This window comes from Mesoplodon bidens (genome assembly GCF_964165515.1).
Source record: "Mesoplodon bidens genome assembly, chromosome: 6".
NCBI lineage: Eukaryota > Metazoa > Chordata > Mammalia > Artiodactyla > Ziphiidae > Mesoplodon > Mesoplodon bidens.
In genome coordinates, this window is record NC_138162.1 from 61,651,987 (window position 1) to 62,129,529 (window position 477,543).

At 36.1% G+C, this 477,543-nt stretch overlaps 2 protein-coding genes across 9 annotated transcripts; one reads left to right on the plus strand and one right to left on the minus strand.

Moving 5' to 3' along the window:
- Window positions 1-49,858: 49,858 nt before the first annotated feature.
- On the minus strand, window positions 49,859-406,306 carry CNTLN (centlein). 8 transcript variants are annotated; one of them, XM_081237458.1, is made up of 26 exons: window positions 405,904-406,306; window positions 396,811-396,899; window positions 316,721-316,805; window positions 298,182-298,316; window positions 297,394-297,573; window positions 272,614-272,747; window positions 255,433-255,541; window positions 244,307-244,501; window positions 205,675-205,851; window positions 203,734-203,859; window positions 196,370-196,491; window positions 194,887-195,006; window positions 181,183-181,283; window positions 169,286-169,377; window positions 162,335-162,876; window positions 158,510-158,684; window positions 146,164-146,254; window positions 145,860-146,083; window positions 109,575-109,766; window positions 103,445-103,542; window positions 101,530-101,656; window positions 100,002-100,139; window positions 98,987-99,172; window positions 65,383-65,568; window positions 62,823-62,900; window positions 49,859-50,521 (listed from the first exon to the last, which is right to left on the minus strand). In XM_081237458.1, the coding sequence occupies exons 1-26, from the start codon at window positions 406,261-406,263 to the stop codon at window positions 50,420-50,422; spliced, it is 4,164 nt and encodes a 1,387-aa protein (XP_081093584.1). In that variant the 5' UTR covers window positions 406,264-406,306; the 3' UTR covers window positions 49,859-50,419. The 8 variants fall into 8 exon arrangements, with proteins under 8 accessions (XP_081093584.1, XP_081093585.1, XP_081093583.1 ...); XM_081237459.1 differs by having other exon boundaries at window positions 205,675-205,776; window positions 255,379-255,541; XM_081237457.1 differs by having other exon boundaries at window positions 255,379-255,541.
- On the plus strand, window positions 268,455-269,136 carry LOC308619040 (intraflagellar transport protein 22 homolog). Its single transcript, XM_081237531.1, has one exon. The coding sequence runs from the start codon at window positions 268,599-268,601 to the stop codon at window positions 269,106-269,108; it is 510 nt and encodes a 169-aa protein (XP_081093657.1). The 5' UTR covers window positions 268,455-268,598; the 3' UTR covers window positions 269,109-269,136.
- Window positions 406,307-477,543: the final 71,237 nt, after the last annotated feature.

The window sequence follows — 477,543 nt, forward strand, 5'->3', positions numbered from 1 at the left end:
CACGCACGCAGCAAGGAAGACCCAATGCAGCCAAAAATAAATAAATAAAATTAAATTAATTAATTTAAAAAAACAGCTGTATTGTGTTGACACTTCATCACAACCTCAGCTGTATTGTGTTGACACTTAGCAGGTGAAGTGTCCTGAATACCCAAGGTCTGCAATATATAAATTGCAAAATGCTTACCAAGACAGTGTCAATCCCAGGGCCTTCCTATTAACACATTCTTGATTAGACTAACTTTCTAAGTCTTGTGTGAAAGAAAAGTCCCCAGGTGTATCTGTGCTGCTGTAAAAGTGTGCACATCCATGTCGCAAACAAACTGAGGAAACCACCTTCTCACAATATCTCAACTGTGCTGCCGTGTGTGCCTGAACTTAGAGCCCATTGGTCTGCACTTCTCTGCTTAACATGAATAGCTTGACATCATCTGTATCTATACTGTTTATTTTTCTCTATCAGAATTTTAACTCCTTAAGAGTAGGGAACACATTTCATTTAATAAGTCAATATCAACCAATTGGGAAAAAAAGGAAGATGTGATTAAGGCCTGTTAAAAAGGGAAGATAATGTGAGATACTGGGGACCTGAAAGGCCAGATTACAACCTGACAAAGGCAGACACAGGGGAGGAGACTGTAAATCTGAGCCTGAGAATAATAATCTGAGCCTGAGAAAAGACAGAGCCCACATACAAAGGTAATCTGCATAGCCGTCCAGTATTGGCAGACTTCAATCTTAAATTTTTTTTCCTACCCTTACCATGGCTCACTGTGTTCTCCTCACCATCTGTGTTATCTTTTCTCTGGACTCATCTATTAGCCCTTTTTGGTAAATGGGTATCTCTATTCTTAGCTTTACTTCTGCACTCCTGTTTTCCACCTCCCCTGGATAATTAGGAGGAACTTGCAGGTAATATCTCCTAGCTCAACTTGCTCCCAATGGCCATCATTCCTGTACCCTGTCAAGTCATGAGCAGGGCCCAGATGGATGGGTAGGAAGTATTTAAAGGAAACTGGGAAGGGAACAGGGAGAAGAGAAGGATATATCATAGTTTAAGGTCCACTCTAACCACATTTATATCTCAGTCAAGAAATAATAAGAATACCGTATTACATTTGGGTATCATTTCCCATATGGTAAAAAATGACTGGTTTTGATATCCTGTGTTTTGATTAGCATTTTGAATAAGTGATGCTCCATGGTCATAGTTTTCAAACTGGCCAAGAAGCTACTGAAATGGTGCCAGCTCTCTGGTTCTCATTACAGAAGTAAAGAAAATACACAGTCAATTCAGACTTTTTAAATAGACCATCCTTGGCTAACTATTATCTTTTCCAAAAAAATTTATTAAAAAAAAAAACCTATTGGGATTGACTTATATACACTAATATGTATAAAATAGATAACTAATAAGAACCTGCTGTATAGTACAGGGAACTCCACTTCACTGTACAGTAGAAACTAACACAACATTGTAAGAACAACTATACCCCCCCCAAAAAAAAACCCAAATATTTATTTTTACTTGCCATCTTTTCTCCAGCTCTTTGCCACTGCCTAGACTGATGTCAAGTGACTATTGTCACAGTTTCCTGACTGGTGTTCTCTGTCCAGTATAGTCTGCCTTCAATCCACCCGCTCCAATAACACCAGAGTGAACTTCTAAAACTCTGACCTGATCAAGTTGTTATATTCCATGTTTCCCCCTTGCCTAGTGGTTTGAAAAGTATTGTACTATATCTCTTAAACAAATTGATTAAAACCTTCTCTCTGAGAAAACTTTAGGTTCTTATGGCATTATAAGTGAATTAGTCCAAAGTTACATAAATTCTCCAGAAAATTCATTTAAAGGGGGGAACATTTCCCAACCAGTATTATGATGCTGGAATGACCTAGATATCAAAACCTGACAAGATCTTTTCAACAAAGGAAAATCACAGGTCCATCTTTCTCATGAACATAGATGAAAAAAATTCTTTACAAATTAGCAAACCAAATCTAGCTACAAATAAAAAGATAATACAACTAAGTTGAGTTTACTCCAGGAATGTAAGGTTGGTTTAACACTTTAAAAAAATCAATCAATTAACTGTTTTAATAGACCAAAAAAAGAAAAATCATATGATCACTTAAATGAATACAGAAAAAGTTTAACATTCCTTTATGGTAACAAATTGTTAGTAATAAGAAATTATTAGCAAACTATGAATAGGAGACAACTTTCTAATCTGATAAACTATATCTACAAATATGGAGCAAATATCGTACTTAATGGGGATATATTGAAAGTGCTTCCCTGGAGATCAAGAATGAGACAATAATTTCAGCTGTCACTACACTTATTCAACATTTTATTCGAGGTACTACTGGCCAGTACAAAAAACAACATTAAAAAATAAAAGGTAATAAAGATTGGAAAGTAAGAAATAAAATTTTATTTACATATGACATTATCATATGTCTAGAAAACAAAAAAGAATCTTCAGATAAATTAACATTTATTGGAATTAATAAGTGAATTTAGAAATATGGGTGGTGTAAGGCTAATCAACTGTAGTTTTATATGCCAGCAACAGTGAAATTCTAAAAGGAAAACAGATACCATGTTCGCTAATACCAAAGACCATCAGATGTATAAGAATAAGAATAAATCTAATGAAAGTTGTAGACAAACCTCCAAATAAAGCTATAAACATTGTTGAGAGAAATTAAAGAAGACTTAAATAAATGGAGAGATATAGCATATTTACCAAAAGAAGCCATTAAGAGAGAGAAAAGCCAATCCACAAAAGTGGAAGAAGTTTTGAAGTTCAGATATTCAAGAAAGGACATATTCAGAAAATGTAAAGTTATTTTGTGAATAAATACGAAAAGGTTGTGAAACACAACTTCAAAATATGAGCAAAAGACTTGAATGAACACATCACCTATGAAAATGTCCAAATGGCACATAAGCCTTTGAAAAGGTGCTCACCTTGGTATTTGTTAAATAAATGAAAATATAATTAGATAGCACTAAAATTCACAGAATGGCAAACCTTTAAAAGAGTAAAAATAAACATGTTGGTGAGATTCCATAGCAATTTGAACTCATACAGACTGCTGGTAAACTGGTACTACCACTTTTGAAAACTGGCAATCTCCATATGCATACCCTATGACCCATCAATTCTACTCCTCAGTATATAACAGACAGAAATGCACATGTATGTACATGAAAAACCTGTAAAAGGATCTTCTTAGCAATATCATTTACAATATCCCAAACTGGAAAACAGCTCAATTTATCAAGAGTAGCATAAATTAATAAGTTGAGATCTATTCATAACTCGGTCTCAAATACCTGAATCTCACAAACATAATTTTGAGACTAGGAGGCCAAACGTTAAAAAAAAAAAAAAAAAAAAAAGCACATACTATATATTCTCATTTACATAAAGTTTCAGAGGCAAAACTAATATGTTGATAGATCAGAACAGTGGTGACCTGGGGGAGGGCCATACAGAGGATTTTGTGTTGAAAGTATTCTGTTTCTTGGCCTGAATGATGGCTAAATGGATGTGATCACTTTCAGAAACTGCATCAAGCTGTATGCTTATGCTTTTTTACATGTTAATTTGTCTTAGTTTGGACTCCATAGACTGGGTGACTTAAACAACACACATTTACTTCTCACAATTCTAGAGGCTGGGAAGTCCAAGATCAAGGCTTTGGAGATTGGTGTCTGATGAGAGCTCACTTCCTAGTTCATTGAGGGCCTCTTCTCACTATATCCTCACGTGGTAGAAGAATCCAGAATGCTCTCTGGGGTCTCTTTTATAAAGGCACTAATCCCATTCATGCGGGCTCCATCCTCATGACCTAATCAACTCTGAAGGCCCCCACCTCCTAACACAATCACATTGAGAATTAGGTCTCAATAAATGAATGACGGTGGGGAGAGCGGGAGGGACACAACTGTTCAGTCCATAACATCATTAAACTTTATTAAAAAGAAAAGTATCACTTCTTTCAAAGTGACCTCATTTGACTCCCTAGAGGTAATTGATGGCTTTAACAAATGCAGTGGGTGGAGACAAGGGGATAGAAGCCAGACTGAAGTAGGTTACAGAGTGACTGAAGAGTGCAAAACTGGAGAGAGGGTATGTAGATAACTCTCAAGAATTTTTATAATGGGTGAAAATAAAAAAATAAGGCAGAAATACCAAATGGTCGGGACTTTTCTGGTGGTCCAGTGGCTAAGACTCCGTGCTCCCAATGCAGGGGGCCTGGGTTCGATCCCTGATCAGGGAACTAGATCCCACATGCCGCAACTAAAAGAGCCCACATGCTGTCTCTAAAAGAGCCCACATGCCGCAACTAAGATCCCGCACGTGGCAACGAAGATCCCTTTGTGCGGCAACTAAGACCCGATGCAGTCATATAGATTAAAAAAAATAATAAATATTTTTTAAAAGAAGAAATGCAGGTGGTCAAGGAGGGCTTGTTGCCATGATTATTTGGTTTTGTTTTTTAAGGTGGGAGATTAAATTAGAATCTGTTTGCTGACTCTTCCAGCTGCGTCACATATTCCATATTGGAGAAAGGGCAGCCTTGGGTAGCAGGGGGGCAATAGGGCAGAGGATGCAGAGGAAGCACAGAGAATTGTGGGAATGAAAGGGATGCAGAAAACAGAGGGCTGGTGGAGATGCCTTTTCAGCAGCCTCAGAGCTTTACAGGAAAGGAAAGTCTGGTTGGAACAGCTTCTTATGAGGGTTTTAGTTTCAATAACCTATTACGTTTCCTTATCTTTTATTCCACAATAGAAGTTTTGCTCCAAGGTTATTTACAGACAAACCAAAGACAGAGCCAGAGGCCTGGGGCATAATTTTTTTTTAAATGGCATTTCCCTCGTGATTGGGAAATCACATAAAACGTGATTGGAGCCTCTACCCACCCCCATACCTACCAAATAAACTGAATCACTCTCTGGGGGTGAGGCCTAGGTATCTGTATTTTTTTGATCCTCCAGATTATTCTAATGTTCAGCCAGGTCTGAGAAACATGAGGTTAGGGGATAAATTTCATATTGTTCTTTATCTTTTGTTGAGATATCTACTCACAAGTTCTCTGACACTGAGAACCAGGGGCATTTCACTGGTTACAAAGGCCCATTTACTAGGCTATAAGGACTCCAAGAACATAACATTCTAGGCATTTTAAAATGGTAAAAGCCAAGTGTGTGTGCATATGTGTATGTGTACGCATATATTTACAATAATTATCCTGTGGTGATCCTTTCTGGTTTATGAAGCACATTCATCAAGAGGGTCTCACCCAGTCATCAGGGATCCTTAGTTGAGAAGTCTTATTATTGATGTCCCCATTTTACAGATGAGGACAGTGAGCCTCTTTGAGGACTAATGAGATCACCCTGCACAGTTGCATTGGTTGGGCCCTGCACAAGTGTTCCCAGGCAAAGGCACAGTGGGGCTGAGATGGAGCCTTTGCACTGCTATCAAGCACCTGCACAGAGCTCTACCTGCCCGGAGCAATGTTGGGTTTTTCTAATTCACACAAAGGCTTTGTCTGTGCCAGTAGCAGCCCCCAAAAGTTGAAGGACAACACACAAGAGCCTGAAATTCTTTCCCCATCACCCTCTACTCAGATGTCTGCCATCAAGCCCCACCCCTTGGATGCCTCATGGTGCTCAGCACTGAAGGACAGGAGCTTGTGTGCACCCTGGCTAGCAGGCTCTTCTTTGCCCCCGCCACCCCGCCCCAGTCACAGTCAAGGTCAAGGAGCAGCCTGAGGCAGTGTGGTCCTGGTTGGGAGCACTGGTCCAAGAGTCAAAGGCTCTGGGCATGCTTTCAGGGCCACCACAGACCAGGAGACTGAAAAACATGTTTAATTTCTCTGGGCTTCCATTTCCCCAGCTGCCTCACCTCTATGTCTAACAGTCTGTATTTTTAAAAACTTATTATTAGCTTCCTAAAACTATGTCCATTGAATCCCAAGTCTTTACAAGAAGAAACAGTGAGAAAGTGACTGCCGGTCCTACTTTAAGGAGGCATTCAGATCTGTTAGTGAAACGCTTTGTCTCCACTTTGCTAAAATAAGAAATTCATCTAATTTCAGTATCCCCAGAGGTGAGATATATAGAATCTAAATAAAGGTTAAGCTCAAACTGACAGTAGTATCTTTTTCTTTCTTTCTTTCCATTTTTTTAAAATTGTGGAAGCCAACCTAATTAAACACAGAGTATGGCATTTATAGTTTATGTATTCAGAGTTATGGAACCTACCCTTTAAAATCTTAAAGTCATGAAAATGGATTTTTCTTTTCCTCCTTCCTCTTTACCCACTTTGGGGTGGTGGCATGCATGTTCCCAGCATGGTTTCTCTCTCTCTCTCGTTCTACAGAGAGGTCACAATGTTGTCTCTGACATAATGTTCTTCTACAGCCACCCAATATTGAAAAAGTCCACAAGCACAAGACTGTGCTGAGCCTTGGCCCCAGGGCTGGGATGATTCGGAAGGACTGAGGCTGGCTGTCCTTGGATCCCCTAACAGGAGACACAAGTGGGAGCAGAGAAAGATGCTGGCTCAAGACCACATTCCAGTGAAGGTGACTTTAAATGAAAGGATATTTAACCAGGTATCTCGCCTTTCACCATGGACAAACTGGATAGCACAGTGCAATCCTGTTTCCTGGAAGATTTGCTGATGGTGACTTGACACAAGTTATAAATGCACAGATGCACAGTACTTAAAAAATAAAATTGTGTTTCTTTTGACATGTATAAATCTTAAGCCTCGAAGCACTCTCACTTTAAATGCCCCTCTCTATTATGATGCTAATAATGCCACCAAGTTAAAAATGACTCCAAACTGGCACATCTGCTTTGGAAAGCAGTCTGGGCGCTCATCAAAAGGTTAAACATAGAATTATCCTATGATGCAGCAATTCTACTCTTAGGTGTCTACCCAAGAGAAAGGAGAACAAATGTCCACATAAAACTTGTACACAGATGTTCCAGCAGCATTATTATTTTGGCCACTATTATAATGGCCAAAAATAGAAACAACCCAGACATTCATCAACTGATGACTAGGTAAATAAAATGTGGTGTGTCTATACAACGGAGTATTATTTAGCAATAAAAAGGGATGGATTACTAATACATGCTATAACATGAATGAACCTTGAAAACATTTTGCCAAGTAAAAGAAGCCCATCACGAAAGACCACATACTATATGATTCTATTTATATTAAGTGTCCAGGATAGACAAATCTATAGAAATAGAAAGTATATTAGTGGTTTCCTAGAGCTGGGGGAGGGGGATAAGGGAGAGAGAAGGTGAATGACTGCCAACGGGTAAGGGATTTGGGGGAGCTGATTAAAATGTTCTAAAATTGATTGTGGTTGCATAGCTCTGTGAATATACTAACAGCCACTGAATTGTACATTTTAAATGAGTGAATTGAATGGTATGGGAATTATATCTTAAGATGTTATTTGTAAAGTGACTCTACAGAAGCAAACCGATAGTGGAAGTGAGAAGGAATCTCCGATCCAACCTGAGTGCCTAATTGTTCATTTGAACAAGCACTATCATTGACTAATGCACTAGGTCTTTATAAACTTGCATGTGTGCTGCCAGAAATGCAGGCAGGGGCATCTAAGATGGTATGGAATCAGCTGAAAACATCCAGCCTAATCTCTGCCTCTGCGCAAGATCGACTAAACCCAGGAACAGAAATAAGGTTCCCCAGCCCCATATCAATATGTTATGAAAGAAGATCAAATCTTATAGTCAGGAGCCTCTCTTTGCAAAATTGTGTGGTGGCTGAGATGTGTATTGTGCCTGAATATCACAGAGGTAGCTTACAGAGAATTTTCAAATGATAGGATATTGAGAATGAGGGGAAATAAAGATACAAATATAAATCTGGAATTGCACGCCCAGGGGCTGGAGAGGAGAGTTGCTATTAGCAGGAATACAAAGTGACCACAGTTCTGTGCAGAAGCTGAGAGCTACCATAGTGAGGGGTAAGATTGATCTTGGGGTGCTTCAGGACAGCCAGGAAGTGGCCTCTAGCAGGCAGTTAGACATGCAAGAGTGAAGGCAGAGCTAAAGGCCAGAATTCAGTTGTTGAGGATAAGCCTCCATTCACTTATTTATTTGTCCAGCCATTCACCTACTCAGTCGCTCATCGAATGAATATTTATTGAGTCCTAAGCACAATATTGTGCTAGTTCTGGGGAGACAGAGATAAGGACAACACAGCTCTGCCCTCTGGGATCTTACAGCCTCACAGTCCAAGAGGATCACAGCAGTCCTTGTATTTGAGGCAACAAATAAGCAAGAAAATTATCCCCATTCCTTACAAATGAAAAAATAAAGGCTTAACGGACTTATTCCAGGTCTCTCAGTGGGTGGCAGAGCTGGACTAGAATCCAGATCTTCTGACTCCTTGTCTGATATCATTCTTTTTTTTTTTCAGTAAAAATGAAATTTATTTATATTTATAATCATGAGGTGCCTATAATGTTGTGGCATACACTTTTAAAAAAAGTTATCTTGTTATAATCACTTTTATGAAAAAAATTAAAAAGGCTATGTATAACATGTACACATATGAAAGGGTAGAGAATAAAAAAATTAGTTTTACTCTAAGATTTTTAGCCCACTTAAAAGACATAAACACTAATCTATTTTCTTGTATATCCTTCCACACATATCCCTTACATAGCTTACATATATATTCATATGCATGTATACATGTGTGTGCATGAATGCATGTATCATATTTAAGCAGTAATTTTTTTTTTTTTTTTTTTTTTTTTTTGCTGTACGCGGGCCTCTCACTGCTGTGGCCTCTCCCGTTGCGGAGCACAGGCTCCGGACACACAGGCTCCGCGGCCATGGCTCGCGGGCCCAGCCGCTGCGTGGCATGTGGGATCTTCCGGGATAGGGGCACGAACCCGTGTTCCCTGCATCGGCAGGCGGACTCTCAACCACTGCGCCACCAGGGAAGCCCAAGCAGTAATTTTTAATGAAAGATCATTTGTATTTTTACAAACCAATGTTTTAGAGACACATCATATATATATATGATTATAGCTAAGTACCAACAAGAGAAGAAACTTCTTACTCTGAGAAAAGGTACCTTTAAAAAAAAAAACTAAATCTAACCGTATATGCCAAATACTGAATTATCCTCCCCTGAATATTCACTATCACTATTTCTATTCAACTGGAGGAACTACGTAGTACAACGAGAAAAAGAATTAAAAGTACAAAGATTTGGACCCAAAGAGTAAAGCTGTCATTATTACAAGATGGCATCATTGCATACATAGAAAATCTAAAATGCTCTAGAAAAAAAGCATGAGTATTGATTAATAAGTTTAGCAAAATTCTCGGGTACAAGGTCAATGTATAAAAATGAATTGAATCCTCTATGTGGTTGGCAAACTTTCTTTAAGGACAAGACAGTAAATATCTTAAAGCCTTTGTGCACAACATGATCTGTCACAACTACTCAATTCTGCCACTGTAGCATTCCTTTGGTTTGGGCTCCACACACTGCTCCATACTATAAGATAGTTATAAGTCTCTACTGCCTTAAATTTGTGGTACTGTTGTGGTACTGTGTTCCATTCACATGTCTCAAAAGTTTCCTGTCCCTACCTATTTTTGATATCAACCAGTTTTGTTTGTATCACAATATAAATCAATCTGCAACATATTTTTAGATATCCATTAATATTTCTAGCCAATTGATAGTACCTTTACCCACTTACTGGATTTAATAATTTAGTGGGGTTTTTCCCCTTGGTTTCACATACATTTATTTCAATAGATGTCCGGGATTCTAAGCAGGTGGGATTGAACTGTCATTTTGAAACCATTAGTCTGGCCCATCAGTTAATTACTCATTAAGAAAAACACTTATATTTACTTTCAGCAAAGAGAAATATGGTAAGATAGCCTTATTATCATAGGCTGAACAGCAAAGAGCAAATCCACTTGGTATCCAGCTCCTGCCCAATTTTACAAGCATATTTTGAGAAATTGATCTAATAATTCCTACAGTGAACAAGAATATCAATGCAGTTTTAAATACTAGCATCTCCTTACTCTTACCATTGCTGAAACACTTGTAGGAAACTGAGTGCAGAAGGTACAATCAGCTAAGACTTTGTTTGCAACACTCCATGATACAGAGACACTAGCTCTTTCACGTGTATATTTTAGTGCCACAGTCATCTCAGAGAAGAAAGTAAGTCATACAGAGCAGGTTCTCCCTAATTTCTATCTTTATGTAGTGACTTAATAAAATATCAGCAGAAAGTGTGCGAAGCATGCTAATAAACTCAAAGTTCCATCTTACTTAAAAGAATGACATTGAAACAGTAACAGAAATCCATTCTGTTAATAGGAAACATGGACAATTTTGGTTACCATTGTCTGATATCATTCTATGGCCACTTGAAAACCAACAGTCAGAAAAAGGGAAAATCCCAGTGCCCACAGCCCTGCAGCATTGCACTACAGACAGGTAACTTGTTAGGAAGCACATGAAAGGTGGCAGCAGCATTTACCAGCATGTCGCCTCTGGGACACCTGGACAAGGCTATCTTGGCAGGAGCAAGGGCAACCATTGACAACTCAGTTGCTCTGACCCAGTGTGTACCCCTGGAGGTGGGCTTGGAACAGCTGCTTGATATTTAAGTCCCACGACTCTACAGAGCTAGCTAGACAGGAATCTACTATCAAACAACCCAACACGATGGTATAGACACTGTTCACTGGCTTGTCTAATCTCTCACCATCCTCCTCACTGGCCCTGTTCTGGCCAATGGGATGTAAATGGAAGTCAGCTATGGGGAATCCTAGAAAAGCTTTCGGGTTCGGGGTGCAAGTTCTGCCTACTTTCTTCTTCCCTCTTTCTCCTTTGAATCTTGCAACCATGAAGGAAAGGCCAGGATAATTACAGCACCACTGCCCCACCCTGATATCACTGAACCACTGGACCAATGCCAGCAGACAAGTGCCTCCACACTGCCTTTTATTGAGAAAATAAGCCCCTGCTGTTTTAAACCACCACAGACAAATTCTATTACTGTAGGAGGCATTCTTGATTGATATAGTGTGTAATGTTTGTAAACAGACATATTCAAATCCTGACTAGTTGGAAAGTGATTAACCTGACTTCTTAAGCCACAGTTTTCTCATCTGTGAAACGTGAAAGCTAAAGTAAGGTAATTATAAAGGTTCCTAGTATACTGCTTGACACATAGTATTAGTTCCCTTCCCTTAAGAATCCTGAATTTGTTATTTTGATAATTTCATTCAAGCAAGATAATATTGAATAATACTGAAGCAGCTAATAAGCGTTTCTTTTTTTTTTTTTTTTTTTTGCTGTACGCGGGCCTCTCACTGTTGTGGCCTCTCCCGTTGCGGAGCGCAGGCTCTGGACATGCAGGCTCAGCGGCCATGGCTCACGGGCCCAGCCGCTCCGCGGCATGTGGGATCCTCCTAGACCGGGGCACGAACCCGTGTCCCCTGCATCGGCAGGCGGACTCTCAACCACTGCGCCACCAGGGGAGCCCTAATAAGCGTTTCTTGAATACTTTCTATTGGTTTAGATGCCATGCTAAATATTCCAAATGCTAAAAAATAATGACAAAGATGTGATTCTTCTCTTGAGATGTTTGGCTTCTAGTAGAGGTTATAAAAGTTAAAAAAAAAGATTCTGTAACTAGGGAGTGGCATTAAAACAATTTAAGGGGGGAAAATCCTATTATAAGTTTCAAATAAGAGTTACTTATTTCACTGTAAAAACAATAGCATTTTTCATACCAACAAGTTATATGCATTCAAATTATTTACCTCCAAATCCAGTTACTGAAATTCAAATTAAAGATTTCTTTCATTCACAGAAGGAAACTGCATTTATCATTTTGAGAGTATTATACCATAATAGTTAGAGTGTAGGCTCTGGTATCAGACTGCCTGGGTTGAAATCCCAGCTCTAATACTTAGTAGGTAATGTGTCCTTGACTGAGTCATTTAACCATTTCAGGACCCCAGGTTCCCCACCTGTAGAATGGGGATAATTATGCTACCTTACCCCATAGGATCATTATAAAGATTAAATGAATTTAGACTAGTACCTGATTCCCAGTAAGCACTATATGTAGTCCCATTAAATAATAGCTATATTCCAGGATAAAACTGCAGTTTATATACTTATTTCTAAACATATCTCAGATACTTGAGGGTTTCATTCTCTCCTGAACTCTATAAAAATATGGCAGTAGCTTTCCAAAGGTTTGAGGACTTGGTATTCCCCTATTTCTGGTTGAATTATTTTCCCTGCCCTAGGTCCCTAGAGTCAAAAGGGCTAAGCCAGGAGCTGTTGGCTGAGTGCTGACGGTTGCTCAGGCACTTGAGAAAATATGAAAAACAAAAAACAAACCCAGGACTTCCCAGTGACAGGAAAGCCAGAGGGGGGGATGCCACTGTTCTGCCAGAGCCAGCTCTGCACAGGGGCTGAGGAGGACCTTGTGCCTGATCCAGGCCCCAAGGAAGGCGAGCTCTGGGCTTGGTCGGCTCTCCATCTGTTCCCAAACCACAGGTGGCTCCAGGTCTCTTCATCTCTCCTCTCCATGGTGCCTTTGTGCACCTGTCTCAAGGTGACCTCAACGTTGAAACAGTTGTCAGACAGAAGCCCCATCCCCTTGCCCCTGCTCTTCAGCCCCTCAGAAGCACTCTGCAGTCATGCCCGTCACCACCGTCAGGGGGCAGCCTGAACACATCCCTCAGACCTCTCAAGCTAGGACGGTCTGACTTAGGAAAATGGAGATAAGCAATTAAAGATAGTTTTTGGTGATTCTACCATGAAAATGAGACAAAATGGTAAAAGTCATTTTTTTTAAAAAGTCTGTTCTAGTGTTGAGTCTAAGAAAATAGGCAAACAATTTAATTTGCAAAGTCCCATCAATTGTCAAGATAACAACTGAATTAACAAACTGGATCAAATCTTCTGATTGACTTAAGGTCCAAAAGAACAACATTTAGGACCACATATCCCTGAGCAATATCTCTTGAACAACGGAAGCTATTGGGGAAATTCATTTTCGAAGTGGAGATATAGAAAACCATTGTTTGATTAATAGAAACTTGATGGGAATAAAGGTTGCATATGCTGTGTGTTACTGCCCCCCAGCGTCCATTGCCATTATTGACACGTGTCTTTTATTTGGAAAGAACAGCTCCCTGGTGGTGCCTTCCTGACTTTTCTTTAATTTTGATGAAGATAGTTTGATTTGTTCTATTTTCAATGAATTCTCACTCTCTTCATGGGTTGAAAATTTAGAATTCAGAATTGAGAGCCTACAAATCAAGGGAAGACAAAACAGAACAAAACAAGACTGGGAGTGAGAATTGGGTGACCTAAGGGGTTGCTTTGAATATTAAGCCTCATTACAGTACTCCAAAATTAATGATATTTGAAAAAGAGGAAGTACCCATAATTCCCAGTGGAAACCACTCAGGCAACTTTCTATAACAAATTGTCCTCCTCCCCCAGCCCTGTGGTTCTTGGCTATTTCTTTTTTTTTTAATATTTAATTCATTAATTTATTTAGGCTGCGCCGGGTCTTAGTTGCAGCATGTGGGATCTTTAGTTGTGGCATGCAGACTCTTAGTTGAGGCATACGGGCTTCTTAGTTGCAGCATGTGGACTCAGTTGCGGCGTGCAGGATCTAGTTCCCTGACCAGGGATGAACCCCAGCGCCTTGCACTGGGACCGTGGAGTCTTACCCACTGGACCACTAGGGAAGTCCTCCCTTGGCTATTTCTTAACATTTCTTCCCTGGGAGTTGACAGAGGTAGTTAACCGCCAGCCCATCAATTGGTCACCAGTTAGCACCTCTGGTAGGTCTGAGAGTGAGGATTTCATTCACCAACAGCATCTACTTCAAATAAAAATAACAGATGGAGCTAAATGAGATCTGGGTGTTTCCTTAGATTCCTATGAATCCTACAACAACTTTTTGTCACCACTTGCATTCCTAGGGTCCAGGCTAGGTTTAGAAGTATCTCACTTTTCTGCTCATGCCCCATCAACTATGTTGAGTCACCAAATACACTGAACAAGCCAACATCATTCTTTACTCTTTGAAAGGTCACAAAGCTGCAGAATGAATATAAAAGAAGTCTATATCTATGTGTATGTATGGATTAGTGGGAGTTTGCAATCATCAGGTGTATAAATACTATATTTGTTCTAATTTAAATTTAATCTTTTCTGAGCCCCTATTCTGTTAGGCTGGAGGGGATTTCAATCAGGCTTATTACTGGGGTTTCCTATAACCCCACTCCCATCCTCGGCTCAGAATTTTCTGAGGTAGACTTATGCAGAACAGAACATTCGAGAAATGCCTACTGACCTCTGATCCACATTTGCGGTCACAGATAGGCTGTGAGAATGGATAAAAAAAATGAGTCATAAAGTTATTAGAAAATTTGCTTCACATTTCACAGCAAATCAATTATTAGAGAAATACAAATCAAAACTACAATGAGGTACCACCTCACATGGGTCAGAATGGCCATCATCAAAAAGTCTACAAATGACAAAGGCTGGAGAGGGTGTGGAGAAAAGGGAATTCTCCTACACTGTTGGTGGGAATGTAAATTGGTGCAGCCACTATGGAGAACAGTATGGAGGTTCCTTTAAAAACTAAAAATAGAGCTACCATATGATTTAGCAATCCCACCCCTGGGCATATATCCAGAAAAGATGAAAACTCTAATTCGAAAAGATACAAGAAGCCCGATGTTCACAACAGCACTGTTTACAATAGCCAAGACATGGAAGTAAACTAAATGTCCATCAACAGAGGAATAGATAAAGAAGATGTGGTGTATATATATATATATATATATATATATATATATATATATATATATAATGGAATATTACTCAGCCATAAAAAAGAATGAAACAATGCCATTTGCAGCAAAATGGATGGACCTAGAGATTATTATACTAAGTGAAGTAAGTCAGAAAGAGAAAGACAAATACCATGTGATATCACTTATATGCAGAATCTAAAATATGACACAAATGAACTTATTTACAAAACAGAAACAGACTCGCAAACATAGAAAACAAACTTATGGTTACCAAAGGGGAAAAGGAGGTGGGGGAGAGACAAATTAGGAGTTTGGGATTAGCAGGTACGAACTACTATATATAAAATAGATAAACAACAAGGTTCTACTGTACAGCACAGGGATATTACAATATCATGTAATAAACCATAATGGAAAAGAATATGAAAAAGAGTACGTATATATATGTATAACTGAATCACTTTGCTATTCATCAGAAAGTAACACAACATTGTAAATCAACTATACTTCAATAAAATTTTTTTTAAAAAATTCACAGCAGGACTTCCCTGGTGGCACAGTGGTTAAGAGTCCGCCTGCCGAGGCAGGAGACATGCGTTCATGCCCCGGTCTGGGAAGATCCCACATGCCGCGGAGCGGCTGGGCCTGTGAGCCATGGTCACTAGGCCTGTGCGTCTGGAGCCTGTGCTCTGCAACAGGAGAGGCCACAATAGTGAGAGGCCCATGTACCGCAAAAAAAAAAAAAAAAAAAAAAAAATTCACAGCAAATCTTTAGTAGAATCATTGCTAAAAGTTGGGTCTTCTGACCACTTGTGGTAGCTCACATACTTTTTTAAAAATCAGTATTTTTTTTAAACTTTTAGGAGTTGTAACTCATAATTCATAATACATTAAGGGACACTCCTCACTCACCCTCTCCTCATTCCCTCAAAATAATAATAATAAGGTGTGTCATTTACTAAACTGTAAGTGCTTTTCATTCATGATCTGATTTGACCCTTACATCAACTCTGTGAGTGATATTATCCCCATTTTATAGGTGAAGTTCAGAGAGATTAAGTAATAGGCCCATGGTAACACAGCCAGTAAGAGGCAGAATTAGATCTGAAATTGAGTTTGTCTAGCTCTAAAACCTATGTACTTAATTAACTACAATGCTATGTTGCCTTTTCTAGTAAAATTATGAGGAGGAAAGGAAATAGTACAGCTTTTTAGACTAAATTAAATCATAACATTGTTTCACTTCTTTGGGGAGAATTTTGGACAGTATGATGTTGCAAACCCACTGGTTGGAGCTCCTATGTTAGTCTTTACTTTTTCAAAGACAAACTTGTACAGTGGATAAATTCATCTCCAAATTTCAAGTGTAAAATTATTGTAGATACATGATAGTAACTTAGAACAAATATTCTAAGGTTTATTGCAATTAAAGTATTACCAATAATAATTTAGCACTGTCATAGCACAGTGTGGGGATGCATATCCCTAATCCAATCCTACTACATTTGCCTAAATGTACCTCTTTTTCCATTTATCTTCATTTTAAGAGGTTTCCAGATTCTCACATAAAGTGTCATGACCCTTAAAAAAACAATGAAAAAATTAAGATAGAAGAAACACAGGTAGAATATTGTAAAAGCCTATATGGAATGAGAAAAAAACTAAAAAAAATTATAATTTTGCTTCAAAGAAAACTTTTTGTAGTAATTATTTTAATTACAGAGAAGACTTTTGAGAAGCCCATAATTTCAAAAATGGAACTATCTTTTATTCAAGCCTGCCATCTTGAGGTCAGTTGGAGAAATACTTAGTGTTTGGGGGGAATCTATACCATATAAAGTCTATAACATTAAAAAAGAACATAAGCATTCCCGTTTGGAATGATAATATTTTAACTGCAATAATAGGTTTTAAAAAAACATGAATTACTCTCAGAAAACATGAATCCAAAGCTTGCCACTATCAACGTGTTAACAGTCATCACTGATTGAATCACGGTTTTGCCAATGCCTTCCAGGCAAAGACCAACAGAAACACACGTGGAGTTGAAAAAGCTGGGATATTACAAGTTGCAGTGAGGCGGGGACACTCACGATGGGGTGCTCAGGGCCTCATAAAAGACTTATTATAGGATTTAAGGTTTAAGGAAGCAGGGCTTTGCCCTGGATTGGATGCTTACATTTGTATGGTGAATTTGTTAATAAACCAGTATTGATGTATTTTTATTAACTAAAATCCATAGTTTATTAATATTTCCTTAATGTTAACCTAATGTCCTTTTTCTGTTTCCAGGATCCCATCCAGACAACTCATTACATTTAGTTGCCATGACTCCTGAGGCTACTCTTGGGTGTGACAATTTCTTAGACTTTCCTAGTTTTGATGATCTTGACAGTTTTGAGGAATACTGGTCAAGCATTTTATACGATGCCATTGGAATCTGTCTAATGCTTAACTCATGATTAGACTGGGATGATGAGTTTAGGGGAGAAAAACCACAAAGGTAAATTGCCGTTTCATCACTTCATGTCAAGGGTACGTACTCTCTACGTACTGTTGAGACTTATCACTGTTCATACTGACCTTGATCCCTGAGGTGGTGTTTATCAGACTTTGCCACTGTGAAGTTACTGTTCCCCTGCACTTCCATATTGTCCTTTGGGAAGAACTCCCTACGAGCAACTCACACATAAAAAGCAGGGATTTATGCTCCCCTCCCTGAGTGAAGGGTATCTACATAAATTATTTGGAGTTCTGCACAGCAGATTTGTCTAAATTGAATTTTTAAAAATTTGTCCATTTTTTAAAAATTCAATTTCTTATTTGTGCCAATATGGACTCATGGATATTTAGTTTATACTTTTGGTGATAATCCAATACTACTCTATTTATTTTGTTGATCAAATTGTTCCAGGCCTTGGGAATTCTTCCAGTTGGCTCCTGAGTCCCTCTGAAAAACCCCATCCATGTAGGGTTTTTTGTTTTGTTTTTCCTTGAGCACTTCCTTACTTTCTGACATTAACAAGATGCACCAGGTTCATCTTGTATATTTCCTGCTCCAGTTCTAGAATCAGCCATTTCTCCAAGTAGCCCAAGTTCCTTTTATTGGAAATCAAGATCCCAGTGAGAGGTGTGCTTGTTGTTACTGGGGTGTCTTCCTTCTAGCCTTTCTCAGCTTACAGAGCAAGGAAATATATATGTGTATACTAACCATGCTTATACACACATTCATAAGTATTTCTATATGTAACCATCTGTATCCGTATTAAGCTAAACATGAGTTCCTATTCACGTTTCCAAATCTAATTCATGACCACATGGATCATTTTAAGCTCCTCTTGCTTACCTGTAAATTCCCACTCCAACAGGAAGAAACCTGGCTCCCACCATCTTCCATCCATTTACTAAAATCTTCAGTTCCAGTGTACATGTATAGTGGTATCAGAATTGTTAATGTGTACACCCATGGGAAACAACCTTATTTGCTAGAGTACAATGAGAGCTTATATTTCAAAGATAAACTTAAGCCTTGGATAGCATAGTCTGCTAGGAAATTTTTAGCTTTTCCTTAAAAATATGAACTGCTAACAAACATAATTAAATCAAAGACTAATAAGAGTCTCTAGAAAGTAGTGCAGGGTATAGACGGTTGGTCAACAGAGGCAAGCAACCATGGGATATTTTTCTTCTACAGGCAAGCGAAGGAGGGTGGCTGAATTTGGGGTATCACAGCAATGGACAGTGATGTATGAATGGAAAAGCAACATCATTTCATAAGAGGTTAGGTGACTAGCTGAAAAGTGGTGAGCATTTGTGTCAGTAGAATAGTATGAAAAGGATGGGAATCATTAAAATTAGTGGAGATTACAGAAATAAATTGAGGTTTTTGCACCTTTTGCCATTACTATTATAACTCTTAGAGAAGGTGCGTATGACTTGGCTATTGGAGCTAATGAAAGACCTTTCATTAGGTCTCTAATGACTCCCATGATTCAGTATTCCTAGAGTATGTCCAAACCTTTTATGAACAAAGGGGGGAAATGCTCGTGAATCTAAAATTATGAAAAAGTCTTTTGGCACACAATTATTGTATCAGCCTTTGTGCTTAAGCACAAGTATGTTTCTTTTAACCTGAAGGTATTCAATAATTGAGAGATATTTGTGTTAGCGTATTCAAACTACAGTATGTTTCTCCAAAGAAGATTAAACTGTCTTTATAATTTATCAGTTTTTGCGTACTAAGTCTAGTAGAAAGTCTCTCATAACAATTACTTAATTAAAATTTGGAGAATCTTAGATAAACCTAGTAATTCTTATTGATCTATTGATCAAGTATTGATCTATGAGCACTGATTTCATATAATTTTGACCATTATGAGGAGGCCCATTATGTAATTATCCAAAGACATTTTTATATTTTGTTATTCTATTGCCATTTTAAGAGATATGGGTTAAGTTACGTTTAGTAACTAGTGTTTTGTATCTTTTAAAAATTTTGTTTAGGAACTGTTCGGATCTTCAGTGAACTTAATCATTTCTCTACGATCTTAATGTTAATGAAGGATCTGGAAATTATAATTTAACTAGTATTATATTTTTGATTTGGAGCATTGTAAGCTTTCATGATATTAAACCTTTAAAAAAGATAATAATTATTATCATTCTGTTTAGTTAAATATAATTATATATGTATAATTTTTCATTTTAAACAAGCCTTGGAAACTGTTGGTTTATTTAACTTATAAAACCATTGTAGGAAATTTTGAATTATGTGAACTTTAACCCTGGTCTTGAACAAATCAAAATATTTTGCTAACATTATTTCTATATGATAAGCTAATTTTTAAAAACTCTGATCATGTTCCAAAAATTCCTCTTTTACTTCAAAATTAAAACTTTTTTTTACTACCTCATAGCTATAAAAACAAAGGCTAATATGTAAAGATACTTTCCAGTACCCATTAAAAGAAACACAATTTAATAACTTTTTCTTTCTTTTAGAAAATATTTACTGTTTATCTGTACTATATATCCCCACAGTGCACAAGAAATGACTTTTTTGATCAGTTCTTTGGAAAAATAATTTTGGGGGGATCAGTTGATCTTTAGACTTTAGCAGAAAGGATAAAAGAACAAAAAGAAAGTGGCATACAGCTGTTTTTTTTTTCCAAAACTTGGGCTCTTGACAATATTATCAAGTCATACAGTTTAAGAAAAGCCATCGGTGATTAATCCTAAAAGTACAGAAGCAAAGAAGAGGATAACCCTTAATGCCTATGTTGAATAAAATGATCTCTTTTAGATGAGCAAGGCAATTTCCTCATGAAGTCTCCTTTGTTTTTTGGGTTTTTTTCAAATAAACAATCTTGTTCATGTCAAAATTTCCCCAAAATGACCATTGCAATTCCAGATTCTCCTTGGTGAAATGTTGCCAGTGATGACATCAATGTATAAGGTAGCGTATGGTGAGGAAACATGATGAAGGAGTCAGATATTAGCCTAGAAGAAGTGCCACTGTAGATTGAGAGGGTTCCATGAGAACTGAGTGATCTGGTGTATAAGGATAATGCTGTGTAACTGTGTCTCTGGAACCCGGTCAAAGGCCAAGAATCACTACTCAGGGACTGGGAAAAGCCTCCTGATAATGGGCAGATTAAACTAAACAAAGCCAAGCTCAAGGACACAAAGACCAAGGAAGAAATCCCTATAAGGTTTTTTGTTGTTGTTGTTGTTGTTTTAAATAAATAAATTTATTAAAAGGAAAAAAAAAAAGAAAGAAAGAAATACCCCTTAGCCCTCAAACAAGTAGTTGATCTATCTTGGAAAACTTTCAATGATCATCTTTTTTTTTTTTTTTCTTAACATCTTTATTGGTGACTGGAGGCAAAGTTCATCCAAGAAACATAGGTCCTGGGAGAACTTCTGCACTCTTCAGCCCCCAGGGTTGGCTCAAACAAAGAGTCATCAGACCTAGTCTATCTTGTACTTATAAACTTTTCCTCTTGTTAGTAAACAGCACTAAAGTTGCCCAAGACAACTGGACAGATTCTCAAGACATGCAGACAGGCCATAGAGTCCTGTATTACAAAGTTAGAAATTAATCGTGTCAAGAAACACTTTAACTCCAATCAGACAACCACAAAAAATTCCAAGGAAACTTTATTCCTAGGAAGCCCAGCACTGAAAGTCTTTAATGAAATATCAGAGCTCAATTCAGTGTGAATTTCTTTCTTAGTCCAGGGCTGGCAGAAAATAGGTACAGAAGAGGGGTCTCGAATGTGCACACGATCGCTGATTTGAGTGCAAGGCAGGGAGCACTTCAGCTGAATCTCAGCAAAGATTCATTTTTGTTAATGTCATTCAGTCTGTGACCACTGGGAGCACATCTGTAGTTGAGTAAGTTGGATTGTGACTCATCACAGTGAGGGAGAACGCAAACATGGGGAACCGTGGGGTAACTTAGTAAGAAGTGTCAGAAAGAACTTACAGAGTTTAAGGGAAGTTTAAAGAATTGGAGCTTTACTCTGGATTGAGTGCTATCAGGAAATGGGGGTAATTCTATATATAAGTATCTCCATAAGTTTTACCTAGAGAGAAGGAAGACTAGAGTGAAGCTCAGTCTATAATTGGTAAAAAAAAAAAAAAGAAAGAAAAGAAAAGCAGCATCACTCATATTAGCCAGGATAGGAGAATATTTTGGTCCTTTATATCAGGAGTCCCCAACTTCCAGGCCATGGCTTCCCTTGCTTGCCTGCTGCTCCCCATTGCTCCCCATGGCTTGCATTACTGCCTGAACCACACACCCCCCACTCCCAGCACCCCCACCTCCATCCATAGAAAAATTGTCTTCCATGAAACAGGTCCCTGGTGCCAAAAGGTTGGGGACCACTGCTTTATATGGTTTACACAACTTTCATGTTTTTGTCTATGTTCAAGCATGATTAGAGAGTGATATTGTTTTTGTCATGATCCATGATGATTATAGGGTGGTCTCGTTTGAGTTTGATATTCTGTGAAATTATTTCCGTTTAATAGGAAAATACCAAGTCTAGCTCTTAGCAACAACAAGGCCAGCAGACAGTATCAAGCTAGTTCCCAGCTGTCGAGGGCGGCTTTTCTCTTTCTTTTAAATGTGTAGGACGCAAACCTCAAGATAACTATGCCTAAAGCTCACAGCCAAGTGTGTTTTGACAGGGCTACGGAATCACAACCCACAAAGAAAAGGTTAAATTTATAACAAATAGCTATGTTCTTAAGAGCCTTAATACAAGCTGAGAATGAAAGTTTAATCTGATTAAATGTTATCAGTAATGGAATATTGGGATGGTTAATTTGATTTGCCAACTGGCCTGGGCCACAGGGTGCCCAGACATTTGCTCAAACATTATTCTGGGTGTGTCTGTGAGGGTGTTTCTGGATGAGATTAACATTTGAATCAGTAGACTGAGTAAAGCAGATTTTCCCTCTAGTATGAGTGGGTCTCATCCAATGAATGGAAGACCTGAATAGAATAAAAAGGCTGAGAGAGATGAACTCCTCCTGCCTGATTGCCTTGAGCTGGAACATCAATGTCCTGCTTTCCAATTAGGATGGAAACATCATCCCTCCTTGGATCTCTGGGCTTTCCACTGGCACCACACCATCAGCTCTCCCAGTTCTCAAGCTTTCAGACTTGGACTGAAACTACACCCTCACTTTGCCTAAGTCTCCAGCTTGTTGACTGTAGATCGTGCAACTTCTCAGCCTCCATAGTCTTGTGAGCTAGTTACTTATAATAAATTTCTTTATCTCTTATAATAAATCATATGACTCATTCTGTAAATGATTATATAGCAAACATACACACATATCTTATTGGTTCTGTTTCTCTGGAGAATGCTGACTAATCCAAATATCAAGGTACAATGAACTGGTATGAGTCATACACAGAAAGTCAGTTTACAAATAACCACTTCTTGAAACTCCAATTTTAGGAAACCTTTCACAGACTTTCTATAAGAGTAAAGGAATCTTTTCAAGAGGAAAAGCAAAGAACTTACTAGTGAAAAGTGTTCTTAATGTTCTTTGACCAAAGAAATTTCTACAGATTCACAGGACTCTGTGATGGAGGAATATGTTCAATTAATGAGTGCTCCTGAATACAAGCTTTAATTGATTCTCTGTCATAGGCCCAAGCTTCTTTACGGGGTCCCTCTTAAGAGATAAAAATTTAAAAAGACACCAGATATTCCAGTTCCTGAGATATAAATGTAAAAGGTCTAGAAGTCTCAGAGATATTAAGCAAATGACAAAAAAAAAAAAGATGGTATAAGGCCAAACATTCACACAGCACACTCTACTGCTAAACAATAACAACAAAACACAAAGCAAACAATCCATAAATTTATCTTCAAATTCATTTTTCCATTGTGAAAAGTCAAGGTAGAATTATATGCAAGTTGATTTTCATTTAGTAGCGTTCTTTAAAGAAATACATGTGTATTTCTAGGAAAAATCTTATGACTATAAAGTTATAAAGTTTTTTAGATGAAGCAATCTCTAGATATTGGAGTTTCTGGATTGGTCATAAAGGGGTGATGAAGTTGGGGCCTCCTTAAGAGATTCTAGGCATCTGCATTCTAAAGGTTTCCAACTCACCTACACATCCAGGGGTGCATTAGTACCTTTTACTCAGTGATTTTGGAAACTGAGTCACCAGAAAAGGGGCAGCAATTTAGAAGAAAGCACCTGTTGAAAAAGAGATAAGACCCTGGAAGAGCGGACCAGAATTTAAGAAGACTTGGATGAATGAATGGACAGGAATCAAAAGGATTTTGTCAGCAGGTACCATGCTGATGAAAGGAAAATCAAAGTGGACAAGAACAAGTTGGATCTGAGTTTGTGTATCAAGTCTTAGAATAAGAGTAATTTAAAATATTCCTTTTTGTTTGTTTATTTTCATATATCTCATACAAAAGGCTAGATGGGCTTAAGATCCCTGTGCCTTAGAAGAAAGGCAGGCCCACTGTCAGTCATGTGCCCAAAAAGGCTGCCTTTCTGAATCAGTCTTAAGCTTTAGGGCTTGGCAGAATTGTATTGTAGTTTCAAGAACTGAATGTGGTGGAACCACAAAAATTCTTCTTCCATAGGAGTCCAACTCCCTAAGTGATTCCAAGGCTGCACTAAGTATGATGGGATTTCATATTTGGTCTGAAGAATCAAGGTCAGGATGGCATTTTTTTTTTTTTTTTTTTTTTTTTTTTTGCAGTACGTGGGCCTCTCATTGTTGTGGCCTCTCCTGTTGCGAAGCACAGGCTCCGGACGTGCAGGCTCAGCAGCCATGGCTCACGGGCCCAGCCACTCCGCGGCATGTGGGATCTTCCCGGACAGGGGCACAAACCCGTGTCCCCTGCATCAGCAGGTGGACTCTCAACAACTGTGCCACCAGGGAAGCCCAGGATGGCATATTGGTAAAAGGTTTGACAGTCCAGAGGTTGAATATCCAGCTTACCCACATATTAGCTGTGGGATCTTGGGCAAGTTAGTATCTGAGCCTCATTTTCCTTACAAGGCTGTTTTAGGGATGAAACCAGTTAGCATAATGCGCAGTCCATAGCTCAACAAATGGCAGCCATCCCTATTCCTATCACCTAAACCAAACATATGGAGAGAAGCCAACTGACGTTAAAATGACATCTACTATGCGGCAGGCACCGTACTAGTCGTTTCCAGGTATGACCTCCTTTAATCCTTACAAAGTCCCCAAGAGATAGGATATTCCTCTTCTATGTCACAGGAGTCTGGAACTGAGACTGTATCACAGCAAAGTATAGTAGAAAATACACTGAGGGGGTAGGGGGTGTCTCATTGTAAACAGATGATTGCTAATGCTTCCTTCAGCTACCAGGTCCTAATTCTATGACCCAATATGATAAAGAGAATGTGAATAGAGTTATAGTCAGGTTTCTCAATATTGACAGGAATTTCAAAGGGGAAAATACAACCTTTCAAACACTGTATTATAATGAATCAACGTTTGCAATTTTTCAGAGCAACGCTTAGAAAACAACTGTAACTATTTTTTCAGAACTAGTCTAAGCGATCCAAAATCTGAAATGCAGTTTTTCCTTCAAGTAATGGCTTATAATGTCAAAGACAGTAAAAATTTCAGTGCTATTTGTTGCTTGAAAGGAACAGTTTCTTCTCTCACCTGCAAAGTTGTGAGTTGCCACCTGGTGATAGCAGAGTTCCATCCACGCCATCTGAGAGGAATGGGCGCTCCTAAATATGAAATAAGCCACAAAAATGCCAATTGGTTTTTGCTTAAGGAGTAGGTTTCTCTAGAAAAACAATGGCTAGACACTAGGTTATTAAATTAAACAAGTATTATCCACACAGATATACTAAAGAGTGAATTAGGGGGAAAAAGGAATTATGCAATTGAGCAAGTCTCTTGCTGGTTCTCATTACTAGAACCAGCTAAATCACATTCCTCTTCTGCTTTGTTACAGAACCCGGTCACAAGGTTGTTCTGGCTTACTTACAGCTTAGATTGCTCTAGCAGCGCCTTTGCAGCCTCCTCTTCCATCACAGATCACCACAGTTCTCCCTACGATTCCTTGTGTTCCATTCCTCCCACTTTCCCTCCCTCCCTCTCTTCTCTAAGGCTTTTTCTAAACCACAACGGACCTTTTCCTGGCTTCCAGGAACCTTCAAATCCCCAAATAACTGCAGAATCTTTAACCAAAGCTTGCAGTTTTTCTTTTGTTAAAGCTCCATTTTGACAGTTACCTTGTGCCCTCTCTGGCTGTACTATTTGCAGATAAACAATTTGAAGGCTCATGTATTCATTTTATAAACTTGTATTACAATCCAGTTTTCAATTCTACTGCAAATAACAGTCGATAGAATTTTTCATGCTTCTGACTTGAATTATGTTTTATAACCAGAAGAACAGGGCAGCTTTAATTAATTTCTTTATTACACAACAGATACTCAAAATATTGCCACTGTCTGGCCTCAACCTTGACCATGAAACTTAAGGATTTCCTTTGTTGCAAGCACACATCTAAAATCTAATGGAAATAATTCCAGGAAAAATTTAAAAAGCATCAGTTGATATTTTGTTCTTAACAAAAGCAAAAGGTACTAAACTCAATTTCTGATTTTATCCTACCACTAGCCTGTACTCCAATTATCAGTTAAAATAAATAAACCCTGTTTTCGATAAACAGAGTTCTCCTTGCACTGTGCCATTGACTGTGCTGGGTTCTCTGGTCATCTCAGCAGGACCACCTCTCACTTCCAAGGTTGGGTGCCATGTTTCCCAGAATGCCTTTTCTGTATGGTTCAGGGTTTGATTTTTTGCCATCAGAGGAAATTGCATGGGATTTTGAAAGTTAAACCATCCTTCTCAGGATGTCAGTGTGGCCAGGGGTGATGGCATCTTGGGCTTTTTGATAATTTCAGCTTCCTTCTCCTCTCCAGTTCTTAATGCTGACATCATTGATGGACTCTTTCTCTGATCCTCTCCCTGTAGCAGCCAGAGCCTCTCTCCATCAGCTCTCCCACATATGTGTAAGCCCTGATTCCTTTATTAAATCCCTTTCCTCCTGTAATGCTTGCAGTGACTCTGTTTCCTGGACTGAACCCATTTCCATTACTAAAAATTGTACTAATGGTTGTTATAGAAGATCAGACAAGGAAAAACTTCACAAAGTCCTACCAAAGTTTGTCCAGTGAAAGGAGGCAAACAATAGTAATTAATGGAGCAAATGAAAAAAAAAAAGTTTTCTACTTTTACAAATGGCTGAATTCACACAAGAAAAAGAAATATTTGAATGCAAGTGAGGATTTTGTATTAGGCATCTTTACTGGTAAAACTTCTAGGTTTTTTTTACTTGAAAACTGTTTTATACTGCTTTCTCTCCTATCTTCTCTGAAAAGGCTGGCTGCACTTTCCAATTCCCAGGGGTAATTTAGCATATTCCTGGGCATGCCTCTTGCCTCACCCCAGCTACACTGTAGCTTTATGTCCTGTTTGTTAATATCTGAAATAGGAGCTCTACTGACACCTGATGCATCCCACCAACGCTGGCTAGCAGACTTCTTGTAATTGTCTGACCTTCTCATCCTTACTGCATTTTAAAATTACTTAACCAATGGATGTGCTAAAAGTTCGGGCCCTGAGCTTGTTGGAGGAAAAGGTCACACAACTCCAATAAACACAGAATTTTATTTTTCACTGGTGATGGGGTTCATGATCTAGTACCATATACCTTTCAAAGAAAGTAGAGAAAAAGCATTGAGCTTTCAGAGTGCTGGCATGGTGTGTGGTGGTGGGGTCTCCCTTCGTCCTGCATATTTACCCACTTGTCCATCTATGTTTGCATTAACTTTCTAATTTAGCATTCTAGAGGAGTGAACTTTTTTTTATATATGCTTTAACATTTATTATGTAATAAGACCAGTTCTTACTTAAATATTAAAAAATAAACTCAGGGGGCTTCCCTGGTGGCGCAGTGGTTGAGAGTCTGCTTGCCAATGCAGGGGACACAGGTTCGTGCCCCGGTCCGGGAAGATCCCACATGCTGTGGAGCGGCTGGGCCCGTGAGCCATGGCTGCTGAGCCTGCGCGTCTGGAACCTGTGCTCCACAACGGGAGAAGCCACAACAGTGAGAGGCCCACGTACCGCAAAAAAACAAAACAAACAAACAAACAAAAAAACAAGCTCAGAAAAGTTATAATTATGTTTTAAAACTTTATTAGATTTCCCTTGTGAGGACTACATTAAATTAAAACTAAAATGAGAAGAAGAGTTAATTTCCTGCATCTGACTTTTTCCCATGCAAGACTGTATTTGTCAGGATGGGGTAGGCTTTTCCATAGTAACAAACAGCCCCCTCACCCCAGTGGCAGAGTGGAAGGAACAGAAAATAGAGGAAGGAGATGAAGTCTGAGAGGTAATTGGGGACCAAACCACAAAGCCCTTGAAAGTGTAATAAGATGGAAAGCAACTGGGGGCATGTGAGCAGAGGAGTGGCATGATCTCATGTGATTTAAGTAAATGCTAGGTGGCAAATATTCTGTGTTAGAGCAACAGATGAGGCAAGAAGATAGATTAGAGCTCCTGCAGCAGTTCAGATTGATGATCTGACTAGAATGAAAATGGAGAAGTGGTGATAACTTGTTGGATTCTGGACATGTTCTGAGGTAGTCAATAAAATTTGCTGATGGATTGATGGAGTGTGAGTAAAAAGAAGAGACAAGGATGACTCCAAGATTTTTTGGCCCAAGCAAATAGAAGCTAGAGTTGTCACTCACTGAGATGGAAAAGAGGGGGGAAATGCAGTGTTTGGTTTTGGACATGTGAAACTTGAGATTCCAGATAGATAACCAAGTGAGATGTTGAACAGGCAATAAGATGAGTCTATAGTTTGGGGAAGATGTCAGGGCTAGAAAATAAGTTTGTAAGTCAATAGCTTATCAATGGTATTTAAAGCCATGGGATTCAATGAAATCAACTACAGACTGAATGTTGATAAAGAAGATTCTTAACTGTGAGTCCCCACCCCAACATTTAGAAATAAGGAAAATGAGTGTTATCTAGCAATTGAGACTGAGAAAGAACAGCCAATGAGCAAAGATAAGACTTGCAAAAGAGTAGGGCCCTAGAAACCAAGTGAAGAAAGGATTTCAATAAAAAGAGAATGATCAGCAATGCCAAATGCTGATAAGTGAAGAAAGATGAGGGCTGAAAATCGGCCATAGGATTTGCCAATGTACAGATCATTGATGTATCAGAAAGGATTAGCTTTGACTTCACGTCCTAGAGCACCCAAAATAATGATGGCTTAAACATTAAAAAAAGGTCTAGCTCAAAGAAATATTTCCACTCTTATCTTTACTGCAGCATTATTATTATTTTTTTTTTGCGGTATGCAGGCCTCTCACTGTTGTGGCCTCTCCCATTGCGGAGCACAGGCTCCGGACGCGCAGGCCCAGCGGCCATGGCTCATGGGCCCAGCTGCTCTGTGGCATGTGGGATCTTCCTGGACCGGGGCACAAACCCATGTCCCCTGCATTGGCAGGTGGACTCTCAACCACTGAGCCACCAGGGAAGCCCTGCAGCATTATTCACAATAGACAAGATATGGAAACAACCTAAGTGTCCGTCAATCAATGAATGGATAAAGAGGATGTGGTATATACATACAATGGAATATTACTCAGCCATGAGAAAGAAGGAAGTGCTGCCATTTGCAACAACATGGATGGACCTGGAGGTCCTTATGCTCAGTGAATAAGTCAGACAAAGAAAATACTGTATGATATCACTTACATGGGGAAGGTAAAAAAAACAGTACTCATAAAAACAGAGAGTAGGAGAGTGGTTACCAGAGATGGGAAGAAGGGGTTAGGTGCATACATGTTAAAAATTATGTCTTCTTGGAGAATTTACCCCTTTATCATTATGTAATGTCCCTCTTTCTACTTGTTCTTAAAGATTACCTTTAACACTTCTTCAAAACAGAAAGGAAGTGATAAAAGAAAGGAGCATCAGCAAGAAGAAACAACAGAAAGGGCAAAAATATGGGTTCACACTGCACTTCCCCTTTTCTCATGAGGTTTTTACAACATATTTGATGACTGAAACACTAGAGCAGAACCAGTAACACAGTCTGATGCTCAACACAATGATATTTAAAAATGAGGAAGGAAAAGGGACCTGGATGGATGTGAGGTTTCTACACTTCAAAGTATAAGATGTTGATATAAGCATGCTGCTACAAGTCACTATAAAAAAAACTGTATAGGGACTTCCCTGGTGGTGCAGTGGTTGAGAGTCCGCCTGCCGATGCAGGGGACATGGGCTCGTGCCCCAGTCCAGGAAGATCCCACATGCCGCGGAGCGGCTGGGCCTGTGAGCCATGGCCACTGAGCCTGCGTATCCGGAGCCTGTGCTCTGCAACAGGAGAGGCCACAACAGTAAGAGGCCCACGTACCGCAAAAACAAACAAACAAACAAAAAAAAAACAAAACAAAAAAAACAACTGTATAAAGAGATAATTTCAAAAATTATAAATAAACCAAGATTGGATACTAAAAAGTGTACAAGTAATTCATAGGGAGGCAATAGAAGGGAGACACAAAGGAATGAGAAATAGAGAAAACAAACAGAAAGCAAAGTGTAAAATGGTCCACTTAAGCACTAACATATCAATAACTACCTTAAAAGTAAATAGTCTAAATACACTATAAAAAGACAGAGATTGGCAGAGTGGATAACACTCACATATACACACACACACACACACACACACCCAACTATATGCTGATTACAAGAGACATACTTCAAAGTCAATGACATAGGTTGAAAAAGATGGAAAAATATACAACTAATGTTAATCAAAAAAGATCACAAGTAGCTACATTAACATTTGATAAAGTAGACTTCAGAGCAAAAAAAAAAAGTAACTAGAGGCAAAGAGGGATATTACATAAAGACAAAATGATCACTCCACCAGGAAGACATAATGATCCTAAATGTGTATGGAGCAAACAACAGAGCTGCAAAACACATGAAGTAAAAACTGAGAGAGCTGAAAGGAGAAGTAGACAAATCTACAGTTATAATTTGGAACTTCAACACCCCCTTCTCAGCAGTCAATAAAATTATTAGAGAAAAAAATAAGCAAGGATATGAGAGTCTAAACAAGATAATCAACCCACAGGTTCTAATTGACATTTATGGAACACTCCACCAAACAGTAGTACAATACACATTTTTTTCTCAAGTGCACATGGAACATTCACAAAATAGTCCATATTTTTGGCCATAAAACAAACCTTAACAAATTTAAAAGAATTGAAACCATATAGAGTATGTTCTGTTATTGTAAAGGAATTAAGCTAGCAATCAATAACAGAAAGACAACAGGAAAATCTCTAAATATGTGAAAATTATACAGTGTATTTCTAAATAATCCCTGTGTCAAATAGAAAGTCTTAAAGGAAATTCAAAAATATGTAGAACTGAATGAAAAGAAAATACAGCATATCAAAATACATGGAGTACAGATAAAGAAAGCAGTGCTATGTGAAACATTTATAGCACTTAGTGTCTACCTCAAGAAACTAGAAGGAAGAAGATCAAAATAAATTCAAAACAAATAGAAGAAATGGAATTTTAAAAAGAGCAGAAATCAATTAAATTGAAAATAAGGAAATAATAGAAAAAATAAAAAACTGATTCTTAAAAAAATTCAGTAAAATTGATACCCCTCTAGCAAGACAGGAAAAATCAAAAGACACAAATCACCAATGACAGAAATAAAGTAAAAAAAAAATGAAGTAGGGAATATCACCACAGTTCCTACAGCCCTTGAAAAGATAATAAAAGAATAATCCAAACAACTTTACATTCATTAATCAACAGCTTAGAAGAAATGGATCAATTTCTCGAAAATCACAAACTCCCAAACTTCAACCAGGAGGATATAATCTGAATAGCACTCTAACCATTGAAGAAATTGAATTCATAATTTTAAAAGCTACCAGAAAATAAATCTTCAGGCCTAGGGGGTTTCACTAGAGAATGCTACCAAACATTTAAACAATTAACACCAATTTTACAAATTTTTTTCCAGAAAATAGAAGAGGAGGGAATACTTCCAAACTTGTTTTATGAAGCCAATATTACTCTGACACTAAAACCAGGCAAAGACAGATATAAAATAAGAAAGTTACAGACCAACATCTCTCATGAATTTAGCACAAAAATCTTCAACAAAATATTAGCAAGCCAAATCCCATAATGTATAAAAACTATTATACACCATGACCAAGTGGGATTTATTCCAGTTATGCAAGGCTGTTTGAACATCTGACAATTAATCAGTGTAATTCACCATATTAACAAACTAAAGGAGAAAATTTATAGGATCATATCAGATGATGCCCCTTCTTCCAAAAAAGCATTTAACAAAATCCAATATTTATTCAGTACAAAAATTCTCACCAAGTAAGGACTAGAGGTGAATTAACCCTAACTTGATAAAGAATGTCTACCAAAAAACTTAACAACTATCATCATACTTAAAGGTGAAAGACTTTCCCATTAAGATCAGGAACAAAGCAAGACTGTCCATCTGCTCTAACAACCATTACTCAACACAGTACTGGAAATTCTAACTGCTGAAATAAGTCAAGAAAAGGAAATAAAGGATTAGAAAGGAAGAAATAAAACTGTCTCTATTTGCCTATGACATGCTTATCTATGTAGAGAATCCAGGGAACCTACCAGAAAAAAACAAACAAACAAACAAAAAACCCATCCCAAACCTTCCCAGAATGAATAATTAAATTCATCAAAGTTGCAGGACACATAACCACATACAAAAATTGATCCTGTTCCTATATACTAGCAATGAACACATGGAAAACAAAATTTAAAATGCTGTTCCATTTCAATTGCTCTGAAGAAAATGAAATACCTAGGTGTACATTTAACAAAAAATACACAGGATCTGATTATTACAAAATTCTGATGAAAGAAATCAAAGTATATCTAAGTAATTGGAGAGGCATACCTTGTCATGGGCTGGAAAACTAAAAACAATAAATATATCATTTCTCCCAAAATTGATCTATAGACAATGTAATTCCTATGAAAATCTCATTAAGATTTTCTGTAGATATAGCAAAGTTATTCTAAAATTATATGGAAAGTCTGAGCCATAAAATAGATAAAGCAATCTTGATTAAGAAGAATAAAGTTGAATAAATCACTTTACTTGATATTGAAGCTCAATATATAACTACAGTAATCAATATGGTGTGACATTCGCAGAGGAAAAGACAGATCAATGAAACAGAATAGAGAATTCAGAAGTAGACCCACACAAATATGCTCAAGTAAATTTTGACAGAAAGGCAGAAACAACCCAATAAACAATTGTGTTTTCAACAAATGGATATCCCCAGGCAAAAAAAAAAAAAAAAGAGTCTTGATGTAACTGTCACATCTTATGTAAGAATTAACTCAAAAAAGGCCACCACTTTGAAAAATAAAACACAAAATCATAAAAGTTTTTTTCAGGGCTTCCCCGGTGGCGCAGTGGTTGGGGGTCTGCCTGCCGATGAAGGGGGCACGGATTCGTGCCCCAGTCCAGAAGGATCCCACATGCCGTGGAGCGGCTGGGCCCGTGGGCCATAGCCACTGGGCCTGCGCGTCTGGAGCCTGTGCTCCGCAACGGGAGAGGCCGCGGCAGTGAGAGGCCCCCCGCGTACCGCAAAAAAATAAATAAATAAATAATTTTTTTTTCAAATAAGAGAAAATCCTTGGGACCTAGGGCTATGCAGAGTTCTTAGAATTGCCATCAAAAGAATGATCCATAAACAAAAGTTTGATAAATTGGACTTTTTGAAACAACTTTTGCTCTGAGAACCCCATGTGGAGAGGCTGAAAAGATAATGTACAGACTTGAAGGAAATATTTACAAACATATACCCAACAAAGGACTAGATCTATAATACATAAGGAACTCTAGCAAGCAAACAAACAGAACACCCAAACAATCCAATTAGAAAATGGGCAAAATACATGAAGAGGTATTTCACTGGAGAGAATGTGCAGATTGCAAATAAGGACATAAAAGTTGTTTCACATCATCAGTCATCAGGAAAATGCAGATTATAACCACAATGAGATATCACTACACACCTATCAGAATTGCTAAAATAAAATGGTAACAAAACAAAATGCTGTCAAGAATGTGGAGAAACTAGATCACGCATACATTGCTGGTGAGAATGTAAATTGGTACAGCCACTCTGGAAAATAGTTTGTCAGTTCTGAAAAAGCTAAACACCTAATTACCATACAAGCCAGCAATTGCAGTCTTGGGCGTTTATTCCGAGGAATGGAAATTTATGTTTACACAAATATCTGTACACAAGTGTTCATAGCAGGTTTACTTGTAATATCCCAAAACTGGAATCAGCCCAGATGTCCTTCAACAGATGAATAGTTTAACAAACTGTGGTACATCCATTCCATGAAATGCCACTCAGTAATAAAATGCTTTTTATTGTATGTATTGATACATACAAATTGAATGAATTTACAGGGAATTATACTGAGTGAAAAACGCTACAAATTCCAATTCCAAAGGTTACATTTGCATGATTCCATTGATATAACACTTTTGAAATGACAACATTTTAGAAACAGAGGACAGTTAATAGCGGCCAGGGGTAAGGCATGCAGGTTGGAGGGACGTAGTATGACTATAAAAGGGAAACATTAGGAATTATTTTAATGATGGAACTATCCACTATCTTGAATGTGGTGGTGAGTACATGAACCCACGCATGTGATAAAATTGTATAGCACTAAACACACGTAAACACACAAATGAATACAAGTAAAATAGGGGAAATCTGAGAAGATTGGTGGGTTGTATCAATATCGATATATTGGTTTTGATATACATATTATACTTGTACAAATGCTGCTATTTGGGAGAAACTGGGTAAAATACACATGAGTTCGCTGTATTGTTTCTTACAATTGCATGTCAATCTACAATTATCTCAATAAACACTTCAATTAAATTTTTATCTGGAAGAGAATGCATAATAACAGTCTTCTAAAATTACAACACACACACACACAAATAAAACTAAAGGGGATATATCTTACTAGATATCAAGAGGTAATATAAAGCCACAATAATTAAAGAGTGCTATTAGTACAAGAAATCAATTGCACCTAATAGAGAATTCATAAACAGAACCACGTATATTTGAGAAATAAGTATATTATGAAGGCAATACGTCATATCACTGGGGAAATGAAAGGCTAAGTAATAGAAAAATTTGCCATTAATTTAGAAAAATAGTAGATCCCTATGTCACACTACACATAAAATAAATTCAGGATGGACTAAAATCAACACAAAAGAACAAAACTATACAACCAGTATTAGATTGAATATAGGAGGATTTTGTAAAATATATAATTTTAAGGTAGGGAAGAAAGACAGAATTAACAGAAAATGGACAAACTATTTTTTTTTTTTTTGCGGTAGGTAGGCCTCTCACTGTTGTGGCCTCTCCCATTGCGGAGCACAGGCTCCAGAAGCACAGGCTCAGCGGCCATGGCTCACGGGCCCAGCCACTCCGTGGCATGTGGGATCTTCCCAGACCGGGGCACGAACCTGTGTCCCCTGCATCGGCAGGCAGACTCCCAACCACTGTGCCACCAGGGAAGCCCTAAAGACTCTTTCTAAACTGAAAGACAAAACATGTCCATGGGATCATACTGAAACAGTATAAACAGCTATACTGAAACAAGCAAGTCTATCTCCCAGCACAGACCCCCTACTCCTCTCTGGCCATAACTAATATTATCAGATTCTGGTGTTTCCTTTTAGTAATATGAATATACTGTACAAATGCATGTTTTGAAAACTATTCCTTAACTTCTAGTTTAATTCATTAGGAGGCTTCTCAAGGCGATTTGTGTGATAGATTTGAAGAGTACAAGCCTTGTCTCTAATCCTTTACTGCCACCTACCAACAATATTTCTACAGTTCAAATATGAGAAAGGGCCATAGACTGGACTCACTTGGCCTTCTAAATTTGTGAATTTCTGATAATGGTTTTATTTTCTTTGCTGTGGAAGACGAATTATGCTGTCCCAGCCTCTTGATCTCACGCGTACTGCTGAGAATTAACGATTTCCTTAAATTCATCTGTTAAGCATCTAAGTGATGGCCCCTGCTCTTGGCTCCTCTGGCTTATATCTTGCAGTGGTAATGCCAAGAGGTATGTGCAATGTCGTAGCCCATAAGCTCCATCTGTCTTTTTCCCCAAGCCACCACAAATAAATAATTATTCTAAGTAAAATCTATGCTTACCTTAAAAGAAGTCTCCAAAGGCAAATTCTCCAGCAGCCTCTGCTTTATCCAGATTGTCAAACCTAAACACCTGCTGTGGTAGGCAGGTCCTGAAATGGTTCGTAATGAGCTCCATGGCCTGTTATGTTCTTGTGTAATCCCCTCTGTGTGTGTGTGAGCTGAAGGAGGTTGCCATACTGCAGAGACCCACATGGCAAGGAACTAAGGGCAGCCTCTAGCCAATAGTGAGCAAGAAACTGAAGCCCTCTGTTCAACATCCTGCAAAGAACTGCATCCTGCCAGCTACCCAAGTGAGCTTCTCATCCTGAGTCAAGCCTTCATGTGACTGCAGCCTTCTCAGAGACCCAGTGTCAAGAGAACCCAGTTAAGCTGTGCTCAAACTCCTGACACACAGAAACTGGCACCAATAAATATTGTTGCTTTTAGCCACTAAGTTTTAGGGTAATTTTTTATGAAGCAATAAATAGATCTGTGTTTCAGAAATTCCTTATAAAATGGTGATTACTGGGATTTGCTTTTTCAGATAATTGGTCTGGAAAAGACTTATGTGCCCCATCAAACTTCAATCACCCTGTTCCCATCAGCCCATGCTTTCTGAAAAGACCACAGGTGCAGATTTTGGAGATAGAAAAAAAAAAAAAAGATAATTTAAATGTGATCAGGGAGAGAATAGAACTTAAAAAAATATTATCACTACATGCCTATTAGAATGGCTAAGATAAAAAATACCAACAATACCAAGTCCTGAAGAAGATACAGACCAACTTGATCTCTGACTTTATTGGTGAGATGGTAAAATGGTATTAGCCAATTTAGAAACCATTTTTGCAGGGGTTTTTTTTAACCACATTAAACACACTTACTGTGTTACTGAGTCCAAGCTCGCTCTGCTGGCCATACAACAGGCCAATGAATCGGAGATGAGGTGCTGAAGCAAGGAATACCTTATTCGGAAAGCCGACAGACCAAGAGAGAAGATGGCAGACTAGTGTCTCTGAAGAACCATCTTATGGGGGTCTGGATGCCAGTTTCTTTAAGAATCAGAGAGGGAGAGGTGGTGAGGAAGTAAAGTAAAAAGGGCCATCAGTCTTGCAAAACATCTCCTGGAATGGCCAGCCTCAGGGAGGGGATGTGTTAATTTCTTCTTTTCTGCAGCCATCCACGGGTGGGCAGGGTCAGATTTTCTGCCTGTGAGCTGAACAAAGGCACTTTAGTTTAACATTCAGGCAGAGGGGCAGGGTTCCCAAAAGCAATGAAAAGCAAAGGTTAAAGTCAAAGAAACAGATCGAACATGGAGTCCGATTTAGCTCTTCCCTGTTACAACTGCATTGCCCAGCCATCACATTTATGGGTATTTATTCTATAGAAATGAAAGCTATGTTCGTACAAAAACCTATACATGGATGTTTGTAGTAACTTTATATGAAATAGCCCAAACCTGACCTGGTATATTAGCCAGCATTCTCCAGAGAACAGAACCAATAGGACATAGGAGATATACATACATACATATATATATATGTGTGTGATTTGTTTTGAGGAGTTGACTCATGCAGTTATGGAGAATGGCAAGTTTAAAATCTGCAAGGTGGGCTGGCAGGCTGGAACCAGGAAAAGCCAGTATTGCAATTCAAGTCCAAAGGCTGTCTGCTGGCAAAATTCTCCTTTGCTTGGGGAAAGTCAGTCTTTTTTTATATTTAAGTCTTTAAATTATTAATGAAGCCCACCCACATCATGGAGGGCAAACTGCTTTGAGCAAAGCCCACCTATTTAAATGTTAATTTCATCCAAAACCACCTTCATAGAAAAATCCAGAATATTTGACCACATATCTGGCACTGTGGACCAGGCAACTTGACATATAAAATTAACTATCATAAGTCCACTCCTTGTCAACTTTATATACACACACATATACATTCATAACAAAGTAAGGAGGAAGTACTCATGATAATTATAGTTCTTGCTTCTGTAAATAGTCACGTGGTCATAGCTGGTATTCATGATTACCTTCTTCCACTACCCATTCTGTATTCCTTTTGCCCTCAGCAAATATCTCAGATGGTTATAGTTCCCTACCTGGTAAGATGACCCAAACCTTCATTCCAGAAGGGTCTGGGTCATTAGTAGTGCTGCCTGGGTTGGATTTTCCATTGACTTTCCATCAGTTTTAATCACAGAGCTTAGTAAATAAGGGATGTCCTAAGGGATCTCCTGGGGCATATCCCTGGGAAGGGATACTTACTCTTCCATAAACCCATTGTGAAGTTGTAGTCCGATTTCCCCTTGGTAGTCAGAATCGATTATCCAAATGAGTACAGTAACTGCTTTCCTGGCTTATTGACTCAAAGGCATGCAGAACCCAAAGTGGCTAGGTGGGAGTCTTAATTTCCAGTTCAATAGAATTATTGTTGTGTCTCCTGGTGTAAGCATTACTTCCTTTAATGTTAAGAACACCAGGACAGCAAAGTATAGGGTCACAGGGATAAGAAGCAAAAATTTTGCTAGTGAGTCAGTAGGAGTAATGATGAATGGTACCTCTCCCATTTCCACCCCTTGATTCCTGGTCCTGTGAATCCTGGTTAAGGGAAAAACTGCATCATATAGTGGACCAGTGTCTAAAATAGGGAGCATACAGTGGAGATTAATTTCCAGAAAAAAAACTAGGTCCTAAGCCAAAGAAACATGTCAAGACAACAGGAAGATGTTTTGCACCCTCAGTTTGAATAGTAGTGACCTGAGAAGACATTGTAGGAAAATGCAAACTTCATTTATATTTTTTACATTTATTCTCTTTTATTAAATCTCATCCCCAAATACACAGTGTTTTAAGTAGGTTCAGGTAGGTAAATGGTATATTTTTCCAGCTTCTGGAGAGGGGTGGGGCACAAAACAAGGGAAGTCTCCAATACCCCTCTACTAATGGCTCTGGGTTCCTCATGCCAGGGTTAACATTAACAGAGAGTGACATTCCCTCTCCTGTAAACCATGAGTACAAGGAGGCAGGAGGGCACCACCTTCTTTTCACTTATTCTAAATGATATCCTAGGAGGAAGGAAAACAGAATGGCAGAAAGTGTTGGCAGGGGTTGATGTCAAGACTGTGGTTTTGTGGATGGACCATGTGTGTTTAAGAGAAAAGAAGGAAATTGAGGACTGGACTGTGGAGAGGAAATCTTTGCAGTGGAGAGGAAATCTGTGCAGTGCTCACCATTCCATAGCGAGTAGGAAAAAAATCAAATATGTGTTTGTATTTTTAAAAATTAAAAGGTAAGCCAAGAGGTTTTTTTTAAAAAACAATCATCTATTTGATGAAACCTTGTCAGATAGGCAAGAAAAAACTCATTTTTATTCTGTTATGTTACATTAAGTCACTCATATAAATTTTGTGTTAATACCAAATGCAGTTATCTGCACAGGAATGTGGGAATTAAAAATAGCAACTCCTGTGCCCATTTATTTTTATTTCATGAACCCTTCTAAACATAGATAGAAAAGGGCTCTTTCAAAACGTTTTCTAGTACTCCTCCCTTCTGCTTGGCTTTAAGTTATGAGGATACTCAGAGGCTTTCTCATGTGGCTGTTGATTTCTTAAAGCTGTTTTCACTTTGGACCATCTAAATGAAGTTGGTCTACCTGGTAGAATCCTGCATAACTTTGAGAAGCAATTACTTTAGGCAAAACTTTTAACAGGAAATTAAGGGCCAGTGTTAAAGAACAAAACTTACCCCTTCCTCTGTCCCATATTCTGAAACACACATAATCATGACAACTTTTGCTTATAGCAGCCATGGCTGCTAGGCTTATTTTGTAATTTCCCAGGATATGAATGTCACTCACAGAAGATTGCTTTGCTGTGGTTGTGTTATTGTTGAGGTTTTTTTAAAATCTTTATTGCAGTGTAATTGCTTTACAATGGTGTGTTAGTTTTTGCTTTATAACAAAGTGAATCAGCTATACATATACAAATATCCCCATATATCCTCTCTTGCATCTCCCTCCCACCCTCCCTGTCCCACCCCTCTAGGCAGTCACAAAGCACTGAGCTGATCTCTCTGTGCTATGCTGGTGCTTCCCAGTAGTTATCTATTTTACATTTATATAAGTCCATGCCACTCACTTCATGGCAGCTTACCCTTCCCACTCCCCCTGTCCTCAAGTCCATTCTCTACATCTGCATATTTATTCCTGTCCTGCCCCTAGGTTCTTCAGAACCTTTTTTTTTTTTTATTCCATATATATGTGTTAGCATATGGTATTTGTTTTTCTCTTTCTGACTTACTTCACTCTGTATGACAGACTGTAGGTCCATCCACCTCACTGCAAATAACTCAATTTCATTTCTTCTTATGGCTGAGTAATATTCCATTGTATATATGTGCCACATCTTCTTTATCCATTCATCTGTCGATGGACACTTAGATTGCTTCCATCTCCTGGCTATTGTAAACAGAGCTACAATGAACATTTTGGTACATAACTCTTTGAATTATGGTTTTCTTAGGGTATATGCCCAGTAGTGGGATTGCTGGGTCATATGTAGTTCTATTTTTAGTTTCTTAAGGAACCCCCATACTGTTCTCCATAGAGGCTATATCAATTTACATTCCCACCAACAGTGCAAGAGGGTTCCCTTTTCTCCACACCCTCTCCAGCATTTATTGTTTATAGATTTTTTGATGATGGCCATTGTGACCGGTGTGAGGTGACACCTCATTGTAGCTTTGAATTGCATTTCTCTAATGATTAGTGATGTTGAGCATTCCTTCATGTGTTTGTTGGCAATCTGTATATCTTATCTGGAGAAATGTCTATTTAGGTCTTCTGACCATTTTTGGATTGCATTGTTTGTTTTCTTGATATTGAGCTGCATGAGCTGCTTGTAAATGAATCCGTTGTCAGTTGCTTCATTTGCAAATATTTTTTCCCATTCTGAGGGTTGTCTTTTCATCTTGTTTATGATTTCCTTTGCTGTGCAAAAGCTTTTAAGTTTCATTAGGTCCCATGTTTTTATGTTTGTTTTTATTTCCATTTCTCTAGGAGGTGGGTCAAAAAGGATCTTGCTGTGATTTATGTCATAGAGTGTTCTGCCTATGTTTTCCTCTAAGAGTTTTATACTGCCTGGCCTTACATTTAGGTCTTTAATCCATTTTGAGTTTATGTGTGTGTATGGTGGTTAGGAAGTATTCAAATTTCATTCTCTTACATGTAGCTGTCCAGTTTTCCCAGCACCACTTATTGAAGAGGCTGTCTTTTGTCCATTGTATATTCTTGCCTCCTTTATCAAAAATAAGGTGACCATATGTGTGTGGGTTTATCTCTGGGCTTTCTATCCTGTTCCATTGATCTATATTTCTGTTTTTGTGCCAGTACCATACTGTCTTGATTACTGTAGCTTTGTAGTATAGTGTGAAGTCAGGGAGCTGATTCCTCCAGCTCTGTTTTTCTTTCTCAAGATTGCTTTGGCTATTCGGGGTCTTTTGTGTTCCCACACAAATTGTGAAGTTTTTTGTCTAGTTCTGTGAAAAATGCCATTGGTAGTTTGATAGGGATTGCATTGAATCTGTATATTGCTTTGAGTAGTATAGTCATTTTTAACAATGTTGATTCTTTCAATCCAAAAACATGGTATATCTCTCCATCTGTTTGTATCATCTTTAATTTCTTTCATCGGTGTCTTATAGTTTTCTGCATAGAGGTCTTTTGTCTCCTTAGGTAGGTTTATTCCTAGGTATTTTATTCTTTTTGTTGCAGTGGTAAATGGGATTGTTTCCTTAATTTCTCTTTCAGGTTTTTCATCATTATTGTATAGGAATAAAAGAGATTTCTGTGCATTATTTTTGTATCCTGCTACTTTACCAAATTCATTGATTAGCTCTAGTAGTTTTCTGGTAGCATCTTTAGGATTCTCTATGTATAGTATCATGACTTTGCTAAGTGACAGGTTACTTCTTCTTTTCCAGTTTAGATTCATTACTTTTTCTTCTCTGATTGCTGTGGCTAAAACTTCCAAACTACGTTGAATAATAGTGGTGAGAGTGGGCAACCTTGTCTTGTTCCTGATCTTAGTGGAAATGGTTTCAGTTTTTCATCATTGAAAATGATATCGGCTGTGGGTTTGTCATATATGGCCTTTATTATGTTAGGTAAGTTCCCTCTATGCCTACTTTCTGGAGAGTTTTTATAAATGGTTGTTGAATTTTGTGGAATGCTTTTTCTGCATCTATTGAGATGATCATATGGTTTTTCTCCTTCAATTTGTTAATACGGTGTATCACAATGATTGATTTGCATATATTGAAGAATCCTTGCACTCCTGGGATAAACCCCACTTGATCATAATGTATGATGCTTTTAATGTGCTGTTGGATTCTGTGTCCTAGTATTTTGCTGAGGATTTTTGCACCTATGTTCATCAGTGATATTGGTCTGTAGTTTTGTTTCTTTGTGACATCTTTGTCTGGTTTTGGTATCAGGGTGATGGTGGCCTCGTAGAATGAGTTTGGGAGTGTTCCTCTCTCTGCTATATTTTGGAAGAGTTTGAGAAGGATAGGTGTTAGCTCTTCTCTAAATGTTTGTTAGAATTTGCATGCGAAGCCATATGGTCCTGGACTTCTGTTTGTTGGAAGATTTAATCACAGTCTCAATTTCAGCACTTGTGATTGGTCTCTTTATATTTTCTATTTTTTTCCTGGTTCAGTCTCCGAAGATTGCACTTTTCTAAGAATGTGTCCATTTCTTCTAGGTTGTCCATTTTAATGGCATATAGTTGCTTGTAGTAATCCCTCATGATTCCTTGTATTTCTGCAGGGTCTGTTGTTACTTCTCCTTTTTCATCTCTAATCCTATTGATTTGAGTCTTCTCTCTTTTTTTCTTGATGAGGCTGGCTAATGTTTTATCAATTTTGTTTATCTTTTCAAAGAACCAGATTTTAGTTTTATTGATCTTTGCTATTGTTTCCTTCTTTTTCATTTATTTCTTATGTGATCTATATGATTTCTTTCCTTCTGTGAACTTGGGGTTTTTTTGTTCTATCTTTCTCTAATTGCTTTAGAAGTAAGGTAAGGTTGTTTATTTGAGATGTTTCTTGGTTCCTGATGTAGGATTGTATTGCTATAAGCTTCTCTCTTATAACTGCCTTTGCTGCATCCCATAGGTTTTGGGTCATTGTGTTTTCATTGTCATTTGTTTCTAGGTATTTTTGATTTTCTCTTTGACTTCTTCCATCATCTCTTTGGTATTAAGTAATGTATTGTTTACTCGCCATGTGTTTGTATTTTTTACAGATTCTTTTCCTCTAATTGAAATCTAGTCTCATAGCGTTGTGGTCGGAAAAGATACTTCATACAGTTTCAATTTTCGTAAATTTCCCAAGGCTTGATTTGTGACCCAAGATATGATCTATCCTGGAGAATGTTCCATGAGCACTTGAGAAGAAAGTGTATTATGTTGTTTTTAGATGGAATGTCCTATAAATATCAATGAAGTCCATCTTGTTCAATGTATCATTTAAAGCTTGTGTTTCCTTATTTATTTTCATTTTGGATGATCTGTCCATTGGTGAAAGTGGGGTGTTATCCATTGGTGAAAGTGGGGTGTTAAAGTCCCCTACTATGTTTGTGTTACTGTCGATTTCCTCTTTTATGGCTGTTAGCATTTGCCTTATGTATTGAGGTGCTCCTGTGTTGGGGGCATACATATTTACAGTTGTTATATCGTCTGTTTGGGTTGATCCCTTGATCATTCTGTAGTGTTCTTCTTTGTCTCTTGTAATAGTCTTTATTTTAAAGTCTATGTTGTCTGATATGAGAGATGCTACTCCAGCTTTCTTTTGATTTCCATTTGCATGGAATATCGTTTTCCATCCCCTCACTTTCAGTCTGTATGTGTCCCTAGGTCTGAAGTGGGTCTCTTGTAGACAGCATATATACAGGTCTTGTTTTTGTATCCATTCAGCCAGTCTATGTCTTTTAGTTGGAGCATTTAATCCATTTACATTTAAGGTAATTATCAATATGTATATTCCTATTACCATTTTCTTGATTGTTTTGGGTTATTGTAGGTCTTTTCCTTCTCTTGTGTTTCCTGCCTAGAGAAGTTCCTTTAGCATTTCTTGTAAAGCTGGTTTGGTGGTGCTGAATTCTCTTAGCTTTTGCTCGTCTGTAAAGCTTTTACTTTCTCCGTCAAATCTGAATGAGATCCTTGCTGGGTAGAGTAATCTTGGCTGTAGGTTTTTCCCTTTCATCACTTTAAATATGTCCTGCCACTCCCTTCTGGCTTGCAGAGTTTCTGCTGAAAGATCAGCTGTTAACATTATGGTGATAACCTTGTATGTTATTTGTTGCTTTTCCCTTGCTGCTTTCAATATTTTTTCTTTGTATTTAATTTTTGATAGTTTATTATGTGTCTTGGCATGTTTCTCCTTGGATTTATCCTATATGGGACTCTCTGCACTTCCTGGACTTCATTGACTATTTCCTTTCCCATATGAGGGAAGTTTTCAACTATAATCTCTTCAAATATTTTCTCAGTCCATTTCTTTTTCTCTTCTTTTTCTGGGACCCCTATAATTCGAATGTTGGTGCGTTTAATGTTGTCCCAGAGGTCTCTGAGACTGTCCTCAGTTCTTTTCATTTTTTTTCTTTATTTTGCTCTGCAGTAGTTATTTCTACTATTTTATCTTCCAGGTCACCTATCTGTTCTTCTGCCTCAGTTATTCTGCTATTGATTCCTTCTAGAGAATTTTTAATTTCACTTATTGTGTTGTTCATCATTGTTTGTTTGCTGTTTAGTTCTTCTAGGTCCTGGTTAAACATTTCTTGTATTTCTCCATTCTATTTCCAAGATTTTGGATCATCTTTACTATCATTACTCTGAATAAAATAAAAGTTATTAAAATAAATAGTAAAATATAATTATTAAAAATTAAAAAAATAAAGTAATTAAGAAAATAAAACAAAAAAATGGACAGAGAGAACCCTAGGTCAAATGGTAAAAGCAAAGCTATGCAGACAAAATCACACAGAGTAGCATACAAATACACAGTCACAGAAAGAGAAAAAGAAAAAATATATATATATTGTTGCTCCCAAAGTCCACCACCTCAATTTTGGGATGATTCATTGTCTATTCAGGTATTCCAGAGATGCGGGGTACATTAAGTTGATTGTGGAGATTTAATCCACTGCTCCTGAGGCTGCTGGGAGAGACTTCCCTTTCTGTTCTTTGTTCGCACAGCTCCTGGGGTTCAGCTTTGGATTTGGCTTCACCTCTGCATGTAGGTCACCCGAGGGCATCTGTTCCTTGCTCAGACAGGAAGGGGTTAAAGGTGCAGCTGATTCTGGGGCTCTGGCTCACTCAGGTCGGGGGGATGGGGGGTACAGAATGCAGGGCGAGCCTGCGGTGGCAGGGGTTGGCATGACGTTGCAACAGCCTAGGCGCGCTGTGTGTTCTCCCAAGGAAGTTCTCCCGGGGAAGTTATCCCTGGATAGCGGGACCCTGGCAGTGGTGGGCTGCAAAGGCTCCTGGGAGGGGAGGTGTGGATACTGACCTGTGCTTGCACACAGGTTTCTTGGTGGCTGCAGCAGCAGCCTTAGCATCTCATGCCCGTCTCTTGGTGTCCATGCTGATAGCCACGGCTTGCACCTGTCTCTGACGCTCGTTTAGGCCGTATTCTGAATCCCCTGTCCTCGTGCACTCCGAAACAATGGTCTGCCTCTTAGGCAGTTCTAGACTTTTTCATGGACTCCCTCCTGGCTAGCTGTGGTGCGCTAGCCCCCTTCGGGCTGTGTTCACGCAGCTAACCCCAGTCCTCTCCCTGGGGTCTGAACTCCGAAGCCCAAGCCTCAGCCCCCAGCTCCCGCCCTTCCTGGCAGGTGAGCAGACAAGCCTCTCGGGCTGGTGAGTGCTGGTCGGCACTGATCCTCTGTGCGGGAACCTCTCCACTTTGCCCTCTGCACCCCTATTGCTGTGCTCTCCTCTGTGGCTCCGAAGGTACCCCCCCCACACCAACCCCACCCTATCTCTGCCATTGAAGAGGCTTCCTAGTGTGTGGAAAGTATTCCTCCTTCACAGCTCCCTCCCAGTGGTGCAGATCAGGTCCCTACTCTTTTGTCTCTGGTTTTTCTTTTGCCCTACCCAGGTACGTGGGGAGTTTCTTGCCTTTTGGGATGTCTGAGGTCTTCTGCCAGCATTCAGTAGGTGTCCTGTAGGAGTTGGTGCACATGTAGACATATTTTTGATGTATTTGTGGGGAGGAAGGTGATCTCCACGTTTTACTCTTCTGCCATCTTGAAGGTCTCCCTATGGTTGAGTTTTGAGAATTCTTTACTCTAAATTTAAGCCCTTTGTCAGATATTTGTAGTTTGCAAATATTTTCTCCCAGTCTGTAGCTTGTCTATTCCCAGAGCAAGAATTTTTAATTTTGATGAAGTCATATTCGCCAATTTTTCTTTTGTGCATTATGCTTTTAGTGTCATGTATAGAAACTTTTCACCTTGTCTTGGATCCCGAAGATTTTGTCTCACATTATCTTTTATATTTTACGTTTCAATGTATGATTCATTTTGAGATCATTTGTGCCTGAAGTGTGAAGTTTAGGTCAAGTTTTTTTTTTTTTTTTAACCTAGGGATTTCTAATCATTCCAGCATCATTTGTTGAAAGGCTATTCTGACTCCATTGTTTTTGAAACTTTGTTTAAAACCTGTTGAGCATATTTGCATAGGTATAGTTTCTGGTCCTCTACTCTGTTTCATTGATCTGTGTGTCTATTCCGCTACCAACAACACATACTCTTGATTAGTGTAGCTATATAATACATCTTGAAATTGGATAGAGTGATTTCTCCCATTTAACAACTTTGCCTTTCCGTATAAATTTTGAAAGAGTCTTGTCTCCATCTTCAAAATATCTTGCTGTGATGTTGATAGAAATTGTCTTAAATCTGTATATGGATTTGGAGACAATTTTGTTGTCTTTGCTATGTTGAATTTCCAATTTATATTCTCAGTATGCCTTCCCATTTAATCTTCTTTGATTTCTCTCATCAGTGTTTGTAGTTTTCCATATACAATCTTGTACATATTTTGTTAGATTTACACCTAGGTATACTTTTTCTTTGAGCAATTGTAAATTGCATTGTATTTAAAATTTTGGTTTCCACATATTTATTACTAGCTTACTATTGTATAAACTATTTTTATAGGTTGCTCTTAAATATTTTGAGACCTTGTTGAAGTCACTTGTTAATTCTGAGAGAGCTTATTTTTCTAGATAGCTTTACTTTTTCCTTTCCCATCTGTATGCCTTTTATTTCCTTTTCTTGCCTTACTGTGCCGGCTAGAATTTTCAATATTACGGTGAATTAGGGTGATGAGAGTGGACATCCTTGTCTTTTTTCTGATCTTAAGGGGAAGTGTTCAATCTTCCATCATTAAGCATAATATTAGATGTAGGCTTTTTGTAGATATTCCTATCAAATTAAGGAACGTCCTAGTTTTCAGTTTGGTTTTTTTCATGCATGGGTGTTGAATTTTTTTTTTTTTGATACGCGGGCCTCTCACCACTGCGGTCTCTGCCGTTGCAGAGCACAGGCTCCAGACGCGCAGGCTCAGCGGCCATGGCTCACAGGCCTAGCCACTCCACGGCATGTGGGATCTTCCCGGACCGGGGCATGAACCCGTGTCCCCTGCATCGGCAGGCGGACTCTCAACCACTGCACCACCAGGCAAGCCCGGTGTTGAATTTTTCAAATGTTTTTTCTAAAGTTTTATGATCACATAATATTTCTTCATTAGTCTGTTAAAATGGTGGCATGCACTGACTGATTTTTGAATACTGAACCAGACTAGATCTTGCATCCTCTGACCAATATCCTTCATTAACACAGAAAAATTCTAAATGGGATTGAAGCAAATTTGCATTAGTTTTCTGTTGCTGCAGCCACAAATTACCACAAACTTAGTGGCTTAAAACAGCAAAAATTAATCTCTTACAGTTCTGGGTATGCAAAATTGGTTTCACTAGGCTAAAGTCAAGGTGCCAACAAATCTGTTTCTTTCTGGAGGCTCAAGGATACAATCCATTTCATTGCCTCTTCCAGTCTCCAGGAGCTGCCTACATTCTTTGGTTCATGGTCTTCATCCATCCATACACCTATGGGGGTAGCATCTTCAAATTTCTCCATCCCTCTGCTTATGCAGTAACACTGCTTTCTGTATGTCTCCTCTTGACTCCTTCTTAGAAGGCACTGGGCCCAAAAAAATAATCCAGGATTATTTCTCCACTTGAGATCCTTAATTTAATTACACTGCAAAGTCCCTTTTGCCATATAAGAACAAATTTAGGCTACCACACTCTATTCCTTTGTACTGTCTTTGGTTTTGGTATCTGGATGTTGGGGGTAGGAGTTTATTAATTTATTTTTGCTGTGTTGGGTCTTCGTTTCTGTGCGAGGGCTTTCTCTAGTTGTGGCAAGCGGGGGCCACCCTTCATTGCAGTGCATGGGCCTCTCACTATCGCGGTCTCTCTTACTGTGGAGCACAGGCTCCAGACACGCAGGCTCAGTAGTTGTGGCTCACGGGCCTAGTTGCTCCGCAGCATGTGGGATCCTCCCAGACAAGGGCTCGAACCCGTGTCCCCTGCATTAGCAGGCAGACTCTCAACCACTGTGCCACCAGGGAAGCCTGAAACATTACATTTTAAATTTTGTAATTTTTTCTTACTGTTGCTTTCCCATGAGTTGGGAATATTGTGATGAGTAGCCTGATAATGTATATATTGAATTCTTTTAGCATAGGTAGAGTGCCATTTAATAAACATAATGCTTTGCCACTGAATTCAATAAAAAAATAATCCACACTTCACTGTGCTTAAAAGTGTGACATTTGGGGCTTCCCTGGTGGCGCAGTGGTTGAGAGTCCGCCTGCCGATGCAGGGGACATGGGCTCGTGCCCCGGTCCGGGAAGATCCCACATGCCATGGAGCGGCTAGGCCCATGAGCCATGGCCGCTGAGCCTGCGCGTCCGGAGCCTGTGCTCCGCAACGGGAGAGGCCACAACAGTGAGAGGCCCACGTACCGCAAAAAAAAAAAAAAGTGTGACATTTGACAGCCATTTTTCTCTTTTTATTTTAACATGATGGGTATGCATTGGTATTAAAAAATTGCAGTATGGTAGTGTTTGTGACACAAAATGTTGTCAAGTTGTAACTGTGTCACTGTGACTTGCAGTCCTGCAAAGTGGTGAGCACACTACATATGGTCTCTGTGTGAGTACTCACCTGAACTATTGTAGTGTGAAGGCAGCCATAAACATTACTAAAACAAATGAGCATAGCTGTGTTCCGATAAAGCTTTACTGATAGACACTAAAACTTGAATTTATATAACTTTCACATGCTGCAAAATATAATTCTTTTTGCTCTTTTTAAAGCATTTAACAATGTAAATATCATTCTTAGCTTACTGCAGCCCACACAAAAACAGGTGGCAGGCCAGATTTGGCCTGTGGGTCATGATTTGCCAACCCTTGCCTTAACCTCATGGGATCTATATTTTAAAGCAGGGGAGGGGGGATAACAAGAAAATAAGTGAAGAGTTAAAAGATGCTTTTGTGTTATAAAGGAAATTAATAGCAAGATGGCCAGGGAATGCTTCTTTGAGGAAATATGTAAGGCAAACCTGAATGATACGCAGGAGCCAGTCAAAAGAAAAGAGTACAGAGTATTCTACAAAGAGAGAACAGCAAGGGCAAAGGCCTGAGGCAGGCACAAGTCTGGTGAATTGGACGAACCAAAAAGTCAGGTGTGGCAGCAACACAGAAAGGTGAGAAATGGCTTGGGAATGTTCGGGAATCTAAATAAGGATGGATGCCCATTGTTAAGAATTTAATTTAATTAGCACACTGTGAGGACTAGCCTAACTAATACACTGGGTTTGTGGCCCTTGCTAATTTATATGACCACACAAAATACTGTGAGTTTAAAAAAAAAGAGGGAGCAAAGGAGAAAATGTTTTTATTTTTGCTGAACTGTTCTAGGAAAATACAGTATCTCCTATATAATCAAGTAGACTGAGAACAGATACAATTGGACCACACCATTTATTTCATTAAATGCTCATCCTTAAGTGATAATGCTTTACTTTATATTTGCTTACAATACAAATGTGTTACTTATCAGGTGATTTAAGGCCATTTATAGCAGGTTTATGTAAAAAGTGTAGTTTCTTTATAAAACTCAGAACATTAAATCCTCAGTTCACACTTTTTTCTTTTGATATTCAGACCAATTTGTGTATGCCAAGCTTGTTCTAATTCCTTCTAATGTACTTGAAAGAATATCATTTTCAAGTTTGCATTGATTTGTGGCAATATTTGTATTCAACAATCAAATGCTACACTATTTCCTTCTAAATGGCTGTGCACTTAATTAGTTTCACTTGTGCAGCAATTAATTGGTTTCACAGACTTCTTATTTTGGTATTGATCCTGACTATTGATAGTTGGAGCAGATACTGTTATCAGGACTGCAATGCATGTCTTCCGATCACACCACATAAAGTTTTCACGTTTGAAAAAATGTTCTCAATCATAATATCATCTAATATCTTTCATAATTGCAAAATATTCTTCAACTAGTTTCTTTTTTTCATTTATTTTCTCCAGTACTGCTTCTAGCAAATATGTAGCCAAAGGAAGCTGTAAAAGAAACACAGAAAAAAAGATCAAAACTATATTTTCTTCAGTTCAGAAACATATATTAAATATCATTAAACCATTAGAACTCAGCTATCTGCAACTTTGCACCCATAATGGTACCCTACTGGGTCTCTTTTCAACTGATCTTGCTAGTTAGTGTGGGTAATTTTGTCTTTTATAATAAAAATGATAAAGGAGCAGAAGTAAAATGAAAAAAGATAAACGCCTTATTGAACAATTCATGGTTTACTGACCATGTTAATGTTGTAATCTGCAATACAAGCAGTTAAGCCATTTATCTTCAGTCAGCTGATCAATAGCAGGTTACAGTCCTCTCTAGGGCCCAGAGGCCCACAGTAGTACTGTATGTTCATCACTCATAGAAGAGTGAGTAAGAACTATCAATACACTTGTCTGTGTTAGAGCTGAACATCTCAAGAATTGTAGGGTAAAATTTCAGAGGAAAAAAATGGCAAAAGTATATCCATTGATTAAGTTGTTATAGAAAAGTTTGGCATATCAAAGTGTAATATACATGTTGCAAACTGCTAAGTTTATAAAATATAGACTACATTTTAAAATCTCATAATTTATATAACTTTTCTGGTAAAGTTTTATTGTTCCCTGTGCTTCACTGAGGTGCCCGTAGAACTCACATAATACATTTATGGGTTATAAGTGAAAGAAAATCTTAAATGTTGCCCAGTTACCTCCCAAAGGCCTACCGACTTCCTTTTATCCTCCTTCCTAGCTATCTAGTTTCATATAAAAGGTTTACAACAACCAAGAAGTTCATTAAGCCATTTTTGGAATTGTCCTTTTGATTAACCAGTAAAGACTACTTTTGTCTCCCTGAATATATTAACGAAAATCCTTATCAAGCCCAGTCCCCTTCCCTACAGGGATGTAGAGTCAGGCTCTTCTTTGTGCTAGGACAACCACCGACAGACAGCAACACTGGTCAGCATCTGAACAAAATCAGCCTGACGTCCGCTGTGTGAGTTGTTCAGCTGTGCTCAGATCAGCTATGCTCAGCTGTGATTATAATTAGCTAAACCCAGCATAATGGTTCTTTTCTGAATGCAAACTGGGAAAAAGAGAAAAGACTGGCCAGTGGCAGTGAAACAGATTGGGCAGTGAAACAGGCAAAAAAGGCACAAACAGATTATGCAGGCCATGGAGAAAATATAGAGACTGGTGTTGGTCCATAGAATTGCCTCATAACCTAAGTAGCTTTCTAGTTTAACTTCCTTCTTATATTTATAATAAATTGCCTTCTCCTTAAGATACTCTGAGTCTCTGTCAGGATAGACTCTATCTATAGTCTATGTCAAGAGTTTTAGACATTTGTCTTACTTGAAACTTACCACTAAATAAAGCATAAGATACAAAAATATCACATTTCTTCACTTCTTAAGATACAGGTGAATATAAGATACCCACATTGACTTAAAAACAGCTTTTTCTGGAAAAAAGAAAACTATCACATTAATTATACACAAACTGCATATGCATTTCAATTTCAGAAATGTGAAAATGTGAGGAAATGCATCATAGAATCGAGGAAAAAGAATATATTAGATTCCCTTCTGGAAGATAATGATACTCACTGCAAATCCTTACTTTGAGAAAACTGCCCTCTGGGATGCAGAAAACAGTTATACTTGTTGAAACTGCCAGTTTTACAAATGAGACACTTTAAATTCTCAGGGCATTAACATTAGATGTTAAAGGAATACTCTCACACACACAAAGGCAAAACTACCAGGTAACTTTCTTTTATTTTCACTATGGCACTCAGTACCATATGCATTCCAACAAAAGAGCAAACAAACAAGATGAGAACCACCTCCCATCTCTTCCTGGTAGAAGCAAAAGCAGAAATGAGTGTTTAAAAAAGTTGTTCTAAGAAAAAAGGGTTCTCTGATCAAATAAGTTTGGGAAAGAAACCAAACTTTAAAATGTTATTTTAGTTCAGGATCTCTTAGAGACTTTAAGGTGCTAATGGTACTGTGTTTCTCCAAGAGGGCAATGTAATACCCTGTTTCTAAATTCATTTGTCCACACTTTTCTCATAGTCTACTTATCATGTGGAACTAGTGGTCCATGGAATACACTTTGGGAAACATGCTGGCTCTATGATTTCCTGTATAATAATGTCACAGCACTTTTACCAGGCCACAATGTACTGACATTAATCATCTTATTTGCACAGTTCATTTTCAAGTTAAAAACTAAACCTACTCTTATTATCTTGTGATCAGAACAATTTTCAGCATGTCATGTACTTGGACATTTGGCTTCTTCTTATCTCGAGGAATCTCTCTTCCAGGAAGCCTCCAAAGTGGAACAAGAGGTCCATTTACTAATTTATTAATGACAACCCCTTTTATTCTTTTCCTCAGGCTCCCAATAAAAACGAAAAGACCCACAGTTAAACACAACTGTTTGTCAAACCTGTTTTATTAGATTGTAAGCTTCTTTTAAGCTTCATACAGAGCCTAACACTTTATGCATTTCAAAAAGCAACCCATCCTTTAATCAAGATGCATGATTTGTGCACATCCATCTGCCCTTGTAGGTTCTTCTATTTTTCTCTACAAATAGGTCAGAAAAAGATTAGTATCTGCCTTTATATAATATTAGATAAAAGTTCATATATCTTACAAGGTAGTTGGAGACGGTTCTTTATCTATTTTAATCCAACTTTTCTATTTTCCTTTTAAATACAAAGATTCCTACTTTCCTCCCCCCAAACCCAGTGTTCTACCTTCTGTTTATGAATTGTAGTTCATTGGCAACCAGCTTTCAAATCGGTCTTTAAAAAAATTTTTTTTAATATATAAGGATCAATTGTAATTCTGTAATAATATAAAATTAATGTAATTTATGATGAAACAGTTAATAATTAAAACAAAGTTAGAGGAAGACTAAGGAAAAGTCAGAATTATAAAACATTTCATAAGACGAACAACAAGGTCCTACTGTATAGCACAGGGAACTATACTCAATATCCTGTGATAAATCATAATGGAAAAGAATATGAAAGAGAATGTATATATATATGTGTGTATAACTGAATCACTTTGCTGTATAGCAGAAATTATCACAACACTGTAAGTCAACTATACTTGAAAAAAAAATTAAAAAAATAAACATTTCACAAAACATACTTATTTCATAAAATATACTTATTGTTTTCAAATGAATAAAATAACTTAAAGTAACTGTTAACCAAAATTTTTTAGTAGATCTCCTTTCTATTTTACAAATAGTTCCTTACTTATGGAGCAGACTCAGTACAAATTCAAATAATAAATACACTAACAGCCTTGGTTTTGAAAATAGCCTCTCTTACCAATTTTACACTATTCATTTTTCACAAACTTTTTTCATAGTACAGATAAAAATTTCTGATTAGTGAAGGATGAATTAACAAAAAGTTTTGTTTTTTGAGAAAGGTTAAAAAATGGGATTTTTAGTTAATTGGTTATTTTTAGTTAATTGAGAGTAATCACTTATATCACATAGATTATCAATAACTTAAATATCATAAATTATAGTTAATCTGAAGACTAAGTGGAATATAATTTAATCTACAGTGACTCAAGAAAGCTCTTCGAAATCCTATGGTACCATATGAATATCAATTCTCAGCATACAGATATAGTGGATAGAGTTACCACTGAAACTATATTTAATATATAAAATGCCTCAGGAAGTGCTTTAAAAATTCGCATCGTTTGCTTATTTGTTTGCCATATTTTTTAGAACTGCAAAATGTTTTAAAAACACTAAGAAGACGAGGAAATCTGAACTTTTTAGAGTCTAGATTAAGTGCAGATTTATTTCGTACAGGCAGCATAGAGTCTGTTCCTTTCTCTCTCTCTGCATTCTGGAGGGAACTCCCTCAGATACAGAAGAAAGCACAACCGTTCTTTTACTGACAGGATTTTGGATTTGGATTGAAGTGGCAACCTAACTAGCCAACAGCAGAGATCTTTTCTCACTTGCCCCATCAAATATATGTGAAACAACAAACCCAACAATTATGCTGTCTTGGGTTTCATCTCAGATGGCATGTGCTGGGGCCTATGAAGTCCAGAAAGTCCGCTGGACTTTCTGCATAATTTTATTCTCTTGCCTAAAAAAGAAGTGATACTCTTAGTTATGTCACTGCAGTTACACAAGCTTGAACTCTTCAGCACAAGGGGAAAAATAGACAGGGGAAGAGCTGATACTGCATGAGATTTCTTGGAATGGGAATTTAATTAGGGCATCGGAATAACTGTGAGTTTTGCTTGGTCTATACTGTAATCTTAAAGTGGGTCTTCCTGGTCATTCTGGCTGTCCCTGTTGCCAAAGGTGACTTCTCTTACTGGAAGGACTTCCTCTGACTTCAGATTTTAGGCTTCTCTTATATGTAAATGCCTACAGATGTTTGCCTTTAGGAAGTGGTGTTCCAGTGACACAACCTCAAACTTATCATTCACAATAATTATGACTTCATTTAGAGGTGTTTCTGTATAAAGGTAAGATATGAATGATAGTTGCAGATGCTGGAGAGCTACATTGGAAGAATAACAAAGCCTCAAGTCCATAAGTGTGAAACATACAGATAATTTATAGCATCAGCACTAACTGGAATGTGCTCTTAATAGTATAAAACTGAAAAGTTTTGTATTGAAAGAAAAAAATTGAAATAAGGGTACCTCTTTAAATCTAAAGGACAAGATTACCATTTTAACCATTTTCATTGTTATTTTTGGTTTGAAAACTATTATCAAAAGATACTGCTTTTAAAATAAAAATTGATAATGGCCATTCTGACCGGTGTGAGGTGGTACCTCATTGTAGTTTTGATTTGCATTTCTCTAATGATTAGTGATGATGTTGAGCATCCTTTCAAGTGTTTGTTGGCAATCTGTATATCTTCTTTGGAGAAATGTCTGTTTAGGTCTTCTGCCCATTTTTGAATTGGGTTGTTTGATTTTGTTATTGAGCTGCATGAGCTGCTTGTATATTTTGTATAGCTGATTCACTTTGTTATACAGCAGAAACTAATACACCATTGTAAAGCAATTATACTCCAATAAAGATGTTAAAAAAATAAAATAAATAAAATAAAATATAAAAATAAAAATTGACTTTAGCAGAGCTGTACTCAAAGTAAAGATATTAAATTTTATGTATTATACCTGCTTTAACAAAGGATATGATTCAGTGAGATTGAGAGTTTAGTAAGAAACCAATGTAGTCTGATTATTATAAAATTAAAGGTGGAAAATTTGGAATAAATATTTATACACCCACTCTACTATCTTGTAATTGAAAGATTGAACTTGCTAAAATAACCAAGCAAGGTATCAGGAAGAACAATTTATTTATAATTTAAAACTGGCATTGGGCTTCCCTGGTGGCGCAGTTGTTGAGAGTCCGCCTGCCGATGCATGGGACACGGGTTCGTGCCCCGGTCCGGGAAGATCCCACATGCGTGGAGCGGCTAGGCCCGTGAGCCATGGCTGCTGGGCCTCCGCGTCCGGAGCCTGTGCTCCGCAACAGGAGAGGCCACAACAGTGAGAGGCCCGCGTACCACAAACAAAAAAACAAACAAACAAAAACTGGCATTGAGTTGTGAGCGAAGTTTCCTAAATGTTGTTTATATTTCTGGCGCATTGTCTGTCTGTCTGTCTATCTATCTATCTATCCTTCTACCTATCCTTCTACCTATCTATCTGTCTTGGTGTTCTGCTGAATACTGAAGTCTGTAACTGCTATTCTTAACCTTTGGTGAAGGCTATAATTTGTTTTCCTTTCATTTCCCCGCAATTTTTTTTTTTTTTTTTTTTTTTTTTTTTTTTGCGGTACGCGGGCCTCTCACTGTTGTGGCCTCTCCTGTTGCGGAGCACAGGCTCCGGACGCGCAGGCTCAGCGGCCATGGCTCACGGGACCAGCCGCTCCGTGGCATGTGGGATCTTCCCAGACCGGGGCACAAACCCGTGTCCCCTGCATCGGCAGGCAGACTTTCAACCACTGTGCCACCAGGGAAGCCCCCCGCAATTTTTTATAATGGTAAAATACACATAAAATTTACCTTTTAACTTTAATGACATGTCTTTTTTTCTGGTATCATGAAAGTAGGCTTTAATTTGTTAAATTAAAAAAAGAAATCCCAGTAAGGCTCTGAATGGAGAATTTTTAACTTTTGCTACTTCAGTTGGATGTGAGGAGTAAGTGTATGTGGGTGACTGTGTGGGTGACTGTGTGTGGAGAGAGTGAGTGTAGGAGTTTGCAGTATGTGCGTGTTATCAGTGTGTTGTAAGTGCAACACTGAAAGCAACGGAGTAAGTGTCTTCAGGGTTGTAAAGAGAAGCTTTCTGTTAACCTTCAGTTTGGAAGTTATTCTATTTACAAAAGCCAGGGAGATTTATAAAACCTTCTCACTGCCATATTGCAAAGCATCTATAGAATGTAAGCATATTTTGCAGAAAGAGCACTGGGGAAAGAGCCATTTTAAATTTCACCATTTGCAAGATCTGAAGCAACTAATAGGAACAGGGATATCTAAAGCTAAAGAAAAAACATCGATCAAAGTCTATACTTTCAATTATCAACAACTGAAGGCAGAAAGAATTTTTGATATGGTACCAATACAAGAAAATGATCTATACAAAGTGGATGAAAATGGACTGAATGAAATCTAGAAAAGGATTAACAAACAACACAGAATAAGGCAACAACAAAACAAGATCAAGACACATTTTCTAGCCATTCCTGGCTAAGTGTTTTTTATATAAATCCTAGTAAAGAACCATATTGTGGTTATAACTGTATATTATTTGTTTTATACAAGTATACATATTTTAATATACATACCCATAATTCTGTTCAAGTTAATTGTTTAAAAACTTTCATAGTTTATATATTTTAACTATTTGTTTATTGCCCTCCATCACCAGAAATGTAAGCTCCATGAGGGTAGTGATTTTTGTCTCTTGTTCACTGCTATACCACCAAACCTGAAACATTACCTTACATGCAGTAGACACTCAATACACATTTTAAAAATGGATTTCACAGCTTGGGTTCAATTTTATCTCCACTAATTCTTTCCACTGCCTTTATAAAATCACAAGTACAAAAGACTGTTTCAGGTATTATTAAGGCCTGAAAACAAAACTAAATGATCCTTACTATAATTTTAATTTTGAGGATCAGAATGGGCAGAACAAATAAACAATGTCTCTTAGAGGGCAGAGTATAAATAGCTGACTCCTTTTTGTTTGCATATATGAGAAAGTAATATCAACTAGAGTATGATAGAGGGACAGCTCCTTCTTTGTCAATTGAAAAGAAACATATTAAGTATGAAATAAAATAATTTACCTCATTTATTCATAGTTATGGCCAGTAGACAGAAATTCAAATTCAAATGCGTTTAATGCAGTCCCTGCTAATGGTGGGGAAATAGCACATGAGATATAAGAACTTAACTGGGGACTTCCCTGGTGGTGCAGTGGTTAAGAATCCGCCTGCCAGTGCAGGGGACACGGGTTCAACACCTGGTCTGGGAAGATCCCACATACTGCTGAGCAACTAAGCCCATGCCACCACTACTGAGCCCATGCGCCACAACTACTGAGCCCATGCATTGCAACTACTGAAGCCCGTGCTCTAGGGCCCGTGCTCCGCAACAAGAGAAGCCACTGCAATGAGAAGCCCACGCACCGCAATGCAGAGTAGCCCCCACTTGCCATAACAAGAGAAAGCCCACGTACAGCAACGAAGACCCAACGCAGCCAAAAATAAATTTTGAAAATTAAATTTTTTAATTAAAAAAATTAAAAAATAAATAATCTCTGGCTGCTAAAAAAAGAACTTAATTGGATTTACTTAAAAATAAAAAGGTATTCTTTTTATTCTTTTTCACTGTGCCTCATATTAAGGAATTCATTTTTTTAAATGGAGATATAATTCACATAACATAAAGTTCACCCTTTAAAAATGTATAATTCATTGGTTGTACAAGGTTGTACAACCATCATCTTCATCTAATTCCAGAACATCACCTTCATCTAATTCCAGAACATTTTCATCACCCCAAAAGAAACCCTGTACCCATTAGCAGTCATGGTCCCTCTTCCCCCATCCCCTGGCAACTACTAATCTACTTTCTGTCTTGATAGATTTGCCTATTCTGTATATTTCATAGAATGCAGTCATACAGTAAGTTACCTTTTGTGTATGGCTTGTTTCATGTAGCATAAAGTGTACAAGGTTCTTCCAGGTTGTAGCACTATCAGTACTTCATTCCATTTCATTGCTGAATAATATTTCATGTATACATATACCATGTTTTGTTTATCCACCCATTAGTTGATGAACCTTTGGATTCCTTCCACTTTTGAGCTATTATGAACTATCATTGAGCTGCTATGAACATTTATGTAGCAGTTTTTATATGGACATATGTTTTTACTTATCTTGGGTATATACCTACCTAAGTGTGGAACTGCTGGGTCATATAATCTCTACTTTTAACTTTTTGAGGGACTGCCAGACTGTTTTCCACAAGGGTGGCACCATTTTACCTTCTCACAAGCAATGTATAAGGGTTCTAATTTCTCCACATCCTCACCAACACTTGCTATTTTCTGTCTTTTTGATTATAGCTATCCTACTGGGTATGAAGTACTATCTCATTTTGGTTTTTGGTTTGCATTTCCCTAATGGCTAGTGATATTGAGCATATGTACACGTGCTTATTGGCTATTTGTATATCTTCTTGTAGAAATGACTATTCAGATCAGTTTCTTTTCTTTTGTTGTTGAGTTGTAAGAGTTTGAAATGTGTTCTTAAATGGTTAGATTTCACTGAGAAAAGCCGCACAGCAGGTTGGGATGAACTAATGAAAAACTGTGAGTCCCTGAATATTGTTATTGACATGTATCAACTAAATTTTTTATGGCTTCAATCACTGACATCTCTCTCTACCAAATCTGATCTACCTCTTTTGATCCCTAAAACTTTTAAAGGTATCATCATCTTTCTCATCATATAAGGTATTAAACTCACCTCTCTTTGGTTTCTGCTTTCTGACCCCTTCATCTAATGTCAGTACTGCTATGGATTCAGTTTCTATAAAGTGGGTCACATCTATCTCGTCCTTCCCATTTTTATAGTGAGGGCACATGCAGGCCCCTACTTCCTTTTGCCTTGACTACCTTCTTGCTCCCAGTCTCTTATCCATCCAAACCATCCTACATGCTGATCTCATGTATCTTTCTAAAGCACAGCTCTGATTACATCCCTTTCCTGCTCAAAGGCGTTTATTGTTTAGTCCCAGTCTATTTTTCCTATTTCTGTTTCTTTTTCTCCCATGTCCTAAAACACAGAAAAACTAATTTTGGGTGGTTCTCCCACTCTATTATAATCATTAATTTGCTTGTTTGTCTCTGCCATAAACTGTAAGTTTTAAAAAATGTAAAAATGCAAAAAGAGGAATTAATACAAGTAAAAATCTTCAAAGCAATTAAAAGGCAGCTATGCCATAAAAAATGAAAGTAGGTATTAGAACAACTTTTTTTCAGTGTGATTCTTATTATTAGAAATCTGTGGGGACAAAGGTTAGATGCAGATAAAGATCAAATACTTAAAATTACCAATTGTATCAGGACCACTGAAAGGAGGACAAATATTACATTCTTTGTTAAATATAGATAAGTTAAGATTTTAGGCCTTTTAATTCTCATGAGCTTCTGGCTAACAGTACCAGTAGGTATACTATTGTGCCGGCCCATATTGCCACATGGCAGGACAGCTTTTTATTTTCTGGTAAATATCTTATTTATATAAATTTTAATCCAATGAATGTAGAGAAAATTTTCTTTAAGAGAAAATAGTTCTGTGGCCTAATCCTTAAACAAAAGATAAAACCACAATGCCAGATTCACTCCTATGATGTCAGAATTCCATTACATATACCACCCAACACAGAGGGAGGACATAAAAGGGAAGTTTTCTTATAATTTTATTTTCAAAATATTTTAATAATCAAATATCAATATTAAATTAATTATGGCTCTTTTCAGGGAATGCACTCAGTTATTCCACAGCTTCAAGATCGTGTAACCTCAGGTACACGGAGCTGCATGCCATAAACTAAACAAATGAATGAACATATTTATTCTTTTGCCCTCGCAATCCTGTGAGCATAATTTAGACTCCCAAAAACTGGTGGACAAAGAAAACCTTTTCTAAAATTCAGGACAAATATAATTGCTAGAATAGAGAAAGAAGAAAAGTAGGATAAAAAAAAAGATGTTTTCTATTTTATAGATTTTTCTCTTGGGTCTAATTATAAAGTGACATTCAAGTGCAACCAATGAAGTCTCTATTTTTTTTCTCACAGAATTCAAAGGCATCAGCAAAACCACCTATGTCAGTGATAAAAATAAAAAGTCTTTGACTTTTTAAATGTTATCATACTGTCACAGTGGAATAAAATTAACTTGACAAATGCTCTAAAGGCACATGGTGCAGTTCATTATGTATAACAGCAACAGCAGTGGTTTCCCAGTGTTCACAGAGGCTGCTCCATTAAATTTACCTCCAGTCAATAATTAGGAGTCCACAAATAAATGTGGGCAATTAAATCAATACAGCCAGGCAATTATATTCTAGAGTCCAGGCTCAGTGGCACAAAAAGGCATTATATCAAACTGCAGTATTAAGCAGTCTAATGCCATTTTCAACAGGATTTTTTTACAATAACTGGACAGAATAAGCATACACCCAGATAATGTAGAATGTATATATGTATATCTACATGTGTTAGTCAAAAAATCAGATCTGGTGTCGATAGAGCTTTAGTAAAATTTAATAAAGATTTATACATATCGATTTGTTATTTTTATGTTCATAATTGATGATAAAACTTCCATATTAAAAGGTCATACTTACAAGTTGAATGTTAAAAAATCCACTACAAAGTTTATTTTTATAACTTTCACATTTAAAAAAATAACCTGTAACCATTACTGAACTCCTTTGATGTGCCAGGCACTGGGCTGGGTGCTGGGAATGCAACATGATTGAGAAATGGCCTTTCTTCTCAAAAGCAAGAAGGCTTTGCCCAGCACCTGCACGTCTGCACTTAAACAACCTGAGGCAAAAGAGTGCCCATCACCTTCTATTACTATTGATAGTAATAGTATTAGTGTTTCCAGATAATGTTTCAAAAATATATAAAATGGGTACTAAGAATATGAATAGTTCATATATTATTTACTTATTCTTGACTTTTCCAAAAACATAGATACTGCACTCACAGAACAATATATATTTTTTTGCTATTTTGAGAAATATGTTTTAGCTGTTTTTAATCCAGTTCATTTTAAAAACAGACAACAATTAGGTTGAGCAAAAAGAACTATAATGAAAAAGTTTTAGAATATATTACATGCTGTCAGTGATATCAAAACAAAAGTTGGCTATGACTAGAAAAGCAGGGCTCTCACCTGCCAATAAACTGCCCTGATCACTTACAAGAGGGGCACATCCCAACAGACTATATGTGTATTAAAAAAATACTTGAAAGGGAAGAAAAAGTATCACACAGGTCACAGCAGCAGTCTCAATAGACCCCTCAGGGATTTCAGCTCGTCTTGGCCTTGTCATCCTCTATGCAGCTTTCCACTCGGCCCAGAAAATGTCGATAGGAAAATGTTTGAGGGGCCTCTGGTGGAAATTTTTTCATTCTTTCTGCATTGACAGGATGCCAAATCAATATTTACTTCCCACTAACAAGCTGCTCGAGGTCTCAGTAGAAAATATTGTAGAGAATGCAGGAAGACACAGTAATAAACAGCTGTCTGGCTGTGAGGAAAACATGAATTGACTGGAAACAGGTCCATAGTAAAAGGTCACTGAAACCCATGAACTCCTCAGGTGTCCATATCAACTACTAACTTTAAAGACACATAATAAAGAATCTCCTTTCCTAAGAGGGCTGAGAGAATGGATCCTTTTCAGTCTAGCAAGCATAGAGGTTGACTCAATAATTTAATTAATGCCTTTGCTAAAACCCATGTTGGCTCCTTCCCAAGGCATTTGCTTCATTTGTTAAGTCCAAAAGTACAAATGGAGAGTTAACTTTCCTGTCTACTTACTAGAATACTTATTTACCTAACAGAAGTAAGTAATGTGTCTGTTTACAAAAAATTAGGCATCTAGTAACAAAAAGTAAGGCTTGGAATTTTTATCTGCAAGTTTTAATATATGAAGTAGAAAAACAAAATACCTGTCCTTCAAGAAGTTTCTGAATATACAACAGCCATTCCTTGTCATTTTCAGCATCAATCTTTGTCCTTTCGATTTCCTGAAGGAACAAAATAAAAACACTGTTGTTAATTTCATTTATATGAACTTGATCATACTGTTAGATACTGAATAAATCTAGAGAAATATTGGTGGAATTAGATTCAGCAAAGAGCAGCCTGTCCTTTCAAAGTAGAGAATATTCAAATCGATGCTCTTTAATGTATAATTATCTACCTACATGTGAAAGATAAAGCTATATTTCTATATTTCATAATATAATTCAGGAATGTTTTATTTCTGCCTTCACAGTGGAGCTCACACTGGACTGTGGTGGAGGTGGAAGTGATTAAAATAAAATGAAAAAGAAGATGGAGCTGTATAAAAGAATCATTTATAAGTGACCCTCATAAGATGACATAAAACCTTACACTCAAAACTCTGACTTATCAGTAGATAATTAAGGAGTAATTGTTATAATCACAGACAAAATAGGACATGCATGGTTCTGGTGTACTTAAATGCTTACTCATTTAAAATATCCAATATCTAGCTGATAGGTAAGGGATGCTCCAACTTAAAGTATTGCTAAGTCACTAAATATTTTCAATGCATCAATTATCAAGGTAAAATATTCTGAAAGTATAATGTATTCACATGTGCAACTGATTATTCAGTTAAAATCATGATTCGGTTTGCAAAAAAATGGACTTTTCAAAAAGGGAAGGGTTTGGAAAACTAACATTTGTTGAAATTTACTGTATGCCAAGTATCAGGCTAGGTACTTCGCATAGGTTGTCATAGTGTTTTACATGAATTTACAAGAGTTCAATGTAGCTTAAAGCATAAAATTCAGGTGGTTTGGGCTCTACTTGGGTAAGTCACTCAACTCTTTAGACCTCTGAAAGATGCAGGTGGGGATCAGTCCAAATAAGCTTGATCTATAATTAAATCTAGTAAATATATCCAGGTGTGTGCACTGAGTCTTCATGGAACAGTGTGTTTGTTTCCAGGAGGACTTCCATTTAAGGTTGTGTGGTATGCATATTTTGGTGCTTGGCATCCCTGGCTCCAAACTGCGTCTGCCCAGAGGCCAGAGTGCCATTTCTTCATAGAAATGTGCTAGCTACTCTTTGGGACTAACAAGAGAGATCCTTTTCTAATTAATATACTCAAAGGGGACAACTTTTTCCAATATGTCTACTCAAAGCGGGTTCTTTTTTCTAATCTGTAAGCCCAGAGAGGGCATCTTTTAAGACCACACAAAGGCAGTGATGCTGTCTTCCAGAATATGTATCTGGAACACACACACGTATACACACATACACACATGAGGGATTTTGCTAAGTCTGTTTTAAAACTTTTAGGAAACAGTGGAGGACTCTACCTTAATTTTTTGTTAGGTTTCTTTTTATCAATCAAATTTTAATTAAATGTCCATAATAAGATACAGTTAACACCCTTGCCTCAGATACTATTATTTCTTGTGTGTCTTATATTTGATACTATATTTCATAATGCTTTTGTACTTCTAAGTTCAGAATTCACAGACACTGTGGCATAGGTGATAGGAAACTGATAATTCACTATCCTATTCACCCATAGGATGAAAATAATCTCTGCAGGACTCCTTTGACCTCTTTTCTAAGAATTCTTAGCAGTTTAAAAACTTTTACAAGTTGTAGATTTGCTCTATTCCAGAAATTTTATGAGAAACTGAAGGGGGAGGGGTGCTGAAGGATGTTCTCATACAAACATTTAAGTATCATTTTATTTAGTCATTGAGTAAATATTTATGGGGAAGCTAAGAGTACCATCATCTCTTTAATCTTTCTAAACAATAAAAAATCTAATATTTATGTATTAAAGTTCAGAGACTTCACAATAGAACAGGATTGAGTATCCTCCACAGGTTTCACAGAAGACTGTGTATAAGATGAGATTCTGCTGTTTATGAGGCAATAACTATCAAAAATGCACTGCCCTCCTCAGGAGGTACAGAAATGCTACTGAAGACCTATATGTATATGCACATAAATTCACTCAGATGGGAGTATTTTCCCCACTTTAAAGCAATAAATATCTTTTTCTATAACTTCATCAACAATAAATTTGAATTTAGCTAGAAAAGCCAATATATTCACTACATTAAAAGATCTCATGTAGGACGAAAAATCCTCAAATCAATCGTGACTCAGCTAACTAAATCCATTCAAACTGGCTTAATTAAAAATACTAACTTACAAGATATATGATGAACTAAAGAAAATGGAAGAGACATGAAAGGATAACTGACTTGAATAACAAGCAAGCAGTTCTAAAGGTTATGTGTACTGGCTTACTTCTGTATTACATAGCTAAATTTCTCTAAAGGTTTTTTGAGTTGGTTAATACTTTTGATATATCTTTCACTGGTACACTAATATTCTTGCCTTCATTAATATTATCTTAAAGATGAAATTTTAAGAATTATAAAACAAAAATATGTACTTACATTCAATATGTAACAAGCCCATTATTAATAAATATTTAAGTGATCTTACTTCTTCATCTTCTGTGTCCAATATTTCCTCTAGATCTGACCGTGAAATGTTCAGGATAGATGCTGCCAAGGTCTGGGCTTTATGGGTTGAGGTTTTACAAGCATCCCTGTTTTTCTGCATCTTTTTAAGTTCTCTGATTTGTCGCCTTATTGAATGGACATCATTTTGTAACTCTCTGACCAAAGCCTGCAACATATTGGAAAGAATGTGGGCTCATATGGAAGTCATAAATGAAGAAAAAGCAGTCATAACATAAAAATGTGAAGATACTAGCAAATAATTTTTTATTAGGATTACTCTGATTTTATTTATATTGGAACATAACGGATTGCTCTTTACTTATTGTCAGATGCAATAAAAGCTCTCGCAAATGACCACTTAACCAACTTGCTGGATTAACCAAATCTCTCCAATCCATCTTTCAGATTTCCAACTGTAATCTTGGATGGTGAATACTTGTAGCAGGCAGGCTACTTAGCATCATGCCAGAGCACAACTACTCCCACCAGTGGAGCTGATGCCAATTGTCAGATCTATTTATTCCTAAGTGTGTATATTTGTTGTAACAGGTTAGTTACATAATTAATTATTGCATAAATAATGAAATATAACTGCATAAAGAGGGTTGTTCCTATTTTATTAAAACTGGATTAGAAATCTTTGGAAGGATTTGATAAAGCCAGGTGGGTAAAAGTGCAATTAAATTATGTGTGGGCAAGACAACAATAAAGGACTGACAAAAATCATAAAAGTCTAGGCTTGCTTCCACAAGAGTCTCTAATTTCTCCCTTTGAGAACACATGCTTATGTGTGCATAAGAAAAAGGTAGCTCTTACCCTGGGTGGACAGAGCTCTGGAGCCTGATGCCTGGCTTTGTGGGCTGAGAGCAGGCTAGCTAGATGTTTGGGTTGTTCTCAATCTTTTGTTAGCTTAAGCAATGTTGCAATAAATAATGGTGCTCATATATACATTTTGCATCCCTAGAAGTGAAATTGCTGGACCAAAGGGTGTGTATAACTGTAATTTTGAAAGCTGTTTAATTCTCCCTCTCTCTAAGATCGTACCAATTTACACCTACACAAAGAACATAGGAAAATACTTGTTTCTCCATACCACTGGCAAAACACCAATCTGGTTTTTCAGTGTTGTTTGCTTTTTTCACTATATTATAAAGTTTCATTTCTCTTATTAAAAATGAAGTTGAGCATCAGCCTTAACAGATAAGTATATTTCTTTTGTCTTTTTTTTCCTATTTTTCTTAGTGATTTATAGGAGTTATTTATACTTTAGGGAAATTATAATTGTCTGTTGGGTATTTCTAATCTTTTTCATATTTTGTATTTTTCTTCTGACAGTAATTATATTTTTATTCTGACAGTAATTATAGTATTTTATACCTAGGAAAAAAATGTAAAAACTATTTAATGTACTAAATGAATCTTTTCCTTTCTCACTTTTGAATTTAGTGTGATACTTTAAAAAGCATTCTCCACAATTTTATATACATATATGTATATTATATATATATATACTCATTTTCAAACCATGATTTTTTTCTGCCACTTTTAAGATTTTATTTTTCAGTTTTAAATGTTTTATCCATTTGTAATCATCTAGAAAATTATTACATACAATCATAGTTGTCTCACCACCACCTGTTAAATAGTCCATATTTTCCCCATTGATTTCATGTGTGTTTAGGTCAGGTTCTGAACTTTCTATTCTGTTCCATCTGTCTTCTTATTAGTGAAGCTTTATAGTATATTTTTATTAGTGAGGCTTTATAATAAATGTTATAATCCGGTAGGGGTATCTCCCTTCTATTACCTTTCTTCTCAGATTTTTCTTGGTAATTTTTGTTTGTTTGGTTTTTCACATAAACTTCACATTGAGCTTGTCTAGATCCCCTTCCCCTAAACATTTTACTTGTAATTTTATTTAAATCAAGTTAAATTTTATTTGAATCATGTTAACATTTTAGAATGTTGAGTCTTCCTAATCAAAGACCATGGTATTCCCTTCCAGTTGGTTAAGTCTTTATTTGTGTTTCTGAGGATCATTTAAAAATTTTCTCTTTGTAGATCTTTTTTTTTCCTGGGCCTCTTACTTTTTGGGGGGCACTGATTCTAGTACTGATTGTTGCTTGTATACATAAAGATTGTTAATATATATTAAGCTTACTGAAATTTCTTATTTGTTATGTGTTTTTCAGCTGATTCCTCCTTAGCTTCCAGGAATTGAATGTCTGCAAATATTGATAATTTTACTCCTATTTTCCAATTTTTTTTTTTTTTTTTTTTTGCCATGCTGCAAGGCTTATGGAATGTGGGATCTTAGTTCCCTTACCAGGGATTGAACCCAGGCCCTCAGTAGTGAGAGCGTAGAGTCCTAACCACTGCACCACCAGGGAATTCCTTATTTTCCAACTTTTATACCTCTAATTTCTTTCTTTTCTTATTGAATTGATTATTAAGTTCCTCCTGAACAATATTAAATAGTAATATTGATGGACATACTCAACTTGTTCCTGATTTTAGTGGGAATCTCTCTACTTCATAGGAAATACTATGCCAGATTTTGAGTTGAGAGCTGTATTTTAATATACTAAAAAATACATCTTAATATATTAATATATAATATACAGTTTTATATAGTTAAGTATCCACTCATTTTATTTTTATTTCTTATAAGAATGGAAACCAAATTGTCTTAAATCCATTTTAGCATCCATATAAACTATCATATGATTTTTCATCATAAATCTATTAATACAATTTTAAATAATTTTCTTAGTATTGAAGTATCCTTGCATCACTGGAATAAACTCCACTTGGTGTGATATATTATTTTTTGATGTGCTGCTGAATTCTATTTGCTAATATTTTATCTGGAATTTCTATATTAATAAGAGATTGATTTGTTTCTTCCAAGAACATTTGGAAAGAATCTTCTCTTTCCATGTTTTACAGTAGTTTTAATGAGATTGAATCTATCTGCTCTTTACTGATGTGGTAGCACTCATCTGAATTTGGCCTAGTATTTATTGCAAAGAAAGATACCTTTTTGGCAAATCATTTTAATTTTCTATTTGTTCTGGAGGGAGTTTTGGTACATCATAATTTTCCTAGAATATGACCTATTTCATCCAGGCTTTCAAATATATTTGCAGAGTTGAACTAAGTATTCTGCCACGATTTTTTTTCCCTGTGTCTATGTTTATTGTCACTTACTTGTTATTTTGTATAGTTGTGCTTTCTACTTTCTTAATTAGGTAAGCTAAAGATTCAATCTATTTTATTGCTTCTTACTTTTCTTTTCCAAAAAAATACTCTTGTATTCATTTATTAATTCCACATTATTAATTCATTAATTTCTATTTCAATCTTTAGATTCTATTTAATTCTTGAGTTGAACATTTACTTTCATTTATTCTTGTTTGCTAATGTAAATATATAAGGCCATACATTTTTTGAGCACTGTTTTAACTCTATCCTATGGGTTCTGATAATTCTAGAATGTTATTCTTTTAAAAATATTCTGCAATTTGTTCACATTTCCTTCTTAACCCAATAAATTTTTATTTAAGTGCTAGTGACTGGTTTTCTGGTTTTGTTGATTGCCGTTTTATTGCATTATTCTCAGAGATCGTCATCTATACTATTTCTACTTTTCAGAATTAATTGAGGTTTCTTTGTGGTGTGTCTTGGGTTGGAATGCCTGAAAACACACTCTGAGGGGTGGAGATTTGTGTGGGACAGGGTGCTTAGAAGCAATACCTATAAGAAACTTAGGGAAGCAGGAGCAGGCAGAGGGAAATGTTGATCTGCACTGCGGTTCCAACAGAGGCTTCACGCCATCGTGTAAGGAGCGCTGGAGCCGAGATAGCCTTTCAGAGTTGTCTCATCTTTGTTTTTTCCCCCTTATACATGACATGAACTTTTTTTTACATCACTGTTCTTTATTTGTTTGAGTCCAGAAACTTTACTAAAACATAAACAGGGGATGACATATTAGATCAATTTTCCCTGGTTCCATGTTATGTTCTTAGAAGTTTTTATTTCTGAAAATTGTTTTTGGATTATAGCTTCAGTATTTGTCCTGTTCCATCACTCCTTTTCTAATTTGAAGCCTCTAATTATACGTGTTGAATCTCTGTCATTTGCTTCATAAATCCTTTTTTCCACAGTATGTTTTGTTTAACTGAAGCATAATTAGAATGAAACAGTGCACACATTTTAAGTGATTAGTTTAATGAGCTTTGATAATTGTATGCTTCTGTGTAGCCAACACCCTGTTCAAGATATAGAACATCTCCATACTCAAGAAATTTCCCTGATGCTCCTTTCTAGGTCAATTCCTCCCACATCCAGACAGCACTGCTCTGATTTATATCATTTTAGATTAATATTTCCTATTCTAGAATGTCATCTAAATGGAATAATACACTATGTACTCTTTCATGTCTGACTTCTTTTTCTCAACATGGTGGGGTTTTTTTGTTTTTGTTTTTTTAAACATTTATTTATTTATTTTGGCTGCGTTGGGTCTTCGTTGCTGCAAGCGGGCTTTCTATAGTTGCAGTGAGCAGGTGCACGGGCCTCTCATTGTGGTAGCTTCTCTTGTTGCAGAGCATGGGCTCTAGAGCACAAGCTCAGTAGTTGTGGAGCATGGGCTTTGTTGCTCCGCGGCATGTGGGATCTTTCCGGACCAGGGCTCGAACCCGTGTCCCCTGCATTGGCAGGCAGATTCTTAACCACTGCACCACCAGGGAAGTCCTAACGTGGTGTTTTAAATTAAGGATTCATCCTTATTGTTTTGTGTATCCGTAACTTGTTCTTTTCCTTTTAATTTATATTAATTGCAATAAGTTCAACAATATTTATACACACATTCATATAAAACCCAGAAATATATTTTTTTTCCTGTGATAATTTTATTTATTTTCTTTTACTTCTTTGCTTTGTCAGACAACTTGCTTTCATTTGTTCCCAGGTCTCACCACCTTTTCTCGAAGTTCTTACATTTATTTCCACCTTAAACATGTGCTTTTTGGAGGAAATTATTTCATTAATATTTTTATTCACAGTAAAATATTTTCATCTGCTCTGCAGCAACTATCTGTGGTGAAACTTCTTTTCCTGCCATTTACTTTTCCTGTTTCCTTCCTCCATTCTTATCCTAATCTATTTTTGTTGATACTATGTTGGTTCATTTTTCAGGACTCGTTTTTGAAAGAGAAGAGTTTTTCCGAGATTTCCTATTTGTAGAAAGTTATGTGGCAGAAGGGCCTGTGCTGTGCTGCAGGCTGGTGAAGTTTTATATATGAATTTAATATTTTTTCTGATGAATTCCATTAGCCAGGTTATTTTGGTTGTGGTTTGTTTGGTTTTTTATAATATAAGGAATTTTTTTCTTGGCTGCTATGAGGAAAGCCGCCTCCTGCAGATACACCTTGTCTGCGTTATACTTCATTAAGTCCTGCCTCCTCCTCTTCTCTGGAAGCAAACTAGTTCTAGGAAGCTCCTATACAAACAGGTGCAGACTCATTCCACTGTTGCAGACAGGTGATTAGGATGTGTACCTCATGTGACTGTCATCGAAGACTGTATCTTTGCTTGTTCTTTCCGAAGTCTACAGCACCTAAGTCTTCTCTCCCTGTTATCTTATTTTTGCTTCCTTTTGGATGCCTTCATCAATCTTACCTGGTTTTGGCTACTCTTCCATGTCTTCTGAAATACAGGGTTTTAACTGTGACCTAGGTTTGCTGTAAAAAGGAACCGAATTTTTGTTTCTTATTCTCATTGTCTGTCATGTGATTCCAAGGGAGAGAAGGGGAAATGATGATTTTATCCCTTTATAATCAAGCCAGAATTCTCCAAAGTGCATTTTCCCCTATTTTATTATAAAAAATTTCAAACATGCAGACAAGTTTAAAGAAACGCACAGTGCACAACCATGTGCCCCCTACCTATAGGCTACAATTAATTTTGCTATACTTGCTTTATCACATAGCTATCTTCCATCTTATTTTGTTGATGCATTTCAAAGGAAGTTGCAGACATCGGTACAGTTCCCCCCTAAACACTTCAGCATTCACTTCTTAACTAATGATCGATATTTATTTATAGTTCTCATTACTATTTTTTGAGGTGAAATTTATATACAGTGAAATGCGTTGTCTTAACTGTATGATTTTATGAATTCTGACAATGAAAACACTGGGTAACTCACACCCAGATCAAAGTAAAGGACATTTCCATCACTCCAGAAAGTTGGTTTGTGTCTTTTCCTAGTCAATCCCCATCCCTAGCTCCAAGAGGCAGGCAACAACTGTCTTTTTTTTTTTTTAATATCTATAGATTAGTTTTGCCTGTTCTATAAATTCTTACAAATGGAATCATACAGTATGCATTATTTTGTGTTCGGATTCTTTCACTTACAATGTTTTTGCAATTCATCCACATTGTTACATGTATAAGTAGTTCATTTCTTTGTATTGCTGACTTTTATTCCATTACATAATTATAATGTTGTTATACATTTTCCTATAGATGGACACCTGGGTTGTTTCCAGTCCTTGACTATTATGAATAAAACTGCTATGAATATTCCTGTGCATTTTGTGTGTATGTGTGTACACATGTTTTCATTTCTCTTGAGTAAATACCTAGAAGTAGAACTCCTGAGTCATATGGTAGGTGACTGTTTCATTTACTAGAAACTTCTATAGCTTTCCCTTAGAACTTGTGCCACCAGTGGATGAAAATTCTCCATCCTCCACATTCTTTCCAACATTTAGTGGCTTACCTATTTTTTCTTGAATTTATTTCTAAGAATTGTATTTTTGATGCTATAGTAAGTTGAAAGTTTTTTATTTCATTTTCCAATCGTTTAGTGTTAATATATAAAAACTTTTGATTTTTGTATTTTGACCCTGTATCCTATGAAATGGCTAAACTCTTGTTAATTCTAGTAGCTGTTTTATAAATCTTTAGAATTTTCTATGTAAAGAATCATGTCTCATCAGAGAAACGTACATCAAAATCACAATAAGGTATCACCTCACACCCATTAGGAAGGCTATTATTGAAAAAATAAAAAACGTGTTGGCAAGGATGTGGAAAAACTGAAACCCTTGCACACTGTTGGTGGGATTGTAAAGTGGTGCAACTTTAATGAAAGGAGATATTTCAAAAATTTTAAAAAAAGAGAACTACTATATGATCCAGGAATCCCACTTCTGGATATATGTAAAAGAACTGACAGCAAGGTCTTTGCACACTTAGGTTCACAACAGCACTGTTCACAATATCCAAGAGGTAAAAGCAAGCCAAATGTCCACTGATGGATGAATGGACAAACAAAATGTGGTATATACGTACAATAGTATATTATTCAGCTTTAAAAAGGAAGGATATCCTGTCACATGCTCCCCAAATGGATGAACCTTGAGGACATTATGCTAAGTAAAATAAGCCAGTCACAAAAAGTCAAACACTGTATGATTCCACATATATGAGGTATCTAAAGTGTGATTACCTCCATAGAAACAGAAAGTGAATGGTTACCAGAGGCTAGGAGGAGGGGAAAAAGGGGAATTGTTTAATGGGTATAGAGTATCAGATTTCCAAGATGAAAAAGTTCTGCATGTCTATTTCACAACTATGTGAATATACTTAACACTACTAAACTAATACACTTAAAAAGATGGTTAAGATGGTAAATTATTGTGGTTATGTTTTCTACCACAATAAAAGAAAGAATCAGGTCATCTGCAAATAGAAACATTATTTTTACCAATATTTATATCTTGTTTCACCCCTTTTCTTGTATTGCACTGGAATATTGAATAGAAGTGGTGAATAAACAACTCTGCCTTGCTCCTAGTCTCAAGGAGAAAGTGTTTAATATTTCACCATTAGGTGTGATGTGCCCTGTGGGTTTTTTGTAGATGCCCTTTAACATATCAAGTTCTCTTCTACACTTAAGTTTCCTGGATTTTGTTGTTTTTATTATCATAAATGGGTGTTGAATTTTGTCAAATGATTTTAGGGAGTATTTGTTTGAAATTCCCTTTTATTTTCTGAATGGGGTGGATTACATTGATTTCTTAGAACTGTTGAATCAACCTTTTGTTCCTAGGATAATATCAACTTATTCATGGTATAAATCATTTTCGCATAATCCTGGATTCGATTAACTGATACGCAGTTGAGGATTTTTTACATTGATGTTCATAGTGCAATGTTGGCCTGTGGTTCTTTTTTTTTTTAATAACGTTTCGTCAGGTTTTGCTTTTAGGGTTATGTTGGCCATATTAAATGAGTTGGGACTTATTTTCTATTCTTCCATTTTCTTTTTTTTTTTTTTTTAAGATGTTGGGGGTAGGAGTTTATTAATTAATTAATTTATTTTTGCTGTGTTGGGTCTTCGTTTCTGTGCGAGGGCTATCTCCAGTTGTGGCAAGTGGGGGCCACTCTTCATCGCGGTGTGCGGGCCTCTCACTATCGCAGCCGCTCTTGTTGAGTAGCACAGGCTCCAGATGCGCAGGCTCAGTAGTTGTGGCTCATGGGCCTAGTTGCTCCACGGCATGTGGGATCCTCCCAGACCAGGGCTCGAACCTGTGTCCCCTGCATTAGCAGGCAGATTCTCAACCACTGTGCCACCAGGGAAGCCCTATTCTTCCATTTTCTGAAAAAGTTTCTGTAAGATGGTGCTATATTTTTCCTCAGATGTTTGATAGAATTGCTCAGTGAAACCCTCTGGATCTGGAGAAAGTACATGTGTTTTCTGAATGAAGGTTTCAGATTTTTTTAAAAAAATCCAATTTCTTTAACTAATGAAGAGCTACTCATACTTTCAATTCCATCTCTTGTCAGTTTTTGTGATGAAAAGAGTTAATTCCGAATGGTTCTGGAAGCTCATTTTCCTTCTCCTCTTGGTAGTTCAGTAGGGACTCAGGATAGTTTAATAGCTACACTGAGTCAGTCGGAGGAAAGAGCAAAGGGTTTGGCGGACGTCTGTGCTCTAATAGGCAATGCTCAACCTAGGATTCCCAGTGTGCTCATCGGTGGGGATGGGGCCCTTCCTCTCTCTTGGAGTGCACTCTGTCACACATCCAGCTTGCTGGTCTAAGCAGACCTCTCTCTGCCAGAAACTTGGCCATGGTGCATACCAAACATTTATACTCAGTCTTTGCTGTGGAATAAAGGGAGCTCTGGGGCTGTGTGCACTCTACTACTTGTCTGCCTCCAAACCCAATGTTATCTGAAATGTGTGGTGCTAGTGGTGTATGACTGTGATGCCCCTACATGACAGGTAAGATGTACTTTTCAAGGAAGTTGTCCATTTCACCTAAATTGTCAAATTTATTGCTATAATCTTGTTCATAACATTTTCTTATTACCTGTTTTAGGATCTGTAGTGATATCCCACCTTTAATTCCTGATATTGGCAATTTGTATGTTTTCTTTTGATCACTTTAGCTAGGGTTTTATAGTTGATCTTTGCAAAGAATTATCCTATGTACATTTTAAATTATGAAACTGCCATGTTGTTCTTTAAAGTACTGTTTCTGTTTACATTCCCTTCAAAAGCACGTGAGAGTACTTTTTTTCATAGCTTCTTGCTAACTTTAGATTTTATATATCTTTTTTAGTTTTTTGATCTGATGTCAAACAGACAAAAATTGTTTAATTTTTATTTATCTTGCATTTCCTGGATTCCTAGTGAGACTGAGCATATTTACAATATATTTATGTACTATTTGTGTTTCCTCTTCAGTGATTATTTTTATTATTTGCCCTTATTTCTACTGGGCTATTTGTCTTTTATTCATTTATTTGCAAAACTTCTTTATATATTCTAGATATTGTTTTATCTGGGCAAATATTCTCTCAAATTGTCACTAGTCTTTTTTTTTTAATGTCTTTTTTTTTACATTTATTGGAGTATAATTGCTTTACAATGTCACTAATCTTTTATTTACAGTATCTTTTCCCTACAGTTAAGTGTTTTTTATATAATCATGGTTTTTAGTTGTGGCCTTTATTGCTTTTAGGTTTTCTGTTTTGATAATGAAGTTTTTTCCCATCTCAAGATTATAAAAATTTTTGTAATGCTTTAACCACTTTCTTCTTTATTCTTGGATTTTATAGCAATGGGTAATATATATTTTGGGGTTGTGTGAGATATATAGCTAATCTTATTATTATTTTTAAATTGAAAGCAATTTCTCCAATGCCATTATTGACTACTTTCCCATATACTGGTTTGAAATGCAAAATCCAAACTTAATGCTCTAAATTCCCTTATAATGAGTCGGTTTTGCAACTCTTTCTGTGCCAATGCTCTATGCATCTATTTCTGCACTAATCATGCTATTTTATTTATATAGCTTTATAGCATGTTTTGATGTTTGCTAGGAAAAATTTCCCTCTCTCCTTCCCATTCTTCAGCCATTTTCATTCCCTCTCTTTCAGTTATATTTTTGGAACCAGTTTGTATCTTGGACAGCACTCATATTTAGATGAGATATGGAATGAATTCTCACATTTAACAATATTATTTCTTCCCATTCAGAAAAACAGTATATCTCTCCATTTATTTAGTTCTTTTTTTATGTCATTCAGTGTTTTATAGTCCACTTTATAGGTTTCTTGCATTTCTTAAAACAGTTATTCCTGGGTATTTGATAGTTTTTTATCATTATAAATAGAAATTTAAAAATAGTATTTTAAAATATATTCTTAATTGTAAAGTCTACTTTATTTTGTATGTTGACCTTGTTCTGAACTTGTTGCTGAATTATCTGGTTAGTTCTAATAGTTTATGACTTGATTCTCTTGAATTTCCTAGATCCACAAACATGTCATTAACAATCAAAGTTTAGCTGTATACGTTCAATTCATTTTGGGGAAGGAGAAGAGGAGTTGCTTTATAGTTTATGGATTTTTTTCTTTTATCTTTATTAAAGCTACTTAAAAATTTTCTTTGAGTTTATTGTTTTTTTCTTTCTAGTATCTTGAGTTGAAAATTAAATTTTGGCTGAATTTCAAAGGTTTTGCTATTTCACTGTAGTTCATAAACTGACTTTTAATTTCCTCCTTAACCCAAAATCATATAGAGTTTGGAATTTCTAAGTGGATAGAAACATTTGGCCACTTATTTTGTAAAATCATAACTATATTATACCCTACACAGGGTACATAGCCTAAATGATTTTTGCTTTTTTTGAACCTGTTGAACTTTGTGGCATAAGATGTATGTTGCACAGGGGTGAATGTTCCACAGGGGTTTGAAAAGAAAGTAGCCTTGCTCACATTTTCTCTATTTGAATTGTTGATTTCTGAATATAATATAGATTAAATATACTAGAAGATAGTAAATACACTCGTGGATTCATTGATTTCCTTTTGTAATTTTACCAAATTTTGCTTAATGTTGTCAGGTACATAAAAATTCATGAATTTTATATTTTCTTTGCAAACTATCCATTTTTATCAACATGAAATTACCCTCTTTATCCTTATTAATGGTTTTTTCTTTAATTTTGTCTCAAAGTAATATTGTTATATCTTCTTTTTGTTAGCATTTACCTGGAACATATTCAATTGTGTGCTGGCAAACAAGCTCTTTTTCAGGGGATGGGTATGACTTGTAATGCTTGTCAATTTCTATGGCATTAAGTACTTGTACCATGATTGATTTCAAGCAACAAACACGAAGGAGATGCTGGAAAGAGATATGCAAAATCGATTCTCACAAGCTGGTACAAGCTAGTTGCAGGATATCATAATTTTATTCTTTTATTTTTTTAGCTTTAGGGATCGTTATGTTTTAGGTGCATCTTTTTCAATCTCATAGTCTCTCTTTTTTTCTTTTTTTAAAATACATTTCAACTTAATTACATATATTGTGATTATTGGTATGTTTGGATCATCCTATCTTTTTTATTTACCATGTCTCTTATATACTGTTCCTCTCTTTTGTTCTGTCTTTCCTTCTTCCCTTCCTTCCATTCTTCTTCCTGGCTTGTGTTGAATTGATGGAGCTTTCTTTATTTTTTTTTAATTTCTTCTAATTCTTTGAAAATTAAATACTCGATTCCTATTCTTGTGGTCACCTTTAAAACTTCTGAACATATATTTAATATTATTGAAATATTTAATTTGATTAATTTAATATAATAAATTAATATTATATTTTAAATCAATATCTAGAGTTTCTTATCCTCCACATGTTCCACCAAAGCAAAAAAGAAACTTAACACTTCCAACCAACCCCTCCTCCTAACTTCTGTTACTGTAAACATTAACATCAACAGTTATGTAGGTTTTACTAGAGTCTTTGTTTTCCATTGTTTCATATGTTCTAAAGATTGACAGAGTCCCATTTGGGCAGAAAGACTTGAAGAAGTGAAAAGATAAACTATTTTAATATAAACAGGAAAAGAGCAGACTTTGAGAAAGAATAGGGCTTGCAGTATTCAAGGAACACCAAGAAAGTCAGTATGGTTAAAGTGGAATCAGTGAGGTGACATGTAGTAGAAAGTGAAGTCACAGAAGTAACAACAAGACTAATCATGGAAGCCTTGCAGGGCAGTGAAGACGTTTCATTCTATCGTGTAATGAGGAGTCATGAGACAATTTTGAGCAAGGGAGTGACACGATATGTTTTCAGTTTTAAAAGAACCATTCTGACCAAAAAATGGAGAAAAAGATTGTCTGGAGCAAGAGCTGAAGAGGGAAATGAGCTAGGAGAGTATGCAGAGGTACAGGCAAGAGGTAGTGATAACTTGGACAGTAGCAGTGTTGAAAGGCAGCAGAATTCTGGATCGATTTTCAAATAACAGCCCACAGGATTTGATGAGGGATTAGACATGCAATGTGAGAGAAAGAGAAAAGACAAGGATGATTCGAGGTTTGGGGCCCCACCACCCGGACGAATGGTGAAAAAACAAATCCTGAGACAAAGAACACTATAACGGAAGTAAGACTGGGAGAAGTACAGATTCCAGTGGGTTGTAGGCTTAGTAATGAAAAGAAAAAGAAAAATTTCTTCAGGTTACTTCTGCTTTCTCAGTGAAATAAGAAGCTGAGATTAAGGCACTAAGGAGGGGGTGGATGCTAGAGGTCTAAGAAGATAGGAGAAAGGAATGTTGGGGAAACTTGGGGGCTAAATGCACTGGGAAAGTATAACAGTCTTACACAGAGTGTTGAGGTCCCACCTGAAGTTCTTGGTTATGAACTTAAATTAAGACCAATCAGCATGGTTGTGTTTTTCTTTAGAGACATTCAGCTGCTTGGGTCCAGAAGAAAAGTGGGTAGAGATTCAACTAGGCATGGATTTTTTTTTTTTTTTTTTTGCAGTACGCGGGCCTCTCACTGCTGTGGCCTCTCCTGCTGCGGAGCACAGGCTCCGGAGGCGCAGGCTCAGCGGCCATGGCTCACGGGCCCAGCCGCTCTGAGGCATGTGGGATCCTCCCGGACTGGGGCATGAACCCGTGTCCCCTGCATCGGCAGGCGGACTCTCAACCACTGCGCCACCAGGGAAGCCCTAGGCATGGATTTTTTCCATGTGAATATGTCAGAGGGACAGATGAGCAGACTGAGGATATATGTTAAAAAGTGACCATGACAGAACATGGAGTACTTGCTTCATGAGGAGGGAAGTGAAAGCATAATGGGAAAGAAGGTGGTAATAATTAGGGAAAAGTGGTAAGGTCAATGAATTTCAGTTTGTAATCATGTCAGAGAATTGTTGGAGTGTAAGTACAAAAAGACATGGGGGTCAAAGAATAAGATGCTAGAGATGCTGGAGTTGATGCAGTTATTGGCAATGACAAGGCCAAGAGTAATATTTCTTAATGGGAACACTTTTGGTATTGTGGAGATGACAATATTTTTACTGTGTGGAACTAACCTTCACAATGCAGGATGTTTAGCATCTCTGGCCAATGGGCACTGCATATCAGTAGCACCTCCTAGTCAGTGTGACAACCCAAAGCACCCACACATTTCCAAATGCTCCATAAGGTGGGTGATCCTTCCTTAATTCAGAACCAAGGGTCATGGATATGATCATGAGACTAATCACTGGAACTGAATATGGTGAAGAATTGAGAGGCTAGGGTGCTGGATGATCTACATGGATAGGAGGTCATCCAAAATCATAACAGAATCGTGTTGGAGAGAAAGACTGTGAACCAGGTGAAAAGCTATATGACTAACCTTCTACAATGAGGTACAAACAGATTTGGTGGTGATTATATGTTTCAATGGATTTCTGAGATCTATTTCAATAATTTCTCAATCTTATGCATCCCAAGAGAATATCTAAATAGGGTTGAATAATATCAGAATTCCATGATCCACCCTCACATACCACTAGAGTATCATTATAAAGAGGTACAACAGGGACTTCCCTGGTGGCGTAGTGGTTAAGAATCTGCCTGTGAATGCAGGGGACATGGTTCAACCCCTGGTCCAGGAAGATCCGATAGGTCGCAGAGCAACTAAGCCCGTATGCCACAACTACTGAGCCTGCGCTCGAGAGCCCGTGAGGCACAACTACTGAAGCCTGCATGCTGCAACTACTGAAGACCACGAGCCGCAACTACTGAAGCCCACGCACTTAGAGCCCGTGCTCTGCAACAAGAGAAGCCACTGCAATGAGAAGCCCACACACCACAATGAAGAGCAGCCCCCGCTTGCTACAACTAGAGAAAGCCCACACGCAACAACGAAGACCCAACGCAGACAAAAATGAATAAATAAATAAATACATATATTTACATATATATATATATATATATATATATATATATATATATATATATATATATGTAAAGAGGTATGACAAATGAATGGGTAAAGAAGATGTGGTACTGGGGCTTCCCTGGTGGTGCAATGGTTGATAATCCGCCTGCCAATGCAGCAGACACGGGTTCGAGCCTTGGTCCAGGAAGACCCCACATGCCGTGGAGCCTGCGCTCTAGAGCTCATATGCCACAACTGCTGAGCCCGCATGCCACAACTACTTGCCTCATGTGCCTGGAGCCCGTGCTCTGCCACAGGAGAAGCCCCCTCAATGAGGAGCCCATGCACTGAACGAGGAGTGGCCCCCACTCGCTGCAACTAGGGAAAGCCCATGCGTAGCAACAAAGACCCAACGCAGACAAAAATAAATAAATTAAAAAAATTCAAATAAATAAATAACACCTGAAATCCTCCTTATGAACAACAACAACAAAAAGATGTGGTACATATATACAATAGAATATTACTCAGCCATAAAAAGGAATGAAATAATGCCATTTGTAGCAACATGGATGGACCTAGAGATCATCATACTAAGTGAAGTAAGCCAAAGACAAATATCATACAATATTGCTTACATGTGGAATCTTAAAAAATGATACAAATGAACTTATATACAAAACAGAAACAGACTCACAGACACAGAAAATAAACTTATGGTTACCAAAGGGGAAAGGAGTGAGGGATAAATTAGGAGTTTGGGATTAAAATATACACACTACTATATATAAAATAGATAACCAACAAGCACTTACTGTATAGCACCTACTTGATACTTGATATCAAGTATCAAGATACTTGATATCTTGTAATAATCTATAATGGAAGAGAGTGTAAAAAAAGAATATATATATATTTTTTAATATATACTTATGACTGAGTCACTTTGCTGTACATCTGAAACTAACTCTACATTGTAAATCAACTATATTTCAATAAAAATTTAAAAAACCCATAAGTTAAAAAAAGAGGTACCAAAATGAGGTAGAATCAAACAATGTTACATGGCACACATACGAAGCAGTGCTGTTACTAAATAATGTACCCTATATACTTTCACTTCAAATGCCTTAATAGTTCTTTTCACAAGAAAAAATTTTTGTACCTATGTATGATGATGGATGTTAACTAGTCTTATTAGGGTGATCATTTTGCAATACATATATTGAATCATTATGCTGTATACCTGAAACTAATACAATGTTATATATCAACTATATCTCAATTTTTAAAACTGTTACAATTTTAAATTACAGTATTTGTTAGGAAAAAAGGGGACAATATTAGGATAGATATAGATATTTACTCATTTAAAAGCAGTAATCCTGTATAAATATGCATATCATCAATATTGCTTCCATCTTTTACTTGTCAACTATAGGCAAACTAATTCAAAATGCTTTGAACCGCCATTCTACAAATAGGATACATATCAGTTTTTAGCAATGTTGCCATCAGCTGGCTAAAAGCAACATAGGTGTATTTGGAAAACAAAAGTCTCTAGTATTACAAAATGTTACGTTATTTGGTTGAAATATGCTACATGATGCTTGAATATTCCTCTTCCCTTCCAAATTATACCTTTCAGATACATAGTACAGTCTCATTGCATTAAGTTCATTGAAATGTTTTACCTTCCACCCATATATCCAAGTTAAGTTTTTGTTTTCATATTATCACACTTGCCTTTTGTATATATGCTAGGTCTCTGCTTATTTTCAACTCTGGGTGCCACTTCCATCTGGATTTTATTTTTATTTCCCTTCCATCCACTGCAAAATTGCCTTCTCTTATTAGTTCAAACTATACTCAGTTCTTCTCTAAGCAACTTTTTTTTAAACATCTTTATTGGAGTATAATTGCTTTACAAGGTTGTGATTGTTTCTGCTGTATAACAAAGTGAATCAGCTATATGTATACATATATCCCCATAAACCTTCCCAATTGTGTCTCCCTCCCATCCTCCCTATCCCACCCCTCTAGGTGGTCACAAAGCACCAAGCTTATCTCTCTGTGCTGTGCAACTGCTTCACACTAGCCATCTATTTTACATTTGGTAGTGTATATATGTCAATGCTACTCTCTTACTTCGTCCCAGCTTACCCTTCCCCCTCCCCATATCCACAAGTCCATTCTCCACATCTGCATCTTTATTACTGTCCTGCCCCTAGGTTCATCAGAACCATTTTTTTTGGATTCCATATATATGTGTTTGGATTCCATATATATGTGCATATGGTATTTGTTTTTCTCTTTTTGACTTACTTCACTCTGTATGACAGACTCTGGGTCTATCCACCTCACTACAAATAACTCAATTTCATTTCTTTTTATGGCTGAGTAATATTCCGTTGTATATATGTGCCACATCTTCTTTATCCATTCATCTGTCAATGCACACTTAGCTTGCTTCCATGTCCTGGCTACTGTAAATAGTGCTGCAATGAACACTGTGGCACATGACTCTTTTTGAATTATGGTTTTCTCAGGGTATATGCCCAGTAGTGGGATTTCTGGGTCTTATGGTAGTTCTATTTTTAGTTTCTTAAGGAACCTCCATACTGTTTTCCATAGTGGCTATATCAATTTACATTCCCACCAACAGTGCAAGAGGGTTCCCTTTTCTCCACACCCTCTCCACCGTTTACTGTTTGTAGATTTTTTGATGATGGCCATTCTGACCGGTGTGAGGTGATACCTCATTGTAGTTTTGATTTGCATTCCGCTACTGATCAGTGATGTTGCACATCCTTTCATGTGCTTGTTGGCAATCTGTGTTTCTTACTTGGAGAAATGTCTATTTAGGTCTTCTGTCCATTTTTGGATTGGGTTGTTTGTTTTTTTGATACTGAGCTGCATGAGCTGCTTGTATACTGTGGAGATTAATCCTTTGTCAGTTGCTTCGTTTGCAAATATTTTCTCCCATTCTGAGGGTTGTCTTTTTGCTTTGTTTATGATTTCCTTTGCTGCACAAAAGCTTTGAAGTTTATTTGTTTATTTGTTTATTTTTGTTTCTATTTCCATTTCTCTAGGAGGTGGGTCAAAAAGGATCTTGCTGTGATTTATGACATAGAGTGTTCCGCCTGTTTTCCTCTAAGAGTTTTATACTGCCTGGCCTTACATTTAGGTCTTTAATCCATTTTGAATTTATTTTTGTATATGGTGTTAGGGAGTCTTCTAATTTCATTCTTTTACGTGTAGCTGTACAGTTTTCCCAGCACCACTTATTGAAGACGGTATTTTTTGTCCATTGTATATTCTTGCCTCCTTTATCAAAGATAAGGTGACCATATGTGCGTGGGTTTATCTCTGGGCTTTCTATCCTGTTCCATTGATCTATATTTCTGTTTTTGTGCCAGTACCATACTGTCTTGATTACTGTAGCTTTGTAGTGTAGTCTGAAATCAGGGAGCCTGATTCCTCCAGCTCCAGCTTTCTTTCTCAAGATTGCTTTGGCTATTCGGGGTCTTTTGTGTTTCCATAAAAATTGTGAAATTTTTTGTCCTACTTCTGTGAAAAATGTCATTGCTAGTTTGATGGGGATTGAATTGAATCTGTAGATTGCTTTGGGTAATACAGATATCTTCACAATGTTGATTCTTCCACTCCAAGAACATGGTGTATCTCTCCATTTGTTAGTATCATCATTAATTTCTTTTTCATCAGTGTCTTATAGTTTTCGGCATACAGGTCTTTTGTCTCCTTTGGTAGGTTTATTCTTAGGTATTTTATTCTTTTTGTTGCAATGGTCAGTGGAAGTGTTTCCTTAATTTCTCTTTCAGATTTTCCATCATTAGTGTATAGGAATGCAAGAGATTTCTGTGCGTTAATTTTGTACCCTGCTACTCTACCAAATTCATTAATTAGCTCTAGTAGTTTTCTGGTAGCATTTTTAGGAGTCTCTCTGTATAGTATCATGTCATCTGCAAACAGTGAGTTTTATTTCTTCTTTTTCTTTTATTTCTTTTTCTTCTTTGATTGCTGTGGCTAAAACTTCCAAACTATGTTGAATAATAGTGGTAAGAGTGGGCAACCTTGTCTTGTTCCTGATCTTAGTGGAAATGGTTTCAGTTGTTCACCATTGAAAATGATATTGGCTGTGGGTTTGTCATATATGGCCTTTATTATGTTGAGGTAGGTTCCCCTATGCCTACTTTCTGGAGAGTTTTTATCATAAATGAGTGTTGAAGTTTGTCGGAAGCTTTTTCTGCATCTATTGAGATGGTCATATGGTTTTTATTCTTCAGTTTGTTAATATGGTGTATCACATTGATTGATTCACGTACATTGAAGAATCCTTGCATTCCTGGGATAAACCCCACTTGATCATGGTGTATGATTCTTTTAATGTGCTGTTGGATTCTGTTTGCTAGTATTTTGTTGAAGATTTTTGCATACATGTTAATCGGTGATATTGGCCTGTTGTTTTCTTTTTTTTGTGACATCTTTGTCTGGTTTTGGTATCACAGTGATGGTGGCCTCGTAGAATGAGTCTGGGAGTGTTCCTCCCTCTGCTATATTTTGGAAGTGTTTGAGAAGGATAGGTGTTAGCTCTTCTTTAAATGTATGATAGAATTCACCTGTGAAGCCATCTGGTCCTGGGCTTTTGTTTGTTGGACGATTTTTAATCACATTTTCAATTTCAGTGCTTGTGATTTGTCTGTTTATATTTTCTATTTCTTCCTGGTTCAGTCTTGGAAGGTTGTGCTTTTCTAAGAATTTGTCCATTTCTTCCACATTGTCCATTTTATTGGCATATAGCTGCTTATAGTAATCTCTCATGATCCTTTGTATTTCTGCAGTGTCAGCTGTTATTTCTCCTTTTTCATTTCTAATTCTGTTAATTTGAGTCTTCTCCCTATTTTTCTTGATGAGTCTGGCTAATGGCTTATCAATTTTGTTTACCTTTTCAAAGAGGTAGACGTTAGTTTTACTGATCTTTGTTACTGTTTCCTTCATTTCTTTTCCATTTACTTCTGCTCTGATTTTTATGATTTCTTTCCTTCTGCTAACTTTGGGGGTTTTTTGGTTCTTCTTTCTCTAATTGCTTTAGGTGTAAGGTTAGGTTGTTTATTTGAGATGTTTCTTGTTTCTTGGGGTAGGATTTTATTGCTATAAACTTCCCTCTTAGAATTGCTTTTGTTGTGTGCCATAGGTTTTGGGTCGTCATGTTTTCATTGTCATTTGTTTCTAGGTATTTTTTGATTTCGTCTTTGATTTCTTCAGTGATCTCTTGGTTATTTAGTAGTGTATTGTTTAGCCTCCATGTGTTTGTATTTTTTTCAGATTTTTTCCTGTAATTGATATATAGTCTCAGAGCATTGTGGTCAGAAAAGATACTTGATATGATTTCAATTTTCTTAAATTAACCATGGCTGGATTTGTGACTGAAGATATGGTCTATCCAGGAGAATGTTCCATCAGCACTTGAGAAGAAAGTGTATTCTGCTGTTTTGGGATGGAATGTCCTATAAGTATCAATTAAGTCCATCTTGTTTAATGTGCCATTTAAAGCTTGTGCTTCCTTATTCATTTTCATTTTGGATGATCTGTCCATTGGTGAAAGTGGGATGTTAAAGTACCCTACTATTATTGTGTTACTGTTGATTTCCCCTTTTATGGCTGTTGGCATTTGCCTTATGTATTGAGGTGGTCCTATGTTGGGTGCGTAAATATTTACAATTGTTATATCTTCTTCTTGGATTGGTCCCTTGATCATTATGTAGCGTCCTTCTTTGTCTCTTGTAATAGTGTTTATTTTACAGTCTATTTTTGGAACTTCCCTGGTGGCACAGCGGTTAAGAATCTGCCTGTCAATGCAGGGGAAACAGGTTCGAGCCCTGGTCCAGGAAGATCCCACATGCCGTGGAGCAACTAAGCCTATATACTACAACTACTGAGCCTGCACTCTAGAGCCCGCAAGCCACAACTACTGAGCCCGCATACCTAGAGCCCATGCTTGGCAACAAGTGAAGCCACTGCAATGAGAAGCCTGCTCACTGCAACGAAGAGCAGCCCCTGCTCACCACAACTACAGAAAGCCCTCGCACAGCAATGAAGACCCAACGCAGCCATAAATAAATAAATAAATAAATAAATAAATAAATAAATAAAGTCTATTTTGTCTGATATTCGAATTGCTACTACAGGTTTATTTTGATTTCCATTTGTATGGAATACTTTTTCAATCCCCTCACTTTCAGTCTGTATGTCTCCCTAGGTCTGAAGTGGGTCTCTTGTAGACAACATATACATGGGTCGTGTTTCTGTATCCATTCAGCCAGTCTATGTCTGTTGGTTGGAGCATTTAATCCATTTACATTTAAGGTAATTATCGATGTGTATGTTCCTATTACCATTTTCTTAATTGTTTTGGGTTTGTTTTTGTAGGTCTTTTCCTTCTCTTGTGTTTCCTGCCTACAGAAGTTCTTTTAGCATTTGTTGTAAAGCTGGTTTGGTGGTGCTGAATCCTCTTAACTTTTGCTTGTCTGTATAGGTTTTAATATCTCCGTTGAATCTGAATGAGATCCTTGCTGGGTAGAGTAATCTTGGTTGTAGGTTTTTCCTTTTCATCACTTCAAAGATGTTGTGCCACTCCCTTCTGGCTTGCAGAGTTTCTGCTGAAAGATCAGCTGTTAACATTATGGGGATACCCTTGTATGTTATTTGTTGCTTTTCCCTTACTGCTTTTAATATTTTTTCTTTGTATTTAGTTTTTGATAGTTTGATTAATATGTGTCTTGGCATGTTTCTCCTTGGATTTATCCTGTTTGGAACCTCTGTGCTTCCTGGACTTGACTATTTCCTTTCCCATATTAGGGAAGTTTTCAAATATAATCTCTTCAAATATTTTCTCAGACCCTTTTTTTCCTCTACTTCTTCTGGGACCCCTATAATTCAAATGTTGGTGCATTTAATGTTGTCCCAGAGGTCTCTGAGACTGTCCTCAATTCCTTTCATTCTTTTTTCTTTATTCTGCTCTGCGGTAGTCATTTCCACTATTTTATCTTCCAACTCACTTATCCGTTCTTCTGCCTCAGTTATTCTGCTGTTGATCCCTTCTAGAGAATTTTTAATTTCACTTATTGTGTTGTTCATCATTGTTTGTTTGCTCTTTAGTTCTTTTAGGTCCTTGTTAAACGTTTCTTGTATTTTCTCCATTCTATTTCCAAGATTTTGGATCATCTTTAATATCATTATTCTGAGTTCTTTTTCAGGTAGACTGCCTATTTCCTCTTCATTTGTTTCGTCTGGTGGGTTTTTACCTTGCTCCTTCATCTGCTGCATATTTCTCTGTCTTCTCATTTTGTTTAACTTACTGTGTTTGGGGTCCTCTTTTTGCAGGCTGCTGGTTCGTAGTTCCCATTGTTTTTGGTGTCTGCCCCCAGTGGGTAAGGGTGGTTCAGTGGCTTGTGTAGGCTTCCTTGTGGAGGGGTGTGATGCCTGTGTTCTTCTGGGCGGGGCTGGATCTTGTCTTTCTGATGGGCAGGGCCATGTCTGGTGGTGTGTTTTGGGGTGTCTGTGAACTTAGTATGATTTTAGGCAGCCTCTCTGCTAATGGGTGGGGTTGTGTTCCTGTCTTGCTAGTTGTTTGGAATGGGGCGTCCAGCACTGGAGTTTGCTAGTTGCTGGGTGGAGCTGGGTCTTAGCGTTGAGACGGAGATTTCTGGGAGAGCTCTCGCCGATTGACATTAGCTGGGGCCAGGAGGTCTCTAGTGGTCCAAAGTCCTGATCTCAGCCCTCCCACCTCAGAGGCTCAGGCCTGACACCAGCCCAGAGCACAAAGACCCTGTCAGCCACATGGCTCTGAAGAAAAGGGTGAAAAAAAAGAAAGAAAAATAAATAAAGATTTTAAAATAATAATAAATAAAAACATTATTAAAATGAAAAAAAGTAATAATAATTTAAAAAGAGCAACTAACCCAGTAAACAAATCCACCAATGACCATATGCGCTAAACACTAAACTAAGATTAACATAAAAATTAGAAACAAATCAGCCACAGACAGCAAATCCCAAGTCTATAGTTGCTCCCAAAGTCCACTGTCTCAATTTGGGATGATTCGTTTTCTGTTTAGGTATTCCAGAGATGCAGGGTACATCAATTTGATAGTAGAGATTTAATCTGCTGCTCCTGAAGCTGCATGGAGAGATTTCCCTTTCTCTTCTCTGTTTGCAGAGCTCCTGGGGTTCAGCTTTGGTTTTGGCCCCACCTGTGCGTGTAGGTTGCCCTCATGTATCTGTTCCCCGCCCAGACAGGAGGGGGTTAAACCAGTGGCTTTTTAGGGGGCTCTTGCTCATTCAGGCTGGTGGGAGGGAAGGGTATGCTAGTTATAACTGGAATGAGGTGTGAGCTTGTGGCGGCAGAGGCATGATGCTGCAACAGACTGGGGCACGCCATTTGTTCTCCAAGGGAAGTTGTCCCTGGATCACGGGACCCTGGCAGTACAGGGCTGCACTGGCTCCCGGGAGGGGAGGTGTGGATAGTGACCTGTGCTTGCACACAGGCTTGTTGGTGGCTGCAGCATTAGCATTTCATGCCCATCTCTGGGTTCCAAGCTGATAGCCGCAGCTTGCGCCCATCTCTGAAGCTTGTTTAGGCAGTGCTCTGAATCCTCTCTTCTTGTGCACCCCAAAACAATGGTCTCTTGCCTCTTCGGCAGGTCCAGACTTTTTCCCAGATTCCCTCCTGGCTAGCTGTGGTGGACTAGCCCCCTTCAGGCTGTGTTCATGCAGCCAACACCAGTCCTCTCCCTGAGACCTGACCTCCAAAGCCCAAGGTTCAGCTTCCAGCCCCCACCCACTCTGGCGGGTGAGCAGACAAGCCTCTCGGGCTGGTGAGTGCTGGCCGACACCAGTCCTCTGTGTGGGAATCTCTCTGCTTTGCCCTCTGCACCCCTGTTGCTGCGCTCTCCTCCGTGGCTCCAAAGCTCTCCCCCCACCCCCCCCATCTCCACCAGTGAAGGGGCTTCCTAGTGCGGGGAAACTTTTCCTCCTTCACAGCTCCCTCCCAGAGGTGCAGGTCCCATCCCTACTCTTTTGTCTCTGTTTTTTCTTTTGCCCTACCCAGGTACACGGGGAGTTTCTTACCTTTTGGGAAGGCTGAGGTCTTCTGCCAGCGTTCAGTAGGTGTTCTGTATGAGTTGTTGCACATGTAGATGTATTTTTATGTATTTGTGGGGAGGAAGGTGATCTCCATGTCTTACTCCTCCGCCATCTTGAAGGTCCCCCCCTAAGCAACTTTAAAACCCCCAAATTGTGCAAAACTTTAAAAATACTCCGATGTTAAAAACAATAGAAGCTTAAAAAAGTTTCACTCTGCTTGCATCAGTTGAATAATGGCTATCACTTATTATCAAGGTAAGTAAAAACACTCTATGGCACAAAATAAGCATTCAATTAATGTTAACTGAATTTCTAAAAATTTATGTCAGCCTTCTTAAACTTCTTGGAATATCATGGGCTAGGAATTGTCCCAATATTTGATTATATTTTCAAAGTAAAACTACTTTCTTAGATTTACATCTCAACTTAAAGTCACTATGTTTTTCAATATCATAATTTATTGTAAGCAGTGAGCAATAGTGTTAGAGCAAAAGACAGCAAGCTATTTCATTCCAGTCTTATTAAGATCTAGTTTTCCAGTCTTTATAATGAGTCTTGATCTGTGTTAGCAAACTACAAGAAGTTTTGAATTTCACTGAATCATAATGGACTGATTAGATTTTTCAGTAAGATTTGATTATTATGATGAAGGTTACAACTGGCTGCTCCAATACTGTGGAGTCACTCCTACCATCATAGTTTCTTGGAGAAGTAAAGTCTTTTTTTTTAACAGCTTCCTAAACAGCTTTATCAAGATATAATTTACATATTTTAAAGTTCACACACTTAAAGTAATGTATTTTTATTAAAAAACTTGTTTTTAAAAACAGCTGTCATTTACCTTTCTTATATAATGATAGGACAGAAAGAGTTAACTCAAATAGGATTTTATTATAAAACTGTTTAAAAATCATAATTAAGAAGTGATGTCACCAAAATATAGGGTGGGAGATCCAGCCTCCATCTCCCCACAAATATCAGCAATTAGACAGATATCCACAATCAAAAATAGCTCTGGAAGAGCTCAGGAGTCCACTTAAGAAATTTCAGCAACACAGTGGAGCAAAAAACCTGAGAATAACTCCACACAAAGAAAAAGAAGGACAGTTTCATTTTGCCTGCATCATTGCATACCCCAGGGTGGCACTGCTCAGTGCCAAGGGGGAACTGCCCAGTTCAAAAGAGTTCTCTTGCTGGGAAAGGGAGAATGAGGTGAGGAACCAAGTTCCCCAGTTTTTCATATCACTGCATGAAGTACCCACTTCAGTTTCACACCACCCAGAGACTGGCAGAGCTAAGACAAATAAAGACAGGTTGGAGCAAGGAAGAATGCCTGGGGCTCCCAATATCAGCTATGCAGCAAGAGCAGCTGTGGTTTACAGCTCTGTGCAGGATCCCAACAGCTTTCGCCACTGAAGAAACCAAAGCCCAAGACAGCTGCCATGAACCCCCTGCAGATTTCACCACTGTGATTTCCCCCCACAGGTTTCCCCCTTCACGGATGCCACCTGACTGACTCCCTCCCCTGTCCCCAACTGGACCCTCCAATCTGCACTGGAAGTCAGCTTGGCCTTTGCAGCTGCAGAAGTGCAAGATGCCAGCCTAGACCCCTGCAGCTGATACACTGCCGTGCATGCATTTGGGGCTAACCCCTTCAGCTGTGGACCAGTTTGCCACTGGTCTGACTCCTGTCACTGGCCTCCAATGACATGCAAGTGCCTGTGGTGAGGCCCTGTAGCCATAGGACTACATGCTGACAGCTAAGGCCCCCACAGCTGTTTGTGGGCCCAGATCTGGCTCTGTCTCCTCTTACTGGTCTGCACCCCTGGGTTCACCTGCAGCTAGCCCTTCCACCTGAGCACCTGCACGGCAACACCCAACTCCTGTCACTGGCCTCTTCTGCCATGTGGAACCCTACATTAATCAAAAAAAAAATCTCAAAAAAATAATCTAACTTTACACCTCAAGGAACTACAAAAAGAACAAACTAAACCCAAAGGTAGTAGAAGGGAGGAAATAACAAAGAGAAGAGTGGAAATAAATAAATTGAGACATAAAAGACAATAGAAAAGATTAGGGAAACTAAGAGCTAGTTTTTTAAAGAGATAAACAAAATGGATAAACTTTTATCTAGATTTACCAAGAAAAAGAAGAGAGGACTCAAATTAATAAAATTAGAAATGAAAGAGAAGATATTACATCTGATACTACAGAAATACAAAGGATCATAAGAGGATACTATGAACTATTATATTTCAACAAATTGGACAACCTAGAAGAAATGGATAAATTCCTAAAACATACAACCTACCAAGACTGAATCATGAAGTAACAGAAAATCTCAACAGATTGATAATGAGTAAGAAGACTGAATCAGCAATCAAACACCTTCCAAAAAAGAAAAGTCCATGACTTGATGGCTTCAACTGGTGAATTCTACCAAAGAAAAATTAAAGTCAATCCTTCTCAAACTCTTCCAAAAAATGTAAAAGGAGAAAACACTTTCAAACTCATTTTATGAGGTGAGCATTAACCTGATACCAAAGCCAGATAAGGACACTACAAGAAAAGAAAACTACAGGCCAATGTCCCTGATGAATATAGATGCAAAACCTCTGAACAAAATACTAGCAAACTGAATTCAACGACACATTAAAAGGATCATACACCATGGTGAAGTGGGATTTATTCCTGGAATGCAAGAATGAGTCAACATACACAAATCAATAAATGTGATACACTACATTAAAAGAATGAAGGATAAAAATCATATGATCATCTTAATAAATGCAGAAAGGGCACTGGACAAAATTTAACATCCTTTCATGATAAAACTCTCTACAAACTGGGTATAGAAGGAACATACTGGAACATAACAAAGGCCATATAATACAAGCCCAAACTAACATCACACTCAACAGTGAAAGGCTGAAACCTTTCCCTCTAAGATCAGGAACAAGAGAAAAGTGCCCACTCTCACCACTCCTATTCAGCACAGTACTGGAAGTCCTAGCTAGAGCAATTAGGCAGTAAAAAGAAATAGAAGGCATCCAAATCAGAAAGAAAGAAATAAAATTGTTTTTGTTTGCTCATGACATGATCTTTCATATAGAAAGTCCTAAGGACTCCATCAAAAAGCTGTTAGAATTAACCAACAAATTTAGTAAAGTTGCAGGATACAAAATCAACAGACAAAAATTAATTAGTCGTGTTTCTATACACTTAAGAATTAAACATGTAAAAAAGAAATAAAACGATCCCACTTATAGTGGCACCCAACACAATAAAATTTTAGGAATAAATTTAACCAAGGAAGTGAAAGATCTATACACCAAAAACTATAAGACACTGATGAAAGAAACTAAAGAAGACACAAATAAATGGAATGATATCCTGATTAAAAGAGTGAATATTGTTCAAATGTCCATTTTACCCAAAGCCACCTAGAGATTCACTGCAACCTCTATCAAAATTCCAATGGCATTTTTCACAGAAATAGGAAAAAAATCCCCAAATTTGTATGAAACTACAAAAGACTGAATAGCCAAAGCAATCTTGAGAAAGAACAAAGCTGGAGGTATCACATTTCCTGACTTCAAACTATATACAACTCATATAACTTAATAACAAAAACCCAAATAATCCAATTTAAAAATGGACAGAGGACCTCAACAGACATTTTTCCAAAGAACACATACAAATGGTCAACAAGTTCATGAAAAGGTGCTCAACCTCACTAATCATCAGAGAAACGCAAATCAAAACCACAAGATATCACCTCACACCTGTTGGAATGGCTATTATCAAATAGACGAGACAACAAATGCTAATGAGGATGTGGAGAAAAGGGAACCATTATGTACCGTTGGTGGGAATGTAAATTGGTACAACCACTATGGAAAACAGTATAGAGGTCCCTCAAAAAAATTAAAAATAGAACTACCAGCAATCCCACTTCTGAGTATATATCCAAAGGAAATGAAACAGGATCTCAAAGAGACATATGCATTCCCATGGTCAGTGCAGCATTAGTTAGTTGCACTAGTCAAGACATGGAAGCAACTTAAGTGTCCATCAATGGATTAATGGATAATGAAAATGTGACATGTGTGTGTATCTGTGGATAAACACACACACACACACACACACACACACACAAATGGAATATTACTCAGCCATGAAAAAGAAGGAAATCCTGTCATCTGTGACAACATGGATGGACCCTGAGAGTATTATACTAAGATAAATAAGTCAGACAGAAAAAGATAGGGGCTTAGGGGTGGGGGAAATGGGATGTTGGTCAAGTGGTACAAACTTCCAGTTATAAGAATAAGTTCCAGGGATCTAATGTACAGCACAGTGACTATAGTTAACAATACTGTGTTGTATACTTGGAATTTGCTATGAGAGTAGATTTTAAATGTCCTCACCATAACAATAACAATAAAATGGTAATTATGTGAGGTTAAGGATGTGTTAACTACCCTTACTGTAGTAAACATTTCATAATATATACATGTATCAAGTCACCATATTGTATGGCTTAATCTTATATATTGTTATATGTCGTATCTCAATAAAGTTGGAAAAATAGAAAAAAATCATAATAGAGTAGATCAGTACCAAAGTATTAACAATTGTACCTATTAAAAATAAAATTATAATGCTCTACAAATGTTCTCACTAAAGAAGCAAGCAATTTATATGCCCAAATCATCATACTAAATCTTACCAAGCAAGTACATATTGATAATTAAATGATTTAAGCTTCTGGCTAAACATTGTTCTTTGGCTGGTATTTATTTATCAGCTAACAAAAGCCATCGAGAAGATGGAATTGAGCATATGACTCTCACATACAAGCACATTAACAAGCCTATATCAGGGCTCAATCAAACTGAGCAAATACTTCTAGAAATTTCCCTTGTGTGTTTTATTCAGTTATTAGGAGAATTCAAAGCCCCAGCTCTGCCACATATATCCAGCCCAGATGCTCAAAGCACCTGATTTTACTCCAGGGCAAAATTCCATATTCAAGACTAGATCTAGAACAGATGGCCACTCCTCTTCTATAATCTGGTTGTGCCCTATGCATAAATGAAAAGAGTAAAGGGAACAGATTCCATAACATGGCCAGAACAAACATTATTACTATTAATACTACTAATAATATTTATTAAATACTTTTGTGTACTTGATACCCTAATAAGCTCTGCACAGAATGAGTCCTGGTGATCATAATGTTCCATGTAGGAACTATGCACATTCTTTAACTATGCTTGTTAAGCAATGTGCACAGCTCTTGCCTTCACAGAGGTTTCACTCTGAGCAGTGATTATGTGTCCTGTACCATTCTTAAAGCAGATGTAAAATCAATTCTTCAAGAATTTAGTGAGCCCTATTATGTGCCAGTACTTTGGGTAAATGAATGACAATACCCTAACTTCAAATTGACTGTAATAATCTACTTGAAACAAAAAGAAAAATATGAGAGTTTGCAGTTATGTGTTAATCTATATGGTATATACAATAATTATTCAGGAGATAAATAATAGCCATACTACTAGCTGACACTCAGATAACACTGAGCATATTGGGCAATGTTTGAGCTTTATCTATGTTAACTTATTTAAATCCTCACTTCAGGTATGTCCCATCATTACACTAATTCTATAGATGGGGAAACTGAGACACAGAGGATTAGGTCACTTGCCTGAGATAACAGAATCAGAAACTGGCAGAGTAGGGCCCTTTCCCCTTAACCACAGAGTTAAAGAAATGATTCATGAAAGAGGAAGGCCCTGAGGTAAATCGGAAGGATTTAGAGCAAAGAGCAAAGAGAGAAGGATATGTCAAGGAAGAAGGAGAACTTGAGGAAAGGCAAGACTGAACACAATCTGGGTGAAATTTGGAGAGTAGTGGGAAAAAAATTAGATTCTAAACAGAATAGGGTCAAATTATGGAAGGTCTTAAATTTTTTAAAAGGTGAAAGCTGAGCTGTAATGCAGTAGTGTTTAGACATCACTGATGGTATGTCACTGCAGATGGCAGCTCCTGAGCATTTCTGCCCAGTCCTAGGGTGGGCCATATGTGTGAGGAAGAGAAGGATGACAGTAATCTCCTTCCTCAGACCCAAATATCCAGTCTTTGCCAATGTTTCTGGTTTGGGCATTAGTTTGCTTGTGGCCCTTTATGAGAGAAATGGATTAAGCAGTAGAAGTGGTACCATTATCAAAAACATATTGACCCTAAAACAAAGTTAAGTAAAACAAATGTCGAATTACCATTAGAAGTCATGAGTGGTAAAAGGTGCTATTAAATACCAAACTGATAAATATTTTGTTATATAGATTCAATCCATAAAAGCAATGTTGGGTTTTAAAAAAAAAACACAATGTTTTCAAAACAGTATTAATGCATAATATCACCTAGTTGTTATATGCAGATTATTGGGCCTCATCCCAACCAAGATTTTGATTCAATAATGCCCGGAATTATGAATGTTATTTAAATGTAATAGAATCTGTTGATTTTAATGCAAGCAATCTAAATACAAAACTGAAACAACATGGAAAATTTCTGAAAGAGTACTAAAAATATTTTATCCATATCTGTTATCATTCTCTACTGTAGGACCTTTAATATGTTACTCAAATTAAAAAGTCATGAAACCACGGCAATCCTGAATTTATCTACTAGGACATCTATATATCATTGTTGGTGAAATATATGAAGGAGTAGTATGTTACTCTCGAACAGCTAGCGATTAGACATTCACTATATCATTAAATACTATTCATATCCTTGGACATAAATAAGAAGTTTGTTTTTTAAAAGATAATTTTTGCCAAACTACTCTATGTGAAGAAGTACACCCATTACATTATCATAAAGGTCATGAAACTTCGTCAAGTCTATAATAATCAGATATCTAATCATAAAATTCATTTTTCTATTTTAAAAACTTCTGGTTATCAATTATTTTTTAAACAGGACACGTTCAAGGAATACTTTAGGTAAAATCATAATTAGCATTTGAGTAAATCTTATAAGTGTGCATTTCATATATATATATATATATATATTTTTTTTTTTGCGGTACGCGGGCCTCTCACTGTTGCAGCCTCTCCCATTGCGGAGCACAGGCTCCAGACGTGCAGGCTCAGAGGCCATGGCTCACGGGCCTAGCCGCTGCGCGGCATGTGGGATCCTCCCAGACTGGGGCACGAACCCGTGTCCCCTGCATCGGCAGGCGGACTCTCAACCACTGCGCTACCAGGGAAGCCCTGCATTTCATATTTTATATATTGGCTAACAGTACAAAAAATGCAACTCTTAGCTGAATATAAAACACGGAAAACAAAGGTTTATGAAGCTAAAGTCATAATAAAAATAGCTCTATATCATGAGTAAAATAATGACAATATTCAATGAGAGTGCTTATCATAAGTTAAACAGTGAGACTATTCAACAAGCATTTGGAAGGAATGACATTTTAAATCTGGAAAAGCAAATATTAAATTAATAAATTTAAATTAATACTCTGCAATCATTTAGAGTCCTCTGAGGCAAGGATTATTGGTCTGACTTTATACCATTTGAAACCTTCATTGAAAGAGATAAAATGTTTTATTCCATTCCTTTTGTAGGTATTTTTTAAATGAGAAAACTCCCAAGGTATCTATGATTTCCAAAGAAACAAAGTAAGGGATTTGTTCTAAATGGGGTACTATTAACACTGGCATAAAATGTTGTAAGCTGTTATTTTCAGAGGAATAAAGAAAATGGTACTATATATAAGATCCAGTTATTTGCCATCTTATATTCAAATTATAAGCCCAGGAATGTTAATTCTTAAAATTAAGATCAATACCTAAGGGGGTAACTGATTTGAGAACACTAACATATTTATATATATAATAATTATATATGCAGCAAGTCTAGCTGAGTGGTTCAAATAATAGTAGGGTTATTTGAGAAAGAAGACAGTAAGTGTTGATGTTATTTTATTCCATAGAAGGACATTTAAACTTTAATTTTATAAAGGTTCCATCAATTAAAAATATTTATATATTTAAGTAAGTTTCTACTGTTATGATAGGCAAGTTTTTAATAATATATGCCAGCCAAAGAAGCAAGTAGCGGGAAGAACTCAATCTCATCGAAGATTGGTTAAAGAAAAAAAGAGAACATTGCAACTTCAGGAGATAAAAGGGGGAAAGTAAAGAGTTACCGTCCCACAGTAGTGGTTGTCTTAATTCTTATTTTTAAAGGCCAAAAGGGCTTTAATTAAAATTTCATATTCCTAAGAGAAATTCAATTTGATTAGTTAGTGATCATTATTGCATGCCAACACTTTGCAAGTCACTATGGTACATGTTGTGGAGGTAGAGATTAATAGAACGTTGTTCTTGACTTTAAGGAACTCATCATAATTTATATAATGGAAACATATCCGTTTACTGACTATAATACGAGGCAGAATAAAAGGCACTAAACAGGGGTGCAAACAACTCACAGTGGGATTGAAAGGAGCGGAGCAATCACCAGGTTCCCAGCCCTCAGTGCCTCATATCTCTGAAACTAGAACTGCTCCTCCCGAGTTTTTCCAGAATAGTTAAGGGAGGAATACTGGCTGACCATGTGGGGCAGAAGTACAGGCCAGAGGTCTAAAAATTCCTTATAAAGACTTTCAAACAAAACACCCATTTTAGCCTGGTATTCTCCTCTCCCCCACCACCCTCAGCTTTGGTGGTTCCTTGTGCAGCCAATGCCAGAACTGTTCTGGGAGTCTTCAGTGGTCAGATAATTTCCAGATGGTACACCCTTTGTAGACACTTCAGCTTGTCTTCCTTTTGTCCTGCTAGATTATTTACCATTTCTCTATCCATTCCACGTCTGATAGGTCATGGGCTGGAGTGCAATGTCTCTTAACTTCAATTATCATGGAGCAAGTTGTTCTTGCTTGGATGATTTTTAAAAGGAGAGTGGAATGAAAATGACTCAATTCTTTTGTCTTAAAATCTGTCTTGGGACTTCCCTGGTGGCGCAGTGGTTAAGAATCCACCTGCCAATGAAAGGGACATGGGTTCGAGCCCTGATCCAGGAAGATCCCACATGCTACGGAGCAACTAAGCCCGTGCGCCACAACTACTGAGTCTGCTCTCTAGAGCCTGCAAGCCACAACTACTGAGCCTGAGTGCCACAACTACTGAGCCCGCATGCTGCAATTACTGAAGCCCCAGCGCCTGGAGACCGTGCTCCGCAACAAGAGAAGCCACCACAATGAGAAACCTGCACACGCAACGAAGAGTAGCCCCCGCTCACTGCAACTAGAGAAAGCCCGCGTACAGCAACGAAGACCCAACACAGCCAAAATAAAAATAATCAAAAAAACAAAAAAAACCCCACCTGTCTTGATTATGTGATTACCACAATTTCATAACTAAAATGACATTAAGAAAAGAATATTAATAATAGAGTGGACATTTTTAAACTCAAGCTATAAAAACAAATCTTTTACAGAGAAAATTTGAACAGTGTGGCAAGTAGGGGAAGATGCTTTGTGGTTTAGGAAAGCAGAAAGGAACTTAAACGTACTTCCCAAATCCTCTGAAGTAGACCACTGCCCACTCTGCCTGAAGTAAAGTACAAGTTAGTAAAGCACAAAGAATTCAAACCTTCACAAATATGGTGAACTCTTCCACTTTCTCATTGGCTAGCAGCAGTTTCTTCTGTGCACCTTCTAGGGCCTGCTCACTTTGCATTGCTAATCCTTGAAGATGCTTAGATGCTGCTGTTTCAATTTCTGCCATAGCAGATTCAGTCTCATTTATTTTTGATACGAGGAAAGTAAGCTTGAGATCCTGCAAAAGACCAGTAATCATAGAATTAAAAAATATTTCTTAAACAGATTTGGATGTTAGAGATGTCAAATAAGGAAAGGGTTTCATTACTCTCTCTGTATCTTGTATTCATTTTTATTTGAGTAAAATTGATGGTTGTTTTTGTTTATTTTCAATGAATATCCTGCACACATATTATCATATATTTATCATCAAATAAAGTTTATGCTTTTTAAAAATTATAAATCATTAAAGACATGGAAGCCATTTTAGACCGAAAGATTTCATATGTCAAATGGAAGTATTTAATTAGCTTATAAGTTTGGGTGGACTTAAAAATTTATATCCACCTATATAAATGCCAGTTCTTAACAATAGTTTTCAGTTATTAGAAATTATCAAGACAAGTAAATCTGTCTCTCTAATACAGCACTACCTTTAATAGTAAACAAATTCTTAGTGTTTTATGTAGAGATATAAATGTTCTTTGCAGTTATCTGAAACATTTAAATAGCTCATAGTAGTTTTGGGGAGAAAAAAAGGACAACTTTATTTATTTATTTATTTATTTATTTATTTATTTTCTTTTTTTGCAGTATGCGGGCCTCTCACTGTTGTGGCCTCTCCCGTTGCGGAGCACAGGCTCCGGATGCGCAGGCCCAGCGGCCATGGCTCACGGGCCCAGCCGCTCCGCGGCATATGGGATCCTCCCAGACCGGGGCACGAACCCGTATCCCCTGCATCGGCAGGCGGACTCTCAACCACTGCGCCACCAGGGAGGCCCTAACTTTAAAAATGAAAAAGGCATTGTTATGGTCCACCTCCAGGCTAAAATGTCCTAAAACCATACCTTTTTTTCTAACTCCTCTTTAGTTCTCTGATACATCTGTTCATACTGTGACTTCTCTTTTACAGCGACACTAAGTCTTTGCTTTAGTGAATTGATTGATACCTTCTTGTTGGAACACTCTTCAGTTAATGTCTTCACCTACAATAGAAGCATGAAGGTAATTATTATTGGTAAAGGCATTCTAGTTCCGTACTGTATTTGTTTCAAACGGAAACCAAATGAATACATGAATAAGTCTAGTTTATTTTCTCATAAACGATATCAAATTCAAGTATAAGATTTGTAGAACTCATACTGTGAATGAGACTAACAATCCTTAAATCAATAGCAAAACCCCAAAGTTGCGCAAAAAAGCATGAATATTGGTATGTGTAGCCTTCTATCTAATAATATAAAATTAATTTTAACTATATTTCCTTTAATTACTAACCTAAACTTCCTTAAGTAGGAGATGGTTGGTTTTGATTCTTAAATAAGCCAAGTCATGGATAATTTTCATTTGTATTCTCCAGTAAAAGTATAACATGTACTTTTTAGGATAAAATTAAATAAGTAATACAACATATTTATTACACATTTCAAAGAAGAGCCGAAGAAAATAGTTTTTCTTTTTCACTTTAAAGCTATTAAAGATAAATGATTACTTACACCAACATTGTAAGACTACCTTAAATGATTACTGAAGTTAAAAAAATGAGCAAAATTTTAAGAATAGCGTTGAAGAAACCTCTACGAAGTAATTATAATTCATGTGGGTCTGTGGAAGAGAAAGAGAAAGAAAATCTGTATGCATGTGTCTTGCTCATGTAAAATTTTCTCTCTTAAATCCATCTGAGCATTACTTACATTTTTATCTCCAACAAGGAAAGTAAGGGAAACGCTCTCTCTGGAGTGGATGACATTTAGTGAATGCCAAAGCACAAGCTGTTTTATGATTTGTTTTATGATTTGTGTAAATAGCAGCTTTAAAAATTTTTAAGCAAAAAAATATCTCTTTGTCAGCAAATCACTGATTTCTACTTTGGGATCAGATATTATACAACTATTTTAAATATGACTCTTTTCCTAAGTACACTGAATTAAATGTATATAAGGAAAAAGTACACTTTAAAAAAAACCGCGGTGAGTACACTTTTTAAAGAACTGATAGTCATTGACTATAATATTTTTCATTTAAAATATATGCTTAATTCTATCATTATAAATAATAGCTTTAAATAAAAGAAAATGCTGAATAAAATGGAATTATGTATCCCAGAAACATTAAAGATTTAAAAAATTAAACTTGATTATCTTCTCATGGTATGTTTACAAATATAAAAAGAATGAATGACTATATTATGTGTGACCGTTTGGAGTCTTGAATTTTAAAACAAATAATGTACTTTCAGAGCAAATGATGTAATTATGTAACAATACACATTTTATGAATATTTGCTATACCTTTTATTAAGATTGAATATTTGAGTTAAAGTAAATACAAGGGGAAGTGATTTTTTTCAGTGTCAGTGAACATAAAAATTGATACCTTTTTTTCAAGATTTTCTAGCATTTCATTAATACTCTCATGACTTTCCAAATTTACTTTCTGTCGAAATTTCAAGTCCTCTATCAAATGTCTTTTCATGGTTATATCTCTCTCCATTCGAGACATCCTTGAAAGGGAAAAAAAGACACTTTATCAAGAGTGATAGAAAATACTTCAACAGTGATGATATCTTACATATTATCCAATGTTATACCTACTGTTAATTTTTAAATGCTATCTGATATTAGTGAAGTTGCAAATTAATAAAATAACTGCATGGCATAAAATATTGCTCTATTAATAATTTGAGTAAAATATTAAAATCTATAATCCAGTTGTGACTTGGTAATTACAGTATTTTATACATATATATACATTAAAACATTTAAAAAGAACTGAGAAAAATTAATAAAATTTATGAAAACTTAAAATTATTATATTTATGTTCCATTCTTGCATTCTAAGAAAAATATAAAACAATATTTAGAGATTATCAAAAAGCATAACACCGATAAGAAAGAATTCTATACTCTAGTAAACAAATATAAAATTTGATAATATTATACATTTATTATACATTCCAAAGAATAGCCAAAGAAAATAGTTTTTCTTTTTCACTTTAAAGCTATTTAAATTGTTTTGTTTTGTTTTGTTTTGTTTTGCGATATGTGGGCCTCTCACTGTTGTGGCCTCTCCCGTTGTGGAGCACAGGCTCTGGACGCGCAGGCTCAGCGGCCATGGCTCACGGGCCCAGCCGCTCCGTGGCATGTGGGATCTTCCCGGACCGGGGCACGAACCCATGTCCCCTGCATCGGCAGGTGGACTCTCAACCACTGCGCCACCAGGGAAGCCCTAAAGCTATTTAAATTTAATATCATATGAGATTGAACTGATATATCAGTTTAGCTTAAATTGATAATGCTAAGTATAAAATGATAGATGCAGTAACAACTACTACAATTACTACTATAAAAAGAACAACAGCTAATATTTATTGAGTGTTTACTATGTGCTAGTCACTGTTATAAGTACTTTACATAAGTAAAGCACTTATAAATACTAACTCATTTAATTCTAAGAACTTTATGAGTTAATTCTATTAAATTGTGTCCCAGAGCCAGCAGATAAAGAAGCCATGACTCATAGAATGTTTCTCTAAAGTCCTCACTGGTAAACAGTAAGCAAGACTAACTCAATCCATAAATAAGCTTCAAGATAGTCTGTTTAAAAAAATTAACCAATCTTTTTGTCTAATAGTTTTATTGGTTAAGATTTTAAGTGATCTTCACTTATAACGTGGTATACATGTATGTACATGAGGTATATGTATCTCAAATTATGAATGATTAGAATTCTTTCTAAACATGTTACAACTTCTAAGCTCTAGTATATCTATAAAAGATATAGAAAGGAAATAATTTTGATTCTGTGAGATAGAACATTTTAAACTCCTTTTTAGTATAAATACACAAAGTATTATAATATTTCATAACCCTCCAGTTATTTTAAACACAAACAAAACTTACATTTTTTTCCACCTTTGCTTTATAAGCTTAGACAATAAATCCAATATAAAGATCAACCTATACATATATTTTTAGTCAAATAATTACTACATTCTAAAGTTTTCTGTTCATAGTCTTTCAGCCATTAATTGATATTTATTCAGAATTAAATGTGTTTAAGATGGAAAATCTAACTTTAAACATTCTTACTCTAATTAAAAAATAGTGACTATCTTGCCATAAACCATGATATATGTAATATTCTTTAAACTTTCATCTTGTGTAGGCTTAAAAACGAACTAAGAAAGGCAAACAACAAGTTGGTATTGTTTCTTGGTGTGCAATGTTTAATAGAGTTAGCCGCCACTAGGTGGCACCAAATACAATGGATAAAAATAAAAAGCACATACTTTTCATGCATTTCCTTTATGTGTTCTTCTTTTGCTAGGAGTTCACATTTCAGAGACTTCAAGTTTGATGATTGTTTAGTGAGTTCATTAGTTGCATTCTAGATTAAAAATACACATAAATTCAAGTATGTCTTTCAATCTTGTTCTAAAGCAGCAAAAATATAAATGCCATTTTCATGAATATAATAAAATTGCAAAAATTATGGTTATAATTAAAATGAACATCTAAACATTTTAAAATGCTTCATTTTGTATGTTCTAACAGAAATAACATGGCACGCTAAAATTTTTATATAACATGCCAAAATCATAGAGGAACATACTCACATAATAATTGCAAAGAGTATATACCCAAAATACATTTACGGGAAATATGGATTTTGTAAAATGTAAAAGTGTATGTGATTAATTATTTTTATGGTTTAGTAAGATCACTTAAAACTAATTCTGGATTTACTAATAACCTGTAACAGACTAAATATAGTCACAAAGCTTTGCTGCACCTCCCATCAAGAGGTGTAACCCGTCTCCCAACCCTTTGAATCTGGCCTGGCCTGCGATTTGCTTTGACCAAAAGTTTGTGGCATATGACACTGTGCAAATATCAGACTAGGCCCTAAATCCTTCTAGCCTACCTCTTTGCCCTCTTGGAATGCTGCTCTGGGATCACCTTCCAACAAATATAGAGGAAAGGCCATTTGGGAGGGTACTGAGGTACCCCAGATGACAGCCAGCAGACCAATTGCCAGCCTTTGAGTGAGGCTCTCTCGGAACTTCCAGCCCAGGTAAATCCTTGGTTTAGAAGAATGCAGGCATATGAGGGGACGCAGCAGACAGCAGCAAAAGAACTACCTAGTGAACTCACTGGATCATAAGAAGTAATAAATTGCCACTGTTTTAAGCTGCTACCTTTTAGGATAATGTTAAGATAGTAAAAGATAACTAATAAAGAACCTTATGAATACTGAATACTTCCTTACTTGAACTTATAAACAATATTAATTATTAAAGTACTTATACATAATTATTAGTTTTTCAAAGCAGAACACCTTTGTGCTATTTGTTGTCTGCATGGCCTAGGAGCCAGAAGTAGCAGCTAGAGTGTTAGGGACACCTAACTTTCAATTTTGATTCAAGTTCCAAGAAAACATGTACTCTGAGATATTATTTAGTGATTTGATATTTTGTTTTTTCTACCTGTAAGATAGCATTGACATACATTTATTCATTTGTTAAATTTAAAAAGTATTAAATAATATAAATAGAATAAAATATAACTTTAAAAATATTTGTAGTAGTTATTTCGCTAATTTTTCTAATAACTATAGTCAATTGTTTCTATGAGAACTATTTCCAGGTTTGACTAACTTATTCTAAAAAATATAAATCTGAAAAGATGAAACCGTTAACCACACAATGTAAATGTGAGTCAAATTCATCAGACAGACTTTAATAACTCATTGGTACGGCATATGTAAATTTTAAATTTCCATTAAATATTATATTAATTTTCTTAAAAACCCAAGGCTACCTCAACTTGGCAACTGTATTAAATGCTAAAAGTTTTGATTAAATTTTGTGTTATACAATCTAAATTTCCATCATGTTTTACATGTTTACAGTGACATATGGTGTCTTATTTCTAGCATTGCCAGAGTAAGATGCTCCACACTAGTAAATTTACCAAAAAATTGAAGCTTTTGCTTTAATCATTAAACTTAAATTCTTTCTGGAATGATTGTTCATTCATTTAGAAATGACAATCCACAATTACATTAAGCAATAGTGATTCTTTAATATAATGATATATTATAAATATTATCACTATATTAATTGTTATATTACTGTATCTAATTTATTATCACTGTATCATTATACAATGATGCCTTTAAGAACTATTATGATATAAATGGCTACTCAGCCCTACTCTGAATGGTCCCAGGCTGCTGTTTTTCTAATTTTGTATTTTTACCTTAGCATTTTTATATTTTTTTCTGTCAATCTGTTGATCATAATTTCTTGATTCTCTCAATATTCCTGTCTAAAAACAAGCATCCTGGCCCTTAATATACATACTTCTAATTTGCTGCTTTTGAGGTGTTTTCTGCTAAAAAGTTAAACAAATAAACTCATTACAGCTGTATTTAAAATAAAAGACAAAAGGCAGTAAATGAAGCCTGACAATATCTTCAACAGAATAAATTAAGTGGATTTTAAGATAGCTATTTGATTCTTTTATGTTTTTAGACTTAAGCCTGTTATTTTAGGTGGCTGAAAAATGCTGTAATTCTGACTTCTGGATAATTGAGGGATTACAGAATTATAATAAATAAAACAATGCCAGCTTGATAAATACTTTTGCCAGACTCTCTAAACCTCACAGTTATTTTGTTTAATCCTCAAAAATCCTTTTGAAGAGGGTAGAAAGGTACTCCTGCTCTAGACCTCTGGAGAAGCTAAGTAATTTCCTCAGTCAGGTCCCACAAGAAGTTACTGGACAAAAAATGATCAAAACCCAGGTCCTCTGACCCTTTTCCATTTCCTACAACATAATACTTATCTGCAGCATGACAAAATCTGGAGTAAAACACATATTTCAAAGATGTCATAATGGTAATAATCTATCTTGGTTAGCACTTTCCTGTTTAAGTTTATTAAACACTTAAAAAATTTTTCATAGCAAAATGAGTAAAAGCATGGATGCTGGAGCCCTATGGATTGAGTTCTAATCTCAGCTCTATCTCTTAGTAGCTGTGTGACCTTGGACAATTAACGTACTCAGTTTGCTTAACTGTAAAATAGATATAATAACAGAATTTATCTCATAAGTTTGAAACGAGTATTTAATGAGTTCACATTTTTAAGACTTAGAACTAGACTGGCAATAGATTATATATAAATTAACAGTAGTTTAAAAACTATTATTCTTCATTATTAACTTACTGAAAAACTGGAAGAGAACATGGTATATACCAAAAGGTATCCTTTCAACAATCAGGAGGTCAAAAAAAATCACAAATATAAGTTGGAGTACTACTCAATCCAGATTGTATAAAGAACTACAAATTAAACTAAATATAAATAACTGATGTATATATCATTCACTGGAAGGAATTTATATGTCACTAAATATTTTATTATCTATCTATATAAAGTTGGGTTCCTTGAAGAAACATGTCTAATATGGGTAAAAATGAAGACACAGAAATGCACATGAGCACTCTAATTTCTGAATGAACCATGTACATCTCAGAAGTACACCTAAGAATTTATATAGAAAAGTCTAATATTAATTGGATAAAATAAAAAAGATGGATGTAGACCTTTAAGAGATTCAAATGTAACCATTTTTGTTTTACTAGGCATAGAAAACATCAAGTAGAAAATAAGCTATTTCTTGGAAATTTATTATGTTAGCAATCTGATATCTGTTATAGGCTGAATTTTGTCCTGGCAAAATTCATATGCTTAAGTCCTAACCTCCCCTTCCAGTACTTCAAAATGTATTTGGATAGGGCTTTTAAGGAGGTAATTAAAGTAAAATGAGGTCACATGGGTGGGCCTTAATCTAACATGACTGGTGTCCTTATAAGAGGAGCAATTAGGACACAGACCTCATAGACTGAGCAGTGACCATGTGAAGACACAGCAAGAAGGCGGCCATCCACAGGCCAAGGTAAGAGGCCTTGGAAGAAATCAAACAGGTCAATACTTTGATCTTGGACTTCTAGACCCCAGAACTATGGGAAAATAAATTTCTATTATTCAAGCCAGCCACTCGGTGGTATTTTTTTTTTTTTTTTTTTTGTGGTACGCGGGCCTCTCACTGTTGTGGTCTCTCCCGTTTGCGGAGCGCAGGCTCCAGATGCGCAGGCTCAGCGGCCATGGCTCACGGGTCCAGCTGCTCCGCAGCATGTGGGATCTTCCCGGACCAGGGCACGAACCTGTGTCCCCTGCATCGGCAGGCAGACTCTCAACCACCGCGCCACCAGGGAAGCCCTCGGTGGTATTTTGTTATGGCAGCCCTAGCAACCTAATACAATGTCAAAACAGAAATTTGCAGTATCAAGAGTATTATTTACTTAAAAGTACCTAGTCATCCAGAATATTTCCATATTAAAGCATGAAATAAGACAAAAGTAAAGATTTACCCTTTTTGTCCCTATGCAGCCTGGTCAGTGTTCCAGGACTCCAGGTTAGATATGGACAATGTCACTTCAAACTTACATCAAGCATGATGTAAATTGCTTTAGGCATTCTCATTAGTCTTACCTTTGTAACTCACATATTCCTTCAAAGTGAGAGAGATTTATATATGGGTAAAAACTTATGCCATGGTAAACCATGATGCAAGAAGCTTACAGATATCAGATATGGGCCTATTATTACCAAAAATTGTTAGAGTATTAGTAGTAACTAAAACGAAATAAATAAAATAAAAATCAACTTAAAACTATTAACAATTTAAAAAACTTTAGAAGTCAGATCAGACATTACTGGATTTAACATTCTATTTTATCTTGGTGAAAACAAAAGTTGTATTAGGCACATGAAGACTTAAATATAAGAAGAATCACCGAACTGTGAATAAAAGTATCTGTAGTAGGTAAGATCAAAGAAGACAGCAATGATTTTATCCTCCATATAAAACCTAAACACTGAAATGTTCAATTTATACATTTTACTCCATTTTATCAGACAGAAACATATCTTAAGAGAAGATATAAAGTTCCAAGCTTGCACGACTATTTTTTCTCATTTCTATTATGTAAGGTATTTAAACTTATAAAATGTAGTTGTTGAGGCAAGTTCTGCACATAAAAACTCTCTGAAGAAAATGGTATCTAAGGAGCATCTAAATTAATACCAACTGGTATATCTGATTATTAATAACAAAGCAAAATATTTTCAAGCAATAGTACACAAACTTACTTTAAACTTTATCCTAGTTTACCCTACTAGTTATCCTTCATTTAAAGATGTTATTATTAGAAAGAGCACACATATAATATTTTGGATTGAAAAGAACTGAATCTAGGGCTTCCCTGGTGGCGCAGTGGTTGAGAGTCCGCCTGCCGATGCAGGGGACGCGGGTTCGTGCCCCGGTCTGGGAAGATCCCACATGCCGCGGAGCGGCTGGGCCCGTGAGCCATGGCTGCTGAGCCTGCGCGTCCGGAGCCTGTGCTCCGCAACAGGAGAGGCCACAGCAGTGAGAGGCCCGCGTACAGGAAAAAACAAAAACAAAAACAAACAAACAAACAAAAGAACTGAGTCTATTTGACAATTCTATACCCTAATACCCTCCTTAACAGTCATGTTTATTACATTTCTAGTGTATTCTGTGCATTTTCAACCAGAATTTTCTTTCTAGTAACTCTCATTATAGCTATGGTCCCATATACACTGTCCTTTTAACTTCCAGCTAGCAATCCCCACTGAAGAAAATAATTAATATGTGAGGAATAAATGAGCTTGTTTTAAGAAGCACGAAAGTGAACTTTCCGATTAGAACTCACAAATCCCATTTTTTACAAGATAATTCTCTTTAACCTAAGGCCAGCCTTACTTTTAAGTTGTTGACAGTCTCACCTGGACTTAGACACAATTCTTTATAAGCAAAAGGAACACTGGTCTTTATTCTCACTCTCAGGTTTAACTTGATTAAACCAACTCACCTTTGCTCTGTGCTTCTTCTCCTTTCCCCTAATTCCCTCCTCCTTCCCCATCTCCAACAAAGAACCACCAAGTTAAAACAGCAGCAAAATGTGTAAAGGAAAGCAATTCTATTTATGTTGATACATTATTATGTTCAAAAAGAATTCTGTTCAGTGGCAGGCAGAGAGGAGTTGAATAGTGGAATAGAATGATAATGGCCAGTTTCCATCGTCTCCTAAGTTAGGATTTCATGGTGTCTTGCTATTTTTTCAGAGAATAGTATTATAAGTTACCAGATAAGAATCTACCAGGCTAAAATAGAAAGATGAGATTGAATGTAGTATTAATAATTTAGGGATTATTTATACCATAATTTACCTTTATTAGTAGAATTAAATTAGAATTGATAGAAACATTTCTTTAAGGATTCAGTAACTTAATAAATGTTCTCATCTTTAATAAAATTTATAATCACCTTTAGTTTACACTTCAATTGCTTCATTTCCAAATCCATGCTACTTGAAGGGCCAAGTGATGTAACTTGTATCCGTGGAACTGTTACCTGGGCAACTTCTTCAGCCAAACTTGTGATTTCAGATGAAGACTCCAATTTCTTTAGTAAATCTTCTTTTTCTTTCTGAAGCTCAGCCAAATCCAAATTTAGCTTCTTTTTAAAGAAAATAAATATAAATTTATTATAAAAGCAATTACATTTAACCTAACAATTATCAGCATCAAATTGTACAGGTAGGAAAATGCTAAAGAAAGAAGTGACACTGATTACAAAAATAGTTATTATAAAAACTACAAAAATTCTAACTTTCACTAGTTTTTGCTTAAGGTTGTAGGGCTTGTAAAGGTTAAAACAAAATAGACCAGCTGTACTCAATATCTTTTGGTTGGCTGGTCTTTACTCATGATGTGTTATTTCTTTGCCTTCATATAAACATGGGTGTGCCAGAGATTCACATATTTGATAACCTTGACTTCAGGGCTGCTGTACTTAACTGGTAAAAGCCAAGCTGGAGCAGGACAGGATAACAGATGTTAGTTGTTTATTCCACTGGGTAGGTCTTACTACCCTATATAGCAGCCAAAATGCTTCTCATTTAGCAACAGAAATGTTAAGTCCAATTAGCAGAAGAGGCTTATTAGAGATTTAGTTCAAATAAATAGCATACAAACACATTCACTCAGTTTTATGCACTTGATTGATAGTTGACAAGTCCTCTTTGTAATGTTGAGGTAGATTGCACTAAACTCCTTACATTTAAATTTTTAATAACATGAACATTTTACTAAATGGCATACTGGTAATGCTTTTATGAAACTGTAAAAGAAACCGCCTTAATGTTAGCCCCTTTCATTCACCCATCTGTAGTCAGCAGAATGCCACCAAGCTATAATGGCATAACAACTTAGAGATCCTTAAGAGGATAACTGCACTATTACTTTATTATTCCAAAGAAGCTTATAATAATGGTAGTTTAACATAAGGAACAATTATACAAAATGGTACTGAAGTCTCTCAGAGGGGGGAAAATTCTTTCTTTGTTAAGAATTCTAATTAAAACAGTAAAAGATGTGGCTAACATGTATAGTCATATATATATGGGACATAAGTTACTTAATTATTAACACTATGTTTAAACACAATTTCTAAAAAGTATATCAATAAATCTGTAATTACATATATATTTGTGTATACATGTGTATACTGTTAAATATGAATATTTTAGATCATGAATTCAAAACTAGGGCTTGATATATTTGAGATTAAACGTTTTGGTGAAATAACAAGTATGTTTCGGTGAAAAAAAAACTTCTTTGGCTGTATTTTAACCTATGATCTAAAAGCGTGGTTTTTTATATTTTTCAGGAAATATTCATCCCTGGATTGTCCCAAAGGTAACAAATAACATCGAAAAGCAAAAGCAAACTCATAATTTCCCTAAATCTGAAAATCTTCCTGGTTATCATTCAAGGTTGAATACATCTCCCTCCCTGTTTATTAATTCTGTGTCCAATTGTCAGGTTCTATAAATTATGTAATATTTCTCATATTCATTTCCTTCTGCCACTTTCTTAATGAAGACTCATCATCCCACTAAGACCACTACAATAGCCTTTCCCCTATGGGCAACCTTTCTCTACATTCAAACCATCTTTTATACAACTTCCCAAGACAACACTGACCTGTTATTCTCTTATTCAAAACTCTTCAGGGGTTCCTCAGCCCAATAGAATAAAGCTCAGATGTTTGTGGTTATAATAAAGCTCAGTAAGATTTAACTTCAATTTGTGTTTCAGTCACACATCACCTGCAGTCAAACTTGTCTGCCCTTCCCCAAAACTTTCAGCCATTTCAACACTGATGACTCTACACATGGTGTTTCCTTCTGCTGAAATCTCTCTCATGCATAAAGAGTAGCTTAGTATTTCCTCCTTTATGAAATCTTCTCTGCAGTTGTCTCCTTTTTTCCAACCAAGTAGCTTCTCCATTCTCTTAGCTCCCATAGCATTGTGGCTGTTCCTCAACCACGGCCCTAGCAAAGGCTTGAGAGAGGACTGTGCCTTTGTTAACCTATGTATCCCCCCCACCCCTCCACCATGGTATCTAAAAACAATGCCTTTTGTATACTAAGAAACAGAAAGGTTTCAAAAATTAAAGCCTACATGTTTGTCGCACAGATGGTGCTATAAACACACATATTGATTTCAGCTTTTATATATAATCTATTATTTTATTACTATATAAATTAAAATACACTTTTATTAGCAATGTAGTATTATTAAGCTTTTACTTAAATAGTATGCAGCAGAACATTTATCAATCCTAAAGTTAATGTTCTGCATCTAAATTAGACTTTTTGAGATTTTCATTTGTTAAGACATAACTCATGGCTACAATTCTAGGTGGAGTCTCAGGCAACACAGAAGACTAAATTTAAACAAATTTTTTTAACATCTTTATTGGAGTATAATTGCTTTACAATGGTGTGTTAGTTTCTGCTGTATAACAAAGTGAATCAGCTGTACATATATGTATAATCCCATTTCTCCTCCCTCTTGAGTCTCCCTCCCACCCCTCTAGGTGTACACAAAGCACCGAGCTGATCTCCCTGTGCTATGCGGCTGCTTCCCACTAGCTATCTATTTTACATTTGGTATATATGTATATATGTCCATGCCACTGTCTCACTTCGTCCCAGCTTACCCTTCCCCCTCCCCGTGTCCTCAAGTCCATTCTCTACATCTGCATACAGAAGACTAAATTTTAATGAGGCTCTTTTCTTCCTGGTGGCTTCTCTCATTTGTTAAAATTGTATGCTATTAGATCTATTCTTTCCACAGTGGCAAATCCTGACATTATAAATATATCCTTCATTGAGCAAAGACCAAGACAATAAATATATCTCTTTAAAAGATATGCATATGTAGATTTTAACTTCAATTTAATGGTATAAAAATTTAGTAAACAAAGAAATATTGAAATTATGGAGACAGTAAACCAAATGACTTATAATTTATTAAAATATAAATCATGCTTTGATTAAACTATTTTAACTCTATAATCTTTAAAACATATTTCTGATGTTAATTATATATGTCTAGAAATGCTACAGAGCACCTGTCAAAATAGAAGAAATAGACAAATCATACATTCTATCAGTTTCAAATCCTTTGATTATCCCTTAGCATTTTGGACAAGTAATCATGGCTCTATTACTAACTTCTCTCAGTTTAAGCATTCTATTTCTTAATTGAGAAGTTTTATAGATGAGACAAGAATGATAAATAATAACTTTCTTTTGTTTATACTTGGTTTGGAATGTGAGACTTTTGTAGTGACCTTGTTAGAAAGTGATTGTGCTGTTGGGACTTCCCTAGTGACGCAGTGGTTAAGAAGCCACCTGCCAATGCAGGGGACACGGGTTTGAGCCCTGATCCAGGAAGATCCCACATGCCGTGGAGCAACTAAGCCCATGCACCACAACTACTGAGCCTGCACCCTAGTCTGTGAGCCATAACTACTGAGCCAGTGTGCCACAACTACTGAATCCCGCGTGCCTAGGGCCCCTGCTCCGCAACAAGAGAAACCCACATACTGCAACGAAGAGTAGCCCCCACTCACCACAGCTAGAGAAAGCCCATGTGTAGCAACGAAAATCCAGCACAGCCAAAAATAAATAAATTTATTTAAAAAACAGTGATTGCATTGTAAAATCTATCAATAAATTAAAATTACTCTTAAAATTATTTTTCTTTTTTATCAGAAGCATGATTCCTATTTCTATATTATTACCTTTCCATGTCCAATCAAAGATTTAAAAATATTTAAGTCATATTACATTAAAATCATAAATAATATTAAAACACATAGAAGAGTCATAATTTCTGGATTCTAATCTGGGGTCTACTGCTTACCAGCTGAGTGACACTCAGCAAGCACTTGGCTTTGTTTCTCTTTTTAAAAACAGAGATGATGCTTGCCTACCTAGCAAAGGTAATCTTGAGGGCAGAATTTTTTTTAAAATCTGTGATAGCACTTGGTAAACTTTAAATTTACAGTATTATTGTTAGCATTATTAGCTTGTGTAAAACGCTACCATACAGAGTCTAAGAAGTGTCCTAAAGGCTGAGGACCTGAATTAATAAAAAGCTTTGCTATATACATACACACACATGCACACACATACAAATACCAAATAATTCTGTAATTTCTCTCGTGACAGAAACTTTACTTTGTCTTAAGTGACAGTTATTTGTTTGATCTTAACTTAGGATTCCCTAATAGGATACAAGTGCAGTTCCTCTACAATCTTTTAAAAGTCTATTTCAACTTAAAAGTTGACGTCAGTGAGAATAATACTGAGATTTGTATTGATTTATGTGTAGTCAATTATCCTAACCAAAGGTTATAAAATAGAAGTTAACACTATAAAAGTTTAAAATGAGATACTAGTTATTAATTATTTATTTAAATATAACATTGAAGAAGCATAAGTCTCTAAAGAGGAAAGAACCCTCTAAGCAACTGTAAGAAGAAACATGGAAAAATTAGAGAATTCATTATTCAGTAATGAGCACTGTGGTAGGCAGAATTCTTAGATGACCCCCAATGGCCTATGCCCTTGTATGTGTGTTGGAACTGTGAATATGATGCTATCACTCCCATGATTACACTACTTGCATTATGTTATATGCAAAGGGATTCTGTAGATGTAAATTATGGTCCCTAGTCACATTACTTTGAGTTAATCAAAAGTGAGATTACCCTGGCTGGTGAATAATCAGGTGAGCCCTTTAAAAAAAAGCCAGGGGGGCTTCCCTGGTGGCGCAGTGGTTGAGAGTCCGCCTGCCGATGCAGGGGACACGGGTTCGTGCCCCGGTCTGGGAAGATCCCACATGCCGCAGAGCGGCTAGGCCCGTGAGCCATGGCTGCTGAGCCTGCGCGTCCGGAGCCTGTGCTCTGCAAGGGGAGAGGCCACAACAGTGAGAGGCCCGCCTACCGCAAAAAAAAAAAAAAAAAAAAAGCCAGGGGCTCTCCCTGAGATAAGATTCTCCTGCTGGCCTTAAAGAAGTAAGTTGCCATGTTATGAGAGGACTACAGAGGGGGCTATAACGTAAGGCCCTAAGGAAGACCTCAGGAGCTGAGAATGGTCCTTGAGCAAGAAAACAGGTACTTCAGTCCTACAACCACAAGGAACTATGTTTTCCAAACACAGAAGCTTGGAAGAAAAGCCTGAACTCCAGAAAGAAAGGCAGCTTGGCTGCTTGTGATACTCTGAGCAAAGGATCCCACTAACCTATGCCAGAATCCTGACTATGGAAACTGTGAGGTAATGTGTATATCGCTTCTAAGCTGCTAAATTTGTGGTAATTTGTTATATAACATGGAAAACTAGTATGAATCCCAAATTTTAAAAAGCAGCCCCTTTTTTGAACCTATTCCTTTTTCCCCTTATTGCCTCCCTACCTTCCCTTAAGCAAGTGTCCTGAATCCACAGTACATAGTTTGTATAACATCCTCACTCTGGTTTTTCTTTTCCTCATCCATAATTTTGTGTTTATTTTTTCAATACCTCTAAAAATACTGTTCCAGTTTCTATGCTAGAAATATAAATTGCCTCTTCCAGATCTGCATTTTGTAGTTTAATTGCCAAGCAAAAAGCCTCTGGCCAGAAGTTTCCTTTTGCTGCTCTCAACAGTAATCCCATGAACAGGGTAGATAAGGCTCCCTGGTTGTACTCTCCTTTATTCTCTTACATGGGAGTTCATTCATGCCTTTTGTTTATTCTGGGCCCCAACTTGATATTTTCTGCAAGATTTTGCTAGGTAAGATCTACATTCAGGACCTGACTCAATATCTGTGATTCATTCCTTTTTACATACTATGTGGTAGGCACTGTATTAGCTCTATATTTTCGATGATAAAAAAGTTATAATCCTTGCCTTTAGGTAGTTACCAGTCTATAACCTAGAAATGTATCATGATAAACTACAGTAAGTGCTATGGAGAAACAAATCAGGGAGCTAAGGGAACTGCTGCTGCCTTCAAATCCTGTCTGGTAAATGCGAGTTACAGCCAGTTTCCTTCCGTGTACTCCTCCTGATTTGTTTTGTCAAAAGTTTCCCAGAAGCTAGGTATAACATTAAAGGCCATGGCTAGATATACAATCATCCTGCTTTCCAACTTTTACTCTAGAGAAGGCATCTATCAGAAACTGCTGAGTAAATTCAGGGCAGTCCTGATGAGATGGAGGGTCTCTTCTCCAGCAGGGAGCCTCGGTAAACATTTTAATGTTCAAGAACGAATTATCAGAAAAAATAAAACAGGGCCCATGGAAAATATTCTATAGCCCAAATGAAAAGAAGAAAAGGGTTTAGAAAAAAATCAAACCGGAAAGAATCATTTCCCTAACCGCCCCCCCAAACAATATATTTTTAGATACTCTCTGATCTTGCTGTCTCCAAAGAATAAAATATTCAACATCTGCCTATTCAATGGACATGATACTAGTTGTTTAAAGAAAATGGTTTTGAGTGTTCAACTAGTTTAGGAGCAGTAAAGGAATAGGATGCGGTATAACTCTCCATTTCTAATAAAAGGTTGATTCTGACCTAACATTTTTTTTTTCTGGTAACTACCAGAAAGTAATGACCTTATAGCATTGAAAAACACTATTCAGTTCTCCTCATATGTTTTTCACCACTGGATTAGAAACTTAAAATAATGAACCATTTAAAAAATTTGAAAATGTTCTTAGTTGGGATAGTGGGATCTGAAAAGTAGACACATGGAAATGCTAGAAAACCCAGCTTAACATGAGGGTGGATGTCAGGGTCACAGGAGCAGGATTTCTGGGAAGCCTATGGAGGAAATAGTTGGTGGCAGAAGGATTCTTTCCAGTCCATGCTGGGGCAAAGGTGAGATGTCAAATGTTAGAAAAGGTCAATAAGTAACCAGAGAAAGTGAGGGTTAGTTTCCAACTATAATGATAGTGGAGTCTCTTATTTTTCTTTCTCCTTTTGAAACCCAAAGGCCTTGACAGTCCAAGTAGGGAAAAGCAATCATTTAATGGGAATGGTCTGTTTCCAATTACTTCACCAAAATCTTTAATCTTGAATTCTGCATAGAACTGAGAATAGTGAATGAAATCATTTCATATTGGATACATAAGTTCATTTATATCTCACAACCAGTTTTTTTCTGGTTCACATTTAAGTAGAGGCAGCAATTTAAAAAATACTATATTATGATCTTAAAAAATTATAACATAAGGATTTCGTTACCAGAACTAAAGCAAAAGAGACTGAAGAGAAAATTCTAGTTGAACAATATCCATGTAAATTCTATAGGCAAGACTCTCCTAGAAAGTCACCATGATCTTAATGATATTTCTCCCTCCTGTGGATAGTATTAATATTCTTTCATTGGGAAAATTTTTCTTTTACAAGGAATAAAACTGAAAGAAATAAAATTCTGCATGTCATCCATGTATGACTAAAAGCACAGTCACTTAATTAAAACATATGAGTTACAAAGAAAAGTACATAAGTTTCTAGGTCACTAGCAAAATATTTTCCATAAAAGTATTTATCTAGAAAGATAAATAGTTCAGATTAATAACTTTCAAGTTAGTATCAGTGTTTTAAATTTAAAACATGAATTTTCCTTCATTATGATACCTGAGATATTCAAGAAAAAGAATTAAAAATTAAAAACCACCAACCAAAAAAAAAAAAAAGAAAAAAAAGAACAAAGATCTTAGGCAGAGGTGGAATTATTTATGTAACAAAATTTTCTTATGAAAAATACACTTAGTTACAACAACACTCATTTATAAATTATTTTCTGACAAATTCAGTTATTAAAAGCCTATACTATGTTTCACAAAATGTCAAGCAAATGAAGGTAATATAGAGGACTTTTTACCAATGCTTTTGCTAGTAGTTAGACTTCAGTAGCCTTTAGAGACCATTAAGTACCCTTTGGCTAATTGGCCAATGGTAGATTAATCCTCTCTTTATTCTAGCAGCACTATTTTAACACCCTTTACACTCTGTCAGTGTAGCGTCTAAATGACAAAATAATATTGTGCATGAATAATAAGCAGAAAACTTAAATTAACATTTCATGTCTCACATGCCATACCTATGTGTCAGAAGAACTTTTCTTTTTAAGTCACTGACATTCAACTTTTTTAAACAATCTCATGTTGACATCTTACTGAGGTGAATCTTCCTAATTACTGCTAATTGCCTATCAAGAAAAAAACTCTTTTCATGAAGTGCAGTTGTCTAGTACAGATGAACCCAGCTCTAGTGTGCAGATTAAAGATAAAGCGTGACACTTAAGGTGCTACTTTGTTATAAGGTCATACTAAATATGGTTTGCAATTAACAAAGCATTTTTTATGGTACTGAAAATGCCAATCTGTCCTGATGTGCTCAAATTAGATTCTATCAAAGAAATATGGATATCTGCATATGGATAAGAGATATGCTACTCTCATAACATTTACAAGGAGTAAAATTAATTCAATGCCCTTATCCTTTGTAATGGAAGCTCCAGATAATGCCCAATAATTATTTTGTAAATATGTCTGAATATTATTTCTCAAAATGAAAATCAGCACTATTATTTCAAATGTCAAATTGTTTAAAACAGCTTACTAATACTTTTAATTTTTAAAACAGCCCCCAATACTAAATACATTTAACATGTATCTTTTTATTTGTATTCATAGCCTTGACATAATAGGCATTTATAGTAACAATTAATCTATGTGATACTAGCAATATAGTGTGTTTCAAAATAATCTGAACAACGAAACTGATGAATTTTAACTGGACTGAAGTTAAAACACATTGCTTAAACTTCTGTTTCCACAACTACAGAAAAAGAATCAGCAAAAATGTATTATATGTGAAACTTGGAAAACTAACTAATATAACTGACTTTCAAGCATTCATGGAAAAACAATCAATGTTTGGTTTATTCATAGCAAGAATTGCTCAACTGTAGGTTTGTTATTATTTCAAATCCTCTACTGTAGTTACTAAGATAAAATTCCCCTTAAAACGTACATACCACATACTAAATACAGAGACAGATATATGGAACCAAAAGTATATCCAGAGTAATTCATCATTGTCACTATTATAAGAATTTCTCAATGTTCATATGGTAATATTATAAGTTCAGTTTCAGCCCTCCAGATATTTGATCTACACATGGCATGCTTACCGATGACCATCAAGTTGCAATGCATTCCCATTCTGATTCCCTTCCCCAATAGAAATGCGAGAAGATGGCAGGGCCATCTGATGTCCTGAAGAGAAACTGAGCAATGTCTTTCTAAATCCCTCTTTTTCACTCTCTTTCTCCTGCTTTCTATTGCTTAAAATCAGCTAATTCGAAACAGAAATATCTATTCCTCACAGGTACTGTATACACATATTCTCTTTATTTTTCCTATACCACTTTTATCAATACTTTTTTTTCGGTTATTTAAGGTTTGTGGGGGCTGGAGGAAAAGAATCCGCTCCAACTGAACCACTCAAACAATGAAGAAATAAGAAAAAAAGAAATAAATATGCCAAATCACCAAAAACAACAGTTGGTGTATCAGGGCGATATTAATACTGTATCTGTATCTACATAAAGGACAGCCATAAAATTTCAAGTGAAGTTACAGACAGTGATTGAGTTATCAGGAACAGAGGCTATCAAACTCTAGAATATCCGTAGAAGTCTCATGAAGTCTGTCTCATTCTCCCCAATTAAATTTGGTTTTCCTAAGCAATAGATTTCAATACTTTGTTTTTTTCCATCCTAGTGGGCTGATAATTGCTTCTTTTTTGTTGTTGTTGTTGTTGTTGTTTTATTTTTATGGCTGTGTTGGGTCTTCATTTCTGTGCGAGGGCTTTCTCTAGTTGTGGCAAGTGGGGGCCACTTCTCATCACGGTGCGCAGGCCTCTCACTATCGCGGCCTCTCTTGTTGTGGAGCACAGGGTCCAGACGCGCAGGCTCAGTAATTGTGGCTCACGGGGCCAGCTGCTCCGTGGCATGTGGGATCTTCCCAGACCAGGGCTCGAACCCGCGTGTCCTGCATTGGCAGGCGGACTCTCAACCACTGCGCCACCAGGGAAGCCCGATAATTGCTTCTTAATGCACTGTATTTTATTGCACAAAAAGGCCTTAGTGGACTGGCCTGAGGAAACTAATGCCCACATATATAGTATTGTTACTAAATGGAAGCCAGAGTCCAGACAATTAAAAACTGCTCATAATACTTAATTCTCACATAGACTTCAGAAGAAAGGCATCGATATTCCTTCAAAGAATTTTGACTTCTAAAAATTTATAATAGACCATGATATATTTCTAGAATTCACATTTTTATAAGGTAAAGGATTTTCAGTAAGCCTGTAAAATGCATGTAAATGAACATTAAGTTTATTTAAATTATACTGAAGTCAATTCATATGAATAGTGCATTATCACGCTAATCTAAATGAAATATTACCATCTTTCTGGGTAATAAACCCAAAGGCTAAAGATCATCATCTCTAGCTCTGACTTCATATATTCAAATGAGTAAAATGATATACATTTCTTAAATACATACTAAATATGAATAGTGTCTTAATACTTAGAAATTGAATTTTTTTACTGATAGGGTCCACAGTTAACCACGTCTTTCCTGATTTGTACTACACCTAAGCTCTGCAAACAACTTACTTGGATGAGAGCCAGTTGGGGTATTTTTAAAGAAACCCTACAACTTATTACAAATTTAATAGCAGCAGCACTAAGTATTCATATGATTTTGATTACACTTATAAGTACACCCTACTAAAATTCTCAAGGGAAGCAAGTTAATAATGTTTTTCTCTATTTCCTATGCAAGTTTCACAAGATTCAAGAGAGTAAAAAAAGAGGACATTTCTTTAAAAGAATAGTTTTTGCTATAATTGGATCTGATAAAATATAAGATTACTGATATCACTTAAAATGGGATTTTTCATTAAAAATGAATATATGTGAAAATATATATTAAAAAGGTAAAAAAACAACTTTCATGACATAGAGTAGAAATTTCTTTTAAAGGAGAAAAAAGATTTACAAATCTTTTGACTTAGACTAAATTATACAAGATATTTCTTATTGGTTTCACTTGAAAAACTTTTTTTTAACACAAAAATTTCATACAGGAACTTCTACCATCCTTCATTTAATTTTTCTACTTAAAATTATCTTCTGTTTATCATATTCTTTCCATTAGTAAAGCTTGGCCTAACAGAGTAGTCACTCAGTAAATTATCTCTTACTCAGTTGTGCTAAGTGAAATATTATGATTTATACAGCTCTTTAGGAAGAGGGTAGTCTGGAGTTCTTTCCATTTTTACTAATCAAGCTGGTTTCTCTATTTTTCTCCTATATCAGTGGTTCTCAAAGAGTGCATACTACCTAGACATATATTTTGGAAATTAGTGAGGGCACTTTTGAGTGCCATAATGATTAGCACTGAAATGGGTGAGAGCCAGGAACACTAGATGTACTGCAAAGTCTGTATCAGTCCTGCCCAACAGAAACTGCCTTGTTTCCTGCATGACTTTCAAATTTCCTGACAATTATTCAGGTAGATGAAAAATATGCATATAATGAAATGAATCTAAATCCTAACTAAAAATTACATATAAACAAAGCATTTTTTCCTGTGGTCCCAGAAATTTATAAATTATGTAAATCAAGGGAAGACTGAAAGATGAGAAAGAAAAATCACTTTCTTCTCTGGGGTCTAAGCTCTAAGGATGTTACCACATGGCTGGTACCCAAGGCCAGAGCCATATGGAGAAAGCTGGTCTGAGAGGAAGACACATGAGATAAAGAGAAACCTTTAAAGACATTAGTGTCTGGTTCTAGTTAATGCTATTCTTCACAAGTCTATTCTCTTGAGTTTATCCTTTGATTTTGTGAGCTTTTTTTTTTCTCCTTATTTAGAGTTCAGTTTCAGTCACTTGCTATCAAGAGTCCTGCTAATAAAGCTGTCTAAAAAAATGTCCAAAAACCTCTTCTCAGTTGTACTATTTTCTATTCCTCTATGGCATCTGACACCGTTGACCAACTCTTCTCCTTTTTCTTACTAGAAACATTCCCTCACTTGTTTCTGTTACAACATTCTCCCACCTTCTCCTTCTCTGACTCCTCTTCTGCTCATACTCCCATAAACCTTTTGTCATGCTGCAAAGATTTGTTCCACTCCCAGCATCCTTCTCTGGGATAATGGCATCAATAGGTTTCTTTTTTTACTTTTTATGAAATATTTCAAATATGTAATACATAAATAAAAATACATATATAACAAATGTCCCTTTATCAATCACTCAACAAAGACAATGTATTACTAATAGAATTGAAGGCCATGATCCTATCCCCTCTGATTGACCAGAAATAATCACTATCCTGAACAACTTTGGTGTTTATCATTCCCTGCTATTTCCTTATACTTTTAATACATATATGTCTGTATTTCCAAAAGACATATAGTGCTTTTAAGACATTCCTTCTTCACATTTTAACATCTCTGAATTTGGGTTCCATCTTCCATAACTGGATACCATATAATTCCTGCTATAACTTCAATAATATTTCTTTTTAAAAATAGCACATTTGTTGAAGGCTGGTAAACAGAAATCTCATCTTAGCATATATTGATTTTATATCTAGCAATCTTGCTGAAATCTATTAGTAATTTGTCTTGAGATTCTGTACAGACAAGCATAGTGTTTGGAATTAATGATAGTTTTGTTTCTTCGTTTCTAATATCTTTAACTTTCATTTCTTTTTCTTATCTTAGTGTGTTGCCTGTGCCCTCCAGCACAATGTCTAAGACAAGCAGTCATGGTAGGTATAAATGTCTTCTTCCTGGTTTTAAAAAGAATGCTTCTAACTCCCACCATTAAGAATGATGATTGTTTCAAGGTTTTGGTATATACTTAACACAGTAAGAAAGTTCTCAGTTATTTCTAGCTTACTAAGAGAATTTTATCATGAACAGGTATTTAATTGTATCAAAAGATTATCTGTAATTTTTTTCATTGTGGTAAAAATCATATAACATGAGATCTACCCTAACAAATTTATGAATTTAGTACAGTTGGATCTTGCTCTTTTTTTTCTTTTTTTGGCGGCACGCGAGCCTCTCACTGTTGTGGCCTCTCCCATTGCAGAGCACAGGCTCCGGATGCGCAGGCTCAGTGGCCATGGCTCACGGGCCTAGCCGCTCCACGGCATGTGGGATCTTCCCAGACCGGGGCACGAACCTGTGTCCCCTGCATCAGCAGGCGGACTCTCAACCACTGCACCACCAAGGAAGCCGGGATCTTGCTTTTTAAAATCCATGGAGCCACTCTTTGTCTTTTGATTGGGGAGTAAATGTAAATTCAGTTAAAGTCATAATTGATAAGAAAGGACTTACTATTGCCATTCTGTTGTTTTCTGTCTATCTTATAGCTCTTTTGTTCTTATTTTCCTCTCTTCCTATCTTCTTTCGTATTTTGTTATTTTTTGTAGTGGCATGCTTTGATTCTGTCTCATTTCTTTTTGTGTGTCTTCTATAGGTATAGTCTTTGTGGTTACCATGGGGCTTACATAAAACATCATATAGTTATAACAAACTATTTTAAGCTGATAACAACTTGACTTCAATTAAATACAACATTCTACACTTTTACTTCTCCTCCCCAAACATTTTATGTTATTGATGTTACAAATCACATCTTTTTATATTGTCTGCCCATTGACATAATTTTATAGTTATAGTTTTTTACATACATTTGTCTTTTAACCTCTATGCCAACACTAAAAGTGATTACACACTATCATTATAGTATCACAATATTCTGTATTCATCTATATAGCTTATATATTTTCCTTTACCAAGTGAGCTTCATAATTTCATATATTTTCGTGTTGCTGTTTAGCATCTTTTTGTTTCAACTTGAAGAGCTCCTTTAAGCATTTCTTGTAAGACAGATCTAGTGGTGATAAACTCCCTCAGCCTTTGTTTATCTGGGTAAGTCTTTATTTTTCCTTCATTTTATTTTATTTATTTATTTTATACAGCAAGTTCTTATTAGTTATCTATTTTATACATATTAGTGTATATATGTCAATCCCAATCTCCCAATATTTTTCCTTCATTTTTGAAGGGCTATTTTGCCAGATATAATATTGTTGGTTGGCAGATTTTTCTTTTGGCCATTATTTATTTAGATAAGCTTCCTGCCCCTTTCCCTCTCTCTTCTCCTTCTGGAACTCCCACAGTATTAGTCCACTTGATATATCCCATAAGCCCCTTAGGCTTTCTTTACTCTTTTTCATTCTTTTTTCTTTTTACTCCTCTGCCTGGATAATTTCAAATGACCTGTCTTTTATTCCACTGATTCTATTTTCTGCTTGATCAAGTCTGATGTTGAACCTTCTAGTGAATTTTCAGATCAATTATTATATTCTTCAGTTCCAAAATTTGTTTCTTTTTTACATTTTCTATCTCGTTGAAATTCTCATTTTGTCCATGAATCATTTTTTGAGCTCACTGAACATCTTTATGATGGTTATTTTAAATTCTTTTTCAGATAATTAATATGCCTGTTTCTTTAGGGTAGATTTCTGGAGATTTATTTTGTTCCTCTGATTGGGCCATTTTACTGTCTCCTTGTGTTCCTTGTAACTCTGTGTTGTTATTCATGAACTTGAAGAAATATCTACCTCTTCTGGTCTTTATGGATTGGCTTTGCATAAGGAAAGAGCTTCATCAGTCAGTCCAGCTAGAGATTCCAGGAATACTCAAATCTTTTCTCCCAAACTTGTGTGTGTAGATTTCTAATTAGAGGGATTTCCTTTTTTTTTTTCTTCAGGAGCTGATAAACTCTTGCTCCCTCTGCTGTCTTCTGTACTGGGGTCCTCAGAAATAGTAGCATGCCACATAGCTCTTTTTTGTTCTCAGCAGCACCCAGACATTTACCTAGAGTATGCCCAGTTCCTTCAGTGCCCCAAGCTGGGCTGAATAGATACTCATCCCTCAAGCAGCTCCTGAAAAGCCTGAATTCTGGACACACACTCCATTCTTCTTCTGAGGGAGAGGCCACCAAGCTATATCACCTTCTGTCTGCTGTACCACGGGTCCTCTGGAATAGCAGCATGCCATACAGCATTTTTTGGTTCTCAGTGGCCCCCAGGCATCTAGAGTATGGCAGGTCCCATCAGTGCTCTGAGACAGGTGAGAAAGAAGCCCATCCTCCAGGCAGGCTTAAGGTCCAGTATACTTTTTCCCTCCCTGGGGAGAAGCTGGAAACTGGGAGTTTCCCCCAGATCACAAGGTGGTATACCAGAGGGTAGGACTCTGCCAAGACAGTGCCACAAATTTCCCAAGCAACTGCAGTGCAGCTGGTTGTGTACTTGCCAGGGGTGCAGGTGCCTCTTGGCTGGTTTCTGGATTTCTCACAAAAGGAACTGGTCCGAGTATTGTTGTTGAAATGGTGTCTTTGTGGGAAAAAGAAGGTCTGGTGCTTCCTATTCTGCCATCTTGTTGATGTTACCCCAGATTTTCTGCATGTTTAACATATTTTCTTCCTTTCTTTGTTATGGTGGTAAATTACACGGATAAATTTTCTAATCAAACTTTTTATTTCTGGGATTTCCTGGCTTACTCATGACTTTTTAAAATACATTGTTTGATTAGATTTACCAAGGGTTTGGAAATCAGTGTTACAACTATGTTCACATTAATTTCCATTTCTAACATTTTTTTATCTTGTATTGTCAAAGTTACGTTACCCTCATAAAATTAGAAGGAATTTGTTTCTACTTTTCTACTCTTTGGAAAACTGTGTATGCCTGGTAGAACTTAAATGTGAAACTCAAATTTCAATTTCACCTGTGTTCATAATATAGTATTACTTCTTTTATTAAGAACTTTATTAAGGTATAGTTTACATACCATAAAATTCACCTATTTTTAAGTGTATGGCTGAATGACTTTTAGTATGTTTATGGACTTGTGCAACTGTCACCACAGACTAATTTTAGAATATTTCCATCATCCATACCAGAAAGAAACCTCATGCCCATTAACAGACACTCCTCTCCCATCCCGGGGCCTACACAATCACTAATCTAAATTCTGTCTCTATAGATTTTGCCTTTTCTGGACATTTCATAAATGAAATATTACTATATGTGGTCTTCTGTGACTATTTCTTCCATTTAGCATGTTTTCAAAGTTCATCATTCATGTTGTAGCATGTGTCACTACTTCAATCCTTTGTATTGCAGAGCAATAATCCACTATACGGATATTTTGTTTCTCTATTCATCAGTTGATGTGAATTTGGGTTGTTTCCGCTTTGGGGCTATTATGAACAATGCTGCTATAAACATTCATGTACACATTTTCGTGTGAACTTATGTTTTCACTTCTCTTGGGTATATATCTAGGAATGAAATTGCTGGATAATACGGTAATTCTACATTTTACCTTTTGAGGAACTGCCAAACTGTTTTCCAAAATAGCTGTGCCATTTTACATTCCCATCAGCAATGTATAAAAGTTCCAATTCATTTACATCCTCATCAACACTGGTTATTGTTCGTCAATTTATTAGTTTCAGTGATCCAACTTTGTTTATTTTGATCATGTCTACTGCATCTTTGCTTTCTACAATATTAACTTTTACCCTTATGTTAATATTTCCTTCTTTCTATTTTTCTTGGGTTTATTCAATTCCTCATTCTTAAATTGAATGGCTAGCTGATCAAAGTTTAGCTTTTCTGTAGTTTTAATATAAGTATTTAAAGGTATACATTTCCATATAGGTACCAGTTTGCCTGCATTCTATAAGTTTTGATATGCATTGTTTCATTATCATTTAATATGAAGTATTTTCTCAATTCTCATTTTATTTTCTTTTTTGACCCATTAGTTATTCAGAAATGTCTCTATAAGTTTGCATCAGAATTTTTAAACTTATAAATTGATTTCTAATTTCACTTGTGTTAGGCAATATTTTTAATATGATACCAAATTTTTGAAATTTGTGGAGAGCTGTGTTTTGGCCTAGTAATGTGACCATTTTGGGTAAATATTTACAGCAAGACTTTTTATTGCTTTCTTCAAATAATGTATATCCTTAATGACTTTTTGTCAGCTTTATCTTAAAAGTACTGAAGTTATCAATTTTTATATTAGTTATTTTGAGCCTAAGTTATTAAATGTTTATATTTTAGAAGCTTTCTGATTCCCTTAATAGCAAAACTCATTGAAATAACTAAAATACATGCACATTTAATTACATTCTTCAATTATTCTCCTTCTCTTCTCGTTTCTCAGTTCTTCTCATGGACTCATCCTAATCAGCAGCATTTGACAGATGGTTGTTCACGTCTCAAAATATTTTCATCATTTGGCTTCTTCAATACTCCTTTCTCTTGGTCTTCTTTCTACTTAACTGGCCTCTCCTTTTCTGGACCTTCCTCATCTGCCCAAACTCTAAGGGTTGGAGGCCCCAGGGCTCAGACCTGGTATCTCTTCTTTTTTCTATTTGCCTTCATTCCCTAGGTGATCCCATCCAGTCTCATGTTTTTAAATATAATCTAAATACTCCTAACTCCAAAATTCATACCTCCAGCCCAGCCCTCTCCTCTAAATTTTATACTAAGTTATCCTACTGCTCACTTGATATCTTCATTTCAGTGACAAATAGCACGTGGCTACAATGGTAAGCTGTCAATGATTTTTAGCTCCTAGGGTTTTACATTTATTTTTTGGCAAATTCTGGTGTGCATTTATAAGAATAATTGTTATATTTTAATCCAACTTTGTTGGTATGTTTTCATATAAGGTTCCCACTACCCCACAATAATTAGTATATTATATTGTCAGATATATTCTATCATCAACTTTCTGCTCACTTTAATTAGAATCATCACTGGTACCTTAAAGACTTAACTTTTTTAACCTTTCCTATATGACTGGTCATCAAACTCTGTGTGTTACACCAATGCAAAATCTCCTGCTTTTTTTCTAACTTTTTCTGCTTCTATTAGTATTGTCTAAATACTTATCATCTTTTGCCTTGATATTGAAACAATCTCTTATCTAGTTACTTGCATTGAATTTCTGTTCTCTTGAACTTTAGTATCAGTCCTCACTGTATATCAGAAGCACCTGAGAACTTTCAAAAACTAGCAAGGTGCAGGGACCACCCCAGTTATTTTAATTTAATTGGTCTAGCATAAGACCTGGGCATAGTTATTTTTAAAACTCCCCAGGTGAGGACAGCATGCAGCTAGGGTTGAAAACCACAGATATATTGGATTAATCATTAGTCTCAACAATCTACTTTCTCACTTTGATACTTTTCCAAGCTTTCTTTCTTCTAATGATTTTGTTCTACACACAAACCTTTCAAAATCAAATCAAACTTTAAGCCTAAGCCCAAATGCCATCACCTTCAAAAGCCTTACTAAATAATGACAGCAATGAATAACAGTCTGTCTTTGTCCACTACATGTCCATGGTATATATTACATACATGCTATATATATAAGAGCTTCCCTGTACAGTGGTACACATGTACAACTTCCCTAATGTATCTTATACAGGGGACAAGGATCATGTTTAATTCATTACTGAATATCCCATTATTAGAGAGTCTTACATGTATTCGGTGCATTAAACTAAATTGAATTATAACGAATCTAAACATATATAACTATCCATGTGCAAACCAATATTTTAGACATTTAAAATCAAACTCTGAAATATATGCATATTTAAAAATCATAATAATCCCATAGTGAGAAAAATGTTATAATTTGTCATTTCCAGTTATGTTGATATTTTAATGAGAGATACTTTCCTAAAAGTATATTGATACAAAGTGAAAACACTACTAGGAATATAAGACTGTGCAGTATATTATAACACTGGTTCATTATAAACAGAGACTAAATTTCTAAGTGATGTTTCCAGGTCACATTCTCTTAATATTTTCTGTGGTAAGATCACAAGTGAATCTGAAAACAGTATAGGGAGTATGATTTTACAGTACATTGTGTTCTGCGTGATAATAATAGTTCCTAACAAAGTCTAATAAAAGGCACAGACATTCTGTTACAAATATCACTTGGTTCATCTAGAAGATAGGACGTAGGAATAAGACGGTCACGTCCAATTCCACATGGATTGTCAGCTCAGATCCTGGTTTTTGCACAGTTTACCTTTCGAACATGATCCGAGTGACATTTCACAAATTCCTGGATAAATGTTGCTACACTCTGCTAGGAGAGAGACAGGCTATGTCATGCACAGATCAATAATAGCACTGTGTTTCATCAGCCTCAAAATCAAAAGTGCTTCATCTGGCAAAAGCCATGGCCCTAGAGAATCTGACATATATAAACTGAATACCCTACAAGGAATGTGTACTACACAAGCTATTGGGGTAAGATAAAAGAAAACTCTGGAGATTAACAATGAAGTACAATAAGAGAGTACTAGTTTTCTACTTCATTATTACGAGAGGCATGAACACAGATCACAAAAATGGAAATGAGGCTATTTAAAATTCTACAACTTCTGACAGGAAAAAAAATGGGTCCCGAACAATAAACACCTTCAATCTTTTTAATAAAGGCTGTTCTGTAAATAAATATAAAGCAAAGACAAACATAAGTTTAGGATACAATAGTAACCATATAAATCTCTGTAGATGAAAATGGTTTTTTGGAGATCCACAAAATACAAAATTATACGATTTACTGAAAGACTCTTCAGACTCAGTAGTTATCATGTTCAACGTTTATTTGCTAAATTAACCTAAAGACCCAAAGTATTCGTTGAATAGGTTATGCTCCGTGGTTTTTAATGCCAGATTCTGACACTTGGCAAAAGTCCTTTATTTGGGGATAGATTAAACTCATTTAAGATTAATTGGTTTATGTAGTTGGACAAGAGATGAAGCAAACTTGAAAATTCAAATCCTAAAATGAACCTGCTTTGTTTCAGATGGATGTTACCAAAATAGTTTCTGAGGAGAAAACTGCTGTTGCAGAATTTAGCTGTATCTGATTAAGGGGGCAAGGGAATCAAGAATTCATCAAGACTCTCCTCACCACATTCCAGGCAGCTAGTCGACTAGGCCGTTGGCCCTCAAGTGGTGCCTTGTCCCTTATTTAGTTCTGGGGAGTGCCTGGCAAACATGAGGGCTGTAGAGATGGACTTGGAGGGCAAACGGGTAAAGCCACTTTAGCAGGTGTACTTCTATCTGTATGAATCCTCTTCGCCTGGGACTTGTGGATGGAAGAGTTTTAAAGGGTGAATGGATAGTTTGTGACGAAGGATGGTTGAGAAGTCAGAGGCCTGGAATGTGAGTCACAAGAGAGTCTAGAATGGGCTTTCTGCTTAGATGGAAGTAGGCTCTGTGCAGCAGTCCCAGAAGACTTGCACAAGAAGAGGTTCAGAAAACAGAAAATAATCCTAAGCAATTGTGCAGTGGGTTTCCATTGAAAGTGATTTTTGCTGGATTTGGAGGATGTAAAGTTGTAAGCATTGAATCTCTGAATGAGGTTCATCCATCTGAAGGACTTTCAAAATGGCAGAGGAGTAAGACGTGGAGATCACCTTCCTCCCCATAAATACATCAAAAATACATCTACATGTGGAACAGCTCCTACAGAACACCTACTGAAGATAGGCAGAAGACCTCAGAATTCCCAAAAGGCAAGAAACTCCCCACGTACCTGGCTGTGTCGCTGACAGGGTCTTGGTGCTCCGGCCAGGTGTCAGGCCTGAGCCTCTGAGGTGGGAGAGATGAGTTCAGGACATCTGTCCACCAGAGACTTCCCAGCACCTCATAATATCAATCGCTGAGAACTCTCCCATAGATCTCCATCTCAACGCTAAGACACAGCTCCACTCACAGACCAGCAAGCTCCAGTGCTGGACACCCCATGCCAAACAACTAGCAAGACAGGAACACAACCCCACCCATTAGCAGAGAGGCTGCCTAAAATCATAATAAGTTCACAGACACCCCAAAACACAACACCACACGAAGTCCTGCACACCAGAAAGACAAGATCCAGCGTCATCCATCAGACCACAGGCACCAGTCCCCTCCAAAAGGAAGCCTACACAACCCACTGAACCAAACTTACCCACTGGGAGCAGACACCAAAAACAACAGGAACTACGAACATGCAGCCTATGAAAAGGAGACCCCAAACACAGTAAGTTAAGCAAAATGAAAAGACAGATAAATACATAGCAGATGAAGGAGCAAGGTAAAACCCACCAGACCAAACAAATGAAGAGGAAATAGGGAGTCTGCCTGAAAAAGAATTCACAGTAATGATAGTAAAGATGATCCAAAATCTCAGAACTAGAATAGAGAAAATACAAGAAACATTTAACAAGAAACTAGAAGAATTAAAGAGCAAACAAACAAGGATGAACAACACAGTAAGTGAAATTAAAAATTCTCTAGAAGGAATCAGTAGCAGAATAACAGAGGCAGAAGAAAGGATAAGGAACCTGGAAGATAAAATAGTGGAAATAACTACCACAGAGCAGAATAGAGAAAAGAATGAAAAGAATTGAGAACAGTCTCCAAGACCTCTGGGACAATATCAAGTGCACCAACATTTGAATTATAGGGGTCTCAGAAGAAGAGAAAAAGAAAGGGACTGAGAAAATATTTCAAGAGATTATAGTTGAAAACTTCCCTAATATGGGAAAGGAAATAGTCAATCAAGACCAGGAAGCACAGAGTCCCATACAGGATAAATCCAAGGAGAAACACGCCAAGACACATATTAATCAAACAATCAAAAATTAAATACAAAGAAAAAATATTGAAAGCAGCAAGAGAAAAGCAACAAATAACATACAAAGGAATCCCCATAAGGTTAACAGCTGATCTTTCAGCAGAAACTCTGCAAGCCAGAAGGGAGTGGCAAGACATATTTAAAGTGATGAAAGGGAAAAACCTACAACCAAGATTACTCTACCCAGCAGGAATCTCATTCAGATTCAACGTAGAAATTAAAACCTCTACAGAGAAGCAAAAAGTTAAGAGAATTCAATACCACCAAGCCAGCTTTACAACAAATGCTAAAGGAACTTCTCTAGGCAGGAAACACCAGAGAAGGAAAAGACCTACAACTACAAACGCAAAACAATTAAGAAAATGGTAGAAGGAACATACAAATTGATGATTATCTTAAATGTAAATGGATTAAATGCTCCAACCAAAAGACACAGACTGGGTGATTGGATATAAAAACAAGGCCCGTATATATGCTGCCTACAAGACACCCACTTCAGACCAAGGGACACGTACAGACTGAAAGTGAGGGCATGGAAAAAGATGTTCAATACAAATGGAAATCAAAAGAAAGCTGGAGTAGCAATTCTTATATCAGACAAAATAGACTTTAAAATAAAGACTATTAGAAGAGACAAAGAAGGACACTACATAACGATAAAGGGATCGATCCAAGAAGAAGATATAACAATTGTAAATATTTATGCACCCAACATAGGAGCACCTCAATACATAAGGCAAATACTAACAGCCATAAAAGGGGAAATCGACAGTAACACAATCATAGTAGGGGACTTTAACACCCCACTTTCACCAATGGACAGATCATCCAAAATGAAAATAAATAAGGAAACACAAGCTTTCAATGATACATTAAACAAGATGGACTTAGTTGATATTTATAGGACATTCCATCCAAAAACAACAGAATACACATTTTTCTCAAGCGCTCATGGAACATTCTCCAGGACAGATCATATCTTGGGTCACAAATCAAGCCTTGGTAAATTTAAGAAAATTGAAATTGTATCAAGTATCTTTTCCGACCACAATGCTATGAGACTAGACATCAATTACAGGAAAAGATCTGTAAAAAATACAAACACATGGAGGCTAAACAATACACTACTCAATAATGAAGTGATCACTGAAGAAATCAAAGACGAAATAAAAAAATACCTAGAAACAAATGACAATGGAGACACGATGACCCAAAACCTATGGGACTCAGCAAAAGCAGTTCTAAGGGGGAAGTTTATAGCAATACAATCCCACCTTAAGAAATAGGAAACATTTCGAGTAAACAACGTGACCCTGCACCTAAAGCAATTAGAGAAAGAAGAACAAAAAACCCGCAAAGTTAGCAGAAGGAAAGAAATCATAAAGATCAGATCAGAAATAAATGAAAAAGAAATGAAGGAAACGATAGCAAAGATCAATAAAACTAAAAGCTGGTTCTTTGAGAAGATAAACAAAATTGACAAACCATTAGCCAGACTCATCAAGAAAAGAAGGGAGAAGACTGAAATCAATAGAATTAGAAATGAAAAAGGAGAAGTAACAACTGACACTGCAGAAATACAAAAGATCATGAGAGATTACTATAAGCAACTCTATGCCAATAAAATGGACAACTTGGAAGAAATGGACAAATTCTTAGAAATGCACAACCTGCCAAGACTAACTCAGGAAGAAATAGAAAATATGAATAGACCAATCACAAGCACTGAAATTGAAACTGTGATTAAAAATCTTCCATCAAACAAAAGCCCAGGACCAGATGGCTTCACAGGCGAATTCTATCAAACATTTAGAGAAGAGCTAACACCCATCCTTCTCAAACTCTTCCAAACAATATCAGAGGAAGGAACACTCCCAAACTCATTCTACGAGGCCACCATCACCTTGATACCAAAACCAGGCAAGGATGTCACAAAGAAAGAAAACTACAGGCCAATATCACTGATGAACATAGATGCAAAAATCCTCAACAAAATATTAGCAAACAGAATCCAACAGCACATTAAAAGGATCATACACCATGATCAAGTGGGGTTTATTCCAGGAATGCAAGGATTCTTCAATATACGCAAATCAATCAATGTGATACACCATATTAACAAGTTGAAGGAGAAAAACCATATGATCATCTCAATAGATGCAGAGAAAGCTTTTGACAAAATTCAACACCCATTTATGATAAAAACCCTGCAGAAAGTAGGCATAGAGGGAACTTTCCTCAACATAATAAAGGCCATATATGACAAACCCAAAGCCAACATTGACCTCAATGGTGAAAAACTGAAACCATTTCCACTAAGATCAGGAACAAGACAAGGCTGCCCACTCTCACCACTCTTATTCAACATAGTTTTGGAAGTTTTAGCCACAGCAATCAGAGAAGAAAAGGAAATTAAAGGAATCCAAATTGGAAAAGAAGAAGTAAAGCTGTCACTGTTTGCAGATGACATGATACTATACATAGAGAATCCTAAAGATGTTACCGAAAAACTACTAGAGCTAATCAATGAATTTGGTAAAGTAGCAGGATACAAAATTAATGCACAGAAATCTCTGGCATTCCTGTACACTAATGATGAAAAATCTGAAAATGAAATCAAGAAAACACTCCCATTTACCATTGCAACAAAAAGAATAAAATATCTAGGAATAAACCTACCTAAGGAGACAAAAGACCTGTATGCAGAAAATTATAAGACACTGATGAAAGAAATTAAAGATGATACAAATAGATGGAGAGATATACCATGCTCCTGGATTGGAAGAATCAATATAGTGAAAATGACTGTACTACCCAAAGCAATCTACAGATTCAATGCAATCCCTATCAAACTACCACTGGCATTTTTCACAGAACTAGAACAAAAAATTTCAAAATTTATTTGGAGAAACAAAAGACCCCGAATAGCAAAAGCAATCTTGAGAACGAAAAATGGAGCTGGAGGAATCAGGCTCCCTGACTTCAGACTATACTACAAAGCTACAGTAATCAAGACAGTATGGTACTGGCACAAAAACAGAAAGATAGATCAATGGAACAGGATAGAAAGCCCAGAGATAAACCCACGGACATATGGTCACCTTATCTTTGATAAAGGAGGCAGGAATGTACAGTGGAGAAAGGACAGCCTCTTCAATAAGTGGTGCTGGGAAAACTGGACAGGGACATGTAAAAGTATGAGATTAGATCATTCCCTAACACCATACACAAAAATAAGCTCAAAATGGATTAAAGACCTAAATGTAAGGCCAGAAACTATCAAACTCTTAGAGGAAAACATAGGCAGAACACTCTATGACATAAATCACAGCAAGATCCTTTTGGACCCACCTCCTAGAGAAATGGAAATAAAAACAAAGATAAACAAATGGGACCTAATGAAACTTAAAAGCTTTTGCACAGCAAAGGAAACCATAAAGAAGACCAAAAGACAACCCTCAGAATGGGAGAAAATATTTGCAAATGAAGCAACTGACAAAGGATTCATCTCCAAAATTTATAAACAGCTCATGCAGCTCAATAGCAAAAAAACAAACAACCCAATCCAAAAATGGGCAGAAGACTTAAATAGGCATTTCTCCAAAGAAGATATACAGACTGCCAACAAACACATGAAAGAATGCTCAACATCATTAATCATTAGAGAAATGCAAATCAAAACTACAATGAGATATCATCTCACACCAGTCAGAATGGCCATCATCAAGAAATCTAGAAACAATAAATGCTGGAGAGGGTGTGGAGAAAAGGGAACACTCTTGCACTGCTGGTGGGAATGTGAATTGGTACAGCCACTATGGAGAACAGTATGGAGGTTCCTTAAAAAACTAAAAATAAAACTACCATATGATCCAGCAATCCCACTACTAGGCATATACCCTGAGAAAACCATAATTCAAAAAGAGACATGTACCAAAATGTTCATTGCAGCTCTATTCACAATAGCCCGGAGATGGAAACAACCTAAGTGTCCATCATCGGATGAATGGATAAAGAAGATGTGGCACATATATACAATGGAATATTACTCAGCCATAAAAAGAAATGAAACTGAGCTATTTGTAATGAGGTGGATAGACCTAGAGTCTGTCATACAGAGTGAAGTAAGTCAGAAAGAGAAAGACAAATACCGTATGCTAACACATATATATGGAATTTTAAAAATAATGTCATGAAGAACCTAGGGGTAAAACGGGAATAAAGACACAGACCTACTTGAGAATGGACTTGAGGATATGGGGAGGGGGAAGGGTAAGATGAGACAAAGCGAAAGAGAGGCATGGACATATATACACTACCAAAAGTAAGGTAGATAGATAGTGGGAAACAGCCGCAGAGCACAGGGAGATCAGCTCGGTGCTTTGTGACCGCCTGGAGGGGTGGGATGGGGAGGGTGGGAGGGAGGGAGATGCATGAGGGAAGGGATGTGGGAACAGATGTATATGTATGACTGATTCACTTTGTTATAAAGCAGAAACTAATTTAAAAAAATGCAAAATAAATAAATAAATAAATAAATAAAGACTATTACAAGAGACAAAGAAGGACACTACAGAATGATCAAGGGATCAATCCAAGAAGAAGATAGAACAATTTTAAATATTTATGCACCCAACATTGGAGCACCACAATACACAAGGCAAATGCTAACAGCCATAAAAGGTGAAATTGACAGTAACACAATCAGTGTAGGGGAATTTTAACACCCCACTTTCAACATGGACAGATCATCCAAAATGAAAATATGTAAGGAAACACAAGCTTTAAATGACACAACAGACCAGATAGACTTAATTGATAGTTTTAGGACATTCCACATGAAAGCAGAAGAATACACTTTCTTCTCAAGTGCACATGGAACGTTCTCCAGAATAGACCACATATTGGGTCACAAATCAAGACTTGGAAACTTTAAGAAAACTAAATCGTATCAAGCATCTTTTCTGACCACAACACTATGAGATTAGAAATCAATTACAGGAAAAAAACGGTAAAAAACACAATCCCATGGAGGCTAAACAGTGTGCTGCTAAATAAGCAAGAGATCACTGAAGAAATCAAAGAAATTTAAAAATACCTAGAAACAAATGACAATGAAAACACAGCAATCCAAAACCTATGGGAAGCGGCAAAAGGAGTTCTAAGAGGGAAGTACATAGGATTTCAAGCTCACCTCAAGAAACAAGAAAAATCTCAAATAAACAATGTAACCTTACACCTAAAGCAACTAGAAAAAGAAAAACAAAGAAAAACCAAAGTTAGGAGAAGGAAAGAAATCATAAAGATCAGAGCAGAAAGAAATGAAATAGAAACAAAGAAAATGATAGTAAAGATCAATAAAACTAAAACTTGGTTCTTTGAGAAGACAGACAAAAGTGATAAAGCTTTAGCCAGACTCATCAAGAAAAAAAGGAAGAAGACTCAAATCAATGAAATTAGAAATGAAAAAGGAGATATTACAACTGACACCACAGAAATACAAAAGATCATAAGAGACTACTACAAGCAACTATATGCCAATAAAATGGACAACACGGAAGAGAGGGACAAATTCTTGGAAAAGTACAACTTTCCAAGACTGAACAAGGAAAAATTAGAAAATATAAACAGACCAATCACAGGTAATGAAATTGAAACTGTAATTAAAAATCTTCCAGGGTTTCCCTGGTGGCGCAGTGGTTAAGAAAACGCCTGCCAATGCAGGGGACGTGGGTTCGAGCCGTGGTCTGGGAAGATCCCATGTGCTGCAGAGCAACTAAGCCCATGCACTACAACTATGGAGCCTGTGCTCTAGAGTCCGTGTGCCACAACTACTGAAACCTGCGTGCCTACAGCCCGTGCTGCGCAGCAAAAGAAGCCACCAAAATGAGAAGCCTCTGTACTGCAAAAAGAGTAGCCCCTGCTCGCCGCAACTAGAGAAAGCCCACGTGCAGCAACAAAGATGCAACAAGGCCAAAAATAATAATCAATAAATAAAATAAATACATTTATAGAAAAAAAATCTTCCAGCAGAGAGGGTGTGAAGAAAATGGAACCCTCTTGTACTGTTGGTGGGAATGTAAATTGATACAGCTACTATGGAGAACAGTATGGAGGTTCCTTAAAAAACTAAAAATAGAACTACCATACGACCCAGCAATCCCACTACTGGGCATATATCCTGAGAAAACCATAACGCAAAAAGAGTCATGTACCACATTGTTCACTGTAGCACTATTTATAGTAGGCAGGACATGGAAGCAACCTAAGTGTCCATCAACAGATGAACGGATAAAGAAGATGTGGCACATATATACAAAGTAATATTACTCAGCCATAAAAAGAAATTCAGTTATTTGTAGTGAGGTGGATGGACCTAGAGTCTGTCACACAGAGTGAGGTAAGTCAGATATAGAAAAACAAATACCATATGCTAACACATATATATGGAATCTAAAAAACAAAAAGGTTCTGAAGAACCTAGGGGCAGGACAGGAATAAAGACGCAGACACAGAGATTGGACTTGAGGACACAGGGAGGGGGAAGGGTAAGCTGGACGAAATGAGAGAGTAGCACTGATATATATACACTACCTAATGTAAAACAGATAGCTAGTGGGAAGCAGCTGCATAGCACAGCGAGATCAGCTTGGTGCTTTGTGACCACCTAGAGGGGTGGGATAGGGAGAGTGGGAGGAAGACGCAAGATATGGGGATATATGTATATGTATAGCTGATTTACTTTGTTATAAAGCAGAAATTAACACAACATTGTAAAGCAATTATACTCCAATAAAGATGTTAAGAAAAAAAAAACATAAAAAAAAAATCTTCCAGCAAATAGAAGTCCAGGACCAGATGGCTTCACAGGTGAATTCTATCAAACATTTAGAGAAGAGTTAACACCTATCCTCCTCAAAATCTTCCAAAAAATTGTGGAGGGAGGAACAATCCCAAACTCGTTTTATGATGCCATCATCATCCTGATACCAAAACTAGACAAAGATACTACAAAAAAAAAAAGAAAATTATAGACCAATATCAATGATGAACATAGATGCAAAAATCCTTAACAAAATACTAGCAAATAGAATCAACAACACATGGAAAGGATCATACACCATGATCAAGTGGGATTATCCCAGGGATGCAAGGTTTCTTCAATAAACTTAAAACAATCAATGTGATACACCATATTAACAAATTAAAGAATAAAAACCATATGAACATCTCAATAGATGCAGAAAAAGTTTCTGACAAAATTCAACACCCAATTATGATAAAAACACTCCAGAAAGTGGGCACAGAGGGAACCTCCCTCAACATAATAAAAGGAATATATGACGAACCCACAGCAAATATCATTGTCAATGGTAAAAAACTGAAAGCATTTCCACTAAGATCAGGAACAAGACAAGGATGTCCACTCTTGCCACTATTATTCAACATAGTTTTGGAAGTTTTAGCCACTATAATCAGAGAAGAAAAAGAAATAAAAGGAATCCAAAATCGGAAAAGAAGAAGTAAAACTGTCACTGTTTGCTGATGACATGATACTATACATAGAAAATCCTAAAGATACGACCAGGAAAATACTAGAGCTAATCAATAAATCTGGTAAAGTAGCAGGATACAAAATTAACACAAAGAAAGTTCTTGCATTACACTATACACTAACACTATACACTAACAATGAAAGATCAGAAAGAGAATTTAAGGAAACAATTCCATTTACCATCGCAACAAAAAAATAAAATACCTAGGAATAAACCTACCTAAGGAGGCAAAAGACCTGTACTCAGAACACTATAAAACACTGATGAAAGAAATCAAAGATAACATAAAGAGATGGAAAGATATTCCATGCTCCTGGATTGGAAGAATCAATACTGTGAAAATGACTATACTACCCAAAGCAATCTACAGGTTCAATGCAATCTCTATCAAATTACCAATGGCAATTTTCACAGAACTAGAGCTAGAAATTTTATAATTTGTATGGAAACACAAAAGACCCTGAATAGCCCAAACAATCTTGAGTAAGAAAAACGGAGCTGGAGGAATCCAGCTCCCTGACTTCAGACTATACTACAAAGCTACACTAATCAAGACAGTATGGTACTGGCACAAAAACAGAAATATAGATCAATGGAACAGGATAGAAAGTCCAGAGGTAAACCCATGCACATATTGTCACCTTATCTTTGATAAAGGAGGCAGGAATATACAGTGGAGAAAAGACAGCCTCCTTAATAAGTGGTTCTGGGAAAAATGGATAGACACATCTGAAAGAATGAAATTAAAACACACCCTAACACCATATACAAAAATAAACTCAAAATGGATTAAAGACCTAAAATGTAAGGCCAGACACTATAAAACTCTTAAGAGGAAAACATAGGCAGAACACCCTATGACATAAATCACAGGAAGATCCTTTTTGACCCACCTCCTAGAGAAATGGAAATGAAAACGAAAATAAACAAATGGGACCTAATGAAACTTAAAGCTTTTGCACAGCAAAGGAAACCTTCAACAAGATGAAAAGACAAGCCTCAGAATGGGAAAAATATTTGCAAACGAAGCAACTGACAAAGGATTGATCTCCCCAATATACAAGCAGCTCATGCAGCTCAATATCAAGAAAACAAACAACCCAATCCAAAAATGGGCAGAAGACCTAAATAGACATTTCTACAAAGAAGGTATACAGATTACCGATAAACACATGAAAGAATGCTCAATATCACTAATCATTAGAGAAATGCAAATCAAAACTACAATGAAGTATCACCTCACATTGGTCAGAATGGCCATCATCAAAAAATCTACAAACAATAAATGCTGGAGAGGGTGTGGAGAAAAGGGTACTCTCCTGCACTGTTGGTGGGAATGTAAATTGATACAGCCACTATGGAGAACAGTATGGAGGTTCCTTAAAAAACTATAAATAGAACTACCATATGACCCAGCAATCCCACTACTGGGCATATACCCCAAGAAAACCATAATTCAAAAGGATACATGTGCCACAATATTCACTGCAGCACTATTTACAGTAGCCCGTACGTGGAAGAAACCTAAATGTCTATCAATAGATGAATGGATAAAGAAGATGTGGCACATATATACAATGGAATATTACTCAGCCATAAAAAGAATGAAATTGAGTTTTTTGTAGTGAGGTGGATGGACCTAGAATCTGTCATACAGAGTGAAGTAAGTCAGAAAGAGAGAAACAAATATCGTATGCTAACCCATATATATGGAATTGAAAAAAGCGGTACTGATGAACCTAGTGGCATGGCAGGAATAAAGACACAGACGTAGAGAATGGACTTGAGGGCACAGGGTGGGAAGGGGAAGCTGGGATGAAGTGAGAGAGTAGCACTGACATCTATACACTACCATATGTAAAATGGATGGCTAGTGGGAAGCTGCTGCATAGCACAAGGAGATCAACTTGATGCTTTGTGATGACCTAGAGGGGTGTGATAGGGAGGCTCAAGAGGGAGGGGATATGGGGATATATGTATACATATAGCTGATTCACTTTGTTGTACAGCAGAAACTAACACAACATTGTAAAGCATTTATAGTCCAATAAAGATATGAAAAAATAAATAAAAGAGTCTGCCTGCCAATGCAGGGGACATGGGTTTGAGCCCTGGTCCAGGAAGATCCCACATCTTGTAGAGCTACTGATCCTGCGTGCCACAACTACTGAGCCTGCACTCTAGAGCCCGTGAGCCACAACTACTGAGCCCACGACCCACAACTACTGAAGCCTGCACACCTAGAGCCTGTGCTCCGCAACGAGGAGCCACCGTAGTGAGAAGCCGGTGCACTGCAATGAAGAGTAGCCCCTGCTAGCCACAACTAGAGAAAGCCTGCGTGCAGCAACGAAGACCCAACACAGCCAAAAAAAAGAAAAAATTAAGATTCATTCATGTTATATTGTATGTCAATATTTCACTAATATTGGTGATTTAATAATATTCCTTGTATGAATATATCACAATCTGTTTATCCGCTCACTAACAAACGGACATTTCAGTTGTTTCTACCTTTTGGCTATTACTAATAATGCTGCTATGAATAATACTGCCTTAACATTGACTGTCTTCTTATATGGTGTCTTAAAGTAAGATAGGGCTTCCCTGGTGGCACAGTGGTTGAGAGTCTGCCTGCCGATGCAGGGGATACAGGTTCGTGCTCCGGTCCGGGAGGATCCCACATGCCGCGGAGCGGCTGGGCCCGTGAGCCATGGCCTTTGAGCCTGCGCGTCTGGAGCCTGTGCTCCGCAATGGGAGAGGCCACAACAGTGAGAGGCCCACATACCTCAAAAAAAAAAAAAAAAAAAAAAAAAAGTAAGATAAAGGCAAGAGATTGGGCTTTCTCATTTCTTTTCTGAGCATGCACATAGCTCTATGAATGCATGTGTCCTCTAGATTCCCAAGAATATGTCAGAGCCTTTCAGAACTCTTATGGGCATCTCATTCCCCATTCAAGCTATTTGGTTAATATATTGTTTGACGTAAACTGGAATCCATCACCTCAGGCAACCTGAAGTTAAGACACTTGCCTGTACTGTAGCTGACAACCCCATCCACCAACCCCTCCCGGCCAAGAAGAGAGCTGTCCACACTGAATGAGATCAGAGTCTCTGGGGTCTTCCAGAGAACCAATGGATAGAGCAAATAATGACAATTAATTGGGAATGAGGCTTACAAGGAGCTCCAGTTCCATTCTGCTTCTTCTGGTAGCTGCCAGGATGTATGGGGAACATGCACTATTATTTTTCCAAGGCTACTGCTGAGCTGGGACAAATTAAAATGCCTGTTCCATCAAAGTTTTCTGTTCTTATCTAGACACATTTGCTTTTCTTGAATAAACACTCCTTAGATCCTTGCAAGTATGGTTAATTTCCAGAGTTTCACTGAAGAATTGTAAGTGATCCCTAATGTGCACAGAGAGTCTCTATAAAATGCTTTATAGTTTTCATGTAAAATACTTCTGCTTGATCTTCAATCTTTTTAAAGATAAGGAATTCAGAGCTTAGAAAACCTGTAACTTCCTTGAACAATCTATTAATTCCCTTAGGAGTATTACATTAACCCTTAGAAGATTTGGTTCTGTACCCAGTGCTATGAAAATGTTGATTCTCAACAATTTTTGCCCTTTTTTCCATTGTTTTTATGGAAGAGTAAATTTTCAAAGTCCTTACACTAATAGTGATATATGCTACAACATGGATGAACTTTGAAAACATTATGCTAAGTGAAAGAAGCCAGACACAAAAGGCCATATATTGTCGATTCCATCTGTATTAAATGTCTAGAATATGCAAATCCAAATACACAGAATGTAGATTAGTGACTGCCTAGGGCTCAGAGAGATGGAGAAATGGAAGGATGATAGCAAAGGGTTCAGGGTCTCTTTTTGACGTTATGAAAATGTTCTAAAATTGATTTTGGTGATGGTTGCACAGCTTTGTCCATATTGAAACAACCACTGAATTAAATGATAGAATTGTCTGGTATGTGAATTATGTTTCATTAAAGTTACTGCCAAAAATAATAATAGAGGGTGATTTTACCCACTCTCAAAAATTAATACTTCATTTACCTCACTCTCAATAATTGACAGAACTGAACAGAAAATCAGCAACAAAAGAAGAGTTGAACATCAGTATTAACCAGCTACACCTAAGAGATATATATAGAACACTCAACCCAACAACAGCAAAATACAAATTCTTATCAAGTGCAAATGGAACATTCTCCAAGATCTACTATATGTTAGGTCACAAAACAAGTCTTAATACATTTATAAAAACCAGATCATAGAAAGTAACTTCCAGTGTAAGTGTGGAACATGGGTCAAGACTGGGTATAAGTCCACTCTTGGAATAAAGGCCAAACACAGTTCCTGTTAGTACAACTAGTATACCACTAATCTTTTATAAGTAAAACATTTCTAAGCATTGCTTGAATCAAAGCACTGGATATTGGAAGTAGGGAATTTATAATTTAAACTTATGTGTGATAGTGGTTTAAAAATTATTTTCTAGAATGATGAAAATATTACTTCTGTGTAAACAAAAAATCATTCCTTATACACACAAATACCTTTAAGAATGGACACTTAAGCAGTCTCCCAAGGCAACAGAAATAAAAGCAAAAATAAACAATAGGGCTTCCCTGGTGGCGCAGTGGTTGAGAGTCCGCCTGCCGATGCAGGGGACATGGGTTCGCGCCCTGGTCCGGGAAGATCCCACATGCCGCGGAGCGGCTGGGCCCGTGAGCCATGGCCGCTGAGCCTGCGCATCCGGAGCCTGTGCTCCGCAACGGGAGAGGCCACAGCAGTGGGAGGCCCGCGTACCACAAAAAAAAAAAAAAAAAAAAAACAATAATATTGGGAACTAATCAAACTTACAAGCTTTTGCACAGCAAAGGAAGCCATAAACAAAACGAAAAGACAACCTAACAACTGGGAGAAAATATTTGCAAATGGTACGACCAACAGAAGCTTAATTTCCAAAATATACAAACAGATCATACAATTCAATAACAACAACAACAAAGAAAAATTCAATCAAAAAAGGGCAGAAGGGCTTCCCTGGTGGCACAGTGGTTGAGAGTCTGCCTGCCGATGCAGGGGACGTGGGTTCGTGCCCTGGTCTGGGAGGACCCACATGCCGTGGAGCGGCTGGGCCCGTGAGCCATGGCCGCTGGACCTGTGCGTCCGGAGCCTGTGCTCCACAACAGGAGAGGCCACAACGGTGAGGGGCACGCGTACAGCAAAAAAAAAAAAAAGGCAGAAGACCTAAGTAGACATTTATCCAAAGAAGACATACAGATGGCTCATAGGCACATGAAAAGATGCTCATCATTGTTAATTATTAGAGAAATGTAAATCAAAACTGCAATGAGGTGCCAACTCACACCAGTCAGAATGGCCATCATTAAAAATTGACAAATAACAAATGCTGGAGAGGGTGTGGAGAAAAGGGAATCCTCTTACACTGATGGTGGGAATGAACATTGTTGTAACCACTATGGAAAATAGTACGGAGGTTCCTCTGAAAACTAAAAATAGAGTTGCCATATGATCCAGCAATCCCACTCCTGAGGATATACCCAGACAAAACTATAATTCAAAAAGATACATGCACCCTATGTTCAGAGCAGCACTATTTACAATAGCCAAGACATGGAAACAACCTAAATGTCCATTGACAGATGAATGGATAAAGAAGATGTGGTATACACACACACACACACACACACACAAAAACACACACTGGAATATTACTCAGCCATTAAAAAGAATGAAATAATGCCATTTGCAGCAACACAGTTGGAACTAGGAATTTTCATACTAAGAGAAGTAAGTCAGAAAGAGAAAGTCAAATACCATATGACATCACTTATATATAAAATCTAAAATACAACACAAATGAACATATCTATGAAACAGAAGAGACTCAGAGACATAGAGAACTTGTGGCTGCCAAGGGGGAGGAGGGGTGGGGAAAGGAAGGATTGGGAATTTGGGATTAGTAGATGCAAACTATTATATACAGGATGGATAAACAAGGTCCTGCTGTATAGCACAGGGATTACATTCAATACCTTGTGATAAAACCATAACAGAAAGGCATATGAAAAAGAATATATATGTATAATTGAGTCACTTTGCTGTCAGCAGAAATTAACACTACATTGTAAATCGACTATACTTCAATAAAAAATTTTTAAAAAGAATAGAGACTTAAGGAATAATCTTTTCTTTTTTATTTGCTTTAAGATTAAATTATGATAACCAGCAGTAAGGTATACTGTGTCTAAAAATTGTTACAGAAAACTCAACTCACCTGAGTAAAAATATATATGATACAGGTACACATTAATATAGATATTTATATTAAAATCTTCACATTTTATATTAGTATTTGCAAAGAAGAGCTGGGGCAATTACTAGTTAATAATGTGATTTATAATGATAAATGGAAAGTTTTAGACATGGGCAAATGGGCGAGCTAAATGAATTTATGGAGCTTGCTTTTAAAATCTAAGATATAACAGAATAAATATCACATAAAAATGTTAAGGTAAAGAAAAAAACTAAGTGGAAAAGGAATTCTAGTAAGTACTTGTCAAAAGATTTGGAGTTCTTAATAAGACCTTGTTTAAGAAATCTAGATATTAAACGTTTCATCAGTTAGCAGTGTCTGGGAAATTTTTAAACTCATAGACATGTCTAACACAAATATGAACCAAATAACACAAGTAAAACAAAATATCCATTTTTATAATATAGTCTACTGTAATTTATTTGTAAAGTTCCCTTTACCTTTATTGTCTGTCTGCTTGTTTGAAACCGCTGATCAGACACTTGCTGCTGGTGAAGGAGCTTTTCATTGAGTTCTTTATATTCTTTAATAGACAGTTCTGCTGCTTTTTTGGCATTCAAAAGTACACTGTTCTGTTGTTGCAAGGATACTATACGTTCTCGTAATAAAATAATACTGCTATTTGACTTCTGGGCTGTTATATTTTTCCAGTTTTCTCTGTTAACTATATAAAAATAATGTTAATAATTTAAAAAAAATCTCATTAAATTAAAAAGACATTGTTAATTTCATATGTATTCTTACCTCTGGTAGGACCTGTCGTATGTGAATTCTTTTGAATATTACTATTCTTCTTTTGAAAAGTTGGTTTTTTGGCATTCTTGTGAAAATAATTCTAAATTTGAAAGTTTCATAAAAATTAGATTATTACTCAATAACAATTTCAAGTGAACCAACATACTATATAATATTTCTTTACTTAAAAACATATTTGTGCAGAGTTAAAAAAGAAGTCTGGACAATAAAATTCTATAATTGATGCCAAGAACTCATAAATGAACATAATACGTGCACTAACGTTGACCTAGCAGGTAGAAGATGAAAATACAAAAATGAACCCAAAAGTAGTAGAAATTTAACCTATGAACAGTTTAAAAAGCTAGGAGCAAAAATAGTAAAAGTGACAAAAATAACTATATTTAATAACGTATTCTCTGGGAATCTAGTTCCTTTTCTCAAATAATGATGATAATAAAGTAACTTTCCTTGAATCTGTATCTTTTCCTCATGACATTCCAATGCACTGAGACTAAATAAAATGAAGCCATGTTGACTTTCGTTCCAAACTGTTTCACCAATCTATAAAAGCTTTCCCAAAACAAAAATTTAAATAGGAATATGTTTCAAAATATTATAAACCCTAATAATAAAATATGTTTAAGAATTTATTGCCCGGGAAATAGGAAAAATATCAACCTAGAAAACTATTTCTTTAAAAAAAGGAATTTTTTTCAAACAACCCAATTCAGGAACATATAAATAATTATAATAAAAATGGAAGGAAAAAATAAATTTGACCAAATGTTACTTTGACAATGAGCCATATATTTTATATCAACAGATACATAAACTATACTATATTATACATAAGGCATGGCCCTAAAGTAATAGAACTGATTTATTAACACAAATACCAGAAACTTCTAACTAAGATAGGGTTTTCCTTTAAACGAATTACTTTCCTTTAAATGAACTATGTTTCATTAAATATCTCATTTGAACTTGTCTTCAGAATCAGTATATAAGATACATTTTAAAATGTTTCACTCCCTTATTAAGATTCAGTTAATATTATGTGCTGGTCATGTATCTACCACAATAAAATCATCCAAAATAGAACAATCAAATTACCAATATTAGTTACCAGACTTGATATCAAATTAACTGGACCTAAAATAAAAAAGAGGCTTCTATTTCCAGTATTATTACTGATCAGAAATCCAGAAATATTCTTATACTTTGAAGGAAGCACACTTAAAGCATGTTTCAAACATGACAAAGTGTTAAGGGAAATTCTGAGGCCCAAAATAAAGTAAAGCAAGAATTCGGAGGGATTTCCCTGGCGGTCCAGTGGTTACGATTCCAGTCTTTCACTGCTGGGGGACCAGGTTCAATCTCAGGGAACTAAGATCCCACAAGCTGTGTGGTGCAGCCAAAAAAAAAAAAAAGAGTCCAGAGAGACAAGTGACAAGCAAAGTGGCTAGCAAAATACAGGACAACTCATAATCCCTTGTGACCTTGAAATTCCATTTAAATACCAAAGCAGAATATAGGAGGAAAGGAAAGAAAGCCTAGGCCCTAGCTCCAGATGAGAAATTAGAAGTCACAAAGCTAGGGCACTGTATATAACAATAGCCTGTACCTTTTTTATTGCTGAGTAGTATTCTATGGTATTGATGTATCATAGTTTGATTAACCATTTAGCTATTAAAGAAAATTTTGGTCATTGCAGTTTTTAGCTATTAAAAATAAAGCTGTTATGACCATTCATGTGCAAGTTTTTTAGGTAAACATAAATTTTCATTTCTATATGTGTCCAAGAGCAAGAGAGCTGGGTTGTATGGTAAGCATATGATTATTTTTTTTTTAAAGAAACTGCCTATTGTTTCCCAGAGTGCTATACCACTTTATATTCACACAAGCACTACATAAGAGATCCAGTTTCTCTGCATCCTTGTTAGCACTTGGTATTGTCGCTATTTTTTATTTAAGTGTTCTAACAGATGTGTATCTCATCAGGGTCTTAATTTGCATTTCCCTAATGGTTAATGATGTTGAACATCTTTATGTGTGTGTATTTGCCATATATTTATTCTTTTCAGTGAAATGTCTGTTCATGTCTTTTGCCTGTTTTCTACTTGGATTGTTTGATTTTCTACTGTTGAGCTTTAACAAAATCCTTATATATTCAAGATATCAGTCCTTTGTCAAATATATGATTTATAAATACTTCCTCCCAGTCTGTAGTGTGTCTTTTTAATCCTCTTAATAGGGTCTTTCACAAAGCAAAAGTTCTTAATTTTTGATGAAGTCAAAATTTGATGTTTACTTTTAGGGATCATGCTTTTGATAACATGTCTAAAAACTCTTCAGCAAGTCTTAACTCCCAGAGATTTTCTTGTATGGTTCCTCCTGAAAGTTTTATAATTTGTTTTACTCTTATATCTGTGATCTATTTCAAGTTAATTTTTGCATAAGGTGTGAGGTTTAGGTATAGGTTTATTTTTTTTGCCTAGGGACCTCCAATTGTTCCAGCACTATTTGTTGAAAAGACTATCCTTCCTCTATTGAACTGCTTTTGCACACTTTTCAAAAATCAGTTGTTTTTCATACTTGTGGAGCCACTTCTAGGTTCTACATTCCATTATGTAAGTATTAAACCTTTCTTCCCCTCTTAGTGGGTGTTTGGTGTCACCAGTCTTGACATCAAATTGAGTGGTGGGGAATGATGACATCCTCTGTGGGGCAGACACAAAATAGTTATATTATTTTTGGTTAAATTTCCCATTTGGTTCTTTTTTATATATTCTATTTCATTGATGAGAATTTCTATTTCATTCTTGAGATGTTCTATTTTTTCATTTGTTTCAAACCTGTTTGTAAATGCTTGTTGAAGCATTTTCAATGACAGCTACTTTAAAGTGCTGTCATGTAATCTGATTGTCTATGTCATCTTGCTGTTACCTTCTGTTGTTTCCTTTTTTCATGCAAGTTGAGGTGTTCCTGGTTGCTAGGTATAATGAGTGATTTTCAGTTATATCCTGGACATTTTGGGTATTATGTTTCAAGACTCCATATCTTATTTAAATCTTTTGTTTTAGCAGGCTTCCTCTGATGCCACACTCATGGGGCAAGAAGGACCACCTCATTACCGCCCGTTGGGGATAGAAGTCCAGTCTCTGTGGACACCCTGGTTGGGGAGGGGCACCTCATTACTCTTGGTGGGGGTGAAAGTTCAGGCTCCCCACAGACCTCTGCTAATACCACCCTGGTTGGGAAATGGAGCATGACTTTCTTTCTGCTCCTAACTTGGCCTCTCTTGACACAGTGTGGAGGGTGTGGGAGGCTTTATAGATATGCGAGGTTATGAAAGTCCGAATTTCTGCACTTCACCTCTGAAATCTAGAGGAACCCTGCTAGGAAACGAAAGGGGCATCTCTTTATTGCTGGATAGAGGTAGATGTCCAGCTCCCCATGTGGTCTCTAATGACATAAATGGAGGGAGTCATTACCATTGGCCCCTCACCGGGCCCTGTTAGAAGGAGGAGGGATGCCTTCTTATAGCCAGGTGAAAGTGAAAGTGTAGGTTCCCCACTAGGTCTTTACTGGTGGGGGTAGCGGTAGGGTTGCATTTTTTTCTGTGGTGTTCGGCTAGAGTAGTACAGTTATTGTGTAAAAGTTTTCTGTCTTACTGCGCTGTCCATTTCCTAGTCCTTTGACTAGAGAGAACAGGGTTTTACAGGGGGCTTTTATCATCTAACCAATTGGCATTTCCAAGTTGCAGGTTTCTTCAGTACCCAAGCCAGGATATGTCAGGCAAAATGAAAACCCAGAGAACTCACCAACCATCTTCTTCCAGTGCTGACATCCCTACCTGGTGTGTCTCCTCTCCACCTTTCAGAGTCTTCTCATAGTTTTATTATTAAATTTATATTTATACAGTCCCTAACAAAATCCCAAAGAATTGTTTGTGAGAAGCTGATTCTAAAGAGCCAAGGACCAAGAATACTGAAGAGACTCTTGAAAGAAAACAAGGTGGGAGACTTGCTCTATTATAAATCAAGAATACTATACAATAACCGTAATGGGACACTATGGTATAGATAAATATACTGATGGAACAGAAGAAAAAGTCTAGAGACATACCTGCATGTATATGCACGTGTGATTTACAGCAAGCTGGTGCTGTTGAACACAGTGGAGCAAAGTGTAAAGCTTAATCCCTATCATTCATCACATGCAAAAATCAATGCCAGACAGACATAAAAATCAAAACAGTAAATCAGATGATATAGAAAAAGATAACAAGTAAGGTAGTATAAAAATATCTAAGTTGAAGTAGGTAGAAAATAATTACAGAAAACATAAAAAGTGTTATTCATACAGGAAAAAAATTGCTAAATTTGACCACATTAGAATTATGATGTTCTATTCCCCAAAAGATTCCAATAAAAAGAGTGAAAAGGCATACCATGGAATAGGGCAAGATATCTACATTGTATATAATCAACATAAGGCTCATATGTAGCATATGTAAGAACTCCTACAGATGAATAAGAAAAAGACAGACAACTCATTCGTAAAATGGCAGAGAGCTGAGGAAGCAATTTACTGAAGAATTCCAAATGGTCAATAATTGTAAGAAAGTATTATTCAACACTTCATTAGTAATCACACAATGTAAACTAAACCCACAATGATATACCTCAACATACAAACAAAAGTGGCTGAGATAAGGACTAATATAACAAATGTTGATGAGAAGCAGTAAAAATGTTTACAGCCTATTGGTGGGTACAACACTTTGGAAAATAGAAGTATCACCAAAAATCGTAGAAACACAATCTATGGTGCACCAATTCTACCCCCTAGGGATTTGATTACAGACAAATCCATACCAGTACAGTGGAAGACATTTACAAGAATATTCATTGCAACATTATTTGCAATAATGGCAGGAAATAATTAAAGTGATGAAGGAGAAAAACCTACAACGAAGATTACTCTACACAGCATGGATCTCATTCAGATTTGATGGAGAAATTAAAACCTTTACAGACAAGCAAAAGCTGAGAGAGTTCAGCACCACCAAACCAGCTTTACAACAAATGCTAAAGGAACTTCCCTAGGCAAGAAACACAACAGAAGGAAAAGACCTACAGTAACAAACTCAAAACAATTAAGAAAATGGGCATAGAAACATACATATCGATAATTACCTTAAATGTAAATGGATTAAATGCTTCCACCAAAAGACAGACTGGCTGAATGGATACAAAAACAAGACCCATATATATGCTGTCTACAAGAGACCCACTTCAGACCTAGGGACACATACAGACTGAAAGTGAGGGCATGGAAAAAGATATTCCATGCAAATGGAAACCAAAAGAAAGCTGGAGTACCAATTCTCATATCAGACAAAATACACTTTCAAATAAAGACTATTAAAAGAGATAAAGAAGGACACTACATAATGATCAAGGGATCGATCCAAGAAAAAGATATAACAATTGTAAATACTAATGCACCCAACATAGGAGCACCTCAATACATAAGGCAAATACCAACACCCATAAAAGGGGAAATTGACAGTAACACAATCATAGTAGGGTACTTTAACACCCCACTTTCACCAATGGACAGATCATCCAAAATGAAAATACATAAGGAAACACAAGCTTTAAATGATACATTAAACAAGAAGGACTTAATTGATATTTATAGGACATTCCATCCAACAACAACAGAATACACATTTTTCTCAAGTTCTCATGGAACATTCTCCAGGATAGATCATATCTTGGGTCACAAATCAAGCCTTGGTAAATTTAAGAAAATTGAAATTGTATCAAGTATCTTTTCTGACCACAACGCTATGAAACTACATATCAATTGCAGGAAAAGATCTGTAAAAATTACAAACACATGGAGGCTAAACATTACACTACTTAATAACGAAGTGATCACTGAAGAAATCAAAGAGGAAATAAAAAAATACCTAGAAACAAATGACAATGGAGACACGACGACCCAAAACCTATGGGATGCAGCAAAAGCAGTTTTAAGAGGGGAGTTTATAGCAATACAATTCTACCTTAAGAAACAGGAAACATCTCAAATAAACAACGTAAGCTTGCACCTAAAGCAATTGGAGAAAGAAGAACAAAAAATCCCCAAAGTTAGCAGAAGGAAAGAAAATCATAAAGATCAGATCAGAAATAAATGAAAAAGAAATGAAGGAAACGATAGCAAAGATCAGTAAAACTAAAAGCTGGTTCTTTGAGAAGATAAACAAAATTGATAAACCATTAGCCAGACTAATCAATAAAAAAAGGGAGAAGACTCAAATCAATAGAATTACAAATGAAAAAGGAGAGTAACAACTGACACTGCAGAAATAGAAAGGATTATGAGAGATTACTACAAGCAACTCTATGCCAATAAAATGGACAACTTGGAAGAAATGGACAAATTCTTAGAAATGCACAACCTGCTGAGACTGAACCAGGAAGAAGTAGAAAATATGAACAGACCAATCAAAAGCACTGAAATTGAAACTGTGATTAAAAATCTTCGAACAAACAAAAGCCCAGGACAAGACGGCTTCACAGGCGAATTCTATCAAACATTTAGAGAAGAGCTAGCACCTATCCTTCCCAAACTCTTCCAAAATATAGCAGAGGGAGGAACACTCCCAAACTCAGTCTACGAGGCTACCATCACCCTGAAACCAAAACCAGAGAAAGATGTCACAAAGAAAGAATACTACAGGCCAATATCACTGATAAAAAAAATGCAAAAATCCTCAACAAAATACTAGCAAACAGAATCCAACAGCTCATTAAAAGGATCATACACCATGATCAAGTGGGGTTTATTCCAGGAATGCAAGGATTCTTCAACATACGCAAATCAATCAACGTGATACACCATATTAACAATTTGAAGTAGAAAAACCATATGACCATCTCCATAGACGCAGAGAAAGCTTTCAACAAAATTCAACACCCATTTATGATAAAAACCCTGCAGAAAGTAGGCATAGACGGAACTTTCCTTAACATAATAAAGGCCATATATGACAAACCCACAGCCAATAGCGTCCTCAAGGGTGAAAAACTGAAACCATTTCCATTAAGATCAGAAACAAGACAAGGTTGCCCACTCTCACCACTCTTATTCAACTTAGTTTTGGAAGTTCTAGCCACAGCAATCCGAGAAGAAAAAGAAATAAAAGGAATCCAAATCGGAAAAGAAGTAAAGCTGTCACTGTTTGCAGATGACATGATACTTGCTATACATAGAAAATCCTAAAGATGCCACCAGAAAACTACTAGAGCTAATCAATGAATTTGGTAAAGTAGCAGGATACAAAATTAATGCACAGAAATCTCTGGCATTCCTATACACGAATGATGAAAAATCTGAAAGTGAAATCAAGGAAACACTTCCATTTACCATTGCAACAAAAAGAATAAAATATCTAGGAATAAACCTACCTAAGGAGACAAAAGACCTGTATGCAGAAAATTATAAGACACTGATGAGGGAAATTGAAGATTATACAAATAGATGGAGAGATGTGCCATGTTCCTGGATTGGAGGAATTGATATTGTGAAAATGACTCTACTACCCAAAGCAGTCTACAGATTCAATGCAATCCGTATCAAACTACCACTGGCATTTTTCACAGAACTAGAACAAAAAATTTCACAATTTGTATGGAAACACAAAAGACCCCGAATAGCCAAAGCAATCTTGAGAACAAAAAATGGAGCTGGAGGAAGCAGGCTCCCTGACTTCAGACTATACTGCAAAGCTACAGTAATCAAGGCAGTATGGTACTGGCACAAAAACAGAACTATAGATCAATGGAACAGGATAGAAAGCCCAAAGATGAAGCCACGCACATATGGTCACCTTATCTTTGATAAAGGAGGCAAGAATATACAGTGGAGAAAAGACAGCCTCTTCAATAAGTGATGCTGGGAAAACTGGACAGGTACATCTAAAAGTATGAGATTAGAACACTCCCTAACACCATACACAAAAATAAGCTCAAAGTGGATTAAAGACCTAAATGTAAGGCCAGACACTATCAAACTCTTAGAGGAAAACAAAGGCAGAACACTCTATGACATAAATCACAGCAAGGTCCTTTTGAACCCACCTCCTAGAGAAATGCAAATGAAAACAAAAATAAACAAATGGGACCTAATGAAACTTCAAAGCTTTTGCACAGCAAAGGAAACCATAAACAAGACCAAAAGACAACCCTCAGAATGGGAGAAAATATTTGCAAATGAAGCAACTGACAAAGGATTAATCTCCAAAATTTACAAGCAGCTCATGCAGCCCAATAACAAAAAAACAAACAACCCAATCCAAAAATGGGCCGAAGACCTAAATAGACACTTCTCCAAAGAAGATGTACAGATTGCCAACAAACACATGAAAGAATGCTCAACATCATTAATCATTAGAGAAATGCAAATCAAAGCTACAATGAGACATCATCTCACACCAGTCAGAATGGCCATCATCAAAAAATCTAGAAACAATAAATGTTGGAGAGGATGTGGAGAAAAGGGTACTATCTTGCACTGTTGGTGGGAATGTAAATTGATACAGCCACTATGAAGAACAGTATGGAGGTTCCTTAAAAAACTACAAATGGAACTACCATACGACCCAGCAATCCCACTACTGGGCATATACCCTGAGAAAACCATAATTCAAAAAGAGTCATGTAACAATATGTTTACTGCAGTTCTATTTACAATACCCAGGACATAGAAGCAACCTAAGTATCCAGCAACAGATGAATGGATAAAGAAGATGTGGCATATATACACAATGGAATATTACTCAGCCATAAAAAGAAACGAAATTGAGTTATTTGTAGTGAGGTGGATGGACCTACAGTCTGTCATACAGAGTGAAGTAAGTCAGAAAGAGAAAAACAAATACCGTATGCTATCACATATATATGGAATCTAAGAAAAAAAAAGTCATGAAGAACCTAGGGGAAGACGGGAATAAAGACACAGACCTACTAGAGAATGGACTTGAGGATATGGGGAAGGGGAAGGGTAAGCTGTGACAAAGTGAGAGAGTGGCATGGACATATATACACTACCAAATGTAAAAGAGATAGCTAGTGGGAAGCAGCCGCATAGCACAGGGAGATCAGCTCTGAGGTTTGTGACCACCGAGAGGGGTGGGATAGGGAGGGTGGGAGGGAGGGAGTCGCAAGAGGGAAGAGATATGGTAACATATGTATATGTATAACTGATTCACTTTGTTATAAAGCAGAAACTAAGACACCATAAAGCAATATAAAGTAGTATAAAGCAATTATAAAGCATAAAGGACTATGAAGCAATTATACTCCAAAAAAGATGTTAAAAAATATGATAATCTCATTAGATGTAGAAAAAGCCTTTTACAAAATTCTACAACCACTTATGAAGAAACTCTCCAGAAAGTAGGCATAGAGGGAACTTACCTAAACATAATAAAGGCCATATATGAAAAACCCACAGCAAACATCATTCTCAATGGTGAAATACTGAAACCATTTCCTCTAAGATCAGGAACAAGACAAGGTTGCCCACTCTCACCACTCTTATTCAACATAGTTTTGGAAGTTTCAGCCACAGCAACCAGAGAAGAAAAAGAAATAAAAGGAATCCAAATCGGAAAAGAAGTAAAGCTGTCACTGTTTGCTGATGACACGATACTATACATAGAAAATCCTAATGATGCCACCAGAAAACTACTAGAGCTAATCAATGAATTTGGTAAAGTAGCAGGATACAAAATTAATGCACAGAAATCTTTTGCATTCCTATACACTAATGATAAAAAATCTGAAAGTGAAATTAAGAACACACTCCCATTTACCATTGCAACAAAAAGAATAAAATATCTAGGAATAAACCTACCTAAGGGGACAAAAGACCTGTATGCAGAAAACTATAAGACACTGATCAAAGAAATTAAAGATGATTCAAACAGATGGAGAGATATACCATGTTCTTGGATTGAAAGAATCAACAATGTGAAAATGATTATACGACCCAAAGCAAACTACAGCTTCAATGCAATCCCCATCAAATTACCCATGGCATTTTTCACAGAAAAAGAACAAAAAATTTTACAATTTGTATGGAAACACAGAAGACCCCGAATAGCCAAAGCAATCTTGAGAAAGAAAAACAAACCTGGATGAATCAGGCTCCCTGACTTCGGACTACACTACAAAGCTACAATAATCAAGACAATATGGTACTGGCACAAAAACAGAAATATAGGTCAATGGAACAGGATAGAAAGCCCAGAGATAAACCCATGCATATATGATCACCTTATGTTTAATAAAGGAGGCTAGAATATACGATGGAGAAAAGACAGCCTCTTCAAGAAGTGGTGCTGGGAAAAATGGACAGATACATGTAAAAGAATGAAATTAAAACACACCCTAACACCATACACAAAAATAAACTGAAAATGGATTAAAGACCTAAAGGTAAGGCCAGACACTATAGAACTCTTAGAGGAAAACATAGGCAGAACACTCTATGACATAAATCACAGCAAGATTCTTTTGGACCCACCTCCTAGAGACATGGAAATGAAAACAAAAATAAACAAATGGGACCTAATGAAGCTTAAAAGCTTTTGCACAGCAAAGGAAACCTTGAACAAGACTAAAAGACAACCCTCAGAATGGGAGAAAATATTTGAAAATGATGCAACTAACAAGGGCTAATCTCCAAAATATACAAGAAGCTCATGCAGCTCAATAGAAAGAAAACAAACAACCCCATCCAAAAATGGGCAGAAGACCTAAATAGACATTTCTACAAAGAATATATACAGATTGCCAACAAACACATAAAAGGATGGTCAACATCACTAATCATTAGAGAAATGCAAATTCAAACTACAATGAGGTATCACCTCACACCGGTCAGAATGGCCATCATCAAAAAATCTACAAACAATAAATGCTGGAGAGAGGGTGGAGAAAAGGGAGCCCTTCTGCACTGTTGCTGGGAATGTAAATTGATAAAGCCACTATGGAGAAACAGTATTGGAGGTTCCTTATAAACTAAAAATAGAACTACCATATGACCCAGCAATCCCACTACTGGGCATATACCCTGAGAAAACCATAATTCAAAAAGAGACATGTACCCCAATGTTCAATGCAGCACTATTTACAACAGCCAGGACATGGAAGCAACCTAAGTGTCCATTGACAGATGAATGGATAAAGAAGATGTGGCATATATATAGAGTGGAATGCTACTCAGCCAAAGAAAGAAATGAAATTGAGTTATTTGTAGTGAGTTGGATGGACCCAGCATTTGTCATACAGAGTGAAGTAAATCAGAAAGATATAAACAAATACCGTATGGTAACACATATATATGAAGTGTCGAAAAAAAAAAAAAGGGGCAGGACAGGACTAAAGACGCAGACGTAGAGAATGGACTTGAGCACACGGGGAGGTGGAACTGTAAGATGGGATGAAGTGAGAGTGTTGCATTGACATATATACACTACCATATGTAAAACAGATAGCTAGAGGGAAGCAGCCGCATAGCACAGGGAGATCAGCTCGGTGCTTTGTGACCACCTAGAGGGGTGGGATAAGGAGCGTGGGAGGGAGATGCAAGAGGGATAGGATATGGGAATATATGTATATGTATAGCTGATTAACTTCATTATATGGCAGAAACTAACACAACATTGTAAAGCAATTATACACCAATATGTTAAAAAAAGATATAAGCAGAATAAGCATCTCAATTGTAAACATGTAAATAAAACTTTAGAAAAAATAAAAATAAAGAAAATAAAAAATAAAATAAATATATTGGGGAATAAAATACATTAGGCTGAAATTAGAAAAAAATCTGAAAAGCAAAATTAAAAAAATACACTGGGGAATAAAATACATTACGTAGAAATCAGAAATTTAAAAATTTAGTCAGACTAAATAATTTATTATCATGAAGGCTAATATAAAAACAGAAATTTCTTCTTTTCATATATTTTATATACCTGGAAACAGCAATGAGCTTATTATCACATTTATTTTTTTTTTGGCTGAAATATAAATACCTTAAGATTTATATTCAGGGAAATTATATCTATTTCCATGTTCATCTATGCAAAAGATTATACTAAATTTGTACTTGAAAATTATTAAGTGAGTATTTTCACTGTATATTCCAAGGAAAACAATTTTTTAAGGATTTAAATTAAATCACTGGCAACAAAAATTGATTTAAGTTATGAAGCATGAGATAACATTAAAAACATAGCTTATAATTAAGCAAAATTGTGATATACCTTTGGAGTCTTTCCATCTACATTTGGATATATTTGTACTATTTCTTTTCCTTGCATTTGGCTGTCTTCTGTTTGGCTTTCTTTCTGGTCTCCTCTATCGTCTGTAGGACTTATATTCTGGGATGTTTCTACAATAATTGTTCCCAAATTTTGTAAGGTCTGTGTTTCAGAATCACTGATTTTGGAAAAAAGTGGGGGGGGGGAATAAAGCCCAAGAAGAAGAGCTGTTAAACGTACCTCTTTAAGTTCAAGACCAAATAATATTACATCACAGGTTATATAGATAGCTACAAGTTTAATTTGGGCATTTACTGGTTCTCATTGTTAAGAGAGAAAATTACTCAAAATATATTGAGAGAAAATTAGTTTAAATATATTTTACAAAATTACAAAATCTCATCAAGAAGTTAGACTATCTAACATCACATGCTTGCTAGCATCACTTCTATAGTATTTCTGCAAGTGTTAACTCAGGAAGCACGTTTTAACGCTTGCAGGGTTGGAACACTCACTACTTTCTGACCCAGGGCAGAAAGTTTTAATATTTCTAACAGAAAGTTTTCTCCTAGTCTGGAACAAAATCTGAATCTCTGAGCCTTTCATGCATTGATCTAGTTCCATCTCTTATGGGTATTCATCATTCACTATAATACTTGTTAAGCACCAACTATGTACCAGGCACTTTTCTGGGCACAAGGATAAAGTAGTGAGTGAAAAAAAAAATAGATGAAACTCCTTGCCCTCAGGTAGCTTTCAGCCCAGTGGGGTGGGGAGACAGGTGACAAAGAAGAGGACTAAGTTATATATATATATAAAACACATAGTATGTTAACAGTTTGTGTTAAAGAAAAAATATAAAGGGAAGAAGATTAGAAGTGCTGGTGTTGATGCTGAGCAGAAATTTAAGTTCAATCCCTTTTCCACATGGATGATGTAACTATTTGGATATAGTTATATGATGCTTGCAACATCTCTAAGGAAAACATCCCTAGCTTGTTCAAGTACTCCTAACATGAATGCTCTTGAGATGCTTTCCCATCCTGGTCCCTCTTGAAAAGTACACCAGCTTATTTTGATGGAGCATTATGTCCAGAATTCAATTTCATACTTCAAGTGTACAATGAGAAGTACTTAGTAGAACTCCTGGTAGATGTAGACTAAATTTGTATAAGCTTTTCCAGCATGCATATTGTACTGAGACTCTTACAGGATTTAACAAAATATATTTTTACATTCACTATTACAACGTCCCATATTTTCCCCATTGCATAGTTGAACAACTGACATTTTATAGCCAAGTAAAGGACGCTGTAGTCTTTTGGATAACTATATCTTCCCAGTCTATTGAGATCTTTGGGGATTTTGATTCTATCTTGTAAAGTATTTTCCAGCCCTTTCAGTGTCACATTATCCAGATTTGATAACCATGTTTTGCTGAAATTCTGCTTTTCTTCTTCTGGGTATTAACAACTCCTCCTGATTGTTACCTATCACTGAATGGGCATTGATAAAGATAATTCATATATCGGGACCCACAAAATGCAGGCTGCCCCAGCGGCCTGGCCCATGTCAGAAACCGGAACCTAAGTCAGCTGCACTAATGAGAAATGCATCACTGTCAAGGAAAGCTAACATATACCAATCACAATCCTCCAATTCAGCTTTAGCTAGTTTGTGAACTTTAGCTAGCTACCTTACCCTAGAAAATAGGACCCGCTAGCTTTACAAGAAAATCCCTGACCTCCTAGCAAATCATGCCCTGTTTCTGCTTTGTCTCTTATAATGCTCTATAAAACTCCCTCCTGCCCCAAATCCCTTGAAAGAGTGCTCCACAGCTTGTTAGGCACTGGACTCCCCTTATCCATGCATGTTTTCCCACGAATAGAGGTCTTCATGCTCGTTACTAAATCATATTATTTTTGTTCTTTGACATCATGCTCTTGTAATACTATTCAACTATGGGAAATAAATATTCATAAGGTAATAATTATATAATATTCTATATACAAATTAAAGGGCCAAGTTCTATTTTCCTCAGTATCCAAGTAAATTTCTTATATTTCAGACTATGAAAAGTTAAAAGAAATAGAATGTCCTGAAGTCCTGAAGCTCCATTGTGGGATTTCTAATTGCTTGAGAATTCTTTGCAGCTGAGTGATTCCTGAGACCGTTCTGTCAGGCAGGAAATGTAACAATTAATCCTCACAGTGTAAAACTGAGTTTCACTGCTAATAACTTAAATGACAATCCTATGTTTTAAGAGATATTGTGTGATACATCTCCCAAGATACGTGACCTTCTGCACATGCACTAAGAAGATGAAATTGAACTGAGGGTATTCCTTAACTTTCACATATTTATCCAGACATACATACACCAGTAAATATGTACCACTATATTATGAAGAGTGTGGTAGTACCAACTGGCTGAGATATAATTAGTAGATGAAACCAGAATTTCCTGGAAGACAAAGATAAACGCTTAGTGGGTTTTAAGCTAAGTAGGATTTTATCTCTAACTGCTTTTGAGAACAGGGAAGAAAACCTTAGAAGAGGTAACAAAGAAACAGGAACGCAGATTTGGTCTTTCTTCCTTATTTTCCTAAATTTGTTTTTGAGTTTTTCACCTGCCTAAAGACCAGAGGCATGACCACTGATCGTTTAAAACAGTGGTTCGCAAACTTGTCTGCATATTGGAATCAGCTGGAGAGCCTCAAAACATACTGAAGCTTGTATCTCACTCCAGAAGTTATGATTTAATTGTTCTGGGATGTGGCCTGAGCTTTGGAATTTTTATAAGATCCCCAGGTGATTCTAATAGGCAAACAAGTTTGAGAATTGCATTTTTAAATGTTTCAGATCTATGTCTAAGAAAACTATCCAGAAACATCCCAAATCTAAAACATCATGACTGCAGATTTAAAAAAAAAAAAAAAAAAACTTGGGAAAATAAAAGGAAATATGCGCCATCATAAACCAAGACAGAATTATGGAAAATTGTTCCATGTGTCTGTTAACAATTCTGGCCACATTAAACTTCCCTATTATCTAGGTATAAAAAGAGGTGTTCTATTATCCACTTGCCTTTGTGGTTTTACTGATGTGCTTCAATGTATGAATGTATAGCCAGGGGTAAGGGTAAGAAATATTATAGATTTTTAGTATTCCCCTGTTGTTATTCACTAGGGGTTAGATAACTTAAAATTAGGAATCTGTAGAGCTTTAACTTTAAAGAACTAATTTTTAACCTCCTTCAATTAAAGTTAGCACAATGACTCTGCATAATACATACATGAAATAATTAGTGAAGATGGTTCTTAATTTAAAGGATGTTAAACAGCTTGTAGACATCTGGTAACAAGCTGAAATGGGTCATTCAAAATTTATCTAACTAAATTAAGGGGAAAAAATGTTTCTCCTCCCAGGTTGCCATGTCACAAGATAACTAAACCGACTTAGTAGGCTTGCCTGGGAATCCTTAGCTGTCAGTGGTGAATATGCAAAGGGCCAGCAAATTAAATCAACCTGCCAAACTGTCAATTTCAAGCCTCATGACTGCATGAAAATAGCATCACTGGAAGAAATCAAGCATTGCCTTCTTTTGGGTTTCCTGGCACCTATTCAAACACTCATGCAGTTGTGGCTAATTTTGCATGCAAATTTCAGTCAATAAGCTCAGAACAAGACCTCCCAAGATATTTCAAAGGATCTGACAGTATTTTTTCTGAATACCAAATCGACAGTAGTTGAAATTCAATCTCCATTTGCTGGTTCTTTACATATGCACAGTGTCCCCACCACTGAGCTAAGTTAATGAGAGCCTTACCTGCCTTCACACACATCCTCCCAGTCGTCCTTGCTGAGGTTCTCAAACACATTGCTCATGACCTTGATGGAGTGATTGAGAACAGTGTGGTAACGACCCACGGAGCACTTTTTCTTGGCTGCTTTAAATTTAACCTTGGTAGTGGTTGCCTTACAATCAGATTGTCTAGATCCAGATCTCACTTCTGTGGTGGTCATCTCAGATTTAGCTTTGTCTGCTGAACGCTGTAATTTCTCCACTGAATTCATCAGCTCTTCATTTTCATTTCTCAACTCATTAGCTTCTGCCACTTGTCTCCTTAGGGAAGTGACTTCTATCTCCAGCTCACTGAGTTTTACTTGAAGTTCAGCTTTGTCTTTTTCTACACCTTTACTTCCCTTTTGCAGTTGTTCCAGCTCTTTTTCTCTGGTCTTTGTGTCTTCTTGCTGCTGTTTTACAAGGGATTTCAGGAAATCATTTTCTTTTATTAATTTTTTATTCCCTTCTTTTAATTTTCTTGACCTTTTCTCAAAAGATTTTAGCCGATTTTCCAATTCAATGACCTAAACAGAAAAGTTTAATTTATTCTTTTAAAAGTCCAAATCCAGAATCTACTGTATTTTTACTGTCATTTCTAACTTATGAAAATAAAATTTCATTTAGCACAAGGACAAAATAAATCTGAAGTACTTAATTTCTAAAAAATTCTAAGGTGGTGTACATAAATACATTCTAAAATGCAATAATACATCTGTTGAATAAAGGACAGATGGTAAAAGAAGTTAAAATTCTACACAATGTGACACAGAACCAAGTATGCTAATAAGCTCTTCAGAGTTCTCTGAGACTGTAAGTGCTTTGGCTTTATAGTCTACTGTTGGGAAGGAAAAAAATTTCCTTCTACCATTCTAGGTTCTTTGGCTGGTCTCAGAATGAAATTGATATAAGGCAGATTAACAAGAGAAAAACAAAAATTTAATAACATGTATACCTCCTGTATACTTGGGAGATACCCAGGAAAACTGAGTAACTCCCCGAAATGGCCTAAGCCATCACCTTAAATACCATTTTCATCTAAAGACTATGTAAGATTTTGGTGGGTGGGAGTCAGTTATAGGAGGTTCCCAGGAAAAGCACAGTAAACAAGGGTCTGGCTGTTAGGCAGATTTAAGTCCTTGCCTTCTCCACTGATTACAGTTTTAGAGATTTGGTCATCTTCATCTTCCTGGTACAGCAAGGTATACCCCCTTACAAATGGAGATTTCCCTTATAAATATTAATGTTTCTTACAAAGGGATAACTTCTACTCAGTTTTCAGAGCTTTTCCTATGTCTGTAGTTTCTTAAAAATAATCAGCCTAAAATAATCAATATGCCAGAGACATATTTTGGGGTGATATATTTTGCTCCCCCTCATTTTATTACTCGTGAAAAAGAATACTTTCAGAGAAAAAAAATTTATACAAAAAGTTTGAAAATAGTACATAGGGAAACTTTATTATTAAAATAAAATTAGCCTTCAATATTTAACTATCATATGAAAAACTGATGACCTAAATACAAAATGATCTATTGAGGCTGCTTTTTCCTAAATTATAAAAATGTAATTTTAATAGTCGTGAGGTCCTTAGTTTATACAATACAGGAACTTCTTACCAAAAAAAAAAAAAAAAAGGAAATCTAACAATGTTAAAATAATTATTTCAAGGTTTCATATGAATTAATTTTTTTTACATTTATTTCATTAAACAGTGTTCATGTTGTAGGACACAGAAATAATATATAATTCTTGAACTTAAGAAATTTCAAAAACTATTCAGAAACAAAGACAATTGCACAAATAAAGCTAATAAAGGGTAGAATCTAAGTGCCATTAGTCTGGACATAAAGGAAAGAGCAACTGATTCTAAGCCATGAGTACAAAAATTTCAAGGAGGAGTTGATTTCAACTTAAATCTTGAAAAATATTCAATACTGTTTGTAAAGCACTGTTGCGGAGGAAGACATTTCTCTCTACCCTTCTGTGTTCTTATGGCTGGTCTAAGAATTAAATTGACATGAGACAGATTAACAGGAGAAAATCAAAGGTTTTATAACATGTGTACATGGGAGAGACCCAGGAAAACACAGTAACTCAATGAAATGGCCAAAACCCTCCTCGCCTTAAATACCATTTTCAGCTAAAGAGAAAAGAGGATGTTGGTGCTAGTGGTTTAGGAGGAAGGCAATTAACAAGGAGATGGAAAAGCAAATTCATGGTAAACAAATGTTTGCTGAACCATGCAGAGACAATAGGACACAGAGAGAAATTTTAACAGACAATTTGCTAGATTCTTCCCTGACAACACACACCTAGTTTATACTACAGTTATCTATGGTGATAGTTCCCTTCCTGGAATAGGTCCTCTATCTTCATTCTCTTAGGCAGTCAGGTGGAAGGTCAAAGTTTCTTCCTGAGTCTTTTGGGCCCTGATTGTTTTTGACTCAAAATAATCCATATGCCAAAGAGACCTTTGTAGTGACAAATTTTGTTCCCTTATAGTACATTTTACCATTTATAAAAATTTTTAATAAACACAATCTCTTCTGATAATCTCAAAAACAGGTGAGGTAAGTAGAACTGATAATTATCTTCCCAGAAGAGGAATGGAAGCTCTGAAAACTTAACACACAGACGTAAACATTTCCTGGTTTAAACTGGGATTCAAGTTCAGGATTTTGTGCCCATCCCACTATTCCACAAGCTGTATGGGGAAGAAGACTTTCCCAGATATATGTGGAAAATGAACAAAGAACTAGGGTCAAGAAAGAAAGAGTCAAGCAAGAAACTTATAGGTCTTAACAGGGCTTACTCTTGACCTGGAGTAGACATATATGAGTTTGCACCAGACTACTTGTAGACCTCTGTATATTTCTGGGAAACAAATTCTATTGATCCCTCTCAATACAAATACTTTATTGGAGAGCTGGATAATGTGCCAAAAAAATACAACGATTGAAAAACTATATGGACTCATACTTACCTTAAAACAAATCCTTCAAAGGAGAAAACATTATTGATACATTGATAACCAATGATTTAAAATAATATTTGAGAAACACACAAAAAACTTATGCATACTCTTAACACTTCCCAGTTTACTGGACTTGACTCATGATGGTGAAGATCTAAGTTGTTTCTAATGTGAGTTTCAGTCCTCTCTGATCCTTCTGCACCCTTAGTCTTCTTGTGAGTTCAACCCCCTTCATTTAATTCAACAGTCATTTACCGACTGGTTATGCTGCCCTGGGACATGGATATTTCCCAACACAATATTTAGAATCTCAGCTAATTTTAATCATTTTTTTCCCTAGTATGATATACTCCCTACTGTTGGACTTATGTCTTTGTAGGGCTTACTCTTGACCTGAAATAGAGGTATATGAGTTTTTACCAGAATATTGTAGACCTCTGTATATTTCTGTGAAACAAATTCTGTTGTTCCTTCTCAATGCAAGTACTTTATTGGAGAGCTGGATAATGTGACAAAAAATACAGTGTTCAGGAATACATGAACATTTTTACTTTTTCCAAATCACTCTATCACCAAATTATACTCTCAATTTACTAAAAAATACTACAAGAAGAAAAAGAGTATCACCTTTTTGTTTTTGGTTTCTCTCAGTGGTTTTTAATCACTGCCCCAAACAGCATAGTTTTCATAAATATACTTTAAAATATTTTAGCATGTTAGATTCCAGGGTGGAGTGAATAGAAGAGACTGTATTTTTAAAAATTATTTTATGAAAATAAAAAAGTATACCTTTAAAAAAATGATTTTGACAGTGGTGGTATAAAAATATTAGTAAGAAGCAGTGCAGTCTAGGGGAAATTGAATTTTGAGCCTGGTCTGGATCTCACTTCTAGCTCTGATTGCTTTACCTGGTAAAGTTTTTAACCTACTTTACCTTTAGTTTCCTCATCTGTGAAATGGGAATAGTAACAGCTATCTTGCAGGTTACAAGCATTAAATATGATCATATACCACAATTCTCAATAGACGGTAAGTTCTAAACGGTTCATCATCATCACCATCATCATCATCATCATTATTGTCTCTATTACTGTTAATCATAACAGCTACTTAATAAAATTACTTGAGCTAAAATATAATTACTTGCACTAAATATTGCTGAATTAGCTATTAAATCAACTTTACAGTTTTTTTTTTTTTTTTGCGGTACGCGGGCCTCTCACTGCTGTGGCCTCTCCCGTTGCGGAGCACAGGCTCCAGACACACAGGCTCAGCGGCCATGGCTCACGGGCCCAGCCACTCCACGGCATGTGGGGTCCTCCCGGACCGGGGCACGAACCTGCGTCCCCTGCATCGGCAGGCGGACTCTCAACCACTGCGCCACCAGGGAAGCCCCTCAACTTTATACTTTTGATTAAAATATAACATAATGAAGAAATGTAACAAGCATCTTAAATTTGAGATTTCAGTTTTGGAAATTGGCATTATTTTTTTATTTTAAGATTGGGTACAATTCATGAAAATTTTAGATACCAATGGAAAAGTACCTTTTTAAGGTCTGTTATGTTTAAAATATTTAAAGTCTGTTAACTGCCTAATGTGAATCTATGTTTAATCATAAGAACTGGTCAAAATTATTTGCATTTAAGTTTAAAATGGAGGACAACAGAGATACTACTTCTAAAGAATTTGATAAGGGAAAGTCCATAGCACATATGAAAGTGTTATTCAAGGTATACTCTCAAAAAATTGTTAAACTGATTTCACCTCTCCAAAAACAGAAAGGAAAATTTCAATATATATTTGAAAATGCAAGTCTGAGGAATTGTTAAAGGCATTTGGTTTGTGTGCTATTAGATCATCTCAAGTCCAGTACTGAGCATTTAATTTACCAAAAAGATGGCTCCTTTCAAAAATGAAATAAAACACCCGACTTTCTAAAGTTTGTGCATTACTTTGTTAGAGCTACTATAACAAAGTACACAGACTGGGTGGCTTAAACCCTAATAACCTCATTTTAACTTAATTAAAATTTTAAAGACCTCCATCTTCAAATATAGTCACATTCTGAGATATAGGGGATTAGGACTTTGACGTAAGAATTTGGGTGGGGGACACAACTTATCCCTTAACAGAGTGAAATGTTAAGACATTAGTTTACAAAGGATCTACTTATATGTTTCATTTCTACTATGTATTATAAAAATATTGTTTTCATGTTTTTACTGTCTTTTAAACCCACTTTGAATGAATTTCATATATATCCTTCTAAAATAAGGGAACTCAACTAAAGGGGTTAAATCATGACTCATACAATTGCATTAGGTTAATATTTAAAAAAACAGTGACAAATTAGCACACTAATTTGACACACGGTCCAATGAAAACAATTTCTGTTGGCTTTTAAGGCTTAAAATGGCTTTCTGGATCTACTATGGTAGTAGTCAATGAAGGGGAGCAGAATTTTGCCACCCCAAAATGTCACTTTGACATATGTCTTATCTTGAGCTGGTTTTTAAGAAACAGCAGACACAGGAGAGGCTCTGAAAACTTGAGTAGTAACTGACTGCCCAGCCCCGACATCTTTTCTTGTCTTTAGCTGAGGAAGGTGTATAAGGTGACGGCTTGGACCATTTCAGGGTGTTACTCAGTTTTCCTGGGCATCTCCTATGTATACAGAAGGTATGCCTGTTGTTAAACTTCTGTTTGTTTTTTCCTGTTAATCTGTCTTTTTATTACCAGGGATATCTCATCTGAGAACCTAAAAGAATAGAGGAAAAATTCCTCCTCCACATCATTTATGACAGTTGGAATGAAATAATAAACTTCTTTAGGTTTCTACCCTAACACAGTAAGTAGTCGTGTAGTACAACATACCCACAGAAATTAAAATTATACAAAACCTGGCAAAAAAGAATATTGTTCTGAAACAAAAAAGATAAATTGCTATAAACTGTATCACGTTCTAGCTGGTAGTACATACATTATTTCAATTACTTATTTTATCTTAAGATAAATGAACATGAGCATTTCTTGTTCTTTATGTTATAATATAAAACTGATATGTGTCATTCAGTAATAATGAGATGATGGCCTGTTACCTGAGCATATGGAAAGTGTTAGGAGTATAAGGAATCACATCATCTGCTGTATATCACTAGATTTCCTACGAATCAATTCACAGACATACAAAATGTAAGTAGCTACATTAATATTTTTGTCTATATATCTGTACACTTCCAGTTTTTTCTAAGAATATTTCCTTTATAACAATAGCAAAAAGTATTAAAATAAAACCAAGTCCACTTAACTGAAATTGATGACAATGTTATTTATATACAAAAATGTAAATTAAGTACAAAATTGTAAAGATAAATGTTAAGATTTTTAAACAACATTTTACTATTAAAGATAGCCATGTTGTAAAGCGAGTATAGGGTTTATACAGAGTGGTTCTATTAAAACAGGGAGAGCTACACCAAATCATATGGGCATAAATTTTTATCTAAAATGAGACAAGACATGTATAATTTTCAAGTTTAAAATTAAAATTATAAACATATTACCATTTTACTGCATAAAGCTAAAACTATGCTTTTTTCATTAGTTCAAATATTGTACATCTCTATGTGTTTTGAAATGTAACAGAGAAAGTAAAATAGTTAAGTTATACCTAATAAACACATAGAGTAAATTTTTATACTTTCTATTGTTATCATTCTTTTTATCTTTGAAAATATTTTAAACCTATGTCAACACAAGCATAAGTGTTTCCACATTTACTTCACTAACACTGATTTTTTTAATCCCGTTTTTGTAAGCCAATGATTTTGAATTATGAATTTAAATTAAGGATTCACACAAAGTTTAAGTTCATGAGGCCTCGTTTTAAAATATAATCCTTTATGTTAAAATTCAGATTTAACTTGCTCAGCTCAATATCGTAAAGATTAGACTACCTTCTGCAATGTCTGCCCCGACATTTCTTTCCAATTCTTCTCTGGAGTACTCTTCTTGACCCCATCATCTTCACCGTATCTAAAGAGTTCGTCTGGCAGAGAATAAATAATATATTATGGTACCTCATATACTGCTGAAACACTGTCCTGTCATTTTAAGATAAAGGGGTGTATGGTTTCTCAACTATGAATAACGTAGTCTATTTTACTGTCAAGTATTTGGCCAGTAACTGAATGGTGACCTTTTTCAAGATTTTCAGTCACACAATTATGTATCTTTGTAGTGTCCCTTTTTTTTGCAGCGTAAGATTTTCAAAGGTATAACAGATCTGCAGGTTAACAATGCTGTACTTTTATTCCCATTTTCATTCTTTTGTAGACCATTCCCCTTTGCCTTAAAAGCAGAATTCACTGCCTTTTTATCTACACAGTCACTACTAGTTTTGTTCTCTGGATCTTGTTCCCTGCCAGGAGGATCAGAGTGATTGCTGAACAAAGCAAACAGTAACAGAATTAGGGTAGACTGAAACTGTAACACCCCCTACCACCACCTTTCTTTAAAGTAAAAGATCATGCACTGGGCAGAGTAAAGCATAAAAATCACATTTCCAGAAAAACTGACTTTATAACAAATAGAAACCCAGGTAATGCATAAAGTTGTTCCTACAAATCATTCCTACACTGCCCAGGCATTTGACTAATAAAACCCCTTCGAACAAGCAAAACTGCATAAGCAACATAACAACATTAAAGGAAAAAAAATCATAAAACTTCAGTTAATATTATTAGAACTGAAATACATTAAAACCTATAAATATTTTTTCTTAGAAGATAAATTACAGTGACAAATTAATATTTTCTTATTGAATTATTTTTGAAATACACATTTTTCAAAGAATCAAAAAAGGGGGCAAAAAGAATGCATAAAGCTAAAAGGATACATATCTGTGTTAGTCTGAGATGATTTTGCTTTAAAGTATGCTTGGCTGCTGTAGGTCAGTATGAAACTTTGATTTATCAACAAAGAAAAAAGAAAACAATATTATTCTCTGTAGAGTAGAAATCCTCTTGGTATAAACAGTGACTAACAAGTTTGTTAGAGTGAATTAGGCATTTCTTTTGTCTCTGAAACATGACATATCCAATTAAAACTTCTGTACTCCTGAAATAAATAGAACACTATCCTAAGGATAATAAAAGCTAGAATAGGTAGAATTTGCCACCCGGGGAATATGTACCTTTATCTTGATGATAATCTGTTGGTTCCCGAGTTTCTTTTTCTAGTCCCTTAACACCATGGTGCTGAATTCATTTACAAAGCTCTTTCAGCAATATAGAAATAATATGCAAATACAATTCATCTGTTCTAGTCATTTAAATATCTGCTATAGTTCTAAGTAAAATATTTACACTTAAAAATAAGACAATAGTTCTATATTCAAAGACTGTAGAGTGCTAAAGGTAGCTAGATAACTCCAACAATATAAATGTTGAAGACTGATTTAAAAATGAATTTGATTGCTGCTTTTGTGCTCCTAGGTGTGTGCAAAATTCCCTGGTGGACTGGAAGACCATGTTCACTTGTGGTTTTCTGTTGAAAACTTTGTTTCTCACCTTCACAGGTTTTATAAAGAATACATGGCAGCTAGGCCCAGGCCATGGAGAGGAACAAAGACCCAACTCTCTGCCCCTTGATTCCCTTCCCCTTCAAGGATCTCAGGATTTGGGAAGTGAACCAAGAGGACCTAGTTAGAAATATACAGTTCTGTTTTCGTCCTTTGGTGGATGTGTGAGAATACGCTCCACCTTACTGGAAATTTATTTTAAAAACTGTGGATTTAAATGCTTTACTTTTATCACTATATAAATTCGTTCTGATTTATATTCTTTCTCAGGAGTTTCTTCTCTCCCCACTTTTTCTTTTTAACTTTTAACTTTGCTTACTCATAGTTGTTTTAAACACTGTTCTCTGTCGCCTATGTTTTTTTGGTCCCCTTAATTCTCCTGGATTACATTATAAATTAATGTAAGTTCCTCTGCAATTTTTTCTCCTTCTTTTAGATTCTCTTTTAGCTATTTTAACAAATTATTATTAAAAATCTGTTATCATTATAAGGGACTGCAGAATTTGCCAGCCTAATATATGCCACTTTGGTATATTGATTGTTTTCAGCAGTAGGAACTTCAAAAGCTGCAAATGCAGGGAGAGGCTTTCTCTGAACTCCCCTTATCTGCCAGAAGACCCTCCAGAAGGAACTTGAGTGTTATTATCCACTCCCCTAAAGTTTCATCAACCAGAGAAGATTAACTCTTATCACAGGGGAGGAAACTAGAAGTCCACACTATACCCAGACAAGCTTTATTACAAACTATCATTCCTCTCAGCTAGTCTTCTATGGGCCCATTCATCTCTTCTAAAACCATTTACTCTCCCCTAAGAGGCCTACATCCCTCCTCCTCTCTCCCTATTAAGAAAGTATGTAATCCTGAATTCTAAAGCCACCTCTTTGAGTACTCACTCTTCCCTGGGTTTCTTCCATGTGTATATCATGAGGTATAAACATTAATAAATTTCTGGTTTTCTCTTGCTAATCTGTCTTTTATTATAGGGGTTTCAGCTAAGAACTCAGAAGGGTAGAAGGAAAATTCTTATTCCTCCCCTACAATTATATTTTTACTCTTCTTAATATGATGCTTCCTACACTATCTTAAAGGTCTGTTTGTGATTGTATCAACTTGGGATATAAAGAAAGGAGAATAGGTATCTTGTGTATTGGCAATTTCCTAAAAAATACTGAAACCGAGCAGGACCCTGTGGAGGCTCCTGGGTATGAAAGCCTTTCTGTGTCCCCCGTTCCTTGTTTGTAGAGAACAGACTCCAGCCTCCATGACCTTCCCTGAGTCCCAAAGGGCAGATTCAAACAGTTGCTAATCACAGAAGGGAGGGGATGCAGAGACAAGGGAGGAGCAGCCAAGAAACAATACTGCAGCCTTGTGGCAGGGTCCTGGTTTCACCTCAAGAGATACACATAACAGTATCTTTAAGCTCTTTACAGAACTAAAACCCCCAACAAATGGAAGATGTTAGCATTCTTCCTTCCAGAGAAGACCAGATGAGGCCAGATTAAAGGAACCATAGAAGCTCATCAAGAGATGGCCTGAGACCAGATTAAAGGAGTGCAGGCCCTGCACACACCCCAATCTTATCGGCAAACTCACCCCTGAACTATTGTTATAAAACTCCTCACCAAATCCTTCCAGGCTGGGACACACGGTTTTCAAGGGCAGGAGCCCACTGTGTCCCCCTTTGGCTGGCAAAGCAATAGAGCTATTCTTTTTACTTCACCCAAAACTCTGTCTCTGAGATTCAACTGGGCACCAGGGCACAGAGGCCGAGTTTTTGGCATCAATATTACTATTTTTCCTTCACTTTTAGGAAAAGTGAATATATTACTTTCGAGGGTACTTGCCATAATATACAGTAAGAAATATATATTTGGTCTTTTTCCCTGGCTCCCCACACAAAGCTTCTAAAGTCCTTGGAATTTCATGAGTGATAGAGGTGAGAGGATTATCTTCTGTTATTCATAACAAGCCTCTTTGCACAAGGTTCTCCATAAATCTATTTTCCTTTATATTTCACTTCTACTTAACACAAGCTGTATATAAAAATGTTGTTGGAGACACCAACAAAAGTTGCAGGGTGCAAAATTAATACACAGAAATCTCTTGCATTTCTATACACTAATAATGAAAGATCAGAGAGAAGAATTAAAGAAACAATCCCTTTTACCATCACATCAAAAAGAATAAAATACCTAGGAATAAAATTACCTAAGAAGGCAAAAGACTTGTACTCAGAAAACTATGAAACACTGATGAAAGAAATCAAAGATGACACAAAGAGATGTAAAGATATACCATGTTCTTGGATTGGAAGAATCAATATCATCAAAACGACTATACTACCCAAGGCAATCTACAGATTCAATGCCATCCCTATCAAATTATCAATGGCACTTTTCATAGAACTAGAACAAAAAATTTCACAATTTGTATGGAAACACAAAAGACCCCAGATAGCCAAAGCCATCCTGAGAAAGAAAAACAGAGCTAGAGGAATCAAGCTCCCTGACCTCAGACTATACTACAAAGCTACAGCCATCTAAACAGTATGGTACTGGCACAAAAACAGAAACATAGATCAATGGAACCGAATAGAAAGCCCAGAAATAAACCCATGCACCTATTGTCAAGTAATCTACAACAAAGGAGGCAAGAATATACAATGGAGAAAAAACAGTCTCTTCACTAAGTGGTGCTGGGAAAACTGTACAGCTACATGTAAAGGAATGAAATTAGGACATTCTCTAACATCATAATACACAAAAATAAACTCAAAATGGATTAAAGACTTAAATTTAAGACTGAATACTTAAAACTCTTTGAGGAAAACATAGGCAGAACACACTGTTACATAAATCACAGCAATATCTTTTCGGATCTACCTCCTAGAGTAATGAAAATAAAACCAGAAATAAACAAATGGGACATAATTAAACTTAAAAGCTTTTTCTCAGCAAAGGAAACCATAAACAAAATGAAAAGACAACCCACAGAATGGGAGAAAATATTTGCAGATGAAGCGACCAGCAAGGGATTAATCTCTAAAATATAAAAACAGATCATGCAACTCACAATCAAAAAAACAAACAACCCAATCCAAAAATGGGCAGAAGACCTAAATAGACACTTCTCCAAAGAAAACATACACGTGGCCAAAAAAGCACATGAAAAGATGCTCAACATCACTAATTATTAGAGAAATGCAAATCAAAACTACAATGAGGTATCACCTCACACTGATCAGAATGACCATCATCAAAAGTCTACAAACAATAAATGCTGGAGAGGGTGTGGAGAAAAGGGAACTCTCCTACACTGTTGGTGGAAATGCAAATTGGTACAACCACTATGGAGAACAGTATGGAGGTTCCTTAAAAAATCAAAAGTAGAACTACTATATGATCCAGCAATCCCACTCCTGAGCATATATCCAGAGAAAACCATAATTTGAAAAGATACATGCACCCCAATGTTCACTGCAGCACTATTAACAATAGCCAGGACACAGAAGCAACCTAAATGTCCATCAACAGAGGAGTGGATAAAGAAGATGTGGTACATATATACAACGGAATATTACTCAGCCATAAAAAGAACGAAATAACGCCATTTGCAGCAACATGGGTGGACCTAGAGACCGTCATACTTTGTGAAGTAAGTCAGACAGAGAAAGACAAATAACATATGATATCACTTATATGTGGAATCTAAAAAAAAAGATACAAATGGACTTACTTACAAAACAGAAATCGAGTCACATATGTAGAAAACAATCTTATGGTTCTTGGGGGAAAGGTGGGGGAAGGATAAATTGGGAGATTGGAATTGACATATACACGCTACTATATATTAAATAGATAACTAGTAAGCACCTACTGTATAGCATAGGGAAGTCTACTCAATACGCTGTAATGGCCTATATGGGAAAAGAATCTAAAAAAGAGTGGATATATGTATATGTATAAATGATTCACTTTGCTGTACACCTGAAACACAACATTGTAAATCAACCATACTCCAATAAAAACTTTACAAAAAGAATAACCCAGAATAAATAAAAATACACAAAACAAAATATACTATGAAGGCTCCCACTGACCTAAGATGGAACAATCTGAATATCAAAAAGAATAATGCCTTCAGTGGATAAAAGAAACTTTAAATATATCAACAAAAGTTCTGAGTTTCTAACACTAACAAAAGCCACCAACTCATTGATCACCTTTGGAGGATGCTAGGTCACCAAATGAAAATTGGTAAAGAGGAATAATCAAGATTTTTCTTGTCTTTCCTGTACAAACTGTATTTCAGGATAACCAAATAGTTATCCATATTCTTCTTCATAGAATTCCAGATAAAAACTGCACAAAAAATGTTAAAATCAGAAAATTGCTGTGTTGCAACCCCAAATGAAATAATGAATTTTGGTAACAATAACCAATGGATGCTAAAACCAGTAAAAGAAACATTGATTGGGAATTTAATAATAGAGGGATTAGGCTGAAACCACCTGAAGTTCCTAATTAATCTTAATATTATTTAAAGTGGGATAAACCAGAAAAAAAAAGAACATGCACCCCAATGTTCACTGCAGCCTATGTACAATAGCCAAGACATGGAAGCAAGCTAAATGTCCATCGACAGAGGAATGGACAAAGAAGATGTGGTACATAAATACAGTGGAATGTTACTCGACCATAAAAAAAGAATGAAGTAATGCCATTTGCAGCAACATGGATGGACCTAGAGATTATCATATTAAGTAAAGTAAGTCAGACAGAGAAAGACAAATATCATATTACTTATATGTGGAATGTAAAAAAATCATACTAATGAACTTATTTACAAAACAGAAACAGAGTCACAGACTTCAAAAACAAACTTATGGTTACCAAAGGGAAAAGGTGGGGGGTGATAAATAAGGAGTTTGGGATTAACATTTACACAGTACTATATATAAAACAGATAATCAACAAGGACCTAGTATTATAGCACAAGGAACTCTACTCAATAATATGTAATAACCTATATGGGAAAAGAATCTGGAAAAAAATGGATATATGGATATGCATAACTGAATCACTTTGCTGTACACCTGAAACTAACACAACATTGTAAATCAACTATATTCCAATATAAAATAAAATTTTTTTTAAAAGTTAAGTTTCTGTCAATTTATGTCAGACAGTTATAAGATGTTATATGTAAGTCTCCTAGTAACCACAAAGCAAAAACCTACAATAAACACACAAAAGATAAACAGACAGGGGGCTTCCCTGGTGGCGCAGTGGTTGAGAGTCCTCCTGCCGATGCAGGGGACATGGGTTCGTGCCCTGGTCTGGGAGGATCCCACATGCTGCAGAGCGGCTAGGCCCGTGAGCCATGGCCGCTGAGCCTGCGCGTCCAGAGCCTGTGCTCCGCAACGGGGGAGGCCACAACAGTGAGAGGCCTGCGTAATGCAAAAAAAAAAGATAAACAGACAGGAATATAAGTATATTTATACAACTAAAGAAAGTCATCAAAACAAAAGGGAGGAGAGTAGGAGAAGGATAAAGGAAGCAGGTGGAACTACAAAAACAGCCAGTAAACAATGAACAAAAAAGCAATATATACATACCTGTCAACAATTATTTTACCTGTAAATGCACTAAACTCTCCAAACAAAAGGCACAGAGTAGCTGGATGAATAAAAAAACAAGACCCATCTATATACTGCCTACAAAAGACGCACTTTAGATTTAAAGACACACACAGACTGAACACAAAAGGATTGAAAAAGATATTCCATGCAAATGGAGACCGGAAGAAAGCTGGAGTAGCTACACTTACATCAGACAAAATAGGCTTTAAGACAAGACTGTCAGAAGAGACAAAGATGGGTATTATATAACGATGAAGAAGTCAGTCCAACAAAAGGATGTAACATTTGTAAATATTCATGCACCCAACATAGGAGCACCTAAATACAGAAAGAAAATATTAAGAGACCTAATGGGAGAAACAGACAGACATACAGTAATTGTTCTGTTCAGATTTTCTATTCCATCATGATTCAGTCTTGGTGGGTGGTATGTTTCTAGGAATTTATCCATTTCTTCTAGGTTGTGGAATTTGTTGGAATATATTTGTTAAAAATATTTTCTTATGGTTCTTTGTATTTCTGTGGTATCAGGTACAACATCTCCTGTTTTATTTTTTTTATTTTATTTGAGTTCTCTCTCTTTTTTTCTTGGTAAGTATAGCTAAAGGCTTGTCAATATTATTTATCTTTTTAAAGAACCAGCTCTGAATAGATTTATAAATGATAAGGAGATTGAATCAGTAATCAAAAACCTCCCAGCAAACAAAAATCAGATCCAGACGGCTTCATTAATGAATTCTGCCAAATATTTTAAGAAGAATTAATACCGATTCTTCTCAAACTCTTCCAAAATATATAAGAGGAGGGAGCTCTTCCAAGCTCAATTCACAAGGCCAGTATTATCCTGATACCAATACCAGAAAAGTACACCACAAGAAAAGAAAATTATAGGCCAATATCCTTGATGAATATAGATATAATGTCCTCAAAAAAATCAGTAAACAAAACTCAACAATACACTACAAGGACCATACACTAAGATCAAGTGGGATTTATTCCAGCGATGCAAGGATGGGTTAACATCTGTAAATCAGTCAATGCGATACACCACATTACAAAAAGAAGGATAAAAATCATATGATCATCTCAACAGATGTAGGAATATCTTTTGACTATATTCAACATCCTTTCATGGTTAAAACCCTCAACAAATTGGGTACAGAGGGAATCTATCTCTACATAATGAGGGCCATATATGACAAGCCCACAGCTAATATCATACTCAATGGTGAAAAGCTGGAAGCTTTTCCTCTAAGATCAGGAACAAGATAAAATGCCCATTCTCACCACTTTTATTCAACATAGTATTGGAAGTCCTAGCCAGTCACTTAGGCAAGAAAAATAAATAAAAGGCATCCAACTGGAAAGGAAGAACTAAAACTGTCACTATTTGCAGATGACATGATATAGAAAACCCTAATGACTCCATCAAAAACTGTTAGAACTGCTAATAACTCTAAGAACTAACAAATAAATTCAGTAAATTTGCAGGATACAAAATCAGTATACAAAAAGCTGTTCTATTTCTTTATACTAACAATGAACTATCAGAGAAAAATTAATAAAACAATCCCTAGGAATAAATTTAACCAAGGAGGTGAAAGACCTGTGTATTGAAAACTAAAAGACATTAATGAAAGAAACTGAAGAAGACAAAAATAAATGGAAAGATATTTCATGCTCATTGATTGAAAGAACCAATATTGTTAACATGTCTATACAACCCAAAGCAAACTACAGATTCAATGCAATCTTTATTAAAATTCCAATGGCATTTTTCAAAAGAAAAAACAAATTCAAATAACCCTAAAATCTGATGGAACCACAAAATACCTCAAATAGTCAAAGCAATGTGAGAAAGAAGAAAAGTTGGAGGCATCACGTACGCCCTGATTTCAAACTATATTACAAAGCTAATAATTAAAACAGTATGGTACTGACATAAAATAGGCACATACATCAATGGAACAGAATAGAGCCCAGATATAAAAACAAGCTTATATGGTCAATTAATTTACAACAAAGGAGGCAAGAATATACAGTAGGGAAAGGACAGTCTCTTCATTAAATGGAGTTGGGAAAACTGGACAGCCACAAGCAAAGAATGAAACTGGACTACTATCTTATACCATATACAAAAATTCACTCAAAATGTATTAAAGGCTTGAACATAAGATCTGAAACCCTAAAATTCCTAGAAGAAAACAGGCAGTAAGCTCCTTGACCTAGATCTTGGGGATGATTTTTTGAATCTGACACCAAAAGCAAAGGCAACAATAGTAAAAATGAGTAAGTTGGACTACATCATACTAAACATCTTCTGCACAGCAAAGGAGACCATCAACAAAATAGAAAAGCAACCTACTGAATGGGAGAAACTATTTGCAAATCATATATCTGATAATGGGCCAATATCCAAATGTATTGTAAAAACTCATATAATGCAATAACAAAAAACCAAACAATTCAATTTGAAAGTGGGCAGAAGATCTAAATGGACATTTTTCCAAAGAAGACATACAGGCGTAACTTGTTTTATTGTGCTTTGCTTTACTGTTCTTTGAAGATATTGTGTTTTTCTACTAATTGAATGTTCGTGGCAACCCTCTGTCAACCAAGTCTATTGGTGGCATTTCCAACAGCATTTGGTCATTTTGTGTCTCTGTGTCACATTTTGGTAATTCTCCTAATATTTCAAACCCTCCTCCAGCAAAAAAAGACTATATGACCCACTGAAAACTCAGATGATGGTTAGCATTTTTTAGCAATAAAGTATTTTTTAATTAAGGTAGGTACATTCATTTTTTAGACATAATGCTATTGCACACTTAACAAACTACGATATAGTGTAAATATAATTTTTATGTGCCCTGGGAAACCAAAAAAATCACATGACTCACTTTATAGCAATATTCACTTTATTGTGGTGGTCTGGAAAAAAACTCCGCAGAATCTCCTAGATATGCCTGTACAGATGGCTAACAGATATGTGAAAAGATGCTCAACATCATTAATCATGAGGGAACTGCAAATCAAAACCACACTGAGATATCATCTCATACCTTTTAGAATGGCTGTTGTCAAAAAGACAAGAAGTAACAAATCTTGGTGAGAATGCACAGAAAATAGAACCCTTGTGCACTATCGGTGGGAATGTAAATGGGTGCATCCACTTTGTAAAACAATATGGAGGTTCCTCAAAAAGATAAAAATAGAACTACCATATGATCAGCAATTTCTGGGTATTTATCTAAAGAAAATGAAAACACTAACGTGAAAAGATATATGCACCCTAATGCTCACTGCAGCATTATTTACAGTAGCCAAGATATGGAAATAACCTAGGTGTCCATTGATGGATGATAGGATGAAGAAATTGTGATACATATATACATACACACAATGGATATTATTCAGCCATAAAAAAGAATGCCATCTTGCCATTTGTGACAACACGGATGGGCCTCACAGACATGATAAATAAGTCAGAGAGAGAAAAACAAATACCATATGATGCCTGTCATATGTGGAATCTAAACAAAGAAACAAATAAAAAAGCTCAGAAATACAGAGAATAGATTGGTAGTGGCCAGACGTGATAAAAGAAATGGGTGAAGGGAGCCAAAAGGTAAAAAGAAAAAATAATAAAAAAAAAGGCCCCATCAGCTTTTCACCCAATGGTCTTAGTAGTCATTAATGATCATTGCCTTGATCTATGGAAAAAAAAAAAGAACTCAATGAAGGAGTAAGCATAAAATATGATATAAATCAATGGTGTAAAATAGAAGGATTCAAATACTGGCCTTGACAAGTTCACTAGTAAACTAAATAAGAGCAACTGGAACAACAAAGTAATTGGGACAACTTCCAGATGAGTGATTATCATAAAAATTTAAATAAATATTACATACAAATTATTAAGTATAAATTATTAATTGAATTATTAAGTATAAATTGTCAACACCTAAAAAGCACAGTGGTAACAATTAAGCTGTAGCAAGGTTAAATAAGAAGAAATTCTATCATATCAACCTTATTTATTTTTTTAATGAGGTATCTGAGGATGGACTGAAGTCATATTGTAAATATAGTAATCTTGATTTTAACAAAGGAATAATCTTGCAATTGAAATAGATACATCCCCTTTTACTCAACACTCTCAGGCTAGGGGTCAGGCAGGTTTCAGATTTGCAGATCTCCAAGTTTCCTTCTAGCTCTAAGATTGTGATTCCAGGTGAGAACTAAATGACTTCCAGAAAAATGTAATGTCATATAAAAATATAAATGAATTATTGATAGTAACTACCTCTATATTATCAATAACTCTATATTACCTATAAAACTTTGGACAAACACACCTAGTAAAACTTTGTCAATGAATAGTAAAAATGAATATTTTCTCCTTATCAAATATTTTAAAAAATTTTAATAAATTATAAAGCTGACTTTTAAGTGTTTTCTCTATTTGATTTTCTCATGAAAGGTGAAAATGTTAATGAGATATGAATGAGTAAAGCAGTGGAAAGAGGGGGAACAGGGTGAGATTCTTAGAAGAAAATGAAAGTAAAACATAAAGAACTGGATAATTTTAAACTGCTTGCATTAAACATTTATTCTCACAAAAAATTACCTTCTCTTCTCTCTGCCATAAATGTATTCAATTCTTGTATTGTTGCTTTATCAACAGACATATGTACTTTAAGTTTATCCAATTCTTCTTGAAGGTTCATCCTGTGAAAATTAACACAATAAACAATTATTTTAAATGTGTAAGTTAAGGAATAATATAGCAAACATATAACAGTGGCAAAAATATTTTAAAAATACATGAATTAGACACTAGTAAAATAAAAGCTAGAGTATATTAATATTAACAAATCCTAACAATTAAAATTGAATTTTAATGAGCATCTGGAAGGTAAAATGTTTCAACTGATTTTTAACTTTGTCTAAATAAACATGCTAAATAGGTAAAACATAAACTGTATAATTAAAAAAAACATCTATCGAGTTACCAGATCATTTTCTAACAGATACGCTATGTGAAATAATAATAAAATTGTTAATACATATCACTGAAAGCCAAAAGAGTAACTCTCTAGATGTCAAGTAAAGACAAAAAACCCTTACTAGTAAAATGGAATTGAGGTACCATGACAAGAGTCCTGGATCAAATACTGCCCATGGAGACTTCATACCTTGAGACCTGAGTGGAGATGAAAGTTTATGTGCAAGGCCCTTCAGGGCTGACAGACAAAACTGGACTAACTGCAGAAAGCTGGGAGAAAAAATTTTGCTGAATGAATACCTGAATATCTGGGCTCATCTGGTTGAAGTTCCATTAAAAAGAGGCTTCTTGTCCTAGTCTGAGAGCAAGACAGAGTCAACCATGTGAGATTAGGATCCTAAGTCTATATTACTGGTTTCAAAATTGAGCCATTATACATTCGCAGAGAACCAAAGAAATGACAACAATGTAAAAACTGGTTTATGGCCATGTACACTGGAGAGTTCAGGCAGACACAATCATCCACTGCAGAGGTGTCTAAAACTGAGAGAATGGACAGGAGGAAAACCACCACAGAAAATAATTCTCAAAGAAGTCAGGTTTGCAGAGAAGAATAAATATGAATATGCTCAAAGCCATAAATGACAGTCTAAATATCACCCCATTCAAAATGGGAGAATGTACAGCAAGGAAAAAAGGATAATAGAATCATTCAAAATGAGTTCTTAAAAAATTAGAGTTTTTAAAATGGTGAAAAAAAGGAAAAAGAGGTGATAAACATATATTAAAAAGAACAGGGGTTTATGATACAAGAGAAGACAAATAAGAAAAAGAACCAAATACTAAATCTAGAAATGCTAATAACTAAAACAACTAAAGGTAGTAATAACAACATAATAATTGAAATTTAAAACTCAGTGGATGGGTTAAATAGCACACAGACAAAGCTAATGAAAATTTGTAAAATTAAAGACAACACAAAGAAACAAACAGAAGGAAATAGTAACTATATATAAAGTGTGTTAGAATGAGAAGGCCAGAAAGCATACAGTAGAAATTATTCAAAGAGAGAATTAAGAAAATGGGGAGAAAACAATATTCAACATACAATGACTGAAAGTTGAGAACCGATGAAAAAGATTAATTAACAGATTAAGAGAGTATCAAAAATTGAAAACAGAATTAATAAAACTATATTCACACTAGAAACATACTGAAACTGAAGGACACCAAAGAAAAAGAGACAACTCTAAAATCAAAACATTGAGAAAAAAATCAACTAACAAAGAACTCAGGAATGGCAGTAGACTTCTGATATCACAAGAAAAGTCAGATGGAAAATAAGTAATGTTTTCCACATTCCATGGTTTACTATTCATATATTCTAGATGAAAGAACTAATAAAGAATAGATTTTAGGAAGAAAACAAACTCAAAAGCAATGTATGAAACAAAATAGGGAATGATGATGAAAGACGTGTAAATGTGTACATGGAAGTAAGCAAATATTTATTAAGCAAAGCAATCATAATACCTAAGTGAAGGTAGAACTAAAATTCTGAACAACAAAATGATGTTAGGTGAAGGAAAGGATCAGAGTTAGAGCATTTTAAGATCTTTGTATTGTTAAAGGAGAACAGAGGTATACTGACAAACTTCAGATGGTCAAATAAATGATCCATGTTAAAATTTCAAGAAAAAACATTTAAAGAATGGAAAACACATCAAAAATTTACAAACCAGAAGAGGACAAAAAAAGAAATTAAAAATGTAATCACAATAAAAAATAAAATATACACTAAGAAAAAAACAATATTAAGGATAAATATGGTCATTACATAATAGTCAAAGAAATGATTTACCAGGAAGATATAACAGTTCTAAACTTTTATGTACTCAACAAAATAATAAAAACAATTCTTATAATAATTCAAATAAGAAGGTATATAAAGTAAAAAAACAAAACAAGTAGTTTACTTCTTGAAAAAATTGATGTTTACAGTTTGATACATATAGTTATATTTTTGTTCAAATAAACATAAATACACACATATAAAGAGTTTATAAATTGGGATCTTATACATTTGCAACTTAGGTTACAGATTGATGGGAAGGGCACACATACATGCACACATACATACCCATCTACCAAGTGATTAAGTCTAAATTAGGTTTTTGCTTTGTTTTGCTAAGAACATAGAACATAATGTAGCAAGATGGCCCCACGAAGAAAAAGCAGATGTAGCTCATCTCAACTTAGTTTTCCTTGGCTCTCAGATCACTAATCCAGTGGAACACAGGGCTACAGTTGTTAGAAATGTTACTTCATGTTTCTTTAGAGGTATTCTATGCTTACAGTTTGGCTTTTTTTTAGGAAGAATTCACACAGTCCCTACCTTTACTATGATGCATTTATAAACATTAGGGACCACCTTGTTCTTGAGTCAACCCAGGCACCAACAAACCACATCTTGATGGGTGTTGGGAAAGTGGCTGACTTCCAAAGAGTCAGTGCTCAAGCACCCCCATACAGGGTGGATACTGGCTGTTTACTGACTCTCATTTATTACCCATTTATTATGGTGTTTCTGATACTCTGTTTGGTACGGGAACCACAATTCAAAATTTACTTCTTACTGGACAAATTATATGAGATGACTGTATTCAGAAGCTGGTCAATAGGCTACAAAGAGCCATGATCCCTGAGAGAAAGGAAATCAACAAAGAGAGCCCTAAGGATAGTCCAGATTTCTGCCAGGAGGCACTTGCTAGATCATGGTGTAGGGAGAGGGGGTCTTCACTGAGTTGCAGAAAAAGAGACTGGAGTTTGGGAAAGCTGAAATGTTTGGAATTTGTAAAGCACAGTACTCAGAGAAGGAAGCTACAAAGAGAAGGAACTGCAGAAATCTGCATAAGAAATCATTTGAGTCTCTGGCTGAATATTTTGTTGCACACGCATAGTATGAAACTCACTAAGGCAAGCAGAGGACAACCAGAGCTTTAAACAGAACTATTCGCAGAGCTCTTACGGACTGGGAGACATTTGAACTCTGACCAGCTAGAGAGAAGAATATTGTTGACCACCAGGGGTACTCAACAAAGAACCCAAAAGGATCATTCTAATGAATAGGGATAAACAAGGCTCTGGTAAAGGATATGCCAAAGATGATGGTACTAGGATGTGGGGCTTTGGGGAGGTGCTTAGGTCATGAAAGTGGGGACCTCATGAATGGGATTAGTACTGAAAGCCCAGAGAGTTCCCTCACCCCTTCTATAGTGTGAGGATAAGACAAGAAGTCTGCAACCTGGAGGAAGATCCTCACCAGCCCATACTGGCATCCTGGTCTCAGACTTCCAGCCTCCAGAACTGTGAAAAATTAATTTCTGTTGTTTATAAGCTACTCAGTCTGTGGTATTTTATTATAGTAGACCAATGGACTAAGATATATGACCTCAAAAAATAAATACCATATGTATATGGTCTCATATGTATGAAAAACATTTAAGGTATCAACATCAAAAATTAATCTCTGGGGCTTCCCTGGTGGCGCAGTGGTTGAGAATCTGCCTGCTAATGCAGGGGACACGGGTTCGAGCCCTGGGCTGGGAGGATCCCACATGCCGCGGAGCAACTAGGCCCGTGAGCCACAACGACTGAGCCTGCGCGTCTGGAGCCTGTGCTCCGCAACAAGAGAGGCCGCGACAGTAAGAGGCCCGCGCACTGCGATGAAGAGTGGCCCCCGCTTGCCACAACTAGAGAAAGCCCTAGCACAGAAACGAAGACCCAACACAGCAAAAATAAATAAATAAATAAATTAATTAATTAATTAATTAAAAAAAAAATTAATCTCTGGAGTTAGAAAATAAAACTCAAAAATATACTTGCCATTTACTTCAGTGAAATATCTGTCAATAAATACAAAATTATATATATTTTTAGCTAACAATCTTGCTAACTGTTCGGCAAAATATAATGAAAATACAACAAAAATATTACTATATTCTACCAAAAGGTAGAAACAACCCAAATATCTATCAACAGATGAATTGATAAACAAAACATGGTATATACATACAGAGTAATATTACTCAGCCTTAAAAAGAAAAGAAATTCTGATACAAGCTACAACATGGAAAACCTTAAAAATATTATCACAAATGAAATAAACCAGACACAAAAAGAAAAATGACTCCACTAATATGAGATACCTAGAATAGGCAAATTCATAGAGACAGAAAAAAGAAAGAGGTGCTAAGGGAAGGGGGAATGGGGAGTTATTATTTAATTGGTACAGAGTTACAATTTGAGAAGATAAAAAAAGTTCTGAAGATGGATGGTAGTACAACAATGTGAGTATATTTAATGGCACTGAACTCTATACCTAAAAACGGTTACAATGGTAAATTTTACGTTTTGTATATTTTACTGCATTAAAAATATATTATATCCCCCATGATTTAGGTTGATTATACAGAAAACAAAAGTACAAACCATTTCTATATTTTAGCCAGATGGAAGGGAAGGAAAGAGAAAGAAGAGGAAAAAATGGAAAGAAACCACTGTACAGCATGTTAAATGTACTAAATGCCACTGAATTGTATGCTTTAAAATAAAACTAATATGTAATTTGTACATTGCTAATGGTTATCCAAAAATACATTTGTTTTCAAAATATGTTATGATTAGCAGACATTTTTTGGCTAGGAATTTTATTTCCAAATCATGTTAGAGAAATGCAGTTCCTAAAATCTTCATTTCTACATATGGAAAAAAAATATTCTTGCTTAGGAAGACAGTGACTTGCTTTGCAGAAGAAAAAAATAGCTGAAATTTCCTATTGTGATATTTTGATTTTAACTCCTCAAGAAATTATTATTGAATTTTATAAAATATTCTGTGAAATTACAACCTACATACATTTAATATTAAACCTAAGAGAGACAAAAGCACTCCATCCTGGGTTATGCCATTGATCTACAGCTTGTTTACTTTTCATCATTAAAAAAATGATCAAAAGATCACTGAAATAAAGACTTCAGTTATTATTTAGAGGGTCAAATTCCCCATATCTATAAAACAAGTTTTTAATCGCAAATTCTAAACTCCTTTATAATTGACCCCCAACTCTAACTACCTTCATCGACAAGTTCACTACTCAGCATCAACTAGGAAAAATATCAGTAATTCTTTGCAAATATTTTGCATTCCCATACAGAAGTTAGAAATATTTGTGATGTGGAATCATTAAGATTTGGTATGGACTGTTATAAGGAGGTCAGATAGAGGAGTAAATCAATTATAACCCCCTAGGTTTCTGGTTTGAGCAAACGGAAAAATCATAATGCCATTTTCCCTGTTTTATGCCAATACTATTCCCTTATTAAAAGTTCTTATCATAATTTGCTTGTTTTCCCTGCTAAGCTGTGAGATCCTGATAAAAAGGGTGGCATATTATTTCTCTTTGTGTACCTGTGTCTAGCAGAGTGCCTAGCTGCAGCATTTTATACAGACTACAGATTAGTATTAAAAGACCAAAACTACCCCACCTACAGCAAGCTCCTGATTTATTTAGCCAAGGATACAGAAAACATACAGTGAATGTCTGCACACCTTCCCTTGACTTCTAGGGTTCCGATCAAAGACAAGCTGGATTTGCTGCATAATAAAAGCTTAATACCCTGTGGCACCTGAGCTCCTTTTATAGTTTTATATCACTACTCAGAAAAAATGTACACAAATACTTATATACTAATGTTTTTATTTAGCAGAATGTTAACCTGAGTTTGTTGGTTCATAAATCTAACTTAGTGTCAGTAAGGCAACATCCTCAACTAAGTGAAAAAGCTGTGAGCCTACTGGCATTTCTGAAAGCTTTCCTTGCCTCTTTCTTTCTAGCATACCAAAGAGTGGTTTCACCTCATCAGCACACGACAGCTGCCCCTAGAATAAACCTCGTTACAGTCTGAAATTAGTACTCTTCAGTACAACATTGCATATTCAGTTCCTAGCTTAGTGCCTAGTTCTAAATTACATTGTTTAAATACTGAATGCCTAAATAAATGAAGGTATGAATATCTGTTAGATAAATATCGAAGGAACCAGCCAATTTATTAGCTCATACGTTACTAAGTTCTTAGTCCTTTAAGATACCATTATGATATAATAAGTAGATGTATTTTATAAATCTAAATGAATTATTAATAGGAACTATATTCCATGCAAATTTCTCAAGGCCTCAGATTTCCATACTACAGTCCCAACAAATAACTCTGACCATACTCAGTGGTAAAAACACCTGTAATATAGGTCAGTGGTAGTGTCATTTTTAATTATATTTTAAAACCTGATTTGGAGTTGCCACACTATTTTTTTATTAGGATTTTGAAAAGTTAACTCAACTTTTACGATTGGATTGGATTTACAGTTGCCACAGAATATTTTATCAGGGTCTTGAAAAATTAACTCAATTTTTAAGATTTGTCTTAGAAGTACTATTCAAATTTGTTTTAAAAGTAGTTTTAGTAGACATCTTCTTTTAATGTTTTCTAGTCTTATATTTTAAAGATAGTTATTACTGTATAAATAGGGATAAATCTTACTCCTTAAACAGTTAGGACTGAGTATTATTAAACTAGATCCTGCTGTATGCCACAAAAATAAGAGTGCCTGGTCTATAGAAAAACCAGCTGAAACTTCTTGTTGCTGACAGGGGGAAGACATATTTATCCCTATTCTTCCCATTAATTAAATATAAAAACCCTGAACAGAATACAGGAGGTCCCTGACTTACAATGGTTTGACAATGACTTTTCAACTTCACAATGGTGCAAAAGCAATATGCATTCAGTAAAAACTGTACTTAGAATTTTGAATTTTGATCTTTTCCTGGGCTAGTGATATGCTGTGCAATACTCCTGCACGATGCTCAGCAGCTGCAGAGAGCTGCAGCTCCCAGCTAGCCATGAAATCATGAAAGTAAACAGCCATTTACGACTTACAACCATTCTGCACCCATACAACCATTTTGTTTTCCACTTGCAGTACACTAGTCAGTAAATTATATGAGATATTTAACCCTTTATTATAAAATAGGCTCTGTGTGAGATGATTTTACTCAACTGTAGGCCGATGTAAGTGTTCTGACACATTCAAGGTAAGCTGGGCTAAGATATGATGTCAGGTAGGTTAGGTATATTAAATGTATTTTTAACTTATGATATTTTAAACTTATTATGGGTTTATTGGGACAGAACGTCATCAATAGCTAAGGAAGATCAGTACATAAAACAAATACAAGAAGACTGAAAGGCAAAGAAAAGAAGAAGAATAGGATAGGGACCTTAGGAGTAGAGGAACAGCACTAGAAGAACAACTCACAGTGATAAGTTCCCTGGCTTTCTTCTTTGCTCATAAATATCTGAAACTAAGTACTGGAGAAACTCATGACCCAGAAATGCCAACAGACACAAACAAAATGTCTCAAGGAAAGTCTGCTCTCTCAAGCCAAAGAGCCAGGAAAGGGACAGACTAACAGGACAGAAATTTTATTGACAATAACCACCCCTACTCTAGCCATATACCACTAGAGGAAGAAAAACAGAAAAACAGTCTTGCTCTCTCTAACACTGAAGGTCAAGTGAGAAGCCTGGACTCCCATGCCCATCAAGTGGTAATGAGACACTCCTTCACACTCCCTTCAATGTAATGTCAGCAGGGGTCAAGTTAGGAGCTAAGACTCCCACCCCTTCCAGGCAGTAATAATGTGACCCTCTCCCTCAGGCATGATGTCATCAGAGGTCTGCTAAGTAAAAGATTTAAATAAGATCCAGAGTCTCAAAACATAATACTCCAATGTCCAAGAGACTACTGAAAATCACTTATCGTACCAAGAACAAAGAAAATCTCAACTTGATTGAGAAACCATAACTAAGAAATGATACCACAAGGTAACACACAAGTCAGAATTACTTGATAAGGATTTTAGAGTAGCCATGATTAAAATGCTCCAATGAACGGTTATGAATGATCTTGAAAAAAACAGAAAGTCTCAGCAAAGAAATAAGAGAAATAAAGAAGAATCAAGTGGGAATTTTAGAATTAAGAATCACGATAACCAAGAAACAAAACAAAACAAAACAAAAAAACTTCACTGCATGGGCTAAATAGCAGAGATGATAGACAAAAGAGGAAAGAATCAGTGAACTTGAAGACAGAACAATAAAAATTACCCAATTTGAACAACAGAGATAAAATAGTCTGAAAAATAAAATGAACAAAGCCTCAGGGACCTGTAGGACAATACTAAAAGATCTAACATTTATGTCAATTGAGTCCCAGAGTAGAAGAAATAGAATGTGGGGCTGAAAGAAGTTATTTGAAAAAATAATGACCAAAATTTCCCAAATTTGACAAAAGGCACATACCTAGAGATTCAAGGAACTTAGAGAATTCACAGAAGAGTAAACCCAAAGAAATTCATGCCAAGACATGTCATAATCAAACTTTTAAAAAGTTAAGACAAAGGAAAAATTCTTGAAAGCAGTTAGAGAGAATGATGTATTACTTTTAAGGGAGCAATGATTCAAATAACAGTGTATTTATCATCAGAAACCACGGAGGCCAGAAATAAGTGGTACATCCTTCAAGTGCCAAAGAAAAAAACAGCCAACCTAGAATTCTCTATCCAGTGAAAATATCCTTTGATATTGATGTACAACTAATAGGTTTCTCTATGTATTTAGAGACAAGAGTTAAGACAACATATTATAAAGGGAGGAGGGTAAAAGCACACAGATAGAAGTAAGGTTGCTACATTCCTGAAGTGGTAAAATGTTGACACCAATAAACTATAATAAGTTATATGTGTAAAATACTGAGAGCAAACACTAAAAAAAAAAAAAAAAAAAAAAAAACTTATTCAAAGAGATATACTCCAAAACCTTATAGATAAATAAAAACCAATTCTAAAAAAATGTTCAAGTAACACACAGGAAGGGAGGACAAGAGAAACAGAGGAAACAAACAGAAAATATAAATAATAACATAGTAGACTTAGCTGTAACATATCAATAATGCAAGATATGTCAGCATGTAAAAATGTAAATTATTTCTATACACTAGCAATATACAAGTAGAAACCAAAACTAAAGTTTATAATATCATTTCTAATAGCTCCAAAAATTAAATACTTTTGTACAAATCTAACAACAGTATTAGACATACAGACTCTGCATGCTAAAACTACAAAACACTGATAAAAGAAAATATCAACAAATTAAGTATTCTTAGAATAGAGGACTCAACGTGGTTAATATGTCAATTCTTGCCAAATTAATCTATAGATTTAGCACAATTCCAGTCAAAATTCCCACAAGATTTTGGTAGTTATAGCTATTTTTAAACCTATTTTTATAGGTAAAACTTTTATGGAAAAGCAAAGTGATGAGAAAAGCTAAAACAATTTGAAAAACAATAAAGCTATTTGACTCATACTGAGTTCAAGACTTATTAGAGAGTTACAGAGATCAAGACAGTATGGGGCTCACAAAAGTTTAGGAATTCACATTAATGGAATAAAATAAAGAGTCTTGAAATAGACCTGTAGAAATATAGTCAGCTGATATTTGGCAGTTACAAAGGCAACTTATTGGAAAAGGAATAGTCTTTTCAAAACTGATGTTGATACAATTGGGCATATATCTTTGTAAAAAATGAACTTTAACCTATAACCCACACCTTATACAAAAATTAGCTAAAAAATGGATCATAGAGCTAAATATAAAACTCTTTAGAAGAAAACATAGGCTAAATACTTGTGACATCAGGTCAGAAAAATAGTTATTAGGTATGACATCAAAGCCATAATCCATAAAGGAAAAAAATTGGTAAGTTGGACTTTATCAAAATTAAAATTTTGTCATGCAAAAGACATTGTTCAGGGAATGAAAAGGCAATCTACAGATGGGGAGAAAATATTTTCAAATAATATATTTGATTAAGTTCTTGCATACAGAATATATAAAGAACAAGTATTGTTTAATTAGTTCAATCAATCTTTTAAAAATGAGCTAAAGAGTTGAAAAGACACTCATAAAAGAAGATATAAAGACAGCAAATAAGCACATGAAAAGATCATTATCATTAGCCATTAGGAAAATGCAAATTAATATTACAATGGAATACTAATACACACTTATGGGAATGGTCGTAAAAAAAATGGCAACACCAAGTGCTGACAAGAATGTGGAGCAACTGGCTCATATGAATTCCTGGTAGGAATAAAAATGGTATAGCCACTCTAGAAAACAGTTTGACAGTTTCTTACAGAGTTATACAGACATTGACCATACACACAGCAGTTCTACTCCTGGGTATCTACGTTAAAGAATTAAAAAGTTATGTTCACACAAAAATCTATGTATAGGACTTCCCTGGCGGTCCAGTGGTTAAGACTCCCTACTTCCAACACAGGGGCCGTGGGTTCAATCCCTGGTTGGGGAACTATGATCCCCCGGGATGCGCAGCGCAGCCAAAAAAAAAAAAAAAAATCTATGTATACCAAAAAACTATACATAGTTGCAAAAAACTAGAAAAGACCCAAAAATTCTTCAGGAGACAAACAAACTGTGGTACATCTATACAATGGAATACCATCTAGCAGAAAAAGGAACAAACTGGACGAACCGACATGAATAAATCTCAAAGGCATTATGCCAAGTGAAAGAAGCCAGTCTCAAAAAGTTACAGATTATATGATTCCATGCATATAACATTCTGAAAAAAGGCAAAGCTACAGGGAGGAAGAACAAATCAGTGGTTGCCAGGTGCTAGGGATGGTGGGAGGATGTGACTACAAGCGGGTAGGACAAGGAAATTTTTTGAGATGATGGAACTAGTTTGTATCCTGATTGTGGTAAGAGTTACTTGAATCTATTGTGCATGTTATAGATATATGTAATATATCTATAACACTATATGTGCTACAACTCAAAAAACTGTATGCTAAAATGTACTATATATAAATTTTAAAAAAACAAAAAAATTCTGTCATCAGTAAACAAACTTCAATGAAAAAAAGACGTTTCCTTTCTTATTGTTTCATCATGATATTTCTAATTTAATTTTTAACACTATATTTCATCAGAACGTTCCCAAGAAAACTCCCTGAGAGTAGGAAGTTTGTCTGATGTTCTCATTTCATTCACCAAGCAGAATGCCTGTCACACAGCAGTAACTCAAACACATTTCTTAACTGAATAAATGTTTCACAAAATAACACACCCCCCAAAACATTATTATATGACTTAAAGTTTACATCAATTATTTAGCACTCTTCAAGGTTATCACCTCAAACTTCACTCTTATTTAATAAATTAAAACTGATATGAAAAATAAATATTTTGCAAATGGCTATCACATTAATAAATTTAAATGAACTTCAGGGGGAAAAAATCCACACTTTTAATGACTCTTAGCATCTAATTTACAGAGCTACTTGTAACATACGCATACTGCTGGGTGAACAGACCAGGGTTCTAACAGTTCCCAAAATTCCTTAAAAAGGCTTTATTAGTTTTTCTTTAGTTCTATTTCATTAATGAGCAAAATAAACCTCAAATAAACACCACTTACAACTAACCTCTGCTTGAATTTTTTTTGAATAGATTAGATCTTGCATCTAGTTAATTAGGTTTCGCACCTATTTTGTCCAAAATTAACTTTCGTATTTGGAGACAAAAAGATCACTTAAGATTATCAGAGAAAGTTCAAATACATGGTACACCACAGATAAACCCTATGAAAATATTATGGTAAGTGAAAGAAGCTAGTCACAAAGAACCACATATTATATGACTCCACTTATATGAAATATCCAGAATACGTAAATCTATACCCACAGAAAGCAGATTAGTGGTTAGCTAAGGGGTGGAGAGCAGTGGAAGAATTAATGGAGGTAACAAGTAAACTGTGTGGGGCTTTTTGGGGGGAGTAGGTAATGAAATTGTTCTAAAATTTATTGTGATGATGGGTGCACAACTCTTCAAATATTCTAAAAAACACCGACTTGTTCACTTTATATGGTGAATTACATAGCTTGTGAATTATATCTCAACAAAGCTATCAAAAATTATCAGGGAATATATCTGGGACAAATCTATAAAATCTACAAAAATTTTCAAGATAAGAAACTTTATTATCAGCATCAAACATTTAATACTAATAGAACGTAGTATACTTTGAGGTAATTGGAAGTATACATTTAAATGTATACTGAAATGATCATTTCTTCAAAAGTTTATCATTGCATGGAAAAGGTGGCAATCTAAAGCTACATGTGTTATTATATAGTATGTAAAATAAGATTCTAATTTACACCTATGAAAATTCAATATTTAATTATATTATGCCACATGATACTAAATTCTAGTAATCTAAAAGACATCCAGCCTTCAAAAAAATTACATGGTCTGAGTGTAAAAAATTTAACTCTAAATGAAGAAATAGTTAAGTAGCAAGAGGCTAATTGTGTTGGTCTAACTCCTTTCTGTTTAAAAAAAAAAAAGTGTCCTTTCTTTGCCAAGCTGAATATAATAGCTTGTGAATTATAAGATCAAGGAAGCAAACTGTATGTTTTCTAAAATATGAGTATCCTTCATCAAGTTTCATAGTTAGGGCAGCTAAAAGACCTATGTGGAGGGATCAGCATTAAGCCCAAAGGACAGGCAGTGCACAGCAAGAAAGAAAGCAATTCCCTCGTGTCTTTTGCAGGTCACCGCCAAGGACCATGTTAGCAGATCCATACCAGACCTTTAACAGGCAGTTCTGCTGCTACCAGTAATTAGCTTGGACAGCTCTAGCTCCAAGAGTAGCAGCAAGGCTACACCATAATGAGCTCAGCTGGGATTAGCAGGACAGGGCAGGGAACCAAGAGAGCTCAGGCATTCTGCATTGCGTATGTATCTAGGAGATCAAACAAGGATGCCTGGCTAGGTTATCCCCTCTCCACCTCATTCCAAAAATGAAGCACGGCAGTGTCTAAAATACAGGCTAATGAAGAGCGACACCTCCAACAGATGAGAGCCACATTAATTAACACAATCCCTAGATCATATTATACAGTTTTAACTAGAGCTAGCAAATGTGCAACTTGTTATTGCATTATACATATATATATTTTAAAAGCTAATCTTTTTTCTCACTTTTACAGGCAAACCAGATTATTTCATTTTCCAAGTTTTATAAGGAATTTCTCTCATGGCCTTTCAGACACAAAGAATTTCTCTCAAATGTTTATCTAAGTAGACACTGTTAAAAAAGGAAACTCACTTTTGAATCATTAGCTCCTGGTTCTCCCTTTTGAAATAGGCCAGTTCATTCCATACAGCGTCAGAATCTTCTTGTCGAAGTTTTTGGGGATCTGCTCTCTTTATTTTCCTGATTTCCATCCTATTTTTAAGATGAAATTGCTTTCTTACTTAACATGCTCAAAGTGTAATAAAAATTCATTTATACATTCCCTAAAATTTAAAAATATCTATTGACCAAATTTCTAAATCAAGTTCACTATGCAATGAATTTCCTAAAACCTAAGTATGTAGAAATTAAAATCCTAGATCATGATTTCCTAAAAAGCTAAACTGCTGCTATGGAAAGCAAACTTTTAAGCAGACACGTGATATTCTCAGGTCTATTTCTCTCATTTATTCTACTAGTAATAAAACATACACTGCAGAAATGTCACAGTTTAAAAAAGGACTATAAGCAATCAACACATCTAGAATTTGCTGTCAATCAATCTGAATGTGGTTTATGTGCTCTATCTTAAAACAAGCAGTTATCAGTGAATATCAGAAAATCAGATAGTTAGCAAGCAGCCTTCACACTTCTAGTGACTACTAAAAAGTTAGGTAAGCAGAGGCTAAATCCAGGACAAATAGATTTATCATTGCTTTACTGAAAAGCAATATGAAACACTTTCTGTTCTTCAAAGGAAAAATTAGATGTGACAATAACCTATAAAACATGCCAAATGACATTTACGTTTTCATTCTCTGTACATAAAACAAACTGTTCATTTTTCTTTTGTAAAAGTGCAGTACTGGCTAATTTAGAAACTTTCTCTGTAGAACAGACCAATGTGTATCATCAACATTGCCCTAAAGGATCCATCTCAAAAGATGAGACGGTAGTAGATTTTCTGTACTCATTCAGTCCTTTGCCCTCTGTTGATACTGTTAACAGGGGAGCCATTTACGACTAACCAAGATCTGAACACCTGTTCAGAGAAATTGAACTGAGACTGCCAATTCATTCAGATAAGCTGCAGAACAAACTGATGGATAGTAAAGATTTTCAAATTGCATATTAGGGTGAAGTAGTTTTAAGATAGTTAACTATATATGTGAATTTCCTATTTCTCATGTCTTTCAAATAAAACTTAAATACTTTTTGAGTTATATATATTGTAACACCAGTATTTTATTTATTTAAAGTAGTTTTTCAATCATATGGATGTGAACTATTTTTGCTTTGTTATATACTTTTGTTGTTACTCTATAGATATTAAAAATATATACAATAATTCATAATCACCTATGCTAATATTTCTGCAAATGATAGGAAAATCTATAGTTATTGCTAAGACATTTCTATTTTCATTTATTATATTCTCTATTTTAAAATCCTCAATAAAGATCTGACTACCAAATAATTTCTTTAAAATCAAACAAAAGCCATTAAAGCACCTATATGATGCTACTCTGTTCCATTTAATATTTAGGGAAATGGCTTTATGAGCTATGTAACTCACATGCCACTGCCTTCTTCCCACTGTTTTAATTGCTCTTTTACTGCTCTGTAGTTGGTCTGTAACATCTGTAGCCTTTCCTTGTGTTTTTCATGGGCATCTCTTAGCTCATCATTTTCTTGGCTCTGTAGAACACAAAAAAGCAAGTATACAAGTCTGAACAAAGTATTAGTATACTGTTACAAATAAAAGGCTACCAATCTAAGTATGAAGTTTGAAAGAAAATAGTATATAAATATGAATTAATTTGTAATACTTATTTAAGTAGAAGAAAAAGAAGAATTCCTAAAGTCACAAAACAGGTTTGCTTGATAAATTTGAGGCACTCATGGCATTTATAAAAATCACTTAAGTAATCTCAAAATTTTGGCATCAAATTAGTTTCATGCCTTTCCCTTTTGATAATTAGTATATATACATGTATTTATGAACCAATCTTACATATTCAATTTTTTTTTCTTTTTCAGGATTTGTCCACACATAACACATCACTATTTTGTTAGTTATAAGTGCACATATAATTAGTGTAAGGACACTAATCATAGTAAGACCATAATCTTAAGAACACTATTTAAATTAATTCAATTTCTTTTACCATAGAATATGGAAAAGAACACAGAAATCTATCTATATATTTTTTTATGGTCAGTTGATTTTTTTTTACAACTTTATTGGAGTATAATTGCTTCACAGTGGTGTATTAGTTTCTGCTTTATAACAAAGTGAATCAGTTATACATATACATCTGTTCCCATATCCCTTCCCTCTTGCGTCTCCCTCCCTCCCACCCTCCCTGTCCCACCCCTCCAGGCGGTCAAAAAGCACCAAGCTGATATCCCTGTGCTATGCGGCTGCTTCCCACTAGCTATCTACCTTACATTTGGTAGTGTATATATGTCCATGCCTTTCTCTCGCTTTGTCACACCTTACCCTTACCCTCCCCATTTCCTCAAGTCCATTCCCAAGTAGGTCTGTGTCTTTATTCTTGTTTTACCCCTAGGTTCTTCATGACATTTTTTTTTCTTAAATTCCATATATATGTGTTAGTATACGGTATTTGTCTTTCTCTTTCTGACTTACTTCACTCTGTATGACAGACTCTCGGTCTATCCACCTCATTACAAATAGCTCAATTTCGTTTCTTTTTATGGCTGAGTAATATTCCATTGTATATATGTACCACATCTTCTTTATCCATTCATCTGATGATGGACACTTAGGTTGTTTCCATCTCCGGGCTATTGTAAATAGAGCTGCAATGAACATTTTGGTACATGACTCTTTTTGAATTATGGTTTTCTCAAGGTATATGCCCAGTAGTGGGATTGCTGGGTCATATGGTAGTTCTATTTATAGTTTTTTAAGGAACCTCCACACTGTTCTCCATAGTGGCTGTACCAATTCACATTCCCACCACCAGTGCAAGAGTGTTCCCTTTTCTCCACACCCTCTCCAGCATTTATTGTTTCTAGATTTTTTGACGATGGCCATTCTGACTGGTGTGAGATGATATCTCTCATTGTAGTTTTGATTTGCATTTCTCTAATGATTAATGATGTTGAGCATTCTTTCATGTGTTTGTTAACAGTCTGTATATCTTCTTTGGAGAAATGTCTATTTAGGTCTTCTGCCCATTTTTGGATTGGGCTGTTTGTTTTTTTGCTATTGAGCTGCATGAGCTGCTTGTAAATTTTGGAGATGAATCCTTTGTCAGTTGCTTCATTTGCAAATATTTTCTCCCATTCTGAGGGTTGTCTTTTGGTCTTGTTTATGGTTTCCTTTGCTGTGCAAAAGCTTTGAAGTTTCTTTAGGTCCCACTTGTTTATTTTCTTTTTTATTTCCATTTCTCTAGGAGGTGGCTCAAAAAGGATCTTGCTGTGATTTATGTCATAGAGTGTTCTGCCTATGTTTTCCTCTAAGCGTTTGATAGTTTCTGGCTTTACATTTAGGTCTTTAATCCATTTTGTGCTTATTTTTGTGTATGGTGTTAGGGAGTGATCTAATCTCATACTTTTACATGTCCCTGTCCAGTTTTCCCAGCACCACTTATTGAAGAGGCTGTCCTTTCTCCACTGCACACTCCTGCCTCCCTCATCAAAGACAAGGTGACCATATGTGCGTGGGTCCATCCCTGGCCCCTCCATCCTGCTCCATTGATCTATCTTTCTGTCTTTGTGCCAGCACCACACTGTCTTGATCACTGTAGCCCTGCAGTATAGTCTGAAGTCAGGGAGCCCAATTCCTCCAGCTCCATTCCTCGTCCCCAAGATTGCTTTGGCTATTCGGGGTCTCCTGCTTTTCCATACAAATTTTGAAATTTTTTGCTCCAGTTCTGTGAAAAATGCCAGTGGTAGTTTGATAGGGACTGCACTGAATCTGTAGAGTCTGCATTATTTTACTGCAATTTTACCTGTCTCAACAGTATTTATATCTTGTCATTATACTTTGAATATATATCTAGTAGGATAACTTCAATAATTCTCTTAAGTAGTTATTAGGACGTATTTGAGCCCTGTGTGTACCGAGTGGTATGTATGCCATATGGAAATGGAAGTGCTTGATGAAAAAGCATGAAAACGGCATTACTGATGGGGAAACTAGAATAAATGTTATTCTAAAGAGTTTTAGAAGATATAAATCACAGCCACTGCATAATTACTTGCTAAAAAGTAGCATGGTTTAATACTATGGTTAAAAATTCAGGATACAGAATTCAATTTTGTTTGTTTCAATTGGAGAACCATATATTAAGAACCTATTATATGCAGGGTGTTAAGTGCTGATAAGAGTTCAACTCCTGCTGCTCAAACTTACTAAATTTTACCTTGACGTAGCTGCTTAAATTCAACGTCTCAATCTCTCCATCTTCAAAATGAAGCTATTTACAGACTTTCCTGGTGGCACAGTGGTTAAAAATCTGCCTGCCAATGCAGGAGACATGGGTTTGATCCCTGGTCCGGGAAGATCCCACATGCCGCGGAGCAACTAAGCCCATGCGCCACAACTACTGAGCCTGAGTTCTAGAGTCAGCAAGCCAAAAATATCCCATTGGCATTCACGGAATTAGGTCCATTTATTAGATCATTCAATAAAATATTTACAGAGTAACTTCTATGTATTTTGCAATTAAACTAGCTAAACTAGAGGCTCTAACTTGTACAAACAAGTCTCAATGACTAAAATATTAGAAAATAGTAAAGTTGTATCAACTGACTTTTCTCAATGATGTTTGTAATTATACTTCTGAGTTGATAAGAATAGAAATGATTCTTGATCAAATCATCTAGTTTGCTCAAAGGCTTCTTGACAGGCATAAAGCAAACTAAGAACATGAACACTATTAATAAAACAGTGGCTCAGTCTTCAGAGTATGATAGCAAGGTTTCTTAAGTTAAGAAAAAAAACATTTATAGAATACCAAGGATTCCATGGATGTTTAATTTCAGCAGAATGTATAAACTTCATGAATATTAGAGCATTAAAAAATAAAAGACATATAAACTATATTCAAAGGACATATTAATGTTATTAAATGGCATAGAAAAGTACTAAAAGAATTAAGTTGCCAAATGCATGAAAGTCAGTAAAGCAGAGATTCATGGCACTAGTAATCTCAAGGATAGTAAGAATTTCATAAAGCTCTGATGCACTGGTTTCCAAATTAAATTTTATAATTCACTACACCCATGAATTCAGGATTTGGAATTGGGTGGGATTTTTATAATAAGGACTTTCATCTCTTCTGTTACTATTGACTCTACAATTACAACATTGGTTGCCCATCTTGAAAACATGTACAACTAGCCACAGAAGAGAGCTTAGTAAGACAATATGTTAATGTTTATACAATTATATATTATTATAATATATAGTATTAGAATAATATGCATGAAGAGCATGTCAATGTATCAAAATTTATATACATATGTACCACAGGCTCCTGAAATTTCTTTGTTCCTCCCTCCCTCCCTTCAATCCACCTTGGTGATCAACTTGGGACCCTAAAGCTACCTACCATGCCATGATCATGTCTTTTGTCTTTAGTGTTTCCAACAGTATCTTCCATGGAGCAACAGTCTTTTGGGAAATATTAATAGGTATAATCAAGTAAATCTGATAAATAATGTATCTCTACCTTCCTATAGATTCACAATGCACATTGGTATGTTAAAGGATCACAAAAATAGAAAAACATTAATCCATTGCTCACATATTTAAGCAAGGAACATTTTGTCTGCCATGTTCCCATTAGCTTCTTGCAGAGCAGTATTCAAAAGAATACCAACATGGGAAAGACCATGACAAAAATTCAACGTGTATTAGTGGGGAATGGTCTTCAAAAGGAGCTCCATGATCCCAATGTATTTTAAAAACCATAAGACACTGTTATGTGTTGAAATGAATCTCTCCCTAAAAGATATGTTGGAGTGCTAACCCCATTATCTCAGAATGTGACTTTGTTTGGAGACGGGATCTTTATAGAGATAAACAAGTTAAAATGAGATAGGGTGGGTCCTAATCCAATATGATTGGTCTTCATAAAAAGGAGAAATTTAGACACAGAGAGAGGTTTAAATAGAGGGAAGGTGATGCGAAGACACAAGGAGGCCATCTATAAGCCAGGGAATACCTGAGACTACCAGTAGCTAGGAGAGAGGAATGGAGCAGATTTTCCCACACAGACTTCAGAAGGAACTAACCCTGGTGACACCTTGATTCTGGACTTTTCTAGCATCCAGAACTTTGAGACAATACATTTCTGTTCTTTTAAAGCTAGTCAGTTTATGGTAGTTTGTCACAGCAGCCCTAGGAAACTGACACAAACACACCACTAATTCCTATCTTACGTTATAGTCACGTGCTTGAGTAATAGCAATAGCATTAATACTATAGCTTAATAATCGAGAAGATAGAAACAGGTCTTCTGTCTTCACTAAATATGAGTTACATTTACTAAAGTCAGGTTGTAAATTAAAAAATGCCCTGGGCCCAACTACACTCCTTGGAGTTGCTTTAATATACATGTTTTTTTTACCCATTCCTTTTGTCAAATGCTATTGATTATAGTGCCTTTTTCATTCAGCTATTTTGCTCCTTTAAAATAAGAAATCCTTTCCTACCAAATGATAAAATGCAAAGAAAAAAATTTGCTCCCATTTTTTCCCTTAACTTGCAAATCTGTGAAAGAAAACAATCATTTGAAATTCACAATTATCATCAATTAACTTGAAAGAATACAGAAAAAAATAAATGAAAAAGAAATCGTGTGAAAAATAATTTTACTCTAAAAATAAACTTGAGGCCTCATCCAAGAGAGCTGTTGTTAGAAAAAAGGAATGAGGAAATAAATTAGTATAATGTTTCTGAGACTCTCTGAAACAAGAAATTTAAGAAGTGGAAGAGAATAGATCTAAAAATGTCTGAATTGCTCTACTCCTTCCTGCCAAAAACAAGGAACTAAAAAAGACTCAGACTTTTGGGGGCAAATGAGTGGAGTGGGATATGTGATGGTTAATTTTTTATGTTAACTTGACTGCCCAGGTATTTGGTTAATCGCTGTTGCTGTGTGTATCCGTGAGGGTGTTTCTGTATGAAATTAACATTTGAATCAATACACTAAATAAAGAAGACTGCCCTCCCCAATCTGTCTTTGAGCTGGGACACTAGTCTCCTGCTTTCAGACTCAGACTGGGACTGGAACTTACATCATTAGCTCTCCTGGTTCTCAGGCCTTTGGACTCAGGCTGGAACTATACCATTAGCTCTCCTGGATCTCCAATTTTGACAACTACAAATCTTGGACATCTCAGACTCCATAATCATGTGATCATATAAGCCAATTCTCCTTAGAGTAAATCAATCTCTCTCTCTCTCTCTCTCTCTCTCTCTCTCTCTCTCTCTCTCTCGCTATATATATATACACACACACACACACACACACACATATGTATTTCAGAATAATGATATCTCATTAGGGAAGGCTAAAGGATTGTATCTTATTGTTTCTATTTCTCCAGAGAACCCAGATTAATAGAGGACAGAAGTAGAAGCCTTGGTATGTAAATTTCAAGAATTATGCAAAAGAAGGATGATGGTGTCCTAAACATGCTCATAATATCCTGTTTGTACCTCCACGTTCACACCAATACACTAGATTCTAACTACTCACTCAGCATCATTTTTTTTCTCCTGTTATACAAGTGACTAGCACAACGCTTGGTTAATTGCATTAGCCAATAAGTTACAAATGAGTAAACAAATGAATGAGCAAATAACTACAGGTGTATAAATTTCAAGTAGGCTAAATCTTAGCAAGCTGAGGTCATCTGATCATTTTATTTTGGGGAGAAACAACAGATGATAATTTTCCTTTGTTTAGAACTAATAGTTTAAATCTGAATAAATATAAATTAAAACAATGTTTAGTGAAAAGGCAGAAAAAAACTTCTAATTGTAGCTTACGGTTAACTATATCTCTAAACTATATTTTGCTCTAGAGTACAAAACATTTTCCTCCTAAGAATAATCTATATGACAAAGAATCTAAGTTTTAAATATTTGGATTCTAATCATCTATAAATTGGGCTTGTCACAGAATATTATAAAACTATTTGAGATTCAGTTAAATGGCTAAATCTCAAACAGTGTTGGCCTTCCGGTAGTTGTGAATGAAGAATGACAAGTTTAGCCATATTAAATTCACAGAAAAAATTAAAGCCCTCAATATAGTCACATAAAATTGGTTCAATACACATAACCAACTTCTTCTGAGAAAGATAATTCACAAAGTATGAGTTGGAAAGTATAAACTCTTAAAGAGAGAACAATAAATGCATATGCTTCTTAAAGATTGGAAGAACACAGATTCAAATGTCATGCATTCTGAGACAAATTCAGTTGAAATGGAAAAAATAATACATATTTATTTGCCACTTTGACTATATAATTTTTCTGTAAAGGACAATTTTAAGTGGCCTGAACTAGGTTAGCATAGTTGTTAACTCACGTTTCTTTGTGTATGTTTATCATATATAAATAACCACAGGAAATTCCTCTTTCCATTTGCTGTAGTTGTATTTTTTGGCCTCTGAGGAACTATAAGAAATTTATTCCCAATACAGAGTCAAAATATTCCCTAATAATTTTAAAGTAGTGAATAAACATTTAGTTTTTAAAGTAGCAAAATTTTTTATTACTTTACGATCCTCAGAAATCTTAAGAACTAGACTAACCAATTTACACATTTTAAAAAAAGTAATTAAATTCAGGAAAGGTAAATGATAAGCAGTAATTTGTGAAATGAATGTTTACTTTGGCATATCCTTACCTATGCAAGGTTATTACTAAAGAAAGGATTTAATGTTCACCTTTAGCTGTAGTGCCTTCTCTAAGTTTTCAATCTTTCTTTCAGCATTTCTCAGCTCCTTTAGTTCCTCTGAGTCTAAGAAAGAGCTCTTTGGGGACAAAGACCTTGAGCGTTTCACAGGTGGTTCCTTGAGAATAAAACAAGGACATGGTTGAACTAGTTGGAACACTGGATTATGAAAGACATGCAAAATTAAAGAACAAGTAATTTTGAATACTAATAATGAATTATAAAAAAAAAAATCTTGCATGGAATACCAGAGAAATAACAAGCAGAATTACCACAGTGCTACCGCTAAAGGTTTCTCTGTGACTCATTAATGAGAATATTCATTTACATTTACATTGTTTCTTTCAGAATAATGATGTCCCATTAGGGAAGACTAAAGGGTTATAGACTCAGAAATGCAAGAAATCTCATTACAAAGGAGGGGATAGAGGCTGGTCTAATTGCTCTATAAGGGTCCAAGGTTACACTTGATAGGACAACCAGAAACAAGAGGGAAAGGATTTTTTTCCCTTTGAAATAGTTTAACACACTGTGAAGTTGAAGGAACAATATGCTTGAGGAATATAAATACAACAGACAGTAGATCTTATACCATAATGACCATATGGTCATTAACTATAATGTGGCTAACTAGAGACAAGAATGTGTGTTTATATTATGTACAGCTTCATATACCAATCTGGAGAAGGAATATGTGAAAGCAACTATTAAGCTGGGCAACATATTGTTCATACTTACTGCATGTCCTTATGAAAAAGAAAGAAAATTCTTTCAAAATATCACTCTCATTTTCTTGACTTTTGTTAAAAGCAATGAAACATCAAAGCAGTACATTTTTAAAGCTCAACAATACAGCACACAACCAAATTAGGCCCTATAAGGTCTCTCAATTTTAGGAGTATTTTCTTTCATTTAAATAAAGCTCAATGCTGTGAAACTACTCCAAAATGGCAAGAAACATATAACGCAGTTATGTTTAAATACATACATACATACATAAATAAAGCTAGTTCTTCTGAAAATTACTAATAATATTAGGGGGAGTAAATAAGAATGCCACAGAAACATAGGTCTCATTTTAAATACTTCCTTTATTAAGACATTTGTCCTACTCATAGGAAAAAATGAAAAGAATGAGAAACAATTATCTTGAAAACATGATTTTCTACTTTTAAAAATATTTTCTACTGCTGAAGTAACAAGTGTGAGAAATATACCTCTCAAACTCCTTACTTTTAGGAAAAGCTTAATTAAATTTATATAGAAATAATATATTTACAATGTGATATTCTGAAATGTTTATATTAGTTAATGTTCATAGAATCTTTTGCAATATAATAAAAATATGCAATAAATACTACAAAAAGGAAAAGCTGAGACATTAATAAATAAGAATCATGCCACAAAAAATTTGCTTATTATTCTCCACTGTTACACCTTTAAATCTGAAAATATGTAACTGCACATATTAATGTTAAATTCCATTTTATAGTTTATATTCCACATGGGAAGTATTTTAAATATCACATCTGAATGAAACAGAAACATTAAGATATATTTTTCTTCTAATTAAAATTAGAAAATTGAATTAAGGACTAATACCACATTAAAATTTCTACTTAATTTATCTATAGATTAGATAGATGAGGGATACTTATCAAAACTTTTTAATATAAGAATGTTAATTTACTGCAAAAGAGGTATATCATTATTAATATATTTAATTAATTAATTAAGGAACAGATTATTCAGTTCAAAAAGGGAAAACTTGCTACTCCCAACCATGATTTTATAAAACATTTGACACAGAATATTTTTTAAAAGCTTCCAGAAATATAAGCAGAGAAGTAAATGCTGCTGTTTGTTTTTTAACTTCATCACTTGCCTTGCCAGCCTCATCCTGACAAATTCACAAAATGACAAATGTCCCTACCTTATGTTTCCTTTCAGTACTTGTCAAGATGCTCTTCTCTGAGGAACCCTTGTTGGTAGATCTGTTCTCTGATAGTTTTTCATTTGCTATTTTCAGTTTCTCCTGTAAATACTCAATTTCAGACTTCTGTGAGACCATTAAGGTTTCTAAGCTCGATAAAGATGGCTGTTGAGAAACCTATTTTAAAAAGTATGTTTGTATCTTACATTATTTACACATTCATGCAAATATTTATATATGTTACTACATTATATAAATCATAAGTATTCCAAGAAAGGACATTTCATTTCAAAAATAAACTGTAAACCTGCATTAGCTAAGCTTCTATCATCCTTATAGAACGGCATTTTCAATAAAATAACCAAGAGTCTGTGTAAATATTTTCATAAGTAATACTGTCATACAGATTTTCAGGAGAAAAAATGTCAAGTTGTGCATGATATACACAACTCATCTACAAAATTATTTCAAATTAATGATTATACACATAGGTATTTCCTCAGTAAATGCTCAATGCAATACCACTGAATATAAACCTGAGAAAAGGAAACCAACAGCACTATAGGTCTAATTAGCTTTTAATGTATTATAATTTAGTAATAACTCAAAGAACTCTGATACTTTTTAAAGTCAGCAGAATTCACAGTATTCTCCTTTGAAATTTATTCCCATGCCAGATAAACTGTTAATGGTAAGCACCACATTTTAACAACAGAAATCACAGGAAAATTAAGTTTGTAAGAAACCTATTAATGAAAACTAGCATTCAACAAAATTGGACCACCATCTTAACTGAATATACTTGAGACCATTAAAATCCATGCATATACACTATTTCAAATTAACCACTCCATTTACAAAAAACAAAAACACTAGATCATAGTGAAACCAAGTTTTTGTTGATTTCCAGGAAAGAAAAGTCAGATTTATGATTCTAATATTATCAACATGGATCCAGTAGCCCTGAAAATAGTTTCATTTAAAATGTGGAGAGTCCCATCCTTCCTAAATGATATTCCTAAGGATTATAAGCAAAATATGTATGTTTAACTTTTCTGAAATAACAATGAGAAATATTACCTTTTCCTGGTTTTGACTACTTTTTTCTCTTTTTAGGGGATAGGCAAATTTTTACTAATAGTAACCTGTAATTTTTATAAAGAGAAGGATCATCTCATTATACTATCATCATACTATTACAGTATACTATCATCATTCTATTACACTTTCCTCATATATAAGTCACCTGATTTGTTTCCCAATCTTTATTCTATCACAACACTAAATATTTTCCTCAGAATGTTGTTTATATTGTACTGTTACCACACTTACAATATTAAATACTGACTCTATTAGCTTGCATTGAACATCAAATTAAAATACCTTAAGCACTTTTCTTCCAAATTCTAAAGAAGTTTGACATATTCTTTTCTCCTCCTTTAACCACTGTATGGCTTTTATTTATTCTTTCCTCCTCTTTTGTAAACAGATTTATGATGCTTATAAATTTTTCCTTTGGGCTGCCAATCTGAACAATTTACAAAGGCTACCTATTCTTGTTCTGGTTTTGTTAAATAAAATTACAAAGACTATATTAATATCACATCATTTACCAAAGAAATTTTAAATAAATTGTTCAAAATCAAACAAAAATTTAGAAAAAAACGGAAAAATATAATTTTAGCTTATTGGTAAATCCAATAAGCAATCCTCTGCTCTTTAATAAATGAGTTTTCCAAGTTATCATTGGGTTATAATGCAACAGATAAGAATATAAAAACATGAATATTTGGTCAAGAAGCTGCAATTCTAAATCATTAAAATATTTATGAAGATATTAAAAAGCCTCCAACAGTGGACATTACTACTATATTAATAAAAGATTTCTTATTTAGGCAGAATTCCTTTAAAATTCATCAGTAAACAATAACAGAACTTCAAAATTAAAATACTATTAGTGATTAACTCCAGCTCACATAGGAGCCATAATGTAAATAAATAAGTAAAATGAGTTATGTTTAAATTATAGCTTTAAAATTCTTTCGACAGAGACACTTTGTATACATACTGAACATATACATATATACTTTACTTCCACAAGGAAACTTATGAATGCTCCCAGTTTTTCAAAAATGGAGTCTTCTTTCTCTCTCTCTCGTCTTTTATCACTTTTGCTAGAGATACATGCACATGAAGTATTTCACATTTCTCTTAATATAACCACTTTAAAAAGTATAAGTAAAATGAAACATCAAATCGCAGTCACCCGCATTTTGAGGGAATAAGATGGGTATTTGTGGTAGTAGCTATTCAGCTCCAGCCAGTTGTTTTCACAGAGGAATGTGGCCCACTACTGCCAGATCTACTGATTTTTCAAAAGAATGGAGGAATTCAAATTTCTAAGAGAAATCTAATTTTAAAATATTGGCCAGACACAGTTTATGACTCTTGTATCTTGAGAACATGGTGGTGGGAGTATAAACTGCTACAAATTTCCTAGGGAAATTTTGAAATATGAATCAAAGAACATAATAATGTACCAAGCCTTGGACTTTGTTCTAATCATGCTGAGGGTTGATACAGAAAGATATCCATGATAAACTGTTAAGTGAGGAAGGCACAGGTTACAGAAGAATACAGCATACTGTATAGACATAAATTTCTCCAAACCCTGAATTTACAGCATTATTTCTGAATGGAGGTATTATATGTGAATTTTCTTCATACATATCTGAATTTCCTTAATTTTTTTACAATGAACATGTCACTAAATAGTTTTTAAAATGTAATTTTTTTCTGCAAATAAAAGGGATAAAAAGTTCAGTATAAAAATTTCAGTACAGATAGGAGAAATATAAATGAAAGCCTCTATCATATCATCTCTCAGAATTCACTAATGATAAGTTTGGGATATAGTTCCCATACTTTAAAGAGAAAAGGAAAACCATTTTAATTCTGACCTTTAACTTTTTTTTTATTACTAGCTTTATTTTTTATAACAGCTTTACATTTATAGAAAAACTGAGCAGATACTATAGAGACTTCTCCTACACCTCCCATCCCCAATCACCCAGTTTCCCCTATTATTAACAATTAAAATCAATATGGTACATTTGTTAAAATTAATGAACCAATTTTCATACACTATTTTTAACTGAGGTCCCTAGTTTATTCAACTTTCTATAGTTTTTAACTTAATGTTCTTTTCTGTTCCCAGATCCCACCCATGATACCACACTACATTTAGTTGTCATGTCAGCAACTCTTGGCTGGGACAGTTTCTCAGATTTTTCTTATTTTTGATGACATTGACAGTGTTGCGGAGTACTATTTAGGTATACTGTTTTGATAGGATGGCCCTCTACTGGAATTTGTCTATGTTTTCCTCATGATTAGACTGGGGTTATGAATTTTGGGGAGGAAGATCACAGAAGCCATCATATCATATCAAGGGCACACACTATCAACATGATTTGACTGCTGACACTGAACTTGATCACACTACCAAAGTAGTGTTTGTCAGGTTACTTGACTGTCAAGTTACTCTTTTGTCCCCCATTCAAACTATACTCACTTAACCAGCTTTTTAAACATAATAATTACACATATAATTATTATAGGTATAATATATATCATCATATATCCTTACTTATTCTTACCCTTTTTAAGCACTGCTTTACAGGCCTAGCAAGATCAAGATAATCAATCGCCTGTCTGTGGAAGTTCACTCCATCGATTGCCCTTAAAATCCTAGAATCTTTGAAAATTTAACTTTTCTTGCTAAGAATTATTAGTATTTTATAAATAAACTTTTTCCTCTAATGTCAAAAATCCTTGTGTACTTTTTAGTTTATAATCTTGGAAGATAATGGTATGATGCTAGACCATAGATAATCTGATAAGAAATGCTCAGTGGAGTATGCATCCAAATGCCTCCAATTGGAACTAATCTCTTTAAATTAACTATTATTAATACATAACTTCTTTTTCACATTGATTCACAGAGGCAATTTTGATCAAAAACTCCTGTAAAAGCTATTAGAGTAGAAGGAGGGGGGAAGTGAAGCCTTGTGCCAATTACTTTAAAAACATTATATAAATTAAATATCTAGTCATGTTGCTTTAAATTCAAGCAACATTGTATGGCATTACTACAGTGGAGGCTGAGTGAATACTGCTTAATAAATAGAAATTTTTTCCACAACTATCACAATTACAAAGAATTATAAGCTAAATTGTTTTGTCCTGTTAATAAGTTCTAATTTAAAATACTAATTTATTTACTACTTCATTAAAATAATAATTAGCATTTAGTGAAAAGTGTTGAGTGCTTAGCTTTAGGTAAGCATTTCACATACATTATCTCACTTATTTAAGAAATTTACAAATTCCAAACCTGTCAACACATAATATAGCCTATTGCAAAACAAAAATACTTAAAAAGGACATGATACCTCAGCAAAAGAAATAGTTTCTCTCCAAGTAATATCTCACTGGAAATAAGAATAGGTTAAAACATATATGTGTGTTTAAAATCTGTAATATTTGTGTATATAAAATATCCAACCCCTATGAATATATATATATATATATATATATATATATATATATATATATATATATATATGAGAAACTGACATCTTGAATGACAGTTCTCTGAAAAGCAACTCAAATCCTCTTGGAAGAAGACAGAATATTTAAAAAGTGCATATATATATGTATATATATATATATATATATATATTTACCAATATACACATAATTTTCTTCTCATGAAATCCTGAATCTCTACAAAAGCTTACATTTCATTTAAAATTGATTTTAGAAATGCAGAAATATATCTATTGCCAATTTATACAACAGTTAGCTGACTCATCCATAACCTGAGAACAGATGACTTCAATAATAATCATATAGTCTTAAGATAATAAAGAAAAAAGAAAACTATTAAATCAACATGATATCATAAATCAAAATAGTCTTGTCACAAAAGTTCACAAATGGAATTAAGTGTACCAACTTAAACTTACACCTCCCTTTTAGAAAGACTATGAAATTGAGTAATAAATGTATCAACAAAGTCAGCTAGCACACTTTTAAAAAATATATAAATATTTGCATTTCTTCCATCCATTCACTTTTAACCCAAATATACTCAGATTACATTTAGAGATCACAAAATATAATGAAATTATTTACCACATTTAGGTAAACTTTAAAATGTCACCATTTCCTCTCATAAACACCAACCTAATAACACAATACTGAAAAATTCAGTACTATAACATAGTCAAATTAAACTTTCCTTTAGTATCTAACACTTGTGTGGTAAAGCCAAATCAGGGCACAGCAAAATAAAAGGGGAAATTTTAATGTCATAAATTTATTTCCATACACCATATAAAGCTTTACACTGAATGGATTACAAGTGGATGCTTTACTGGCTTAGAGTCACAACCAGTAGACAACAGTATCTTTGTTATGAAATTGAGAAACCAAAAACTAATTATTTCTTCTATGACATGTAAATATCAGGCTGCACTGACAATAATTAGAAATATTTACATGTCACAGAACAGTGTTTAGAGTATTAACTGTGTAGTATACACACTGACTACAGATTCTAATACCAACAGTAAACTAATCCTGGCCTTACTTAAAAATTAGGATAAAAAGACTAAGTGATTTTTCTATAGATTTGTTTTTTTACCTCAAAAAGCAAAATTAAACACAATCAGGTTTTTCCAAAATATGTTATAAAGCCTCACAGTCTGCCAGATTTCTGAATATTTAAAGTATATCTGTTAATGGTATCCTAAAATGAATTTCTAGATTCAAGGAATGAAATGTGTAATCCATTACCTATTATAATGCATACTCTAAGTTTTATAAACATTTGACACTTATGTCACCAGTAAAAAAATCAAAATTTGTGCACTAATGGTATAAGCAAGGGACTATGCTTGTTATGCATTATCATCTCTATACATTAAAACCTCAATCATACTCAAACAAATTCACTAAAGTGTGGTTTTCAATCTGCTAACTACGCATTCCATAATAGCCTGTAATTATTAAAAACTGACAAGAAAGCTACGCCACCTGTGTTTATGTGAAGCCAGGTAATGAAAAAAACAACAACGCTGTCATCACCTCTCAATTCCTGATTGCATTATCAAAACTGTAGCCGAGTTTGGCATCTGGGTGTGACCTTGTTAACTGCTAGGGTAATTAAATTTATTCTACTGGGAAAAAGGATGATAAATTATTAGCAAGAAGATTTTGTTCACATTTTATTAAATTGGCCTGTCAAAGGGTTGGCCAAATTATCAAGGGCCTCGTTTATTGGAGGCCAGCCATATTGCCACATCTGTTACAATTATTTATAATTTCAGCAGTTGAAAACCAACTGAGTTAGGCATCCGCCATGTAAAGTAATTTACAAATTATCTGATGAGGGAGTGTTTTAGCTTCTCCCTCATTTCTAGCCAGCAGAAAGCCGCGCTGTAATTACAGAACACGATTAGGTTCTTTGGGGAACTTATCTTGCACTCATAGCCATAGTAAGATGCAGCAAGAACATATGGAGGAGCTTGTGCTTCTACTCCCTGAAGCTCGTGACCCGCCTGCCGCTGAGCCCTTGAGTTGAATTTGAATGAGAGTGCCATGGCTAATGTTCTACACATGCACCATTTATGCCACAAAACAAATCGGATCACTGTTAATTATGAAGCAGCTATAATCAGGCCTTCACATCTGTGTAATGTGAAGCGCAGTAGGCTGTATTCCAATAATGTATGACTACCTTTGTGTCGCAAATTGCGAGCCATATTGCCTCAGTAGTAGTTACTGAATTCAAAGTAACTCCTTTGATAAAAGCCCATCACATGGATATTTTTATCCAGCTTTACAAAAAGTAAAAATAAAAAAATAAAGAAAAAGCAAACCCAAAAGCCTTTCTTTATCAGCTATTGACCAGAACAGTTAAAGCATATGGCACAAGTTCATTAATGAACAACACAGAGCACTCTAATTTAATGAAACCACTTGAGCCATAAAAATCAGATTTAGTTAATTCCCTCTTTTCCATTTTTTCACATCTAGCCTAAACCTAGGGTCTACTTAATATTACAAGTTATCAAGACACAAAATATATTTTTTACAAATTTATAAAAAATATTAAAAACTTGTGTTGTACTATGAATAACCTTTAAAAAGAAAGGCAAAAATATGTTTTTTATTTTACAAATTGAATTTCATCACAAATCTCATGTAAGAAAGAATAATTATTTCTTTTTTAGAAAGTGAATCCTAGCAGCTGTATTCTAACAAAAAAAATAGTCTTTCTTCCATGAGAAATCTTTCCATGGAAAGGCAGCTAAACAAGCTGCACCCAGATGGCAAACCAGCTACAGTTTAATTAATCCACTAAAAGCCATTCAAATTTCAGTAAGGGTAATGTAATTTTGAATAATAGTAGGGAAAAAAATCACTAAAACATTCTTAAGTTTTATTATAGCGGCAAGAGAAGTGCCACTATAGAGTAGTTAAAGCTGAGTTGTGGTTTCTATTATACGTGATACATTTCTAGATTTTAATATCTTGGGCTGTTTCATACTGCTTGGAACTTAAGGCAGCCTTAAAATATCAGAATATATCCATTGGAAGCCTTTTTTTTTTGGAAGAAATAGTTTATTTTTCAAGCAGGGAAGTGGAGTTATATGATTATAACGAGTTTAAATGTTGTGGATATAATACACAAATAGCTTTAGGAAAGAAAAAAGTTTATAGTTAACCTATAAAAGACAAAGACTTCAAATTTTTCTTTTAAATAAAATAATTATTCATTTATCAAGGTTAAAAATGATGTCATAATATAATTTTATTACTGTTTTCTCCCGAAGGTTGATTAAATACGAAACTGTCAGGAGATCATTCCCCATATACTTCTGTGGCCATGCCTACCTATACAAATAGATGAAAAATATAAACTAGTTGCGTATAATTAAATCAAGCAATAAATTACAAAGCAGTTTTTACTTAAAATAATGCTGTAGAGTAAATCAACTTTTCAAAATGAGTTTACATATACAAATTAAAAATTAGTTAAGTGTGAAATAAGATGATGATAAGTATAATTTAAAATTACTTATATATGACATTTGTCCTAAATAATTAAAAAATAATTTTGGTGCTGTAGCAGTAAGATACCTAGAGAAAGTATAAGACTGATATTCTTCCATGTTGAAAATGAGAAAAAAGTATAATTGAAACGATAAGAGAATAAAAATCATAAAAAGCAAACAAAAGTGAACCAATTATGAACTCTGGCATAATATTTCCAAACTACAGTATGACAAGGCTTAATAGCATTCTGAGTCTAAGTTAAGTTACTACAATCTGATCTCCTTTCTGTCAACTGAGAAATTAAAATAGTTTAGTTGATGCCTAGTAGCCACTATCAATACTACACTCCCTGATTGGCAAGAAATCAGAGTTAACTAATACTGGTATTTTTTCTCCTTTGCTATGTTGGAAAATTATACATAATCAATTCAGCACTGTTAAAGAAATGACAACTATTCCACATCATAACAAGATAATCCTTTGCAAAACTGATGCTTTAATGCTCCCCCTCCTACTTATTGGAATTGCTGTGTCAAAGAATACTTGGATCACTTTGGGATAGGCTAAATGGGTATGGAACCAGGATATACACTTTTTCATATGTTCATTTAAAAAGCATTTATTGAAATCAAAGTATCAATCACTGGCAAAGAACAGTGAGGATAAAAGCATAAGACACCAACTTTTCTTGCTTTCAAGGAGCACACACTTCAGAGGAGAGACAGACAAGGAAAACAATGAAGTTTAATACCTGCTAATGCACAAAAGAGGTGTACATCTCAATCTTAAGAAAAAAGGTTCAGTTAAAAGTTATCAATAATAATCTTAGAACTGAGTCTAGAAGGTCTAGAAATCATTAATGAACTAGACAAACAATAAAATGTGAAAATATGTGTGATAAATATGTAGAGTTTATTTCCTTTAGTATATATTTGAGGTCATGTACATAAATACATTTTTTAAAAAAATGCAAACTGATAGAACATTTGCAAAAAAAAAAATCAAGTGAAAAGTGAAAGTGAAAAGTGAAAGTGAAAAACCTCATTAGTTTCCAGAGATGAAAAACAAAAGAATGAATTAACAAGGCTATTTTTAGATGATAATAAAGCTTGCAAGGTTATAAAAAGTGGGCACTCTCATACACTGTGAGAAGATAATTTGGTATAATCTTTCTGGAATGTAGTTTAGTCTGCATGGTATATATTCAAAAGCCTGAGGTTCATAATCTTTGACACAGAGATTTTACTTTTAAGAATTCATTCTACAGAAACAAGTGATGAGAATAAAGATAGACAAATGAAAATATTCATCATAGTATAAAATCAGAGGAAATAGAAAAAATATATATTGAAATAAGTTAAATGCCCCACAGTAGGGAAATATTTAGGTTAAAAAAATGGTACATTCCTAATTAGACTATTAGGCAGTCATAAAAATGTTTTCAAACATTTAATCATATTATAATGAAACGGTAATTGTACAAGCAGGATACAAATTCATATACTGTCTGATTCCAATTACATAAAATATATTTTCTTCATTTACTTTGTATACCCTTTATACAAACACAGAGCCACATGCAGGGTCTAAGACCATGCCTCCCTTAGGTTTTCTTCCACCATCATTTGGGGCTGAAGGAAAGGCCACACATTGGGGCTAAGACCTAATTTCCATAGATCTCTTCACCTCAATCTACAGATGTCAATAAGGAACCTTAGGCAAAGCCCTCTCTATCCCCAAATACACTGCCTGCCACCACTATCTGCCTTGAATTCACTAAACTAACCTCATTATGCCTTTTATCCTGATTTATGTGAGTCACCATAGAAGCCCTAACTCTTGTGTCAATGGGAGTTTCTCTTGGAATTGTCATACTCTCATGCTAGTTATGAATTATTTTTAAAAAGAAAAAAGTAAAAACCAAAAAGTGAAGCAGTAAGAAGCTTGCAGACTTAAAGTCAAACTGACCAGGCAGATTTGAGAAAACCCAAAATATAGCTGAAGAGTCTACTACCACTCCTCTATTCTCTATCTCACCTTTTACAATTAGACGCTCACTCTCTCCTCCATGTCCACTCACCTCTTTCATATTCCCCATCATGCTGTATCTTTGTACTATATTCTGAGTAATTTTGTCATCTTAATAGTCCAATTTTCTAATTCTTTCTTTAGCTCAATAACGCATTGTATGAGGGCCCTATTATTACCAAAACCAGATAAAGATAGTACAAAAAGTTATATAACAGGCCAACTTCAGTCATACATAGAGATTTAAAAAACAAATATCAGTAAGATGAATAAAGCAATATATAAAAGGCTAGAAGTGTCCCAGGTATCAAAAGATAAAACATTTGATAAAATTTATCACCATTTATGATATTAGTTTATCAGACTCCTTAATCTGATAAAAGGGTATCCATAAGAAAATTATGGCTAATGTCATAGTCCATAGTGAAATAGTCCCTTTAAAATTAGGAACAAGGCAAGGGCACCCACTCAAACCACTTCTATTGAACTTTTATATGGTAAAATATACAAAGATCAGTATAACAAATTAGGATTTTTAAGGAAGAAACAAAACTGCCATCATCACATACTGTTTGCATAGAAAACCCAGAGGGTCTAAAAAAAACTTAGAATTATTAAGAGATTATTAGGGTAGCTGGAAATAAGATAAACATTTAAAAATCATTTGCACTGCTATATACAAGAAACAGAAAACCTAATAAAAATGCAAGTATCTAAAACAGCAACAAAAATGTAAGCTACTCAGAATCTAATAAAAGACATTACATATTACATATCTAATAAAGAGATATAAGACCTCTATGGAGGTCTTATACAAACTACAAAACTTTATAAAAACTACAAAAACTTGTAAAACTACAAAAATTTATTTAAATACATTAAGGAAGACCTAACTTGAAGAAGACAGCATATGCAGGAATAGAAACATTTAAAATGACAAAAATATCCATTCTCCTCAAATTAATCTTCACGAGATTTTTCAGGGAACTTGATAGCTGGTTATAACACTATACTAAAGAGCAAAGGATCAATAATATCCAAAACACTGTTGAAGAATAATATGGTAAAGAGACCTGTTGTATCAGTTATCAAGACTCATTATAAAGCTAAAATAATAAATACAGTGTTGTTATTTCAGAGATTTTAAAAAAATCACCCAGTGCAAATGGACCCACTTAAATATGAACCCATATATACATGCAATAATAAATGTCAGAGATGGCACTGTAGATCACTGAGAAATGGAGTGATTATTAGCACAGTGCATAGTACTGAAACGGATATCCAGATTTTTAAAAAATTAAACTGAATTATCTTCTTCACCACAACAAATATCAGTACCACATAGATTAAAGACTCATATGTGGAAGTCAAAACTATAAGGCTTTAGATGAAAATCTAGGAAAATATCTTTATGAGTTTAAGATAAAGTAAGATTTATTAAACAAGATACAATAAGCACCAAAGTTGAGAAGAAAATACAGAAATTCAATGACATTAAAATGAATAACTTCATTTTTCAAAAGACACCATAGAATAAGTGAAAAGAAAAGCTATAAGCAAGAAGATATTTGCAACAATCATAACTGATAGCTGAGACTGTTGGTTTATCTCCAAACTCATTTCCCTTTTTGGAAATAGGCACATACCTCCCAATATTTGGGTGCACGTATTTCCCAAGCTTCTTTGCAGTTAGATAACATGTGGCCAAATAATTGAGTTATAGCTAAGGACATGCCAGCAGAGTGATATGTACCACTTCTAAGTCTTATTCATAAAAACTTCCTAAATGTGATTCCCTAGGACATTTTTCCCTTCTTGCTGGCTGGAGTAGAGATGACTTCAGGACAACTTTAGGAGCTACATTTAAAGCTAGTGGATCCAAAAGATAAAGGAGACTAGATCTCTAAATCATTGTTTGGAAGTTGAAAATCCAAGTAATACCCACAGTAAACTCTTATATATAAATAAGAAATAAATCACATTAAACTTCAGAGATTTGGGGTTTATGTAATACAGAAGCTGACATTGTATCAAATACTAATGTAATAACTAATAAAAGATTAGTATGCAAAATAAAGAATTTCAACAAAGAGATAAACATTCTAATAGAAAAACTGGCAAAGGACACAAACAAGTATTTCATATAACATAAACATAAGATGCTCAAGCTCATTAGAAATCAAAGAAATACAAAATAAAACCAGAATGAGGTATCATTTTACTTCTTTTAAGAATGCAAGTAAGAAGTCTATAATTTGAGACAGCCACTTTGGCAAATAATTTGGCATTTTCTTATAAGCCTGAATATCTTCATATTCATGACATGTGATTTCACCCTTAGCAATATATGCTAGAGAAAGTTTTGCATATGTGTGTCAGGAGGCATGTACTAGAAAGTTCACAGCAGCAGTGTGTAAATATTCCTATAGCTAAAAAAATTAAAACAAAAAATGTTCATTGACAAAAGGAGTGGATAAATTAATTGTAGCCTATTCATATAATAGACTGTTGCACAGAAGAGGAAAAGAATTAAAGCCATGCTCAAGAACAATGAGTTACATTACAAAATAAAATTCAAAGAAAAAATGTAGTTGCAAAGCATGATATACACAGAGTATGAAATGGCTAAGGTTTAAATAAAAGCTATAAGAAACAATATATTATTTGTAATCATTTATATTATTTAACAAAACATAGCTTTAATAGGCAGGAATTAATCAACAGAAGTCCAAGAAAAGAAGTAAGATGGGATCAGAGAGTAGCATATAGGTAGCATCAAGAGTGTTGGGGATAGTTAGTGGTGGGTACCCAGACATTACATTTATTCTTTTGTAGATTTCAAATATTTAGTAATAAAATTTTTTTAAAAGAAAGTGAGAACATAAGCTAAAATAACATACAAAAGGACAATTCCCTAACACTTAGGAAAAGAGGGAATAGAGTATCTGTGCAAAGAAATAAAAATTAACAAGCCTGTGGTTAAAATTCACAATCTTATCGCCTGCTGTTAGCCACATGGAGTATATCTCATTCACAGATAAACAGAGTAATTTTAAGGCTTAGGTTTCTCTCCTGTCCTCTACTGCAAGATATTCCTCCAAGGCAAGAAACAGTACTTCTGCATGGAAAAGATAAACAATCACTCTGAGATAAGAAGAGGCAGTCATTCCGAATATAGCTAGTTAAGAGCAGGGTGTTACGAAATCAAAGGTCACAGGTTTCAATCCCATATGAACCAATTAGCTTTGTCCTTTTCTCTGGCAAAGACTGTCAGTTGGCTCACCAATAATTCAGATTACAAGTGAGATCAGGAAAAAGAAAAGATAAATCACCACCAATACAGAAAAAAACCCTCAAATTTGCTAAAATCACATAAGAAGTGCTTTTTTAAGACCTAACATTTATTGCTCCATCATGCATTGCCTCCTGTAATCTTAATAAAACTCCTATGGGGTAAGTACTATTATAATGCCATTTTTCAAGTAACAAAACTGAGACTTAGAAAAGGTAACTATTCAAAGTAACACAGATAAGGGACCCAGATTCCAGAATTTAGGTTGTTATTTACTACTCTGTAAATATATCCCCCCAAAATCACGCACTGAAAAGCACCACTATAAGCATTTGAAAAAAATTATTTAAGGATACAAAAAATGGAAAAAACTAAAATCTTTCTACTATTTCTCCTCAACTGTATAATCCACTTGCCCACTTAGTCTCTTCTTGATCAAAGGGTGATCCCCGGACCAGCTACAACAGAATCATCTTAGAATGTAAAAGAAATGCAGAATCTCAGACCCCAGTCCAGACCTACTATTACATCAGAAACTACTTTACAACAATGCCCCTGACCCCTACAACTCCAAGTGACTGAGATGCATATTCACATCCGAGAAGCACTTACCTAGACTATTCTCAATATCCAAGACACACCACAAACTTTCTCACCTCTAACACAATGCTAATTCACTTCCAAAAAGAAGCTAGGAAAAAAAAAAAAAATTCAAATTGACATATTCCACATTCTCCGTGAAAAGTTTGGCATTCCCCCTCCTCTCCATACACATGTTCCCTGCAAAGTTTCTTTCCACAGAGCTCATACTTTGCTCATGTTTCCATAATAGCACATTTTATAATAATTATTTTCCCCTCTGCATTAATGAGATTCATAAGAGCAGACTGCCTTATTCATCTTTGTATCCCTTCACACTAAATCCAGTACCTAGAATACAGTAGGATTTTAATAAATATTAACTATATAACTGAATAATGAATGAATGAATAGATGGAAGGATGGAGAGATGCATAAAGAGTCCGATTAAAACACTCCAACAGGTTTCATGTTGATCTTCTATTTAAAACACACCAATGGCTTTCCATCTCACTCAGAGTAAAACCTATGTGCTTATGTAGGCCGAACGAGGCCCTAGGACCATGATCCCACATCTGTCCCTCTGAGGTCACTTCTCATTCTCTTCCCCACAGCTCTCTTGGATCTAGCCACACTGGCCTCCTTGCTAGGCAAACTCCTGCTTCATGAGCTTGGCACTTACTGATCCCTCCACTTAGAATGCTCTTCCCTCAAATATCTAAAAAAGTTCACTCCTTCCAGTTTTCTTCTCAAATGCCACCTGATCAGAGTAGCTTTCTCTCACCACCATACATAAAATAGCACTACTACTCTCTATCACCATGTGTCTCAAACTGCATTATTTTTCTTCATAATACTTATTACCATGTAACGTGTGTTTATTTTTTTGACGATGACTCTCTGACCTGAATGTATGCTCCACGAGTGCCAAGACCTTATTTTGTCCCCTAAAGTTTCCTCATCACCAAGAACAGTGCCTAACACATCGTAGGACATCAGTAAATATTTGTAAAGTAAGTTTAGGTATATCAACTAATAGAGAGCTCTGATTAATAGTATGATTATTGCACTTGCCATAAAATTTTAAAGAAAATGTCCTTAATATATGGACAATCAACTTTCATTTCAAAAATCCTATTTTTAAACATCTACATCAGTCTTCCACATAAGAGAAGAGTCATTATGTTATCAGTCCATAAAATGTATATATTTTAAGGTCATCTCATTAGCTACAAAAAAAATGGTCATTCAGAAAAACATGTTGGGGCTTCCCTGGTGGTGCAGTGGTTGAGACTCCACCTGCTGATGCAGGGGACACGGGTTCGTGCCCCAGTCCGGGAAGATTCCACATGCTGTGGAGCGGCTAGGCCCATGAGCCATGGCTGCTGAGCCTGCATGTCCGGAGCCTGTGCTCCACAACGGGAGAAGGCACAAGAGTGAGAGGCCCGTGTACCACAAAAAAAAAAGAAAGAAAGAAAGAAAAGAAAAACATGTTGAACAGTATCTAATTAATATTCATCCACTTCACTTTCAAACTCCAGTTCCACAAGGCAGGGAGAGAAAAATTATTTTGAGTTTTTTCTTTCATTGTCTCAGCCTTAGTTTCCTCACAGGTGAATACAAATACTAACCTGAACAGTCCTGAAAACATTTGACAGCTGTGTCTAGTATACCATATGCCGTTCTAGCACCTAATATTTATGAAAACATATAAATATGTTTTATATATTTATGCATAAATTTATTTTACATATAATTAACAATATCTGTCTTAACTACCCCACTAATGAATCTAATGATCAAACTTAATGGAACAACAAACAGCAGTCTGTAATAAATCAATGCAGATTTAGGAAAGTCTAGGTCAGATTCTGAGAAAAATCAACCAATATGAGAGAATAAAAGAGCATATATACTCCCTATAAACATAAAATACATCACATTACATTTTTAAAATGTAATTTATTTAAATTTATGTGTAAAATATTAATATTTATTGCAAAAAGGATTAAATAAATCTGTTTGAAAAATCACTCTTATGAATAGTTATTATTTTTCACTTTTCTCTGTTAACATTCATAATTTCAAAAGCATAGGGTCCATAATTGCTGAGGGTTTTGTCTTCATTGCTTAGAATGAATCCATTCAAACTATACCACAGAAGAAGGAGAAACATGCTTAGCCAAATTTTGGGAGAAATATGGCTGAGCTATATAGAATATAAATCCTAAGCTGAAATTTATATATATAATACATTTCATGGATGAAGTATTGTCATGTCCCTTGAAATTAATACTCCAGCACAGTAACCTCATTAATAGTATTAGTAACCTGGTACACAAAAACATATGTATTAAAAAGAAGTAATAGGGCTTCCCTGGTGGCACAGTGGTTGAGAGTCCACCTGCCGATGCAGGGGACACAGGTTCGTGCCCTGGTCCGGGAAGATCCCACATGCTGCAGAGCGGCTGGGCCCGTGAGCCATGGCCGCTGAGCCTGCACGTCCAGAGCCTGTGCTCCGCAATGGGAGAGGCCACAACAGTGAGAGGCCCGTGTACCACAAAAAAAAAAAAAAAAAGAAGAAGTAATAGTTCTGGTGGAAGGAAAAAAAAAAAGGTGACATAGGAGAATCTAGCTTCCCTGTCTCCCCACAAAGATCAACAATTGAACAGCTCTCCATGAACGAAAACAGCTCTGGGAGGTCACTAGGGTATATTTAGTAAGTTTTAGCACACAGTGGAATAAAAAAAAACAGTGTAATTGCACAAGAAAAGAAAGAAGACAAGTTCATTTTGTCTGCATCATTCCATAACCTATGTTGGCACTGTTCAGCACCAAGAAGGAACTTCCAAGCTAGAAAATTTTCTTCTCGCCAGGAAAGAAACAGCAAGGTGAGCAAACCAGCTTTTATAGCCTCTAGGGGCACTACACAAAAGTCTGACTTCAGTTTCACCCCACCCAGACCAGCAAAGCTTGAGACATTGAGCCAGCTAGTAACAAGAAAGAAAAGCAGAGGCTACTTTTAGCAGATAGGCAGCAGAGCGATGGTTGGTTCACGGAGATCTGCTCTGCAAACAATCTTAGCAGAGTTCACCACTGATGAAGCCAACGGCCACCAATTCATCAAGGATCCTTGCAGATCTCACAAGGTTTTGTCCCACAGGTTTTTGAGCTAGTTGATGCCAGCAGCCTGAGTTCCTCCCTACTCCATCTACATGACCTCCCCCAACTCCTGCTGAAGCCAGGAACCACACTGGAGCCATCCAAGGTATCTGCAGTTACACAGGTATAAGACATCAGCTGCATAAATCCCACTTTGCCCACACCAGAACCTGGAGCCACACCCACAGGCAGCTTGGGCTTTTCCAGCTGCATGAGTTAAAGTTGCCAGCCTAGGCCAATGGGTGCCATCTTCACACCCCTTCTACCCTACTCCAGGTCACCAGTATCTCCCTGAAAGAAGATTTGTGGACCCATCTGGCACCCTAGCTTTTTCACCTGCTGCCCAGGTAATGCACCTCTTTATCACTTGACTATCGTGGCCAGTGAGGTTTGTATCCATGGGTTCAACAGGACTGTAGCAAACAAAGAAACAGTTTTCTTTTTTTTTTTCATCTTTTATTTTTAGCTTTATTGATGTATAATTGATTTAGTCACTTCCAAAAGTTTCCTTGTATTCTTGTGTGTGTGTGTGTGTGTGTGTGTGTGTGTGTGTGTTTTCTGTGTGGTAAGAACAAGAAACAGTTCTTAACTGGCTATCCTTCTAGGGCTCAGTACAAAGTGAGCAGTCCTTCCCTAAAAGAGGTCTATTTGCATACTGTAAAAGCTGCTGCCTGAGAGTCTGACTTCCAATCAGCCTGCAGCTGGGTGCTGACTGAAATCCTCCCCTATGGGACACTGAAAGATCTTGGCATACCCTCAACTACTGGGAGCCACTAAGAACAAAGAAGAATGTCTGGACAATCACAAAAGTTTGAGAGACAATCAAGAGCTAAGGTAAGGTGGAAGGATAAATTTCATCTCCTACATGATTTCAGTCCTGTCTAGGAGAGGTGGCTGTTTAATCTGATGCATGGAATCTAACATAAATAGTCAAGGAAAATGAAAAAAATGAGGTATATGTTCCAAACAAAAGGACAATATAAAACCCCAGAAACAGACCTTAATGAAATGGAGATAAGTGATCTACCTGATAAGAGTTCAAAATAATAGCCATAAAGATGTTTAACAAGGAGAACAATACATAAACAAAGTGAGAATTTCAACAGAGAAATAAAAAATACAAGAACTTATGAAATAAATCACAGAGCTGAAGAATACAGATGAACTGAAAAATACACTGGGGGGGTTAACAGAAGACTAGGTGAAGCAAAAGAAAGGATCAGCAAACTCAAAGAAAGGGGAGTGGAGTCTGTCCAATCAGAGGAGCAAAAGGAAAAAAAGAATGAAAAAGAGTGAAGATAGCTTAGGAACTTACGGGATACCATCGAGTGGAACAATATTCACATTATAGGAATCCCAGAAAGAGAAAAGAGGGAGAAAAGGGAAGAAAGCTTATTACAAGACATAATGACTGAAAACTTCCCTAACCTGGGGAAGGAAACAGACATCCAAATCCACTTCAAATTTAAAGACACACACAGACTGAATGTGAAGAGATAGAAAAAGATAATTCCAAGCAAATGGAAACAAAAATGTGCAGGGTAGCTATACTTATATTAGACAAAATAGACTTCAAGCCAAAGCCTGGAAAAAGACAAAACAAAGGTCATTATATAATGATAAAGGGGTCAATCCAACACAAAGAAATAACATTTATTAATATTTATATATCCAACATAGGAGCACCTAAATATACAAGGGAAATAATGACAGATTTGAAGGGAGAAATAGACACCAATATAAAACAGTAAGGGACTCATATCCCACTTTCAACAATGGATAGATCATCCAGACAGAAAGTCAAAGAGAAACATTGAACTTAAAATATACATTAGACCAGAGGAACCTAACACATATGTACAGAAGATTCCATCCAAAAAGCATCAGAATACACATTCTTCTCAAGGGAACATGTAATATTCTCCATGATAGATCATGTGTTAGGACACAAAACAAGTCCTAATAAATTTCAAAAGACTGAAATCATACCAAGCATCTTTTTCAACCATAATGGTATGAAACAAGAAACCAGTTACAAAAAGAAAACTAGAAAATTCAAAAACATTAAACAACATGATACTGAGCAACCAAGGATTCAAAGAAGAAATCAAAAGAAAAAATTTAAAATATCTTGAGACGAACAAAAAAGGAACACAACATACCGAAATATATGGGATGTAGCTAAAGCAATATTAAGAAGGAAGTTCATAGCGATAAACACCTATGTTAAGAAAAAGAAAACAGCTCAAAAGAACATTCTAACTTTATACTACAAAGAACAGAAAAAAAAGAACCTAAGCCCAAAGTTAGTAGAAGGAAGGAATAAATATTAGAGCAGAAATAAATGAAATAGAGATTAAAAAGACAACTGAGAAGATCAATGAAACAAAGAGCTGTTTCTTAAGAAAGATAAACAAAACTACAAACTTCACAAAACTTTAGTAGACTTACCAAGAAAAAAAGAGACGACTCAAAGAAAAGTCAAAGTGAAAGACAAGATGTTACAACTGACACCACAGAAATACAAAGAATCGTGAGAGACTACTATGAACAATGTATACACCAATAATAATAATAATAATAATAATTGGATAACCCAGAAGAAACAGAAAAACTCCTAGAAACATACAATTCCCTAAGACTGAATTATGAAGAAATGGAGTATCTGAACAGACCAATAACTAGTAAAAAGATTTAATCAGTAACTAAATATCCTCCAACAAAGAAAAGTTTAGAACTAGATGGCTTAAAGATTTAAACATTTTACAAAAAAATTAATATCAATCTTTAATCTCTTCCAAAAACAGAAGAGAATGGAACACTTCCAAATATATTTTACAAAGCCAACATTACCCTGATATCAAAACAATACATGGATAGTGCAAAAAAGACAATTACAGGCCAATATTATTGATGAACATAGGTGCAAAATCATCAACAAAATATAAGCAAACCAAATTCAACAATGTATTAAAATACATACACCATCATAAAACCAATTTATTCTAGGCATACAAGAATGGTTCAACATCCACAAATCGGTCAACGTGATACACTACATTAACAAAATGAAGGAAAAAAATCATATGATCATCTCAATAGATGCAGAAAAAGCACTAGACAAAATTCAACATTCATTCATGATAAAAACTCTCAACAAACTGAGTATATAAGGAATGTACTCAATTTAATAAAGGCTATATAGAACAAGTCCATAGCTAACATTATACTCAACTATAAAGTACTAAAAGCTTCTTCTCTAAGACCACGGACAAGATAAGAGTGCCCACTCTCACTACTCCTATTCAACATAGTACAGGAAGTCCTTAGAGCAATTATACAAAAGAAAAAACTAAAAGGCATCCAAATCAGAAAGGATGAAGTCAATCTGTCTCTATCTGCAGATGACATGATGTTATGTATAGAAAACTCTACCAAAAAAACTGTTAGAACTAATAAACAAATTCAATAAAGTTGGAGGATACAAAATCAATATAAAAATATCAGCTGTATTTGTATATACTAACAATGAACTACCTGAAAATGAAATTAAGAAAACCATTCCATTTACAATAGCAGCAAAAAGGATAAAATACCTAGGAATAAATTTAAGTAAGGAGAAGAAAGCCCTGTACACTGGAAACTATCAGACATTGGTGAAAGAAACTGAAATAGACACAAATAAATGGAAAGATACTCTGCACTCATGGATTGAACAGTTAATATTGCTCAAATGTACACAAAGTGATCAAATCAATCCCTATCAAAACTTCAATGGGGGCTTCCCTGGTGGCACAGTGGTTGAGAGTCCGCCTGTCAATGCAGGGGACACGGGTTCGTGCCCCAGTCCAGGAAGATCCCACATGCTGTGGAGCAGCTGGGCCCGTGAGCCATGGCCACTGAGCCTGCGCGTCCGGAGCCTGTGCTCCGCAACGGGAGAGGCCACAACAGTGAGAGGCCCGTGTACTGAAAACAAAACAAAACAAAACAAAATAAAAAAAACTTCAATGGCATTTTCACAGAAGTAGAATCCTAAAATTTGTATGGGACCACAAGGACCTCAAATAGCTAAAGCAATCTTGAGAAAGATGAACAAAGCTGGAAATATCACACTCCTTATTTCAAACTGTACTACAAATCTATAGTAATCAAAACAGTAGGTGCTGCAATAAAAACTGAAACATAGATCAACGGAAAATAGAGAGCCCAGAAATAAAAACACACATATATAGTCAATTAATTTATGACAAAGGAGTCAAGAACGTACAAAGGGAAAATTATAGTCTCTTCAATAAATGGCACTGGGAAAACTGGACAGTCACGTGTAAAAGAATGAAACTGGAAGACTATCTTACACTATACATAGTAATCAACTCAAAAAGGATTAAAAATGAATGTAAGACCTGAAAGTATAAAACTCCTAGAAGAAAGCGCAGATGATTCAGCTGCTAGACATCAGTCTAAGATTTATTGAATTTGACATCAAAAGCAAAGGCAACAAAGTAAAAGTGAAAAAGTGGGACTATAACAATCTAAAAACCTTCTGCACTACAAAGGAAATCACCAATAAAATGAAAAGGCAACATATCAAGTGGGAAAAATATATGCAAATCATATATTTGATAAAAGGTTAATATCCAAAATATATTTTTAAAAACTCATATAACTCAATAGACAAAAAATAAACAAAAACAAAAATCCAATTTAAAAATAAACAGAAAATCTGAATAGACATTTTTTCCAAAAAAGACGTATAGACGGCCAGGAAAAAGGTGCTCAACATCGTTAATCATTAGTGAAATGCAAATCAAAACCAGAAGGAGATAAAACCCCATACCTATTGGAATGGCTATTACCATATGACAAAAAATAACAAGTGTTGTAGAAAAGGGAATCCTTGTGCAATGCTGATGGGAATGTAGATTGGTAAAGACACTAAGGGAAACAGTATGGAGGTTCCTCAAAATATAAAACTACCATATGACCTAGCAGTTCCACTTCTGGACATATATCTGAAGGAAATGAAAGAAACTGTCTCAAAAAGACATTTGCACCCCTATGTTCAGTGCAGCATTTCTTACAATAATCAACACACAGGAACAAACTAACTGTCCATTAACAGATAAAGGGATTTGTGTATACACAAACACACAAACAGACACACACAGAATGGAATATTATTAAGCCACACAAAAGAAGGAAATCTTGCCATTAGTGACAAATGGAACTTGAAGTCATTATGTTAAGTGAAATAAGTCAGACAGAGAAAGACAAACACTTGTATAATATCATTTATATGTGGAATCTAAGAAAAACAAACTTACAGGTAACAGAGAACAGGTAAGTGGTTGCCAGAGATGGGTGGTGGGGGCTGGGGGTAATGGGTGAAGGTGGTTAAAAAGTTCAAACTTCATTATAAGATAACTAAGTAATGAGGATGCAATGTGCAGCACAGTAACTGTAGTTAACAATACTCTAGTGTAGGTTTGAAAGTTGCTAAAACAGTAGATCTTAAATGTTCTCATCAAAAGAAATAAATAGTAACTGTGAGGTGATAGACATTAACTAAACTTATTGTGGTAATCATTTTAATATATATACAGATATGAAATCATTTACACCTTAAACTAATACAGTGTTATGTGTTAATTACATCTCAATAAAAGTGGGAGGAAATTAAAATAAATAAACAAAATTAGGCAAAATAGACTTTAGGCAAAAATTGTCATTACAAATAAAGATGACATTTTAAAATGATAAAAAAGTGAATCCTATAAGAAGATATTCCAATTATAAATATATATATGCACCTAACAGCAGAGCCCCAAAATGTGTGAATCAAAAATGGACAGAATTGAAGAATGAAATAGACAAATAATAAAGGGTAGAGCAACGAGACAGAAGACAGGCAAAAAAAATGCAAGACTTGAAGAACACTGCAAGCCAAATAGACCTCACAGACAATTAGGACACTCCACCCAATAAAAGGAGAATATACATTCTATTCAAGAATTTAGTAGATGGATGAAACATCAGACTACCCATAACAGAAGAGAGAATGAATGAACTGAAGAAAGCATCAAGGTTGAAGCAAAGAGAAAAAAACCTTTGAAAATATTAAAGAGTCAAAAGCTACATGGCACATGGTGGAAAGGTCTAATATGTAATCGAAATCTCACAAGGACAAGAGAGAAAGAATATGCAGAAGCCATATTTCAAGAGATATTTAGCAAGAATTTTCCAAGAATGAGGAATAGCATATAAAGAAAAAAAACTTTATAAACTTGAAAGCACAAAAAAAAACAGAAACACCACCACACTTAGAGAAATCATATAAAAACTGCTGAAAACCAAAAATAGAGAAAACATAAAAAGTAGTCAGAGAATGGACATATTACTTTCAAAGGAGAAAGAGAGAGATGACTTCTCAACTCAAAGTATGGAAGCCAGAAGACAATGCATATCATCTTTAAAAGAAAAAAAGATTCTGCAATTCTAACCACCTGAAAATACCATTCAGAAATGAAGGCAAAAAAGGCATTCTCTGATAAGTATAAAATGAGAGAATTCACTGTCAACAGACTCTCACTAAAAGAAATACTAAAAAAAGTGCTTAATGCAGAAGGCAAAAGATCCTAGAGGGAAACACAGAATTGCAGAAAAGAATGAAGAGCTTTCAAAGGGATAAAAATTCTCAGTGAATACTGATTTTTTAATAATAATAATGGCTGGGCTTCCCTGGTGGCGCAGTGGTTGAGAGTCCGCCTGCCGATGCAGGGGACATGGGTTCGTGCCCCGGTCCGGGAAGATGCCACATGCTGCGGAGCGGCTGGGCCCATGAGCCATGGCCGCTGAGCCTGCGCGTCCGGAGCCTGTGCTCCACAACGGGAGAGGCCACAACAGTGAGAGACCCGCGTACCACACACACACACAAAAATAATAATAATAATAATGGCTTACAGAGTAAAAATATATGTAGGATTAAAATGTTAAGATAACAATAGCAAAAATAGGTGAGATAAAGCAGTTAGAATGAATTAAGTTCCTTCCACTGTATGAAAAATTAAATACACTCTAAAGTAAGTTAAGTAGGTTAGTTAAAATACACTAAAAAGTCAAAGACTGGGAAGCTCCATTTACAATAATAGCTGAGTAGATTTCTATCAGATTAAGTCTCCTGCATATAACTGTTTCATTTCTGAGCAAAATATAAAAACAACTACCTGAAGGTAACAGAGAATGATCAAACACAGGACAAATCTGGACAAGAATTGATACTGGGAAAACAGAAGAGCCTAGGTAAGTTTCCCATTTTTGTGAATTTTTATCTGAGAGAGGCTCATAACAGACATGATGTGGGGAGATTAAAATTCCAATAGTAACTTGCAGTTTTACTGGCTTGAAGAACTATAGGACAAAGTTCAGGTCCACCACTAAAGCTAGAAAAAATGGAAATTCTGGAAGGGTGACAGCCGAAACTATGACTGACACCTGAAGTAGTCATGCAGTGGGCAGTCCTCTAAGCAATTCAGATAAGGTTAAAAGAACTTAAAAGCAACTTAGTTGTTCCCACCTGAAGGAAATCAGGGTTTGGAGTTTACATCTAACTTATTTGAATTCAAGAGACAGAGGAGGGGGAGAAAAAGAAAAAGTTAGTTCAGCACTCATAACTAATATGACAGAAACCAGAGTCTCTAAAAAATATCTGTTACTATATACACTAAACAATATAAAATCGTTACACAGACAAAACATTAATATATGACCCATATTCAAAGCAAAGAAAACCACTAGTAATTAAATCCAAGAAGACCCAAAAGATAGAATTAAAATATAATAATTTTAAAGAATCTACTTTAACTATTATTATAGGGACCTAAAGAAAACTATGATTATAAGATATGAACACATAGAAAAACTCAACACATATATACATACTACAATAATGAATCAAATGAAAATTGTAGAACTGAAGTGTACAACATTTGAAGATTAATTCACAGAAAAAGACTTACAGAAAAACTGGAGATAACAGAAATGTCACTTAAATTGAATAAAAATTAACATAAATTATCTAAAGAATGTAAATTAAAAGATTGAAAAAAATAAAGAGAGACTCATCGGGCGTTGGGGTAACACTGAAGAGTCTAACATAAGGGAAATAGGAATCTCAAAAGGAGAAGAGAGAGAAGTCAGAAAAATGTTTCAGAAAGTAATGTCAAAAATTTCCCCAATTCAGTAAAAAATATATTATTTACAAAAATCAAGCTCATCAGAATTCCCAGGAGAGAGGGACCTTCAAGATGGCAGAGGAGTAAAACATGGAGATCACCTTCCTCCCCACAAATACACCAAAAATACATCTACATGTGGAACAACTTCTACAGAACACCTACTGAACGCTGGCAGAAAACCTCAGACTTCCCAAAAAGCAAGAAAATCCCCACGTACCTGGATAGGGCAAAAAAAAAAAAAAAAAGAAAGAAAGAACAGAGACAAAAGAATAGGGACAGGACCTGCACCTCTGGGAGGGAGCTGTAAAGGAGGAAAAGCTTCCACACAATAGGAAGCCCCTTCACGGACAGAGACTGTGGGTGGCGGAGGGGGGAAGCTTCGGAGCCACAAAGGAAAGTGCAGCAACAAGAGTGCAGAGGGCAAAGTGGAGAGATTCCTGCACCGAGGATCAGTGCCGACAAGCAGTCACCAGCCTGAGAGGCTTGTCTGCTCACCCGCTGGGGAGGATGGAGGCTGGGAGCTGAGGCTCAGGCTTCGGAGGTCAGATCCCAGGGAGTGGATGGATTGGCTGCGTGAACACAGCTGAAGGGGGCTAGTGCTCCACAGCTAGCTGGGAGGGAGTCTGCAAAAAAGTCTGGACCTGCATAAGAGGCAAGAGACCATTGTTTGCGGGCGCGCGAGGAGAGGGGATTCCTTCCCCGTCTGCCCACAGAAGGCAGAGCACCACCTAAGCGAACTCCAGAGATGGGCGCGAGCCACGGCTTTCAGCTCGGACCCCAGAGACAGGCATCAAACGCTAATGCTGCTGCTGCAGCCACCAAGAATCCTGCGTGCAAGCACACAACACTATCCGCACCACCCACCACAGAAGCCTGTGTAGCCCGACACTGCCAGGGTCCCGTGATCCAGGGACAATTTCCCAAGGAGAGCACACGGTACGCCTCAGGATGGTGCAATGCCACACAGGCCTCTGCTGCCATAGGCTCGCCTAGCATTCCAATTATAACTACTGTTCCCCTCCCACTCCCCAGCCTAAATGAGCAAGAACCCCTAATAAGCCGCTGCTTTAACCCCCTCCTGTCTGGGTGGGAAACAGATGCCTGAGGGCAACCTACACACAGAGGTGGGGCCAAAACCAAAGCTGAACCCCAGGAGCTGTGAGAACAAAGAAGAGAAAGGGATATTTCTCCGTGCAGCATCAGGAGCAGTGGATTAAATCCCCACAATCAACGTGATGTACCCTGCATCTGTGGAATACCTCAATAGACAATGAATCACCCAAGATTGTGGCAGTGGACTTGGGGAGCAACGGTAGACTTGGGGTTTGCTGTCTGTGACTGAATTGTTTCTTATTTTTAGATTTATCTCAGTTTAGTTTTTAGCATTTGTTATCATTGGTGTATTTGTTTATTGGTTTTGTTGCTCTCTTTTTTCTTAATTATTATTTTTAATATTTTATATTAATAATTTTAAAATTTACTTCTTTATTTATTATTTTAATTATTTCTTTATTTTCTTTATTTTTTTCCCTCCCTTTTCTTCTGAGCTGTGTTGCTGACAGGGTCTTGGTGCTCCAGCCTGGTGTCAGGCCTGAGCGTCTGAGGTGGGAGAGCTGAGTTCAGGACACTGGAGCACTAGAGACTTCCCTGCCCGACGTAATGTCAATTGGCGAGAGCACTTCCACATATCTTTGTCTTCATGCTAAGACCCAGCTCCACCCAACGGCCAGCAAACTCCAGTGCTGGCCGCCCTATGCCAAACAACTAGCAAGACAGGAACACAACCCCACCCATTAGCACAGAGGTTGCCTAAAATCATAATAAGTCCATAAGCATCAAAAAACACACTACTGTATGTGACCCTGCCCACCAGAAAGACAAGATCAACCCCAACCACCAGAACACAGGCACCAGTCCCCTCCACCAAGAAGCCTACAGAAGCCACGGAAACTACCTCACCCACTGTGAGGAGACACCAAAAACAACGGGAACTACAAACCTGAAGCCTGTGAAAAGGAGACACCAAACACAGTAAATTAAATAAAACGAGAAGACAGAGAAATACACAGCAGATGAAGGAACAAGGTAAAAAACCCACCAGACCAAACAAATGAAGAGGAAATAGGCAGTCTACCTGAAATACAATTCAGAGTAATGATAGTAAAGATGATTCAAAATCTTGGAAACAGAATGGAGAAAATACAAGAAATGTTTAACAAGGACACAGAAGAACCAAAGAGCAATGAAACAATGATGAACAACACAATAAATGAAATTAAAAATTCTCTAGAGGGAATCAATAGCAGAATAAATGAGGCAGAAGAACAGATAAGTGACCTGGAAGATTAGATAGTGGAAATAACTGCCATAGAGCAGAATTCACAGAAAAGAATGAAAAGAATTGAGGATGTTCTCAGAGACCGCTGGGACAACATTAAATGTGCCTACATTTGAATGATAGGGGTCCCTGAAGAAGAGAAAACGAAAGGGACTGAGAAAATATTTGAAGAGATTATAGTTGAAAACTTCCCTAATATGGGAAAGGAAATAGTCAATCAAATCCAGGAAGCACAGGGAGTCCCATACAGGAAAAATCCAAGGGGAAACATACCAAGACACATGTTAATCAAACTATCAAAAATTAAATACAAAGAAAAAATATTGAAAGCAGCAAGGGAAAAGCAACAAATAACATACAAGGGAATTCCCGTAAGGTTAACAGCTGATCTTTCAGCAGAAACTCTGCAAGCCAGAAGGGAGTGGCAGGACATATTTAAAGTGATGAAAGGGAAAAACCTACAACCAAGATTACTCTACCTAGCAAGGATCTCATTCAGATTTGATGGAAAAATTAAAACCTTTAAAGAGAAGTAAAAGCTATGAGAATTCAACAACACCAAACCAGCTTTACAAGAAATGTTAAAGGAACTTCTCTAGGCAGAAAACACAAGAGAAGGAAAACAACAAAACCAAAACAATTAAGAAAATGGTAATAGGAAGAAACATATTGATAATTACCTTAAATGTAAATGGATTAAATACTTTAACCAAAAGACAGAGACTGGCTGATTGCATACAAAAACAAGACCTGTATATACGCTGTCTACAAGAGACCCACTTCACAACTAGGGATACATACAGAATGAAAGTGAGTGGATGGAAAATGATATTCCATGCAAATGGAATTCAGAAGAAAGCTGGAGTAGCAATTCTCACATCAGACAAAATAGACTTTAAAATAAAGACTATTACAAGAGACAAAGTGGACACTACATAATGATCAAGGGATCAATCCAAGAAAAAGATCTAACAATTGTAAATATTTATGCACCCAACATAGGAACATCTCAATACATAAGACAAATGCTAACAGCCATAAAAGGGGAAATTGACAGTAACACAATAACAGTAGGGGACTTTAACACCCCACTTTCACCAATGGACAAATCACCCAAAATGAAAATAAATAAGGAAACACAAGCTTTAAATGACACGTTAAACAAGATGGACTTAATTCATATTTATAGGACAGTCCATCCATAAACAACAGAATACACTTTCTTCTCTACTGCTCATGGAACATTCTCCAGGATAGATCATATCTTGGGTCACAAATCAACCTTGGTAAATTTAAGAAAATTGAAACCGTACCAAGTATCTTTTTCCAACCACAACACTAGGAGACTAGATATCAATTACAGGAAAAACACTGTAAAAAATACAAACACATGGATGCTAAACATTATACTACTAAATAACCAAGAGACAACTGAAGAAATAAAAGAGGAAATCAAAAAATACCTAGAAACAAATGACAATGTAAACACGACAGCCCAAAACCTATGGGATGCAGCAAAAGCAGTTCTAAGAGGAAAGTTTATAGCAATATAATCCTACCTCAAGAAACAAGAAAAATCTCAAATAAACAACCTAACCTTACACCTAAAGCAGTTAGAGAAAGAAGAACAAAAAAAAAATCCCCAAAGTTAGCAGAAGGAAACAAATCATAAAGATCAGATCAGAAATAAATGAAAAAGAAATGAAGAAAACAATAGCAAAGATCAATAAAACTAAAAGCTGGTTCGTTGTGAAGATAAAGAAAATTATTAAACCATTAGGACTAATCTGGTGTCACAGATGGTTAAGAATCCACCTGCCAATGCAGGGGACACGGGTTTGAGTCCTGGTCTGGGAAGATCCCACATGCCGCGGAGCAACTAAGCCTGTGTGCCACAACTACTGAGACTGTGTGCCACAACTACTGAAGCCTGCATGCCTACAGCCCATGATTTACAACAAGAGAAGCCACCGCAATAAGAGGGCCACACACCACAACAAAGAGTAGCCCCTGCTCACTGTAACTAGACAAAGCCCGTGCACAGCAATGAAGACCCAATGCAGCCAAAAAAATAAATAATAAATAAATAAATAAAACCTTAAAAAATTGATAAACCACTAGCCAGACTCATCAAGAAAAAAGGGGAGAAGACTCAAATAAACAAATTAGAGATGAAAAAGGAGAAGTAACAACTGACACTGTAGAAATATGAAGGATCATTAGAGATTACTACAAGCAACTATATGCCGATAAAATAGACAACCTAGAAGAACTGGACTTCTTAGAAAAGCACAAACTTCCGAGACTGAACCTGAAAGAAATAGAAAATATAAACAGACCAATCACAAGTAATGAAATTGAAACTGTGATTAAAAATCTTCCAATAAATAAAAGCCCAGGACCAGATGGCTTCACAGGCGAATTCTATCAAACATTTAGAGAAAAGCTAACGCCTATCCTCTCAAACTCTTCCAAACTACAGCAGAGGGAGGAACGCTCCCAAACTCATTATACAAGGCCAACATCACCCTGATACCAAAACCAGACAAAGATGTCACAAAAAAGAAAACTACAGACCAATATCACTGATGAACACTAATGCAAAAATCTGCAACAAAATACTAGCAAAGAGAATCCAACAGCACATTAAAAGGATCATACACCATGCTCAAGTGGTATTTATCCCAGGAATTCAAGGATTCTTAAAAATACTCAAATCAATCAATGTGATACACCATATTAAAAAATTGAAGGATAAAATCCATACGATCATCTGAATAGATGCAGAAAACTCTTTCAAGGAAATTCAATACGCATTTATGATAAAAACTCTGCAGAAAGTAGGCATAGAGGAAAGCTACCTCAACGTAATAAAGGCCATGACAAACCCACAGCCAACATCATTCTCACTGTGAAAAACTGAAACCATTTCCACTAAGATCAGGAACAAGACAAGGTTCCCCACTCTCACCACTTTATTCAACATAGTTTTGGAAGTTTTAGCCACAGTAACCAGAGAAGAAAAAGAAAAAAAGGAATCCAAAGAAGAAGTAAAACTGTCACTGTTTGCAGATGACATGATACTATACATAGAGAATCCTAAAGATGCTACCAGAAAATTACTACAGCTAATAATCAAGGAATCTGGTAAAGTAGAAGGATACAAAATTAACACACAAAGATCTCTTGCATTCCTACACACTAATGATGAAAAATCTGAAAGAGAAATTAAGGAAACAATCCCATTTACCACTGCAACAAAAAGAATCAAATATCTAGGAATAAACCTACCTAAGGAGACAAAAGATTTATATGCAGAAAACTATATGACACTGATGAAAGAAATTAAAGATGATACAAACAGATGGAGAGATATACCATGTTCTTTTATTGGAATAATCAACATTTTGAAAATGACTATACTACCCACAGCAATCTACAGATTTAATGCAATCCTTATCAAATTGTCAATGGCATTTTTCACAGAACAAGAACAAAAAATTTCAAAATTTGTATGGAAACACAAAAGACCCCAAATAGCCAAAGCAATCTTGAGAAAGAAAACTGGAGCTGGAGGAATCCAGCTCCCTGACTTCAGACAATACTACAAAGCTACACTAATCAAGACAGTATGGTACTGGCACAAAAACAGAAATATAGATCAATGGAACAGGATAGAAAGTCCAGAGGTAAACACATGCACATATTGTCACATTATCTTTGATAAAGGAGGCAGGAATATACAGTGGAGAAAAGACAGCCTCCTTAATAAGTGGTTCTGGGAAAAATGGATAGACACACCTAAAAGAATGAAATTAAAACACACCCTAACACCATATACAAAAATAAACTCGGGCCTCCCTGGTGGCGCAGTGGTTGGGAGTCTGCCTGTCGATGCAGGGGACGCGGGTTTGTGCCCCGGTTCGGGAGGATCCCACATGCCGCGGAGCCGCTGGGCCCGTGAGCCGTGGCCGCTGGGCCTGCGCATCCGGAGCCTGTGCACCGCAGCGGGAGAGGCCACAACAGTGAGGGGCCCGCGTACTGCAAAAAAAAAAATAAATAAATAAATAAAAAAAACTCAAAATGGATTAAAGACCTAAAATGTAAGGCCAGACACTATAAAACTCTTAAGAGGAAAACATAGGCAGAACACTCTATGACATAAATACAGCAAGATCTGTTTTGACCACCTCCTAGAGTAAGAGAAATAAAACCAAAAACAAACAAATGGGACCGAATGAAACTTAAAAGCTTTTGCACAGCAAAGGAAACCATCAACAAGATGAAAAGACAACCCTCAGAATGGGAGAAAATATTTGCAAATGAAGCAACGGACCAAGGATTAATCTCCAAAATATATAAACAGCTCATGCAGCTCAATATTAAAAAAACAAACAACCCAATCCAAAAATGGGCAGAAGACCTAAACAGACATTTCTCCAAAGAAGACATACAGATGGCCAAGAAACACATGAAAAGCTGCTCAACATCACTAATCATTAGAGAAATGCAAATCAAAACTACAATGAGGTATCACCTCACACCGGTCAGAATGGCCATCTTCAAAAAATCTCAAACAATAAATGCTGGAGAGGGTGTGGAGAAAAGGGAACCCTCTTGCACTGTTGGTGGGAATGTAAATTGATACAGCCACTATGGAGAACAGTATGGGGGTTCCTTAAAAAACTAAAAATAGAACTACCATATGACCCAGCAATCCCACTACTGGGCATACACCCTGAGAAAACCATAATTTAATGAGTTATGTATCACAATGTTCATTGCAGCACTATTTACAATAGCCAGGACATGGAAGCAACCTATGTGTCCACTGACAGATGAATGGATAAAGAAGATGTGGCACATATATACAATGGAATATTACTCCATCAGAAAAAGAAACGAAATTGACTTATTTGTAGTGAGGTGAATGGACCTAGAGTCTGTTATATGGAGTGAAGTAAGTCAGAAAGAGAAAAACAAATACTGTATGCTAGCACATATATATGGGATATAAAAAAAATGGTTCTGATGAACCTAGGGGCAGAACAGGAATAAAGATGCAGATGTAGAGAATGGACTTGAGGACACGGGGAGGGGGAAGGGTAAGCTGGGACGAAGTGAGAGAGTGGCATGGACATATATACACTACCAAATGTAATATAGATAGCTAGTGTGAAGCAGCTGCATAGCACAGCGAGATCAGCTCAGTGCTTTGTGACCACCTAAAGGGGTGGGATAGGTAGGGTGGGAGGGAGACACAAGAGGGAGGGGATATGGGGATACATGTATACATATAGCTGATTCACTTTGTTATACAGCAGAAACTAAGAGAATATTGTAAAGCAATTATACTCCAATAAAGATGTTAAAAATTTTTTTTAAATTCCCAGGAAATAGAAATAGAATCTGGATAATAAATAAAGTCTAACCTTTAAAAAAAAAAAGAAGAAGAAGCTTATCAAACTACAAGAATGATGACTACGATGAAAATCATTCTTGGGAACATTACAGTTAAAGTGCTTAAAACCAAAGGTTAAATATTCAGGAAAAAAGCCAGCCAAAACTGACACATCACATTTAAGTGAACAATGAAACAAATTTCCAGTGATACTGTGAGAAACAGTGGAGTACAGAAGACAGAAAAGTGATGTTTTTAAATTGCTTTTTAAAAATATATAAACAGTCAATTAATCCAGAAAAAGGAAGGAAATGGGAACAGAGGAACAAAAAATAGGACAAATGGAAAACAAATGGTAAGATGGTACACCTAAACCCAGCCATATTAATAATTAAATTTAAGTGCACTAATGCTGCAATGAAAAGGAAGAAATTGTCAGAATGAATAAAAAACAGAATCTTACTCTGTATACACACTTTAAAAATATTAAGACACCTATAGATGGAAATTTAAAGAATAAGAAAAAGGTAATCTCCCATGGAAAATGTAACCATTAAAGAGACTGATTGTCTATATTAACATCATAAAATTGGGTTTCAAGTCAACAGAATATTATTATAGTTAAAAGTGGCATTTTACAATAGCAAAGGGTTCATTTAATTAGAAAGAAATGACAATCATAAATATGTATGCCCCTAATAAAACAGCTTTAAAATACATGAAGCAAAAGTTGACAAACTAAAGGGAAAACAGAAAAATCTACAATAATACTGGAAGATTTTAACACCTCTCTCAGCAACTGACAGAAAAACTGATTTAAAAACTAAGGATACTGGGGCTTCCCTGGTGGCGCAGTGGTTGAGAGTCCGCCTGCCGATGCAGGGGACGCGGGTTCGTGCCCCGGTCCGGGAAGATCCCACATGCCGCGGAGCGGCTGGGCCCGTGAGCCATGGCCGCTGAGCCTGCGCGTCCGGAGCCTGTGCTCCGCAACGGGAGAGGCCACAGCAGTGAGAGGCCCGCATACCGCAAAAAAAAAAAAAAAAAAAAAAAAAAACTAAGGATAAAAATCACTAAAGACAGAAGGTCTGAACACTGTCAACCACAATGACATAATTAATATTGATACTTAAGGAACACCCCAGTCAATACCTGCAGATTAAAAATTATTTTCAGGTATAAATAGTACATTCATCAAAACTACATGCTGGACCATACAACAAGTCTCAATAAATTTCCAAATACAGTAATCTTATAGCACACTATCTCTGACCATAATGGAAGTATATTGGAAGTGAATAAAAATAAGATATACAAGGAAAAAACACAAACATTTCAAAAGTAAATAACACATTTTCTAATAACCAAAGGGGCAAAAAGAAAATCACAAGGGAAATTAGAAACATTTCTAACTGAATATTTATTTGTAAAGTTGACAAGCTAATACTAAACGTTCTATAAAAAAGCAGTAGAGCAAGAGTCTACAGAGCATCCTTGAAAAAGAACAAAGTGACTTACAGTACCCGCATTTCAAGAGGTACTATACAGCGACATGTATTAGTGGGTATTTTTCTGGACTCTATTCTGTTATATCAATTATTTTGTCAATGATTATGTCAATACCACACCATTTTTTCTTTTTTAGCTTGATAAATAGGTCTCAAAATTGGGTAGTGTAAGTCCTCCAACTTTATTTTTTACTATTTGGTTGGTCAAAAAGTTCGTTCAGGGTTTTCCATAACATCTTATAGAAAAACCCAAATGAACTTTTTGGCCAACCCAATACTTTATTTTGCTCTTTTAGGTCCCTTGCATTTCCCTATAATTTTTAGAATTGGCTTGTATTTATCTAAAAACTATAGCTTTCTGGAATTTTGATTGGGATTACATAATAAATAGATCAATTTGGGGAGAACTGACATTTTGACAACATTGTATCTTCTGATTCATGAACTTGGCCTAGCTGTCCGCTTACATATGTCTTTTAATTTCACTCTGGTTTTGTACTTTTCAGTGTATAGGTCCAGGGCATATTTTATCAAATTTATCCTTAATTATTACACAGGTTTTGATATTCTTATAAATGGTCTTTTTTGATTTCAATTTCTAATTATTTGTTTCTAATACTTAGATATATAATTGACTTTTGTAAATTGATGGTATCTTGCAACACTGCTAAATTTTCTTACTATTTCTAGTTGTTTCATCATAGATTCAGTACGCTTTGTATACGGATGCTCAGGTTCTATGAATAAAAAGAGTTTTACTTCCTTATTTCTAATTAGCATGATTTTATTTGTTTCTTGCCTTACTGTACTAGTTAGAATCTCCAGTACAATGTTGAATATAACTGACTTGTTCCTTATGTTAGAAGGAGAGCATTCAGTGTTTAATAATATGTCTTATACAAACTCTTCTAGTGAAGTAAAAAAGAGAGAATACTTTGCAATTCATATTAGGACACCAGCATCACCTTGATAAAATCTAATAAGAAACGTTCAAGAAAGGAAAAGTACAGCCCAATATCCCTCATATAGATGCAAAAATCCTAAGAAAAATATTAGCCAATTGAATCCAGCAATATGAAAATAATAAAACATTACAACAAAGTTAGGTTTATTTCAAATACAAAACTGAATTAATAATTGAAAAACAATCAATGTAATAGCCATGTTAACAGAATATATGAGAAAAACCCTAGCATCATCTTAAAAGACACACTGTATACAATCAATACCTGTTCATGAAAAAGCTTTCAAACTGTGAATAGATGGGAACTTCCTAATATGATAAACGATATTTACAAAAAAAACCCATAGCATAGAGTGTTTAAAGGTAAAATACTGTAAGTTTCAAAAAGAAGCAAAACTAATCAATGATGATAGAAGTCAAAACTGGTTACACTGTAGGGGTAGCCACTAATTAGGAACATTATGGAGGTTTATTGAATACTGGTAATATTCTACATCTTGATCTGAGTGGTATTTATATGGATGTGTTCAATTTGTGAAATGTCATTGAGTTAAACACTTAAGGTTTGTACAGTTTACTATTTGTATGTTACACTTCAATAAAATCATTTACAAAAAATTTCAAGTATTTTCATGAAACTAAATTATCCTTAAAGTTATAGTGCCAAGTGCCAACATGGGCAAGACACTTTACAGAACAGTAAGAAAGTAATCTACCAAATATAAAGACTTACTAAGAAGCTATACTGATTAAGATGATGTAACATTATCCAGGAATACAGAGAAAAGAGTCTAGAAAGAAACTCAATATACTGAACTAGGATATATGATAGAGGTAGCCCAGCACTACACAAGAAAAAAGGTGGATCATCCAATGGGTTGATTTGGAAAAACTGGCTAATATTTGGGGAAAAATAAATAAATAAAAATGGATCCTTACCTTATACTGTATGTGAAATACAATTCCGAATGAATTATGAACATAAATGACATAAGCAAAGCTTTAAAACTTTTTGAAGGAAACAGAGGTGCAAATATTTCCATATTTGGGGTAGGGAAGAATTTCTTAAATGAGCACTAACTATAAAAGATTAAATTTTCTAAATTAAAATTAAGAATTTCTGTTTATCATATGACATGTTAAAGAAAATGAAAAGACAAGGTACACACTGAGAGAAGATACTTGTCACATATTCAACTTACTAGAGATTAATATCAATGATATTTAAAGAACTTTTGCAAATCAATAAGAAAAAATCCAGTACAAGAATGGATAAAAGACATAAATAGACATTTTACAGAGGAGGGCACTCACTTGACTAGTAAGCGTAGGAAATACAACCAAATGCATTGTTGATATGAGTAAAATTGATGAAAACCACTTTGAAAAATAAGTGACCAGTATTTTGTGAACGTTTACATTATCACACCCTAGACCTAGGATTTCCATTCTGAGATAGTTAATCCACAAAAATGCATGCATGTGTGTACTAAGAATCATGTACAAAAATGTCAATTGCAGCATTATTCATAACAGCAAAAAACTGGGAATAACCCTAATACTCATCTACAAATGAATGGACAAGTAGTTATGATATAATCACATATAACAGAATATTTTATATCAGTCAAAATAAATGAAGTTATACCAAACATCATAGATGAATCTTAACATAGTGATGAGTCAAAATTGCCAAATCCCAGGAAACAATACAATTTGATACATTTTTATAAATGGCAAAACTAAACAATATTCTAGTTCCTCATAAATTTATATGAGATAAAACTTTCTAAAAAATAATCAAAATGATAAATAGTTCAGTAGTTACCTCTGGTGAGAGAATCAGGGTACCAGTAAAGGGTGAAGGATACAAGTAGATATAAGTTATTAGTAATTTCCTACCCTTGAATTAGTTGGTGGGACCAACAATAATTGGTTGGTGGGACCAACCAATAATACTGTGTCATGATACAAATCTTATGACTAATCCAATTCTGTGCACCTGATGTCCAAAAAATTCAATATAATACAATACAAATTTAAAAATCTTATGTTTGAGTTGTTAGCAAGACAAAATATGCTGGGTTGAAAAATTACTGGATCATTAAAGTTAAAGGATCATTAATAAACATTTAAGCTCCCAATTACGTACTTGTGTTAATTTCATTTCTTTAAATTCTAACATTTAAAGAAGTGCTGAGTGCCTTAAAAACAAATAACTTTATAGGAATAAGATTGTTTTATAATACATACTTAGAGATGACAGTTACCTTGAAAATTATCTAAAAGAGGTACCACTGGATATTTTCTATATGACAGGCTCTGCATTTGACATGCATTACCTCATTAATCCTCCCAAAACTCTTATGACAAAGATACTATTAATATCAACACTTTATTTGTGAAGAAACTTTGGCTAAAGGGTTAAGAAATTTGCTCAAGTTCACAAAGCTCACAGGCAAAGCTATAATTTGATCCCAGGTTTATTTGAATCCTTAATCTGCATATTTATCTATACATTTGTACTACCTCACTTAACAGGACAAAAATAGGTAGAAAAGTCAACTGATCTGTCCAAAATCATATATCAAGATAGTGAAAGAACTGGGACTAAATGGTATTAACTACCACATACCAGAAATTATGGCAAGTACTTTTATGTGACTTTCTATTCAATACTCTTTTCATTCCATTACCCCATTCAATAAAACGTCTCAAAATGGACATGACCTATTAATTTCCTCTTCATTATCATATACCAGCCAAATGTTTCATCCCAATAACTATACCAGATACACCCTGTTTCTATATGCATTTCTATATGAATCCACATTGTATATAATATTTATGTCTACAGAGTACAAAAAATAGCACAACATAAATCTGCCACGCTTACATTCTAATATATGCAAATTTATTCAATTTTTGTGTTTTAGTCAATTATACTAGAAAATTTAATAAGATATTATACTGGGTAATATTTTTAGAAAATGTCTCACCTGTTCTGAGTGGTCTGAATCACATTCTTGAGGTAAAGGATAGAGTGCTCCTTGTGACTCATGAAGCTTTTCTTTTAATTTAGCGTTTTCTCGCTCTTTTTGAAATAGCTTATCCTGAAGATTAACAACACTTTGTCGGAGCATAGCTTCACTTGATTTTGTGGTTTCAAACCAAATATGTAACTCATTGTAAAGCTGTTTCAAAACATATATCCAAATTTATTAATAATCAATAAAATAGTTATGTCTATATATATATATATACAAACTTATACATATATATGGTCTATATATGACATACTCATTGCCCTCAAGTTATTTTAATAGTCTAAGAGGAAAAACAATATAAAAACATATGCGAAACTAAATGATATAATCACATACCAATATAAAACTCCAACTGATGTTAAAAAGACAAGATGTTCTATTGGCCAGTTGTAATACAGGGATGCAAACATTTTAAGCTAGCTATATTAATTTTCATGATAAAGAATGGACTTGAACTGAGCCATGATGGTATTATAGAAATTGAATGAAAATTAAAAAGTCATTCTAAAGATAGAAGAAATGTTAAAAAAAAAATACGTACAGTGGTAGGAAGAAACAGAAAGGGAGAGTAAGATATAACAGCCTAATTGGATTCAACATATACATTTGAAAGAAAAAAAGAAAAATTCTCATTAAGAGTTCCCATTTAGTAAAAACTAGCATCTACTGCTAAAGTAGAGGAGGAGCAGCAGAAGGAATAGTAAGAGAGAAAGCCAGGCAATAAGATTGTAGATGGAATGTAAAGACTCCTGAATGACAGGTTAAGGAAGATGGATTTATTCCTGTAGAGAACAGGAAATCACTGAAGACCTCAGTCAGAGTGATAAAAACAGAATCAGGGTCCAAAGTGATGACAGCTAATTTTAATTTTTTTAACTCAAGGCAACATGAATTAAATAAATTTAAAACTAGGGTTTATTAAGACTGTGAGACAGCATAAGGTATATAACTGGTGGCATAAAGTCATATATAGTAAACAATGGTATTCCTCCAATACACACGAACTTACTTGGTGATGAAAATCCTAACTTACGATTGTGAATTAATGAGGCATAATTCAATTTGTGGTAACTGATTCTGATAAAAAAAAACCCTGTATATATATTTGCTGATGACACTTGGAATGTGACCTAAGAATTAACATCTACTTAAAAAAAAAATAAGGCTAATAGTGAGATCTTATAACAAAAGCAAAATCTCCAAAGACAGAAGCTCAAAATTATGTTAATACAGTAGGTTTTTAGGTTTGCTCATCCAAGTCAAGATGGGGAGGATCTTCGATTAGTTGGCCTTGCCTCATGGGAAGAAACTTAACTACAGAAAAGTTGGCAGAGTATTTTTTTGTTTGTATGCTATAGTTTATTTTTTTAAGTTTAAAATTTTTAAAAAGGCTTGTAGGGCTTCCCTGGTGGCGCAGTGGTTAAGAGTCCGCCTGCCGATGCAGGGGACACGGGTTCGTGCCCCGATCCCGGAAGATCCCACATGCCGCGGAGCGGCTGGGCCCGCGAGCCATGGCCGCGGAGCCTGTGTGTCCGGAGCCTGTGCTCCGCAACGGGAGAGGCCACAGCAGTGAGAGGCCCGCGTACAGCAAAAAAAAAAAAAAAAAAAAAAAAGGCTTGTAAAACCTCTTTTTCAATGCTTTTCTTCAGATATATACTTTGTCATAAAAACAAGACCCTCCAAATCACTCCTCTGACATACAATTAGTTCAACATACTTTTTATTTTCTGTAAGGGATTATACCTTTATACTATTATAAATACTTTAAATAACCCATTTCACTTTACAGCCAGTCTAAAAATTGTTTTATAAAGAAAGGGTTGTCCTTCATGATTTATAAAGAATTTCAGGATATAAATTTGTACTTTTCCTTCCAATTGCCTTTATACCAGGGAATATGTCCAATATTCTTTCCACAGCTGATACCATTGGATATTCTAAAAGGGAAGAGAGAGGAGGAACCTGACAGGTTTGAGGAACAATGAAGGGATCATAGTGGGCCTTTCAGAGACCTACCTGTGCCGTGTTGCTGAGTTTCATGATTGAGTTCAGGGTAGAAAAGGAAAAAGCAAAATCTAAAGACAAGAGAGAAGCTGACTAGAAAGAACTAAAGCTGTGCCCAATAGCATACAGAGTCATTTATTCAGTAAAACATTATTTAACCCTTCTCCCTCTTATTTATATGCTTTATTAATACTAATCAGCTTTTACCCAATCAGCACAAATCTTTGGAGGAAAATAATAGAACATAATATAATTTTAAAATGACAGTTTTCAAATTCTACCTCAATAAAAGTTTTTTAAAAAGAATTTACAGATTTCAAATATTTAAGAATCTCATGAACATTAATAAGTATTAGCAACACAGTTCCCCCCACCCCCACTGCCCAAGGTGCAGGCATAATGATAGTGTGTCATCAGGAATGAGGACCAATTTCCTAGCCATCAGTATCAAGGATGTGGATACTTTTCTCTTGGGTGCCATGTCTTGGGATCTTCCTTCATAGATGTAAGGCTCCAGGGCCTATTCCTTCATGGATGAAGGCTCTATCTTAATGTCTGTTTTTTTGTCTCTTCTCTTCTCTCCTCTCTTTCTTGTTTCCATAAAAATGAAGACTAACAGCTCTCTTGTGTTCTCTACTTGGCTCTCTTTGCCATTAAATTTATGCGGTTGTACTTCCTATTCAGAAGTTGCCCTGGCTTAATCTCATATGACTAGGTGGGCAACTCTAGACATTGAGGCAAGCTCTATCTTTCTCTGAAAATATCAACCCTTGCACCAAGCAGCAGGTGAAAAAGAACTTTAAAAAGCCTGAAACAGGTGATCTAGGTCAGCCTTACTCTAGGAATTGGGACACTCTCTCTATTATTCCTTAGTTCTTACTCAAAATATACATCTCCTACTTGCCCATTTTCTTGATGGCTAATTGGACTTCACTTATTTAATAGCAATCAGACCACTCAGCTGTGAACTTAAAGAAAGCAAAGACAGTCCTCCAGTCATTTTTAATTCTAGGCCCCAGTCCACCAGTAAACTTAGCTAGAAAAGCCTTCAAGAAGGTCATCTGTCTATTTTTATTTCTAAAGTATTTTTTGGTGACAAAGCTTCAGAATGATAGAATGTTTGTTTCTCTAGGAGATCCTACAAGAAGGCAAAGGTTTTGGATGTTCTGGTCCCCTGGCTAGACACCATCTTATTCTCATCCCATTAATAACAGCAGAGTGAGTCAAAAAATACCTCTCAAGTGAGTCAATTAGGTAATATAACAAATTCATTCATCTGCTTAGGTTTAGGCATCCTGATTAGGCATGCTTTTTCTCTATTAGCAATTGCAATTGCTTTCAGAAGTTTTCAGAGAGGCACTTTTCTCTATAATTTCTTTCCTCTAATAGTCCAAAAAGCTGGAATAGATGAGAATCTTTTGCAAGGTTCTGGCGTATAAAAATTCAATCATACATTCCCCTATATACTTTAGAAGTACCAATCATTATAATCCATAAGCAATTTATTATGTTTACTATTCTTCATGTTATTTTTTGTTGAAGAAATTAAAGTGAAAAAACACTATAAGGATCTCTAGGGGACAGAAAGCAAGTTATCTCCAGAAATAGCACCCCAAACACCAAGTCCTTTAGTTTTCAGGGGCTCAGACTGAAGTACTCTTCTTCTCATATTTTTATTAGTGTTGAGGAACAAGATGATATATTATTTACCTTAAAAGTTTTGGAAATGTATAAGCTCTGTGACCCAATGACTAATTTGTTTAAAAAATATAATATTCCATTTTTGTAAGTATACTATCTGCTACTCTGAGATAATAAATTTTACAAGTGAAAACTATAACTCTTTAAAGCATAAAAATGAAAAGAAAACAATCTGATTTAACATCCAGTTTAAACTAAAGTATGCATAACCTAACTCCTTATTTTCCTGGATTGATATTAGCTCACATCATGTAATTATCATTAAACAGAACAAAAACTGATAAAATACATATTTAGTACCCCAAACATGTTAGATGGTCTAGAAGTTGAAAATGCTGATACAATTCCTATGTTTAAATCATACACATGTATATAAATGACATGCAAGGGTAGAAAAACTATTAAAACTTAAATAAATGGTTATAACATGCTCACAGGAAGAAAACACACTACTTTATTTCTCTTGATGGGTATTTATCATCTAGAGGAGCCCTCCACATTATTTGTTAGGTAATTTTGTGTATGAGACTAATGATTTGTTATGGAGACCTCAAGGAAAATATGACTCACCTCTTCCCTCTGCTCAAAATTTTTTTCTTTTTTCTCTTCACCTTTATCTCCCTTCCTCATTCTCCTTATCCTACCACTGAAGGCAACTATTTTTATCCTTTCAGATAACAAAATAAATACTATGATATAAAGCAACTTAATAACTGGGAAAAAAGGAAGGGAAATGAGAGGAAAAAATGTAGAAAGGAGAATTGAGAGAACAGAGGGAACAGAGAAACTCCATTAGAAACAGTAAATTAAAAAGACCTAACTCTTAGAGAAGTAAACTTAGTAAGAATTGGAAATAAACTATTACTGTAATTCAACTCACCTGAGTCTTACAGCTAGGCCCCAATTATTATTTGGGGATAATATAATTAATTAATGTGAAAATATATTTACAAATCTTAATTTGTAAGTAAACAGTTTCGTTTCATTGTTGCATGGACTACTTGATTACTCAAATTTATTGAAAAAATGTAGAAAACTACATGTGGAAGAGGAATAAAGACAAGTATTAAGTAAAATGTTCTGGGATTAGAATGAATAATTTGATGTAAATGAACACTGGAAGTCTGAACAGTAGCATACTGTTTATTCATGATAAATAATGTAATGTGATCATTCCCAAATTTAAAAATCCTTAACTCCACAGCTGATATATTTTAGGGGTGGGGTGGGGGGGTGATAGGTCTAGTAAAAAAAAATCTGCAGGTCTAAAGAAATCTGTAGGTCAAAAAGTTTAAAGTTGCAACAAAATAGAAGAAACCAAATTTGTACAATCAGGAGAAACAGTGGCTGAAGAATAATGATGGGGGCTCTTTTCACAGAGGATGATAACATGCTGGGCTCCCCTTTCACCAAAAAGAATGCAATGGAATATTTTGAATAACATTTAACTCAGATATCAAAACAAACTCCCCGACATTAAAAGTTATTGAGTATTGAAAGAATTTTGAGTAGAATGAATTATGCAAGTTTATAGAATTTATTACAGAACACTTTAAGGATAAGACCACATTATTCTATGCATAACTGAACTATATACTGTGGGCTTTATAATAGAGTTTAACATTGTGGGTTTTGGACTCAAGATTACCTACATTTGAATTCTACCACCTGGTAGCTGTTTGATTTAAAACAATACTCTAAGACTCAGTTACTTGATCTATAAAATAATAAGGGATACTACTAATAATATACCACACAGGGCTGGTGTGGGGCTTAAATAGTGGGCAAAAGCCCTTTTCCCAGTGGCTGATACAAAATAAGCTCAATAAATGTTAACCATTATTCATATATGGTTGTTGGAGGTGACTTACATTTGTACCTCAGCTTAAATAATATATTTCTAAAATAGTGTGTGTACATGTAAACACACATTCTCCCTGGCTTATAGCACAAGTTTATGTTCTTTATCTTTATTTATGATTATGCTCCAACTGGAAGGCCTTCCAACTTGTATTCTTAGTTTTTCTACATTTTTACACCACTCCAGGACCACTCACTCAAATAGTTAAAAATTAAATGGACTGGAATAATATTTAAATTAAGATAGAAATATATGCCTGTAAAGTTTAAAAATACTTTAACAATTCAAATAAACATCTATGATTTTTAAATTGCATTATCCAAAGTGGGATAGTGTTGTACATAACTCCTCAAGGTTCAATAATTTAACATTTACTGATCATTTCTCATGTGGTAGGCAGGTCTCCTTCAAACTCCATGATCCTCTGTTCTTTCTTCCTATTTAATAACTTTAAAAAGCTATCTTTATGTATGAACTAATTAAGAGTGAACTGTACAACATTAATATAATGTCACTAGCCTTTTCATAAAAGGAACTGTTTCCTAGGGGTGTGTGTGAGTGAGTGAGTGAGTGTGTGTGTGTGTGTGTGTATGTGTATATATTCAATATTCTCTAATGAATGCTAATAGTCTAAGCTGACAACAAAGAGATGTTTACTGCAGCTTTATTTATAATAGTGAAATATTTAAACAGCATACGTGATCAACACTGGAAAAATGGTTAAATAAGTTATATTAGTGCCTCCAAAATAGTTATATGTCATGACATTGTTTTTATATAACATGAAGTGAAAGATAACTAGGGTATTCAAGATATGTTAAAATGCATTCAAAAACCTAAAAGGAAATACTCGAAATGTTAATGGTATTTGCCTCTGGAAGATGGAAGTATACAGTAAAGATTTTTTCCTGTGTTTTTATGGATAACTATTTACCCACAGACTACCAAAGAAATATTAACTATAATGTCTACTAACTGTAGGCAAAATTTATGAAGTATAAATAAGTAATCAAGAACTTTTAAATTAAGTCTAGTTGAAAATACTAATGAAAACCTTAGGAACAACTTCAAGGATCTAAAATAATATCAAAATTAAAATGCTACCATTAAAATTATAAATTCAGAATGAGTATCAAGTTAAAAATCAGTGAAGTTCTCCTCTCCAACCCCCACCCCTTGAGAGGTTAACTTTTGACGAACAAATAGAAAGAAAAGGGAGTTCAAACTGGGGGTGGGAAAGAGAAAAAAATAGAACAAATACAAGGAAAACTAAGCCAGTTCTCTAAAGCAGCAGATCTGCTTGCTTTTTTCTTTTTGCCTCCATGCTGTTCATAAGCACACCATATTGGCATCATATCTCTCATTATTGTCCATGATAATTCTTGGAGGGGATAGTCATGATCCTGGGGGAAGGTTTACATGGTTTCAAAAAGTATCCCAGATCAAAGTTCAGGTTATGACACATTCTCCAAATAGGAGCATATAAGCTCTACCTCTCCAAATTTAGTAAAAGCACTGACTGACTAGGGAATTTATGGCTTCAGCTATAGTCATGTAGAAGAGTTATGAGAAATTTCTCTCATTGATGTCTTCTTATCTTCTCAGAATAAACATTACTAATATCATTTCATCAAAGAGAGTCTTTTTTATCCCTAAACTAGGAACCTGCCCAAGCTATGTTCCCAAACCTCCTACTACTGTTAGAACATGTATCATTCTTACATCTCCTATTTAATGTCTGTTATCAAATAGATTTTAAGCTGTGAGAGGTGAAGAATAAAGGCAGTAAAAAAGTCATCTATGCAGATAACTGGGGGAAGAGATTTCAGGCGGTGGAACCCAGTGCAAAGACCTTGAGGGTGAAGGATACCTGGTATGTTCAAGTGAAAAAACAAAGTTAAATGTGGCCAAAACAGAGAGATTAAGAAGCGAAGGCAAAGATGAGATCAGGGCTTCCCTGGTGGCGCAGTGGTTGAGAGTCCGTCTGCTGATGCAGGAGACACGGGTTCGTGCCCCGGTCCGGGAAGATCCCACATGCCACGGAGCGGCTGGGCCCGTAAGCCATGGCCGCTGAGCCTGCGCATCCGGAGCCTGTGCTCCGCAACGGGAGAGACCACAACAGTGAGAGGCCCGCATACCGCAAAAAAAAAAAAAAAAAAAAGATGAGATCAGAGGGGTAATGCAGAGCCAGATCATGTAGAGTCTCACAGGTTGTAGTAAGGACTTCGGCTTTTGCTTTTAATCAGACAAGAAACCAGTGGGGGGAATTTAAGAGAGGAATGACCTGATTTGACTTACTAAGTTTTAGCAAGAACATTCTGGCATCTATGTTGAGAATAAACTCAAAGTGGGTAAGGTCAGGAGCAAAGAAACAAAGTAGGAAACTACTGCAATCATTCAGGTAATACAAGTTAGTAGTCACAGCAGAGGTAATGGGAAGTAGTAGGATTCCAGACACCCTCTGAAGGAAGAGCAGACAACAGCTTAGTTTTGAACATGTGAAGTCTGAGATGCCCGTTAGGCATCAAGTTAAAAGATGCTTAAGTAGGCGATTAGATATACTCTTTCCTAGAGTTCAGGGAAGAGATCCAGAGCAGATAATCAAATCTGGGAGTCATCAGCATATAGACAGTATGATTTTGAAAGCCTAGGTGAGTAGATAAAATCACCTAGGGTACGAATTTAAACAGAGGGAAAAAAAGAGGTCCTAAGATTTTGGCTTGGAACATTTTAACATTTAGAGGACAGGGTGACTAAGGAAGACTAGAAAGCAACAGAAAAGAAACAGCTAGAAACTGAAAGAAGAAAACCACACAACTGTGATATGCTGTAAGCCAGGAGGAAAAAAAGGGTTTCAAAGGATAGAGTCATCAACTGTGACAATGTTGCTGGCAAGTAAGGTAAGGTGAAGACTGTTAGAAGATTACTGAATTCAGCAATATGGGAGTCACAAATGATTCTGCAAAGAGAAATTTTAGTGGAGTGAAAGGGGCAAAAACTTGATTGGAATAGGTTCAAAAGAGAATGGAAGAAGAGCACTTTGAGACAAGTTAACTCTTGCAAGGAATATTGCTGGAAAAGGAGACAAAGGAAGGGAAGGAAAGCAATATAGTAAGGTCAAGACAGGTTTTTTTTGTTGTTGCTTAATTGTTTTGTTCTTCCATGCAGATCAGAGACACAACAGCATGTTTTTATGTGGTTAGAAATGATCCAGTAGGGAAAACTGACGCCGGGGAAGAGATGAGGAACACCTCCTTCTGAAGTTTATAATAAAAAGTTGAGGAGGGAGACCTCAGTAATCATCAAATTATATTCTGGTAAATCCACGCTGTACTTTACATGTTTCTGTTGGAGCATGGGGAGGAGGAGAAGAGCAAGAGCTATACATACTGTCATGGAAATATACCCAAGGCATATTATTTGAAAACAGCAAGTTAACGAACAGTAAGGATAAATTAATTAATATTAAAAATGTAAGACACCTAGATTGGTGATATGTGTATATGTACACAGACACAGTATATAATGCATGAAAAGGTCTGGAATGACTACTCAGATGATTACCCCTGGGGAGGGGAATGAAATGAACTGGGATGAGTGGAAGAGAACTCAAATCTGTTATATTAGCATTATCAGTACTTCTATTATCATTTCAAATTTTTATGATAATATATTTATATAATTCTTATATAATTAAAAAGATGAAATAATTTTAAAATACTCTGTTCTTCTAGAGGAACTCTAGGATACACTCTCAAATATTAAGAGCAGTAAAGTCTGGGGCAAGGGCTTCAGGCAGGAGGGCAGAGAACTTTATTTTTTTATACACTTCTGAATTTTTTGAAAATTTATCACAAGCATGTATTACTTTGGTAATAATCACTTCAAATAAAAATGTTTAAGTATTCAGTTGTTTGAAATGATATTGAATCTACAAAAGTTCTCAGGTAGGGTATTAAAAAAATGGTTGCTCTCTGCAAAGGCTGCTAAGGAGGATCAACCAAAAAGTAGAATTAAGGCTGAAACAATTTATCTTAAATTTTAAGTTAAGCAAGGCTGAAAAAGGAATCTTGGAACAAAAGACTGAAAAAGTAAATAGCAAAGGAAACACTGCCTTTTTCTTCCACCTTACCAAGTTCTCTCTTGCTAACTGAGAGGAGAAACAGCAAAAGTATTTGCACATGAGAGAAAAGAGTTATGAACTTTAACAACAAGCAACCCTAAAGACATATTTTAATATAACTTGCCATGGGTTAGGGACTTTCAAGCAAAAATCAAGAAAGAGGAAGAAATGTTTGCGTTAAGTACCTACACAATGAAAAAGAGAAAAGAATTAAAGTTACTAATAAGGTCCAATTTTTCAAGTCAATTTAGCAACGGAGTCTGGTTTAGGAACAAAAGCATAATGGGCAATCCCACCGTATAAAACAAAAAGGTGGAGCTATTCTATTCAAAGTGGAGAGGATGGACACTACCCTGATGCTTGGTGTCATCCTCGTCCTGACAGAAACTCGAAGGAAACACAGAATTTAGTCGAAAAACCACAGTTACAAAGCATCATTTGAAAGTATGTGTATAAAGTTTACTTAATAGTTATTTATTTCATATTAATTGTAGATGTTGAATTTCCACAGTGCTTTTTTAGGAGAAGAGTAAGTTTAGACAGAAATAATCCCCAAATAACATAGACTGCACCATTTAACCTCTCTAAGCCTTGGCTGCCTCAACTATTAAGAGGAAATAACATCAATCTCATAGGGTTGATCTGTGTAGAAATAAAATTATTTCTATAAATATGTACACCACACAAAACATAAAGAATTCAATAAAAGTGTTTTTTAATTACTAGCTGTAATTATTGCTGCTGTGTCAGCATACCTAAATAGCTGGGTAAGCCTTCTTGAGGGGCTCCTTAAACAACTGTAAAGTAAAATGACTACTTAAAAGAAACACAAAATAAAGAGAGAAAAATCCTTGGAAAATATTGATCCTAAAGACCTCATCAGCATACCTATTTGTGTTTGTGCAGATTTGCCAATAAAATAATGTGCAAATTCTATAACTGAAAGACTGCTTTAGGTCATAAACTAGAATCATACTTGTTGAATAATTTCTCATTATAGAAGGCTGAATAATCCCATTCTCCAAATCCTTCCTGGTTTGAGGACTACAGTCCTAGTATGTTTCATAGTAGATATCAAAACTCCAATTTATAAAAACAATATCCTACAGAATAAATTTGCATGTATATTTTAAATGTTTCAGCCTTAACAGCCATAAAAATACTCACATAATTTTGAATATTACCAAATTGAATCATATTTCATTTTTAATTTTGAAGAAGCAATATAAAAGGGAGTAATAAAGCAATATTGAAATGTGCAAAAATTTGAATTCTATATATTTTTATAAGTTCACACATATAAATTTACATTTTTATGACAGAATAAAAGCATACTTTTTGATACGATATACTTTCAGCTGTGTGAACATCTTCCTGGTTCCTCAGTACCTTCTGTGTGTCCATATTCAGAAGCTGAAGCTGCTGGATCAGTTCTGCTTGCTGTGCTGTATGCGCACTGTTCTGTTTGTACAGATTCTGCAGCTCCTGCAACTCCTTCCTGTGCAAAGCAAGCAATAAATAGAGAGAAGCATGAATAAAGATCATCTTAGTTAAATAATTTTGTTCATCTAAAGTTATAGATCAGCCTCCAGTTTTTTCATCTATTATTTTTTACTGCAGGCAAACATTAATAAGAGAAATAACATATGAAGTATTTAATATTTATCACATACACCTAGGAAGTATTGATAGAACTACTATGAGTTTCAAACCCAAACACTTATCAATTTTCTTTTATAGCTTGATAGTAATAAAAACCCTGGACATACAGTCATACAACCACCTTCTTACTGAAATTAAGTTACATTTCAGTTCCAAGAATTAATAAGCACTGATGCCAACTATCAGTTCTGAATACAGGGTAACTCAACCTTTCATTTTATATTATATAGAAACTTAAATGTATTAAAAAGAATCCCAAAAGGTAAATTAAGTTTTCAAACAAAAGTTCCTTAAAGCACCACTAGTTTGTCACCTCAGGGGCCTAGGCTGGGCTTCCTGTGACTCCTCTAACCCATCTTGAAGGAAATGATGAGGTTTTTTGTCAGAAGGAAGGAGAGCAATACAAGGTGAAATCACTCCTTCCAACCAACCCAGGGTAAACTTGGTAAGTAGAAGGACAAATGAACTGGAGTGACAGTCTTCATGGCCCTAAGGGTCCAGGAAAACCACACCTCTGGGATAGAGGTTTCCAGATTCCTGTGCTGATGAATCCTGTGTGATACAGGTCATATAAAACTAGAAAATATGTTGTAAAATAAATCTGAAGAGAAAGATATTTATAGAGATGTATTTCACAGAAGTATACATTATAGTATATATTTTGGAGACTATTTTTAATGGAGACTTTTCTTTACTTATAACCTCAAACTGGTGATTCATTCACATAAGATAAATCTTAAAAGTCAGAAAAAACATAAAAGATATGCAGACAGTTGTTGAACATGGATGAATATTAATATGGGAGAAATGAGTTCTGCTTATTTATTTATTATTATTTTATTTTATTTTTTATTTTTTTGCCATGCCACATGGCTTGCGGAATCTCAGTTCCCTGACCAGGGATTGAATCCAGGCCACAGCAGTGAAAGTGCTGAGTCTTAACCACAGGACCACCAGAGAATTCCGGAACTCTGCTTTTTTACAGGTTTAGAATATTAATGTTCTCCAGATACAACAGAAACCCCTGAACCCACACAGATACATGTACATACACCATCTGCCTTAGTCCTTTTGATATAACAAAAACAGCACAGACTAGGTAGTTTACAAAAACCAGAAAGTTATTTCTCATAGTTGGGGAGGCTGGAAGTTTGAGATCAGACTGCCAGCATAGTCAAGTGAGGATCCTCTTCCAGGTCGCACACTTATTGTTACATCCTCACAAGGTGGAAGGCACTAGGGGCCTCTGAGAGGTCTTTTTTACAAGAGGGTTCTACCCTCATAACCGAAGCACCTCCTTAAGGACCCCACCTCCTAATGCCATCATATTAGGCATTAGACTTTCAATATATGAATTTTGGGTGGACACAAACATTTAGACTATAGCACTTTTTTTCTGTAACTATTCAAAAAACTGAAACCTGTAGAAAATAATAGTCCAAAAATGGGGGAAGGGAAAGAAGAGAATCAATAATGGCACATGCCTTGAGAAAATATAATACAAGAGAGGGAGAGAAGAGACACATAGTAATGATTCTTGCTGAGTATTGTCATTTTTCAAGAATAACACTGGCAAGAATTATCAAAGGAGATAGGCAGTAGCTGTAGAATAAAATTCCATCAGCATAGATAGTCAAGATATGTGTTAGCCAAGAGACCTACGTAAATGTTGCGTTTAGAAAGGAGACATGATAATACATATCATCTTTCAATACAATACAAAACACAAAAAACTTATTTCTCCTCTAATAACAGAAGATAATTTTTCTTAAAGAGAGGGCCAGAATCAGTAATTGGCTTGGATTTAAGGGTCATTTGGAACAAAATATATGTATCTTTAATCAGAAGAAACACTTGAGTTGGGAGATGTTCATACTATGAGACAGTTGGGGAGTAAAAATCAACTAAGAGAAGAGCATATTCTTGTCTCTCATCTTGTGCTATTTTCTGGTCATACTCTCAGTAAATGGAATGGAAGCATAATTTTATATTATGTATAAATGTTTCTTTCTTTGTGTCTTCTCACACCACCCTCTGAAAAGTAGATGAGATAGAATGTACAACAATGTTGCAAATATGAAAGTGGAATTTGATCAGTATCAAAGTAAGCTGCAAATAAGGCTTTGGAAACATACATCTGGACAGCTGGAAAACACTTAACTTGTGTAGACCTATCTTCATTTGAAAACGAGTAAAGAAAAACAAACAGGACTTATTTAAAAGGAGTACTTAGAATTAAGAAAAAAGAAATTTTATTGTGCATACTCAGAGGAAAATTATACCTCTGAGTAGGAGTTATTGAAGGAATTATAAGAAAGGTCTAGAAAATGTATGAAAAAGAAACCATTGCACTTCTCTTAATTATCTCAATAGAAAGCCAAGATGGGAAGATAATCTTAACAAAAATGTCTGTGAAGGTAGGGACTTTTTTGCTAACTGCTATAAATGGACAACCTAGCATAGTTCCTGTAGCCTATTAAATATTTGTTGTTGTCTTAGACACATCTTATATACCTTTTCAGATTCAGCTCACCAGCCTCCTAGATTCTTAGTCCCTTGCTCTGCCTCAGACTATTAACTACCACTTAAGCCTATAACATTTATGCAGCTCATGTGGCTCCATCACTTGAGGTCCACCAGCTGCATGCCTAGCATATTTGTCTCCTTGTACCACTTCCAGATTAGGATAAAATGCTACAACACAGGCATGGTATAAGCAGCAAACTTTGATCGATGGAAGATAAAACACAAGAAGAGTTTTTTTGTTTGTTTTGTTTGCTTTTTCTATCTGATGGATTGCTATAGGGCACGGTTTCTTTCTACAGTCTGTCCAGAATCAACCTGAGTGGCTAATTCAATGCGTCTGATGTCTCTTCATGGCTCATCATGAAGTAGTGGACAGCACAATGATGTGTTTCCTTGAACTACTCTTTATCCTTCCCTGCCTCAGATTATTCTTCTCTCACTCACTCTGCCTTGGAATTGAATCTCTCAAGTAAGTAATCAGTAACCTTCACTCAGCCTCTGTTTTCTAGGATACATGGGATAAGACAGTTGTTGAATGCATGAAATGATAAGGATAACATAAAGAAGAAAGATTGTTAAGAAAGAAAGATGTCATAATAGCATTAAAATCCATAATGAGAGAAGTTATGAGGCAAACCAAAACTATGGAAAGTAAAATTAATTGGTAGGTTCAAACTTGAGAAGTTCCTCCAGATACAGATTAAAAAGAATAAAGGAAAGTGTGGGTTGAACTGAGACTATGCTGAGAACCAACAACACTTCTTCCCATCTCAAGAAGAATGTTGTGTCTGGTCTTACATTTAGGTCTTTAATCCATTTTGAGTTTATTTTTGTGTATGGTGTTAGGGAGTGTTCTAATCTCATTCTTCTACATGTAGCTGTCCAGTTTTCCCAGCACCACTTATTGAAGACACTGTCTTTTCTCCATGTATATCTTTGCCTCCTTTGGCATAGATCAGTTGACCATAGGTGCATGGGTTTATCTCTGGGCTTTCTATCTTGTTCCATTGATCTATGTTTATGTCAATATTATGACATAGTATGAGTGTGTTTTGTGTTTGGTAACTGCAATCATTGTTGCTGTTGTTGTGGTCATCCATTTACAATGCCTGGTGTCAGTTTATTTCTTTCTTGTAAAAATAAAATACAGTGTGTGTGTGTGTGTGTGTGTGTGTGTGTGTGAAAAAAAATACTTTTTAAGATTAAAAAAAGAAGAAGAATGTTAAGCTGATTAAAAATACTGTATTGCTCAGTTATAGTGATGTTTACTAAGGGATTGAATGAGCCATAGGATAAATTAGGAATATCCCTTTAGACATCAAATTTGATAGCAAAGACTGACAAAGGGTTTCAGACAGCATCTATAGGTTATTTTGCAGTTACCAAAAAAAAAAAACAAAAAAAACTTACTGTTACAAAAACAAAGATTTGCTTGCTCACATTACATGTGGCTTTCCCCTATCCTAAGCCCCAAACTGGAGCAGTAGATGGCATTAGTAATATGCCACTCTAATGGCAGAGGGCAAAAAGTAAAGGCAACTCAAGCAATGACTCTTTTAAAACACTTGCCAGGACATGATATATGGCACTTTCACACTCATTCCACAGGTCAAAATAAGTCACATGGCTAAATCTGATGTTAATGGAGGAGAAAGCATACTCCAGCAACAGAGAAGGCCCTGGTAAAAATGGGCCTTTAAGATGAATCAAAATTGAGTATAGGAATAAACACATCAAGAGTAAAAAGTTTAATGAAGAGCACTGAAGCAATATAGAAAACTAAGCCTAAATATCTTTAGGCACGGTGATTATGCATGAGGAGATAAAGGTTATGAATCCTGAGATGCAAAATGAGGAGTTAAAATGGTTGAATGTATGTCCTATTTTATTAAGTGTACGTAGCAGGGTATCAAATCCAATTCAAGATGAAATGTAGTTTTTCTTTAAAAAAACATAATTACATCAACCTCCAAAGTTTTTTTCATGCCATTTCTTTCTTAGCTTTAGAAAAATAGTTAGTGGTTCTTATAGAGAAGAAAAAATTATCTGAGATTTAATAATTCTTCCAATTTCACTTCAGTGTCTTATTGTTCCATTATATCACAAAAACTGAAGTTATCACTTATTAGAACATGTTCAGGACTTCCCTAGTGGTCCAGTGGGTAAGACCCCATGCTCCCAACGCAGGGGGCCCGGGTTCAATCCCTGGTCAGGGAACTAGATCCCGCATGCATGCAGCAGCTAAGAGTCCTCATGCCACAACTAAGAAGTCTGCATGTCGCAACTAAGAAGCCTTCATGCTGTAACTAAGAAGTCCGCATGCCACAACGAAGATCCCATGTGCTGCAACGAAGACCCAATGCAGCCAAAAACAAACAAACAAAAATGTTCAATACAGTCCCTTTTATCTAAGAACTTGTTTACCTACTCTTCAATCTATAAATATGTGTTGAGAAAAATATAGAATGATTCCAATAAAATTTTAACAGCTATTATTCCTCTGGGGTTGTATTTTAACTCTAATTTTTTCCCTCTATCTTCTTTGTACTTTTCAGTACTACATGTAGTTTCTTATAATTCACATGTATCATTATACCTAAACAATTATATACTTAGTTTGTTACCATATAAATATAAACCCCAAAAAAGAATAGCAATATTAAATTTCAGAGGAATTAAAACTCAAGGCAAAAAAAATTATACAGAAAAAAAGTAAAAAGTACAATTCGCAGTAAAAACAAAATAACTTTGTTGGACACTTTACCCACCAAATCATAGCACATCAAAACAAAATAGCACAGAAAAACAACAAGTAATAAAAGGAAAATCAGTAGGAAACTATAGGGAAAAGAAAGATTCCATTTAAAACAGTAACAAAAACCATGAAAGAGCTAGGAAAAAAATTTAAGAAGAAAGGTCAAAACCAGCATAAGGAACAAAACATTTCATAAGGACAGAAAGGTACTGAAACAAATGTAATGCCATTCCCATACTCTGGGACAGAAAAACTGACATCATCAAGAGGGTAATTCTCCTTCAGTTTGCTAATAAATTTGATGCCATAATAAAATAGCAGTCAAGAAATAAGCCAGTTTAACCTAAAGTTTATATGGAAAAATTAATTAAGCAATAAATGTCCAGGAAAGCTCTGAAAAAGAGCAGAAATGGAGAATGCACCACATATTCTCTTATCCAATATTCATCATCTCCACACTATTACTCTCTGTACTCTAGCCTACAATCTAGCCTGAGAGGCCAACTTCCACAGACTACATTACATTGGCTCCCTTTCTTCTGGGTTTATATTTGAGTAGTTGAAAGTGCTGGTCCATGATTAGAGGGTAAAGGAAAAAGAGGTCAAGGTATTTCATTCCCTATCTCCCTCTCCAATGAGCCACAGTTGGCAGTGTCTCTGTTCCTCTATCTAAGAATACTTCTCCTATTAGTCAGCCTCTCTCCCAGGGCTAGACTTCTCACAGAGATCCAGTAAAAGCTTCTCTCCTTGCCCCTTCTGGCCTCTGGGGGTAGTAACAGTTTCCTGTTGCTGATAATTTGTATTCCTCTGAATCTCAATATCTGTTTGGAGAGAATAGACATCTTTATCATACTGAGTCTTGCAAATCATGAACTCTGTATTTATCTGTACACACTAGACTTTCTATTTCAATCAATAATGTTTTACAGATCTCTGTATAGAGGTAACACATATCTTTCATTATATTTGCCATTCATATTTTAACCTATATTATAAATTATATTCTTTTTAAGTCTATTTCCTAATTTTTTTGCTGGCATAAAAAATGCATTTGAATTTTGTACTGATTTGCATTTATCTAGTAATTAGTGATGTTGAGCATCTTTTCATGTGCCTCTTGCCCATCTGTATGTCTTTTAGGGAGAAATGTCTATTTAGGTCTTCTGCCCATTTTGGGATTGGGTTTTTTTTTAATATTGAGCTGCATGAGCTGTTTATGTATTTTGGAGATTAATCCTTTGTCCGTTGCTTCGTTTGCAAATATTTTCTCCCATTCTGAGGGTTGTCTTTTCATCTTGTTTATAGTTTCCTTTGCTGTGCAAAAGCTTTTAAGTTTCATCAGGTCCCATTTCTTTATTTTCATTTTTATTTCCATTTCTCTAGAAGGTGGGTCAAAAAAGATCTTGCTGAGATTTATGTCAAACAGTGTTCTTCCTATGTTTTCCTCTAAGAGTTTTATAGTGTCTGCTCTCACATTTAGGTCTTTAATCCATATTGAGTTTATTTTTGTGCAGGGTGTTAGGGAGTGTTCTAACTTCATTCTTTTACATGTAGCTGTCCAGTTTTCCCAGCACCACTTGTTGAAGAGACTGTCTTTTCTCCATTGTATATCCTGGCTTCCTTTGTCATAGATTAGTTGACCATAGGTGCATGGGTTTATCTCTGGGCTTTCTATCCTATTCCATTGATCTATATTTCATTTCTGTTTTTGTGCCAGTACCATATTGTCTTGATTAATATAGCTTTGTAGTATAGTCTGAAGTCAGAGAGTCTGATTCCTCCAGCTCTGTTTTTTTCACTCAAGATTGCTTTGGCTATTCGGGGTCTTTTGTGTCTCCATACAAATTTTAAGATTTTTGTTCTAGTTCTGTAAAAAATGTCATTGGTAATTTGCTAGGGATATCACTGAATCTGTAGATTGCTTTGGGTAGTACAGTCATTTTCACAATATTGATCCTTCCAATCCAAAAACATGGTATATTTCTCCATCTGTTTGTGTCATCTTTGATTTCTTTCATCTGTGTCTCATAGGTTTCTGAGTTCAGGTCTTTTACCTCCTTAGGTAGGTTTATTCCTTTTGTTGCAATGGTAAATGGGATTGTTTCCTTAATTTCTCTTTCTGATCTTTTGTTGTTATTGAATAGGAATGCAACAGATTTCTGTGCATTAATTTTGTATCCTGCAACTTTACCAAATTCATTGATTAGCTCTAGTAGTTTTCTGGTCGCATCTTTAGGATTACCTATGTATAGTATCATGGCATCTGTAAATGGTGACAGTTTTACTTCTTTTCCAATTTGTATTCCTTTTATTTCTTTTTCTTCTCTGATTGCTGTGGCTAGGACTTCCAAAACTATGTTGAAAAATACTGGCGAGAATGGATATCCTTGTCTTGTTCCTGATCTTAAAGGAAATGTTTTCAGTTTTTCAACATTGAGAATGATGTTTGCTGTGGGTTTGTCACATATGGCTTTCATTATGTTGAGGTGGGTTCCCACTATGCCTACTTTCTGGAGAGTTTTATCATAAATGGGTGTTGAATTTTGTCAAAAGCTTTTTGTGCATCTATTTAGATAATCATATCGTTTTTATTCTTCAATTTGTTAATATGGTGTATCACATTGATTGATTTGCGTATATTAAAGAATCCTTGCATCCCTGGGATAAATCCCATTTGATCATGGTGTATGATCCTTTGAATGTGTTGTTGTATTCTGTTTGCTACCATTTTGTTGAGAATTTTTGCATCTATATTCATCAGTGATATTGGTCGGCAATTTTCTTTTTTTGTAGTATCTGTCTTGTTTTGGTATCAGGGTAACAGTGGCCTCGTACAGTGAGTTTGGGAGTGTTCCTTCCTCTGCAATTTTTTTGGAAGAGTTTGAGAAGGATCTGTGTTAGCTCTTCTCTAAATGTTTGATAGAATTCGCCTGTGAAGCTATCTGGCCCTGGACTTTTGCTTGTGGGAAGATTTTTAATCAGTTTCAATTTCATTACCTGTGATTGGTCTGTTCATATTTCCTATTTCTTCCTGGTTCCATCTTGGAAGGTTATTCCTTTCTAAGCATGTGTCCATTTCTTCCAGGTTGTCTGTTTTATTGGTATAGAGTTGCTTGTAGTAGTCTCTCATAATGCTCTGTATTTCTGCAGTGTCCATTGCAACTTCTCCTTTTTCATTTCTAATTTTATTGATTTCAGTTCTCTCCCTCTTTCTTGATGAGTCTGGCTAAAGGTCTGTCAATTCTGTTTATCTTCTCAAAGAACCAGCTTTTAGTTTTATTGATCTTTGCTATTGTTTTCTTTGTTTCTATTTCATTTATTTCTGCTCTGATCTTCATAATTTCTTTCCTTCTACTAATTATGGATTTTGTTTGTTCTTCTTTCTCTACTTCCTTTAGGTGTAAGGTTAGATTGTTTGAGATTTTTCTTGTTTCTTGAGGTAGCATTGTTTTGCTATAAACTTCCCTCTTAGAACTGCTTTTGCTGCGTCCCATAGGTTTTGGGTCGTCATCTTTTCATTGCCATTTATCTCTAAGTACTTCATGATTTCCTCTTTGATTTCTTCAGTGATCTTTTGGTTATTTAGTAATGTATTGTTTAACCTCCATCTGTTTGTGCTTTTTAAGTTTTTTTCCCTGTAATTTATTTCTAATCTCACAGTGTTGTGGTTGGAAAAGATCCTTGGTATGATTTCAATTTTCTTACATTTACCAAGGCTTGATTTGTGACACAAGATTTGATCTACCCTGGGCGATGTTCCACGTGCACTTGAGAAGAAAGTTTAATCTGCTGTTTTCAGACGGAATGTCCTACAAATATCAATTAAATCTATCTGGTCTATTGTGTCATTTAAAGTTTGTGTTTCCTTATTAATTTTCTGCCTGGGTGATCTGACCATTGGTGTAAGTGAGGTGTTAAAGTCCCCCACTATTACTGTGTTACTGTCGATGTCCTCTTTTATAGCTGTTAGCAATTGCCTTATGTATTGAGGTGCTCCTATGTTGGGTGAATATATTTATAAGTGTTATATCTTCTTCTTGGATTGATCCCTTGACCACTATGTAGTGTCCTTCCTTGTCTCTTGTGACATTCTTTAATTTAAAGTCTGTATTATCTGATATGAGTATTGCTACTCCAGCTTTCTTTTGATTTCCATTTGCATGGAATATCTTTTTGCATCCCCTCATTTTCAGTCTGTATGTGTCCTGAGGTCTGAAGTGGGTCTCCTGCAGACAGCATATATATGGGTCTTATTTTTGTATCCATTCAGTGAGCCTCTCTCTTTTGGTTGAAGCATTTATTCCATTCACATTTAAGGTATTATTGATATGTATGTTCCTATTACCATCTTCTTAATTGTGTTGGGTTTGTTTTTGTAGGTCCTTTTCTTCTCTTGTGTTTCCCACTTAGAGAATTACTTTAGCATTTGTTGTAGAGTTGTTTGGCAATGTTGCATTCTCTTAGCTTTTGCTTGTCTGTAAAGCTTTTGATTTCTCCATCAAATCTGAATGAGATCCTAGCCAGGTAGAGTAATCTTGGTTGTAGTTTCTTAACTTTCATCACTTTAGATATATCGTGCCACTCCCTTCTGGCTTGTAGAGTTTGTGCTGAGAAATCAGCTGTCAACAGTATGGGAGTTCCCTTGTATGTTATTTGTCGTTTCTCCCTTATTGCTTATAATAATTTTTCTTTGACTTTAATTTTGGCAATTTGATTACTGTGTGTCTTGGCATGTTTCTCCTTGGGTTTATCCTGTCTGGGACTCTCTGTGCTTCCTGGACTTGGGTGGCTATTTCCTTTCCCATGTTAGGAAAGTTTCAGACTATATCTTTTCAAATATTTTCTCGGGTCTTTTCTCTCTGTCATCTCCTTCTGGGACCCCTATAATGTGAATGTTGGTGGGTTTAATGTTGTCCCAGAGGTCTCTTATGCTGTCTTCATTTCTTTCATTCTTTTTTCTTTATTCTGTTCACGGCAGTGATTTCCACCATTCTCTCTTCCAGGTCACTTAACCGTTCTTCTGCCTTACTTATTCTGCTACTGATTCCTTCTAGTGTATTTTTCATTTCAGCTATTGTATTGTTCAACTCTGTTTGTTCTTTAATTCTTCTAGGTGTTTGTTCTTTAATCCTTCTAGGTCTTTGTTAAACATTTCTTGAATCTTCTCAATCTTTGCCTCCATTTTTTCCAAGGTCCTGAATCATCTTCACTACAATTCTTCTGAATTCTTTTTCTGGAAGGTTGCCTATCTCCACTTCATTGAGTTGTTTTTCTGGGGTTTTACCTTGTTCCTTATTCTGGTACATAGTCCTCTGCCTTTTCATTTTGTCTATCTTTCTGTGAATGTGGTTTTCGTTCCACAGGCTGCAGGATTGTAGTTCTTCTTGCTTCTGCTGTCTACCCTCTGCTGGATGAGGCTATCTAAGAGGCTTGTGCAAGCTTCCTGATGGGAGGGACTGGTGGTGGGTAGAGCTGGGTGTTGCTATGGTGGGCAGAGCTCAGTAAAACTTTAATCCGCTTGTCTGATGGGTGGAGCTGTGTTCCCTCCCTGTTGTTTGGCCTGAGGCAACCCAACACTGGAGACTACAGGCTCTTTGGTAGGGCTAATGGCAGACTCCGGGAGGATTCACACCCAGGAGTACTTCCCAGAACTTCTGCTGCCAGTGTCCTTGTCCCCACGGTGAGCCACAGCCACCCCCGCTTCTGCAGGAGACACTCCAACACTAGCAGGTAGGTCTGGTTCAGTCTCCTATGGGTCACTGCCTCTTCCCCCTGGGTCCTGATGCACACACTACTTTCTGTGTGCCCTCCAAAAGTGGAATCTCTCCACCACTCCTGTCAAAGTCCTGCAATCAAATCCCACTAGCCTTCAAAGTCTGATTCTCTGGGAATTTCCCCTCCCGTTGCCCGACCCCCAGATTGGGAAGCCTGACGTGGGGCTCAGAACCTTCACTCCAGTGGGTGGACTTCTGTGGTATAATTATTCTCCAGTTTGTGAGTCACCTACCCAGCAGTTACGAGATTTGATTTTTTTGTGATTGCGCCCCTCCTACCATCTCATTGTGGCTTCTCCTTTGTCTTTGGATGTGGGGTATATTTTTTGGTGAGTTCCAATGTCTTCCTGTCAATGATTATTCAGCAGTTAGTTGTGATTCTGGTGCTCTCGCAAGAGGGAGTGAGCGCATGTCCTTCTACTCTGCCATCTTGAACCAATCTCCTCCAGTTCTTACGTCTTTTAATTTTTATTACTGCTTTACCACATACTTGATATTTCTGACTATGTGCTAGACATTAGTTTGTAAAACTGTAGACATAATTTGAGGACAGAATTGCTTTACTATCCTCCAGAGTTAATTTACACTTGCTTCTGCTAAGTGCCTAGGAACACCAGCAATCCAGATGCATTAGTCCAATTTCAGGATTCTGACTTTGATGATATTCCTCACCAAAATTGTGACTGTCCTGTCTTGACCTTTATTTTTATTTTTTTTTTTTTGGAGATTCACAACTAATTTTTAAAATTCCCAAATCAATTGACATTAGCCCACCTTCTCAATGGAAGTTAAGCTATTCATTTAGCTCACTCTCCACGTAACTGTTGAATCATTACTAGTCAGGCAAAAATTTTAGTTAGGCAACTTAACTGGTTACTGACTTTTATGCAAGTTCTAGGTTTATACTAAGATGTTCTGTATATGTTACAGACATGTATATTATTTATTTATATTCTAACACAAGGTAAAAATCATTTGTGGTACTTCACAGCAATATTCCATAGCATAATGGGTAACACGGATTAATTATTCAATAAATAAGCAAATAATTAGGAATTCAAAGAAATAAACCCATAAAGAAATAAAGCTAGGTCAACTCCATCATTTATCAACAAGTAAAAGTATATCCAAATAAGAAAGTGCCTAGACCACTTTTCCTACAGTTATGGCTTGGTATGTCTTTTGCACAATATACAGATTCAATACAGTAATGCTGGTATATCATAACCACCACACACCAACAAGAAATAAAAATGAAGGAGACATGTAGTGTATTCAGAAAATTATTATTCAAACAATTCAGGAAAAACACTGAAGACATCTCAACTACTACCCTATAATGAGGGTCTGAGTCAAAGTCCTCTGAAATCTTCCAGCTCTGTGCTGTTACCTCCTCCTTTTTGAGTCCTTATAATCAAACACTTAAAATTACACAGAGTTCATCTTTTTACCATCTTGTAAGAAAATGTCCATCTATGGATATCATTGCCTTATTTACTGCAGCTTATAGTTCTTGCAGTACACTAAATTCAAGTATACAGATAAATGCAGGTGCAAAATTTAGTAGAAAACATAATTTTTCAAATCCCATTCACATACCCTAGAATGGACCGCATGTTCCATCCAATAGTTTAAAATCATCATACTTTAAAATGGAAAGGTCTTGTTGGAATATTTTATGTAGTTATAGGTGCCATATTTTAAGAAGAATATTGATGATATAAACTCTGACAAGATGGAATGCATTCAGAAAGGCAACCCAGGCTCTGCCCTGACAGCAGCAAGGGCTCCGGCAGTGCCTGGGTGGGCTCTGGCAGGTCTTTGGGCAGCAGACCGCAATGCTGATAGCCAAGATCCTCTTCGTGGGGCCCTGTGAGACTGGAAAAACCGTTTGGGCCAACTTCCTGACAAAATCTTCTGACATCGCCGAATACAACCCAACCCAAGGAGTGAGGATCCTGGAATTTGAGAACCCATATGCTACCAGCAACAACAAAGGTACACGGTATGAATCTGAGCTCTGGGATTGTGGTGGCGATCCAAAGTTCGAGTCTTTTTGGCCAGCCCTGATGAAGGACTCTTACGGGGTGGTGATCATCTTCAATGCTGACATCCCAAGCCACCTGAAGGAAATTGAGATGTGGTATTCCTGCTTTGTCCAGCAGCAGTTTTTACAGGATACTCAATGTCTGTTAACTGCACACCATAAACCAGGCTCTGGAAGTGACAAAGCAAACCCTGCTTTGGCACCACCCTTGAACAAGCTGAAGCTGTTCTTAAGGGTGACCGGAAGAGATCAGGATGGAGTTCATAAAGTATTTAAGAAGCATAATCAACTCAGTGTCTGAGAGCAGAGACTGGGAAGAGATGTCAATTATCAATTAACCGGCCTTCACCTAGACGCTTCCACATCCCAAATGAAGTCAATTTTAGTGCAAATCTGAAATCCATCCACCTACTGAGGTTCTCATCTCCCTTTGGCTGTAGAAGACATTTTCCTTATTTGGCCAAAGGTAACAGTCAGCCAGGGAGTTGACTCATACCATCTATTCTCTGTCCTTAGTTCAGCTGAGAAAATCCTGTTACTGAATTCTGATTGCTTTGCCCCAGATCTCTCCAAAGGGCTGGAAAACTAAGGTGTTTTTTTCTTCCCCTTCACATTATGTCACATTATAAAAGTTGTGGAATTGTAACTGTCATAGCCCAGTGATAGCAACAGTAGTTTAATCCACGTGGATTGGTTTAAATGTGATTTTCATTCCTTAATCTGTACAATTTGCCTAGGATATTTTTGAAAAATATTAGCATTTAACTTCTCCAAGATTTTATTTTTATTTAGATGTCCTTTATACCTGGACACCATATCACACTGGAAGGTGGAATATATATACTTCTTCTAAAAAGGTTTTTTATTATCTCAGGGGAATTTAATTCTTAAATATTATTTCATGTAATACAGGAAAAACAATGTTATGTTGTCATAACACCCATTTGTAAAAATAGTCAAAAGATTTAATGCTCAGGATACAAATATGGTGAGTTTATAGCTTATTGTACAAGTTTGTTTTAGTGATCTTTCAAATTATTATTCTTTCATAAATTTTACTTTTTGAATTTTGTAATATAGCCAACCTGAAAATATATTAACTAGATCAAATGTTAGATGTAGGGACTTCCCTGGTGGCGCAGTGGTTAAGAATCCGCCTGCCGATGCAGGGGACACGGGTTCCATCCCTGGTCTAAGACCCCACATGCCACAGAGCAACTAAGCCCATGTGCCCCAACTACTAAGCCTGTGCTCTAGAGCCCACGAGCCACAACTACTGAGGCTGCATGCTGCAACTACTGAAGCCTGCACACCTAGAGCCCATGCTCTGCAACGAGAAGCCACCGCAATGAGAAGCCCGCACGCTACAACAAAGAGTAGCCCCTGCTCACCACAAGTAGAGAAAGGCTGCAACGCAGCAACGAAGACACAACGTAGCCAAAAACAAAAACAAAAACAAAAATGTTAGATGTAGGTCTTTTCAACTGAGAGTGGAAGAAAAGTAGAGACACTTACAAGAGATGAAAAATATGCTTGGCTGTGTTTCACTCTTACAATGAAGAGGGCTGAAATGCAGCCATGTGGGCAGTCTGCTTGAGAGAGTGGTGTTGGCAAATAATGACAGTTCCCTGGTAAATTTAGATTGAACTACAGTCAACTCTTAGTAACTGCCTGGATTACCCGTGAGCACATTTTAAGCCCAGGTTAATTTCCTTTTGCCTGACCTCCTCTCAGTTGGAACTTTTGCAAGGAACACAAGATTACGTTAACGCAAACTGTAGTAAATCTTCTTTATGTAATACCTGCCATAATACTAATTGATGTTGAGACTACAGCTCCAAAACAAACAGAGATTATTTTTATCTGATATTTTAATGATTATCCAAGAGCTCAGTAGAAAAATTAACCCAGCAGCTTTCATTTACATTCATAGCCAGAGTAAACACTTGGGAGTCCTTGAATCGAGAAAAATGTTTTAAAATTTAAGAGGCCACATGTGCAGAGGTTACAAGAGACCATTAATGAAGAAGTCTCCCTGTCTTACCTGTCCCCAAACCCCATCCCTCTCTCCAGAAGCCCCCTTACCTTCTGTATTCTATCAGAAGTCTGTGCACATACAAATGTGCTTTATTAAAGGAAACAGTAGCAAACTATTCACACTTTTTTACAACTTGTTTTCACTTTTTTTTATTTGGAGGATTTGTGTAAATATATACAGAGCTACATTTTTCTTTTTTACAGCTGTATAATATTCCACTTAACCATTTATTTGGGAATTTTATATTACATACTTTTACTAACAAAAAAAAAAGAGAGAGAAAGAAAGGCAACCCAAAACAATATAACGTCTGTGAAACATATACATGAAAAATTATGAGAAACAGAAGCAGTTAATAAGTTAATAAAAATATTTATTAATAAAGTTATCTTTTATTATTTGAAGGTCTGAACTACAGAACGGATTAGACTGTTTCTGAGATTCTCTAGATAAGGAACCAAGATACAAATGGGTGCATACTGTAAAAAGGCAAATGTCAACTAAATATATGAAACAACCTAGAAATTTGAACAAAATAAAAAAGAACAGTCTTGAAGAGTACTGAGAAACTTATAAACTAAAAGTATCAAGCAAAGACTAAAAGCCTTTTTATAGGGAAGAAGATAGGAATAATTTAAAATTTTAAGATTGCTTCTAAAACTAAGATTCTATTAGTGTTTAGAATTACTTTTTTGACTTCATCAAATTACTGGCTTAAAAAAATTATACCGTGAGTACATAAAGTCTATCATCTGTAAAGAAATACTTTTCCTCACCCCATGGTAAGAAGGTTTTTAAAATGTGACACAATGGATTTTTGCTTTTATTTATAATATATAATGCTTATATATTTTTATATATAATAAAACATATAATATAAATTAATATATATTATATATAAATATATAATATATAATAATATGTATTAATCTATTACCCAAGCAAAAATACTACTCCAATATATATATTGTAATACACTATATATAAAAATAAGTATTAAGTATATATATTTATGTATATCATAATTATATATAATGTTAATTATAATTGTATATCTATATAAATATTATATAGATAGTATATTACATATATAAATATATGACATATTTCAGAGAATGAAACTGTGCTTATACAGGTATGTGATAAACTTTGTATGATTTATTTTAATTAGTTCAAATTTTAAAATGTACACACATACATACATGTGTATATATGTATAACATATGTATGTATATGTGTATATATATATTTATGGTCTGTTCTAACAATATTTTCTGATAAAGATTATTACAAAATAAATTAATAGGTAGTTTAACATCTCTCAAAACACTTAAAAAGTTTTTCAAGTACTTCCACTTTATAAGTAGTGCTACAAAATTAACTATTTTGATATAGAAAGAATATTTCACAAACTAAAACTATTTAGAACATAATAAAATAAAACGTCAAAACTGGATCACTCATTTATTATTCATTATAATAATAATATTACATAATGCATGGGTAGGAATTTTAGAAGGAAACAAGGAATGAATGCATCCTCCTTGTTAAAAACTGAACCAAGGCTACTCTTTGAGCATGATTCTTTCCAGTCCTGTGAAACCCCTGATTGTCCCCGTTAATTCTAGATAGTTTCAATGCACAGACATAAGTACTCACAGAAGACATATATTGTCATTTTAGGGTGTTAATAATAAACAAAAATGCTGGCATTCTGCATAACAAAGGACATTTCTAAAATGTTAAATTAAGTAGTGAGTATACTTGCCTGACCAGGGTAATATACATATCCTTCTGGATAAGTTCAGTCTGTTTATTATTCAACTGTAATGATACAGCATTATATTTACTCTGTGATACTTCAATTTCTTTCCTTGCTTCGATTAAACTGTCTTCAAAGACCTAAAATTAGAGCACTCATATCACAAATATAAATATCAAATAAATAAATAAAATTAAAAGTCTGTTATATTTAACTAATTCACAAAATAACAGTGAAAAATCAGTAGTGCTTTAAATTTTACTTTTTTGTTTCATTAAATTAAAAAATGTTAATACAATCAATAAATTTTACACCAGTCACAGGTTACTTTTTTCAGAAACTGTAAAAGTATCATCGTCTCCTAGTGTGAAAGTTAAGAATCTGAAGCTAATAAACTTGAAAATCTATGTAGAAATTTACTTATTAAAATTACAATAAAGGAAGTATTATACAATGAAAAAAGTTAATTACAATGAACAAAAAAATGAGCTCATTTACTTAAATATTACTCAAAACAAATAGATATTTTATTATTTCCTCAATTTTAAATGCAGATACACTCAGAGAAGAAAAAATGGTGCAGCAAAAAAATAAAAATAATTTTACAATGTTTCAGGTTCAGATCATGCTGAGTTCACTTGATTGTGGTGAAATTTCACCTAAAGTTCAAAGTTGGTCTTTTCCTCCTGATAACTCTCTAAATCTTTTTTTCATTTTGAAACAATTTTAAAACTGATGTATAAAGAATAAAGATGCAGATGTAGAGAATGGACTTGAGGGAGGGGGAAGGGGAAGCTGGGACAAAGTGAGAGAGTGGCATGGACATATATACACTACCAAATGTAAAGTAGATAGCTAGTGGGAAGCAGCTGCATGACACAGGGAGATCAGCTGGGTGCTCTGTGTCCACCTAAAGAGATGGGATAGGGAGGGTGGGAGGGAGATGCAAGAGGGAGGAGAAAGGGGAATATATGTATATGTATAGCTGATTCGCTTTGTTACACAGTAGAAACTAACACACCACTGTAAAGTAATTATACTCCAATAAAAATGTTTAAAAAAACTTATGTATATTTTTTCAAAAATATTTTACTCAAAAATATATTATAAAATTAATTTATTTTCATAAAATATTAAATAAATATTTTATCTAAAAGTAGAAGATACCCCAAAATACACTATACATTCATTATTTACAAAAGCGAGCAACAAGCTTTAGGTCAAGCACTAAAAATCTACTCTAGCAATGCACCCATACCTCATATATTCTCCCTGCAGCAACTAGAATGAACTTCTGAAGATAAAAGTATTGGCTTTCAGCCAAGATAGCACTGTGAGTACATGCATATCTCATTTTATCATGTTTCCCCTTATTGCACTTCACTGATATTGCATTTTTTTTTTACAAATTGAAGGACTGTGGTAACCCTGCATCAAACAAGTCTATCAATGCCATTTTTCCAACATTTGCTCACTTCATGTCTCAGTGCCATACTCTGGTAATTCAAACTCTTTCATTATTATTATATTTGTTATGGTGACCTGTGGTGAATGATATTTGATGTTACTACTACAACTTGTTAAAGGTTCAGATGACAGTTAGCTGTTTTTAGCAATAAAATATTTTTTAAGTAAGATATATAAACTGTTGTTTTAGACATAATGCTATGCACACTTAACAGACTACAGTATAGTGTAAACATAACATTTATGTGCACTGGGAAACCAAAAAATTTGTGACTTACTTCACTGCAATATTCACTTTATTGTGGCAGTCTGGAACCAAACCCACAATATCTCTGAGGTATATCTATACTTCTTAAATTTCCATTTATTAAAAAAGAGTAATGAAAGATATATAGGTGGGTGTATGGGTGGATGTAAGAGAGAAAGAAAGAAGGAAACATGGAATGAAAGGGAAATGAGAGAAAGGAAGGGAAGGCAGAAAATAACAGGTGTTCACTGGGACACGAAGAAGTAGGAACCTTTGTGTGTTGTTGGGACTGTAAAAATACTCTCAAAAACAGTATGGGGGGTTCCTCAAAACATAAAAAACAGAACCACCATATAATCCACATCTGGGTATACATTCAAAAGAACTAAAAGCAGGGTCTTGAAGAGATACCTGTAAACCCATGTTCATAGCAGCACTATTCACAATAGCCAAGTGGCAGCAACCTAAATGTCAAATGAATAAACAAAACGTGCTATACACATAAAATGAAGCACAATGCAGCCCCCAAAAGAAAGGAAAGCCTGTCACATGCTACCACATGGATGAACCTTGAGGACATTATGCCTAATGAAACAAATCAGTCACAAAAGGACAAATACCAGATGACTCCACTTATATCAAGTATCTAAAGTAGTCAAATTAATAGATACACAGAATAGAATGGTAGTTACCAAGGGTAAGGGAGCACTAAGCAGTTGTTATTAAAAAACAGAGTTGCAGGTCTTGAAGTCAACAAAGTTCAACAAAGTTCTGGAGATCTCTTTCACAGCAATGTAAATATAGTTAACACTACTGAACTGTACACTTAAAAACGGTTAAGGTGGTAAATTTCATGTTATGTGCTTTTTACCACAAGAAACAAGGAAGGAAATTTTGACATATGAAAGAACATGGATGGACCTTGAGATAATTATGGAAAGCCAAACAAGCCACTTACAAAAAATAATGTATGACTCCACTTATATGAAGAATCTCATAGAGACACAAAGCAGACTAGTGGATGCCTGGAGCTGGGGGAAGGAGAAATGGGAAGTTGTTTTTGAATATAGTTTCACTTTTGAAGGATGAAATGTTTCTGCAACTTGGTTGCATACCAATGTGTATATACTTAACACTGCTGAACTGTATACTTAAAATGATGAAAGATTCTAAATTTTATGTTATACTACTTAACCACAATTTTTTAAAAAACCCTATGGAGAGGCCAAGATTTAATTAGACTGTGGAGCAATTTGTGTCCCAGGACACTGACAAAAACAATAGAAGAATCTAATCAGTCAGTTTTTGGAGGCCAACAGCTGGGTGTGATATCAACAGACATATTAACAAACAAACATATTAACAGACAAATCAGGAGACAGACACATGAACAGACAAATCAAGAGAACAGACAGTGAAGTAGAGCCCTGATAAAATCACAGGGTGAATGTGTACGTGTCCAGGTCTGTGCTCTATGAAAAGCAACCACAAGAGACTGTTAACAGCATGGGAAACAGATTTCCTAAAATGGCCCAATGAAAACATTAAAAAAACAATGAGCAAACGTCAACAAGCCCTGATGTTACGGCAGTGAGGAACCAGTATCCAAAACTGCTACAGTGGGAATTCCCTGGTGGTCCAGTGGTTAGGACTCCACACTTTCACTGCTGAGGTTGCGAGTTCAATCCCTGGTCGGGAAACTAAGATCCCACAAGCTATGCAGTGCAGCCAAAAATAAAAACAAACACAAACAAACAGACAAAACAAAAAACAAAACCCCAAAACAGCTACAGTATATAATTTTATTTTTATTAACTTTTTTTGCTTTGAAACAATTATTTTTCTTTTTACTTTATTTTAGATTTATTTTTATTAAGATAACATTGGTTTATAATATTATATGTTTCATGTGTACAACGTTATATTTCTACTTCTGTATACCCTACAGCATGCTCACCACCAAAATTTAGTTTCCATCCATCACCATACAGTTAACCCCTTTTATCCATTTCACCCCCCACCACCACAACTTCCCCTGGTAACCACTACTGTGTTCTCTGTATCTATGTGTTTGTTTCTCTTTAGTTTATTTTGTTTTTTGTCTGTTTTTTGTATTCCACATATTAGTGAAATCACACAGTTCTCCATCTGACTCTTTTACTTAGTATAATACCCTCAAGGTCCATACATATTGTCACAAATGGCAAGATTCCAGCTTTTTGATGGCTGAGTAGTATTCTACTCTGTGCATATGTGTGTGTGTATGTGTGCGTGTGTGTGTGTGTATATACCATATCTTCTTTATCCATTTATTGGTTGATGGGGACTCAGGTTGTTTCTATATCTTAGCTATTGTAAATAATGTCACAATGAACATAATGGTGCATATATCTTTTTGAATTAGTGTTTTCATATTCTTTGAATAAATACCCAGACGTGGGGTAGCTGAATCATATGGTAGCTCTATTCTTAATTTTTTGGACTCTTCATACAGTTTTCCACAGCGGCTGCACCAATTTACATTCCCATCAAGAGTATCTGAGGCTCCCCTTTTCTCGACATCCTCAATAGCACCTGTTACTTCTTGTCTTTTTGATAATAGCCATTCTAACAGGAGTGAGCTGATATCTCATTGTGGTTTTCATTTGCATTTCCCTAATAATTAGTGATGTTGAACATCTTTTCCTGTGCCTGTTGGTCACCTGTATGTCTTCTTTGGAAAAACGTATAATCAGGTCCTCTGCCCATTTTTTAATTGGACTGTTTATTTCTTGAGTTGTATGAGTTCTTTATATATTTTGGATTTTACCTTTTATCAGATATATCATTTGTAAACGTCTTTTCCATTCAGTAGATTGTCTTTCCATTTTGTACATGGTATCCTTTGCTGTGCAGAAGCTTTTTAGGATGATGTAGTCCCATTTGTTTATTTTTGCTTTTGTTTCCCTTGCCTGAAAAGACGTACCCAGAAAGACACTGTTAAGACCAGTGTCAAAGAGCATAATGCCTATGTTATCCTCAGAGTTTTATGGTTTCATGACTTACATTTAAGTTTTTAATCCATTTTGAGTTGATTTTTGTGTATGGTGTGGGACAGTGGTCTATTTTCATTTTTTTGCATGTGGCTGTCCAGTTTTCCCAACACCATTTATTGAAAAGGCTATAATGTCTTTATATATATATATATGTTCCTTTGTTGTATATTAATTGCCTATATATATGTGGGTTTATTTCTGGGTGCTCAATTCTATTCCATTGATCTATGTATCTGTTTTTCTGACAATATCATGTTGTTTTGATTAATATGGCTTTGTAGTCTAGCTGGAAATCACGGACTGTGATACCTCCAGCTTTGTTCTTTTTTCTCAGAATTGCTTTGGCTATTCAGGGTCTTTTGTGGTTCCATTATAAATTTTAGAAACTTTTGTTCTATTTCTGTGAACAATGTCCTTGTGACTTGGAAACAGATTGAACTGAAGCTATATATTGTTTTAGGTAGTATGGGTATTTTAACAATGCTAATTCTTCCAACTCATAAGCATAAAATATTTTTCAATTTATGTGTCTTCTCCAATTTCTAGCAACAATGTCTTACAGTTTTTAGTGTTCAGGTCTTTCAACTCCTTGGTTAAATTTATTCTGATGTATTTCATTCTTTTTGTTGTGATTATAAATATGACTTTTCTTAATTTCTCTTTCTGCTAGATCATTGTCAGCATATACAAACGTAACAGAGTTTTGTATGTTGATTTTATACCCTGCAACTCTGCCATATTTATTTTTTCTAATAGCCTTTTTTGTGGAGTCTTTATGGTTCTCTCTATATAAAATCATGTCATGCACAAACAGTGAGAGTTTTATCCCTTTCTTTCCAATTTGGATTCCTTTTATTTCCTTTTCTTGCCTAACTGCTCTGGCTAGGACTTCCAATACTATGTTAAATAAGAGTGGCAAGAGTGGCCTCTTTGTCTTGTTGTCTTGTTCCTGATATTAGAGAGAGAGCTTTTAGTTTTTCACCATTGAGTATGATGTTAGATGTGGGCTTGTCATTTACAGCTCTCATTATGATGAGGTATGTTACTATTATAAACATTTAGTTGAGAGTTTTTATCAAAAATCGGTGTTGAATCTTGTCAAATGCCTTTTCTGCATCTATTGAGGTAATCATATGGTCTTCATCCTTTTGTTGATGTGAAGTATCACGTTGATTGATTTTCAGATGTTGAAACCTCCTTCCATCCCTGGGATAAATCCCACTTGATCATGGTGATGATTCTTTTAATGTATTATTTTACTTGGCTTACTAATATTCTGTTCAGAATTTTTGCATCTATGTTCATCAAAGATATTGGCCTGTAATTTTCTTTTTCTGTGTGCTGTCTTTGTCTGGTTTTGGTATGAGAGTGATGTTGGCCTAATAACTGAGTTAGGAATCATTGCCTCCTCTTCTGTTTTTTGGAAGAATTTGAGAAGAATAGGTATTAAATCTTCTTTGAATGTTTGGTAGAATTCACTTGTGAAGTTGTCCAGGCCTGGGGAGCTTGTTGATTACTGTTTCAATTTCTATACTAGTTATGTGGTCTATTATAATTTTCTATTTCTTCATGATTCAGTCTTGGAAGCTGTATGATTCTAAACATTTGTCTATTTTTCCTAGGTTGTTCCACTTGTTGGCATATAGCTGTTCATAATATGCTCTAATAATCCTTTGTATTTTTGTGGTATCCATTGTTATTCCTTCTCTTTCATTTCCAAATTTATTTACCAGAGCCTTGTCTTTTTTCCCTAATGAGTCTAGCTAAAGGTTTGTAGATTTTATCTTTTCAAAGAACCAGCTCTTAATTTCATTTTTTTGTCTTTTTAGTCTCCATTTAATTTATTTCCACTATGATCTTTATTATTTCTTTCCTTCTACTGACTTTTGGCTTCATTTGTTATTATTTTTCCAGTTCCTTTAGATGTAAGGTTAGATTGTTCAACTGAGATTTTTCTTGTTTCTTAAGGTAGGCCTGAATGTCTATAAACTTCTCCCTTAGTACTGCTTTTGCTGCCTCCAACAGATTTTGGTTTGTCCTATTTTCCTTTCCATTCATCTTCAAATAAATTTTGATTTCTCCTTTGATTTTTTGTTGACCCAATAGTTGCTTAGTAGCATGTTGTTCATTCTCCACATATTTGTGATTTTTTCCAGCTTTCTTCTTGGAGTTGATTTCTAGTTTCATACCACTGAAAAGATGCTTGATATGATTTCAATCTTCTTACATTTCTTGAGACTTGCTTTGTGTCCCAATATATGGTCTAACTTTGAGAAAGTTCCATGTACACTTGAGAAGAATATGCATTCTGCTGCATTTGGACTGAATACCCTGTACAAATCTATCAAATCCATTTGGTCTAATGTATCATTTAAGATCACTGTTTCCTTGTTGACTTTTGGCCTGGATGAACTATCCACTGATGCAAGTGGGGTGTTAAAGTCCCCTACTATTACTGTGTTAGTGTCAATTGCTCCTTTTAGTTTTACTAATAACTGTTTTATATATTTCCGTGCTTCTATGTTAGATGCATATATAAATATTATATCTTCTTGATGAATTGTCCCCTTTATCATTATATACTGTTCAATTTTGTCTCTTGTTACCTTTTTTGGCTTGAAGTCTATTTTGTCTGACATGAGTATGGCTACATCCACTTATTTTGGTTGTCATTTGCTTGGAGTATCATAGTCAGTCCCTTCACATTTACCTTACATTCGTCTTTAGAGCTGAGATGAGTCTCCTGGAAACAATATATACTTGAGTCTTGTTTTTTTTTTTTAGTTTTTTTTTTTCGGTACGTGGGCCTCTGGCTGTTGTGGCCTCTCCCGTTGCGGAGCACAGGCTCCGGACACGCAGGCGCAGCAGCCATGGCTCACAGGCCCAGCCGCTCCACGGCATGTGGGATCTTCCTGGACCGGGGCACGAACCCGTGTCCCATGCATCAGCAGGCGGACCCTCAACCACTGAGCAACCAGGGGAGCCCTGAGTCTTGTTTTTTAATGCATCCAGTCACTCTGTGTCTTTTGATTGGTGAATTCAATCAATTACATTAAGAGTTATAATTGATAGATGATAACTAATCACTGCCATTTTACCTTTTGTTTTCTGGTTGCTCTATATCTCCATCATTTCTTTTTCTTTGTGTTTACGTCTGCCATTCTGGTTTGGTGGTTTTCTATGATTTTTTTCTGTTTCCTCCTTGTTTATTTTTCATGTCTCTGCTCTAGATTTATGCTTTGTGGTTGCTATGAGTTTCGTCTACAACGTCTCATGGATAAAGTACTCTTTTTTCTGTTGATAGCATCTTATCTTCATTTACATATTTAAATTACATCCTTTTCCTCTTCCCTTTTAGTTTTTGTTGTCTTGAATTAACCCTTTATATGTTGTGAGTTTGTTAGCAAATTGAAGTAGATAGTTATTTTTTCTACTTTTCCCCCTTTAAATTTTATGCTATAATAAAGCATTTAAAAGCCAATTCTATTAATTACAGTTTTCTGATTCTATTTATCACCTTGCTCAAACTTTTGTGTACTTTTGCCTTTTTGTTTCTGGTAGAAGAGCACCTTTCAAAATTTCTTGTAAGGCAGGTCTAGTTTTGATGATCTCTGAGCTTTTATTTACCTAGGAAAATCTTTATTTCTCCTTCATATCTGAATGATAACTTTGCTGGACAGAGTATTCTTGGGTGATAGTTTTTAATCTTTCAGTATTTTGAGCCTGTCATTCCACTCCGTCCAGGCCTGTAGGGTTTCAGAAATCTGCTGATAGCATAATGGGGTTTCCTTTGTAGGTTACCATCTTTTTATCCCTGGCTGAATTTCAAAATCTTCCTTTGTCATTGACTTTTGACAACTTTAAAATAATGTGTCTTGGACAAGGTTTTTTTTTTTTCTTTTTTTTTCTTTTTTTCTTTATAACAAATTTAATCACTTATACATATACATATGTTCCCATATCCCCTCCCTTTTGCGTCTCCCTCCCACCCTCCCTATCCCACCCCTCCAGGTGGTCACAAAGCACCAAGCTGATCTCCCTGTGCTATGCGGCTGCTTCCCACTAGCTATCTACCTTACGTTTGGTAGTGTATGTATGTCCACGCCGCTCTTTCACTTTGTCACAGCTTACCCTTCCCCCTCCCCATATCCTCAAGTCCAGTCTCTAGTAGGTCTGTGTCTTTATTCCTGTCTTACCCCTATGTTCTTCATGACATTTTTTTTTCTTAAATTCCATATATGTGTCAGCATACAGTACTTGTCTTTCTCTTTCTGACTTACTTCACTCTGTATGACAGACTCTAGGTCCATCCACCTCATTACAAATAGCTCAATTTCATTTCTTTTTATGGCTGAGTAATATTCCATTGTATGTATGTGCAACATCTTCTTTACCCATTCATCCGATGATGGACACTTAGGTTGTTTCCATCTCTGGGCTATTGTAAATAGGGCTGCTATGAACATTTTGGTACATGTCTCTTCTTGAATTATGGTTTTCTCAGGGTATATGCCCAGTAGTGGGATTGCTGGGTCATATGGTAGTTCTATTTGTAGTTTTTTAAGGAACCTCCATACCGTTCTCCATAGCGGCTGTACCAATTCACATTCCCACCAGCAGTGCAAGAGTGTTCCCTTTTTTCCACACCCTCTCCAGCATTTATTGTTTCTAGATTTTTTGATGATGGCCATTCTGACTGGTGTGAGATGATATCTCATTGTAGTTTTGATTTGCATTTCTCTAATGAGTAAAGATGTTGAGCATCCTTTCATGTGTTTCTTGGCAGTCTGTATATCTTCTGTGAAGAAATGTCTATTTAGGTCTTCTGCCCATTTTTGGATTGGGTTGTTTGTTTTTTTGTTATTGAGCTGCATGAGCTGCTTATAAACTTTGGAGATTAATCCTTTGTCAGTTGCTTCATTGGCAAATATTTTCTCCCATTCTGAGGGTTGTCTTTTGGTCTTGTTTATGGTTTCCTTTGCTGTGCAAAAGCTTTGAAGTTTCATTCGGTCCCATGTGTTTATTGTTGTCTTTATTTCCATTTCTCTAGCAGGTGAGTCAAAAAGGATCTTGCTGTGATTTATGTCATAGAGTGTTCTGCCTATGTTTTCCTCTAAGAGTTTGATAGTGTCTGGCCTTACATTTAGGTCTTTAATCCATTTTGAGCTTATTTTTGTGTATGGTGTTAGGGAGTGATCTAATCTCATACTTTTACATGTAGTTGTCCAGTTTTCTCAGCACCACTTATTGAAGAGACTGTCTTTTCTCCACTGTATATTCTTGCCTCCTTTATCAAAAATAAGGTGATCATATGTGTGTGGGTTTACCTCTGGGCTTTCTATCCTGTTCCATTGATCTATATTTCTGTTTTTGTGCCAGTACCATACTGTCTTGATTACTGTAGCTTTGTAGTATAGTCTGAAGTCAGGGAGCCTGATTCCTCCAGCTCCATTTTTTGTTCTCAAGATTGCTTTGGCTATTCGGGGTCCTTTGTGTTTCCATACAAATTGTGAAATTTTTTGTTCTAGTTCTGTGAAAAATGCCAGTGGTAGTTTGATAGGGATTGCATTGAATCTGTAGATTGCTTTGGGTAGTAGAGTCATTTTCACAATGTTGATTATTCCAATCCAAGAACATGGTACATCTCTCCATCTATTTGTATCATCTTTAATTTCTTTCATCAGTGTCTTATAGTTTTCTGCTTACAGGTGTTTTGTCTCCTTAGGTAGGTTTATTCCTAGATATTTTATTCTTTTTGCTGCAATGGTAAATGGGAGTGTTTCCTTGATTTCACTTTCAGATTTTTCATCATTAGTATATAGGAATGCCAGAGATTTCTGTGCATTAATTTTGTATCCTGCAACTTTACCAAATTCATTGATTAGCTCTAGTAGTTTTCTGGTGGCATCTTTAGGATTTTCTATGTATAGCAAGTATCATGTCATCTGCAAACAGTGACAGCTTTACTTCTTCTTCTCTGATTTGGATTCCTTTTATTTCCTTTTCTTCTCTGATTGCTGTGGCTAAAACTTCCAAAACTATGTTGAATAAGAGTAGTGAGAGTGGGCAACCTTGTCTTGTTCCTGATCTTAGTGGAAATGGTTTCAGTTTTTCACCATTGAGGACAATGTTGGCTGTGGGTTTGTCATATATGGCCTTTATTATGTTGAGGAAAGTTCCCTCTATGCCTACTTTCTGCAGGGTTTTTACCATAAATGGGTGTTGAATTTTGTCGAAAGCTTTCTCTGCATCTATTGAGATGATCATATGGTTTTTCTCCTTCAGTTTGATAATATGGTGTATCACGTTGATTGATTTGTGTATATTGAAGAATCCTTGCACTCCTGGAATAAACGCCACTTGATCATGGTGTATGATCCTTTTCATGTGCTGTTGGATTCTGTTTGCTAGTATTTTGTTGAGGATTTTTGCATCTATGTTCATCAGTGATATTGGCCTGTAGTTTTCTTTCTTTGTGACATCCTTGTCTGGTTTTGGTATCAAGGTGATGGTGGCCTCGCAGAATGAGTTTGGGAGTGTTCCTCCCTCTGCTATATTTTGGAAGAGTTTGGGAAGGATAGGTGTTAGCTCTTCTCTAAATGCTTGATAGAATTCGCCTGTGAAGCCATCTGGTCCTGGGCTTTTGTTTGTTGGAAGGTTTTTTAACAGTTTCAATTTCAGTGCTTGTGATTGGTCTGTTCATATTTTCTATTTCTTCCTGATTCAGTCTTGGCAGGTTGTGCATTTCTAAGAATTTGTCCATTTCTTCCAGGTTGTCCATTTTATTGGCATAGAGTTGCTTGTAGTAATCTCTCATGATCTTTTGTATTTCTGCAGTGTCAGTTGTTACTTCTCCTTTTTCATTTCTAATTCTATTGATTTGAGTCTTCTCCCTTCTTTTCTTGATGAGTCTGGCTAATGGTTTATCAATTTTGTTTATCTTCTCAAAGAACCAGCTTTTAGTTTTATTGATCTTTGCTATCGTTTCCTTCATTTCTTTTTCATTTATTTCTGCTCTGATTTTTATGATTTCTTTCCTTCTGCTAACTTTGGGATGTTTTTGTTCTTCTTTCTCTAATTGCTTTAGGTGCAACATTAGGTTGTTTATTCGAGATGTTTCCTGTTTCTTAAGGTGGGATTGTATTGCTATAAACTTCCCTCTTAGAACTGCTTTTGCTGCATCCCATAGGATTTGGGTCGTCGTGTCTCCATTGTCATTTGTTTCTAGGTATTTTTTTATTTCCTCTTTGATTTCTTCAGTGATCACTTCGTTATTAAGTAGTGTATTGTTTAGCCTCCATGTGTTTGTATTTTTTACAGATCTTTTCCTGTAATTGATATCTAGTCTCATAGCATTGTGGTCGGAAAAGATACTTGATATGATTTCAATTTTCTTAAATTTACCAAGGCTTGATTTGTGACCCAAGATATGATCTATCCTGGAGAATGTTCCATGAGCACTTGAGAAAAATGTGTATTCTGTTGTTTTTGGATGGAATGTCCTATAAATCTCAATTAAGTCCATCTTGTTTAATGTATCATTGAAAGCTTGTGTTTCCTTATTTATTTTCATTTTGGATGATCTGTCCATTGGTGAAAGTGGGGTGTTAAAGGCCCCTACTATGATTGTGTTACTGTCGATTTCCCCTTTTATGGCTGTTAGTATTTTCCTTATGTATTGAGGTGCTCCTATGTTGGGTGCATAAATATTTACAATTGTTATATCTTCTTCTTGGATGGATCCCTTGATCATTATGTAGTGTCCTTCTTTGTCCCTTCTAGTAGTCTTTATTTTAAAGTCTATTTTGTCTGATATGAGAATTGCTACTCCAGCTTTCTTTTGGTTTCCATTTGCATGGAATATCTTTTTCCATCCCCTTACTTTCAGTCTGTATGTGTCTCTAGGTCTGAAGTGGGTCTCTTGTAGACAGCATATATATGGGTCTTGTTTTTGTATCCATTCAGCCAATCTGTGTCTTTTGGTGGGAGCATTTAGTCCATTTACATTTAAGGTAATTATCGATATGTATGTTCCTATTCCCATTTTCTTAATTGTTTTGGGTTCGTTATTGTAGGTCTTTTCCTTCTGTTGTGTTTCTTGCCTAGAAAAGTTCCTTTAGCATTTGTTGTAAAGCTGGTTTGGTGGTGCTGAACTCTCTCAGCTTTTGCTTGTCTGTAAACGTTTTAATTTCTCCATCAAATCTGAATGAGATCTTTGCTGGGTAGAGTAATCTTGGTTGAAGGTTTTTCTCCTTCATCACTTTAATTATGTCCTGCCACTCCCTTCTGGCTTATAGAGTTTCTGCTGAGAGATCAGCTGTTATCCTGATGGGGATCCCCTTGTGTGTTATTTGTTGTTTTTGCCTTGCTGCTTTTAATATGATTTCTGTGTGGACAAGGTTTTTGCAATGAGGCAGTTAGGTGTTCTCTTAGTCTCATGGGCTTATGTATCTAGTTCCTTCCCCACGTTTTGGAAGTTCTCGGCTATTATAAATAAATTCTCTGCTCCCTTCCCCTCTCTTCTCTTTTTGGGGTACCGATTACCCTATTGCTGCCCTTCCTAAAAGAGCTGAATAACTACTGTAGAATTTCCTCATTTTTTATATCTCAATCCTCTTTCTTCTTCTACTGTATCATTCCAAGATTTCTATCTTTGAGCTCACTAATTCTCTTTTTTTAAACAAATTTATTTATATTTTATTTATTTATTTTTGGCTGTGTTGGGTCTTCGTTGCTGCACGCATGCTTTCTCTACTTGCTGCGAGTGGGGATTACTCTTCATTGCAGTGCCCAGGCTTTTTGTTGCGGTGGCTTCTCCTGTTGAAGAGCAGAGGCTCTAGGCGCACCGCCTTCAGTAGTTGCAGCACTCAGGCTCAGTAGTTTTGGCTCACGGGCTCTAGAGCACAGGCTCAGTAGTTGTGGCGCACGGGCTTAGCTGCTCCAAGGCATGTGGGATCTTTCCAGACCAGGGCTCGAACCTGCATCCCCTTCATTGGCAGGTAGATTCTTAACCACTGTGCTACCAGGGAAGTCCATCACTAATTCTCTCTTCACTATGGTCTGCTCTATATCCAATGCTTTCTAATGCATTCTTCATGTCATTTATTGAATTCTTAAGCTCCAGAATTGCTGTTTGGTTCTTTTTTTTTAGTTTCAACCTCTTTGGTAAATTATTCCTTCTGTTCATTAATTTTATTCCTGAGCTCGATGAACACCCTTTCTGAGTTTTCTTGTAGCTAGTTGAGTTTCTTCATGACAACTCTCTTGAATTTTCTATCAATCAGATTGCAATGTTCCATGACTTTAAGTTTAATTTATGTGGAATTGTCATTTTCTTTTTGTGGTACAATGTTACTGTGGTTTTTCATGGTGCTTGATAAATTGTTCCTCTGCTGGTGCATGTGAAGTAGGGAACACCTTTCTGCTTGATTCTAGCAATTCAACATGTTAGAAATTAGAGGTCTTTCTTTTGATTTCCAGTAGGTAGCGATATAGCACAAGTTTTGGGTTTCTCTTACCTGAGCTGCCTCTGATTCTATTTGAGAGTCTGCACTTTCCATGTTCCACTGCCTGTGTCAGAGGTGTGGCCCTGTGCCTTCATTATTGTTTCTTGTGTCTCTGGGGTCACTGGTGTCTTGCTTCTGCCAGTGTCACAGCTGCTGCTGCCTGGGGCCCTTGGATGGTGGGCTCTTCCCTCATCTGGGATCCCAAGGTGCAGGTTCCACTATCATGGGAGAAAGGGAAGGGGGAGCCAGGGTCCTGTGGGTGCCTCCATGGTGTCCAGTGTTGTAAATTTCCTGCAAGTGCCTCTGTGGTGTCCAGTGTCCTAAGCTCCACAGCTGCAGATGTGCATGTGAGGGGCTGGAGTAATGGGTGCCTTAGTAGCTGGAGGAATGGGGTACCAGGCCCCACTACCACTGCTGCCCGGTTACTTGTGGCTGTAGTAACCATGTGGCCAGAAGGCTTGAGTCATGTGCACCACTTGCCCTGCCACTACCAGGTTCTCTGGGGCTGTGGGCTCAGCTGCCATGGCTGATGGACCAGGACTTCAAGCATGCCTCTGCTGTTCCCTTGGCTCGGCCTCCTCCATATGTTCCAGTCCACCCACCTTTAGATGCACAGATGTGTGGAATTCTCCAGCAACCTGATATATTGGACAGAGGCATAGTTATTGTATTTTGGATATTTTAGTGGTTGTAGATTGAAGGGGAAAGACAAAGATAGCTTTTTATTCTGCCACGGTGCTAAATTGACTCCTCCAAGCATATAATTTGAAATGTACATTTTTCAGCAAAAACATTACAACATGCAAAGAAAAGGTGTCATTCAAAGTAAAGAAAGCAAGCAATAGCAACTGCCCATGAGAGGATCCAGATACCAGCCTTCACAAGGACTTCAAAAGAGGCATTATAAGTACATTTAAAAAGTAAAAGAAAACCATGTTTTAAAAAGTATCATATCTTTTTTAAAAAGGTAAAATGACAATATCTCATCTGATGGAAAATATCAATAAAGTAATATAAATTGGTTTGAAACATCCAAATGGAAATTCTTGTGCTAAAAAGCACAATAACTAAAATGAAAACAAACAAACAAAAAAACAAAAAAACCTCACTAGAAGAGCTCAACATTTAATATGAACTGACAGGAATAAGAACAAAAAACTTGAAGCTATATCAAGAAAAAAGAATAATACAAATTAATAGCCCCAGAGGAATACCTCACACCACTAAATGCACCAATACAAGCATAAAGGGACTACCAGAACGAGAGGCAATAGAACAAGAACCGAAAAAAATACTCAAAGAAATAATAGTCAAAAACTACCAAACAATGATGAAAAACATTAATCTACAAATCCAAGAAGCTCAACAAACTCCAAGTACTATTTATAAACACAGAGATCCACAAACAGACACATCATGGTAAAAATGCTGAAAGCCAAAGACACAGAGAAATTCTTACAAAACAAAAGAGAAAGCGACTCAGCATTTCCAACAGACTTCAAAAAGATTAGCAACTGACTTTTCTTCAGAAATGATGGAGGATAGAGACAATGAGATAACATATTCAAAATGCTCAAATGGAGAGTATGCAGCTCCAAGCACTCTTGCAGAAACATGGAGAAAAATAGCAGAAACTGTTAGAACCAATGTTGCAAAAACTCTAGAAAGCATTCAAAATTTTACAGTAACAAAGAAAATTCTGAACCAAGAAAAAAGCAACTTAAAAACTGGATAACAGATTTGTGAAGTTTTTATTTGCCCTTCCCCACCTTATTCTCAGCACACTAGCCATCTTAAAGCCAGGAATCTTAAAACAGTATAATTCATATAGTGGCAGTAGCCAATGTTCCCAGTAAGGAATCCTTCCTGGTTTGAGAGAGAGCAGAACAAACTTTCTTAGCAAATTATTGTATGTGTCTGTTCTAATTTGTCTAGGGGTGACCTGAAGAAATAATGCAAAGTGATTATCTCAGACCTGAGTGGGAACACCAACTGGAAAAGTGGAGAATATGGCTCAAAAATGCCATAAAGTAAACTAATAAACCACAGATTCCTAGGGCAAAAGATGACTGGTTGAGATATTCAATACAATGCCTAAGTCATGGGACTAAACTCTGTGGGAAATTCTTTGGGAAAATAAGACATTCAAAAATACTGATACATATGGGAGTGTTCTGAAATCCAAACATATGCTCATAGAAAGATGCGTATTCACAAAATTCCAGAGCTACCCTATGCTTTCACTTTGGGATAACCCCTGAGCTTAGTGCAAGTCTGGGAAAGTATTAAAGGAATGTCCCATTGGAGAGCCAATCTACAAAGACTGGGGGAGAGATTTGTTCTGTATCTCTGTGTGTGTTTTTTTTCTTTGTTTTGTTTTGTTTCGTTTTTGTTTGTTTGTTTGTTTTAGCTCCTGTCAGCCAAGGAAAACTTCTGTCACAACAGGAACAGACAAAAGCTAAAAGACAGAGACTTCAATGACTCAACAGAACAGGACTAGAGACTGTGCAAAAGTAAATTGGAAGATAAAAAGACTACCATACCCTTCAGCAATTAAAGAAGCAGCAAAGTCTTGGGAAGGGGTAGAATCTGATTTCCAGAGTTATAACATTATAAATTTGCTATCACAAATACCCAATTTTCAACAACAACAAAAAAATCACAAGGCATACAAAGAAACAGGAAAGTATGGCCTATTCAAAGGAACACAAAAATTAACAGAAACTATCCCTGAGAAACCTCAGATACCAGATTTACAAGGCAAAACTAAAACAACTATCTTAAATATACCCGAAGAGCTGAAGAAAAATATGTAAAAATCACTAAAGCAAATCAGAAAAACAATGTATAAACCAAAAGAATATCAATAAAGAGCTTGAGATTATAAAAATGAATCAAATTCTGGAGGTAAAAAGTATAATAACAAAAATGAATAATTGACCAGAGGGTTCAACAACAGATGTGAGCAGGCAGAAGAAAGAATCAGCAAACTAGAAGACAGAACAAGTGAAATTATTGAATCTGAGCAGCAGAAAAAAAAGAAGAATGAAGAAAAGTGAATAGAGCCTAGGAGAACAGTGGGACACCATTAAGCAGACCAATATATACATTAAGGGAGTTCCAGAAAGAGAAGAGACAGAAAAAGGGGCAGAAACAACATTGAAGAAATAAGAGCCAAAGAAGTCCCAATTTTGATGAAAGATATGTATCTATAAGGCCAAAGACCATAACAAACTCCAAGTAAGATTAACAGAAAGAGACCTACACTAAGATATGCTAAAATCAAACTTATGAAATTCATCCAAAAACAAAGAGAGAATTTTGAAAGTAACAAAAGAGAGTGACTTGTCACATACAAGGGATTGTTAATGAGATTAACAGCTGATTTCTCATCAGAAATCATGCAAGCCAGAAGGCAGTGGGATGATATATTTAAAGTGTTGAAAGGAAAAAAAGTCAACATTGAATTCTATACCCAGCAAAAGTGTCCTTCAAAAATTTTAACATTCACATATAAAATCTGAGGGAGTTCATTATTAAATCTAATGTACAAGAAATGCTAACGGAATTCCTTCAGATAGAATGTAAGAATATATAATGATAACTCAAAGCCATATGAAGAAATAAAGGCTCCAGTAAAGGTAAATATATGGTCAAATATAAAATCCAATACTGTTTTATATTTGGTTTTAACCCTACTTCTTTAGGAAGAAGAAGTAAATCATACATAATTTCAGAGACAAACATAAAAAATTATAAATCTATATTATAGGGCACACAATTTATAAAGATGTCACTTGTGACAACAATAACTTGAAAATGGAAGGAAAAAGCAATATAGCAGAACAGTTTTGTATGCTACTGAAGATAAATTGGTATCAATGGAAATTATACTGTTATAAGTTTACGATGTTAAATGTAATCTTCAAGGTAATGACAAAGAAAATATAAATAGAATATACACCCCCAAATGAGAAGGGAATCAAAATGTGCCATTACAAATAATCAACTTAACACAAAGGAAGACAGTTATAGAGGAAATGAGGGACAAAATAATCTATAAGACATACAGCACATAAGTAATAAATTGGCAGAAGTTAGTCTTTACTCACTAGTAAGTACTTTAAATGTACATGGATTAAACTCTCCAATCAAAAGGCAGACACAAAATGGATTAAGAGAACATTATACAACTGTATGTTTTTAAAAGAGGCTATCAAATTCAAAGACACAAAAAGATTGAAAATCAAATGATGAGAAAAGATATTCCATGAAAATAATAAACAAAAGAGAGCTAGGATAGACATAAGAATATTGGACAAAATAAACTAAGTCAAAAACTGTTATAAGAGACAAAAGAGGACATAATATATTGATCAATGAGTCAATTCATCAAAGTGTAACCACTATAAACATACATGCACCAAAAAACAGAGCCTTAAAATATATAAAATATAGAATTGAAGGAAGAAATAGAGTTTTACAATAATAGTTGGAGAATATAGGCCATTTTAAATAATGATAGAACATCTATATAGATGGTCACTAAGGATACAAAGACCCTGAAAAACACTATGAACCAAGTATACCTAACAGATATACATGGAACACTCTACCTCAAAACAGCAGAATACACATATTTCTTAAGTACACAGAACATTCGCCATATCAGACCATATGTCAAGCAATAAAAAAGCTCATAATAAACTTAAAAAAATTAAACTCATACAAAGTATCTTTTCCAACCACAGTGGAATGGAGCTAGAACTCAGTAACAGAAAGCAAACTGAAAAATTCAAAATATATAGAAATTAAACAACACACTTAAACAGCCAATAGATGAAAGAAGAAATCACAAGAGAATCAGAAAATATCCAGAGACAAATGAAAACAAAAATATAACATGCTAGGACTTCCATGGTGGAGCAGTGGTTAAGAATCTGCCTGCCAATGCAGGGGACACGGGTTCAAGCCCTGGTCCAGGAAGATCCCACATGCCATGGAGCAACTAAGCCTGTGTGCCACAACTACTGAGCCTGCGCTCTAGAGCCCACGAGCCACAACTACTGAGCCTGCATGCCACAACTACTGAAGCCCGCATGCCTACAGCCCATGCTCTGCAACAAGAGAAGCCACCGCAGTGAGAAGACCGCACACCGCAACGGAGAGTATCCCCCACTCGCTTCAACTAGAGAAAGCCTGCATGCAGTAATGAAGACCCAACGCAGACAAAAATAAATAATTTTTTTTCCCCCGGTATGCGGGCCTCTCACTGTTGTGGCCTCTCCCATTGCGGAGCACAGGCTCAAAATACACAGGCTCAGCAGCCATGGCTCACGGACCCAGCCACTCCGCGGCATGTGGGATCTTCCTGGACCGGGGCACGAACCTATGTCCCCTGCATCGGCAGGCAGACTCTCAACCACTGTGACACCAGGGAAGACCTAAATAAATTTTTTTTTAAAAACACATAACACGCCAAAACTTACAGGATGTAGCAAAGGCAATGCTCAGAGGGTAACGTATAGCTGTAAATGCCTACACTAAAAAAGGTGACATATCTCAAATCAATAATGTAATTTTATACTTTAAAGAACAGAAAAGAATAGCAGAGTGAATCCAAAGAGAGAAGAAGGAAAGAAACAATGAAGATTACTGTAGAAACATTTTTAAGGGAATAACTAAACAATATAATCAACTATATCAAAAAGCTGACTCTTTTGACGAGAACAACAAAATTAACTAACATTTAGCTAGACTGACAAAGAAAAAAAGAGAAAGGATGTAAGTAACTAAAATCAGAAGTGAAAGTAAAGACACTACTACTAACCATACAGAAATTATAAAGATGACTAGAGAATACTATAAGCAGTTGTCCATCAACAAATTAGACAACCTAGATGAAAAGCACAAATTCCAATAAACATACAAAATACCTAAACTGACTCAAGAATAAATAGAAAATCTCAAACCCATAATAAGTGAAGGGGTTGAATCTGTTATCAAAACGTCCCAACACAGAAAATTCCAGGACCAGGTGGTTTCACTGGTGAATTCTACCAAACATTTTAAAAGACTTAATTCCATTCTTGTTCAAATTCTTCCAAAAAATATAAGGGAGGGAACACTTCCTAACTCATTCTTTAATGCCAGCATTATCCTGATACCAAAGCCAGATAAAGATAAAGATATCCCACCAGCATAAGGTTTGTTTAACATCCAAAAATCAAGTATGGTAATATGCTATACCAATAAAATGATAGACAAAAACCACATAACCATTTCAATAGATACATAGAAAGCATTTATTTGCCAAAACGCAATACCCCTTCATGATAAAAAAAAATAACCAACTAGGAATAGAAGGGAACTTCCTCAAACTGATAAGGTACATCAACAAAAAAACTCAGCACTAATATCATGCCTAAAGGTCAAAGAGTGACTCCTTTCCTCCTGAGATCAGGAAGAAGCACTAATACCATACCTAAGGGTCAAAGAGTGACTCCTTTCCTCCTGAGATCAGAAGACATAGAGGTCCACTCTCTCTCTTTTCTATTTAACTTCATACTAGAGGTTCTAGTCTGGGCAACAGGCTATAAAATGAGATAAAAGACATACATATTAAAAGGAAGGAAACAATCTCTACTTACAGATGACATGATCTTACACATAGAAAATCCTAAGGAATAAACCTGTTTAGGTAGGTTGCAAGATACAAGATTAATATACAAAAATTAATTGTGTACCTTTACATTAGGAATGCACCATCCAAAAAGAAAATTAAGAAACAATTCCACTTAGAATAACATAAAAATAATTAAATATTTCAAAATGTATGTACCCAAAGAAATACAAAGTTATAGTCTGAAAACTTTAATACATTGTTGAAAGAAATTAAAGAATTTTCTAACTAAATGAAACATCCCATGTTGATGAATCAGAGTTATAATATTAAGATGGTAACACTCTCCATATTGATCTTCTGATTCAATACAATCTCTACCAAAATCATCTCAGCTTGCTTTTTTTTGCAAGAAATGGAAAAGCTGATTCTAAAATTCATATAGAAATGCAAGACACACAGAATAGCCAACCTTGAAAAAGGAAGAATAAATCTGGAGGACACACAAACCCCAACTGAAAACTTACTATAAGTCTACAATAATCAATGTAGTGTGGCATAGGCATGAGGATAAATGTATAGATCAAAGGAACAGAATTGAGGTCCAGAAATAAACCCTTATATTTACAGTCAACTGATTTTCGATCAACATGGCAGGATAAATTCAGTGGGGGAAGAATAGTCTTTTTTAACAAACGGAGCTGAGACAACTGAATACACATGCAAAAGAATGAAGCTGGATTCCTATCAAACATCATAACATCAAAAATTACCTCAAAATGGATCAAGACCTAAAGGTAAGAAATAAAACTCTCAGAAGAAAACATAAGTGTCCATCTTCATGATCTTGGATTAGGCAATGGTTTCTCAAGATGCATATCTGAGATGTATCTGAGAATGCCCAAAAGCATGGGCAACAAAAGAAAAAGTAGATAAATTAATTATCAAAATTTTAAACTTTTGTGTTCAAATACTACCATTAAGGATGTAAAAAACAACTCAGAAAACTGAAGAAAATAGTTTCAAATTATATCAATAAAAAGAGACCTGTATCCAGAATATATGCAAAAGAAATGATTTCACACTTCTTCAAAGACATGCAAATGGCCAATAACATATAAAAAGATGACCAGAATTATTAGCCATAAGGGAAAAGCAAATCAAAACCACAATGAGATGCCATTCACATCCACAAAGATGGCTCCAATCAAAAAGACAGACAAGAACAAGTGCTGACGAGGACAGAGAGAAATCAGAACCCTCAGTAACTCCTGTTTGGAATGTAAAATAGTACAGCTGCTTTTGAAAACAGTCTGACAGTTCCTCAGAAGCTTAAAAACAGAATTATCACATGACCTAGTAATCTCTCTCTTTGGTATGTACCTATGAGAAATAAAAATGTGTGATGTATACACAAAATCTTGTACACAGATATTTGTAGCAGTATTATTCATAACACAAATGTCCTTCTACTTGAGATAAATGAATAAAATGTAGGATATTTATATAATAGAATATTATTAAACTATAAAAAGAATGAAGTACTGATACATGTTACAACATGAATAAACCCTGAAAACACTATTCTAAGTGGAAGAAGTCAGCCACAAAAGATCATATACTATAATTTCATTAATGTGAAATGTTTAGAGTAGATAAATCTATATAGAGAGAAAGGCCATAAGTGGTTATCTCGGGCTGCAGAGCTAAGGATAAATGAGAAGTGATTGTTAAAGGTTACAGGGCTTCTTTTGGGGATGATGAAAATGTTCTAAAAGTAATTTTGATAATAGTTGCACAGTTCTGCATAAACTAAAAACTATTGGCCTGTATACTTTAAATGGATTAAATGTATGGTATGTGAACTATACACCAAAAGGAAAGAAAGAGGCAGTTTTCTTACTGACAATTTAATTATATAACTTAGAAAAATCTAGAAAATGTACACATTTTTTGAACTAATAAGACATTTGGGGAAAATTGTTGAAAAGAAGCTCAAGATAATTCAGTAATATTGCTGTCTTCTAGAAATGATTAAAAATATAATTTAAAATATTATTCAGCAAAAATAATTATTTAGCATAAAACAATATTTTAACATTAATATTAAAAGCTAGGAATAAATCTAATAAAAATGAACAGTACCATTTTAAGAAACTTACAAAACCATATGCCACATTCTTAAATACCAGGGTTATAATTCTTCCAAAATTAATTCATAAATTAGATGATGTTCCAACCTGCTTTCTAACAGAATTTTTCAGTAAAACTAATGAAATGATCCTTAAATATTATTAGATAGTGAAGAGGCACATATAGGGCTCAAGACTTACAAAAAGAAGAAAAAGTAGATCACCCTACAAAATAATGAGTAAAATTCTAAAACGACAATACCTAAAACCATGAAAATAACAGGAAGTCCAGAAACAAACCCAAACACACCCATGGAAACTTAGAGATGTGAGAGAGACTGAATCACAAATCAATAAACTACTGAATAAATGGTGTGGAAGACCACACCCAAAAATGAATCTTAAATAGATTAAAATTTTTAGGGTAGGGAATACTTAAGAATATAAGACTTCTAAAACAAAAACATTAAAGAAAATAATAAAAATGACTCTATAAAAATTCACAAATTTTTGAATGTTTAATTAACCTTATTCAAGACTCACTGAACGGAAGGTATGTGTGATATATATATATTTTTAAAAGTATTGCTATCTAGAATAAAGAATGCTTACAAATTAATAAGAAAAGATAAGCACTCTAATAGAAAAAAAAGTCAGAACTGAAAATCAGAGTAAATCATAGAATGGACTATTTGAATGGCAAATAAGGAAATGAAATCATCATCAAAAAATCATGTAGCTATGATTAACACAAGGAAGTACCACTTACCCTTATGACACTACCAAACTGCTTAAAGGCTGTAGGGAAGCAGAAACTGATATAAAAATAAGAAAACAAATGTGCCAGAGTTCACTTCTCTCAATGGCTCAGTCATTCCCTGATTGTGCACTAACAGAATTACTGTATGTATTTCTTTAAATATCTGCAATGAATAGATTCACACACAAATCCTTAAATAATCAGGCACACATGCATACACTCACACACATGTATAGACACACATATCATTCTTACTATATTTTAATAGCTATATATATATGTGTGTGTATACTTATGTTATATATTCTTCTTAAGCATGTATACATAGAGGGACTATCATATTTACTAGCACTAAAATTTGTCTGAGGCCTTTTCAACAAGATCTATGTTAAAAGAGAAACCTGAAATTCGATGGGAAAAAATGAACAAAAACATTCTCAAGACCAAGAGAAAGCTACAAAAACATATTATTTTGGAAAAAACTGATCAAAAAGGATATAAGGATATTATAAAGATTGATTGTACCTTTTATCTTCTATAAAAATAAAATTTTACGATGAATAAGGCCCTCTCAAGCCAAAGAAACACATATAAAACACATGTGAGTATTTTTTAACTGTTTTGTGCTTTTTTTACAGTTTTTAAAAGACCTGGAAAATACAGTATTAAAACTGTATTGCAATGAATCCTAGCTATATTTATAAATTTAATCCCTAACTGAAAAAAGCCAAAATTCATAATTCTAAATGTTTTTTCAAAACATGTTTTATTTCAAAATGCAATAGCCTTTATTTTTTAATGATTACATTTTAGATAAGTATTTGAAGTCAGTTTCCTGCTTTGCAACATCAATTTTTAAAAAGCTGTGGGTCTTAACTGAAGGAATATAAATTAATGCTAGTCCCCACTGGTGGATATGAATATATAACTTGTTATTTAAAGAAAATAACATGTAATAAACTTCCTATAAGAAGTTAGATCCAAAATAACAGCACAGATTCCATTCTCATTGCATACCTTTATTTTTGCATCAATGCTAGGCTTTTCTTTTCTCCAATGTGCTTTCTGCTTCCTCAGTTTCTCCAGGTCATTTAGCAGGTCAGCGCAGTGGGTACTTAATTTCTCATTTTCCTCCTTCAGATTTTTTATAACCAGTCTGTTTTGCTCTTCCTTATTCTGTACACACTCTTTAGTGTCCTGTAGAACAGCACCACAGGGGCCGATAAACAAAACAAAATGAAACAAACCAAAAAACAGGTGAGAACTAATCAGCAAATATAAACTGTACAATTTTACCCCCACAGCAGCTTCTATATTTGATGGCCAAGGTCACCTGTATACTTTTATTGGCCTCTTTTCATGCAGGTGGATGGGTCATATTTTTTCACTGGATGACAGCTTTGATAAGTACACATTTGCAAAGAGCCCATTAATTGATCAAGCTGCCTTTGATGCTGTCCCCAGCTATTTTTGAGACCCACACAGACATATCCTCCCAGACCTGGGTTTTATCAATTAATAATGCCAGTCCCATCAGAATCTAATTACAAGAAGCCACATATTCACACTCCTACTTTCTTAGCTCCATTTCCATCATTAACTATTTATCTGAAAGTTATAAAGCTTAGAGTCTTAGCTTTAAAGCATCTTTCTCAGAATTTCTGCATGTGATAAAACTGTATGGTACAGCAGGGCCTAAGGCAATTTTTCCTCCAAGCTTGTCACTTTCTGTGCCACAAAGGCTGACAAAGCTTTAAGTAGGACTTCAAAGAAAGTACTGTAAAACTATGTACAAGTCAACACACCTTAACTTCTTGACTTTTATCTTTAAATTTCTTCTGCAAGTCACTGAATTCTTTCCTTAAGAAAGCATTTTCTTCATCTACTGCAATGTTCCGTTTTACAAGGTCATTTATTTCCTGTTTTAGTCCTGATTCTCTCTATGGAAAAAAGCAAAATTACTGATGAGCTGGTATTTCTAAGAAAAAATAATTTTATGTAAAAAGTTTTAGATTTTGACTGATAATATTAGAATTAACTACCTTTCAAAATAACATCCATTATCATAATACTCATTTCCTATGACATGCCCAGAGATTTTCAAGTAAAATGTGCAAATATGGTACTGACTTACTAGTTTAAGATGAAGAACTCATAAAAACTGGATACCAAATATTAAGCCACATACAGAAAGAAAACTTTTTGGATTTCTGTGTGTAATAGGGAAAAAATGAAAATTTACAAAACATTCTAATTAAAGAAAATGCTTATGTAGCTAAAATAAGAATTATCCTCTATTTTACTATCATTTGGAAGAAAACATTTTTTAGAGAAACGAATACAGTTTTGTGAAAGCATAAGCAATTTTAAAGAATGAAAAATGGAAAGTCTGCCTTGATACAAAAAGTATCTTGCTCTGTAGAAAGAATATTCAGAATATTAAAACTGCCATAATTTTTAACTGAATATTCTTCTCACCTACCAGAGTAAATGATATCTAATTGGAGGATGTAGCCATGACTCAATTCTTAGTTTCCCTCTTCTCAAATCTTTACAGCTTTTCCCTCAGAAAATTTATCCACTCTCTTGGCTTCTGATCTCATCTCTGTCTGAAAAACTACCCAATCCATAATCCAGCCCTGACACTTTCCCAATCACCAATCCCACATTTCCAGTTTTCTCTAAAATACCTCCATCTGAATTATCTGCTGCCACCTTGAACCAACATGCTAAAGCAGACATCCATGTCCTGATATTAACTCTTTACTAAACTTACTCAACTTTTGTCAACCCACTCATTTTTTCAACCAATATTTGAAACTAGTATCTCTTAAATTTTTTTGCAGTGTTTAATTTACAATTTCTATTTTATTTAAACATTATTAAATTCATACTTGATATATGCTTTGTTATATTTTACCTTTATTATATATAGTAAGAACTACATTATTTTTTAAATTTTTATTGGAGTATAGTTGATTTATAACGTTGTGTAAGTTTCTGCTGCACAGTAAAGTGAATCAGTTATACACATACATATATATCCACTCTTTTTTGTACTCTTTTTCCATATATGCCATTATAGAGTATTAAGTACAGCTCCCTGTGCTATACAGTAGATCCTTATCAGTTATCTATTTTATATATAGTAGTGTATATATGAAACTTTTATTTCATCTCTGTGTATACTGGGTCATGAAGTAAAATATACTTTTTTCATTGTGGGGATCACATTAATAAAACATTGCTCTTGATTATTTATATTAAGAGGTGGCATTACTAGTTCATAGGCTATATGTACTTCAAGAGTTCTCATAGCTCCACATGTGCACCAACATGACGTTCAAGCTTGGTAAGTTTTTACAAATGAGCTATAAATGGTACCTCATATTAGTTTTAATTTTTATTTCCTATTTTAATTATTAGGGCATATCAAAATGTGTTTGACATCAATCAAACAGCATAAAAACAGATGCATAAACATGGCCCATCCACAATTCATAGCCTATTTTTCTTTTCTCATCTAAGTCTCAGCCTTCTTCAAGATTCAATTTCTACCTCCTCAATGAAGCCTTCCCCAGCTATCACAGTAATTTCTGCTATTTCTAAATTTCTGTATTGCCTACATTATTCATTTGACACATAACAAATTACCTAGTCTTACTGATTATCTATGTACTCATACTATCTCCCAAACTAGATTATAGTGTTTATGAATGAGACTGACACTGAATGATAAATTCAATCATATGAACACTAAGAGTGAAATACCTACAGGCCTATCCTTTCAAAGAAGAACTGACAAAAAATTGAGCATTCTCATCTATTCTGGAGACTATCAGGAAGGTGCGACACTAGATCAAATGATTTAAGGTTCAGAAGGGTTTGCCCAATAATGTGAACTAAACTTAACTTGACAATATAAATGACACCAATAGCAAGCTCTTTCATGAAAATTATTTAATATATTAAAATGTTGGCAGTTGAGTGAATTTAGTAATCCACAGGACAAATATAGACTTAATTTTTAAATAAAAACACAAAATACAGTGGGAACTTAGTTAACCAAAACTATCAAATTTTGATAATTAGTTTAATAACTGGTATTATATATTATAATCATTAAAGTAATAAGTTAGACAAAGATGTACTCCCAGTGGAAGAGGACTGATAAACTCTCAAACATCTGTTAAATTTTGTACAACTCAAAATATTTTCCTGATAAAATATACCCTCAATGATCTAGTTTCTATAATGAAAGCATAGGTATATATAGTTACAATTCATATATTTTGTTTTCTTTAGTATAGTTGACTTATAATAAATTATATAAGTTTCAGGTATATAACATGATTCACAATTTTCAAAGGTTATACTCCATTTATAGTTATTATTCAAAATGGCTATATTCCCTGTGCTGTACAATATATCCTTTTAGCTTATTTACATTATACATAGTAGTTTGTACCTCTTAATCCCCTACACCTATCTTGTCCATTCCCCCTTTCCTCTCCCCACTGGTAACCACTAGTTTGTTCTCTCTATGTGAGTCTGTTTCTTTTTTGTTATATTCACTAGTTTGTTTTATTGTTCAGATTCCATATATAAGTGATATCATATATTATTTGTCTTTCTCTGACTTACTTCACTAAGCATAATACCCTCTAAGTCCTAAATTTAGCTTCATGAAACCTTTTCAAACAAACTTTTCTGGATACAGTAGAGTACATTCTTAATGGTCTGCCTTGAGTTAATATTAAAATAGCAAATAGAACTCAGAGGAACCATAAAGCATAAAGAGTGACAAGAGAAAGTATGTCTGAAACAAATAATTTATTATGGATAAGCCATGAAATGAATAATTCAAATCATGGTCAAAAGAAGTCTATAGAGTAAGAAGAGAATGATCGTGAATATGAAGCATTTTTGAAAAAAAGTGGGGAGTGGCAGCAGTGGCACAGAAGACCTAAAACTGTAGGAGGCAATACTTGAGCATAGTTAGTATATTATTTATATGACCTACTTTCAAATGCACATAAAAATTTTAATAAAAAAATAGAGAAGTAATGAAACCACAACTAAAACAATGGTAAATGGAGAAAGGGGAAGGGGTGAGAGAATTAAATGTAAATGAGAAACAAAACTTATCTATGAGCTTCCTAGAGGTAAGGAAAAAGAGAAATATAATGTTTAAAAAAATCATCTAATTGAATACAATACACTCGGTTATTAGCAGAGTCATGTTATCTAATATAATACTTGAAGGAGAAATTTATTACAAGATTTACTTTATAACTAATAGCAACAAAGGTAAAGTGTAGTCTTAACAAAAGAAGATATATGGCAATTTTTACACTATTATCAATAAAATATGCTATATTATTAGATTGTTCTATGGAAGTTTTCCTGCAACTACCTAAAAAATAGTGTGTGTGTGACTTTCTAGTAGTTTGACTAGAAACATAGTTAAGATTTAAATAAACTAAAGGAATCATCATTCTTAACTGTTACTCCATTCCACAGACTACAAATTTGGAAAAGTAGTGGCTATTGAACATTACTCAGTAGAAAAACAAAAACATAATGGAGGGACTTCTGGCTTCCAATCCAGGATGTAGGAACTTGGAAGTTGTCTCTCCTTTTCACACAACATGAAAAAAGCTGAGCAAACTGAAAATCAACACCTCTTCCTAGAGTCATCAGAGAACTGAGGTCATAGGGCAAATTGCTGTTCCCAAAACTAGAGAGACAGGCAGATACAGAGAATGACAATTTAGCAGAGCAAAAACCCAGAAGAAAGGAAACTCCATGGAAACCAGTAACAGGGTAGGAAAATCAAATTTGCAAGTAACAAATTATTGGAGGATCAGTGTGGACATGTTTGAGAGTTAAAACATCTAGGAGGGCCCAGTCTAGAGGAGTTCCCATAATTTCGTGAATTCTACACACAGGAGCACGATCAGATTGTCACCGATTGTCACCGTGAAGATCAGAGAAAGTCCCTTCCTGCTTTCTGTGGGGGGAGAGGGAACACAGACATTTAAAAATATGCCCTAGTGGGGAGGAGTCAAGATGGCAGAATAGGAGGACGTGGAATTCGTTGCTCCTCGCAAGTACATCAAGAATACATCTACAAATAGAACAATTCTCATAGAGCACCTGCTGAACATTAGCAGAAGACTTCGAAACCTAAAAGGACAAGAAAAATCCCCTCACAACTGGGTAAGATGAAAGAAAGAAAAAAAAAAAGAGGAATCAAAAATGGGACTAGCAACCCTGGCGGGAAGCTGAAGGTGAGGAGAGGTCCCCGCAACTCAAAAATTCTAACTCCCTCATGGTAGGTAAACCAGCTGGGAAAGAAAAGGACCTTCGGGGTAAACAAAGGAGAACGCAGCCATTGGTCAGTGGAAGGCAGGACAAAGTAAGAACTGCACACATGGTCTACACCACAGCTCTGTGCATTCCAGCCTGAGTCATGAGTCACCTATTGCAAACAAGGTCTGGGTGCTGGAAAATGGGGTTTGGAGTAAGGAGCCAGGGAGGGGACAGCTGTTGGCTACCAAAAGACAGCCTGAAGGGACAGGAGTAAGGAGCTCTACAACCACGAAAGTTTGTGGGAAAAGTTCCAGACACCATAGAAGCAAGGCGCCACTCGTGAGTGGTATGCAAGGGGTGGGGCCACCATTACAACCCCTTTGCAGCCAGCTTCTGCCTCCCCGGGGCACAGCAGAGGGGACAGGAGTGAGGGAAGCACAGCCAGGAATGCCCCTAGAGGAAGCGTGGTCTGCCTGGAAGGTGAAGTGCCATTGTTGAGTGGCACATGGGGGGCAGGGCAGGGCAGCCACCACCCTCCCACGCCAGCTCCTGCTTCCACGGGTACTGGGAGGGGGACTCCCACCAGAGCCAGTGCACCACAGTCAGTTGCAACTGCCTGCTGGTCCTGGCCACCGCAGGTAACTCACACACACCCCAACTGTGGCCACCCCCCCCAACTGTAGCTGCCGTACCCCTCCCTGGCCTGAGTAAGTGTGACCCAATCGGCTGCTGCTTCCGCTCTCTCTTGCCTGGGCAAGGAAGGAAGGTGGCGCACACGCAGAGAAGGGATCAAAACCAAAGCTGAGCCCCAGGGGCAGTGCAACTAAGGAAGAGGAACAGAAATCTTTCCATGCAGCTGCAGAAGCTGTGGATTTAATCCCCGAGATCGGGTTGGTAAATCTTGCATCTGTGAGATACCTGAATAGACGAGTGTTCCAACAATTGAGTTCAGTATAGCCTTCGCAGCAGTGGACTTTGGGGGCAAGTACACCTGAGAGTCAGGCCAGGTCAGACTCTGAGCTGCCCCACAGTGCCCAGAGCAGGTGCAGAGACCTATGCAGAGGTATTGGAAGGCCTCCTTGGGAGGTGGGGATTGGTTATGGCTCACTGTGGAAGCAAGGACACTGAGAGAGGATGCCCCAGGAAAATATATTTATTACTGTTATGTTTTTATTGTTTGTTTCATTTTGTTCAGTTGTTGGTGTTGCTGCTTTTTTTTTATCTTTTATACTTATTTTTTTAATATATATATTTTTTCTATTTTTATTTTACTTTTTGGTTGTTTTGGGGTTTTTCTCTGGTTTTGGTTCTTTGATTTTTATTTTATTTTTAATGCTTTCATGTGTATATTTTATGTTTTCTTCACTTTTTTGCTTGCTTCCTTTCTGTTTCATTTTTCATTCTTTGTTATTACTTTAGTCCATATTTATTTCTCTCATTTTTGAATTCTTTAGTTTGTTTGCTCTCTTATTTTTTTTCTGTGTGTGTGTTGTGTGGTTGTTGCTGCTGTTCGTTTGCTTTTGTTTTTGCTATTTGTCTTAGGTTTTATTTCTCTGTTAGTTTTCTTTACTTTTCGGTTTTTTTATTTCCTTTTTTTCTTATTTCTCTGGTCACACTGTGCAGCTTCCGAGGTCTTGGTTCCCCAGCCAGGGGTCAGGCCTGGGCCTCCGTGGTGTGAGCACAGAGTCCAGCAGGCTGGACCACCAGAGAATTCCCAGGCCCAGGGAATATTAATTGGAGTACGCTCTGCTGGAGGTATCCATATCAACACCAAGACCTGGCTCCACCCAACTGCCTGCAGGCTCCAGTGCTGGACACCTCACACCAAACAACCAGCAAGACATGAACACAGCCCCACCCGTCCACAGACAGGTTGCTTAAATAAAGTCATACTAAGCTCACAGACTCCCCAAAACACACGACCTGATGCAGCCCTGCCATTAGAGGGAAAACACTCAGATCCACCCACCAGAGCATAAGCACCAGTCCCTTCCACCAGGAAACGTACACAAACCCCTGGACCAACATCACTCACCAGAGGGCAGACCACAGAAGCAAGAGGAACCACAACCCTGCAGCCCACAGAAAGGAGACCATAAACAAGGCAGGTTAGACAAAATGAGATGACAGAGAAATATGTTGCAGATGAAGGAGCAAGGTAAAATCCCACAAGACCAAATAGATGAAGAGGCAATAGGTAATCTACCTGAGAAACAATTCAGAGTAATGATAGTAAAGATGATCCAAGATCTCAGAAACACAATGGAGGCATGGATCGAGAAGATAAAAGAAATATTTAACAAGGACCTAGAAGAACCAAAGAACAAACAATCAGTAATGAACAGCACAATAACTGAAATGAAAAATACCCTAGAAGGAATCAATAGCAGAATAACTGAGGTAGAAGAACAGATAAGTGACCTGTAAGACAGAATGGTGGAAATAACTGATGCAGAGCAGAATAAAGAAAAAAGAATGAAAAGAAATGAGGACAGTCTCAGAGACCTCTGGGACACTAACTGCACCAACATTCAAATTATAGGGGTCCCAGAAGAGGAAGAGGAAGGGAAAGGGCCTAAGAAAATATCTGAACAGATTATACTCAAGAACTTCTGTGACATGGGAAAGGAAATAGCCACCCAAGTCCAGGAAGCGCAGGGAGTCCCATACAGGATAAACCCAAGGAGAAACATGCCAAGACATGTTATCAAGCTAAAAAAAATTAAATACGAAGAAAAAAATATTAAAAGCAGCAAGGGAAAAGCAACAAATAAACTACAAGGGAATCCCCATAAGGTTATCAGCTCATTTTTCAGCAGAAACGCTGCAGGCCAAAAGGGAGTGGCAGGACATATTTAAAGTGATGAAAGGGAAAAACCTACAACCAAGACTACGCTACCCAGCATGGATCTGATCCAGATTCAACGGAGAAATCAAAAGCTTTACAGACAAGCAAAAGCTAAGAGAATTCAGCACCACCAAACCAGCTCTACAACAAATGCTAAAGGAACTCTCTAGGCAGGAAACACAAGAGAAGAAAAAGACCTACAAAAACAAACACAAAACAATTAAGAAAATGGTAATAGGAACATACATATCGATAATTACCTCAAATGTACATACATATTGATAATTACCTTGAATGTAAATGGACTAAATGCTCCAACCAAAAGACACAGACTGGTTGAATGGATACAATAACAAGACCCGTGTATATGCTGTCTACGAGGGACCCACTTCAGACCTAGGGACACATACAGACTGAAAGTAAGGAGATGGAAAAAGATATTCCATGTAAATGGGAATCAAAAGAAAGCTGGAGTAGCAATACTCATATCAGACAAGATAGACTTTATTTTATTTATTTATTTTTTTGGCTGCGCCGGGTGTTACTTGCAGCAGGCAAGGTCTTCATTGCAGCATACAGTATATTTAGTTGCAGCACACGCACTCTTCATTGCAGCATGCGGGCTTCTCTCTAGTTGTGGCACGCAGACTTCTCTCTAGCTGTGGTACATGGGCTCCAGGGCACGTGGGTTCTGTAGTTGTGGCATGCGGGCTCCAGAGCGCATGGGCTCTGTAGTTTGTGCCACGCATGCTCTCCAGTTGAGGCGTCCAAGCTCAATAGTTAAAGCACGTGGGCTTAGTTGCCCCACGGCATGTGGGATCTTAGTTCCCCAACCAGGGATTAAACCGGCATCCCCTGCATTGGAAGGTGGATTCTTTACCACTGGACCACCAAGGAAGCCCGAAAATAGACTTTAAAATAAAGACTATTACAAGAGAAAAGGAAGGACACTACACAGTGATCAAGGGATCAATCCAAGAATAAGATATAAGAATTGTAAATATTTATGCACCCAACTTAGGAGTACCTCGATACATAAGGCAAATGCTTACAGCCATAAAAGGGGAATTTGACAGTAACATAATAATAGTGGGGGACGTTAACACTCCACTTACACCAATGGATAGATCAGAGAGACAGAAAATTAATAAGGAAACACAAGCCTTAAATGACACATTAGACCAGATAGACTTAACTGACATTCACAGTACATCCCATCTGAAAGCAGCAGAATACACTTTCTTCTCAAGTGCACACAAAACATTCTCCAGGAGAGATCACATCCTGGGTCATAAATCAAGTCTCAGTAAATTTAAGAAAATTGAAATCGTATCAAGCATCTTTTCCAACAACAACGCTATGAGATCAGAAATCAATTACAGGGGAAAAAATGTAAAAACCGTAAACACATGGAGGCTAAACAATATGCAACTAAATAACCAAGAGATCACTGAATAAATCAAAGAGGAAATCATAAAATAACAAGAAACAAATGACAACAAAAACATGACAACCCAACACTTAAGGGATGGAGCAAAAGCAGTTCTAGGATGGAAGTTTATAGCAATACAATCTTACCTCAAGAAACAAGAAAAATCTCAAATAAACAACCTAACCTTCATCTAGAGCAACTAGAGAAAAAAGAACAAACAAAACACAAAGTTAGTAGAAGGAAAGAAATCATAAAGACCATAGCAGAAATAAATGAAATAGAAAGGAAGAAAACAATAGCAAAGATCAATAAAACTAAAAGTTGGTTCTCTGAGAAAGTAAACAAAGTTGATAAACCTTTAGCTAGATTCAACAAGAAAAAAAGGGAGAGGACTCAAATCAATAAAATTAGAAATGAAAAAGGAGAAGTGACAGCTGACACCACAGAAATACAAAGGATCATAAGAGACTACTACAAGCAACTATATGCCAATAGAATGGACAACATGGAAAAAATGGACAAATTCTTAGAAAAGTACAACCTCCCAAGACTGAGCCAGGAAGAAATAGAAAACATAAACAGACAAATCAAAAGTAATGAAATTGAAACTGTGATTTAAAATCTTCCAACCAACAGAACTCCAGAACCAGAAGCCTTCACAGGCAAATTCTATCAAACATTTAGGGAAGAGCTAACACCTATTCTTCCCAAACCCTTCTGAAAATTGCAGAGGGTAGAACACTCCCAGACTCATTCTACAAGGCCATCATCACCCTGATAGCAAAACCAGACAAAGATATCACAAAAAAGATAACTATAGGCCAATATTGCTGATGAACACAGACACAAAAATCCTCAACAAAATACTAGCAAAATGAATCCAACAACACATAAAAAGGATCATACACCATGATCAAGTGGGGTTTATCCCAGGGATACAAGGATTCTTCAATATACGCAAATCAATGTGATACGCCATATTAACAAACTGAAGAACAAAAACTATATGACCATCTCAATAGATGCAGAAAAGGCCTCTGACAAAATTCAACACCCATTTATGATAAAAAAAAAACTCTCCAGAAAGTGGGCATAGAGGGAACCTACCTCAGCATAATAAAGGTCATATATGACAAACCCACACCTAACATTATTCTCAATGGTGAAAAACTGAAAACATTTCCTCTAAGATCAGGAACAAGACAAGGGTGTCCGCTCTCACCATTATTTATTCAACATAGTTTTGGAAGTCTCAGCCATGGCAATCAGAGAAGAAAAAGAAATAAAAGAAATTCAAATTGGAAAAGAAGAAGTAAAACTGTCACCATTTACAGATGATATGATACTATATATAGAAAATCCTAAAGATGCCACAAGAAAACTACTAGAGCTAATAAGTGAATTTAGTAAAGTCACAGGATACAAAATACACAGAAATCTTTTGCATTCCTATACACTAACAACAAAAGATCAGAAAGAGAAATTAAGGAAACAATACCATTTACCATTGCAATAAAAAGAATAAAATACCTAGGAATAAACCTACCTAAGGAGGCAAAAGAACTATATTCAGAAAACTATAAGATACTGATGAAAGAAATCAAAGATGACACAAACAGATGGAGAAATATATCATATTCTTGGATTGGAAGAATCAATATTGTGAAAATGACTATACTACCCAAAGCAATCTACATATTCAATGCAATCCTTATCAAACTACCAATGGCTTTTTTCACAGAAAAAGAACAAAAAATTTTACAATTTTTATGGAAACACAAAGACCCCGAAGAGCCAAATCAATCTTGAGAAAGAAAAACGGAGCTGGAGGAATCAGGTTCCCTGACTTCAGACTATACTACAAAGCTACAGTAATCAAGACAGCATGGTACTGGCACAAAAACAGAAAGATAGATCAATGGAACAGGATAGAAAGCCCAGAGATAAACCCACGCACCTATAGTCAACTAATCTATGACAAAGGAGGCAAGGATATACAATGGAGAAAAGACAGCCTCTTCAATAAGTGGTGCTGAGAAAACTGGACAGCTACACGTAAAAGAATGAAATTAGAACACTTCCTAACACCCTACAAAAAAAAAAAAACTCAAAATGGATTAAAGACCTAAATATAAGACTGGCCACTATAAAACTCTCAGAGGAAAACAAAGGCAGAACACTCTGTGACATAAATCATAGCAAGATCTTTTTTGACCCACCTCCTAGAGTAATGGAAATAAAAACAAAAATAAACAAATGGGACTTAATAAAACTTAAAAGCTTTGCACAGCAAAGGAAAGCATAAACAAGATGAAAAGACAACCCTCAGAATGGGAGAAAATATTTGCAAAGGAAGCAACTGACAAAGGATTAATCTCCAAACTATATATGCAGTTCATGGAGCTCAATATCAAAAAAGAAAAAACACAATCAAAAAAATGGGTCGAAGACCTAAATAGACATTCCTCCAAAGAAGACAGACAGATGGCCAACAGACACATGAAAAGATGCTCAACATCACTAATTATTAGAGAAGTGCATATCAAAACTACAATGAGGTATCACCTCACACCAGTCAGAATGGCCATCATCAAAATATCTATAAACAGTAAATGCTGGAGAGGGTGTGGAGAAAAGGGAACCTTCATGCACTCTTAGTAGGAATGTAAACTGATACAGCCACTATGGAGAACAGTATGGAGGTTCCTTAAAAAAGTAAAACTAGATCTACCATATGACCCAGCAATCCCGCTACTGGGCATATACCCTGAGAAAACCATAATTCAAAAAGACACATGCACCCCAATGTTCATTACAGCACTATTTACAAAAGCCAGGACATGGAAGCAACCTAAATGTCTATCAACAGAGGAGTGGATAAAGAAGATGTGGTACGTATATATACAATGGAATATTACTCAGCCATAAAAAGGAACAAAACTGGGTCATTTGCAGAGACATGGTTGGACCTAGAGAGCGTCATATAGAGTGAAGTAAGTCATTAAGAGAAAAACAAATATCGTACAGTAAGACATACATGTGGAATCTAGAAAAATGTCACAGATTATCTTATCTGCAAAGTAGAAAGAGAGACAGAGACATAGAGAACAAATGTATGGATACCAAGGGGGAAAGGGTGGGGGTGGGAGCAATTGGGAGATTTGGATTGACATATATACACAATTGATACTATGTGTAGAATAGATAACTAATGAGAACATACTGTATTGTACAGGGAACTCTACTTTATACACTGTGGTAACCTAAATGGGAAGGAAATCCAAAAAAGAGGGGATATATGTATAAGTACAGCTGATTTATTTTGCTGTACAGTAGAAACTAACACAACATTGTAAAGCAACTATACTCCAATAAAAACTAATTTAAAAATAAAATAAAATAAAATTTCCCCTAAGTATATATTTCTTAACAAGGCCCTTCCTCAAGAGAAATTATTTTACCCGAGCCTGCTGGGATTTTACCAGAGACTAACCAACCCCCAGGATGTAAAAACCCAACTCCAAAACCCTCTAGCCTTCCAATCTTTCCTAAGGGAGAAAAAACTGAGAAGCACTTGTGAAGGCCAGAGCCTAGGGGCACAAGCTCACTACAAGACTGAGACCTAAACATAAGACTATGGAATACTTCCCCTCCCCAGACACCTCACAATAGGTTTCATCAATAGGGCTTCTGTATAATAAAAAGGTAATACAACTGAAAGAACTTTGTGTTTTGGATGATATTTAAGAAGTCTCTCAAGAAACCCAAATAAAAAGGACACCAAAGCAAATGTTAGCCTTTGCTAAACAAACAGTAAACACAGCCTAACCCCTAGCAGATAAACATAAAACCTCACACTAAAGGCCTATTTCTCTCAGTACATTTTACCCATTTGGTTAATTTTATGTGTCAACTTGGTTAAACTACTCTACCCATGATAACCAGTTTTTTTTGTTGTTTGTTTGTTTGTTTTTTGCGGTACGCAGGCCTCTCACTGTTGTGGCCTCTCCTGTTGCGGAGCACAGGCTCCAGACGCGCAGGCTCAGCGGCCATGGCTCACGGGCCTAGCTCCTCCACGGCATGTGGGCTCTTCCCGGACCGGGGCACGAACTCATGTCCCCTGCATCGGCAGGTGGACTCTCAACCACTGCGCCACCAGGGAAGCCCCAATAACCAGTTTTTAATCAAACACCAGTCTAGATGTTGCTGTGAAAGTGTTTTGTTGATGTGATTAACATTTAAATCAGTAGACTTTGAGGAAAGCAGATAACGCCTCCATAATGTGAATGGGTCTCATACAACAAATTTAAGACCTTAAAAAAAAGAACTAATCCTCTGAGGGGGAAGGAATTCTGCCTCCAGAATGCTTTTGGATTCAGCTGCAATATCAACTCTTCCCTGGGTCTCCAGTTTGTTATGAAGAATTTAGATTTGCCAGCTCACAACTATCAATACATGAAACAATGCCTTAAAATCAGCTTCTCAATCTCTCTCTGTCTCTGTCTCTCTATCATATCTTTATCTATCTATCTATCTCTACACACACACACACACACACACACACACACACACACAATTAGTTCTGTTTCTCTGGAGAATCCTATTACAGACTTTGTTCCTGTTTAGGACTTCAGTCTTAAAATTGCAAGGACTTGGATTCTGCCAACGACCTGAATAAGCTTGGAAGGAAATTCTTCCCAAATTAAGCCTCCAGATGAAAACATAACCCAATTGAAGCCTCAATTACAATCGAGATAATTAGCAGAGGACCCACCTAAACTTGCCCAGACTCCTGACCCACAGCAATTTAATAAATGTGTACATTCCTTTAAGGCTTTAATTTGTTATACAGCAGGAGAAAAACTAATGTACCACAAGATATTTTCCTATAGAATTTATAATAGAAAATAATAGAGAAAATGGTTATGAAACATAAACACTGGAAATCTTGACAGTATAAAAAAATACAACCAACAATGCTAAGAACAGGAAATTAAGTCCTCCAATTACTCTCTTTAAGTTCACTTTAAAATGCAGGAGAAAGGATGAATAAGTAAAAATTTGCTAATTTTCTCTTTTTTTTTTTACAGTATGCAGTTGAGAGATACTGTCTGTATTTTTTAGAATATGTTAGCATCAAGATGTATACTGTTCAAAGACAAATATCACATGATATCACTTATATGTGGAATCCAAAAGAATGACACAAATGAACTTACTTACAACACAGAAACAGACTCACAGACATAGAAAGCAAACATTGTTACCAAAGGGAAAAGGGAGGGCTGGATAAATTAGGAGTTTGGGATTAACAGCTACACACCACTATATATAAAGAAGATAAACAACAAAGACCTGCTGTATAGCACAGGGAACTATATTCAATATCTTATAATAACCTATAGTGGAAAATAATCTGAAAAAGAATATATATACATATATGTATACACACATAAATATAACTGAATGACTTTGCTATATACCTGAAGCTAACATAAGATTGTAAATCAACTATACTTCAATTTTAAAAAGTGTAGTGTTAAATATTATATATAAAATAATAAACTTAATCACTAGAAGAACTGATACAGACCCTAAACCTTCCAAATAATCAACGTAAGAGTGCATGCACATATACACACACACACAAATGAAGAGAAGACAGATATGTGGCAAATTCTAAAAAGACAAAGAAAATACTAAAGCAGAAAGCATAAGGTCAATCAGAGAACAAAGATCAAATAAGTATATCACATCTTACGCAGATGGAATAAACTTATCTTTAAAAAGGTAAAGACGTAAATATTGAGTCAAGACACAAAGTTCAACCAAAGAGTATATACAAGAGATTCATCTAAATATGCAATGTTAAAGGATGAACAAATATATAACAAATTTAACTGAAAGAATGCTGGAGGAAAGATAATAGTTTAAGAAGAAAATTAAGATATAATCTGAATGACTAAAGATGAAAAAATTAGAATATATTAAATCTTGTTATCTTCTTGATCTCATGGTCTCCACCTTCAACTAGAATTCTGTTAACTCAATTAAGTCTTCTTGTATTGTGTATTTTAATTTCCTTCTCCACTACTTTCAAATATTTTGCCTAACATTTTTTGAATGTAAAAATTTTTTTCTCTGCACTGTTAAATTTCCTCATTTGTTTCCACTACTTTCTAAGAATTCAGTGATCTCTTAAAATGTCATATACCATTCCACTTGTGTTGCTTTCTAAAAATCACTAAAAACTTCGTGATTGTTGAATTTAATATTTTTTCACAAACCCCATGAATTTTGTAACATTTTACATTAACCACCTTTTGTTTCTTGAAACTCTCCTCTCTCAATTCATGACATAGGATATTATACTTCTCTCTTTCTACTTCTCTGAACAGTCTTTTCATCTCTTTAACTGAAACTTGTTCTTCCTCTCACCCATTAATAATATCAGCAAATATCTAGTTCTTAGAATTCTGTTTAAAGTCTTCCCTCTAACTATAACATTAGATATCTATATATCAAGGAGAAAACTCCTTCCCGAGGATTGGATCCATGCTTTCAATGGTTTGCTTAAAAATCTCTAAATGGAATTCCCACCAATAACTAAAACACAAATTGTCTAAAAGAAGCTCAGAAGTCATCCTCACAGTAAGTTGTACCTCTTTATAATAACCCTCTTTCTGACAACGCCACTACTCTCCTGGATTCTCCAGGCTGAAAACCAGGAGTCACTTTCAAATTACTGTCAGTTCCTTATGGTTCTAATTTATATATGTTTAATTCTTGCAAAACTAATAGTTCAGGTTCATGTTATTACTCTTATACTATGAAATAATCTTCTTACAGATCATTCTACTTTCTGCTTTTCTTTTTCTAATTGTATACTGGATTATCAGTTTTATTTTCAGAGATTACAGATTAATTAACTTAAGTGAATGAAAAGCTTAGATAGATTCCTTTGGCCTGTAAGTCCAACTACTTCATTCAAACAATCAAGGCCTTTCCTTAATACAGGTCCAATACAACATTTGTCTTATCTCAGCCTACACTGCTACATATTATCTATGAAACAAACTATAAATTTCAGTATCACCCAAACATACTCTACACTCCTAGCTTCAAGAATTTTGCCTGATGTTCACCATGGGAAAATCCTCCTATAATCTCTACCTATTAAAACCATTTGGGGCTTCCCTGGTGGCTCAGTGGCTAAGAATCCACCTGCTAATGCAGGGGACACAGGTTCGAGCCCTGGTCTGGGAAGATCCCACATGCCACAGAGCAACTGGGCCCGTGAGCCACAACTACTGAGCCTGCGGGTCTGGAGCCTGTGCTCCGCAACAAGAGACACTGCAATAGTGAGAGGCCCGCACACCGCAATGAAGACTGGCCCCCGCTCGCCGCAACTAGAGAAAGCCCTCCCACAGAAATGAAGACCCCGGGCTTCCCTGGTGGCGCAGTGGTTGAGAGTCCGCCTGCCGATGCAGAGGACGCGGGTTCGTGCCCCAGTCCGGGGGGATCCTGCGTGCCGCGGGGCGGCTGGGCCCGTGAGCCATGGCCGCTGAGCCATGGCCGCTGAGCCTGTGTGTCCGCAGCCTGTGCTCTGCAGCGGGAGAGGCCGCAGCAGTGAGAGGCCCGTGTACCACACACACACAAAAAAAAAAGAAATGAAGACCCAACACAGCCAAAAATAAATAAATAAATTTATTTTTAAAAAAACCAAACATTTGAATACCTTAAGACCTCTCCACAGAATTTAATATTAGTAGAGGTACCTAATCTCTCCTTCCTTCGAATCTTTATAGCATTCTGCTTGTGATTCTCTCCTGGCACTTAAAATACATTGGTTTTATTCAATTTAAGTCACACATTTAAAAATATTCAAAGAGCATCTATTATAAATCAGGCAATATGGTAAATATTAGATGTTGGGTATACAAGGGTCCCCACCCTCACAGAACCTTAATCTAATGTAGCAGAATATGGTTACTTGCACCTCACTTTTATCCCCACCCTACTGCTCATAGAGACTTAGAAATCATTAAAGGCAAGAAATTTAACTCTGAATTTTCCACAGTACCATCACAAGATAATGTCTACATTTAATACAGCAATTTGTTGAATTAAACTGAAAATATACCCTGTAGAAAGTGACAATCATGTATACATGGTTTAGACTAAGAAATTAAAGGCCCTAGAAAACAAATTAGGTGCCTAAAAGACAAATAATTTCTCTCATGGGCATTTAATATTTTATGAGCTAAACGATTCTACTCAGAATGTAAATAGTGAAATAATATCTACCCAAGGAAAAGGAAGTAGAAAAAGAATTTAGCAAAGACAAAGGAAAAATATATTGTCATTTAAGAAAGTCAACATTTTTTTAAATGTTATGCTATTACTATCTAGACCTGGTAAACTGAGCATTCCCTAAAGCATTGCAAACTTAATGCCAAAGGATATCAAAAAGAGCACCAAAATCCATTCTCCCCCACAGAACAGACTTGTGACTGAGGAAGAGATTGCTCATCCTGGATCTACATTTTCCCAAATCCCCTGAATCTTGCGGTGGCCATAACTGGTTTTTCTCAATGAAATGCTGGTACAAATCATGTTTGCCACTTCCAAGTCTTAACATTGTATCTATTACACAGCTTACACTAGCCTAGTTAATATACAAGGCATATGGCAATATTTATCTATCTTAAAATTCATTTGGATATTGTTTGATATTCGAGTGGCAAATACAACTGTTTTTTCCCAAAATAAACTAAAAAGTTATTTTTAAAATTTTATCACTATAGCACCAATTATGACATTTTCATAAGGAAAATACAATGCTGGAAAAGGTATAAATTTCAAATTTATATGTCATATAGGAATCTATATTCAATTTTAGAACAAGTTTATATGGATGTAGAGAATGAACAAATTGTTTAATCTTTTATCTACATTAACTTCCATTTTTAGTCCTTTAATAAAACAACTTAATAACAATAACCAACCTTAGATGAAAGTTCTCATGATTGTTTAATTGGCTAGGAAGGAAAATAGAGTAAGAAGTCGGAAGAGCATAGGTGCCAGAAAGAACCTTCATTTAATCTAGAAAATACAGATAATTTAGCCTATAAAGAGCTACTGGGTATAAAATGAATTTAAATACTATATCATGATATAGGCCATTCCTAAATTTCTTTCACCTTTATTTTTAAGATGTTAATACCTTGAAGATTATTCCTGGAAGCAATGACCACATGGATTTTTGTAGCGATAATATACTGAGTATATAATTACATATAATTTAAAATATATAGTTATATGAAATTGTATAATTACAATTACAGAATTGCATAATTTGAAAATGCAAGTTTTCAAAAGATCAAATAGAATCATCCCAGTTGTTAAATCTTTTCTACAAATTAAACCGTTTTAAAATTTCTAAGTTTCAGAAGTGAATGATAATTGCTAAAAAAAAGCAGATTTCAACAAAAAGTGATTGATAGTTACTACTATAAAATTACAATATCATCTTAAGAGTTTTATTGTATAAATAACATAGTCTATTAATTCAGAAGACAAAGAATAACTGACTAAAGTACTATAGTAACTTGACTATAGTAATAGCTTGACATAATGACCCTGATATTATTTATGAACATTATTGTAAAAAAATTTTTAAATATTTGTAAAGACCTACTACCTGGAACAAATATTATAAATTTAGTATTTTCTGTTGTAACACCAACCTGTTCCAATTCTTGTATTTTAGCATCCTTGACTTGCAGAATTTCTAAAACTTTTCTGTCTTTTGCTTCAGATTTCTGTTTTTCTCTAGAAACAAAAAATATATATATTAAAATTTTATTAGTCATAATTGGTAGCCAATTCTTTAAATTTTCACATCCTGATAATGAGTTTCACATTAAAATATAGAAAATTAAATTATCGGAAGTTGACAGCTCTTTCAGAATTAATCAGAAGCCATATGGCAAGTGACAACAACTTACAACTGCTGACAACTAAGACAACTTCATACTAAAAAAAAGTTTAGTTTATATATTTAGATACATTACAAAACATATTAAAACAATTTAATCTTGATTACAACAGCCACTATATCATAAATTTAAAATAATTACTGAATATGTCAATATGCTCTTGTTAATGTAAATGCTTTATATATGCAATTATGTTAAGAATGAAATAGTTATCATTTTTTAAGTAAAAGCCTCAAAAGAGAGAAAACCAAAGACTTACTAATAACCAACATTAAATAAATGGGGGGGACTTCCCTAGCGGTCCAGTGGTTAAGACTCTGCACTTCCAATGCAGTGCACACAGGTTCAATCCCTGGTCAGGTAACTAACATCCCACATGCCATGGGGATGTGGCCAATAAATAAATAAATGGGGGAGAACTGTATTGGGTGCTCAGTTATATATTTTTTTAAACTTTAAAAATAGGTAAAATAAATAGGAATCTGTACCTAAATCACTCATGAATCACAAAGTATACAGGTAGGAAGAAAGAAAGAACCCTTACTTAAGAAAGAGTGAGATGAAGCAAAGGAGTTTAGAAAGCACAGGGGATATTAGAATTAAGAGACACCAATCATAAAAGCATACCACTGCTGATGACCAAGATGGCAGAGTAGGAAGACCCTGAACTCACCTCCCTTCCTGGACAACATGAAAATTACAACTACTTATGAAGCAACTATTTATGAGAGTAAACTGAAGACTAGCAGAAAAGATACTCCACAAGTAAAGACATGAAGAAACCACAATAAGATGGTTAGGAAGGGTGGAGACACAATATAGTCAGGATCCACACTCCAGGATTGGTGGCCCCCAACTGGGAGCATAATCACAATTTTAGAGGTCTTCTCCAAAGAGCAAGGGATCTGAGTGCCATGTCAAGCTCTCCAGCTCAGATATCCTACACCAAGAAGATGACACCACAGAACATCTGGCTTTGAAAACCAGTGGGGCTCATGTTCAGGAGAGCTGGAAGCTACAGGAAACAGAGATTCCACCTTTAAAAAGCATGCACAAAATCTCACATAGTCCAAGTTCCAGTGCAGAGGCAGCAGTATGAAAAGAGTCTGGATCAGATCCACTTGCTGGGCTTGGATAGCCTCCTGGAGAGGCAAGAGGCAACTGGGACCCCCTGGGGGACAGAGATGCTGGTGGCAGCCATTTTGGGGGACTTGTTCTACTGCAATAACACCAGCACTGGCAAGTACCATTTTGGAATCCTCCCTCTACCCTACCAGCACCGGGGGACTTGGCACCCACCTGTGGGCTAGCACCAGCTGTAAATCACCCAAGGCTGCACAGACAGCTATGCAAGGACCCAGCCCCAGGCTCCCCTGGGCATACAGCCAATGACACAGAAAACCTACCTTTCTCTCCAGCAGGCCTACGGCCACTGCATGAGGCACAGCCTCACAGCCAGTTGGGCCAGGGGCCAGCTCTGCCTAACAACATATCCACAGTAGTTGGCCCCACCACAACAGAAGGGTACATGCTGCCAACATAAGGAGAACCCCTAGAGCACATAGCTCTGGTGATGAGAGGGGAGTGTGTTACTGGACCCCATGGAGTGTCTCCTACATAAGGCTACTTCTCCAAATTGGGAAATGTAACTGACTGACCTAACATACAGAAATAAACATAGAGAATAGGGCAAAATGAGGAGACAGAGAAATATGTTCCAAACAAATAAATAACACGAAACCTCAGGAAAAAAAAGAACTAAACAAAGTGGAGATAAACAATCTACCTGAAAAAGAGTTCAGTAATGATCAAAAAGAGGTTCAATGGGGAGAAAACTGGATGAACACAGTGGAAATTCCAACAGGAGTTTAAAAATATAAAGAAAAACCAAACAAGAGCTGAAAAATACAATAACTGAAATAAAAGATACAGTAGAAGAAATCAACAGTAGATCAGATGATACAGAGTAAAGGATCAGCACCTGGAAGACAGAGTAGTAGAACTCTCCCAAGCAGAAAAGAAAAAAAGAATTTTTAAAAAGGAAAATAGTTTAAGAGACCTTTAGAACAACATCAAGCATACTGACGTTTGCGTATAGGGGTGGCAGAGGAGAAGAGAGAGATAAAGTAGCAGGGAACTTATTTGAAGAAATAATACCAGAAAAATTCCTTAACCTAGGGAATGAAACAGACATCCAAGGCCAGGAATCATAGAGACTCCCCAAAAAGATGAACCCAAAGAGGTCCACACCAAGACACATCATAATTAAAATGGCAAAAATTAAAATAAAAGACTCTTACAGGCAGCAAGAGAAAAGCAACCTGTTATGTACACGGGAACTAACATAGCCTATCAGCTGACTCTTCAGCAGAAACTCTGCAGGCCAGAAGAGAGTTACACGATATATTCAAAGTGATGAAAGGAAAAAGTCTACAACCAAGAATACTCTACCTGGCAAGGCTATCATTCAGATTTGAAGGAAAGATAGAGTTTTACAGACAAGCACAAGCTAAAAGAGTTCAGCACCACTCAAATGGCTTTTCAAGAAAAGTTAAAGGAACTTCCATAAGCAGAAAAAAAAGGCCACAACTAGAAATATGAAATTTATGAAAGAAAAATCTCACTGGTGAAGATAAACATACAGTAAAGGTAGTACATCAGTCACTGATAAAGCTAGTAGGAAGGTTAAAAGACATAAATAGTAAAATCGTCTATACCCATACTAAGTAATTATTATAATATGTAAAGGATACAAAATACAAAAAGAAGTAAAACATGACATCAAAAACATTAAATGTGGGGATGGGTGGAGTACAAATCTAGGGTTGTTAGACTGTATTGAATTTAAAGAGATCATCAACTTAAATTAATCACATATATATGGGTTGTTATATATGAACCTCATGGTAAACACAAATCAAAAACATATACCAAACACACAAACAAAAAAGAGAAAGGAACCCAAACATAACATAAAGATAGTCATCAAATCATAAGGGAAGAGAGCAAACAAAAGAACAAGAAGAGAATGAACAAAAAAGACCTACAAAAACAATCCCCAAACAATTAACAAAATGGCAATAAATACATAGCTATTAAATAATTACTTTAAATGTAAATGAACTAAATGCTCCAATCAAAAGACAAAGAGTGGCTGAATGGACACAAAATAAGTTCTGTATCTATGCTGCCTACAAGACTCACTTCAGATGTAGATACAGACTAAAACTGAGGGGATGGAGAAAGGAATTCCATTCAAATGAAAACAAAAACAAAGCTGGGGTAGCAATACTTATATCAGACAAAATAGACTTTAAAGACTGTAACAAGAGACAAGGAAGGATACTACATAATGATCAAGGGATCAATCCAACAAGAAGATATAATAATTGTAAATATACATGCACTAAGCATAACAGCACCTAAATACATAAAGATAATATTAAGAAACATAAAGGGAGAAACTGACAGTAACACAATAACAGTAGGGGATTTTAACACAGCACTAATATCAATGGACAGATCATACAGACAGAAATCAATAAAGAAACACTGGCCTTAAATGACACGTTAGACCAGATGTAATTAATCAATATATACAGAACATTCCATCCAAAACTGACTCATTAAGAAAAAAAGAGAAATGGCCCAAATAAATAAAATCAGAAATGGGAAAGGAGAAGTTAAGACCAGCACCATAAAAATACAAAGGATCATAAAGGTTACTGTGGACAATTATATGCCAATAAAATGGACAACCTAAAAGAAGTAGACAAATTCCCAGAAATATACAGACTCCTAAGACTGAATCAGGAAGAAACAGAAAACATAAACAGACCAATTAACAGTAATGGAATTCAATCAGTAATCAAAAAACTCCCCACAAACAAAAGTCCAGGCCCAGGCAGCTTTACAGGTGGATTCTACCAAATATTTAAAGCAGAGTTAACACATAGGCTTCTCAAACTATTCCAAAAAACTGCAGAGGGAGGAATGCTTCCAAACTCATTCCACAAGGCCAGGATCACCCTGATACCAAAACCAGACAAAGACAAAAAAAGAAAATTAGAGGATTTTTCGCTAATATTTTGTTGAAAATCCTTAACAAAATATTAGCAAACCAAATTCAACAAAATATTAAAAGGATCATGCACCATGATCAAGTGGGATTTATCCCAGGGATGAAAGGTTGATTCAATACCCACAAATCGATGTGATACACCACCTTAACAAACTGAAGAATAAAAATCATATGATCATCTCAGTACATGCAGAAAAAGCTTTTAACAAAATTCAACACCTATTTACAATAAAAACTCTCCAGAATGTGGAAATAGAGGGAACTTACCTCAACATAGTAAAGGCCATATATGACAAAACCACAGCCAACATAATACTCAAAGGTAAAGAGTTGAAAGCATTTCCTCTAAGATCAGAAACAAGACAAGGATGCCTACTCTCAGCACTTTATTCAAAATAGTATTAGAACTCTTAGCCACAGCAATCAGACTAGAAAAATAAATAAATAAAACAAATCCAAATTGGAAAGGAAAAAGTAAAACTGCCACTGTTTGCAGATGACATGATACTATAGTAAATCCTAAAGAAGCTACAAAAAAAAACTATTAGAACTAATAAATGAATTCAAAAAAGTTACAGGATACAAAATCAACATACAGAAATCAGTTGTATTTCTATACACTAACAAGTAACTATCAGAAAGGGAAATTAAGAAAAAATCCCATTTACAATTTCATCAAAAAGAATAAAATACCTAGGAATAAATCTAATCAAAGAGGTAGAAGACTCATACTATGAAAGCTATAAGCCACTGATGAAAGAAATTTAAGGTGACCCAAATACATGAAAAGATATACCATGTTCTTGGATTGGAAGAATCAATGTTGTTAAAATGACCATACTACCCAAGGCAATCTACAATGTAATACCTATCAAAATACCAATGGCACTTTTCACAAAACTAGAACAAATAATTCTACACTTTGTATGGAAACACAAAACAACCCTGAATAGCCATAGCAATCTAGAGAAAGAAGAACAAAGCTGAAGGTATCACACTCTCTGATTTCAAACCATAATACAAAGCTACAGTAATCAAAACAGTATGGTACTGGCACAAAAACAGACACAGAGACCAATGGAACAGAATAGAGCCCAAAAATAAACCCACGCTTATATGGTCAATTAATCTATAACAAAGGAGGAAAGAATATGCAATGGGGAAAAGTCAACCTCTTCAATAAATGGTATTGGAAAAACTGGACAGCTACATGTAAAAAAAAAAAATCTAACTGGACCACTTTATCACACCATAAAAAAAACGCAAAATGGATTAAAGACTTAAATAAAAGATCTGATACCATAAAACTGCTAGAAGAAAACCTAGGCACTATGTTCTCTGACATCAGTTACAGCATATTTTTTTGGATCTGCCTCCTCAGGCAAGGCAAACAAAAGCAAAATTAAAAAATGGGACTACATCAAAATCAAACACTTTTGCACAATGAAGGAAACAATCAACAAAACAAAAAGGAAGCATACTAAATAGAAGAAGATATTTACAAACAGTATATCTGATGATACGGGGTTAATATCCAAAATATACAAAGAATTCATATAACTCAACACCAAAAAGAAAAAAAATGATAAAAAATAGACAGATGACCTGAATAGACATTTTTCTAAGAAGACATATAGATGACTAATAGACACATGAAAAGATGCTCAACATCGCTAATCATAAGGGAAATGCAAATTAAAACAATGACATACCACCTCACACCTGTCAGAATGGCAATCATCAAAAAGACAACAAATAGCAAGTATTGGTGAGGATGTGCACTGTTGGTGGTGGGGATGTAAACTGGTGCAGCCACTATGAAAAACAGGATGGAGGTTCCTCAAAAAATTTAAAAAGTTTAAAATAGAACTGCCATAATGATCCAGCAATTTCACTTCTGGGTATTTACCCAAAGAAAACAAAAACACTAGTTCAAAAAGATATAAGGGTACTAATGATCATTGTAGCATTATGTACAATAGCCAAGGTATGGAAGCAACCTAAGTGCCCATCAGTAGATGAATGGATAAAGATGTGGTATATATACACAATGGCATATTTCTTAGGTATAATAAAATGAAACCTTGCCATTTACAATAACTTGAATGGATCTAGGAGGAATTATGCTAAATGAAATAAGTCAGACAGAGAAAGACAAATACCATATGAACTCACTTATATGGGACATCTGAAAAACAGAAGAAGAAAAAAAAACACAAACAGAACAAGACAGAAGAAGACTCAAAGATACAGAGAACAAATGGTTAGTTGCCAGAGAAGGAGGGAAGGGAAACAGGTGAATTGGATTAAGAGGTACAAACCTCCAGTTATAAAATAAATAAACCACACCGATGCAACATACAGGATAAGGAATAAGGTAAATAAGAGTGTAATAACTTTGCATGGGGACAGTTGATTATGAGACTTATCATGATCATCCCATAATGTATACAAATGTTAGATCACTATGTAGTCCACCTGAAACTAATATAATATTATCTGTCAAGTATATTTCAATTAAAAAAACAAAAAACAAAAACACACCACTACTTAAAGGAGATAGATGCAGATGGCATAATAATACATTAAAAAATTTTAAATTAGACTTCCAATAAGTTAGCATAGTAAGTTCACACTTTGAGCCTCCTCTATATTCTCTAAATTATAGTATTAATAGGAAAACACAAAGCAAAAAAATTAAGGAGACACAGTCACATCTGAGGATCACAAACTAAACAGAAGTACAATGCTATGAATGGGGATGAAGCTGCTGTCTGCTGTCCAGATCCCGATGCAGGCTAAGGTGGAAAGGAGGCTGGCTCCTGGAGACAACAGGGAATAAACATGTCCTGCTCAATAAGTAGAAGCATAGCCAGGTCCATTGTTTAAATCAGAGACTGGGGTGGAACTCCCATCACCTGAAAGAAGGCTGAAAAAACTGCCCATCCTTGCCTGGAATTAAGGCTTACATGAAAGTCTATAAAGGCAAAAGTTTATATATACAGCATCCAATCACAGGCTGAGCCAAAGCACCCCCACAGCTCATGTACTAAGTATAGCAAATCCTCTGTTGTATTGTTGGCTAAGAGCCCCAAACTACCAATATAAAACCGATTTCAGGATGGGGGGTTGCGGTGAGGGTGACAATTTAGTGACAAGAACAAAATTTCTAGAGAAAAAAGCATTAGAAGAGGAGGAGCAGTGGGGAAAGAGGCAGATCAGAATCATAACAGCAACCCTCCCACACAAGATGTGACTGACCACAGACAAAAAATCCAAAACACATTAAGAAAAAACACGCTCTACACACAAACACAACACATGCACACACTAACGCAATAATGTGAAGCAATCATTCTAGACAAAATGAAAACATTAGAACACTCTGAAAAAGATTTTAAAATAAGTATCTTTAAAGACATAAAATAATGACTAAAATTATAAACACAAACAGGGGGCTTCCCTGGTGGCGCAGTGGTTGAGAGTCCGCCTGCCGATGCAGGGGACACCGGTTCGTGCCCTGGTACGGGAGGATCCCACATGCCGCGGAGCGGCTGGGGCCGTGAGCCATGGCTGCTGAGCCTGCGCGTCCGGAGCCTGTGCTCTGCAACGGGAGAGGCCACAACACTGAGAGGCCCGTGTACCACAAAAAAAAAAAAAATTATAAACAAAAACAAGTAGATCTAAACAATCTGTTAGAAACCTTGAAAATATGGAACTTCCCTGGTGGCGCAGTGGTTAAGAGTCCGCCTGCCAATGCAGGGGACACAGGTTCAAGTACTGGTCCGGGAAGATCCCACATGCCGCAGAGCAACTAAGCTCGTGCACCACAACTACTGAGTCTGCGCTCTAGAGCCCGCAAGCCACAACTACTGAGCCTGCGTGCCACAACTACTGAAGTGCAAGTGCCTAGAGCCCGTACTCTGCAACAAGAGAAGTCACTGCAATGAGAAGCCAGTGCACCACAATGAAGAGTAGCCCTAGCTCTCCACAACTAGAGAAAGCCCTCAACAACGAAGACCCAATGCAGCCAAAAATAAAATAAATAAATTTTTTAAAAATAGAACTTCATTAAAAAAAGAACCTTGAAAATAAAAATTATGATCAACGAATCAAAAAACAATTAAATGGGCTAAGTTCAAAATAGATGCAAAAATAGAATTAGTGAAAAGGAGGATAGTAATGAGGGATCTATCCAGAATACTGCGTAGAAAAACAATGAGATGAAAAATATGAAACCACAGTTAAGACATGTAGGTTTTAACTGGGATACTCCAACATATGCCTAAAGAGTTTTAGAAGTAGATAACAGTGGGATGAAAGATAAAGCAATATTTTTAGGAGATAATTGCTGAGAATGTTTCAGAAATAGAGTTCTCAGACTAAAAGAGTACGTAACAAAATAAATACCACCCCCCAAATCCATATCTACATCCCATCAGAATTTGCTGAGCACTCATTATATGACAGGCACTCTCTTAGGGACCAGGGATACTGCAGTGAACAAAATAAAACAAGTGGTTGCCTTCGTGGAATTAACATTCTAGTTTATGGATATTGAAAATAAATGATATATAAGTGAATACATAATATGTTAATTGGCTATAAGTATAATAAGAACAGTGAACTAGGGTAACAGAGAAAGAGATGCCTAGCTTTAGAGAACTGGGGAGTAAAAAGAAGGTTGCATGTTGCTACTGAATAATTAACAAATAATTGTCCTTAAAGGTTGTATTTGGGTAGACTTAAACAAAGGAAGTGAGAGACATGGAGCTCTCACAGAAGAGTTTTCCAAGCCATGGGACCTGTAACAAGTGCAAAGCACTGAGGCAAGAGCATAACTCAAAGAACAGCAAACTTAAACTGACTCTAGTCCCTCATGCAAGCACATGCCCTAGAGATAGCAGCTTTAAGAGTCACAAGTAAATTTAAGTCCCTGATATGACTTTCCCAATAGCCCTTGTTCAGTAGTCTCCGCTGCCTTCCAATGCCTTTCCCTTATGTGCCCCTTAGGTAAGACACCCTGTGGGACTTACCTGAAAGTACTCCACCCATAAACTTTAATAAAGGCATGTGCCCCAGGTCTGTCCTTCTCTGTCTGCACTCTGCCTTGATCTCCCCGTGTTGTCCCTTGAAGCATGCCAAGTACTTCCTCCAGGACTTTTGAGTAATAAATTTTTCTATTTCAATTTCTCTTCTGGTCTGTTGTTGAACCATGGCTCACCATCCACGACCCTGTGCTCTACTTAACAAGTATTAATTTAACAAATTTATAACAGCTACCAGCTGACAGTGAGAATGAGAAACAAAGTGTTAGAAGTTGGGAATTCCCTGGTGGTCCGATGATTAGGACTCGGCACTCTCACTGCTGAGGCCGTGAGTTCAATCCCTAGTTGGGGAACTAAAATCCCATAAACCATATGGCGTGGCCAAAAACATTTTTTTTAAAGATTAAAAAAGAAGTTGACAAGTGAGTAAGCATAAAATAGTCTTCTAGGATACTGGGATAGTAAATGAGCCAGAAAACCAAACCAAACCAAAACAAAACAAAACAGGACGACTACCAGGCAGTATTAAGCACTGAGGTTAATGGTCGTAAATTTACATAAGACCAGTCATCATGGTTCAATGTTTTTCTCTAGCCATGGTCAGCCCTCTGGATGTAGGCACACAGTAGATGGAGAGTTGAAATAAACAACATTTGAAATTTCACAAACATGTTATGACTACTATTTTTACTGTTTGCACTTTATCCTGCTTTATTATTTTATTTCCTCTTTACCAAGCATTATCAGCACATTTAATGCATGATCACAATCCACTGTCTTCAACCAGGCTTTCTTTTTATTTGTTTCTTTTATTAACAGTGAAACTAAACATACTTTCAGAAATTAAAATGCCTTTTCCCCCCTAATTTGCCATTGCCTGTCAATGTATCTATTTTATATCTTACTATTTTTACTGATCTATAAAACTATTTTATATATTAAAACTACATATTTTTTTCATTTGTCACTAACATACAATTTCAAAATATCACTTGAAGTTTTAATTTACCATTATAAAATCATAACTATTGAAAAAGAATACTACATCCATTTAAGGTACATCCATTTAAGTTGACCCATGAACAAGGCAAGTTTGAAATGCATATCTACTTATATGCAGATGTTTGTCAACAGTAACCACTACAGTACTATAGGGTCCATGGTTGGTTGAATCTGTGGATGCAGAGATACCAAGAATATGGAGGCCAACTATAAATTATACAGGGATTAACCCCTGGTTGCTCAAGGGTCAACTGTATATGGATCCAGAGAAAAATAACTTCAAATCCCAAAGGGCAGGGCATGATTGGATTTAGCCAAGGACAAAGACCCAGGTTGAGACAGCCAAGATATTAATTCCAGTCAGAAACTTCCTCTGTAAATTCCTTCCTGAATATACATGAATCTATTTTTAACTTCCCAGGAATTAGTTTAATTTACAAGGATAAAGTCTTTCTAATCCACTCTTTTGTAACAAGCCTAAAAAATACCAACTCTTGTCAAAATAAATTCTGGTGGTCCTTTTAAATGAGATAAGGATAAAATTAGACTATAGGCCACAAACCCCAAACAAAAGCATTATTACAACTTCCAAATTAGCTTGGTACCAGAGCAATTATCTCCTACGATGCAAGTATGTACACAACTCACACTCTAACCCAGTGCTACTCAGTGTGGGTCAGGAAAGAAATAGCATCAGCATCACCTAGGAACTTGTTAGAAATGCACCATCTTCCTCCCACCCTGAAGGAAGAAACTCCGAGGGTACAGCCCAGCAATCTGTGCTTAACAATAAGGTGCTATGGACTGAAAGTTTCATACCCATATATTGAAGCCTTAATCCCCAATGTGAGGGTATTTGGAGGTAGGGCCTTTGGAAGGTCATGAGGGTAAGGCCCTCATGAATAGGATTAGTGACAGAGAGATTAGAGAGAAAGATGATCTCTCTCTCCATCATGTGAGGATACTTCAAGAAGGCAGCTGTCTACAAGAGGGCTCTCACAAGGAATGGAGTTGGCAGGCAACTGGATATAGGACTTCCTAGCCTCCAGAACTATGAGAAATAAGTGTTTGTTGTTTAAGCCACCCAGTCTATGGTATTCTGTTATAGCAGCCCGAACTGACTGAGACACAAAGCCTCAAAAAATTCTGATACATACTGAAGTCTGAGAGTCACTGAAATAACAATAACTGACACATTTCTCAATAGATTAAGGTGAATAATATAATACTGAAAGTATAGGTCATAAATGAAATATGAATCTTCATATAAAATATAAACTTCAAAAATACACCTCAATGATATATTTTATAACAAAAAATTCCAAAATTCACTACTATGTTATAGTTTTGAAGTTGAAAAAAATATCACAATTCAAAATCTATATAGAGATTTGTTCAGCAGCTCCTCCTGGTGGTGTGGAATATCTAATATTTTCTTAACAGGAAAATGCTCCCAAGAGAAAACAATGCTACAATATGAATACACTATTTTTTACTTGGAATAACACAATGAAAAAAATTGCTTTGAGTTTAAAAATCACCAACCTATCTGGCCAATTCAATTAATGTACAGTCTATGTATTTAAAAGACATTAAAAAAAGGTTCCTAAAAATAAAGACACTGTCAAGAAGTTGATGATGATCAATGACTGAGACAAACTCCTGTTTAGCTAATTAGAACCACTGATGTGCAATAATGATGTGAGCTAAGAATATCTGCAGACTTCTTTAGGATGAAAAATGAAGTGAAGAGAGGCTGTCAAATTTGTACAAGTTTAAAGCTCCAATCACTTTTCCCAAGAGTACCACCCATTTAAGCATTTAACATTGCTGTACTTAGCCACATGAATTACCATGCTAACTTCTTGCCTTTTTTCTAGACTCAAAAATCTGAGAAATTATTCTAAATCATTAACAAAATTTTATTGTGTTATAGACCATGCCATATATTATACAATATGACAGGATGATACTTTCTGGGTTTGAGCCCATTATTAATGACATGTCAAAAATGAAATATTAGAGTCTAAAAGAAACATTTAACCATAAATGAGGCAATGATATTGGTCTGAATTAGAAAACAAAGAAAATAAAAAAGCAAAACTCACTGACGTTGATTATTCTTAATTAACACTAATGCACAAAATAAACACTGTACTAACAGTTTCTTTCATTTAAGAACAGAATCTATTAAAATGTACATTTTATTCTTATTAAGGGCTTTCCATTTAAATGCATTCTCAATTTCTACTATGCGTTAGGATTCTAAAACAGTACCACTTACAAAAATGGAAGTTTAGGGAAATGAGAATTATACCATTACAAATTATTTATTCTTTTATCCACAAACTGTTTTATAACTATTTTCTTATTTTGAGTATGTATAATAAATTACTAGAATGGTATCTATGAATAATGTAATAAGAAAACTCAAAAAAGAGAAAAACCTGAAAACTTAACACAAATATTTTTCAAACATTTATTCCACAGTAAAAAAAGCTATAGAAAAAACTCTTAATATTCTGAATGAAAACACATTACTAAGTCAACAGATCTTAATACACATAAAACCTCTGGTATAAAATATTTTAAAGGTTCAAGTATACTTGGAACATCTATTTTGTCTGAAGATCACAACTTAATTTTTATTACATAATCCAGAATGTCTAACTACTGTATTTTGTTTCTCAATATAAAATATATATTTAAACTACAGGTGAAAGCCAAAGCCTGTGCTAGAAGAGTCACCCTGAGACATGAAAAATTATTCTTTTTTTCCCTATTCAATCAGGTAGCTCCAAATTAGAACAAAGAACAGAATTAGGCTACAACATCTGAATCTGAATTTGTAAAATTATGGAGTACTGATGAACTGTTTAAACAAAGAAGTGATAACTTAATAGAACATAACAGTTTAGATTTGATACATGACTAAATAATATACCATTGTTTCAGATATCCTTATTCATTTAACATCATTTCTAAGTACACAAAGTTGAAACTCAAAATCTCTTCCATTTTATAGTTAGAAATTAAGTGACTCTATTTAGTTCCTGATTTTCCTGTTCCTTTTTTTAAACTGCATGTCCAGTTACTTCTGCATATACTCAACATTTTTTATCTAAAAAATCCATAAAAGAATTGGAAAAGATTGTGTATTATATGTCTTTAATAATTGTGTAAATATTTTTTACCCAGAATTGAGAAGTCTCTTACAGTGTTCAAAAATATCAGCACTTCAGAACAGACTGTTTTAACATCTGCACATCACCAGGGTTGCCCCCAAGGATTTTTAAATGATGCCTGCCTGTGCTGAATAAAGTGCTAACTTGCACCTTGCATTTCAAACTGTGTCCTGAGCAGCCATCCAGTTGGTACAACACCAGCTGAATTCCCACAGGCCACTGTTCACTCAGGCTTGACTGCAATTATCATGTCAATATTTTGTGCTCCGATATGCAGATATGCACACATGCAAGTTGCATAATACCTCCTTCTCCATGGAATGTTGACTTATGTTCAATGCTCTGGGAATTTTTAATGAAAGCAGACATAAACTTTCATCAAATGAAGACAATCACAATTATCTTCTCTTAAAATCAAAAATTATATTTCTGTGTCACCTTCTGCCATGCATACAAACACTAATTTTTTAAAGTAATTATGCTTTACTACAATTTCACAATTCTTTAATTTAAAGGTCTTCTTAAAAGTTAAAAGACTATTTGTCAAGCTTCCTGCATGTATAGTAAGAGTTCAAATGTGTTTCTTCGTACTTTATTGCATGTTCTTTCACCTTAAACAGTAGAGTGGCTCCAATTAAACACCTTTCTGTTAGTCCCTTTGACCATCTTGCCAGCCATCCACATCGCTGCCTAGGCATTCGTGGCTGTTGCAACAGGAAAAGTGCTCAGCAAAAATATATTTATGCCCTGTGTGGAGCTGCCTAGCAGCACTGCTGCCAGATGGAAGAACTCTGGCAGCTATACTTCTGTGGTCTCCAACCAGCCATGCTACCACCATGCTCCAAAATGCAACCCCTTTGCAGGCTGTGTTTGCTTAATACACATGGGACAGTGTACAACTATACAGCAGCTGTGCAACCCATGTGTTTAGGAGTGGAATGGAACAGGAGGGAGGTTTTCCCAGTCATGAGAGTATATAATATAACCTTATAACAACAGCCTGCTTATTAAGCACCTAAACTTTAACTATAAACATAAATATGAGATAATCTCTCATCCTCTATGAGGTTAAATCCTTAAACAATAGTATTTCAAGGATATAACATGCATAACTAAATAAACATGCAATAAATACTAAAAATCATCTTACTTTTTAAATTCCTTTTTATAGTTAACATTTTTCAGGACTGAGTTTTCATTTCAAGGAAGAAAGAAAAAGAGAGAGAGAAAGAATCCTTGAAAATAGAAGAGCAAAATAAAACAAGTATTGAGAAGCCTATCACATTATAAGTATAGAATGTTAAAAGGAAAGCAAAATGTGTCTTCAAGATTTATACAAAGATAAGGTGTTTGGATGTAAAAACAACTAGGAAAATAAAGCAATTTCTGTATAGGTTTCATGTGAAAATATAAATTAAAAAGTAAAAAGTATTAATTTTGGTAAAATCTAAACATCTTCAATTTGAGATTCAGATACATTTTTGAATTTGAGTATTCAAATTCAAGTACAGTATACACTATTTTAAGAAGTAAAAGATTTAATATTAAAGAATTATTAAACATCAAAAAGGAGTTACTTTTGGAAGCCTATTATTTACAAGATGCTAACTGGCTTTTCTCAAGACTCTCCAAAAACAAACATAAAACGTATTTAAACTATAACATGAGATGATGATTATAATTACTATACATTGACTAACTCGAAACAACTCATTATTCTCATTTCACAAAAAGAAAACTAAAGCATATAAAAGTAATTATTTTGCCGCAATTCATACAACAAGCTAGTGGTGGAGCCAAGGTTCCAAACCAAATGGCCCTGTCTACATAGCTGTGTTCTTTTTTTTTCTTTTTCTTTTTTTTTTGCGGTACGCAGGCCTCTCACTGTTGTGGCCTCTCCCGTTGCGGAGCACAGGCTCCGGACGCGCAGGCTCAGCGGCCATGGCTCACGGGCCTAGCCACTCCGCGGCATGTGGGATCTTCCCGGACCGGGGCACGAACACGTCTCCCCTGCATCGGCAGGCGGACTCTCAACCACTGCGCCACCAGGGAAGCCCGATAGCTCATAGCTGTGTTCTTAACCAAGAATCATGAAAAATAATTTCTTTACAGATATGAGTTCAATATTAAACAAGTTTCAATGAAAGATGTGCAAATTTTTCTCTAACAGTCTTTACACCTGTTAAATATTGACTCAGATTTTTTTATGCATAAAGATAAAAATATTCACCTTCTAGTTTAGAGTGTCTTCTGGAATGTCAGAATTGCCTGTGAAGCTGTTTTAAAATGCAGATACCCCACTCTCATCATAAACCTTGATAAATCACAATCTCATAGAGGTCATGAGTAAATTACAGCTCAGAAACCTCTTAAAACAAATGAATCTACAACTCAGTAAAGATAATATTGATATAAATGCCTTTTCTCTATTATAACTCTTCAATGATTAAAATTAAATATGACATCCCTTATACATCCCTGATCAAAGTTTTGACCACTTGAGAGAACTTTTTAAGTATTGATGCCAATTTTGAGTACCTCCTACAGGACAAGATTTTAACTAGATGCTTCTCCAATCCCTCAACAAACTCTTTTTAAAATCCTTTTAACAGATGTGGAAACTGAGGCCTAAAGAATTTAAGTACGGAAGGCATGGAAATATTTGCAATTTAAACTCTAATCTATATGACTTCTAAGTCTGTGCTCTCAACCATCTGTTAGGGACTGGAAGTTTGTGTGCCCCCAAACTTCATATGGTGAAATGTAATCCCCAATATGATGGTATCTGGAGGTGTGGAACTGGGAAGTAATTAAGTTATGAGAGTAGAGCCCTCATGAATGGGATTGGTGCCCTCACAGGGCAATGAAGAGACCAGAGCTCTCCTTGCCACATGAAGATATAAGAAGTTGGCACCCTGCAACCCAGAAAAGGACTCTCACCAGAACTTGACCATGCTGGTGCCCTGACCTTGTGCTTCCAGTCTTCAGAAAGTGAGAAATAAATATATGTTGTGTAAGCCACCCAGTTTATGGTATTTTACTAAAACAGCCTGAGCTGAGAGACCATCTTTACCGACTGTCGATTTGAAAATTCCTGACATTAAAATTTAATCTTAAACAGATTTCCAGAAGTTCTGATTTTATATAAATCTTTAATAGATTCATGGGTGAATCTATTCATGGGTGAATCACTCACAATTCATGGGTGAAAAACAAATCTTTAATCACAGAAAAAGTCATCTTTTAATTTAACAAGCATGACAAATAAAACAAACAAGATGTTGAGACAGAATAAATGCAGGAAAGAGAGTTTGTTTAGTTAATAAAGGAGGTCAGGGAAGATATCTCTAAAATAATTATTACATGTTTTACCACAACCAGATTCCTGAGAAACACTGTTTTTTCTTCCCCTGACCCTCTCTCCCCTCACATAATAAGCAGAATGCTGAGCGCATATTAGGCATTCAGGTAATAATTCTGAATTAAATAAAAAGTATTTATAAGCACCATTAGGTACACAAACTATACCACAATCTATATAAATCTAGAACTTAAAAACTCATAAAAAATACAGAAATTTCAAGAAGACTAAAGACAATAAAAACATACATATAAATTGAATGCTTCGGTATTTTGTGCTGAGATGAAAGTATATTTTAAAAGGAAGAAACAATAGTCTTCATTAAGAAGCAAAGGATACAAGGAAAATGTCATATTGCTGGCCCAATAAACCAAGTATCTTTCATTTCTAGCAGTACTATAGTTCAAAATTATGATTAGGCATGGTTATACTCTCCCCCCAAATCGTTAGTATGACCTCTGCAATAGATCTACCTTCTAGTTACTCGTTAAAATCCAATTCCTTGAATTCAACATGAAACATATTCAAATTTTAGTCCTGAATTTAAGATTCCTAATTTAATCTTAAATGAAATAAAATACGACTAAGTAATATATTTATTTTATTTCTTAAAGTTTAAAGGCATTGTGGTTGGCTCCTTTTCCCTGAACTAATCTACTTATAAAAGACTTTAAAGTCTAGGATCTTAAAATAAATTTAGATCACATTCACTTGTTTTCTTTTTTCCTAAGCGACAACATTTTCTTTGTTAACACTCAGGTGAAAGCTAATTCTCTCTTTGGGGAGTGGTTAAAAACAGAAATTCTGGAACCATACTGCCTGATTTCAAACTTTGATTCCACCACTCATTACCTCTATAAGCTTGGGCAAATTACTTAACCTCTCTGTGGTTCATTTCCTTGATCTATATAATGAGAATAATAAGAGTCTATCTCATAGGACTATTGTAGGAATTTAGTCAATACATGGAAAGCACTAATAACTGTGTGTGGCCCACTCAATAAACATACACTATTATCATTATGTTTGTTCTATGATGTATTAAACTACAAACACATGTAACTGAAAATATATACTTATAATAATAGCACACAAAAATAATACTTTCCACATAGTTCAAAATATACTTCCTTATAAATACATCATTTAAAAAAATCATTTGAATCATAGTACAGTTCAGTTCAGTGGGAAGTTACCTTTAAGGATTAACCAGGAATATACTTTGTCTATTACAAGACAATAATTGACACTATGAAACCCAATAACAGCATCAATAGTTTTAATTATTTTCTCTTAAACCTCCCTGTAATAAAATTCATATTTTTCTTTTCTATTTATCCACACTAGCTTGTACAGTAATAATGTACCTCATTTTAATCCCATTTATTCTTATGTTTTAATATTTTATTTATTCACTATTTCTCTTTGTATTCCAGGTTTTCATAAACAAAACCAACGTATTCAATCATTTTTCTATGAAGTCTCTGCTGTAAATACTTTTCCACCAAGGAAAAATGCCAAAAACACTATTCCTTTATTTCACCATTATTAAATCACTTTCTTAAGAAACTTTGCTAATCACAAAAGATCAAAAAGGATTCTACATTTTGAAATAGAAAAATTAGTTAGGAACTAATCATGCTGGAATTCCAAACAAAACAGAAATAAACATTAGACAAGGGACTCCCCTGGTAGCGCAGTGGTTAACAATCTGCCTGCCAATTCAGGGGAGGTGGGTTTGATCCCTGGTCCAGGAAGATCCACATGCCACAGAGCAACTAAGCCCGTGTGCCACAACTACTGAGCCTGCACTCTAGAGCCTGCGAGCCACAACTACTGAAGCCCGCACGCTTAGAGCCCGTGCTCTGCAACAAGAGAAGCCACCTCAATGAGAAAACTGCGCACTGCAACGAAGAGTAGCCCCCACTCACTGCAAGTAGAGAAATTCCATGCACAGCAACGAAGACCCAACGCAGCCAAAATAAAATAAATAAATAAATAAAAATGTTTTAAGTAAAAGAGAATGATTTAATTCTAGCACACAGAATGTGTGTCAAGGCTCCCAGGGGTGCTGTAGCAAACACACAGGGGCTCTTTTGGATATTTTAAACAGGGGAAACACAGCAGTACTTAACATCTGTTGGACACTGCACCAACTACTAGCTAAAGTAAGTTCAGAGTTTCAATATCATATTGCACTACATTCCTTTCATGGCGTCATGTCCTTATGAAGTTGGGTTTTTGACAACTGCTGTGATAAAAATCAAGGTGAGAGCAAAAAGCATAGTGAAACAAGAAATGAGGGTGGTAGTGTCCAATCTGAACCCGAGGTTTGAGAAATTTGTCTAGTACCCAACAGTCTCAAACATCCTGTAACAAATAATAATGGCTATTAAAGAATTAAATTAAAACATTTTTAATCTATATGTATATTTTTGATGATTATTAAATTGTTAGGACATACATACTTGGTTGATAGAACTCTCAGGTACTTCTCCTTAAACTGAAGTGCCATGAAAATATTACTGAGATAATTAGGGCACTATGAACTGAGACAATTTGGGAACCTATGAGTTAATATCTAAAGAAAACAAATTTATTATTTAAATGACTAAAGATTACAATCTGTGAATAGTTATTAATTACAACACTTACAGTAACAGAAATCTTTACTAAAACGTCTCTCAACTTCTGGTAGTAGTTCTTAATTCCTATAATTACAATTCTACTCAGTCTCAGTCAACTTTAATCTCACCTCATCCTATACTATCCTAAGCATTTCAGCAGGCTCTTACATTGCTCTCCAAGTCTAAAACTGAAGAAGTGTTAAGAATATAACAACTCAAGTAATAAGAAGTAAGTTGTATACCCTCAAGGTTAAATATAGTTGTTTTGGCACAAATTTTTAACCACTAAGAATTTCCAAGTACAGACATCATTATTTACATCAGTCAATCAACTTTATTGTAAGAGGGCTATCTGAAACTCTGAATACAACAATAAAATTTGTTGAATTTTTTATATCTGGTAAGTTAGTGGAAAATTTAACTTGCAATGTGAATAAAATTAAGATAATCAGATTTTTAAAAAACCTCCTTTCTTATCATAATTTCAATTGTATATTAAGTTACTATCTGTTCACAATGCATTATGTATTTTAAATTGTCTGAATTTTGGGGGTCATTCCTCAGCATATAAAGCTGAGTTAAATTTTGCTTCCAACCATAGAGAGATACAGACACCGAAAATTACCCTGCTGCCTTAAAAAACTTAAAAACTGTACAAAACATATAGAATATTTTCAGACACTGGACACAGATAGCAAAGGACAGTGATCCCTTAAGGAAGGAAACTAATGAGGTAAGCTTATGATTGCTGCGGGTCACTATCTAAAAGCAGTTTCCAAGCTACAGTGAAGGAAGGGAAACCCAAACAGAACTCAGGGCAGGGTCTCATTAAGTGGAGTAGACACAGACTGGAGTTCAGGAAAGCCAAGGTACATAGAATTTGTGAGGCAAAATACTGGAGGATAGAGCTGCACTGAGAGGATGGCAGAGGGCTCTTGTTTGAAAACTGATCTGTCCATGACTGAGAGGAAAGTACTCCAAGCAAGGGAGAGAATCACTGGAAAGCAATAAACAATTTCTAGAGGTGACAGAGGACTAAAAATGGTTCATGTTACCATCAGTTGGAGAGGAAAGACCTTGTAATCTACAGAAGATAAGACAGAGTTCCCACAAGGGCCATGTCTTAATAGTGGAACTAAATTCACCTTACACGGGAAGAAATGCTTCCCTGTATCTATGCTAACAACGTCTCAAAAAGATCAAACTGAACTACAAGTAACTGCATTCAAGAAAAAGTCCAATATTTTTAAAGGAATACAACAATCATCAAACACACATAAAATTCACACTATCCAGAATCCAATCAAAAATCACCAGGCATGCAAATAAGAAATATATGATCCATAATGTAGAGAAATGTCAATGACTCATATAATGAAATCAGGAAATTCAAGAACCTTAAATGCCTATTATAAATATTAAAAATATACTCAAGATTTTAAAGGAAAACATGACTATAACAAACAAATGGAATATGTAAAAAATGTAAGAACTAGAGGTGAAAAATTTAGTATCTGAAATGAAAAACACATTAGAAGGGATTAACAGGAGATTAGATAGTGCATAGGAAAATATCATAAAACTTCAAACAATAGGAATAGAAGTTATTTAAAATAAAACTGAAGTATTTTCTTACCAATGCCTAAGACCCTTTAGCTGAATTACTCAGTCTTATTTATGAGTACCACAGTGTTTTCCAAACAATACTTTTTAAACAATATTGTGTTCATCTGGATAATTAACAATTCTCACCAGTGAAAAAAAGTAATTTAAAAAGAATGCCAAATTAAAAAAACAAATGCGAGTTTTTCTAGAAACTATAAATGCATTCAATGTAAATATAAAATAATTTTTAAAAATTAATAATCTTTGTTTTAACTTCAACATGAAAAATATGCTCCATAATACATGCCTTCAAATTAGAAATGAATTAATCTTCAGAACTGCCCTTAGAAACACAAATAAGAAATCTATACATGTGATAATTTTCTTCATATCTTTTCTCCCCTGACAACCACTAATGGGACCTTTTTTTTTTAATTGAAGTATAGATGATTTACAATATTGTGTTAGTTTCAGGTGTACAGCAAAGTGATTCAGATTTTTTCAGATTATATTCCATTATACATTATTACAAGATATTGAATATAATACCCTTTAATATACAGTAAGTCCTTCTTGCTTATCTGTTGTATGTATAATAGTGTGTATCTGTTAAACCCACACTCCTAATTTGTCACTCCCTCCTCCCTATCCCCTTTGGTAACCATAAGTTAGTTTTCTATGTCTGTGAGTCTGTTTCTGTTTTGTATATTGATTCATTTGTACTATTTTCAGAATCCACATATAATTGACATCATATAGTATTTATCTTTCTCTGTCTGACTTCACTAAGTATAATGTCATCTAGGTCCAACCATGGTGCTGCAGATGGCAAAATTTCACTGTTTTTTATATATTTCATTGTATGTATATAACACAACTTCTTAAACCAATCATCTGTTGATGGACACTTGGGTTGCTTCCATGTCTTGGCTATTGTAAATAGTGCTGCTATGAACACTGGGGGTGCACACACCTTTTTAAATCAGAGCTTTCGTCTTTTGCAGATATATGCCCAGGAGTAGAATTGCTGAACCATATGGTATCTCTATTTTCAGTTCATTAAGGAACCTCTGTACTGTTTCCCATAGTAGCTGTACCAATTTAAATTCCCACCAACAGTGTAGGAGGGTTCCCTTTTCTCCACACCCTCTCCAGCTTTTATTATTTGCAGACTTTTGATAACAGCCATTCTGACTGGTGTGAGGTGATAACTCATTGTGGTTTTGATTTGCATTTCTCTAATAATTAGCAATGTTGATCATCTTTTCATGTGTCTGTTGGCCATCTGTATGTCTTCTTTGGACCAATAACTATTTAGGCCATCTGCACATTTTTTGATTGCATTGGTTTTTTTTTTTTTTGATATTGAGTTCTATGAGCTGTTTATATACTTTGGAAATTAACTGCTTGTCAGTTGCATCATTTGCAAGTATTTACTCCCAGTCCATAGGTTGTCTTTTCATTTTGTTGATGGTTTCCTTTGCTGTGCAAAGCTTGTAAGTTTGATTAGGTCCCATTTGTTTATTTTTGCTTTTATATCTTTTGCCTTGGGAGACTGATCTAAGAAAATATTGCTATGATTTATGTCAAAGAATGTTTTGCCTATATTCTCTTCTAGGAGTTTTATGGTGTCATGTCTTAGATTTAAGTCTTTAAAACATTTTGAGTTTATTTTTGTATATGGTATAAGGGAGTAGTCTAACTACACTGATTTACATGTGGCGGTCCAGCTTTCCCAACAGCACTCGCTGAAGAGACTGTCTTTTCTCCACTGTATATTCTTGCCTCCTTTGTCAAAGATTAATTGACCGTAGGTGTGTGGTTTATTTCTGGGATCTCTATTCTGTTCCATTGATGTATATGTCTCTTTTTGTGCCAATGTCATGCTGTTTTGATCACTATAGCTTTGTAGTATTGTCTGAAGTCTGGAAAGGTTATGCCTCTACATTGTTCTTTTTCTTCATGATTGCCTTGAAAATTCTGGGTCTTTTGTGGTTCCATATAAATTTTTGGAATATTTGTTCTAGTTCTGTGAAAAATGTCAAGGGTATTTCAACAGGGATTGCATTAAATCTGCAGACTCTTTTGGGTATTATGGGCACTTTAACAATATTAATTCTTCCAATACAAGATAATGGGATATCTTTCCACTTCTTTGAATCAGCTTCAATTTCCTTTATCAATGTATTACAGTTTTCAGCAAACAGATCATTCACCTCATTTGTTAAGATTACTCCTATGTATTTTATTTTTGAAGCAATTTTTTTAACAGGATTGTTTACTTTCTCTTTTTAAAATTGCATTGTTAGTGTAAAGAAATACAACATAGTTCTGTGTATTAATCTTGTATCCTGCTACTTTGCTGAATTCATTTATTAGTTCTAATACTTTTTTTGTGGAGAATTTAGGGTCCTCTAAATAGAGTATCATGTCATCTGCAAATATGGAAAATTTAACCTTTTCCTTTCCAAATTGGATGCCTTTATTTTTCCTGTCTGATTGCTGTGGCTAGGACTTGCAATACTATGTTGAATACAAGTGGTGAGAGCAGGCATTCTTGTCTTGTTCCTGAATTTAGCAGGAAGGCTTTCATCTTTTCACCATTTAGTATTATGTTGGCTGTAGATTTGTCGAAAATGGCTTTATTAGGTTGAGATATGTTCCCTCTATACCCATTTTGGTGACAGCCTTTATCATGAACAGATGTAGAGTTCTGTCAAATGCTTTTTCTGCATCTGGTGAGATGAATATGTGGTTTCTGTCTTTCCTTTTGTTAAGGCGATGTATCACATTGATTGATTTGCATATGTTGAACCATCCTTGCAACCCTGGAATGAATCTAACTTGATCATGGTGTATGATACTTTTTATGTACTGTTGGATTCACCTTACTTATATTTTGTTGAGGATTTCTGCATCTATATTCATCAAAGTTATTGGCCTGTAATTTTATTTATAGTGGCTTTGTCTGGTTTTGGTATCAGGGTGATGGTGGCTTCATAGAATGAATTTGCAAGTACTCACTCCTCTTCAATTTTTGGAATAGTTTAAGAAGGATTGGTAGAAGTTCTTTTCTACATGTTTGGTAGAATTTTCCAGTGAAGCCATTTGGTCTTGGACTTTTGTTTGCAGGGAGTCTTTTTGTTTTGTTTTGTTTTGCTTTTTAATTACAGATTCTATTTCACATATAGTGATCAGTCTGTTTGAATTATCAGTTTTTTCTTTACTCAGTTTTGGAAGTTATGTCTCTAGAAACATGTCCATTTCTTCTAGGTTGTCCAGTTTATTGGCATATAACTGTTCACAGTATTCTTGTAGGAATTTTTTGTATTTCTGTGCTATCAGTTGTTACTTCTCCTCTTTCACTTCTCATTTTGTTTATTTAGGCCTTCTCTATTTTCTTCTTGGTGAGGCCTCCCTAGAGATTTGTCAATTTTGTTTATCTTTTCAAAAAACCAGCTCTTGGTTTTATTGATCTTTTCTATTGTTTGTTTGCTCTCTATTTTATTTCCTCTTTGATCTTCATTCTTTCCTCCCCCAAAACTTTGGGTTTTGTTTGTTCTTCTTTTTCTAATTCTTTTAGGTGGCAGGTTAAGTTGTTTATTTGAGCTTTTTGTTCCTTGAGGAAGGCCTGTATCAGTATGAACTTCCCTCTTAGAACTGCTCTGTTGCATCCCCTAGATTTTATAAGGTTGTGTTTTCATTTTTGATTGTCTCGAGGTATTTTGTTTTCTTCTTTGATTTTATCACTGACCCATTGGTTTTTTAATAGCATGATGCTTCATCTCCATGTTTTCATCCTTTTTCCATTTTTGTTTATGTGGTTGATTTCTGGTTTCATACAGTTGTGGACAGAAAATATGCTTGACATAATTTCTATACTTTTAAATTTGTTGAGGCTTATTTTGTGACCAAGTATGTGGACTATCATTGAAAACATTCCATGCATGGTTGAAAAGAATGTGTATTCTAGTTTTTCTTGGATATGGTGTCCTGTAGATTATCAATTAAGTCCAACTGATCTATTACATCACTTAGGATCCTGTTGCCTTACTGATCCTTCTGTCTGGATGATATGTCCATTGATGTCAGTGGGGTGCCAAAGTCTCCTACTATTATTCTGTTATTGTACAGATCATATACTGGTCCATAATACAAGCTTTAACAAATTTAAGAAGACAGAAATCATATCAAGTATCCAGACAACCACAATGTCATGAAATCAGAAATCAATAACAGGAGAATTTTGGGAAGCTCATAGATATGTGGAAATTAAACAACACACTCCTGAACAGCAAAAAGTCAAAAAAGAAATAAAATAACTTGATACAAATGAAAAAGTGCTTTCAAGATGCTAAAACTTGGGGGAAGATCAAGAGCAGTTCTAAGAGAAAAATCCACAGCAAGAAATGCCCACATTAAGAAAAAATAAAGATCTCAAACAACCTAACTTTACACTTCAAAGAACTTAAACAAAAAAACAAACTTGGGCCAAATATAGCAGAAGAAAGGAATTAATAAAGAATAGAGCAGAAATAAATGAAACAAACAGAGACTAGAAAAAAAAATTTATGAAACTAAGTTGATTTATTGAATAGATAAAATTGACAAACCTTTAGCAAGATTAAGAAAGAAGTGAGAAGACTCAAATAAAACTACAAATGAAATGACTTATCACAAAAGATACAACAGAAATATCAAGGATAATAAGAGACATTATAAAAAGTTATTTGCCAACAAATTGGATAACATAGAAGAAATGGAATAATTTGAGGAAACAGACAACCTACCAAGACTTAATCATGAAGAAACAGAAAATTTGAAAAGGAGATTAATTGAATCAAAAACATCCCAACAAAATAAATCCCAGGTCCAATGGTTCACTGGTGAATTCTACCAAACATCTAAAAAATAAATGCCATCTTTCTTAAACTCTTCCAAAATATTGAAGAAAAAAACACATTTAAACTCATTTTCCACACCACAGTTACCCTGATACCAAAACCAGATGAGAAAACTAAAAGAAAACTGCAGACCAATATTCCCAATAAACACAAGATGCAAAAATCCCCCCCCAAATTCTAGCAAACTGCATTTAACAGCACATTAAAAGGATCATACAACAAGATAAAGTGAGATTTATCCCTGGGATGCAAGGATGGTTTAATATATTCAAATCAACAAATGTGAAACTCCACATTAACAGAATTGAAGGATAAAACTCATATATGATCATCTCAATAGATGCAGAAAAGGAATTTCACAAAACAAAACATCCTTTTATGATTAAAAAACACTCAACGAATTGGGTATAAATGGAATATACCTCAACATAATAAAAGATATATATGATGACTCCACAGCTACCATAATACTAAACAGTAAAAGTTTGAAAGCTTTCCTGCTAAGATCAGGAATAAGACAAAGATGCCCACTGTTACTACTTCTATTTGGCATGGTACTGGTGATCCTATCCAGAGCAATCACAAAAGAAAAAGAAATAAAATTCACCCAAATTAGAAAAGAAAAAGTAAAATTGTCTTTCTTTTTCAATGATATGATCTTATATATAGAAAATCGTAAACACTCCACCAAAACACTGGTAGAACTAATCAATCAACTCAATAAAGTTGCAGTACACAAAATCAACATAAAGAAATCAGTGTGTTTCTATACACCAACAATGAAACATCTAAAAAGAAATAAAGAAAAAAATCCCATTACAATACAATCAAAAACAATTATAGGAATAAATTTAAACATGGAGGTAAAAGACCTGTACATTGAAAACTACAAGACTTCAATGAAAGAAACTGAAGAAGATACAAATGAATGGAAAGATATTCCATGTTCATGGATTGGAATAATTAATATTACTAAAATATCCATAGTACATAAAGCCATCTATAGATTCAATGCAATCTCTATTAAAATTCTAATGGCAATTTTCACAGAAATAACACAACCAATCCTAAAATTTCTGTGGAACCACAAAAGACCCTGAATAGCCAATGCAATCCTGAGAAAGAAGAAAAAGGCTGGAAGCATCACACTTCCCAATTTCAAACTATACTACAAATCTATAGTAATCAAAATAGTATGGTACTGGCATAAAAACAGACACAAAACTCAATGGAATATAATCAAAAGCCCAGAAATAAATACTCACATATATAGTCAACTAATATTTTAATTGGGAGCCATGAATACTCAGTAGAAAAAGGAAATTCTTATTAATAAATGTATTTGGGAAAACTACATAACCACAAGCAGAAAAATGAATTTGGACCCTTATCTTACACCACTCACAAGAATTAAAGTGGATTAAAGACTTAAACATAAAAATTGAAATTGTAAAACTCCTAGAAGAAAACTTGGAAAAACTCCTTAATAATGCTCTTGACAACAATTTTTTTGGATATTACACTAAAACCCCAATCAACGAAGCAAGAATCAAAAAGTGGGACTAAATCAAACTAAAAAGCTTCTGCACAGCAAAAGAACCAATCAACAGAATGAAAAGGCAACCTACAGAATGGCAGAAAATATTTACAAATCATATATCTCAAAAGGGGTTAATGTCTAAAATATATAAAGAACTCATACAACTCAATAAAAAAAAATTGATTTTTAAAATGGGCAGAAAACCTGAATAGACATTTTTCTAAAGAACATATACAAATGACCAATAGGTACATGAAAAGGTGCTCAGCATCACTAACCATCAGGGAAATGCAAATCAAAATCAAATGAATTATCACCAAACACCTGTTAGAATAGCTATCATCAAAAGACAAGTGATTAAAAAAAAAAGGCAAGAACCCATTAGCAGAGAGGTGGCCTAAAATCATAAAAAGTCCACAGACACCCCAAAACACACCACCAGACGTGGACCCGCCCACCAGACAGACAAGATCCAGCCTCATCCACCAGAACACAGGCACTAGTCCCCTCCACCAGGAAGACTACACAAGCCACTAAACCAACCTTAGCCACTGGGGACAGACACCAAAAACAACGGGAACTACGAACCTGCAGCCTGCAAAAAGGAGACCCCAAACACAGTAACATAAGCAAAATGAGAAGACAGAAAAACACACAGCAGGTGAAGGAGCAAGATAAAAACCCACCAGATCTAACAAATGAAGAGGTAATAGGCAGTCTACCTGAAAAAGAATTCAGAATAATGATGGTAAAGATGATCCAAGATTCTATTTCCCAGATCCAAAATCTTGGAAATAGAATAGACAAAATGCAAGAAACACTTAACAAGGACCTAGAAGAACTAAAGATGAATCAAGCATCGATTAAAAACACAATACATGAAATAAAAAATACTCTAGATGGGATCAATAGCAGAATAACTGAGGCAGAAGAACGGATAAGTGAGGTGGAAGATAAAATAGTGGAAATAACTGCTGCAGAGCAAAATAAAGAAAAAAGAATGAAGAGAACAGAGGACAGTCTCAGAGACCTTTGGGACAACATTAAACGCACCAACATTCGAATTATAGGGGTTCCAGAAGAAGAAGAGAAAAAGAAAGGAACGGAGAAAATATTTGAAGAGATTATAGTTGAAAACTTCCCTAATATGGGAAAGGAAATAGTTAATCAAGTCCAGGAGGCACAGAGAGTCCCATACAGAATAAATCCAAGGAGAAATACGCCAAGACACATATTAATCAAACTGTCAAAAATTAAACACAAAGAAATCATATTAAAAGCAGCAAGGCAAAAACAACAAGTAACACACAAGGGAATCCCCATCAGGATAACAGCTGATCTCTCAGCAGAAACTCTACAAGCCAGAAGGGAGTGGCAGGACATAATTAAAGTGATGAAGGAGAAAAACCTGCAACCAAGATTACTCTACCCAGCAAGGATCTCATTCAGATTTGATGGAGAAATTAAAACGTTTACAGACAAGCAAAAGCTGAGAGAGTTCAGCACCACCAAACCAGCTTTACAACAAATGCTAAAGGAACTTCTCTAGGCAAGAAACACAACAGAAGTAAAAGACCTACAATAACGAACCCAAAACAATTAAGAAAATGGGAACAGGAACATACATATCGATAATTACCTTAAATGTAAATGGACTAAATGTTCCCACCAAAAGACACAGATTGGCTGAATGGATACAAAAACAAGACCCATATATATGCTGTCTACAAGAGACCCACTTCAGACCTAGAGACACATACAGACTGAAAGTAAGGGGATGGAAAAAGATATTCCATGCAAATGGAAACCAAAAGAAAGCTGGAGTAGCAATTCTCATATCAGACAAAATAGACTTTAAAATAAAGACTACTAGAAGAGACAAAGAAGGACACTACATAATGATCAAGGGATCCATCCAAGAAGAAGATATAACAATTGTAAATATTTATGCACCCAACATAGGAGCACCTCAATACATAAGGCAAATACTAAAAGCCATAAAAGGAGAAATCGACAGTAACACACTCACAGTAGGGGACTTCAACACCCCACTTTCACCAATGGACAGATCATCCAAAATGAAAATAAATAAGGAAACACAAGCTTTAAATGATACATTAAACAAGATGGACTTAATTGATATTTATAGGACATTCCATCCAAAAACAACAGAATACACATTTTTCTCAAGTGCTCATGGAACATTCTCCAGGATAGATCATATCTTGGGTCACAAATCAAGCCTTGGTAAATTTAAGAAAATTGAAATTGTATCAAGTATCTTTTCTGACCACAATGCTATTAGACTAGATATCAATTACAGGAAAAGAGCTGTAAAAAATACAAACACATGGCGGCTAAACAATACACTACTTAATAACGAAGTGATCACTGAAGAAATCAAAGAGAAATTAAAAAGTACCTAGAAACAAATGACAATGGAGACACGACGACCCAAAACCTATGGGATGCAGCAAAAGCAGTTCTAAGAGGGAAGTTTATAGCAATACAATCCCACCTTAAGAAACAGGAAACATCACGAATAAACAACCTAACCTTGCACCTAAAGCAATTAGAGAAAGAAGAACAAAAACATCCCAAAGTTAGCAGAAGGAAAGAAATCATAAAAATCAGATCAGAAATAAATGAAAAAGAAATGAAGGAAACGATAGCAAAGATCAATAAAACTAAAAGCTGGTTCTTTGAGAAGATAAACAAAATTGATAAACCATTAACCAGACTCATCAAGAAAAAAAGGGAGAAGACTGAAATCAATAGAATTAGAAATGAAAAAGGAGAAGTAACAACTGACACTGCAGAAATACAAAAGATCATGAGAGATTACTATAAGCAACTCTATGCCAATAAAATGGACAACCTGGAAGAAATGGACAAATTCTTAGAAATGTACAACCTGCCAAGACTGAATCAGGAAGAAATAGAAAATATGAACAGACCAATCACAAGCACTGAAATTGAAACTGTGATAAAAAATCTTCCAACAAACAAAAGCCCAGGACCAGATGGCTTCACAGGCGAATTCTATCAAGCATTTAGAGAAGAGCTAACACCTATCCTTCTCAAACTCTTCCAAAATATAGCAGAGGGAGGAACACTCCCAAACTCATTCTACGAGGCCACCATCACCTTGATACCAAAACCAGGCAAGGATGTCACAAAGAAAGAAAACTACAGGCCAATATCACTGATGAACATAGATGCAAAAATCCTCAACAAAATACTAGCAAACAGAATCCAACAGCACATGAAAAGGATCATACACCATGATCAAGTGGGGTTTATCCCAGGAATGCAAGGATTCTTCAATATATGCAAATCAATCAACGTGATACACCATATTAACAAATTGAAGGAGAAAAACCATATGATCATCTCAATAGATGCAGAGAAAGCTTTCGACAAAATTCAACACCCATTTATGATAAAAACCCTGCAGAAAGTAGACATAGAGGGAACTTTCCTCAACATAATAAAGGCCATATATGACAAACCCACAGCCAGCATCGTCCTCAATGGTGAAAAACTGAAACCATTTCCACTAAGATCAGGAACAAGACAAGGTTGCCCACTCTCACCACTCTTATTCAACCTAGTTTTGGAAGTTTTAGCCACAGCAATCAGAGAAGAAAAGGAAATAAAAGGAATCCAAATTGGAAAAGAAGAAGTAAAGCTGTCACTGTTTGCAGATGACATGATACTATACATAGAGAATCCTAAAGATGCTACCAGAAAACTACTAGAGTTAATCAATGAATTTGGTAAAGTTGCAGGATACAAAATTAATGCACAGAAATCTCTGGCATTCCTATATACTAATGATGAAAAATCTGAAAGTGAAATCAAGGAAACACTCCCATTTACCATTGCAACAAAAAGAATAAAATATCTAGGAATAAGCCTACCTAAGGAGACAAAACACCTGTATGCAGAAAACTATAAGACACTGATGAAAGAAATTAAAGATGATACAAATAGATGGAGAGATGTACCATGTTCTTGGATTGGAAGAATCAACATTGTGAAAATCACTCTACTACCCAAAGCAATCTACAGATTCAATGCAATCCCTATCAAACTACCACTGGCTTTTTTCACAGAACTAGACAAAAAATTTCACAATTTGTATGGAAACACAAAAGACCCCGAATAGCCAAAGCAATCTTGAGAACGAAAAATGGAGCTGGAGGAATCAGGCTCCCTGACTTCAGACTATACTACAAAGCTACAGTAATCAAGACAGTGTGGTACTGGCACAAAAACAGAAAGATAGATCAATGGAACAGAATAGAAAGCCCAGAGTTAAACCCACGGACATATGGTCACCTTATCTTTGATAAAGGAGGCAGGAATGTACAGTGGAGAAAGGACAGTCTCTTCAATAAGTGGTGCTGGGAAAACTGGATAGGGACATGTAAAAGTATGAGATTAGATCACTCCCTAACACCATACACAAAAATAAGCTCAAAATGGATTAAAGACCTAAATGTAAGGCCAGACACTATCAAACTCTTAGAGGAAAACATAGGCAGAACACTCTATGACATAAATCACAGCAAGATCCTTTTTGACCCACCTCCTAGAGAAATGGAAATAAAGACAAAAATAAACACATGGGACCTAATGAAACTTCAAAGCTTTTGCACAGCAAAGGAAACCATAAACAAGACCAAAAGACAACCCTCAGAATGGGAGAAAATATTTGCAAATGAAGCAACTGACAAAGGATTAATCTCCAAAATTTATAAGCAGCTCATGCAGCTCAATAACAAAAAAAAAACAACCCAATCCAAAAATGGGCAGAAGACCTAAATAGACATTTATCCACAGAAGATATACAGACTGCCAACAAACACATGAAAGGATGCTCAACATCTTTACTCATTAGAGAAATGCAAATCAAAACTACAATGAGATATCATCTCACACCAGTCAGAATGGCCATCATCAAAAAATCTAGAAACAATAAATGCTGGAGAGGGTGTGGAAAAAAGGGAACACTCTTGCACTGCTGGTGGGAATGTGAATTGGTACAGCCGCTATGGAGAACGGTATGGAGGTTCCTTAAAAAACTACAAATAGAACTACCATATGACCCAGCAATCCCACTACTGGGCATATACCCTGAGAAAACCACAATTCCAAAAGAGACATGTACCAAAATGTTCATAGCAGCCCTATTTACAATAGCCCGGAGATGGAAACAACCTAAGTGTCCATCATCGGATGAATGGATAAAGAAGATGTGGCACATATATACAATGGAATATTACTCAGCCATAAAAAGAAATGAAATTGAGCTATTTGTAATGAGGTGGATAGACCTAGAGTCTGTCATACAGAGTGAAGTAAGTCAGAAAGAGAAAGACAAATACTGTATGCTAACACATATATATGGAATTTAAGAAAAAAAATGCCATGAAGAACATAGGGGTAAGACAGGAATAAAGACACAGACCTACTAGAGAATGGACTTGAGGATATGGGGAGGGGGAAGGGTAAGCTGTGACAAAGTGAAAGAGCGGCATGGACATATATACACTACCAAACGTAAGGTAGATAGCTAGTGGGAAGCAGCCGCATAGCACAGGGAGATCAGCTTGGTGCTTTGTGACAGCCTGGAGGGGTGGGATAGGGAGGGTGGGAGGGAGACGCAAAAGGGAGGGGATATGGAAACATATGTATATGTATAACTGATTAAATTTGTTATTAAAAAAAAAAAGGCAAGTGATAACAAGTGTTGGTGAGAATGTGGGAAAAAATGGGAAACTTTCTGCATTCTTGGTGGGAATGTAAACTGGTACAGCCACTACGGAAAACAGTACGGACGTTCCTCAGACAATGAAAATAGAACTACCATGTGATTTAGCAACCCCACTTACATGTATACATCCAAAGGCAATGAAATCTGGATGATGAAGAGTTAACTACACATCCATATTCACTGCAGCATTACTCACAATAGCCAAGATATGGTAACAACCTAATTGTCCATCAATGGATGAAAAGATGAATAAAATTTGGTACATGTGTAGAATGGAATGTTATTCAGCCTTAAAATAGAAAGAAATACTTCCATTTGTGACAACATGAATGAACCTAGAGGGCATTATGCTAAGTAAAATTAGTCAGACACAGGAAGACAAATACTTCATGATCTGACTTATATGTGGAGTCTGAAAAAGTCAAACTCACAAAAGCAGAGAGTAGAATGCTGGTTGCCAGGTTTTAAGGGATGGGAGAACTGGGGAGACGTTGTTCAAGGGGTACAATGTTTCAGTTATGTAGGATGAACAAGTTCTGAAGATAGAATGTATAGCATGGTGACTATAGTTATTAATATTATATTGTATACTTGAAATTTGTTAAGAGATTAGATCTTAAGTAGTCAAAACACATAAAAAAGGTAACTATGATTTCACAAAGTATATATGCATCAAAACATCATGCTGTACATCTTAAATTTATACAATTTTTAAAATTTATTAATTATATCTCAATAAAACTGTAAAAAATAATATTACACTTTGTTAAGAAAAGTGTAATGTCTTTAGGTACAAAAGCGTAGAAGGAAAGTAAAATTAGCATTTGGAAAGAATACCAAAAAATTACAATTATACATATATAATGTTTTAATACTTAAGCAGAGAGTATAAGAGTGCTATTAAATTATTCTTTATACATTTTTACATACCTAAATTATTCATGATAATAAACTACACAAAGCTGGTGAGGATGCCATGAAATAGGTACTCTTATATAGTGCTACTGGCTACATATTATACAGCTTCTTTAAGTTCAGATCTTTGATCCAAGATTTTCAAGATTTTTTTCAAATATATTTATCACAGCAATATTTCTAACAGTGAAAAATGGACTATCTATAAATATTAAACAATAGGTAAGGGATTAAATAAATTACTATAAATTCATAAAGTAGAATATTATACAGGTCCTGAAAAATAAAGTTTTCAAAGCAGAGGGAAAATAAGAAAATGCTATTGATATTGATAGCACAATACAAAAATACACTCCAATTTTTGCAAAACAAAAACAAACCCTAAATTTCCTACTTGCATAGGAAAAATATTGGGAAAAATATGTCAAACATTACAAAAGTTTTCACTAGGTAGTAGGTCTATGAATGATTGCTATTTTCTCCTTTCTCAAATTTTCTCTAATGACCCATATTGCTTCTTCATATAAAAAAAAATGTTTTACCCTTCTCTGACCCTTTCATCTTCTTCTCTTTAAGAACAAGATAGCACAGGAATGGGCAAGGACTGCTATCAAATGAACTAGGTAGAAGCAATACCAGCAGTCACTTAAACTCCTATAGTGTATAATAATTTTCAAATTATTGACATTTTCAAATTAGCTCCTACTAACAACACACACAGTAGGTAAAGTAGATATTGCCTTTGCCGAGTAGGAAATTTAGGAGAGGCTATATAACTTATCAAATCAAAGCTAACAGGCAACAAAGTCAAAATTCAAACACACGGCTCTAACTCCATATCTGAGTTCTTTCCACTTGCTGACAAGGCCTTTCTGAAAATTCAATTAGAACATCAGGAGTCAGAAATTATGTCACTGGACAAGGTAAAAGTAGTACACAAAGAACCAAACAATCCAGATGTCAAAGACTCGGCTCTAAATGTAAAGCAACTTCCAATTCCATTCAAAAACCTTATTTATAAATCCTGCTTCATCAAAGTTGTGTTTGCATATAAAATATTAAGTAGACAATCTGGTTAGAGTGGAGAATATAGAAAGCACATATACTGTAGGAAGGATAGTAATATTTATATTAAATATGCATAAAAACAAACTATCAACTATCCATATGTGGATAATCAAATGATGTTTTACAGTATTTTAGACAATAAGTATCTAAATTAGATAAAGTAATGTTTGTTTAATGTGCCTTGTAAATGGTAACAAAACCAAAATACATCCACATGATGGGCAGCTATAAACTAAGAATCAGAAAAACAAGGAAAAGAACCGATAACACCTACAACCCTGAGAAAGGAAAGTGAGCACCCACTACTAAAGTATACTGGGCAAGATAGCCTGGCTAAGATTTCTAATACAAAATCAAATAAAAGGTAAATATTTAATAAATATTCTTGAATAACAGATTGGAAACAGAGTTAACAAATGTCTTAAGGAAGCCAAAATTAATTCTAACATATGTTCTCACTACTTCCTAATGCCTACCACCATGTATCCTATTTTGTTTGTTATGAGATTCTCTTCATATAACAACTACCCAATTCCCAAAGAGATGACCTGGAGCAACTCTCTAGAGAAGCACACTGACAGACACTATGCATTATGAATGATTTGCTATATATTATCAGTGAATCAAAGACGAAGACCCTTCTCAAGGAGTTTATAGTCTATTCAGTGGGCATATGCACATAGCAGAATATGGAAAATCTACAAAAAAAATTATAAACGGGGTTCAAGATGAGAGAAATTACCTTCAGTTGGGAAACATAAAAAAGTTTCACTTATTCTGAGAACTAAAGAAAAATACTTCAAAAAAGAAAAGACATGAAAGAAAAGCCTGTCTAGCATGGTGAAACCTAAAAGGCATAGGAAAGCTCTTTCTACGTGTTTTGCATCCTCCTCTACCTCCTTAATGGCTGAAGCCCTTCACTGTTCTGGAGAACCCTTAGACTGAAAAAGAATTATGTATCCTTTCCTCTACCATTTCAAATATTCACCTAAGAGATCCTCTTAGAGCCTACCATGTTCTGAATAAAGACATGTTTATTTGGAGAGGGCAGTTATTTTATGAGTATAGTTATTAATATGTATTATTATTGTTGTTTTAATAAATTAATCTTGCAGTACCAACTATGATGGTGGGAATTCTGCTCAAGTGGTAGTGTTGAATCCTAATGAAGCCAATCCGTAATTCCAATGGCAACTGTGTACATGGTCATAGTAGTAACGCTGTACTTCTCCCTCAATACAATTCACAATTACAAAAGCTACTACTTCCTACCTCACAACTATCCATATACACAGCTGGAAGATTATCTCATTTTATCTTTTCATAATATTTCTTCCTTCCATGAATGCTCACTCTTGAAAAGCAATGTGTCTTACACATAAAGTGAAATTTTGAAATCATTATTTATCATAAGTACTATATTTAACAGCTTCTTTATTAAAATAAAAAAGTTTTAAATTTGTTGAAGTAATATTACAAAGATACTGTGTATGTTTTAATAAATATTATTCATGTTTATATAATTTAAAACTTCAAATTCCAAAATAGCAAGCATTTTATTTATACATTTATATACTTGATAATTTTTCAAATAATAAAGTTCATTTAAGATTCCAAGAGTCATTTTGTTGGTGAAATCACCAATACACTTTAAAGATATTTCAAAAAAATCTATTTTTCAAATTAGTCATAATATTAATGTCTATAGAGACTCAGTTTAATCCAAAGTGTGAGATGGTCATTTGGGATCATTTGTTTTCTTTCATAAGCTATCATAAAAGAGATTATCTCATGACCCCAGTGTGAAACTTCAAAAAGTTCACTATTTTTCCATTTCAACCAGAAGTTATTTACTTTACACCTGACTGGTTCTTAACCACAGATTTAGATACTAGCTTTCACATGTTAGGTGCATTTCTTCTCTGGTGAAAATAAACATATCTGAATATTAAAGGAAAATATAAATAATATTATCTTTGCTATGTAAATTAGAAATGCCTTTGGGATAAAACAAGGCCTCCAGGTATTTTAAAATAAGCAGATGCAGAAGTGTATTTCATGTTCAGTTTACTTCCCAACTACTTTAAATGCTATTGATCTCAGCATTGTTTATATATAATTATATCTAGTTCATTTTCCTTTGAAACATTTATTTTTGATGATAACATGAAATTTTACCAAAGGCATTGAAAAGAATAGGGAAGCCTTTATCAATGTTACTGAGTGGTCAAAGATTACTGTTGTGGTCTCATGTGAAAATTTTAAAGTTACCATAATTGTTTATATTTTCTAATGCTTGAGGTTTTATTTGAACATTTACATGCCTTTTCTTAATTTTTTAAAAAGAAGAAACATTTGTTCATAAGGTAATATTTATTGCTACAAGATAGTTTTCAAAAGTCTAATATATGGCAAAGCACTACAATCCTACTCAATGAGTTTTTGTGATCTCCCCTTTCTACTCGGTTTATATTCTCCTGAGTAACCTTTAAAACTATAAGTTTGTTAAAAGAATGAGGATTGCTCAGTGGTATTTCCAGATGACAGAATGATATGCCTGCCATTCATGAGTATAATATAGTTTAGACTTACAGATGGTTTTTAAACTTTTTGGTTTGTTTTACTAATTATAAATTTATTATATAAGCCCCCTAAGACAAAAAGAAACCCTAAATGATAATTCCCAATGGCAGGACTTGAAAGGCCTACACTTAACTGCTAGAATTCTGGGATAAAATAGCCCACACATACATGAAGATAAGATAATTTAAAGACAAAGACCCTCAAGTAACGATGACTTATTTCACTTGACTTTATGAGTAACTATATCAATTTTATAGATGTTGGATGTATTCCAGCTGGGACCCTCCTATTATAATTCACATAATTACGTCCAACTGAATAAAGCTCTAGGGCAGACATGGCAAACAGGCTTTCTCACCTGTGCAAAAGCATAGCAGAGGGCTGACTGGAATGCTGTTTTAATTCAGAGCTCAATAGGAAAGAGAGTTGTGAACAATCAGTAAAGAGTACTATGACATGGAAGGGGAAGGATGATGACACAACACCTTCCCCTAAGGTAAAATCTTCACTTATCAAACTGTTTAAGCCCTGCTCTGAACACTGGGTTCCAACAACGTCAATTCAATTAACTCTCAAATCCAGTATCAAAATATAAGATTTAAAAAACATTATCATCTTCCACTACTGGGAAAAAGAATTACAATGTATTTTTTCTCTTTGTCTCCCCCAAAGCACAACCAAAAACCATGGGCATTATATGTAAAACAAACAGGAAAACTCCGAAGGTGGGGTGCCTCCGAAGGTAGGCAGACTGGCTAGGAATCTTGAAAGAAAGATTGGCTAAGAAACAACACAATGATGAGAAAATGCTGCTTTTCTTTTTGCCTCATATATCCCAGACTTGGAGGGAAAAAAGCCAACAACCTAGTGCAGTATAAATGGTGCATTAAGTGCAGTAAGAAAAAAGTCCCAGCAAAAGGGAACAGGAAGGGGATAGCCTAATAAAAAAGAAAATATTTACACATTAACCACTCTACCCCAGCCTATCTCCACAAGAAAAAAAAACAAAAAAAACCAAAAACTTGTTCCCACTACCACCCACACTAGCAAAGGCCAAGTGAGGAAACTAGACTTCAATCCTTGCAAAGCTATAATGAGGCTCCCCACATCCCCTTCCCCACTGGGGTAGTGTCAGAGGTGGCTAGTAGAGAGTCAGGACCAACGAGACAGGCTGGGACCTGGGACCCTTTGCTGGGACCTGGGGCCCTTTGCTGCAGTGCTGCAATGCTTGCACCTGGACACACCTCTCCTCGAGCAACAAAATACAAAGAAACTGTATGGGACTAAAAATCACTGCGTACATGCGCAGTTGGGACAAATTCTGGACCCAAAAGATACAGAGACCAAAAAAAACCCAACTGCCACTTTTGAAGAGCCTGGAGCAAAAGCAGGCTCCCGGCCCAGGGAGGGAGCAAGCAAGGGAACCTGTTGTTGGTTCTCGCTCCCCACTGCTGCAGCAGGAGCTCTAATAACACCTTGCCTGAATTTCTTGTCTGGCCTCTAGTCAATTCTATCGATTGGGGAAGGCCAAGAACCCTCGTCAGTAACACCCCCGCCCAGCAGTAACAAGGCTCCCCTCCTCCCATGTCTCAGTGGAGGCCACATGAGGATGGTAAAGAGGTACCACTGCTCCTCCCAGCTAGGGTATATCAGTGGAGGCCTAGTAGAAAGCAGTAACTCCCAAGCCAATCTAGCAGTAATGAGAACCCCTCCCCACTCCTCAAGTGTCAACAGGAATCAAGAAAGGAACCTGAACTTCTAACCTCTCCTGGCAGTAAAAGAGAAGCACCACTTCTTCCCCTGATGGAGTGGTTTCAGAGAAAGCCAGCTTAAACAGAAGGTTTAAATAAGACGCACAGCCCATCATACCCGAATGTCTAGTTGCAATAAAAAATCATTCATCATACCAAGAACCAGTAATATATAAAACTGAATAAAAACAATCAATAAAAACTAAAACCAAAATGACAGAAATGTTAGAATTATATGACAATTTTAAAGCAGCCATCATAAAAATGCTTTAACAAGCAGTTATAAAGACACAAGAAACAAACTAGAAGCCTCAGCAAAGAAGTAGAAAGTCTCAGCAAAGAGATAGAAGATACAAAGAATAACCAAATAAGGGACTTCCCTGGTGGCACAGTGGTTAAGAAGCCGCCTGCCAATGCAAGGACATGGGTTTGATCCCTGGTCCAGGAAGATCCCACATGCTGCAGAACAACTAAGCCCATGCACCCCAACTACTGACCCTGTGCTCTAGAGCCTGAAAGCCACAACTACTGAGCCCGCGTGTCACAATTATTGAAGCCCGCATGCCTAGAGCCCGTGCTCCACGACAAGAGAAGCCACCACAATGAGAAGCCCGTGCATCATAATAAAGAGTAGCCCCTGCTCACCCAACTAGAGAAAGCCCATGCGCAGCAACAAAGACCCAATGCAGCCAAAAATAAATTAACTTTTTTTAAAAAAGGAAGAACCAAATAAAAATTTTAGAAGTGAAAAGTACAAGAACCAAAATAAACAACTCAATGGATGGGCTCAATAGCTTTCTGTAGAAAACAGAGTAAGAATCAGTGAACCAGAAGAGAGTACAATAGAAATAAAGACTACTGGTCCTCACTTCTGCTGAACACATTAACTTTTGCTCCATAAAAATTTCTAGAAATCCTCCAACAAACCATAACTATTAATCTTTTCAGGGACTTCCCTGGTGGTCCAGTGGTAAAGAATGCACCTTCCAACGCAGGGGACATACGTTCGATTCCTGGTCGTGGAACTAATAACCCACATGATGCAGGGCAACTAAGTCCGTGCGCCACATCTACCGAGCTCGCACGCCTCAATGAAAGAGTCCACTGCCACAAACTACAGAGCCCATGTGCTCTGGAACCCGCACACCACAACTGCAGAGCTCACGCGCCTTGGAGCCCACGCACCACAACTACAGAGAGAAAACCCAGAGGCCACAACTAGAGAGAAGCCCACAAGTTGCAACTAAGACCCAATGCAGCCAAAAAATGAAGGAAGGGAGGAAGAGAGGGAGGGAGGGAGGGAGGAAATAAATATTTTTTAAGTCTTTTTAAAATTCTAGAAGTTTCCCCCACACGTTTTCAAAGGTTATTCCCTAAACTGTATGACACCAAAGACAGAACATCAGCAAAAACCAGTAAGATATTGATAATGTTGGAGACTTTAATGTAAACACTTGTTACATCAAATACTTTATTGAGGCAAAGTATGTACATTTATAACTAGACTTGGCAATAAGTGCACTAAAATCCCTAGAGGTTTATGTATGACATACTATGCATTTTATTACATTCAGACTTTTCTAAATAAAATTCATTTTTAAGTTTTAAAAGTTTAGCCAATTTTAGAATGATATCCAGAAAATAAAAAGAACAGTGAATACACTACTGTATATAAAATAGATAACCAACCAGGACCTACTATAAAGCACAGGAACTATACTCAATATTTTATAATAACCTATAAGGAAAAAGAATATGAAAAAGAATAGATATATATACATATATATAACTGAATCACTTGCTGTACACCTGAAACTAACACAACATTGTAAATCAACTATATTTCAATAAAATAAAATAAAATAAAATTAAAAGAACAGTGCATAAAAAACTTTAGGCTTTCATTTCTGTTATAATTATGAAAAATATATAATTTAAAGTCAGTAAACAACCCAAATATTTGCAATTATTTTATTTGAGTACTTTGTAACACTCTAGCTAACACCCATAGTATATTTTTTTCACTTGGGATTCTTAAAACACCCATAGATTTCTTGACCGACTGGCATAGTGAATGATAGCAATGAAAACTATCCTTAGTCATCTCCAACCAGGAATCCAAAATAGAGAAGAAATCAAGAAAAAAGGTAGTTCAACATGCATTTTAGAAAATGTTAAAACAATAACTGCTGCTTCAAAATTTTCAAAAGAAAAAGAATCAAGTTATTAAAATAAAGCAACCCTAAGATCTCAGTGGCTTAACACACGCCTACACACAGTTACTTCAGTCTCACATCAGTCTGATACAACTTAGAAAAGGATTCAAGAGGGAGAGTGCTCTGGTCTACTGAGCCACTCAGAGACCCAGGCTTCCTGCATCTTTTGGGTATGCTGAATCCTTAAAATCCTTTCCACTCAACTGGCAGATGAGACAAGAGAGCTGGTAAAAGAGTGCCTGACCTAAAAAGTGCTTATCATGTGCCAGGCCTAAAGGTGGTACAGGCATAACTCAGAGATATTACAGGTTTGGTTCCAACACTACAATAAAGCAAACATCACAATAAAGTAAGTCACAGATTTTTTTTTTGGTTTCCCAGTGCATATAAAGTTTTGTTTACACTATACTGTAATCTATTAAGCGTGCATTATGTCAAAAAATGTACATACCTTAATTTAACAATACTTTATTGCTAAAAATGCTAAAAAAGCTTTCGACGAGTTGTAATCTTTTTGCTAGTGGAGGGTCTTGCCTCGATGTTGGTGGTTGCTGACTGATCAGGGTGGTGGTGGCTGAAGGCTGGGTGGCTGTGGCAATTTCTTAACATAAGACAACAATGAAGTTTGCCGCATGGATTGACTCTTCCTTTCAGGAAAGATTTCTCTGCAGCATGCAATGCTATTTGACAGCATTTTACCCACACTAGAACTTCTTTCAAAATTGGAGTCAATCCCCTCAAACCCTGCTGCTGCTTTATCACCTAAATTTATGCAATATTCTAAATTATTTGTTGTCATTTCAACAATCTTCACATCATCTTTACCAGGAGTAGATCTCACCTCAAGAAACCACTTTCTTTGCTTATCCATAAAAAGCAACTTCTCATCTGTTAAAAGTTTTATCATGAGATTGTAGTAATTCAACCACATCTTCAGGCTCTACTTCTAATTCTAGTTCTCCTGCTGTTTCCCCCACATCTGCAGTTATTTCCTCCACTGAAGTTTTGAACCCCTCAAAGTCATCCATGAGGGATGGAACAACTTCTTCCAAACTCCTGTTAATGTTGATATTTAGACCTCTTCCCATGAATCTCAAATGTTCTTAATGCCATCTAGTATGGTGAATCCTTCCCATAAGTTTTTCCATTTATCCAGATCCATTACAGGAATCATTATCCATGGCAGTTATAGCCTTACAAAATGTATTTGGCTTTTTCTATTTTTTTATTTTTTGCGGTATGCAGGCCTCTCACTGCTGTGGCCTCTCCCGCCACGGAGCACAGGCTCCGGACACGCAGGCCCAGCGGCCATGGCCCATGGGTCCAGCTCCGCGGCATGTGGGATCCTCCCGGACCGGGGCATGAACCCCTGTCCCCTGCATCAGCAGGCAGACTCTCAACCACTGCGCCACCAGGGAAGCCCCCAAAATGTATTTCTTAAATAATAAGACTTGAAAGTCAAAATTACTCCTAATGGGCTTCAGAATGAATGTTGTGTTAGCAGGCATGAAAACAACAATCACATTGTACATCTCCATCAGAGCTCTTGGGTGACGAGGTGCAATGTCAATGAGCGGTAATATTTTGAAAGGAATCTTTTTGTCTGAGCACCTGATCTCAACGGTGGGCTTAAAATACTTAGTAAACCATGGTATAGGCAGATGTGCTATCATCCAGGCTTTGTTGTTCCATTCATAGAGTACAGGCGGAGTAGATTTAGCATAATTCTTAAGGGCCCTAGGATTTTTGGAATGGTAAAGGAGTACTGGCTTCAAATTAAAGTCACCAGCTACATTAGCCCCTAAGAAGAGTCAGCATGTCCTTTGAAGATTTGAAAACAAGCTGTTGACTTCCCCTCTCTAGCTATGAAAGTCCTAGATGGCATCTTCTTCCAGTAGAAGGCTATTTCATCCACATTGAAAATCTCTTGTTTAGTGTAGCCAGCTTCATTAAAGATCTTAGCTAGACCTTTTATAACTTGCTGCAGCTTCTAAATCAGCACTTGCTGCTTCACCTTGCACTTGTATGTTCTGGAGATGGCTTCTTCACTTAAACCTCATGAACCAACCACTGCTAGCTTCAAACTTTTCTCCTGCAGCTTCCTCACCTCTCTCCTGCAGCTTCCTCACCTCTCTCAGCGTTCACAGAAGAGAGTTAGGACCTTGCTCTGGATTAGATTTTGGCCTAAGGGAATGTTGTGGCCGATTGGATCTTCTATCCAAACCACTAAAACTTTCTGCGTATCAGCAATAAGGCTGTTTCGCTTTCTTATCATTCATACGTTCACTGGAGTAGCACTTTTAATTGACTTCAAGAATTCTGCTTTCACAAGTTGGCTAACAGGCACAAGAGGCCTAGTGTTAGGCCTATTTTGGCTTTCAACGTGTCTTCCTCACTAAGCTGATCATTTCTAGCTTTTGATTTAAAGTGAGAGAATTGAAACTCTTCCTTTCACTTAAACACAGGCCACTGTAGGGTTATTAATTGGCCTAATTTCAATATTGCTGTGTCTCACAGAATACAGAGGCCCAAGGAGAGGGAGAGAGGTTCAGGAACTGCCAGTCCAAGGAGGAGTCAGAACACATACAACATTTATCAATTACATTCACCATCTTACATGGGCACAGTTTGTGGCATCCCCAAACAATTATAATAGTAACATCAAAGATCACTGATCACAGATCACCATAACAAATATGAGCAAATGCTGTTGTCAAAATATTGCCAATAGACTTGCTGGACACACGGTTGCCACAACCTTCAATATGTAAAAAATGCAATATCTGCAAAGTGCAATAAAGCGAAGTGCAATAAAACAAGACATGCCTATATACATTTCCACTCAGAATCCATTCACCAGAACTCAAGTCACAATATCATATCTAAAGGCAAGGGAAACTGGGAAATATAGTCTAGCTGGATGCCCCGAAAAAAGATTACAGATGCTGGTTAGCACTAGCAGTCTCTTCCACGACAGTAACAGAACTTTATTAGAAGTCTGAAGAAATGATAAAATTATATTTGAAATATTTTTTAACAGTTTGATATTCTTTTTGTTTGTTTGTTTTTTGCAGTACGTGGGCCTCTCACTGTTGTGGCCTCTCCCGTTGCGGAGCACACGCTCCGGACGCACAGGCTTAGCGGCCATGGCTCATGGGCCTAGCCTCTCCATGGCATGTGGGATCTTCCCAGACTGGGGCACAAACCCATGTCCGCTGCATCAGCAGGCTGACTCTCAACCACTGTGCCACCAGGGAAGCCCTGATATTCTTTATATTGTGGACATAAGTATGGTTTGGCCACAAAACTGTAAGCACCAACAGGTTATATTTGCCTTGTTCATCATTGTATTCACAGTGCTTGGTACAGTGCAGGGCCTCTCCTAAACATTCAATAAATATGTGACGTTAAATCAGTCAATCAATCAAAAAAAGAAACCATGTTAAAATTCTAATATTCAGTGTCCACTAATTAGCAACTTTCTGCTTAACAGTGAAGTGGAAGCACTATATTTGTATGTAAAGAAAATAAGATCTGACTTTCAGCATAACGAACTGTAAGGAGTGACAAAGCATTTTAAGTTTTACTCTTTAAAGTCCGAAGGGGTATTTTAGACTCCCCCCAGAAATACAAAAATGACCTAGTCTTTTTTCCTTCTAATGAAGGCATAAATTAGAGTTTCTAAACAGTTTAATTTTTAGTTTCAAGTCATATACCTAGAGCCAGAGCCAATTTCAGTGATTCAAAACAATGTACCAGGAATTGTCTGAAGCAATCAAAAGAGATCCTGGATATTTACAAGACTGCCATTATACTCAGTTTTAGGATTACTCAAAATTCCAAATCTATTCAAAGTAAATGTAAAAACCAGTTGCCAGACTATGAGCAATGAACAAAATTTCCTGCCCTCATAGTTTGTGGCTGAAACTGACGTGGTCTTCTGATAAAACTATTGCCCTCACTAAAACCAACACAAAACCACAGAACTGATTACCCGGCCCTACCACACCTCCTGTCCCCAGTCATAAACTTTATTCAGTAAGGCTTTAAACATCTCAGGTTTCAAGTAAAGAAGCCAAAACAGGAAAAAGATAGGTCTTTATAACAAATGTTATATAAAGTACAACAAAATAAATATTGTGGTTAATAAATGCTGCTTAATATAGGATATTTATTCAACAAGTAACTTAAGAGTTTTCAAAATAATAAAAGGCCTAAAAATCTGCTATGCTTATACAGTTTTTAAATTAATAGATCAGCACATTCAGAAACAGAATGGCAACATATTTTTATATATTTTTATCCAAGTTATGTATGTTACTTTTTCACTCAAACATGTTAATAGGACATAACAAAAAAACAGTACTTATTACCACCCATAAATGTCCTCCTTAAGTCATATATCTTTATAGTATTTCTTTTTATTGTTAAAATTCCTTTAATAGGATGAGGAACTGTTTATTTCTCATGTATTTTATTTTATTTTTTTCCCCAGGAGGAAAATACTTTTATTACCATTTTACAGATGTGACAAAACGGAGACACAAAGAGATTAAATAACTTGCCATAGGTCACACAGCTAGTAAGTGGTAGTCTACTTTTTCTTTTTACTTAATTTTTATTGGAGTATAGTTGCTTTACAATGTTGTATTAGTTTCTGCTGTACAGCAAAATGCATTGGCTATATGTACACATATATCCCCTTTTTTGGATTTCCTTCCCATTTAGGTCACCCCAGAGCATTGAGTGGAGTTTCCTGTGCACCTATTGTGCTATACAGTAAGTTCTCATTAGTTTTCTATTTTATACATAGTAGGGTATATATGTCAGTCCCAATCTCCCAATTCATCCCACCCAGCCCCTTCCTCCCTTGGTATCCATATGTTTGTTCTCTACATCTGTGTCTCTATTTCTGCTTTACAAGTAAGTTCATCAATTTTATCATTTTTCTAGATTCCACATATAGGTGATATTATACGATATCTGTTTTTCTCTTTCCGACTTAACTTCATTCTGTATGACAGTCTCTAGGGCCAACCCACATGTCTGCAAATGGCACAGTTTCATTCCTTTTTATAGTTGAGTAATATCCCATTGTACATATGTACCACATCTTCTTTATCCATTCCTCTGTTGATGGACATTTAGGTTGCTTCTATGACCTGGCTATTGTAAATAGTACTGCAAGTACTATTTCTGCTTTACAGTTAAGTTCATCTGTATCATTTTTCTAGATTCCACATATAGGTGACATTATACGATATCTGTTTTTCTCTTTCCGACTTACTTCATTCTGTATGACAGTCTCTAGGGCCAACCCACATCTCTGCAAATGGCACAGTTTCATTCCTTTTTATAGTTGAGTAATATCCCATTGTACATATGTACCACATCTTCTTTATCCATTCCTCTGTTGATGGACATTTAGGTTGCTTCTATGACCTGGCTATTGTAAATAGTACTGCAATGAACATTGGGGTGCGTCTGTCTTTTTGAATTACGGTTTTCTTTGGGTATATGCACAGGAGTGGGACTGCTGGGTCATATGGTAGTTCTACTTTTAGTTTTTTAAGGAACCTCCATACTGTTTTCCATAGTGGCTGTATCAATTTACATTCCCACCAACAGTGTAAGAGGGTTCTCTTTTCTCCACATCCTGCACAGCATTTATTGTTTGTAGATTTTTTGATGATGGCCATTCTGACCAGTGTGAGGTGATACCTCATTTAGTTTTGATTTGCATTTCTCTAAAAATTAGCGATGTTGAGCATCTTTCCCTGTGTTCATTGGCCATCTGTATGTCTCCTCTGGAGAAACGTCTATTTAGTTCTTCCGCTCATTTTTTTTCTTATTTATTTATTTGGCTATGCCGGGTCTTAGTTGCGGCACACAGGATCTTCATTGTGGCATGCAGGATCATTAGTTACAGCATGCAGGACCTTTAGTTGCAGCATGCAGGCTCTTTTAGTTGAAGCATGTGGGATCTAGTTCCCCGACCAGGGATCGAACCTGGGCCCCTGCATTGGGAGTGCGGAGCCTTAACCACTAGACCACCAGGGAAGTCCCTTTCTGCCCATTTTTTTGATTAGGTTGTTTGTTTTTTTAGATATTGAGCTGCATGAGCTGTTCGTATCTTTTGGAGATTAATCCCTTGTCAGTTGCTTCATTTGCAAATGTTTCTCCCATTCTGAGGGTTGTCTTTACATCTTGTTTGTCATTTCCTTCTCCTCATGTATTTTATACCAAAATTTTTTCTATTGTAGTAATAAAATGTAACATGAAATCTACCCTCTTAAATTGTTAGTGCACAGGGCTTCTGTGGTGGCGCAGTGGTTGAGAGTCCGTCTGCCAATGCAGGGGACATGGGTTCGTGCCCCGGTCCGGGAAGATCCCACATGCCACGGAGAGGCTAGGCCCGTGAGCCACAGCCACTGAGCCTGCGTGTCCGGAGCCTGTCCTCCGCAACGGGAGAGGCCACAACAGTGAGAGGCCCACATACCGCAAAAAAAAAAAAAAAAAATTTTAAGTGCACAATACAGTATTGTTAACTACAGGCATAATATTGTACAGGAGATCTCTAGAACTTATTCACCTTGCATAACTGAAACTTAATACCCACTGACTAAGTCTCCCCGACTTCTGCCTCTCCAACAGACCCTGAAAAAAAAAAAAAGCAGCTCTACTCTTTGTTTCTATGAGTTTGACTATTCCAGATACTTCATGTAAGTGGAGTTGTGCAGTATTTGTCCTTCTGTTACTATCTTATTTTACTCAGCATAATGTCCTCCAGATTCATCCACATTGTTATTGCAGGATTTCCTTCTAAGGCTTGATCATATTCTATTGCATGTATATAAATATATACATATGTATATATATAAATACACACACACACACACACACACACATAAAATCACATTTTATCTATTCATCCATCAATGAACATTTATGTTGTTTCCAGATCCTGGCTATTGTGAATAATGCTGCAATGAACATGCAAGTGCAGATATCTCTTTGAGATCATGCTTTTGTTTCCTTTGGATATATACCCAGAAGTGGGATTGCTGGGTCACATGTTAGTTCTATTTCTAATTTTTTCAGAAATTTTTTCAAAGAAATCATTTCCAAGACCAATGTCATGAAGCTTTCCCTTATGCTTTCTTCCAGAGGTTTTACAGTTTCAGGTCTTAAATTTAAATCTTTAATTCATTTTGTGTTGAAGTATAATGCCTCCACCTTTGTTTTTCTTGCTCAAGATTGCTTTAGATAGCCTGTCTTTCTTGGTTCCACATGAATTTTAGGATTGTTCTATTACTGTGAAAAATGTCATTGGGATTTTGATAGGGATTGCATTAAATCTGTAGATTGCTATGAGTAGTACAGACATTCTAACAATATTTAGCTTTCTAAACTATGAACAATCTATGAACACAAGATGTCTTTCCATTTATTTGTATCTTTTAAATTTTTCATTGATGTTTCAGTGTACAAGTCTTTTACCTCCTTTGTTAAGTTTATTCCTAAGTTACTCTTTTTGACAATATTGTAAGGATATTGAAAGGATAGTTGATTTCTTTTTAGGATAGTTCTTTGTTAGTGTATAGAAATGCAACTGATTTTTGTATATTGATTTTATATACTGCAACTCTACTAAGTTTGTTTATTGTAACAGTTTTTCTGTGGAACCTTTAGGGTTGTCTACAAATAGATCATGTCAACTCTAGAGGCAATTTTCTTCCTTTCCAATTTGATGCCTTTTATTTCTTTTGCTTGCCTAATTCCTCTGGCTAGGAATTCCAATATTGTGTTGAACAGAAGTGCAGAGAGTAGGCATCCTTGCCTTGCTCCTGCTCTTAAAGGAAAAGCTGTAAACTTTTCATTATTAAATATTATTTGTTAGTTGTGGGATTTTCATATATGGTCTTTATTATGATGAGGTAAATTCCATCTATACCTAGCTTGTTGAGAGATTATCTCATGAAACATTGAATTTTGTCTAATGCTTTTTCTGTATCAATTGAGATGATCATATGATTTTTATCCTTCATTGCATTTATGTAGTATACCACATTTATCAGTCTGCACAAGTCAAACCATCCTTGCACATCAGGGATAAATTCTACTTGATTGTGGTATATGATCCTTTTTAAGTACTGTTCAATTCAGGTTGCTAGTCTTTTGTTGATTTTTTTTTTTTTTTTTTTTTTTTTTTTGCAATACGCGGGCCTCTCACTGTTGTGGCCTCTCCCGTTGAGGAGCACAGGCTCTGGACACGCAAGCTCAGCGGCCATGGCTCATGGGCCTAGCCACTCCGCGCCATGTGGGATCTTCCCAGACCGGGGCATGAACCCGTGTCCCCTGCATCGGCAGGCGGACTCTCAACCACTGCGCCACCAGGGAAGCCCTTGTTGAAGATTTTTACATCTGTTTTCATCAGAGATATTGCTCTGCAGTTTTCTTTTCTTATATTGTCCTTTTCTAGCTTTGGTATCAGGGTGATGTTGGTCTCATACAATGAGTTTACACATATTTCCACCTCTTCAATTCTTTTGGATGCATTTAAGAAGTATGGGTGTTAATGCTTCTTTAAATGTTAGGTAAAATCACCAATGAAGCCTCTGCTTCTACAGTTTTCTTTGATAGTTTTTGATTACTGATTCAATCTCTTTACTTATAGGTTTTCCACATTTTCTATTTCTTCAGAATTCAGTCTTGGTAGGTTGTCTGTTTCTAGGAATTTGTACATTTCTTCCAGGTTATCCAATTTGTTGGCATAAATTTGTTCATAATAGTCTCTTACAATTCTTTGTATTTCTGTGGTATCAGTTTTAATGTCACTTCTTTCATTTCTGATTTTATTTGAGCCTTTTCTTTTTTTTTCTTAGTTACACTAGCTAAAGGTTTGTCAATTTTGTTGATCTTTTCACAAAAACAGCTCCGAGTGTCACTGATTTTTTCCCAACTCTTAGTTTTGTTGGTTTTTTTCCCCTGTTGTTTTTCTGATCTCTACTTTTACTCCTGCTCTATCTTTATTTCTTCCCTTCTGCTAGCCCTGGGCTGTTTACTCTTCTTTTCCAAGTTCCATGGGGTGTAAAGTTAACTAGTTTTTTGAGATCTTTCCTCTTTTTAATGTAGATCTTTATCACTATAAAATTCCTTCTTAGTACTGCTTTTGCTGCATCCCACTTCATTTGTCTCAAGATTTTTTATTTCCCCTGATTTCTTCTTAAGCCATTGGTTGTTCAAGAATGTGTTGTCTAATTTCCACATCTTTGTGTATTTGACAGTTTTCTTTCTGTTATTGATTTTCTAGCTTCATTCCACCGTCACCGGAAAAGATACCAGATATGATTTCAATTTACTTATATTTGTTAAGACTTGTCTTGTTACCTAACTTGTGATTTACCCTGGAAATGTTCCATGGGCATTTGAGAAGAATGCGTATTCTGCTGCTATTAGGTAGATGTTCTATACACCTCTTTTACTTCCATTTGGTCAATAGTGTTGTTAAAGTCCACTGTGTTCTTACTGATGTTCTGTCTAGATACTCTATCCATTACTAAAAGTGAGGTACTGAAGTCTCCTACTATTATTGTATTGTTACCTATTTCTCTATTCAGATTTGTCAATGTTTCCTTTATATATTTAGGTGCTCTGATGTTAAGGGCATATCTCGTTATAATTATTACATCTTCCTGATAAATTGACTCCTTTGTCATATAATAATGACCTTTTAGTCTCTTATGACAGTTTTGGCTTAAAATCTATTTTGTCTTATATAAGTTCTATTCATTCAGCCACTCTCGGTCTCCGGATTAAAGAGTTTAATGCTTTTACATATAATTATTGATACATAAAGACTTACTATTGCCATTTTTTTATTGTCTTCTGTCTTGTAACTCTTTTCTCCCCATCTTTTCTCCCCCTTTTCTTCTCTTGATATCTTCCTTTGTAATTGTTGACTTTTTGTAGTGATATTCCTTGATTCCTTTCTCTTTTTCTTTTGTGTGTCTTCTATAGGTATTTGCTTTGTGATGATCAGGAGGCTAACATAAAACAACTTAAGGGACTTCCCTGGTGGCACAGTGGTTAAAAATCCACCTGCCAAGGCAGGGGACATGAGTTTGAGCCCTGGTCCCGGAAGATCCCACATACCGTGGAGCAGCTAAGTCCATGCGCCACAACTACTGAGCCTGCGCTCTAGAGCCCACAAGCTACAACTACTGAGCCTGTGTGCCACAACTACTGAAGCCCGCATGCCTAGAGCCTGTGCTCCGCAACAGGAGAAGCCACCACAATGAGAAGCCCACGCACCGCAACGAAGAGCAGCCCCCACTCGCTGCAACTAGAGAAAGCCCATGCACAGCAACGAAGACTCAATGCAGCCAATAAATAAATAATTAATTAATTTTTAAAAAAACAACTTAAGTTATAACACTCTATTAAAAACTAATAACAACTTAAACTTCAATCACATACAGAAACTACATTTACTTCACCTCATAAACACTCTATGTTACTGAGGTCACAATTTTTTTTTTAATATTGTATATCCATAAACATATTCTTGCAGTTATAGTTAGTTATTCTCAAGACTTGTCTTTTAACTTATATCCTAGAATTAAAAGTGACTTATATACTACCACTATGGTATTAGACTATTCTTTATTTGTCCCTATATTTACCTTAGCAGTGAATTTTATACTATTACATGCTTTGTGTTGCTGTTCAATATCCTTTTGATTCAACTTAAAAAATTTCCTTTAGCATTTTTTGTAAGGCAGTTCTAGTGGTGATGTATTAATTGCCTTAGCTTCTATCTGGGAAAGTCTTTATCTCTCTGTCACTTGTGAAGGACAGTTTTGCCAGGCACAGTGTCCTTGGTTGGCAGGCTTTTTTCTTTCCAAATTTTGAATATATCACCCCACAACCATTTGGCCTGTAAGGTTTCTGCTGAGAAATCTACTTATAGTCTTATGGGGACTCCTTTGTATATGACCAGTCACTTTTCTCTTGCTGCTTTCAAAATTCTCTTTGTCTTTGACTTCTGAGAATCTGATCATACAGCTGAACTTCAGTATCCATGGGGGATTGGTTTCAGGAGCCCCCATGTATACTAAAATCCATGGATGCTCAAGTCCCTTATATAACATGGCATAGTATAGTAGACCCTCCATATCTCCAGATCTCACGTCTGTGGATTCAACTAACAGTGGATGGAAATTTTGATCTGTAGTAGGTTGAATCCGTGGAGAAAAACACTGCAACTACAAAAGACTAACTACAAAAGATATTTATTGAAAAAAATCTAGGTATAAGTGGACCTGCACAGTTCAAACCCAGTTTTTCAATGGTCAACTGTTCTTTGCGTAGAATTTTTTAGATTCATTCTTTTAGGGATCCTTTGAGCTTCAACAATCTGGATGTCCATTTCCCTACCCAGATTTGGGAAGTTTTAGCCCATTATTTCATTAAATAAGTTTTCTACACCTTTCTTTCTTTTGCTTCTGGGACTCCCATAATGCTTATTAATCACTAATGTTGGTCCATGAGTCCCTTAGGCTCTCTTTACTCTTTTTTCATTCTTTTTTTCTTTCTGCTCCTCTGACTGGCTAATTTCAAATGGCTTGTCTTAGAATTTGTTGACTTTTCCATCTGCCTGATCAGATATGCTACTGAACTCCTTAACTGAATTTTTCAGTTGTTACTGTATTCTTCAGCTCCAAAACTTGTTCAGTGGTTTTTTACAGTAATTTTTTGTTGGTATTTTCATTTTTTTCTCATGTATCATTTTCTTGATTTCCTTTAGTTGTCTGTGTTCTCTTGTAACTCAGTAAGCTTCCTAAAGATGATTACTTTGAAATCATCAAGCAATTCAAAAATGTCCATTTCTTTAGGGTAAGTCACTAGAGATTAACTTTATTCCTTTGATTGTTTAATGTTTCCCCGATTCTTCACGTTCCTCATAGATCTGTGTTGGTATCTGTGCATTTGAAGAAACAGCCACCTCTCTCCCAGGCATCATGAACTGGGTTTGACAAGGAAAGATCTTCGGCAATAAGCCCAGCTGAGATTCAGGGAGCCTCTCAAACAGCAAGAACCCATCCCTTTTCCTTTATTTTTAGCTGCCCTCACCAAGGTATGCCAGTTTCATTAGTGGCCCTGCTGAGATGAACAGGTAGCACACTGAAAGGCCAGGAATGCTCCACTCCTCTCCCTCCCTTCTGGAGGAGAAGCCTCAGTTTCTGTGCCTTCTCCTAATCCCAAACAGCTGTGCCAGGCAACAGCAAGCTGCCTGCTGTCTTCCTTTGTTCTTAGCTGTCCCAGGTACCTGAACTATACTGAATCCATCAGCACTCTGAGGGAGGTGAGACAAAATCTTAGCCCCTCAGGCAGTGCATCAAAAGGCCAACAACATTTGATGGAGATTCCACGCTCTTTTCCCCACCTCTATCTACCATAAGGAAGAAGTAGTAGGCTAAGGCAACCTCTCGGTGCTGAGCTGTGCCTGCTTGGAGGAGGGGCTGACGCAGGTAAAATGAAATTGCTCTTCTTACCTGTTTCAATGTGGCATTCTTGGTTTTGTGCTCATCTTGGGTACTGCAACCTAACTGGAATCTAGACTTCTCATAAAGGTATTCTGATCTGTGTGTCATTGAGTCAGTGTTTCTGTGGAGGAACGAAGGTTGGGACTTTCTATTCACCATCTTGCTGATGTCACTTCTCCCTTATACCATTTTTTGAATTTTTAATTTGAGACAATCTTTTTACTTCTTACCCATCTCCTCCCAATATAGATTTCACTTGAGTCCAATGGTCACAGGAAGAGATTTAAGCATACTTTATTTTCTGTGTGTGTGATAGAGCTTATATCCCTTACTATCTGAACTTTTGCTACTTGCTATCTAAAATACAGTAACCAAAAGACTTCAATAACTTAGTATTCTCACTCTCCAAGCTTTCATTATCTATACTCAGGAAGTGAAGATTTGGATAGCAAGAAATAATTATACGTATTTTACTGATTCCCAGCTTCTCATCAAACAGGAGAGGTGCTGTCCTCATCATGCAGTGATGAGGGTCATTCTCCCAGAGTAAGATATATGCAGCCTTGCCAGACTGCTGTATACAGCCCCAGAGTGAAGAGGACAATGCAGTACCTGCACATTTACCAGGCATCCCCTCTCTGTGAATTTCCCCCAAAGAAGACTACTCAAGCACCTCTAGGGGGGTATTCTGACTTATCCTTATATATGCCACTTTTTGGTTCTATCAATACTAATTGTTCATATTACTTCTATACATAATAATTATTGTTCACAGCTGAGCAATATAGTGTACTATGATTACATTTCCTTTCATATATAACTGTTTGTTTCTTCTGGAATTAAGAAATGTGTCACTCTGCTATCAGTGACCTCATCATTTGGTTGACTGAATTAATGTCACTGTAAAGACATATATGCCATCTCATTGTAGATTTTTCACGTACTGCCAACTGTTAAAGGCAAGCAAAAAAATACCTTACTTGCTTTGTAGTGCCCCTTTAAATACTGTTTGTACATTTTTACTTTTAGGTTCTATTAGGCCTTTAATAGCCTTTTTCTCCTTCTTTCCTTCCATTATTAAACACATGCCCACTAAGAGAAAAAGCAACTCATGCTGAACTTTCAGGACCTTGAATTGTGTGTGGATCACAAAGTAAAATCAGTACAGACCATGTCTCTAATCTGTAATATAAAAGGTAGATGGAATAACTGAGAAATGAAAATGGATACGACATTGAGGAATTTTTTTTTAAAGGAACTCTCCAGAACAGAAAATCGCAAGGGACTGAGGCTCACATTCCTCTCACAATCAATATGGCATCACATTTGAAGTCCTACCAGGAGGTGATGATTTAGTGGTTAACTAATGAAATGGAGAGAAGTATTAAAACTCTTCTTCCTTTTTAAAAAATAAAAGTTGTGCCACTTTTTTATTTGCTCAGTTTTTTTGTTTTGTTTTGTTTTGTTTTTTCCGGTACATGGGCCTCTCACTGTTGTGGCCTCTCCCGTTGCGGAGCACAGGCTCCGGACATGTAGGCTCAGCAGCCATGGCTCACGGACCCAGCCGCTCCGCGGCATGTGGGATCTTCCCAGACCGGGGCACGAACCCGTGTCCCCTGCATTGGCAGGCGGACTCTTAACCACTGCGCCACCAGGGAAGCCCTGCTCAGTTTTTTAACTTATATTTTTAACTCTTTCCAGAATTCTCAAAGAGAAATGTAAAATACCTTTCTATATTATTGACCTACACTTTTTTTTTTTACCTATATGGTCAAAAGCATTTCAATCTGGAAACTCATGTCCCTTGAGTCAGAAAATTTTCTTCAACAACTTCTTTACTAATGTCCATTTCTCTGTTCTCTACTTCTGAAATTCCTAATAATCACTGTTAGAGTACCTAGATTGCTTCTCTAATGTTCTTTTCTTTTTGCTCCTATTTACTAAATCTTTGTTCTAATTTTTGGAAAACTTACTCAATTTTTTGTTTCTCCACCCCACCCAACCCCCTGCCCCCAGTTACTTCTTTATTTTGACAATCATATTTAACTTCCATGTGCTCTTTCTCATTCTTTGCCTCCTGGTCATGTTTCATACAGGCAAAATCTTACTGCCTTATGATATTTATTATATTTATTATGATATTTATTAAATGATATTTATTATAGTTTCTTAGTTTTCTTCAGCATTACCTCTGTCTCCTATGAGTTCCATTTTTGTTACTTTTGGTTTCTTGTCTTCCATGTTGGGGGTTTTCCTCAAATGTATTAAGGTCCTTTGTTGTCCATTTGTATATAAAAATGTGGCACTAAAAAGACTGTTGGTAGTTTTCTTGACCTGGGGGAGGTGCAGCTTGCCAACACATATTCTCTATAGGTACCTGAATAGGGGACCTGCATTTTGTTAGGAGACTCTTAAATATTCTTATATCTCTGTTCTTTCTCTAAATCTACTCATTTTCTCCAGACATGAATTTTTAAGGCTTCTGCCTGGATAGGACAATGAATAATAGCTTCCAGCAATCTCAAAGCTGAACAATTCAGTGAGTACTCATTGTTCAGAAGAATGGGCTTTCATTTATTTGCTCAGTTTTCAACATAAACCTAAGGCCTGTACCTTAATATGCTGATCTCCTTAAGTGCAGTGACTACTTGTTTCTATTTTGGAATAAAGCTCTTGCCTCCTACCTTGACAAGAGGAGGACTAGAGAGTGTATATATATTCTTTATACAGACTTTAATTCAATTTTCATATTTTCCAGCATCACCATCCCTCACTCCAACCATCAGAGGTCAGAGTTGTCACCCATTCCTAAGACTTTCTAGATACTGTAGATTTCAGTTTTCTCCATTTTGCTTAGACAGTTAGCACTTATAAATTTATTTTTTATCATTTAAAATTTTACTAACATATCTTGCCCATTATCTTTTCCCCTGTTCTCTTTACCCATAGGCGCTTATATATTTTTGAAAATCCTTTACAGTCATTTTAGTGAGATTTTGGGAGGAAGCAGACATAAATATTTATGCTCAAGGCATCATATTTACTCAAGCTCCTGCTGTCAGTTTCAAATTTCCTTTTTACATATGCTAATGATGTGATGTTCTCTCTTTGATAATATGTGATTCAATGTTCAAATTAATTATTTTTTAAAAAAGTAACTTTAAAAATGTTCTAGGAATCTATACTTTCAGTCCAGTAGAGGTTAAAGATCTAAGTAAAAATATGGACCATCACAAATACTAATGTCAAATCCAAAACTTGGTCTTGTGCTTATTAAATTAAACCTAACAAATGTTTTATGTGAAAAACTGAAAGATCCTTTCAATAAATCAACATTACTTTTTAAAATATATTTACTGTATCATGCAGTTAATTCACTGGATGCAATGAACAAAACAAATTTGAGGACTTTCTTAGACTATTTCCTAACATTACCTCCTTAACGTACAAATACACTTATTTATTCTTACGTTCAAGACATTAGCTTCTGCCACCTTGTATTTTAATATCATTCACTCATTTGCTCATTCATTCATTTATTCAGTGTGTTTGTGCACTAATTCAAGGACTGTGCTAAGCACTATGAAAAACATGTATAATATGGTCCTATCCTCACAATCTGCAATAGGAAAGTCAAAAGACTGACACATATAAATAATTACACTGAAATATAAATGCTGTGAAAGCAGTATTCAAGAAGCTACAGGGGCTTCCCTGGCTGCCCAGTGGTTAAGACTTGGCCTTCTAATGCAAGGGGTGTGGGTTCGATCCCTGGCTGGGGAGCTAAGAACCCACACACCTCGTGGCCAAAAAACCAAAACATAAAACAGAAGCAATATTGTAAAAAATTCAATAAAGATTTTAAAAATGGTCGATATCAAAATTAAAAATCTTTAAAAAAAACAAAAAAAGCTATAGACCCACATGAGTAGAAGAGGTGTCTGTATATGATCTTCTTAATGATATTTAATCAATCACAAGAACACAATTAACATAAACTTAAACACAATTTATTATGCTATCTCTGGAATAATTTCTGAAAATGGGGAGAAAGAGAGTATAATTATCATGATAGTCAAACAAATACATTAGTACTAATTCTTGAGATATAACCCAAACCAGCAATGTATGTAAGAATCTAGTTAACACTCTCTGACCTAATTTCAAATCAATAATAAGTGTGAAAAGTCATTCAATCCACTGAAACCAAAATGAAAAACACAACTGTACCCCACGCAATTAGAAATGTTTCTAGTAGACTCACTTAAAATCATTGCTCTATGTCCTGTGATCTATAGGCTGTCCTTCCCACCAAACAACCTCCCTTGATCCATCCTCAGGTGCAGTAAAAAATCACTCAAATTCAGCAACTCAGGGAAACATCCAACTGCAATAGGAATTAGTTAAATCAAAAAAAGACCTAAAGCTCATAAGTTTATGAAACCCACCCATAAATTCTTTCTCTACCAATAAAGTATGGAAAGGGGGAAAGCCTCTTTCTAGCTTTCTTAGCTACAATATTTGCAAAACTTTAAATTTCTTTTTAAATATCATGTATACTTTATTTTTTTAACATCTCTATTGGAGTATAATTGTTTTACAATATTGTGTTACTTTCTCCTATATAACAAAGTTAATCAGCTCTATGTATACATATATCCCCATATCCCCTCCCCCTTGCATCTGCTTCCCACACTCCCTATCTCACCCCTCTAGGAGTTCACAAAGCATAGAACTAATCTCTCTGAGCAATGCAGCTGCTTCCCACTAGCTATATATTTTTACATATGGTAGTGTATATATGTCAATGCTACTCTTTCACTTCGTCCCGGCTTACCATTGCCCCTCCCCGTATCCTTAAGTCCATTCTCCATGTCTACATCCTTATTCCTGTCCTGCCCCTAGGTTCTTCAGACAAATTTTTTTAGATTCCATATGTTAGCATACAGTATTTGTTTTTCTCTTTCTGACTTATTTCACTCTGTATGACAGACTCTAAGTCCATCCAACTACTACAAATAATTCAATTTCATTTCTTTTTATGGCTGAGTAATATTCCATTGTATATATGTGCCACAACTTCTTTATCCATTCATGTATCAATGGACACTTAGGTTGCTTCCATGTCCGGGCTATTATAACTAGAGCTGCAGTGAACACTGTGGTACAGGGCTCTTTTTGAATTATGGTTTTCTCAGGGTATATGCCCAGTAGTGGGATTACTGGGTTGTATGGTAGTTCTTTTTTAGTTTCTTAGGGAAACTCAATACAGTTCTCCCTAGAGGCTGCATAAATTTACATTCTCACCAACAGTGCAAGAGGGTTCCATTTTCTCCACACCCTCCCCAGCATTTACTGTTGTAGATTTTTTGATGATGGCCATTCTGACCGGTGTGAGGTGATACCTCATTGTAGTTTTGATTTGCATTTCTCTAATGATTAGTGATGTTGAGCAACCTTTCATGTGTTTGTTGGCAATCTGTATATCTTCTTTGTAGAAATGTCTATTTAGGTCTTCTGCCCATTTTCAGATTGGGTTGTTTGTTTTTTTGATATTGAGCTGTTGTATATTTTGGAGATTAATCCTTTGTAGGTTGCTTCATTTGCAAATATTTCCTTCCATTCTGAGGGTTGACTTTTTGTATTGTTGATGGCTTCCTTTGTTGTGCAAAAGCTTCTAAGTTTCAATAGGTCCCATTTGTTTTTGTTTTTATTTCCATTTCTCTAGGAGATGGGTCAAAAAGGATCTTGCTGTGATTTATGTCATTGAGTGTTCTGCCTATGCTTTCTTCTAAGAGTTTTATACTGTCTGGCCTAACATTTACGTCTTTAAATCGATTTTGAGTTTATATTTCTGTATGGTGTTAGGGAGTATTCTAATTTCATTCTTTTACATGTAGCTGTCCAGTTTTCACAGCACCACTTATTGAAGAGGCTGTCTTTTCTCCACTGTATATTCTTGCCTCTATTATCAAAGATAAGGTGATCATATGTGCATGGGTTTATCTCTGGGCTTTCTACCCTGTTCCATTGATTTATATTTCTGTTTTTGTGCCGGTACCATACTCTCTTGTTTACTGTAGCTTTGTAGTATAGTCTGAAGTCCAAGAGCCTGATTCCTCCAGCTACATTTTTCATTCTCAATGTTGATTTGGCTATTTGGGGTCTTTTGTGTTTCCATACAAATTGTAAAACTTGTTGTTCTAGTTCTGTGAAAAATGCCATTGGTAGTTTGATACGGATTGCATTGAATCTGTAGATTGCTTTGGGTAGTAGAGTCATTTTCACAATGTTGATTCTTCCAATCCAAGAACATGGTATATCTCTAAATCTATTTGTATCATCTTTAATTCCTTTCATCAGTGTCTTATAATTTTCTGCATACAGGTCTTTTGTCTCCTTAGGTAGGTTTATTCCTAGATATTTTATTCTTTTTGTTGCAGTGGTAAACGGGAGTGTTTTCTTAATTTCACTTTCAGATTTTTCATCATTAGTGTATAGGAATGCAAGAGATCTCTGTGCATTAATTTTGTATCCTGCTACTTTACCAAATTCATTGATTAGCTCTAGTAGTTTTCTGGTAGCATCTTTAGGATTCTTTATGTATAGTATCATGTCACCTGCAAACAGTGACAGTTTTACTTCTTTTCCGATTTGGATTCCCTTTATTTCTTTTTCTTCTCCAACTGCTGTGGCTAAAACTTCCAAAACTATGTTGAATAAGAGTGGTGAGAGTGGACAACCTTGTCTTGTTCCTGATCTTAGAGGAAATGGTTACAGTTTTTCACCATTGAGAACGATGTTGGCTGTGGGTCTGTCATATATGGCCTTTATTATGTTGAGGTAGGTTCCCTCTATGCCTACTTTCTGGAGGGTTTTTACCATAAATGGGTGTTGAATTTTGTCGAAAACTTTTCCTGTATCTATTGAGATGATCATATGGTTTTTATCCTTCAATTTGTTAATATGGTGTATCACACTAATTGATTTGCATATTGAAGAATCCTTGCATTCCTGCAATAAACCCCACGTGATCATGGTGCATGATCCTTTTAATGTGCTGTTGGATTCTGTTTGCTAGTATTTTGTTGAGGATTTTTGCATCTATGCTCATCAGAGATATTGGCCTGTAGTTTTCTTTTTTCGTGGCATCATTGTCTGGTTTTGGTATCAGGATGATGGTGACCTCATAGATTGAATTTGGCAGTGTTCCTCCTTTTGCTATATTTTGGAAGTTTGAGAAGGATAGTTGTTAGCTCTTCTCTAAATGTTTCATAGAATTCGCCTGTGAAGTCATCTGGTCCTGGGCTTTTGTTTGTTGGAAGATTTTTAATCACAGTTTCAATTTCAGTGCTTGTGATTGGTCTGTTTATATTTTCTATTTCTTCCTGGTTCAGACTCGGAAGGTTGTGGTTTTCTAAGAATTTGTCCATTTCTTTCAGGTTGTCCATTTTTTTGGTATATAGTTGCTTGTAGTAATCTCTAATGATCCTTCGTATTTCTACAGTGTCAGTTGTTACTTCTCCTTTTTCATCTCTAATTCTGTTGCTTTGAGTCGTCTCCCTTTTTATCTTGATGAGTCTGGATAATGGCTTATCAATTTTGTTTATCTTCTCAAAGAACCAGCTTTTAGTTTTATTGATCATTGCTGAGGTTTCCTTCATTTCCTTTTCATTTATTTCTGATGTGATCTTTATGATTCTTTCCTTCTGCGAACTATGAGGGTTTTTTGTTCTTCTTTCTCTAATTGCTTTAGGTGTAAGGTTAGGTTGTTTATTTGAGATTTTTCTTGTTTTTTTAGGTAGCATTGTATTGCTATAAACTTCCCTCTTAGAACTGCTTTTGCTGCATCCCACAGGTTTTGCGTCACGGTGTTTTCATTGCCATTTGTTTCTAGGTATTTCTTGATTTCCTCTTTGACTTCTTCAGTGATCTCTTGGTTATTTATTAGTGTACTGTTTAGCCTCCATGTGTCTATTTTTAAGTTTTTTTTCCTGTAATTGACATCTAGTCTCATAGTGTTGTGGTTGGAAAAAGATACTTGATATGATTTCAGTTTTCTTAAATTTACCAAAGCTTGATTTGTGACCCAAGGTATGAAGGTATGATCTATCCTGGAGAACGTTCCATGAGCACTTGAGAAGAAAGTGTATTCTGTTGGTTTTAGATGGAATGTCCTATAAATATCAATTAAGTTCATCTTGTTTAATGTGTCACTTAAAGCTTGTGTTTCCTTATTTATTTTCATTTTGGATGATCTGTCCATTGAAGAAAGTGGGGTGTTAAAGTCCCCTACTATGATTGTGTTACTGTCGATTTCCCCTTTTATGGCTGTTAGCATTTGCCCTATGTATTGAGGTGCTCCTATGTTGGGTGCATAAATATTTACAATTGTTATATCTTCTGTATGGATTGATCTCTTGATCATTCTGTAGTGTCCTTCTTTGTCTCTTGTAATAGTCTTAATTTTAAACTCTATTTTCTCTGATATGAGAATTGCTACTCCAGCTTTCTTTTGATTTCCATTTGTATAGAATATCTTTTTCCATCCCCTTGGTTTCAGTTTGTATGTGTCCCTAGGTCGGAAGTGGGTCTCTTTTAGACAGCACATATATGGGTCTTGTTTTTGTATGCAATCAGCCAGTCTATGTCTTTTGGTTGGAGCATTTAATCTATTTATATTGAAGGTGATTATTGATATGTATGTTGCTATGACCATTTTCTTAATTGCTTTGGGTTATTGTAGATCTTTTCCTTCTCTTGTGTTTCCTGCCTAGAGAAGTTCCTTTAGCATTTGTCATAAAGGTGGTTTGGTGGTGCTGAATTCTCTTAACTTCTGCATGTCTGTAAAGGTTTTAATTTCTCCATGGAATCTGAATGAGATCCTTGCTGCGTAGAGTAATCTTCTTTGTAGGATTTTCCCTTTCATCACTTTAACTATGTCCTGCCACTCCCTTCTGGCTTGCAGAGTTTCTGCTGAAAGATCAGCTGTTAACCTTATGGAGATTCCCTTGTATGTTATTTGTAGCTTTTCCCTTGCTGCTTTTAATATTTTTTCTTTGTGTTTAATTTTTGATATTTTGATTAATATGTGTTTGGTGCGTTTCTCCTTGGATTTATCCTGTATGGGACTCTCTGCACTTCCTGGACTTGATTGACTACTTCCTTTCCCATATTAGGGAAGTTTTCAATTATAATGTCTTCAAATATTTTCTCAGTCCCTTTCCTTTTCTCTTTTTCTTCTGGGACCCCTATGATTTGAATGTTGGTGTGTTTAATGTTGTCCCAGAGGTCTCTGAGACTGTCCTCAATTCTTTTCATTCTTTCTTCTTTATTTTGCTCTGTGGTAGTTATTTCCACTATTTTATCTTCCAGGTCACTTCTCCATTCTTCTGCCTCAGTTATTCTGTTATTGATTCCTTCTAGACAATTTTTAATTTCACTTATTGTGTTGTTCATTATAGTTTGCTTGCTCTTTAGTTCGTCTAGGTTCTTGTTAAACGTTTCTTGTATTTTCTCCATTCTATTTCCAACATTTTCGATCGTCCTTACTATCATTACTGTGAATTCTTTTTCAGGTAGACTGCCTATTTCCTCTTCATTTGTTTCGTCTGGTGGGTTTTTACCTTGCTCCTTCATCTGCTACATATTTCTCTGTCTGCTCATTTAGTTTAACTTACTGTGTTTGGGGTCTCCTTTTTGCAGGCTCCAGGTTCGTAGTTCCCGTTGTTTTTGGTGTCTGCCCCCAGTGGGTAAGGTTGTTTCAGTGGCTTGTGTAGGCTTCCTGGTGGAGGGTACTGGTACCTGTGTTCTGGTGGGTGGGGCTGGATCTTGTCTCTCTGGTGGGCAGGACCACGTTCAGTGGTGTGTTTTGGGGTGTCTGTGAACTTAGTATGATTTTAGGCAGCCTCTCTGCTAACGGGTGAGGTTTTGTTCCTGTCTTGCTAGTTGTTTGGCATGGGGTGTCCAGCACTGGAGTTTGCTGGCTGCTGGGTGGAGCTGGATCTTAGTGTTGAGACGGAGATCTCTGGGAGAGCTCTCGCCGATTGATATTAGCTGGGGCCAGAAGGTCTCTAGTGGTCCAATGTCCTGATCTTGGCTCTCCCACCTCAGAGGCTCAGGCCTGACACCAAGCCGGAGCACCAAGCCCCTGTTAACCACATGGCTCAGAAGAAAAGGGAGGGAAAAAATAAATAAAATAAATAAAATAATAAAATAATAAATAAATTAAAAATTATTAAAATTTAAATAAAAAATTATAATAATTAAAAAAAAGAAGAGAGCAACCAAACCAATAAACAAATCCACCAATGATAACAAGTGCTAAAAACTAAACTGAGATAAACATAAAAATCAGAATCAAATCAGTTACAGACAGCAAACCTCAAGTCTACAGTTGCTTCCAAAGTCCACCTCCTCAATTTTGGGATGATTAATTGTCTCTTCAGGTATTCTGCAGATACAGGGTACATCAAGTTGACTTGGGGGATTTAATCTGCTCCTCCTGAGGCTGCATGGAGAAATTTCCCTTCCTCTTGTTTGTTCGCTCAGCTCCTGGGGTTCAGCTTTGGTTTTGGCCCCAATTCTGAGGGTAGGTTGCCCTCAGGCATCTGTTTCCCGCCCAGACAGGAAGGGGTTAAAGCAATGGCTGATTAGGGGGCTCTTGCTCATTCAGGCCGGGGGGAAGGAGGATAATGGTAGTTATAATTCGAATGCTAGGTGAGCCTGTGGCACCAGAGGCCAGCATGACACTGCACAAAGCTGAGGCACACCGTGTGTTCTCCTGAGGAAGTTGTCCCTGGATCATGGGACTCTGGCAGTGCAGGCTGCACAGGCACCTGGGGTGGTGGGTGTGGATAGTGCCCTGTGCTTGCACACAGGATTCTTGGTGGCTACAGCAGCAGCGTTAGCGTTTCATGCCCGTCTCTGGGGTCCGAGCTGATAGCCGAGGCTTGAGCTCACCTCTGGAGCTCACTTAAGTGGTTCTCTGCTTTCTGTGGGCAGACGGAGAAGGAATTCCCTCTCCTTGCACACCCCAAAACAATGGTCTCCTGCTTCTTATGAAGGTCCAGATTTCTTCCCAGACTCCCTCCCAGCTAGCTGTGCTGCACTAGCCCCCTTCAGGTTGTGTTCACGCAGCCAACCCGTCCTCTCCCTGAGATCTGACCTCCTAATCCCGAGCCTCAGCTCCCAACCCCCACCCTACCCAGCAGGTGAGCAGACAAGCCTCTCAGGCTGGTGAGTGCTGGTCGACACTGATCCCCTGTGCGGCAATCTCTCCACTTTGTCCTCTGCATCCCTGCTGCTGCGCTTTCCTCTGTGTCTCTGAAGCTTCCCTCCCACCCACCCCCGTCTCTGCCAGTGAAGGGGCTTCCTAGTGTGTGGAAACTTTTCCTCCCAGAGTTCCCAGAGGTGCAGGTCCCGTCCCTATTCTTTTGTCTCTGTTTTTTCTTTTGCTCTAGGTACATGGGTATTTTCTTGCCTTTTGGGAAGTCTGAGGTCTTCTGCCAGCATTCAGTGCATGTTCTGTAGGAGGTGTTCCATATGTAGATGTATTTTTGATGTATCTGTGGGGAGGAAGTTGATCTCCACGTCTTACTCCTCTGCCATCTTGAAGGTTCCCCACAAAACTTTAAATTTAACAGCACTTTTATGATGCATTTTCCTCAACTGTATGTTTAATTATGGCCTCAAGAATTGTTGGTCATTCCTTGAAGACTACTATTCTGGTTCTCTTCATAATTTATTCTGTTCTACTCACAGAGCTTAGAGTATCTCTAGTGAAGGTGGTACATATCACAGTGCAGCAATGTAAGGCAGTACTACTCAAAATGCAGGGCTGTGAATTGGTTATTACTGGTCTGCTATAAAATAAGGCAGTATAAATAACAAGACTTTCTCATAGAAGAAGGCATAAGTTTGACTTACATTCTGATACATGTTCCTTAGTGTTTTCTACTGACACAAGTCTACAGACCATACTTAGTTAGATGATTGCCCTAAGACATTTAAATATATATCAAATAACAGAAAAGAAAGAACAGAAAGTATGCAAGACAAACAGATTAGAACCAGTAGCAAATGGAGAGAGAGAGAGAGAGAGAGAGAGAGAGAAAGATTAAGAGGACTGTAAGAAGATTAAGAAAACTATAGCCCAACTCTGAATGGATTAGTAGCAACAAAACAGAGAAAGCCACTTCCTGGATTCTTTGTCATTCTAGGTGGATCACAAGCACAGTACCTTAAGGGAGAGCTACACAAAATGCAGGACTGTATAGTATTGGATAAGTCCAGAAAATTATTTACATAATGTTAGCAAGCAAAATAACAGCAGTTTCTATTGTTCTACTTCAAACTCAAAATAGCATTCTTTATAGACAATGTATTATTAATTTTAAAAGTCAGGATGAAGTTTCTGTCTGAAGCACAAATTTGGCTGAGTCACAAAAATCACTTTAATACATTTTTAGTTATCCAAAGAAAAGTTGAACAATTCAAGTTCCTAATGTATTGATATTCTTTGAAACTCCATATTACTGATTCTTCAATGTTTATCATTCCTACCTATTCAAGTTGTAATGTTTCCTTACACATTCAAAATTAAAATACAGTGGTTGTACTCTTATGTCACTAATGATACTGTTAAGTGAGAGTTTATACATAATAGCAAGGAAATCAGATTTGCAGGGCTAATAAATAAGAAGTGATATATCCAAAATGTGCTTTTGGCAGCAGCAGTTCATAATAAACTCAAAATGACAGGTAAACTCAAGTATCTATAAATCATAGAAAGTAATATTTTCTACAAATAAATTCATAAGGAAAATATAATATACACAAAAGTTTTCTATTTGTATTATATCATTCTATTAAGAAAACCAAAGTTTTATTTTCAGCAACATAAACTTCTACCTAAAGAGAATTAATGATAATTCTTATTACATCTTTTTCCAGATCAAGGAAAGAAATAATTACATAAATATGAATACATTTATCATATTACTTAGCAAACTCTATAACAAATTGTTTCTTTCTACAAATATATTTCTGACTAGACAGTACTCCTTAACAGCCAAACACGGAGCTTTCTCTAACTTTTAGAATAGTGTCTGACACTCACACAACACTCAATTGATATTTGTTGCATGAGTAAATGTAGTAGAGATAGCTATTTTAATGATGGCCATGGATTTCTAAATCTCACAGTCCTATTTCCTTGCAACATTTGGTGTCCCCTTGGCATCCATGCCAAAAGGTAATGTTTCCTCTAGGTATCCATTTAAAAGGTCCTAGAATTTTATAAATTTTTTGGTGCCCTATCTCTTGCTTTGTCTCAAAGTGAAGATGTAAAACAGAACTGATGTTTGAGAAAGAAATCAATAAGATGTTCAGAGCTGAGATATTAGGAGCCTAGATGGAGGGTTTGGAAGTTAAGGACACAGAGGAATTATTGTATTTGAGTGACACTGCAAAAGAGAAAGTGACTGAACTTGGGAATTGATTTTCTGTTCAAAAGAGACCAAAAGATATCAAAGATTACCCTTAAGATGTGAAATTTAAAGAAAAGGAAGAAAATGGCATGTTTGTGGTAGTGAAAAAGTTAGGTAGTAAAAAAACTCAAAGGAGAAGCCAATAAGTTCTAGAGATAATATACTGAATTTGAAGAGCACCATAGGACATGAATTAGAAATGCCCAGGCAAGGGACATAGAGAGATATATAAAATAAGTCCACAGAAAAAGATATAAAATGGCTCTTAGTCTTCACTCACGTATAATAACAAAACTGCAAGTAAAACCTATTTCAGAATATCATTTTTTACCTTTCAGATAAACAAGGATACAAAAATTTGAAAACAATGCGATGGCCAGGATGTGGAGAAAACAGATACCTTCTTACATTGCTAGTGGAAGTACAAACTGGCACAACAATTTGGCAGTATTTAACATGTATAATTGTATAGGTCTTTTGATCCAGTGTATAAGTTGTCTATTGCTAGATAACAAATTACCCCAGAATTTAGCAGCTCAAAAGAACAAACACTGGGGGATTGACTTCTCACATGACAGTGTGAGGAGCTCACTAATCTACCACCTAGTGAAACTGGTGACTGCTATTTAAAAAAAAAAATTTAAAGCCTCTTATGGTATCTGAACCAAGATCATTCCCTCTCTCTAACCCTCCCAGCTCATCAAGGTGAAGAGTCGACTCCAGATTGCTGTAGCCAAGACAACAAGACTCCATCTCCCCCAGGTTGCCAGTCAGAGACCTTTTTTTCCTAGGAAGAGCAAGATATCACCATTTCTCATCCTCCCCTCCCCAACCCTCCCCATCCCAGAGGTAACTATGGCTGAGGCCAAGTCCTAGGCAAGTGCAGTTGAGCCGTGAGGACCCATTCTTCTGCCCAGCCTCTGTTTGTGTAGTAAAAGTTCTACCTCAGGTGCAGAGCATTGAGAATGCTGGAGACCCAAACTCCCTTGCCCCAGCTTATGACACAGTGGTTCCACACCAGGAGAAGCAACCCAAGAGAACAGAAGACTACTGCAATCAGCATGTAGAACGGAGGTATCACTCAGAGAAGCATGATATGGTCCCACCTCCAGCTCCAGAGGCTTGGCTCAGATTTTGCCTGGTTGGGAGTACAGGGTAGAGAGGCAGGATATAAAGCACACAGATCCTAATCTCTTCCCAAAGGGAAATGACTTCATTTGCATCACAGTGTAGGGAAGTTCAAGCCTAAAGGCACTCTGAAGAAGAGTCAGGTTATGGTGAAAGTCAATTGGAAGGAGAGTTAAGACACAGGCTAAATTGTAGGCCTGCTGATTTGCAGGAGAGAAATGAGGAATAAGACAGATGAAAGAAGTCCTTCAAGGGTGGAAAATAATATCAAACACTGACTCAGAAATATCAAAGGAGCCACAATTTGATTAAATTGGTTTTTAGAGCAAACAACTGAGCAATCAGCCATCAATTTGTGAAGTTTAACAACTGGTTGTGGTCAGGAAAAGAGAGGAGGGGCTCCCCTGGTGGCACAGTGGTTGAGAGTCCACCTGCCAATGCAAGGGACCTGGGTTCGTGCCCCGGACCGGGAGGATCCCGCATGCCGCGGAGCAGCTGGGCCCGTGAGCCATGGCCGCTGAGCCTGCGCGTCCAGAGCCTGTGCTCCGCAACAGGAGAGGCCACAACAGTGAGAGGCCCACGTACCGCAAATAAAAAAAAAAAAAAGAAAGAAAAGAGAGGAGGAGGGCCAAAATCACTGTCATCCTAGGGTGACAAAGCTGGGTACCCAAAACCTGCACCTTCTTAGGAGCAACATCCGTGACTTAACATTGTGGGAGGGGAAAGAGACTTTACTAAAATAATCCAGTTGGTCGCCAACCATATAAACAAGTTTGGAGGAGAAGGGTGCAGAACAGTAACCAGATTTGCTAAAATACAATGTCTCAAACAACCACTTTCCATCAAAAAAATTATAAGTCATGCAAAGAAACAGAAAAATATGACCCAGACACCAGGAAAAGAAAGCAGGCAACAGGAACTATCTGGGAGAGTGACCACACTTGGGAAAAAGAAAAAAGACTTCAAAATAGCCATTATAAATATATTCACAAAACTAAAGGAAACCATGGTTTAAAAAGTAAAGAAAGGTATCATAAGAATATTACATCAAATAGAGAAAATCAAAAAGAGAAAGAAATTGTAAAAGAACCAAGTGAACCAAGACAGTACAGTCAGCCCTCCATATCCATGGGTTCCACATCCATGGAATCAATCAACTGCAACTCAAAAATATTTGAAAAAAATTTTTTTCAGAAAGTTCCAAAAAAAAAACACTCAAATTTGCCATGTGCTGGCAACTATTTACATAGCATTTACATTGTATTAGTTATTATAAGTAATCTAGAGATGCTGATGATTTCATGTTTACAGAGGATATGCATGGGTTATATGCAAATACTACACCATCTTATATGAGAGACTTGAGCATCCTAGGATTTTGGTATCTGTGGGGTTCCAGGATCCAATCTCCTGTGGATATTGAGGGATGACCATAATTTGAATCCACATGTGAAAACATTTACTGGTGAAGGTAATTATATAAACATAACAAAAGTTTAAAAGTAAGTTTTCTTTCTACTTTCTTCTCTTAACTGATTTGAAAAGCAATTGCTTAAAATAATATGTACATAATGTATCGATAAGCTCAAAACATATAAAAAATGTATATATGTGTAATATAATTGCCAATAACAGCATAAATGAGGTCAGCTGTAGCAAAGTTTTATTGGGCTAAGGAAATGACTACTGAATAATAAAGCAATAATTATAACAATGCATTGCTGTGTTTGTAATATTAATAGATAATATGTATAACAATACCACAAAAAGGGACTGAAGGGAATATAGCTGTATTTATATATATCACTGGAATTAATGTTTCTATATATCACTGGAATTAAGCTTGGCTAAATCTGAAGCTGATTTTGTTAAGACACATATAGCAAACCCTAGAGCATTAACTAAAGAAAAAAAAAAAACCTCAAAAAATATAGTGAAAAATTCATTAAATTAAAATGCTACATTAGAAAATATTTACGTAATGCAAAAGAAAGATTCAAAGACATAAATACATTGAAAGTTAAGGATGAGAAAAACAATATGCAAATAACAACCACAAGAAAGCTGGAGTAAATATACTAATATCAGACAAAATTTACTTTAAACAAAATAGTCACTGAAAAAAAAGAGGCACATTTTATAACGAGTCCCTGACAGAGTCAATCCATCAGGAAGATATAACAGTTATAAACATATACATACTTAATAACAGAGGACCAAAATACGTGAAGCAAAAATGACAGATGTGAAAGAAGAAATGGACAATTCAATTATAATTGTTGGAGACTTCAATATCCTACTGTGATGGTTAATTTTATGTGTCAACTTGGAGGGTATTTTTGGATGAGATTAATGTTTAAATTCATGGACCGTGAGTAAGCATAATGCCCTCCATAATGTAAGTGGGCTTCATCCAATCAGTTGAAGGCTTGAACAGAACAAAAAGACCAGCCTCCCTGAACAAGAAATCTCCATCAGATTGCCTTTATCTGCACCATCGACTCTCCCAGTCTCGAACCTATCAGCCCACACTGCAGATGTGGACTTGCCAGTCTCCAAAATCATATAAGCCAATTCTTTATAATAAGTCTCTTTCTACATATACATTCACACAATCCTTTTTGTTCTGTGCTCTCTGGAGAATTCCAATATACTCACTTTCAATAATGGATAGACAACTAGACAGAAGATCAACAAGAAAATAGAAGACCTGAGCAATACTACAAACTAGACCTGACATCATTAGAATACTCTTCTAAAAAATGACAGTTAAATATATATTGTTTTCAAGTGCACATGGAACATTTTCAGGATAAACCATATGCTAGACTATTTTTTAAATACTCAATAAATGTAAAAGGTTAGAAATAATGCCAAGTATGTTCTCTGACCACAATGGAATAAAACTGGAAATCAAATGGAAAAACTCACAAATGTGTGGAAATTAAACAACACATTATTAAAAAAGCAATGGGTCAAGAGGAAATCAAAAGACAAATCAGAAAATATTGTACGATGAGTAAAAATGAAGGGACAAAATATCAAAATGCATGGGAGGCAGCTAAAACAGTGCTTAGAGAGAAACTTATAGCTATAAATACCTATATTAAGCTAGAAGAAAGGCCCTAAGTCAACATTAGGTTTAATGTTCTACCATAAGACACTGAAAAATATAAGAGCAAACTAAACCTAAAGCAAATAGAAAGGAATAAAGATTAGAGAAGAAATTAATGAAATAGAAAATAGAAAAACAATACAGAAAATGAATGAAAACCAAAAGCTGGTTGTTTGAAAAGATCAACAAAACTGACAAACCTTTAGCTATACTGACAATATTAAAAAAAAGAAAAGCCTCAAATTACCAGAATCAGAAATAAAAAAGGGTATATTACTAATAACCTAATAAAAACTAAAAATAATTATAAAGGAATACTATGAAAAATTGTACACCAGCAAATTAGACACTTAGAAGAAACGGGTGAATTTCTCGAAAAACACAAATACCAAAAGTAACTCAAGAAAAAATAAAATCCCAAGTTGACCTGTAATAGGTAAAGAAATTCAATTTGTAATTTAAAAAAATTACCCACAAACAAAAGTCCAGGGCTGGAGGGGTTCACCACTAAATTCTACCAACCATTCAAAGAAGAATTAATACCAGTGCTTCAAAAAAACTTCCAAAAAATAGAAGAGAAGAGAATACTTCCCAACCCATTTTATAAAGCCAGTATTACCCTGATACAAAAAACACACAAAAACGTCATAAGAAAAGGAAACTACAGACTAATACCTCTTATGAATACAGATGCAAAAGTCCTCAACAAAATACTAGCAAACCAAATCCAACAACATATTAAAAGAATTATGTATCATGATCAGGTGGTATTTATTCCAGGAATGTAAGGTTGGTTTAACATCTGAAAATCAATTATTATAATAAATCATATCACTAAAATAGAAAACAAAAATCACATGATCATCTCAATAGATACAGAAGATATACTTGACAAAATTCAACAACCTTTCATAATAAAAACACTTAACAAACTAGGAATATAAGGGAACTTCCTGAACTTGCTAAAGGACATCTATGAAAAACTGACAGATAACTTTATACTTAATGGTGAAGGAGTGGGTGCTTTCACCCTATGATCAGGAATAAGACAAAGATGTCTGCTCTGGCCACTTCTACTCAACAATGTATTGAAATTTTAACCAGGGCAAGTAGCCAAGAGAAAGAAATAAAAGGCATCAAGTTTGGAAAAGAAGAAACAAAACTATGTCTATTTGCTGATGACATGATCTTGTAAGTAGAAAATCCTAAGGAATCTATCCAAAAAATTAGAATTGAAAAATGAGTTCTGCACAGTTGCAGGATAAGAGATCAATATAAAACAAACTATACACTTACACTGAACAATCTGAAAATAAACTTAAGAAAACAATTCCATTTATAATAAAATCAGAAAGAATAAAATGTTAGTAAATTTATCCAAAAAGGTGTAAAACATACTCTGAAAACTATAAACGGTATTGAAAGAAATTTTAGGACAAATAAATAGTAACTGGAAAAACATCCCATGCTCATAATATAGAAGATTTAACATTGTTAAGATGGCAACATTACCCAAACTTATCCATTAAAAGAAGAAAAAGAAGAAGAGTATAGGCTATTCTAAATTAGAGATATAATCCAGTGATCAACCTTAACAACACAAAAAAAAGAGATTTGGATAACACATTATGTGTCTCCTAACATGATGTGGTAAGAATCATATTACACCGAAGATTTCTTTGCCAAAACATCAAACCTGAAACTGAATAAACCTCTAGGTCTCATTTAAAATTTATGATAATTACAGAGTAAAAAAGATTATAATCAAAAAAGTCCAGGGCTTCCCTGGTGGCGCAGTGGTTGAGAGTCTGCCTGCCAATGCAGGTTCGTGCCCTGGTCTGGGAAGATCCCACATGCCGCGGGGCAGCTGGGCCCGTGAGCCGTGGCCGCTGGGCCTGCACGTCCGGAGCCTGTGCTCTGCAACGGGAGAGGCCACAACAGTGAGAGGCCTGCGTACCGCAAAAAAAAAAAAAAAAAAATTATTAAAAAAAAAAAGGCCAGAATGTGGGAAACTCTACAGGATAAATAATCCAACTTATTCCAAAAATAAGTTGCAAATAAAAAGAGAGAAAGACGGAGAGGAGGAAAAGGAACCTGTATACTCAGTAGGGAGACTATGTTTGAGTCCTCATAGAAACAAACATCTTTCAAAAAAAGTTATGAGAGAATTGGAGAAATCTGAAAACTGGATATTTTATTACATTAGGGAATAATTATAGAATTCTAAGTATGATAAAGATATCATGGTTATGTTTTAAAAAGGCCTTATCTTTTAGAGATGGAGTCAATCCTTATTCATAGATTCAGAATTTGTGAACTTTCCTACTCACTAAAACTTATTTTAAGCCTAAAATCAATACCATTGTACTTTTTCAGTCATTTGCAGACATGCAGAAAGTGGTGAAAAATTTAAGTCACCTGAACCACATGTTCCCAGCTGAGGTCAAACAAGGGGATGCTCTGTCTTCTTATTTCAGCTCTCATACTATAAACAAGTATTCTTCTCATGGTCTATCTAGTACCACATTTTTCACATTTCTGCCCTTCTGTTGATGATTTCACTGTTTCAAATGACCACTAAGCATAGTGCTGAAGTGCTGTCTAGCGTTCCTAAGCGCAAGAAGGCTGTGACTTGCATATGGAGAAAAAATTGTGTTAGATAAACTGTGTTCAGGCATGAGTTACAGTACCATTGGTCATGAGCTCAATAGTAACAAATAAACAATATATATTAAATGTCTTTAAATAGAAACACATGTAAAGCAAGGTTATATATTGATCAGTTGACAAAATGTTGTGACCAGAGGCTCAGAGGAACTTAATCCTTTATCTCCCCTAGGAGCAATATTTCCATGTTTGCTAATCAGTGTTCACATGACTTTATAAAACATAACTCCTGTGAATAACAAAAACTGACTGTAAACACCAATGGAACTGTGGGTAACATAACAGGATGTCCAGGATTTCCTTCAAAATAATCCACTGTGGTAGAGGGAGCAGAGGAGCAAAAAGGAAGTAGAAGTTTATAGACGAAACAAGATTGGTCATGTGCTGATAATTGTCCAAGCTGGGTGATGAGTAAACATGGGAGTTCATTAGTGTATTCTCTCTATCCTTGCATCAAATTAAAATTTTCCATAATAAAAACACATGCGCACAAAAACATGTAAACAGACACCCCACCAAAACACTTACAAGGACATTATAAAAGAGTACCAAAAAGGCAGAAAAGTAAAGAATTATTGATAAGACCAGCATGTTTCCAAATGGGTACCAAGGGCATTTGAAGCAGTACAGGCATACTTCATTTTATTGCACTTTGCTTTATTGCGCTTCACAGATACGGCATTTTACAAATTGAAGGTTTGTGAAAATGCTGCATCAAGCCAGTCTACCAGCGCCATTTTTCCAACAAAACCTACTTCATGTCTTTGTGTCCCATTTTGGTAATTCTCACAATATTTCAAACTTTTTCATTATTATTATATTTGTTACAATAATCTGTGATCAGTGAGTGATCTTTGATGTTACTATTGAAAAAAGGGTATAACTCTCTGAAGACTCAGATGACAGCATTTTTAACAATATTTTTAAATTACGTACATTGTTTTTTAGACATAATGTTGCACACTTAATAGACTACAGTATAAATGTAAGTTTTATATGCACTTGAAAACAAAAAGTTGTGTGACTCGCTTTACTGCAATATTCACTTTACTACAGTGATCTGGAACTGAACCCTCAAAGTCTCTGAGGGTTATTTAATTGAGCAGGATTATCCTATTTATTTCAGGATGTTTAGCAATCCCAGCCTCTATCTACTATGTCAGTAGCACCACTGGTTAAAACCAGTGATTCTGGCAAAGCTTTATCCACAAGGCCATTTATCACAGCATCATCATACAATTTTCATTAAAAAAGGAAACAATGTACAACAAGACACTGACTAAATAATATGGCATATCAAAATAATAGAATATATTGTAACTCTAAAAATATTATTTTCTTTTGAATAATAATTATATTCCTCTTGAAAATAATGAACTGACAACATCTCATTGACATGCCCAAATCACACTGCCTTGAGTCTATTAGCCTGAAAATAAGAAAAGGGGTCCAAAATGGACAAATACCTGAAAGACAGAAGAATGGACTCACTGAGACAAACCCAGAGGAGGAAAATCAAAATCCAAATAGTGTCTATAATGGAAGAGGAAGCTATTTTTTTCTGGAAGAGGCTCAGAGAGGCTCTAATTACCCAATTAGTAAGTATGGAGAGCAGAAGTCCACAGGAATCAAGATGACTAAGAAACCATTAATCAAAAATCTGGGCTTCCCATTCATCCATGTTCAGAACAGCTACCTGAAGTATCTGCCTATAACAAATGGCCCAAGGCTACTTTCAAAAGAACCATGTTCCTGAAAAAGGTCCCTACTATGGTTGTTGGGACAAACAATACAATCAGAGAAGGGACTGACTTAAGAGCCTACTTCTCATTCTGTACATTGAAGCGCATTTGCCATACATCCCTCAGGAAAGCTTGTTGATAGTCCCCTCCCTTCTCTTACACAACGCCCATAGTCAATCCTTTCATTCAGATGAGAAGCCTCTTGGTAACAGTTATATAAAAATGCAAAGTAAACTTATTAAAAGCAACATTTCTACATTAAGCAATATAGACCTTCATACAAAAACATGGTCACTAAAGAATCATCATACACTTGAAGAAAACTATCAGCATTAAAGTAAAAGAGTAGGAACAAACAGAAGTTACCCAACAGGAAACAAAGATAATGTAAGAAACAGAGAAGAACTTAAAAATTATAATCAGAAAGATTAAAAAGTTATCCTTTTAAAGAAGACTGCTATGAAAAAGGAAAAATCAAATAAGAAATTTCTTAGAAGTAAAATTTTGATTTCTAAAACTAAAAAAAAATCAAATAACTAAATAGGGTAAATGGAAAAAAATCCATGTACTGATGGAAGAAAATGTAAGAAGACCATTCAGGAGACAAAATTAAAAGATGGAAAATATGACAGAAAAGAAGGCCAAGTCCAGAAGGTCCAATCTCTAATAGAGTACAGAAGGAAAGAACACACAAGGGGGAAAATATGAGAATCGTATTTTTCTTCAATTGAAGTAAAATCTCAAGTCTTGATATTAAAAGAACCCACAAAGGCTGAGAAGTTTGAATTTTTAAAAGACTCAAATTAAAAGATGATGTTGAAATTTTAAAATATCATATATATGAAGAGAAAATCCTAAAAACTTCAAGCAAGCTACCTAGAAAGAAATAAGAATCTCACTTGCACTGGGATCATACATACACTTGATAACACCACTGTATGCTAAAAGAAGATAACAAAGCTATACTTTAAAAAATCTGAGGGAAATTAAATGTACTTAAAATTTTATGTTCAGCTGAAGTATCAACCAAACATAAGGACAAAAGAAAGACATTTTAGGCATGTAAGGAGTCAGAAAGTGGACCACTTATGCATCCCTTCTGAGAAAAAAATTTTGAAAATATAATCCAACAAAAGAAAGAGGAAGACATAGGATCTTAGAAACTGTGGAACTAGTTCAGGAGTACAATAAGAAAAAACCCTAGGATGGCAGCTATGAGTAGGTTTAGAAAGCAATTGGCCAAAATTCATACCATAAACCAAAGGGCCCAAGGAAGAATGTCTTCAGCCCATTATTCAAATGTCTGAACACTGACATTCTTTATGGTAAGAAATAGCAGAAAAGAAAGGCAATTAGAAATTCCAGGGGGAAAAAATGTCCAGGAAGACCAAGGCACAAATATAAAATAACTTAAATGTAGCATAATTTGGGTAATTAATGGACTATAAAGAAAGATATTCTATTTGACTTTGATATTTGGAATATTCTTTTTTTGTCATACCATTTCCCTTATCAACAGGTCCAAACACACTACATGGTTCTCAAGGAAATAATATTTACATAATTATAAAATTATAAATGCAAATTACAAGTTTCCAATTTCAAAAGTCAATTCAAATTCCAAGGTATCTCATTGTGGACATCAGAATTACCTGGACATCAGATCTATGGACAACAGAATTACCTGGAAAGCTTATTTTAAAGACTCCTGGGCCTCATCCCTAAAGATTCAGTAGATCAGGGGAAAGTTCCAGAGACCTGCATTTTAAGAAATTTTCCAGTCCCCAAGGAAAAGAGGAAATTCTCTTCCAAGGAGGAGCCACTCAGCAGTGGACCTGAAGAGGCTGCTGCCAGCAAGAGCAGCAGCTCCAAGAAAAACAAAAAGCTCCAAAAGCTATCTCAGGAAAATTAGAATGGACATTTCCCTAGTAGGGCATAACTTGCAGAGATATTTCCCAACCCATCCCCTATAGCCCAATAAAAATTTTAAAAATTTAAAAATGTTTTTAAAGAAATTTTCCAAGTATACCTTGCGCACATTAAAATTTTCAAGATTATAGCTGTAAAGCAGTAATCTCCAAAATTTTCCATTACATATCTTATGAGCAAAAGGCTTTTGAGTACCCACCCCAAAACATATGTGTATATTTATTTATAAATTGTTGATATACTTTTATGTGACCATATATTATGTATATTATAAAATGTGAAAAATAAAAATTTTAAAGAATGAGAAAGATGACCTAACAATAATTTATTATTTGGTTCTGTCTCAACCAAGAGTAAAGGGAAAATTAAGAATCGCTTTAGAAAGTTGTAAAAAATAAACAAATTAGAAAGCTGAAAAATGTATACAACTAAAAGGAGAGGAGGATAATGAAAGAATCACAGAAATGACTAAAGAAATCCCAAGAATATATCTTCTGAAGTCCTATTCTGCTAAAAAACAGTAAAACTGAGAGTGATCACATTTAATCTCGAGAATGACTGAGGAACTAATAAGGGTACTTCAACAAAAGACTTAATTCTGATCATCAAAAGGAAAATCTCATTGATGAATTAGACATACAAGACCATGAGAAAAATCTAATTATTCTGTTTTAAGAGTTCACGATAACCAAGGATGGTAAAATTAGCCATGGATATGTATCATAGATTTTTCAGTCAAATTCCAAACAATATTAGAATGATCCCAGGGCTAGCGACTCCAAAGGTGAATATACTTGAAGTTATCAAAAACTGATATTCAGATTATATAATCATAATTCCAATTAAAAAGAAGAAAAGGCAACCATATGCTTAGCTTCTCATTTAGGAAATATAATGATATCCATTTAATAGGAAAGCAAGTGTTTTAATTGCTATCTAAGTGTCATGAGACTACTGTATACCAAATGTTTGATAAGAAGTACCCAGCATCACTCCACTGTTTCTAATGACCAAGGAGAGGCCCAATAATCCATAGTTAAATGACTGGGCATCCCCTACAGGGTAATACGGAAATCTCTCAACCTATTCCAGAACACTTACTCTACTCTGGCAAGGTCAACCCAGGCTCTCAAGTACACACTGCAATTATCTTAGGGGAAAACTGAGCCATGTCTAGGAAGGATCATGTCTAGGAAGTTGCCTACAGGGTCAGTCTCTGAAGCCAAACAACAGGAACTTCTCCAATTTTTAAAGTTGAGTAGAAAGAGCTTAAAACAAACACACACAGACACAAACACATACACACAAAGTGTCTCTCTTACCTGCAAACTTCCCAAATATGTCAGAATATGAGCAGAAGATAAGGCCTAGCTGTACTTAGCAAACTGACACACCTTGAAATAAATCCAGTAATTGTAATATCATGCTCAACATTCCTTTGGAAATCAAATGAATCTCTTCAGGGGATTAACACCAAGTGTTAATTTTAATAATGAAGAAAAACAAATTCAACCAACTAAATACTGACGAAAAAATAACTTGGTTACTCACCTGTCCACAACCAAACTGACTGCTTGCGTGAGATCTGGGTTTGTCACCTGGAGACGTTTCCACAAAGACCATACGAATTCTTTATCAGCCTTAAAGAAATAAAAGACATTTTAAATTCATTGCTTTGTAGCTACAGCACAGAAGGCAATATACTGCATTAAATTAAAAAATTAAAAACATAATTACTTGATCCCTAGTTCTATAACTATAAAACAGATTCTTGAAAAGTTTAACAGGAAAGCTTTATTTTAAAAAATTCTTACACTGGTAACCCGCATTTATTTTACTATTTCTACTACTCACATTTAAGGGTGCAAATGCTGAAGGGCTGAATATCAAGGTAAATTTGTTCTAAAATGAGACTGTCCTCTAGCTATTGCTTCATTTTCAGCTGCCCTTTTCAGCAAAATTCCTTGAAACAGTTGCCTACAATCATGATCTCTTCTTCCTCACTCCCCATTCACTCTGTAATCTCCTCCAGTCAGACTTCCCTCCCCACCATAACGCTAAAATCATTTTTCAAGGTCCTCTATAGTGTCAATTCTTAATAGGCATCTCAAATTCAATTTATCCAAAATAGAGTTTTTGACTTCCTACCCTCTCACAAACCTGCCCACTCTGCATCTCAGAAAATGACACCACCACCTACTCATTGTTTAAAAACTTAAGATCTAGGAATCAATCTTGGTTGCTCTCTTTCTTCACATTTCATATCCAAACCATTAGTAAATCCTATTAGCCTTACCTACAAAATATATCCCAATTCTGAACACTTCTACCTAGTACAAGTGGAACAAGTACTATCCACCATCCTACTACAAGCAACTCTACCTCTTGCCTAGCTCCCTACCATGGTCCCCTGGGCTCCTTACAGCTCAAAATCGTCCAGTGGATTTCCATCAGATTAGGAAAACAATCCAAACTCTACCAAGGCGACATGACCCTACACCATCTGGCCCTCCAGCCTCATCTATCACTCACCCTCTTATTCACAGGGACCTTCTGGCTCTACTTGTACCAGGTCCTTTTAAATATACAATCTACCAGATTTTCATGTACATTATTACCTCACGTCACTCAGGTCTTTGTTTAAATGTTGCCTCTTCAAGAGAAGAGAAGTCTTCCCTAACTACTATATTTATAGCCACCAAAACCCACAAATCTCTGGTAACCCCTTACTCTGTTTAATTTTTTTTTCAAATCACATTTCATTTCATAATACTATATTTGTTTGGTATTTTATTTGTTTGGTTTTACTTGTGTGGCATCATCCATTCTCCCCTTCCTCTTAGTAACAGAAACCATTTTTGATCTTTGCTGCCAACTAAAAGACTGGCCTCTCTTGCCTATGGGCTCTGTGACTGAGTTCCACCAATTAAATATAAGAAATGTCATTGGAAATCTTAAAATTGGACTTAAGTCTACCAAATGTGTTACAATTATTTGTTCCCAGTATGTTGTTGTTTATTTGACTTTATTTATGATGGAGATTTTTGGGGAAAAGGTAGTTATTACTTTTATATATTCAAACATCTTTTTCATTATGGCTTATGGATTTCTTCTACAAGTTAGAAAAAAGCCTTCTCTGCTCCAAGATTGGAAATATATTTACCCATACTTACTTCTTAAATTTTTATGTTTTCATTTTTTAATGCTCAAATCTTTGATTTTGTTTGACTGTTTTTTAAAGACTTTTGACAGCCAGAGTACTGCAAAGTACTACCTTACCTAACTATTCTTATATGTCATACTTTATCTTTTAGAAGCAAGAATTCAGCATTTAGGTATTAAAATGATTTCAGTTAAGGACAAGAAATGTCAACATATATAGAAATTACATGTCATAAACCTCTGGTGAAGGAAATGTTAAACTATGTAGCATTATGTGCTCTTTTTAAAAGGTATGTTGATGAAACTACAAAATCCCTGAAACCAATGTTATCTGGAAATTTATCTTATAGCTTGCTTCAAAACAAAATAGTAACAAAAAAAGAAAACTACGGACCAATATCACTGATGAACAGAGATGCAAAAATCCTCAACAAACTACTAGCAGACAGAATCCAACAGCACATTAAAAGGATGATACACCATGATCAAGTGGGGTTTATCCCAGGAATGCAAGGATTCTTTAACATACGCAAATCAATCAATGTAATAAACCATATTAACAAATTGAAGGAAAAAAGCATACTATCATCTCAATAGATGCAGAAAAAGCTTCCAACAAAATTCAACACAGATTTATGATAAAAACCCTCCAAAAAGTAGGCACAGAGGGAACTTACCTCAATATAATAAAGGCCATATATGACAAACCCACAGCCAACATTGTTCTCAATGGTGAAAAACTGAAATCATTGCTACTCAGATCAGGAACAAGACAAGTTTGCCCACTCTCACCACTCTTATTCAACATAGTTTTGGAAGTTTTAGCCACAGCAATCAGAGAAGAAAAAGAAATAAAAGGAATACAAATCAGAAAAGAAGAAGTAAAACTGTCACTGTTTGCAGAGGACATGATACTATATATAGAGAATCCTAAAGATGCTACCAGAAAACTACTAGAGCTAATCAGTGAATTTGGTAAAGTAGCAGGATACAAAAATAATGCACAGAAATGTCTTGTGTTCCTATACACTAATGATGAAAAATCTGAAAGAGAAATTAAGGAAACACTCCTATTTACCAATGTAACAAAAAGAATAAAATACCTAGGAATAAACCTACCTAAGGAAACAAAAGACCTGTAGGCAGAAAACTATAAGACACTGATGAAAGAAATTAAAGATGATACAAACAGATGGAGAGATATACCATGTTCTTGGATTGGAAGAATCAACATTGTGAAAATGACTCTACTACCCAAAGCAATCTACAGATTCAGTGCAATCTCTATCAAACTACAAATGGCATTTTTCACAGAACTAGAACAAAAAATTTCACAATATGTATGGAAACACAAAAGACCCCAAATAGCCAAATCAATCTCAAGAAAGAAAAATGGGGCTGGAGGAATCAGGCTACCTGACTTCAGACTATACTACAAAGCTACATTAATCAAGGCAGTATGGTACCGGCACAAAAACAGAAATATAGATCAATGGAACAGGACAGAAAGTCCAGAGATAAACCCATGCACATATGGTCACCTTAACTTTTGATAAAGGAGGCAAGAATATACAATGGAGAATAGAGAGCCTCTTTAATAAGTGGTGCTGGGGAAAATGGCTAGATACATGCAAAAGAATGAAATTAGAATACTTCCTAACACCACACACAAAAATAAACTCATAATGGATTAAAGACCTAAATGTAAGGCCACACACTATCAAACTCTTAGAGGAAAACATAGGCAGAACACTCTATGACATAAATGACAGCAAGATCTTTTTTGACCCACCTCCTAGGAAATGGAAATAAAAACAAAAATAAACAAATGGGACCTAATGAAACTTAAAAGCTTTTGCACAGCAAAGGAAACCATAAACAAGATGAAAAGACAACCCTCAGAATGGGAGAAAATATTTGCAAACGAAGCAACTGACAAAACAATTAATCTCCAAAATATACAGGCAGGTCATGCAGCTCAATATCAAAAAAACAAACAGCCCAATCCAAAAATGGGCAGAAGACCTAAATAGACTTTTCTCCAAAGAAGATATACAGATTGACAACAAACACATGAAAGGATGCTGAACATCACTAATCATTAGAGGAATGCAAATCAAAACTACAATGAGGCATCACCTCACACCAATCAGAATGGCCATCATCAAAAAATCTACAAACCGTAAATGCTGGAGAGGGTGTGGCGAAAAGGGAATCCTCTTGCACTGTTGGTGGGAATGTAAATTGATACAGCCACTATGGAGAACAGTATGGAGGTTCCTTAAAAAACTATAAATAGAATTACCATATGACCCAGCAATCCCACTACTGGGCATATACCCTGAGAAAACCATAATTCAAAAAGAGTCATGTACCACAATGTTCATTGTAGCTCTATTTACAATAGCCAGGAGATGGAAGCAACCTAAGTGTCCATAGACAGATGAATGGATAAAGAAGATGTGGCACATATACACAATGGAATATCAGCCATAAAAAGAAACAAAACTGAGTTATTTGTAGTGAGGTGGATGGACCTAGAGACTGCCATACAGAGTGAAGTAAGTCAGAAAGAGAAAAACAAATACCATATGCTAACACATATATAAGGAACCTAGAAAAAAAAAAAAAGGTTCTGAAGAACCTAGGGGCAGGACAGGAATAAAGACACAGATGTAGAGAATGGACTTGAGGACACAGGGAGGGGGAAGGGTAAGCTGGGACGAAGTGAGAGAGTGGCATGGACATATATACACTACCAAATGTAAAATAGATAGCTAGTGGGAAGCAGCCGCATAGCACAGGGAAATCAGCTCAGTGCTTTGTGTCCACCTAGAAGGGTAGGATAGGGAGGGTGGGAGGGAGACACAAGAGGGAGGAGATATGGGGATATATGTATATGTATAGCTGATTCACTTTGTTATACAGCAGAAACTAACACACCATTGCAAAGCAATTATACTCCAATAAAGATGTTAAAAAAAAATAGTAAAGAGTCGCATGTATTTTTCACCTCAACTGCTCTACCCAAAATACTAAGCAAGAAAGGTTAACAAAAGCAAAAACTTAAAAAGGAGTAGGTTTTCAACATTTAAAAAATAACTGAGTTACTCCAGCTTAAGTAAGTATGACTTACTAATAAAGGACTTAGCTCTAATACAGTTAGAGGGACAAAGTAAGAAATCAATAAATATCTGATGAAAAAAATCTTTACATATTAATTTATACATTTTTTTCTTTTCTTTCCTTTTGCTATTGTTATGGTTAATGGTTATTTCACATCTCCTCTTTAATCCCCACCAAAGAGAAAGTAACAACAAACTCTCCTTAAATTGTTTTTATCATAGAGGCCAGAAAAAAAAGCAACCAGAAGAAAAGACTCCTCCAGAAACAGTCTATTGTTAATTTATAACTACAATTTATACCCAGAAGTCATTAGGGGGAGAACTTTCTAATTTCCAAATTTCTCTATTAGACTTCAGTTACTAATTTCTTTTGTTATTAATTTATTATCAGCAATGGTATTCAGATTTTGTCACCTAAAAATACTCAAATGTATAAGTGATACTTGACTTGAGAATAAGAAGTTCTTTTCTGAGCAATAAAATGCTACAAATGGATTGTGGGACTACTGTACAATATGTATTCGTTTTTGTAAGTTTTTTAGTTATTCAAATGCTATATTATCTTCAATGTGAATTATACCTCTAATTATTAAAAAGACGCTCCTTCATATACAAAAAGAAACAAAGCCCCCAAAAAACACAAAACTAGTTTCCAAACTATTCCACACATTATTAAAACAAGGAAACTAACTACTACCAACCATATTATCTTTATATTTTCCTTTCCTTTGGGCACTTAAAATGTTCTTTTCAAAAAAGTAAAAGTAAAAATACTTAAATATTACTCATTATAAAATATTTTATTCTTACTACAGGACTTCCACACAGGATCAAATAATTTAAAATATAAATTAAAAAATCCTACTCCTTCTCACAAAGTTGATTAAACTCAGCCAATGAGAGATGACTAAATGCCCGAAGATTTGGGTCTGAGTTATCTTAGCAGTGGATTGGCTTTGACTTTCACTTATCAACATGGAAATAGATATCAACTTTACAGCTATAGACACGCAAAATTGTCTTTTTCACTGGGTACCTACTCTCCCACCACCTAGTTTAGTATCTGCCAACATAATAGGCCTTCGATCGACCTCTACTGCAGGAATGAATTCAACAAACATATGAAAACTATTTTCTATATTTAAACAAATAATTTCCTACCAGAACTCAAAGAAAACAATGGAAAGAGTTTAATTACAAAGTATGGCACAAACTAGCCACTCACTAAATTATCATTATGAAAAATAACTGTACAAAAAGATTCATCTATTAGAATACAGCTCCTAACAACAGTGAGAATTCTAATTATACAACATGTTCTCAATTTTTTTTTTTTTTGACTGTGCTGCACCGCATGCAGGATCTTAGTTCTCTCACCAGGGATCAAACCTGCGCCCCCCGCAGTGGAAGCACAGAGTCTTAACCACTGGACCGCCAGGGAAGTCCCTCAATTTTTTTTTTCTTTGTGAATGACTGGACAAGGTTTCAACACACCTAAATGTCTAATACAAAATGTAACTGGTTGATTTCTCTAGTCATATACTCTTAATTCCAACATCACATACATCATGAAAGTTTATTTCATCATGAAAGTTGGAGTAATGCACATATATTTCATTTAAATGCCATAATATATCTTTACCTGAAATTGGTATATAGGTTTAGTAAAAGTTTTTGGCTGTGACTAAAAAGAGAAATATGGTTTGAGATATAAATTTGTGTGTGTGTGTGTACACCTGTGTGTGTCTATACATATATACATTACACATACATAACTTTTTCTCATCTGATATTCTACAAGTGGTGAAAAATGTGCACATACACATACCCACAACCCCATTCTTGGTCACAAATAGACCACAATCTTGAAATACAAAATCAAAACTAAGAGTATGGTGAAGTTAGGTTCTAAATCAGTGAATAAAGCATGACTGTCATGAACTTAAAATTGATCTTTGGAGTACCTTTGTAAGTTCCTTAGAAAAAGCTAGATTTGGAAGCTAACCTATCCTCAGTAAATCCAATACAGACAACTTTTCTTCCCACACTGAAATCAACCACTTTTTCTTCATCTAAGTATGTGTATGTTGCTTACTAATCTGGGGCCATACGAAAAAAAGTTTAAATATCACAATCACATAGAGTAGGATGAGATACTCATATTAAGAGAAACAGTTGGAACAGAGATTGTTTTCTATTACATGCTTATTCTGAGTCATTCCAATGGACTGGAATGGTACATGGAATCACTTTCTTTTTCTTCACCAAGCACATATAATTGAATTCCTGTAAGTTAAACGTGGGAAAAGACCAACTAATTTAAATGAAGCTGCAACTTATGACCTGAGACTAATTAATTAGTGGGGTTCTTTCTCCCAAACTGTGCATTTGACCCATTACTGGGCTGTGAAATTAATTTAGTAGATATTAGCAGCACTTTCTTAAATAATAGATTTTAAAAGAAAACATCAGAGTTCAGGACACACAGGGTAAATACTCTTTCTGAAATTATATGCATGTGTATGTGTGTCTACTTACTAGGTTGACATGTAAAATGAATTTCTTATCTTGGGTATAATTTTTGAGAGCTGTGGAAAACATAGGGGTTAATACTATGTATTCTTGGGTACTGTGATTTCTAGCTTAATATATAAGTGGAAGAACTAATTTTAAAAATATAAAAGTGAATGTTTAATTAAATGCTTTTTATAAAACAATTCAATTATTATGTCTCCCAAATTTCCCCAACAGCAGGAGTATGATTTGACTGAAGTTTTATGGTATGGGATAGTGCCAACCTCATCTCACATTACTGGAATGCCTATGATCATCTAACAGTGTCAGTACTATAAACTCAAGAACCATTGTTCCAGGCTACCTATGACCATCTCAATTCTTACATCTTCCGTAGTCACATTTTGAAAGAATAGTTAATGGATTGGGGGAAGAGGGTCATTGGGCTGTTTCCAACAGACTGATTTCTTAATCAAGTCAGTCACAAAAGTAAACATCTTAGTTCCTTATCCAGCTCAGGGCATAACTATGGTAAATACAGAGTAAGGGGTAGGGGAGAAAGGGTGTATAAGATATGGGCAAATAGCATCTTAGATTAGGACTTGCCAAAGTAACAAAGCCCTTTATCATGGATTCACATCTTTAAACTACCCAAAGGTGAAGAGTGAGATGACAAAACGCTTTAATTCCTTGGTGTCTTTTATTTATCCCTTTGCTCCTTACCCAGTGAAGAATACAGAATGGAAAGTCAAAAGGAGGCAGTCACATAATACCTCCCCAACTCGTTTAAGCAAAGACATATTCAATTTGAACAAGACTGCTGTGTTTTTACATCCTTGACTCAATCAACAAAATCCTGCAAAAGAATCCAATAGAATTATGAGAATGAAATTCATGAATTTTTATTAATCTAAACTTATGATATTGCTTATAAAGTTACCTTGTTGTTTAGCAGTTCTTAATTGGTTCTGTCTTGAAGACAGAGTGACTCAAAGATCTACTGTTGAGTGAATTCCCAACATTTAGTCACCCAACCCTGCCAAAGGTTCTGGTAAAATCGGAGAAGAGATGGTGGTAAGGATGCAAAACTATAAAGGAAAATCAAATCTTTCTGAACATGAGTAGTCAAGCCATCTTTGGTGTATACGAACTCTACAAATAATAGGAAAGTAATGTTAAGGCAATTGATCTAGTAAATGCTTTTCCCAGGCAATATGAAAATGAGATTTCTCACTCCAGAAGTATGGAATTAACATAGTTGGTTAATAAATATTAAGCATCATCTACTGTGAATGAAAGTTCCCAGCCTGATACTCCCTAAAAATTATTGGTCTGTTTTAACAACTTAAGTTTTACTTAAGAACAAGGGCAAGTGTGGGTTTGACAATTAAAAACAGGCTTCTTCATCCATGGGTTTTATTTCAGTAAAAGTGTTTCCACTTTCCCGTTCCACATTTCAACTCAGGGATTGCATTCCTGCTGCACCAAGTACCACTACAGTCACGACACAGCCCTTGGGCTTGGGGGCGGTGGGGGTGCGACTGCGCGTTTTGGTGGGATCCAAGTGAGGTCAACCAAACCCAGGGCGCCGAGGCCGACCCTGCCCGCCCACTGTCCGGAGAAGGGCGGGAGCCCGAGGTCGGCGAGCCGGGCGAGGCCGCCTCCCTCAGCCCAGAGCTGCGGGCCAGGCTGGGTGTGGGAGCCGGCACCGGGCGCCGCCGGGCGGAGGTGGGTGGGTCCCAAACCCGCGCAGCTACGCAGCCGAAGGCAGAAGGATACGGGCGCACTTCCCACCGGCCCCGGCCCGGCTGTGGAGGGTAAAGGCCGGCGGCCACCTCGATACCTGACACAGGGCCAGCTCCTCCTTTACGCTGCTCAGCTCTTCCTCCAGCAGCTGCGTCCGGGTCACCATCGCCTCCTCTACCGAGATGCCCTCTAGTCGCATGGACCCCATGGGCGCGCTGAGGAGGGGAGCCTGAGCCGCAGCTGTCCCCCCTGGCCCTCGCTGGCCCTCTGACCCTTCTTCGCCCCGCCGGGGTAAATCGCTTTTGTCCACGACGCCCTCCCGCGCTGCGCCCGCAAGACCCGAAGTCTCGCTTAGCACTTCGTGTGCCACAGCTCCCAGCCCAACACGTGGGGACCCGGGCCCCAACTGTCGCGCGGCGGGCGGAGGGAGCTGTGAGGGCGGCAAGCGCGCCGCCATGGCCGCGGCTGCTAACGGGTCAAGTTCCCTCTAGGAAACTCCTCCTCCCCTTCCCCATCCAAGCGAGCCCGAAGCTCCGAGCTGCGCATGCGCCCGACTTTTCCCGCCTTGGCGCGCGGGGTCTCGCGCTCGCGGGTCCTGGCGGGCTTCCCACGGGCCGCGCGCCCGGCGCGAGCATTAGCGGCGCACGCGCCATGGCCCAAGGAGTCAGGCGGCTCCGCCCCGCGCACCACCTCCGCGTGCCCTGGTCAGTCTTTAACCTGCAGCGTCACGGCTTCCCGCACGCCTAAAACCCTACCCGCCGCTTTGCGCCTAGCTTACATCCCAATTCTTAAAGGCTTCCTTGACAAGCCCCTACCCCCAAATGATCCCTAACTGTGAAAATTCCTCTGCCTTCAAGGCCCCTGCCAACTCGTTTGTCACGTTTCTTTGACCGCCCTGTAGTGTTAGTTACAGGGCTAATCCTTCCAGCGCTGTTGTAAACTCCTTGAGGATCAGGGAATAAGTTTTACACTTAAGTGTTTTCTTCAAACCCTTTAGCAAAACTGCTTGACGTACAGCTGACAACCAGCTGACTGATGTCGAGGAGATGTGGAAAGCCTTGGGCTGAGCTGGGACTAGCGGGCAGGTTTCCCATTTGAATTATGAACTTTTGTGCACCCTTTGTCTTTTGCAAGAGTCAGGACTTTCTTTGAGTTTTATGTCAGCTTCTTTACGCAGTTGGCTGCGTATCAGAGTGTGACCCGCATTCCCACAGTTTGGATCCTTGGACTAATTTGGAGCGTGGTTAAAGAAACAAGACCAACTCTCTTTATTGTTCATCCTCTTTTTTTTTTCTTTTTTCCTTCCTTCCTTCCTTCCGGCTTCCTTTCTTTATAAACTTTGAATAACCTCTTTTTCTGTCATTAAAACACGTCCTACTCCTGATGTGTTTAGTAAGGAGATGCGCATTGAGCTAGCACTCGAGTTCTACCGAAAGCTAGATCGCTGTCCTCTGCGGAAAAGGTTCCAGAGTACTTGGAGAGCTAGATGGGGTAAGGAGGACTGTGGAAATAGGGAGGTGACCGTTTTAACTGATGACCTCTTCATTTAATCAAAAGTACTGCTTTGTGCCAGAATCTAGTCAGCACATCAAAAGACACCCTCCCTAGGGGATATGGGGGTATATGTATACATATAGATGATTCACTTTGTTATACAGCAGAAACTAACACAACATTGTAAAGCAGTTATACTCCAATAAAGATGTTAAAAAAAAAAAAAGGCACTCTCCCAGTCAGAATTCTGCTGAGGCAGGATGATTGTGCTTTCTTCCCACTGAAGGTGAATATTAAACAAAATTTATAAAAGGATTACACTAGAAAAAGTACATATAAACCTGTCTTAAAAGGAGCTACCATATTGAACATTTACTATATGCTGAGTCCAGTGATAACTACTTTTCATATATGTACTCATTCAGTTCTCACAACATGAGGGTAAAATAGATATTATTATCCCCATTTTACTAGTTAGAAAACTGAGATTTGAGAAATTACTCTACCTTGTCTGAAGTCCCACAACTGGTATTAGAAAAGCTAGAATACGGATCCACTTAACTCTAAAACCCGTGCCTTTGATCCCTACCCTTACTCCATACCTGTCACTTGAAATACAGCATTAGGTCTGATAGCACATGAGACTTTGTTGGGTTTAAAACAATGGGAATTCTAATCACATGACTCACATGTTTGGCATGAAATCAATGCGAATGTACATTTTCAATGGTTATTTGGTACTCACTCAGAAGGGCATCATTTCATCTAAAATGAAAAATAAATAGAAGAATTCTTTTGAAAAGTAGTGGAGTCTCTTCTATTATGTACAATGGATAAAAATACATATTTGACTGAAAAGAAGGAAAATATCTGAATCTATGACTAGGTAGACAATTTTTTTTAATTTTTTTTTGGTGCTAAAATACACATAACACAAAATTTACCATTATAGCCACTTAAGTGGCTGCAAATAAAGAACAATCCAGAGTTGTTAAGTACATTCAAAGTGTTAGGCAACAATCACCACAATCTAGTTCCAGAATATTTTCAGCACCCCAAACCAAAAACCGTTACTTATTAAACAGTTACTTTTAATTTCTGCTATCTCCCAAGCCTGCCCCAGGTTACTACTAATCTGCTTTGTATCTATAGTTTTGCCCATTCTGCATATTTCATCTAAATGAAGCCATTCAGCATGTGGCCTTTTATGTCTGGCTCCTTTCACTTAGTATGTTTTCAAGCTTCATTCAATTTTTAGCATGTATCAGTACTTCATTCTTTTTCATAGCTGAATAATATTCCATTTTATGGATATACCACAATTTGTTTATCCATTCATCCATTCATGGCATTTCGGTTATTTCCACATCTTGCCTATTGTGAATAGAGCTACTATGAACATTTGCATACAGGTTATTATTTGAACACCTATTTTCAAATATTTTGTGTATATACCTAGGAGTGAAATTGTTGGGTCATTTGGTAATTCTATGTTTAATTTACTGAAGAACCACCTGCCCCATTTACATTCCCACCAGCAATGTATGAGAATTTCAATTTCTCTGCATCCTCACAAACACTTGTCATTTTCCTTTTTTTTTTTTTTTTTTTGCGGTCCACGGGCCTCTCATTGTTGTGGCCTCTCCTGTGGCAGAGCACAGGCTCCGGACACGCAGGCTCAACGGCCATGGCTCACGGGCCTAGCCACTCCGCAGCATGTGGGATCTTCCCGGACCGGAGCACGAACCCGTGTCCGCTGCATCAGCAGGCGGACTCTCAACCACTGCGCCACCAGGGAAGCCCATCATTTTCCTTTTTTATATTGGTTATACTAGTGAGTGGGAAATAGTGTCTCATTGTGGTTTTGATTTGCATTTCCCTAAGGACTAATGACATTGATCATCTTTTCATGTGCTTGTTAGATATTTGTTTATTTCTTTGGAGAAATGTCAATTCAAGTCCTTTGTCCACTTATTAAATGGGTTGTTTGTCCTTTCATTATTGAGTTGTTAACAGTTCTTTACTGGCAGACAATTTTCAAGAATCGAAACTTGCACATTTTCAGAAACATACATAGGAAGTTCTTTCTTGCATTAGTTATTTGCTAAAATGACAGAAATGTGTGAAACACTGTATATTAACACCTGTAGCTCAGAAAGTTAAAGATCTGAAATAATACCTGAATAAAAATGTCCAAAACAATCAAGTGTTTCTCCTGTGCAATTTTCTGTTCAAACATTTAAAAGTGATGATTTCTGTCCTTCAGAAATACATAATAAAGTCTACTGAGGATGAAGTATATTAAACTACAGAAACACACGATTCTATCTATATCACCATTGTATAGTTGAAATATTGGGGAAAATGAGGGAAATGTGCAAATTAATATGGCATTTAAATTGCATCTCTCACTTTAATTTTAAAAATTTAAATCTAACTTCTATTTAAAAAGAGAAAAATGTGTTAGCACTTTCTCAGCCTTTATGTTTCTTGTTTTTCAGAAAGAATGCCAAATTTTAAGACATGTTTATTTCTCCTTTACCAATTTGGTATACTCTTTATTTGGGCAATGGATTTAATTGTTAAATCTAAAGCCACTATTAGGTATTGGTAAGACATTAAATATCATAGATTTCTTTCATATCATTTTGACATTTATCTCAATTTTAAGGTTCTTGCCATATTCTAGGGATCTAAATCAAGAATAGCCAATTACCACTCCTTCAACATTAAAAGATAATACCAGGGCTTCCCTGGTGGCGCAGTGGTTGAGAGTCCACCTGCCGATGCAGGGGACACGGGTTTGTGCCCCGGTCCGGGACGATCCCACATGCCGCAGAGCGGCTAGGCCCATGAGCCATGGCCGCTGAGCCTGCGCGTCCGGAGCCTGTGCTCCGCAACGGGAGAGGCCACAACAGTGAGAGGCCCGCGTACCGAAAAAAAAAAAAAAAAGATAATCCCACAAGCTAGAATGTGCCATTGTGGCACTTGAATCAGCAGTAGACATATCATGTCAGTCTACTGTGGACAAACTGCAATCCAGGAGTCAAGAGTAAACCAAGAAAATTGTTTTGTACTTGTAATTACTGTTGGCCTTTGTATCCATGGGTTCCACACTGCAGATTCAACCAAACATGGATCAAACTATTCAGAAAAAAATTCGAGAAAGTTCCAAAGAGAAAAACTTGAATTTGCCACATGCCAGCAACTATTTACATAGCATCTACATTGTATTAGGCATTACAAGTAATCTAGAAATGGTTTAAAGTATACGGAAGTATGTGCATAGGTTATATGCAATACAACTTTATTTAATACAAAGGATTTGAGCACCAGCGGATCTTGGTATCCAGGTGGGTCCTGGAACCAATCCCTCTAGGATACTGAAGGAAGACTGTAATACAATTTTGTTTGAGTGATGCCTGGCAACTATTGATCAGTCCTGAGAGTGTTCTAGGTCAAGATCATAGGTATCTAAGGATGGCATCATCAGTTCCAGTTGTCCCATGTGATTTTCCCGCAGTTCAAAAAGGATGACCTTACAGAGCTACAACAACAAAACTTCATCTTCCATTTTCATCTTCAGTGATTACATAACAGTCCAAAACTGTTTAAATAACTGTCTTTTCTTTCCTTACTAATAGGCTTTTCTAAAATTATCTCCATTAAGTCCTAACTCTCAGTGTGGGTGTTGTTCTAGAGAAAAAAATAAGCTGTGTGCTGTTGTTCTGAGTAACTGTTATCAGCTTACTTAGCTAGGTGAAGTTTGGAATACAATCCCAAATTCCCTGAGGAGTTCCACTGATTCAGTACACAAGGTTTCACAGTTTAGGCTCTTTGTTTGAACACATGGCTAGAATGAGACAACACTATTTTTTTCAGCTTTCTCATCTGTATTTCAGTTTCCTCTTCCCTAAGAGAGGTGATGATAGAACCATGGTCCTTGGTATTTTATGTGGATTTTCTTTACCCTCAAGGCAACATTGCAAAAGTACTCCAACTCTTCCACCTATTTTTCTTCTTTGCCTTCACCCCAAACATGAAGGCCTTCTTCTTCCATTGCCAGTGATCTGGTTTAACATCTCTGTCTTAATGATGCTTATCTATTCCCTATAACAGTGTTCATACACTGTCATAGCATATAGGCATACATGCATACACTCACACACACACAGTGGCATTTTGCCTTTTGTGATACTGTGATTTATAATAAGAAATACATATTTGGTCTTTGTCCCCAACCCCGTTTCTGGCACAGAGCACATAAAACCCTTGTAATTTCCTAAATGTGTTTTATTATCTTAATGAGTTGACTTTTGGAACGAACCTAAGGATGGAGGCTGGCTGCCATGGGGAGCCAACCAATCATGTGAATAGAGGGTTGGAATTTCCAGGCTCTGATTCTCTTCCTGCTTGGCAAGCTGATCAGAGTCCCAGTAGGAATTTGATGGCAACTCACATTGAGTAATTTGAGGACCAGTTAAAATACAGACTAATTACAAAGGTAAGGGTAGGATCTAGAGAAAGCACAAGGGATAGTGTAGTACCTCAATGCTAATCAAAGGGTGGGAGATTTTATCACCCTAAACTTGAAAGGGTGAGGGGAGTGAGCAGCTATTGGAACGAGGAGACAGAAAGGGCTGTGTACAGAGAGCTGCCTGGTGAAAGACACAGACCCAAGAGACAGGAAGCAAGGGGAACAAATACTCAAACTTCACTCTCTTCCCTCAGGCCCATCTCCTCCCATGCTCCCCACTGGCTGAACTCAACCAGTTTTTACATGGCAGCCCAGCAGGACACAGAGCAGGGTGAAAAAACATCAAGAGACAAGGTGGAGAGGCAAACAGAAGGTATCCAGCCCAAGAGGCCAATGTAGTCTAATAAGCAACACCTGGGACAGAGTGTAAATAGCATCCTGTTATACCCAATAAATGAGTTAAAGTAACAACCCTTGTGTTGTTCACATGGCAGCTGGTTGGATATTACTCTAACTTACAAGTCCATAAAGGAGGAAAAGGGAAATCACATGTTATAAAGAAGAGGGAACAGAATCTAGGCAAGAGTTAGATAAAGAGTACAGGGCTGGGACATCCCTGGGGGAGCAGTGCTTAAGAATCCGCCTACCAATGCAGGGGACCCAGGTTCGGTCCCTGGTCTGGGAAGATCCCACATGCCACGGTACAACTAACCCGGGGCACCACAGCTACTGAGCCTGCACTCTAGAGCCCACGAGCCACAACTACTGAGCCCGCATGCTGTAACTACTGAAGCCTGTGCACCTAGAGCCCATGCTCCGCAACAAGAGAAGCCATCACAATGAGAAGCCCACGCATCGCAAGGAAGACCCAACGCAGCCAAAAACTAACTAACTAAATAAATAAATCTTAAGGAAAAAAAAAGAAAAAGTACAGGGCTTGTGAACAGACAAGCACCAAAGTGAATGCATGTACTTTCGTTACTGAATTCACATTCTGCATTAAAACTTGGTTTCCAGAAGTTTTAGGCCACTTTATCTAATGGGGGGGAGTCCCCCAAGATATTATTTTTCAGTTTTCATTCTGCATCTATTTTATATTTTGCATCCATAATTTTATTATTCTCACATTTAGAACATTTAGAAGGCAGAAGATAACTCTCTTTTTTCTGTACCTCTCATGATACCTATCACAACGCCCTTACAAAGGAAGCACTTGAGAAATGTCTCTCAACTAGCTCCCTATAAGCCAAAGAAAGTCTTGTCTTCAGCAATTACCAGACATTCCTTATGGTTGTTCACTATATCTCACATTAGTGGGACATTGCTTTGCTATGAACAGGAAATATTTTTATGGGTAACTTTTATCAAGGTTAAAATAAGATAATAAATAGATCACATGCATGCTAACTACTACTGGGGAAAAATGAGACTTAAATTAATAAAATGGTTCCTGTGCTGCCAACATTTTTTCTCCCAAATCATGCTTCCTGATATAGCAAAATTCCATGGGATAATAAAAGGAAGAAAGAGAGAAAATGAAATTAAATTTGGGGAACCCTTGCGAGACACTGTTCATTCATTCCTTCATTTTTTCAACAAATACTTACTGAACACTGCTAGGGATATAGCAGTGAATAGTCACAATCCTGGCTTTTATGGACTTTATATTCTAGTAGGAGAAAATACACCATAAACAAGTAACTATACTTGTTAATTAGTGAAAAGTTATGTAAACAGAAATAAAGCAAGGAAAGGGAAGAGTGAGTGAAGGCAGTGGTTGAGCCCCATTTTAGGGAGAGTGGTCAGGGAAAGCATTTCCAATAAGGAAAGTTTAAGCAAATGATAGTTCCTTCGATTGAGTGGGAAGCACACCAAGCACATATCTGGGAGGTTATCGGACAACAGGGAAAGTGAAAGTAGGAATAAAAAGCAAACGCTTATGAGTGAAATCCAAATACTGCTGTGCTTCATCAGTTGACACATCCATATAAACTATTTCCCAGGAAATGTCTGTTATCCCAAAGAAGCCCATTCCCAAGTAGATTAAAGTATCCACATGGCTAGGGAACAAGTTTTGTGATCCATAAGTAAACTCCAAGTTTGAAGTGGTTTTTACAAAGCATTTGGTAAGAGCCACAAAGGGACCCTGGTCTCCCCAGAAACATTTCTTAAAGAAATCATTTGAAAAGGAATCATACTAAAAGATATTAATGGAGTAACAAATGAGCTGATCTGGAGTTTAAAGAAAGGGGAACAATAGTTAATAATAGCTTTTCCCATGCTGGCTTTAGGTTAGAATCAACTAAAGGATCTTTTCAAATAATAATACATGTGTCCCATCCCCAGAGATTCTGATTTAATGGCTGTGGTGTGGGGCCCAGGTGTTGTAATTTTTTTAAAGCTCCCCAAGTGAGTCTAATATGCAGCTGATTGAGAATCAATCTGTTTTGAGAAAAAGAACATAAGTTAAGCTGTTAAAAAAATTTTTTTAAATCATGCCAGGCATTGCTTCTGGAATGCAAAAGATATCTCACAATGATCTAATTAGTGAGTCAAATTATGTATGGAGTACTACCTATTATGCGCTACAGGCCTAGCATGGGAGATACAGAAGGGAAAAGGTAAACCAATCCCTACATCTGTGGAACTCAAAATGGGGAAAGGCAATGACAAAAACGTAAACAACTTTAAAAGCAACAACAACAAGATAGAGAGTGCGATAAGTGTTAGAAAGGAAAGAAAGTGTGATGAGACAGAGAGTATCTGGGTAGTGACTAATTTTTTAGGTTGACTAGGGAAGCCCTCTCTGAGAGGTATAATTTAAGCAGAAACCTGAAAGATGAAAAGAAAACAACCATTTAGAAAGTTTGGAGTGTGAATGGCAAATGCAAAGCCCTGAGGAGCAAAGTTGCTTGGTGTGTTCTAAAATCAGAGACGAGGCAACTATGACAGGAGTTAGAGTGAAAGGAAATGTGGTGTAAGATGAAGAAAGTAATTTGGATTTTGTTCTAGGACCTCAAGGATTTTAAAGCAGAGGACAGATGTGAATTCACTACATTAATAAAAGACCACTCTGGGGACTTCCCTGGCAATCCAGTGGTTAAAATTTTGCCTTCCAGTGCAGGGGGGGTTGGTTTGGTCAATGGTAGGGGAGTTAAGATCCCACATCCTCGGGGTCAAAAAACCAAAACATAAAGCAGAAGCAATATTGTAACAAATTCAATAAAGACTTTAAAAATGGTCCACATCAAAAAAAAAAAATTTTTTTTTGAGCCCTCCACTGAGAACTGCTGGTTAGACTTGATGGCTTAGAAATGACTTTCCTCCAGATTAAATCCACATGGCTGACAGGGTCTTGGTGCTCTGGCCGGGTGTCAGGCCTGAGCCTCTGAGGTGGGAGAGCTGAGTTCAGGACACTGGTCCACCAGAGACCTCCCGGCCCCATGTAATATCAATGGGCGAGAGCTCTCCCAGAGATCTCTGTCTCAACGCTAAGACCCAGCTCCACTCTGACCAGCAAGCTCCAGTGCTGGACACCCCATGCCAAACAACTAGCAAGACAGGAACACGACCCCACCCATTAGCAGAGAGGCTGCCTAAAATCATACTAAGTTCACAGACACCCCAAAACATACCACCAGATGTGGTCCTGCCCATCAGAAAGACAAGATCCAGCCTCATCCACCAGAACATAGACACCATTCCCCTCCACCAGGAAGCCTACACAACCCACTGAACCAACCTTATCCACTGGGAGCAGAGACCAAAAACAACGGGAATTACGAACATACAGCCTGCAAAAAGGAGACCCCAAACACAGCAAGTTAAGCAAAATGAGAAGACAGAGAAATACTCCACAGATAAAGAAGCAAAGTAAAAACCCACCAGATGAAACAAATGAAGAGGAAATAGGCAGTGTACCTAAAAAAGAATTCAGAAAAATGATAGTAAAGATGATCCAAAATCTTGGAAATAGAATGGAGAAAATACAAGAAACGTTTAACAAGGACCTAGAAGAACTAAAGAGCAAACTATAATGAACAACACAATATGTGAAATTAAAAATTATCTAGAAGGAATCAATAGCAGAATAACTGAGGCAGAAGGACAGATAAGTGACCTGGAAGAAAAAATAGTAGAAATAACTACCACAGAGCAGAATGAAGAAAAAAGAATGAAAAGAATTGAGGACACTCTCAGAGACCTCTGGGACAAAATTAAACACATCAACATTCGAATTATAGGGATCCCAGAAGAAGAAGAGAAAAACAAAGGGACTGAGAAAATATTTGAAGAGATTATAGTTGAAAACTTCCCTAATATGGGAAAGGAAATAGTCAGTCAAATCCAAGAGGTGCAGAGAGTCCCATACAGGATAAATCCAAGGAGGAACACGCCAAGACACATATTGATCAAACTATCAAAAATTAAATACAAAGAAAAAATATTAAAAGCAGCAAGGGAAAAGCAACAAATAATATACAAGGGAATCCCCATAAGGTTAACAGCTGATCTTTCAGCAGAAACTCTGCAAGCCAGAAGGGAGTGGCAGGACATATTTAAAGTGATGAAAGGGAAAAACCTACAACCAAGATTACTCTACCCAGCAAGGATCTCATTCAGATTTGACAGAGAAATTAAAACCTTTATAGAAAAGCAAAAGCTAAGAGAATACAGCTCTACTAAACCAGCTTTACAACAAATGCTAAAGGAACTTCTCTAGGCAGGAAACACAAGAGAAGAAAAAGACCTACAATAACAAACCCAAAACAATTAAGAAAATGGTAATAGGAACATACACTTAGATAATTACCTTAATTGTAAATGGATTAAATGCTCCAACCAAAAGACATACACTGGCTGAACAGATACATAAACAAGACGTGTATATATGCTGTCTACAAGAGACCCACTTCAGACCTAGGGATACAAACAGACTGAAAGTGAGGGTATAGAAAAAGATATTCCACGCAAATGGAAATCAAAAGAAAGCTAGAGTAACAATTCTCTTATCAGACCAAGACAGTATGGTACTGGCACAAAAACAGAAATACAGATCAATGGAACAGGAAAGAAAGCCCAGAGATAAACCCACACATATATAGTCACCTTATATTTGATAAAAGAGGCAAGAATATACAATGGAGAAAAGACAGCTTCTTCAATAAGTGGTGCTGGGAAAATTGAACAGCTACATGTGAAAGAATGAAATTAGAACACTCCCTAACACCATACACAAAAATAGACTCAAAATGGATTAAAGACCTAAATGTAAGGCCAGACACTGTAAAACTATTAGAGGAAAACATAGGCAGAACACTCTATGACATAAATCACAGCAAGATCCTTTTTGACCCACCCACCTCCTAGAGTAAGGGAAATAAAAACAAAATTAAACAAATGGGACCTAATGAAACTTAAAAGCTTTTGTACAGCAAAGGAAACCATCAACAAGACGAAAAGACAGCCCTCAGAAAATATTTGCAAATGAAGCAACTGACAAAGGATTAATCTCCCAAATACATAAGCAGCTCATGCAGCTCAATGTCAAAAAACAAACAACCCACTGCAAAAATGGGCAGAAGACCTAAATAGACTTTTCTCCAAAGAAGATATACAGATCGCCAACAAACACATGAAAGGTTGCTTAACATCACTAATTATTAGAGAAATGCAAATCAAACCTATAATGAGGTATCACTTCACACTGCTCAGAATGGCCATGATCAAAAAATCTAGAAACAATAAATGCTGGAGAGGGTGTGGAGAAAAGGGAACCCTCTTGCACTGTTGGTGGGAATGTAAATTGATACAGTCACTATGGAGAACAGTATGGAGGTTCCTTAAAAAACTAAAAATAGAACTACCATATAACCCCACAATCCCACTACTGGGCATATACCCAGAGAAAAGCATATTTCAAAAATAGTCATGTACCACAATGTTCATTGCAGCACTATTTACAAATAGCCAGGACATGGAAGCAACCTAAGTGTCCATCGACAGATGAATGGATTAAGAAGATGTGGCACATACGTACAATGGAATATTGCTAAGCCATAAAAAGAAATGAAATTGAGTTATTTGTTGTGAGGTGGATGGACCTAGAGTCTGTCATACAGAGTGAAGTAAGTCAGAAAGAGGAAAACAAGTACTGTATGTATATGGAATCTAAAAAAAAAAAATGGTTCTGAAGAACCTAGGGGCAGAACAGGAATAAAGACGCAGACGTGGACAATGGACTTAAGGACACAGAGAGGGGGAAGGGTAAGCTGGGATGAAGTGAGAGAGTGGCATGGACATACATACACTACCAAATGTAAAATAGATAGCTAGGGGGAAGCAGCTGCATCGCACAGGGGGATCAGCTCTGTGTTTTGTGACCACTTAGAAGGGTGGGATAGGGAGGGTGAGAAGGAGACACAAGAGGGAGGGGATATTGGGATATATATATATACATATAGCTGATTCACTTTGTTATACAGCAGAAAATAACACACCATTGTAGTATTGTATACCACAATAAAGATGTTTAAAAAAATTTTTTTAATTAAGAAAGAAAAAGACCACTCTGTTGCGGGGATAATGGATTGTGGGGTTAGGAAAAGGGGAATAGAAGCAGGAAAACCATTTCAAGCAAGAGATGATGGTGGCTTGCACCAGGGTATCTGCGGGGGGGAAAGAGGGATATGGCAGTCTGCCGGAAAGCAAAGCCCATACATCTATCACAGTTAAATTTGTAAAACAAGGGCCTCCCTGGTGGTGCAGTGGTTGAGAGTCCGCCTGCCGATGCAGGGGATACGGGTTCGTGCCCCGGTCCGGGAGGATCCCATATGCCGCGGAGCGGCTGGGCCCGTGAGCCGTGGCTGCTGAGCCTGCGCATCCAGAGCCTGTGCTCCGCAACAGGAGAGGCCACAACAGTGAGAGGCCCGCATACCGCAAAAAAAAAAAAAAATTTGTAAAACAAGTGACTGGGGCTTCCTTGGTGGCACAGTGGTTGAGGATCTGCCTGCCGATGCAGGGGACATGGGTTCGTGCCCCAGTCTGGGAAGATCCCACATGCCGCGGAGCGGCTGGACCCGTGAGCCATGGCCGCTGAGCCTGTGCGTCCGGAGCCTGTGCTCCACAACGGGAGAGGCCACAACAGTGAGAGGCCCGCGTACGGCAAAAAAAAAAAAAAAAAAAAACAAGTGACTGTTCTCTCTACATACTTCATACTTTGCTAAGAATAGCAATTATTCTATTAACTTTACCTAGAAAATAAAGAACACAAAACTGTGTGACCATCTGCTCTCCCTCTCTGTGGTGAAACAACATATTTGAGTATGATTTCAGTTAACTTTCTCACTCTTTCACAACAGCTAATTGTTGGTCTTTCCACTTGTCTGTAAGTTTCCATCACCTTGTGGAGATCATTACGATCAGACAATGCTTCAACTGTATCATAAAAAGCTGCTAACACAGCCACAACTTTTTTCACTTTTAGATTTCTGGGACGATGTTTTGGGAGAAGATGCAGTTAGGTGAGTGTAGCTATGTGAGAGCAAGAGGAAGTGGGAGAAAGGTTGATGGAGTGTTATTGGTCTTCTGAGGAAGCTGGTTTACGATGTTCAAAGATCACTCATTGTGTTGTTGATTTCTTAGGGAATAATCAACATTAACTTTCTATTATTATGGCCCTTTAGCTATAAAATTTAAGTAAATTTCATGCAAAGAATTCCCCTATTTAGATAGTAGGAAACTATTCACTGATGAAGATGAGAAAGACTTTCTAGTTTACTACTTCTGGTGAATCCCAGAATCACAGATAACTACTCCCATCAGGTCCAACTACTATAATTATATTAGTGCCCTCTGCTGTACATGTGCAAAATTACAGAAAACTATATGATATTACAAGGGTTGTGTAGACATTCTTGGCTTTGGTACTTTCCAGAAGCAGGGCAGCTGGACAACTTTAACATGTTGGGTGAAATTTTGCCTCCTGTAATTATTGGCTAGTCTAAACAGAGTAACAAATAGTGTGCAAGAGGTAGTCATTATAGGCTTATTGTTATACTAGGGAAAATAGTAATTAAATGTTTGTAATATGATTGAAATTACTTCATGATGTGGCAGTTATTTAAAACTTGGCCTTTCTTTTATGATCATGTGCACTGATCATTTTCTCCTTGACTTACCTTTTGTATATCCTCCTGAGTTTACATTAAGTCAGAGTCAATTCTGAGACCCGTAAACCTGTTTGCTTGCTTACGGCATTCAATAATTGTTTTACATGACATTTGTTTTGTGCCATTTGATTTGTTCCTATGCCCTAAATTAAACATTCTGCTTCTGTCTGAGTTTTACTAACTGAAAATAATATTAGTAGGCTGAGGCCAATATTAGGTGGTCCTCTGTCAACCACTTATCTTTTTGTTTATCTGTTTTCCAGATTATGAAACTATAAGCCTCATACTCACCTATAAATAATCATTCCACACCTTTAGAGCAGCATACTCCATTCAGATTTAAATGCTATATCTTAATTTTGTAAATTTTCTCTCTATGAATGAAGAAATATTTAAAATAGCATAGTTCGAAATGGAAACAAGGATTTGTTTATACATGCTGATTTGGGTAATAATCTGTAAGTATGGGAAATGAGTTTTGAATTTATTTCATGCCATCTTACAGTGAATTTTCCTCCCTCTAAATCCATGTGCTTAGTTCATATTTATAACTTTGTTCGGAGCAGGTTTAGATAATGTGTAAATATGTGTTATTAGCCAAATATTTTTCTTTACTTTTAATAACTATATTTATGTTTAAGATAAATGAATTTATTTTAGGAGGTAATTTTTTGATATGTGTTAATGTCCAAGAAAAAGTATGACATATATTTTTCAAAACTAGGAGATCACATTTAAATATCATGTTAAATTAAAATGTACAAACAGAACAATGAACAATAGATAAATAGTTTCAAACATTAATGGACTTAAATTAGATTAATTGCCAAATTTGAGGGGAAATTAAATCCATTTTCTGGTATAGCTCAATGCAGGATGATAACAGAAATGGGGGCTAAGATGAAAATAAGGAGAATGGTGTTGGAAAAACTTTTATAATGCTATGTTCTATTATCCAGCTAAGTGCTTTTCCTCTGAATATAATTTTCTGTTCTGGGTGCTCCAACCTAGAGGGATATAACTAAATAAAAGGAATAAATATTATAAATGTTGATACATAATTTTTAGATCTATTGCTTTTTAAAAAATTAATAAATTTTATTTTTTGGCTGCGTAGGGCCTTCATTACTGTGCACAGGTTTTCTCTAGTTGCAGCGAGCAGGGGCTACTCTTTGTTGCCATGAGCAGGCTTATTGCAGTGGCTTCTCTTGTTGCAGAGCACAGGCTTTAGGCACACAGGCTTCAGTGGTTGTGGTGCATGAGCTCAGTAGTTGTGGCTCACGGGTTCCAGAGTGCAGGCTCAGTAGTTGCGGCACCCGGGCTTAGTTGCTCCATGGGCAGGAGCAACTGTGGGATCTTCCTAGACCAGGGATCGAACCTGGGTCCCCTGCATTGGCAGGTGGATTCTTAACAACTGCACCACCAGGGAAGCCCCAATTTAGTGTTTTTTATTTCACCACATTGAATTCCATTTGACAATAATATACATTCTATATTCAAGCGTAGTAAACATGCATTTGGATAGCAGCATATTGCGTTAAAAGAGTATTTATATTCTTTGGGTTTAAAAAATACATTAAAATAGTTGGTTTTCATCAGAGAAAGAGGAATTCCACTAATAAAATGCCACATGTGACCTGATTACTTCCCACAGTGGTGTCACATAACAGGCTGCTCTTCCAGGTTGTAGGTACTCATACCCTGTATTCTCCTGGGATGAGAGTTTGTCCCTAGAAGTTGAGAAACTGATTTAAACTTCATGGGGAAGCACTTAAGATGGCTGATGCTGCAATTCCTGACTTTTTTTCTTTGAAGAAAAATGCATTCTTAAAAGAGAAATTGTTGTTGAAAACAAACGATTGCTAAGAAATTTGAAACCTTAAACCCCCATGACAAAATAAGCTTATTTTGTTAAACAAAGACAAAATTGTTCCTCTACACTTTCCTAGGAGTGATGTGTTTTTATATTCAAAGTATGTTGAATAACTTGAACAAAAAGAATAACATTAACAAGATACTTTAAATGTTACATAAAATGATCAAATAAATTATTTAATTTTTCCAAAAGAGAAAGAATGGTTACATATATCCTCATAGTATAGGTAAACACCAAAAGTACATTAAAGCAGAGATAGCTAGTTGCCTATTAGCCATTCTCACTTTTTATTTAGAAACAAATCCAGATGTATGTGAATGTGTGTGTAAATATGTATATTTATGTGTGCAGGCAATATAGCCAGCTAAAAGACTAAAATACACAGCCTTCTTTGAAAACAAGTACATACCATTTTGATTACTATAGCTTTGTAATATAGTATGAGATCAGGAAATGTGACACCTCCAGTTCTGGTCTTCTTGCTTAAGATGCGTTTGGCTATTCAGGATATTCTGTGGTTCCACATACACTTTAGAATTGTTTTTCTAATTCTATTGAATTTTTATAGTGATTGCTTTGAATCTGTAGATTACTTTGGGTAATGCAGACATTTTAACAATATAATTCTTCCAATCCAAGAACATGCTATATCTTCCCTTTTATTTATGTCTTCTTCAATGTCTATCATTAATGTCTCAACTTTTCAATGTACAGGTCTTTCATCTCCTTGGTTAAATGTATTTCTAAGCATTTTATTGTTTTGCATACTATTATAAATGGGACTGTTTTCTTAATTCCTCCTTCAAATAGTTCATTGTTAGTGTATAGAAATGCAACTGATTTTTGTTTTGAACTTGTATTTTGCAATTTTACTGAACTAACTTACCAGTTTTAACAGGTTTTTTTAGTGGAGTATTTAGAATTTTCTATTTATAAGATTATGTCATCTGCAAACAGACTATTTTACTTCTTCAGTTCCCATTTAGATGCCTTTTATTTCTTTTTCTTGCCTAATTGCTCTAGCTAGGACTTCCAATATTGCGTTGAATAGAAGTGGCAAGAGTGGTCATTCTTGTGTTGTTCCTAATCTTAGAAGAAATTTTTTCAACTTTTCACCATTATGCATAATGTTGGCTGTGGGCTTCTCATGTATGGTCTTTATTATGTTGACATACGTTCATTCTATGCTTAGTTTGTTGAGACTTTTTATCCTGAAAGCATGTTGAATGTTGTCCAGTGCTTTTTCTGAACGTGTTGAGATAATAATATGATTTTTATCTGTCATTCTGTTAATGTGGTATATCACATTTATTAATGTGTATGTTGACTTATCTTTACATCCTCAAAATAAATCCCACGTCATGGTGTATAATCCTTTTAATATATTGTTGAAGCCAGTTTGCTAGTATTTTGTTGAGGATTGTTGCATCTATGTTCATCAGAGATGTTGGTCTATAGCTTTCTTTTCTTGTAATGTCCTTGTCTGATTTGGGTATCAGGGTAATGCTGGCCCTGTAAAATGCATGTGGAAGTGTTCCCTCCTCTTCAGTTGTTTGGAAGAGTTTGAGAAAGATTAGCATTCATTCTTTTTTAAATGTTTCATAGAATTCACCAGTGAAACCATGTGCATCTGTGCTTTTCTTTCTTGGGAGGTTTTTGATTACTGATTCAATCTCCTTACCAGTTATAGATCTATTCAGATTTTCTATTTCTTCATGATTCAGTCTTGGTAGATTGTGTATTTCTAGGAATTTATCCATATCTTCTAAGTTATTCAATTTGTTGGCATATAATTGTTCACAAAGGTCTCTTCAATACTATGTATTACTGTGGTATCAGAGTATGCTGATTGAATAACTGCAAATGATTTGTCTTCAAGCTCGCAGACTCTTTCTACTGCTGACCACATCTGCTGTTGAAGAACTCTGTTGCATTTTTCACTTCATTATTTGTATTCTTCATCTTCAGAATTTGTTTTTTCTTTTTATGATTTATAGGTCTCAGCTGAACCTCTTGTTTTGTTCATGTATTGTTTTCCTGATTTCATAGAGTAATCTATTTATGTTCCCTTGTAGCTCCCTGAGCAACCTTAAAATAATTATTTTAAGTCATTTGTCAGGAAATTTGTAGATCTCCATTTCTTGTGGTCACTTACTGGAAAGCTATTGTGTTCCTTTTGTGGAGTCATGTTTCCTTGACTTTATGTGTTCCTTGAAATTTTGCATTGATGTCTTTGCATTTGAAGCAGTAATCACTTTTCCAGTCTTGCTGACTGGCTTTGGGAGACATATACCTGCACCTGTCAGTCTGCTTAAGGATTCTGAGGCTTTCTCAGCCCTTTTCAATGGATGTGCCTGATTTACACTTCTTGTTCCCTCTTAGTGAGTGCATTTGTTTTTCTTTTTGGCCGCACTGTGCAACATGTGGAACTTCCCCGACCAGGGATCAAACCTGTGCCTCCTGCAGGGGGAGTGCAGAGTCTTAACCACTGGACCACGAGGGAAGTCCTCCCTCTTAGTGAGGAGTTCTTAAAATTGTCTGCCTTTTCTCAATCCCACAAAGTCAGGCTAAGTGCTTTGAGGTTCCTATTTGTTTTCTCTCAGGCAATAACCTGAAATGCTCAAGTTTGTGAGCTTTCTCCCAATCCCACAGTCAGGCTGACTTTCTACACCTCCTTACTGGCTACCTGAAAAGGCTCACTCTTGCCACCCATAGGAGTCTGTACTAGAATGGGGGAGGGATGTGAGATGGGGGTATGGGTGAGGCACACAGAGTGGTGTAGGCACTTGTGGGTCCGTTGTGGAGGCCCACAGGTGAGGTTTATATCCAGTGGCTAGTGGGTGAACCTCCTAATAGAGTCTGTAACTTGGTTAGTAGGAAGAACTGAAAGGTCATTAGTAGTGTCCCTTTGATGAGTTCTGAGCCTTGGCTACCTTGCTCCCAGTGTCTTCCAGCATCTCCCAGTCCCTCAGTCTTGGAGATTTCCTCAGCAATATGGATGAAGCAAGAAAGAGTTGGGCCTCTTGAGCAGTGTCCCACACAGCTAGGGAAGCCTGGCTCTCACTCACACACTCTCACTTTCCCCTGTGGGAGAAGTCATGGGCTATGGGGTTTCTACTGGCAATAAGTCTTGCTGCTTTGGGGGAAGAGTGATGTGGGCAAAATGAAACTGTTTCTCTTACCCTCAGTGTGTCTAATGTTAGATTTTTTTTTTTTTTTTTGGCCCCAAGAGTGTGCTGGAACTTCTCCACTCGACTCCCAGACTCTCACAAAGGTACTCATATCCCTGGATAACTGTCAAAATTGGTGTTCTGTGTTGGGATGATAATAGAGAACTCCTATTCTACCAACTTGCTGATGTCACTCCAGAAAAAATACAATTCTGAAGAAGAAAATTACCAGGGATAAAAAGTGGATTATTATAAAAAGTGGGACAGGGAGGGTGGGAGGGAGACGCAAGAGGGAGGGGATATGGGAACATATGTGTATGTATAACTGATTCATTTTGTTATAAAGCAGAAACTAACACACCATTGTTAAGCAATTATACTCCAATAAAGATAAAAAAGGGACATTACATAATGATAAAAATCCACCAAGAATACATTGCTAGCCTAAGTAGATGCATGCACCTAACAAAAGATGTTCAAAATACATAAAGCAAAAAATTATGGAACTGAATCTATAAATAGAAAAGTCCACTATTAAAGTTGGAGATTTCAACACTCCTCTCTTAATAATCCATGGAATAATTAGACAGAATGCAGTAAGGAGATACAATACCTCAAAACCACCATCAACCAAATTAACTTAATTAAAATTTTTAGACCACTTAACTAAATAATAGCCAAATAAACATTCTTTTCAAGTGTACATGAAACATTATAAAAGTAGACCATATCTTGTGTCATTTAATTTAAATTTGCCTTTAATGAATTTAAAGAAATTAAAAACATAGAAAGTATGTTCTCTGACCATAGTGGAAATGAACTAGAAACCAGTTACAGAAAGATATTTAGAAAATTCACCAAATATTTGTAAATAACACAACAAATTTCTAAACAATCCATTGATCAAAGAGGAAGTTTCAAAAATATTAGAAAATATATTAAAGTAAGTAAAAAATAAAAACACAACATATCAAAGTTTGTGGGATACATTAAAGCAGTACTTAGAAGAAATTTATACCATTATATGCGTATATTATGAATAAAGATATCAAATAAATAATCTAGGTTTCCATCTTAGAAAATAAGAAAAAGAAGAGCAAATTAAAACCTAAGCAAGCAGAAGGAAAGAATGATAAAGATAATAAGTTATTTGTCTATATAGAAAACCCCAAAGATTCTACAAAAAAACTGAGTTAGAAAGGTTATAGTATACAAACAAGGTCAGATATACAAAAAACATATAAGTCAACTTACAAAAAGCAGTTATGTGCCCATATAGTAGCAACAGACAATTGGAAACCAAATCTTAAAAGCGTACCATTTAAAATAGCTCAAAATATTACATACTTAAGAATCAAGAAAGATGTGAGGAACCTGTATGTTAAGAACTATAAAATGCTGATTAAAGAAATCAGAGACCTAAATGAACTGATAAAGATACCATGCTCATGATTTAAACACTTGATATACTTAATTTGTCAATAATTCCAAAACTTATCTATGTTTAACACAACCCCAATCGAAATCCCAGCAGAAATTTGTAGGTATAGACAAGCAGATTCTGAAATTTATGCAAAAGGCTGAGAAATGAGAATAATCAAAACAATTACAAAAAATAAGAACAAAGTTGGAAGACTGACATGACACAACCTTAAGTCTTGATATAAAACTAGAGTGACCAGACTATATTGTAACAATGAAAGGATAGATCATTGATTAGAGATACAGAAAAGATGTCCAGAAATAGATCTAAATAAATGTGATCAATCGATTTTTGAGAAAGGTGAAAAATCAACTCAATAGAAATAGAATAGTCTTTTCAATAAATGTTGCTTCTTTTTTGAACAACTGAACCTGCATATGTCAAAAAAGAACTTTAACTGATACCTCACACCTTATACATAAATTAACTCAAAATGTATCATAGACTTAAATGTAAAATACAAAACTATAAATCTTTTAGAAGAAAATAATTGTGACCTTGGGTTAGGAAAATAGGAAATAGGAAAATAGTTTTTAGATACGATATAAGTACTATCATTTAAGAAATATTTGATAAATTAAACTTCATCAAAATTAAAAACTTTTGGTCTGAGAAATATAATGAATAAAAAGACAAGCTACAGGCTGGGCGAAAAAATTTGCAAATCACATATCCAACAAAAGACTTCAAGACAGAAAAGATAAGAAATTCTCTAAACTCAACAATAAGAAAACAAATAACTAAATTGAAAAAATAGGAAAGGGCTTCCCTGGTGTCACAGTGGTTGACAGTCCGCATGCCAATGCAGGCAACACGGGTTCATGCCCCGGTCCGGGAAGATCCCACATGCCGCGGAGAGGCTGGGCCCATGAGCCATGGCTGCTGAGCCTGTGCGTCCAGAGCCTGTGCTCCACAACAGGAGAGGCCACCACAGTGAGAGGCCCGCCTACCACTAAATAAATAAATAAATAAATAAATAAATAAATAAATAAATAAAAATAAAAAATAGGAAAAATATTTGAACTCATTTTATCAAAGATAAATGCCAATATCAATAAACACATAAAAAGATGCTCAACATTGTTAGTCTGCAATGCAAATTAAAAGCACAATGAATCCCAATCAAAATCCAGCAACTTATTTTGTGGAGATCAACATTTATATGGAGAAAGAAAAGACCCAAAGGAGCCAACCCAATATTGAAGAAAAAGAACAGAATCAGAGGACTGACACTACTTAACTTCAAGGCTTACTATAAAGCTACAGTAACCAACATAGTGTGGTATTGGTGAAAGAATAGACACATGAATGGAACAGAATAGAGAGCCCAGAAATAGACTCACATAGATATAATCAACTGTGCTTTGACAAAGGAGCAAAGGCAATACAATGGAGAAAACATAGTATTTATAACAATCGTGCTGGAAAAACTCTACATCCATGTGCAAAAAAGAATCTAGACACAGACCTCATGCCCTTCACAAAAATTCACTCAAAGTGGATCTACACCTAGATGTAAAACACAAAACTATAAAACTCTTAGAAACATATCAGAAGACTTAGATTACCTTGGGTATGGCAATGACTTTTTAGATACACCACCAAAGGCAACATATATGAAGGAAACAATTGATAAGCAGGACTTCATTAAAACTAAAAACTTCTGCTCTGCAAAAGACACTGTCAAGAGCATAAGACAAGCCACAGATTGGGAGAAAAATATTTGCAAAAGACACATGATACAGGATTGTTATCCAGAATATACAAAGAACACTTAAAATTCAACAATAAGAAAACTAACTACCCAGTAAAAAAATGGGCAGAAGACCTCAAAAGACACCCACCAAAGAAGATATACAGGGGGCAAGTAAGCGTATGAAAAGATGATCAATATCACATGTCATTAAAGAATGCAAATTAAAACAATGAGATGCTACAATACACATATTAGAATGACCAAAATAAAAAAGCTAGCAACACCAAATATTGTCATTTGGTGGAGCACAAGAACTCTCATTCATTGCTGATGAGAATGCAAAATGGTACAGCCACTGCGGAAGACAGATTGATATTTTCTTACAAAACTAAATATATTCTTATTCTATCATCCAGCAATTGCACGACTTGTTACTAACACATATGAGCTGAAAACTTATGTCCACACAACAACCTGTATGTGTATGTTTATAGTATTTTAATTCATAATTGCCCAAATGTGGAAGCAACCAAGATGTCCTTCAGTACATAAATGGGTAAGTAAACTGTGGTACATCTAGACTATGCAATATTATTCAGTGCTAAAAACAAATGACCTATCAAGCCATGAACAGATATGAGAAACTTAAATGCATATTAACTTTAAAAAGCCAATCCAGAAAGGCTACATACTATATGATTCCAACTATATGATATTTTGGAAAAGGCAAAACTGTGAGGACAGTAAAAAAATGAGTGGTTGCCAGGGGTTGGGGGAGGGAGGGATGAATAGGCAGAGCACAGAGGATTTTTAGGGCTGGGAAACTATTCTGTATGAAACTCTAATGGTGTCTACATGCCATTATATATTTTTCCACACCCATAGAATGTACAACACCAAGAGTGAAACGTAATGTTTAAATATGGACTTTAGTTAATAGTAGTATATCAGTATTGGCTCACCAATTGTAACAAATGCACAAAACTACTGTAAAATGTTAATAAGATGGGAAACTGGGGGAAAGGGGGTATATATGGGAATTCACTGTACTTTCTGCTCTTTTTCTGTCAACCTAAAACCTCTTTAAAAATGAAGTCTATTAATTATTTTTTTAAAAAACAACAATTTTTTAGTCTCACAAAACTTTCTTTACAATAGCCAAAAACTGGAAACACCCAGATGAGTGAATGGTTAAATAAAATGCGATACGTCTATCTTACATAACATGGAATAGTACTCAGCAATAAGAAGGAACAAGCTATTGATACATGCAACTTGGATGGATCTAAAAGGAATTCTGCTAAGTGAAAAAAGCCAATCTCAAAAAGTTATATTCTTTATGATTCCATTTATACAACATTCTTGCAATGATAAAATGGAGGCCAGATAAGAGGTTACCAGCAGTTAGGGATGGTGGGGGAAAGGGGATGAATGTGAGCATTAAGGAGTAATAACATGAGACAGCCTTGTGTTGATGGAACAGTTCTGTATCTTGAAAGTGGTGGTTGTTATACCAAGATACAAGTGATAAAATGTGAACAGAATTTAACACACACACACGCACGTTTATGTAAAACTGGTGACACCTGAGTAAGATCAGTAGATTGTATCAATGTCAGTTCCCTGGTTGTAATACTGTACTACAGTTGAACAAGGTGTTATCATTGGGAAAAACTGCAAAAAGGGTATATGGAATCTCTCTCTATTATCTCTTACAACTACATGTAAACCTACAATTATTTCAAAATAAAAATTCAAAAATATTCAGCACTCTATTCATCAATAGGCACAACAAAGGCAGTGAAAAGACAACCACAAACTGGAAGATATCTGCCTAACCCATAATGGATTAGTATACAGACTATATAAAGAATGAATTAAAAATTTTTTTAATTATCAATAGTCCAATAGAAACATGGCAAAGACATTTCACAGAAGATGAAAAATGGCAAATAAACATACAAAAATGTGTTGTATCTCATGAGTAACTAGTGAAATACCAATTAAAATTATAATGATATAGGATATCACAACTTGATTACATATATATTTGTATATATTATGAAAATATACATATTTGAACATATATTATGACCATATAGTGTTGGCAGAGACTTGGAGCCTCAGGACCTCTCATACAACAGTAGTGAATGTGAAAATGGGTAAAAATCACTTTAGAAAACCATTAGACAACACCCAGAAATTTCCAATCTGGTACATACGTATGTCATGATCCAGAAATTCCACTCCTAGGTCTATATCTAGAAAAATTCTTGCCCACTTGTGCAAGAAGACATGCTTATATTAGCTCTTTTCCCAATAGCAAAAATCGAAACCATCCAGAGTCCTGAATCAGTAGAGTGGATTGGTAAATTATGGTATATTCACTCAACAGATTACTCTATAGCAGTAAAAATGAATGAACCACAAGTATACACATGGATGCTGGAGAGGGTGTGGAGAAAAGGGAAACCTCTTGCACTGTTGGTGGGAATGTAAATTGATACAGCCACTATGGAGAACAGTATGGAGGTTCCTTTAAAAACTAAAAATAGGGGGCTTCCCTAGTGGCACAGTGGTTGAGAGTCTGCCTGCTGATGCAGGGGACACGGGTTCATGTCCCGGTCCGGGAGGATCCCACATGCCGTGGAGCAGCTAGGCCCATGAGCCATGGCTGCTGAGCCTGTGCATCCGGAGTCTGTTGCTCTGCAACGGGAGAGGCCACAACAGTGAGAGGTCCGTGTACAGCAAAAAAAAAAAAAAAAAAAAAATTCCTAAAAATAGATCTCCCATATGACCCAGCAATCCCACTACTGGGCATATACCCTGAGAAAACCATAATTCAAAAGGGGTCATGTACCACAATGTTCATTGCAGCTCTATTTACAATAGCCAGGACATGGAAGCAACCTAAGTGTCCATCAACAGATGAATGGATAAAGAAGATGTGGCACACATATACAATGGAATATTACTCAGCCATAAAAAGAAATGAAATTGAGTTATTTGTAGTGAGGTGGATGGACCTACAGTCTGTCATACAGAGTAAAGTAAGTCAGAAAGAGAAAAACAAATACCGTAGGCTAACACGTATATACGGAATCTAAAAAAAAAAAAAAATCGTTCTGAAGAACCTAGGGCCAGGTCAGCAATAAAGATCCAGACGTAGAGAATGGACTTGAGGACATGGGGAGGGGGAAGGGTAAGATGTGATGAAGTGAGAGAGTGGCATGGACATATAGACACTACCAAATGTAAAACAGACAGCTAATGGGAAGCAGCTGGATCGCACAGGGAGACCAGCTCAGTGATTTGTGACCACCTACAGGGGTGGGATACGGAGGGTGGGAGTGACACCCAAGAGGGAGGGGATATGGGGATACATGTTTACATATAGCTGATTCACTTTGTTATACAGCAGAAACTAACACAACAATGTAAAGCAATTATACGCCAATAAAGACGTTAAAAAAAACAAACAGATTTTTGTTCAGGATCTACCCTGAAACAAGAATAAGGCCAGCAAGATTTTGCACCCTGTTCTCTTATCACTAGGTCTGTAAGAAATGAAATATACTGGTGAGATTCTGAATACATTAGTGAAACAAATAACCAGGAAAAATGATTGCCCTAATAGAACTGTGAAGTACCTTGGTGCTGGACAAGAGATACTCCATTAATGCTGACTAGAACAGCATAGCTTTGAGACTTGGATCACAGAGCCCTCCCTCATTAAAAGAAGCCCATATGGCTCACAAACATATCTAAGACCCCCAACTATGTGCTTCCTTCAACCTCAGATCTTTAATCAACACAGATGCTGAGATTTTAGCCAAGGTGCTTGCCCTGCATCTGAATAAACTGTTCCTGCAATTAATTAACCCAGACCAAGCAGTTTTTGTGCTGGTCACAGATCCTCTGGCAACCAGAGGAGACCCTCATCCATCATCTCACACCACCAAACTCCCCATTTATATCCCATCCTCAGACTGAGGAGCATATGAGGAGACAGTGAGCCTCTTTATGTTTCAAACATTAGTTAGTTTGGGTATAAGATGAGTTTTCTTCTTTAATTCCACAAGATTCCATCTCCTCATATATTATGAAATGAAGCTTGTCCATTGTTTTACAAAACAAGCAAAAGTTTCTTCATTTTTTTTATTGTTCAATATACCCAAAAATTTTTTTCTAGGTATACATATACCTTGTTATCGATAACAACTAAATATTCATATTGTTAACACCATGTAACCCGAACTAGCAAGTGAATGTGATTTATTACTAATCCACTTTCCACAATGTTGAGGTCTCCTTGAAAACCATTTTAAATCTAATCCCTGTCAAGAGTGTTGAATTTTAAAAGAAAACAGATTTGTGATTCTTCCTCAGGGCTTTGATATTATCTCCCCAAACATAGAGTGGGATGGAGGCAGAAATAGACAACATGTTTACAATTCCATAATGTTTTAAGAGCAACAAACATTTTTTTCATTTACAGGTAAAGATTAAGGAAGAATTAGAAAATCTGCACAATGTTAACAGCAGGGCAACAAAACGGCAGTGGGAAGTAGGTGGGAGATTACAACACCCTACCCTGATTCTCTACTGTTGATGGAGTGCCAGTTTCGTATTATCCTGAAACTGACTCTTCTCATTCTCTCACCCACCCCAACTGTACAGTCTCTAATAATTTCCATTCCCGGTCTCTTTGTGGTTTTTTAAAGATATCTTCAGTAATATTTATCAGAAAGAAGTTTTTACATTTGCTTTAAAGCATATTCTTTTTTTTTTTTTTTTTTTTTTTTTTTTTGCGGTACGCGGGCCTCTCACTGTTGTCGCCTCTCCCGTCGCGGAGCACAGGCTCCGGATGTGCAGGCTCAGCGGCCAGGGCTCACGGGCCTAGCCGCTCCGCGGCATGTGGGATCTTCCCGGACCGGGACACGAACCTGTGTCCCCTGCATCAGCAGGCAGACCCTCAACCACTGCGCCACCCGGGAAGCCCAAGCATATTCATTTTTAGTTGTCCAAGTTTACTACATCTTTAGACTAAAATATTTTCATAGGAAAATATCCTAAAATTGATGAAAATAAAATTGAGAAACCAAGCTTCAGTAGGCACATGTTTGATGAAAAAAAAAATCCTTTATCAAACTTACCAATTCCAAGTAACTGTGGATCATCAAATGGTACCCTGTGATGGCAACTGTCATGGGAAGCTGCCAGCCATATCTTTAGTCAGACAAATAAATTGGAACATTTACGTTGCAGATAAAATTACTTTTTTTTCTTCTGCTAGGTTCCATGTTGTGTTCCTTGTACATCACAGCAATTTCTGACATTTAAGAAAGTCTACATATTACAAAAAGACTCCCTCACTTTCATTTCTCAATCATAGCCTCTTAATTAGATTCATTCAAATGAATCAACTCATATCCTGTTTCAAGAGCCATCAGAAAGTAAACTAAAACTAAAGTGTACTTTAATAAAACAAATTGAGAGCAACTATTACCCCAGAGTAACAAATAGTAGAACTTAATTCACTAAAATAAACTTTATAACCCATTTAGAATATTGGGTCAAAATATGTTTATGAAGAAAAACCCATTTTCTCTTCTTGAATCCCTCCAGATTTTTGTTAACTTTAGTAAATTTGGCAAATTATTAAACCCAAAATAGTGCTTTTATAATTTAGAAATATTAGTCCCATACTATTATATGGGACTTATACTCCCCTTATATTTAACATATTGAAATGTATAATGTATAGAATCCCTTACAAAATGTGTCATAATTCATATTTTAAATGTTCAAACTAACCAGAATTGTAGTAAAAATAATAATGATTAAAACTTTTTTTATTGCTTCTAATTTGAATTGGATTTTAATAATCACAATAATGCCTTTCAAAGATTACCTTAAAAAATAAATTAAGTAAACCTGGATAATTTAATTAAAAATGTTCAAAAATCATAAAAATTAAACTGAAAAATGAAAATTTTTAATGATAACATTGTAAATAGAACTTTTCAACAGACATAATAGTATCATTTAAAAACTTTCAGGTCTCTAAATAGACATTTCTGCAAAGAAGATATACAGATTGCCCACAAACACATGAAAGGATGCTCAACATCATTAATCATTAGAGAAATGCAAATCAAAACTACAATGAGATATCATCTCACACTGGTCAGAATGGCCATCATCAAAAAATCTGCAAACAATAAATGCTGGAGAGGGTGTGGAGAAAAGGGAACCCTCTTGCACTGTTGGTGGGAATGTAAATTGATACAGCCACTATGGAGAACAGTATGGAGGTTCCTTTAAAAACTAAAAATAGAACTACCATACGACCCAGCAATCCCACTATTGGGCATATACCCTGAGAAAACCATAATTCAAAGAGTCATGTACCACAATTTTCATTGCAGCTCTATTTACAATGGGCAGGACATGGAAGCAACCTAAGTGTCCATCATTGGATGAATGGATAAAGAAGATGTGGCACATATATACAATGGAATATTACTCAGCCATAAAAAGAAACGAAATTGAGTTATTTGTAGTGAGGTGGATGGACCTAGAGTCTGTCATACAGCATGAAGTAAGTCAGAAAGAGAAAAACAAATACCGCATGCTAACACATATATATGGAATCTAAAAAAAGAGAAAAATGGTTCTGAAGAACCTAAAGGCAGGACAGGAATAAAGATGTAGACATAGAGAATAGACTTGAGAACACAGGGAGGGCGAAGGGTAAGATGGGATGAAGTGAGAGAGTGGCATGGACATGTGTACACTACCAAATGTGAAATTGATAGCTAGTGGGAAGCAGCCGCATAGCACAGGGAGATCAGCTCGGTGTTTTGTGACCACCTAGAGGGGTGGGATAGGGAGGGTGGGAGGGAGGGAGACACAAGAGGGAAGAGATTTGGGAACATATGTATATGTATAACTGATTCACTTTGTTATAAAGCAGAAACTAACACACCATTGTAAAGCAATTATACTACAATAAAGATGTTAAAAAAACTTTCAGGTCTCAAATCTATTCTAGAAATATGGAAAAATTGTTTTTGTTAAATTAGTTGGAAAAATCTTCTTTTCTTAAAGGGAAAGCTATCTAAGTTCAATCTGCTTTCAAGAAGTAGCAATATAAAAACAATAACACATAACTCTAAAAGGACAAAAACACAAAGAGGCACCACAACCCCGCCAGCTGTAATTAATGCCTTTGCCAATCAGATTCATCAGATTGTGTGTGTGTACATGCATGCATATGTGTAGAAAAGTATTTACAGTTAAATTTCTCTGGGAAAGAATGAATAAAAGGAGATCATATTATGTAATTCTAAAATTACTAGGTAGAAAATAATTTTCTAGTGTCAATTGTTTGTAACTAACACAATCATTCTACCACCAGTTAGTTTTACACTAGTAAGTGTAGTATTATATTATGGTAATAATGTATAATTAGTATTTCTTACCATTTCACGTGATCTTTTTGGAGAAGGTCTATGGGGCCTTCTTATGGGAAAGACCAGCTTAAAATGGGATTCTTATAGCAATTTTAAAATTTAACCCCACTAAATTTCACATAAGTAGAACATACATTTATTGAAAAGCTTTTTTAACAAATGAGGTTATACTGAATTTAACATTACTTGTACTTTCATTGTAGGTGATCGCCAGCCAGATGTGTTCTAAATCTACCAACCAAATGACTTTTTAAAAAGTACTCAGGGGTGGAGTCAAGATGGTGGACTAGAAGGATGGGAATTTGCGTCTCTGCACAACTAAGGGGCCTACCAGGCACTGGTGGGGAATCACGGACACCTAAGGGGATGGGAGGAACCCCCAGTGACCAGGTAGGACATGGGGCATGGGGGGGATGAGGGGGAAGGAGATGTGGAGGCAGAATGGGACTGGCGCCTCTGAGGGGCAGCTGGGGGAGGAGAAGGGATCCCATGCCTGAAGGGGGAAATTGGGGGACCATTGGGAGGGCAGAGGGTCAAAAGGGAGAGTGGCCAGGTTTCCCCTGACCACTTGGGCCCATGGGAGCCTGCTGAGATCTCAGGCCTGATCCTCTACCCACCAAGTCCCCCTCCATCCGTGCAGGTCCTAAGGGAGTGGGAGGGTGGGAAGGGGGAACAAAAGTAAAGGCCAGACCTCCAGGACCAGCACCCCTGAGGGGCAGCTGGGGGGAAGGGGAGGAGGTCCTATACCCAGCCAGACCCACGCCTGGTTAGGGGTCCAGCGGGGATGGCGGAAACCCTGGGGGAGATCCAGGCAGGGAGGAGGTGGCACAGAGGAATGGAAGGGAATATGGCCAGCACTTTCCCTGTCCACTTAGGCACTGGGGAGCCTGTTGGGCTCCTGGGCCTAATCCTCTGTCCTTGGAGCCTCCCTCCTAACAACGAGAGCCCAAGCCCTGCCCCTACACCCCCACCAGGGCCCTACCTCTACATTCGGAGACCCCCTCTGAAAACGCCCCTCCAACCACACTGGGCCTAAACCCCACCCACACACCCTCACCCAGGGCCTTACGTCTAAACTCCGGAACTCCACACTCCAGAGGGCCCCCTTTGGATGCACGCTGTCTCTCCCCTTCTGACCGCAGGTCCTAAGCAGAGGCCCTGCCCCATGCTTGAACGTCACCACCCCCAGGTCCCACCCCACCCTAAACCCAACCCCTGCCTAAGTTCCACCCCCCACCTAAATCCACCCTCTATAGCCAAGGCTTGTTTTTTTCTTTTTTCTGTTGTGGGTTTGCTTTACCTTGTTGTAGTTGTGTCAATTATATTTTTATATTTTCTAATGTATTTTTTATCTTCCTAATATTATTTTGTTTTTTTATTCTTTGTTATTATACTGCTCCTTTTTTTCTTTCCTTTTTTTTTTTTTTTGCCGTGCCACATGGCTTATGGGATCTTGGTTCCCAGGTTGGAGGTCGGGCCCAAGCTCCTGTGGGGGGAGCTCAGAGTCCAAACCACTGGACTAACAGAAAACCTCAGATCCCAGGGAATATTAATCGGAGTGAGGCCTCCTGGAGGTCTGCACCTCGGCACCAAGACCCAGCTCTACCCAACTGCCTGCAAACTCCAGTGCTGGACATCTCAGGCCAAACAACAAGTAAGACAGGAATACAGCCCCACCCATAAGGAAAAAAAAATGAAACAACAAAAAAATATGTTACAGATGAAGGAGCAAGGTAAAAACCTAAAGACCAAATAAATGAAGATGAAATAGGCAACCTATATGAAAAAGAATTCAGAGCAATGATAGTAAAGATGATCCAAAATCTAGGAAACAGAATGGAGAAAATACAAGAAACATTTAACAAGGTTCTAGAAGAACTAAGAGCAAACAAACAGTGATGAACAACAAAATAACTGAAATTAAAAATACTCTAGAAGGAATCAGTAGTAGAATAACTGAGGCAGAAGAATGGATAAGTGAGCTGGAAGATAAAATGGTGGAAATAACTGCCAGGGAGCAGAATAAAGAAAAAAGAATGAAAAGAACTGAGGACAGTCTCAGACACCACTGGGACAACATTAAATAAACCAACATTTGAATCATAGGGGTCCGAGAAGAAGAGGAAAATAAAAAAGGGTCTGAGGAAATATTTGAAGAGATTATAGTTGAAAACTTCCTTAACATGGGACAGGAAATAGTCAGTCAAGTCCAGGAAGCTCAGAGAGTCCCAGGCAGGATAAACTCAAAGAGAAACACACTGAGACACATATTAATCAAACTATGAGAAATTAAATACAAAGAAAAAATGTTAAAAGTAGCAAGGGAAAAGCAACACATAACATACAAGGGAATCCCCATAAGGTTAACAGCTGATCTTTCAGCAGAAACTCTGGAAACCAGAAGGGAATGGCAGGACATATTTAAAGTGATGAACGGGAAAAACCTACAACCAAGATTACTCTATCCAGCATGGATATCATTCAGATTTGATGGAGAAATCAAAAGCTTTTCAGACAAGTAAAAGCTACAAGAATTCAGCACCATCAAACCAGCTTTACAGCAAATGAAAAAGGAACTTCTGTAAGCAGGAAACACAAGAGAAGAAAAAGACCCACAAAAACAAACCCAAATCAATTAAGAAACTGGTAATAGGAACGTACATATTGATAATCACCTTGAACGTAAATGGATTAAATGCTCCAATGAAAAAACACAGACTGGCTGAAGGGATACAAAAACAAGATGCTTATATATGCTGTCTACAAGAACCCACTTCAGATCTAGGGATACATACAGACTGAAAGTGAGAGGATGGAAAAAGACATTCCATACAAATGGAAATCACAAGAAAGCTGGAGTAGCAATACTCGTATCAGATAAAATAGACTTTAAAATAAAGACAGTTACAAGAGATAAGGAAGGGCACTACATAATGAACAAGGGAATCAATCCAAGAAGAAAACATAACAAGTATAAATATTTATGCACCCAACATAGGAGCACCACAATACATAAGGCTAATGCTAACAGACATAAAAGGAGAAGTCAACGTTAAAACAATAATAGTGGGAGCATTTAACACCTCATTTACACCAATGGACAGATCATCCAGGCAGAAAATAAATAAGGAAACACAAGCTTTAAATGACACAATAGACCAGATTGATTTAACTGATATTTTAAGACATTCCACCCAAAAGTGGAAGAATACACTTTCTTCTCAAGTGCACACAGAACGTTCTCCAGAATAGATCATATCTTGGGTCATAAATCAAGCCTTGGAAAATTTAAGATTATTGAAATCATATCAAGCATACTTTCCGACTACAATGCTATGAGATTAGAGATCAACTTCAGGAAAAAAAAAACAGTAAAAAACACAAATACATGGAGGCTAAACAGTGTGCTGCTAAATAACCAAGAGATCACTGAAGAAATCAAAGAGGAAATCAAAAAATACCTAGAGACAAATGACAATGAAAACACGATTATCCAAAACCTATGGGATGCAGGAAAAGCAGTTTTAAGAGGTAAGTTCATAACAATTCAAGCTTACCTCAAGAAACAAGAAAAATCTCAAATAAACATTCTAACCTTACACCTAAAGGAACTAGAAAAAGAACAAAGAAAACCCAAAGTTAATAGAAGGAAAGAAATCATAAAGATCAGAGCAGAAATAAATGAAATAGAAACAAAGAAAACAGTAGCAGAGATCAATAAAACTAAAAGCTAGTTCTTTGAGAAGATTAACAAAATTGATAAACCTTTAACCAGACTCATCAAGAAAAAGGAAGAGGACTCAAATCAAAGAAATTAGAAATGAAAAAAGGAGAGATTACAACTGACAGAGCAGAAATACAAAAGATCATAAGAGACTACTACAAGCAACTATATGCCAATAAAATGGACAACCTGGAAGAAATGGACAAATTCTTGGAAAAGTACAACCTTGTAAGACAGAACCAGGAAGAATTAGAAAATATAAACAGACTAATCACAGGTGATGAAATTGAAACTGTAATTAAAAATCTTCCAACTATCAAAAGTCCAGAACCAGATGGCTTCACAGTCAAATTCTATTAAACATTTAGAGAAGAGTTAACAACTATCCTTCTCAAACTCTTCCAAAAAATTGCAGAGGGAGGAACAGGAGGAACACTCCCAAACTTATTCTCCAAGGCCACCATCACAATGATACCAAAATCAGACAAAGATACTACAAAACAAGAAAATTATAGACCAATATCACTGATGAATATAGATGCAAAAATCCTTAACAAAATACTAGCAAACAGAATCCAACAACACATTAAAAGGATCATACACCAGGATCAAGTGGGATTTATCCCAGGGATGCAAGAATTCTTCAATATATGCAAAACAATCAATGTGATACACCATGTTAACAAATTTAAGAATAAAAACCATATGATCATCTCAATAGATGCAGAAAAAGCTTTTGACAAAATTCAACACATATTTGTGATAAAAACTTCCAGAAAGTGGGCATAGAGGTAACTTACCTCAACATAATAAAAGCCATATATGACAAACCCACAGCAAACATCCTTCTCAATGGTGAAAAATTGAAAGCATTTCCTCTAAGATCAGGAACAAGACAAGGATGTCCACTCTCACTGCTGTTATTCAACATAGTTTTGGAAGTCTTAGCCATAACAATCAGAGAAGAAAAAGAAATAAAAGGAATACAAATCAGAAAAGAAGTAAAACTGTCACTGTTTGCCGATGACATGACATTATACATAGAAAATACTAAAGATGCCACCAGAAAACTACTAGAACTAATCCATGAATTTGGTAAGGTTGCAGGATACAAAATTAATGCACAGAAATCTCTTGCATTCCTATACACTAATGATGAAAAATCTGAAAGAGAAATTAAGGGAACACTCCCATTTACCATTGCAACAAAAACAATAAAATACCTAGGAATAAACCTACCTAAGGAGACAAAAGACCTGTATCCAGTACAGGAAGATCCCACATGCCACGGAGCGGCTAGGCCCGTGAGCCAAGGCCGCTGAGCCTGCGTGTCCAGAGCCTGTGTTCCGCAACGGGAGAGGCCACAACAGTGAGAGGCCCGCATACCACAAAAAAAAAGAAAGAAAAAAGAAAAAAAATAGAATAAGGTGTGTAGAAAATAATATATTAAAAAAAGCAAAATGGTATTATATCAAATGTTAATGGTATGTTTTAGAAAATATATGCTATTTGTTTATGCCAAAATATTCTCAGAAATATTTAATTCCACATGGAACAGTTATTCAAATACAAGACTATTGGAATGTAGGCTTAATGGTACAGTTTCAACAAGTTATTTGATGAAAATATTTTTCATATATTCATCAGCAAATCCTTAGTTATATTATTTGTGACAACCACTGGTCTAAACAAGGGGGATACAAAAGTAAACATGGTATCTGTCCTACACATTATATTCTGGAAGGAGAAAGAAAGAGAGTGTGTGGTCAGCAGGATTGTGGCCCCAGCATCTCTGCTTACCTGTATTATGTCCATGAATATATTACCCTACATGGAAAAAGGAAATCTAGGTTGGAATTAAGGTTGCTAATCAGCTGACCTTAAAATAGAGAGATTATCCTGTATCACCCAGGTGTCCCTATTGCAATCACATTGGCCCATTAAGTGGAAGAAGAAGGCAGAAGCATGAGTCAGAGAGATGCAGCCGGAGAATCTGTAGCATGAGAGGGACTCCTATTGCTGATTTCAAAGGTGGACAAGGCAAGGCCACAGATCAAAGAAGGTTGGTGGTCTCTAGAATTTAGGAACTGCCCTCACCTAAGAGCCAGCAAACTAAAAGAGGAATGCAATCCTATCACCACAAGGAAATGAATTCTACCAACAACCTGAAAGAGCAAAGAACCAGATTCTCTCTCCTCTAGAGTCTGTAGAAGGCAATACAAGCCCTATTGACACTTTGACTTTAGCCTGGTGAGACTTGTACCAGACTTGTGACCTTCAGAGGTTTATTAGTCTGGGCTAGAACTCGGTTTGGTATTCTTATATAACTTCAAGGAAGGCTAAGAAATGTAGTCTAGATGTGTGTTTAGGAGAAAAATAAAGTGCGTTTGGTGAAGAGCTAGCCAGTCTCTCTGAAGCATGACTCAATGGAAAAAGTAACCAAGCGTATGAACAGATAATTTCCCCAAAATGCAATAAATGCAATAATTTTAAGGCATTTAACATTACCATGAATCAAAAGTACAATTTTTTTTAAAGTTACAATTTTTCACTTACCAAATTGGCAAAGATCTTTTTTAAATGATAATATCTGATATTGGACTAGATCAGGGGAAAACAATAGTCTCATACCAGGCTGGAAGAAGCATACATCTTCTGTAAGGGCAATTTGGCAGTGTATGTCAGAGTTTTGTGATTTTTTTTAATTGAAGTATAGTTGATTTACAATGTTGTGTTAGTTTCGGGTGTACAGCAAAGTGATTCAGTTATACATATATATACATATTATTTTTCATATTTTTTCCATTATGGTTTATTACAGGATATTAACTATAGTTCCCTGGGCTATACAGTAGGATCTTGTTGCTTATCTATATTTTATGTATAGTAGTTTGTATCTGTTAATCCCAAACTAATTTATCCCTCCCCAACTCCCTTCCCCTTGTAGTAACCATAAGTTTGTTTCCTATGTCTGTGAGTCTGTTTCTATTTTGTAAGTAAGTTCATTTGTGTCTGTTACAGTTTTCAAAATGCACATCCTGAGATCCAGCAATGTGATATCCAGGAATTAGTCTAATAAAAATATTAAACATCTCTAAAATTTCACTCTAGCAACACTTAAGATGGGGAATATGAGTAGACAAATATACATTTGAATGTATTTTACTGAATTGGATTCTTTTTACAACTGGCATGTATTCTTTTTGTAATGTTTTAAAAAAGTATTTTAAAATATTCCTAGGTAAAGTAGTTTTACCTAGGAATTAACTTTTAAGAATGTAACCCAAGGAAATAGTTAAAGAAGTATGAAAAGACTTCACTACAGCATTGTTGAAACACTCTAAATGTTCAACAATAGTATTTTGGTTAAATACAGTATATTACATCTATTCAGTGAAATGCAGCACACTCATTAAAAACAATGTTGTAGTGGGATACTTACGAACATGGACAAATATGAAATATATATTTTATTAAGTAGGAAAAAGTTTACAAAATATGTACAGTATTGAAAATTTCTTGAAAAGAGAAAGTGTACATCAGCATGTATTACACACATAGTATGTACCTAGCAAAAAGTATGAAAGGCATTTATATCGTTATAATAGAATGTGGAATTATAGGCGGTATTTATTTTCTCTTTATTGCTTTTCTTTTTTTTTAAATAATTTTATAATAACGCTGTATTGCTTTTATAATACAAAAATGTACTATAAGAAACAAAAAAGTTAGATAGGAGGAGGTTCTAGAATTCAATTTCTGAAAACAAAAATGGCATCTATGTAATAACTTTATAATGTATAGATTTCTTATCTTTAATCTAGACTATTCTGTTACAACGGCCTCTAAGAATATCATCTTTTTTGCTCCCTTTCCTTCCAGCACATTGATCAGAGAATTGTGACTAGCCATCAGAATTATCTGAAACTAATCTAGCTGATCTGGAAACTCTTAGCTAGAGGGAACAAAGGAGATCAGAATATTTCCATGAAATATAGGTCAGTTCTTCAGAAAGTCTTGCCTACACCTATGTACATGTGGAATAATAGTCTCTGTTACTAAACTAACTGTGTATAAGATGAAACTCTATTTACAATTACACTAAGAGAAAGAAAAGAATAGTGACCAGTTTACTCCAGTATGCTTGGGAAAGATAGTTACCTATAAATCAATCAACCGAGATCTTAAACTCCTATTATGTGATTTGTGGGGAAGGCAAATGAGCAAGCAAAAGACACAGGCCTATTGTCAAGAATTTAATTTACAGTCTAGATAGAGTAGTTGCTCCTTTGGCATTTTCCAATGAACATCATTATGGTCAAAGACTATGATATTCAGGATACTATTTCTGAGATAGAGCTGATCTGAGTGATGACAAAGTCTAGGGTGGGGCTGAAGTGTGGAGAAAGTGAAAGTCATCAGAATAAAGAGATCAGTTACTGGGAAGCTAGAGCACTGGGTGAATCTTCTTCATGGACACTGAAATTACACGTATGAAGACATGGGGAAGAGAGGAAAACTACAACCCGGGTGTCAAAGTTTTTACTGAGATGTATTCGAAGCTTAATTAGAAGGGAGGGAGAAAGAAGCTTCAAACAAGGAGAAGTTTTTGCTTATAGTGCTGGAGTACTGGGTTGGAAGTGACTGGGATGTTGATCCCTCCTTCTAGAACTGGGATAAGCTAAACCTGCAAGGTAGAGCCACCTTCACTTGAATTGCTTGAGTTGTCCTCAAAGAGAATCTAAGTTTCAGTTGAGGTCAAGAGGTAAAATATATGACAAGGCTAAGGAAGTAGGAGGTTTTGTTTACTATAGAATGGTGTTCCAGAAATAATTAATACAATGGAAATAATATTAGCTAACAATTATAAAGTGCATACTATATGCTTAACTCGTTTGCTCTTCACAATAACCCAAGATTAGTGCTACATTATCCCCATTTTCCAGCTTGAAGAAACAGGCATGACAGATTAAGTGATTTGCCCAATATCATATGGTTTGTAAGTGGCACAGCTGGGATTCAAACCAGGCAGTCCAGTTCCAAAGTTCATACTTTGAAGCACAAATATCTTCTCCAAAGAAAAGATTTGGAAAAGAGAGGAAAAGTGAGAGGAAGATATCCTCCTTTCTCAAGACTGAATAATATTTCATTGTGTAAATGCACCACATCTTTTTTACCCATTCATCCATTGATGGACATTTGGGTTGTTGTCTCCATATCTTGGCTATTGTAAATAATGCTGCAATAACCATGGGAGTGCAAATACATGGTAGAAATCCTGTTTTCATTTATTTTGGGTACATACACAGAAGTGGAATTGCTGGATCATGTGGTAGATATATTTTTAATTTTTTGAGGAAACTCCATATTGTTTTTCCATAGTGATTGGACCAATTTACACTCCCACCAACAATGTATAAGTGTTCCATTTTCAACACACCCTCACTATCACCTGTTGTCTCTTGTCTTGATGACAGCCATTCTAACAGGTATGAGGTGATATCACATTGTGGTTTGGATATGCATTTCCCTGATGGTTTCTAATGTTGAGCATCTTCTCATGTGCCTGTTGACCACTTTGATGTCCCCTTTGGAAAAATGTCTATTTAGTTCTTCTGCCCATTTTTTAATCAGATTGTTTAAACTTGCACAATGTTACAAGTCAAATTTATTCAATGTATTTTTTTTAAAAGAAAAGGAAGAACTCAGAGAAGAGAAAGCAACAAAGTGATGAGTCCCAGAGGCAAGGTTTGGCAAAACCAACAAGGTCAGGGAGAATCTGAAAATGGTAGGAATCACAGGAAATAAATGTTCCTTTTAAAAAATTTGCTTGGGTCTTCCCTGATGGCGCAGTGGTTGAGAGTCTGCCTGCCGATGCAGGGGACATGGGTTCATGCCCCAGTCCGGGAAGGTCCCACATGCCACGGAGCGGCTGGGCCCGTGAGCCATGGCCGCTGAGCCTGCGCGTCCGGAGCCTGTGCTCCACAACGGGAGAGGCCACAACAGTGAGAGGCCCGCGTACCGCAAAAAAAAGAAAAAAAAAATTTGCTTGGATATAACACTGATTATGACATTACTCATACTTAAAACTTTAAATATCTCTATGTGTATTCACCTCTAAATAGCAATTTCCAAATAATAACATAAATTACTGCTGAGAAATCTACAGAGCACACCGCCCCACACACACACATAGGTCAAATGTTGTCGATTAGTATGCTTAATCTTGTTAGGTGCCTTTTTTTTTTTTTTTTTTTTTGCGGTACGTAGGCCTCTCACTGTTGTTGCAGAGCACAGGCTCCGGACGCGCAGGCTCAGCAGCCATGGCTCACGGGCCTAGCCGCTCCGCGGCATGTGGGATCTTCCCGGACCGGGGCACGAACCTGCATCCCCTGCATCGGCAGGCAGACTCTCAACCGCTGCGCCACCAAGGAAGCCTGTTACATGCCTTTTTATAATATAATTCTAACAAATGTTTCCTAGGAAACTACATTTCTGGAAAACACAGTAATGTTTGTTTCTTACTGGGTCCATACAAAAGAGGAAATAAAGTAAAACTGAGCAAAGGTAGCCAGAAGAAAATCAGGCTCCAAAATACAGAGCCATGATTAAATTTCACTTGTAAAGATAGATATCATATATTTTGTATTTAAGCCTTTGAGCATAAAATTAATACAGGTAGTATAATATGTATAACTTTATAATTTTATAAGTAAAAATGCCAAAATTAGAAAAATTTTAAGAAATTAATTAGTATTTAAAACTTCATTGTATTCTTAGGATTTTTTTCAGCCCATCTCCCATATTCTCCATATCATTTATGAATAGGAAAATTAGTCTGGATACAATATTATGCTAAAAAATGATGAATAAGTTTTTATGCAAAAAATTAAGTAAAAGAAAGATAGGTTTTTCACTTGAAAAACAGAGATAACACAAGCAAAATTGCTTTGGCTTTGAATTACGCAGATATTGCCTCAATTCTCCATTTCACATTTTTTATGTAGACCGGACCTCTGACAAAGGTTTCAAATAAAAAGCACACTTAACACTTCAGTTGTTTACCATGCCTTAAATCTGACCATTTTGGAGCGTCTTCAAATGGGCCAGATGAGAAAATACTTAATTAGGATTTTAATTATTTTCTTGCATTCTGATAATATCTGGAAGTCACTGAGAAGCAGCTTGTTTCTGCAGTTTCTCAGCTGCTAACACTGGTCCCCAAGGCGGTGTTTGTGGTTAATTCCCAGCTCTGGGGAGCACCAGATAGAAGCTGCATACTGCAGAGCAGGGAGGTGCTACAGCGGGCCTGCCTGAACTTTTGGTGCAGCCTGAACTCCATCATCTCAGTGGGACACAACTGTCTCCTTTCAGAAGGATGAAGTTAGTGTATTTTGGCTTCAAAATCATGTTGTATCTTTGAACTTCTCTGTATTCCTACAGTGATTGAGTTCTGAGTAATAAAGTGAGAGTCAGCTGTTGATTCCAGCTTTTAAGCAGACATAGCTAAAAGTGCATGTGTGTATGTGAAGTTCAGATATTTAAATATCAATATTTTCAGCCCCAAAATTCTTTTTTATGGGTGAGAGAATTAATTTGATTATGAACATTGTCCCCAGTTTAAGATTTAACAACAAAGAAAAAAAATCCCTTTAGTGTTTAGGAGCATCTCTGAAAACAGAAAAGTGGAGGTTTAGACATTTTATACTTTTGTCAAATTGTTATTTCTAAGTGAAATTCACTAATGGATTACTGTGAAGTAATCTGTGGTCACATAAAAATAAATAGGTTAACTCTTCTGTATTTGTTTTGACTGGTGATTTATTTTGGAGACTAGCTATAGTATTAACTACAAGAAGACACTTCAGTTTATGGTCCATCTTTAATTCTGTCCAGAGTCATTATGGAAACATCTCAAGGGTCTCCTTTTTATTTCTATACAGTCAAGCTTGATCTCGAAGGACAACTGTGGTAGGCAGAATTCTAAAGACGGCCCACTGAGATTTCTGTCCCTGGTTATTCAATCAAATGTTAATGTAGATAGTACCGTGAAGGGATTTTGCAGATGTAAAATCCTGATCTAATCACATGAGCCCTTTAAAGCCAAGTTTTCTCTGACTAGTAGCAGAAGGGAAAAATCAAAGTCAAGACTACGGATCTGACATGCTTTTAAGATGGAGAGCCATAGGGCAAGGACCAAAGCAAAGAGGAACTTGGTATGACCTCCCAGCTGACAGTCAACAAGAAAAGACTTCAGTCCTACAATCACAAGGAACTGAATTTGGCCAACAACCTGAATGAGATAGAAAGCAAATTTTTCCCCTGATACTCCAGATAAGAGCTCAGCATGTTTGTCACCTTGTGAAAACTCTACTGAGCATTGTAGGTAGGACTTCTGACCCACAGACAGAGCTAATAGATAGATGTTATTTTAAACTGCTAAGTTTGTGGTAATTTGTTATGAAGTCATAAAAAAATAAAACAACAGTGCTTCAATAGTTAGATCAACAGATTGCTCTGTCAATTCTGAGGTTATGTAAGGACTCAGTTTTCCACCTGTGACTTATCCCTGTTATCTACTCATCCTCACTTGGATGTGATTAGCACTTTTTTTTTTTTTTTAATCTTTCCTGGTCCACTTGTTAGTGCTCTTGCAGCAGATAATAACAGAAACGATAAAGGACAGTATTTACATTGTGTTTTCCAAAGTGTAAGCTGCAAATTACCGGTGGTATCTACTAACATGGTTTTAGATGGTTCCCAGACCCAGCATTAATTAACATTGAGTCTCAAGTTGAAAGGTTATTCACTTTTCAACTCTTCCAATATTTCTGATTCAATAAAGGAGAAAGCCTTTGTTTGGTCCTAATACGATTTAACACCTAACACTGACAAATTTCCCTTTTTAGAGCATGCCTCAGGTGGAGAGCTCTCCACAGTTATAGTATCTTGTTAGAGATTATCATCATATATTTCATTGTATTACTTTCTGTTTATATTTCTGGCAAGCTATATGCACTTTCTTTCATATTTTGATATCTCTGGAATCAGGATGTGTCTCACAATCTTTTGGCTTTTGCCGCCTCAAGCTGCACTCTTGTCCCATGGAGCAGAGCGAAGCAGCTCTAAAATATCTACTCAGCAACCCCTTCCTAACTCTTCTCTCCAGCCCAGCCCATCCAGTCTCTTTGTCCTGTTCTTCTCTATCCCAAACCCAAGGCTAGGAGTCCCTGGATTGAAAACTCAGAAATCTTACACTGGACAAGCCTACTGCAAGGAAAAGTGGATTTATTTGGGCCATGACCCAGTGTTAATATTCATCAGCTATGGACACAGAACAAACTCTTTTTTTAAGTTGGGTAGGAAATAGTTAGGAAACTCATCCAGGGCCAAGGGGAAATCTAAATGAGCACTTTCAATAAATGGAAAATAAAACTTATAAGAAGGCATTGTGCAATTTAGTTCAAAAATTTTTTTTCTTGGTGGTACAAAAAATAAGGGTGTATCTTATAATGGTAACTACATCAGACTCAATGAAATATGGTAAATATACTTAAGTTTAAGTAGAAATTAAGTGAAAAAAGCACAGGTGTATGAAATTATGAAGGTAGGTGAGTAAATGAGTGAAGTTTATAAAATACTAGTCTGGCACAAGGAAGATTGAGTTCTGGCTCTGACTGCTAGATATGTCAGAGTAACACATGAGCACTAACCCTAAAATTTTTAAAATGTAAGTTCATTGACATATATACACTCCTGAATGTAAAATAGCTAGCTAGTGGGAAGCAGCTGCTTTGCACAGGGAGATCAGCTCGGTGCTTTGTGACCACATAGAGGGGTCGGATAGGGAGGGTGGGAGGGAGGCTCAAGAGGGAGGGGATATGGGGATATATGTATACATATAGCTGATTCACTTTGTTATACAGCAGAAACTAATACAACATTGTAAAGCAATTATACTCCAATAAAGATGTGAAAAAAAAATAATGCAAGTCCAGGCTGTAGGCTTCCTTGAAAGTAAAGACACTTCTGACATTCAGTCTCCCATTCCTGGGTAGAGAATCACAGGCTCTACCTATTTTCAGAGTGGTGGTGGATTTAAGGAGAGGCTCCTGTTTTTCTGTGATTGTTTGCTTGGAAAAACAGTCATGACCCACCCCACCCCACCCCCCAATCCCTGTGAGCCTTGCATCAAAATTTCAGCTCCTTCTTTATAGCACAAGTAATAACTAGAGTTTCATTTAGGATGGAGTGAGTTGTCCCAACAGTCATGACTTATCTAGAACATATCTTTAGTTCCTGAGATTGAAGGCACCACAGAAATCATAAGATCAAACTGAAGCAGCATTCTGAAAATGAGCAGATGTGAGCCATAAACTTGAAGCCAGAGCAGAGATTACCTTTTTAGTGGATGTTTTCTTTTCATCTTTGTGTCCATTTCCTCCACTCCATATCTCCTTCCAAGTGGGGTGCTCTGAGTCATTGTCAGACAGCAGTGCTCTTCAGAGAAACAGGATCAACTGCATACTATACGCCTGCTGACCTGCTCTGGGGAGAGAAAAGGCATGGATGTGTTTCTTCCTTCATTCTACACTTCTGTATGGTAAAGCAAAGTTCAAAAAGCAAACTGTGCCATTGGAAAGTGTATCACGTAGAGGTCCATCAAGGAAGTAGAATCACCATGAGTGCTATAGAATGAGAAATTTATTGTAAGGATTAGACCCTACACAACTGTAGGAGCTGGGAATCTTTAGAAGGATGCTGCTTCTGCATATGCCTGAAGTCACTTGGGGCAGTAGGGTCAGCAGGCGGAAGGAGATACTGGAAGTCATTCAAGAAAGGGAGAAAACTAGAACCTGGGAAGACAGAGTGGAGCTAGCAGATCAGCAACAATGTGCACAAGCTGCAGTGTTCCTGGTGCCCTGCACCAACCCTTAGAACAGAGTGACTGCTCCCTCACTTGTGCCTTCCAAATTTTGTGCAAAATTCTCTTGGCAGCATCCCTAACCCAGTACCATGCAGGCAAAGAGATTCTGGGAAAAATAGTTCCAACCTTGCTAAATTGACAAGGTAGAAAAAACACTACAGTAAAGTAGGATCCAACTGCTGTCAAAGGTCATAGAGCAGAGATAAGCCTAGAAAAGGCCTCCAGGTCATCTAGCCTTTATCCAGCCTTATCTTTCACTTAAAACACACACACACACACACACACACACACACACACACATTCTATTACCAATTGACTTTCAACATTTATGCCTAAAAGCTAGACTGAGACATTGTTTAAGATCTTCAATCAAATTCCCAGGACTGACCCCAGAGCTAAATGGCAGAATAGTCTAGCCGTACTGAGGTACTGGAAAATAGCCAGCCCTCCCCACAGGTACTCAGAGCAAAACAACCCTCCTGGGTTGGCTGCGTACAGAACAGATGATGGCAGGATAAAAAAAACTGATATTGGGTTTAAAAAAATGGCAAGACAGGGATGAGCAAAAAGAACAATTTAAGGAGATATTTTTAAAAATGAAGAATTTCAAAAGGAGCTAGGAGAAAACTTATAGAATATTTCATCATCCTCAGACTTGCCCAGATGGAAAGCACCTGAAAATCTATGGTATTCTTTGCAATGTATTATGAAATGCTGATATATTTAATTTCATATGAACGGAGAACAATTTTGCTGGAAGAAAAATATACTGTATGCATGCAATATGAAGTCTCAACCACAAACTTATATGAACAGTGGTTCTCAAACTTGCTCAGGTGTACCACCTGTAACTCGTGGTATTCTTTTTAGAATAGCATAAATATTGATAGATTTTTAAAACCATGTGAACTGAGAACAGTTTTGCCTAAAGACAGAAAGAGACTCACAGACATAGAAAACAAATTTATGGTTGCCAGGGGAAATGGGGGGAGGGATAAATTAGGAGTTTGGGATTAACATATACATACTACTATATATAAAATAGGTAACCAACTAGGACCTACTGTATAGCACAGAGAACTATACTCAATATTCTGTAATAACCTATAAGAGAAAGAATCCGAAAAAGAATATAAATACACACACACATATATATATAACTAAATCACTGTGCTGTACACCTGAAACTAACATGACACTGTAAACTATGTTTCAAAAAAATTTTTAATCCTAAAAAAAAAGACAGTATGACTATATATGTACTGCGTACAATCACTAGCATGAACACAGGTCTTCAAAACTGAAATAATTCATAGTTTCCAAATATTTCAAATGAGGATCATTCACTTCTTGTTCATATGTGTTTTTCATCTGCTAGTCCAAGCAACCATAAAAAGGAAAAAAGATCTAAGAAAAAAATTAGAGGTAAAGACTTTTAAATTGAGAAAAAAATCTCTATTCAGGAATTTTTTTTTTGAGAATTGGAAAAAGCCAGATAATTACCCCATTTCAACGTCCAAAAACTTTAGTCACATAGGTAAAGTGTGCATATTCCAAAGGATCTTGGTTTGAAAGCCACCAGTCTAGACCAAACACCATAATATACAGATGAGGAAACTGGCCTAGAGAAATTGTGACTTGCCTAAGGTTATACAAATTATTGGTGACAAACTTGGGCCTAAAAATCATGTCTCAACTCCTAGTCCTGTGCTTTTTCCGCAGTAGCCTGGATCTAATTTAACCACCCACTAGGAATCAGGTGGTTTCTTTTAAGGAGGTGCTGAAGAAGGTCTATGGAATATCCAGGCAGGCTCTGCTAGCAGCGTACCAGCCTCAAACTTAAAAACACTCTTCAGGTTCCAGAGAAATACAGTCGATTGAGCATGGGTGTTAAACTGCACTCAATCCCCCCCCTCACCCCCAGAATCACATAGAAGTCATTGCAGTAATACAAAAACAGGAAACCCTCCTTGATTAATATCAGCTGTAGAAAGAAAGGAAGGACACCATCTATAACAGCGGTCCCCAACCTTTTTGGCACCAGGGACCAGTTTCATGGAAGACAATTTTTCCATGGGAGTGGGGAGGGGATGGTTCAGGAGGTAATGCAAGCGATGGGGAGCGGTAGATGAAGCTTCGCTCGCTCACCTGCCGCTCACCTCCTGCTGTGTGGCCCGGTTGCTAACAGGCCGCAGACTGACAGCGGTCCGCGGCCCAGGGATTGGAGACCCCTGATCTACAAGACAGAAAACATGAGATCATATCTCTAAGAAACATAGCAGAATAGATCAGCTTGATGGAAGAGTCAATTCATAACATGTGAAAAAGTAGAGAGACCTGCTTACAACTCTTTTGAGACCCATGATCTTGACCCTTACAGAAAACGTTTGCCAACCCTTGTCCTAATAAGTTGTAATGTTACCGTGTATAGTATTTTCATCAGAAAGGCAAATAAGTTTTATAGCATGCTTTGATTCTGATCATTTGAGAAGTGGCTACCTGGCTTACTGTGTTGAGGAAGGTTCTGGGACTGTAAATCCCTGGAAAACTGGTTTGCTTTCAATTACTGATTTTTACCGTGTGTGTAGGAGGGAGACTCCCTGACACATACAACGAATTTTCTAATCACACTTTGGATCATTGGGAAAGGCTATGGCATTATTTACAGACCATGTTTTCTTAAGTTTAATCCCTGTGTATTTCCCAAAAATTTTCTTAGCTATGATCACCAAATGGTTATCATGTACTTCCATACTTGTGTCCTATTCATGCATCTTGATTGCACATTATTGTTAATGTCAAATAGGTATGTTCCCACTTTATTTACTAATGATCCTACTAGTTGTATAACTTTGGGCAAGTTATGAACCTGTCTAAGCCTAGCTTCCTAATCTGTAAAATGGGGCTAATTATAAGGTCTACTTCATAAGATTAGTGGAAGTATGAGACGAATTAATCCGTATGAAACAGTGATTGCAGGACTGGCAATGATAAGTATACGATAAATGTGAACCATCATTATTATTATTATTATTATTACTCTTATTTCCCTTTTATGCATGAGATAATTTACCCAAGGTCACACTGCTAGTAAATAACAGAAGAGGAATTTGAGCCAAGCATTTAAAAGGGTTATCACTGGGTGGTGGAAAAGAAGGTCATTTTAATTTTCTTCTTTGTGCTAATAGTAGACACGTAGCACTTAAATCAGAAAATAATAACTTTTACAGATGTTATATAAAAAATTAAAGAATTAAAATTTAAAATGTAGAAACTGTCACATGTGACATCCCAGATTGTTTACCTGATCGTCACCTCATTGCATTTCCCTTCAGCCTGATAATAACTAACCTTTCTATAGTGATTTAAAATGTACAAAGTACTCTCAAAGACATTATCTCATTTAATCCGCAAAGGAATATTTGGGGCTTACATTATTACTGCTATCATGATGCCTATTTCATAGATGAGTCAAATTAGGTTTATAGAAATTCAAGGTCATTGTGTTTTCCCTCCAAGTATGTTCTGATTTCTGCTTAAGCACTGGGTTATGTATCCTTGCATCACTGGGACCTTTGCCAGGTATGTGCTGATGGTCTGACTGATCCATCTCTTCCTAGACCAGACCCTTGATTTCTCTGCCAAGACATGATATTCCCAGGCCTCATTCCTATCTAAAGCTTGCACCCCTTTGACTACATGGCCCTAGCTCAGATACAGATTGTTTTTAGATATGTCAAATACAGAAATTTCTTTCAGTTAAACATTGTTCTTCCCTGAGAAAACATTAACTAGCCTTTGGGGATCAGCTATGATGTACAATATACTTTGTGTGAGTTTTTGTTAGAGCCAAATTAGGAAATAGTTTGCAAAAATGTGAACACTGGGGCTTCCCTGGTGGCGCAGTGGTTGAGAGTCCGCCTGCCGATGCAGGGGACGCGGGTTCGTGCCCCGGTCCAGGAAGATCCCACATGCCGCGGAGCGGCTGGGCCCGTGAGCCATGGCTGCTGAGCCTGCGCGTCCAGAGCTTGTGCTCCGCAATGGGAGAGGCCACAACAGTGAGAGGCCCGTGTACCACAAAAAAAAAAAAAAAAAAATATGTGAACACTGAACACATATAAGACAATATTATTATGTTGTGTGTAAACATCTCCTCACTGTGTAGCCATCCAGAGAAGGGAGGAGGTTAAATAGGCACTTCATGCCCCAGTGAAACTTTTATGGAAGGAATATTGTTAATATATTTTCATGCTATGAAAAATCATTAATACTCTCTGATCCAGCATTTCCACTCCTAGGAATTATATTATATTCTTTAGATTCTAATAAATCATATGAACAAAGGTTTATGTGCAAGGATGTTCATCGCTGTTATTTATAGCAGCTAAAAATTATAAGCAACTTACATACAAAATAAAACACTACTAAATAAAATATGGCGCATTCATGTGATGGAATTCTATGTAGCCATTAAAGTCATGTTATCGGAGACAATTTAAAAACATGGGAACTTTTCATCATTTATTATTTAATGAAAAAGCTTACAAAGCAATATTTGCAATGTGTTTATTTTGTTTCTATGGGCATAGAAAATAGACTGGAAGAATACAGACTAAAAGGTTAACTCTAGGTAGCCATAAATGATGATATTATTATGAGTAATTTAAATTACTTATTTGTGCTTTTTCAAAATCACTGTTTGCAGGCTTCCCTGGTGGCGCAGTGGTTGAGAGTCCGCCTGCCGATGCAAGGGACACGGGTTCGTGCCCCGGTCCGGGAAGATCCCACATGCCACGGAGCAGCTAGGCCCGTGAGCCATGGCCGCTGAGCCTGCACGTCCAGAGCCTGTGCTCCGCAACGGGAGAGGCCACAACAGTGAGAGGCCCGTGTACCGCAAAAAAATATATATATATTATAAAAATCATTGTTTGCAATAAGTGTTACATTGTAATCAGAAAAAGATATTCATAAAAAGAAAAGTAGAGCAAAGATGAAAAAGATGTTATCCATTTAGTTTATACCCCAAGACTAATTTTAAATGAAAGATTTCCTTAAAGTATTCTTCTTGTACATGTTGAGGGGGAAAAATTTACTTCCATAACAGCCCACAGCTTTAGCAACATTTCACTGGATGCATGCAGCTATCTAAAATGTGAGAAGAAAATAAGAGCTATAGATCTCAAATTTCAATTTTATTTAATTTTTCACTTCTGAGCTGCACAATTATGATATAAAATCATGCATTTTACATGAGTTTTGTTTTGTTTTTGTTTTTGTTTTTGTTTTGGCTCTGTTGGGTCTTTGTTGTTACACTCGGGATTTCTCTAGCTGCGGCGAGCGGGGGCTACTCTTCGTTGCCTTGCATGGGCTTCTCATTGCAGTTGCTTCTCTTGTTGCGGAGCATGGGCTCTAAGCACACAGGCTTTGGTAGTTGTGGTGCACAGGCTCGGTAGTTGTGGTGCACGGGCTCAGTAGTTGGGCACGTGGGCTTAGTTGCTCTGCAGCATGTGGGATCTTCCCGGACCAGGGCTCGAACATGTGCCCCTGCATTGACAGGTGGATTCTTAACCACTGCACCACCAGGGAAGTCCCTACATGAGTTTTAAAAGTCATGAAAATTACTAATCAGCCTGACTGACCAGGTTTTTTGTTTTCATTTTTTGTCACCTGTTGCTCCATATCCATAACCAATTGTTACTACTGTTCAGCATTACACAGACTGTCAGACTCCCAAGGGCTTGTGGAAAAAAACTATTACTGCACCGTTTTGGAAAAATTACCTCTTTGTAATGTATTAATCTCAGTTTTGTTATTTCTTACTATAAATTAAGTTCAATGTAATACCTATTTATACTCCATACCTCTTCTGTCCTTGTAACTTTCCAGCTGTTTCCCCCAGCCATTGAATATTTGTGTTTTATAAATTACCCATAGAGTCATCTTCCTAATATAATTGAAATTTATCCTCATTCATTTGTGTTATTTTTCTAATCTTTTTAATGTATCATCTGCTAATTCCTCTTCTAGCTCATTAATAATGTTGTTAAACAAGACTAGCCTTTGCATCAACCACACCTTTAGACAACTCCCTATATCCAATACATCGTGATTTATCATTGCTGATATTTACATTCCTGCAGCCAGTTTTTAATACCTGTTAGTACTCTTATTTCAGCCAACTTGAGTTAGTTTCATAAGTAATTCCATGAGATAGTATATAAAGGAATTTACAGTAGTACAAATTTTCACTGTATTCAATTTTCCATTGATTTTGTCATTTTACCCCAAATGGTTTACTTTAAATGAAACCTGACATTGGTATGTCTAAAGCCAAATGCAATATTTTCCTCCCCAAAGCTCTGAGACCTCCTCATTCTGAGTTCCTTTTTTTTTTTTTTTTTTTTGTCATCACTAGGTAGCTAATTGTGTAAGACATATCTTTGATCGTTCTCTTTTTTGGCTCCTGTTATATTTGCCACAGCATCTAATCCTCCTGCCGTTACTCCAATATTGGGACTTTGCTAATGCTGGTCTCTCTATAGTGCCCTCCCTGCCTCTCTTTCCTCACCAACAATGTTAGAATAATTCCTCAAGGTTCTTTACTTATTTAATCTGGTAAACCTTCCCAAATCACCCATCTGTCTTGTTCTGCTGCTTTTGCACCCATCTCCAACCCCTGCAGAAGTAATCACTTCCTCTGTGTGTTCCTCAAGCTCCATATATTGTTATGTAAACTCACAAAATAAAATGGAATAAATGTGTAGAATTTGGAATGACAGATAATGCCCAAATCATCTATATTTGATTTTGTTCTCCATCAAAACACTTCAAGCAACACAAAAGAAATGATGCTGTGAAGATTTGACTCAGGACCATAAAACTTCTCCATTTTGCTTCTTGCCTCTACTTCATGCTAGGGATAAGAAGAGTTACAACTTAGACCGACTAAAATCAAAATTCTGGGAAGAATGGCTCTGGCCCATTTAATTTTGCTATATACCAGGTAATGTAAGTTGTGAGTTCAAAGGCTTTCCCTCCTGTGTGGCTGAAAGTAACATTCTGATTAAACGGATCAATTAGGAAGAGGGTTTATTTTTTAATTGACCCCTAAATTTGTGCCTAACATTGTACTATAAATCCTAGAGAAGTATTTTTCAAATTGTGTGTTGAGACCCATAAGGAAACCAATTTAGAGTCATAAAAATCCATTTGGTGGGTCACAACAAGCATGTCTTTTTAAAGAAAATGAAATAGAATAGAATAAAATAGAAAACATCAGAGTGCATTATATACGTACATATTGGATCCCAAAGTAAAATGTATTCTTTTTCTGTGGTTTGTAGTAAAAACTATTGAATAATACAGTGCTGAAAGATACAAAAGAATACATGTTTCTTGCTTCTAATATGTTTGAAACTTGTACAGATGAAACAGAATAATTTTATGACAATACCCGACTCAATTCTGTTTTACATGATGGATGTGACTTGGAGCTTTGGTAGGTGAGTTGGTAACAAGGTTGGTGGCACTGAAGATGAGTAACGTTTGGATGCTGTGTAGGTAGAGATAATTTTATAAAACAACCATCAGTTCAGCCAATGATTTAATGGAGCAGATAAGACATTTACAGAAAGACTCCAAAACAAGATTTGCTAAAATTGATTATATGAGTAAGTGAATTTTTTATACATGTACTATAATAAAACATGACTACTCTGCCCCCTCACCAACTGGCCAGCTCCCTCCTGCTCTAAATCTCAGCTTAGACCTACTTCCCCTCCTCCAATGGTGCCCCTGTATTTTCCCATTGTCTGATACCATGCTTAGCACACAGGTTTGCTTTTCCATGCCCCCTACTTAAATGTCAACTCCATGATGACAGGAATTGAACCCATCCTATTCCCTTTTTCTATCCCTGAGTCTAGCAGAGTCAGACACAGAGTCAGCACTCCATAAATACTAGCTGAACAAATAATATCCAAAGTGACTCTAGGTTATTATTTGAAAATGTTATCAATTCCTTTGTATTTAATAGTAGCTACCATTAGGGAGTTAAGAGTTGGGTAATGAAGAAGGATTTTTCACTCCTTACAAGTTTGTATTATCTAAAAAATTTCTACAAACAGGTAATATTTTATAATTTAAAAACAATAATAGTTTTTTGTTTTAAATAAAACTGGATTTAACTGGGGAATAAAAGAAAGCTTGATACAAATCCAGCCAATGGAGACTTCTCTCTTCTTGTGAAAGGTTCTCTTTGGAGAAGGACTAGCCCATTGTCTTAGGCATTGCTCTGTCCTCCCAAGAATCTCTTCCTTCTTCCAGTGGATGTTTGGTATTATTGACTTTTAAAATTACATTAAAAAATTTCTCAACCTGAGAAGCATGATAATCTTACATCAAAAGCATTGATTTATCTACTCCTTGCATATGAAAGGGATGCATATGTATAAGCTGGGGTAGAAATTATCATTGGTGAAATTAAAATCACCATACAACTCTGAAATAACAGATTAAAAATAATCAAAATGAATCATTTAATGGAATAATAATGAAAATAAGATCACATGTATATTTCCTATTTTATAGCAGTAGCTTTCTTTTAAATCTATTTTGGGGTCAAAAACTTTTAGAGAAGTAGATATAAGCTCCAGGAAAATGTCTATAAGGACATTCACACTGAGTTCTGAATGTAATTTCAGAGAAGGCCCCCAAACCAGCCATGGATGCCAGAATAAGGACTTTTGCTTTCCAATTTACATGGTGTTGTTCACATACATAATCTCATATGATCCATGCAAACTTCCTACAGTTAGGTCAGGCCAGTTATCAATATTACAAATGGGGAAACCAAGCATTTCAAGTGATTTAAAATGATTTCTCCCTTTCCACTCACACTCCCGCCCCTGCATCACACAGCTGGTAGCAGAACCAAGCTAGATTATAGGTTTATATTATAATTTCATACTTTTTCCCTAAAGATATTTAAACTCACATAAATAAAAATTTACAAAATACCTTTTATAGCCGTATTTTGCAGGAATTTCATACGTATACTTCCCTAATGTGAAAACAACGAAGTGGTCATAGTTCAGCATCATTCTCGAGACTGACCATACGCACAATGCCTGCTCTCAAGCCCCCGCCAGCTTGGCAAGCCAGAGCAAGCCAGAGAGAAAGTTGCAAGTCCACCACATGGCAGGCCAGCATCCTCTCTCCAGGCTTACAGGCCGTTCTGCTAACAGGCTTTTGTATTTTGTAATTAAATAAAGGAGCAATGTAATGCATGCCTATCTCTTCACTTGATGGAATTCTGGTCTCTTGAGCTACTTAAGGTATGTGTGTCATAAATAAGTTGCTGATATATTTTAAATGCTTGTAGATTTGTTGGGTGGCGGGGAGGGACAGTTTGTTTTCCTTTTGGGAGAAGCTAGGAAATTCAAGGAAAGGACTTTAAGTAGTATTTTTGATATTTTAAAAAGGAATAGCATGTGCTAATGCTTTGGTCTCCCTTGATTTCTGCTTTGATAGTTCCTCATGCAAGTACCAATATTGCTGCATCATTATGACTGATGATCATTTGTGGAGTAAACAAAAAACAGCGTCCCAGGATGCACCACTTCCAGAAGATCTTCTGTCTCTGGAGCCAGTTGCCACATTGCAAAAGTGACAACATATGAATTGATGATAGCAACTGCTTAATATGGCTTTTGTCCACATGTCACAACTGTAATGTCATTAATTGAGACTTTTTTATTTGCTCTGGTCTAGTTTCTTCATTTCCTACTCTCCAAACTCAGTTTAATTTAATCAACATTGACTGAAAAGCTATCAGTTTTAATGGTGCTACCTTTTTTTTTTATCTTTGATGTTTAAGAAACATGCAAACCAAATGTTGTCTTAATCTAAAATAGATTTCTTGACATCACATTAATATACCAAGATTGTGTCTGATATTTGTTAAAAATGAAGAACTTCCGGGCTTCCCTGGTGGCGCAGTGGTTGAGAGTCCACCTGCCGATGCAGGGGACATGGGTTCGTGCCCCGGTCCGGGAAGATCCCACATGCCACAGAGCGGCTAGGCCCGTGAGCCATGGCCGCTGAGCCTGTGCATCCGGAGCCTGTGCTCCACAACGGGAGAGGCCACAACAGTGAGAGGCCCACGTACCACAAAAAAATAAAATAAAATAAAATAATTTAAGAACTTCCACTTGATAGGACTGCTCTATCTAGGAGGTGCTTAATAAATATTAACTAATATTCCTGAGATAACTTTTTATGCTAATGGGCAAAGTCAATAAAGTAATAAAGTCTGGATTTATGCTGAATGACTTCAGCACTCAATTATTTTATGAAATAACTAGCTAATCTAATTATTTCATTTGAATTAAAAATAATTTTTAATCCTAGAGACAAATGACAAATAATTCAATAAGACAGTATTCTCATCTTTTCACCAGTAAATTTAGCAAAAATTATGAAACCTACTAAGGGAAAACAGTCTACCTATAACAGAAGAAAAATTATTGACTTTTTAACAATTTAGCAAGGCATCTTTATTAAGTTAGAGTACTCTATAGTCACGACAAAATGAAGATAGCTTAGTCTGTCCTCCAATACTCATTTATGCCAAACAGACTTCCAAATTAATTCCATTTATGCTTTGCATAGTTTTTAAGTGGCTGTATTTGTACCTCTTTTAATGTTGTCTACATCAAATTTGTACATTAAAGGGGAGCAGAATATGCCTCTTTGGCGTAAGAATTATTTTAGGCTGATTATTTTTAAGTAACATCAGACACAGGAGAAGCTTTGAAAACTGAGTGGAAGTTACCCCTTTGTAAGACACATAGATAAGGGAAATCTCCATTTGTAAGGGCGTTTCCCTCCTTGTACCAAGAAGAGGGGGATGACTAAATCTCTAGAAACTCTTATCAACAGAGAAGGCAGAGATTTAAATCTGCTTCACAACCAGACCCTTGTTTACTGTGCTTTGCCTGATAACCTCCCACACCCGCCCCCACCCCGCCCCACCCCACCCCCACCCCCACCCCGACCCAACATCTTTCTTTTCTCTTCAGCTGGAGATGGTATTTAAGGTGGTGGTTTGGGCCATTTGGTGGAGTTACTCATTTTTCCTGGGTATCTCCCATGTATATAGGAGGTATACATGTTATTAACCTTCTCTTTGTTTTTCTCCTGTTAATCTTCTATTATAGGGAGAGTCTCAACCAAGAACCTAGAAGGGCAGAGGGAAAATTATTTTTCCTCCTTACAACCTCATCTATCAATTTATATCTAAAAAAATTTTAAATACAGTTTATATCACCTGAAACGAATATAATACTGTAAATCAACTATACTTCAATAGAAATAAATTTAAAAGTAAATAAATAAATAAAGTACAGTTTATAGTTCAATCATAATCAATACATGATTATAAGCTCTTATTTTTGAATCTATCCTCCTCAAGATGAAGAATAAGGTCTTATTCATGCCCAGGAACATCACAGAACCCAGCACTCTAGCACACCTGGGGTGTTCAACAAAAATTTGTCTCTATGGCGATCAGTTCTATACCTACCCTGCTCTCCACAGGAGAGTTAGAACCCCTAAGTGTATGGCCAATATTGCCCTCTAGTGGTTAGCATGCCTAGGTGAGTCTTGGTACTATTGGTTTCACCTGAGGTTCCTATTAGACCATTCTTTGCTATGAGTTGTATTTGATAGACTGCTGAGAATTTTTTTGGCAAGGCAAGATCCTTCTCATATTGGAACAGAAGCCTAAATAAAGTATATAGGACATGATTTGAAGGAGCAAATTGGTTACATCTTTGTAATAGTATCATGTTTTAATATGCACTTTGACAGTAATCCTGTATTTCATGCAAAGACTCGAATTGGATTGAAATGATGTGTTTCAAAGGAGTTTTTAAGGCACTGTGGTAAGGGGGCTTAAAAAAGTCTACCAGAGCTATCAAAATCTACTGTATATGTTAATACTGCCTTTACTTACATAACTTGCAAATGAACATTGTCACAGTGTGAGAGCAGCTCAATCTAGAGCCATCTTCACTTTCTTTCTCTCTGTTCTTAGTGTATAAGGGAGAAGGACCATCATTTTCCCACTATATTCTCACTCATAACCAGTGATTAGCATGGCTCTTGTGTGATAACTTCTCCTCACAACTCCCAGAAAAAAAGTGACAGGGTGTTTGTTACTGGATCAGAGGACGAGGGCTGAATGGATAGCCAGCCACAAACCCTAAAAAAACATAGAAATGAGATTCCTGCCCATGATGTCCCCAGGCATTTCCCTCCCTTCTTCACATTGTCCATCCCCCATAGCATGCAAATCTACGTGGAGAAGCACAGCTGAGATTTATCTCAGTGGATCCCGCTCACTGCTTGCATGGTGGGAGAACAGACTGAATGCCTTTCAGGTTAGCATTTGCTTTGTGAAGAGTCAGGATGAAACCAAAGTTATTACTGATCCAAAAATGAAAAGGTGAAAGAAAGGGCAAAAACATAGTTTTGTCATTAATAAAACTAAGAATGCTTGCACATGTACAGGGTACAATACTATTAACAACACTGGCAAGAATTTGGCATGGAGATATGTCCCTGGCAAATATTTTGTGCCCTCCAGCTGCACTAGGCATAACTCAGGAGAATCTAATTTGCATTACTCAGCATTAGACCTGGAAAGACCTAGCTCATCCATCAATGGTCCAGACACCAGCAGCATTTGAGGTGTAATTTAAAGTTGATGAACATTTGCTGTTTAGGACTAAGTCTATTTTCTCTTTACACAAAAGAATCTGCACCTGTCTATTGCAGTCAGGGCCAACTGTGGGAAAAACGCTAATTTGTTCATAATCTAGACTTCTAGAGCAATAATGCCCTCTTGGGTCACTCCTTGTTCCCCTTGGTGGGTGGCCGCCTGGCTCCCCCAGGCCTTCTGATAGGCCCTACATATTCATGCAATGTTTTGTACTTGACACCTCTTTGCTTCCCTGCCTCATTCATTCACCCACTTGCCCTGTTCCATTCTCTAATACACTCCCATTGAGTCACATATTCTGATTTTCAAGGACCTTCCCACCATTAGGTGATAAATAATGGTGATGAGCTACTCAAATTAAATATTCAATTATTACTTAAGTAATTTCTACAGGCTGCATAATTCTCTAGCCCAGGCAAGAGGTCCGCAGCTGCCCAAGACCCTGAAAGAGTAAATGTCAAAAATGGAAATTTCAAGTAAAACCTCATGGAGGAGATATTTTTCAGCAAATAGACATTTTGGATCTCTCACATCATGCCTAGTTTTACCCTACTTAACTATGGCACTTGGATAACTGTAGGAGAGCTGTGATCACTTATAACAAAGACTCAACAAAAGGTTCTCTTTGAACCTTGGCTAAAATGTAAGGCATATCAAAATACAAAGCAAAATCTAAATGTAATATTACTCGACACACAGAGTGGCTAAAATTTTTATAAGTTAGATGACAACAACTTCTGGAGAGGATGTGGAAAAACTTGGTCTCATATACTGGAGTATAAATGGGTACAACAATTTTAGTTGGCAGAATCTTCTAAAGCACAACAATGTATATCCAGCAATTCCACTCTCTAGTAGATTCACAAATACCTATCTATGTTCACCCAAAGATACATACTAGAATGTTCAGAACAGCACTAATTGTAATAGTTAAAAACTGAAACTGCCTACATGGCCATCAACAGTAGAAGGGATAAAATGTGTTTTATATCCTCACAGTGCAATTCTATACAGCAATTAGAACGAATGAACTAAAACTACACACAGTAATTTGGGTGTATCTCAAAAACAATGTTGAAAAGAAAAAGAGGATACACTGTATAATTTTATTTATACAGAAGTACAAATACAGTTAAAACTAAATTATGCTGTTAAAAGGCAGGATAGTAATTGAAAGGAGGTACAAGAGGGCACAAGAGGGGCTTTGTGATGCTGGTTCTATTCTGTTTCTTGAGTATGTTCCTTCTGTAAAAATGTATCAAGTGATATATTTAGGATAATATGTACCATTCTCTAAGTACATTGCATTTCAACTAACAGTCTTAAAAATATAAGCCATTGAGTCCTCTAAAAGATTAGGGATGTTATCCAAAATAATGAGTTACATTTAATTCCACTATGAGCCTGTTTGTAAATTTTTCTAAAATCACCATTCTATTTATGAACAATAACTAACCTACTGATCAAGTTTCCCAGGATAATTCTCATTTTACATATTTTGCTCTTGGTCATGTATGTTCTAATTTGGGGTCTAGAAAATACAGGCCCTGTAATTATTATTCTTATATCCCAGTGGACAGGATTATGAATATTAGTGATTGTAAATCTAGCAACTTAAACTATTTTTCTGGAATATTTTCAAGTCAATGCCCACATGAAGTATATGCTTGTTTTTACAAAACAGAAGTATTCGCGTATTCTTTCTCTTACCTTATTCTATATTACAATGGTCTAGACAAAGAAAGAGTACAAAATGACAAAGAAATGTTTAAAGAAGAAATAAATAATGCTCCCAGATCAATGCTACTAACAATTAAGGTGGTAACATAAAGCATCTTGCCAAAACAATTAACAGCTAATCATGTCTGGTGATCTTCAAGTTGTCAATGGTAGTTTAAAAAATGATGAGTAAAAGTGACAGATGAAGACCAAAGCCACTGGCTGCAGGTGCTAAAGACAGGACTGGATGTTATCCCCAAACCTGGTCAGGCCGAACTTCCTCCAGTCAAATTAACCCTCTACCTTATCATTTCATTCTCTTTAATACCTTTATTCATGTTATTCTGCCCAGAAATAAACACAATTGCAGCTCAAGAATACAATTTTTTGGTACTTCTACATACATTGCCTAAGAAAAATGCTTTTATATTTACATGAGCAAGTTGAAGAGAGGCTATTCTCTGTCCAGTGGCATTGCCTCTACATGACTGACGTCACCCTCTACAGCCATTTCCTAGAGCACAACTTCTCAAATTTTAATGTATCTACCAGTAGCTTAGAGATTGTTAAAAGGCAGATTCCGGGCTTCCCTGGTGGCAGAGTGGTTGAGAGTCCGCCTGCCGATGCAGGGGACACGGGTTCATGCCCCGGTCCGGGAAGATCCCACATGCCGTGGAGCGGCTGGGCCCATGAGCCATGGCCGCTGAGCCTGCGCGTCCGGAGCCTTGCTCCGCAACGGGAGAGGCCACAACAGTGAGAGGCCCGCGTACCGCAAAAAAAAAAAAGGGGGGGCAGATTCCATCTCACGAGCTCTTAGGTAGGGCTCCAGATTCTGCATTTCCAATGCAAGGCCTTGGCAAACTTGAAGTAATCACTGTGATCTAGGTTATTATGCATAATTCACAGTCAGAATTTCAGAAAAGTAATATAGTATTCCAAAGAAGAAATCGCAAGCAAAAGCATTTTGATGTTGAATGGCTTTCAGGTTAGGTGGCTATGCGGGATAAACGGTAGGATGTTTTAATTATTAGAAAGACTCCTGGCCAAACCAAACCAAATCATAATGCTGGGGGAGACTTTCTGAACAAACATGCTCCCAGTGACACAAAAACATATTAAACTTGTTTGTGCATGTTGTGCTTCATTTTGAACTCAGAGATTAAAGCATAGATAGAGAAGCTAAAAAGATATACAGGACTTGTATAATGAGGAAGATTTAATGTAACTGTATCCCAGACTAAATCAATAACTGGCAACCTAACTGAGCTAGATATTGAGAGAACATGATTTGCTTTTCCCTTTCTTTGCTTTAATGGATTCTCTTGCCATTGGATAATTCCAGCTCTACAGATTTTATTTTAAAAGTTCCCCAAGACAAAACTCCATTTAAGAAGATAATGTGTATGTTGAATAACTCTGATACCTGAAACCTAAAATCACTTATTCTTGCAGGTAACTAAAACAATTTTTTAAAATCTCCTTCTTATTGGTTACCTTAACAAAACATCCTGCTCTATAATAAACAGTGTTCGAATCAGCTGAGCTTGACCGATATCAGTGTTAACGTGTTCAGTGTGGTTATTTGGAAAAGAAATTAGAAGACATTAGTCAAATGGTCAAGCAAAGCACAGGGGACTCCAAGGAACACTGATAAAGTGGTGGTCATCATTGGCAACCTCCTTTAATCTGCTTAACACCCACTTTTTAATCTTTCCTTGAGATCTTTTCTCTTACTGTTGTTAAATTTTTAAATAATTATGTCAAAAGTCATATAAATTCTTTATCTACTCCACACTTCTAGAGGCTTGATCATTTTTTTCCTCCTGCAACTTTCACTCCACTTAATCTCTCTGTGTACTTCCCTCCCTGTCTCTCTCGCTCTCGCGCTCTCTCTCGCTCTCTCTCCCCGCCTCCCTTTCAAATTACTGGGGTAGGTAAATGCCCTCAAATTGTGCCAGGAAATTGTTGACACCAAGATGTCATCTTAGAAAACAGAGCATTTCAGAGTAATCAAAACAAGCCAATCACATATTGACCTATTTATGATCTTTATTCTCTTTTACTCTCTAGGCATCGATCAAAAGATCAGACAAAAAAACACAAGTTAGTATAGTTAAAACCACAGGTACCAAAGCACAGGTCAGAAGATGTTGATTTGGGGCCAACATAGAATTTACTTTCTTTGCTTAAACACCATGTGTATAGATATTGGCTGAATATTCTCTACAGGTGCAGGATACCATGGTGGTTAAAAGCACATAGTAAATTGCCAGGGTTCAGTTGCTCTGCCACTACCAACAGCGTGACTTTGGACACATTGTTTTGTGTTCTTCTGCTCCAGTTTTTCTGTTAGTAAAAGTGGGGTGATGACAGTGCCTCCCTCACAGGGATGTCATCAGGATGAAATTAGTGAATAGACTTACAGCACTTAGAATGGTGACAAGCATAGAGGAGCCACCGTTCTTGGGTCCCCATTCACTCAGAGATGACTTAGGGAAAACTTTTGTGTAAGTTTGGCTGAATCAAGCATAGGCATATCCATACTCAGTAAAATTAGGCAACCCAAAGAAATTGTGTTAATAATAGTTTTTATTGTTGGGGAAAATGGTAAAGGACCGGTTAAGGAAAAAAACTAGAAAACTGGTCTGGACCTGAGAAAGAATCCAAAGGAATAAAACTGGGAGGACTATGTAAATTTCTCTGATGGGGAAGGGGAGCGGGGTGGATAAACAGAGATCATAGGCCTGGAGTCTCAGGTCTTTTTACCCCACCTTTTGCCTCCCTCCCTTGTCTCACTGCCAATTATCTGGTCCCCAAAACAGCATAGAACTCCTCCAGACCAGGGGGTACAAGTCCATCTCCTCAGTGTTATATCTAGGGATAAATTTGTGGTAGGGAAAGAATAGCTCTTTTCCTCTATCCCTGTTTGCAAGGGCAAGAGCAAGAGAATGTGGAGAAGAAACCAGGAGCCTCAGAGACTGCAGGGTACTTATGATCTCTGAGTAGCAGTCCCCAAACTTACCACTCAAATCTCATTTAGTAAGTAGAGGATGCTTAGTCTCCACCCATTCCAAATTTTAGCAGAAAAAAAAAAATGACAATCACAATCAAATACTACTATTCAAGCTGATTGGAGGAAGAGGGGAAATTATTATATAAACATCTGTTTTTAGCAAGAAGGAATGGCTGTTTGATATCTGAGTGATCAACCCATGTCTAAAAATCTATTTATACATTTGCAAATTTTAGGGTAAAATTCTATTGATGCAAACACACATCATCACACATATCATTGGGTTAACTGAACGAACCACAGCAAACTGAAATAATAAGAATGAAGCAAAACTAATAGTAAAATTAAAAATTAATGAAATAATGAAAAAGCTAAAAGATTGGCAGTTGAAACCATGGAAAGTTTCAATCAACACTGATGATACACAGATAACTCTGTATCCCTTTCTGAAACTGGTAGGAATTCCTAATACCTCACAGAGTAGAAGCCAGATTACTATACCTCTGCCAGACTTATTAGGAAAATGCTGAACTAGCCTGCAGCAAGCACTAATAATTTGCTAATTTTGGTTTATGACTGCCAAATAGCTATGAATCCAATCCATGACACTCAGATGCAGAAAAAGGTATATTACTTTTAAATTCTAGCTCTAAGTTGCTATTTGCCAGATTATTGAGAGGCACAGTATCGTTACAGGAGGGGAAGGGTCACCCCATTCCTAGGGTCCAGTCAGAGTCTCTGGACTGATGCTGTCCAGAACATTTGAGGAATGGCACTCAGGTCTTCGGTTCATTGATGTCATCACCAAGTTTTACGGTGGGCAGCCTAATCCATTTTGAACAAAGTCAGCTGTCTCCAGTCTTTCAGGCCAAACCTAGTTCCCCAAGTCTCATGCACTTTCCAGTCAGCCAAGGCTGTTGTTTAGCCTCACCTGGAGCACCGTGCAGCCACTTCACCAGAGAGTAAATCCAACCTGAGCTTCTGCTGCACTCACAAGCCCCCAAGGCTGTCCTTTGTCAGCCTCTGTCTTCTCCCTTTAGTCCAGTCAATGCCGCCTTTTCTGACTCTCAGGAGCTGGCATCAATCCCTTTAATGGTCCTGAAGTGCAAAATTCATTTACTTGTGGGACTAAGATAGTGTATAGAATGCTAGATACTTTAGAATCATATTGGAGGTCTGTTTTTCCCAGGGCAGAGGGTCTGGGAAGCAGATGCTTTTTTATTCTCCTTGGGTTTGTCTTCACTAGAAAAACAAAGTCAAATAAACCAAAACACACATACACACACACACAGTTCTTTTTTCCCTTAGTAGCCCATTCTCTTACTATATTTTAAGTAACCTTTAATTAGGATTTGCCAATAAGTAGTCATGATTTAATAAATATAACTAAAAGTTTATGGAAATGTGTGCTTTTGCACATAAGGATATTAAGAAACAGCTTTTTTAATTAGTTTGAGGTCCATGATGAGATCACCCTTGGGCTGAGATACTCGGAGGAAGAATGAACTAGCAGATGAGACAGCCATATAGGCAACTGGCTTCCTTCTCCTGTAACTCCCCTCCACCAAGTGGAGGTGTTGATGACATTTCCTCCAAGGACTGGCAGGACCACCATGCTCCTGCACTGCCCCTCTCTTAGACTGCTGATTTCCTGCCTTCCCACGATGCAAAACCCATTCCCACACTACATCCTTCCATGGACTCCCACTCTCACTTCCCTCTGATTATGGGCAGGATCAGGGCCTCAGGCCATTTCAAAACAGAAGTCCCTGTTTTGGGGACTAGAGAATAGCTGTAAATTCATTAGGAGTGGTTATGAGATCCTGAGGATAGATGTAAAGCAACCAAACCCAATGTCCATATATCAATTTCCAGGAAGAGGTGGCAAATTATGAATTAGGATTCACCTGATTCATCTTTTTAAATTCGTAGGGACGAAAGAAATTGCTGAGAGTGGCAAAGACCTGTTATAGCAGGAGGTAGATATGATGATGTTAGGAAGAACTCTAATGAGCCCAGCTGAGCTCAATGGAGCCAACTGCCCCAGATGCTAGAAATGTACAAACACAAGTAGGGAGACTATGTATTGAAGCTGGCCTGGGGGAGTTATAGACAGTTGTTGTTTTTTGTCTGCAAAGCATTCATTTTCTTTTCTGGTAAAAGCACTTTGATTTTCTTTTGGGTGACCATCCTTCCCCCGTTCTTTATCCATAAATTTGAGGTAGGACTGTCCCTTGGTTGCAGAAATTAGCAGATAATTCAAGTGGGCCTATTAAGGCATTCCATCCATCTGGCCACACTAATGGCTCCAGGTTGAGTACATGACCCAAGTTGGTCCTGTCATATTAAATCCTGGGACTTGTGCTGAAATTATTAGGGGAAGAAAAAAAGTTCTTTTTTCTTATGCAGTTTCTAAGCTACTAGGAGTCACCACATGAAAAGAGCCCACCTGAGAATAAAGCCAAAACAGGGGAAAACAAAATAAGGAGAGATTGATTCCTAACGACATTTTTTTTAGCCTCTAGATCCAGCTATGCCTGAAACCACCACTGCCACTGAATTTTTCAGTTTAAAAAATTTCCTTTATTTGTTTATTATGAGTTGTCTGTCCATAATAACCAAGAGAGTCTAATATAGTCTAATACAAGGAATCTTAAGTTTTCAGACAATGGCCTGGATAATATGATCCTAAGATTCAGTGAGAAATTTAGGAAAGCTGACAGTCTCCCCCACAAAAAGTCAACAATAAAGTTCCACAAATTGGGTTTCCTACTGCTTTCCATGTCTCTTCTTTCCCTATGACCTTTGTTTCTATCTTTTTCAGAACTATCAGATGGACCTAGTTCAGGCCTAGGTGATATGTATCATGTGAGCTTTTCAATTTAAATTTTATATCTCTTTTAATTTTAAAATTAGAAGATGGTTTCAAGGTGGGTTCCTGAACCACCTTGAAATCATAACTCATGACTGTTTTACAGCCATCAGTATCTGTTCTGGGAAACTATCAGTTTGCCTATTATTTTAGCAAAAATAACAATTTGTGAGAGGCCCTCCATATCGGAGTGAGCTATAATAGCTATATGTTGTGCTGACTTTTACAATTGCTGCAGTATTTTCACATGTATTGTCAACTTGCACTCTTTTTCTTTATTTTATTTTGAGGTATGATTGACATATAACCCTATGTTAGTTTCAAGTGTACAGCATAATGATTCAATACATATATACATTGTGAAATGATCACCACAGTAAATCTAGTTAACATTGTCATTTGTACTTCGGTTCATTCATTTATTTAACAAGTAGTTATTGAGTCCCATACAATGGCCAAGTTTGAAAGATAAATATAGTAATGCACAAGGGAGTCCTCATAAATTGTATAACTGAATATAATGTCTGAATTTAAAACCTCATCCAAGATGAAGTGAACCAGGATCTCCTGATTCCCTCAGTGTTCATGATTTTGAACTGAGACCATGCTCTCCAGAGCCTGGAAAGTTTTAGAAAAGGTCACTTGAGGTGGGTGGCTATGCTCTGGATCTGTCCTATTATCACTCAGTAGTGTCTCATGCTCCTGAGACCCAGCAATCTCTGGATGAGGTAGCAAGCCACCTATTAGTATAAGGTAGACAGTAGATTAGTACCTTTTGACCTAGGGATAATTTTAGTGGTTACCTAAACCAATATTCTAATTTTACAAATGAGACAACTAAAGATCAAAGAAGGTAAATTGTCCAAGAACCATATAATAAGTTGGTAACAAATTCCAGACTAGAGCACAAAGCTGATCAAACCACAGGCTACAAGTAAGTCTTAGTGTTCAAGGCCCTCCAAGGCCTGGCCCATCTGCCTCTTCTTCTCACTTGCAAGAATCTGGTTTCAAACATCACTTCAATCATCCTAGCTTTAGAGGCTCTATGGACCAGAACATCAGACTCAATAAGTTTTTCTAATGATTTTATGGCTTTTTGTTATCATAGAAGTAATAAATGTGTGTAAATTAAAACATTGGAGAATACAAAATAGTGTAAAGGAGAAGATAAATCACATGAATTCACATTTCCTCATTCAGCAATAAACCACTGTGTGTGTATATATATGTGTATATATATTTACACATATTACACACATACATATAGTAATTTTGAACAAAATTGGAATTATATTATGCATGTTTATTTCACTTAATAATATATCATGAGCCTGTTCCTATGACCTTGCATATCTCTAGCAATTAATTTTCTATGATAGTATAATATTCCATTGTATGGATGTGAATTTATCTGTTCACTATTGTCAAGCTTCTGAGATTTTTCCATTTTTCTATATTACAAATAATGCTTTATGAGCCTCTTTGTACATAGATCATTCTGCACATCTCTGATTAGTTCTTTAGAATAAATGTTGGGAATAAGAATTACTGGATAAATACTGTAAACCTCTTTAAAATGATTAATACACATTCCCAAATTACCCTACAGGAGAGTAGTACACGCCCTTCAGTGTAGAATTCTGGTCAAAAATGGCTATTATTCCTTTTTTAAAAGCCTTGTCATTTTCATAGGCAAAATGTAGTATCATATTAATTAAATTTGCATTCCTTTAATTCCTAGTGAGGTTAAGCGTATTTTATTGGCCACGTGCAGTTCTTTGTGAACTACCTATTCACATTCACTGCCAGTTTTTGTTGGGGTGCTTGTTTGTCTTTTTCTTATTGATTTGTAAGAACTTGTTAAAAGTTAAGGAGATGAGAAGTAAAACTATTTCTGTTTGTAGATGACACAATTTTGTATATAGAAATCCTAAGGCATCTACTCAAAAGCTGTTTGAAAAAGTTCAAGCAAGTTCAGCAAGGTGTATGTACAAGATCATTATTCAAAAATTAATTGTATTTTTATACAATAACAACAAAAAACAAAAATGAAGTTAATAATTAAGAATTCCTTTATAAATAGCATTAAAATTTAATATTTAGAAATAAATTTAACAAAAGGTGCACAAGACTTGTACTCTGAAAGTGACAAAAAAATTGTTGAAAGAAATTAAAGGATACCTACGTAAGTGAAAGACATCCCATGTTCATGGAATGAAAGAGTTAGTGCTGTTTAGATGGCAATACTCCCAAAATTGATCTACAAATTCGATAGAGTGCCTATCAAAATCACAGCTTCAGAAATTGACAAGCTGATCTTAAAATTCGTATGGAAACACAACGGACCGAGAAAAGCCAAAACAATATTAAGAAAAGAAGAACAAAGCTGGAGGACTTAAAATTCCTGATTTCAAAGTTATTACAAAGCTACAGTAATTAAGACCATGTGGTACTGGCACGAGGATAGACAAATATATCAATGGAATAGAATCAGAGTCCAGAAATAAATCCTTATATGTGTGGTCACTTGACTTTTGACAAGAGTGCCAAGAAAATTCAGTGAATAGTCACTTCAACAAATAATGCTGAGACAACTGGAGACCTACACACAAATGAATGAAAGAGTTTCACAATTTGTATGGAAACACAAAAGACCCCAAATAGCCAAAGCGATCTTGAGAAAGAAAAAATGGAGCTGGAGGAATCAGGTTCCCTTACTTCAGACTATACTAAAAAGCTACAGTAATCAAGACAGTCTGGCACTGGCACAAAAACAGAAATATAGATCAATGGAACAGGATAGAAAGCCCAGAGGTAAACCCACGCACATATGATCACCTTATCTTTGATAAAGGAGGCAAGAATATACAGTGGAGAAAAGACAGTCTCTTCAATAAGTGGTGCTGAGAAAACTGGACAGCTACATGTAAAAGTATGAAATTACAACACTCCCTAACACCATACACAAAAATAAACTCAAAATGGATTAAAGACCTAAATGTAAGACCAGACACTATCAAACTCTTAGAGGAAAACATAGGCAGAACACTCTATGACATAAATCACAGCAAGATCCTTTTTAACCCACCTCCTAGAGAAATGCAAATAAAAACAAAAATAAACAAATGGGACCTAATGAAACTTCAAAGCTTTTGCACAGCAAAGGAAACCATAAACAAGACCAAAAGACAACCCTCAGAATGGGAGAAAATATTTGCCAATGAAGCAACTGACAAAGAACTAATCTCCAAGATTTACAAGCAGCTCATGCAGCTCAATAACAAAAAAACAAACAACCCAATCCAAAAATGGGCAGAAGACCAAAATAGACATTTCTCCAGAGAAGATATACAGATTGCCAACAAACACATGAAAGAATGTTCAACATCATTAATCATTAGAGAAATGCAAATCAAAACTATATTGAGGTATCACCTCACACCGGTCAGAATGGCCATCATCAGAAAATCTGCAAACAATAAATGCTGGAGAGGGTGTGGAGAAAAGGGAACCCTCTTGCACTGTTGGTGGGAATGTAAATTGATACAGCCACTATGGAGAACAGTATGGAGGTTCCTTAAAAAACTATAAATAGAACTACCATATGACCCAGCAATCCCACTACTGGGCATATACCCTGATAAAACCATAATTCAAAAATGGTCATGTACCAAAATGTTCATTGAAGCTCTATTTACAATAGTCAGGACATGGAAGCAACCTAAGTGTCCATCATCGGATGAATGGATAAAGAAGATGTGGCACATACATACAATGGAATATTACTCAGCCATAAAAAGAAACGAAATTGAGATATTTGTAGTGAGGTGGATGGACCTAGAGTCTGTCATACAGAGTGAAGTAAGTCAGAAAGAGAAAAGCAAATACTGTATGCTAACACATATATATGGAATCTAAGGGGAAAAAAAAGGTCATGAAGAACCTAGGGGTAAGATGGGAATAAAGACACAGACCTACTAGAGAATGGACTTGGGGATATGGGGAGGGGGGCGGGTAAGCTGTGACAAAGTGAGAGAGTGGCATGGACATACATACACTACCAAATGTAAAATAGATAGCTAGTGGGAAGCAGCCGCATAGCACAGGGAGGTCAGCTCAGTGGTTTGTGACCACATAGAGGGGTGGGATAGGGAGGGTGGGAGGGAGGGAGATGCAAGAGGGAAGTGATATGGGAACATATGTATATGTATAACTGATTCACTTTGTTATAAAGCAGAAACTAACCCCATTGTAAAGCAATTATACTCCAATAAAGATGTTAAAAAGAAAGAATACAAGAGAATCTATAACATACAAAAATTAACTCAAAAGTGATCAAAAACAAAAAATAAAATAAATTAAAAAAATTTTAAAAAAAAGTGATCAAAAACAAGTAGAAGATCTAAAAACTATAAAACTCTTAGAAGAAAACATGTGGATAAATCTTTATGACCTTGCATTAAGCAAGATTTCTCAGATATAACACCAAAAAAAAGAAACAGCAAAATAAGAAATAGATAAATTGGAATTCAACAAACTAAACCTTTTGTACTTCAAAGGAAATGAAAGACAACCCTCAGAAGGGAGAAAATATTTACAAATTATCTACCAGATGAGGGACTTGTATCCAGAATACATAAAGAATTCTTACAACTTAGTAATAAAAACACAAATAACCCAATTAAGAAATGGACAAAGATTTGAACAGACATTTCTTCAAAGAAAATATACAAATGGCCAATAAGCACATGAAGACTCTCAACATCATTAGCTATTAGGGAAATGTAAATCCAGACCACAATGAGATAGTTATATCCACTAAGGTAGTTATAAACTAAAAGATCATAACAAGTGTTGATGAGGATGTAGAGAAACTGGAGTCCTTGCTGATGGGGATGTCAAATGATACAGCTGCTTTAAAAAACAGGCTGACAGGGCTTCCCTGGTGGCGCAGTGGTTGAGAGTCTGCCTGCTAATGCAGGGGACACAGGTTCGTGCCCTGGTCTGGGAAGATCCCACATGCCGCGGAGCGGCTGGGCCCGTGAGCCATGGCCACTGAGCCTGTGCATCCGGAGCATGTGCTCCGCAACGGGAGAGGCCACAACAGTGAAAGGCCCACATACTGCAAAACAAAACACAAAAAACAACAATAAAAAACAGGCTGACAGTTTCTCAAAAGTTTAAAGATGGACTTACTATATGACCCAGAAATTCTTCTCTTAGGTATATACTCAAGAGAAATGAAAACATATCCACAAAAAAACCCCCACAAAACTTGTACATGAATGTCCATATCAGTGTTATTTTTAATAGCTAAGTAGTGGAAAAAACCCAAATGTCCATCAGCTGGTGAATGAATAAATAAAATATGGCTTATCCATATAATGGAATATTATTCAACCATAAAAAGGAATGAAGTACCAATTCATGCTACAACATTGATGAACCTTGAAAACAGTATTTTTAGTGAAAGAAGCGAGATGCAAAAGGCCACATATTGTATGACTCCATTGATATGAAACATCCAGAATACACAAATTCATAGAGTAAACAGGTTTGTGGTTACCAGAGACTAAAGAGAGGAGGAAATGAGGAGTGACTGCTAATAGGTATGGTGATTCTTTTTGAGGTGACAAAAATGTCTGGAATTAGATAGTGGTGATGGTTGCATGACTTTGTGATTATACAAAACCACCACTGAATTGTATATTTGAAAAGGGTAAATTTTATGGTGTGGGAATTATATCCCAATTGAAGGAAAAAAAAAAAAAAGAAGCCAAGTACTAATGGATGGTACAACATGGTTAAACCTTGTAAAAATCAGACTAAGCAAAAGAAGCCAGTCACAAAAGACCACCTTTTGCATAATTCCATTCATATGAAATGTCCTCAGTGGCAAATATGTAGATACAGAAAGTGGAAACCCCCTAGGGCTGAGGGGATGGGAGGAAATGGGAATGATTTGTAATAGGTACAGAGGGTCTTTTTTGAAGTGATAAAAATACTCTAAAATTAATTGTAGTGATGATTGCACAATCCTGTGAATATACAAAATACCATTAATTGTACACTTAAACTGGATAACCTGTATGGAATGTGAATTACATCCCAATGTATCTTTTAAAAGTAAAGCTAAGGATGTAAATCATTTGAGTACTATATATGTGGCAAATATATATTTCTATTTGTCTCAGGCCTTGATTTTGTTTATGGTAGTCTTTGTTTAGTACAGAAAAATTAAGTATTCATGTGGTAAAATCTCTTAATCTTTTTCCTTATTTTTTTTTCTTTTCCATTCTAAGAAAGACCATCTTACCATCATAATCAGGTAAATATTTACGTATATATTTTTCTAGTTCCCTTTGGGTCTGATTTTTTTAACATTTAACTAAATCCTTTGAAGGTGTTTTACAGATTTTGCAACTATTTTGAGGGCTTTTTACAAGATAATGTTCTTAACTTAGGTTTTTCTTTTCTTTTCTTTCTTTCCTTTTTTTTTAATATTGGGAAAACACGATGATCAGTAGCTAGAGTGCTCTGAATCTAGCTTTATTTCTTTGTTTTGTATTCAGACTGGAGTATGGCTTTAGCTGCTGTGATAAATCAGGAACTGTCTCTCCTCCACCCGCCACCCTCCCTCAACCTCTGAATTAAACCTGGCAAATTATATTGTTGGATATGTTACTTGTTGAGTTGACTTCAGAGCTATAATCTGGAAGTTCGTCTAATTGGACTGATTAGTTTTGGTCTTGCGGTCATGAAAGAACCAAGAAAGAAAGTCTGCAATATCAGATACATTCATCAGCCAAGATAGGGGAGGTGTTGATGCTTCCCTTTCATGTAAATCCAAATG

Excerpts from the sequence above, each read along its gene's own strand:
- CNTLN (XM_081237457.1), bottom strand. The coding sequence starts at position 406,263 with ATGGCGGCGCGCTTGCCGCCCTCACAGCTCCCTCCGCCCGCCGCGCGA. Across the intron at positions 244,502-255,378 it reads AAAGTATATCGTATCAAAAA|CTTTACAATGAGTTACATAT; the intron begins GTATGCTTTTAT and ends GTTTTGAAACAG. Across the intron at positions 169,378-181,182 it reads TATGGCAGAGAGAAGAGAAG|ACGAACTCTTTAGATACGGT; the intron begins GTAATTTTTTGT and ends ATTCTCTGCCAG.
- LOC308619040 (XM_081237531.1), top strand. The coding sequence starts at position 268,599 with ATGCTGATAGCCAAGATCCTCTTCGTGGGGCCCTGTGAGACTGGAAAA.